We start from the raw sequence: 548,143 nt of genomic DNA, 5'->3' as shown, positions 1-548,143 counted from the left end.
AATAAGAAACACAACACCCATTTGCTAGCAGAGCAACTTAGGGTGCTAATAGCAAATTGAATGATAATAGTTCTCTCTGAAATAATAGAGCATCTGAATCTATGTTAAGAAAAGAATACTGCTGATAAATGACATACCTGAAGCATTTGATCCCTCAGCTGCCATCTGACTAAACATTCCCATTATGAGTGACATGAGGAGTATAACTCACCACGACTTTTCTAGCAAAAGAAGTTGCAGCATTTATGGATAACAGGAACGTGTTACATCATGTACTGTTAACTGATCATTTTCTTTGTCTCTTACTGCTGACCAAACAAAGGTTTGAAGACAGATTGCTGATTAGTCAATGTCTTCCAATTCTCTTCAATCAGCATGCCAGATCTATCTACACAACAGGACATTCTCCCAGTGCCAAGGTGAATATTGTTTGATGCAATGGAGATAATAATATCTGTGTGAGCCCTCTGAAATAAACACAGGATAGTTTTCAAAAGATAGCAGAGGAGAGTTTGTTAACATTAGGCTACCGCAAGACTGTAAATAGGGATAGTGAGGAACACTGTGCAAGCCCAACCAAATTTTATGATCTCAGCCCAAAGAGAGAGGCTGTCATCAATGAAGAAGTGTAGAAACTCAGTGAATTCAGTCCCAGAAACTTACAACTCAGCCTGTTTCCACAAACAGCGCCTAAAAGCCAACCATAATCATTTAGAGTAAGTCCTGGCTAAGAGTGAAGCTAGAGGATGACTTGCATGAGTACGCTGACAGGAATGTAGGAAGCATTAATTACAGTATTTGTATTAACACAACTTCTCAGGCAGAAATGTAATAAACTCCAGGAAAGGGGGCTTTTTAAAAATGGTGGCTAGACTGGTGACACAGCTGGAGCTAGAGAGGGATAGTTCTAAGAATCCAGATGCTTTTAAGGATTTAAGATCTACTGTATCTGTTGTCAGATAAGCACTGGGGGATTTTGAATTAAGACAGGGATTGTTCTCATAGTGAGCTGTGCATATAGCGAATCTGTCTTCCATTGTCTTTCTGCAGTAATAGGTGAACATTTTAGTCAGGTTTCTCAACACCTGGGTGTTTCCTAAGACTGCAATTTACTACATCCTGGCTCAATCCAATCTTGGAAGATTTTCTACGCCACAATGAGCTGTGATCATGCCCTGTGGCAAAATGTCCAGAAGGCTGCTTGTAGTGCAAAAGTCCAAAGACAAAATTAAATATGAAATAAAATAAAAAACATTAATCCAATAAGCTCCAGTAGTTTTCTTTTTTAAAAGTCTGTATTCTATCATTTATCCATGTAGTCATACGATATTACATGACTATAGTTTCTTATTTAAAAGCAAACCAAAAGAATTACTTTTCATACATAAAAATGCCCATAACCAAGAGTACACTGGTCATTTTTTCCATAGGCCAGTTGCACAACCACTGAATCATAAAATTGTCAAGTTGGAAAGCATCCTGGAGATCATCTAGTCTAGCTGTCTCCAGCATAGCACCCTCCAAGTGGTTCGTACAACTTCCACATTTTTTTTAAATCATTGAACATGCTGGATGGAGTTCAGGGGGCTGAATTTTTTTAAAAAAATCTGGAGAATACCAGGTTGATCAACTGCTTGGGGCAGGAATCTTGCAATGCTAACCTACCTGATAGATGACTATTCAACCGCTGCTTAAATAGCATCAGCAGAAAGAGAGCTCACCAAATCCTAAGGCAGCTTGTCACATGGCTATGGCAAGTTGTATCCAAGAACTTATGCCCTGGCACACTTTTTTTTTTTTTTTTTTTTTTGCAGACTTCACACAATTTATACTTCCCAGACTATCTCTGTTGTCTGGATGGAGTTTGTGCTGTGCAGGTTACAACTTAATGGAAGGCATGCAGATGTGTGAAAAAAGATGTGCACATCAGAGCAACATGCTTAGAAAAATAGGCACATTTCAAATGCATTCAAAATACTGCTTATGGAAGAAAATGTTCAATGCGTACAGTTGCTTCCTGCTTATGAGAGGAATGCATACAATTTTTAAAGTGCACAATGTACATCTTTTACAAAATACATTTTAGAAAGGGATGGATTTCTTGTTTTCAAAAAAGAAGAACAAACCAAACACAACCCAGTTGGACTAGACATAGATTGCACATGAAGATGGGAAAGGCAGAAAGTCCACAGTTGAAGAGCACACAGTCCTCACTATAGCTAGGAACGCTAATACATTTATTTCTGCTGGGTGCAGGTACTCTCATATATAAACAAGCTATTGGAACTGCTACCTAAACAGTATTTTTCACCTTCATGCCCCTGGAGAAAACTTTGGGAACATGCTTGTATTTCTTGAGACATACCTTAAGCCATGACCCTTATACTTTATTGATGGGATGATGCAAGGGAGTGTGCATGTCGTCATTATTCTTTTAATCCCTCAGTTCCAGAACCCATTCTCTAAATTCAGTTTTCCAGAATTTGTAGGTCGCTACCATGAATCACCTGATTGAATCAAAATAGGAGAGCTGATTGTCTAATTGTGTCAGGTAACCTCTAGGTGTATGGTCAAACATGTCCCATTGGAGATAGAAGACGTTCCATACTTTTGTCAAATCTGAAGAATGCTCATAACGTCTGGATACAATTCTTGCTTCTGTCAGAGGTCCACCATTGGTGAAGCCTGGAATTTGGATTGTTTCTTTAACTATTAGGCCTCAGAGTGGATTGTTTGTTCTGTATTATAGAGCTGTTCCGTCTGATTATTCTGGGAGGAAGGAAGAGGGATGAAATGGGAATGAGCCCATGCAAATAAATATATGACACTATATTCTTTCAATTTGGCTGGATTATATTTATTTTTGAGGTGACCCTTGTGACTTCCCAATGTGAGGAAGTTTAGAAATAGAGCCATTTTCTCCCCCAGGACAGTAGCACATATGTTTTCTCAAGGAGATGATTTTTTCTTATTTCCATGTGCTACATTAATCATTTCTCAACCATTGACTGAACAAATGTTGTCCTGCATACGCCACTCATATCTAAGAGTTCTATTTATCTATTTATAATATCTATATTCCCCTTCAGGCCATTGCCTCTCACCAGGTAATACTTGTTTTATCAGCAAGACAATCTCTGAAATGCAGGATGTCTGGATAAAAAAATTTCCCATCCCCCACAACCTTCTTGTCTAGTATAAGACATTTTTGTGACAGGGTTATTTCTTTTTGTTTTTTAACAATGGGAAAAAGAGCTCTCAAAACTGTTTTTATTCAAGAAAATGAATCACCCTCTCAAACTTTGAAATCTAAGAGAAGCAGTTCTGATTTTGTACCTTGATTTTTCCACTGTATAATTCAGTCTAGGTAGATGTCTAAACATTCCATTAATTGATTTCTCTGCCTTATACCCTACGCTCTTCTTTCACATGATGAAAGTCAGCAATTATCTGATGAAATCAATAATTATCTTTGAAAGCCCATGAGTTTTTAAAAACAGAAAGAAAGAAAGGAAATCATCTCAGTTAGCCTTAGCAATTAAACTGGAAAAAAATATACATATATATAGTATTTATATATATAAAAAGAAATGTTCAGTGTATATCTGTTACCTGAAAACAGAAAGTGTCCAAGAACCACACATGAAGGAAAAGTATGAAGTGATTTTACGAGGAATGGCTCCTCCCACAAGGACTTTCAGCAAAAGTGAGCCTGGATTGTTACTGAGACAAAATGTGCAAGCTAAATTCTGTCCTCCCCCTCCCAACTCAGTTTTAATTTAACAATGCCAACTGAGTTGGCAGAAGTGATCCTTAAGCCTTAGGAAAGTGTTCAAGATGTTCTTAATTGGAACCATTAGTCTTGTTCCTTTAAAGTACTAATGTTCACAATGTTTAAAAGAATAGTTTAATAACAGTATACAGCAATATTAGCAGTAGAACAAGCAATTTTCCTTCTTAATTCCACCCACTCACAGTGGGAGGGTTTGCCTCACATTTAAGTCAATAGGACAGACAAATATATAAGCACAAAATCAGTTATGGGCTGGAACCCCTCCCACACTGAAGTGAATCGAGAAACACTTGGGTGCAGAATTGAGGGGTGGCATTTTAAAAACACAGTAAGCTAAGAGAGGAATCAGAAATTTCTATCATTGCACTTCCCCTTACAGAAAGATATTAATGACTATTTGTCTCCTTTTTCGGCAAATCATCGTGCTTTAATTATATGGTTTATTCTAAATTACTTTTATTTGAAGGGATGCTTGTGCCACTGTCAGGTCAAAGTCTGATGCTTGAACGTCTTCCTATATACCCTTCAACTAAAACCACTGAAAGCAGTTTACAATCAAAATATTTTCATATGCCATATAATCCCCCCACCCCATTCCAATGAAACAGAACACTTACCACTAAAAGCAGCATTATGACAACTCAGCAGGAATCAAGACAACACTGCAGGCATTAAAAGCCTTGGAGTGGGGGAGGGGAGGAAAGTCCCAAGATTTAATAACAAACGTGCCCCCCAATGGTGCACCATATAAACAACAACACTATATCTCTAGTCGCTAACTGTCACTTGTCAGAAATCATATGCAAAAATTAAAGCTATCTTTATGCATACTATGCATGCTTAATTGGAAGTCTATGCCATTTGGTTAAATGGGATGCATTGCCTATTGAGTATGTTTAGGGCTGCAGGCTTAGAATGGGACTCCACAGGGACATTAGTACAGGTTAGTTTCAAGTTTTCTGCCCCAAGCCCCTCCCAGTTTCCACTGCTGAAACTATTCACACAGGAAATGATTCATTATCCCCAGACAGCTACATTGCAAGAGTTCACATCTTACCTAAAATTGCTGTAATTACCAGATGGAGCAAAACCTCCCACCCAACACTGCCCTGTTCCTCACCTTCCCTCTGCTACTTCATCCAAGGACTTACTCCTTTAAAAAATATATACAGTATACCGTGTTTGCTGGCGTATAAGACGACTGGGCGTATAAGACGACACCCCAACATTTCCACTCAAAATATAGAGTTTGATATATACTCGCTGTATAAGACTACCCCCTCTTCCGCACACCTTCCATACACCAAATAAAAGGTGCTATTCATTGTCACCATTGTACGTCCGCAGCGCCTCCAGCCCGCTCCTGCATCTCCCTGTGACCGGCACTAGTGCGCAAGTGCTCATGTGTGAGCTCTGCGTAGACAAGGGGCGGGCCGGAGCGCTGCTGCTTCCCGCCGAGCAGAACAGGCCGGTCACGTAAAAAAAGCTGTCACCCCTGTCTCGCTGCTGATGCGCACCGTGGCCGCTCTGGATACCGTGCGATACTGGATGGTATGTAGAATGAGGTGGGCAGGCATCGGGAGGCTACTATGGGCACCGGGCGAGCATCAGAAGGCCACTATGGGCAGCTATGTCTATCCCAACTGAAGTGCACCCGGCATATAAGACAATTCCCCCACTTGGAGGCATGTTTTTCAGGGCAAAAAAGTAGTCTTATGCGCCAGCAAATACAGTATATAATACAGCACTGATTGACATAACAATCTGTGAGCCTAGCAAATCTTTTCCCATGTGTTAGAAAGAAGAGAGAGCTGGGCATGAAAAGTATCTTGGTGAGACAAAACAACTGAGCATGGTGAAGGACGAGGGAACCCAGGCTGAGGGAGAGGTACTGAAGCAAGCCACTTTTGGGGAGGGAAACAGGCTAGAAGAAGCCAAAGCTAAAGCTAAAGCAGCAGCAACTTTGGCCAGCTTTTGCTATATTGGTGCTCTAGCTTCTTCCAACCAGCTCCAAAGAGAGCTTCTCTCTCACTCACACACACATATCCCTGTGCATGGGAGCAGGTAAGAGAATGGGGGGGAAAAGGCAATAACAGCAGAACTGCAGCAAAATAAATCACCTCCTGTCAGCTGAATGAAAAGAAACAATTCTCCATGGAAAAAGACCCGGCTTCCCATGCTTTATCTTTATCTTGTGTAGTCACTGGTAAGTAGTTTGATTTTAACTCTGACACAAACCACAGGGTAAATTGCCACTGTCATCACACCCTGAGTTCAGCATATCACAAGCTGTATCCCATCAAGTCACCATTAGATCAAAAGGAGACCCGTCCGTCCATCCGTCCATCCATTTATCCAAAGCCTTGTGAACTGCATCATACACCGTTCTGGGAAATCCTCAATACTCAGGCAGGAATGAATTTTTGAAAATCTTAGGGAGCACAACCTGGACTGACTTCTTGCTTGTTGCCTCCATAAAAGGTGATGAATGAAAAACAATTAGATGAAATGAATGGGGCATGTGGAAAAGACAGACATGATTGGATTCAGCAGGCAATATTTATTTTGTCTTGCACAGCATACCAGCATAGATAAAAAGTTCTGTACCAAATAACCTTGCTCGCTCACTTGTTTGATTTCTTTAGACAATTAATATATTGCAACTTCCCAAAGCCTTTTGAGCTACAGCTGGGAGCAAAGGATTTAAATAGATCTAAATACAAGACTTCTCTTTTTGTTGTTGTTGTTGTTCAGACTACAGATTGCAAGTATATTTTGAGACAAGAATGGTTGGTGTACTACCCCACCCCCCCACCCCTGTCTTTATGGGAATATTATTATGGCACACACATCATCTAGTCTTGGCCCTGTTTCCAGCATTTGAAAAGAAAGAAAAATAATCTGACTGATAAATAAATACGCCTTTTCTCCAGGTGGGGCTTGGAAGATAAAGTTGCTAAGAAGTCATATCTCTACTAGAATTGAGTCATTTTATTATTATCAGACCTTGTCTCAGACAGTTGTGCAAATATTGTGCTGCACAACTTTTAAACCAGACATAATGAGTGCCGTAAGAGGCCTGCTGACAAGACCCAGATATATTAGATGTGACAGCACCAAAGTAGGGTGTGCAACACACACAAGAGCTAGTTGCCCTATCCAGCAAACTCTCAATAACGTACATTATCTTGGCTCCCTTGTCTAGGACTCAGAGCTCTTTTATTTCCTTTTCTGATCTTACATTCCCTTGAAGCAAATGCAGGGCAGAAAACTAAGGAATGAAGCTGTAGCCTCTGAGCACTGAGCCATTGCATGGGAACACTTAGCGTGGACAGCCTGCACAGAGATGCCTTCAAAGAAAGACAAAGAAAGAGTAACTTTTCAAAATGTGAAAAGTTACAGTACATCCAGCCTGGGTCACTTGAACATTCACCCCATTGCTTTAGGAGTGGCCAGAAATGCCTGCATGTAGAAGGAGCTACACTCCTAGGAAGACTAACAGTCTTCCCTGTTTCCCTGTCCATGTGTAGAGAAGTCTTCTGGACATGGGCCAGGTGCCTCACCCCCACAATTGTCACAGTAATCATGAATAATACCTAGCTGTCATGGATTTCTGGCACCCTTGCCTTTTGCATATTAAGAGCCCTCCCCCTTTCTCTTTGTATACTTCAGAGAGCAAAATGAGTTAAAGATTGTGTTAGTTCAGTTTAAGCATAGGGTTTACAGTCTGCTGGCTAGCAAATGACACATAGAATAACCAATAAGTGCAAACAGCATGCCTTGATCTAAACATGTCACATCTTCTCCTGCTCCGGCACATAATCAATAACCTGCTTTCACCAACATATCGCCATTGTCAGTAATAAGATTCATCGGGAGTCAGACAGTTATAATTTCAGCCTAAAAAATTGATGTGGCTTCCCCAGAAGGCCACTGAGAATTTTACTATCGATTGAAATAGAGAAAGCCTTTTAAGACCATACTCAAAAGATTCTCTGATGCAAATTGGCTATCTCTTAACAGCCCTACAATCAAACTTGAATGGATAGACAGGATTTTTTTTTAATTTTTTAAAAATTATACTTAATGACATACAGTACAGTGATCATAACATTAATTCAGTGCTAGTGGTTGTGAGTACAGGACACAAAAGTAGTAAGAATCTTGGGTCAACTAGAGTAAAATAGCATGCTACTGTATCTTTAAACTGAATACTAATAATTCCCAGCCCACCCTCGCCAGCTATGCTAGGGACTTCGCAGAAAGGGAATATATGCATGATCAAAGAATGCTGTCCACAACAGAAGAAATACTACTTATGCAGGAAGAATTTATGCCTGCAATACCTCTCTTGTGCATATCTGATAAAATATGTATTGAGCATGCTAAATAAAAAGAGCTGGCCTACTTTCTTTCCAAGAAACTGAGTGCATGGCTGGAAACTATGGCTGGTCTATTACTAGGTTAAGAATATCATACATTCTGCCCATGAGGCACAAAGAAGCTGTAAGAAACAAAATTAAAATGCAAACATGTTGAATGTGCAGGGCAACTTCTAGGGATGTGATTAAATTTAGTGATGGCTTCAGCATACAAAGAACTGAACAGCAGTGAATGATAAATAATTCAGCTTTCTGGAGAACAAAGGATAAGGTTTAATCAGAAAAGATATACTGACACAGAGAAGAATCAAAGTTAAACCCATATGAAACATCATACACGTAACTTCAGTGACTCAAATCTTTTGAAATGTTATCCAGCTGAAGCCCTACTGCAAAAGATTACAAATGATGTATTGAGAAACCCCACTCGTTTTAGGGTGATGGAGCATATCCAGATGAACTGTGCCCATTTTCTTCAGCTACCTTTCTTTGTATAACCTAGAACTGATTAAATTTCAGCCATCCATGTAGTGGCAGCATATATATGACAAGGTTGTGTTCTGACTTCACATGGATTCTGAATTCTGCATTGAATAGGGGTATTTGTTTGCACACTGGTATGCCCCACATTGAAACAAATAGTCTTATTCTGGCAGTTCTGGCAGAGAACAGGATTGTCCCAGACTGCACTGGGGGGGGGAATGGAATTTCAAGGTTTAAACATTTAAAAAGGACTACTAAAAACTGAGGAAAGGAAAACAATATTAGAATACCACATAAAGTGGACACAGAAGAGGCTTTTGATGTAAAACAAAAGGAGGAATATTAATCTATAATAATAATCTTAGAACTGCAGAACTGGAAGGGACCCTATGGATCATTAAGTCCAGCCCCTGTCAAGGCGGCACAGATGCCTAAACCACTGAGCTATCTAGCAGTTAGCCGTTGGTTCTTTTCACTATTTTCAGGATTTTCTTCTTCTGTTTGCTGTTTGCCTTGCGCCTGTAATTAATCAAAGCAAACATGGTGCTGCTGCATTAACAAGCTTCTTCCCTCCATCCTCAGACCTGAGCTGACTGTAAATACAAAGAATGGCCATTCTTAAACCAGCAGAGCTGAGCAACTAATAACAGCATTTTTAAAAGAAGAAGAAAAAAAAAATGAAGACAAGCAAATTTTGAAGGTGGCTTGCCTTCAGATCTGAAAAGCTGACCATCTGCAATTTGCCATGGTGATCCCCCTCTTTGGGGTCTATCATCTAGCCACGGAAATATGTAACTCCCTGAAAGCGATTGCCATTTGCATGACCCCATTCTAGTGAACTGGATTTCTGGATGTTCAGAAATCCAAACATCAACTCGCATCTAGGCCTGGACTGAGGATTGGGTCTCTCCAAGTCAAATTGTATTCCAATCTGAAGCCCTGAATCAATGCACTCATCAGATTGGAGGAGCTGCCGACAGCCCTGTTTCCAGATAATTATTCCTCCCACGTGGAAAGCTCACTTCCAATCAGATATCTAATCCCCTATGGACACCTCATTGATGTACTGTCTTGCTTCCATGTTTTTCTGATGGGTTTAGATATTAGAGTAACTCCCATATAGAACTTGAGAAAGGTCCAAGAATGCCACTTCATATTCATCTATGCCTACATCTATATCCTCTCTATGTGTCTCCATAGAAAAAATATGAGTACTAATATATAACTATGAGTGCAGGGGAAAGGAGAGCAATTTTGGGTTTTTCTATCTCAGTGCCCCAAATATCTTTGACTAGTTGTATTTTTTTCCACACACAACTTTAAGTAATGGTTGTTGAATCTAATTGAAATAACATGTATGAATTAAGTGTTATTACTTGGGTAGGTTGGCGACATGCCTAGTTTGCAGAAGATAGTCCCCTACATGAAGGACTGCCAGAGAACTTCCATGTGAAAGCATCCCCTGTTTGAAGGGCTGTTGAGTTCCTCGTCTTGATTACAGGTAAAGCACTGGAGAGATGGTGAGCAAGGACCTTTAAGTTACCCATCTACAGTGAGCACCTGCACAGCAAACTGAGCAGACAGACAGGGCACCTAATCACAGCTTTCCCCACTATGGTGAGATATACTGGATTTCTATTTAAATTATGTCAATTTCTTCTAGATATGCAGCTATACAGATATATCAACATGTCCACATTTTGTACAAAGCCACATCCTCTTGTGTGTTCTCTGTTAAATGATGCATTTCCTCCTTTTTTGGCCACATCCAAAGCCCATCCTGTGCTTGGACCGAAAGGACGTGAAGCCTTCCCTCCAGTTGGCACGGATGTATCAGCCACAAACAACAGTTAAACCTTGCAAAAGGTACTTTCTTGGACTACCATTTTTAGAAATCCCTCACCTTGCTCCCATTTTTATCTTCCTTCAGTACAAGCTTAGATCAGTTCCCTACTGTGTCAAGTAATGAAGATTAATTAAAAACTGCTATATGCTCTAGAGCTCACATTCCCTCCTGAGATGTCCTACTGATCTCTGCTTCTGTTCTCACGAAGATGGATAGTAAGACAGACTGTGCAACCAAATTATGTTGTTTTTAACATGCACAGGTGCTAACACATTATGTATCTTCTTTGTCCTTCTGTAGGATTTCTAAAAAGTGACTAAGCTATAGTGATTAAACTAATTATCCATGGGAGCATGTTCCTGTGCTTATCTGTGTGGGGGACTCCATTCTTCTAATACCCACTAGCTGGAGTGGAGTAGAGGCAGTTCCTGGGTATTTGGGCCTGATGTCTTGAAGGTAACTGCACCAGAAAAGGGGGGGGGGAGAGTGAGTGGTGTGCTCTTGTGTCCCTGGCCATTCAGAAGACAGATGTTGTGCAGTTTGAGGAAGGTGCCCTTTCTCTGCCTTCATTTTCCTTTATTATGAGTTCTGCATATGTATGACTTGAGGCCTGAGAGATACTAGTTGGCAGACTTATCTTGTCAGCTGTAATCACCGTGTATGAGAGTTCTAAAATACTGTAGTAATGGTGTTCTGGGACTGGGTTACCACAATGGGTATGTCGGCCAGGAGGTTCTGGGCATTATAGTTGTAGACCACAAGAACAACTTTTTCAAACTGTACTTATTTGTGACTGTGGTAGCACGGCTTCTGCCGATACTATAGTTCCTTTCCAAGGAGATCCACAGTGTAGGACTGTATGTTACCGCTGAAATCTTATTGCTTGCATAGTAAATCACAACTGGAGCAGGCCCATTGAACTGGTGGGGATTTGATGAGTCAGCTCCTCTCCAAGTTCAATTGATTTAGTGGGCCTACTCTAGTTGCAACTCTGCATCCCACCAGCTCCCACTCGTGCAGCACTGGCAGCAATAACTCCATGGACTCCAGCTCAGCTTCTTGACTCAGAACAGCTTCCCCCCTGCCTGCCTCCCCCATCTCACAGGGCTGAATTATAGTCTTTGAACCCTTGGGCACCACCTGCCAGCTTGGGGGACCCAGTTAACTTCACTGAAGTTCCCAGGAGTCCAGGTTCTGGAAAGCAGGAAGGAGAGGAAGCACCCCTTTTGGGGAAGGCTTGTATAGAGGAGCAAAAGAATTCTGTCTCAGCAGCTCATCTCTACCAGTTCCTTCCCTCACTTGCCTTTCTAGGGCTGTGGTGGGGTCCAGGTTGATGTAGGCTTGTCCAAGCACATGGCCAGTCTCTCTGGTGCCTGCCACCTACCACAAACCAACCTAGTAAGGATAAACAGCTTCCAGCATTCTTTTTTTCAACCACCTTCTGCTTTTCCAAACCTGCCCTTTTATTCTCCTTGATTTGGCCTCTTCCAGCTGTTTCTCATCACAGAACTCTCTCTCCCTCTCTGTCTCAGCTGCATCAACCTGATCCCAAGAAAACGTTCCCTCCCTCCAGCTGCCTGATGCTTGTGTGCTGGTTCACTAGGGATGCGCCCCTGCACCTTCTCAAAGGAGCTTACTATGCTAAGCAACAGGATTTCAGCCTTTATTTCTTATGATTGTGCCTATATCTACTGGCAAGACTGCATTGTATGAAAAAAGTGAAAGAGGGGGTTTAAATAAGTTATTGCCTATCAACACTCAGGCCACATGCAATAAATCAGTCAGGTTCTAAAGTGCCACAAAACTGTGGCCTATCCACTTCTATGATATGTGCTGCACAAGAAAAACTGAAATGACTCAGTACTCAGGGATGTTCTGAAGATACGTGGGTGGGAGTTATAACATGAGTATGTTGCCAGTGGTTACAGCTTGCATTGTGCATAGTCTCATTCCATGTCATTGGCTCTCTGAAATAAGCAAATATGTTTGTGCAAGGAGGCTGGTTCTTAATGCAAGAATCCGCTAGCTTTAATCCAAAGATTAAAAGTAATTCACTGCAATTTTGCAGCCCAAACTATAGTTGCTGTCGATGCTCTCTTTGTCGGTTTCTACACACTGAGGAATATTAAAGTATAAAAAGAGGAGGAGCTGAGGAGCTAAGCTGTCTCTAGGTCCAAACTATGTTTTATAATAAATGCATTTTAAGAAAATGTTTTTCTTTAAAAAAATGAGAAAGGGATTGCAATCTATTCCTATACATTTCACAAACAACCTTCATAGCTTGTTATGGGGCTACCTTCAGATATGGTAGAATTGCAGTCAGAGGAGAAAAGAAGCCAACAGTATCCAAAGTGCCTTCTATTAAATTCACAAACACACACTGAAGGGCCATGATTGCCCATCCCAATAGAAAGGCTCCTTTGCTATTGGTTGGAGAAAGGAGCTCACTTGCTTTACACAGGATGGCAACAGTTGTTGGTAACCACTGGATATTGTCTTTCTCAAAATGGAGGATCAAATGTTTCTGCTTTCCTTGTTTACAGCATTCCTAACACTAGCTCCAGGAGGTGCAATATGAGACCACCACATTGTTTGCTAGATACAGTGGTGCCTCGCATAGCGAGGTTAATCCGTTCTGGATTAACCATCGCTATGAGAAACATTGCTCAACGGAACAAAAAAACCCATTAAAACGCATTAAACTTGGTTTAATGTGTTCCAATGGGCCCTAAACTTACCGTTGAGCGAAGCTTCTCCATAGGGGCAGCCATTTTGGAACCGCCGATCAGCTGTTCTCCCCCGCTTCGTTGTGCGAAAATCGCTAAGCGAATCGCTTAGCGATCGTCGCACAGCGAAAAAACGCCATAGGGGCCATCGCTGAGCGAACGCTCCAGCGATGGCCCGGACCCCCTCGCTATGCGAATTCATCGCTCAACGGAGCGATCGCTAAGCGAGGCACCACTGTATATATATTTGAATGGCTGCAGATCCTTCATCCTACACCCCATCTCCTGTGATCCTGCAGACACAATGACTTCAGCAATGGGTTAGCATTTTTCCACCGCCTTTCCTCCCACAACCTGCATTGTGCAACATCTCAGATAAGGAGAGCTGGAGACTTGGATAGGGTCGACAGGTCTCAGAGCACCAGCTGAATTCTCAGGGAATCACCATCTCTTCTCATGTTTCCAGGCAGAGAAGAAAATTTCCAGTCCAGCCGCGCTGAAAGTGAACGGATTCTGACTTTGTTTTTCCTCTGAGGTGATTTTAAAACAAGGACAATCATCTCTGCTCATTCCCAGCCAGAACCAGGGTTCAGCAGCTCAGCATGAAGGCATTTTGTGTGTGTTGTGTTTGTGCAACATCAGCATACCAAAAAGCCAGGAGCTGGAGAGGGCAGCAGTGAGAGAGCTGATGGGTTCACCCACTATGGTCCATTGTGTCATTTGGAGCAAGTCAGGGAGTGGAGTGCCTGTGTCACAAATCATGAGAGTGCTTTCTGCACATGCCCAGGTGACAGCAGTATAAAGCCCAGTGAGCTGACATCTGTGAGATTTCCACAGATCTCATCAGCTAAAAACCTCTCCACGTGCCATGGTAATTGAAGTGATGCAAGTTATAAGGCTGAGCAGGAATAATGATAACCTCTGCACCTGCTGCGTGCATGTTGCCATCTTCTTGGTCTCAGTGCTGGGTTGCCATTTTGTCAGCTAGTCAGAGTTTGCATTTATTCTGGTACTAGTTACCTAGAGTCTTTGCATGCCTCTTTTTACAATCACCAGGCCCAGAAATAGGCTGGTCCTCTCCCAGCCCTTGCCTGCCCCACTGCAGTGATATCACAAGGGTCTGCCCTAGTCTCAGTTTTGCTGGTTTATTGCTGACTTGACTACTGAAAAGCTTACCCTTTTTGGTTGGTTCAATGAAGTCTAATACAGACTTTGGTCTAATACAGACTTTTTTAAAAAATTGAAGACTAACATAAGTGGTTACATTTGCTTTATGCACAGAACTATACTCTGTGATGGGAGCTCTTCTCAGAGGACCATCCCTCCCTGCTTTGCTAGTCCTAATATTGAAAACACTGCCTTAGTCACTCTTCTCAGTACACCTCTGCCTTCTTTCACCACCCTCCTGATTCAAAATGTCACATGTCCTTTACTTGGTTTGTTAAAACAACAGCTACATTTGCCGAGCTTTTTCAGTTGGATCAGCTTCTGCTTTCTTATCTTGTTTATCCGGAGAGAAGTTGGTGTGGGAGGAATGAAGTATTTTGCTGAGGGAACAGCACATGCAATGCCACTTGATAAAGGAGTTTTTTTAAAAGGAACCACTTGTTAAATTTTTGCCAGCACATCAGATGTGAATAGAAGCTTGGCATCTATAGAACCTTTCCCCCTTTTTCTAAATCTGGGAATTCTGTACTTCTGGTTGCCTCCAAATTCACTGCATATCTTATATCTCTCCTCCAACTTGACACCTTCCAGTAGTGTTGGACTGTATCGATGGATGGCACTTTCTGAGGGCCTGGGGACAAGTTTTGGACCTTGGAGAGCTGCATGACTCCTCTGAAAAACTGATCTCCCTCATGGCAAATTGCTCCCTCTGAAGCATCTGGGGGACATTATTTGATATTTTATGCAACTGCAACTCCCTATCTGTTTAAGCCAGGAACAAAAATCCTTTGGGGGAAAAAAAGAGAGGAAATGGCTGGCTGGTGTGTAGGGGAGGTTGTGGGATGCTAAGAAGGTACTTAATTTATGTGACTATCTTGACTGAATGTGTTGACCTTGCAGAGGGATGTACTGATGGGTGAGATAGCCTGAACTGCTACCTCAGTTCGCCTTCTTGTCGTGGGAGGTTGGGTGTCTAGCATAGGCACAGCCCCTTCTTGTGCTGCAATTTTTACTCTTCAGCTCTTTCATATGTTTTATGCTGCTGTTTCAGTGACTTGTATTTTATATTTTATTTATTTCTTCACCTTGCAAGATGGTTTGAAGGAGCTTTTCTTTGAAAGGGGTCATAGACATATTTTAAATAAGTGGTTTAAAAAAAAATACACCCAAGCTCACCTGCCAACCTATGTGTTAAAAAGAAGCTTCCTTCCCGTTATAAATAGTAGGAGCACTTGGGGGAGAGTGACCACTCCAGTTAAAGGCCACCTCCTTCCATGCCACAGTTTCAGACCACCTTACCTCTTGCACTAGCTGTGATTGTGTCTGCTGGGTTTATATATATATGATGATACTATTTCAGTCACTGATCGATAAATGAATATTTTTTGAAAATACGAGCTTTATGTGTGGGTTTGGCTCCATGATCACATTATACCAGTACTCCAGATCCTGCACTGTTTTTTAAAACCCAGCAGACACAATCACAGGAGAGGTTATTATACTGTAAGAACTGAACCTTTTCTACGTACTTCCTTTCTTTAATGGTATTGTTCTGTTCATGAGTAGGAACGGAAGGCAACATCATTCCGTTCTAGAGCAAAAAGGTGAGAGGACTGACAGTGACTTATTTCTCAGGCAGAGGAGGAGGAGACTAGATGGACAGATTTATGAATTCTTTTGGGGAGCTATAGTCCAAAAAAGGTAAAAATTTCCAAGCTCTGATTTGAACCTTGGACTTCTTGGTGCACAGCTCGCCTTCTTAGCCAGTCTACCGCACCACCTCACATATTACCACCACATAATTCTGCATAAAAGAAACAAGATGAAGCAGTCCATGTTGGAAGAGTTGGCATGCAAGAGCTGAAAGTTTAAAGTTTGGTGGACGGAGATAATGCTTGTGAATATTTTCCCCATTTGAATCAATTGTTCTCATACAATGAACGGCTGAAGGAAATACAACAAGGACCTTTAAGATGCACACATTTTCTTTGGTGTAAGATTTTGTGGACTCAGGCCCAATTCTTCAGATACATTTCTGGTTTCCTTAACCGGTGAGTAGATACATAACTGATGGCTATAACATCTGCTTTTTGAAAGCTGAACTTTTTAGGTGAATCTATGCATTTTGAGACCTGTCAGCCTATGAATAGTTTCAGATATTCATGTTTTTAGGTTTCCCCACCCCTCTTTATAAATTCTCTTCACAAGACTCTAGAAAAGTGTTTCAGGGCTGTACTCTTTGAACTGCAATGAAGCACAAACGATGTCACAGTTCCTTCCCCCATTTCCTGCCACAATGAAAAGTCAATAATCCGGCTCTTGCAGACAAAACCATAATCTGAGGTTTTGATCTGATTTGCGAGGCAGCCCTGCATTTGCCTTCCATTTGTTTGCAGCCTATGAAGTATCTGTAGCAAAGACCGTTGGAAAGCAGTAGCTCTGGAACTTTGTTGTGACCGACTGTAAATCCTGCTGATTTCAAATGAATTAGGTCAAAACTAACTTTCACTGGCTGCCAGGCATAGCTCACTATTTGGTACTGAGGGAGTTGCCTGAGGCAGCAGCTGGCATGGGGGCAGAGAGGCAGTGAGGTGGTGGAAAACAGAGCTCTGGGTGCCATAAGGCCTGTCTTTTGCCTCATAGGGGAGCTTGTTATCCACAGGTCTCTTGTTCACAGAGATCAAGTGAGATTCAACCTTGTCTTTCACTCCAGTTATTTTGGTCAGTTCTATCGGATGTGGTCCAGTGTAGCTTTTAATGACATGCTCTTATCACCAGACATGAAGATGCTCAAAGCAACTGGACAATTATAGACAAGGAGCGAATGTGTGCACCACTTTTAAGGGGGGCTCCATCAGTCACGTGGTATCCACCAGTCACTGGAATGGTCCCCAATGGGATGAGAATGTAAATTGAACATGTGATTGTTCTTCACCAGAAGCACATTATGCATCAAGTCTTTTTTTTCCCCATTGGCTGCCTGACTCTTCTAAAAGTGCACTGAGCAGTGAGTGGTATGTGGGGGATGAGCTGTGAACAGCAAGCTAGGGGAAGTAAAGCTGAAATGAAAATACAACCACAGACCTGCTCCCCCTGCTAATTTAGTCATAAGAATTGGTGTTAAATATATAGCAATGACTGCAAGTACCGTGTTTCCCTGAAACTAAAACAGGGGCTTGTATTAATTTTTGCTCCCCCCCCAAAAAAAAACACATTACGGCTTGTTTTCAGGGGATGTTTTATTTTTTTCATGTACAACAATCTACATTTATTCAAATACAGCCATGTCATCTTGTTATTGCTGCTGCACAATGGTGGAGGGCGGGCTTTCACTTAACTGGGGCATATTTTGGGGATAGGGCTTATAATACAAGCATCCTGAAAAATCATACTAGGTCTTATTTTCAGGTTAGGTCTTATTTTTGGGAATACAGGATATAGAACCAAAAGGCTGCAGTGGAGCAGACCCAAGATATATATCTATAATATATTTTGAATTGTTTTTATCTTGTATGTTGTGAGCCGCCCAGAGTAGACTATGTCTAGATGGGTGGCATATAAGTGCAATAATAAATAAATAAATAAATAAATAAATAAATAAATAAATAAATAAATAAATAAATAAATAAATAAATAAATAAATTTGGCTGCCTGAGGTGGAGCAGCAAATGGTGTCCCCATCCCACCCCAGTCAAGTCAGATCAAGGTGAATAATATCCAAAAACAGATTGAGTTATTTTGGCCCGTGAGAGATAAGAAGTCCAATTCCCCAACCCCTGGCTGTACTAAAAAATTAGGAATGAGATATTTGGTGCATTTTCATGACACTTCAAATCTGCTGCTTAAGGCAATTCTGCCTCATGTGAGGGCCAAATATAGGTGCCTTTGACTCCTTCTGGATTTTTTTTAACAAAAATAGTTTTCAGTTTTATAAAGTAACACATAGTTGATACTACTTAGCCAAAGGGCCAAGAAGCAAATAAATAATTACATAAGCACTGTAGCAATATGACGTAGAAACAGAAGCTTCAGCCCTAACTAGCAATGCCGACGGTGAGGTATTAGGGTAGCTCTACTCTAATAACATTGCGAGTGGGGTGGGGGACTACAGCTGCCTACCTGGATGTAAAGGATCATCACTGCATCAACAGACATTGTTTGATATAAAGAGAAAAAAAAATCTCTTCTGCATTTTAACCACTATGGTTATGTGTACATAAGGGTGACTATAAAACAGGCTACCAGATAACAAATTTATCTCATGTGTTCCTGAGAAATACTCTTAGACTGGGAAAAAGTGTCTAACGTGTGTGTGTCCCCCCCTCCCCGCGCAGAGCAGAATAAGCACCATTCACCTGCATAATATCATTTTCTAGCCAATCTTATAAGTGCTTTGGCAAGCACTACCAATTCCCCAAGAACCATTTATAATCTGACCTGTTCCCACAAAGAGCACCAATACCGTGCTGCTTTCAGCTAGAGAAATATTTACACTTCATTTTTGTCCGATTTAGCCAATTCTACGTGTATCTGACTGTGGGACGGAAACAAAAGTAAACATTGCTCCAAAATCAACACAGACCCCGTGGTCTTGAGGAAATGCTGACGCTAAGCGAGGGCTAGCTGTGCAAATGAAGGCTGGGCCATTTATTTGGCAGTGGTCATCAAGTGAAATTTTATTTATAGTAGACCTTTGACAGTATGTGACTCCTTCCTTCACTAAAAAGGAAAACGAACTGACTTTTCTGTTTCGCTTGTCACAAATTATTGAGGTCGGAAGAACAGGATACATAATTGGCAGTCTGTTTCATTTCACAAGAAGCAAGGTCATCTCTCAGCACACAAGCTGTAAAATGGTCTCGGAGTCTGCAGTAGTCTTCTGCATGCACCACTGCACACGTGGAGCATACCGCAGCTTGTTGTGTAAGGGGAAACAAGAAGAAATCTATGCATAGGTTTCTGCAATTGTTCCTCTGTTTCCAGTCCAATATTGTGCATGTTTTCTCAAAGTAGCTTCCAGCACATAAAAAGGACATTCCCTCAGATAAGTATGCACAAGAGTGCTGCTTTAGTTTCTTCATAAGGTAAAGAATCTGTCCTTTATTTCCTAATTTTCTGTTTTCCTTATTTATTCATTATCAAAAAGTATTTATTAATCACATTTCTGCCTTCAAGCTGAAGAGCTGGAAGGAATTGTATGGATTGTCACATCCAGCCCCTGTCAAGGAGGCACAGTGGGGAATCAAACTCTCAACCTTTGGCTCTGCAGCCAGATACCTAAACCATATATAAACATTGGCCAGAATTTGGTTGGTACCGTAATTTACATTTCTGTAAGGGAGACCACATAAATCTCAGTGCCAAATTGTCACTCATGAAATTGCTGCTGGTTGTATTCCTGGGTATGTGCCTAGGAACACAACCAACACTTCATTAATGAGCAGTAATTTGCTACCAAATTCACACAATTACCATTATGTATGAGTAAGCTTGATATTCCTTGGGAGGGAGTTCCAGAAGAGAGGTACTGCTGCGAGAAAGCGCCATCTCATGTATTTACCAACATAGCCCTCCAAGACAGTGGGACCCACAACAGCATCTCTGCCTAAAGATCTCAAATTGTGGGCAGGCCCCTACGGAAGAGGTGGCATTTCTTTCTTTGAAACGTGTCTTGATTGTTGTATTGTTTGATCGAACAGAGAGTCTGTCAACATGGAGGCACCTAGTTTCCTCTCATACGATGCATACTGTATTACATGTACCACTGGATTTTTTTTTCCTGTATTGCCAGAGATGATGGCAAATTAGCAGAAGTAGTGCACATATACAAGAAATAGGGCTTCACTGGCCAGACTGAGCAGTAAGGCTGGTTTAGGCCCTGGTCCCACTGACAATAAAAAGCTCTGTTGTACTAGATTCTGCTTTAAAAATGATTTACCTTTTAGCGTGCACATGAGATATATGCACATGGGGAATGATGTGCCAGAGGAATGAGCTTTCCTGCTCCTCTGCTAGAGATCCTTTTGTTTTGAGGCAGATGTGGAATTGATTCTGCATATGTGAACACCCCTATCCACATTATACCAGATAGTAGGGCGGCAGGGGACAGGAGGCAGAGGCGGTGGTGGCAGCAAGGATGCGCACACTGAGCCAAACATTTTGGAATTGGGACAAAATTCACATGACTTTAGCCCAAATCCAAAAAAGAACCTGTTCCCCTCTTCTGGTTTATTCTGGCAGAGGAACAGGCCCTTCGCTTGTTTTGAAGTGAAGCAACATACATGACCATCTAAAGAAGTTGAATAAGATCATTAAGACCATCGTCTAAACTTACTTAACTACAGCACTGTGTTCGAGTGAGTAAAACTGTTGTGGAAGTGATGAGTCTACTTGCTTAAAGATAGCCATCCGCACCTCATGATGTACATCTTCAGTCAGACACAGCTGTTTATTTTATTCTATTTCATTTTATTTTTCTCTTTCATAGGCTGCCTTTCTCCAAATGAGGGGTCTTCAAGGCAGCTCACAGTGTTTTTAAAAAAGGAAAATTAAAAAGACGATAAATTACACATTAAAATTAAACTATAATAATTAACTATAAACAAGTAAACTATAATAACAATTAAAATATTTTAAATTATTAAGAACATTTAAAACTTTAAAATTATTCGCATTGAAGCACCATCTTATTACTCATCTGTAAAGGTCTTATGAAGCAAGAGTTTCTATGAATGCACCGCCAAATGTCTAACTCTTGGATGTAACTGGTTTAAAACTAATTCAGTTGTGGTTTAGCTTAGCATTGCTAGAGCAATATGTACAGTGGTGCCTCACAAGATGAATTTAATTCATTCCGCGGTTAATGTTGTCTTGCGAAAAATTCATCTTGTGAAATGCGTTTTCCCATAGGAATGCATTGAAATCTAATTAATGCGTTCCTATGGGCAAAAAAAGTCAGAACAAAGTCAAATTTGGTTTACAAAGGGTTTATTAAGTGCTCTTTAAAGCCATACATATTGTAACAGATGATTTTAAAAATTTCAATCAAAAAACTTTAACTTTAAACATGATAGAAAAACATTTAAAAATCAGCAAACATGAGGCAGGAATAAAAAATGGAAAATATTTGTCTTGCCAAAACCATTTGTCTTGCGAATTTTTTGTCCTGCGAGGCATAATCTTTCTGTACAGCCATAACGTTTATAGACATATAAGATCTGAATTTGCCTCATTTAATTGAATTTTAATTATTGTAAACCGCCCAGAGACCTTTGGGTAGAGTGGGTGGCATATAAGTTAAATAAATAAATTTGTCTTGCGAGGTACGACTGTATATTGTTATGACTGAGACAGCTTTGGATCAGTTAAAAAAAGGACATGGAACCTTTTTACTTTTAATCTCTATACATTTGCTAGGGAAGTGAAAGCTTCTAAGGAAGTACAATATCTAGCTCTGCACAAAACGTTCAGTTTGAATGTAAATGTAAAGATGTAAACATTTTTAAAGCATTTCAATTATCTACACCAGAAAATTAATGATGTTTGAAACAGCAGCATTTTGTTTCATTAAAAAAAAGCATGCCAGGTATATGTAGAAAGCAACTGTGCTTCACCGGTTGGACACTTGCAGCTAAAAATTTCATAACATGGAAAATTAAAGCTGAGAGCTGCTTTCCCAGAAGACATGAAGATGTACATTAGGCATAAAGAAAACTTCCTGTGCTGGGTTGATGGACAGAAAAAAAAAAAGGAACTTGTTTTATGCTCTGCTAGAACTATCATCTATTTATAGGTACCTTTAAAAAGTCTGTCTCCTGCTCCTTGAGAAACATGTTGAATGCATTCATTATTGTGCTATATAACAGGTAACCACCAATCGTCGTCATTTAGTCGTTTAGTCGTGTCCGACTCTTCGTGACCCCATGGACCAGAGCACACCAGGCCCTCCTATCTTCCACTGCCTCCCGGAATTGTGTCAAATTCATGTTGGTCGCTTCTATGACACTGTCCAGCCATCTCATCCTCTGTCATCCCCTTCTCCTCTTGCCCTCACACTTTCCCAACCTCAGGGTCTTTTCCAAGGAGTCTTCTCTTCTCATGAGATGGCCAAAGTACTGGCCATCAATACCATGATATAAATGTAGATGCAACACACACACACACATACAGAGAGAGAGAGCGAGCATGTTGGAAGTCATGACTCATGTCCAAAACAACTGACTCATTTCCAAGTGTTAACTACAAACCTGCTTAGAGTAAGAATTCAGGAATATGAATGCAATTTAAAAATATGAATTTAAAAATAAATTATATATGTTAAAGATAGGTGCCTATCTAATGAAAATGCAGTGCGGGCTGGTGCCCATTAGTACCGGCTGAGTGAAGGGTAGATAAGCTACTGATGCAAAAGTAATGCTTGGAAGAAGGGTTCTGATCTATACAACAGAAAAGCAGTCCTTTGAACTCACTTTCCTCTACTTCGGGTCAGGAACCTTTAGAGAAACTGAAGCAATTAATAAAGATCATCAGGACTAAATACAAGAGACTTAAGGTGAAGGAGACAATTCCCCCCCACACACACACACACACACGCAGCAGTGAGAGGCAAAGAGTTCTTTGGACCCACATTTCTCTGTTGCAATGCAACAGCCAATTAAATAGTAATTTAAGTTTGGACAAGAAAAAAAACCAAGAACAAAAAACTAAAACATATCAATAGATACACAGAAAATAAATAAGAAATGAAAATATGTTGAGAAGGATAAAGATTGTATTGCTCCCATTGACATAGGTTGCCAGGTTAAAAGATAAAAACCTCATTTAAATATTAAAAATATAGTACCTTAGAAATTTGTACAGGAGGCAGCAACAAAAAACATCCCAAAGAAAAGGAAATGCAAGAAAGCAAAGTGGCTGTCCAACAAGGCCTTAGAAATAGCAGAGAAGAGTAGGGAGACAAAATGCATTGGAGATAGGGAAAGTTACAGAAAGCTGGACACAGAATTCCAAAGAATAGCAAGGAGAGACAAGAGGGCCTTCTTAAATGGACAATGCAAAGAAATAGAGGAAAACAACAGAAAAGGAAAAACCAGAGATCTGTTCAGGAAAATTGGAGATATTCGAGGAATATTTCGTGCAAAGATGAACATGATAAAGGACAAAAATGGGAGGGACCTCACAGAAGCATAAGACATCAAGAAGAGGTGGCAAGAATACACAGAGGAATTATATCAAAAAGAGTTGGATATCCCGGACAACCCAGACAATGCAGTTGCTGACCTTGAGCCAGACATCCTGGAGAGTGAAGTCAAGTGGGCCGTAGAAAGCCTGGCTAACAATAAGGCCAGTGGAGGTGATGACATTCCAGTTGAACTATTTAAAATCTTTAAAGATGATGCTGTTAAGGTGCTACATTCAATATGCCAGCAAGTTTGGAAAACTCAACAGTGGCCAGAGGATTGGAAAAGATCAGTCTACATCCCAATCCCAAAGAAAGGCAGTGCCAAAGAATGCTCCAACTACCGCACAATTGCACTGATTTCACACGCTAGCAAGGTTGTGCTCAAAATCCTACAAGGTAGGCTTCAGCAGTATGTGGACCAAGAACTCTCAGAAGTACAAGCTGGATTGAGAAGGGGCAGAGGAACTCGAGACCAAATTGCTAACATGCGCTGGATTATGGAGAAAGCCAGAGAGTTCCAGAAAAATATCTACTTCTGCTTCATTGACTATGCAAAAGCCTTTGACTGTGTGGACCACAGCAAACTATGGCAAGTCTTTAAAGAAATGGGAGTGCCTGACCACCTTGTCTATCTCCTGAGAAACCTATAGGTGGGACAGGAAGCAACAGTTAGAACTGGATATGGAACAACTGACAGGTTCAAAATTGGGAAAGGAGTACGACAAGGCTGTATATTGTCCCCCAGCTTATTTAACTTATATGCAGAATACATCATGCGGAAGGCTGGACTGGAGGAATCCCAAGCCGGAGTTAAGATTGCCAGAAGAAATATCAACAACCTCAGATATGCAGATGACACCACTCTGATGGCAGAAAGTGAGGAGGAATTAAAGAACCTTGTAATGAGGGTGAAAGAGGAGAGTGCAAAAACCGGCCTAAACTCAACATCAAAAAAACTAAGATCATGGCCACTGGTCCCATCACCTCCTGGGAAATAGAAGGGGAAGATATGGAGGCAGTGACAGATTTTACTTTCTTGGGCTCCATGATCACTGCAGATGGAGACAGCAGCCACGAAATTAAAAGACGCCTGCTTCTTGGGAGGAAAGTGATGACAAATCTTGACAGCATCTTAAAAAGCAGAGACATCACCTTGCCAACAAAAGTCTGAATAGTCAAAGCTATGGTTTTTCCTGTCGTGATGTATGGAAGTGAGAGCTGGACCATAAAGAAAGCAGACCGCCAAAGAATTGATGCCTTTGAACTGTGGTGCTGAAGGTGGCTCTTGAGAGTCCCCTGGACTGCAAGGAGAACAAACCTATCCATTCTAAAGGAAATCAACCCTGAGTGCTCACTGGAAGGACAGATCCTGAAGCTGAGGCTCCAATACTTTGGCCATCTCATGAGAAGAGAAGACTCCTTGGAAAAGACCTTGATGTTGGGAAAGTGTGAAGGCAAGAGGAGAAGGGGACGACAGAGGCTGAGATGGTTGGACAGTGTCAGCGAAGCAACCAGCATGAATCTGACCCAACTCCGTGAGGCAGTGGAAGATAGGAGGGCCTGGCGTGCTCTGGTCCATGGGGTCACGAAGAGTCGGACACGACTAAACGACTAAACGACGACGACCTTAGAAATGCTGGTTGATAGTTCAGTGACTTGGATATCTGGTTGTAGAGCCAGAGGTCAGAAGTCTGATTACCCACAATGCCTCACGGGAGTAGAACCAGCCCCAGAAGGGAATAATAAACCACCTTTGAGTACCCTATACTTAGGCAACCCTGCAAAAGTTTACTGTGATTTGGAATTATCTTGATGACATAGTATTGTAATTACTCAGTGTGGTTAAATGGATAAAATAATGGAATACAACTCAGAAGACCTGAATTCAAAACTGTTTGGCCATGGAATATCTCACTTACTTTGAAAACACTATTAGGGCTGGTATAAGTTGGTTCTGGCTTGACAGCACAGAACACACATCTGCACCCCAGAAAACAGAATGCTGTGCCAATCTTCAGTGGAATGGGAAGTGATGTGTCTCTTTTGTGTCTTTGGGAGGGATAATAGTTCAAACACACACAGATGATAGGACTTCAGGTGCCCCTGTGACTGCCTATTTCATGTGCTTAAAACACTGTTGCTGTTCCTCATAGCTCTGCAAACCAATTATACCCATGTACAGGATTAAGGCAGAGCAATCCTAGAGGATGCCCAGCTTCACTTCCTCTTGCCAAACCGCTGACTACAGCATATGCCAGTTGCTGTCAATGTCCTGAATGTGCTCTGTAGCCCAGTAAGAAGGATATATGGATGCCGCTACAGTGGACCCTCAACTTATAGATGGCTGCACTTACAGACTTTTCAAGTTACAGACTTATCTGGGTGCAAAATTTAGTTTCGACTTGCAGCCGGAGAATCAACCTACAGACCGGAAAAAAAACCAAAATGGAACAAAAACGGCCGGTTACGGATTAATCGGTTTTCAATGCATTGTAGGTCAATGAAGACTCAACCACAGACTTTTCCACCTGCAGCCACTGTTCCAATACGGATTAATTCCGTAAGTCGAGGGTCCACTGTAGTTTGAAATAGCAACTGGTTAGTTAGAGGAAAGTGTAAATGCTCTTTGTATTCAACTTACTTGGTAGACGTGGGGAGAAGAGATGTGCATTGGACAACTGTAAGGCTTCCTTCCACAAGCTATACGGCTGCCCCTATGCAAATGAAACCAGAGACCAGTCTAATAGCTTAAGCCTTTTATGGAAACTTAACTTTTGAACCACACATTCACATTCAAAAAGTTAAAGTCTATCCTTAGTTTCCTAAAGAACACTACATCAGCTCCTCCGCACCCCACAAATCCTTCATTCTCTAAATTCCAGTGAATGCTAAGGGCCACCATGGTGGGTAATTATAGCTGTGTAGGCCACTCTGGTTCCATTTTTCTAATGGCTATCCTTGGCTGGGTTCAAACCCCTGCTTGGGTGTGAAAACTCAGTGGAAAATGGCACTTCTTAAATATCTCACATACCTGGCAGAAGCCTATTGGAATCACCGTTAAGTCCTGAGTGACCTAATAAGACATATAGCACAGTGTCCTTGGGTCAGGTCAACACAATTCAAGACATCACAACAGAGCATTAAGACCAGTGAGGGTTCTTTCCCCCTCCCCATGTTATGAACTTTGGACACAGAGAAGTTACATTGGCATACAAGAGTAGTGAGAAGCTTGTGACCCTCCATTGTTGTTGAACTGGAGCGCCCATCAGCCCTACTTGATTAATGGTGAGGAATGATGGGAGTTGGAGTCCAACTAAATCTGAAAGGCCTCAGGTTGTCCACCGCTAGAATACAGGAGTCAAATCTATAATGTAGTAATCTGCAGACATACTGGATTTATACCATCTGCAGAACTGCCTTTAAAAAAAAAAAAGAACAATGTCTTCATCTGATCTCTCTCTCTCACACTCACACACACAGAGCTCTTTCCATTTCACATACCGAGCCAAAGTCATCCCTAGAAACTGCAATCCTCATTATGTAACAACCTTCTACAATCATGTATGTTTCATACATTTTGGACGTCTAACTTTCAGCAAGCCCAACAAGCATGATCAGTAGTCAGCAAGGTGGCTATATTCTGTGAGAAAGCACAGTTCTTGATTATACTGTTTTGGTAGGAGAATCCAGCCTTCTTTGCACCAAAAAACCATTGTAGTCTCAGATGCTCACCCACTTTGGACTTTAGTCGCCACACCCTACATCCTGTGCTTTATGATAAAGATCACTAGCAGAGGTAGCTCTTAAAAGCTTTTTGTTTTGTTTTTTTAAGTCTCAGCGGAATAGTTTCCTGTATTCTGAACAGAGCATATGAAGCAAACACAATTTTCTTGTGAAATAAGTAATTTCAGTTTCCTTATAAGTTTTGTAATCAAACTGTTCCCAGTGTCCTTTCTCAGGCTTTTCCTTTTGAATTGCAGAACCCATGTTCAATGCCCTGGATCCAGAAATGTGTGCAGTGCAGTTCTATGCATGGCTACTTAGAATATTCACTGCTTTAAATGGAAATTACTCCTCTGTAAGAGTATATCGGATTGCATTCTTAAATCTGTACTACCCCACCAAGATTCTGACTATTTTTGGATTCTTTGAGCTACTGACCCCTCCCTGCTTGCTTCATAGCATAATCTGTTTCTGAAATTCCCAAGTACCCATAGCATTAGGTGTGTACTCCAGTTACTCCTTGAAAAAAGCAAAAAGTCCAACTTTTTCTAGATCTTCAGATTCTAGCCATTATGGTTGTTTGAATGTATCCTGGATACAGCTCTACAATGATTAACTTGAAGCAAAACTGATCTCTAGATGTTTTTGACTTCAACTCCCAGAATCCTTAGCTAGTATGATTATGGAAATTGTCCAAAATGTCTTTTGAGTTCCTACCTCTGATCTAGTCCCACATTGCACAGAACTGGGTATATTGAAGCGCATTCAGATCAATAGACTTAATTGCATCAAATCTTGTACAGGACTGAGCTGTAAAGGAACCCAGGTATGTAAGAACATTCACAAGGAAAAACATCTTTAATTTAACTACACCTCAACAATGATACTTAGGATATGCCACTAACCCTCAAGACAACTTATCCCTCTCGTTCTCTTGAACTAAAGCAGGAAAATGGAACATCCAGGCCCCAGATGTTGAAACTTTCTGTTCCATGACCCCTGGCTATGCTGAATAGGGCTGATGGAAATTCCAATGTAACATCTGGAGGACAACATAATTCCCACCCTAGGAACCAAGAATTTAACCAATATGCTTTATCTGCAAGCCAAACTACTAGCGACTGAAAAAATTAGATGCCAAAGACAATCAAGATCAATTGGGGGGGGGGAGTTTAAATCTTGATGTTTGAAGAGATAAAAGTGTTTGAAAACTTGATTACTAACAATCTTAAATTGTGTTGTATTGGTAGTAAAAACCATATCTTCCTTGCTGAAAAACATATTAACTAGTTACAGACATATTAATCACAATGTAATTTGAAATCCACTGCAGAGTGAAGCACTGATCCAAAATGTAAATAGCTTTATTGAAAGTCTTCATAGTTCAGGTTCAATATAAAACTAATGTTGCAGTATCTTATCCACTTACCTGAGATCATGCTCCCTTTACAGGGAGTTGCTTCTGAGTAAGCATGTGTAGGAGGATATTACGCTGGATTGAACAGGCAAAAGAATGCAATCACCCTGAGATAACAAGATTTTTCTTGTGCAGCCAAAAGCTCCCTATATAACTGACTCAGATTCTTTGAAAGAGATACAAATATGTAAAAATAAATATGTACTGGTAGATTACATTGACAGGCTAGATTGCCAACTTGACGAATAAAGCAGAGCTTCCTGGAAAACAATGGAGAATGACTGACTTTACAGTATTTTAAAAAAAATAAAAGTCTGGTCCATAAAGATATGCAAAGTGCAATTTATGGGGAAAAAATACCAACAAGTTGCTTAGCCTGAAAAAACAGTTGCTCTCTCTCGCTGTGGTGTATGGCAAAATGTCAAGATGCATTTCCCGGCGCTCTGCAGTTCATATGCAACAGAAAGCCTTGGTGGAGCAGTAATGTCTGCCCACCCCCAACTCACCTCACTCAAGCCAAATGCCCTCTTCTAACCAGTGGTTGTCCAGATGTTTAGAGTACAGTATCAATTCCAATAAAACCCATCTGGCATGGCCAATAGAGGAGAATCTAGGAATAAACATCCAAAATTTCCGTTGGGCCAAGAGGGTGAAAACCATTTCTCTTCCATGTCCAAGAATCAAGTCAGGTTTGCTTCAGCAAAGGGGCTGCTGTGGGAAATATAAACAGACTAACTGCTGCTCTAAAGTGTTATGAAAAACCATTCAGAGAAGTAGCCTAGTGAAGGTGGGGGGAGGGGGATTCTCCAGACATTTATCAGATGGTGGCTGCTAGCTTCCCCCATACTCTGAAAGTAACCCCCATGTAGTGGATATTCAGTTACAAATGGCCACACTTTTTTAAAGAGTGGAAGAACCAAAAAATGCATATTGACAGCTGCGTATTAAAAAAAAACCCTACCCTAATGGTATTAGACTGGAAGATCCAAAACCTATGAAAATTATTAAAAATGAAGTCCCTACTGTGCCTAGTCTGCTATTGGCAGATGCATATATATATAAATTTTTGAATTTTTTTAAAAAAATAAATTATTAAAATAAAATTTAATCTAGATTTCTATTGACTCTGACGACCCCATATTAATGCAGGTGCTTGGGATTCTTCCTTTGGGTGTATCCTCAAAAAATAAAAAAAATAAAAAAGGAAATAAAAGGAAAAGATACCATAGCAATGTAATCCAGGTTTTAAAACATTTTATTTGCATATTAAAAAAATTGTGCATTCCAATAATTAAAATCATTTGAACAAAAAAAATGGCACTCGATTAACTGCATTTTACAGCTTGCAGGACCTTGGTACAGCTTTGCGTATTTTCGTTTGTTACTAGAATTACTGTAGTCCCTTTTCCAGGATCTTCCTTCAAGAAACATGCAAGATTTTTCGTGCCACCAAAGACCAAAGCTGGACAGGCAGATGGAAAGGACAGCGCCTTCATTCAGCGTCAGTAGTTCTTCTCTATTCTTTTTTTTTTGGATGTGACAGGGGGCAGTACAGTCATTTAAACTTTATCCAACTTCTTTGCATCTTACAAAGTTAAAACAGCTAAAAGAAGAAAAATAAGAAGGCAATGCTTGTGGAATGTACAGTGCATAATTTGGAAGGGCTGATTTCATTACGATTCACCCGCCTGCTTCTCCTGTTCAATTGCTGTAAAATGGAAAGTGGGGGTGGAGGAGAAAGACAGAAAGAAAAAATGAATTAGGTAACTGAAATCAAGCTCAGCATGAATTGTTATACCGTTTCCCCTAAAAAAAAAGACCTAACCTGAAAATAAGCCCTAGTATGATTTTTCAGGATGCTCATAATATAAGCCCTACCCCAAAAATAACCCCCAGGTTAAGTGAAACCCCGCCCTCCACCATTGTGCAGCAACCAGAAGATGACACGACTGTATTTGAATAAATGTAGATTGTAGTATATGAAAAAAATAATAATAAAACATCCCCTGAAAATAAGCCCTAATAGTTTTTTGGAGCAAAAATCAATAAGAACCTATCTTATTTTTGGGAAACAGGGTAGAAACATCATTAGAAAATTAAAAATATCAGTATTCTATAATTGCAAAATTAAATGTCTTCATGTTGAAAAAATATTTAAATAAATGTTTTTAATACACAGATGTGTGTAGATTAAGGCACTACTATTCGGTAAAGCTCCTGCAGCTGCATTCTTAAGATGAGAGGAAAGGCACACAGATCTGGTCTGCCTTCTCTTCTTTGTCTCCTCTGGCCCACGCCCTCTTTCCATTTTCTCAAAGCCCTGCTTACTTTCTTTTGAAGGCAGTGGGTTCTTCTCTTGCGTTTCTGTCTTCTTCAACTTAGACTTGTCAAATTTCTCAATTTCAGCCATATCTGGTTTGTCAGACATATCTGCTGATTAATCTGCACACAACAATATGAAAAAGACAAGTTATAGTACCACCGCTCTCAGGCAACCCCCCCTTCCCCTTCTCAATGGTAGAAAGCTCCCTGCAATTCCTTCCAGCCCTCTCAGCTTCCTCTTGCTGAAGAAGCACACCCTAAATACTCCTCCTTATTTCTAAAAACCCGGTTCCTGTTATGTGCACATGCCTAATGAGGGGGAATTAATTCTGCCCCCAAAAAAGAAGCAGCTGCAGCCCACATGGCTGAGAATCTCTGAGGAAGCAGTTGAGTGGGTGGGACAGAATTTAAAAGGGTTTTTAAAAAAAAAAACGGGGGGAGGGAGAAAACACCACTAAGTCAATTTTCGTTTACAAAAAAGGAAAGGAAGAGGGGAGGGCAGAATTTATTATTTATATTTTTATCCCGCCTATCTGGTCAGACGACTTCTGCTATTAAAATCGAAAAAATCAGCCTTCGCATATGGAGAGCGCAAAATAAATGGCACACGGGGGGGGGGAGCAAATAGTATTCTTATAAGTTACGGAGCCTTGGTTATCTATGAAGCAGCGCCCAGACAATACAAGGAGAGACGATGCTAATCGCCTTCTCCATCTTGTTGATGTCTGCGTCTCCCTCGCACATTTGGATGGAGTCCTGCATTCTTGCCTCTCCTCACAAAGAGCTGCAGGCGAAGAAGGAGCCCCCGAACCACCGCCCTTCCTCTCTCTCTCTCTCTCTCCCGCTCTTTCTCTCTCCCGCCTCATTTTCTCCTTCCTCAATGCCACCGGAGATCCATAGGGCTGCTCGCCATTACAACAAAGGGCGGCTTCTTTTGTTGCAAGGCACGCAGGGCAGGCGACCGGACGGACGGACAGACGGATGACCGACCCTCCGCTTGCTCCCCTTTTTTCCCAGGGACCGGGGATCGCGCCCAAGGCAAAGCAAAGCAAACTCACTCCCTTTTTGCTCTTGGCGAAGGGCTCAGCCGTCAAAAGCGCCGTCTTGAAACACGTTCCAGGTAATGCAATAGAAAGCCAACGAAATTTAAAGCGGGGGGGGGGAGAGACGGCGGAATCTGATCCCGCGGCTCTCCCTCTCCCGCCCCCCCTCCCACAAAGAAGCCCCTCCAGGGGGCTTGTGTTACCCAGACGATCGTCTGAAGGCTGACACCGCTTCCCATGAGGAAGACAGCAGCATTCACCTTGGCTATTGCATCTGCTGCAAATCTAACCTCCCGAGCATAGCCTGGGGCAGAGGAAAGCCCTTCGCGCAAACGCCCCGCAAAGCAAAAGATCAATTTCGTCTGAAAGCCAATCTTATCCAAAGTAGGCTTTAAAAAAAAAAGTGCAACCAAGCTCTTCCCCCCTCCCCACGTAAGAGAATAAATGTTATCCTCACCAGTGATAGTGAACACAACCAAGTCCGATCTCCACAGCAGCTGCTCTAGACGCCAGTATAAAAGGAGGCTCGCCCTGCATGACCAGTTATAGACCCACTTTTATGCAAATCGCAGTGATGTCATCGTGAATTCGCTTAACCCTTTCGCCTCCCTAGACGAGCCCTCCTTCCTCTTGAAGGAAGGAAGGAAAGAAAGAAACCAGGAGGCAGCCTTTGTGCAGCCTACAGAGGGAAAGCAAAAACTCAACTCAAAAAAGGGGGGGGGGGCAAAAAAAAAAAAGCAATCTTTCTCAATTGCAAAGCATCCTTCGTATAGATTTTTGTTTCCCGCCCCCGAGTCCCCGGCAAGGGTACAATCCATCGCCTTGCACATACAGTACATGTGCGATCCCGGCAACAGCCATTTCTAACGAGAGTGGCGGATCGTGCCTCCTTTGCCCACGCCTTTCCTTCTGTGACTGGGAAAGGATCCCGCCATGCAGGCAGGAGGGCCCCAGGGAGGCATCCTTAGGATCAGAAATGGCGGGCCTCTTCGCTTGGGGTTTCCTTTTGCAGAGACCCCCCCCCGGGTGACAATGACGATCAGAGGGTACCTCTGGGGGAAAAGATGGAATTAAATAAACGCACGAGGGAGAAAAATACAAAAGCTCAACCACTGGCTCATTTAAAAATTAGATGAGGATCATTCGGTGATAAGTACTGAAGGGGAGAAAATCTACTTCCTTTATTCTGGATGCTTCCTCTTTAAAAAGCCGCTTTCTTTAAATATATGTACTAATGTCCACAAGGCACCATTAATAATATGTAATTACTAACTCAAATCATCCTGGCTGAGGGCGAGTGATTCCAGGACTCTAGAGTCACTGTTCAATTTGTGTGACACACACAAATGCATACTTGTCTTGTGGAAGATGCAGGAGGCCCTGCAAGGAAGCAAGTGGTGGCACAATGTGCCCAGAAAAAAAAAAAAAAACAGCATTGTAAAATGATTAGGATGGTGGTGGCTGGCTTCTTTCTGTTCTTCTAGCTTCCTCTTTTCTTGGGGGGGGGGCGGGGGTGTGGAGAGGTGTGGCTGATCTCAGTGATGCTTCTCTTACTTATTCTGTACCTTTCACTTTTAGGAATGTTTTTTAAAAGCAGTGTCTCCTGGTTGATCAGGTTATGTGGATTTCTTCAATTGTAATCCACCCACCATCTTCAGTCGGAGGGGTGGGTGGGATTCTGGCTCGTCTCTTCCTGGGCTTGCAATTTCTGCTGCAGCCTCTAGAAATCTACAACGTACGCCATGCCTTCTTGGAGGATTCAGCAGACAATAGCTATAGTGTAATGAGAGGGTAGTTGGCCCTTCCCCCACCCCACCCCACCCCATTCACTTGAACCGGTTATTATGAGCTCTGCCAGCTCCTTACATGCTTCTGTCTGAGGCATTGTGGGCTGAAGATAAACTGAAAGGAGAAATTTCAGTATTTCCAAACAGGCAGGCCTGTGCTGACTAAGAGCAGAGTATGCCAAGTACTTCCATCTTTATACAAGCATTCAAAGATGGAGATCATGAGGAAGTACATATTAAGTGTCTGTTATGAGACACAGAAGGACTAGATGTGATTCTGAGAAAAGACTTCTTTTGGAAAGATATACAGGAAATAGAAGAATGTGATACAACAAAAATAGGATATTTTTACATGGGCTGGATAGCTAATCACACATACCATACAGGGGAAAACAATTACTGGAGAAATGCAGGAAATATTTTAACTGAGTTTTAAGATGCTTTCACTCCCTTTAAAGGAGTTTCCAGTAGCATTGCCAGTTCTCCCACTTTTTTCTGAAATGATTTGTTATGTGCATTTTTAAATTTATATAAACATATGCAAGTGTTCAGTTGTTCATTGATTAATACAGCAGCTGTATTTTAAAGTGACAGGACATTTAGGAAAAGGGTGTGTGTGTACCTGAACCTCCACTTTGTGGTAATCCAGAGAATGAATGGTCACATATTATGTATCCAAGAAGAAAAATTCACTTGCTTGCAATTTAAACTGTAATCCCTAAGAACAATACATGCTCTTATTATCCTCACTACACACAGAGATAGTGGAGTGCTGGAACCAAAGTATATTAAGCTACCTTGTGCCAAAATTGTCTAGTTATTATCCTCACTACACACAGAGATAGTGGAGTGCTGGAACCAAAGTATATTAAGCTACCTTGTGCCAAAATTGTCTAGTTAGTATCAATGGAGAGGAGGTGTAGCTCAGGGGTTGAGTCCATGCTTCAGTTCTTAGCATTTCTAATCTTAGCTGAGAAACTTGTCTGAAAAATTTGGGAGCTGCTGCTGATCAGTTTCCTAAGTTATCAGAATCAATGGCCTGGAATTGGTATAAGGCAGCTTTGTTTGTTCCTTGTGCTCCAACTGGCAATAGAATGTCAAGAACTGATGACATGCCCATTAGGGATAGGATTTCCTAATTCTCCTTTATAGGACTTCTCTCTGATAGAAGGATACCCAAGCATGGCTTACCTAGGAGAGAAACCTCAGCTGAAAGGCTCTGGGGCCTAACTAGGTCTAGCTCCACCTAGCTTCCTGTTGAGATAGAAAGTTTCGAATTAACACCAGAGCAGGAACAGGAAGCTTAGGCAGAGATAGCCCTCAAAGCCTTTGAGTTGAGGCCTTTCTCTCAGGTGATCCATATTTAGGGGTCTGTCAGGTAGAACTCACAGAATGGAAAATTACGGAATTTGTAACAAAACCCCCACCCCTAGTGACCATCATCTACTACAGTGGTTGGGGAACAGGGATAAATTACCCCAAATGGGATAAAAATGAAAATCGTGGGGGTATCCTGCCACAACAGTCCTCATTACCCCCAAGCATTTTATTTCTGACAATGCTGTGTGTAGGCGGGCATTCCGTCGCAGGGAGAGTGAGACCCAGCAAAGAACTGCACAAGGGCACCCGCCTGCCCTCCTCACCTCCAAAGTGTGTGTGTGTGGGGGGGGAGGGCGGTGGACCGAGCCAGCTGGACTCTTTGCCCAGCGGAGCCCCGGCTGGGGCTCTCCTTCCTGCTCGTGCCCGCCTGCCCGGTGCGCTGGCTAGGAGGCCCCCTTCCTGCCCCACCTCACCTGAGCTCATGGCCTATGGACCTGTCGGCCCTGTGGCACCCGCTTCCCCTCACCAAGGACGTGCTTTTCCAGCAGCATGGTGGCTGCAGGTCCTGGGCGAGTGCAGAGGCAGGGGGCAGCCACGGACGGGTTGGTAATGTCGGCACATAAATTGGGGGGGGGGGGGTAAAGGTAAAAAAGTTCCCTGACCCCTGAATATTATTTGTGGTAGTGGTTCATCCATTGGAGTAAGTGGAGTGCTGTCTCATATCAGGCCAGAGGCTGACACTAATATATTAGAATCAATTAAGAAGGCCTTTTTTTTTTTAAAGGACAATTCAGTATTTAATGTTGTTATTTTGTATCAGTGTTTCTCCAGTGGCAAGTTAGTCTGGTATGGGAAAGAGCAAGGAAAGAAAGCTGTTGCCAGGAAATAGGATAATCAATGAACTACATAATCAATGAACTACATAGTAAAAATCCTGTTTAGCGAACCCATCAAGACCTGCATTGCCTAGGCTGATGAAGACTCTTAAAGCAAGTTAAAGAAAGGGCAAGGAAGTGAGATTATTACCAAAGGAGAAAAGGAAAGTAAGAGGAAGATATTTGATACAGAATTGGATTTTCAAACATTCCTGGAGCTGTTTTCTTCTGTCTAAAGCTCAAAGTGGGCACAAGGGAGGGGAGGAGTAAAATAATGGATGGGATTTTTCTCCTTCATTATTTTAAATCTCTTAAGTATAAACATAAATGAATGAATTTTTTAAAAAGCTTACTGATGATAAACTTTACATGTGACAAGTTTTCACTAACTTTCCAGCCTCAGGCTACGCTCACCCCATTCCCACATGTTACTTGACCAGACGCAGAGGACTTCTTTGTGTGTTTCTGTGTGCATGGATGGTTGCCTTTGTGTGTGTGTGTATGTGAAAGTAAATGTAGGTGCATATGATCACCCCCTGGATCCATCCACCACTGCTTGCTGTACCTTCCACTTCACCAACCACAATGGGCACCAGTGACTAGCTGATTAACTTTTCTTCATTGGAAGATGTCAGCAACAAACTTACTGTACTGTGCATCCTTTCTGTGGCATGCCATTGAGTACCACCCCAACACTTGATGGGTTGCTTTTTTACTGTTGCTGTTAGAGTAGCCGAGACAGCATGGCCACTGGGTGTATAACAAAAACAAAAGAAACCCACAGAAGCTCACATTGAAATTGATCTAATCTTAAGGATGCCAGAATACCAGTACAGTACTTTTGTTTGTGTTATACATGCAGAAGCACACTAACACAGCTACCTTTCTGGACCCTGTTTGATCATTTACATACCAGCTGTATCTGCAAGCTGGTGGCATTTGGAGTGACCCTAAATTCAGCATGAAATGCCTGTAATTCTACCATGTTTGCATAGCACTATAAGAAGGTTAAACTATGCCAGTCCTTGACTGTGAAGATCAAAATGGCAAGCATGCTGTCCTCCATTTTACGGAATGAGAACACATAGAAATTGTTTCTTTTAAAAGTGGGCATTCATCCAGCTCTTTTGTCCAAAAGAACCAAACTAGTTACAGTACATTCATGTTATCTACGTGGGAGGAGGAAATATTCCATATTAGTAAACAACTTCTTTTTTAATTTACAAAGTTACACCCACAGAGAGAGAGAATTGTGAAAAGACCATCACCACAGGTAATGCTTGCCTTTGCATTGCAGACTAGCATTTCTAATGTGGGGTCCTTAAGGTCTCTTGTGCTAAAACCCCTTTCCTTCCAGCTATGAAGATTAGGACTGAAGTCCTACTTAACTGGAGGACAGCAGGCAGAGAAAGACTGCTTTATGTTGTCCACTTGTTTGGGGAGATTCTGTACCCCAACGCCAAGGACACATCCATTCATCTCATTTTCATAAGAAAATAAAATAAACAGGACAGTGGTTTTATGCTTTCCCCCAAATCCAGGAAACAGAGAACTAAGCAAAACCTTGTGAGAGTCTTAAGTACAGAAGGGGTAGCTTAGTGACTATGTAGACATGAATGTTTTTATTTCCGTTCCAGAAATACTACAGCCCAATGTACCAACATGTAAAGAACATGTATTTGTGAAGAATGGTAAAACCGGGGGGGGGGGGATGTATTTCCTATGCAGCAAACATCAGACAAAGTGGGCAGCTGATGGAGAAGACAGAAGACGGAAGAGATTCTGCAAAAGGTGAGTGGGTAGTCATGCTCGGGAGGACACTGTGCCCACACAACATCTGTGTGAGCACAATGACGAATTGGGTCAGACCTCCAAACTGAGGCTTGTGCTCATCTCTATTCAGGACCCCTAATCCTAGATGGGCCTGGTGATGATGAGAAAGGCTGATGATCTTGACACCAGAGCTGGCTTGTTATGGGAGATACGATCTTTGAGATACTTTGGACCCATTATCTTCCTGAGGGCTAGCATAGCCTTGACCATTTGAAAAAGCTCCGCTGGGCGATTCCGTGCAGAAGCAATGGTGGCAGAGAAGAATGACTTCTTTGCCAGTTCTACTGCCATGGAATAGGCCTTCCAATGGGCCCTAGCTATTTTATGATCAGATTTTCCACCATTGATACTCAAATTTAATGCCCACTTGTTTCATCTCCACTTGACTCAAAAGTCTCCTTTTCTGCTACTAAAAGGATGTCCTACTTTTTCAGGAATGCAAATACTTTTTGGGAAGTACACTTATTCTTTGTATCTCTGTATTCAAGCAAACCATTAGATCAGTTGCCTAACAGTCATGGATTGTGAGGAACCTGATTTAAACAGATGCCATTGGGACTGTTAAGCTGTGGAATTTGCAAACTATTTTACAATTGTGTTTGACATGTTTGTATTGTCACACAAAAATAAGTTTGAGGCAATGGCGACCATATGTTTGCATTTCACCATTGACACTCCAAGATTCTGGCTGCGAAGATTCTATTTTAATAGCCATTATTCCTTGGTTGTGCCATGTCTGTGTTCAACTACATCACCTTTCTATCATGGCTAGCATTAAGCTTTTCAGCGAACTGAGCTGCAGTAGCTCTTCTGTGTGATTGGACCAGATGGGCTAGCCTTCGCTCCCCACATGCATCAGTGAGCCTTGGCACCCACGACCCTGTCACAGGTTCACTGGTGATCCTTCCTTTCACCACTTTTGGCCCTTGTCAGTCATTCAGATCTTTTCACTTGCCCATATTCCCTGCTTCTAACACCTGAGATTCAAGAACTACCTGTTCACTTGCAGCTTAATATATCCCTCCCCTGGACAGATGTCACCGTAACAATATAATCAGCGCTATTCACTTCACCTCTCAGTGGTTTTAATGTTGTAGCTAATCCGTGTATAGTGACAAAATGGATGAAATGGAGACATTGACAGAGGACTACAATAGGATATAGGCACCAGGTACTTAAGAATTCACTGGGTAGTTTTTTCCTGTTTTTAATACTATTTTAAACTTACACACACAGATCAGGAATGCTCAGTGGCTTAGGTCTCTGGCTGCGGAGGCAGAGGTTGAGAATTCAATTCCCCACTGGGCCTCCTTGCGAGGGACTGGACTCGATAATCCATAGGGTCCCTTCCAACTCTGCTGTTCAAGGATTACCAACAGTGGTTTATTATTTTTCAGTGTATTCTTGTATAACCCCTAGCAATAACTGCTTCATAATAACAACTATGCTCAACACCCACACAGGAGACACTCAGTAAGACACTACCACTGTTATAGCTAAGGTGACGCTTCAGTTTTCTCCATAGCGCTGGAATCACATATATTGTTCTGAAGTAGTTCCCACCCAAAATTATATCATACTTTCTGTATGCTGATAGTATAGTGGTGTTGTCTTCTTTTTTAAACAGTTCCAGAGGGGTTCTCTCTGGGATGCCCTCAGATGCAGCCTAGTGAATTTTTAATTATGATTGAAAAAAGGAAGCTATCCTTTAATTAAAACAAAGTGGAATTCTTATGTTTGATCACAAATTTTTAGAGTTCCATTACTATACATGATTGCTTCATCACTTAGTGGTTCAGAATTGTGAAAGAAGATTTAAAATAAAAAGATGACACTAGTATCTGTAATCTGGTACTAGCCTTCAGATTTATTACCTGATAGTTTAAAAATCAGATTTGTTTTTTCATCCACTCACATGGGATTTCTCAGCACATGTAGTTTAGATGGGATTTCTCAGCACTTCCAGGTTAAAGCAATCCTATCATTGGCAAATCTTACGAACGAAAGGCCATGGAAATTTTTATTCAGTCAACCCATTTCATGAAAAAAGTAACGTATTACTTATTTGTGCTGATCATTACTGCTTCATTACTTCCAATTCCCTTTAGATTTCCATCGTTTTGATTTTTTCTTTTTTTAGGAGAATGGGTCGGTATAGAAATTAACTAACAAATCAAGCAAGTAAATGATAAAAAAAAATAAGCTCACACCTAGTATACTGTACCTCTTTGGCATTTCTAGTTAGCTCGATATGTGCCATCTAGTGAGAACGGACTTGTACTCAACCTAATAGTGCTTTCATGGTAAGGGAGCTGTTTAAGGAGCAGCCCTAGCGAGTTTCCATGGCCAAATGGGAATTTGAACCATGGTCTCCAAAGTCCTAGTCTATCACTCTACCCACAACACTGGACTGGGTACCTTGGCAATTCCAGTGCTATAAACTTATAAACAGTATTCAGACCCACCAGAAAAATACAACAACTGTTACAGTCAGCAAAGGACAAAAGGGGCCCCCTCACCACTGCAGGAGTATACCGGATACCTTGCAGTTGTGGACAGCTATATATTGGAACCACAAAATTCAGTATTCACACCAGAATCAAAGAACACGAGAGACACTGCAAACTAAAACAACTGGAAAAATCAGCAGTAGCTGAACATGCCCTAAACAAGCTGGACATGAAATTCTATTTCAAAATACTGAAGTACTGGACAACATCAGCAAGCATTATGTTAGTTTGCACAGGGAAGCCATTAAAATCCATAAACACCAGCAGAGCTTCAACAAAAAAGAGGAAAGTCTAAAGCTTAATTAGGCCTGGCTCCCAGCACTGGAAAATACAGTCTGCAAAAGGTCAACAAACTCTACCCAGCCACAAGGACCAGAGATCATTGCACAAAAATGATCCGCTAAAGACACCAATCAATCACAGTGACAGATAATCTCTCCTTCTTATCACAATACATCCACAGCAAAAACACGCTGATCACCATCATCACCCTATCTCCTGAATAGGACAAAAGCTGTTCCCAGAGCTATAAATACTCAACTATCCAACAAGCAGCAACAGAGCATGGACTGAGTTCCTACTCCAGTCCTCTGAAGATGCCGGCCACAGAGACTGGTGAAATATCAGGAAGAACAACCTTCAGAACACGGCCAAAGAGCCTGAAAAACCCACAATGATGATGTGCACTGTCTTCAGACAAATGAGTAAAAACAAACCAATATCAGAAATACCGATACATTTCTGAGGCAATTACAATACAGAGCAAAGACCCCAAAGCCATTAATGAGGCAAAACACCACAAGCACAGATCCCTCGTTTTAAATCCATCCTTCACATGTAATGCTTAGAAGTAAGGAAAGAAATACACACACACACACACACACACACACACACACAAACACACACACACACACACACACACACACACACCCTCTCGGACAGATGAAGGTGTGTTTCGTCACGTTAGAAATGAACATCTCTTGCCTTTCCTGCTTCAAAGTCATTGATTAAATCACCAAAGTCCTGTAGATACAGCAGCACTCATTTTAGATGAATAAAAATTAGAAGAGTGGGCTGAGAGAGAATGGGCAGAAAGCATAGAACAGACTCCCTGCATTGCCCTTTTTAAAAAGAATGAAAGATGACTCTGCCGATTGCTCATTCAGTTTGTGACTTGAGCCTTGCTATTTGCATTTCCCCATTCACAAAAATTGGGCCTTCGGGGACAACTGGAAATGCACAAATGCCATCATGGACCCAGACAAGGATGGATTATCACCAAAAGGACATGGTGGGTTAGGCCCAATTTGTATGCACTTTATTAGGGCATGGATTGGCCATGGAGAGTTCCTCACATCCTTAATTAGGAGTAGCTCAAGATTAAGAATCCAGCATCGTGCTGAATGATGACTAAGGGGAAGCAGGATTGAACGCTATCAGTCTCTTTGTGGTGACCTTCCAGAGCACGATAAAGACACAGGAAGGGTGGAAAAACAAAGAAATTGAGGAAATCAGTTTCTGAAGCCTCTATAAACGAATGAAGCAAGGTGATGGCATGATTTTTTAAAAAGCCTCACAAAAATGTGTAGCCTGCATGATTAAATTGTAAACCGCCCAGAGAGTGCTTGAAGCGCTATGGGGCGGTATATAAGCAGCACGCTTTAAAAAAAACTGAAGAAAGCAGAAGAGGGATTGTACACTCAGGCCCCTTCTTGTAACAATAAACCACAGCTTGGTGCCTTTCCTCTGAACTCAGTGTCATATGAAATAGGCTATAGTGAAATCAGCCCAGGGTCCCAAAGCTGCAGCTGCAGCTGCCACACTCATATGGATTTGTCAGGAAGGACGCCTGAGCAAAATGTCAACCAGTGTCAGTGCAGCAGTTCATTTAAGAGATTGCTTGGGATTTGGTTCGGGATTTTTGTTTTGTTTCTAAACATGCCAACATACTGATGTAACTACCGTCTATCAACTAGCCTTTTGTTATGGCATATTCATGCTGGCTGGGGATCTATAATTACTGCTGGATAGTCCCTGTCTGCTGTTGGATTTGTCCATAACCAAAAGTAGCACAGTGCAGCTTTCTTCAACCTGGTGTCCTCCATCAATTTTGGGTGACTACCCCAATATCTCTCATCATTGGCTATGCTGGGTGAAGCTGATCTCTTGAAAGAGCTATCCCCCTCCCCATTTTATTTTAAAGGCAGTATCTTTTTCTCTTCCTTACTATAAGGCAGCGATGGCGAACCTATGGCACTCTGTGGGCACCCGAGCCATAAGTCATCATTGAGAAATACTTGCCTGTCCTCCCATCCCGGATTTTGGCACTCCCCTCTGCTGTTGCAGTGGTCCAGCGGAGGGGTGCAATGGCAACCATTACTGGTCTAGCCCAATGGGGGATTGGAGGACTCTAAGTATTTCTTTGTTAATACAGCCCCGGGGGGGGGGGGAACCACAAGCATTTAACCCTTGCAGTGCAGGAGCAGTTTTTTCTAAACTAAAACCTCAGTATTCTGGTTTTAATTGCAGTGTTGGCACTTTGAAATAAATAAGTTGATTTTGTGTTGCAGTTTGGCCACTTGGGCTCAAAAAGTTTCACCATCACTGCTGTAAGGGAACATAGGGCTTTTGCTGTTTTGTCAGCATGATGGCAAAGTGGACAAAAATTAGTGAAATTGCCTTTGAAGGAAATCTGGCAAGAGTATTCTTTAGACGTACATGGCTAATGTTTGAAAAGTGAAGCATCCATAAAGATGTATAATCTGAAGTAAGCACCACCAAATTCTGTGAGGCTTACTCCCAAGAAAGTGGACATTGGATTGCAGCCAAGCCATGGATATTAATTTGCTTTTCAAAGGGAGCTACACTAGAGACCAGCAGGAGTCCTATATACAACTATGGGTTTATTTTATTGCACTCTTGTCCAACCAAATAGATTAAGACAGCTATATTCTTCTCTCACACCATTTTAGCCTTATAACCCTCTGAGATGGATTAGGCCGAGAGTTTGTGAAGATTGCCTAATTATCTTGCATGGCTAAATAAAAATTTGAACTCAAATTTCCCAAGTACTAGCTTAACTTTTACATTATGCTGAGAAAAGTAAGATGTAAATAAAATTAGAGACAATTAAATGAAACTTGGAGGGGCAGGAGACCTCTCAGGGCCTGCCCTGGGGAATCCTACAAACAAAAATGTGTTGCTTACAATTGAACTGAATCTCGTGTTTGTTCCTGCTGAAGCCAAATGTGAGTGGCAGCTGCTTGATCAGAATCTGTGCACAATCTCCCCTTCAAGAGGGATGACTAGACAGGATTTGATGGCAGTTAGGAAGCTGGCTGTTGTGCAACAGTAACTCATTGCAAAACATGGTTGGAGTTTAAAAGGGCCCTGGTGTGCACTTTGAGGCTAAACCTTAGTGATTACTACATGTATTAGACTCTGTAAACTGAATATTATTGGCTTTTAAAATTCTGGATATTAATAACTTGTGAAATCTTGCATTCCTTGTGCCAATAGATTTGTATGCTGAATTTAAACCAAATTGAATCAAAGCTATTTAATTCAGTAATACAGAGATGCAATAGCATGTCCATAGCATTTCCTGGTAGCGTAATGAACTTGAAATGGATGCTCGTTGGCTAACTAGAAAGTTGTTTTGTCACACAAAAGTAATCTGAACACACACACACACACACACACACACACACACACACACACACACACACACACACACACACACACACACACACACACACACAAAATTGGCTTTCTGTATGATGACTGTGGAGTAAAACTTTCTGGAGGATTCTGGGACTTGTGGTCCCAAAAAGTAACTTTCCATCTCTGTTTTGATCACAGCTGTTAGATTTATTGTTCTCAGTTTTCTTTGGACTGGTGGCACTCCTTGGAATCTTATCATAAATTCCTTCAGAAGGGGCTCTGGAGAGACTGGCTGTTCTCAAAGGAAGCTTGGATACCAGTCATACTGAGTTATGAGGAAGTGTGGGGCACATTGTAGGCTGTACTTCTGGCTCATGCAGTTGGTGGGGTGGGCAGGAGACCAAGAAGCCTGGCTAGGGCCCTTGACCCAAGTGTGGTGGCATCTCCTCTCAAAGCCTGCTGCTACCACCTTCAAGGGTTCCATTGTCAGATATGGAAACTTTATCAGGAATCCCAGACATTTTTCTGCCTGAGGCAGAGAAACTGAAAGTACTGTACTGCTACTGTTCCTTCCCCCAGGTCAGAGTACACCAGAGCAACTCAGTTATTTGGGCAGCTGAAGTGGAACAGCCTTTCTATAAGCACCTCCCTATCCGTTCCTGGCAATAAGAGTAACGGTTATCCTAAATTACGTAATAAACACGGTGCTGCCCTTTCCTAGCACAACCTGTGCCAAACCGTGTGCCATGTATGATAACAGGACAGCAGGAAATCTGAAAACAATTGCAGTAGATGATGTTTTGTACACTATAAATGAGAAGAGCTGGCTTTTTTTTTTCTCACTATAGTGCTGCTGTGAAATAGTCTAGCCTGGGCTCATAGGATCCAAGTGCAGGAACATTTTGATTAACAAGGACGGTGAAGCCATTCCTCCTAAACGTCATTGTCACCTCACTGTTTTGAAGTGGTTCCACGCACCAAAGCCAGAGGGCTTGCCCGCTACCCTGTTAAATCATCTGTTTTGAGTTCAGTTGTTAACCACGTAACTGGAGGGGGAGAGGATGGATTTCCCAGACGGCAATATATAGTGTGATATGTGTTGTAAACCAAAGTATGCTTAGGTGGCTTCATCTCCTTGAATAGGCAATTAAGAGGGGTTAGCTTTACAAAAACCCTCTTCCATGTGGAAATGAAAACTGATAGAACTGGTTTATTAACTTTGGGATGAGACGTTTCTCTCTAATGTTTGGCAAGGAAATTGCCAAAAAAGCTTTGGGTGGCGACATGTTGATGTTTGGAAGCATATCCTTCCCCCCTTTCTTCCTTTTTTTCTCCTCATACAATGTTCCTCCCTCAAAGCAAGAAGGGGAATGGCTCTTTTATGCTTCTGTGTGCCTGTCTGTCTGCTGCCATCATGCCTGCCTGAATTTGCCTGTCAAAGAAATATGTGCATCTTTTCTGCCCATGTGTGTGAATATGAAAGAGGGTTTTTTTTTGGAGCATCTGTGTTTCCTCTGCCTGTTTGCCCTCTGCTGCAAAAGAGGAAGTGATAAAGAAGAGTTTCTATTTTTATTCTACTTCTCTGCCATGGATTTTGCTGTCTGCTATGTTCATTCATTTAATGGTGCTTTCCGGGATATGAAGACACGAGCTTATCTATCTTTACATTAAGGGCATGCTAGAAAATAATTTCGTTTTCATGTCATCTGTTACAAACAGTTCCAAGTAAACCTCACCAGACTCATAGATGGGGGCTGAATGGTCCTTTCACTCACCTGCAGCTAAGCCCTCAACATCTGTGCTTTGAGTACCAGTCATGGATGTGAGTTCCCCCACCTCATACAAGCATGCATCATATGCATAATAAAGCTCAGTGATGAGGTAGGCAAAGGCTGGTAGTGAATTTATTAGCAGATCAAAAATATGAACCTAAGTCTCTCCAGCTTTTGCGTGCTTCTCCACCATGAAATTTACCTGGACTACCCTTTTGTCCTTTCATTGCCGGGCAAACATTGATTTATTTTCCTATGTATTTACAACTCTGAGACTACTGACTTTGTTCTTCTGTTTTTAATCCCTAGTCTTAAAGGTTCTACTGTTTCTATTGGTTTTAAAGAGGGATTTATTTTTAGTACTACTTCTATTAAAGGGTGGGATATAATTGGTGAGGCTGGGTGGAGACATTTTATTTATACCTTACTGGTTGCTTATCATTAACCACCTTGGTACTGTGATGGAAGAGCAGTACAGAAGGTAATGAATTTTTTTAAAATGTGCAAAAATAAATAAAGGTGGCCGCTGCTTATGAAGAGAATGGCTTGGCCAGGATACTCATTGGTATTTTCTCATTGAAAAGATCTTGTGTCTTTCTGAGCATTAAGAAAAGCAGAAGCTCAGCCTGTGAAGTAAACATACACGCTCAGCACACAAAGAGTTTCCATTATAGCTTCTGCACTGGGTCACAGCAGTTGCACCTTTAATAGCATCTTGATTTACTGCAATTAACAGGTGAAAAATGTTGGAAACAGGCCTAAACTTGCTGCTATGCTTTGCACTCAGCCCAGAAAATGCAGTGTTGAAAAGGGGCTTCACCTGTTGATTTGCTGTCATTCATCCAGCTGCTAAAGGCACCTCATCAGGGAAAATGCTGACAACTCTAGACAAAGAGGCTTTTAGAAGTACGGCAGGAATGACATTTCATGGACTGAACAATTCTAAAATTAGAAAAATGTTTGGTAAATGATGAAGTTTCATGAAAGCAGTAGAGTAGGGAAACTTTCACAGCTTTTCACAAAAAAAAAGGAGAAGTGAAGCAAAGATGTACTCTTCAACCCATCTCTATATCTGGTTTTATCTCATTTTTTTCCTGCTAGGGTTAGAGTAGGGAACAAGAAAGTATTTTTTTTTCTTTTTACATACCAACTAGTAAGTAATTCTTTTATGTCTAATGTTTATTGTGTAAAGCAAAGGGTGGCAAAACTTAGTTGTGATTTTCTATTTATACTTTCAGGGTGTAAGTCCATTTATTTGTCAAGATTCAATGTGCAGGAATATGATTTAAGATTGAAAGTGTGGGGGGAAGAGAGAGAACAAAGCCTTCCTTTTTTACATTTAAACAAAATGAGGAATCCTATCCCCCATGCTTTTTCATCAAAACTGGATAGTTCTTGTTTTTTCTGCTGAGTTTTTTGGGGTTTTGTCATCTAGCCTTCACATCTCTAGATAAGATAAATCTGAATAACTAATTAATTAACAAACTCAGTTTTTCAATAAACAGAGACTCGACTAAAACTGCAATCTCTTACACTCTTCTTTGGCAGCATGCTCAGTTGAACTTAGAGATGACTGCATTGACTTTTTATCCCACATTTGCCTTCAGATTTGGTACAGATTAAATTGAGTTAAAAACCAGTGACTGTGTAATGTAAAGCTAAGTGCAGGCAAATTTGATGAGGAACCATCTTTTTTTGCTCGAGGGTGGTTTATTTTGCTTCCATTGCATTCTGCCCAGTGTGGATCACCTGTTCCAATGCAAAAATTGGTAGCAAGGGTGTCAGTTTACTCCAACCAAGTGCTTGTTGTCTCCAAACAATGTTTTTCCCCCCTCGGTGCTTTCCAAGGTTATCCGTGATCCAGTCTCAAGAATGGCTTTTTCCACAGCTTTCTGCCTCTGCCCTTGCTGACTCCTGCAGCATGATAATTGTTTGCATTCAACTGGATGGCCACAACAATTTCACCCATGGAAACCATCAGGGACTTGATTTGAAATATTTTAAATCAAAGCAGGTTTCCCTGCTGTATAGTCACACCCTTATTGGGATTTACTTCTGAATATATTGTACATACAAACAACTGCTCTTTAAGAGTATTTCTGGAATTTTCTCCAGTTTTTTTTAAATGAAGTTTGCAAGCACAATCATGGAATAATATTTGAAAAGATGACATAGAACAAAAGTAAACGTACCGTATATATGGCTGCAATGTTATGTGAAAATTCAGAATTGGACATTCTGTTTTCTTGGACTTTACCCTTCAGAATTCCCCAGGAATTCCCCTAGCCTGAATTTTGGGGATTTTAGTCAAAGTCCTAACAGGAGCTTGTAGTTAACGCATAGGTAGGGAATGAAGGCTCTACCAGTCATTTTGTTCCTGTGAAGAAGATAGAGGCAATGGATGGGAGTAGCTAAACTCCATGGGAGCTGCAAGGGATTAGGGGACTAATAGTCTGTCTGTCTACTTGACTTTATACAAGGTGTCTTTCAAACAAGATGTCAATTCCTTGGCTAAAGACCCCAGACTTCTGGCTAGGGAATTCCTGGGAAATTCTTGGGGCTGGTGTCCTAATCCAAAAGCCCCATGCTTTCGTCAAATGCATGAGGTTCATTTATAATGGAATATCCAGAAAGACTTTTGAAGACTCTTCCCACCCCAATATGGGAATACACTGTGTATCTTCTCCCCCCTCCCTTGTTTTTCCCCCATTATGTGCCATAAAGTTGGAGCTGATTTACAGCTATCCACATAGAGTTTTCAAGGTAGGTGAGATATTTGAAGAGTAATTAATCTGTGCCAACCCACCACTGTGAGCTTCCATGGCTGAGTGGAGATTTGAACCCACATCATCTTAGTCTGTCACTCTCTATACCACACACTCTTTTTTCCCTAATGGCCTTTTTATCTGCTAACTCTTTTACTGGAAAAGCAACAGCAATGTGAGGTTAACAAAGAAGCATGTGAATAGTCATCTGCCTTCACCTGTGGTCACAGGCATTGTCTGATGCAGAAGCCCTCGTGATAATAAAAATGGTCACCTGAGAGGCACAATTTCTATTGCAAATGCAAGTGGTCCATTACCAGAAATGTCTCGAAAACATGGCTTACATCTAGTTGCTAATCTTGGCTGGAGTAGACCTATTGAATTGCAAGTCAGCATTTATGTACATCCCATTGATTCAATAGGCCTACTCTACTTAAGAGTAGCAGTTGGATTTAGGCCAAGGAGGATTAAATATCACGAGTCTCCTAGTGAGAACTGAAGATGATACTTCCTCTTCAGCACCCTTAATTGTAAACAGAGATAATTCTATTTTTAAGGCAAATGCAAAGTAAACATTCACAGTTTACAGAGGAAAAACAATGGAGGAGAAGAACAGAACATTGTTATTGCCACGTTTAGCCCGGTATCTATGCAGAGATAACATGGACTTTGCCTTAGTTTCAGTGTACAATTCCCGTCATAGGGAGAAAAGCATTGTCCACAGCAATGGAAGAAAACCCTTTTTGGAAAAAGAAAGTGAAGCGTAGAACTAGTCTTTCCTCTCTCTTTCCTGTGCTTGGCCACCCTTTCAAATGTTCCCTGTGACACAAGGTGGGTTGGGTGGGGAGGGAGACTTTCTAGCAGGCGTGCTTCCCGACAGGCTTCTATGTTCAACTTCACACACATCCACTTACTCTGAAAAAAGCCAGTCCTCTGGAGATGCACACAGGCCTTTGCAAAATACAGGAGCGCTGTGACACAGCAGTGTTGACAAAGCAGTGCCATGCATTTTGTCACAAGGCTGCCCCTTGCCTGACCTCACCACACTGGCATTTGCTCCTGATGAAGGCGTCCTACGCATGGCATTCTTCTTTGCATAACTACTTCAGACATGGATCATGTACATTTGCTTTCGTTAACACCGATTCCCTCGGAAAGTTTAGTTTCTTTTCTTTAGTGGTGGTGGCCCTGTGGGACCCTATGCTGGAAATGAGTTCCCACAAACTCATGCTCATTTCTGCTTGGGGAACAGGTGAGGGCTGGAATAATGTAGTTGCTCCAAACATGAACTTTGTTCAAAAGCTTTTGCTAGCTACCAAGTGATCAGAAAGAAAGATACACCGTAGGAATTTCTCTCTCACTTGGCCATTAACCTGTGTTCATCATCTATGTGGACTTGTGTGCACATCTTGCCCTCCTATTTATCGCATATCCTAGCTGTTTAATTTATCTTGGAACAAGAATTATTTGGTGAGGTATGGAAACATGTCCCTTTAAAGCATATGAAATTTATCATAGATATGAGGTCTCTCTCGCTCTCTGTATATATGTTTTAAAGAACAAAAGGTCTCTCTGGTTCTCATTTTATTGGTAGGGAACTAGGCTGAGTCACTTGGTGACTTACAAGGCCACACAATGAGATCAGCTCTGGCTGCTGATTATATGCTTCAACACAAGCAGAGTGACTGATTCCTGCTGCCTTTATTGAATGGTGATTATTTCTAAGTGTTTAAAATAAGGAACTGCCTCTCTTCTGCAAGGAGAGACATCTTGCAAGGGCAGAGACGGAGGAGTCTGCACATTCAGAATTAGCAATACATAAATGCCAGGAAACGGTACTTCCTAGATTTGAGCAGTACACAACCAGGGTGATCACTGGGGAAAGTGAGGCAGCTGCTTTAGGCAGCAGATTTTGAGCATCATGAAAAGGCCGCTAGACACCAGTTATTTACTTCATTCTTGCACTGTTTTTACTTCTATGGAAGGAGAATAGCACTTACAGGATTTTTTGTCTAATGTTCCAAAATAACTTCTGCACTAGATCTAAATTGCAGGGGACTCCAACTCCAGGGGAGCATTGTGGCAGCTTCCTTGTTTGTACAGTAACATCAGGAAGCAAGGATGGAACTAGGTCGTGTTCCAGGTGAGCGAAAGGTATGTGTCCATAGAGGTGGTCTGGAACTTCCAGAATTCTGCTTGGAGGATTCTGGGAGAATTCTAGAAGTTAAGGAGGGAGGGAAGAATGGCCCATCCATAGGGATTTGTCCAATGATGGCAGCTAGAAACACGGCGTTTCATCAGGGGAAGATGGTGGAGCAAAATTCCCTCTTCTCCCCAGATGTTTGCAGAATGGGGGAAGGGGTACAGCAGCCACAGCCTAGCTATTTTTAAAAAACTTTCATAGGGGGGAAAACAAGAGGCAGAAAAGGGGGGATGACACTCCCCCATACCTCCTGAGTATGGTTAGAAAATGGATAGTCCCTGTACTACAAAGTCTTACTCCAACACCAGGTTGCTCTTTTAGCCAAGAAACCTATTGATGCCCTTCATGCCGTCCCCATCTCTTATTACATATATTCATATTTGTGGATGAGGAAAAGAAGACATGATGAGACAAGAATTTTCCTGCATTTTGACCACAGACTTTTCTCTTGGGGGAGGGGGGGATGAAGTTATTATTGCAAGAAAAACACAGGGCTTGACCATTTTTCTTGCTGAACATGTCTGATTCATGGAGTAAGCCACTAATTTAAATTGCTGATTCACACAAAACAATTTTCCTTCAGCCCGAAATAAGTATTTTTAAAAAATAAGTATTTTGATCCTGACGGCAACTAAAGCATTTTCAAAGAGAGTCCTTTTGAAACAGATTACATCTGTTAAGTCTGTAATACCCAGACCTCTACCGGGCATTACAGACTTAACAGCTGTGGAATTCAGGTATGGCATTTGAGGAGCAAATATTTGCTGCCATCTAGAGGGAAAAACACAAATAACCTTATATTTGGATGCAATATTTTAATTTTAAATTTTGAAGGAAGTAGCAAAGATTCTAAAGTGTAAAGGTGTGTCACTGGACATTAAGGCCAAATCACCCACATTACAGTATTCCGAATTATTATGTATGAATGTGAAAGCTGGAAAATGAAGAAAACGGCAGAAAAAAATGTTTCATTTGAAATGTGATTTTGGAGAACTTTATGAATATCATGGCACACCAGGAAGCCGATGGCCAAAATTCTGTTGCTTGGCACAGGAAACCAAACTAGAGTATGCTCATGGAATCCATGAGGATTTGAGGAGTCAACTCCTCCGTAAGTTCCATTGATTCAAATGGGCCTACTCTAACTTCAACTTACTTTAGCATAGTAAGTCACAATTAGCGTAGGTCTATGCAATTAATGGATTGTCCCCATAAGTCCCCATTGATTTAGTTGGCCTACTCTAGTGCAGTTTACTACATTATGCAACAGAATTTGGGCCAGTAAGTGGTCTAAATCAAGCCCAAACACACTCTAGAGGCAAAAATGACTAAACTGAGTCTATTATGCTTTGGAATATTATGACATGAAAAGACTCACTGGAAAAACAATAATGCTGGGAAAAATTGAAAGCAATACTGTAAGTAAAGAGGAAGATCAAATATGAGGTGGTTTGATTCAATCCAAGAAGCTACAGACATTTGCAAGACCTGACCATGGCTTTTAATGACCAAATCTTTTGGAGGTAATTCATTCATAGGGTCGCTGTAGGTCACAATAACATTTTAATTAATACAGATAAAAATCTCAGTATCTGCAAAACTTCTTAAGTTTGTGCAACATGAACTTGATACTTTGACCCATAAACAGTCAGATCAGGCTGTAAGATAGCATTCCTACTTTTCAGAATTGTTTTTAATATCTTTCTGTTTGTTGTGCTGGAATTGGCTGGTCGTTAGGCCAGATTTAATGAAAATTGTGTTCTGTGTTTATTTTTACAAGAAAGTATAACAAACTGTGGCATCAAGGCAAGAAAAATTGAAAATGAGAACATCTTTAGAACCATTCCTAACTGCTCCAAGATGGAAGCAAAGGGGAAATTAAATTCTTCATTTAATCCACAATGAAATGGATTGTAGAGAAAGTTCAAAACCAGGCAGAGGAAACTGGTTTGTCAATATGAATACCATAATAATATCATGGTCACAGTAATCAGAGGTGTGTTAAATCTGTACTTTTCATATGTATAGCTCACTATATATAGTTACTGATATCTGTCTGTTTATCTGTCTGTTTACATGGAAAATTGAACTAAATTCTAGATAATAAACAGATACACTTGTCTTTCTCATTACCTCAATCCACATGGATTTCTTGAAGGAAAAAAAAACCCTTTAAATGGAGTAAGTTCTGGACTATTTTATGGAGTTCCAAAGTAATGAGGGTTAGCAGCAAGTTTAAAGTAACAATAACACATCTCTTATATTGTGGACCAGAACCTCCTGAAGATTCCATCATCCCCTCAAAAGGGAGCCAACCTGCTATGGATGAGAGAATGCTAATTCTGTTTTTCTCTCCATCATGAGTTGCTGAAAAATGGGATGATTGAGTACTACGTGCCGTGAAGCTGAGTCCAACTTAGAGTGAGTCGTTGAAGTTTTCTAAGTATAAAATACGAAGTCATATACCACTCTGTCCTTGGATGGCACCCTGGATCTGTGCAGCTTGCCAAAGGCTGCTAAGGTGGCAGGGAACATAACCCCATCAGCTACAGAAACCCCAGGTAACCTCAGTTGGCTTTTTTCTCAGGACATTTTTTTTTCTTACAGTATAGTATATTAACCTTGGCTGAGACCAAAATAAGGTAACCTATGGCAAAGACAAAACAAAAGATTTATTTGGTGGAATAATTTGTTCGTTAAAAGAAAACATTATAATTGGCAAGTGGCTGAAACATGGAGATATTGTTTACAATTCTTCAGGCGAGAATAATGTAAAATTGTTTAGGTCTTTTCTATGTGAATTCTTCAACAAAAATGTGACACCAGGGGACTAAAATGTCCTATCTAGATGGGTATGTGTTAAAGTGAACTCACACTTCTCTGTGCCTATTAATTATTATACTTATTTTTCAAATTACAAACAATAACACATACATGGTAATATATATAGTGAAACTGTTATCAGGCTACCATGGAGTACATGGATCACTACTTTGATATACTATTTTAAAATGTGCCATTCTCTTTTTTCTTTTTTTCTTTTTTGGATTCCAACTTCCAGAATTTCCTAAGCAGGGGAGTTCCATCTGACACACGTACCTACAGACACCTAAATTTCACTCACTTGGACCAAGGCCTAGCTCTGAGGCTGCATGGCCTTGCTCTGGTCTTGTTTTCTGTTGTGAATGCACACACACACACACAAAAGCTGCTGGGGTGCTTCCTAAAAGTGATAATCTCACTGTCCCTTAGGCTCTATAAAAGGTACCCCTCAAAGAACTACAACTCATGGGAAGCACCACGGCAGCTTACTTTTTTGTACATTCACAACAGAAAGCAAGGCTGGAGCTAGGCCATGCAGCCTTGAGCTAGATCCTAGTCCAGGTGAGTGAATGTAGGTACCTGTAGGTGTGGATCTTGTGGTGATCACATCCACTTTTGAGTGTAGAGTTTGTGTAGAATTGCTTATATAAGGTTTGTGTGTAGCTACTTTTGAATGCCTGTATTGTAGATGGACATGGACAGAGTGCTCAGGTGGTTTATGGTTGAGCAGCTGAATGCTGATTGATTACTGTGGTTGAACTGCTGTGGGAATGGGATCAATGTGTCTGTTGAGATATGACTGTTTTTAGAGAGGACAATTTTTTAAAAGTTAGAGCAGAGAACTGAAGGTAATTCGAAGTCTGTTTGAAAATTAGTTGTACTCTGTGCTAGAGAAGTCTATAAGAAAGTCTGTAAGAAAGATTATGACTCTGTGTTGAACTTTAAATACTGAAGAAACAGATTTGTATCTTACTGTTGCTTTAACTAATCTACTTTTATATCTTATGTGTGTGTGTGGTGGTAAGGTCACTACTGACTTAAGGTAATCCTTTTCAGGGTTTTCTAAGTAGACTGCTCTCAGAAGTGGGCAGAGTAAGGAGAGTCAGCTTCTGTGGTCTAGAGCAAGCTACACAGTCCCAGCTTGCTCGCAGAAGAAGAAAATGGCAAACCACTTTTGAATATTCTCTCCCAAAAAAACTCTGCAAAGCATCACCATAAATTAGAACGGACTTCATGGAATATAATAATAATTATTAATAATATTAAAATATGAACAGATGAGCAGTGTGAGCAATCTTTTAAGGCCCCTTGTAACTACACTTATGCTCTTTTCCTTTCATCTTTCACAGGGGCTCTCATATGCACCTGAAATAACCCTGAAGGCAAGGTAATTTCCCTGCCTGCTTAGTGGAGGGCAACAGTTCTTTCCCAGTTTTCCCTAAGAAAATTCCCTAGAGCAGCCTTGGCCCTATGCTACTCTACAGGCAAATACACCAGCCTGGTGTGATATAGATCTTCTCATGCACAACAGGCAGACGTAGCACTCGATGAATGGTGTGGAGTCATCACTAGAGATCTGAAGCCAACCTCTATGGATAAAATCAATTTCCTAGCAGGCATTGCATCCATTGATATACACAGAGTACCTGATAATAGTGAAAGATTCCAAGCAAGACTCAAATGCCTAGCCACTTTTCAGCTACCATACAGGTCTTCCCAGATGAAGGTCAACAAAACTTTTTTCAGAGCATCTGTGAATTTTGAAGGAACAGTGGAGAAAGCCAATATTATAATGTGAAAAGAATTACCCACCTCTGGGACCCCAGGAAAGTCTAGCCTCTGGCCACACACAAAACTGGGTTAGTTAGAAGTAATTTAGTAGGCAGCAACTGGAGGTGGCAGAACCAAAGTGAATCTAAGAAAATATTTTTGTACCAACACTGTCCAGAGTGCAGAAGAATAGACAAAGTCACACCTATGTCAGTGTACTTTATGACCCTCAACATGTAGCATGAAAGCTTGGATGTTAGCTGCCCCAAATGCCCTTGATGTTGTTGAGCAAATGTTATCTGGTATCTTGATTAATTGTACTGTAGTACTTCATACATGAACAAAGCAGAAAGAAACCCACCCTTCCCAAGAAAGGTTGCTCTGTACAGTATCTCACCATCCCTAGGCTTTGGCCATATTGGCTGGAGATGAGAGGGATTAACAGCTGTGAAAGATGCAAAGTTGAAGAAGGATAGATAGAACATGTGTGCATGGGAGAAGAATCTAACTCAATGAGAAAGCATATTCTTCATATCAAAGTCTCAACTACAGAAGCATGCTTGAAACTGGGCAGCTGCTGTCCAACAGTACAGACAGTGTTAGCTCAACTAAAGGTCTTGCGGTCTAGGTAAGGCGGCTTTATATGTTCATGTTTCCCTGCATTGGCAGAGGTCAGTCTAGATCACAGATTCTTAACCTGTGGTTCACAGACACCTGGGGGAGCTGCAGCATCCTCACAGGGGATCTGTGAAGGCTTGAAGAAATGATATCGTTTGCAGTTTAAATAGAATGAAGGAATGAAATCAAGCAAGAAAATGAAATATAGAACAAAATCTGAATTTCCCTTGCTTGTTTGGCTTTTCTAACCTACCGCCTCCATTAAAAACAAAAGTAAAAAATGGTTATGAAAATAAGTGTTTGATATTTCTGCATATCGTGAGAACATGCAAGTGAATGACATTGAGTGGCTGAGAGACAGGACATGACATTTCTTGCTACTGTGCAGACAAGCAGAAGCCACGGGAAAAGTCTGAGTCAGTCAGTGTTCGGATGGACTTGATTGTGTTTTTCTTAAATTTCCACTAATTAAACCATTTGGTTATTGTCAGGCAATGTGACTTTTCAATATTATCACAGTGAATTTTGTAACAATACATTTTGGTGAAGCCTCAGAATGGATTGCTGGATGAGTTTAAACATAAAAGAACTGATGCTATTGATTAGGGTGCATCCTGTTTGAAGCAAAATGAAGCTTTTCCCCATCATCTTGAAAAGTGTTGCTGTTATAGCAAGGAATATGTTGATGAGACCCTTCATGAGAAACTTTAAATAAATATTTGATGCACTTTAGGGTTTTAAAGCTTGAGTTAAGTCTTGGTGGTATATCTAAAGGGGGTCTATGGTAAAGAAAAAGTTAAGAGCCGCTGGTCTAGGTGACTTGAGAGCCCTTCGGACTCTATAGTTCAAAGATAGCGACTGTGGTAGCGTCTCTTCCAAAGCAAATATCAGCTGCAGGGGATTTGTTGTTGTTGGAACATTAGCATGTGGGAGAAGTTCACTCACTCCCCGCCTTTCATAGTCCTGAGCTGAGTGGTTTGCTTGCATACAGAAGTCTACCTAACTTAAGATGCTTTTAGTACCACATGCAGTTACAACAAACATTGCTAAATCCTATCCAAGTTTTGTTTAAAATAATCTATGAAACTTCTATGACATAATCAGCATGGCTGATCAATTAAAATTGTAGATTTTATTTTTAAATCAGAAAATTTTCTACCCTGAGCAGCATAATTCACTAGTTAACTACTGGATTTCTTGAGGAATATGAATAACGAAATGGCCAGATTTTGTGGGAACATGTATAGAAATGCACTGCTCATAAAAATAAATTTTAGCTGAGCAGCATGACCAGATCCAGCTTTCCTTTCCAGATGATATCATTCCATCATACATTCTCTTGATCCTCTCATCATCCCTGGGCCCTCACCTCTGTTTGCCATCTGTACCCTGTATTTCATTTCTGTCCTGACCTTGGGTTTCACCTCTTTGGGGGCAGAGTGTGTGAGGAAATTGTGTGGGCTTAATAAATAAAAATAAACTTCCTCTAATTACACAGCAGATAAAATGGTTCAGTCAGGAACCTACGAAGCAAATTGAACTACGAGAGCACTTCAGTACACCACCCCTTATTTATTAGTTTACCTCAACTGGCAAATACTGCCTCAATACATTCTGTCAGAGATGGATAATGAGAAGGAATAAAATATTTGTTTGCTTACAATTCTTATATAAAAATAAATATAGTGTTAAAATATTAACTTGTTACATCACTGAACATAACTGATTAACTAGTTTTATTACTGACTAACTGACTGGCTATATAACTGACACATCACTCTAATCCACATTTGACTCCATAACTAACATTGACATAACTCTGGCTGGGGGGGGGGGAGTGGGAAAAAAACACAATCTGAGGTAGGGATGAAACAACCGGCTACTACTGAGTTCTCCGACATGCACCCTGGCCCAGAAAAGTCCCTCCCAGCTAAAAACTCCTTTAAAGGAGTCACATGCAGGTTGCAATATATACAGCCAACCTGATCCTGAGTTTCATCTCTGTGGCCAGGCTAGTTAAGAACAAAGGTGACATCATAGTCATCTCCACACGTGTCAGATCCCTCCTCCTCTTTCCTGGGACTGTTGGTTGCTAGGCTGACATGATTTTAAATGAGCACCAGGATTGGTGTTCTTGCTGCTGATGTCACACATACCTTGCTTTTGACAAAGTGCAGGAAACAACCTGCCTTACTCATTTGGAAGATTTACTGCCAAGCCAAAGCTTGCAGGTTCCCATTGCACAGACCTTTCCTCTCAGGATTACTCCTAACTATGACAGCAAAGAGATTCTGAAAGAGCAGATGGCCATCAAGCCACTTAAAAGGTATGGGGATTTTTATGTCAAACAGTGTACTATCTTCCCTTTTTCTTTTTCTCCCCTCCGTACTGTAAAAGTTCCCTTTCTCTCCCCTTCCTGTCTTGTTTCACTCCATCCCATCTCACTCCCTTCCTCTCTTGTACTCTTTTCTGCTCTACCCCTCCTCATTTCGTCCTCTTTTGCCCTCCTTTTCTCATCCCCCTTCCACTTCCCTTTTCTCTTGCCCTTCCCATTTATACCTCCATCATCTTTCCTTCTCACTTCTCCTTTTCTATCTGTTTTTCTCCTGCAATCCCTTTTCTCTCCCCATCCATTCTTCTCTCTCTGTTGCTCTCTCTTTTCCCCCATCATCCTTCTCTTCCTCTCCCTCTTTCTTCTCCCTCTGGCTTCAAGCCCCCTCCTGGGGTTTTTTCCTCTTGGTTTCATCTTTTCTTCTCCTTCATGTACTCTTTTGCTCCCCTCCTCTTCTGCCTCTCCCTCCCAACTTTTCCACTCTCTTTATCTTTATGATCCTTTTCTCCTGCTCTCCTGGTCCCTTCCCCCTGCCCTTCTTAATTCTGCTTGCCCCTTCCTCTCTCTGATCTACAGAAGATTGAATTGTGGCCTGCTAGAGGCTTGTGGCCTGCGACATTGCTGGAACCAGTTGTATTGGCTCTTGCCTTTCCATTGGACCATTTCAGCAATGTGGAGAGGGGGGATCTGCTGCTTGGGTAACAGCCTATCCTCCATATTACCTTACCCGGGCTTCATGCTCTGGAGAGAACACTCCTCAATTCAGAGCATGTCACCATAATCTCTCGAGACTGAAGGATGCCTATGCTAGAGGCTCAAGGTGCTCCCTGACCCAAGTCCTGTACCCATAAAGGGGGGGATCCTACACCCATTGTCTGATATCACCGAGTGGTGCATTGGGAACAAGCAAGGCACATGGAGCCAGAGCATTTATCAGTGCTGGCAGGCTGCCAACTCTTAGGTAGCTATGCAAGTCTTTCTAACAATTTTTCTTACTTATGACTGGCAACATATATTACATTGTGGCTGTGACGGACAGATAAAACATCACTCCTGTCAATCATGGTAGAGCTCTGGTGCAGGAGCCTATGACAGAACAGGAGGGGTGGAACCAACGGTACTGGGGGAAGACAATTGAGACAGTTAAGGCAGTTGGGCAATTGGGGAGTTAGAGAGAAGAAGAGACAGAGATATATACAGAAATTGAAAGAGTTAAGAGGGATTGTTAGGGAAGGATTGAAAACAAGAACTTGGAAAGTTGGTGCGTTTAATAACTGAAGAAGTAAAAGTAATCAGAATTAAATAAAACAGTTTGACTGTTGTAACACCGTGAATCCTACATAAGTACAGTGGATCCTCAACTTACGGAATTAATCCGTATTGGAACGGTGGCTGCAGGTCGAAAAGTCTGTAGATCGAGGCTCCATTGACCTACAATGCATAGAAAACCGATTAATCTGTAACCGGCCGTTTTTGTTTTTATTTTTCCGGTCTGTAGGTTGATTCTCCGGCTGCAAGTCGAAACTAAATTTTGTGGCCAGAGAAGTCTATAACTTGAAAAGTCTGTAGGTGGAGCTGTCTGTAAGTTGAGGGCCCACTGTAAGCATATCTGAAATCCAAAACACATTTAATGAATAAATACTACAAGAACATCCATGATTTTCCTTATATGTTTCACCTTCAAATCCTTAAATAAATATTGTTATAATTGACAGCATTGATTCAGTATTCTTCATTGGCACAGTGAGGAGAATATCCTCTGGTGGCAGTGTAAAAAGAAAGAAAAGAAAAAGTCGTGCTCAAAGGCGAACCTGGGTGTTAGGGAAAACAAACAGGGGAGCTGGGGTGTGCAACATAAAGTGGCGGCTTAGCAGTGGTATATAAAGTGAAAGAAATCCAGTAAGCCAAAGTAAAGAGAATTTTTCAAATTCTGGGATTCAATGCGAATGAATGCCAGTAAGCCAAAAGGAAAAGAAATTCTCTGAGTCTAAGAGACCTGTTTGTCAATAGCCCAAGTGAGAGAATAGGAAACCCTAAAGCTCTGTGTGAATAGCTTGGTAGAGACTCCTGATCGTGGAAAGACACAGACAGGAAAGGACTCTGAGGAGATTTCTGCAGTTAAAGGTTTACCTCACGCTGAGAGTGGAAAGACCAAGAGGGCTAGCTTTAGATCCCAAAGCTCTGAGAAAAGGGAGCACTGAGAGAACAAAAGTGGAAGCCAAGTTCTAAAGGAATAGCTGAGGTGAATAAAACTGAGGCTTACAATAAAAGAAATATCTCTGGAAAAAAAAGCTGGGTGTCTGGAGGCCAAAAGAAACAGTGTCTCAGACACAAGGAACAGCGAGACTAGGTGCCTAAAGTAACAAAGTAGCAATTCCGTAGCTGTCAGTGGGAAGATACAAAGTATCGATCTCTCTAACACAGAAAAGGAAAAAACGCCTTAAACCGAGGCTTGACTGCCTATCTCAATAGAAGTGACCAACTTGTCCAAATAAATCCAATTCAACATGCCTATTAAACGAGGGGAAAAGATGACAGTTGAGGTAACTCATTCTCAAGCTTTACCTCATGAAGAGGAGGGAAATTTGGAAATATCTGACCAAGAGAATGATGCCTCAGGAGGGGAAGCTGCTTTTCCCTGGAGTGGAAATTGGAGAAGGAATTTCACTTAAGGAAATTCGAAATAAAAGCTTTGCGGCTTGGAGCTGAGGCTGAAGCCAGACAAAGAGAGATGGAAATGGAACAAGAAAAGAGACAAATGGAGTATAAACTGGAACTGAAAAGATTAGAATTGGCATCTCTAAATAATAATAACAACAATAATAATGAAAATGGGAAAATACCACATTTTTCCATGTATAAGACTATAGTTTTGTCTAAAATCTTTAGACTAAAGATTGAGGGTCATCTTATACACGGAAGTGAGCTGAGGAGAGAACAAAAACAAGTGGAGGGGAAAGCAGGGATCAAAGCGATCCCACAGCGCTTTGACCCCTTTCCCCCTACACTTGCTAAACCCCACTTATTTTTCTTAATTTTGGATTAGAAAAGTGGGGGTGTCTTATACATGGGGGCGTCTTATACATGAAAAAATATGGTAGATCTTAAGAAATTCCCTCAATTTAGAAAGGCTGATTGTCCTGAAGCATTCTTGATCTCTTTCGAGCACACATGCTGGGATTTTAACATAAAAGCAGAAGAACTTATGGTTATATTGAGGTCCCTGATAAGTGGGGATTTAGCAGATATTTATGCCCAAATGTCCTTAGATCAAGCCAGAGACTATGAGGCTTACAGGAAATTGGTTTTCTCGAGGTTTGGGATTAATGCTGAACATCTGAGGCGAAAATTTCGAGCACTGATTAAAAAGCCTGAGGAATCATATTCTCAATCGGGGGCAAATCTAGTCAGATACTTGGAGAAATGGCTAGAGCAGGCTAATGCCAAGACATTAGAAGATATGAAAAATATAATAGGATTAGAACAATTTTATTCATTTCTGCCTGGAGAACTAAGATATTTAGTCAGGGACAAACAGCCCAAAACAGTTCAGCAAGCAAGTGAGACAGCAGATGTTAAACCAGAAATTAAAAATCTGAAATTTTCTGAAATAAAATTTGGTGAGAGAAGTTGAGAGGACAGAAAGAAAGAACCCAGAGATTACCACAAAAGCAAGCAGGCAACTGGAAGCCATTTTAGGGACAACCCCTCAGAGCAAATTCAACAGAGGTATAAAAGCTCTGAAGGGAAGGGAGACAAGTCCCCATATTTTGAACAAAGAGCTTCTAAAATATGTTATGGATGCAGAGAAAAAGGTCACATCATTTCTCAGTGTCAGACCACAAAGAATAAAGAGTTTAGTCAGCAGAAAGTAGGGGGAAATTTGCCCAAGAAAATTTACTATGTCCAACAGCAAAAAGAGAATGCTGAGGCAGTTGAAAATGGCACAGTAACTGACAGAACAGAGAGTCAGGAAGAACTGCCACCTCTAGCAGAGACTGAATGTTGTAACACTGTGATTAAAGTGAATCCTACATAAGTAAGCATATCTAAAATCCAAAACACGTTTAATGAATAAATACTACAAGAACATCCATGATTTTCCTTTTATGTTTGTCATGAGTGCTTCTGAAGACCTGGAACCCGAAGGGTTAACTGTGGCTGAAGAGAATGTGGAGAGGTCAGAAACACCTGAACCGCCTCCAGATTCTCCTTCCACAGCAGACAGGCTTCAGGGCAGGCTTCGGGAAAGACTTAGGACCAGAAGATCAGAGGATCGCTCAAAGGCTGTCCACAGAAATCTACTTGCATCTAGTCCTGAGTATTAACAGGATAGAAAGCTTTCCAGCAGCTCAAGGAGCTGTTTTACTATAAAACAGCTCCCAGTGAAGCCAGAAATTCTGTGGAAGCAAGGAGTCAAAACCTTGGCTTGCATCCACGTTTCTTGTATTGTGTTCCTGACCCTGAACTCTGGACTCTGCCCTTGAACTACGCCGGTATTGGACTTTGGACTCTGACTCTGGACTACGCTGTGTATTGGACTCTGGACTTTGACACTGGACTTCTGAGAGTTGATTTATGGACATTGGCTTTGCATTCTTAGTATTCTTGACCCTGGACTGGTTTATCGGACTTCGGCTGTTGTAACCCCCGGGAACGTGACAATGTTTCACCTTCAAACCCTTAAATAAATATTGTTATAGTTGACAGCATTGATTCAGTATTCTTCATTGGTACAGTGAAGAGAATATCCTCTGGTGGCAGCATACAAAAAAAGAAAAGTTGTGCCCAAAGGCAAACCTGGGTGCTAGGGAAAACAAACAGGGAGCTGGGGGGTGTGAGATAGTGGCCATCTTGCTGAATTCAATTTAAAAGTTCAATTATGCTTCCCATTATTCTTTTTATTGTTGCACCAAACAGCTGAAAATATTAACAGAGTGTAAAAATATCTGGAATTTCCCAAATCTAAAGTTTTATGTTCAAATAACTGATCAATATTAAAAACTGGATTTACAGTGTCATGACAATCTCATGTGAGTTCAAATTACACATTTCTAGAATTTCTAGGTTAAGTGGATGTAGCAATATGGTATTAAAGCAAAAACAGAGAGGTTTTGCACCTTAAATACAGACCCTAACAAGAAGGATGTTTTACCATTCCATCTGGCCTTCATCCTATGGGCCAGGTTTCATATCCATCCTCTGAAGATGACGAAGCTGTGGGTAGGCACCCTTTGAGAAAGATATCTACGCCCTCAGAGGATTCCACCTAAGATCTCACAGACAAAACAAATCAGTAAAGAAAACTTAGGTTTTAAAGATCCTCCATTCCATTTTCAACATGCAGCTTATGATGTTAGCAATGTGCTAGTCAGCTGTTTGTATTATCTACCAATTCTTAAAGTCCTTGGATTCTGGGCATTGTAGTCAAACAAATAAACAAACCCAAAGACTGTAATTCCACCATCACCACCACTTCTGCATTCAGAAGCATAGTGAATTAACAGCTGAATCTTACTTCAGCCAGGACAATGGGTCAGTATCCTCCAGTGTCCTTGCAGGCAGCTGTCTCACTGAAGGGCCTCAAGACCCACAGCTCTATTTTAGCAGAGGGCAATCAGCTGTGGACTAAGGAGACATGGCTGCCTGTTTGTCACTTCTGTCTACAAGCACCTTCCTACAGAAAGTGCACAGGTTCCCAGATGCAATGGTTACACTGCCTGGATGGGGCAGAAAAAGGAAGCTATCAACAGCTGCAACAAGATTTCTGAGAAGGCAAGTTGAGAAAAATCCTCAAGTTACTGCAAAAGCCCTTCAGAAAGACTTGGTGGCAATAGGTACTGAGGTTTCAGTTTGCACAGTATGGGGTGTGCTAAATGCAGGAGGGTTTCCATGCCAGAACTCCAAGATGTACACCACTACTGACCCAAAAGCACAAGAAAAGTCAGCTCCAGTATGCTCAAAATCATATACAGTAAATAAGCCACAGACATTTTGGGATTCTGTTCTGTAGAGCTATGAAACAAAATTGGAACTTTTTGGCCCAATAGATCAGCGGTATGTCTGGAGGAAGAAGAATGAAGCATGCTGAAAAGAACACTCTGCCTACAGTGAAACATGGTGGTGGCTTGACAAGGCTCTGGGGCTGCTCTGCATCCTCTGGCACTGGAAACCTGCGGTGTGTGGAACACAAGATGAATTCATTGAAGTATCAGGAAATCCTAGGAGAAAATGTGATGCCATCTGTGAAGAAGCCGAAGCTTGAGTGTCATTGGACCTCCCAACAGGACAGTGATCCCAAGCATTCTTCAGATTCCACCAAGGCTTAGCTTCAGAAGAATTCCTGGAAGATTCTACAGGGGTCATCACAGTCACCTGACTTGAACCCTATAGAAAATTTCTGGTGCAATTTGAAGAAGCCAGTTGCAGCATGCAAACCCAAGGCTATTACTGAATTGGAGACCATTGGCCATGAGGAATGGGCTAAGATTCCTCTGAAACACTGCCAGAAGCTGGTTTCTGGTCATGCATCTTGTTTGCAGCAGGTCATAACAGCAAAAGGGTGCTTTACTAAGTACTAAAGATGCTTGACACGAAGGGGCTGAATAATTTTGAGACTGCAGAATCCATTTAAAGTTGCATTTTCAGTTGAATTTGGGGAAACCACTTGAAGAATCCATTGTGTTGAGCTATTTCAACTGCTTTTGTTTGATTTGTTCATTGCAAACAGATGGAAGTCTGTAAATGTTTACAATAAACATGATTTGCAATGGGGCCTGAATAATTTTGATTACAACTTGTATGCCTGCATTAACAAGCTGGTGTCACACCAGGACCACAGGAATCTTCACAGAGCAGAAAATGTGGTTGTCAAAACAACCACAAACACAGATGGTAACTAAAATGCACTGACCAACTTCCTTAAAACTGGCCGCTATAATAACAATGGAAATTGGATGTTTTGTTACAACATCACTGTTACTGGATTTAGAGACACCTAAATAGGGCCATGGTGGCGCTGCAGGTTAAACTGCAGAAGCCTCTGTGCTGCAAGGTCAGAAGACCAGCAGCTGTAAGATCGAATCCACACGATCGAGTGAGCCCCCATCGCTTGTCCCAGCTCCTGCCAACCTGGCAGTCCGAAAGCACATAAAAATGCGAGTAGATATTAGGCAACACCACGGTGGGAAGGTAAGAGCGTTCCATGTCTAGTCACGCTGGCTACGTGACCACGGAAACTGTCTACGGACAAATGCTAGCTCTACAGCTTGGAGATGGGGATGAGCACTGCCCCTTAAAGTCAGACACGACTGGACTAAATGTCAAGGGGAACATTTCCCTTTACCTTAGGGAACAAAACCCACAGAAACATCCTGATGACAAATATGGCAGCACGGTTATTTTAGAGCAGAGAAAGCCCAATTTGAAGAACAAAAGTAAACAAAGTCAAATCATCCCGTCTTAGGACCAGAACAGCTGAGACAGAAGCTTCATAGTTAGAAGCAAGCTCCATTAAGAGTTAAAGCATCTTTGTTTTTCTTACCATGAGGTTTCACAGTTCTGTAAGTTGCAAATCAGTTTGCTTTTGTTTGATAATTGCTATAGTTATATATAGCAATTATAGCTACATAATAGCTATAATTGCTATTACCCCTTCACGGATTGCTGCCTTGTCGTGGTGAAGGGGCTTGAGTAATTCAGAGAAGCTATGGGCTATGCCGTGCAGGGACTCCCAAACCAGACAGGTCATAGTGGAGAGTTCTGACTAAACGTGATCCACCTGGAGCAGGAACTGGCAAGCCACTCCAGTATCTTTGCCAAGAAAACCCCACGAACAGAGTTTAACATGCATGGAAAACAGTGTGTGATGCAGAATATGAAAAGGCCAGTTTAAAGGTCTTTTCAAGCAGCACTCTAGCAAAAGTTGTATGACAATTCAGATAACTGCTGTGTGAAGATGAACTGGAATTAAAATCTAACTAAAATCCAGGATTTTCAAACAGGCACACTTCCAGATGAAGTCAAGGAGCTCACTTTTAAATACAGTGTTGCCTCGCTTAACGGGCACCCCGTTTAATGACGAATCCGCATAGCGATGATTTTTTGCGATCGCAAAAGCAATCGCATTGCGATGTTTTTAATGGGAAAATATCACTTTGCAGTGATCGGTAAACTGTTTTGCTTACCGATTTTTGCATAGCGATGATTTTCCAACAGCTGATCGGCACTTCCAAAATGGCCACTGGGTAAATAAAATGGCCGCCTGCTGTGTTTTTGCCCAGATTCCTCGCTTACCGGGCAGCGAAAATGGCGGCCGTATGGAGGATTTTCGCTTAAAGGTGAGTTTTTTGCCCATAGGAATGCATTAAATGGGTTTCAATGCATTCCTATGGGCTTTTTTATTTCGCATAGCGATGAATCCGTATAGTGACAATTTTTGCTGCATGGATTATCGTTGCTATGCAGGGCACCACTGTACCTTAGAAATGACTATGTTAGGGTATAACGTCAAGATGAGTTCTCTACAACATGAGACTAGTCCCATCATGAGGTTAAGGGAGGTGGCACTGTAAGGTAGCAGAGGTAACTGAGGGCTAATCAAAACAGAGCATTTGTTCTCCATAATGGACTTATTTCAACACTGAATTATCAGTCCTGATAATTTCTTAAGCCAGACGCCCATCATTGATTGGAAATAGACAGGTTTATTCTTTTACCATCAGGAAAAAATGGATGCAGGGCTGATATAAAGTTTATTTTAAAAATAACATGACAGCGATACTCACAGAACAGTTGACTAAAATGCTTGTTAACATGATTAAAAAATAGATTCTTATTCTACAGCAGCCACCTATTCCTAGAACCCATTCTTGGGCCAGAATTTTATCTCAGTTGGGGAAGCAATAGCAGCTTTTGTACCAGAGAGCTCCTCCATGAAACAAACAAACAAACAAACAAAAACAACAACCATAATTATTAAGTTCTGAATTTAGATCTTCTAATTTCTGGTGTAGCTTCTCCTAGCTCTAAATGTTATACATGAATGACAGATAAACCTGAGCTTTATTTCAGTGTGGTTTTGTTTGTCTGTTTGTTTTGATAATTCATTTTGATGAATGCAATGGAAAAAATAAATAATAGTATTTAGAATCACTTCACATGAATGGTCTCAGCAATTCTGAAAAGCAGACTGGCCCTGTCAGCCAGAATTAATTTATGAAGGGATGGGACGGAAGCTAGAGCTACGTATTCATTTGTTAATGGCTGATGCCACGGACAGAGGTCATAGGTGAAATTTGAACCAGTGGCGAGAGTCCAGGCTCACTGCTTCTGTCAATGGAATCACCCTCATTCTTGCAATTCCCCTGTGCACTTAGAAAACAAGCTATGCTGGGTGGGAGATTTTAGGATTTCATTAGCAGGTCAATAAAGTAACATTTTCATGCTCTAGAAATCCTGAAAACAATTGAAATAGAAATACACTATCTCTCACAATGGTGGGTAAGGCCAGGACCAGCCAGACACTAAGGCCCCTGCTTTTCCTTTGTAGGGTTCTTTATTGTTAAGCTAAGAGTTTATAGCCCTTTGAACAAAGGATTGTCTTCAGAAAGCACCTCAGAAAACAGACTTCTGTAAAGTAGGGTGTACGGGTGTCTCATCCAAAAGAAGCGGACAGCTTTCATTGCTTCTGTGGTAGTTCACTTCCCCTCTCCAACCCCCCGCCCATGAAGGAAAGTCTTTTCAACACAAAGGGTGAGATTCTGACTCATCTTCTTTCCTGGCTTAGCTTTCAAAGCATGTTCCGGCACCAGGCCAAGTTATACCATTTCCTTAAAAAGCTTGCTATAGTCGAAATCATGGTTTGCCTCTAGTGAATTTCTCAAGCAATGCCAGAAATAACGCTGAGAGTGAGGATTGGCTGGCCATTCGAGGACAGACCGGCTACACATGATCTTCCGTAGGCGGAGGCACTTGGACATTTGCAAAACTTTCTCAAGGAATATCAGGATGATAACGTCAACCTTTTCATCCATGAGGCGCTGGTGTGCCATGTAAAAGGCCATCCTGAAGTTGCCACTTTCAATGTACTTGTTCGTTAGGATAAATATCGTTTTCCTGCTGATTTGTATACTCTCAGAAAGATTAGCCAGGACTGGCTCTCCCGGTAGCCAGTCTCTTTCTTCCAAACATAAATTGAACTGTTTCTCTCTCTGCCCTTCCAGTTTTTCAACTAACTCTTTCATGACCCATTCTGTCACAGCTGTATCTCTCTTATCATAAGTGACAAAAGCATCATACACAACACCTGATGAAAATAATCGTTTGTATCCTTTTAAACGGGCAAAGCAAAAATGGTAAATATACCACACATCCCAGAAATAGAGGTGGCTTATAATGGGGATAGTCATCAGCAACATGATGACTGAGACAGATATTAAGAACAGAATCTGGGATGAATCCAGCTCGCAGGTCTCTAGATCTAAGAAAACAACACTTTTGTCTTTCCATGTACCTGGACCCCCACAAGTCACATCCGTGGCCAGGAAAGGAATTGTTACATTTGTCTGGTTGATCCACCAGACAAACCACACGAGATCACAATTACATTTGAAAGAATTACCCTGTAAAACCAATGTTGACATATTGTCAATAACATTTTTTGGAAAGCTAGAATTTTTGAGCGTTTTAATCTTGTTAAAACTGAGGTCCAAGTATGCCAGAGAGAATGCCCCTCGGAGGAAATTGTCTGTCAATTTTTTTATCCTGTTATTTTGCAGGATTAGCTTTTGAAGGGTCTGAGAGCAGTTAGACAGCTCTCTGGGGACAGTAGTCAACTGGTTGTTACCAAGGTCCAAAACTTCCAGTTTCTTCAAGACCTGAAGTTCCCCCCAGAGAAAAAGCTGCATGCTGTTACTGGCCAGTCTCAGTACCTTGAGTCCTACAGGCAGCTCACAAAACACACCTCGAGGTAAAGAATGCAGATAGTTTTCAGAAATATCTAGAGTCTCCAGGTTGGTGAGGTTCTTGAAAAATGAATAGTATTCAGAGGTCCCCTCTTTCCATAAAATATCCAAGCGATTCTTTCGAAATTCCAGTGTTTTAAGTGAATCACTAGCCATTCCTTTGTCTGTGGATGTAAAAATCTCATTCCCATTCATGAACAGAGTGGTCAAATTCACCAAATATTTGGTAAAACCCAAACTGTGAGAGATGCCTTCTGCTTTGAAGTAATGGCTGTTGTCACTAAGGTTCAGAACCTCCAGTTCTGTCAGCTCTCTGAATGCTGTTTGAAATAGCAAATCAATCCGGTTGTTAGAAAAATCCAGGTATTTCAAGCTTGACAGATGCACGAATTCACTTCCATCCAAAGTCTGGCTCATAGCATTACCAGACAGGTTAAGGCACTTCACATAATTGAGGTGTTGGAAATCCAAAGGGTTTATAAAAAATATATTGTTTCTACTTAAATCCAATGTCGTTCCATACTTACCGCACAAAGGTCCGGTGTCAAGAGGAAAAGAAGCAGCAGCTTCTATATCTTTAAATTTACAACTCCGACTATATTCATCATATAAAAAATACTGCATATCTGATGGCACAGTGCCAAGAAACCCATCCACTGAAGGCTGAGGAGCAGAGCAAAGCTTACCATTTGAATCATTAGAAAGGAGAGAGATTTTATTGAACGCAAGGCTTACAGTTTTAAGAGCCGGGAGCTTTTTAAACATGGCTGTGTCAATGGTCCTGATAAAATTTGTCCCAAAGTCTAGCACACTCAGATTTTTAAGATGAATCAAACTGTCTATACTGGCTTGATCTAGTTCCTTGAAAACAAAACCCCTGATCCTTAAAGTCTGAAGATTAGAGAGGTTGGCGAATGTCTTTGGAAGAGTCAGCCGTGTACGGTATGATCTCAATTCAAAATTAAAAGAAAAATCCAAGTTTACAAGATTAGGAAGAAAGTTTAGGAAATGGCAAGTCTCAATTTCGTTATGTAAGTAATTTTGCGAAAGATCAAGCGCTTCTAGTCTCTCTGTGTACCTAAACCAGTCACTGTTCACTGTGGTGAGGGAGGTGCTGTGTAACCGCAAAACTTTTAATTCCTTTAAAGAATCAAAGGCTCTGGGGTGGATTGAAATACTTGCATTATCCCGACAGGGAGTACAATGATACGGAGTATTGAGACAACGAGGGCAGTTGCCACTTAAGTCAAGCTTTTCCAAATTGTGAAGACCGCTCAAGTCCTGCTCCCCAATGTTCTGAATTACATTGTTATAAAGGTACAGTTCCTTCAAAGTAGAGGGCAGATTCTTTGGAACCTCAGATATGTTGTTAGCCTTCAAGGACAACACTCTTAAAGCCCCCAGGGCCTGAAAGGCTGTTTCCTCAATGTGAAAAGATTCATTGCACGGATTACGGTAATAGCAATTCTTTCCCAAATAGAGAATTTCTAAACTCCCAAGTTCGGAAAGGTTTTCTTTCTGGAGGTAAAAAATGTTGTTTACTTCAAGACTCAGAAGACGTAAATTGGGAGGTATGCCCCGAGGGATAGTTGAGAGCCGGTTACCATCCAGATACAGTGAGTTCAGTTTGCGAAGGTTATAAAAAGTGTAGGCTTCGATCTGTAGCCTCTTAAAACATAAATGATCCTGGGGACCCAACATCACCGGCAAACAGTTGCATCTAAAATCAACTTCTAGAAGGTGCTGAAGGCTCTGAAAGTCACTTGGACCTATTTTCAAGATTTTATTCATGGTGAGGGTCAGGTTGGTAATATTGGCAGTACTAGAGATCAATTTAAATTCATCTGGGAATTTTGTGAGGCGTCGTTTGCTACAGTCTGCGGTCACATAACCATCAGGAGTTGGAATCACATCACAGGGCAAAGATTTAGGATACTGTATGGCTAGAATAGTGCTTGGCAACAGTGAAATCGTGAGGAAAAGCAGTCTGTTTGTTGTTTGCCAAGGAGAATTTGCCTAGAATGGAGGAAACATGAAGAGTCTTAACAAATTAAACTTAACAGATTTCACTATAACAAATACTTATACTAGATCCATTTCTTACATGACCACTGAGTGATATGCAAATTGTTTTACTTCTTACTTCTTCCTAGAAGCTAAGTAGCTGCCATTCCCCTTTGTTAGAGGATAGCAGTCACTAACGTGCTGTCTTCTATAATGGCTACCAAAATACCCACCTGCATAGAAGCCAGCTCTAGAGTTTTCTGTAAGGCTTTCCCCCTGCACTTTGAAGGACTTCCTGAATCAATAAATGTTACTTTTCTAATTTTGCTTAAATCTGAGTTTTCAAAGTAGTAATTCCTGCTTAACACTGAGAAGCTCAGACTAGGGAGTTTGAAGGCCCACAGGAAACCTAGGCAGAGCTCTCAAAGACCATTTCTGGTGAGAGAATGATAGTAGGCCCAAGACTGACCCTTCAGGTGCTAACCCTAAAATGTATATGCTCCAAGAGGCCCTGAGCCAGCAGCAAAGGTGCATTCTGGCTGCATCGGGGGTTTAACACCAGTGACTCTTCTCAAAAGCCATGCACCTGATAGAGATAATTCATTTCATTTTTAATTCCCCTCCTGTGGTAATGGGCCTACAGAAGCCCAGTTCTTAGGTTCCTTGGATCCTGGTTAAGGATGCTAATTACTGCACCACCAGCTTGTGAGCACTCAGCTAACGCACTCCCCCTAAGGTGGCTTCAGACCTTCCTTTTCAGTTGTTACATACAGCTGAGAGGAAGCGTGATTCTTTATATTGGTTGTTCTGGGTTTTTCGGGCTCTTTGGACCTTCTTGCTTCTCCGCTTCCCTAAGAGGGACCATTCGGCAGGAGAGGAATAGTCCGGGCAATGGACTATGCAGGAGGCGAGAAACAGACAGCTGTTCTTAGGCATTTGTTTTAAAACTTTCACAACAACCTTGGACTGTAGTTTGTGTTCGCAGACAATAATGCCGTATATATTTTTCCTTGCTAGTGTTTGCAAACTAGGTTATGAAAAGTACAAAACCAGACTAGCCTCACCTCTCATCTCACCCCGACACATCAAGAGGCATAATTAAGCAGATCCATGAAAAGATGTGTGGAAAAAAGCAAAACCCTAGGTGGAAAAGCAAAAGGGTGGCAAACAGGCAATTGCACAAACAAGGGACCAAAAAAAAAAAAAAAAAAAAAGGAAGGAAATGCAAAAAGTTTTGCAGGCTTAGGCGCAAGACAAAGAGGCAAGAGCAGTGAAGCTGGGAACTTCCATAAAAGCAGCAAACTATTTATTTTTCTAGCAAGTAGTGCCAACCCCCCCCCCACAAAAGCAGCAAAGTTGGGGACATTATTTGTTAACTGTATCTGACAAGTTGTGAAAAAACCCAAAAGCACATAAAATGGCTACTCGTATCTCTTTAAGGGGACCTTGCGTCTTTCCCTTTTGGTTTACAGGCAGAAATGTGAATGTGAGAAACACAAATCCCATCCCCAGCCCTTATTCCTTGCAGTGAAATCAGCAACCATTGTTTTCAAGGGTCCAGATAAGGTTAAGGTCATAATCCTAAATGCACTGGGCAATTTAGTGCAACTGGTCCCCCAGGGATGCCTGTGACACTTGCCGCCCCACCCAGTTGGATAGACTAATGAAAGGCCATTTTTTAAAAGCTAGCAAATTCATGTCTGAATTTCATAACCTTCACCTAACACGTTCATTCTTTGGGGGCAATGTGCTTTCACAGAATGCAGCAAGGAAAGATGGAACAAAACAAAGAAGGAAATTATGTCTTCTGAACACTGCATCTTGCTCATAAGGTCCATTCCAAGAACAAAGCCTGTTATGAATACCAATAAAAGCTAAACCTACCATTCTTGGTGCTGCTTTTGACGCACGGCGATGCCTGGTCCTTGGGAATCTCTGTATGAAGGCGATGAGAGCAGCGCCAATCCTGACAACTTGAGGTGAAGAACACGAGACAACAGGACATGGCAGGAGAGCTTCACCATTTGAATAGCTCATCATTCTGTGAACTAGTTCAGCTTTTTCTTTTCTTTTCTTTCATTCTGAGCAAAATAACAACTTACAAAATTAATACCACGTGAGACAGCTGTCATCAGTACTCACTTCCTCAAAGTTCTGTACTATTCTTCTTTAGTTAAAAATAGTTTGGGCCCCTTGGTGAGAAAAAAAATCTGTTCCCAAAGCCATGCGTTTGCCAGTTTAGAGCAGTTCTCATAGCTACTTTTCACCGAGGTAATAATGTGGCTGGACTATGCTACTGCAAAATGCAGGACAGACCTCTCTGTTGCACACACACAACAGTCCTTGCACTACAGGAAAATGGATAGTCTAGGTCCTTTCCTCCCCGAGATCTAGAATTTAAATGGGAATGGTTCTCTACAAACAAAAAAACCCATCATGTGCGATCGCCATGTGATGCACAGTCTGAAAGGGGGCAGCCCAAGATATAAACTTACCAGCTCAGTGAAAACGAAGCAGCAGTTTTATGTTTGCCACTAATTTTAGTATTCAAAATTTGCAAAATGTAATTAACCCTTTCCCTCTCTGCAGTAAGTTTTAGACTCAACAGGTCACAAAAATCCTTTGAAAAAGGTCTGCAAAAACCAGGACATGGGCCTGTACATTGGGATAATGGCCAAATCCTTAGAACATCCTATATGGCCTCATTGGAGATAGCGTAGACCAAGACCATGAAAGAAAACATGAGCTCTTTTTAAAAATAATAATAAAAAACTCACCCTATTGGCAGGCCCTTGTTTTTTTCTTTTAAGCAGATGTTATTTTGGCTTTGATGTAAGGGAAAGGCCCACCTGCTCCTTCAATTGGCAAATCCCACGGCTGCTGCAGCTGCTACTCACCTACCGCATATTCAGCACTTGGCCTGAACATGAAGTCTGAAATCCAAAACCACATTCAGGTTTGTGGCCGTTGCTTAGTAGGTGCATTACTCTGCAGTGGCTTTGACCTCTCACCTCTTCTTCTTCCCGAAAGAACCGAAGTGAGTTCCCACAATCTGTGGGCTACACACGCTTCTCTCTAGGCTAGCAAGTGGAAAGTCAATTTGTATTTTTTAGGAGCCAGGCCTAGTTATGGGACCACAAGTTGCTCCTAATACTTTATAGACCTATCACACAACCTACTAGTGATAATGAAACGTATTAGGAGTCTTCTTTCCTCTTAGACCACCACAGCTACTCTTTTCATCAGTGCTTTGTAACAGGTTGATTATCATATCTACTATTGTGGGCAAGAATCCCGTAGAAGGAATGGAGTAGCCCTCATAGTCAACAAAAGAGTGGGAAAAGCTGTAATGGGATACAATCTCAAAAATGATAGAATGATGTCAATACGAATCCAAGGCAGACCATTCAACATCACAATAATCCAAGTTTATGCACCAAACAGCATTGCTGAGGAGACTGAAATTGAACAATTCTATGAAGATTTACAACACCTTCTAGAACTGACACCAAAGAAAGATGTTCTTCTCATTCTAGGGGACTGGAATGCTAAAGTAGGGAGCCAAGAGATAAAAGGAACAACAGGGAAGTTTGGCCTTGGAGTTCAGAACGAAGCAGGACAAAGGCTAATAGAGTTTTGTCAAGAGAATAAGCTGGTCATCACAAACACTCTTTTCCAACAACACAAGAGGCGACTCTATACATGGAAATCACCAGATGGGCAATATCGAAATCAGATTGATTATATTCTCTGCAGCCAAAGATGGAGAAGCTCTATACAGTCAGCAAAAACAAGACCTGGAGCTGACTGCGGTTCTGATCATCAGCTTCTCATAGCAAAATTCAAGCTTAGACTGAAGAGATTAGGAAAAACCACTGGGCCACTCAGGTATAATCTAAACCAAATCCCTTATGAATACACAGTGGAAGTAAAGAACAGATTTAAGGAACTAGATTTGGTGGACAGAGTGCCTGAAGAACTTTGGATAGAGGCTCGTAACATTGTCCAGGAGGCAGCAACGAAAACCATCCCAAAGAAAAGGAAATGCAAGAAAGCAAAGTGGCTGTCCAACGAGGCCTTAGAAATAGCAGAGAGGAGAAGGGAAGCAAAATGCAAGGGAGATAGGGAAAGTTACAGAAACTTGAATGCAGACTTCCAAAGAATAGCAAGGAGAGACAAGAGGGCCTTCTTAAATGAACAATGCAAAGAAATAGAGGAAGATAACAGAAAAGGAAAGACCAGAGATCTGTTCAGGAAAATTGGAGATATTAGAGGAACATTTTGCGCAAAGATGAACATGATAAAAGACAAAAATGGGAAGGACCTAACAGAAGCAGAAGACGTCAAGAAGAGGTGGCAAGAATACACAGAGGAATTATATCAGAAAGATTTGGATATCCTGGACAACCCAGACAATGTAGTTGCTGACCTTGAGCCAGACATCCTGGAGAGCGAAGTCAAGTGGGCCTTAGAAAGCCTGGCTAACAACAAGGCCAGTGGAGGTGATGGCATTCCAGTTGAACTATTTAAAATCTTGAAAGATGATGCGGTTAAGGTGCTACATTCAATATGCCAGCAAGTTTGGAAAACTCAACAGTGGCCAGAGGATTGGAAAAGATCAGTCTACATCCCAATCCCAAAGAAAGGCAGTGCCAAAGAATGCTCTAACTACCGTACAATTGCACTCATTTCACATGCTAGCAAGGTTATGCTCAAAATCCTCCAAGGTAGGCTTCAGCAGTATGTGGACCGAGAACTCCCAGAAGTACAAGCTGGATTCCGAAGAGGCAGAGGAACTCGAGACCAAATTGCTAACTTGCGCTGGATTATGGAGAAAGCCAGAGAGTTCCAGAAAAATATCTACTTCTGCTTCATTGACTATGCGAAAGCCTTTGACTGTGTGGACCACAGCAAACTATGGCAAGTTCTTAAAGAAATGGGAGTGCCTGACCACCTTATCTGTCTCCTGAGAAACCTATATGTGGGACAGGAAGCAACAGTTAGAACTGGTCATGGAACAACTGAGTGGTTCAAAATTGGGAAAGGAGTACGACAAGGCTGTATATTGTCCCCCAGCTTATTTAACTTATATGCAGAATACATCATGCGGAAGGCTGGACTGGAAGAAACCCAAGCCGGAATTAAGATTGCCGGAAGAAATATCAACAACCTCCGATATGCAGATGATACCACTCTGATGGCAGAAAGTGAGGAGGAATTAAAGAACCTTGTAATGAGAGTGAAAGAGGAGAGTGCAAAAAACGGTCTGAAACTCAACATCAAAAAAACTAAGATCATGGCCACTGGTCCCATCACCTCCTGGGAAATAGAAGGGGAAGATATGGAGGCAGTGTCAAATTTTATCTTCCTGGGCTCCATGATCACTGCAGATGGAGACAGCAGCCCCGAAATTAAAAGGCGCCTTCTTCTTGGGAGGAAAGCGATGACAAACCTTGACAGCATTTTGAAAAGCAGAGACATCACCTTGCCAACAAAAGTCCAAATAGTCAAAGCTATGGTTTTTCCTGTCGTGATGTATGGAAGTGAGAGCTGGACCATAAAGAAAGCAGACCGCCGAAGAATTGATGCCTTTGAATTGTGGTGCTGGAGGAGGCTCTTGAGAATCCCCTGGACTGCAAGGAGAACAAACCTATCAGTTCTAAAGGAAATCAACCCTGAATGCTCACTGGAAGGACAGATCCTGAAGCTGAGGCTCCAGTACTTTGGCCATCTCATGAGAAGAAAAGAGTCCTTGGAAAAAACCTTGATGTTAGGAAGGTGTGATGGCAAGAGGAGAAGGGGACGGCCAAGGATGAGATGGCTGGACAGTGTCTGCGAAGCAACCAACATGAACCTGACACAACTCCGGGAGGCAGTAGAAGACAGGAGGGCCTGGCGTGCTCTGGTCCATGGGGTCACGAAGAGTCGGACACGACTAAACGACTAAACACACACACATTGTAACAGGTTGCATTTAATTGTTCATAGTAGAACCTTTTTGCCAGAGAAAGATGTTCTGAATAGCCAAAATCCTGTGGCAGAAATATGGCACTTGCCAGTTGAGGTTGCATATGTTGTAGCTGTGCTAGTATTGAGGCAGAAGTGCTGTCCCCAAAGCACTTCCACCACTGCAGTGTGCAGATGGTTGTGCTAGGGTTGCACAACCAATTGCACAATTGCTTAGTGCAACCCCTTGTAGCCGGGTCCAATGCCTGGCATATTTACACTGGCATGACTTTACATTACACTGGCATTAACAGAATACTGGTTGATAGAAGCAAATCTGAATTTCTAAAACTACAGTCTATCTAATGTGAAGCAGTGGCTGTGTCTGTCCATAAGAGCTTATGCTATAACAAATATGACTCCCAAGGATTAAGTAACACAAATCAATTGACTTTTAAAAACCTAGAATATACATAAATTCCATCTTGTTTTGTTAATCTAAAGACTGTTAAGGTTTGGTTTGCCATGTTTCTTCTTATGACTATTCTATGCTGGCTCAGGAACCTGTACATTTTGCTCAAAACAAGAAACAGGCCTGTTTTATCTTTCTTTCCAGAAATGGAGACCTAGCATTGCTTCTATATTCCACAATGCATTATAGATATAATCTGATACCGACAACATTCATCAGTACTGTAATACATTCATTCTGCAAGTCCCTGTTTTTCAACTAGATTTAAATTAGGGACCTCATGGCCAAACATCTGGCCATTCTTTTTTCTTCTTAACTGTTTCTTCTCTTCTTATACCAGCTGGAGTGCTTTACAGAGCTCATACGTAAAACTGCACAGGTTTGTTGCCATCTGCTCGGTCCTAAGCAAAGATACTGGCCAGGCACACACAATGGACGCATGCAAATTTAAGGTGCAACTGCACCTCTTTAATCCAACTGTATGCATCACCACCTCTTGCTGTCCTGCACCCTTTGGCTAATGGGATGAATCCAACTGTTTGAAAATACTTCCAAACACTTGCCTACAACACTTCCAGTATCGAATCATGTGACACACGTGGGCAAAAAGGTCAAGTTCTTGGTGTCTTCTGCCTTTTGACTAGTCTGACCTCACTGAAACCCAAATAAGTCTTAATGAAAGCCCAGGAGAGCTCCAAGTTGCCAATGTTCCTCCCTTGAGCTCTGTGCTTACCAAGGTATTTTCTCTCTCCTTCTGCCATCCCCCAGGTTTTGCAGCTGACCGCTCTCAAACAGCACTTGAGTTTCAGTTCAGAGTGAAACGAAACTTAATGGTGGAGAAATTCACCACTGAGATCAACTTCCTTTTCATGCAAGTCAAGCAGGTGTGATGTCTTGTACACAAAGTTATGGAGAGTTTATTCTAAATAAGAGCAACAGCTTGGTTTCAGAAGGACTACAACGACTTTAGGATTCAGCAAATTCCATAAAAGAAGCCAGTATTTGGATTCTGAGGAAATATTCCCTCAAAGTGAAACCTGTTGCATGCTAATTGGATTAAATGCCATGAAAAGCAAATGAGGTTAAGCATCATCATCATCATCATCATCATCATCATCATGTGCTGTCAAGCCAATTCTGACTAATGCTGACCCATTCCAGAGTTTTCAAGGTAGAGAGTACTTGTGTAAGTGGTTTACTGCTCCCTTCTTCTGGAGACATCCTAGGGCTCTGCAGCTTGCCCAAGGCTACACAGACTGGCTCTTCTGAGATGCACAGCAGGGAATCAAACTCCCAACCTCTGGGTTCTGGAGCCAGATACCTTACCCACTGAGCTATCCAGTCAGCTTAAGGAACATGAAGAGGTTTTTTTTTTAAAAAAAGAATAATAAATGGGACAACAAGAGCATTGAAAACAAGTGAATCTGTTTGGAACTTTTACTACAAGTCACCGATAACACCTTTTTTCACCCTGAACATAAAATACTCAGCCTGACTGTACACTTGGGCATTACATTATATGGCATATCATATTCAAGAAAGTACACTCTATTTCAGAGTGGAGACTAAAAGGAGATGATTCATTTTTATTTGTTTCTTTTTTCTTTCTACCTCCACAAGCAGGATCACTTGCAGAAGCTCCCCCCCATCCTCACTCCCCTTAATATCTGTGGTTCCCAACCTTGTGCCCCAGATGTTCTTGGACTAAAACTCCCAGAAGCCTTCATTACTGTCTGTGCTGGCTAGGATGTACATTTGAGGCATCTGCCGCTACACAAGATCAAAAGAGGATTTAAGCTTTCACATGATGTTTAAACTTACTTAAACTGAACTAAATCTCAAAATGACATCCACGTATAACATCCTATGCAACTCCCCCACCCCCCGTAAGACCATGAAAATGTCCTGGCACATTTATCAGGTAAGCAAATAACCTTCTGAGGCTCAAGCGCATCTCAAACTATTTGGGAGCTTGTAAATGGACTGGGACACAAACAAGCTTCGTCATCATTAAAAGACAAACACTCAAGAGAAGTCAACTGAATAGTTAGCCTGACTGCCATTTCATAACAGCATCTAAGGCATAATAAGGTTCACATTCTCTGGCCCTAACCTCTCAGAGCTTAATGGTTTTCTAGCATTACACAGTTTCTGTGTAAACGTAAATTTATTTTAAAAGCAAAGGTAATAATTTATATTCCATTTAGGCTTATGTGTGTGTGTTCTGTGCTATCAATTCAGAACCGACTTAGAGCGAACCTAACAAGACTTTCAAGGTAAGTGAGAGATATTTAAGGAGTGGTTTTACCAGTTCCACACCTCCAGTGAGTTCCCATGGCCAAGTGGGGATTCAGACTCAGGGATCCTGAGTCCTAGTCTTGTCACTCTATCCACTACTTTACACTGGAAATTCACACCACACTTAGATTTATATTAACAGGTAAAACCAGCCATGGAATTATTTTTTGTTCCTGGCATAAGGTAAAGGAGCTAAAGCAGGACAACCACTAACACTGGTTCAAGATTTATTGGAAAACCTGAACACATTTACGAGCAAACCTTTCTTGCCGACTTCTGGAACAGAGGCATATTCTGTAACTTATCACATGTAACAAAACGATTTTTAGCTGGTCCAGCTTTGGTGTGATGGTGGCTAATCTGAACAAACACAGAAACGACACAATGGTTGAAATCCTGTTGCACCACTCTGCGTGTGCCATGGGCAATGACTCTGCCACACTGTGTATGAGTTGTATGCATCCTGAAGCCACCCAAGGAAGCCTTTAATCACTGTCAATTCACCCCACCTAATGGCATCGTTCCCGCTGCATTCATGAAGCTGTGCAACAAGATTTCAGCCAGAGAACTGAGAAATGCTGTACTTTTAAGCAGGTGAGACAGAAATATTATGAAGACTTTGAATTGAATGCATAAGTGTTTTGGTCAGAAAACACATTTAAAGACTTTTTGGTTTAAGCATCATATACTTTCCAAGTGTCTTCTTACCACTAAAAGCAGTACAAACGAAGAAATACCTTTGAACACTAAAGTGGAAGCCATTTGAAGATTCTAGGCAGATTTTAATCACTATAGGATTTGTTTTTAACTATAGAAAAAGCAAATGAATTATATTTAAACAAGTTTTTGTAGTGCTGTCCTAGGGTATAACTCACATCTACCAAAAACAAGGTTTTGTCACCAACCTCCCTTACACAGATTTCATTTTTACTTATGATGAGACATGGCAGTTAGGCAGCTGCATGGACAAATACTAAGCAATTAATTTCAAAAGTGGCTCACTGCTCGAAAATTACACCACAAACTTATTTCTAGGGTTGTTTCAGTTTGCCACAAAGGGATCTTTAGAAAATACATGTGATCATGTGGGAATCTGGGGGTTTTCTGAGGGAAAGAAGAAAAGAAACTTTGCCATTTTATACAAGGGATAAACAATGTGGAAGATATTTTTAAATATAAAAAGCAGATCCAAATTCACAAGTTCAAGAAAGACCATGCTTGTTATCTTTTAATTATTAGACTTCTCTAATGCACAGGTACCATTAAGAGTGGATTCTTAGCACTAGATTGAAATTTTAGAGGCTGATGGCCTCCTTCTCATCTTTACTTTAAACTGCTTAAGCCCCAGGCCACACCCTGAAGCTTTTTTCCCATGGCAGTGTTGGTTCAGCATCTAGAAAGGGGCAGGACAGACTTTTCCAATGTGAGCTTGAGCTTCAAATATTAAAAGGTAGAAAAAAGAGATGTGTTACAATGGCTCCACTAGCACATAAACCATGCCAGCCTGGGTCTCACCAGTGTGCAGCAGAACACAATGGAATGACAAGGAAAGTTTGACAAACATTTGAAAATGACAAAGGATTTACAAATATATTAAAACAACAAATTGCTACAGGACCATTTATCTCAAGGTTTCTGAATATCATGCATCAAATACTACTAGCATCAGTAATTTAAATTTCCAGAGCAGCAGCTGTAGTTTGTGGCACCTCAAACAAAGCATACTGTGGCATCTTAAAGACCAACGGGTTTCATTTGGCATAAAGTTTCCCAGACACCAGACTGGCATTCGATGTGAGTAGTAGTCCAGAAAAGCTTAGGACATATGAAACTTGCCATAATTTGTTTTGTTGTTTCTCCCTGCAATAGTTCTCATGTTTACAAGAGGATTTTTTTTTTTGGTCAATCTGAAAGTACTGCTGAGGCTTTAATCTTTGGGCTGCCACATTTAATTTAGGCATAAAGATATGCAGTCATAGCTGTCATACAGCATCAGTGGTGACCGGCTCTAGGTAAACAGGTCCAAAAAACAGAGACTGGAATCAGACACTCCTCAGGGTAAGAGGGCAAAGCAGTTAATCATTACCGCAGGTCCAATTTTAAGAGGGGTTAAAAAAAGAGAAAGAAGAACTATAAAACATCTACCAACTTAAGAGACTGATTTCCTCACAGGATGTATTACACAAGCCATTTATCCAAATCTGTAGTGTCCATAAGCAGTTCTGTTCGAAGTAAGGCTCAGATATTCTCAAGCTGGGCATCTCTGATTAGGTACAGGCTCCCTAGCTTTGCTTTTGAAAAAGACGTAATTCCCCCTCACCCATTTTATTTACTGTCCAGATTAAAAGAAGGAATGTGCACAAAGTCAGCCTGAAGCTTTCTTGGATATTTGCTATCATGATATTCTCAGCGCAGCATCGCCAAATGCACACGCCATGGCTGATTTGAAGTTATAATGGGACATGGCTGAACAGGTAAGACACGGATTCGCCGTTGTGTGTTCTTCTAATTGCCTCAGCCAGAATCATAGAAATATCAATAACCTGGAAAGTAAAGAAAGGCAGAGGCTTACAAACAAACTAAACAAAATTACTCCCCCCCACACACATTATATCTTTGCACCAAAAAGCAGATGTGTTTCTCAAAACCTTGACACCACATCCCAAAATTAAATATGAATTAAGCCTTACATGAGAAGAACCTTATAATTTGTCTGAAGGCAAATAACCATGACAACCAGGAAGAACTTTGCTAGTTGTAGTTCCCACACTTCAAGCTGAGCAAGCCCTTCGGCAAGAACTTAAAAGACATGCAAAAAGCATATTCAGGAAGCTTCGCATGCCTCATACAGAGTTGTAGCCCAATGTTGCAAAATAGGCATTCTGTGAGCAAAAGACTCCTTCAGACCTACCCCATTATGAACGAGAGTGAACTGTCCCAACATGGGATAAGAGGCAGAAGCTGTACATAAAATGCAATAAACCTCCTGAACCACCAGAGGGCAATAAGAATCCATTTCTCCAACAGTAGCTCTTCATCTCTCTGCATGGTGGCCATCTAGTTAATAAAACATCATTTATGTAGAGCCTTAGCCTATTTACTTCTCTGTCTTGCTTTCAGGAGGTACTTCCCTCACACAGTTTAAAACGTAAAACTGTGACTGAATTCTAGTTAATTTAAGCATTGCCCAAAAAGTGATTCATTTACGTTTAATGATGAATACATCATTAAATTGCAACTTTGAAACTTGCCCCATTTGACTGGTATTGTATGAATTTGTTACAGTGTTAGTTTATATTTCACACTTTCAAAGATGGGAAATTTCCACTGCACCTTCATGCCAGTTCTGGCTTGTCTCCAAGACTTGCAAGGGCACATAGGACAAGGAGCCTCGGAAGTGCCTGACTGAGTCAGAACATTAGTCCATCTCGCCCTGTCTGGTCAACACTGACTTGAAGCAGAGTTTTCATTCCTTAGCGCAATCTGGAGCTTCTTGGTGGTGGTCTCTCATCTAAATGCCAACAGGGCCATTCCCTGCTTAGCCTCTAAAGTCTGAAAAGTTTAGGTGTGTTTAGTGTGTTAAGACAGCAGTAGATGCCCCTTTTTAAATTATAATCGTCCCCTGTTTTTTCTCTCTAACACTGCTGAATCAGGAATGAGGCATCCAAATGACTGCAACTCTTCTAATATGGATCCCTTATTCTCGATTTAGCCTGAATGGCTGGGTTCAGCAAACACAGCAACATCACTGATTGTCATTCTGCATAAGAAGGGAGTGTTTAATGCCTTACATTAACTACTCCTGTGCCTGTCGCACCTGCCCACCAGACTGCACTCTAAGAGGACATCTACACAGCCCAGTGAGAACAGTGTGATACCACTTTAACCATCATGGCGCCAGGCTGAAGAATCCTGGGACTTGTAATGATCTCTTCTATAATGTCTGGTGTCTACCAACATTTTTGGTTGCATCAAAAAGTCGAGGTTTTGCATCATAAGAAGTTGCATTTCACACGCCCTTCCACAGAGCAGAGACAAGATCCTCCCCAGAGAGCGACTCATTTCTGCTGCCTATAAAGCTCTACTGATACATGAAACTTCCCTGTACTGCCTAGGTGTGCCTGAAGAAGAGCTACCATCATAGAAGGTTACAGTACCTGAATCTTGGGGCAGTGTTTCATTTTCTCTTCCTGAGGGATTGTGTTAGTTACAACTACCGCTTCGAAGGCAGCATTATTGATCCGAGAAATAGCAGGGCCGGAGAAGATCCCATGAGTAAGAATAGCATAAACTTTAGTCGCTCCTGCAGACACTAGCCTATAAAACATAAAATGGGGGGGGCAATCTTATTCTGTGAACATCAGCACAATTTTAGATAGCTAGTTTTAGGAATGATCCTAAATTACTCTCAAGTCCCTATCATAACAGGGAGAAAAGGTGAAGGTAATAAGAAGTGTATACAGTGGATCCAGCAGATAACCAAGCAACCAGCTATCAACATATCCTTTGGTGACTTTGAAGTAATTAAAGCAGGGAGAAGCAATGTGCACCCTAGGCTGTGTTTGTGGCCCCATCTTTCTCTTCCTTTGCCAGGAAAAATAAAGAAAAGTTTCCATAAGCATAACTTGCCTTTTAAATAGAATGCAGTCCTCCTCTGTACCATTTAACATGAAAAAATATCCTTTTGAAAACTGGGACTTTTAGATACTTCCATTTTCTTCTTCTTTTTTTTTTGCATTTCTGGTGGTCTCCATGTATCTGGAGGGCAGTGGCAAAAAACTGGCACCTGGACATGCCAAAGTTGCCCCCCCCCCCGACCGAAAGGCAGCCTCCATTATGCTGCATAGTCCCCATATATTCAAAAATACTCCCTCCAAACAACAGTTTTAACACCAAGATTCACTCTCAGAACTACCGGAAGTGCAGCAAGGAAGGGGTTTCCACACAGGGTATTTCATAATGTGTGATGACCCTTCACAGGTGCAAACTGATGCATGTAAACAGGTGATTTGACAGGTAAATATTTATTTAGAATGTGCACATATTCCAATTTTATAGAGGTGCCATAAAGAATTCACCTTACTGGATGACGGCCTAAAATCATGTATCTTCCTAAAATTTGAAGGCATCCTGCAACTACCCATAAAAATACATAATTTATAAGTGCAAAGACATGCATATCTGAAAGGGGTAAACACTTGTGCAGGCAGGATTTTTTTTTAAATAAATGAAAAGGCAACAGGGTCACTCCACAGGAGTAAATCACTTGGTCATCCTTTTTGCTTTGTCTTATGATCTGCCCCAAAAATGATTCACTACGATTTACGTACTTGTCTGCTGCATGGCATATGGTACCACAAGTGTCTGCCATATCATCCACAAGTATTGCAACGCGATCCGTCACATCCCCAACCAAGACCATGCGATCCACCTCGTTGGCTTTCTTCCTTTCTTTGTGGATCAGGGCAAATTCAACATTAAGTCTGTCTGCAATCGAGGTGACCCTAGAATGTATGGAAACAAAATCTAGTACAAAAAAAGAATGTACACCCACTAGAGCCAAATGTGTGACAAGTTAATGGCTAGGGTAACATAACACGAGACACGCAGAGGGTCTAAAACGGCAAACGCCTTCTGCATTAATAGAAAATCCAACTCCACCCACCCTATTAAAAAACCTTTATCTCCCTATAATTTATGATCAATTTAGTACCTTTATACATATTGGGCTGGGGGTGTTTTGTCGGGGCAGGAAAGTTTTTGAAATATGGGCTCTGTGCAACCTTGACTTACTCAGCAGAAAGTATTAGAGGATTAAGAACTGGGTAAGCCATGCTAGGTGAATTCTATTAAAACCTGCATTTTTATCTCATTGACATTACAAACATCTCATTTAGTACCAAGGATGTTACTGAAATATACAGAGAGCCACAGTCTATCTGCATCTTTAGAGGCGAATACATTTAGCCTACACAGGTTTTCACATTATGTATCTATGATTGCAATCTTTTTTTGTTCATGCAGCCGCAAGGTACCCTCGACACAAATGTGTTTTGTCATCTGCACAGAAGTGCTTCAGAACTTTAGGAGATGGCCACTGACAACTGAGCATCTTCCTTGCTTATTCCCATGATTAAAACTTCAAATATTTGTTTGCTGTTCACTCAAGTACACAATTTTCAGTCCCTTTTTCGTGGAGGGGCAGACCGGAACAAAACTAATTGGACTGCTAGGATGAAGCTGTCTTATTTGTCTTGATTACACATCTGTAAGCAAAACAAGCAGATAAAAGGAAGCTCTAACTATGAGGTTAGAAAAAAGCAGAACGGATTCAGAATATGCCCTAAAATGAAGGCAGATTATACAGCACATAGCCTGGCTACTTAAGAGAACATACATTTGATTGAATCAACATATACAGAGATCAATATAGCAACCAAGATAAAGGATCAGCAGACATGCAACATGGACATTTAAATGCTTTTTCCCAATTGCAATCTCAATTATTCACACCAGCCTATAAAGAACTAAACCTTAAGCAAGTATTTTTGCAGAAAAGAAAGAAAAGGTAAGAGCACTTAAAAATCAGAGGGAGACATTATGTACACCGTAGCAGTGGAGCTATATGAAGCACACAGCAGAAAAGCCCCTCTCTCTTCTTCTAGTGTACAAATACAACCAAAATTAGGGGGAGGGAGAAAATCATCTTGTTTAGAGCACAGCGCTTGCCACCACTGTTGGTGGTGTACTCTTTGAGGCTTTTCAGAACAGCATTCCTCAAGGGCAAGTTAAGCTTCTTATCCTTAGGCAACCATCAAACACAAAAGTGGCTTCTGCTCTGTAAAACAAATGTCAATATTTTAGGTAAAGGTGGTGTTTTTACCTTTTCGCTCCACCTGCATCAGGTGAGACAATGACACAGTTCCTCCAGTCTGGGATATTTTCTTTGATCCACTGCAACACAGCTGGTTCTGCATACAGGTTGTCCACTGGGATATCAAAGAAGCCCTGGAAATTACAAGAAAACAGACAGATACACTGTGGTTGGAATCCTGTTGCATGCGCAGCTTGATCTTATACCTGCGGTAGCTACTTCTGCATCAAGATAGAACTATCCATGAAGCATTTCCGCCAGGGCACTGCACACTGGTTGAAATGGGAGCGACGCAACTAGCTGTGCAATCAACCGGATCAATTCTTGTTGCTGGGATGCAACACCTGGCACATTTACAGTGAGGTAATCTTACATTTATGCCTTGGCAACCAGGATTTCAGCCATTAAACTGTAATTTTTTTCACAGGATTAAAAGGTCCAGAAAGGCGGACATAAAATGAAGGCCTTTGGTTGCCTGTTGTTAAGCTACAGCAAGCTCAAAACTCTTCCGATCTTCAGCATATCAGGAGATCTACTAGTAGAGCTTGGTCTACCCTCTGCCAGCCCCAGCTCATAGGACCTAAAGGATGACACTGAAAAAGCAGAAGTATGGAAAATCTAAAAAAACCCTACTTCCCTAGCATATGGAAAGCAATATGTGTATCTCCTGCTGCAAGTAACAGCTGAAGCATAATGTTTAACATATTGTGTGTGGCCACTGTGAAAATCAGACTGAGAAACATCCTGCACTAATCCAACCGTTTCACTGAAGAAGCTGGCACAAGAGAGGAAAAGACCTCCTCAAAAGGTGCTAGGAGAAAAACATTATTGAATGTTTTCTTCATCGAGAGCAGGATCTACTCTTCTCTCCCTGACCACCCACCCACCCCCTTGCTGGAATTGCCTTGTTTTCTCCTTTATGATGAAAGCAACTGCTGGCATTTTAGAATCATACAATTACAGTGGTGCCTCGCTAGACGATGATAATCCTTTCCACTGAAATCGCTGTTTGGCGAAATCATCGTCTAGTGAAAAGCATTTCCCCATTGGAATGAATTGAAACCTGTTTAATGTGTTCCAATGGGGTAGAATCGTCATCTAGCGAAGAGCAGCCATAGGAAAGGCGCTTTGTGAACCACCGATCAGCTGTTTAAATAGCTGTCTTGCGAAGCTTAGGTCCTGAAAACACCCGTTTTGTGAGTGTGGAGGGAGCTGTCAAAATCGTTGTCTAGCGAAGCAGGGACCAAACATTGGTTTGTGAAGCAGGGACCAAACATTGTCCAGCGAAATTCCCCCATAGGAATCACTGTTTTGTAAATTGCTATAGCGATCGCAAAAAGTCAGTATCTAGCGAAAAAACTGTCATGTGGGGTAACTGTCTAGCGAGGCACCACTGTATCTTAGATCTTCCTCAACGATCTAGTCTGCAGCACACCTGCTCTGCACTCCAAAGCCTCAGAGGCCATGGAAGCCAGCCCGCCTCCATGTTTTATTGCTCTCGAGAAAAACTCCAAAACCACGACTTGTCTTTGATGCCAAGTCAACAAGTTTTACAAATGTGTGAGTGACCCCCCCAAAAAACCAACAACTGTTAAGTATCAGAATGTGTAATGTAAAGAGAGATCATTGCAGTAGTAATGCTCATTCTGTTTAAAGTAGCCTTGGGGGAAAAATGCCCCCCCCAAATCACTTCAACTGTTTTTCTGGTTTTGTTTGCTTGTTTTGTTTTTTAAGCAGAGCTATACAACTGAGTTCCATTCTGCTGTAGCAGACAAAACGCATGACTAGGATTCAAGAGACCTGAATTCAAATCCCTGCTCTGCCATGGAAACTCACTTGGAGGCGGCTATGTCAAGACACCCCTTGAACATCTCATGTACTTCAAGAATCCTCCTAGGGTAGCCATCAGCCGAAAGGGACTGAATAGCACATTCTAACTGCAAGTGATACTTGCAACATTTGGATTACTGCTGATTTGCTTGCAGGTTGAATTTTGCTGCTGGCTTTAGCTTCTAGACCCTAAAACTGCCTAGGACAAGGCTCATGAGTCTGCTCAAGAAGCCCAATTTCTCTTACTCTCCTTATCAACCATCAGCTAAGAGGAAGTTGGTGGAGCAAGAAGAAAGACTCTTTCCTGTTGTAGAACTCAAGATTATATGACAACTTCCCTAAAGAGGTTGTTGCATAACTGCCTGCTTTTAGGGCTCTGAAGAAAACATTGTATTATCAGCTATACATTACTTAAGCTAAGAACCTTTGAATCTTCTGTTTATGAACTATTTCTGTTTCACTGCATTTGATATTCTTTTCTTACACTGCTATCCATTTACTGAAAAACACCTTGAGTTGACCTTTTGCTTAGAAAGCCAGGAAATAAATGTTATCATACACAGAACAAAAATAGCAGTAATGCAAACATAGAAAGTGGCCTAATGTCCATGAAACAGGGGAGAAAATTGACCCCTAATTACCTGTATCTGGGATGCATGCAAATCCATGGTGATAATGTGGTCTGCTCCAGCAACTGATAACATGTTGGCAACAAGCTTTGCAGAAATAGGGGCTCGGCTCTGAGGAAACAAAGACGGATTTCATGAACTTTGGGGAAAAGGCACAAGGTTTCTCATTTCCAAGTGAAAGAGACACAGTATTCACTGCAGTACAATGCAATTTGGGCTTGCAGCAAAACAGTTGTGCTCTATCCTGTCTCCCTAATAGCTGTACTCCTAATGGCCACAACACACTAGCTTCTGCCTTCTTCTGGAGTTCTATGTGCTGCCTGAGGCTTCAGCAAGACAATCCCTTCCCTTCCTCCACCTCTATTTTCTGTTTTTCTTTTCCAGCTGACCCTTAACATTCCCTGGCTCTTGGCATCCACAGAACTTGCTTATTCCTCAGCACATTTTTTTGTGACGGGTGGACCTCCAGGGGTGTTATTTTTGTTTTTCTTTCGTGATCTCACGCCTGTGGCTACGAAGGCACCAAGTTCACTATGAGAGGGAGGAACCTCCAATACCCTATCTATTAACAGCATGTTCTATGTGTGATTCCTTACGGAACCAAAATAGCACCCATTGACCCACAAAAAGGCAGAACCCCAAGGTCTGCAGAAGCAAAACAATATAGGTATCCAGGGAAAACCCTTAAAAGGTGCTGGTGGGAAGACAGTCCCCTGAAGTACGAGTATGCCCACTGAGGACAAAATACTGATTTCTAAGGAGATGGGGCAGAATGGAAATGAAAAAAAAAAACATAATGTGCCCTGCTCTTGTCACTCCATTGCTAAGTTCACTCAGACACTACACTCCCCTTTTTTCAAAGCTTTGTCAAGTGGGATTAAGACACTTTGTCACTGGGGAGCCTCTTTGCTGGGCTCAGGAGCCATGTTCCCTGACAAAGCTCTTACTTTTATAGGTCTGGCTAGCTGAACCCATCTTCTGCTGCGACCAGTGGAAGCAGAAGGCCCCAGATCGAAGAAGGTGTGGGTTAACTCAGGACTGGCTTGTAGTGAGTGAAAGCAGGGTGGCCTGCTTTCATGCTGGTCATGGGAGATGTCTACAAAGGCAGATGGGACAATCGACAAGGGAGTTGAGGAGAGATATATGTCCATTGCTCTCTGATCTAGAATGGCTCTTCTTATGTTCTTTTGGAGCACTTTGGAACAGAACTTGGCTGATGGACCTTAACACTTTACTGCAAGTGCCAGATGTGGAAACTGACACAAGGCAGTGTAAATGCTTCTGAACCTGAAAGTAACCATGTTTATTGTTTTCAATAGTGTCAAATATGGTACCACAATGGAACATACTTCCTGAAAGCCGTGACTAAAATCTGTTTGTAATGGAGACAGGTGAGTACGCCAGAGCCCTTTAGTAAGGCTGAAGAGTTAAGAGTGCAGATAGATATAGTGACCCAAGTATGAAGATGTCATAGATGATGTGTTCTCTGCTCTGAAAAACAATGACCTAAAGTTTGTAGCTTAAAAAAATTATGTATATAAAAACATTTCCTCCCTCACACAATTATCAGGACACTTTTCAACAGGCAATTAAAAAACAACAGATGGACAATTAGGGCAGCACATTTATGACATAAGCAATTTATATGAGAGGAGATAAATACCAATAAAAGAAACCTTCTCTTCTGTGGATCCGTCTAATTGATAGAAGAGAAGGCACCGGGCAGAGAGTTAACACTAAGGAGGAGTTCCATGATCAAGGCACTGTTATTAAAAGAGGTGTATTTCATTTCTGGGCAGTATCCCACCAAGTAAGTTCAAGTCAACTCCACCATATATGATATTATATCTGTCTTTACTTTGGATATGACATCAAGGTAAGGCTTAGGGCAGACCAAAAAGGGCTTCAAAAAAGATTTCAAAAAAGGCTTGCTTTAATATTTTATGGCATGTCCTATCCTAACTATAGGTCTATGCATGCATGATAAATCAGTGTACACTCACCACAGGTAGGAGGGAGCACTCTTGCCCCGCCCCTTCCACTTCCATCATCCCCCTAAACTTGGAGGGTGACAAATTTAAAGAAGAGCAGCCTCTACTATTCATACGAGTTGGAACTCAATCAGGGATATGGCAGTGTTCATGGATAGCTGGGGATCTTCACTGCTATGATTCCAGACTCCGGGATACTGTGAGTCTGGAGGGGTAATGGACTAATTTTCTCTACTCAAGAACTCTCATGCACTCCCTTGAGATACCACATTAGATTTTGCTAGCAAATAAGTCTAGGTATCTTATACTACAAATTCTAGGACTCCACAGGATGGACTTATGGCAATAACTATGGAGTATAGATAAAATCTAATAAAGACTAACAGGTTTCTTCCATGTAATGAAATTTAGTTCACAAGTAGAGGGAACTAGATTCTGCTGCAAAGTAGGCCTTTCAAAATGGTGTCCAGTTGATTTATGATTAAAAAACATTATCAAGGTCTCCTAAATGAGTTACTATTTGATGGAAAGTAGACAAAGAACATTTCTTTGACTTTTCGATAAAGTTGATATTCTCATTAGTCTGGTGTTAATTAACCACAAAGAGGCCATTAATTTAGGTTTAAGTCAATGAATATTTTGGCAAAATGGTACACGCTGTTATTATGAAAATTATTCTTGAAATAGGAACGTTTGCCCAAATGTTCTGTTTAAGTATCCTTGAAAATGCACCTGTACCTTTAGAATGAAGCTCATAATGTTGAAGTCTCCTTTTTGTTTTTCATGCATACCTTTGAAGTTTGTTTTAGAAAGCTAGTCCTGGCTTCTTACCAAGATTCTATAAACCCAAAGCACTTAGATTGACAAACCACCAGAAATGTACATAGAAGTATTTGCAAAAATCATTGTTTGGCTAGCAGGCTCGTGGTGCAGTGGTTAAATTGCTGTACTGCAGCCAAACTCTGCTCATGATCTGGGGTTCAATCCCAGGTAGCTGGCTCAAGGTCCACTCATTGTTCCGAGGCCAGTAAAATGAGTACCCAGCTTGCTAGGGGGTGGGGCAATGTATCGCCTGGATAATTAACTTGTAAACCACCCAGAGATTGCTTTGAGCACTATGGGGGTGGTATATAAACAGCACACTTTGCTTTGCTTTTAGCAAACGGACAATATTAAAAGACAGTCAAAGCTGGTTTGAGGCAAAATTGATTCACAGGCTTTCTGCTGTTGCTGATTCAATGTAATTATCAATTAATGGATATTGATAATAGACAAGATAATTATTGTTCATATTCAGGTTTGGAAACAAAAGGCAATCTACCTCACCTGATCTTAAGCTGAGAATACTGTGTACTATATTATCTACTCGTCAGCGCTGTTGTACAGTATTCAGTCGTTTTAGTACAGCTTCTGCAAAGGTCTACACTTCTCACGGTAATCAGCTACAGCAACAGCGCTTTAGCTGCACCCACAAAGCAAGAGTGTGTCTTTCAGGCAGAAACTCACAAGCTGAAGAGTCATGGGAATGAAGCACAAGATTCTCTTTTCATTCCCAGAACCAGGGGTGTGGAAAATAAACTTAAACATGACGAATTTCATTTGGACAGTCAGCAGCACAACAGTTGAAAAACAGAGCATTATCCTTTTCTCTGGCTGTGCTGTTACTTTACCAGCTAGGAGGCAAAGTTCAACACACAGCTTACACTATTGATTTGAACACTAAAAAGTGCCTATGAAGAGCACAAACAGGAGTCACAGACAACAGAGCCAGCATTACGATTTAAAGGCTAAACCTCGTTTCTGATGGAGCCGTGTCCTGATTACAAGGAGGACACCTCTCTACAGATCTGTTCCCAGGCAGAATTCAAAGTATTGGTTTTAACCTGTAAAGCCCTAAATGGCCTGGGCCCAAGTATCTCAAAGACCATGTCTCCCCTTTATGAGCCTGGCTGGCTATTAAGATCCTCAGGAGATGCCTTACTCTTGGTGCCACCACCTTCATAAGTGCATTTAGTGGGAATACACGGAAGGCTTTCTCTGTGGCCGCTTCCAGACTCTGAAGCTCCTTCCAATGACAGGCCAGGCGGTCCCCTTCTTCACTGCCCTTTCACATGCAGGCAAACCTTTTCTCTATAGACAAGTCCTCCTGGAGTGACTGGCTGCCTCCGTGGGGTTTTTTAATGGATTGTTGCACACCTTACTGCCTTGAGTATGTTTTACTGTGATTCTTTTTTTTTTGTACAGGATTTATTTGATCCTTTTAAATATTTGTATACTCACTGTTAAGTTTTCAACACTGTACAGTATTTCAAAGATGTAAGCTACCTTGGGTTCTTTTTAAGGAAAAAGGCAGGGGAAAACATTTTAAATAAATAAATAAAATACAGAGGGGGTGGGAATCAGGAAGTTAGTATGGCTGAAGTACTTATTCTAGCTCAACATCAACAGATGTTCTGCACTTTATTTAAACTGTAAGGGAAGGCTAGGATGTGTTTTCAATCAGACATTTGCATTTCTCAGCTAAACATTGGCAAGGAATTAAAAATAAACCATTAATACTTTCTGCCAGCCAAGGCCTCTTCATTTAATGTTATTAATAGGTCAGCATTTTGAGCATTCAAAGTTACAAATTCAGCAGACCATTTAAAAACCTGGGTGAAAATTACTTTGAATAGCTGGTTGCTACTCTAAATGTTAAGCTTTCTCAGGACATAAACACTAGACAGGAAGATGCTTGCCCAGCCTCAGGCACGCCCCCGGAAGCCTTAAAGTCTGCAGATGTTCCACATATTCTAGATCAGTGGTTCTTAACCTTTGTTACTCGGATGTTTTTGAACTGCAGCTCCCAGAAACCCCAGCCAGCACAGTTGGTGGTGAAGGCTTCTGGGAGTTGCAGTCCAAAACTCCTGAGTAACCCAAGGTTAAGAACCAGTGTTCTAGATCATATTTGTCTCAGGGAACTGGATTAGATGAACCCTGGCAAAAGATGCCTACAAAGAACAGCCTGGTAAGAAAGCTTATTGGGCAGAGAAATGCCTGAAGTGGCACCCTTGTGATGCAAGGAACCAAGGGATCAGCCATTATAGATCCTCACATTCAGAGAGCAATGAACTGTCCAGCTTAAAGGATAGCAAAATCAAACACACCCTGAAACTTTAGGAGTTCAGGTCTAATACTTAAAATACACAAGTATTGAATTAAGATTTTAAGCCATTAATTAAGCCATGTGCTCAGAAAAACAAAGCACTGAAGAGCAAGCAATCAAGTCATGATTCACAACTGGACTGTGTAACATGAACGATACATCTTTTAAGAGCGAACATTAATAACCTGAACATTTGAAATGCGAAAAATTTCCAGCTACTTCCCGAGGATGTTGCACCATTTTAGCCAGCATCTGGGCTTGGCCTGTCTACCCCCACTTTTTGACTGATCCTTTTCTTAAGAGCTTAGACTACAACTCCAAAAATTTCCTGGAAAGCATCTTTGGCATTGTAGTCTAAAACATTAACTTTGCCGATGTCTGACTTTTCCAGCATACTGTGAGGAATATGCGTTCTTGCTTCTGTTGCCTACGTAAATCTAGGGTTTCAATAGTCTGGCTTCATGACATGGTGATTTTAATTTCTGACACCATTCCAAAAATAAAAGAAGTCACACTGCATACGTAGCACCTATGTCATATGGGCAATGCAGAAGATTTTAACAACCGGTTAAGATTTAAAACTTCCCACATTTAGTAAGATTATAGTGTTTAGGGGTACTTTTACTTAAGATTTATTTCACTGGAAAAGATCGCACATCAACTTTGATATAAACTTTTGACATGTTGGGAAAATATATGGATTATCTGGAAGGCACAAAAACAGGCTTTGTTTTTCAAAGGCCTGAGAATGAAGTGTTGATTGGCCAAAAATAGTGGCATGTCATACAGTGAGATTGAAACTGAGGTGAAAGAGAGTCAGCTTAGGCACTAATAAACCATGGTACATTTGAGTTCAAGATAGCTGCAAGGTACCACTTACCCATCTACCTCGGTCCTATATAGAAAAACACAACAAAAGTAAATTAATGAATTGTGCAAATGCTTCTCTTATCTGCAAAAATAGGATAAATATAAATATTGTTTCAATTAATCCAAACCCCAGTTTCTCCAATGAAAACTACAGTATTGCAACCAGGATGTATATACGGATGAGATATTAAATACAGTACTACCATTCATTTACTTATTGAAATGTTGATGCTGCATTAGATTTCAATTGAAGAGGAGACTATGATCAGAACATCCTCGATGGTATTTTAAATTAAGAAATGATATAATTCAGAATTGAAACTTTAAAATCAACTGTATTCTGAATGGAGAGTGTTACTGAGAGAACCAACAGTGTATTACCGACATGTTATCTTAGTCAGAAACCTTTTAAAAATAATTTCACATATGGTTCTAGGAAAAATTCTTGGTTCTCCAATATTAGATATAAATGGCATAAAACATTCTTAAGTGAAACAGCGAAGTCTACTAGCACAGTTTAAGAGAAAAAAAACCCACAGAAAATTATTATATTGTTCCCAATGGAACAAACCAAGTAAGATTTAAAACAATGATAGCTCTTAGAAATATGGTTTGCTGCAAGATGGTTGTTTATATAATTACTAGGCCTGTCCTATTTTCCAGGTCAAAGAGAATGACAAGGAATGATACACAATCAAGTCCAAAGGCTATGTAAGCCAGTGGCCCAGAAGGCAACTTTTCTTAGTGTGCCTTCAGCTCGAACAATCTTCTTTAAAGATGCAAAAACTGTGGTATCTAAACACTGAAGCCCAAGAACACCTTCCATTGAAGAACAGATCAGCATAATGTTGAATCACCACAATTAAGGGAATTAAGACGAGACAGAAAAGACAGCACAGAAAATATTTGCTAGATGTGAGAATTCTTTTATTATGTGTGGGGGGTTTTTTGGCAGCAAAAAGGTTCACAGTGACATGAACAGCTACAATTGTTTTTCAATACTGGAAAGTTGGAAAGATTATCTATTTTGCATACAGGAATAGGTTTTGTGTTCTATACAACACTGGTACAAAAACAGCCATTCCCATAATACTCTTATATACTGATTCCACACACAGCGACACACACACACACGTTGTATTACTTGCTCAGCTATTGTCTCACCACATTAATAATAATGCCAAACAGTAAGTCATGCAATGTAGAGCCCCAGGGCTATGTGGTAGGGAGAGGAAGTTTCATCCCTGCATTTCAGATGGCATCTGATTATTCCTCAGGGACAACCTATCACCCCAGGGAGCTACCAGAGATTGCACAGCGAGTACCAATGTAAAATAAAAAAATAACCAACTGAGAGAACCAGTATAGCAGGAATGCAGTGCCATAAATTGCTTGGCTTCCTGTGCTTCTAGCACTCTAGTTCATTTACCTGCAAAGAGGTCTTTAATAAAATGGATTTAATGGTTGAGTTCCTCCCTTCTCCTTGAGAGGAAATCAACCCTTCCTCAATGCTAAATAAACTTCTAGAAGTGGAAAAAAAAACCTGCAGCTCAAAGAGCAAAAATGGGAAACAGTGCCTTTCTTGGACTGTAACTCTCAGTATCCCAGAACCAGTTTGGCCAGTTACAGGCTGGCTCTGGTGTCCTGGGAACTGCACTCCAAGGCTTTCTACTTCAGCCAGTGTTTGAGTACCACCTCTGAGCCTTTTGCTCTTTCCCCTCTGGTGGCTGATACAGGGATCCCATCCTCTGCCATGCTTTGAACTGCCTATGCTCACACCAACAATCACCTCGATTGTCTGTACTCAGGGCAAGAGCCTGTATGCTCCCATTTAACAGCGCAGATATTCTTCTGTGTCAAGAAAGTCCTGCATGGATCATCTTTGGTTGAGCCATACAGAGCAGAGACCGGAGAGGTCAGAGAGGCAACAGTTATTTCTACACTTCAATGTTGCACAGGTGCTTGTGCACCAGATGATAAACAGGTCCTAGTTTGACAGGAACACTTAAGATCATGCTCATCTCCTCACCACATGGAAAATGCTGCAAAGTGCAAGGGCACACTTACGCAGCAGTCAGCCTGTGCTAGGCATATTGTTCCCAGGTACCACAGAATTCAGCTTACAGAAGGAGGAGTGGGGAGAGATCTATTTTCAAAGCTTGAGGCTGCAGGACTCAAGCAAAAATCACGGAAATGAAGGGTCAACATTTATTAATCATAAAAATGTTGCCTGGTAAGAACTCTTTGGAATCAAGGCCTATCAACTTGCTAATCAAGTCTCCAGTTCTGTTCTTTGTGCAATAAGGAGCAGAGACTCCAGCCCATCAACCAAGGATTCAGGCAGCTGCGTATGGTTGAACTGAAGATGTAACCTGGCACAAAAAGAACACACCATTTATGGTGAGGTGGAAGCTATACATTTTTTTTCAGGGATACTTACTTCTAAGTAGGAATTCTTAAGAATGAAGCTTTAACAGCTCTAGTATTTTCATGATAGTCCAAACTTGTTTCATTTTTGTCAAAAGGCATGGGGAGGGGACTATTCTGTGATGGTGAACAGCTTCATAAAATAACCACTCTTCACCTACCTTGTCCTTCTTATCTTGCCTAGCGTAAGGAAAACATGGAATTACTGCAGTAACTCGGGAGGATGATGCGATCTTGCAAGCATTGATCATGATGAGAAGCTCCATCAAGTTGTCATTTATTTCTCCGCAACCACTCTGGATAATGTATACATCTTCCCCTCTTACGCTTTCACCGATCTCTACGCTGAAAGAAAGATGGAGACATGACAATGAGAATCTTCAGTATATGCTTCTAAAGTAGGCCATTCTAACAGTGGGCTAAATCCAGCACTGATCTATCTTGAGTAGACACAATGAAATGAATGGTACCTGGCACTAAGAGCTAGCAGAAATCCCACTGACGTAACAACAAGGGCCAGAATTCTGTTGACATATAGGTACATGGAATGGTCATCAGGCAAACAGTCTGCACCTTTTACCAGAGTATCCGTTGCATGACCTATTTCAGAACCAGCTGTGGAATGATTACCCACCAAAGGATGCAAACTGACTGCGCTATTACCACTGCTTGCATAGATGTCTCAACAGGTGTATTAGTAATTACTGACTTCTCCCAAGTTTTCGCTAATCCAGTTGCTCTCTGCAGGAATATAGGAGAAAAGTACTTTACTCTTGAAGTGAAGAGAATATATTCCCACACAAGACAGAGCACTAGAGATCACTGTCAACTTGCAGGAACTTGGACAGAGGCTTCACAAGGATGGGCAACTTTGATGAGTCTGGGCCCAATCTGGTACCCCCAGTGTACCCAAATTCAGTGACAAACAGAACACGCCCCAAGGGAAGCATTTTGTGTGCTGCTGAAATTCAGCGATGCAAGTTTCATAGGGGCACAAAATGGCTTTGAGGAGTAAATATGGCTGACATGATTTCCACTCCTACATCAGACTAATAAAAAAAGATTTTTCTTCTCTGTACTTTTTGTCTAGAATAGTACATCTGCTGACTTTGGTCTTCTAGGGAACTTCACACATTAGCAAGTCCCCATCCTGTTCCTTCATGACAGTGTCAAAGCACTGTGTTAGAGGCAAGCAAGCATGCGCTGTTTATTCTATATGTATATATGTGTGTATGCATGGATTGTGTGCTGTCAAGTTGAGTCCAAGTTCCCTTTTCTAGAGTTATCCAGCACCCCTTGTACACCCAAGGCAGTCTATTTCTTATGTGTGCAGTTCTAAAAACAACCTGCCTCTGAAGACACCCTCTGCCCCTTTTCTTCAGTGAATCACTGTTTGGGACAGGTCTCTGAAGGGAATTAACTGTGCTGTACCTCTGGAGTAGGAGCAACCCATGAAAATGGGTGGAAGGACTGAACGCCTTCTGCAGTGCACTTGATGCAAACACCTGACAAATGGGATAAAGGAAGGCCAAGACCAGAGTCCACTCAGCCACAAAGTACTGGGTGACCCTGGACCAGTCATGCCTTTTCATTCTAGTCTAGTTTGTAGCTGTGAGGATAGAAGTTTCTTGGAGGGGAGGGTTGAGGGAATTGTGTATATTGCCCTGAGTTGCTTGGAAGGAGGGTGAGATGTGAATGTAATAATTAATAAAGAATTAATGAAATATTAACCATCTTAAAAACTAGATGCCTAAAATAGGATTAAAACCAGAGTGGTGAATTATCCAGCCTCTGGTGCACAAGCATTAACTGTATTCGCATAGCATCACTGTACAGAGTTTGGGAATTTCTGCCTGAGGACTAAAACACAAAGGCTGGAAACGTTAATGTTTGGAACGAAAAATAAAAAATCAACCTAGAATCTCCCAGCCACCATAATCTTTGCTGGCTAAAGGATTTTAGAAATTATAGTAAAAAAAAAAATAACCTTTTTAGGCTTTGCTGAAATTGGTTATGAACAAAGCATCATTACGTTACACTGCACAGGGAAGCCACTGAAACCCACAAACACCAGCGGAGCTTCAACAAAAAAGAAGAAAGTTTAAAACTCAACAAAGCTTGGCTCCCAGCATTGAAAAATACAGCCTGCAAAAGGTCAACGAACTCTACCCAGCCACAAGGACCGGTGATCACTACACACAAAAGACCAGCTAACAACACCCAGCAATCACAGTGACAAATCATCTCTCCTCCTTATCACAATAATACACCCACAACAAAAAATACACTAATCACCCATGTCCTGAAAAGGACAAAAGCTGATCCCACAGCTATAAATACTCAACTCCCAAACTGCACCAGAGCACTGAGTGCTACTCTTGTTCTCTGAAGATGCTGGCCACAGAGACTGGTGAAACGTTAGGAAGAACAACCTTCAGAACACGGCCAAAGAGCCCAAAAAACCCCTCAACAACCATCATTCTTTTATTTAAGAAAAAATACAGACCACTGTCCCAAAAATCACCCACCTCAACAACCACTTAATGCCTGTATACTAAGTCTTTAATTAACCAGTATAACTTGCTTACTTTGCCTAAACTCATTGTTCTTGACCTTCATTGTACTTTGAGAATTCTGCCTATCATGGGAACATGTTGTCTATTATATACATTGGCCCAAGAGCCTACAAATGTATTCAGGCTACCCACATAGAGATTGGATCAAACTGCAAAAACTGCAGATAAAAACATGAGTAGAATATGTACCTTTCACATATTCACAAACAACTGTGGTGCCTTACAGAATTACAGGATTCCATTCTGCTACTCTTCTAGTCACAGAGGAAAAATTATATCCAGAGGGTTGAATCCAGATTTGTAGAAGACCAACAGACATCAATGGGAAATTCTTTTAGTACCCAATGGTGTCATTTTACCAACATAAAAAGCATTACTCCTAAGAGATCTGTGATTCGGAATAGGAATTAAGGAGTAATCATATGCAATAGCCAGCTGCACAACTAGCAGAGTGCCCAGGGACCACAAGACCAACCATGCTATCAATTGTGCAACAGAAGAAAATAACAGAACTCCACTAGTACACTGTTTCTCCATAGTGATGGAATAATGGGTTTAGTTTTCATTGCAGTTGCAGGCTGAATGCTGTGCCAGCAAGATAAAGTTTCTTTGTCACATTGAGCTAGATCTAAGTATGAGTCTTAACTAGAGCAGATCTAATGAATCAATGGGCATAAATAATGTTGAGTTAACCAGATCCATTCATTCCATGAGACAACTACCTGGAACTAACAATTAGATTTAGTGCATTTTGTTTAGAGGTACAAATGTAATATATGAAGTTGCCCTGGCAAAAAGTAGAAGAGATAATTTAGTCAGAGTTAATTGGACAAATCACACTGATTTCATGGAAAGAGTCTTAAATATACACTTTGTGATCTGAAGTAAACTATACCTTGACCAACACAAGAGTTTGCATCAGATTGTTACAGAAATTCATTTTATTCCAGTTGCATCAAGAACAAAATTACTAATTAACGATTCAGGTCCACTCCTATCCCCCAAGTTCAAACAAACTTCTTGCTGTAACAATCCAGATAGCAGCGCAATCGAACCTGATTGTCTTCCAATAGAACATCTCTGTTTGTTTTATGCAATTTAGTAGGACTTTCAGTTCATGTTACGTTCTCAGTTGTCAAAACCAAAGTGCCATAACCAGAAGATAGCAAAAGTACTGACGCATGACATGTTGCTGCTGAAGATGCAGCTTCAAAGTTTATTTTGCTTAAATAGAATCACTTACTGAAACTATGACAAAGATATTACGGTTCCATGCTTAATAACCAATCAGGCGTTGTTGTCTCCTGAAATATCTGGAAGACAGATGCAGTTTCTCATCCTCTCCCAGTATTCAGCTGATACCACTTATAGTCAGCACCAAACAAGCGTAGCTGGACAACCTAGCTGGACATCTTCATGAAAGAAGATGCAGGTGGTTTCCAACCTTTCTTGTTGCGCAAAAGCTGAACATTACATCTAGAAACCATTTCCCCCCATATGCCCGCCTAGTCCCACATTCTCCTGCCTCTCAGTTTCTTGCCACATACTCTGTCCATTCTTGAATTACAGCAGCATTCATTATGAGCAGTTACCAAGTCCCATTTTGCTCTCATAGTTATTCATTTTCATGACATGTAGCAAAGGTTCCCTCTAAGCCATGTGTGCGACTCTGCCTCCCTCCACACAACTTTCTTCCTCCTCTGCGCAACGATTGAGTTCAACCCCTTTGGTTCGAGTCGGGACGGAACTGGCGCCTGCAGGGGGCGGCGGCAGCAGAGTTGTGCATGCACGCAGGAGCAAAGTCTCACATGAGGCATAGCCCTGCCCAGAGGAGCTGAAAATTAGAGGGTACATTGCATGCAGAGGTAGCCAAGATGTACCTTATGTACCTTATGAAGTATTTGATCTGTGTCCAATTAGCAATTCAGAGGTGGGTAGAAGGTGGTTTAGGAGGCACTGGTGGATGCTTGAGCAATCAAAAGTACATCATATAAATATTCTTGCAGTAGACACCCAACGGTAATAACAAAACGCCTGCTGAAATAAGTGATGTATATTTTCCAGAAAGTTTCAAATTTGAAAAATTCCCAAAGCAAGACATACTGTAGGACTTAATATACCAAACTGTTTATTGAATAATTGCTTTGCATTTTTCAACAGTTCACAAGAGGGTAGACAGAAATATAGCAGCTAGAGTATCAGACTAGCACCAGGGAGATCTGGGTTCAAATCCCTACTTGCAGAACACTGTGAGGTTCATTTGGTACAGTTGTGTGAAAAAGAAAGTACACCCTCTTTGAATTCTATGGTTTTACATACCCTGTTTCCCCAAAAATAAGACAGGGTCTTATATTATTTTTTGCTCCAAAAATGCATTAGGGCTTATTTTCAGGGGATACTTTATTTTTTTCATGCACAATCTATGTTTATTCAAATGCAGGTCGCATCATCTTCTTCTAGTTGCTGCACAATGGTGGAGGATGGGGTTTCACCTAACTAGGGCTTATTTTTGGGTGGGGCTTATATTTCAAGCATCCTGAAAAATCATACTAGGGCTTATTTCAGGTTAGGTCTTATTTTCAGGGAAACGGGGTATCAGGACATAATAAAAGTCATCTGGTTCTTAGCAGGTCTGGAAATTGGGTAAGTAAAACCTCAGATGAACAACAACACATGACATATTATACCATGTACAACTAATTTAGATTCTGATGAGTCTTGTTTCAGAATGTTAAAATGTTTTGCTGGCTAGGATAATTTTGAAACTGCCACACTCACTTAATACTGTATTGGAACTCATTCACTCCTGCTAATAAATTTTATGAAACAATAGTTTTTTGTTTTTTGTTTACAAAGGAATATTTTCCTTGGGGGAAAAATTGAACAATTTCCAAACTGCTGGGATGGGACAGTGGGCTGATGTGCAAAATAGATTATGACTTGTGTACAATTCTATTACTCTAAACACATTTCTGGATTTTCCAACAGCTTCTGGTTGGTGGAACAAGAATATCTTATATCTTAAGGATTAAGTTATAAAGATAAAAATAAAAGTAAAAATAAAATGGATCTCAAATGCTTGAAGTCTGCTCCTTTCCTCTGCTGGCCTACTCTATGGTCAATGCAATATCTGTTTCTAGGGTTTCAGGAACTGAAAGTTAGGTTTCTGAAAGCAAACAGAGGGAAAAGATATGAACACAAGATCTTTCTTGCCCAATCATTAAAAGGGGAAGAAAAATTGAAAGGAGAAAGCAGAATGTTTTCTTCTGTGTACATGAGACAACCTGTTTTTATATTTCACACAGTGAAAGAATTTAAGGATGGAACAATCAAAAGGGCTGCTAGTTGTCCTTAGGAAGCAGGAGGAGGCTGGAAAGATGCTCTTTCAAATGGCAACTCTCAGCGTTCCCTTTCCTGTAGTCCAAAAAAAAAAAAGTCAACTTTTCCCAAAGTCTGAAAAGGCTGTGAACACAGCAAACTGTTATTCATAGATGGCCTTGAAAATGTTTCCTTTCTATGTTAGACTAATTGAGTTACTGAGAGACGTTTCCCAGCCCTGCTCTTTATCACCAAGAAATGACTTTAAATGATCAATTCAACACAACAGAGACTCAGGCTCTATGGAAACCATCTCAGTTTGTCTTTCCTACAGCTAATAATAACCGTGTGCCGTCAAGCCAATTCTGACTTGTGACAATCTTTGTCAGAGGTTTTCAGGTAAAGAATACTCAGAAGTGGTTCATCATTCCCTTCCTCTGTGGGTGTCCTGGGACGGTGCAGCTTGCCCAAGGCCACACAGGCTGGCTCTACTTGCAGGAGGCCCAGTGGGGAATCAAACTCCCAAACGTCTGCTCCATAGCCAGATACTTAAACTACTGAGCTATCCATCCGCTTATGTTTTTCTTACTACACATGGTTGATTTCTTTGACTCCCCGAACCTGGCAATATTAAGTGGAAACTGTGTCTGAAACACATACTGTACACACTTCACATTAATCTACTTTTGTTACAGAATACTTAAGTGGAAGAGAAGAAAAAGAAATGAAAAACATTACCGGGAAGTGGACAAAATAACCACAGATAAAGGTGATGAGAGAAATACTAAAATTATTACTACAGTAACTGAAGTTGTAATTTCAGGAAAAGTATACATAATTCACTGCATCTATCGTTGTGAGTGAATGCTCATAAACCATCTGCCCAAAATGCAACTGATACTTAAAAACATCACCTTAATTTATATTTCACTTAAGAGAGAAGCAAACAACACACCCAGTAGAATATTTTGAGTTAAACTAGCTGCACTCAGGGATGGTAACATTCAAGTACCAATTAAACAACAGTTATGCTATAAAAAAATACACAGAAGAGTATATGACATGCACTTAATTAAGCCAGCTTAACATATTGAGATTAACAGAATGCCAACCAAAGCCTTCATCAGGCAGTAGAAGCTGAAGATAGAGAAGTCCAAATGAACCAACTGTGTGTGGGACAGCCTGTTGCGGCTACAAAAGAGACTCTCTCTTGTTACCAAAAAACAAACAAACAAACAAACAAAAACCAAAGGTGACTTAATGTCATTAAAAACACAACATTAAAAGCAAAAATCCCCAGTAAATTATTCCAATATTAAAGAATAACATATTGAATGTGTTAGGCAAAAGCATTACTAACAGAGTGAAAAGCCACAAAATATAAAATATCTCATTTATTGTCTCCTAGACAGTCACTAAGGAAAAGCCTGCCTGATTCAGGAGAAAGGTCTTGGCTTGCTTGCGAAAGGGCAGCAAAGATGGGAACAGTGACAGAGAAGGTCCTCTTCCATTTGCCCACCAAGGACACCAGTGAGGGTGGTGGGACTGAGAGAAAGGCCTCCCCTGACTATCTTAACACCTGGGACAGGCTCATAAAAGAGAGACCTTTATTTTGAAATAGCTTCAACCAAAAAGTTTAGGGCTTTATAGATTAGAACCAGCACTTTTGAATTCTGTCTGCAAACAGACTGGCAGCCAGTGGAGCTGCTATAACACAAGGATTATGTGATCCCTGTGTCCATCCCCAGTTAGCAATCCGGCTGCAGTGTTTTGGACCCACTGAAGTTTCCAAGCACTGTCCAAAGACAGCCCCATGTGGAGCATGTTACAGTAATCCAACTGGGATATATAAGGGATATGTCACTACGGCCAAGTGAACCCTTTCCAGGGACAGGTGTAGCTGGCACACTCATCTAAAGGCACTCCTGGCTACCACTGAAACCTGGGCATCCAGGCTGAAGACAAATTCAGGATCACCCCCAAGCTGCACACCCATGTAACCCTATCCAGTGCGGGCTGAATCCCTATTCTTTGATCTGCCTTGTCTGCATTAAGTCTCAATCAATTTGAAGATTCTGAAACTTTAACAGCAGCCACAAGTAGAGCGCATTGCTATCCTCCAGTCTCAACATGATCGAGGGATGCGTTATGTTGCCAGGCTCTATGGAGGAAGCAAGGAGCCAGCAGGAACCTAAGCCCACTTCAATCTAAAGTTTAAAGATAAAGTCAAAATTACCTGCCATGTATTGTATTGGGGGGAGGGGAGAATTATATGTCATTTTTACATTAATTTTTTTACTGCTTTTTGCTTCTCTTCCCAAACAATGAGGGGCCTCATAATCAGGTACCTGACAAGACAGGATACAAGTTCAGATATCTCAAAAGTAGGAAGTAGCCATTTACTGATTGACGTATTATTGGTCTTTCACATCCTAGCCTTCAACAGCATCCCCAGGTTAGCTAATACCATCAAATATGCAGATTAAAATACAAGATACAGTGGTGCCTCACATAGTGACGTTAATCGGTGCAGCAAAAATCGCTGCAAAGCGATTTCGTCGCTATGCGATTTTAAAAAGCCCATAGGGATGCATTGAAACCCCTTCAATACGTTCCTATGGGCTTAAAACTGACCTTTAAGCAAAGATCCTCCATACAGCGGCCATTTTCGCTGCCCGGTAAGTGAAAAATCCGTCCCTAAACACAGCAGGCGGCCATTTTTTAAACCCGGCGGCCATTTTGGAACCACCGATCAGCTGGGGGGGAAATCATTGCTTTGCGATAATCGGTAAGCGAAACAGGGTACCGATCATCACAAAGTGATTTTTCCCCATTTAAAACATCGCAATGCGATTGCAAAAGCGATCACAAAATGTTCGTCGGTATACGATTTCATCATTAAACGGGGCGCCTGTTAAGCGAGGCACCACTGTACATAGAATGCCAAATATTTTAAAAATCCACAAAAATGTGGTAGTGGTGGAAAAGAACATAGGTGATTAAATAATTTTTTTCACCACAAAAGAGAAAGAATGTTTCACTTTCTCACTTAATTTTATAGGGGTTTTTTAATGTTACAGAAATGCTCACTTAACAAGTCCCACTGATTCAATAGGGGTTCTTTAAACAGTACTAAATATTGGAGTCAGTCCATTCAGATTTTCCAATCAAACTATTCTCTTTACAGTATTCCCATTTAGGTCCACTTATGAATACAGTGCCATTCAACTCATGCGTGCTGTATTAGCATGGTTCTACATAAAAGCATACATGCAATTATGTGCAATTTTGGATGTGATTAATGTATAAGGACTAGACAGGCCAGCAGTCTGAGCCTCTGGAAACTGTCCCCCGAACCTGGGCCAACAGAGCAAGGTTTGTTGACCCTCCGGGCAAGATTTATCAAGTGTACACAGGCCATTGCTTCAGGGCTTGTGTGGAAGGGGCCCTAAATTTTCCTTGGAGAGGATTACCAACATTTTAATACTGAGCCAATTGGTTAATTGTTCACTTCTATTAATGCGTAATGCTGAACACGCACTTGCAAACTCCAACAACAATGTCGCAATAAGAGTTGAACAAATGGAGCCCCACAGTGCAATTAAAACAGATGAATAAATTCCTGTTTGGCTCATCGAAACAAAAAGGTATAATTTCTTTTGAACTACACAAACATAATTTCCCACCCAAAACTTATGCCTGCAATTCTAAACACCCATTACAAAAAAACTTACTATTCAGCGATCATGCACATTCCATTTTAAACACAATAGTTGCAGTGTATGTATCCAACTGAATGGATTGGACTCAAATGATTAAAGAGATTATGCCCTTCACTAACACAATTGTTTACTCTTTCTGATACACTTCATTTTAAATTCTCATTAGAGGGGATCAGACACTAAATGACCAGACTGAACTAAAAAGAACATATATAGGAATCTGCGGTGAAAGTCGAACGAACACTAAAAGCATGAGATTAAAATAGAAAGAATAAAAAATACTGAAAACAGACTGAAGGAAATCCGAAAAGATAGGTCTTTAGCAGAACTGCTGGACAGCTCAGTGGCTCAGGTCTGGCTGAAAGATTTGATTTCCCAGAATGCCTCCTTGACAGCGACTGGACTCAATGATCCATAGCATCCTTTCCAGCTCTGCAGTTCTAACCACAACAACTAGTACTACTACAAGTGCTGAAATATGTTGGTGCCAGAAAGAAATATGAATTGGCAAGCAATGATGGAGAACAGAATGGCACAGCCAAGGAACCAGAGATTATGGACTGCATCCAGCAACATCCTTCTGCCACTGGTGGACGGATCCCCTTACAGCTCCAGAGCTGCTCTGTGGGGCTTGGGAGTCTCACCACAGCAGACTGGAGAAAATGTGAGCATGAAAGACTGCAGGGGACAAAAGGAGCTCTCATTATGCAAACTAAAGTTTCCTGCCATAACTCTGGATTTAGTTGAACTGAAATAACTGACTACAGGTACTTACGAGAAAAAAGCTTTTGCTACCCAGTTATGGATAGAAGAAAGGTGAAATGCAATTGTTCGCACAAAGCTTTGTTTGCTATTCAGTGTTCTTTGACCACAATGCTTCCAGAACACTAAGTCAGTGGGTGTTTGTTTGGTTTTTTGGCCATCTCCTCCAGGTATTTTGGGCTTTGTTCATGGTGACTATCGAAAACTTCTGGAAGGCGAATGCTTGAGAACCTCTCTACTAGACCACAAGTATCTTGGTCACACTTGCTGTCACTTCAGTTCAGGTTAACCAGGCAAGTAAGTGGCTCTTACTCATTTACACAGCATTTGCAACAACATGGCCACACTAAATACTTTGGAAGGCAAAAAAAAGGCAAGTGGTACAAGCAATCAGAAAAAAAAGAAAAGAAGATAATAAATAAATTATAAATTAAACTGAGTTCTGGAGAAGCAAGAGACAGTCACATGAGTACAACTAAGTGGCAGTGCAAAAAAACGCTCTTACAAAATCAGAAGAGCAAACCCATCAAGTCACATACACATTAAGTCAATCCCTGCGACTCTGTATAATCATTTTCTACAACAAACTATAATATTATTTGGAACCTCTCTCACTGGTGATTTTTATGTTTCAGGAAACACAAGCAATAAGCTTCTTTCGTTTGCACATGTGAAGCAGAGACGATTAATACGCACACAGTGTATGTTCTGAGCCCCAGGCTAAGTCACATGCTGGGAAATTAAAAGAGGCAGGCACGAGTAACAGTGCTGTGGCCCTCCAAGTCAATTTAGGACAGCTAAGACTGAGATGCTGAAGATCAACAAGTCTTATTTTCAAGCACATGGGGCTTAGACTTAGCATCCATATTATAAATCCAACAAATTATTATTTTTAATTAACAGTCCATAGTTTTTCACTTTTATATCTGTCGTCTTAGTCTTAGAAATTGTGAGGTATTTCCACGGGAAACTAGCCTGCAAGAAAATCAACCGTTAAACTTTATTAGAAATTGTGAAGTTTCCTTCACTGCTCCTTTCTAGTCCTATGTGACTAGTGGATGCCTATGTATTTTTGTACCTCTGCATATAAAGCTCTGTTTAATGGTGGGATGGATATTTCATGGCCCGCCAAATGTCGTTAAAGTGCAACTCTCTTATCAGTGCAAGCCAATGGTGAAAGATGAGAGATGTTGTGATCCGACAGCACATGGAAGGCGACACATGGCCTTCCCGTGCTATCATAAGACTAGCATACTGACCTAAGTCTAGTGAAAAAGTCTACTACAATTTTAAGTAGAGATATGGCATTTCAAGACATACACTTTCCCCCACAACCTGCTACCTGATCCTTTCAACTGGAGTCGCCATAGACAGAACCTGGGACAGTTTGCAAAATTCTTACAAAGCAAGGCACATAAACTTCCAGTGCCCAGGGAAGCAGGAATAGTGATACCTTGTTACAGGGAAGATAACCAGGAAGTGACATAATTTGCTGCTCCTGTCTCAGAGGAGGTGTTCTCAGTTTCGCTTGTGTAAAAAAACAGACAAAGGGAGTTGATAAGGTTTGCCTTCATCATCTTAGTGTCCAACCCAAGTACGACCCCCACCTAGACTTGCCGCAAAGGATCAACTGGCAGGCCAGTGTGGGCCACTTCGAGGTCTCCAAATGTTTTGGACTTTAACCTCTACAATCCTTTACCAGTGGTTAAGACAACAGGGAAGAGTTAAGAAATTCCAAACAGCATGTCCCCGTCCACCTCAAAAATGCGATTAAAAGCATTCCTATATTAGAATTTAGAAGCTGGAAAATATTTGTCCAGGAGACATTATTTTTACAACAGAACTTTTCAGTCTTTACACTACAAAATAGCACAAGCACATATACAAGTGAGCTGTACTGCCTGTTGGTTGCAGGTATCATGGACCGTGCGCCTATTGACACTTTCCCAGCCACAACCCTATCATAATCCCATTTGAAATGGCAGACCTATCTGATGGAAGTGTGGTTCCCAAGCTTAGATCCCCAGCTGTCCTTGGATTCCTGCTTTCAGAAATCCTGGCCAGCACAGCTAGTGGTGAAGGCTTCTGGGAATTTTAGTGTAAGAACATCTGGGGACCTAAGGCTGGAAACCACTGTGAAGGAAACATTAACTTTCCCCAGGCACTGAATGCTACACTGTGAGTAAAACAGATGTTTCACTGACAGACTTTTTAGACAAAGATGCTTGGATACTCTATAACAAAAGGCTATTAGGAATGATCACAGAGGTAAGAATCCATTTTCAACTCCAGCAGAAATAGTTGGAGCTCATGCCTTATGAGAAGCAACAAATAAGCAGACTATACTCTTCAGGGAATAGGGAAACAAAAGGGCAGGAGAGAAGGAAACAAGGGATCAAACATTCCTACCCCCTGAAAATCCACTGAGAGCCACACCAGGCCCCAAAATAAAGGAAAAACATAATCTAAACTCCATGTTAATGGAAATCTACACTGCATTTCATTTTTGTTGGTTTTAGGGTTTTTGCAGGGAGCTCTACAACCCTATTTTATTGCAAAACCAGTCCTGGACCCTTTCAGGAGCAGGAAATGACTTTAATTTTTTATTTTTTAAAGAACATACAATTGTACAGAGCGGGTGAATAGGGAAGTCCACCTATCATTCCTAAATTGTTGATGCTTACTTACAAAGCCCTAAACGGTTTAGGACCTCGATACTTGGTGGAGCGCCTTCTCCCACCAAGATCTACCCGTGTCACTTGTGCGAGCCAGGAGGTGAGGCTGAGGAGCCTAAAGCCGAGAGAGGCCCGGAAGGAAAAGACCAGAAATCAGGCCTTCTCGGCGGTGGCTCCTCGCCTCTGGAACAACTTACCTCCTGAGATTCACGCGGCTCCCTCACTGGGCATTTTTAAGAAACAACTAAAAACACTGATGTATAGGCAGGCCTTCCCAACAGAAAATCCCTGATGATTTTTCTTTCTCTATATCTCTCCTCGACTTCTATCTCTGTTTAGGTGTAACGTTTTTAAAATTATATTGTTGCTGCTTCTTATTGTAAGCCGCCTAGAGTGGTCTAATATGACCAGATAGGCGGGATAGAAATAAAATAAATAAATAAATAAATAAAATAAATAAATTTTACTTTAGCCAGTTTTACTCTGAAGGCACAGTATTTTGGGGATTCCTCTTCAAGGACCGAAGGGGGGAAAAAAGGACTCATGTGTATTTATAAAACAACAAACTCGATGCCGCATGCCGCTTTGCACAAGCACTGCCCAGGATGAGGCATTCAGGATCATTTCCACTGTCGTAGACAAGAAGACCCGGCTGCTGAGATGGGGCCTCAAGATTCTTTGGGTTGATGCCATGCAATCGATTGTGTCTTTCCAAAGGGTGGCCTTCCCAACCCATGGTCAAGGGTTCCAGCCTGCAGGGAATGGATTATTACGGGCAAGGCAATGATGATGGGGCAGCAGGCACTCCTAATCAGGCTGGCAACTTGAATAATCAAAATTGGTGCAGGGACATATACAAGCAGGACATGAGGCTCATGGACCTTCTCAGCTCTCAGCTGGCTAGGTGCCTCCGGGAGTTGTAGTTTAAAAAAAAAAATCCAAGTTCTGGTTGTATTTAATTGGTGACGTTCTGAATGGAACACTGTGTATGGCATGAGAAGATCAGCACAGCTATATACAGAGAACTCCATTGAGAGAAAACAAATTGGCCACAGCAGCAATGAATGATTAAATATGGATAAGTGCTGGCTTTTTCCCCCCCAATACTGATTTTGGGTTTTCATTTTTGCATGATTGAATTCTTGAATTTGTGCTACTTATCTAAAGCCACCCTGCATTAGAAACCATAAATATCACCATTTCAACAAGTATCCATGAAATAACTCTTTCAACTTTTCTTTAAAAATATGTACATAAATGTGTGGGATGAGTTGTGATGATCTGCATCGATAGCGGCAAACGGGTAAAACGACAACATGTTGGCACATCATCCAGCTGAGGGCACCTCACGGACATCCTGTTCAGGCAACGGGGCTCTGCTGGGTCTGTCACTGGTGGCGAGCCCAGCGCGCCCCGCTTTGCAAGATACGACACCCGCCGGCCATCGAAACAGCCGCAGACCGCCTTAACGCGTGCAAATTTTGGCGTTGGTGGGAAACGTTAACTTTCTTTTGTAACGGGGTGTAAAGGAACCCTTGAGCGCACAGTTACGGTTCTCTTCCTGCAGATCCGTTGCACGTGGCTTATGCTTCAGTCCCCTTGCCTTTGGATTGTCCCACCAGCCATCTGAAACACTGCATTTGGACCCGGGCAACTTTCCTCGCTTTACACGCCCCCCCTCTTCCCCCGCCCGCTTATGAACGGGCACTACCGTCGGCCTTCCTTAAGGAAGGACCGGAAACGGCACCGATCCTGCCCAATGTTGATCAGCCGGGAAGGGAAATTCTGGTCAACCGACTTTTCCACCGCCGTATTCAGTATGTATATGTGTGTGTGTGTTGTTTTTGGAAACACAGAGGATGCTTTGCAATGAAGGCAGACGGCGTCCGACGGCCCGCCGATCGACCGGACGGACGGCTGGCTGGCCGGCCTGCCTGATCTGGCCCGCGGCCCGGGGGCTCACCTGGTCTCCTGGTTGCTGAACTTCTTCGTCACCACCTTCCCCAGATCCAGCCCCAGCCGGTCGGCCACGCGCTGGGACAGATCCTGGTGCGAGCTGCCGCTGAAGAGCACGATGTTGGGCATGGCGAGGCAGGCGCGCGCGCGCGAGCAGGACACCTAAGCGCAGGCGGCGGCGGCAAGACCCAACCGAGCCGGTGGCGCTGGGGAGAAAGCGCGAGGCGGGAGCCGAGGGGGAAAAGGGGAGCCGGGCGCCCGCCGCAGGCAGGTCAAAATCCGGAGGCCCCGCCCCCTCCGCCGAGGCCCCGCCTCTCCCCAAGCCTGGCGCGCCCGTAAGGCAGCCGTCGCTCTCTGCGCTCCATGAACGCGACAGGAAGGGAGGGGTGGGGACCGAGTGGGAGGGGCCAACCGAAGCTGTGACGTTCGCAAGGGCGGGGCTTGGTTGCCACGAGTCAGCGGGAGGGGGGCGGAGAGAGGCTTGTATTTAGAGAGGAAAAATAGAAGTACTGTATGACCGGGTAGACTTTCTCCGTATGAGAAATTCGTCGTTCCTTATCGCAGTTCTTTCACAGAGGACGCTGCTGTCAAGACTTTGGCCTTCGGAGAAGTCAGAAAAAAAGAGCGAGCCGAAGGAGAGGTCGGCAGATTGGCCTCCTCCTTCCTAGCTGCGTTTACCCGGCACGGGTCTACTTTTCTATCTCTAGGTTGGCCAGCAAGGCATTGTGGGAAGAAGGCAGGTGGGAGAAGCCAAGAAAGGTTCCCGGGAGAAGGCAGGCGGTGGCCGCCGCCGTCATGGGGACCAAGGAGACGGGGCGAAGCCTAGAGGGAAGCGAGGCCGTCTGGGGCACCGACGGGGGGGGAAGAGAGAGTTTCCGGAATTCCCAGAATCCTGCCCTCCAGTATGAGCTAGGGCCCGGGCCGCTGGGGATTCTGGGAGATGAAGTCCCAAAGAGTAACTTGTCTTTTTAAAAAAGGAACGCTTCCCCCCCGCCGTGTTTCTTCCGGCTGTGGTGTGGCCGAAGACTTGGTTCCTGAGATTTTATATCTATGAAATCTCGAACATCTGGCAGACCTTGAACACGACGCGAAGGTCGCCACCACTAGGAAGCGACTTGACCGCACTGTCCCAACGGGTCCTATATAAAATATATATTTAAAAATAGCCTCTCCCTCTCCCCTCGAGTTTTCATGGCCAGGCGGCGATTGGAGCCCAGTCCAACATGGCACGAAGGGCTCCCTTTCTGGCTCTCCCGCAACAGTCCCTTCGGAAACGGGCAACTTGGCGCTGCTTTCCCCCATATTACCGGGGCTCTTGTGGGAGATATCTTATCAATGGCAAAGCAGCATTCCTGGAGAGAATTCCAGGGCAGCCCTTCAGAATTACAGTAATCGGTTAGTGAGGAAATGGGCGCTTTGAACGACACACATACACACTGGGGAGCAAAGCCCCTGGAATTCAGTGGGTTGGATTATCTGGGGGACACACACGGAGAATTGGGGATACCGCTGCAGCCTGTTAAGCAAGTCCCTCAGGGGTGTGAGGCCCCATGAAGTAGGAAGAGAATGTAGTGCACCTCCAAAAAAAGAAAAGGAAAGTGAAGGGAGCTGGGCTGGGAGTTGTTGCCCTTTGTTTTCCTCACCTGTAAATTCCCTTCTAGATCTTGAGGGCCACAGCTGCTCATCTCAGTCTGACACCAAACTTTGGCAAGACATACAGTTTGCCAGAGCACAGACCGAGTTCTGACTCCTGTCCTCTGAAGATGCCGGCCACAGAGACTGGCGAAACATTAGGAAAGAAAAACCTCCAGAACAGGGCCGAACAGCCCGAAAAAACTACAACAACCATACAACAATTTGTTTGAGACAGATATTGCATTCTAACTACTGTTTTCCTGAAAACAAGACATTATATGAATTTTTGCTCCAAAAACACATCAGGGTTTATTTTCAGGGGTGTTTTATTTTATAGTCATGTCATCTACTTGCTGCACAATGGTGGAGTGCGGGGTTTCACTTAACTGAGGCTTATTTTGGGGATAGGGCTTATATTATGAGCATCCTGAAAAATCATACAAGGGCTTATTTTCAGGTTAGGTCTTATTTCCCAAATCCTAGGGCTATTCTGAAATTAAATCCCACAGAGACCACAAATTGTGGACTTATTCAAAATAGTGGTCATTATCTTACAGATGGAAAATTGTTCTTTAAAAAAATCTTTTAGTTTGAGGAGAGAGAAACATCATGTAGAAACCAGTTAAATAGGATTAAACTAGATAGTAAGAGAAATATATATCCCCCCATTAATCTTTTTTTCCCATCCAAGAATAGTCAGAGATGAATTTTTCATCAATCTGGCTTGCAAATTAAGGCTGTGTTTGCCTTCTAATGACTAATCAGAAAATAAAGGTCACTAAACCCATGAAGAAACGAAAAAGAGAAAAATCACATGGTATAACAACTAGAGGGAGTGTCTCTTCTAAATACTGTACTGCTCTGTGTATCATTTGCATAGTATGATATATAGCGTTTTCAAGCTGTATATATTGGATGATATTCCCCTATATAGTCGAGATACATTTCTGAATGCTATGAAATGATGTCTATTGCCATTAAAAAAACCTCATACAGTATAGTGTTTTCACTTATGTGTGTTCTATGATAATGTTGGATGAGTCAATTAAATTTTCTATTCAAGACACTTTGCTCATTATTGGATTTCCTTGATGTGTACTTTTCTATATTCTACCATATTCTGAAACTTTCAGTTATCCCTTCATCTTGCCATGCACTGTTTCTCTCATAATATTTATTGTTAGTTGCCCTGAAAAAAAGTTACTGTACATGTGTTCACGAATTACCATTTCATGTTTTACCACAATTATGCAGAACAAATGACTAGATGCACATTTCTCCTAATGGCTTCAATTAAAGAGGAATAAAATGCACAAATAACTTCATGCATGTCAGGAATTTGATGCCGTCTTCTTGGCCTATCTTCCATGTTGCATTCTGAATGCGAGTTAGGAGTCTTATGCTTCTCATGTGAATTCTGTTCTGCAAAGTTTCAAAACCTATATTGTTAAAAAGAATCACATACTGTACTTGTAAATTAATTCATGGACATTTCATTAAGCAGTTCTGTAAAAAAAACTATACTTTTAACACATTCTGTGTAGGTGAATTTATTAGAAAATGTGTTAAATGATATTTCTATTTGTTCCCTTCTGAAATACTCATTTTTGCTCATTTGTGCAGGAAAACAAAACAGAAATGTGTGATTTTTACTAGAACTATTTAGAGTACAGCCTGGTCTGAGAACTAGTGCTGGCTGAAGAGTAACATGAGCCTCTTTGTAACAGGACAAAGTGAAAAGGGTTCTGAAGTGCTTTGGAAAGTATTGGACTATGGACCTGAGGTATAATGTTGCACAGTCACAAATGTAGGCTGGAGTAAATTACTAGTAAAAAAAATGTAAATCTTGATTCATCTCATTTTAAAACTATATGAATACTAACAATTTAAATATGTACACTGATTTTCTGTTCTGTATTATTGATATTTTACTAACTTCATGTGAGACCATTTCTCTCTAATTGCTATGTTTCTATCAGCATTTCTAAGAGGCAAAGAAATCAGAAAGCAATGAGAGAGCATTCCATTTATTTCCAGATCACTTAACTTTCTTGTTAAATGATTAAATCATGACTGTAGGCAGATGATTCAAATTGCTGAACATCAGATTTATAGTAATTGCAGCAAGGGTCTGGAAATGCATCTGGGATGTTTGTGAAGGTCCTGTGCCTGCTCTTAGCAAGCCTGGTCCTCAGCATGTTGAAAAGTAAGATTCTTGAGTTTTAATCATGGTACTCCTGAGTAAATATGCATTAGTCCTGTTATAGGGGAGAATTATTGGTGTGGAAGGGTGTGTAAGTGTCCCTACGTTACAGGGCTTGCTTAGAACATCAATTTTTATATGTCCAAGTCTATCTGCATGTTTGGAGAGTAAGCCCAATGGGAACAACCTGAAATTTATTCTAAAGGTTAAAGCGGCCTCTTCTTTCACCATTTGAAAGATGACATGTCCCCTGCCCTTGGTTTTGATAGTAGAACATCCCCCATATCGCTCCTCAGAAGGGAAAATGCACCCAGGACTTTCAGATTTGACCTGTAAAGGGAACAAGGGTATCAGACATGGGAAAATAGGAGACGAGCACAAAAGCACAGTATGTGGCTGAAGGCTATCTGAGAAAAGTCAGAGAAAGAGTATAGAATGCTGCAAGCCAAGGGCAGTCGCTTGGTTGCAATAGACAGTAATAGAATGAAGGGTGGAAGGGAAGAAATGGGAAATGAAGAAAACAGGAAACAGTGGTAATGGTAGAGCAGTAGAACATCTGGTGGTCCTAATCCAGTCCGTGGAGGTCCTCCAGCTGGCCCACAGGGGTTTGTGAGCAGGCCCTGCCTCTCTGCCCCTGGAGGCCATGCTGCAAAAAATGCCCCGTCTCCAACTACCATGTGGCAAAAATGGAGCAAGGAGGCTAGATGGCTGCACCCTCAAATGGAACATCTCTTATTACTGTAGCCACTTGAAACGAGCTTATTAAACATTTAAATGGGAAATGAACCCATCATCTTCTTAATGCTTTTTTTTTTCAAAATAAGCCGCACAGGTTATAATGAATGATGTCCTAAATTGCTCTGTGCAAATTTTATCACCTCTATCTATTTTCCCCTGTAATTCAAAGTAGGGGGAGATAATTCATACTACACAGGCTTTTTCACTCGTTGCTCAGAACGCAATTCCAAGCAATTTAAGCTTCGCAACATAGTCATTTCCTGAAATATCAATATATATTAGCACAGTTCACCCATTAAACCAAAGAATAACATTGGGAATAGGAATACCACTTGTGTTTGTATAAATATTTATTAGATTTATATACTGCCCTTCTAGAACATGTCCACTCTGGGTGGTTTACATATACAGTAATATAAAAATAAACTAAGATAAAATCCAGATTAATCCCACAAGATGGGAAGGAAAAAAGAGGGGGGGGGGGAAGAAGAAGGAGGAGGAGGAGAGAAAAGAAAAAGAGAAGTGGAGATAGGCTAGGTAATGGTTGTAGGGAAGGCCTGCCTGTACATTATAGCCATGTCTTCAAGTTAGTCTTGAAGGCCATCACCAAGGGAGCCAGGTGGAGCTCAACAGGTAAGTTGTTCCAAAGGTGAGGGGCCATTGCCGAGAAGGCCAGATTTCTGTTTTTTTCCCACTGGCCCACTCTTCGCGATAGGCCCCTCAGCTGCCCAGCCTTACTGGAGCAGTTGATACGGGTAGAACTGGGCAGAAGAAGGCGCTCTGCCAGGTATCGAGGTCCTAAACCGTTAAGGGCTTTATATGTAATGGTTAACACCTTGAAATCAATGTGGAAGTGGTAGGTAGCCAGTGTAAGGTGGCCAAGGTGGGGGAAATATGATGAAATCTTTTCAGCCCTGCTAATAGCCTGGCCGCCATGTTCTGGACCATCTGAAGCTTCCACATCAGTCTCAAAGGAAGCCCCATGTAGAGAGTGTTACAATAGCCTATTCTTGAGACTAGGAGCGTATGAACCAGTGTGGTGAGAACTCCTGTGTCTAGATAGGGATGCAGCTGGGCAATCCGCCAAAGATGTAAGTGGGCAGACTGAACCATGGACGCTACCTGGGTCTCCATGCTAAGTGCCGGGTCAAGATGGACCCCCAGACTGAACCAAATTCTTTGTGGTGAGAGTAACCCCCCCCCCAAAAAAGAGAGGGAGTTCCCAAAACCATTGACATCTGGGCTGCCCACTCGCTGGACCTCTGTCTTGTCCAGGTTCAGTCTTAGTTCATTCGACTGCATCCATTGCAGAACGGCCTCCAGGCAGCACCCAAAGGACAGAACGGCATCCACTGCAGAATGTAAAAAGGAGATGTAGAGCTGGGTGTCATCAGCATATTGGTGACAGGAAGCTCCACATCCCCAGATGACCACTCCCCCCACAGCCTCATATAGATGTTAAACAGCATTGGGGAGATGATTGAACCCTGTGGGACCCCACAATTGAGGGACCACGGGGCCAATACATTCTCCCCAAGCTGCACTCTCTGTCCCAAGAAGGACCAGAGCCAAGCAAGAGCAAGGCCACCAATCCCCAAGAGGATACCATGGTCGACGGTATCAAAGGCAGCCGAGATCAAGGAAGACAAGCAAGGACATTTTGCCCCTGTCGGCCTCCCTAAGTAGGTCATCCAGCAGGGCAACCAATGCCATTTCTGTGCCGTGGCATGGCCTGAAGCCCGACTGAAACAGATCCAGGGCATCAGTTTCATCCAAGAAAGCCTGAAGCTGGTCATCACTCTCTCAACTATCTTGCTGAGAAAAGAAACATTGGCAACGGGCCTATAATTGCCATTGTTGTCCACCGCCAAGCTCAGTTTCTTTCTAATGGGCCTAATGAATATTTCTAAGGGCAAGAGGAACCTTCCCCCTCAAGAAGAGACCCAGATATGATCCCTGTCACATAGAAGTTTATACAGGAACTTATTTTTTCTAGCGATGTATAACATTTAGATAAACATGAAAGGTACATTAGTGACTCCCCATGGAAACATTTCTTTAAAAGATGTCAGTTCTCCTCTATGTAAGAAAGGACTCTTATGTGAATTTGCTCAAGCATGCGTTTATATTAATTGATGCTTCTCTTAAAACATGGAGAATTCGATATGGTTAGATAAAAGTTTTGGGAAAGAAATAATATGTAACATGAAGTATACAAAAAATATACTTTCAGTTGCCTTGAAGTTAATGTTGCCTGAGCATGCTGAAATCTTCTGTTAAGATACTACATAGCCATTTGTGAAACTGAATTTACAAATTAAGTGTTTAAAATGAAATCAAGTTGCATCAAGCTTGCAATGTCCTGAACAAATTCCCCAGCATACCAATACTCACTCTTGTTAAATTTCTACCCCTGAAGGTCCGCTGAGAGCCACACCAGACCCCCAAATGAAGCAAAATATGAGAAATCTAAACTCAGTGTTAATGTAAATCTGCACTGCATTTCATTGTTGTTGTTGTTGTTGTTGTTGTTGTTGTTGTTGTTGTTGTTGTTGTTGTTGTTGTTGTTGGTTTTAGGGTATTTGCAGGGAGCTCTGCAATCCTATTTTATTGCAAAACCAGTCCTGGAGCCTTTCAAGAGCAGAAAATGACTTTTAAAAAAAAGGAAAAAAGAATGTACGATTGTACAGAGCTGGTGAATAGGAAAGTCCACCTATCACAATTATACTTTAGCCAGTTTTACTCTGAAGGCATAGTTTTTTGGGGATTCCTCTTCAAGGACCAAAGGGGGGGAAAAAGAGACTCATGTGTATTTATAAAACAACAAACTCCATGCCGCATGCCGCTTTGCACAAGCACTGCCCAGGATGAGGCATTCAGGATCATTTCCACTGTTGTAGACAAGAAGACCCGGCTGCTGAGAGGGGATGGCAAGGTTCTTTGGGGTGATGCCATGCAATCGATTGTGTCTTTCCAAAGGGTGGCCTTCCCAACCCATGGCCAAGGGTTCCAGCCTGCAGGGAATGGATTCTTACAGGCAAGGCGATGATGATGGGGCAGCAGGCACTCCCAATCAGGCTGGCAACTTGAATAATCAAAATTGGTGCAGGGACATATACAAGCAGGACATGAGGCTCATGGACCTCAGCTCTCAGCTGGGAGTTGTAGTTTAAAAAATCCAAGTTCTGGTTGTATTTAATTGTTAAAGCTCTGAATAGAACAAACACTGTGTATGGTATGAGAAGATCAGCACAGCTATATATCTCCAGTCAGTAGTAGTTGGTACTAAATGACTGTCGTGAATTCTCTAGCAAGGCATAGTCTCTTCATCTCCTAAAACTATTTCTTTCCCAAAACTTTTCTCTAACCATATTGAATTCTCTTCATGTTTTAAGGGAGGTGTCAATCAATATAAACACATGTAAGAATGAATTCACATAAGAGTCATTTCTTATACAGAGGAGAACTGACATCTTTTAAAGAAATGTTTCCATGGGGAGTCACTAATGTACCTTTCATGTTTATCTAAATGTTATACATCACTAGAAAAAATAAGTTCCTATATACACTTCTATGTGACAGGGATCATATTTATACAAACACAAGTATTATTCTGATTCCTAATGTTGTACTTTGCTTTTATGGATGAACTGTGCTAATATATATTGATATTTTAGGAAAAGAGTTTTGTCACAGAGTTTTAATTGCTTGGAATTACGTTCTGAGCAATGAGTGAAGAAGTCTGTGTAATACGAATTATCTCCCCCTACTTTGAATTAGGGGGAGATAATTCAGACACGACTGGACAAATGTCAAGGGGAACTTTTACCTTACTTTGAATTATGAGGAGAAATAGCTGTAGGTGATAAAATTTGCACAGAGCAATTTAGGGCTTATTTTGAAAAAAATGGGGCTTATTTTGGAAAAAAAAAAGCATTAACAAGATGATGACTTTATTTCCCATTCAAATGTATAATGGGCTCCAAACTCACACTGTGATGGTTTCTATAAATGAAGGCAACCAGTACGTACAGTATAAACCGAAGTTCAGGATGCAGTGGCAGTAAGCAAAATAAGCAGCACCACCTTGTGGTTACAAAAATCCTTTCATGCTGGCAGAAATGTTTCTCTACTTGGAAAAACCTTCACATAATTCTCTTTTCTGGGAGTTCTACCTAAGAGACCCATACCTATAATTGTGGCTTACATCAAGAAAAGGCCTAGCAGGCAAAGCTTTAAGGCTTAAGATAGGTCTAGCTCTGCCTTAGCTTCCTGTGCACCCAGGAAGCTGCTCCACTGCTAGCTGGGAATTATGAGATTTGTGGTAAATATATATACAGTACAGTGGTGCCCCGCATAACGAGTGATTGGTTTAACGACGAATCCGCATAGCGATGTGTTTTTTGTGATCACAAAAGCGATCGCATTGCAATGTTTTTAATGGTAAAACATCGCTTTGCGATGATCAGTAAGCGTTTCGCTTACCGATTATCGCATAACTATGTTTTTCCAACAGCTGATCGGTGGTCCCAAAATGGCCGCCGGGTAAAGAAAATGGCCGCCCGCTGTGTTTTCGCGCCCTTTCCTCGCTTACCAGGCAGCGAAAATGTCGGCCGCATGGAGGATTTTTGCAGAACGGTGAGTTTTTTTGCCCATAGGAACGCATTAAATGTGTTTTAATGCGTTCCTATGGGCTTTTCTGTTCTGCATAGTGACGAATCTGTATAGCGATGATTTTTTTCGGAATGGATTATCGTCGCTATGCAGGGCACCACTGTATATCCAAAAATTCCAAGCGAAATAATTTATGACCTGCCTTTCCAGTGCTACCTTAAGAAAAAATGGCACAGACATGAAATATATCATTGCTGTCATCCTTGGAAAACTGCAAGACGAAGAAAAGCTTCACAGAGCCAGAAGCTATACACTGTCCTGACTGTTAAAAAAATCTTTGCTTGGGATCTGACCTGGCCTGCCCATAAGATTCAGGCGATTTCTCCATTCCCCTTGCAAGCCCCAAAACTACAGATACACTATAGGATTTCTTAGTATTGCATTGAAGTTTTTTTTTGAAGGAGCTTTCAGAAATGATTAAGGTCTTTCACTGTTATTTTATACCAGTGTTATACAGTACAGTGGGGCCTCGACTTATGAACGTCCCTACCTATGAACATTTCGACGTACGAACGGCTCCATTTGCAAAAATTGGCCTCGACTTGTGAACAGGGCCTCGACCTACGAATGAAAAAAGGCAGGGGTAAAGGGTGGGAAATTCAAATTTCCAGCCCTTTCCCCTGCCTTTTTGCCTTCAGAGGTCTCAAAGGGCTTTCTCCGATGTCGGGGTGAAAGCCCTTCGATACCTCCAAAGGCGCCGATCGTGGTGGCGGGGACCCCCAGGGAGGTCTTCCATGGTGGCAGGCAAGCCCTGGGAGACCTCCCTGGGGCCCCCCGCCACGGTGATCAGTGCCTTCAGCGGTCTTTAAGGAAGTCCTTTGAGACCTCCGGAGGCAAAAAGGCAGGGGAAACGGGCAGGAAATTCGGATTTCCAGCCCTTTCCCCCTGTCTTTTTGCCTTTTTTCTACCCTCGGAACGCATTGATCGGTTTTCAATACATTCCTATGGGAAATAGTGCTTCGACTTAAGAACATTTCAACTTAAGAACGCAGTCCCAATACGGATTAAGTTCTTAAATCGAAGTACCACTGTACCAGGGTTTTTCATCATGAAAACTCATTAAAATACAGTTGCTAAGGATCAGACTATACAAGCTGCTAGTTTCACAATTAGAAGTGGAGCTTCCTAAAGAGTTAAAGGATGTCTGATTATCCTAACATGAGGTTTCAGGAACTCTGCAAGATGCACATTAATCTTGGTTTTTTTCAGTGTTTGGTCATTGGGAGGTCAACAATACATTTCTTTTGTATGTTGATTGCACAGATGCAATGCAATAGGTTTCAAAGAATATACTTCTGAAGGGACAATGTTTCACTCTTTCTAAATTGTGAAGTGGACACCTCATACAGTTCAATCTTAATTTTTTCTTAAATTCCTAAAAGGCAAAAAAAGTAAGCAAATCTGAACTGGCTAGGCTAATAAATGCTGAGCAGCCCTTCTTTAGAGTGCAGAATAATTGGGTTTAAAGGGGCCTATACGACCATTGATTCCAGCCCCCTGCTCAGTGCAGGAATCAAAGCTGATCTGACAGATGATTGTCTAACTTTCTCTTGAATGCCTTTAGCAGTGGAGCAGTCACAATCTCCTGAGGTGATTGGTTTCACTCATACTGCTCTAACATCCTTTCTCTTATTCAAACAAATTCTGGCTTCCTGTAACTTGAGCCAATTAAGATGTGTCCTGTACTCTGGGATGATTGAGAACAGATCCTGCCCCCTCTGTATGACTACCTTCCAAGTATATGAAAAGTGTTATCATACCTCCCCTCCGTCTTCTTTTCTCAAAATTAAACGTATCCATTTTTTCCCCATTTTTTCCTTACAGGGCTTGGCTTCCTGTCATCTGATTATCCTTGTTACCCTCCTCTGAACTTGTTCCAGTTTGTCTACATTCATCTTGATGTGCAGTGTCCAAAACTGGACATGGTACTCTAGGATGAGGCCTAATCAGTGCCAAATAAAGGGGAACTAATACTTCACGTGATTTGGAGTCTATAATTCTGTTAATGCAACCTAAAATAGTGTTTGCCTTTCTGTAGCTGCATCCTGCTATTGGCTTATATCCAGCTTGTGATCTCCAAGTCCAAGAACCTTCTTGTAAGTACTATGACTAAGTCAAGTATCCCCTATCTTGTAATTATGCATCTGGTTTCTTTTTTCCTAGGTGTAAAACCTTGGACTTATCTCTGTTAAATTTCACTTTGCACTTATCCCTGTTAAGTTTCATTCTGTTGTTTTCAGCCCAGTGCTTGAGCCTATCAAGATCTTTTTGAACTTTGTTTCTGTCTTCCAGGGTCTTAGCTATTCCACCCAATTTTGTGTCATCTGCAAATCTGATCATCATTCCCTGCACTGCCTTATCCAAGTCATTAATAAAATGTTGAAGAGCACTGGTCCCTGAGCCTTAGGGTACCTCATTTGTTACCTTTTCCTAGTTTGAGAAAGAGCCATTCATAAGCACTCTCTGAATACAATTCTGTAACCAACTGTGTATCCATCTGATAGTTGTTTTATCTAGCCCACACACAATTAGCCAGCTAATCAGAATATTACATTGTTTTCAAGGTACTTGCAGAGTAACAGATTTATAATCTGCTCGAGAACTTCATCCTTTTTGCCCTTTTTGAAGATAGGGACTTTAGCCATCTTCCGATCATCTGGGACTTCACCCATCCTCCATGACTTCAAGAAAATAATAGCCCTGGGGATATGAACTCATAGTAAGGTATTCCTTGACTGTTTGTGGATCAATCTCATGCTGCAATCCTGTCCCCTCCACATGTAATTCACATTTGCTTGGAGAGTCACAAACAGTCTTTTAGGGAAAGACTGAACTAAAGTAGGAATTGAGCACTTCTGCCTTTTCTTTGTTGTCTGATTTCCTTTTTCCAACTCCACTGAGCAGCTGAGCCACTATTTCTGGCAAGCTGAACACCCTGAGGATAGAGTCCAGCTGTTGAGCAACACATGGAATACAGCATTTTCGAAAGGTTTGGGAAAACTTCAGATTAAAATGAGATGATTAGTTTGATCTCCAAGCAACACAATCCATGCTGGAACGATCTATCGGCTATTGCAATCTGATGTGGACAAAATGAAATAGCTGCAATTGCTTCCAGCACTGAGCCTTTTTCGTATCTTTTTACTAATATTTCCCACCACCACCACTGGTGTACCAGCATTATATGAACTGCAAAATAACCCTCTGCCTGTATGAGAAATGAAACTTAGAAGCCCATTTGCTAATGCTAGACATGATACAGATATACCATGTTGAAATAAAAAAATTAAGGTAAATGTAGAATGCAGGTATTCTATAGGTGACCAATATTTTAGCAATAAATTTCAAATAACAGAATTGGAAGAGACCTCAAAATTATTTAGTCCAAACTTGTGCCACTGTAGGAAAATTATATAGCTACAGCATTCATGATTTTGTTGCAACTGAAACAGAGATTGGGACGACTGCTTTAACTGTTTAGATGCACTGTAATCCTTTTATCAAGCCATTTGATCATTGTCACTCCTACAGTTTCAAAGGTGACTTATTCTGGTACATAGCTTCTGCTGAATGTCTATGTTGATTCATTTGGGAAGAGAATACAGTAGAAAAATATAGAGCAAGATTGAAGAGCGCAAAATAACAGAATACAAAGTAGAGGAGTAAGACAACCATGAGAGGGTGAAAAAAAAATCAACTTGTCTGCTAGTTGCATTAAATATGCAGAATTGATTGTGGTAGCATTGTTTAAACAGTAGTATCCCTGTATCCACAGATTGGATCCAAGCACCTTGGAGGATAGTGAAAACTGTGGATAAGAGCAAATGCTATACACAGCATGGTAAAAGAAAACAAAATCCAGAAAAAAGTATTTTCACCATGTATTACCAAAATGTGTCACTGGAGGGAACAAGAAACCATGCTATGCATTCCAACAACAAGACTACATAGCATGAAGGCTCCTTTTAGTGGCCAATTCTGGTAAACACATTGTGAAAACATGTATTTTCTAGGGTTTGTTTTTTTAAATAGTTTTAATATATTCAGACTGCAGATAAGTGAAACCACGGATACGGATCCCACAGATACAGGGGTCGTGCTGTATTTTTATTTTCCAAAATGTGGCTGTCTTGGATTCTTTTAACTCAAATGAGACCAGGCACTCATCCAACAATCAGGGCACAAGACAGCACGCTGACAAAATTAACTTGGGGCTCATGCTTCAAGTTACACCATGAGCTAAAATCCAGTGAATAACAGTGAATAATTGTGGATATGAAGTCCGACTTCTCTTCCTTGACATTAGAGAACTGCTTGGCCATAAAAAAGTATGGGGAGAACCTATTCGGAAGCATTGGAGCAAGTTCTTCTATTTGCTGTACTATGCCTCCTTGAAGGGGAACCTTAGAAAGAGCTGCAGCCTGGAAAGTAAGTTGGGGGTGTGTGGGACAATCACCTCCTGAACCAGGCTTAAATTTGTGTTTTTTAAAAAATGTTATTAAGATATTGCTGTGTCAAATATTAGCAACTTGTATTTTATTTATGAATTTTGTGAGCCACCTTGGGAAGTTTTTTTGGTCAAAAAAGAAGAAATAAATAAATTATAGCATAATAGATGCATCAAGCAAACAATATGAACAAAAGATTAATTTATTGTGTATGTGTGTATGTATATATATATATATTTATATATAATCTCTAATAAGTCATATTATTCTCTGGGATTTAAAATGTCTCTTTGCTATTAAAAATTATAATTCAAACATTAAATACTGTTATATACATTAAGATACCATTTCTTAGTTCCAAACATGTATTGTACAGTTTCCAAGTATAAACCTGGACAGGGAAAGGAAGTAATTTCTCTAGTATCACAGTTTTTAGAAGTTAAGATCTATAAGACTTGACCACCAAAAAAGCCAAATGTTGGAACACTCTTGTACTGCCTCTCTCTCTCCCTCTCTCTTTTTTAAAAATAAAGAAAACAGAAGAGTAGGACTGGCCACAAGTTTGACAGTTTTGTAGGTTTTGTTGTTGTTGTTGAAGTCCCATAACTATTTCATATAAAATAACAAAATATACAGAGAGACAGAGAAAAAGAGAGAGAGATCTGTGTTTAACATTAGTTCAAACACATGTATACTTAAATAAAAGGTTTTTCTCCTTTAAATGTATGGCTTTGCAAAGATAGATTATGAAGTGACTTCTGTTTATTTATTTAAAAGCATTTTAAGAGAACGTGTTAGTGTGCTTACAACAGTGGCCATGGTAGTCGAATGACGAGCCAAAAGTTTAATGCTAGAGTCACCGGAGGATTTGCCAAATGCTGCTTCTGCAGCCTTCAGGAGACCGATGTAGTTTATTACCACCTCATCTATTTTAGCTACAATTTCCTCCTGCTGTGTTTCAGAGTTCATGATTTTAACTAAACGCATGCAGGCTTCTGTTAAGCAACAGAGTACTTGAAAGCTAGAGGTCACTGCTACAAGCATTTCCTCTGGGCTTTTTTCAGCCATGGCCATTTTCCTGCAGGCACTTCCCAACTGTCTTGATTCTACAGATAAGAGTTGTTTGCACTGAGAAAGTTTAAGGTCATATGTTTCTGGATTATCCTCCTGCTTCCCCGCACTCGATCGGACCAAATAGAGTAGCTCATTGGCATCCTTTTGTGCTGCAAGAAACCCATCAGGCACTGCGTAATTCTTCTCCTTCATTTCACCGAGTCTCGCAATTCGTGCTTCGAAGGACATGTCACTGAGATTCACATCAGTTCTACCATCCTTGACTTCAAAATGGCTCTTCTTGCTTGGATTCTTTTCTGTATTTCCAGGGGCCTCCGTACCTTTTCCCTCCTTTTCTCCATTTTCCGTGGAAGAGGAAGGAGTAGTGCAATCTGCTACTTTGCCCTGTAATTCAGGACTATACAGGCATGAGAGCTCAGTCCCATCTCTCTGTTCAGCGTCGTCGTCCTCGTCTTCCCCATCTCCCCTCTTTAGGAAGCAATAGCTAAAGGGACCGCGGCATTTCCAGTTGCTAGACTCCAGCTTCCGTAAGGGCAGTGTTCGATACTGCTTGGACTCCCTCTGCATGGGGACAGAACCTCTTTTGACACTCATGCTGACATTCACAGAACTTTGCGAATAACTTTTCGATAGCACTTTGCCCAGAGGAAGCTCTCCTCTTTTTTCTGCTCCTGAGTAATCTGTTCTGAGGCCTTCTGCACTGAACGCACTGGCAGTTGCTTTCTCCTTCTCCAGGAACATCTCAATGCCTGTAGTGGCTGCAACGACACTGCTGCTACGTCGCAACACTTTCCTGTTGTGCGGCATTCTGAGGCTCCCCCCTATTGTATCATATGGCCGTAAACTAACCACTACCCCACCTGACTGGTTGACTTTGGGAACATTAGAAGAGTCTTGGTTTTGACTTGGCACCTTTGTTTCAGAGTGAATGTGGGATGATAGCATGATGGAATCAGCTCCGGGCTGGTTAGGAAAAGCAGAAGGCATGCCTCCTTGTCTTCCGGTCACAGGTTCTGTGAAAGCTACACTAGGGGTAGTAGAAGAACAGAGAGAATAATTAAGCATCTCAAAAAGCCTTTTAATAACTGAGCATTTCAACCTTAGATAATTAACTGTTGTTGTTGTTTTTTAATCATCAGGCATGGTTGATGTGACATCCACAAGACCCTCAAGGTTCTTTTAGAAGACATTAAGTTCATTAAACCCATCATCATCGCTGTCAACAACAGCAAATAAGAAATAAGTTAATCATAGGTATTCTGCGCACTTATATGATCAAGTAAAGGCTACTACATTTCCCTCCTGCTAGCAGGCCCTCCTTCATGCGACCAAATTGTATGCACGACCAGTCATCTGGCCAGTCATATGCCAGCCAGGTGGGAAAAACTGTGGTGCAGCTGCCCTTCTGTGCTTAATAGGATTTTTAATTAAGATGAAGACAGATATACTATCAAAAGAGAAAAGCTGGTGCTTAGTCTCTCAGCTGTGGTGCAAACCTGGCTTCCTCTGGGCATTGCAGTTTGAATGATGAATGTGCACATGAATGAATCAAATGCTACTTCAAGCATAATCATGATCTTAGAACTGCAGAGCTAGAAGGGACCCTATGGATCATCGATTCCAGACCCTGTCAAGGAGGCACAAGCAGGGAATTGAACTCCCAGCCTCTGGCTCTGTAGTTAGCTACCTAAACCCCCGGAACTGTTATGTCCCCATTGTTTAGTCAGGAGTCTCCCCTTTAAATTTTTTTTCTTCAGATATTGGCACATGACATTTCTCTGCTCATCCACTCTCTCACCAAAACAAAATGAAACATTCTTTTTTTTTAAAAAAATGGAAATTGGTCCATGATGTTGGAGGGCATGGTGAGGCTTTTTGATAACATCACAGTTGCCACTTACAGGAGCCAACTCCTTCAAATTCTTTGCCTTAGCTGCTGATCAGGAAGAGAAATAAAAAATGTGTCTTAAAAAGTTGTGTCTGTTTTCATTTGTATTTCCTTCACAGTCTCCGCATTGTATGTTCTATTTACTCAAATGTTTTTATATTACAATAAAAGTTCTCAGGGTAACTAGTGTATTCTTCCACTGTCTTAATCTACAGATCTATCTATTGTTTGATTGACTGCTATAGACCCAGATGACAATTAAATGTGTACCCTGAATTTTGCCTGCAGTATGTTTTGGTGTCTTGTTCCTGCTTATTTGAAATGTTGCTTTGTTCTCCTGAAAGCTGTCATTGAAAGAAGTGAGAATGTGCCAGTATTGTTCATTAGAATTATTTGTTATGCAGTCCCTCATTGAGGACATAAACACTGTGAGATAACAGTATCCTATAAAAGCCATTTTAAAAACTTTTGCAAACGGATTGTTAATCCTGTGTGCTTAGTGGTAAAACCTCAGCGTGGCTTTGTCCTCCATTCATGTTTCTAACATAACAATTCCTTCCATTCATAATATGAAGAAAATCTCAAATTATTTTAGATACTGTACTTGAAAAAACAAACAGTGTTCTCCTGCATTTCAGACACCTACATTCAATAGGTACAGCTGTCCTCTGCAGAGAGAGGATCTTTACCTGCCTACCATAATAGGTGATAAAGATGAGAAAATTCTCAGGAAAAGAAAAGGTAGCAATCCTACTCTTCACTATCAAACAAAGTGTATGAATGCACAGGGACCAGTCCCAGGTTTTCGAGCACTCAGATGCCTGAGACTGGCTCCACAACCTTGCTCAGAGTGGAGAGTGGGACCAAGTCATTCAGCATGTTTACTGTTCTCATGAGACTTAGCAGACCAGTAACAACTTGGGTTTGTGCATTGTAGGGTTTTCGGAATCAGTACACCGAATGACCACACTGGGCCCTCCTAGGTGCTGTGCAGGAGTAGTATGGAGGTAAAAAAATATGGCCTTTCTCCCTCTGCTTTCATCACTCATCTGTGGCAGTAGCACAGAATAATAGATTGCTTCATCTCACAAGCCAGCTTTCACTAACTGTAAGCAGCAAATGTATGGGACTACAACCCCCATCAACCCCACCAGCAGAACATTGGCCATTCTAAATAGGCATGAAGGGAGTCAACATCAAAGACAACTGGAGAGCAAAGACAACTGAAGGGCGGTCCTGTTTTGCAGGTGGTTCCAGCACAAATATTTTGTTCCAGTGCCTTATTAATATTATGAATAAAATTAAACTTAACATTATGGATTTTTAAAATCTCAAATTCAATGGAAAAGAAATGAGCACATGATTCAAATTCTTAAGGATGTTATTTAAGACACACACATGGAAGTTAGCTAGATCACTCCCAGCACAGATTGCAGAAAAAGTAAAGTTAATCCTATATTCATTCTGAACATTTCTGCTTAGTCAGGTTGCTTAGGTTTCTGTGAAATTTTTTAGAGACATATCGTAAATATTTCCCTGTTTCTTTGGGAAAATGTGACAGAATACTATTGTTATCAAATTGTTCTTAAAGATACTTGCTTAATGCCTGAACTGTTAGATTTGGGGATGAAACTATAATTGCTAATTTAAAGAGAGCCAGCAGGTATGGGGGTGTGGGGTGTGCAAAATATGCCTCCAATTTTGGGAGTGAAACATGGAGAACATGCTGCTTCAGAAGATACTATGCACATGCTCAATGAATGTATGAGGGGGCAACAGGATCCTCTGGACTAATTATGCCCTTCCACACTAATGTTCATATTGAGCCCCTTCCTGCAACTGTGTTTGTTTGGCATCCATGTAGCAATATTCCAATAATTGCTTTTATGCTGTCGTACCTGTAGTTTCCTTAATCTTGGGAATCCTGTGACAGCCATCTCTCAAAGTGCCAAATAAGGGGTCAGCAGAATTAACTGCTGAATGCATAACAGGCACTGTCGTTCTGTGGCACACAGTTTCAGACTGCGGATGCAGATCCTTGTAGGGTGCTCCATGGTTGGGAAGCATGGCGGCTCTTTCGTCCGCAGGTATATAGCCAAGGCCTTTCCCTGCTGAGTCAGGCATAATGTGCTTCGGGTCAGAGCTACAAAGAGGAGAGTCAACTGGGGTTCCACACGTGCTGCTGCCAGTGCTGCATCCTGCGTCCACTGATGAGCACTGAGAACTTTGGAGGGAAAAATGGCCTTCGCTCTGCAGCGACGACATGCGCTTAGCTAAGTGATACTCGCATAACCGAGTCACACCCTGCTCTGCTTCTGGAAGCTTTGACAGGTGGCCCTCCACAGCTAAGCTGACTTCTTCAGAACCATTTCGGTCTTTGGGTGAAGACAGAGGAGTCCCTTCTGACCCAAAATGTTCCTCTGGCCCACGCCCTAGAAGACCACTGTGGTCAACCTCGGGATGCACATCAACTTTACTATCCACTTCCATTTTCCCAACACTGGAAACCCTTGGAACTGTCTTTCCAGTCACTGCCTCTGAATTTGGTTTCTCTACTGCTCCCTCGTCAGAAGGAGCATACCATCTTTGGCCATCCTTGCGAAAGGCAGTTCTCTCAACATTAAAAGTGCTTATGCGCTGACTCTCCCGTGAGGAGAGCATACTATTTTTATCCTTCTGTTCATCAGTCTCTGTTTTTTTAGCTCCCTGCTGTTTTTTCATAACAGCATTGCCATCAGGAGTTGGTTTACTTTCTCCATCCGCTGCCTTATTTTTCCGTTTAGTCGTGCAAGAATACACTGCAGACCCCATGTGCAGCTTGCTAAAATATTCCGTAACAGATTTTGTTTCCATGGTTTCTGGTTCCATCTCCATGTTATCTGAATGGAGAATCTGCTTTGAAGGCACACCTTTGGACTGGAGCTCTGCCACTTGCTGATTAGCTGATGACTGTACAGACTTCATTAGCAGTCCCCCAGGCTGGTTCTTGGTGAGGGAGAAGTCGGACTGGGGCTCCCCAAGTGGCTGGTAACCCTCATGTGTGGGCAAAAACATACGTGTCGCATTTTCTGTCAGCTTCTGTGCTGTGGCCAGTTCTGAATTTTCTGTCATTTCAGAGGAATTAGTCTCATTGCCAGAATCAGATGAGGATTCAGGACTATATGCTCTCAAGATGGCTACACCTGTATGCCACAGAAAATAACATCCAGTTAATGAAACCAGGTCAGGCACTGCAATATATTGATAAGAAAATGGGGTTCGTGAGCATAAAATTGGTTTTAGAATACTGGTTCACATATTGCATAGTTTCAAAAAAAGAGAGAGAGAGGCAACTTAACACAATGACAGTTCTATTGTAGGAGAAGTACAGGGTGATGGCAAAAATGACAATGGTAATAACAATAAAAATGATAATGAGATGTTTTTTTAAAAAAAGACTAATGGTGAAAAGGCTAAATGGTGAAAATGGAGGAGATGGTAGGATGTGATTCAATGAATAAATGTAACAGTGGTCAAAGAACCTGAATTGTCCCTTGTCTGTTGCTCCTCAGAAGCAGCCAAGGCCTCCAGTGCTTGAAGAGTGGAAACCACAGCATCATCTAGCCCTCTTTCACATTTTCCTTCAGTATTAGTAGTAGGGACAGCATCAATAAGTGACACTGGAATGTCACCACTCCCTATGTTGTTTGTTTCTTCCTTGTCTTCCCTGTAGTGTGTTGTATGATTCTGAGAATCTTCTTCATCAGAGCTGTCCCTAAATCCAGGTGGGGGAGCAGCAATGGCCATGTTCAGAGAATGCAAGAGGAAGTCATCTTCATTATCATCCCCTTCCGGGGGTGGGAGAGAGGTCAAGTCTATGATGTCATCACTAGAACCTGAAAGGCTCAGAAGAGTGGGCCTGTTGATTTCTCCTACCATGATGTCTTCCTCACAGCTTACTTCATCTTCATCTTCAGCATCATCTGTGTTCTCTGAATAGCAAATATCATGCAGCAATGGCTCCTCAATTCCTTCAGCAGCTTCAAAAATTTTGCCATCATTTAAGCCTGCATAAACAGAATTAGTAGCAAACTGAATGCTTTCGGCATCTGGGGACAACTCCAAGCCCTTAATGTCATTGGCATGGCTTAAATAAAGTGCTCTTTGCTTCTCTAATGCTTCTGGACTTTCATCCAATAATCTTTCATAGCCAAGAGTTTGGGGGTTAATACCATCCAAACTGTGATCTCCAAATATAAAGGATACTTTTGCTGCTCTTGGAGAGCCTTGTGTTTTCTTACTGGATTCCAGTCCTCCGGAGTATGACAGCACAGACTGCTCACTCAAACTTCGGTTTTCTTCGGCCTCTACAGAGTCACTTTGCTTGTCCCGATGCTGATCAAGACCACTCGAACTATAGACATCCTCTATGTACAAGTGCCTGGGTTCTTTTGAATAGAAGGCGTTGTCACAGACCTCGGCCATTTTCTGTTTTGAGTCTATACACACATGTGACTCCTGCTCTCCTTCTGCAGGGAATGTTGTTGTTTTTGCCACACAGCTCCATTCTGACCCATGAAGGTTGTGCTTTCCTTTAGTTTCATTCCCTAAAAGTTGATACAAAAGGGAGAAAAGATGAATACCTGAATCAGTTCATGCCATTTGATATACCTCAGAAAAAATTACTTTTTGTTCCTAAACATCTGTATTTGTAGGTCCATCTTGTGCCTATAATTTTGAAATAAGCTTCTTACTGCTTTCTCTTCTTAAGTGGCTCTTTCTCCTTTCTCTGAAATACATGGGAAATGCCCATGGCAAATTCTTATATTAACAAAACAAACAAATAAAAAAACTGATGTCATATTGATGATATATCTGAACAAGAAAACAAAACAATTCTACTTAGGTTGGTCCTGAAACAGGTCAGCAAATTGATATGAATCTGAATACAGTACATTTTGGAGTTAAGCATGCCACCTTTAAAGTTTTGATTTTGCAAAGTACATTCGTACAGGTACATGCCCTTAAATGTCACAGATGTCTCCTTCAAGTTGAATATAAGTTTACCTTAAAGGTTAATAATAATTACATGCCATCAGGTTGATCCTGATTTATAGTAACCCTTTTCAGGGTTTCCTAGGTGTAAAGTACTGTACTCAGCAGTGGTTTCCCAAGCCCTTCTTCTGAACACGTTTTGGGTCTATGCTCCTTGCTTTGGCCCCTCTTCCAGGAAGTACAATGGGGAATCAATTTCCAAACCTTTGGCTCTACAGTCAGCTACCCAACTCACTGAACTATCTTGCCAACTGATACAGTAGTGTGCCTATTTGAATGAGTGCTCCATTTATAAGTATACATTACCCATTTCGTGTATTCCACCATTATTTTTGCTGGCCATGTTAAATATTGATCGCCTTGAATCAACAAGAAGTCTATAGTATCCGGCTGTTAAACAAGCAAGATTCATGGCATCCGATGACTCCATCAGCAAAGTGATTGGCTAAGCAAAAAAAGAAAAAAAAAGGGAAAAAAAGGCAACCAAGTCATGTCTATGTAATTAAAAGATATCAAATCAAAAGCAGAAAATATTTAGAGAACAATTACATTTGCATAAATAAAAACTCCTAATTATAACTGAATTGACAGCATGACCCTACACATATTTATTGAGAAGTTAAATTACGTATGGTTAAATAGAACTTTTTAATGGAACTAGGCCTTTTTAATGGAACTTACAGTCCAGTAAGCTCTTCTTTTCAGTGGTTTTACGGGGCACAGGGACGTGGTGGTTCTGCAGGTTAAGCCGCAGAAGCCTCTGTGCTGCAAGGTCAGAAGACCAAGCAGTCGTAAGATCACATCCATGTGATGGAGTGAGCTTCCCGTCACTTGTCCCAGCTCCTGTCAACCTAGCAGTTCAAAAGCATGTAAATGTGAGTAGATAAATAGGTACCACCTTGGTGGGAAGGTAACGGTGTTCTGTGTCTAGTCATGCTGGCCATGTGACCATGGAAACTGTCTATGGACAAAACGCTGGCTCTACGGCTTGGAAACGGGGATGAGCACCACCCCCTAGAGTCGGACACAACGGGACTAAATGTCAAGGGGAACCTTTAACTTTACCTTACCTTTGGGGCACATAATTTTTATGGGGCACATAAATGGAATTAGGCTTACAGCGTTCATACGAAGCTATAGCTTGTATTGTACATAATAACATTGTTGTGAAAAACAGTTTAGGACAAATATATCATTTAAGACAGACAGACAGACAGACAGACAGACAGACAGACAGACAGACAGACAGACAGACAGACAGACAGACAGACAGACAGACAGACAGACAGACAGATAGATAGAAGCAATGGTGAGTCCATCATTTATTCTTCATAAATGAGGGAAATTCAAGTGCATTTTCAAAATGAACAATTTCAGCCACAGGGTCAATTTCCTGATTTACTTCTTTAGAGCCACTGGAGAGGAAAGGAGGAATAGTGCTTTTAATTTCAGTTACATTAAAGCAGTAGTATCAAAGAGTAGGAGTCCTAATAAAAGTGTAGCATTGCTACAAAAGAAGCAGAAGTTGCAAAGATGTAGACACTGTGAATCTGTGCTCTGGATTCTAATAATATTTGTGAGTGTATGCCTATGTTCCATCAAGTTGCTTCTTATTTATATGGATCCTACTAGGGTTTCCAAGATATGTGAGATATTTAAAAAACAATTTATTGTTACCACCCCCCTGTGAATTCCCATGACTGAGCAGGGATTTGAACCCAAGTCTTTGTCTGGTTCACCGTAGTGTCTGTCAGTAAAGATTTACTGTTTCAATATTACTTTTCAGGAATGTTACTTGGAAGATAAAATATATCAACAACCTGAGAAAATTCCTTTGGGACATTCTTTTCATTTAAGACTTGCATGCCTTCCGATGTAAGTAAGAGAACAAAAGCTGAGCTGGAGTAACTGCTGCCATCAGCTCCTAAACAGATGACCAACAACTTCAGAGACTCTGGAAGATGGAGACCTTCCTTTACTTTCTTGGAGAAGGGCCATACTGTGATCTGCCCTATCTTTGTGTGGCACAGTTTAAAACTGACTTCAGGCTGATAAGCAGCTGAATCTTGAGATTCTCCAGGCACTCCCTTGAATTTGGAGAACTATCTGCCTGTTTATTCCTCCTACTTTCACCTTTTGTGCAGTTTTCTTTCTAGCCACAACCTTTGTCCTGATCAATTTCCAACAAGGCTGAAGGAGTGGCAGTAGAAGATACTGATACAGTTCTAAAACAAACTCGGAGTTGCTCCAGATACTGAAGACAGTTGAAAGGACGGTTATTCATCTTTCTAGCAAATAAATGCTCATTGAGACAAGTACAGACTTTATGCTTTAAGAACTCAGAATACTTGACAGGGGTTATTATGGCTCTCCTATGTATGATTCCGATTCATTCTGACCCACCTCTGAAAGCAAAAGGGGGAAGAGAAATGTATATTTCAGAATAACAGGTAGACAAAATCTCTGTGCTCTCACCATATTCTGGATGTACTGACTTATTATTCAGTGGTCCTACCCAAGTTGAGACTAGGGTCAGCCACTGCCTTTTTGAAATCTCTCATAATTAGATATAAAACCAAAATGAATTGGAAACAGCATCTAATTTATTACAGGCTCTGTGTTATTTACACCATACTCAAACACGTGGCATATGGGGCAGGTAAAGCCCACCCCCACCCACACCCCCATTTTCTCTTCCATTTCTTTCACAGTGTTTTGCTTCGAGCCAGTAAATCATTTTCTGAAGAATTACAGGAGTTCTGGCATAATGCCAACCAATTTCTTCAAAGCAATCAAGAAAAAAAGCTAAGAAAATGTGGTGAATCAATCTTAGTTTGTCTGACAATTCTAAAAGGGCAAAGATATGTTTCACAGTGAAATGTCTGAAAAAAAAAGTTTGGTGACGCTGACATTTTTGAGAAGATGCACAGAGATAACTGTTTCCCAAGTGCGTTCAAGGTTTGAGGGCTACTACTGTCTGTTCTTCTTGCAGACCTTCTGCAATTTATCCTCATGCAAATAAATCTCTTCTTTCACAAGACATGTATGACAAGACTAAACCTGAAAATAAGCATGAAGAAGTAAACAGTATATATGTCCATATAGCCATGATGATGACCGAAGATGAAGAGGAGGAGGAGAAGGAGCAGCAGCAGGAAGACTGGCTCTAATCTGTACAGTAAATTGTTCATCAATAAATTCATAGAGAGGTTTTCAGCAGAGCTTGGAAGTAATGTGTAAGAACATTATCTGTAACGTCTTGTTTTGAGAGGAAATGAGGACCACCCACATTAACTACCTTCTACTTGCAAATTCCAAAAGCACGGATAACATACCACTTTTATTCAATGTTTGGATCGTTTAAAAAAAATTAGATGGATTTTTCTTCTAGAAAAGTAGAGAAAAATATGATGAACAACGCAAAGTGTAATTTGACTTATTTCCTTAGAAATATTTTAACAATAATAATGGTAATGAGTTAAGGGGGCAGAGGTGTGCAATCTACTATGCATCCAATCACTTTTTAAAAGTAACTGTTCAAGATCTAGTTTTCAGTTACTCTGCTATTACTCTAATGTACAAACTGTGAAGTTGAAAAATGACTAACTAAATTGGACCTGATGATTACCTTAATGGGCCACCAAAACTGAGAAGACTGTTCACTTCCTTTTGGCTTCTTGTAACCCAGACAAAAGAATCTTTCTTACGAAAACAACTAAAATTCAGTCAGCATCCAACTTACTTTTACATCCAGCACGTGCAGCTCAACTCGAACAATAGTTTCATCTTCTGTAAACATCTCGATTCTGTTCACGTGGCTGAAATCTGCCAGCAGGGCTACCAGGTTTGTTTTGGTATTGATCACATGGCTGATGCCGTATCGTGGCCCCACTAACAAGGTCACTTCAGAACGTTTTTCTCCCTGCTGAAATACAGAAAGCAAGAAAAGAAGAAGCAAGGGCTATTTGACAGTAGGACAAACTACCCCAGAAGGTAGTAGATTCTTTTTCATTGGAGATTTTTAAACAGAGGTGGCACAGCTATGTCTCAAGGAGGCTTCCTGCTATGGCAGGGAGTACGACTCAATGACTCTCGAGGTTCCTTCCAGCTCTAGAGTTCTATGATTCTATGAGATCTTCACATACCAAGGGAAAGCACAAACATTTCTATTTATTTCCTGCCATTGCCATTGTTTTAAATCCATATTGTCCATCTTAAACCACTTTTGAAATGCACACAACACCTATTAAAGAAAATCAGGCTTCCCATAAGTTTATATATTTGGTGTTAAGCAGAGGTAGACCAATTCTCAGATAAAGGGACAGTGATTCTCATTACTCCTAGACAGTATGGTTAATGGTGAGGGATAGTGGGCATTGCTGTCCAGCAATATCGAGAGAGCCACTGGCTTCCAGTCAGGGGTGATTTAAAGGGAGACTCCTTGAAGCAATGGTAGTGCTGCTGCATGATTCAGTGTGACTTCTGGTAGAAGGATCAGTTAACTGTCCCATTAAGCCTTTGCAAACTATTTGGCGACATTTAAAAAAATTATAGGAGGAAAGCCTACCAATAACGTTGCTTTGAATACACGGCCCCCGTACAGTCGTAGGTCACTGAGAAACTTGAGATAATGTACCTTGGCTTGCAGAGCAGATAGCTGAAATTAAGAACAAAAACAAACAGAATTATTATAAAGGTACAACACAGTGCAGAGTATCATTAGCAAGCTTAATTAGAAATGGGTAAACATGTTAAAGGGAATTGCAATAAGAGATTAACAAGGTCCATAGGTAAGTCATTCCTGAGAGAGAACTTTCCTTCTGACAGTGGCGATTTGCACCAATTAAAGGTTTTTCCCCTCCTTTCTTTCCCATAGCCCCCATGGGTTCCTAACAATAATAGGGATTCCTTGAGACCCGTGGGGCCAGGGGGTTTGCAGAGGAAAGGTTTATGTCAAAGGCAAACCATTGTGTTAGGATACTCTAGCTCAACAGGTACAAGAAATATCACAGAAATCAATGGATTCCATAATAAGAAAGTTGTGTGACTGTAGTTGGCTCCCACAGTAATGCAAATTCAGAACAGAGAAAGTAATTTTCAAGCAGTCTTGTTACAAAATGCAGAAGCAAAAGGAAACCTGCCCTTGTGGTTAACTAGCATTTTGCACCATTTTCTCAAGACAAAACAAATGGTCTTGCTGAACCGGTTCTTTTTAATCAAATTTGAAATATGACATTGTATAGTTTAACGAACCTCTGAACAATCACTGCCCAGTTGAGTTGTTCTCTAAAGGACTGATTTTAAATTCTTTCCTTTGGATGAAGCTCTCCTGATTATGAAAATATACTTCTATTAAGTTGCAAATGCATTACCTTTTTACCTGGAGGAACTAGGTTTTGATTTGCTTTGACAAGATGTGAAAGCGCTTTCTTTATGTTCTTTTCTTTCATGCTCTGCAGTACAGCAGAAGGAAGAAAAGTCTCCAGTCCCCATTCTTTTCTGCAATACAAGACATAGCTTTAATTTCACAGTCCTCTGACAGTTACCTGAACTGGATGACATACCCAAGCCTAAGGGAACACAGTTCTATGGTGAAGCCCAGACAGTGCAAGTGGGCCCATCAGAACACACCGTTCAACAGGAAAATAAAATAATTTAAATGACAAAAAAAACAAAATATGTTGCCTTTTACTGTAAAGCTATATATCATGGTTATATTCACAAAATAACATGAAAGTAAAATGTTTATTTACACATGCAGGTGTTAGTGTGGATGAATACTGAAAATGGAAGTGGCGGGAATTCATTCATTCATTCATTCATTCATTCATTCATTCATTCATTCATTCATTCATTCATTCATTCATTCATCCATTCATTCTACTATATGGCCATGTTAGTGTTAACTCTCTGGGCAGGTCACAATTTACAATAAATCATATGATAAAAACAACGTAATACATACCATAAAAATACAAAAAGTACAATAAACTCCATCTCTAGCCAACAACAATGAACTTCCCTTTAAATATGATGGCTTTCTACATGATTTAGGGAGTTGTTCAACTGGGCAAAACCAACACAAATGGGATTCTGATAAAGTTGTGAAAAATAAACTAAACAAAGCCTCTAAGGGCCATTGGCCTGGCTTTGGTGCATTGCCATTTCAAATGGCTGGCTGCACATCTCAGAATATTAAGTCTGAGATGTGTGGCTTTTTAAATGGTTCAGGAGGAGCAGAGTTTCTATCATCAAGACAGGAGCTGTGGCTTACAGCTCTTGTTACAAACCTGCCTGAGCAGCTTCCCACCTCTCATCCCACCTTTTCAAGCGTGGGTTCCTCTGAGCTTTGAGAGAGTCATTTCTGGCTGCAGGGAAAAGGGAACGGGAATTCTCCTCCTGTAAACTTCCTTAAGTGATCAGCCAAAATCCTATTACAATCACGTAGTAGAAATTATGTAACTGCCGTGCAAGTTAATCCTGGCTGGTGCTGGAACATGCCAGAGTTGCACCCTTGGTTTGTGTACTGTACTTTGTTGCAGGCCTGGGCACAAGACAGGATCAAAAAACTGTGAAAGCAGCCTGTGCAACATAATTTTGGCCACCAATCTTTAGATTTAAGTATATATTCAAATACTCCAAGCCTGCAGCTATAATTTTTTTTAATGCTGCTAAGCTTCCTGACATATCAGTGTGTGAGATGGCTTTAATATAATAGTCAGGATGAATTCAATATGCTTTGTTGCCTGTGGCAAAGAATAGGTGTGTGTTGCTTCTCCCATTGTAAACATAAACCAGTTGAGCATTGGCAATGGAACAGTACTCTGTACCAGTCTTGAGGATAGCAGGCCAGTTTAGGAGAGCAGGGGAAGCTAAGTGGCATGTGAACTGCTGGACAGCTTAGTGGGTTTAGGTCTCTGGCTGCGGAGCCAGCGTTTGGGAGTTAGATTCCCCATGGTGCCTCCTTAACAGGAGCTGGACTCAATCCAGAGTGCCTATTCTAGCTCTGCAGTTCTAAGATTATATAGAGCTCTGGTGTCCAACAGAGGGAGATGGCCATGCGGCTCAACAGGCACAGACAAGCCATTTGCTGCTTCCTAGCACTTGCTGCTTTAGGCAGGCACCTCTTTATACCTAATGGCAAAACTGACTCTGATAATTATTCTGCCAGAGTGTTAAAGTTGTACGTGGGTTTTTTTTCCTTGCACTGGTTCTGCCATCTTGACTGTACTGTTACATAAGTCAGCCAGTGCAGTATGTCAAATACATGGAATCTGGAACCTGTTGTACACTGTAGATATAGCACATAAGCTGTTCTTGGTCGATGGACATCCGTTTAACCTGTAAAGCCACTAAGGCACTACTAAACATTACAAGTGGTCATTGATGATGGTATGCAGATATCTAAGATATTTCTGATGACACAGAGATACCTAGGCATTAGTTCACACTGGCAGAATACATGGAGAAACCTTTAGATACTCAAAACCTACAGTACTTAATGTAAACTCACTTAACTGCTCTTCATTTCTACCAACAATGGAGACATGTTATGTTTGAAATATTAAGATTTGGCTAACTAGGACTAATGCAAAATGATGGTTTACAGGAAGCAAAAAGAAAACTGCAGTGTACACAGGGCAATACTACGTAATTTAATTTAGGAATAACTTTCATTGAAGACAAAAAAAGCAAGCGAGCAAACAAGGTATGCAAAATCATTACCTTTTCCTTTGCATAACCTGCCTGAAGCTTTGAGCTAGCTAGCTAGCTAGCTTGCTTGCTTGTTTAATTAATTAATCAATTAATTGTAGGCTTAGGCTGCCTTTCTCCAAGTAAGGGAACAATGGAAGCTTACAATGTTGAAAGCATGTATTGGTAAAAAAAAATTACAAGAGTACAAAAGAATCAAACATGCTGCAATAATTACAAATCATTAAATTATAACTTAAAAGCATTTAAAAACTTTGAAAACACACTGAGAAGAACAAAACCCAACACCCAGTGACTCAATCGTAGTTATTAAAAGTCTGCCTGAAGAGGTAGTTGTTAACTGTTTATGGGAGGATAAAAGGCGGGGGTCAACTTAACCTCACAAGGGAGGTTAACCTGGGAGGAGCCACAAAGAAGGCCCTCACTTGTGGCAATGGGATTCAGAGAAGGACCTCTTCTGAAAACCTTGAGACCTGGGAAGGCTCATATAAGGAGAGAAGGTCCTTCAGACAGCTTGGACCTGAACAGTATATGTTATAACCAGTACTTTAAATTGGGCCTGGAAATGAACTGGTAGCCAGCGCAGCTATCATAGCAGGGCAGTGATATGATACCTATATCTGGCTTCAGTCAGTAGTCTGGTATAGACTGCACGACACAAAGTTTCTGCTTTATTTGTATATGATAACTTATGTAAGGCAACAGTTAAGCACTTGGGTGTACGTGATAATGTCACTAGAATCATCAGAACTGCCAGCTGCAAGATCACATTTGCCCATTGGAAGGGAGAGGAATAACCATTCATACATTAGAGATCCTGCTCTTTCTCAGGATTTGAAGATTATTTTGTTTGGAACACTGCAAAGAGTCCTTTCAAATCTACCCGTCTACAGCTGAGTGGTATGCATATTTATCACTGTACTATGGATACTTGTCTTGAACAGAGAACAGAGTCCTTTAACCCAGTACTTGTCTTTTATTTTTTATTTTTCTCATTTACTGTTTCATTTATGACATCATAAACAGAGTAGAGGGAAGTGGTATCATCTTAATGGCAAAGATAAATTAAAATACTGGCCAAAATTCTCTTGCATAGCTATGCAAAAGGCTCAACTTTTGGAGGCAAATTTCCTGAAGTTAAGAAATCTCCATAGACACTATCGGTTCTATACTGCAGCATGGCTCATTATGCAACAGATAATGTCTATAGAGACTTCTTAAGGTATGGCCTTTTGTATTATGCCAGAGTAACTAGCCAAGAGGATTTTGGTCAGTAAATAGGAAGTGATATTGGTGGGGCAAAGGTTCTAGTGATATGGCAAGACTTAAATAATAACAGTACTATCTTAAGGTGAATTAGCTATCAATCCCAAATGCATAACACACGGCTTAACTTTTCATTAAGGTTAAATGTGAGACTTTGCTGAATAAGCCATCAAAGCATTAGATTTTACTAGTCATTTACAGCAGAGTTTATTGGAAACACAACTTTGGCTGGCAGAGCAATCGACATATACTCCATATATTCCAGAATTTGCATTGTATAGACTTACTCAATGTATTTCAGAGAGATTTTCTGTGTATGTTTTGTGGTCACAGTGGCAATATACATTTGTAATGCAGCCAGTCTCAGTGCAATGTCATATTTCAGCTCAGGTCCAAACCGCTCCTGAACCACATCGTTACAGCTCTGTCAAAAAAACCAGCAGAGGGAGTATCAGGCTCAACAATCTCTGATTTTAAACACAAAACACCTGCATTATGACTAATTCTTCTCTAAAAGGCAAGCTTATAATTAACAAGAATTGTGACAGCCACATGAGCCATCCAAAAATCTCTGAAGATCACAAAGTGAGATGTACCTATAAAAAACACATGGATATGTTGACACATAATATGGAGTTTGTTAAATTGGAGCTACTAGATTATGTCCTCATTCTTTTTCCATGTGCAGAGAACACACAGGGTTTTTTTTTTTTTTAGCTACCATGCCAAGCACAACAGGTTAGAACTTCATCACCCAAATGGGAGAAAGGAGCAGGAATTTAGATCTCATATCACTCTTGTCTCTACAAGAAGTGGAATGTCCTAGCCAATTCCTACAATAAGGGCAGGGAACTTTTGACTCTCCAGATATTTGGCCCACAGCTTTAATTGGCCCAATCCATTCATGGCTAATGTTTAGGAACTGGTAGGAGATCATCACTTTGCAGTAACATTTAGACATGATAAGTGGTATAGAAACCACGATAACAGGAACTACAGTTCAAAAGATCTGGAGGCTGATTCCCTCCTCCTATGTACTGAATAAAAGGTCATGTGATTGTTTTCACCAAACTGTCCCTTGGTTCTGCTGAGCTAAAAAGTAAGGGTCTTAAGTCTGTAGCTCCTTAGACAAAAGGGCTTGAGTGTTCAAACAACACTTTTCAGTACCTTCAGTGAGACCTTGTAAAACAGTCTTCTTCAGTTCTGCAGCTAGATGATGCCAGGCAAAAACTAGAGGGAACCCAACAGATGGGTTGAAGAATGTGGTATGGAGGGTAAAGATAGGCCGAGAACTCCACACATGACCAGCTAAACAGAATACTAACTATGTCTTCCCCTTGCTTCCTCTTTAAGAGGCTATGGGGATTCTGGAGCCTTTGGTGGAGTAGACAAAGTGTGAGGTTTGGGCTGAGAAGACTATGAGGCTGGGAGTACCTCCAAAGGCACTCCGCAGAGTGTACCGTCTGTCTCTACCAGCAGAAAGACCGAGAAAGATTGGCCAAACCTTGTGGGGGAGTTACAGGAGTTGCATTTAAAATCCCAAACACCAGAAGACGCCAATTTGGCGGGAAAGAAGGAAGTTATAAAAGAGGGTGATAAAAAAGAGGAGGACAGTTCAAAAGAGAAGGAGGAAGGAAGTTTGTTGGGCACAGGAGAAGAAGGTAGAAACAGAGGAGGCTTTGGTAGAGATAGTCCAAGAAGATCCTTGGACAGAAGAGTAGGTAGAGTTCAAGTGGGTTCTTGTGGGTTTTTCGGGCTCTTTGGCCGTGTTCTGAAGGTTGTTCTTCCTAACGTTTTGCCAGTCTCTGATGCCGGCCACAGAGACTGGTGAAACGTTAGGAAGAACAACCTTCAGAACACAGCCAAAGAGCCCGAAAAACCCACAACAACCATTAGATTCCGGCTGTGAAAGCCTTCGTGAATACAGAGTTCAAGTTCCTCAGAAAGGGAATGGAAGAGACAAGTGTATAGAAAACCATCTTATTGGGGGAGGGGGGGAGACAAAAAAAAAAGCAGCATAAAGAATACAAAGCCTGGCAGCAAAGAGAGGCCCAGAGGCGAGAGCAAAGGAGATGTATGGAGAACCCTGGGAGATCCCGTGGGGCCATTCCCTTCCAACCAAGCATGAAGCGACACCCGGGCAAGAAGGTTTAGGAGCCACAGGTGGGCTGGGTTTACCACCCTCAGCAATAAGGTTAATGAACCAGGCACCTGAGCTATCGGGCCCCATACCTACAGTAAATGGAACTGGGGAGTTACGAGTTCTTCACCCCAGTCATTCAAAGGGGATTTGTTGTGTTTTGAGAAAGTTAAGACTTATGACTTACTGTTGAAACTAGAAGCTGAAGGCATGCATACAAATTAAACTGAAGATTTGTTAAATAATAAACCTGTCTTATTTGAGGACTTTGGGCTACAGCAATCTTCTTTGAGTCGGAAAGTATCAAAAGAGGTAAAGAACACAGGACAGGATCACAGAGACCCAAATCCACATCCCTACTTAGTCTGTCAGCTCACTCAGTGATGCTGATCAGTCATTCTGCACAGCTTAATCCAGGTGTGGATAACCTGTGTGGCTGGGGGGGGGGGCTAAAGTGGTTGGAAACTCCCTGAGACTAACTTACTGTATACAGCCCTGCTGGAGTCAGGGCACAGAAAGGGAAGGCAAGAAGAACCCTTCCCTACATGGTGATGCCCCTACCAGCGTTCAGCTATGTAGGTTTTTTTTTTTTTTTTTGGTAGTGGTGGGCACGGAGGGTAGTTAAAAAAGAGTCTGAAGAGGCTCATAGTAGCTTTTAGACCATGTGTTATCGATCCTTTGCTTAACTTCTTTGATTTTTTTTAATTATGAGGTGGGGAGGGGGCTGAACTCCTTCTAGGGAGAATAGAATAGAAATGCAATCAATATGTACAATTAGCAATAAAACCCAATTTGCCTCAGTGTTGCCTGTATCCCAAGTGATCCTGTAAGCCAGCGTGTTATTTTTAATGCCATTTCCATCATAACCAAAACATTTGGAAAGTAAGATCATCTTGACTATAAGGACACATTTTAAAAAAATTACACTCAAAGGAAAGGCATGCTGCCCGACTTGTCTCAGCATATATGAAAGCTTTGTAACTTACCTGCACATATAGATATTCAAAGGCAACGGCATCCCTTCGTAAAAGGTCAATGGGATCCTTTGGGACAAAACTGATTCTGAAGAGACACCTCATCTTATGGGAGCTTGGTCTCTGGGTCACCTAGAAAATCAGTGCCCTTGTGTTAGATCACGGTCTTTGTAACACAGCACATAAGTGACTGAACAAACCAGCCATATCTATTTCTTCATTCATCTAGACTCGCAACCCAGATGCCAATGTATATTTTTAAGAGTAGTACAGCTGCTACATACGCCACAACTGTACTTCTTATATCATTCATTCCTCAGACTTGTCACCGACTTTCTTGTCAGTTGTGAAGCAACTTTAAGATCCCACTTGTTTCAGTGTAAAGGAGAAGAGGGTAAATAATTAAAGAAAGGGGAAAGGGGTAGTGTAGGAGACAAAGCAGACACACACACTCCTGATGTCCTGGCATTGTTAAAACTGCCAGCAGGTTGTCTGGGGGACAAGGAGGTGACCCCACAGTACACAATCTTATGCTTAAATCTCTCCAGTTGAAATGGACGAGATGCAAACATGCTTAACTTTGGACCTGTTCAGACTGATACATAGATTAGTATAGAAATCGCTGTTGGTATGGTTTGGGGTTTCTACTTAGATAGATCCGTCCTGCCCCTTTAAGAGCTGTCAGACACCTTTCTGGCACAGCGCTAGGACATGTATTCTTTTTGGTACAATTCAGCACAATCCTAATTACCACACTGTATAGCCTGTGTGGAGCTGTGGGTGACGTTGTTTGAGGTAACAATGCTGTGATGTAATAGGTGGGTTGTGGCATTAAAAGGAAGGATGGAGAAACCCCCTCCTCTATTTTCATCATCTTCTTTTTAATATTTCCCTAATTGACACAGTGTACTAATACCATGCAAGAAAGCCACTGCAGCTGGATGAATGAAAGAAAAGATGGGGAAAGGAGCAATGTCAACTCCATGGGGTCTATCCCCACAAGGCAGCACAGCCCCAAAAGAATCCCAGCTAAGGAGAAAGAAAGGGAAAAGGGGGTTTCCCCCTTCCATCTTGCCAATCTTCACCTCAATATTTTCCCCTCATGTCAGAAGTGCTGCTGCAAGCTTGCCCCACTGCCAACACCCTCTGCTTTTGCCCCCTTACTCACAAGTAAACTGGCAATCCAAAGACTTGCGTGGACCCTTCTCCAAGTACAGTGGTACCTCGACTTACGAATGTCTCCACTTACTAACATTTCGAGTTACAAATGGCTCCATTCGCAAAATGTTGCTTTGAGTTGTGAACGGAACACCCTTTCCTGCTCTTTTTTTGACCTAAGTCCATCTTAGGTCAAAAGAAGAAAAAAATAAAAAAATTCTCCCCCTAGTGGTAGAGTATGGATTTACCAGCTTTGCATTAGTTCCTATTGGAACAAATGCCTCTACTTACGAACAGCACCTCAACGTATGAATGAAAAACAGCAGGTATGGATTAAATGGTTTTCAATGCATTCCTATGGAAAAGTTTGCTTTGACTTACGAACTTTTTGATGTACGAACGCCGTTCCAATATGGATTAAGTTCGTAAGTCAAGGTACCACTATACAAGAAATAACTCCAGTGTAAACAGAAGGATCGCTCAAGTGAGAGATTAAGTGTGAACCAGACCACTTCAAATTCCCCTGTCTGGATAGGCCCTTTGTCTGAAGTGCACCCTACTATGTCCCTCTATTTGACAGAAAATTGGTGGCATTCTCATCCGTCTTTAGAGAACAGTTTTGCTTTTTCTGGCCAGTGCTTATTATATACTTTCCCAGTTTATAATAGACTTCTCTATCTTCCTCTAACAAGCTGCCTTCTAATCTTTAAAAGGTAGGCACACACACAAACATAGAGGGAAGTGCTAACAAGCCATTAGTGACTCTTTAAAAAGGTAGTCTTTTTCAAAACAAAACTGCAAAGGAAATAGCAATTGATTCCAGTGACAGCAGAATTAGGCCAGAACCAAGTACTTCCAAGAATCCCACAGTGTCATGCAGCAGAATAGGCTTAATCTTCCCTAACGATCTAATAAATGAAGTCCCCCAGTGGTGTTTCCTGCATCACCATTTATCACAGCAGAAGTGGATGGATTGTGGTATTAGTGAAACAATCAGGCAACGGGTTTTGAAGAGGTTCAAGGTAAAAAAAAATACAGTATCTTGTTAAGACATGCAATTGCCCTCTTACACCAACCTGAGTTAGAGTCTCCTGTTCATGTAGCAAAAGAAGTTTGGTTCCAGACCCATCGGTCTTCTGCTCCAGCATCAATGAAAAATGTTCAATACATTTAATGGAGAGTTTTTCTTGAAGTGTTAAGATGACATCCTTTAAAGCAGAGGTATGAAAAACAAAGAACGAAGAAGAGATAAATATATATAGTTGGGATCTGCAGCTATACATGTCTATTCTAAGTCTTGTTGCATTCAAGCAAACCTAAACTGAGAGCATAAAATTGAAGCCTAAGGTTCCAGTTCTATATTATTCACTTAGGAAAGAACCCCACTGAACTCCATGAAGCTTAATTATACAGTTTGTGTGTCACGTTTTTGTCACGGAAGGGATTCACAAGATGACATATTTGCACAGAGTTGTGCCTCAAGTCCCATTAAAATCAATGGGAATTAAGTGAATTCCATCTCAATTTTTCCATCTTTTCGAAGGGGCCTGCAGTTCAAATCCTATGCATGTGTGCTCCCACGTAACTCCCACTGAATTCAATAATTGTGGCCTCAGTTACAATTAACTTTAGCTCAATGTGTCAATATCCATAGTGACTTTTCAGTTCTACATTTCATCTCTCTGCCCTGAAGATGTATGTTTGCTGCTTGGCTTCCTCCACCTCCATCAGCTCCTATGTTTGGGCTATTTCTTTCCATACTCAGAAAAGAATAGGATTTCCTCAAGATGTGGAAATATCATCAATCTGTGTCTCATGGTTTCTCTTCCAGATAATGGCCAATAACCTATTGTCTAAACATGGAGTGGAAAGGCAATTGTGTAAGCATCTCCCCCTGCTGTGGCAGGCACACTCTCACATTCTTGAACTGGTTGTCAGATCAATTGTGCAATGGGAACCCAGGGAGTGCAATGGGAAACCAGGGATTGATTCTTATATGGCTGCCCTTTAGTTCGATGTTGTCATGATAGGATACTGACCAATGTTTATTTTATCGCAAGGCATAACATGGTACCATTGTATCACATCCCAGACACACCATTCTCTCTTTATTTATACCACAGCATAGCATAATTTAAAATTATGTACGCATATGAAATATAGGTAAAATTAAAACAAATTAAAATGTTAAGATAAATTAGACTATTTTTTAACCAGGAGTGGGCTACTTCAATAGCATTATCTCAGCCATTTGCTAGACCTTCTTTTGTACACTTGGTGGAACACAAATCAGTGATATGATATAGAATGGGGCAACAGTCAGGATAATGAGGATGTCATGTTGTTAGGTTAAACTGAATATTATAAGGAAGAGGGGATTGCAGCTGAAATCTACTTTTATGGACATTGTCACAGATCCCACCAGCTGGACTCCTGTATAACTGCTATGGCATGCTACCTCCTGCTGTCTCTGGGAGAGAACAAGGAGGTAGGGTAGGGGAAAGGCGATGCGTCCTAGCTGGAATGGTTGTTGTGGGTTTTTCGGGCTCTTTGGCCGTGTTCTGAAGGTTGTTCTTTCTGACTTTTCGCCAGTCTCTGTGGCCGGCATCTTCAGAGGACTGGAGTAGGAACTCTGTCCATGCTCTATTGGTGTTTGTTGGAATGTTTTCACTCCTCAAGGTGCCTTCAGCCTGCAAGGCCATGAGTGCTCCAGGGGTTCTTAAAAGTGTGCCAGGCCGCCACCAGCTCTCATGGAAATCAATATTACCAATTTTAGTAGCCTGGTCAAGGTTAAAGTTCTGAATTTTAGTATTACACCTCTCCTCTTTCCTGAGATGGGTTCATAAAATTTATTAGGATAAAGGGAAAAGCAAACAATTCAAAAAGTAGAAAAACACTTCCAGTTACAAAAGCAAATGGGTTGTTGGATGACAGTATACAGAACAGAGGCACACCAGGGAATCCTAAACAATAGGTTACTCTAATCTGGGGAGACAATCTCTTTGTTCCCTGGCACAGCTTTGCAAAGTTCTCCTCATGAGTCAGGGAATGTCCATGAATGGGGAAAAGTCTTGCCTGGAATCACCCCCTCCCAAAGGACCCAGAGTGAGAGAAAGGAATCCACCTCTCCAAGGTTCCTTTATACAGCTGGATGACCCATTAACACCTGGCCGACCATCAGGCTACTACTCTTAATCCATTTAGATCATTCTTACATGCCCCCTTCCCAGCTTTGAAAACTGCATACTGCAAGGACAACTGGTGCCTGCTTTGATATACAAAGATACAGTTGGAAGTGTTAGACTCCTCTTTGAAGTCCTCTTGATCTCAGCACTCCGGACAGGAGATAGAGGAACAAAAGATAGAAAAAGGTGTGAACCAGCTGCCTCCAGGGGCTGTAAATTCATATTCTCATGCCCTTTACAGTCTCGCACATAAGATGCATTACATTGTTAATGTTCCCCAGCTCCTTAATCTCATCACAGACATATTTCCATAAACATCCCCTCTGTTGCATTTCCTCAATAATCATTATCATTGCAACCACTATAAAGTGGAAATGGTTTCATTTTTAAAGGACATCTTTCAACACTAATATCCTTGGTATTTTTCCATTACTAAATTACAGAATCATAGAAAAATAGAGTTGGAAGGGTTAGTGTCTGAGGGGATACTGTTAAATAATGTTATACATCAATCTTTAACTTTAGGTAAGTGTTATTGCTTCTAAAATAACAATTAAATACCAATTTGCCTAAATGCTGTTCTGATTTCTTTCATAATTGTCCATCCATCCATAAAGACTGCTATTTTCTATTTCTTTCTGAAAGAAATCTAGGTCACTGTTTAAGGCTTGGAAATTACTTCTGTTTTGGTGAATTCAGTTCTGGAGGAAGATGCATCACTAACTGATTTAAAAGAACATTGGTTAATAAAATCATTTTGACTGTGGGAACTTGAATAATTTGTTTAAAGTGTAATCCAATATAAGTCTACCCAGCACCACTAAATTCAATGTGACTTTGCTGTTGTTCAGTTGTTAAGTCATGTCCGACTCTTCGTGACTCCATGGACCAGAGCACATCAGGTCCTCCTGTGTTTCACTGCCTGCCGGAGTTGGGTCAAATTCATATTGGTAGCTTTGATGACACTGTTCAACTATCTCGTCCTCTGTCATCTCCTTCTCGTCTTGCCCTCACACTTTCCCAACATCAGGGTCTTTTCCAAGCGAGTGTTCTCTTTTCATGAGATGGCCAAAATATTGGAGCTTCAGCTTCAGGATCTGTCCTTCCAGTGAGCACTCAAGGTTGATTTCCTTCAGAATGGATAGGTTTGTTCTCTTTGCAGTGCAGGGGACTCTGAAGAGCGTCCTCCAGCACCACAATTCAAAAGCATCAATTCTTCAGCGGCCAAGCTTTCTTTATGGTCCAGCTCTCACTTCCATACATCACTACAGGAAAAACCATAGCTTTTACTATGTGGACTTTTGTTGGCAAGGTGATGTCTCTGTTTTTTAAGATGCTGTCCAAGTTTGTCATCGCTTTCTTCCCAAGAAGCAAGCGTCTTTTAATTTCATGGCTGCTGTCACCATCTGCAGTGATCATGGAGCCCAAGAAAGTAAAATCTGTCACTGCCTCCATATCAAACCTGTCAAACCTACAGTTCAATGCATTCCAATGGGGGAGAAAAAAAATTCACCAAAAATTAACGAAGACTCAGAACAAAGCCAAATTAAGTTTGAAAAGGTTTTACAAGGTGCACTGACAATCCCAAGCATTTAAAACAGTTTTTGAACATTTTAAGACACTTTAAAAATAGTGAAAACGGACCTGTCAAAACCATTGAAATGCATTGAATAGGCTTCAATGCATTCCAATGGGGGAAACATTGTTTATCTTAGCAATGTTTCCTATGGCGATTTTCGCTTAAGGATGGTAATCCGTTCCCATTGGAATGGATTATCTGGTTTTCAATGCATTCCTATTGGAAATGATGTTTTGCTTAGTGATGTTTTCCCATAGCAATGTTTTTTTGGGAACCAATTAACATCGTTAAGCGAGGCACCACTGTAGTTGAGGTCTAGTTAGACTGATTTTCTGGCAATGTTGTAATGTCTATGCTCCCCACATAGTAAAACGCTAAATGTACTGAAACATTTAGTTACATTTTAGAAAAGGAGGTTGAACAAAAAGATATAGAATACACAGAAAAAGTAATTAGAGTCATCAAGTGAATGAAAATGTGAAATGTGAGAGATGGAGAGAAGACATGAGGGGGAGACACAGGAAAGACTGTGTACTTGGAGGGGGAACCATCCTCTTGACATCATTGTGTTGTCTTAAGCTGTACTAAGAGGGGTGGTGAGGAAAACAAATCAAATAAATAAAAATGCTGGCAGAGGTGAAGGCTAAGGCAGGCAAGGATCCAACCTCCACACAACTCTAAATACCAGTACCACTGATACCTAACTCCCTCTGCATCAATTATTGTACCACAAAAATATTTAGGCATGGTGGGCAAAATTCCTAGCAACCTATCCTAAAGTCAGAGCAGAATCCTGTCCATTACTTCTGTTCCTTTGCATGACTGGTTCAATAGTCTCCAAACTTGCACATGGAGGGATTCAGTGCTTCATTGTGTAAGCACAAGCCCCATTCATTCCTAAGGGCTGATCTTTGCCTTGCTTGATTGCAAGGCAAACTTTATGGGAAGAAAATTAACACTTTGCTGTATCACAAGAGGACCCTGCCAGTGGTTTCTAATAATGTTGCAGATTTAAAGAATCCAGAAATTGTAGCAATGGGGCATCCTTCTGCATTTAGTGCAAGTGGGCGATGAGAGAGGGTCTGGGAGCCCTTTTTTCACTCTCAGAGCCCCTGCAATCAAGCAATATATATATATATGGTAAGTCAGAAATGTATATTGCTGGAGTCCACTTCCAGTTTTATTTTTGTAGGTTTGGGTTTTAGGAGAGAAAGGGAGCTTGTATCCGATTTCATGGCAAAACTACCACTCCTGGAGTCTTCCAGGAGTCCCAAGTGTTTATGCCAATTCTTTTTCAACAGAGTGACATCTGGAATCTCAGAAATAACATTGAGAGGCCACAGACAGCTTTGGTGGCACACTTTGTTCATCTCTGGTTTAGCAGCAATGAGTGAATAGCATTGACTTCTTTCCCACTTATATTTCAGGGAAGGATACAATTCTAATAAGGCATGTATTTCTAAAACATGAAACATCTATTGAATACCATATCAAACCATGACCAATTGCAAAATGCAGCAACTGCACAACCTCATTGAATCATACCGTGTAGCAGATCATGAGGGAATTTGCTCTCTGAAAAATATCTGAGAAGGCCATTTTATCTTGGCTGTCTTCTCACATTATGAAACTTACTTTGTAAGTTCACCTTGTTATTTAGGTTGTGATATATTTCACAGAACTGTAGGAGGCAATTCACGACTATGGAGAAAAAAAATTACGTACCATCGGCGCAACTCTAGCACACATATTGCTTAACAGATTTCAAGTTATTGAATTAGCAACCAATATCTTATGTTTCACTATGCATTCATTCTGTTGGAACACCAGGCTCACTTTTTTGGCAGCATCTCAGAATTTCATAGTGAAGACCATGCAATTTTCATTAAGGTGCAGCCATTAAGCTGATCACCCCTAGTTTTGAATTACTGAAAACCACATTTGATTTTATGAGCATAAAAACAATTCATATCTTACCAGGTCCTCAATTCACACTCCACAAAATTGGCTATGAGGAAACTTCATAGTAGGGATTTGGAATATGTTCATGAGAATTTCATAGTGAAAAATTTGAAGGGCCTTTTCAAAGCAGTTTGGTTAAGGAGGCTTGTTCACAAGGTCTTGATTACAATATTTCACCTGTCTCAAGTAGCAGTAACATACAGTAAAATTTCTGAAAAGTGAGCCTACCTTTATTGAAGTACTGCAATCAAAGCGAAAAGATTTGGTTTGCCCATTTTCAAGGTACACCTTCAGAACATTTGGCATGAAAAGAAGTGAATTATCTTTTACTGTTTCCTGTTGAAGAGCAATAAATTGTGATTAGCATTCTTATATTACAAGTCTAAAAATGCTAGTCTAAATCTTTGGATAGTGCAATGTAGATAAACAACAGTGTCCTGCTATCATCTGAAACAGAGCCCATTATCTCTTACAAAGCAAAATCAGTCGTTACATTTCTAATTGCAGTATGGAGCTGCTTCCTAGTGCCTCATATGGAGACACAAAATTTGAACTGTTCTCTGTCCTGAGATGGTAAAATCCTAATGCTGATTGCTCATCACATGGCTGTAAATAATTAGTGAAATATTGTAAACAGTCTCGGTTTTTATATAGCTTTTTTTCCCTCAGCAGTTGGGGTTCCTCCACCAACAGTTCCTTTTGCACAACGTGCCACTGTATGAAACATTTTTTAAAAAATATATTAAGCACTGGTGTGTTTGTGGAATAAAAATGATAGGAAGGGGAAGAAAATTGCATGTTGTTTCAGTTTGCATTCTTCTGTACATCCCTGCTCTACCCAGCACAGCATGAGATGCTCAACAAACCCCTGGCATGATACTGCACAGCAATTATCATGTCCCATTTCTTCTAGAAAATTACAAATGCAAACCAACAACTGAGAGCAAACTTTGCTGCAGAATAGCTCATGGAAAGGACGGGAGGGGGGAGGAATAAATCATATTGAACTGTCTAATTAATGTTTGCATATTCTTCACAGAAATGGAGGAAGGACAAAATGTGGAAGCTGAATTCCAAAGCAGCCAGATGTAAAACTCAAGCAACGCTGATCTCTGATAGCAAGGATTCCACTGCTCCTGTATTAAGAGATGATTGCCTATGAAATATTTATACTGAAATGTTGTTTACTTTACTAAGAACCAAATACTTCATTGTGTCCTTGGTTTCATAACAGAGTTCTTTAAATTATTAAAATGTCTCAGGGAGCAATAACCTTACTGTGGTACTGTCTGCAACACCTTTTTACTCAGGGTATTCTCCTGACCCTCAGAGGATCTTTTGAAGTGCTGATCAACATGCCTTAGGGCTGACTGACCACTATCCTCTCCTGTGTTGGTACTACCTCAGATCTGCTTGTCTGAAAAAAAATATGTTTCCTTCAAAATCATGCTCCTTGTGGAAAATGCATTGAAAAGAGAACAGGATTTTCCCATCATAGCATCATATGAAATTTTACATAGATGAATTTCATCATGAAGATTGCTCTCTGGAAGTGTCACCAGCTCCACAACTTCTCATTCTCTGAGATTTCAGGGCCAAAACCAGAGATTAAAATGCATGGTTACACGGGAGGTGAACCCTTGTGTGACCACTGCAAAATAATATATCTCTTTGTGAGAGAGACTGTCTGAGACAATGTTTACTTCTTGCACTAGCTCTAAAACACATGTATGAACACCTTCACTCCGAGCCAATAACCCAAGTTGCCAGCTGAGGGTGAGGAGAAGATGGATGCCTAGGTATTAAAGTTAGTGCACAGGATGAATTCACACTTTCTCCTTCTCCAGCAACGCTCACCCTGAAATTTTCTCCCTGCCTGGAGAACTACGGATATCTAAGTTTCCTCAGACCAGCCAGTGCTCCATGACCTAGCAATCCAACTCTCTGCCATGTAGTTGTTTTTTCCAAACAAGGCATGATTTTAACGTACAGAACTCTTCTAGCAAGTAGCTATGCATAAAATCTATGAAGGTACAAATAAGTGGGGAAACTGTACTGTGGTTATACTGTTAAACCATTCATTAAATCTTGAATATCTCCACTTCAAAAAATAAAAATAAATTGGTACTTATGCCTGTCGTGGTTTAGTTACTTAGTCCATTATGGGCATCACTTAAATTAACTATCTGGGATGAAGTGAATACGCTTATAATGAATGTTTTGGTACAGATACTGTATGTCCTTCATGTCATCCCATTTAATATCTCTTAAAGTTATTTTCAACAAATTTACATGGCATTTAGGAAGTTTTTTATTGGGGCTTCACTTCCTCATTTTTTCACTCAAGAAGATCCATTTGTCATTTTCAGAAGTTGGATTCAATTTGCTATAACTTTTAATCCATACACCTCATTAGCAAACATGATTCAACCAACTAGCACTTCATGGGCAATTATGGAATCAACCTATTTTGACACAGCTTTTTGTCTAACTCACTTTAGGGTCTCTTCATGCAGCAATAAAAGACATTCGCCCGCTTATAATTTTAGCTGGCATTGCACACCATTTCTTGTCAATTAAAATGTAATCCATATGCACACACTGAACTCTATGGGATAATCCTGATCTGAAAATTGTGAAACAACCTTTTTAGTGGGGAAAAATTGACTGAGTTTGAGATTTACTGTATATGTTACAGCAAGTGATAGGTAGTGACCGAGAATTTCTCTTATCGTTTTCCAACAATGAATCTGCATATTAGCCATCCTCTGACATAGTACAGAACATTTACAATTACAAAATCTTTTGCCATCCAATAAACGTAGTACTTCTATAAAACATATGTGGTGGGTGTATCTAGTGGTGGCTTGTCTTGCTTGGATGTACTCCAGCATATTCATCTTGCATTAGAAAAGTGCAAACTAAAGATGAGATAAAAAGAAATGGTAAACATAGGAATCTTATGAGATTTGAAGAAATTGTATAACAGAAGGAAAAGGTATAGCAGATGAAAATAAGACAACAGAAAGGGTAGTAAGTAGAATTTACAGGAGATTAATAAGAGAAGAGGACCAAAAAGATTTTTAAAAAACATTATGGGAATATGATTTGGGAGAGGAAATAGATACTGAGGTATGGAATAACCTATATGGGATAAAAGAATATCTATGTCTATAAGGATAAAGGAGAAATTTTATAAATCTGTTTGGAGATGGTATTTAACTCTGCTGAAAATAAACCAAATACAGTAGATACTAATTATTTAAAGTTGTGTTGGAGAGGATTTCGGAAAATAGGTACTTATTTTCATATATAGTGGGAATGTGAGAATATATCGAAATTTTGGCAGTTGGTTTGCAAGGAAATAAATGAAATAATTAAGTTAGATATAAATGCTTTTATCAGCATTTGACAAGGAGCAATGGAGTTTGACAATGAGATAATTAATTTCAGATTTATTAATGGGAGCAAGGAATTGGAAAATAAAGTATGATTATCAGTTAAATGACTGGTATATATTATATGCTATATTCAAAAAAATTGGAATATACAAAAAATTTGGAATATAGCAATTAATGATAACTTAATGTGCAATATTAACTAAAGAAAGGCTTGATAAATGAAAACATTTTTTGATATCTGGGTAGAATTTATCGATAAAGGGGAATGGTTGTGCACCTTCACAAGAGTAAATGCAGTTTTGGAAGGGGAATACGGCTCTATAAATGGAGGGAAAATATGTTATATCTCCAAATGGTCTCTATGGGGGTGGGTGGGAGCATATTATATACAGTTGTATTTAGTATGTGGTTTTTATGTATTATTTTTGTTTCATTTTTGTCTCTTTCTGTATAAATAATTTTTTTAAAAAAATATGTATTTTAAAGGTTTTAAAAAACGGTGTCCATTATACATACCTTGCTCTCACACAAGTATTGCAGTTATATAATTTGAATTGGAAACAATTCAGTTTGTCTACTGGTAAGTAAATATCACACACACACACACAAACACACAAACACACACACACACACACACACACACACACCCCAAAAGGAAAAAAGATCTCGGTACTTACTGACACTTGGCCATTAATAATCACCTCTTCTGAGAATCGCACTTTAACAGGATTGGACTTCAATCTGGCCTTTTTTGCAGCACTGATAAATGCTGATTTAGGAGACTAGGAAGAAGAGGGGTGTTGGGGGGCAGAAAATTGCAGGTCATTTCATTAGCATGTAATGCTTAACTTCTTTTCCTGATCAGTGATCTTACTTTTCTAAAGTGTGCTTTTAGTTAAATAAAGTAAATATAAGCAAATCAGTTTTCTCTTAGAGATACGGAATATAGAAGAAGCACCTGGGACAATGAGACATTCTCTTATACATGCACACGTACATACAGACACACATACAAATGCAGTAACATGAAAACGCTTGAACAAAAGTGTTCAATTAATCTACTATTTATAGTAGAAAACTTAAAGCTTCTCTTTTTTTTACTCATTATAAATTATTTTTGCAAACAGACGTTTCACGTGTGTATACAGTCCCAGCCGTTAATTCTTATTTTTTTCGAAACAGGACCACAATTTCTGTTAATTCATTCTTCAGAATCAAATAGTCCTTCAAAAATTACACCAAAGTCTGAATTTACAGTAGCCTTTTCTCTCCCTCACTTCCTTTAAAACATGAAATATTTTCTATACCGGGGTCTCCAAACTTTTCACACAGAGGGCCACATAATATATTTTGATATATTCGAGGGCAGAAGGACTGTGCGCACACTGCTGCAGGTATTCCTGAGAGCCTGCACTCCCAACCCCTGCCCACTCACCAACATGGATGCACTCCCACCTACCCACCTGCACACATGCACTCCCACCTATCTGCACGTATGCACACACTTCCGCCCACCTGCCAGCGCTCCCACCTGCCCGCACGCATTCCCACCTGCCCACCCACAGGTCTGTGTGCACACACACATGGATGGGCTGGATAAAAAGTCCAGGAGGGCTAGATGTGACTTGTGGACTGTACTGTGAAGACCCCTGTTCTATACTGTCAACCTCTCCCCTGCCCCCATCAACATGTAATCTGGAGAAAATTTTGAGCAACATATAAACAAAGTTTGGGAAACAGAAACATATCCTAAATTTTCTGTTACTTTCCTGGATTCTGATGTATGAGCTTGTTACAGAAAAAATAACCAGGAGTCTTGTGGTACCTTTAAGACTAACACACTTTAATTGGCACAATCTTTTGCTACACTGTACAATGGTTTTATGTCAAATAAAACTTGTCAGTCGTTATGATACCACAAAACACCTTGTTGCTTCAGATTTCTATTAGATCATGCAGCCTGTAGGTTGGTAACAAGTAAATTATTTTTAACCAGCACAGACGGTGGAAAGTGGGACAGCTGTAGTAATTGGACACTGAATATTATAATACAAATATAAAGATAATTAATTCACTTTGTTTCACAGGATATATTTAAATATGGTACCAGTATATTGGTCTGACATAAAACAAACACTGATGGTCTGTTAATCACACAGTCTATCTCATGTCAAGTTCTGCTGCAGACATGTAATCAAGATAAAATGAGGTATCCAAAATCTTTCTGATGAATAATGTTTTAAAAGTTATGTGTGTGGATATCCCACAGCCATAAATACTGCACTCCCAAAGCCAACTACATCAGAGCACAGACTGCTGTCCTCTGAAGATGCCGGCCACAGAGACTGGCGAAACGTTAGGAAGAACAACCTTCAGAACACAGCCAAAGAGCCCGAAAAACCCACAACAACCATCATGACTTGTCTTAACTGTATTTGCTTTAAGACACTCCCACACCTCAAAAAAGAAAAAAAAGATTAACAGAACACAAATTACTCAAGTAGATGCCTGGTACGCTTAATTTATTACAATGCTGTGAATACTCAAGTTGAAGTCTTAAAACCATCGTTTTCTGGTATTAAGGTTCATGAGTTTTAATGAAAAGCAGTGAAACTGCTCAACTGACAGCTTCATGTATTACTGTATTCAATATAAATGGTACTATATGCTAGAAAAATGAAGCAGTACTTGAAACATGTTTTAAACCATGTGTTTGACACAACTTGGCATGATATAAATATCTCTCTTCTCTCCTAATTCTCATGACAGGTGTCTGTATTGTGGTCGTATTGTAGGAACAGTTCCAAAAAATTTATATCATGGCATATAACTCAAAGACAATTTAATATCTCAGACTCTTATAATTAGAGAGTCACTAGACAATCTGTAAACCTTTCCCCCTTTGTTGTTGTTGTTTATTATCCCAATATCCCAATAAAAAGGCAGTGGGGGGCCACATGCACACTTTTTTTTTCTGGATTCTGATTAAATGACTCTGGATACAGTATATTTGGATTTTCAAGCAATGTCTTTTTTCTTTTTCTTTTTTGGCTACAGTTAGAATGCACCATTGGATTTACATTAGGACTTCTGGCAGCAAGTGTTACGTCCTTTAAGGACTGTACTAATGGGGAGCAAACAGGCCAAGGGACACAGTGGCCTAATCACTGCTATGCTGTGACATGATGTAGATAAAGTAGGGCCATGGTATCCATGGGGGGGGATTGGTTCCAAGTCCCCCTCCCCTGTGGATACCCAAAAGTGCAGTTATAGAAACGCTATATATAGTATAGTCTCTGGTTCCCTCTAATGGCCCATTCTGCTAATACACCTTGGAAATACGTATTTCTGGGTTTTTTTTTTAATTTAATATTTTCAGGCATTGGGTACTGATCCTGCAGATATCACACCTATTGTAATGATTGCAAAGTATATGCTAGACAGCTCAATATCCCACGTAGATCAAATGACCTGTGGAGCTAAAAAGAACTGGATGGCCTTAAATAAATGGTTGCTTCAAGGTTTCATGAATGTGAACTATAATTCTTGTGCTCAGGGGACAAGCCTGTGGATGGGATAACCATTTGCTTGGAAACCCACATGTATGTGGGTTTCAGAGCAAATGGTTATCCCATCCACAGTGTCTTTGCTCTTCTGCTAGCTTTAGTACAAAAGATGCCCTCAGGCCACAGGTTTCTGGGCTTCAGGAAGCTGCAATGCTACCTTCTGCTTCTAAAATATCCAGTCCAGAAGGGCCAGCAAAACTATGGCTTTTCTCACATTAGAGACAGTTGTTGTTCAAGCAAGCCATCTCTTTGATAGGAAGAGGCTTTGCTACTGGATGTGGAATGAACTGGCAAGAACTGAAAGCCCCTTTAAGAGTAAGTCTGAGCCTGCTTGTTGACAGGGCAACACTGTTCACCTGACTCTTCAAGCTGAACTTTATAGATATGTATCCAGGGTGTTACCAGTTTTGTGTGGACTCTGCTCATCAGAATCTGGCTTGTTTGCTTGGCTTTGCCTTGCCAGAAGGTTAACTTGGGATTTGCCTTTTTTGTCCCTCTTGACAAACTCATGGCTGCTCTTCCTTGGTCAGGCTTGAAACTCATCTTGCTGGGACCAAAACAAAATTGGTTACTCAAACCTCTTCCTTGATTAGGGGCAAACACTAGAATGAGGGAATGATTGGGGCTCTATAGGCTTCACTTAATGTCATCATTTGGTCTTTTAAACATTTTTTTTGAATGTAGGTATAAGATTTCTCGCACCAAACCACATTATAAACATTTATAAACATTATAAAAGGAGTTTTGCAACTCTCATGTCTAAACAAAATAAGACCAGTCATAAAATCTAAATGAATAGATGGAAATAATGTTTCTTTTAGTGCCTTCATATTTCTAGTGTGAGTATAAGAGTGATGAATGGCTCATGCAGTGGCTAGTCCATTTGTTGCAAAAACATTTATTTTAGCCAAATAGAAGCTATTATTTTCACATAATGACTTTAAGCAGGAGTTATTTATACTTCTCCAATGCATTTGTCAGGTAACAGAGTCTTTATGTAGTCTGTAACATAAAGTCTGCAATAAAAACAGCTTAATTAGTACTCTATTATTGTAAACAGAAAGAATGAAAAAGCATTAACAACCAGCTATAAGCAATGGCAGAAAAAACACTTCTGTGTTGACCACTAATATTTTTCCATAACTCTCAGTAAGATGAGAAATTCCTAGTGAGAGCATGAACATGAAAAATCAAACGAAATTACAAACAGGAGTATATACTGTACCATTATTCCAAAATCTATATTAGATATTTTATTTGTCTCTCTGGTAAATCGCAACATACTCAAACTGATACCCTATTATACATTTGCATAACTGGCTGATAAACAGAGGACATTTCAGTTATCACTTGAGAGTAATTAATTCATTTTTCCCACATTTGCTTTTTAAAAAATCATTAAGATCTTTCCATACATTTTATGAAGAAAATTTGCAAACATTGGTAATTTTTTAATATAAAAAAGAAGTAAACAGCTCTACTCACGCCTAGTTTCAACATAATAATTTGAAGAAAAAAAAACACAAGAGAGTGAACTTCTTTTTGCTATGACATAGTATTAATCTATCTTATCTATATTATCTGAGTGGTAACACATAGGCTGAAATTCAGGACTAAATTGCAAATACAGTAGGTCAACTGAATCAATGGGGATTTGGTGAGTCAACACATACATAAGATCCAGTGATTCAATGGACCTACTTTAGCTGTGACTTACTCCTGGATTTTAGTGATACATTTTTCTCAGTCTTACCTTGCAACACAAAGGATGGAATCTGGGACTTCTGTATACAATGTATATCATCTGCCCCAAGATAAACAGGTCATGTGTGCATAAAGTCCATGGCAACAGAATCCTGTGCCCCTAATAATATAGCAAAGACCCTGACAGCACATGAAGCAATCATCTGTTCACCATCCATGCAATTACCCATTGTCTAGTCACCCCCTTAAGTCAGCACATCATGTTGATATAGTGTTTGTGACTATTATTGTTTCTTTATCTAAGTTAATGCTATGACCATAGTTATATATTGCAAATACAATTTCAATTGAACAGTGAGATAAGTAATGTTGCATGTTTATAGTCTCAGAGAAGAATATTCTGTAAAAGTAGGTATTATGGATTGATACACTATTCTCATATAGTAATAGCATTGCTTCCAGTCACTTCCAGTCTCCTTCTTCTTTGAGCTCACCGTGGACCTTCAAAATGTCCCCAGGTGATACTGAGAGGCACAGTGGCTGAAAGAAAAGTCCCCCCCCCCCCCCCCAAGTTCCATGCATTAGATATTCAGTACTTGAATTGATCCCTCTCCTAATTTCTTATCAGAATCCTATCCATCAGAAACCATTTGACTATTACCTTGTGATTGCTTGTTATAATATGGCTCCAAGGTTGTTACAATAGCTTTTATTATGATTATTTTAATGGGAACATCTTCGAAAGGCAATGGATAATGTCTTAGTAAAACCATCACATGCCTGGAGCAGTGCTTAGCAGGGACCATCATATGTACTTTTTGTTTGTTTGTTTTATAGGCTGCCTTTCTCCCAATAAGGGGGCCTAATACAGCTCACAAAATTAAAAAGAAAAGAATTAAAAACAAAATAAGTTAAACATTAAAAAAAACCCGAATTAAACACAGGGGGAAATCATCATGAACCTCTCCTTTAAGGTATATGGCCAACCCAAAATTTCCAGCTGGAGGTGTCCCCTTGGTCAATTCATTCCCAAACTCAGTCAGTTCCCAAGTGCAGGACTTAAGGGGTAAAAAGAAGAGGGGACTTCCTTTCTCTTGAGGCATATATTGAAGATTCTATGTGAATTATTTCATTGTTGACACTTATTTCTCTGCCCATCCTCTGTATAGTGGTTATGAACCAAACTCAATTACTGAGAGATGGAGCTGGGCAGGATTTTTTTCCCCCTTTGGACCAAGATTGAACTGTACATTTGAGGCGTCCTTTTCCACAGCAAGAAGCGGAATCGTGAGGCCCATGGGCTGTATGTGGCCCCAGAGCTTTTTATATGGCCTCTGGCCTCCTCCACCCTCTACAGACTTCCCTGCCCCAAAATAGGTAGCGGTAAAAAATGTAAATTGCTGCTCCAGTGATCTCTCCTTGTTGTAGCAAAAGACCTCCCCCCCCCAAAAAAAAACACATTCAGAAAGTGGTTTTTCATGTGGGGGGAACAGTGTGACTCTGAAAGGTATTTGAAGAAACAAAAGAGGTCTTGAATTCCTGGACATCTTTCCCCTCTGATATAGAGCTTTGAATCTATGTCTATCTAGAAAAATTGTCTTTTAAGTGAAATGTTAGAAAATTGCATATTTCGGGCACAGTGGATACTAAATGTGCACTTCAGAGGAAAATATATTTTATACAACTCTGCAGTTTTAAAAATCAGATGCTAATGCAGAAACCAGACAGAGCAAACTGAAATTAAATGAGCACATGAGAAATGAATGCAAGCTGATCCATCTGCTGAAGAACTCGCACATTGAAAAATGTGTTTCATAATTCTGTATCATTGCATGCAGTTTGTACATTTATAAAAATGTTGAGTTTTACAATGAAATGATGCTGATAAATGTCTAAAAGACATTCTATTACTAGTCACTTAAAGGGAACCAATGGCTGGTTTATTTTGCTGTCTTGCAGCAAGATATCTTGTAGATATAATAGCTATCAAGAACAACAGCTTATCAGGTCAGGAACGGAAAAGCATTTCTTGAGCTTGAATGCACAGCACACTGGATGGATCAATTATGTAACTGTAAATATTCTTAAACCTAATAAAAGGTACCACTGCAATGATTGCTCATATACAAAACAAAATATTTTCTGCAGATAATCAAATGAACTTCCAGAAAAATGCATCTTCAAACTGCTTGAAGTGATTAGATTAAGCTTTAAAATCCTTTTCTTATCAGTAAAGATGACATTCAAATTAACCTGGGGAAGATTTATTAGAATGACAGGAAGCACAAAGGCAGAGGGTTTGGCTTTGGTTGTAATTAAACCAAAATGAATGAGCTTAAACTAAACTAATCTGGAAGACAGTGAGTGAATTATGTTCAGCGAACAACCAGAGTACTGTAATAGAACACTATTTTATGAAGTGAACACTATTGGTTTCACCTGGTTGTTTTAGTGGTGAGTGGATAGCAAGCATACAAATAAGATTGGATGATTCAAAATAGTGTAAAATATCAGGGGAAACAATCAAAGTTCAGAAAGCTAACTTTTGAGAGGAATGACATACTGAAGACTCCCTCACTGAGCAGTGGTAAAATGATGCTACAGGAGCAAAAGCATCATCTTATCATTGGCTAGTTATGCACACCGTCAGCATATCCAGCACTCCTCTAAGCTTCGAAGATCCATATTTACAGTATGTGCATATTGGAAGAACAATACTTCTTCAGGAGTCTATTTAAATAAACCACATGCATGCATGCATGCATGAATTAATATTGTTAGAATTAAATTTAAAGTTATCTGTGTTTTATAGATAAGAAGAAAAAAGAAGAAAAACAGAAGATGGTTCTACAGTGGTCTTGGGTTCTAAATGGGAAAACAATGGTTGCATCCATGGGCTGAGGTAACATCTCTCTACCTATGTTCAATCTCCAAGAATAATCTATGCCCCAACTGGCAATTATTTTGTAGTAAGAACTGCTAAGAAATGCCCACTTGCCCGAAAGTCCCGCTTATCCACTGTGGCAACTACCAGATGTGAGTGTGAAAAAGAAACAATTTGTCCTCACCTTTATTTGGATTTTCCATTCTCCCTGGCTTGCCGTGGCCAAGACATGGAGAAGTATAGGGGAACCTATTATTGTTTGTACTAAGTAGTCCTATTGATTTATTTGGGCCACACAGAAAAATCCATACAATAATTTAAAAAAAATTAAACACACACATTCCACAACTGATATTTAGCAATATACTGACTGAATGTTATGGAAATTAAAAGGCCTCTAGCAGTGGTGGACAACTAATGGCTCTCCAGATGTTGGACTGCAGTCTCCACCTGTCCTTGCCAGTGTAGACAATGGTGAAGAATGCTGGGAACTGTAGTCCAGCAACATCTCCAGGGCCATACTTTTCTCACTTCTGGCTAGGGGCTACATCTGAAGATCCTGGTAGCTAGTTGACTTGCTATTTATATTTGCAGTTCACTTGATACAATTATTCTTTTTAAAGCAAAAAACACAACCCTTTGAATACACAGCCCGTCGTTATTTCAGCATTCTACATCTCATAGCATGAATCTGCATCACAAAGTTTGCTGTCCAATCATAGGTAACATAGCCTCAGGCTATTCACCTCTCTGACTGCATACAGTTCTATAAGGAAGTCCAAACTTTTTAGAGCATCACTGCATACACAGATAAACAGAGAGACACTCAAAATCCAGTGATAGAATAAGCAGCCCCTAAGAAAAAATATGAGATGGCTGGACAGTGTCTGCAAAGCAACCAACATGAAATTGACACAACTACGGGAGGCAGTGGAAGATAGGAGGGCCTGGCGTGCTCTGGTCCATGGGGTCACGAAGAGTCGGACACGACTAAACGACTAGACAACGACGACGAAGAAAATATAGAACTAATTTCTTGAAACTAAGATCGTATGCTTTATTTTTATGCTGTTTTAAAGTAGCAGGCACACTTTCAACTAATCTCTCTCTTTTTTATTCTTACTGATTCATTTGGATTAAACAAAAAGGAAAGGAACAAGGTACTGTACATTGAAAGACACAGATTTCAAGCCTCAAATAGATCTCTGCTTGCAAAGTAATTTGGTGCATACATGATTTATTTTCTGCCTCTGGCCTTAGATACTTGGAGAAAGTACAGGATCAAGACAGGAAAACGAATATGTCATTACCATTTAAATAGAGAGCTGGCTACACATTAAGATACTGCCCACTTAGGTAAATTCTGCATAATCAGTCCTCATATCTAAGACAGATTTCTTTTAATCATGTGCTTATAGCACTAAAAGTCATAAATTTTCATGAAGGATAGAAAGCACTCCTTCTAAATAAACAGTGACTATTAATACAGTCTTCGTAGAATGAATTGTGCGAATAACCCTAAAGGGAAAGGGGAAAATCTAATTTTTTTATTTCATGGAAAGCAGCAGAGGAACAGCTTAGGATGTGCCAGCTGCATGTGTGGTTAGAATGCAATTATTCACAGTGTTCATAACTTGGGCAATTCACTTAAAGCCTGCTATTGGTTGATACTCCTCAGTTGTTGAACTTTATCTGTATGAAAGCACTTATACATGGGTATACCTGGCTTAAGCACTGGTCACTTTTGTGTGTTGAGGCATTTTTCAAATGTCTGCCACATATCCGTGATCCACTTGCTCATATATACAAAAAGCAGGCAAATATTATTTTTTATTTCAGGAGTAAACACTCTTTTTTATTTCAGGAGTAAACATAAATTGCCACGCCACCTTTGTTCCCTACTGACTTAAACTCTAACTAGGCCCATAATCTGCTAGAGACTAACTCAGAATTAAAACCCCATATAGGAAAAGGATGATGCTGTCACAGAAAGATGATGCTTTAAAAAGTGAAGCAAGAAAAGAAAATTAAAGAATTGCTTTGCAGGTTTATGCAATGTCATGGAGCAGATCTCAGTATGCTGTCCTCAAGAAACACTCTCTAGCATATAAAAAAAATTATCAGTTCATTGTTCCACTTCTGTCTAGAGTAGCATGTAATCATCACATTTATCTTCAAAGACTCAGTGTACACTTCACTTGTACTATTCGTTATGCAGATAAGAAACACGGGGAGAGAAAAGACAGACAAAAGCAGTAATTGTTGCTAGGGAATTAATTCTAAAAACATGGTAACTACTTACGGGGTAAGGCTGAATAACAGTAAGGAGGATTGATTCTTTGCAGCTCCTGTGAAGAAAGGAGACAAAAACAGTGATCGATATTTTCATGTTCCAGAAATTACAAGCTATTCTTTTTAGTGGTAAGAATCGCTGCCTTCCAACAATATGTTTATTACAACACAAGAATACTGAGAAGAAAGCTGAAGGAAAACGGAATACATGTCAGAAATAGAGGAAAAGAATATATCATCTTCTTGTTCTGTGTTTTTTTTCAAGGATTGCTTTGAAGACTCAGGGCAATGCTGATACAGAAAGCATTGAACCAATAACATGGTACAGTGGGGTCTCTACTTAAGAACTTAATCCGTATTGGAAGGTGGTTCTCAAGTTGAAAAGTTTTTATGTTGAATCTGCATTTCCCATAGGAATGCATTGAAAACCATTTAATCCGTATCTGCTCTTTTCCGTCCATAGAAACTACAGTGGAAACTCTACTTAAGAACTTAATCCGTTTTGAAACGTTCTTAAGTTGAAGCAAAATTTCCCATAGGAATGGACTGAAAACCAATTAATCCATTCTGGCTGTTTTTTTGTTATGTAGAGGTGCGTTCGTACATTGAAGCATTAGTTCCCATAGGAACTAATGCAAAGCTGGTTAATACGTACTCTACCACTAGGGGGAGAATTTTTTTTTAACCTAAGATGACCTAAGGTTAAAAAAAGAGCAGGAAAGGTTTTTTTTCCTGTTCTTATCTTGGATTTCTGTTCTCAAGTAGAATCAAAAATTAGCAAATGAAGCTGTTCTTAAGTTGGATTGTTCTTAAGTAGAGACGTTCTTAAGTAGAGACCCCACTGTAATATATGAACAGCACAACGGGACAATGAGACTATAACACCTTATGTTGAAATAACCACCGTGTTCACCAAAGAACTGTCTCAAAGTGTTTTATGTTATCCAATGTCTTAGAAACATGCAGGCAGATAAATATTTATTTGCCAAACACCCCTTTCTCAAGCCAATATTTGTTTTATTATATTGATAAGCTGTTTTCTGTTCTATCACTTAGGGAAAACTTACTTGCCCCTTGATCGTAATGAACTTGATTTTCCGTTGGCCTCCCTAATTTCCAGTGCAATTAACTGTCTGCTTCTGAGATTTATTGCCTGGTTGAATGAAGTGCAACTGATTTGCATGCCAGTGTTGCTTGGCAAGGAAAAACAAAATAAATCACCACCACACCATTAGCGTGAATGAATACAAAGCTCCAAATAATGAATAATCCACAACTGAAGCAACCAGGGATGCCTTGTAAATAGTTTCACGTTTCCAACTTATGTTGCTCATTTAAAACTCTGTTGATTTCTGCATTTCAATCACCCTGTATCAACTCTGGAAAAACCAGCAATATGCCAGGAAACCATCCCAATAGTGGATCTTCAATTGGCAACATGGGTCCTTCTCTCCACTCCTATCCCAGATATTTTGCATCATGTCTTTCCCACTTATTTCCAGCCAAAGTGAAAAGTGTAATTACAGATAGCATACAGAAGAAACAAAATCCAGAGTGTGTGTGTGTCTGTGAATAGTGCTTTGCAAGGAAGAAGATTTTCAGTGGGATACAGAAATGAATTGGACTTTGAAGTTACAGTGGGGTCTTGACTTAAGAACGGCTTGAGTTAAGAACATTTTGACTTAAGAACCGCTCTCATAGGAAAATATTGACTTAAGTACTTAGATTTGAGTTAAGAACTGAAAAAAACCCACGTGGGAGGCAGGGAAAGTGCAAAATGTGAATTTTCAGTTAACTGTTGACCAGTGAAAAGGGTGCTTGTCTGCTTCCTCACTCCTCCCAGCGTTTAGAGAGTGGATTGGGAGACAGTCTTTTGACTGCCTGGTACTGTACTGCCTGGACTGTATTTTCCCTGCCTTCCCTGAACCTTTCTTGACCTAAGAAAAAAAAAAAGAAACAAAATATCCCCCTCTAGTGGTCGAAGGCGGAATAGCAGCTTCCCATTAGTTTCTATGGACGGAAAAGAGCAGATACGGATTAAATGGTTTTCAATGCATTCCTATGGGAAATGCAGATTTGACTTGAGAACTTTTTGACTTGAGAACCGCCTTCCAATACGGATTAAGTTCTCAAGTCAAGACCCCACTGTATAGGAAAACAGTAGAGTGCCTCATACAAAGTTAGATACAGTAATCAGTCTGTCTAGTCCAGTGTTTACAGCTCTTCCTGCTACTGGATTTTCCATGGGTTCAGGCAGGATTCTTTCCTATCCTTATCTAAAGATCTCTGTTATTTCCTGGTGGACTTCTGTTCAAGTAAAAACCAGGCTTGACCTTGACTGGCTTCCATAATTAGACACATAATGATGATAAAGTGGAAACTGTACACATGAAGAGATGAAGTAATTTGTTGCTGTGTGACTTTGTCCAAGTGTGGGCAAACTGTGGCCCAGGGACCATGTGTGGCCCCCGAGGGGCTCACATGTGATTCCCCATATCCCCAAATTTTATTTCATTTTATTTCATTAAAAATAATAAGTTGAAAGACTTACAGGACCCTGTAGTCATTTGCACAAATGAAAAATGTCACTTCTTTGAGGTTGTGGAGTACTTACTTCTCACCGGGTTCTTAAAAAGATGCTTTTCTATGGTGGCACACAATATTCTATGGGATTCCACAATGCATATATAATAGCATTTTGTCGTATCTATGCCTAGGTGGGCACAAGCAAAACACAATCGTCTCAATGTGCCATTGTCTGCTTATGATACATGGGATGGACATTTCATTTCAAGAGGCAACAACGATAATGCACAGCTGGACAACAACAGCATAGTCAGCATTCTCCAAATCCATGAACGACCATTATGATATGATTATCTGCACCAGCAGAGTTCCTCAGATGGCAGAAATTCTGTCATTCAAATTGGCAAATCTTTCAACAAATATTAATAACAAGAAACGTAATCTCTTTCAGCATCTAGCCCAACAAACTAAATCTCACTTTTCAGATTTTTTACATGCAGACAAATATTGCCATATACAGTGGTGCCTCGCTTAGCGACGTTAATCCGTTCCAGGAAAAACGTTGCTAAGTGATTTACTCGCTAAACGATTTTAAAAAGCCCATAGAAAGGCATTAAAACGTGTTTTATGTGTTCCTATGGGCTTAAAAACTGACCTTATGCGAAGATCCTCCATAGGGGCAGCCATTTTCAGTGCCTCTAAAGTGAGGCAAAACAGTGGGTGGCCATTTTGTTTTTCCGGCAGCCATTTTGGAACCGCCAATCAGCTGTGCAAAAAGGGTCGCTTTGCCATGATCGCTTCCCCGTGATCACCGCAAAGCGATTTTCCCCATAGGGGCCATCGCTAAGCAATCACTCTGGCGATGGCCAAAACCCCATCGCTAAGCGATTTCATCGCTCAACGGAGCGATCGCTAAGCGAGGCACCACTATACTTGGCATATTCCTGTGGACAAAAAGCTACATTCTAGGCTCCTCAAAAGAAAGTGTTATTCAGTACAAATAATAACATCTTCACTTTATCTTTCTTTAGTTAGAAAAGAATTCAGTTGTCAATAATTATTTTTCCCTTACTGGATGAGAATTTTACAAGATGACAGGAATTTCATTGTCACCTACATGACATTTACAATGCATTGTACTGTGACTGTATTTGGCACTATTATCCATGTGGGTACTTAACATTCCAAAAGAAATGAGGAACATAAAGATGAACAGGAGGATCAAATTATGGAACATTACAAAGGTCAAAGCGGCATTACTGAGCATTAACTGTTTCAGACTACACAGAGCATGGGCATTTTAATATGAAATTTCTCATTGACTTTGTCTATGATCTTGTAGATGAAGGCCTTCCTACTTTATGTTAATTTAGTATAGGAGGTCTTCAGGAGAATATTTTGCCAGATGAACCATGAAATAGCTAATCCTGAAGTATATTCTGATGACAGAATAAATAAAACATAACTTTTATAGGAGAAGTCAGTCCAGTAATGAGTCCTGAGAGAAACACTAAGGAAAGTTTTGAGCACTGATGAGTAGGATTGCCACTGGTCAAGAATAAAGCCTATAAGGAAGATAAAGGGGGGGAGCAAGGAGTTCTATGATACCCCATAATGTACAGGGGAGGGCCAGGAATGGAAACACTAATGTGGAAAAATATGGGAAGAAATGACAAGTTCTGAGACCATGGTTTAAATCCATTTGCTAATCCCAACTAGAGTAGATTTAATGAATCATTTGGATTTACACAGTGTCGACTTACTGTTGAACAATTTTCAATGAATCTATTCTGGCTAGTGCTAGCGATTATACTTAGGCTGATTTCAAAATGCAAAGATGACTTATTTTCCAATAACTCTAACTTTTGCAAGAAAACAAGCAGAGGACAAAGAGTACATTTATTATCATGAATGAAGCCCCAATTACTATATAAACCAGGGGTGTCCAACCTTTCACCTTCCCTGGGCCACATTAGAAGGTGAAAATTTGGTTTGGGCCGCACATAAATTTGGTTTGGGCCGCATGGGGGGGCAGCCCTAGCCATCCTCCGCAGCCCCTCTCCAAGCGCGCTTACCGGCAGCTGCAATCTCAGAAAGCAGAGGCTGTCAGCTTTGACTCTGGTGGCATTTTGGGGCCGGGAGGGGGTCCACCTATTGATGGGGATGGCACAATGCAGTCACCCAGCCCCCCTGTCCCCTCCTCTCCTGCTCCTTCCTTCCTTCCCTCTCTCCCTCCCTACCATTGTGACGTGCCCCAGCCTCATTCTGGGTGCAGGCACTGGCAGTGTAACTTGAAACTTTGGAATTTCTTTAAAAATAAAAAATTGCACTGGGCCGCATTATGAGCCAACCTGGGCCGCATCTTGGATAAACAAAAGTCTAAATTGTAAGAAGAAATAGGAAAAAAAGTGCACCAAGGGCTTGGCAAATGAGGCTGGGCTTCTGAGCGCTGATATGCTGATCTGAAAAATAACAGTGTTCCAATCCTAAACCATACACTCATGGCTGTGCCTATAGTGTAATAAACACAACAGCAGCAGCAGCAGCAGCAGCAGCAGCAGCAGCAGCAGCAGCAGCAGCAGCAGCAGCAGCAGCAGCAGCAGCAACAACAACAACAACAACAACAACAACAACAACAACAACAACAACAACAACAACAATAATAATAATAATAATAATAATAATAATAATAATAATAATAATAATAATAATAATAATAATAATAATAATAATAATAATAATAATAATAATAGTGTGCCATCAAATCAATTCTGACTTATGGCAACTCTTTCCAGGGTTTTCTAGGCAGTGAATACTCAAAAGTGGTTCACCATTCCCTTCTTCTGGGAGCATCCTGGGACTATGCAGCTTGCAAAAGGCTACACAAGTTGTCTCTTCTCCCAGGAGGCACAGTGGGGCATTGGATTCTAGATCTATTTGTCTCTCCATTTATTATTTCACGACGGGGAAAAAACAGGATGATATCTATCTATCTATCTATCTATCTATCTATCTATCTATCTATCTATCTATCTATCTATCTATCTATCTATCTATCTATCTATCTATCTATCTATCTGTCTGTCTGTCTGTCTGTCTGTCTGTCTGTCTGTCTGTCTGTCTGTCTGTCTGTCTGTCTGTCTGTCTAATATACCAACCAATAGAGTGATACACACTCTCTGGGTGATCAACAGCCAACTTAATTGTACCAAATCTGGAGAATATGATTAAGGTGCTGTGATTCAAAGGCAATGTGGCATACATGAAAGTAACTCTTGGGGCCCTCAGAGTCACCCCAATGTTTTGTTTTAAAAGGCTGGACAGATTTTTACCAGATTGGAAGGGCATCGTTAAGATCAGACAGTTCAGTGTATATTACAAAATTAATCTGCTGTGTTGTTATTAGTGCAATAGTGATATACTCCTTCTAGAGATTTAAAAAAAGACTAAAAATGGCCAATGCTACGATTGCTCCCCCAGAGCAATAAATTAAAGTAATGTGACACATTAATTGCTACTCAGATCATTAACTTCCTTGATGTTGTAATATTGTGAGACTTGTGCTTGTTATCAACTTTTATGAAGCAATTCGATAAAAAATAGTCTTCTTGAAGAATCAACTATTTTTACATCATCCTGAAAGGAGACTGTATGTTGACACCGACTTTACTTGGTATTCCACTGTTAACAGCATTAACCCCACTCCTTTAGCTTATCATCTTCTCTGGCTATGGGGAAAAAGGCATTCCAATGTAGTACAATATTTATTTACTGTTTTACTGTACACGGGATCCTAAGAGATAAAGGTATTCAGTCAGGAGGAACCAACTGTGGATTTTGTTTTGCTCTCATGGACCAAACGGCCATCTCTGTTTTGCAGATACTTTGGAAAATTCTGCATTTGGTTGTTCAGGCCAGGCGGTATTAACAGAGGAAGAACATTTTCCTCCCAAGGAAAAGCTCATTGTCCCCAACCACAAGTAATTTTAACACTTGGACTTAAGTGACCTCTTTGCCTAGGGCTACTTCTAAAATTAATTCTCAGCTTTCCTTGTATAACGAGGACTGTGCTGTATATTTGCACTTCTAGTCTGTGCTGCCTTAGGAATCTTGCTCTTCATCTTTAGCAAGCCAATCTTGCATTTTGAGAGATGGGCGACACAATGAGTTCTTTTCCATCCCAATATACATTGCCAGGTACCTTATACCTACTATCTTTATCTTGGAACTGAATCTAACTGCAGACTCCTGGCTAAAATGTCTGCCCAGTTTTTGTTTGTTTGTTTGTTTGCTTTTGAGTTCCTTGCTTTTCCATCATTGTCATTTTTGTACCCCCTTCCAGGATGAAGAGTCCAGCCGGAGAACTCAAATTTCTGCACTCTCGTATGGCATTTTAGCAGTACTGGTGGCTTGCAGGCTTCCCTTTTGTTCGCATGTATCAACACAACAACCTGTGTTTCTGATTCTTGTTTCCTCTATCTAGATCAGGGGTCAGGGAACAGGGCAGCAGTGACGTCCCAGAGCCAGGAGGCTCAGCCTGGCCCGGGGGCTGCTGTCATGGCTGCAACTGCCCCCCTCCACCATCATCACCTCTCCAGGCACTGGAAGGAGAGGCTCCTCCTGGCCGGGGCGCTTCGACCACGCCCTCCACCATGGCTGGCCCTACCGCCGCTGCCTCGGCTGCCATATGCCGCCAACGGGGGCCTGTCGCCAGCCACCATCTGCCATGGCTCAGTTGTGGCTGGGCCAGGGAAGGGGGTGGGAAGGGGGCAATCAGGCAGCTGGAGACCCCCCCCTCCAGGCAGAGGAGGAGGAGGAGGAGAAGGAGGGAAGGGGGTTAGGGTCACATCCCCATTACCCCCAGGATTTTCATTTTTACTCCATTTGGGGTAATTTACACCTGTTCCTTGACCACTGATCTAGAGCAAACATAATTATCTTTAATGATTAGAGAAATCTTTGCAAACTTCAGTCCCCAACCCCACCCCTGTGGCTATCATTATCAGTTAAGCAATACCCAATTTATAAAAGAAAAAAATATAGCTAAACAAGTATTGAGGATGGATTGAAATCTGAATTGGGGGAGATGATTAGGAGCCTGTAGGAAGCTATTTGCACCTCAATTGAAGGGCATAATGGTGTTTATATGCCTGTTACAGAGAATAAGATTCTGGGGTTTGGGGATGTGGAGGAGAACTGGGGATATTCCCTTATCTATTGCCACTCTTAATATAAAACAAGGCGCCCACAGCTGGTTGCCTCACAACCTGAGGACATGGCTGGAGCGGAGGGCAAAAGGGAGGAGGCGCCTTGCGATATAAGCAGGAGGAAAGGCCAAAAACAACAGAGAGGAGGAAGAGACACAGATAAATGAAGATGAGATAACAGCAAATCAGATAAAGAAGGAATGAAAATTGAAGATAAGAGTGGTGGCAGGAAAGCAAAGAAGAGGGGACTGAGGCTGTAGACCTGAAGGGCAGAGAGGGCCACAGGGCTGGGAGACCAGCTCTTCCCTCTAAGACAGGGGCAGGGACCACAAGGGTGACAAGGAAAAGGCCCCTAAGTAGGGCATGTGTACTGGGGAAAAGTTCATGATCCCACTGCCAGCAATCTTAGCAGCCAGCCATGGGGAGAGCTGCCTGCCTGGAAGCAATTCAGGCCATTCTGCTATTGTTCAAGGCAGCAAAGTCAGTGATCCTCCTTTCAGCCCTTACCTTAACAAGGGATCTAGTCCTGCTATTGCCTACCGTTGGGATAGTTCATGCCCTTTCTCACATGGGCTTGGTCCTGGTCCAGTCTGTACTTACCAGGGGAAGCCCCTCAACCTGCCACTATTCATCCTTAAAAGGGACCCTCTTCCCCCTACAGGAGGTTCATCCTGCTCCTGGGCATCTGGGTGCTCATCCTCCCCCTGAGTCTGCCCGCTGTGGCCAACCCAGACAAATGGCCCAAATCTCTCTCAGGGCCTCATGTCCCACAGATCCAAGAGGCTGGGAGTCTTGCAAGGCAAGGTTTTGCAAGCAGTGAGAATTTACAGCTGAATGGTTGTACTCAGCTGAACTTTCTAATTTTTCATATAACCATTCATATACTTATTATTTTATTTATTTATTTATTTATTTATTTATTTATATATATAACTGTTCCCTCCCTTGTCTATTTAGGGGGAAGGTAGGTGTAGCTTGTGATCTGGCAGTAAAGAGGAGGACGGCATCATTGTGCCCAAAAAGCCTTCAGCAGGTAAGTACAAATTTATGGAACAGCAGGTCATATCTTTTATGTATAGTTTTATACAATCTTCTATTTTGACAGCCCAGCATCCTTTCCCAGCTCAGGATCTTTTCATGCCTTTAAAAATATATGTCATACAGTCAGACCTCATTGTGAAAGGTTCCATTTGATAGATTAGCAGCACTCACATCATTACAGAAAACTACAGAAAGCTGCACAGTCTGGAAAGAAGGGGCTCATTTTTTATCCCCCTGGCTGTCAACGTATTTGAAATTTCTTCTTGTGGTTTGCCAGGAATTTTTTCCCCCCGAAGCCTAATGGTTTCCTGCAGCTCCACTGAAGAATGCAGGTCAGGGGAAGAGAATGTAGGGTCAGTTCTCAAATGACTCAAAGGTGAAAACAGAAAGAAATGAAGAAAAAAAACTCCATTAAAACTCAAAAATCAAATGAAGGAAACAAATGAAATCCAAAAGCCAATGGAAGGAGAGTATCAGGACTGTGACTAATGTGGCAGCTAGCCGGCTGTTACTGTTCCACATTCCTGCTGCTCAGCAACCTCCCAGTAACATTCAGAAAGGAGTTCACTATTCCCTTGCTCATCCTATCCCATCCATGGCACACACACACACACACACACACACCAGTGAAGCAGTGAGCTGTTTTGGAGGGATGAGGAAAGGCTGGACATACATGGCATCAGATCATTTCTTTCTTTCTTTCTTTCTTTCTTTCTTTCTTTCTTTCTTTCTTTCTTTCTTTCTTTCTTTCTTTCTTTCTTTCTTTCTTTCTTTCTTTCTTTCTTTCTTTCTTTCTTTCTTTCAATGTTGCACCAACTAAGATATGGGGAATGGAAGGGGTTAGCAACAGCCCTATATCTCATGCAATGCTTAATTCGGACCTTAGATTAAGTAACATCATTATGAACAACAAAAGTATCTCTCAGAACTGTAAATGAATCTCAGACTGACTCATTTGGGGGTGAGTTGGTGTCTGTGATTTTCTCAGCAAAACTAAACTTCCAAATTTCAGGCAGTTAATACTCCAAGGAACTAGAGAACCTGACATGAAGAATGTGGGATATCTTGCCCTGTGTTACTGGGGCAGGGTAAGAAGGTGTTCTTGGCTTTTATCCTTGCTGCTCTTAGGTCCCACATAGGTAATGATCAGAAAGATGCACAGAAGCAGATCAGCCCTGCCAAGAATACAGGGAGTCAACAGAGCTAAACACAAACAATAATGGAGAAAGTGGTCCATGAGAACAAAACAAAACCCAAATCCATAAGTGCGTCATACTTTTATGAAGACTAACTGAAATTTCACAAAATTGTGCAAGCTTTCAAATTCTCCAGAATTCTTCATCGGGCTGTGTGGTATAAAAAATGGAGGGAGAGAGTGCTGAAGTCCAACAATTCAGGTAGCTGCTGCTGCTGTGGCCATGAGATCTGCTGTTAAATTTAGTCTCAAAATGGAAATTTCAGACTTGGTAAAGCAGTGATAGGTGAGCAGGTACCACAGAACACCTAGAGAGGAAATGGAGGGTAATTGCTTCCTCCACAGGGCTGTGCAACAGGCCAGGCAGAGTAGCTGTTCTGCACCAGAACTGGACTAATTTCCATTGAGCTGTTGCGTTTTGGACCCTAACATGCCCGTCCATATTGCAGGGTGGAGACAGGTCAAATTAGGACCTATGAGTAGACTGCTGGATTGCCTCTTTCAATGACCAAGGATCCCTAATCCCTGATTAACAGCAAAGAGACTCCATATCACTCCTAAATCAGGATACAACATTTCCTGATCTGAACTAATTTGTACATAGGTATGAAGGTCATGTCATTAATTGACTCATGGGGAGTAGCAGGATGGCATCTTGGTCCCTGCACCACCATTCTACTCCATTGCACAAGCCACTAATTTGCACCTGGCTCTGATTCTGCTTTTACACACACACCCCTTCCACCCCAACTGCTGCTTCTGAAAGGGATCTGTGCCTGCCCTCAACAATCTTACCTCTTTATCTTCTTCGGTGGGTAACAAATACTCCACAGATCTAACTACTTGTGGACCTAAAGCCAGTGAGCCCTAACAAAATTTGTGGCAAATTATGACTGGAAATAGGTTTCCATGCTCAGTCGAACTTTCCACAGAAGGATAACAAGCACTTGAGAGGAAAAATTTACAGCCTACTATGTGCCAGTATTACATTCTCAACCCTGTATCAGTTCTGGGCTACTGCAGCCACCTGACCTTTGCTGCAGATAGAAAGTAATGAATGAACAGGCTGGTACAGCATTTATTTGTTTATCTCCCCAGCCTTCAAATCGGTTCTTACAATATCTCTGACTTGAACTCCTCATTATTTGGGGCCAATGAATCTCCTGAAAAGGGCTTGACCAGTTTTCAGAGTGGTAACCTTTCCAAATGAGAAGATTTAACAGCAAACTGGATGTGCATGTACACATTCTTAAATACAAATGAGGAGCTGCTCCTGGAAACAGTTCAGAGGCATAAATTGGGTGGGTTTTTTTGGGGGGGGGGAATGTGTTGAAATTTGCTCCAGAACAGTGGCAGAAGTTGGGTAAAAAACAAATTACAGGCAACATCATTTTATACGTATTACAGAGAGTCTATGCTACATTTTAGAGGCAAGGTGCCGAAGAAGTTAATATTGCATTTTTAAAAAAGCAATGAGTAACTTCTATTCTTTTTCTGAAAAACATTACATGGGAGAGTTTATATGAGGATATTTGGACCATTTTTAAATGTTGAAAATGATTTTTAAATTGAATAGTCAACAAGTAGCATGTTGTTAACAAGCAACATACCTCATACATTTTTTTGCTAATGAAAAAAAGGAAAAAAATATTATAGCCCTTTAATTGTGAACAGTTTCATTTGAGTGTGAGCTTTTGTAGATTAAAATGTACAAAATGTAAAGTAATATCAGTGTGTGAAATATTAATGCAATTGGTTAAAATAATCTTCCTAGGTCTAGGTGGTAGACTGAAAAGAAGGGAAGAGTAATCAGAGCCCTTATGAAATCGTTTGCTCAGTCTAAAAAAAACCCTACAAACTTCTTTCTATGTCTGCTTTTCAGAGAGTGGAAGCTGGCTCAGCATGCTAGCCACAGATATGTTCTAGAGCCTGGTATTGGTTGCATAACAGGGACATCTCTATTCCTGCAACTGCCGCCACCTTGTAAGCTGCTCTAAGGGTGAAGGACAGGCCATGTTGCTCACAGATGGGCATGTACAAAAGCAAGGACAGGGGATACTTTTATTAGACCACTAAAACAATTGCTAGCTTTCAACCTATACTTTTCTTCATCAGGCTGTACACCAATATACTGTGTATTTTCCAGTAAACTTTCATTTTATGAATGTGGGATATTGTACTTCTGTATTCATGATTCAAGGCACCAGGAAATTGCTTGGTATTGCTGCACCATATCACGCCCGTGTTGCCAGCAGGAAAAAGGATGTCAAGCTTTACATAGCTAAATGTATGCTGAAAGTTGGAATGTTGACAACACGAATGGCAGCAGTTGAGATAATCTACAGGATACCCTCTTGTGCTCACTAACATTCACAATGTGACACCATGAAAGGGAAAATCCCAGGAGGTGACTCCTCTTTTAGTTAACCACTTCTTAATCAAACACAAAGCAATTGTCATGGCTGTTTTTTTTAACAAGTGTGAATGTTAATGAGCAGAAGAGATATAAACCATCTTGACCGCTGCCATTGGTATTGTCAACATTGACATTTTGAATTATAGGTACAGAAGGACAATGACCCACATTGATAAACCAGAGGTTTTTTTTAAAGAATTGAATTTCCTGGCTTTTTAAACTGGGAGTTTATACTCAAAACATATTGGAAGTGACTTGATAGCACATAACATCTTTGAATTTCTTTTCTTAATTACCAAACAATTGCATAGTGATAAGATCAGTAGAATAGGCATCAATTACCATCCCCAGCTCCAAAGGAAAAATATTAATTTCACAGCTGAAATAAGTGAGCTTCTCAATATTTATTCTCTGTTTTAAAATATATATTTTAAAATATTTTACACCAGAAACAGAAACTCTTTTAACTCTTGAGAGTCATTTAATTTGGTCCTGTCTGGTAGGCTGAAAAGTTCACATCTCCCTTCCAGGGAGCTTGCAACAATGTTTATGTTTATAATGCTCCTGCTGATAACCAGTTTATACGAAAGACAGAAAGGAAGGGGGTTTCCTCTTTGAAATGGCTTTTTCAAAAGTCAGTACTACAGCCCCTGATGCCTGAATTCCTTTAAATAAAAATATGCAGCTGGGACTAATCATTTTCTTTCAAGATAAACAAGTTTGGTCTTTTCAATTTACTTGATCTGTTTTAACACTGCAGACAGAAAAGGTCATTGATGTCTGCATGGGGGTGGTGGTAAAGCAGCTCGACTTTTAAAAAAATCACAACTCAAAAAACAGTTCGCCCAAATATCCCCAAATTTAGCACAGAGCAAGAGCAGACTGTCTGCTACATCCGTGCTGATTTGAGGTTTCAAAGTTTACATTTTTTGTTTGAGGTGCCCCATTTTAGAATTGTCTTATGGAATGCTGATTTGCTTTGTTGCACAATATTGCTGCACTCTCATGGAAGGAAAAAAAACATTTGAAAGTTCAAAAAGTCATGACAGATGTCCATTCCAGATGAGTTCCTAAATGCTAGTTGCAACCATGAGTCAGAAGTGTAGATTTCAAATTCCAGGGCTTCCAGGTGTTCAGCATTTTGGCAAGTAAGTTTGAACAAGGAACCTAGGTCCTAGAATTATAAAAATCCAATATAGTCCAATGTTTTAAAGGCTAAAACTAGAAAGGTGAAATGGCCCTGCTTTTCAATTTGCTGTTTCACTGAATAGTGCATTTTAAGGATGCCTTTGTAATTATGTGTTGGTGCAGAAATGATTGTTTGAAGCCATGTTGCAAATTCATAAAACTGAATGATGGGGTAGAAATATTTGGAAAGAATAAATACTATTCTTTAACACTGAACTGCACCAGGAATATATGTACTGTACTGTGTGGGAAGGATGTCCCACATGAAAAGAACTTCTAAATGCTACACTGGCTGCAGGGAGGGGGCAGAGGCCTCCCTAGAGAAAGCTGTTTTCAGCAACATCTGAGTCATGAACTCCAGCTCCATGTTGCCTAGGTAAAGGTGGGGGAGAAAAGCAGGGGGTTGAGTAAAGGACTACGTTAAGGAATTGACAGTAGCCAGGCTGAAAGGAAGGCTGAGGTGTCATCCTTTAAAGGACTGGGAAGCTGGCTGGAACTGAGGTGTGCCTGAAGAAGAGGGGAAAGTATTTCTTCATCTTAGAAATGTGATGAGGAGTGCAGATAGCTGTTTCCGTGTTAAGGCTAATCTATATGGAATTATTTTGAAGAGCCAGGTGAACAGATATTTGTGTTTCATTCTGAAGTTTGGAGTGGGTTCTACAGTACCTGCCTGTAAGTTAGGATTGCTGTTGTTATGCTAGGTGAATCTTTCCTGGGTTTTCTAGGTTTAGAGCCCTTAGACGTGGTTCCCTTCGTTTGATGGCACCTTGGGACTGTACAGCTTGTCCAAGGCTATACAGTCTGGCTTTTTCCCCCAGAAGCCATAGTGGGTAATCAAATGCCTGAGCTCTGGGTCTGTAGCCAGGTACCCAACTCATTTAGTTATCCAGCCGTAACTCAAGAAATCTCCCACATTTAATTCACCATTGTACTGTATTCTTTACAACCTAAAGAACTGGATCACTTAAAATAATAATGAAGAACTTTGCTATGGCAGGCATTTTTTAAAAACCTCACCCTGCAGGGCCAGTAGTAATAAATTATATTGTGATTAAAGCATCAAAATGTGTGCTACCAGCCTAGTAAAATGATCATCATCACCTGCTACACAGTAATACACAGCTGGTTCTTTTAAAAGACTTCAGCTGTTTGGCAGACCCATTACTTGCTCTCCTTTTGTATTTTAATATTACAGTAAAAAACAAGTTTTTTTTTTTAAAAAAATGCATCTTTCCCATTTCAATACTTTTTCTTTTCTTCTAAGTGCAAACCTCCTTTAGAAGTAACTGAAACAAGTGAAACTCATCCATTTTTGCACAATCCCTTTCTGGTCTTTGCCTGAATCACAGAACTGCAGAGTTGGAAGGGATCCCAAGGGTGATCTAGTCCAGTGGTTCTTAACCTTTGTTACTCGGATGCTTTTGAACTGCAACTCCCAGAAACCCCAGTCAGGACAGCTGGTGGTGAAGGCTTCTGGGAGTTGCAGTCCAAAACTTCTGAGTAACCCAAGGTTAAGAACCAGTGATCTAGTCCAACTCTCTATCATCACAGGCAATCCTAGTGAAGGAGAGTCCATCCCTTTCCAAGGTAATCTATTCTACTCTTGAACAGCCATTCAGAAAATTCCTCCTAATATTTATTGTAAATCTTCTTCCTTATCACTTGAATCCTTATGTCAGATTCTACCTTCTGGAGCAGAAGAAAACAAGCTTGCTCCATCTTCCCTGTGACAGCCCTTGGGTTACTTGAAGATGGCTATCATATTGCCTCTCCACTTCCTGTTCCACAGAATCCAAATCCAAATCCCTCAAAGACAAAGAGAGGCTCACTAGAAAAAAAATATACATAAAAAGATTTAACATTATGCCAGATATAATGAATGCTTATGCACTGCTGCTGCAAAGCATACTGTATAACACTGTCTGAGCAACTGGGCCTCAAAAGGCAATCAGCACTCTAATTAGGCAGGGCCAACACAGCAGGAGCCAAGTAATAAGGAGAGATGTGAATGAATCACTGTTCATTATGGATAACAAACTTTGTGCAATACTCCAGATCTGCAACTTCATATTTATTAGTAAAAGTTCTACAAGTCTGGTCTCATGGTACAGCATCCCATGCTCTCAAATTTGTAGACTACAACTGGAGATTTACTTCATTTTCCTGGGTCAAAACATTCTTGCTTGTACAAATATTCCCTAGCAGAAAAGAGATCCTATTTAGATGTCTTCCTGACATGTCAGCTTTCTATCTGCAAGGGGTTACCTAATAAACTAATAATCATGTTCCAAGTCAACTCTGACTTTTCAGGGTTTTCCAGATAGATGTTCAGAAGCAGTTTACCATCCCTTTCTTCTGGGGGCATCCTGGGACTCTGCAGCTTGCCCAAGGCCACACAAGTTGTCTCTACTCATAGGTGGCACAGTGGGAACTGAACTCCCAACTGTACCTAAATCACTGAGCTATACAGCCAGGGATTACCTAGTAAGTCATAAATACACTATATTAGTGAATCAAAATCATATGCATTATCATGGGGAATGCTACAAAAAGAACATTCAAAACCCTGCTAAAGCTAGTTCAGTGATCCAGCTGCACACCATCATGTCTGGATAATGGGACACTTCACTATTAAAAATGACTATGTTTATATGAATCTTTGTGTACTTATAAGTTGTGCAAATTTTATAATCTTAGGTTGTAGAGTCTAATGGTTTTCTGTAAATAAGTATAGGGATTGGTTGAATTTTATATTTGCTAGATAGTACAGTTATCTTAGAACCAACAGCTAGTACTTATAACGGGAGCTTTTCCCACTTTGCACTAAAAATTCTAACTCTATCTTCTGAGCACTCCTCAGAAAACAAGATTCCATTCTTTAGAGTCTAATCTGGACACTTATCTGGGAATTTATCTCACTGAACACTAGTTCCAAATAAAATATAAAAATAAGCCTGTCTGCATATTGTGTGCAGACTTTCTCAGTTCGCCAGCTTTATTTTAAATATACATTTGTGCTGCATATGGTGTATATATGTGTGTATTGTATGCACACTCATGCTCCAGGAATAATCAGTTAGCAGAAAAGAGATAAGTGAAAGACAGAGTGAGCAGCAGAAGTACTGAATATAACCGAATGACACAGAAAATAAATACATAAATAAATATAAGAATGAGAATCTGCTTTTCTCAAAAGGTTCTTTACTATACAGAATAGTTTCCAAGAACATAAGATAGAATATCTTGTTTCAAATTTCACCTTAAGCTGCTAGCGGCCATCAGTTCAAAATGAGCATGATAGGTAATGCCGAGGGAGGTCTAGGAGGAAAGAACGAGGAACAGGGCCTTCTTGGCAGTGGCCCCATGCCTTTGGAACAACTTGCCAGTGGAGATCCACCTGACTCCCTCTTTGGGTGTTTTCAAGAATAAACTTAAAACCTGGCTATTTGGGCAGGCTTTCTCTCCTGCTGTATCTTAATTTCTTATACTTTTGGCACCTTGGATAAATAATATATACTATATGTTTTTGGTTTTATTGTTTTTAAATTTGTAAACCATCCAGAGTAGACCTTTGGTGTAGATAGGTGGGATAGAGATCCAATAAATAAAGAAATAAAGAAATAAAATATATTTCAAGCCCACATTTCTAGAAGGTGGGGAATAGGATACTGATTTTAAGATGAAAAAAAGATCATGTAGGTGAGAGAAAGTAAGTGCTGCCCTCTCCTCTGATCTTCTTGTAATTAATTCTGGCTTTCCAAAGACTGAACTCTTGCTGTGCAGAGGTAAGAAAACACAGAAGCGGAAAGAGGTGCAGGAGGGGAAGTTAGGGTGTCTGGGTAATTTTTGTTCTGGCAGTAATATCACAATACGAGCATGTGTGCCTACATCAATGTTACATTTTTGAAGGCACTATAAACTATTATGTGGAATGGCTACTATTAGGTAATTATTTCACATCGAAGTTAAACGAAACCTTTATGGTGGCCTTAAGAATGAGTGGTCTCCAAAATGACCTGCCTATACCCTTTATAAGTGCCTGTGAGGCTGGGAGTACCTCAAGGGACACTACTCAGAGTGAACCGTCCACTTCCTCAGCTGAAGATACTGAGGGACAGATGCCCACCCTGGAGGAGTACCTAAAGGGACTGTATTTGGAAGAGCAGGGGCAGAAAGAACAAGAGAAGAAGGAACCACCAGAGGGTATCATTTTGGCGGGAAGGGGAGAAGAGATAAAAGGAAATGAGAAAGGGGGAAAGGGCAATTGGAAATGAAAGAGGGAGAAATGTGTTGGGTGGAGGGAAGAGGAGGATGGGAGAGAAAAAGGACTGGGTGGAGATAGTACAAGAGGACTCCTGGACAGGGGAGTGGACGGAGTTTAAAGTCCCAAGGGAGTATGTTGAGAAGGAATGGAGGAGAAAAATCTATAGAAAGCCACCTTACTGTGGTGCGATGGAAGAAAGAGAACAGAGGAGAAAATTCAGGGAGTGGCAGCAGCAGGAGGCACAAAGGAGAACAAGCCATGTCCAGACCATCTTGGGAAATCCTGTGGAATGAGCCCATTGAGACTGGAGGATGAGACAAAACATGGGAAAGAAAGAATGGGACCCGCAGGTGGGCTGGGTTTTCCACCTTTCCCAATAAGGTCAGCTGCAGATGTGCCCAATAGATTAGGAATTCCACAGAGGTGGCATTACAGAGACTTGAGCTCTACCCCTATACAATTAGAGGGGGATTTGTTATGGTTCAATGAGAAAGGGGAAAACACAACGTCCCTGAATGGAGTCTGTTGTTAATGTTGAATTGAGCAAGTTGTCAAAGAATAAAGGATTTTTGTTAGAAATTTCTGGCATCCCTAAATCATCCATCCAACAAGATATTACACCAGATCACAGTGCCCTAAAATAACATTTTAAATAAGATATTTCTAATATGAAGAAGCCTGGAAAGCTTGCATTTCTAATTAAATTGTAGAGATCATAAAAGAATTATCCAACTCTGCTTCTAGGTTCTCTACTTGACCCCAGAGTGAATAATATTGTAGAATAGCTCAAATACGATACCTGTCTTATTTTTAATGACATTTTAGGAATCCCATAAGACTATTGCCAACCTTGATTTTGTATTTTGCTTATGGACTCCACAACAGTGTTTTGGGTTTGTCTGTTTTTTTAAAATATGTAATTAGTTCATTTTGCTAATTCCATGATTTGATAGAGGATAATCACACCTTTTGAATTAAGAAACCATCTAGAATTGAACTCTGCAAATGTTAAGAGATGAGTACTGCAGAGGATGCACTTTATGCAGGATAGAGGGGAGGGAATCATTTTTCTGAATACACAAAAATACTTGAACCAGATATAATCTTGGTTAAGCTGTTACATAGATGGGATGCTCTGCTACCTTAGAACAGTGCATTGCTATTTCCCCCCATGATGTGGCGATGGTACAGTACTTTTTCTAATCATTCCAGATGTCCCCATTGAGATGACAGTAAGCTCTTTACATGGAATGAAGTATTATGTAACTCTAATACAGCTCACTGAAACTCATTAAAGAAAAGACAACTGCTGTCAGTCCCCCAGGGGCACACATACATGGAAAAAGACAAGGCTAGGATCTACAGAAAGTACATCACCACCAGAATATCCCCCCACCCGCCTCCAAGAATTCAGCACCACTTAGAAGATTCATTTACGTTTGCTTGACTTAATTAGTACCACAGGAGTACAACTAGAAATAGCCTTGAAAATGCATGGCTAATACAGCCTAAGCAAGTTATGGTTTGCTTAAAAGATCTATGATCAACTGATAAATTATCCTACATAATAGGAACAAGAAGCTTTTGTATATGCCCTCATACCATTGTTTTCTAGTGCCAGAAAAATCTGGCACCTAGGAGATAATGTGGATTCATGAAAACCTCTGCATTCCTTTGAAAGTATGCTTCTAGTTTTTATGAATGCAGAGGAAAATGTGTTAAAGCTGCTAATGACATAAAGCGGAGATTCCAGTGGGAACTTTATCCTCCGCAAAGCTCCCCTTTCTTCCATAGAGTTTCAGAACCACTGACATCTCTTTTATAAGGTCCCATTTGCCACGCCATGCCTTCCTTCCTTGTAAACCTCCTGTCTTTGTGAAGATAATTCTGATACATGGTCACATAAAACTTGCTATTAATTTCTGACTTGTCACCTGTCAGAATTTTTTTCATCAATAATTTGTTCAGGTTGACAGCTTTCATGTCTGCCACAACCAGCAGTCATGAAATTCCTGCTTGTCACGATGACTATCAGCCAAAGGGAAGAAATACATTTATAAGAGCCATGGCTGGTAGTACTTCTAGCTTCTTTTCGATGCATGCACAGAAAATTTTGTGATGCCATTCCATTATATATACATATTGGTAGCATCTAAGAGTAATCACACAGAAGCTGAAATCCAATAGTAAGATGCAAGTAGAGTAGGTCCACAGAATTAAGAGAATTTGGTGAGACAACTCTTCTGTAAGGTCCACTGATTCAAGAGGACTACTCTAGTTGCAGCTTACTATTGGATTTCAGCCAGAGAGGCATATTTCTTTTCATCCAATACAGTTTTGCATCAAATACTACTACTATTATTACTAATCATCATCATCATAATAACCATGACAACCTAATTCCAATAAATGTAAGAATATGAAGAAAGATAAATACATAACATAAAGGCACAAGAACGCATTTTATTACACCACAGCTTTGGCTATAGGGTACACTCGGACCTTAAATTTTAAAAAGTAAAAGCAAATAAGCACCAACTACCTGACAAGGTCGATGACTCTTTCCCTTGGAGCAGTGTTGACTGGCTCATCATTAATCATTATGATCTGATCTCCTGGAATAAGTTTTCCTTCAGAGGGGCCCCCTGCAAAAGCATGATATTCAAGCACAGATTATATACCATTGTATAGTGATTGTGCTATGCTGAAAAGAGATATTTATTATATATTGTGTGAAGTATTTATTTATTTATTTAGCTTTTACCCCACCCATCTAGATTAAAACAAATCTACTCTGGGTCGCTTACAGTCCAAGCAATATAAAACAAGAATTAAAACAGACAAGATCCAAACAAAAAAGAGAAGTAAGCAAAGTCTAAGATGTGAAAACACAGGGAACTAACTGATGGAAGGGGGAAAAGCCTGCCTGAAGAACCAGGTCTTCAGCTTGTTCTTAAAAACTCCCAGCGAGGGTGCCAGGCAAATCTCAGGGGGCAAGATGTTCCAGACGTAAGGGGCCACCACCAAGAAGGACCAGTTTCTAGTTCTCTACTTCCCGGCCTCTCTTGGGGTCAAGCCCCTCAGCCACACATCCTGGCTAGATTGAGTGTCATGAGTAGAGCTAGGTGGGGACAGGCGCTCTGCCAGGTGTTGAGGTCCTAAACCGCTTAAGGCTTTATATGTAAGCATTAATACCTTGAAGTCAATGCAGAAACGAATGGGCAACCAGTGTAAGGTATGTGACTGGTATGTAAAAACTCAACAATATCAGTAGGTAAGGAATAACAATGGAATTTTCACTCTACTGAGATGTGTGTGTATAGTAATCCGATTTTGCCTATAGACGGAATAACTGTACTATTGCCTGTTTCAGATTCCTGTAATCCCCTGGTCAAGCTAAGCAATGTAAATCTTCCATCCAACTAAAACTGTTCTTGTATAGCCTTCAGGTTTTATCACAAGGGCGGGAACTGTGTCCTCCCACCAGGAACATCTGTGCATCCCCTACCAGCTGCCATGACCTTAATTTTTTAAAAAAATATCTGAGGGAAAATGTGCTTTCAGAAGTCAACCAATGGTGGGATTTTTGCCTAAAATAAGGTGCACCCCTATGTTTCTTGTTTTCAGCCAAAAAGGGGTGGGGGAGGTGTTAACCCACCCCCCAGGACATATCTATCGGGTGTGACCTTCTGCATCCACGTACCTCTCTTTATAAGCATTCATTGGTTGGATCACAGGTTAGCTACAGAAGCCATTTTTAGCACTGCAGTGCAAGAACTCAGAGCAGCTGAAGCCAAGTTTATTTCAGACCTATGTGGGAAGCTTCTCACATTAACTAAGATTAGTGGTATAGCCACGTAATCTTAGACTTTGGACTGTGGTCTTGTAACTCCTCTCCAGACACTCTTTAAACAACCGTGTGTATTATTTCAATTGTGGAGAACACAATATAAATTGCTCTTCTCCACCCACCACCATTGCCATTTATTATTTTACAGCCACTTCCACGTTCCCAACGTTTCAAACCAAAAGATAGTTAAAAACCAGTTTTCCAAGTCTGACCAATCCTCCTCCTCTGAGCAGATGCAACTGCCTTTTAAACTCATTGGTTAAAATCCCATTGCAGATTTAGGTATGTGCAAGAAGAAGTGTGCAAGCCGCCACAGCTAACTGACAGCATACCCAAGACATATACCAGATGTGTGGCAAGTGTACAACAGGGTATTATAAATATCTATAAATATTCAAAAGGATTCTGAGCAATGAAATCACCATTCCTTTAGGAATCCAACAGAATAGAACGCTGCCCTGGTTTACTTGAGACCAAGCACTACTTTGTTGTAGAAAAGGAGCATAAATTTTAAGTATAGAAATTGTAAAAACAGCAGCTGTAACAATGTACATACCTGACTATAAATTAAAAAACAAACAAACAGGAAAGAAGAAAGGAGTTACAACATCCAGGATCAGACCCACTAGGCCATGGGCATGCTCATACCAGCTCAGGTGTGATACAGAGCCCGTTTGCTTCAATTCTTATTACCTACATGCTTCTGGTGGTCCCTTGCCCCACCCACCCCAGCTCCATCCCTTGGAGGTCAGTCCCAGTGTCCACCCCAGCTGTGCTATTGATTATGCCTAAGAGGAGTGGACTGTGAGACAGTGGGTCCCCAACGTTGGGCCTCCAGATGTTCTTGGACTTCAACTCCCAGAAATCCTGGCCAGCAGAGGTGGTGGTGAAGGTTTATGGGAGTTATAGTCCAAGAATATCTGGAGGCCCAAGGTTGAGGACCACTGCTGTGAGAGAATGCTTTGTCACATGGCTATTATTGTGTGAAAAACCCAGGGGAAAACAGCCCATAGAAATCTGCCACCTGGCATTTAATAGGGAAGAAAAGCCAATCTGTCAGGGATACACATGCCAATATGCATTTTGATATTTATTAGCTTTTTATATTACGACTCTGAAAGCCAGTCTAGTTTAGTAGACAGAATGTCAGATAAGGAGACCTGGAATGAAACTTGCACTAGGTCATTCAAAATCACCTTGGTGTGGCAATGACAAACCACTCCTCACATACCTCAAAAACTTTTTAGGATCTCAGTAAGCAAGAAGTTGTAGAAGGGGTAGCCATGTTAGTCTGTGCAAGCATTTTAGGTAAAAGCAAAAAAAAAAAAAAAAAAAAAAAAAAAAAAAAAGACAAAAATGTGGTGGTACCTTAAAGTCTCTTATATTTTTTTAATGTGAGCTTTCGTGGACAAGTCCACTTCATCAGACATAAGAGCTTGTGTCTGATGAAGTGGACTTGTCCATGAAAGGTCACATTAAAAAATATAAGTCTTTAAGGTGCCACCATGTTTTTTTTCTCCCCCTCCCCTTTTTTTTCTACTTTGCTTTTAATTATAAGTGTAAGAAGTGACCTGAGGGCACATACAACAACAAGAACATTATGGATCTTTATAAAGTGCAGGGACTGAAACAAATAGCTAATCCCAACTGGAGTAGACTTATTTAAACAGCGGGAGTTAGCCAAGTGTTCCTTACAGCCCATCAACTGATTCAGTGTGTCTTTCTTAACTGGGATGAGGAATTGGACTTTGACCGAGTGTAGCTGAACTTTATTGTTCTCCAAAAGTGGGCCTCTAGTCATTTCTTAATGAGCTTGCACAGATGACTGGGGTTGGGGGGAGGGGAAGCAGGGAGAACAAGTCATCTTCAACAATTCTGTTCAGTTCTACCAGCGGCAGTACTCTCTTAAATGCTGGCTTTGGAATGGCAAAGCTTTTTATGAAAAGAATGCAATGTTTTCCTTCTTCCAAAATTAGCATCTTATATAGTCTTCTACTGGGTCATAAAGCCATACCTCAATCAAAAAGAGGAAACCATACCTGGCGTTACAGAGCGCACCACCACCGGCTTCTCACTGCCCGCTACAAAACCAAATCCCAGCACCGGATCTCTCCGCATTTCCACTTTCCGAGGGGCTGGAGGTGTAATTTGGCAGCTGTCTATTCGCGGGTCATCAAAAGGGGCAGATTGTGTCATGTGACTAAGAGAAAATAAATAAAAAATAAAAAATTATATATATAATTGTATTTTAAGGGCTATCTACACAGAGTCCATAATGACATGGTGATAAATGAAAGACAGACTTTGTTTTATTTATGATTCGGTTGTAGTAAGTTGTTTTAACAGTGCATGTTGCTTTGAACATGGGAAAGCAATTTACATTTTTAAAGCAAACATATCGAACTTGGGGTTGGACATTCTGCAGCTTTAGGGTGAGGTGCATTCTCCAGACTGATTTCATGTAGCTCTCTGCCTAAATTCAAAGGCCTTTTGCAAAACCATCAATTCATACCTCTAGCTTTAGGGATCAGTTCCTTTCCCAGAAACCTATGGGATGGCAAGGAAGGCACAGAAAAAAAGTGTGTTCTCCCTTAACAGAAAAAAGAAAGAGGAAAGGGGCCTAACACCCTTAGGCTTCCCTTGGCATATTACCCTGGAGGAATGTGGTTCTCAACAGAAAAATAAAGTGTCCCACCACTGATCTCTCTAGATCAGTGGTTCCCAACCTTGGGTAACCCAGGTATTCTTGGACTGCAACTCCCAGAAGCCTTCACCATTAGCTGTGCTGGCCAGTGTTACTGGGAGCTGCACCTGGGTTACCTGAAGTTGGGAACCACTGCTCTATACAATTTTTTTAACTGCCCAATCTCAAGGGCAGTGCTTCTGAACATTTGACTCTTCATATGTTTTGGACTTCAACTCCCAGACATCACAGTCAGCATGGCCAACAATCAGGGATTTGGCAAGCTAATATCCCAAAATCTGGAGGGCTGGGGCTCTAAGGTTCTCAGAACAGTATAAAAAGGAGAAAAAACAAAAAGGGATTTCTGTAAAGTATTGTGATTTAATATCTCTGCTTAGGAAATGATGGGCAATTTAAGTAACACATTAGCCCAGCTTTCCTATAGGGCTTTCCTCTGTTGTGACAACCTGAGTGTCAGGACAGCTGACAAGGTTTAGATTCTTGGTCTTGATTCCAGAAACTATCATACTGTATTATTCTACTTTGTTCCAAAGTATTTATAAATTGCCTCTTCATCCATGATGGCAGATGATATACAAAATTTAAACAGAGTAAGACTAAAAGGAAGACATCACAGCTATAAAAAAGATAAGGCAAAGCTGCAGCATTTATTTAAACCAATTAAAATATTGATGGAACTATAAAGCTTTTACTGCCTTTCCAAGAATAATAAAGTGGGCCTAGTTTGACTTTTTCTGCTACAGAAAAGCCCCTGTCTTGAGTACCTCCCAAACTAGCCTTTCTACGTAGGGTAACGGGCAGCTGACAAGAACAGCAAATTACAGGAATGTCCATCTGGAACAAGTGCCCTTCAGATCCCTTGGACCAAAACCATCCAGTTTTTATAGGTTAGAACTAGCATCTTAAGTTGGGCTTAGGAATAATTTACATCAGACTTTAAAAATTAAAGCTATATTGCTAATGAGGACCTAAATATCAAGATCTCACTGATTTAAAGGGCCTGTTGGATAATCAACTTCCAGAGGCTATTAATTCCAAACCATATATCCTTTAGTATTCCCCAATCTATATAGTATAAACTTTCTAGCACAATTTAGTCAGAAGCTGGGGAGAGCAGGTAGCCAGCAGAAGTGTGTGAGAGAAATGGAGTCAAATCTGTGACAGTTGCTTTCTCCTTTATGAAAAGCTTGTTTTCACAGTTCCTTCTCAGGCAGGCCATTGGAGAAGCCCATACCATGGCAGACTAACCTTACACACAACTGTGGTGTGCAGGGTTAAACTTCTCACTGTCATAATTGGGATGTAACAAATCTGTATGCTTCTTATTTTACGCTAAACAGTTGAATTCTAGCTGGACATAACTTGGAGTTTTGGGGGTTTTAGATGCAGGTGTTTTTCAAACTGACATTAAATGAACATTCAAAGTTTATTTTTTTAAAAATGTAAACACTGGCAAAATTAATCAAAGCCATCAGCAGCACTGTTCCCTTTCTTAGCCAAATAATTATTTTTAAAAGCACAGAATAATTTGAGATACAATGTTTTTTGGAGGGTCTTCAGCACCAATTCCACTGAAATGAATGGAAAGCCACATCAGCGCCCTTGCAAGATATATGTTACTGGCCAAAACTGTGTTGGTGTTTTCTGCTTGTGCAGTGGCTCATTACTCATGTCATCTATCTATACCTCTTGCACAAGGGGATATTCACTGTCCCATTACACACATAGGTCCCGTTGCATTTACTAAGGTAATCTCCTGATTTCATATCTGAACAATCATAGTGTTCCACCCATATAACTGTTACACACCACCATTGCTAATAGGATCTGAGTTCCTAGCAAGTACTGTACATTGAAGACTTAATGATATAGCATTAAACTTCTTTCATTTAAACAGTATCAACATCCTTTTTCAAATTTTACTTAGACTTAATTTTTATATGCCCAGCGTTTCTCACAATCCTGTTTATCCTGACCTTTAGTAATATATTTAGCATTTAGCCCATGATCTGTTTTATCATAAATGAAATAACAGTATACCTACAAATACATAAATGTTGTTCTTGGAAAAATGAACTTCTTTCCTATCACAGTGGCTCTCGTAGCATGACTGATGGGGCACAAGATACTGTACCAAATGTTAAGAATCATTGGTATATGGAAGGGGGGGAGAGGAATTGATACACTCCACCTATAGCGGCAGGAAGGGAAAAAAAGTATCTGATTTTTTTTCTTTCTTAAAAAAGTGTCAATTTTGCTTCTTCATAAGCTTCTTCAGGGATTAAATCTTCTAAAGTAAGGTCATTTTATGGTGCCCTATAAGTCAAAGCCATCTGGGTGAGCATATGGTAGAAATGTAATTAGAAGAAAATTAAAAAAAAAGTTCTGCTGGTTTTATTAAAATCATGTTCAGCTTATTTATACAGTTCATCAAGTGGTCAAATCTATCAATTGTACACAAAGATGCCTAAAACTACAACTCAAACCTAGAGGAAGGAAAATAAAAACCATATATGCAAAGCTGACCAGGTAAAGGTTGCCTCATTCATGAAAACATGTGAGTTGTATTTCAGAACAGAGGATAGTAAAATGTTTAACACTGAAGGTTCTTAGTTCCAGCCAACTCTTTCTAGCATAAATATTTGAAGTTAACCTAACCAAGGAACACATGAGGAATGAGGTTCTGTTCTCACCAGTTTTATCTTGCCCAACTGAATAAAATGCAGTTCACAAAATGGACATTTGGCCAATTTTTCAAGATCAAATGTGACTTGAAATTTCAAACAGGACAGGACTTCGTTTCTCAGGAATACTTTTCCAGCAAACCCAACTGTAAGACGAGTTAAATTTTAAGGCAGCCATGACATGGATCAGCTTGCCAAATTGACTTTAACATATATTTGAATATAACAACATGTCTGGGAACGTTCAACAAAAATTAAGAATGTCAGAAAAAGATGTTAGTTAAATGTTCTGTCACCAAACAAAGTCATCTCAGATTCATTTCGGCTAGCAGTGGAAAATATCTGTGCTGTCTCTCCTTCCCTCCATTTATGATGCTGATTCATTTCTTAGTGTAAAAAGGAAATATGAACCTTGTTAAACTACTGTAGATTTCTGTTTGGTCTTCTGTGATGATGGGGGTACATCACTCAACAGGGAGAGACTCTAGCTCAGGGCTAAGGCTCATGCTTTGCAGATTCACTCCGTGAGATTTCAGAAAAGACCATACAGTACAGGCTAGAGGCATCAAATGATTGATGTTACAGGCCTTTATTCCTCCAGGCTTTGCAAAATTTTAGTCAGAACAATGACATTATTATCATAATGGCAGCTTGTTGGATTTTGAGTTACAAATCCTTAGAGTTATAGTAGGACAACAACAATAGAATTTCCTATTATTATTATTATTATTATTATTATTATTATTATTATTATTATTATTATTATTATTATTATTATTATTATTATTATTATTATTATTATTATTATTATTATTATTATTATTATTATTATTATTATTATTATTATTATTATTATTATTATTATTATTATTATTATTATTTTCTTGACACTCCAGGCCCCTGGATCTCCAGCCCTCTAGAGAAAGGATTGTTTATAGTTGGAAGGGAAAGGAAAACAACTGAATCAACTATAAATATAGGGAGATAAGACATACAAACATGAATTCATCTCATAATTGCAAGGCAACTTCATGCTATGACACACACACTGGATATAAACAACTGTCATGTAGCAGCGCAACAGCAGGCTTCACTTCCAGAAGCTTGCAAAAGAATCATCATGGATCTTCCTCCACAGATTCAAACTGATTTGGCTGGGTGAGCATTTAGAATTATTTTGAGAATGTTATTACTAATATGCTTAAAGGCTAAAGGTTACTTGAAGTTATAATGCTTTTTACTTTTAAATGATAAGTTTTAGAGTTGTATTCTATGATATTTAAATGTGCTTTATGAAGCTATATGCGCCTGCATCTTTTGAATATAACTGAAACATTCTCATTCTTCGTTTTCACTCTTAAAAGATATTTTGAATATATTTTGGACTTAATTCTGGCATAAGCATTTGCCTGCAACTTAAGTTTACCTTTCATATGTTTTAAGCATTGTGCCTACATTTTTAAAAATAGCTGTAAGACTTCTGTACATTTTCAAAAGAAGTATTTTTGTGCTTAAGGAACATAGGAATAATGTAGATAAATAAAGCTTGTGAAATTACACAAGCTAATATCGCCTGGAATTATTGCAACAATGAAAAAACTGAAATTCAGATACTGTACTCAGATGAATTTTGATATGATTGGAAATGATTATGTGATTTTATTTCTGGAATTAACCCTTAACTGAGATAAATGCCAGCTGTAACAGACATAAGCTTCTGGTTTTTTTTCCCCCTAGAGGTCCATAATGTTCTGTAGGGCTGTTGCAAGATGTCCAGGTGTCAGAATCCCTCATCTGACATGTATGGGTAAGTCTAATTGCTGACTTTATCAAAATGCCTCTTGAAAGATATAATAAGGAAAAGTGCCCCAGTGAACTAAAAATGTAAGGTAAATTAATTGAAGTTGAAGAAATCTGTACAGTACAAAACTTGAATGAACAATTCTTGTTAGCTACATCAGATATAGGTTTCATCCTCAGGGGAATGACCACAATTCTCTCTCTCTCTCTCTCTCTCTCTCTCTCTCTCTCTCACTCACTCACTCACTCACTCATTCACTCACCACCACAGGAAAAACCAGCAAACAAAACAGCAAAATGAATATTTGCTCATCAAAAGCCTTGGCATTAAGAGGGTGATTAGTCAATACTAATTCAAATATATCTAAAATCCATTAGTTTTCAATTCAAAATTTCTAAATCACCAGCATAGAACCCAACAGGATGAAGTTCCACCCGTATTTATCAACACAACATTTCGGTTTAGAACAGGAAATCTTAGAGTTAAGAAAAATTATTTTTAGTGCAATTCCCAGTGCATATACTGGCAAGGTAGTTCTGGGGGTGTCAAAAAAAGAGGTAACTTTTTCAATATTTTCCAGCTATTCCTTAGTAATACAGTCGTGCCCCGCTGGATGATTACCCCGTTTAACGGCGAATCTGCTTAACGCTGAAGTTTTTGCAATCGCAAAACAATGTTTAGACTGGGTTTTTTCACATCACGATGCTCGGTTCCCTATTTCGGGAACCGATTTTTCACTTTAGGATGATCAGCAAACAGCTGATCGTCGGGTTTCAAAATGGCCACCAGCTTTCAAAATGCCCCCCGCTGTTTTCTACGATGGATTCCTCGCTATACGGGCACTGAAAATGGCTGCCATATGGAGGATCTTCGCGGGACAAGCAGGTATTCAGCCCATTGGAGCACACTGAACCGGTTTTCAATGCGTTTCAATGGTTTCTTTATTTCGCTTGATGATGTTTTCGCTCTACAGTGATTTCGCTGGAACGAATTAACATCGTCAAGCGAGGCACCACTGTTCACAGAGATGACGATTCTAAGGGTATTCTTATTATTTGCTTTAGTTGTGGATTCCTGCATTGCCAGAGGGTTCATTAAGATCATAGAAACATAAAATTGTAAGGGGAATATTAAGTCCAACGACCTGTCAAAACAGAAACCTACAACTAAAGCATCCCTGAGAAGTGAACATCCACCCTCTGCTTAAATCCCACCGGTGAGGGAGACTATAATTTTTTTGAGGAAATCCATTCCATTGCCAGACCTTACTGTCAACAAGTTCTTCCTTGTTAAAAGGCACAGCGGTTAAACCGCTGTACTACAGCCAAAACTGTGTTTGCGACCTGGGGTTCAAATCCCAGGTAGCCAGCTGAAGGTTGACTCAGCCTTCTATCCTTCCGAGGTTGGTAAAATGAGTACTCAGCTCGCTGGACGGGGGGGCAATGTGTAACCTGCATGATTAACCTGTAAACCACCCAGAGAGTGCTTGAAGCACTATGGGGCGGTATATAAGCAGCACGCTTTTTGCTTTTTCCTAATATTTGGGCAAAGTCTCTTTTCTTGTAATTTGAACTCAGTAGTTTGAGACCTACTTGTTGGAGTTACAAAGAATAAACTTGCTGTATAGAAGAGCCCCTCAAATATCTGAAGGTGGCTACTATATTGTCTCTCAGTCTTGTCTTCTCTAGGCTAGATGATACCCAGCCCCTTCAATTGTTCCTCACAGGCCTTGTTTTTCAGACTTTTTGTCATCCTGGTCATCCTCCTTGGGACAAGTTCAAGCTTGTCACAGTCCTTCTTATGCTGTGGTGTCCGGGGTGGTGGTGAGTTATATGATCATTGAGGACACCTTCTAATTCTACAAAGCTGCGATTGTATGATTCAAAGTCAGAGTTATCAGCTGAAAATCTGTAAGTGACAAAAGCCATAATTTCTTGCTTATGCCTCTCCTTAATTTAGCAATCTTCACATGCTGTATGCTCAGAATGCATCAGACATAAATTGTTGGGAGTTTTTACAACCTTTCATGCTGCCTGGAGAAGGTGTGGCTGAGAGGAACCTTGCTGGGCTGGCATGACTGTCCATCAATTGTTCTCTCCTGCCTCTGAATTACAGGAGAGCCCCACCTCTCTGTTGAATGCAGTTTTCCCTCTCTAGAGTTAGTTGAGATCTGTTGCTGAAAGCAGTCATGTTTATCAGTGTGCTGTTTAATCTATTCAGTTGTAAATAATTAAACCTTTTATTCTTTCTCCTACTGAGGTCTCAGAGTGAGTTATTGAGAGTGTAAGTGCCTGTTGAGGAGGAAAAGGGGTGGACTACTCTGGAGAACTTGGAGCTATACTGCTCTGTGAATCCCTGCACTTCTGCTGTGCAGCTAGATGAATTTAACCTTTAACTTCCTGAATTTAAAATTTAGAACTCTGCAAACACATATTATCACACCAAGCCATAAAATAAAATATGGCATTGTTTTGGTATTGTAAGGAGACAACTACTTTCTTAAAATTACCCAGTGAGTTCATGCATAGTGTTTGCTATAAACCATGTTTTTTACCATCTGCAGCAGGGCTTGGATGGTAACCCCATATCCCTCAGGGGATATGGGGGTCTTACTGTATATAACTTGAAGTTCTTTCTGTCTTGGATCACAGGTGTTTATGCTTATAGCAATCTTACCTCCAGAACAAAAATGGTACAGAATACCAGGGTAATGTACTGAAGAACTACTTATTAAACGTGCATAGTTGTCATTCCCAACTTTCATTACATTCCAAAATAAATGGCTTTATTACATTCAATTTGGAAGATAATTGGGTTTTGGAGCGAGGAAAATTCTAAATAGACTGCATCAAAGTCTGTTATGGGCTGTGACAATTTAGAAATTATATTCCACTTAAGATTCCTGTACTGGAAAAAAGTGAACTTTTGCATGACCTCAATAATCTATTAATTTATTATAAGATATGCAAATGATGTATAATAATGTGCAGATTTTAGAATTGTACTATAAAGTTCAGATGAAAATGAATAGCATAGTTAACAGAATAGCAGTTTCAAATTTAATTAAGTTTCAGCAAAATATTTGAGCTGGTCTACACAACATACTTAATTTCAGACAGTTAAATAACGTATTAATATCAATTAAATTGGCATTCCTCCCTATTCACCAAAAATTAGCAGTGAAATGAGTGATTAATGAGATGAGTGGCTATTCTGATACATTGGTTTATATTCAGATACAGTACAGGCTTAACTAACATAAGTCTCTTATATTTCTATTCCATTGAATTTACTCTAAGGCTGACTAATTCTAACTGATGAGATTCAACCCATTGCAGCTACATCCTTCATAACATCTGGAGCAGTGGTTCCCAAACTTGAGTCCTATAAGTTCTTGGACTACAACTCCCAGAGATTCTGGACAACAAAGCTAGTGGTGGGAGTTTTGGCCCAAGAACATCTGGGGACCCAAGGTTGGGAACAGAGGCATACATCCATGTGACATATAGAGGCATATACCCATTTGTATTATGATATTGATTCAAACCCTATTTAATTAAGTGAATTCACCCTTTGATGCAGTTAATAATATCCATCCAGGGCAACCAGCTATTATACATGACTACTTGCTAGCAACAAAACTGAACCAGTACATATTAGCTGGGGTCAAAGTTGACTTTCTAAGAAAACAAGTGCAGAAGGAGCCTTCTCAAGAAAAACGAACTCATTTGGGCACCCCTGGACAATGACAGTGGATCCTTCCACCCCAAAAGCACCAAATGGAGACTGTATGAACACCCATGAATAAGCGATTGTATGACTTTGGCCTCAAGTGCTAGGTGGACGCTCCTCAGCTTCATACTCTCCAGGTATGCTGGAAGTACTGGTGTTATATGCCATCAAGTCAGAACCAACTTATACCAATCTCAGTACAAAGTGAGATATTGAAGGAATAGCTTCAACAATTCCATACCAACAGTGAGTTTCCATGGCTGGGTGGGGACTCAAACTCAGGCCTCCTGAGTCCTAGTCCATCAATGTCCACTACACCACATTATGTATCCATGGAATACAGTCACCCAAACAGCATTAGCCAAGGTGCTCATTATTAAACAGAAAAGTACAGGGAGAGTGGAAGATATGTTTGAAAGGCAAAAGGAGAAGCCATAGACTAGGTCAGAAATTCAGAAAATCTCTAAGCCTACAGTAAATCCAGCAAAAAACAGCTGAAGGATTAATGTGGGTATGGAATATTTATTCAGTTCAAGGTTCCAAATGTGTTGCAAATTCAATAAATTCTTCTTCAGGCGGAAAGCGTAAATACTGTAAATAATAATTTAAAAAAAATTGGGATCCAAAGGTACCCAGGGTGAAAAGAAAAATGTTTCTCTTTGTCCTGTGTGTGTCCCTTGCTTTCATGAGTTCCCCAGTCCTACAACTCTTTAAACTTTGCCTTACACCATTCCATCCATAAAACCTCCCAAATATCCACAGCAGATTTACAGGGACTACTAAATTATTCCCCTATTATTCCCCTTCATGGATTGCTGCCTTGTCGTGGCGAAGGGGTTTGAGTAATTCAGAGATGCTATGGGCTATGCTGTGCAGGGACACCCAAGACGGACAGGTCATAGTGGAGAGTTCTGACTAAATGCAATCCAACTGGAGCAGGAACTGGCAAGCCAATCCAGGATCTTTGCCAAGAAAACTCCATAGAAAGAAACAAAATGGAAGATGAGCCCCTCAGGTTGGAAGGCATCCAACATGCTACTGAGGAAGAACAGAGGACAAGGACAAGTAGCTCCAGAGCTAATGAAGTGGTTGGGCCAAAGCCGAAAGGATGCTCAGCTGTGGACCTGCGTGGAAGTGAAAAGAAAGTCCAATGCTCCAAAGAAAAATACTGCATAAGAACCTGGAATGTAAGATCTGTGAACCCTGGGAAGCTGGATGTGGTCAAACAGGAGATGGCAAGAATAAACATTGACATCCTGGGCATCAATGAACTAAAATGGGAATGGGTGAATTCAATTCAGACGATTACCATATCTACTACTGCAGGCAAGAATCCCGTAGAAGAAATGGAGTAGCCCTCATAGTCAACGAAAGAGTGGGAAAAGCTATACTGGAATACAACCTCAAAAATGATAGAATGATTTCAATATGAATCCAAGGCAGACCTTTCAACATCACAGTAATCCAAGTTTATGCACCAAGCACCGATGCTGAAGAGGCTGAAATTGACCAATTCTGTGAAGACTTACAACACCTTCTAGAACTGACACCAAAGAAAGATGTTCTTGTCATTATAGGGGACTGGAATGCTAAAGTAGGGAGTCAAGAGATAAAAGGAACAACAGGGAAGTTTCACCTTGGAGTTCGAAACGAAGCAGGGCAAAGAGTTTTGTCAATAGAACAAACTGGTCACCACAAAAATTCTTTTCCAACAACACAAGAGGTGACTCGACACATGGACATTACCACATGGGCAATACCGAAATCCGACTGATTATGTTCTCTGCAGCCAAAGATGGAGAAGCTCTATACAGTCAGCAAAAACAAGACCTGGAGCTGATTGTGGCTCTGATCATCAGCTTCTTATAGCAAAACTCAAGCTTAAATTGAAGGAAGTAGGAAAAACCATTGGACTAGTCAGGTATAATCTAAACCAAATCCCTTATGAATACACAGTGGAAGTGAAGAACAGATTTAAGTAACTACAGTGGTGCCTCACTTAGCAATGTTAATCGGTGCAGCAAAAATCACTGCTAAGTGATTTAATCGTTAAGCAATTTTTAAAAGCCCATAGAAACACATTAAAACGTGTTTAATGCATTCCTATGGGCTTAAAAACTAACCTTATGTGAAAATCCCATTGCGGCGGCCATGTTCTGTGCCTCTAAAGCGAGGCAAAACTGCGGGCGGCCATTTTGTTTACCCAGTGGCCATTTTGGAACCGCCAATCAGCTGGCCGAAAATGGGGGCTTTGCGATGATCGCTTCCCTGCGATCATCGCAAAGCGAAATTTTCCCATAGGAGCTATCGCAAAGCGATCGCTCTTGCAATGGCAAAAAGTCAATCGCAAAGCGATTTCATTGCTATACGGAGCAATCGCTATGCGAGGCACCACTGTAGATTTGGTGGACAGAGTGCATGAAGAACTAGGGTTGGAGACCTCTAACATTGTACAGGAGGCAGCAACAAAAACCATCCCAAAGAAAAGGAAATGCAAGAAAGCAAAGTGGCTGTCCAACGAGGCCTTACAAATAGCAGAGAAGAGAAGGGAAACAAAATGCAAGGGAGATAGGGAAAGTTACAGAAAATTGAATGCAGTATTCCAAAGAATAGCAAGGAGAGACAAGAGGGCCTTCTTAAATGAACAGTGTACAGATATGGAGGAAAATAATAGAAAGGGGAAAAACAGAAATCTGGAGAGAATAAAGGAATATTTCATGCAAAGATGGACATGATAAAGGACAAAAATGGAGGGACCTAACAGAAGCAGAAGACATCAAGAAGAGGTGGCAACAATACACAGAGGAATTACACGAAAAAGATTTGGATGTCCCGGACAACCCAGATAATGTGGTTGCTGACCTTGAGCCAGACATCCTGGAGAGTGAAGTCAAGTGGGCCTTAGAAAGCATGGCTAGCAACATGAGCAGTGGAGGTGATGGCATTCCAGTTGAAGTATTAAAATCTTAAAAGACAACGCTGTTAAGGTGCTACACTCAATATGCCAGCAAGTTTGGAAAACCCAGAAGTGGCCAGAAGATTGGAAAAGATCAGTCTACATCCCAATCACAAAGAAGGGCAGTGCCAAAGAATGCTCCAACTACCTTATAATTGTACTCATTTCACACACTAGCAAGGTTATGCTCAAAATCATCCAATATAGGCTTCAGCAGTATGTGGACCAAGAACTCCCAGAAGTACAAGCTGGATTTCGAAGGGGCAGAGGAACTAGAGACCAAATTGCTAACATGTGCTGGATTATGGAGGAAGACAGAGAGTTCCAGAAAACATCTACTTCTGCTTCATTGACTACACAAAAGCCTTTGACTGTGTGGACAACAGCAAACTATGGCAAGTTCTTAAAGAAATGGGAGTACCTGACCACCTTATCTGTCTCCTGAGAAATCTGTATGTGGGACAGGAAGCAATGGTTAGAACTGGATATAGAACAACTGATTGGTTCAAAATTGGGATATGAGTACGACAAGGCTGTATATTGTCTCCCTGCTTATTTACCTTATATGCAGAATACATCATGCGGAAGGCTGGACTGGATGAATTCCAAGCCGGAATTAAGATTGCCGGAAGAAATATCAACAACCTCTGATATGCAGATGACACCACTCTGATGGCAGAAAATGAGGAGGAATTAAAGAACCTTGTAATGAGGGTGAAAGGGGAGAGCATCAAAAATGGTCCGAAGCTCAACATAAAAAAAAACTAAGATCATGGCCACTGGTCCCATCACCTCCTGGGAAATAGAAGGGGAAGATTTGGAGGCAGTGACAGATTTTACTTTCTTGGGCTCTGTGATCACTGCAGATGGTAATAGCAGCCACAAAATTAAAAGACGCCTGCTTCTTGGGAGGAAAGCAATGACAAACCTACACACCATCTTAAAAAGCAGAGACATCACCTTGCTGACAAAGGTCCGCATAGTCAAAGCTATGGTTTTTCCTGTAGTGATGTATGAAAGTGAGAGCTGGACCATAAAGAAGGCTGACTGCCAAAGAATTGATGCTTTTGTATTGTGCTGATGGAGGAGACTCTTGAGAGTCCCCTGGACTGCAAGGAGAACAAACTTGTCCATTTTGAAGGAAATCAACCCTGAGTGCTCACTGGAAGGACAGATCCTGAAGCTAAGGATCCAATATTTCGGCATTCTCATGAGAAGAGTCCCTGGAAAAGACCCTGACGTTGGGGAAATGTGAAGGCAAAAGGAGAAGGGGACGACAGAGGACGAGATGGTTGGACAGTGTCATTGAAACAACCAACATGAAATTGATCCAACTCCGGGAGGCAGTGGAAGACTGGAGGTCTTGGCGTGCTCTGGTCCATGGGGTCACGAAGAGTCGGACATGACTTAATGACTAAACAACAACTATATTATTCTCTTTAGTTTTTATCCATATACAAAGATTAACCACTGTAGAACTGCTGGGTAGCTCAGTGGTTCAAGCATCTGGCTGCAGTGACAGAGGCTGGAAGCCCATGACAGGGGCATGGACTTGATGATCCATAGAATCCCTTCCAGCTCTTCAGTTCTAAGATGATGATTATTATAGATTGCAGTTCTTGTACAGTGTGTGGTGGTTCAAAGTACATCCTAAATCCATCCTTTTAAGAAATTCCAATCTATGGCAATTCTCAAACACCATCATAAATAACATTCCATGTCACTGTAGCAACACTATAAACAAAACACGCAGGCATACGGCAAGAGTAACCCTTCACTTTCAGCAACACAAGCCTTCTTCAGATGTTAGTCCAAAATGAATACATGCTCAAAGATGGAGGTCAACATAACGCCTGCTGGCCCCACCCAGGACTGCATGCATTAATCTGATGGGAACCTGCAGTAGATATTGCATTTTCATGATATCAGATCACACCGACACAAGCTATATTTCTATATTTTATATGCAAGGAGCCCCTGTTCCTAGTTGGATGGATGTGACATGGTTGAGGAATGATCCACTCTTCGTATATTCATTCATCCTGGGCTAACTGCCCAAAAGGTGTTATAACAAACATTAAATACTATAGGCATGAAATGTGTATCTAAATGTCAAGAATTCACTGATGCACATACTGTTTTGCAAGGCAGAAACCATCCTTCCAAGATCTATGGTATCCTCTTCAGCTACTAAAGACAAAAGGCCAAACTGAGAATTACAGACAATTTATTGTTAGAAAAGGGAATTCCTTAAGCACTGAAAATGTTTTATTGTCATAGCAGAAGCTTTTCACTTCCTCCTTGCATGTTAGGGTGACATTCTGCATGGTCTTTCATGCTACATCCTCTTTTTTCCCATTCAAATGAAAGTGAGGTACTCATGCAATTGGCCAAGTGAACATTTCAAAGCAATGGCTGAACAGCAAAGTTCAAGAGGAAGGCAGTGTTGCTCCATACCTTCTCCAGAAACCTGCCAATTAGCTTGCTTTGTTTTGTGGTTGGGTACTGGGAGTTAAGCCCAGGCTTTGTTTGCAAGTATGCTTGTTAGCTGCAATGGCTTCTTTGAATCATATCTCTGGAACACTAATGGATTTCTGTTTCTGCAGTCTATTTGCAGTGTATAGCTTATCCCAAAGGGAGTTAACTTTTTGACCCATGTAGTGTCAATCACATCAAACCTCAAAGGTTAGGAATTGTACACTGCATAACTGAGGATGCATTTTGCAAGAAAGGTGAGGAAACATGCCAGCAGCTTCCCCAGAATGGTGTCTTCCAGGTATTTTGGACTACAGCTTCCAGCATTCCTGCTAACTGGCCTAGCTGGCTGGCACTGAAGGAAGGCAGCAGGTTAGGGATAGTTGAGTTGTAAGAACAGATTTTTGATTAGGCTGCCTTCTATTTTCAGTTTTCCATCACCATGATGTCCTAGTGTTACTACCCTTTTATTCATACATAATACTATTGAAACATAAATCAAGGTCCCAATAGCTTTGCTACTACTTGGGCAATAAAAAGAATCACTTGCAAAATGGAATTTGGTAAGAGATGTTGAAGGATCCTGGATTTCTACAATTAAAAATTCTATTTTTGCTTAGAAACAGGAGCTTAGTCTCTCTACTCCCTTGGTTCCCCCCCCCCCCGGTTCTAAAATGTCTGTTACATTTCTCTTTGATTCATTATGATTATCTTTTAAACAAAAAACAAAAAAACCCAGCCACCGCCATCCAAGATAATCCTTGCATGTTAAGGACATCCTGCATGGTCCTTCACCTTCATATTGCAACATATTCCCTCCCTGCCTTTTAAACAATAAACATAATTTAATTGTTGCCAAATGTAATGTAAATGTAATCATAGCTCCTGAATTTGACTCAGATTATGGTGAGCAGAAGTGTATTTGTTTATAGACTAGATGCACATCAAAAATCAAGTCTGTGCAGTTCAGAAGCAACTCAATATGCATTTTCTTCTTAGAGACTGCTGTATATTCAACTCCAGTATTCAAGTATTGTACACTGGCTGGGATGTCTCAGGTGGCTTCCACTGTATTTGCTCTTCCTTCCCTAATCCCTATGGTGAAAGGGAAAGGTGAAAGGAGCGCTGTGGTAGCCAGGCTGGAAGGACTTAATATGCTTTCTGAACCACAATGTCAATGCTCCTACCTCCTCCTCTACCACCTACATAGGGGTTTTGAAGAGCAGGACAAGGAGAAAAGCAGAAGGGAGAACAACGGACCCTTTCTGTCAGCCTCAGAGTGCGCAGCAATGTTTTGATCAGACTCTCGAATTTGGAAAAGTAAAAGGAGTGTTTGTGATTCATAGCAGGCATTTTCTCTGCAGCAAAATTAGCTATTCATCTCCATTCTTCTCTACATAAAGGAACTCACAGGTTATAGATGAACAGTGTGCCTGTAAAGTCTGTTAAATTAAATCATTTGAAGTCTTAGACCACACTCAGGACCGGCATCCAGAAATAAAACAGCATCATCACCAGGTATGTCAGTAAACCCCACCGCTGAAAGAAATAAAGCTGGATAAAAGAACCATCCCAGCATCAGAGGCAGAGGTTTGTGGTTATTTTTATGACTGCCTTTTGGAACATTGTTTTTTTATAGAACAAAAGGAGGTTTGGAAGACTCTTCAAAGCCAAGAAACTGATTTCCCAGTAGGATCTATGGTACTTGCTTTCTTGGTGTACATAATTCTAGTCAGATTATTTTAACACACAACCCCATAACACTATGAAGTAACTGGCATTCAGTCATGATTGCCCATTCCTTTTGGTCGTTTTCTTTTTCTGTATAGCTTCTGTCTTATTAGCCTGACAAAGCACATCATACAGAAACACCGTCATTTCTAACATCAATACAGTTTGGTCAGGATCCAATCATGTATGTGCATTGATTACACTGATTCTGCCAGAACTGGTGATACTGCCTTCCTCCTGCATTCCCCTCCCCCATGTACACTAGAAATTTGCTCCGGAAGGCTAGAAGGAAAATCGTGATTCCATCGGCATTGCATACCCAAGCACTTACTGGATCTTGGCTATTATGTTGTTGTGTGTGAGAAAAATATCACAGCAGGCATGTGGTGTGTCTCTCAGTAGCCTGCATTATTTCAAACTCCTGGGGAGAGATTGTATTTTGATTGAACGCCTCTTTCCCCCATATAAAATCTCTGCATATGCTTTGGATTCAAAGGCATTGCTTATTATGCTGTTTGAGAGAGGAAAAGGCATGCAAGCATGAAGGATTCCCCTGGACTTGCCACCAGCATTGACTGTGCCTATGGTTGCACATGGGACCTATGCCCTTGAGTGTGTAAAAAGACAGGAAAAGCATCATTTAAGCTAGCCTTTGGTAGTCTAGCATGGTACTGAGCCCCATGTCTGCCCTAATCATTCCTGTCTACTCTCACAATTTGCCAGTTGTAGAACAGAGCCTGGGAAAGTGACTTGGAGGACCACAATTTGTGTGCTCTTTTATGTAGAGAAGAATGGAGATGAATGGCAAATTTTGCTGCAGAGAAATTGCCTGCCCTGAAATATTCTTTTTGCTGTTCTGATTCTAAGAACCTGATCATCTGAGCCCCTACCCCCAAATTGAGTATGGCCACATAAAACTTTCTACATCTGGGGGAGTCTGAGTGGGGGAATCTTTTTAAATTTTGCAAGGCAGAAAATGGAAGCCTGGATAAAACTGAAGCAACCAAGAATTTACTTTGCTGAAAGGAGGAAATGGGATGGTATCGAAGTTTATTTAAAAGGTTCACATGGACTCCATATCCATGACAGGGACCTGAAATTTGTATGTCAGCAGCAGAACAAATCAAAGCACTCTCTCACCCTTCTCACTCTCTCTCCTTAGTTTGCTTGTTTGTTTTGCTTCCTTCCATTCCACCCGGCTTCCCTCTTTCATTTATCAGCTACAGGTGCCATCTAAGGAGCATAGCTCTGCCTCTTTACATAATTTCAACAGGGGCTGTTGCCCCAGCAAGTACAACATGGACAAGTATGTGAAAGATACTTAAAAACAGCACACATAATATTAACAATAATCTTAGAACTGGAGTGCTAGAAGGGATCCTATGAATCATCGAGTCCAGCCCCTGTCAGGGAGGAAGAGTGAGGAATCAATCTCCCAATCCAGATAACTAAACCACTGAGTTATCCAAAGATACTCACAATGAATAACATGTTTCATAACATTGAGCAGGTTCTATGTGTCAACAATTATTATCAGTGATGTTATTGTGCAGCAGAGCAAATCAACATTCTACAAGGTAATTCTACAAATGGAGAATGCCCAAACAAAAAAACTTTGAAACTGGTCTTTGATTAGTACCAAATTTGGCACAGCTGTAGCAGGCAGTCTGCTCTTGCTCTGTACCAAATTTGAGGGAGTTTGGCTAAGCAGTTTCCAAGTTATGATTTTTATAAAGTAAACCTGTAGTGACCTTTTCTGTCTGCAGATTTAAAACAGATCAAATAAGTTGAAAAGCCCAGTCTTGCATATTTATTGCTTAAAGAGAATGGTTAGCCCCACTCACTTCTTTTATTTGGAAGCAATTTAGGTGGCAGGGACTAAAATAATGATCCTTATAAAAGGCCTTTCAATATAATGCCCACATTGCCATCAGAAAAAAGCATGCCAAGCTTTACATAACAAAGGGCAGTCTGAGTGTTGACAACACCAAAGGCAGCAATCAAAATGGTCAACTACCATTCACACTTTTTGAAAAACAACCATGATGATTGCTTTTTGTTTGGGAGAGAAGTGATTAACTGATGAAAAAAAAAAGGAATCAATTTTTGAGATTTCCCCTTGCTTGGTGTCCCTTTGTTAATGGCAGTGAGCACAAGAGGGTATCCTGTAGAGCAGTGGTCCCCAACCTTGGGCCTCCAGATGTTCTCTGCTGGCCAGGATTTCTGGGAGTTGAAGTCCAAGAACATCTGGAGGCCCAAGGTTGGGGACCACTGCTGTAGACCAGTGGTTCCCAACCTTTTTGGGACCATGGAACGGCTGAGCCTCTGAGGAAGGCAGGGCTTGTGCGGGCGCTCTCAGGCACATGGACAAAGCAGTGGGGGAGTGCACCTGTGCCCTCCAGCGCAGGTGTGAGTGCTCCCCCACCCCTTCATGCGGGTACTCAGGTGCATGCGTGAAGGGATGGGGGAGCGCTCACACCAGCGCTGGCACGGGTGTGTGTGCTCAAAGCAGCTGTGGGGAGGGGAGTGCATCCAGGGGGGGGAGGTCTGCCTCCGTGGCCAGGTCCGGACTGGCATCAGGCTGCGGATCAGTGGTTGATGACCTCTGCTGTAGACCATCTTGCCTACTGCCATTAGTGTTGTCAACATTCAGTCCACCCTTTGCCATGTAAAGCTTGGCATCCTTTTTCCTGATGTGCAGGAAAATACTGTGCAGCAATATTGAACCATTTCTTAGCATTTTGAATTGTGGATATAGATGCACAATATCCCACATTCATAAAGAGCATAAAAAATTTACACAGAGAAGCAGAAGGTGGCAGCATGCAAACCTAGATAAGCTAAGTGACTTGTTATTTTCCCTCTTATTTGTGCAATTGTATCAACATCCAAAATGCCAATAAAATATTGCTGATGCCCACAATTTCTTGCTCACATATTTATAGCCCATTTTAGTGCTTTTAGTTTAATAAGATTGCAGGTGTCCTTTTTTCCCCTGGAAAGATAATTGTTGGGAGTTTTCACTTTGACCGTTTCTTCTGTAAATAAATGAGAAACTGCATTTCTGCAGCTGGTTTCCGATGGTGGTAAAATGGCTTTTTGGCAGAATTGTCATCCATCATATTGTAACGCATTGTATTTAGCAACTATTATTTATAGTGTGTCTGATGCCACAACCATTTTTCACAGCATTCACTAACATGAGTGCTGTTAAATATCCTTTGAAGCTAATGTATATCGGCAATTACTGTATGTAAAAAAATGACCTCTCTTTTATAGGGAGGTTTAAAAATACATTTTCTAAGATACCTCATGGCAGATCAGTAAATTCCAGAATGAGAAAATAGGGCAAAATTTAAAATGTGATGTAAATACTGTGTACCAAACATCTAATTTTTTTTTGCACTTACTGCACAGTAGCTTTTTATGAAGAAAATTCTTATGCAGTTCTTTATCGCTTTTTAAGCACCAGGAGCCCTTAAAGATCTTACTCCTTTTCAGTTTCTATATACAGTATATGTTTCCTCTGTGTTTAGCTTGCTACCACTGTGCCATACATGCTGTATTGTGGCAACCTGGTTGCCTACACAGAGACTCTTCCATGTATCACATTTCACCATCTACCTCACTGTTTGTCCTTCACACTCCCAATATCCAGGTGTTGGGATGTTCCCCCTTTTGGTTAATGGCAAATTTAGAAAGTTGGAATGCTGCAGTGGTTCAACTGCAGTAATCCAGTCAAGATTCCACTCATGGCCTGAGTTCCATCCTTCTGAGGCTATATAATTAACTTACAAGTTAATTATATAGCCTATATAATTAACTTGTAAGTTACCCAGCGAATGCTTTAAGCAGCATGGGGCAATATATAAGCTGTACAACTTGCTTTGTTTTCTAATAGTCATTGCTATAGTCACAGCCTTCTACCAGTGAAATCCAAGTTTTCTCTTTTAATGCGGAGACATACTTTGGTTACTTATTCATAGCTTCCATTGCTTTTACATCTCTAGATGTGCACACCTGCATAACAAACCCCAGGAGGAAAAGGAACAGATGGCAGACAGAAAAACCATGTAGTGGAGTTGGGAGCAGTCCTTGTTTGCCTTCCAAAATCCCTGACCCGAAAACCACAAGTACCTCAAATCCTTCTTTTTAAAGGCAGGTCATTATTGCTTGTGTAACGTTAGCAGGCTTTTAGTATATGTGCTGCCCCAAAGTGTGAGCAACAATCAGAGACTAGGAAAGCTACATTTCTAGAATCGAACTCCCTCAAGATCTGTGGCTATGCTGGCTCAGGAATTCTGGGCACTGTAGACCAAAAAGTTACTTTTCTAAGAAGTAGGAACAATATAGGTGTACAGAAACAGCATGCATATGAGGAAAGAACCATATACATGTTATTTTTTTTTTACACAGCTAATACCTTTTAGCAGACTACATGCTCTCACATTTAACCACTTTTTAGTGCTGCATGTAATTCTGTACATCCCATTGTAGTCTTTGTGTGAGATCAGCAATCTTAACCATACTTCACGTGACATTATAGGCAAAACATATATGTAACATAACCTGTAACAAAATAATACACAGCATGCATTTAAAATATATTTGTACTTTTGCACATACATATTTACATTCAGGATGGCATTATTGTTCTTGAAATCATACTAAGGCATACGTAAATATTATTATAATGCAAGCTTTCGGTATCCAAAATTACAACATATATGTGGATTTTAATGATCAAAAACTGATCAAGTCCCTGAGGGCAACACCTGTCTGGTTCCTCCTCACTTGCAATACTGTACCAGCTAATTATTTCCTCTGTCTGAAGTCCAGGAGTAACATTTCCATTTTGTATAAAACTGTTCAATAAGCTGCTGCTACCAACACAAGGAATTTGAACTACTCTTTTCATAGTCAGCTGGTTTCTTGGCTTGCATGCTTAATTTCTGTTGCTATGGTAAAACTGAATCAAAAAGCTGTACACTGCAATTTTTTTTATAAAAACTGTAAGTATTTTTAATAAGGTCTTTAAATGACCAAACAACTTATTTTAAGGACAAGCACTATATATAAGCACTGCCTACACACACACTGCACACATATTTACTGAAAGTGGATAAAGTCTTAGCCACATCTTTATTGGTTACAGCAGCTTAAGTATATCATTTTCCTGAGAGTAATAATAATAATAATGATTGCTCATTTTTTCATAATCACATACATTTCAAAGTCCCTCAATAAGCAATGTGACAATACGTATTGTCACGTCAAATAGTCTGTTAGGCTCCTAATGTTTATATGAGCATTCACTACCCTCTCTGCCTCCACATCATAATGCAGACTTGTGCAAGGATAACTTTAAGAAACTGATGATCACAGTTAAAAACAAGCAAAACTTCAAAAGAAGCCATAAGAAAACACTTTTGGAACCCAGGCCACATGTCTGGGACTGTGGTTTCACCACCAGCACTCCACAAAAAACACACTGCACACATAGGTGGTGGAAGTGGATAAAGTGATAGCTGCATTTTTATAGGGAACAGCAGCAAAGTAATGTAGTGGGGAACATGGCACCAGATCCCAAAGCCAAGCAACTTATTTGCCAACTGATGTGACCTCCCAGTCCACTGCTGGATAACCAAGATGACAGGAAATAGGGTGCCCCCCCGGGAAGATCACTTAGAGCAGTGGTTCTTAACCTGGGCAATATTGTGTCCCAGAGGGTGATGGTACGAAAAGAGGTGACGCGGGGACGAAGGAACAGATGGGGGGGCGGTATGGGGGTGATGGAGAGAGCCAAACCTGAGAAGGTGGCTGCAGCCGCAGTGCTGGCAGCGGAGCTAGCAGGCAGTTCCAGAACACTTGGTGCTGGCAGCAGATCTGGTGCTGCTGCCATGCCACCGCCATGGGGAGGTGGGTGATGAGAACTTCCTCAATGGCTCGAGGGGGCATTTCTTTCAAAAAGGTTAAGAACCACTGACTTAAGAGGACCCGATGCTGTATGATGTGATGACCAAAGCAACCCACCTGAGCTAACACATCCCAGCCAGACCTCCCTCCAAAATCCCTGATATGATCCATAGCTTAGAAAAAGGAAGGGCTTGTCTGCTCCCATCCCTTTAACTGGATACAGCCTGATGCACCCAACCACTCTAATTATCACAAAGGCATTCCCCAATAAAGCTGTGATGAACATTGACATACAAAACTAAGGTATGAACCATGATTCAACAATATTGTTGAATAACAAAGTCTGAAAGCAAACTAAACTAGAGAGAGGTGGGCCACTGTATATTATAGTCCATGGGTGGACCTGAGTGAAAACTTCCTCGTTTTTGCATCTAATAGCTGGCTGAATTTTCATTGGCCTAGCCAGCCACAGTAGTGGCACAAAATGTGGTGACAGCTGCTGAGAGACCACGGGGCACCATTTAATCCATGGGCAAGTTGTTGTTGTGATCGCTGGCCGTGTGTGTGTTTAGTCGTTTAGTCGTGTCCGACTCTTCGTGACCCCATGGACCAGAGCACGCCAGGCCCTCCTGTCTTCTACTGCCTCCCGGAGTTGTGTCAGGTTCATGTTGGTTGCTTCGCAGACACTGTCCAGGCATCTCATCCTTGGTCGTCCCCTTCTCCTCTTGCCATCACACCTCCTTCATGGATTGCTGCCTTGTCGTGGCGAAGGGGCTTGAGTAACTCAGAGAAACTATGGGCTATGCCGTGCAGGGACACCCAAGACGGACAGGACATAGTGGAGAGTTCCGACTAAACGCAATCCACCTGGAGTAGGAAATGGCAAGCCACTCCAGTATCTTTGCCAAGAATGCCCCATGATCAGAAACAAAAGGATCGCTGGCCACCAGGCTGAAAGCTGGGTCCCTAGTGAATTGAAGGAACACCATAGTTTACAGCACACTCCTAACCCACAATTAGGCCTGCTAAAATGGAGTAGAAGAGTGAATAAAACCAATGGTACTCAAAGACTTAAAAGAGATGCTGGGTCCATTTACTGCTTTTACAGTAGACCTTAGGAACAGTAAAATTTCATAGGTCACTTGTCTTTCCACCACAGTGCCAGGCTAGCTATCAGAACAATGAAAAAAGTAAAAGACACCCCCCCTTTCCCCTCTACTTCCATTTCACCAACCACCACCATGTAAATCTGCTGTTTAAATAGAGAGAAAAGTGAAGGGAGTGCTTTGGGGGAGAAATGGGGATGGGATCATGGCGACCAGGACATTTTTTTTCCAGCCCAAGTTTTGATCCGGGCTGCAGAAGAATTAAATCTTAAAGCTTGAAGCTTCTATGAGGTGGCCCTTTAGGAACCACAGTGAATTGTTTCCGTGACAGGCATGGTTTCATTTCACTGCCATTGCTAATTAGTTTACTAATTAACAGAGGTATCAATACTGTATGCATTGGACTGAACAAAGTATATTGTATTCAGATGAAAACAGACTATGATTTCCATTTCTTTTTCATACCTTTAATCAACAGAAAAGAATGGCTGTACATATGAGGCTCTGGATCTTACCCTAATACTGTATAGTAATGTTAACTCACAATTTATTTTCTTTGCATATAGCAAAACAGAATATTCTGAAAGGATCATCATAGACATCAGTACACTTTGCTAGCATGTCAAATTCAATAGCATTGAAGGGACAATGCTACATGGCACAATTCTACAAATCCAGCCAAATCTGTCCCTGCTAACTCAATCCATTATTCCTTATGGGTGTCTTCTGCTCAGTGTTGGCTTATAGAAACAGATTCATTTCACTTCATCTGCTTCAGGTCCACAGTTTGTTATCTCTCTCTCCATCTCTCTTTCTATAGAGGGATCAACCTCTTTCTTTTACATTGGGATTTGTAGACACTGAGAATCCATTTTGTTTCTAACTGCCTTCAAAGTAAAGAGTGTGTTTGAGACACCATCAGATTCAGAAAGGGGAGGTGATGAGGGCAAAATATGATGCCACCAAAATATTTTAATAGAGAAGACTTGGGATCCAGAGTTTTAGCAGTACTTCCAATGCTATCAGGAGCTTGAAACCACCACATTTTTAGGTGAACTGGCTAGAATTACACCTAAACTTCTTTTTTTCCCAAAGGGAAAAGACTATGAAAACACTCCCTAAACCAGGCAAATCCTCAGAGACTTCGCAAACACAGCATTGCTTTTTGAAAGGCACCCTCAAACATTAAAGTGATTCAACACAACTTGATCACAATGCCGCTGGACTGCAAATTGCTTTTTGCTGACTCTGGCTCTGCAAGCAAATCAATCATAACATGATGAAGAACTGCAGTGGCGGCCTACAGAGGCTTAGTACAGGCAGTACCACATTTGTTCCACACTTCATCTGGCTGCCCAAAGATGGATTCAGCTGAATTTCATGCTTTCCTATTCCTCCCATTTAAAAGCTACTAAGGCAACCAGGACTCTTTAGGACAAACATAGCAAGACATCTGTAATTTCAGTTTTTATATGCATGCTGGCTGGTTAGCTCAGTAACTTAGGTATCTGGCTGCAGAAATTATATTATTACTTCTTATCACCTGGTGATGAACAGCTGCATGCATGAATTGATTCCACTAAAAATTCCCCACTGTGTCTTTTGTGAGTACAGCCAGCCTGTTTGGGCTTGGGCAAGCTGCACAGTCTCAGAAGTAGGGAATGGTAAAACATTTCAGAATATTCTTTACCTAGAAAACCCTGAAAAGGATCATCATATGTCAGAACTGACTTCATGGCTCATGGTTTATTATTTATTATATGCATTCACCCACAATCTTGCTTGTTCATATTTTGTAGGGTACCAAGTTCTATTATTGTAATACCCCTTAACTGCTGTAAATTTCCATATTCACAGTGAAATTATATTATCACGTCTATATCACCTGATGATGAACAACATATATGAATTGGTTCCACTAAAAACAGTGCTTGAAGCAAAATAATGCCATGATGCACATAGTTTCCAGTGTCTCCACCAACACGTCACAGACACATCTCAAAAATATGGGTGCAATATTTGCTTGCTTTTGGTGGATTGATCTATAGATCTATCATACCATGCAAAGTACAATTTAGGTGTATCTGAATAGTGTACATAAGAGCTGTTAATTTAATGATTATACAGAACATTAATATCTTACTGACTGTGCATTCATTTTGCAACCCAAAAGTTTTGGACTATGTGGAACTGAAGCACACTGATTCCAAAAAACATGCAGTGCTGCATCTTTTTATTTAAAAATTGCTCTTCTAGAATGCAGCACTTGAGAAACCTGTCTCATGAACAGGTTTCATGCCTGCACCAATAAGCGTCAAGATGTCCATCCAGGCATTAAAAATCTGTAAATTAATTCTGGGTAGAGGGAGTGCTCTCTAATTCTGCCCCTTCCACCTCTAATTCCATTGCCCTCCTTACACAGGAATTGTGGCATATGATCCATTAAACTCTGAAAATGAAGGCTTCCACTATCTATCCCCAATGGGGAATTGAACTCCCAGTGTCTGGCTCTGCAGCCAGAAACCTAATAACTGAGCTATCCAGACAACCCCATGCAATCTGGAATCCCGCAATTACAACCCTGGGCATTCAGATTCCTTACCACAAGGACAGCACACATAGACAGCAGAGGATCCCTGCTTCAGACTCACTGGCTGAAATCCAATTGTAATTACTGTAGGTTCAATTAATCCATAGGGAATGGGAGAGTCAAGCCCTATGTAAGTTCCATTGATTAAAGGCACCTGCTTTAGCTGTGATTTACTACTGCATTTCAACCATTGCCTTCTATGTGCAGAAGGGCAACAAAGTAAAAAATTACGAGGGTAGGTCTAGAACACTTCTGTCTACCTAAAGTGGCTGCACATGGATTTTTAACACCACAAATACTTATGATTTCACACTCTAATTATGTTTAATTCAAAAGTACTGTAATAAAAACATTTGCATTAAAGAAAAATATAGGTCCAGTACTTAGAAAAGGAAGAATGTGTATACTCAGAGAACATATGAAATAACAAGTAGACAGAATGCTAGAAACTGTAAGTAAAAGGGAGTCAAGGATCTTGACCTTCCCATTTGTTTGTTATTGATTTTGAAGCATAAATGGGTGAGTATGTTTGTGAGCCTCAGCACTGAATACTGTTGGTGTTATAAGCTGTTAGGGAGCAGGGCCTACCAGTGACATGTCATTAATAATATAAATGATGGAGTTTGGCTTGCTCAGGGCTACAGAAAGCAGCCATGAAAACAGTTTCAGTAAAGAAAAACAAAACTCATTCAGATGAGGCATGGGTTATTACATGATTTCCTTCAGGATGCTTAAGGGAACACAAGGCAGAAGCAACCAAGGAACTAAAGGAAACATGGGAACAAATGTATTACAATTCACTCCTTTGGGCTATATACTGTAAAATCATATCATTTTGGGAACTGAGGCAGCAATACAAGGCTACTGGTGGATATAAAATATACAATACAGTACTTAATAAAAAAAGATTTTGCACGTACCTCCCCCAAAAGATGGCAGGGCTCAACAGTTAAATGCAAATTTGAGAGTCTCATGAACAACCAGTATTTATCACAAACCACTGAATACATTGGTCTGTAGGTCCACTTGTGTGCTTCTGTGTATTTTGCCCAGCACACAAGTGCATTCAATCGACTAAAGGATCCCACTAAAGGAAGAAGGGAAGTAAGTTTGCTGGCTCTCTCACTCTCCTGCAGTCTCTCATACTGTTCTAGTACACTCTCAATTGCTTGCAGAAGGAAACTGAAGTAGGCAGATGGAAATTAGTGGAAAGTCCTGCTGCCCTCTTTTCCACTGTTGTCATGAGCAGAACTCCACCCTGTTAAATCTGGCCCATTATTATCACCACCTCCACCTTCACAGAAGGAAAGGTAACATCACCTATTGCCATACATCAAAGCCTATTAGGCTTATTTTCTTCCCCCTCATTTTTTTTAAATAGGCTGGGATCTTCTTCACTGCCTCAATATTCTTGGAATGCTCTGATTTTTTTTGGATTTATTCTTATTTACACTTGCTTACACTTTTGGATCACCTGATAACTGGCATTCACTCTGTGTTGTCCAATGCGTAAACAAATTTAAAATGCAAATGGAAACACAGGGACTACAGGCATCACATGTAGTAAGTTGCATCAAGAGTAGCTCATTCAATCAACGGAACTTATGGAGGAGCTGACTCACCAAATCCACACTGATTCAATGGGCCTACTTTAGTTGGGATGTATCACTGGGTTTCAGCCAAGAAAATGAGACACAAAGAGTAAAAACAAAAGCAAACCAGTACAGCACTAAAACCAAGCACAATCACCAGCAAATCAGAAGTACACTAAGTGTGAAAACCAGTTCTCAAAATGCCTGAGAAGGGGCGGGGGGAGGTTATTCACCTGGGACCAAAAAGACACAGACACAGACACAGACACACACACACACACACACCAGCCTTTCTCATCCTGGTTTTTCTGTGTACAGAACTTTTGTTTCAGAACTGAGAGTTGCTCCCAGAGGTCAGCAACCTGTGCCTTTAGAATGAGATTGTGCGTGCCTAGGCTTTTGATAAAACCAGAGGGTACAACAAGGGGAGAACAAGGAACCTTGAAAGGGAGATGATGCAACGTGTATTTCTCCCTGTCCTTCTTTCCTCTTGCTTTGGCCTTCTTCCCCATCCTTTCCCTCTCCTTGTTTTGAATGGTGATGTGCTCTACATGCAGAATGCTGAATAACATGGCCTTGGGCAATTCACTGCATTTCAAGCAATACCTTGAAACCTACAGACCTTCAAATCAGAGACGCTTCTTCAAACATGAGGAGCATTCAAGCACATAATGAGGGGACCATAAAACAAAAACTCCACTTGCCAGTTCTTTCCATTAATTGCGAACAGCGAGGTATTCACTGAGCCTGTAGCACTTGGTTCGACAGGCTGAGTGCTACAGGCTGAGTGCCCAGGAAGAAATTATCCACATGTAGGACATAGGAATAAATGTGACTGGATAATATTAGTGAAAAATGTCTGTAAACAGACAGGGAGAGCTGAATGTCTGAATATCTATCCTCCCAAGCCTCAGAGGTGTTGGCTGTGGCCTCAATGGTCTTCATGGGAAAAACAAAGAGCATTTTATCTTGAAGAACACACACACTGACGGAGAAAGGAGCAAAAAAAAGTTCAAACACAACAAACTTTTCAAACATTTTGCGAGCTTATCCTGGTCATTCTTCCATAATTGCATTACACACTAATATTTCAGTCATAGCTACAGGACAGTCCTACATATATGTATTACAAACTATTCAATTTTCAAATTGGCACCCTTTATACAACTTTATATAAGAACACATATAATTGCTTTGTTATATACAGCCCTTTTGAATAGTCAGGCTATAATCAAGGCACTTTTATTACATGTTTAAAAGCCTCCAAACATCCTCGTTTTAATGGTACTAAGGTATCACCAACAAAACATAAGCCACTAACTGCCACTGATATATACCTGTGCATCATTACTCAAAGTAAGGCAGTCATCGCAGGCATCAAATGGTGGGTGACACAGAAGAGCAGCAGTTCAGGGGCCACTTCCTTCTGCTGAATGACAGAATCATCTTTTTTTCATGCAGCCTGCCCCGCTCACACCATCTTAGGATAACCTGCTATCCTCTGGTGAGCTATCCAGTTGCCATGTCTGAAATCAGACTTAACCACTAGTTCATTCAGTTTATTTGTGTGGAATGGAAGAAGCCTCATCTTATCCTTTGCCTCAGGCAGTAGAATGTCATGGGCTAGCCTAGACATCAAACTGTTCTCCTGAAACCCGCAGGCAAGCTCCGGTGATCTCAGTTTATATATACATACAGGTCTCAGGAGTCTTCCAGTGGGTTCTCATACACATTAGTGAAGATCCTCAAAGCCTGCTTACATTCATAAGGCTACTGCAGATCCTTCCAGACCAACCATGAGGCCTCCCAGTGCTTCCAGCTTAACTCCAAGTGCTTCAGGTAACACCCCAAGACACATTGTATTGTATTATATTCAGGCAGCATTTTCAATAGAGAGGGAAAAAACCCCTGTATATAACCTGTATATGAATAGTACCCTTATTATCATAGTGGAGAAATTAATAAAAAGTGGAATTCAAGACTCATTTGAAAGACAGTTTACAGAAAGAAAAGTAGAAAACTATGGCGTTGATATTGTTGTAATTTATTCTGGCATATTATCTGTTACATTTATGTAATTATTTTTTTAATTTTACCTACTCAGAGAGTAAAGAGTCTGCCATTTTGGCACAAAGTATTACTTTTAATGGTTAACAAAACTGAATCGAACAGGCCTGAACGCTACACTGAAGTGTCCATATACAAATTGTAAGATAGCTGTGTTAACATACTTGATGAAGTAGTCTCTCCCATCTCTGTTTGCCGTCATCTCCCATCCATAGGAAGATCCCTGGTTCAAGGTCCAGGATCCTGAAGGAGGAGGCCAGCCTGAAGACTTGGTTCTGTGGCTAAAAACAAAACAAAACAATTCTTCAGCATACTGAGTGCAAAGCAAACCTAATCCATATAGTCCGACTACAGATTTTGTGAATTCAGCCAGCACAAGCCAATAACAAGCTTAATATAGTGTAAGATTAAATATATTATTCAACATACTTTAGCCCAAGTTCCTCCATGAACCTTGGCCATGGTTACTGGAAAAGTTGGGAATGGTTGTACAGAAAAGCTTGGAGGCCATCAGGTAGGGAAAAGCTGCTTTCCGATAAGAACTTTAAAAATACACTTTAAAAAAATCAGACACTTGGATCCTTAATTCTAGAATTACTCTGTTTCAAAACATTACATACAATGCTCCAAACAGCTTTTTATCCACAAGAGTTTTACAAGGACTTTGTTAGGAGATCCACAGAACATGCCTTACACCTCAAGTATCTGCCAACCATAGGAAGGGCTCTTATGCACACCAATGCTACATACACACAGTTCCTCCATATGAAGGAGAAATCCTGATTAGCTGAAGATTGCCCTTATAAGGTGGAACAGTACACACAGAGGGCTTCTTTGATTACTTAATACATGGCTAGTCCTATGCGTTAGCACTAGAAGCAAGGCCAGTTGATGAAACTCACATGTGGGTCCAGCACTTTAGGGGGGCTGTGTGAACCCCCCTGTTACAATTTAGTTAAGAAAAAGACCTACATTTCCTTTGCAGGGATGCAGAATGCAAAGAAGTAAATTACTATCCAGCTGCTTCCATCACTGATGTCTTAGTGTCTTTACACGTTCCAAGTATTAGTCACCTTAGTTTTCTTTCTGTAGCATAAGGTTGAATAGTACATTAATAGATTCAACATATTTTCTCAGTGTAAACACACCCTATAAACACAACTCCATGAAAGAATGGTTTACTAAAAGAAAAAAAAGGTGTTACTGATATTGACCCATTTCCAGAAATTTACTGAAATATATTTGATGAAATCAAAGTTACACTGCCAATTTACTCTGAATATGCTCAGTGTCAGGAGAAAAAAAAGCAGAGTAAGGCATAATTGACTGAGCTGAATTGGACACTTTCCCATCATAGATCATCTAATTAAAAGGGACACAAATTACTAAAATACAAATAATTGAACCACAAATATTATTTGTCTCCATTATTCACATCTCTAATTATGAGTTCCTTTACAGGCATTTACTTTGGCTTTTCCCTTGCTAGATATAAACAGCAGCAGGATTATGAGATAATCTCCTTTAAAAGCAATCATTTGGACACCTGCCGTGCACTACTAAGATGCTGCAACATGTGTACAACAAATCTTCACATTATATGCCAATGTTTACAGTGCTCTTATAAATTTTAAACTAAACAAATTAACAACATTACTCAAGTAATACCCTAGAAGGCTCAATACATGTTAATGACCTACATTAAATCCAAAGGCTATCATTCAATTCACTTCACTGTGGATAGCTCACTATAGGTTATATTCAAGACCATGGCCAGTTCTGCAAGAATGAGCCATTAGATCTTGTTTCAGGACCATGGAGAGCAATCTAATAGATAAGAGTACAGCTACATTATCTCAAGTAACTGATAGGGTTCTACAGTTCCACACCTTCAGGGCAACAGCTGGACTACAACTCCAACTGTGCTTCAATCCCAGATATGCTGGAAGATCACAATTTGCCTATTCCTGCTATCTCAAAAACCAAAATTTGCCAACCCCTATTTTATTTGTTCAAAAGAAAATGAACAGGAACAATATCAATAAATTTTAAATGTCTGGGGGCAAATTTAGAACTTTGTCTACATCTCATTCTTGGCAGCAAACAGAGTATGTTTTCTGACCACATGTTGGTCAGTTTCAAAATGGTGTCTTCATGTTTGTATTACTGACATATGCCCCCAATGACAGGCTATTCTTCAGTTGTACTAAAAGTGACAGGCAGAATTTAGTAGAAATTGTATACACAGTAAAACTGATTTATTGAAATGCCTTGTAGAATGGTAGCTATTGCTCATGCTTGAAACGGATAGCAATGAAAACCTGCCAAAAGCAATTCTTCTTTTACCCGCTTGCATGATCAAAGTGGCCTGAAATTGCTTTCCAATGTACCATGATACACTTCTGCTTTCAAAGAAACAAATGCAAATGTGTTGGAGGGAGATGAAATTGGGAGCTTGGGTTTAGTACAATCTACATTTCTCCCTGAGCAAGCTCTGCAACAAAGATCTAGTGGGCAAAATCTTATTGCTTAGCACAGTAAATTGTACTTGAGTAGACCCACTGAATCAATGGGAAGTTAGTGAGTCAACTGCGCCATACATCCCATTGGTTCAAATGCGCCTACTCTGTGATTTACTTTAACATAGTAAGGTGCAGTTAAAGTATGCTATTTGAATCAGCAGTATTTATGGAAGAGTTGACTCACTAAATCCCATTGATTCATTGGGCCTAATCTAGTGTGACATACTTACATGAAGCAACAGAATTTTGACCAGTTAATTGCAAACAGTGTGCAGGAGTTATAAAAAGTATCAGTTCCACTTACAGGTATGATATTCTCCCTTCTTCAGTGTTCTTTTCTTTGTTTCCTACCCACTAATGCTACAAACTTTTATACAAGAGCAGTAGTTCCCAATTTTGCATCCCCAAATGTTCTTGGACTACAACTCCCAGTATCAGAACAGAAAAGCAGCCCAAACTATTCTTTTCAGGATAAAGCTGAAGGACAAGACAGTCTGAAGAGAAGGTCATTTTTTGCTGGGAGCAAATACTGGCCGCTCAAATAGGCTAGATATTCTTTGTTGGCAGAAGCAGCCGGTTGCCTTCTTCCTTAGAGGAGAAGCAAACAGCAGTGGTGGTCAGACCTTCCTCCAAAGCCCCTAGGTTCAGTCTGAGTTGCTGGCTTCCTCCTTCCCTTTTTGTCCCCAGCAATTACTTGAAATCCGAGATTACCCCTTCTCTTCAGACAATAACCAGGGTGAAGACAGTCCTCTTGTAGTCAATAGGCATGAGCAAAGCTCTTAACATGGAGTTAAGGAAGAGGAATTTCCTATAATATCAGTGGATTTGTCTCCTTGTCCTCCTATGAGATGTAGAAAGTAAAGTTGGACAACTGGACAGCTCATAATTCTGCTGTGACAAACTGTTTTACTTCAAGTTCTCTCAGTTTCCTTAGGAGCTCTGAATATATAATCTTTTATCCCCACATCTTGGCTATTGCTAGAAGTTGAACGCTGTTTAATGGCTGACAGAGTTTTAAAATGGGTGTTTGTCAAAGTAACACTGAACATCCAACATCTAGAATAGGGAGAACAGCCATCCCTCTTTGTGTCAGGAGGCATCCTTCTTTCTGATTTTCTTTGGTTTGGAGGGAATAGGACTAAACTTGATTTAAAGGGCTCCTTTGGGTTCTTCAGGTGGAAAACTCCTGGTGCTGCAAAAACACTAAGTTTTCTCCTTCATGCTACATGTGGAATTGTAGCTTACCATCACGTGGTCTAGTTTGTGTGTGAGCAACATTCAGACCTTGGAGAAATTACCTTTTTGGACTAAAACTCCCATCACCCATCAGCCAGCATAGAATTCTGAGGTGTAGTCCCAAAACTAATTTTACTGCACTTGACTCTCACTATATTCTAGCTACACAGTGGCCATTACAAGCCATGTGCCTTGTTGCCCCTTTTCTCACTTCCACAGTTGTAGTCTTCCACATCTCTTTGGAAGCAGCTTACTTCTGAGTACACATGTTTATGATCCAGCAGGATAATATATTTCATGTGCAAATGCCTGATCAATTATCTTTCCCTCATCCTCACCCACATACTGTATATGCCAAATGCAGTGGTGTATGTAAGGCAGCCTCTTGGAGCAAGCCTTTGAAAGCAAGGTGTACTCTTCTCCACTGATGCTGGATGCTACCGAAGCACTCTGCAAAGAATGGCTTTGGATCACTCTCTTACCTCAACCAAGTCTACTCCTTCCCTGTTTGATTTGTGCCCTACATAATGTTAAGATACTTCTTGCAGCCAGGGAAATTAATCATCGTAATTAAGCAGACAAGCAAGTATGCTGCAGTCATAAGAAGTTAGTAACTGAGTGGAACTTTCAAAGAAGTAAACTAATGCTATGAACTTTTATACTAGAGCAGTAGTTCCCAACTTTGCATCCCCAAATGTTCTTGGACTACCACTCCCAGAAATCCTGACCAGCACAGCTAGTGGTGGAGGTTTCTGGAAGCTGTAGTTCAAGAATATCTGGGAACCCAAGGTTGGGAAGCACTGTATAAGAGTAATGATGAAAAGCTGCCATTCCATTTGCCCTTTTCCTTAATGCTAGAGTTTTCCAACTGCCCAGAACCCTGAATGGTCAAATGGCTTTTGCCAAAGAAGGCAGAGCAGGGGGGACACTTTCATCTTTTGCACCTTAAAATAATCATGCTATTCCATGGTATCAAATTCCACTACTCCGTTAAAAAACAGTCACTGTAGCACAGAATGACTGTATTGCAACTAATCTTGCTTCTCAGTAACATGATTATAAATCAATCTGTAAGCTACATCAATTTGCTGGAAATGATGGATCTCTAGTCTATTTCACAACCTGATCTTATATATAAGGTATTTTCATTTAGTCAGTTTCATAATGCAAACTAGTCAGTTTCACAATGTAGTCTAGCCAATTTTGTAACACCAACAGAAAACCTACTTGACTTCCCTTACATGCTACTTCTCTCTGAAAGGTGTGTGTTCTTCTCCATACGTAGAGTGCAGTCTTGACCTCTGAGTGTTAAAATTACAGAGAACTGTTCTTGTTCCGCCTTGGTGAGTTCAGGAACAGACAAAAGCCCCCCCCCCTCCTGACTCTGCAAAACAAACTACACTCCCAAGAGAATACCAAAAGGCTGCCCCAAAACTCTTCAGCAGCCTTCAAACAAACACAAGGCTGACTTCTAAACCATGCCTACAGCCCTAGGTAGACCTATGGGATCTGCTCAACCCAGATCTCATATGTTCATATGTACAAATGCATGTCCTATCAAACGTATGCCTCTCCAATGACACAGTTACGTTGAGTAACTGGGGTGTCAAGAGACCATCTTGGTAGTTAGGTGAGGGCAAAGATTCCACTGGGAAACCACCTGATTTACCCCACCTCCAAACCCACATCTTTGGGACCTCATGAAACAATCATGCCACCCTCAGTCACCCCACCCTTTATCATTTATATACAGCCAACCTCTCCTGCCTCCTTTCCTGCATGCACACAACCTGTGTTTTCTTTATGCTTTGAGATGATTTGCACATGCGCTGTCTTCCCTGCAGTGAGTCTTCCTGCACTCTCTTCCCCATCCTTGCATGCCATGTTATAACACATGTGAACTCTCCAGAGCTGAACAACCAATTCATCTTTATTCGCAGAACAAAAGGAAAAACAAATCCACAGTAGATTATCAATCCAACCACACATGCATAATTCTGTTTAGTTTTAAGTGAAGTCAGTAAAAACAATGAGCTATCAGTCAAGTCACAGCTCATGTTTCATATACTTACATATATATCCGTCTGTAGATTTTTGAGTTAAGGGTCCATGATGCTTTGCCATTAGGAAAAAAAAACACTAACCACATGGTAGTGCATCATGACCCTTTGTTTTTGCCAGAAAATCAGAGTAGGAAGAAGTTCTTTTCATTAATGTAATTCCTCATGGTAATCCTGACAAACTAATGTCACAAAATCATCCATGTTTATTCAGAGGTAAGTTGCATGGCGCCCAGGGGCACTAGGCATGTTGAAAATCATAGCTGAAGAAGCTACATCTTGTGGTGAAGGATTTATGGCATGATCTCCAATACCATGTTTTAAAAAACCCAAAGTGAAAAGACTACTTTGCAACAATACCCATGAGTATCAGAGAGAGAGAGAGAGAGAGAGAGAGAGAGAGAAATAATACTGTAGGATATGATGCACAGCAGAAAAAGAGGCAAGCACAGAAAATGCATCATTGTGCCAACGCAAAAGAAACAAACCTGACTCTGACATGTTAGTTTTTCTCCATATAATCTCAAGATTTGGTCCTAACTTGATTCCGCCATTCGACCCTGTGACAGAAGTCAAGGTATTTGCAGCTAACTGAAGATGTTACTGCAAGCATTTATCCACAGAAGAAATAAAAACCAAAGTGCAGATGGAGAAAAAAGTTCATTCAAAATGCACCTTTAAAAAGTTTTTCTTCTTGCTAGCACTAAGTCCTGAAGCATAATTTCTAATATAGATGGCTTTAAAATGGACACACAGCACACATTGGAAAGAAAGAATAACAAACAGCATGTGAATATTTGCAGTGTTCAAAGCGGCATCATACACGGCAGGGTGCAAAGTGCTGTATTTCAGAGTTCCTCACATTTTAGCAGATTTAGTTTGTTCCTCCAGAGTATAGAGATCTCCCCTGAGGAACAAAAGATTGATTTCCATTGAAAATGTATATCACAGCCTTAGGGGAAAAACAAGGAGCTTTTATGTTAGAAAGCTAGTCATGCCTGCCCTGTAACAGGGATCTATTAATCCTACCCACTTGGATGAAAAGCTGTGAATAGAACACAGTGGTTTATCAGTCAGTGTCTTCAGCTTCCTGAAGGGGAAAAAGCTCTTCAACGCAAGTATTTCACTTTTCTGAAGATTCTAAACATATACTTGTGTAGGCAGGTCTATTTGACTTCCCTAGTGAATTTAAATAATTAGGTCTGCACCTATAGATGTGTCCAGGTGTTCATGTCATAAAAACTTTGATAGACCACCTAATTCAGTCATGGTCAGTCAAATGTTTCTGGGAAGCCTTATAGACAGGGCAGGAAGGGAATGAAGTCCTCATTATTTATTCCCAATTGGATTAACTAGTTCTATTGAGCTATCAAGTCGAATGGCTGTTGACCCAGCCATCCCAGTGGGTTCATATCTGACACTTAGAGGTTTACTTCCAACTATAAATTCCTTTACAATTAACTCTTCTCAGAGAGAGAGACATCATTCCAGTGAGGCAGCAATATATCTGTTTTACTCTTCCTTAAGCACAGGCCTGCTTGCCTGCATCTTTTCTTGCTTATGATTTGCCTCGTGTGCAAATGTGTGTGTTTCAGAGGTGGATTTCCTTTTTACTTCCAGTGGAGTTAAGTATATCATCTTCCCTCAAGTGATATAAAGATGGCTTTATATATAATTTCTAAGTGGCTCACTGATTGGATAATGGGAGGTTTTCTGTGATTAACATATACAGTACTTTAATTACATGTCTCAAGAAACCTACAAAAGGTTAGCCATAGCTCATTTGTTTGTAAAGGTAGATCTTAACAACAAATGTTTATCAGTTTCTACCAGTTGGTCAAATTTCCACACAGAATCCTGGAAAATGTGTTCTTGACAGCATTCTGAATTTAAAAGGACAACTTTCAGCATCACCATAAACTTGCAGTTCTAAAAATTCAGTCCCTCACTGATTTCTAAACTGCCTTACAAAATTACTGTTCTCAAGATTACCTAAGGAAAGAAAATTATTGGTAAAATTATTGCACTATCAATAGGAAAAGCATTCTGAAACCTTTATTCAAAAGCACTTGTCAGGACATTTAGCATTATTATTTACAGAGCAAAGAAATCAAATTGCTGTCTTTTAAAAAAGCCTAATGAAAATTTTCATCTTTGAGCCAACTGAGTTACATTTTATTTCCTGGTTTATGGAATGCGGAACCAAGAATGCAGAAAGATGGCAAATAAGGATGCTCAGGAGGGGTGAGAGTTGGTATTTGATATAGGAGCATAATGCAAAGTGTCCTATTTCCAGGCTGAAGGTAAAGCACTTTGAATGATGCACCAGAAGGTGTATTAATTTTGACTAGCAGATTCTTTTTTCCGTTCAAGGAACAGTAGGCTTTTGTCATGTTTGAAAAAAGAATGACAAGCTAAAATATTCCTTCAGGCACCCCACTAGTCACTTTGCTTTTATCTAATGGAATGCTTTACTGTACAAAGTCATGGATAAGTTTGTTCTGCTCACTTCTGCAACACTAAGAGAACATATGAGCCACAGCAAAGAAATTGGGACTCTCAAATAACTGAATTTATAAGGTGCAAGGAGCTCCTGCCACAAGAGAGAGAATGTGTGAGACAGAACAGACTGTATTTTTTTTCAAAAAAAGACGCGTAACAAAACCAGAAAAAAAGTTAACAAAATATAGAGATCTTCACAATTGGCTGCCATTTCAGATGGACTCTCCCGTAGTGATCTTGATTTAATTGTGCTTATTATCCTGTGGAGGTAGGAATTTCTACTGATTGCTTCCGATGACCCTGCTGGGATCCTACACTGTTTATTGACTTGTTAATTTACTAAGATAAACGTACATGAAACCTCAGACTTTGAAAAAAGTTTATATAAATGCTAAGCATTATTAATCAATATAGCACTTTAGATCATGCGTGCTGAGCCTTCAAAGTGATTCATATGCAGTACAATAAGGGATACTTACAGTTACGCAGTAAAGTAGGTCTGTATTTTTATTTCCAGTCATAGAAAAAACTAACATTTCAGTATGAACTGCAATATTTTCCCTATAATATGTAAGAAAGGCTGACATACCTGTGATGTCTAGTGATCTGGACACTTCTAAGCTCCTGTGCAAATTGCTAGCCCTGTCTAATGCTTGACGTCTTAATTGCAACAAACATAAGCAGTTCTTAGGTTTTGGGGAGGTTCTTGCTTTCTTTTTTATTGGGACCTGGAAATTCATGAACTGGGCCCTAATGGAAAGATATCTAGTTCTGCAAAACCTAGAAGTATCCATTCTGATGCCAGGATTTGGGTTCAAGAACTACCAGATGCTTCAGCCATCTACGTTATGAGGAGGAAGTCACTGTTTTTATTAAAACTGTTAGAGGCAAAGGTCCCTGTCAATCTACTACAGGTCACACAGGTATCTACCAATAGATCCCAAACTACAGTAACTCCATTCTTGACTGACAGCTTTTAATAAACTAGATATTAATGCAGTATTAAGAATCAATGTGATGTAGTAGACAAAAAAGTTGGGCAAAGACTCCAGAGCTGGGTTCAGATCCCGACTTAGTCAGGTAAAGTCACTGGAAGGATGGTTAGTGGTAACGGTAAATTGTTCCTTGAACATACTTTGAAAATTCTTTCATGGTTGAAATAAAACAAAAGTCACTTGATGGCACGTAACAACTAGAGATGGCTATGAACAACAAAAAGGGTGATTTATTTTTGATTCATGAATTGATTCATGAATTGATAGACCAATTACAAATTTCCATTTTTTTTTCTGATGAATCGAATCCATTTATCAATTTAATGGTTGTTGTGGGTTTTTCAATTTGTTTATTTAATTTAAAACCCTCTATACCCCCCAACACCTAGAGACACCAAAATCTAAGGAAAGCTTTCCCTGACTCTCCTCTCCAAGCCCTGCATATTTGGTGAAGTTTGGGTTTCGAATGTCCAAGTTATCCACCCACAAAGAGCACCCCAAAGAAACCTCCCCCCCGGGCACCTAGACATACCAAAAATCACAGAGAGGTTTGCCTTGACTTTCCTCTACGATCCTCCAAGTTTGGTGAAGATTTGGTTTCAGACAACCAAGTTATACACTTACAAAATGCGCCCCCCCCAGGAAAGTGCCCTTTAGCAGGTGGCTCGGGAAAACCCAATCTTCACCAGTCTTGGAGGTATTGTAGAGGAGAATCAGAGGAAGCTTCTGTGATTTTGGTGTCTTTAGATACACAGGGGATGGGATACATCATTTTATAGCCAAAAGTATCAACAATCACTATTAATTGACAAATTCGCATGTTTTAAACAAACGTGGTGATTCTTTTTTCAATCCGTGTCCATCTTTAATAACAACCATAGCAGTGTTTGATTACTGTCAATGGCAGGGGCCATATAAACTATAAAAACAGTGGATAAGAATCAATATGCAATAAAAAAAACTAAAAATTGAGGGTAACAGGCCTATTAAAGCACTTTCAAAGCAAGAACATGAATGACAGTATAACAACTTAAATCTCTATCATTTTTAAAAGCATGTCTTCCTTATATATCCAAAGGTCTAGAGTATCAATTTGTTTCCCAGATGCATTTCTATTTTCTAGCGGCTGTAATTTTGTTTCTCTGCTCCTGCACTCCTGTGGTTCATAATCATACAAGAGGGTGTGGTTCTCTGGTGTCAATGTGTTGCTTTACTTTTCATTATTAAAGGCTGTAGAAACTATTCAATACTTGTCCTGCCCTGCCCACAGTATGCCTAACATGGTACTGTTAGAAGTAATATAAGAACATAAAGTAACTCAAGTTGATATAGCCTGTAGTTGAATTATAGAGATTAAAGATTTCCTCTCTGTTATCACTTAGTAAAATAGTTTGGTAGAATCATTTAACAAAATCATGTAGCCTTGCACCTTTAAGCTAAACATGATGCCAGTAGGTCTATGTCTTTAAATCCAGTGTTCCATCTATCACAGATCATGAAGGGGAAAAAAATTTAAAATGGGCAGAAAATGGGCAGAGAAATGACTGATTCTCTCCCACTGTCATATGCATTCCACTTGAAGCAACTGATGTTTCATAACAGAAGTAAATCTGCTGGATAGGAAGAAACATCTGGAAAGAGTTGGGATGTACATATATGTCCATGATCACGACAATGATTCAGCAGCTCTATCTGCTCTCTACTTAAGTATCAGTGTTCATAGTCCCAATTTACATCTGTTTAGAGAAGATCTGAATTTGACAACATGAACTTTAGATTGTAATTTGGCTCTCAGATCTCCCTGATATTTACCATAATGCTTTCCAAAATTTCATTTCCATTTGTAAACAAGTCCTTGCACCACCCCTCTCCCTAAATAACCACACCAAACCTTCTGCTGTGTATTTGAATAATGCTTGCAATAAATAAATAAACAAACAAACAAACAAACAAACAAACAAACAAATGTGGCAATTCTAGTGTCCCCTTCTTATAAAAGCCCTGTGTATCTATACGTGTAAGCTGAACTCATCAATCTAGAATCAATATGAAGTGTCACAATAAGCGCATATAGCAAAGAAGGAATATTATAATATGTGCATTCTGAATACTATTAATCTCTTTGTTCGATTTATTTAGCCAGGTAAACAGATCACACACATATACAGCAGCTTCTAAAAGCTGTAATGAAAATATGGGAAAAGGCATTCACATACAAACTGCAACAGAAAACAGCAACACCACAAAAGCTAGCAGGCATCATTTCAAACCACAACATTCTCCAGGTGAGCATTAGATATGCAAAGCAATTTAAGCATCTTAGCAATTTGTTTATTTTTTGGTGGGGTGAAGGTTGCTAACTGGTATAACGGTAGCGGAAAAAGCATAAACGCTGTTATTGTTCTGCTCATGGTCGCATGTTCCAATAATGCTTACACAACCACTAGCAAAACAAACTGTAACCGGCATCATAAAATCAGCAAAAGTGACCAAATTGACATCACAATGAGTTGTAAAAGTACTTATGTGGCTGCTGAAACCCTAGCTTGAGAAAAGTGGAGTCAAAGGTCTGGATTTGTCCTATGACAAAAAGGGGGGGGGGGTTCAGGCAGCAGTAGAAGCTTTGGACTAGCAGCAACCCCATACATCCCAATTTGGAAATGGTGAAAATATTTTCCACAGGAAGATTTGATTTTTTTGGGGGGGGGAACAAAATGTACATGAAAAATATTTATCAATGTTATAAGGAGAGAAAAAAAAGAAGAGTTGCCCCTTAATCTCAAGAGCTACTGAGTGCACAATTAATGGTGGTGGCAGCAAGTACGTCTTCTCTTGCCAGTGTAACAGTCAATTTCCAAAGGAGTTAGTTGGAAGCTCAGTTTGGAAATGTATGACAGATGGCCCTGAGTAACCTTATGCAACTTGTAAGAAATTGTATACTTCAGCACATCTGCACTGGGGTGAGAGATAACAATTTGAAGAGATGACCACACCACCATCGCCACAACAACAACATCTTATGAAGAACAATGAGAATTCTCCATGATACAATACTCACACCTCAGTATATGATCTAAAAGAAAACCATGCATATCTATTCTTATCTCATACAGACCAGAGGTGTGAAAGATAAAGAAAATTCTAACTTTTGGCAAAACTACGTTTCTTGTCCAAAAAGCAGAAATATGATTATTCCCTTAAATTACCTCTTCACTCTCTGCTTGTTTTCCCTTTCCAGGGTTCTGCACAGAAAACATTTTCACAGTCTGGATCGTAACGTGCTTTCTCTTCCCTCCTGCACTCACCTTCAAAATCTTCAGCTGTGATGGCAGAAGCCAGCATTAATAATGCATTACTATAAATAAATGAAAAATTAATAGCCAGTTTCGAATTCCAGGGCATCTACTCAAAGACCAGGAACTACACCGCTGTTATCATCACAATCCCCAAAGCATACTGTGAAGTTATTTGTGAGACAAGTCAGGCTGACAGGATTTATGGCCAGGCAATGTTTCAATATGTACAACATTAAGAGGCTGGTCCTTTGGGGGCCCTTACATATGCCATTTAGATGCCTTTTAGGCACATGGGAGGGTTCCCTAGGAGGAAGGAAAGACTGCTGAAGAAGAACACCTGCAAGCCAAGTCCAAGACAGTTTGCTGTCTGAAGTGAAGAACAAGATTACATTTTGGCCCCCTCTCTATACACAGAAGGTGTGTGAACAAGCAGCTGAATCTTTCTGCTGTGCTGGCAGTGGGTAGTATTCACCATCCCACCCGAAGCAGTCAACTAGCTTTGGTGTATCAGGAGAATACTAGACAAGCAGCCAAAGGGTGGGGAGACTCTTGGGCCTAAATCCAACTGTCAGTTCCAAGTACAGAAGCAAATGCTGGATGATGAGTCAACACACACGTACATTTACATTGATTCAAGGGATGCACTCTTGTTGGGACTACAAATGGCTCCAGGCTTATGAAGTTTTGTATTTTAATTTCAAACACAAAGAATAATCTCCCAAAAATGTTGACTGCTGGGGGGGAAACCACCCCATGAATGAGGATTTAAGCATACACAGCAAAACTTCAGAACTATTTTTTAAAATAAGAAAACAGATCTTTTAAAACAGATTTAGTTATAGGGAAAGGTTAATAAATTTTACAAACTGGCATACGAGGATCCTGAGGAGTTCAAATTTTTTTAGCAAATGCGGCTAGCTTTCCTTTTTATATTCTCAGAGTAGCCAGAATACATCAGTGGATTTTGCTTGTGTGTTTTTTTTAAAAAAATCTGCTGCTAAAAGTTTAGTGAAAGGATTTGTCTTCAAATACTCTTTTCTTTTTAGAAAACTATTTTTCAGCCTAGCAAGCATCTATAAAGTTGCTTACTTTTTGTCTTTGATGTTTTTCTTTTAATTAAAATTCTAATATAATTAAATAACAGGTACAATTTACAAAAGCATGAATAGCTGTAAATCGCTGAACAAGTTTTAAGCGATGAAAAATTATCTTCTGTTGTACTAGGTGAGGGAAAATGAATTGGACTGAAAAGTTGCAGGATCAGATATGTAGTCACTGATTAGCCTTCAGCAATTCAATTTTCTTCTCAGCATGATCTATGCCACTAAATTTTGTAAGAATAATGTGAGATAACCTCATGGATTAGATCCAGGTGGTGTCACTTATGCTCAGAGCACTGAAATAAATGGGCGTTACCCATCCTGTAAGTTCCACACATCGCACATCTATGCACAATTAAATCTGGATCCAAACACATAACAGCAAGAAATTATGAGGTTCCCTCACCATTGTTTTATCAGCTGGGAAACGCCACTCTCAGAAAGGACATCTGAACACCTTGCCCTAATAAAAAACAGCAGGAGAGCCATCTGCTTGGCACAGTTTGGTATCATCTGCCCCACCCATCCCCCATGCTTACAGGCAGTAGTGGGAATAATAGGAAGTGGATACCGTAATTCAGCAATAGGCTCACTTTTTATGACCAACAACTTCTATCTTACAGCCATTTTGTAGAAGCTCAAGTCACCACATTATTTTGTGGAGGCCTGTCTTTGACCAGTCCTCCTTGGTGGCCAGTTTCTATTACAGGTGATCATTGCAATAACTACGTAACATTAGGAATTAGTGATGGGAGTTTCTTACATTCCTTTCCCCTCTGCAACTTTTTTTTTCTTTCTGTGCAGTAATTTTTAAAGACCATAAACACTAAATTTGCTATCCTAATGTTCACCTTGCTAATGCTGTATATCACTGGATACTGAATTTCTTAATAATTCTGCAAAAACAAAGTTCATAAGGTATAGGATCTTAGTGATGCTCCATCATAAAAGATAACTTTGTATGGCTTTACTTGACCTGCTGTCGGGCAAACTTATTGTGCATCTACCTCCTTGTGTGACTATTTTGTCTTGGTGTAAGGCACTGGAAATGCCTTCAGGTCCAGAAAATACTAGTCTCCTTAGCCCTAACTCCACTCCCATCCCATCTCTCAATAGACTTGAATTCCTACAGAGTCATAAAATATCTCAGAAGTTATTGAAGTCATATTTTTCATCTGCTTGAACAAAGGTAATGAATTACTGAAAAATGGGTAGTCTCCTGGTTTTTTTATATTGTTTTAGACATTTTTTATTCAGACAGGATTTCTTCTGTTCTCTGCCAAGATGCTTCCAAGACTGTAACATTTCCAATTCCAAACATTGTATTGTTGCAAGTTAAATCAATAGGAAAGATTGAATAGGAAGTTCATCCACAATAGAGTAAATATTCTGAAACTGGGCTATATTGTAATTTAGTAAGTCTAATTGATATGTTGCCTAGCTCTTATTTACTGAGACCATTTAACATACAGTAAATTGCAACAGTTCGTCTCCTACTGAATCCCCTTTATTTCTATTAATGTCTGCAAATGCTTACTTTACAAAAAACAAAACAAAAAAAAACCAACATTATGAGACACTTGAACAGCACATACTCCCGGTCCATAATATGGGCACAATATGCCAATCAAAAAGTATGTCAATCACAGAAAGCAAAAAAAGTTTGCACACATAAAGAGAACAAAATTATGGGTTTCACGTGATGGACTAGGACTTTGGAAAACAGGTTTTGAATCCCTGCTTGGCCATGAAAACTAACCGGAAGAGTGGAACTATAAAACCACTCTTTAAATATCTGACTTACCTCGGAACGTCTGTCAGGGTCGCTATAAGTCGGTTCCGACTTGACAGTACATAACAGCAATGACTGACATATTTCTTGATTGGCATATTTCAGACTGAATGGTTACTATTGATTGTGGTCCTCTCCATTTTATGTTGAAGGGCAGGAGTAAAGATTATACCTAGTGTGCAATCGGATTCCTTTTTTTGTTATGCTTTAGTGCTTCAAAATGAATGAACTGGAAAAACAAGCTGTGAAAGCCTTCATTTCATCACAGTTTTTCTGCTTTCCTTTTAACATGAATGTAGGTCATTGCATCAGATGCATGCAAGTTGAAAAGAATAATAAAAAAGAGGTGATTGTAATCTTATCTCCATCTATAATGCCATCTAAGAGAGTGATAAATATTCTGAAAATGTGGCAAAGTCAGGGAAAGGACTCAGGCACTCATTCAGAGAACCACAAAGGCTGCCCATCTCCTGCTGTGCTGTGTGCTAGCGGCTGGAGAGCAAAACATTTTCTAAGATTGAAGGAATATTTAAGCTATCTTGGAATTGAAGGAACAGATGCCTGAATTTAATAAAAACACATTCTTCAGTCCTCCAGTTCCTACATCATACCAGAAGTCCTTTACTGTCCCAGTTACAGATGTGCAGTTCGCTTTATTCCTTCTGTACTTCACAATTGGTCAAAACTTTGAATGGCTTCATTGCCAAGCTCATGTAATACTGCAGGGAACAATAATATCATTGGGAGAAAGTGACAGACCTGTGAAAGATAATCTGTGCCTGCTTTGCACTCTATCAATCCCAGATATGAGCTTCTTTCTCTGTGTTAAAGCCTTTTATACCCATGACGCATGGATCAGTACACCAAAAACTTAGGGACCACTGACTCCCATACAGACCTTAAGGACAATGTTCAAGTAGACTTTGTCTAGAGGGGCGGGGTATAAGTCTAAATAAAGTTAAAGTAAAGTTCAAGGTGAACGAAGATGAAAAGCAAAGCCTTTCCTCTGGCGGTGCCATGACTCTAGAACCTCCTCCTGCTTGAAATTTGTCATATGCACTCTTTGTATCTCTTTTGCAACCTGCTTTATATGATGTGCAAACCCAGATTGATGGTTAACTATGCCAGGACTAGCTAAGATCTAAAACCAGATTTAAATTGCTTTAAAAAAATGATTTGTGTTGTTTAGCTTCCTAGCTTCTTTGATTGCAGTTCAATGATAATCCGTGACTCATAGGGAGCAAACCCTTCTGAACTTCCTTGCTCACTCGTAGAAAGGGAAGAATATGTGGCTGTATGTTACAAGCTCACATGCTATAAGGTTACAATGTTAATGGATTCCTAGCTAAATTCAACCAGGACTCCTACCTGAAACTGATGTGGCCATGGTATATTCTGGATGCAAATAGCATTTTAAAAAACAACAGCTAACAAACCTTGTAAACCATGAGTGAAAACATGCACTCACAAAACCCCAACCTGTACTGACTGAGTTGTGGTCTACTTTCTGAATCTACTAAGAATTCTAATGCACTGAAAATATAGCAGCAGGGTTAACAAGAAGGTTCTTATTAAATTGACATGCATTCTATTTCTTCACCACAGCGACTGTTACTATGTTCTCTATGAAAAGGGCCAGTTCAATGACAAGAACATGTCACTTTGTATCATGGTTCACCAAAATTAGCATGTCACTTTATCCCAGTAGATGGGACTTAAAAACCTTCCCAATGACCAGAGAAAGAGAGAGAGAGAGAGAGAGAGAGAGAGAGAGAGAGAGAGAGATTTGCAGCAACGGAGGGCAGAGTTGGTCCCAGTTCATTTTTGTTGGTTAAAAAAACCTGTACATGGCAAGTGGCTGAAATGTGGAGTCAGTTTTGCAATTGTGCTGGTGTCAGCACTGGAGAACACTCACACTGTAGGTCTAGCTCTAGTCTTATGCTGATTTACAAAGCAAAGCAACCAACACTATCTTAGTTCACTGGTTCCCAGCCTTGGGTCTTAGACTACAACTCCCCAAAATCCTGACCAGCATAGCGAGTGGTTAAGGCTTCTGGGAGTTTTAATCCAAAAACACCTGGGGACCCAAGTTTGGGGACCAGTGCCTTAAGTCCTTTGGAAGCTGGTGCCAGCTAGAGAATACTTGTCTAGGGTATGACTCAGTACTAAATCAATATACTTTTATTTTTTGTGGAAACAAAGGCTACAGTCATCACCACAAGCACTAAACTGAACCGAACTCTACCCCCCCCCCGCAAGGACCAGTGATCATTGCACACAAAAGACCAGCTAACGACACTCATCAATCACAGTGACAGATCATCTCTCCCCCTTATCACAACAATACACCCACAACAGAAAACACACTGATCACCATAAATCGCCCAATATCCTGAATAGGACAAAACGCTGATCCCACAACTATAAATACTCAACTATCCCACAAAACTACACAAAAGCACAGATAGAGTTCTGACTCCCGTCCTCTGAAGATGCCAGCCACAGAGACTGGCAAAACGTTAGGAAGAAAAGAACATGGTCAGACAGCCCAAAAAACCTACAACAACCAACTAAACTGAAGCTTTATTTAAAATGTGGGTGTCATTTCCCTTGTTTGTTGTTTTTCAACAGGTATTCTGCTCCTGTAGTTCTTTCTCTAAGGGAAAAACATGAATTTGATTTGCCCTTTGTAGTTGCATGTGTTCACCTGAGATGCACTACAAGCACCTAAAATGTAATCGGTCAATGCTGCTAACTATACTGGAGTGATTGACAGGAAAGCCTACAGAGTGAGCATGATGTGGCTTTCAGTCTCTCATGTGACACCCATCCTTAAAATGAATGCTATGTTATTTTTCTCTTAACATCAGTCACAGACAAAACTGAACTATATTTCAATGCACAAAACATATTTATTACAGGAAGGAAAATGATATATGATTTTATTCAACTGTATATATTATAGGAGGGAACACCATCTGCACAAATGTTGAATAATGTTTTTAAGATGACATGATGTTCACTTCATAGCATTTTTACTATGTGGTTTATTAATCTGAAATGCACACAGCCTCTCTTTTTATTCCTCTCGAAAACTGTTAGTGATTTTCAACCAAGGGACAATAATTTTAAGGAGGGTTTATATTATGCCAATCAATATCTGGCTAATGACTTGACTCTGACCTTTTACAAACATTTAAAAGAGCAGCCTGTTTTTACTGTGAACATTATTAATTTCATGCTATGCAATTGTCATAATTTTTATGGCTGGTCATAAAATGCAGTAGGAGGGGGTGATTCAGCACCAGCAAAAGGGTTGTAAATTGGTATAGAGCCAAAATAGATAGTTCGTAGAAATGAGACAACATGAAAGCTTTCAGCAGAGCCATAAATAATAAAACTGAGGTTGACTGAAAAACAGCATAGATCTGCCTGTTTAGGTGACAGTGACACATCCTGGTCTCTGCTATCAGAAGCCGGAAACATTAGCCACTGAAGACTTAAGAGCATGCCGAATATTTGTGTAAACTTCAGAAAATGCTAATCCTTTTTGGACTAACTACCAGCCTACAAGGAGATCCCTCTCTTACTGCTGCAGGAAAGAGTTGAAAGAAGTTTGCTAAGTTTAAGAACTAGACAGCATCTGTTCTGCCTTACAAGACGTGAGATGCTGGATTACACCTCCCTTGGGTCACATGTGATTTAAGAAGATATCTATAAAAATTGTTTCTCACCAAATGGGGAAGGTAAGCACCTGTTTTGTGTCCTAAGCCTACTGAAGCATATAAGTAAGGAGGCCGAGGTCATTTTTCTTAGAAAAGTCTTGGCTTGGAGATCGCAATAGCACCCCAATGATTTTTTTTCTTTTCTTCTTTTAAAAAAAGCAATTCCACATCAGAGCCTGAAAAACCCACAACAGCCTTCGCAAATACAATTCCACATCAGTTAGAAGAAGAAACATTTCCTTATGCTCACTTGGTAAAAACATTATTCTGACCTTAATTTGCCACAATTGGCTATTTCTGCCTTGTGAATAAACCAAATTATAACCTGTTGCATTATAAAACATTCTAAAAATTCTTAACCATGCTGCAGAGCCCTGAGTCTTAGTGGACTGACATCAATTCTCACAGGCATGTATCACCAGTCTTTAGACTCTGATGTATACATTTTCTAGAGTATCCATGAAGGAGCTGTACTAAGCATGAAGAAGTGGAATTTTCTCCACAAAAGCTTGTAATTTGTTTATTTTTAATGGTCCAATAAAAGGCATCACCTGCTCATACCTTTGTGTTTATCTTCACTGTAGAAGGGGGAAGGTTGTGGTCTTCCCAATGAACAGAAGGTGCCTTTCTATTCAGAGAAGCAGAAGTTTGGATCTAACCCTAAGAGTGGAAGAGCATGAGGGCAGAAATCTAAGAAAAGGTCTTGAGGCAGGGTGGGGTGGAGGGAAGAGACATTACCTTCTGCTTTATGACCCCTACCCCAAATATTCAACTTACATTCTCTGTAACCCTAAACCAGCCTTCTCAACTTCAGGAAGTCCAGATGTATCAGATTGATGGAACTTGGTACATCTTATAGGTACCAACTTGGGTTGGTTGTCATAAACTATTCAGGTTTAATGTTCAGATCATATCCTGAGACCTACCAGTACTAGCCCCTACTCCCTGAAAACACCAACAAGTTCTAGGGAACCCATAACATCACAGAACTGTGGAGCTGGAAGGACCCCCATGGGCCTCTGGATGCAACCCCCCCCCCACGAAGGAGAAAATCCAGAACATAGAATCACAGAATAATGGTTTCTATCCAAAGTCATCTGTTTAGCCGGAACATTTAATGGCTTCCCCTGCAAAAGATGAATCACCTACATTTTACTTCAAATGGATCTGATGCATTGCAACAGAGGTCAAAAATATAGTAGGCAGCTGTTAACTTATCTTCAGTGACAAATGTCAGAATACATTGGCCCAAGATATAAATATTTTATGAACAAGAGTACAATACATTTTTAATAGATTTTATTATGGGGCACTTATATTTAGCTACAGATTCATGCCATTTCGTGTCACATAAGCTAGTCAATGTCTGTTACAAGAGCACAAAACGCAACTTCTGCTCTTCTTTACAACATTTTGGAAAGATGATAAAGTACCTTGTTTCTATAGCTGCTGTCATCACTGGAGAACATGTTTAGGGAAAATTCAGCAGGGGAGTAGAGCAAGGGTAGAAACTCAAGCAGGATATAATAAGCGGGGGGCATTAAATATTTTTTAAAAATATATATGCACTGTTTGGAGAAACTGGACAAAGGGAAATTTAATTCCTTTCTCATAATACTAGAACTTAAACTAATCTGCAGCAAAGTCTGGACAGACTGAACAAAGTCCTTCACACAGTGTGCAATACATTTACAGAGCACTGTCTCACAAAATGTGGGGACAGCTACTAGGCTAGGTTGCCTCATGAAACAAATAGATTCACAGAAGGTAAGTATATCAACGTAAGGTAAGCATATGAATCAAGATGGCTATCAGGATGCTTCCAGTTCAGAAGCAATAGGGGTCAAAGTTGTCTCCTGGAGGCAATATGTAGCCCATTGAATAATAAGTGTCTTAATTTCAAGCAGGAAGTGGCTTTATATACTGACAGGTCTCTTTCCTTTGCCTTTTGATTTCAAATGAGATATTATACAGAATCAATCACATAAATTCTGAGATCTGGACTGCTATGATTAAATTGGGACAGAACCAGAAACATTCTAGAACAATTATGTTGCTTTATTACCTACAGTATATACAGTGCTGAAAACAATTTTTGGAGTACAAAAATGAAGTGTGCATGCATATATAATTCTGAAGCATTTAAATTAAATTCATGCAAAGCATTCATTTTCTAAATTAATTATTTTTGTAGTGCTTTGATAAAAGTTTACAAAATGACACAACTAGGTTTACTGGTTTAAAATGATCACAAACACATGTCAGCACTTTTTTTGCATAATTGTGTACAAGAAAATAACATGGAAGGGGAGAAGAAGGCAACACAAAATACAATCAGATTAAAAATTCTTAACTGAGATGGGTTAATAGGTGAAAGGGTATGATAAGGCAATGAACATCAACCTTGTAAGCTTCTTAGGAGAACTTAATTTATGTACAGCACAGAAATTACAATCTCCATAAAACAAACAATTACACATAAGCTTCATTAAGTTCTGGATATGGTAGTAGAAAGGGTGGGGGAGGAACAAGAACTGTTAAACATTAAGTGCTTTTCATAAAGTCCTATTTCATCCATAGAGCTAAAACACATGCTACTGCAAACAATGAGACTCTAAAGAGCTCAATTTTGTCTGGGTTCTGCCCTACCCATATCTAAGCTGCTGGCTGATGATGGGAAGAAGATACTACTTTCCCAAGGGGATGGGAATCACCAAAGGATAACAGCTTTTTATTGCTAGATTTTCTAATATGTTGGAATAACTAGACATTAGAAAATGAAGAAGAATAGGTTTTATCACTGATTTAAACAGCTCATTTTAGGATAATTATTCATCTAAAACTGCTTCCTTTGTAGAGTCTCAGTTCTCAAATAACATACTTGGTTGAAGTTCAAGCAGAGTTCAAGCAGCTGTCAAATGCCTATAAAAGAACCCATGATCCAAATAGTTTGATGTCATCCATTATTACACAGTTTAGTTAATGCTTCACAACAGTAGCTTCACAATCTATTTTGTATTAGACCAATGTGTTTGAGCCCAGCTGGTAGTCTAGAATCCTCCTGCAAAGAATATCATTCTATTCAAGAAATATTCATTGGATATTTAAAACAGAAAGAAAAAAAATACCTATCCAGCATATATAATTACAGTATACCGTATTAGGGCAAAAGCTGAAGGACCAGGTCTAGGGATTCAAATTTCCATCCATCAGCTGCACAATTTGGCTCTACAGTTTGAGGTAGAGCCAAGGGGTAAGTGCTGAACTTTTCCTCCAACAAATGTTTTCTCCTGCAACCACCTCGTCAACCAGCTTTCCATTTTCTGCATCACTTCATAGGTATTAGGTAGAGCTTGCACATCACAAATCTGGTGTCAGTCTAGGTCAGCATATGCATTTGTATTAATGTGACATGCATTCAGCCACTGAAAAAAGCTGAAACAGCAAAATTCCAACCACAACATGACACAGATCACCATGTGCCACAGCGATTTAACTTCTAAACATCAACAGAGTCCCAGTTCTATGAAAGAGGAATGCAGTCAAGGTTTTATATCATTTTTCCAAAGATTGCAGCCATCATGCCCATGGAAGAAATCAATCACAAGAACTTCATATCCAGTCCTTCTACACACCCATGTTACAAAACTGGAGGTGCTAAATCCACCAGTGAATATCCCCGTATCTTCATCTCTTCAAGCTGTCCCTTCTCCGCTGTAATAAAGGATCTGAGTTGAGGGGGAGAACCAAGGGTTGTACCAGGGAGTTGGAAATGAAAAGTGAAGCCACAAGGCAAAATGAAAGAATAAGCCAGGGCCCAAAGAAAAATAAGAAGGCAAGGATTTTTATTACTTATAAAAGTTATAAACTTATACTAGTTACACTGCCATCCTGCTTCCCCCCCCCCCAGTAGATCATAGTAATATTTATGACTATATTCTACCCTGCATTTACCCTCAAAGCAACCAATGTGGCTGGTCAGGGTTAGAGGTCTAAGGTGACTAATCTAAAGTTACTCAACAAGTTTCATGGTTGAATCAGGACTAGAACCTTGATTTCCCAAGTCTCAGTCCCACACAACTATTACTGTAACATTAGCTAGCATCAGATGGCTAGGTTGCCGGAAATTCTGGCTATGGAGTGCCTGTGAAGTCATAGGACCTGGGTTGTTTGGAAAGTGCAGTGTTTATTGCGATACTACCATAATGTCAGCAAAGGTTACATGTCCACTACTTCCACTATAATTTTATTTTTATTATATTCTTAAGCAGAAGCCTCAGATACACATTGAACAGAAGGCTTCACAGAGGAGGTCTCAGGAAGATAAGCTAACACCTGTCATCTTGAAACATAACAGTGGGAGAATAAATAAAAATACAACTAGGTCACAGACAGACTTGTCTTGGCAGCCTTCAGGGTTTGTATTGGATCCAGTTGGATCCAGTCATTCTTTCAGTGACTTGCAAGGGAGGTGGTCCTGGATGGCTTAAAGAGCTGCTTTGTAATCTCATTGATGGCTTGTCATGATGTCACGTTTACAATAATTTTGTTTTTTAAAATCACATTTGAAGCATTAATAATAGGATAGAGACAAAGGAAAAGAGAATTAAACTTCATAAAATGTTGCAATAGGGGAAATTCTGGGCACATTGTATGTATGTAAACTCCATCTGCTTCTACCTAACCAGAAGTAAATTCAGCTAAATACAGTAGAGCTTTGATGATAGGAGGAGGGATAGTAAAAGAAGAATATGGGAAGTCAGACCACTGATCCATCTTCTTCACTACAGCCAACTTAACAAGCAGGGGTTCTGAAGGATTCAGAGAGGATAGGACAGGATAACCTATTCTATTCTGAGGGTTTTGAATTTCAAACTCCCGGAAGCCCTAGACAGCATAAAAACAATTTCCTGCCATCAGGTGGATTCCAACATATACCAACTGTTACCAGGGTTTCCTAGGTATAAAGTACAAGTGGTGTTTTGGTCCCTTCCTCTGGTAATACTCTAGGACAGTGCAGTTTGCCCAAGGCTGCATAGGCTTGCTTCTTTCCCCTGGAGGCACAGTAGAGAATTAAAATTTAATGGTTGTTGTGGGTTTTTCTGGCTCTTTTGCTGTGTTCTGAAGGTTGTTCTTCCTGACGTTTCGCCAGTCTCTGTGGCTGGCATCTTCAGAGGACTGGAGTAGGAACTCTGTCCAATTAGACGCTGGCCGTGAAAGCCTTTGTGAATAAATTAAAATTTAACTCACTGAGCTATCCAGCTCCTTGACAGCATAGTCAATGGCAAAGCAATATGTAGGAGTCATAGTCTAAAACAGCAGGAGAGCCAGAGTTGCTTCATTCTGGAGATGAGGTTTTCTCAGCCCTTCATGGGGTCCCAGAGACTAAAACCTTCCATATGCAACACACGTGTGCCACCTTCTAGATGCCATTCATGTGTGCTACCATGGAGCTAGGATCCAATTAACCAAAGGAAGGATTAGGCATGCTCTGAGATCCAAGACCTACAGTATTTCTTCAGTCCTACTGTCCTCTGGCAGTTACACCAGACCCTCTGAATGAAAACAGAAGTGACTGAGCTAGGAATAGCTCAGCAGCCTCAAACAAGCCTTCCAAGAAGTCTGAAGGCACAGATTTTGTTCCCTTGATGTTTCAGCTAAAGATGTTTGTTCCATACCCTCACTTCTACAACAAGGTAGAGAGCTCGCAAAGCAAATCCATAAGAGGTTCATGCAGAGATCTAGCTGGCATCACAAACCCCATGAACTGGAATTAGCCAGGGCTGAGCAACAGAGCAATCGATGCCCCTTCACGGATTGCTGCCTTGTTGTAGTGAAGGGGCTTGAGTAATTCAGAGAACCTATGGGTTATGCCATGCAGGGACACCCAAGATGGACAGGTCATAGTAGAGGGTTCTGACTAAACACAATCCACCTGGAGCAGGAACTGGCAAACCACTCCAGTATCCTTACCAAGAAAACTCCATGAACAGAAACAAAAGGCTAAAAGATATGATGCTGGAAGATGAGCCCCTCAGGTTGGAAGGCATCCTACATGCTACTGAGGAAGAGCGGAGGGCAATACAAGTAGCTCCAGAGCTAATGAAGTCATTGGGCCAAAGCTGAAAGGACGCTCTGCTGCGGACATGCCTGGAAGTGAAAAGAAAGTCCAATGCTGCAAAGAAAAATACTGCATAGGAACCTCGAATGTAAGATCTATGAACTTTGGTAAGCTGGATGTGGTCAAACAGGAGATGGCAAGAATAAACATTGACATCCTGGCCATCAGTGAACTAAAATGGACAGGAATGGGCAAATTCAATTCACACGATTACCATATCTACAATTATGGGCAAGAATTCCGTAGAAGGAATGGAGTAGCCCTCACAGTCAACAAAAGAGTGGGAAAAGCTGTACTGGGATATAATCTCAAAAATTATAGAATGATTTCAATATGAATCCAAAGCAGACCTTTCAACATCACAGTAATCCAAATATATGCACCAACCACCCATGCTGAAGAGGCTGAAATTGATCAATTCTATGAAGTCTTACAACACCTTTTAGAACTGACACCAAAGAAAGATGTTCTTCTCACTATAGGGGACTGGAATGCTATAGTAGGAATTCAAGAGATAAAAGGAACAACAGGTTAGGTTGCTGTTGGAGTTAAAAACGAAACAGGGCAAAGGCTAATAGAGTTTTGTCAAGAGAACAAACTGGTCATCACAAAAACTCTTCCAACAACACAAGAGGCCACTGGTCCCATCACCTTGTGGCAAACAGAAGGGGAAGATATGGAGGCAGTGACAGATTTTACTTTCTTGGGTTCCATGATCACTGTAGATGGGGACAGCGGCCCCCAAATTTAAATACGCCTGCTTCTTGGGAGCAAAGCAATGACAAACCTTGACAGCATCTTAAAAAGCAGAGATAGCACCTTGCCAACAAAAGTCTGCATAATCAAACTTATGGTTTTTCCTGTAGTGATGTACGGAAGTGAGATCTGGACCATAAAGAAGGCTGCCTGCCGAAGAATAGATGCTTTTGAATTGTGGTTCTGGATGAGACTCTTGAGAGTCCCCTGGACTGCAAAGAGAAGAAACCTATCCATTCTGAAAGAAATCAATCCTGAGTGCTCACTGGAAGGACAGATCCTGAAGCTGAGGCTCCAATACTTTGGCCATCTCATGAGAAGAGAAGACTCCCTGGAAAAGACACTGATGTTGGGAAAGTGTGAAAGCAAGGGAAGGGGACGACAGAGGACGAGATGGTTGGAGAGTGTCATTGAAGCTACCAATATGAATTTGACCAAACTCTGGGAGGCAGTGGAAGACAGGAGGGCCTGGTGCGCTCTGGTCCATGGGGTCACGAAGAGTCGGACATGACTAAACAACAAAACAAGCATTGCTCAAGCTTGTCCATTCCAACAAAACTACAAAAGCTTTAAGTACCGGCAAACAGTGTTTGCAAAAGGTCTTGTGGGAAAAAGAATACTTGAAAAATGAGCACTTACATAAGCAAAGGAGGATTACATGAGCTTTCAGTGGTCTTAGTGCCTCCATTCAATCTGAAATACATTTGGCATTGCCAATGATTCCCCTTAATTTACAACATGGTATACGGAGCTCAAAAGGCTCAGACTGGCCTCACCCTTTATATTCCTTCCTAATTACTTCGGTCTTTTGGACAGCCCTCTGGTACTGCCTCATGATCCTTTGAGCTACTTGGCTGCCACTCATAAAAGGGTATTCAATGTAATTGCCCCGTACTTAGGAATACCCTGTCCCAGTTGTTGCCCCTGTTTTTAGAAGTAACTAGTCTCAGCACTTGCCAAATATGTGAACTTCAGGTCCATGCTAACAATGCCTCTTCACCACCCTCCAGGCTTCTTTTCAAATTAATCCTTTTCAGTCATGTAGACTACTGACTACTCCCTCTTTTTTTCAAAGTTCATGGTGTGCTACTTTACTTTGGTTTAACAAAAACCTGTTGTTCAGTGGTACACAAATTTGTCTATTTTTAAAAAAAATACACGTACAAACGTCTTTGTCATGCATTGTCTGTATGTTCTGCCAGGAACAGAGTTTTCATGCAGGGGCACTAAATGGAACCTTTAGGAATGCTACCACGTATATACTGATACTGAGCTCAAGAGCATGGCAAAGATATGCATCTGAAACATCATGGGACATTACTTGTGTATTTATAATAGGCTCTTGTATTTTATATTCATGTAAAAAATCCCTGCCTATGCAATATATAATTTTGCTTGTGAAGCCACAATGGATTATGGTGTTTCCTACATTCTGAATGTAACTCACTCAGTTAGAAACTTAATGCAATGAAGCTATTAGCCTCAAACTAACACTATTAATCAAATACTCAGTGGGACATCTTCAGTCTGTAAATACTAACAGCATCATTCAAAACTGAGCCAAGATCATTCCAAACTCCCTCTTTGCAAAGCGTGATATGTTTCATTCTTTAACAGAACGCAGCTTATACCTGCATGTGAAATTGCCGAGAGCTTTTTCTATTACTGCAACATTTCTAATACCAGTGTTATACTAGACATCTGTATTCCCAGTGAGAACCTTCTGTGCAGCCAGAAGGGTCTTGCAGAGATGCAGCAAGTAATTTATTTTTGGACAACTCCCAGCCTGGCTGCAGGATTTGGGGAGTCATCATCCAAAAAGAAGGTAACTTTTCGGCCTCTGCTATCATGGATGCGTTAACACCTAGTGGGTTAGTCACTGAAATCAGCCCTGTATACCCAATCTGATGAATATTCATAAGAAACCCCCCTCCACATATGAAATTCCTTTGACTGTGCATACTCGCCACTACTTCTGCTATGCTGTTGAGAACTGTACCTTAAGCACCTACCAGCATGACTGACTGATACATCGGTCTCTCAGCCTCGTATCCCATTGCACTCATTTTGGTGTTTTTCTCTTCAATTTCCATCCTCTTTGGCACATCTTTGCTGCATCTGGCTATTCTGATGTCATGACAGACTTATGCTAGTGCCTGTCTGTCTTCCTACTACCACAGGTTTGCCACAGTTTCTGGGGTGGCAAGAACATTTGGTGAAGCCCTTCAGTGCAGCACCTTTAGCTGCTTTTTTTTCTCCTCGTAGTACAAAACCCTCCTTCATGGATTGCTGCCTTGTCGTGGCGAAGGGGCTTGAGTAACTCAGAGAAGCTATGGGCTATGCCGTGCAGGGACACCCAAGACGGACAGGACATAGTGGAGAGTTCCGACTAAACGCAATCCACCTGGAGTAGGAACTGGCAATGCCACTCCAGTATCTTTGCCAAGAACGCCCCATGATCAGAAACAAAAGGCTAAAAGATATGACGCTGGAAGATGGGCCCCTCAGGTCGGAAGGCGTCCAACATGCTACTGAGGAAGAGTGGAGGACAAGTACAAGTAGCTCCAGAGCTAATGAAGTGGTTGGGCCAAAGCCGAAAGGACGCTCAGCTGTGGACGTGCCTGGAAGTGAAAGGAAAATCCAATGCTGCAAAGAAAAATACTGCATAGGAACCTGGAATGTAAGATCTATGAACGTTGGGAAGCTGGATGTGGTCAAACAGGAGATGGCAAGAATAAACATCGACATCCTGGGCATCAGTGAACTAAAATGGACAGGAATGGGCGAATTCAGCTCAGATGATTATCATATCTACTATTGTGGGCAAGAATCCCGTAGAAGGAAAGGAGTAGCCCTCATAGTCAACAAAAGAGTGGGAAAAGCTGTAATGGGATACAATCTCAAAAATGATAGAATGATGTCAATACGAATCCAAGGCAGACCATTCAACATCACAATAATCCAAGTTTATGCACCAACCAGCATTGCTGAGGAGACTGAAATTGAACAATTCTATGAAGATTTACAACACCTTCTAGAACTGACACCAAAGAAAGATGTTCTTCTCATTCTAGGGGACTGGAATGCTAAAGTAGGGAGCCAAGAGATAAAAGGAACAACAGGGAAGTTTGGCCTTGGAGTTCAGAACGAAGCAGGACAAAGGCTAATAGAGTTTTGTCAAGAGAATAAGCTGGTCATCACAAACACTCTTTTCCAACAACACAAGAGGCGACTCTATACATGGAAATCACCAGATGGGCAATATCGAAATCAGATTGATTATATTCTCTGCAGCCAAAGATGGAGAAGCTCTATACAGTCAGCAAAAACAAGACCTGAAGCTGACTGCGGTTCTGATCATCAGCTTCTCATAGCAAAATTCAAGCTTAGACTGAAGAGATTAGGAAAAACCACTGGGCCACTCAGGTGTAATCTAAACCAAATCCCTTATGAATACACAGTGGAAGTAAAGAACAGATTTAAGGAACTAGATTTGGTGGACAGAGTGCCTGAAGAACTTTGGATAGAGGCTCGTAACATTGTCCAGGAGGCAGCAACGAAAACCATCCCAAAGAAAAGGAAATGCAAGAAAGCAAAGTGGCTGTCCAACGAGGCCTTAGAAATAGCAGAGAGGAGAAGGGAAGCAAAATGCAAGGGAGATAGGGAAAGTTACAGAAACTTGAATGCAGACTTCCAAAGAATAGCAAGGAGAGACAAGAGGACCTTCTTAAATGAACAATGCAAAGAAATAGAGGAAGATAACAGAAAAGGAAAGACCAGAGATCTGTTCAGGAAAATTGGACATATTAGAGGAACATTTTGCGCAAAGATGAACATGATAAAAGACAAAAATGGGAGGGACCTAACAGAAGCAGAAGACGTCAAGAAGAGGTGGCAAGAATACACAGAGGAATTATATCAGAAAGATTTGGATATCCCGGACAACCCAGACAATGTAGTTGCTGACCTTGAGCCAGACATCCTGGAGAGCGAAGTCAAGTGGGCCTTAGAAAGCCTGGCTAACAACAAGGCCAGTGGAGGTGATGGCATTCCAGTTGAACTATTTAAAATCTTGAAAGATGATGCTGTTAAGGTGCTACATTCAATATGCCAGCAAGTTTGGAAAACTCAACAGTGGCCAGAGGATTGGAAAAGATCAGTCTACATCCCAATCCCAAAGAAAGGCAGTGCCAAAGAATGCTCCAACTACCGTACAATTGCACTCATTTCACACGCTAGCAAGGTTATGCTCAAAATCCTACAAGGTAGGCTTCAGCAGTATGTGGACCGAGAACTCCCAGAAGTACAAGCTGGATTCCGAAGAGGCAGAGGAACTCGAGACCAAATTGCTAACATGTGCTGGATTATGGAGAAAGCCAGAGAGTTCCAGAAAAATATCTACTTCTGCTTCATTGACTATGCGAAAGCCTTTGACTGTGTGGACCACAGCAAACTATGGCAAGTTCTTAAAGAAATGGGAGTGCCTGACCACTTTATCCATCTCCTGAGAAACCTATATGTGGGACAGGAAGCAACAGTTAGAACTGGTCATGGAACAACTGAGTGGTTCAAAATTGGGAAAGGAGTACGGCAAGGCTGTATATTGTCCCCCAGCTTATTTAACTTATATGCAGAATACATCATGCGGAAGGCTGGACTGGAAGAAACCCAAGCCGGAATTAAGATTGCCGGAAGAAATATCAACAACCTCCGATATGCAGATGATACCACTCTGATGGCAGAAAGTGAGGAGGAATTAAAGAACCTTGTAATGAGAGTGAAAGAGGAGAGTGCAAAAAACGGTCTGAAACTCAACATCAAAAAAACTAAGATCATGGCCACTGGTCCCATCACCTCCTGGGAAATAGAAGGGGAAGATATGGAGGCAGTGTCAAATTTTATCTTCCTGGGCTCCATGATCACTGCAGATGGAGACAGCAGCCCTGAAATTAAAAGGCGCCTTCTTCTTGGGAGGAAAGCGATGACAAATCTTGACAGCATCTTGAAAAGCAGAGACATCACCTTGCCAACAAAAGTCCGAATAGTCAAAGCTATGGTTTTTCCTGTCATGATGTATGGAAGTGAGAGCTGGACCATAAAGAAAGCAGACCGCCGAAGAATTGATGCCTTTGAATTGTGGTGCTGGAGGAGGCTCTTGAGAATCCCCTGGACTGCAAGGAGAACAAACCTATCAGTTCTAAAGGAAATCAACCCTGAATGCTCACTTGAAGGACAGATCCTGAAGCTGAGGCTCCAGTACTTTGGCCATCTCATGAGAAGAAAAGAGTCCTTGGAAAAAACCTTGATGTTAGGAAGGTGTGATGGCAAGAGGAGAAGGGGACGACCGAGGATGAGATGGCTGGACAGTGTCTGCGAAGCAACCAACATGAACCTGACACAACTCCGGGAGGCAGTAGAAGACAGGAGGGCCTGGCGTGCTCTGGTCCATGGGGTCACGAAGAGTCGGACACGACTAAACGACTAAACACACAGTACAAAACCGCCTTCCAGGAAGTTTTGCAACAACTATGAGCCCCTCAAAAACTCCAGGCTCCCCTCAAAATACAACACGTCATCTGGGGCAGTGAATTGAACATACCTGGAGAGCAGCAAGTTTGAGAGGACAGTCTGCCATATGCCTATATTAAAGAATGAAACATATCACAGATATTGTTCGATTTTGAAGAGTCAGGATTATCTTGAAGTCAAAGCATCTGCAGACTGGCAGTCCCCGGTATGTTAGGCCAATGGCACCTAACTGCTGGCAAATATCCGAAGCCATGTCTCTTCGGTGTGCTGAAGCACTCTAAAAAATCTAAGTGTGTGTGTGTGTGGCAGGGGGTAGCTCTAACTGGGACACTTAAGACAAGATCAAAGAGGAAGTCAGGGAGCTGAAGCTCTGGCAGCATCATTAGTTTGCAAAGATATTCCCATTCTGAAACTTCATGGGCAGAGAAAAAAATCTGATTAGGTTTTGTTGTGGATGTCCACTTTGCTTATTCTATACTTTTTGTGTAACTAAACTGTATATCTAAAAAAAATGCCATCAGCCCCCAAACCTGGGCAATGCTTGCAATCCTGCCATCATAAAAACCCACTGGGGTGCACTGGATCTGAGCAGCTGAATGAGCAGCTTTGCAGACAATTTATTTTGAAGATATTTATTATTTACAATCACATCTGGAAACTGCCACAGCTCTAAGATGCTCAGAGCAGCACAGATCATACTACCCTATTTTATTCTTATAACCATCCTATGTGCAAAATTTAAACTCTGGGTTAGTGCCCAAATCTACTTGGTAAGCTTCCTATCTGAGCTGGGATTTGAATCCAGATCATCCCTGTTCAAATCAACTGTGCTGTCCACTACATAATACTTGGGGGACAGCCTGCCAAATGAAAATTACTGCTGGCCTCATTTGATCTGATTTATTTTTAAAAAGAGATACACTTTATATATGGTAAGAGGTTGAGATTTCCATGTGTAATAATTTGCAAATAAAGCACATTACTTAAAGCACTTCCAGTGGCATTGTATTGTTTTAAGTGGCAAGTTCCAGAGAAGAGAAATGAAATTCACTGGATTCAAATGAGCACCAAAGTGCTATCTGATTAGCAGCAGTGTCCTATACACGTCTCTTCAGAGGTCAATCCCAGTGGCTCAACTACAATTGCTAGTCCCACCTAGAGTGAATCCACTGCTTCAACTGCTAAATCAATTGTGTCGATCTGTTAATCAATTTCTGAAGTGAACACCTGTGGAGATTCTATTGATTAAACTGGTCTACTTTAGTTGGGAGTTCTGGGGTGTAGTGGATAGAGTGCTGGGTATGGCTTAGGCTTAGGCTATGGCTGCATGGCTTCTGATCCCTGTCCAGCCATGGAAACTCACTGAGGGGTGGCACTGGTAATACCTTAAATATCTCACATATCTTGGAAACTCTACTAGAGTTGCTATAGGACAGAACCAACTTGATAGCACATAACATACACACTTTAGTTGAGGTGAACAATTGGATTTAGGCTGCAGAGTTCAATATGCCTTACAGGTCACAGTGAATAACCAGTAGTTATTACTTACAGGTAGGTGTGAATAGGATTGCAGCCTAATTTGTAAGAGGAAAGTTTGCAAGATGAGGACAGTGGCAGAAATGTTTGGAAGTTGACACCATTTCTGTAATTTAGGTTAGCCAACCGTTCAAACAATTTGGAAAACTTCTTCTAGACCTCATGCACTCTGTGTGTGCATATGTAAATTCACTTAGTTGCACAGTGAATAAAAGTGAAAGATAATCAGAAACTATATAATCATCTCTGAACGTGGAGGTTCTGTTGAGATGAACCTGCCATGGAAAGATAAGCATAAAGCATGGTAGACACATATCACACTTCTCCTTCTTCATCACTGACATCAGCTATTTATGCATCACCAAATTTCGTTCCACATAAGCATGGAGAAGATGAGAATGCATTCTTGTGAAAGGCAACTGAATCTGGGGTTGTTACTCCTCTTCCCAGTTTATATGAATCAGCAAAGTACACAGCAAGTACTCAGTCTGAATGAATCAGCAAAGTACTCACCAAATGGCACCTTCATAGATACCACCCACACTGCACTGCATGTGAGAAACAGATACAGTGGCAAGGGAAGGGGTTGTGAGGTGACACAAACACATCTGACAATTTGTGGGAGGCTTCATTCAGAAAATGTATTTCTGTGTGCCATCAAAGCAAGGAAGAAAAACAAAAACCAAATAAAACCAGGGATTTACCTGTGATTATAAATTATCCAGTCATACGTTAAATAGAAGAGGAATTAACAAATAAAGGGAGTGATGTGGCATTGTGTACACTCCCCTGTTAAACCACTCCCACATGAACCCTATTGTGGCAACAGAAAATTCATACAAATCAACAATCACAATGTTAGAAAAAGTTGACCAATCCCAGTCAAACAGACTGAATTGGCTCAATGTTGTTTCTCCTATTATAATAAATATTGAGATTTGCCCAATTTGCTTAGTGCAAGCATTACTGAGCAGCAGGTAAACCTAGAGTTTGCACCTATTCTTCATGATCTGCACTGGCTGCCTATTTGCTTCAAGGTTATTTATGTGTTTCTCTCAACAGGTATCAGGCCAGCCTTTGAGATTTTTCAGAACCAGTTTCCTTAGTGGGTTCATCTACAGTGAATGCTGAGAAAGTTTCCTTTTTCCGGAACTCTTTGCCTTTGGGGTTCTGGCAATTTCACTGGTTGCATCAGATGCACCTCTTCAGCCAAGTCTTGGATTTATATGCATTTTTTTTAAAAAAATGGCCAAAATCTTATAGCTTAGCGTAGTAAACAGCACTAGAGTAGGCCCACTGAATCAATGGAAATTACAGAGGAATTGACATATCAAATCCCCATTGATTTAATGGGTCTACTCCACTGTCATTTTCTATGCTAAGCAACAGGATTTGGTCCATTGTTTGAAGAGACCTCTTCTATGTGTTTTGTTTGTTATGAATGTACTGCTGATTGGATCCAACTTAAACAGCTATATTTTTGCAACTTCTCAATGAGAGCAGCATATACATTTAATAAATCTCTCTCTCTCTCTTTCACACACACACACACACACACACACACACACACACAGAGAGAGAGAGAGAGAGAGAGAGAGAGAGAGAGAGAGAGAGAGAGACAAATAAACTCTCCTTAGACCTTAGTCAAATCTGGGATCTACAGCCAAAAAAGTACCTTTTTGTGGTATATTTAGATGTGCATTGAAATATCACATTTCCTTGTAGTGTCTGGAGATTAATTTCAGGGCAGGTCCAGAGGCTACTCGTGTTTCTTTCATGAAAAGCCTTGGGTATGCATTGGTTTTGCAATTTCTTTTCCCTCCCAAAGACAGACAGACAGACAGATATACAGTGGTGCCTCGCTAGACGATGATAATCTGTTCCACTGTTTAGCGAAATCATTGTCAAGCGAAAAGCATTTCCCCATTGGAATGCATTGAAACCTGTTTAATGTGTTCCAATAGGAAAGAAACATTGTCGTCTAGCGAAGATCGGCCATAGGAAAGCCACTTTGCGAACTGTCAATCAGCTGTTTAAATCACTGTCTTGTGAAGCTTAGGTCCCGAAAACACCTGTTTGCAAGCGCAGAGGGAGCTGTCAAAATCGTCGTCTAGCGAAAATCGGTTTGCGAAGCAGGGACCAAACATTGTTCAGCGAAATTCCCCCATAGGAATCCCCCAATGTCTAGCGAAAAAACTGTCATGCAGGGTAACTGTCTAGCGAGGCACCACTGTACTGTGTGCGTATATTATACACAGACTCTCTCACACACACTATCCATATAAAAACTGCAACATCTGCTTCCTTTTTCTCACATAAGGCTATTTTTGCTTGAGCTACTCCTTGTCATTGCTTCAAGCAGCTTCAGCTGTATCCCAGTGCTACCTTGCCTCTCTCTCTTTTTCTTTTTCTCCATATCATGGTACAATCAGAGGGTGATATAAAAAAACACATTTGATTGTGCTGGAAAGGGTTGCTTGCCTGGGAACCATCTCTCTTAAAGCAAGGCTTCCAGCCTAGCTCCAAAAAGGAGCTGCCTTGTCACTGGACCAAAAAGGTCTACACTGAGCATAGAGCCGGGGCCGGCTGGTCCATGATTTCCTGTCTGTTCTCTGGTCACAGGCAAATAACTCACACCAGACAGAGCCACAAGCAAACCAAAATATGAGCGATATCAATCAAAACATGATTGCACTCTCACTTCCATTTTTGTGTCCTTAGCTTTTTTTCCCCCTGTCTCTACCCTGAAGGCTGGGGAACTGGAATTTTGTTATGTCTAGTTATTAGTGTGTGGCAATATTTACTACAGGAGATCATGAACAAATTACACTTACACATACTTTCCAGGGAACTGTTTATTTTTTGCTAAGCATACCTCTTCTGTTCATATTATTGTGCTTAGATACCGTATATTAGCTTACTATAGTTTATTATAATATTGGGTGATTGTCTTTTTAGGAGTGCATTTTTCTGTTTCTTTTATTTAAAAGAAATTCCTTTGATAAAGAGTTTCTTCTGTATACAATGGAGACCATATTCATCTACAGTATTCAGGAATATTCTTCTTTTTGGAGGGAGGGGAGCGGGGTGGGCTTTCTGTTTAAAACCTGAATGTAAGATCAGATAAAAGTACTGTACAGTTAATTTATATTCAGTTCTTTCATTTGTGGTATTTATGCATTATAGGTATATCAAATACTGCCTCTTGTGCCTCAAACCAAAGAGCTATCATTCTTGAATATATTTGTCTTTGGTGGTTCACAGCTGAAAGAGAAAAGCATTCCAAACAGTATATATTAACCTGTGTTGGCTGTGTTTAATATGCATAGCCAATACATTGAAGCCATACATTTTATCCTTGCATTTAAACAGCTTTAAGCCATTCAGTTAGAAAATAACACAGGGATGCAATCATAACAGCAGGTGAGCCATATAGCAGATTTGTATTAAAAATGGTTTTGAATCTTCATATTAAAAGGAAGATTTTTCCATTAATTAAAATGAATGATGTTTAAACTTAATAAAACCTATGCTGTGGAAGATGAGCTGTGTTGCGGCTACCTAGAATTATATGAAGTTGGAAAATCTGTAGGATTCTTTTCATTTTGAACAAGATTAACATGTGAGATGAATAACTTATTTGTTTAAATATCTGGTTTCATGTGTGATATGAAAAATGTTTATAGTAGCAGTGCAGGCACACATGCACAAACATCCCCTTTGCTCAGGAACATCTAGGGAGTGACATCAAAAAAACCCAACAATTCCATCTGCAAGCAGAGGTCATACTAGTCAATAGCAATTAGCAGCATCGTTTTTTGACCTGCACATAAATTAGAGCGCTCTGAGTACATGGCTATGCAGTAATTATATATTTGCTGCAGTGTTTAAGAGTACAGAAATGAAACAACTTTTCTTTTCCCTGGCTTTTCCTATGCACAGCAAACCTCTACTCTAGAGCAGTGGTTCACAACCTTAGGAAACAAAAAGGACAGACATATGAAAATAAGTGTTATTTCTGAGAGTTCTTCTCTGGGGAAAACAAGGAATGAAATGAATGATGGATCTCATTGTTGCTCTAAGTGGGAAATCTACAGTTGGCAGCGATCAAGAACTGGAAGTAAGAAAAGGAAGAGAAAAGATGAGGCAACACTGGGGGAAGGGAGGGAAGAAAGATCCATATCAGAAACAGAGCTTGATTAAGCATGTTGTTAAATCCATGCTCAAGGTTACAAATCCTACTATCTAAATTTGATTTTGGGTCCTCTATGTAAAATCGTAATAATTAGGTCTTTGATACTAACATGCCATGGGCCTGGGCCTCCTTTACACATACACCCGTGTCTTACCATTTCCCTGTCAGAATAAGGATGATCTGTCAGAGCCCTACAATCCCATTGCTTTGGACAGGGAAGGACATATATATATTGCAGGAATGTTTCAGTGTTCAGTGCTCTTAGTTTTCACTTGGAAGAGCAAGGGAGATAAAAGAGATTTCCTGTGGAACCTGGGACAATATGGCATAGAGTGTATTATTGGAAGAAGAGGCTCTATGTTGGTCCTTTTATGGTTGTCACTGTTATGTCCACACCCATCATCCTCTTGCATACTTTCAATGATGTTGATGTCAACTGAGTAGGAAACAAAAAGCCCTTCATTGTTTTTCACACTTTATAACTCCCAAGCCCCTAAACCTATCCTTCCAATATTTTGCAGAATATCTAGCCTACCACTAGTGGATGCAAGAGTTAACAGTGTTAAAGACTTTCTCCCCATCATATAGTATCTAAATTGATTTAAGGGATCATTCATTCATTCGTTCGTTCGTTCGTTCGTTCGTTCGTTCGTTCGTTCGTTCATTCGTTCGTTCGTTCGTTCGTTCGTTGGTTCGTTCGTTCGTTCGTTCGTTCATTCATTCAATCATTTGGCTTTTACCTTGCCCATCTAGATTCAAATGAATTTACTCTGGGCAACTTACAGTCTCAGCAAGATAAAACAAAGAATTTCCAAAGAATTGCCATAACTGATGATATCATCAGCTTTACAGTACATGCTATAACTTACAGAACATGATTTCAGCCATTTTATTTTATTATACCAAAAATCAAGAGCTACAGAAGTCTAAAAACATCATTTGTCATCACGCTGCATTGAACTAATGGTGACTCCATGAATCAATGATCTCCATTATCTGTTAACATGATCTCTCAACAGAACACCACTAGAAGACTACAATATTCGGAAACTTTAACCACAAATGTTTCCAGTTTTACTGTCTGGATTTAAAACATAAATTTAAAATTCAATTCAACTTGGGTATTGGTAAAATTCTAACACAAAATCTGAGAAATTAATTTCTTTGGGGTTTTAGTGATAACAGCCGCCTAGAGTGGTCCTCGCCCGACCAGATAGGCGGGATATAAACAAACAAACAAAAAACAAACAAACAAACAAACAAACAAATAAATAAACAAATAAATAAATAAATAAATAAATAACTGGTTTTATCATGTGCAGATATGACATTTCATAAACTAACAAGAGTAAAACACTGTCAACTTTCCCTCCATTCCTGGACATGGGTGTCAATGACTAATTAAATAAAATATTTAGCTAGTGTAATTGAAAGATAAAAAAAGCTGAAAGTTCCCTCCTGAGGGCAGCAGGTGATTGTATATGCAGGCTGCAGTCATATTTCCACATGCTTGAAAGTAGACTTCCTTAAACTCAATGGACCTTATTTTTTTTAACAAACAACTACATTTACTGGCACTGCCAGATTCTTAAAAAGCCACAAAGAGGAAGGTACCTTACAATTGCAGCAATGTTGAACCTAACAGACATATCTTTTGCATTACTAAACATGACCTATGTGGGTTATTAAATTATATGTGTAGCCATTTATAATTTAAAATGTCGAGAAGCTGCATTGGCAGCTCACAAAGATTTTCAAATTAAAACTTTCCAAGTGCTCATGCTTGCCTTAAAATGACTGGTATATATATTAAGTTCTGTTAAGTTAATTTTAGCTTATGGTTGTTATGGGTTTTTTGGGCTCTTTGGTCATGTTCTGAAGGTTGTCCTTCCTAACGTTTCACCAGTCTCTGTGGCCGGCATCTTCAGAGGACAGGAGTAGCACTCTGTGCTCTGGTGCAGTTTGTTTGGGAGTTGAGTATTTATAGCTGTGGGATCAGCTTTTGTCCTTTTCAGGAGATGGGTGATTATGGTGATCAGTGTGTTTTCATTGTGAGTCATTGTTGTGATAAGGAGAAGAGATTATCTGTCACTGTGATTGATGGGTGTCGTTAGCTGATCTTTTGTGTGTAGTGATCAATGGTCCTTGTGGCTGGGTAGAGTTCGTTGACCTTTTACAGGCTGTATTTTTCAGTGCTGGGAGCCAAGCTTTGTTAAGTTTTAAACTAGCTTCTTTTTTGTTGAAGCTCTGCTGGTGTTCGTAGATTTCAATGATTTCCCTGTGCAGTCTAACGTAATGATTGCTCGTGTTGTCTAGTATTTCAGTACAGTGGTGCCTCGCTTAGCGAGCACCCCATTTAACGATGAATCCGCATAGCAATGGAGCTTTTGCGATTGCAAAAGTGATCGCATTGCAATGTTTTAAATGGGGGGAAATTGCTTTGCGATGATCGTGGGGAAGCACTTTGCCTTGGACCTGCAAGGGGAGAGAGAGAGAGCGCTGGGTTTGCGAAGCTGGCTTCCCCCCATCTTTCCAAACACCCACCCATCAGCTGTGCTTCGGGCTGGCTCAGCTAGCCCTAAGCACAGCTGATGGCCGGGTGTTTGCAAAGATCGCGGGGAAGCCAGCTTCAGAACCCCCCCACTTCGGCGCTCTCTCTCTCTCCCCCCAGGCTCGCAACTCCAGCCTGGGCAGGGAGAATCAGTCACCCTGGCCATGGCGGCGCGGTGCCTCAGTCTCTTTGCCCAGGCTGGACCTGCAAGGGGAGAGAGAGAGAGAGAGCTGGGTTTGTGAAGCTGGCTTCCCCCCCCCATCTTTGCAAACACCCGCCCATCAGCTGTGCTTCAGGCTGGCTCAGCTAGCCTGAAGCACAGCTGATGGGTGCGTGTTTGCAAAGATCGCGGGGAAGCCAGCTTCGGAACCCCCCCCCCGACTTTGGCGCTCTCTCTCTCTCTCTCTCCCCTCACAACTCCAGCCTGGGCAGGGAGACTCAGTCACCCTGGCCATGGTGGTGCGGTGCTTCAGTCTCTTTGCCCAGGCTGGACCTGCAAGGGGGGAGGGAGAGAGAGAGAGAGAGAGAGAGAGAGCCCCGAAGCACAGCTGACTGGTGGTTCCAAAATTGCCACCACTTTGTTGCCTCGCTTTAGAGGCACCGAAAATGGCGGCGGGATGTAGGATTTTCACTTAAAGATGAGTTTTTCCCCCATGGGAACGCATTAAATGTGTTTTAATGCATTCCTATGGGTTTTTTTTGCCCCGCATAGTGACAAATCTGTATAGCGATGATTTTTTCGGAACGGATTATTGTCGCTATGCAGGGCACCACTGTATTTTGAAATAGAATTTCATGTCCAGCTTGTTTTAGGGCATGTTCAGCTACTGCTGATTTTTCCAGTTGTTTTAGTCTGCAGTGTCTCTCATGTTCTTTGATTCTGGTGTGGATGCTTCATTTTGTGGTTCCAATATATACCTGGCCACAACTGCAATGTATCTGGTATACTCCTGCAGTGTTGAGGGGATCCCTTCTGTCCTTTGCTGACGATAACATCTGTTGTATTTTTGTGGTGGGCTTGAATACTGTTTGTAGGTTGTGTTTTTTCAAAAGTTTCCCCATGTGGTCCGTGACCCCTTTGATGTATGGCAGAAATACTTTATTTGTGGGTGGCTGTTTTTCTTCTTCAGTTTGGTGTTGTTTTCTTGGTTTGATGGCTCTTGTAATTTCATTTTTTGAGTAGCCATTTGCCTGTAGGGCCCAATTCATGGGGAGCCCCCTCAGCCCAGTTATAGCAAACTTCTACATGGAGCATTTCAAAAAACTGGCCCTCCATCAAAGATATGGAGAAGGAAGGAAAGTAAAGTCTTCAAAGAAACAGGAATGGCAGGTAAGTTGTTTTCCGTTGTATATTTGATGAACTATTTCCATTTATTTTCGTATAGGGCTCTGGTGAACAGTTTACGGGCTTGGTCCAGAATAGTCCTTAACTTGGGAGTATCCTCCAGGCCGTGAGATTCAGGGACGTCAGGTCCGGATGGTGGATCATCCCTTGGTTGAGTTTGAGGAGGTTTGGACATAGGGGAAGAGAGAACGAGTCTGTTGACATTGATGTGAGGTAAGTAAACCACGGTTGCCTGGGCCATTTCAGAGCTATGAGGATCGCGTTTGCTCTGGATTGTCAGAGCTGAATGATCACCCTTTGAATGAGGGGTATCGGAGGGAATAGGTATAGGAAGTCCCTGGACTAGTCCGCCATGAACGCATCTCCTATGGAATTGGTGTCTGCTCCGGCTCGGGAGCAAAAGATTGTACACTTGCTGTTTGTCATTGATGCAAAGAGGTTGATGGTCAGAGTGCCCCAATGGAGACAGAGTTGATGGAATATGCCGTCATTCAGGGACCATTCACATGTTCCTGATGGTAGGCGGCTGAGATGATCTGCCATGAAGTTGTCTTCCGTCAAAATGTGTACTGCTATGGGGAAGATGTGGTTTTGATAACACCACTCCTATAGGTCGACAGCCAGGTACAAAAGGGATGGGGAATGGGTACCTCCCTGCTTGTTGACATAATATAGCGCTGTCGTGTTGTCTGTTGCAAGTTGCACAACCTGACCCTTAATGAGGGGAAGGAAGGCATGGAATGCTCTGATGATCGCCAACAGTTCTAGGTGGTTGATATGAAGGGTTTTTTCTCATTTTGACCACAGGCTGTGGACCTTCTGATGAAGGCAGTGTGCTCCCCACCCCGAAGGGCTGGCATCGGTTGTGACCTGAACCATTGGCTGAAGAGGGGGAAAAGGTCATCCGATAAGTAGGTTTGGGAGGTAAGTCCATCACTGGAGTTGATCTGCTAGCTCTTGGGTAACAGTTAGTTTCATGGATGGTGGGTCTGCTATGGGGTCGAAGAAAGACAGGAGCCAAGCCTGAAGTGCTCCCATCTTGAGCCTTTCATGCTGTATCACTGATGTTGTTGAGGCCATGAGCCCAAGAAGATGTTGTGTGTGGTGGGCAGACACCTTCCCTTGAGGTTGGAGGGGAGCAATTGTTTTGTGTATTTTTAGAATTCTTTCTTGTGGGAGGAATGCTCTGGCTTGCAGTGAGTTGAGTCTGGCCCCGATGAAGGAGATTGTTTGGCATGGTTGCAGGTGAGACTTTGCGAGGCTGATGTCAAGCCCAAACCTGTGAAGTGTATGGAGGGTGGTATCTCTTGGTGCTATGGCATCAAGATATGGTGTCGAGACAATGAGCTAGTCGTTGATGTAGGGGTAGATGTTTATGCCTTGAAGGTGTAGGAAGGCTGAGATTGGTGCCATACACTTTGTGAAGGTTCTTGGGGCCGTAGACAGTCCAAAGGGAAGGGCACAGAATTGGTATGCAGTGTTGTTGAACTAGAATCTGTGGTATTTTTGGTGGGAAGGATGTATGGAGATATGGAAGTAGGTGTCTCGTAAGTCAATTATGATAAACCAGTCTCCTTGTAAAAGCAAAGGGATAGTAGTGTCCAGGCTAAGCATTCGGAATTTATGGGGTCAAATGAAATCATTAAGGTGTCTCAAATCTAGAATAAGATGTAGTCCACCATCCTTCTTTGGAACCGTGAAGTATTTTGAACAGAAACCATAATACCAATCAGTGGGAGAAACTGGAGTAATAGCATGTTTGGATAGGAGAGTAGGGACCTCCTCTTGGAGAGTAGGGGAGAATGGCGTGGAGCAGATAAACGCCAAGGGGGGTAGATCATCAAATTCAATTCTGTAGCCCTGGGCAATGATGGAGCAAACCCATCTATCATTTGTGATGGTATGCCACTGAGAAAGAAAGGGTCCCAACCTAGTTTGAAAGGGGGCTAGGAGCAACTGAAGGGGGCAAAAACTTTGAGATGTGTCATTAGTATGGCTTACCCTTCCTTGGGTTCTTGCCAAAGGGTTGACATTGGCGTGGCTGGCCTGGGGAACGAAAGGACGGCATCAGCAGCTGCGGATTTGTGGGACATCTTTCAGATTGTTGAGAACGGTATTGCCTGTATGGATGGAACCATTGGAATTGATGCTGTGGGTAGGACCGTGGATATGACTGGTTGGTTCAGTACTGGGATAATTGAAAACCACGGGATGGTTAGTATGAGTAAGACTTTGCTGTCTTACGTAACTTATGGATGTTTTCCATGGTCTCATCAGTCTTGAGATGGAAAAGGTCCATCCCATCGAAGGGGAGATCTTCAATTCGCATCTTGGTTCCATCTGACATTGTGGAAGATCGTAACCAGGCATGGCGTTGAATGAATATAGAGGAGACTAAGGTTTTAGATGCAGCCTCTGCTGCATGTCTAGCCGCAATTCTCTGGTGCTTAGCAATGGCTACAACTTCGGAGTGAGTGTTGATTAGGTCAGTTTTAATAGATTCTGGTGCTAAATCAAGAAGGGGTAGAACCTTGTTCCATAGGTAGCGTTGGTATGTCCCCATTGCGGCTTGATAGTTGATGTTTCTCAATAAGAACGACTGCAGGGAATAGATCCTTCTACCGAGGATGTCAATTTTTCTTCCCTCTTTGTTCATAGGTGTAACCTTGGATCTGTTGTGTCCGCGGGATTGGCTGGACTCCACAATGATCGAATTAGGTAGTGGGTGCTTATTAAGAAATTCAATGTCGGCACCATGGGTTTTGTAAAGGTTGTCAGTCCTTTGCAAAATTTGCATCATGGAAGGAGGTTTATCCCAGGTTTCTTTGATGAGTTTTAACACAGATTTATTGAAAGTTAAACTGAGTGCTGGGGATCTTTCTTGGTTGATGTCATCAAACACCGGCTCTGCCTCTGGTGACAGTGGTTCATCAGTATTGAGTTGCAGTGCTCGAGCCATTCTGGAGATAAGTTGGGAGTATGAAGAAAAGTCCTCCGAGGGGGAGGACGGATGATTATCTCTCGTGTCATCAGGAGGGGTAGGGAGGTCTGGAGATGAATTGGAAGGGACTCAGAGTGATTGTCCTCAGATGAGGAGGATGAGTCCGGCGATGATGGAAAGCCCGGGTCAGGAAAAGGAGGAAGAGGTTCATGGGACTGAGGCTCATGAAATTCTGTAGGCTCCAGAGGGTTGAGCTGGAAGCAATGTAGATATAGGCGGTACAGATTTATGAGATCGATGTCAAGCCTTTGGTGAAGACGGTTGAGAGTGGTCAGGCATACAGCGAACCTGTTTCTGCTGTTTGGAATGGTACTGTTCGAAGTGAGATTGCCATAAGAATGGGTCAAAGAACTGGTATGGCATAATGGGGAACAGAAAGTAGTCTCCGTATGGTGTTACGGGCAGTGGTGGTGAAAGATGCCTTCACTTTTCCATACTCTTCCTGGGCGAGGAAGATGTCATGTCAGGATCAGATGCCAAACTTTCAACTGCCCGCCCTGATGCAGGTTTGGAGTGGGCCGAGGCCAGGCTGGACGGAGGCACAGCCACAAAGAGGCCAATGTTCGATGTCATATTTGATGCCATGGTAGAGGCTGTGAGTTGTTGAGCCTCATCTCTGTAGGAGTTAAAATCATGGGCCTCTCTCGAAGACTCCTCTAAGATGGGCGAGGGTAGAGAGGGCTGTGGAGGGTCAACGCAAGAAGATTTGTCTCACTTAGGCTTCTTTACATTTGATTTAGTCTTCTTTTTTTCTCAGTGGGATCATGGGTGCGGGAACACGACTTACCAGCAGAGGACGATTTTTGTTTAACAGCAGATTTAGCTCTGTCTGCAGGCTCCTTAGGTGGCAAAACAGATGCCCCTGACTCAGAAGCGGGCTGTCCCAAAGCGAGCCTTTCACCAGAAGAACTGGGGGATCTTACTGCCTCCATGGATGGTGTAGGAGGGTTCATCACCGTTTGCCAGAGGTAAGTTCTCAGCCTTTGCAGTCTCTGCTTCAAAGCTGGCCTAGTCAGATTTTTACAGGCAGTGCAAGGATGAGTTGGGTGATTTTCACCCAGACAGAAGAGGCACTTGTCGTGGCTGTCTGAAAGAGCGATTCTATTCGCACAAGAAATACAGCATTTGAAAGGTGCCGGAGAGGCCATAAGAAGGGAGAGCGGAGTAAGGAGATGCTGACCGGGGTAGTGGTGGTAGGGGGAATCAAAAGGCGGGAAAGCGAAGAAAACGCAGCAAAATGAAAAGGGTAAACAAATTAAGTAATTTAAAGAATAAAATTGACAAATTAAGATAGGAAATGGTCTCAATAGAGTAAAAGCTACCTCAGTCTTTCCAGAGAACTGTACAGCTTGGCAGAAAAAAGGAACTGAGAGGAGTGGTGGGTGGGAGGAGCATGTACCTCATGGGGGAATCACACCATAAAACTGTTACTTTTAGCTCTAGAATCTTCAGAGAATGTCAGCCCAGGTGCAGATAAGATCCATATGTGTGCATTCACAGAGTCCACAAAGAAGAATTTTAGCTTAACTTAAATACAGGTGTATGTATACAGCAACAACAAAAACAATAACAATAGTTTTAGTAGCAGTAATAATAATAATAACAAAAGACACATTGCATCACCATCCTCACAAAGGACTGCACATTGCTTTAAAAGAGGAAAGATTTGGTAGATTTGGTTATGAACATTCTTATACTGTAATTCTTGAATGACAGTGGAGGAATCAACAAACAGTACATTCCTCATTTTAAACTTTACAGCTGTCTTAAATCCAATGATTTTGGTTGATTATCGAAACAGACAGCTTTATGACATACAATCATTGTTAACTCATACTTCATTTTCTCTCTTGACTAAGAGTCCTTACATCTTCCGTTATATTATAATAGAAAGTAATTGGCATGTTTTTCTCTTTATGTGAGATAAGTCAAGGAGGCAGTCTCACCAAATCAACATTTAATTCTCTCTACTGAGTTTAATCACCTCACAGTTTCAGGAATCTGGAGAAACTTCTCAAGAATTGATAAAACAATGATATCTATCATAAAAGAAGAAATACTTTCTGGGTAATGCTTTTCGGGGCTGCTGTCTCCATCTGCAATGATCATGGAGCCCAAGAAAGTAAAATCTGTCACTGCCTCCATATCTTCCCCTTCTATTTCCCAGGAGGTGATGGGACCAGTGGCCATGATCTTAGTTTTTTTTTATGATATCTATCATAAAAGAAGAAATGCTTTCTGGGTAATGCTATTGGCTAAACAACAGCAAACACAAATTAACCAAGTGATATCATGTTAATATTCACTTGTGTCATGTTAATGTCTTGAGCCAGGCATCTTGGAGAGTGAAGTCAAGTGGGCCTTAGCATAGCTAACAACAAGGCCTGTGGAAGTGATGGCATTCCAGTTGAACTATTTAAAATCTTAAAAGATGACACTGTTAAGGTGCTACACTTAATATGCCAGCAAGTTTGGAAAACTCAACAGTGGCCAGAATCCTGGAAAAGATCGGTCTACATCCCAATCCCAAAGAAGGGCAGTGCCAAAGAATGCTCCAGCTACTGTACAATTGCACTCATTTCACATGCTAGCAAGGTTATGCTCAAAATCCTCCAATGCAGGCTTCAGCAGTATGTGGACCGAGAACTCCCAGAAGTACAAGCTGGATTTCAAAGGGGCAGAGGAACTCGAGACCAAATTGCTAACATGCAGTGGATTATGGAGAAAGCCAGAGAGTTCCAGAAAAACATCTACTTCTGCTTCATTGACTACACAAAAGCCTTTGATTGTGTGGACCACAACAAACTATGGCAAGTCCTTAAAGCAATGGGAGTGCCTCACCACCTTATCTGTCTCCTGAGAAACCTATATGTGGGACAGGAAGCAACAGTTAGAACTCGATATGGAACAACTGATAGATCATGGCCACTGGCCCCATCACCTCCTGGCAAATTGAAGGGGAAGATATGGAGGCAGTGACAAATTTTACTTTCTTGGGCTCCGTTATCACTGCAGATGGTGACAGCAGCCACAAAATTAAAAGACGCCTGCTTCTTGGGAGGAAAGCAATGACAAACCTTGACAGCATCTTAAAAAGCAGAGACATCACCTTGCCGACAAAAGTCCGAATAGTCAAAGCTATGGTTTTTCCTGCAGTGATGTATGGAAGTGAGAGCTGGACCATAAAGAAAGCTGACCGGTGAAGAATTGATGCTTTTGAATTGTGGTGCTGGAGGAGACTCTTGAGAGCCCCCTGGACTGCAAGGAGAACACACCTATCCATTCTAAAGGAAATCAACCCTGAGTGCTCGACTTCTTTCAGCCTGTGACATCAGATTTGGTGTACAAAGCGCTTGATAGCTGTCGGGCCACCACCTGCTCCCTTGACCCTTGCCCGGCCTGGCTAATCAAAGCAGCCAGGCCAGTAACAACAGAATGGGCCACTGCAATAATTAATGGGTCACTCCAGGAGGGCAAGGTTCCCCTTGCCCTCAAGGAGACACTAATTAAGCCCATTAGGAAATAACCAAATTTGGCGGTGGATGACATTGGAAATTATAGGCCCATCGCCAATATTTCCTTCCTTAGTAAAGTGGTGGAGAGGGTGGTGGCAGACCAGCTTCAGATCCTTCTGGATGAAACCAATGCACTGGACCAGTTTCAGTCAGGTTTCAGGCTGCGCTATGGTACGAAAACGACACTGGTTGCACTGTTGGATGACCTGTTGAGGCAGGCCGATGGGGGCAATATGTCCTTGTTGGTCCTCCTTGACATCTCAGCTGCCTTCGATACCGTTGACCACAGTATCTTCCTGGGGAGGCTCTCCGAGCTGGGAATCGGCGGTCTGGCACTTGCCTGGCTCCAATCCTTCTTGGAGGACCGTCCCCAGAGAGTACAGCTTGAAGAGAATGTTTCGGCCCCATGGACCCTCAATTGTGGGGTTCCGCAGGGGTCGATCATCTCTCAAATGCTGTTTAACATCTAAATGAGGCCGCTGGGTGGGGTCATCAGGGGATGTAAGGCATCGTGTCATCAGTATGCTAATGACACACAGCTCTACATCTCCTTTTCACCTACTTCAGTGGATGCCGTTCCGTCCCTTCAGTGCTGCCTAGAGACTGTACTGGAATGGATGCAGTCGAATGGGTTGAGGCCTATCCTAGATAAGACGGAGGAGGTCTTGAGGGTGGGCGGTCCTCCTGCCAGCGATCTGGGTGACTCTTTCTTTTGGGGGGACGACCCTCACCGCAAAGAGCGAGGTTCGCAGCTTGGGGATACATCTGGACCCGGCACTTACCATGGAAACCCAGGTGGCGTCCGTGGTCTGTTCCACCTATTTTAATCTATGGTGGATTGCCCAGCTGCGACCATATCTTGACAGGGGGGGCCCTCACTACTCTTGTCCATGCGCTCGTAATCTCGAGGTTAGACCATTGTAATGCACTCTACGTGGGGCTGCCTTTGAGATTGATGCGGAAACTTCAAATGGTGCAAAATGTGGCAGCCAGGCTTCTTAGTGGGGTGAGAAAATATCTCCCCCACCCTGGCTGCTTTGCACTGGTTGCCCATTCGTTTCCACATTGATTTCAAAGTACAGTGGTGCCTCGCACAACGGGCGCCTCGTAGAGCGATGAATTCGCTCTACGAGGCCGTTTTTGCGATCGCAAATGCGATCGCAAAACGATGCCCGTATAGGCTGTGATTCACAGAGCGAAGGTCGGTAAGCTGCTTGCTTACCGATCTTCGCTTTGCGACCCGCCGATCAGCTGTCCGGCGGGTCCAAAATGGCCGCCGGAACAGCCGAAAGGGGCTGCAGCGTTTTCGCGCCCTTGGTAAGCAAGGGGAGCGCTCGAAAACGCTGCTGAAGCCCCGAAATGGCTGCGCGCAACCATTTCGGGGCTTCCGGCAGCGTTTTTGCGCGCTCCCCTTGCTTACCAAGGGCGCGAAAACGCTGCACCCCGGCCCCTTTCGGCTGTTCCGGCGGCCATTTTGGACCCGCCGGACAGCTGATGGCAGCCATTTTGGCGCCCTCGTTGTGCAAGGGGAGGGCGTGAAAATGGCTGCCGGCCCCTGGGAAACATCGCACTACGGTGAGTATTCTTCGGCATTGGAACACATTAAACGCTGTTTAATGTGTTCCAATGCCTTTTGGTGTTCCGTAGTGCGATGTTTCCCACAGCGAAGGTTAATCCGGAACAGATTAACCTCGCTGTGCGGGGCACCACTGTATTAATGATGACGTATAAAGCCCTAATCAGTTTGGGACCTCGATACCTGGCAGATCGCCTTCTCCCACCCAGGTCTACCTGAATCACTTGACAAAGCCAGCAGGGATGGCTGAGGGGCTTTACACTGAGAGAGGCCCAGAAAGAAAGAACAAGAAACCGGGCCTTCTCAGCAGTGGCCCCTCGGCTATGGAATACCCTCCCAAAGGAAATCCGTCCAGCTCTCTCGCTGGGTGTTTTTAAAAGCCATTTTAAAAAGAGTGGTTACTTACCTGTAAATATGGTTCTCCAAGTGATACTCTGTGAATTCACACATTTGGGTCTTGTCCGCGCTTGCGTGGAACGTTCGGAATATTCTAGAGCTCTTTATCTGAAAGATCAAAAGGATACATTGCCCCTATTGCGCATGAGCAACCTCCCTTTCCCTCCAGTTCCACACATCCGTCATCGCTAGACTAAGGCTTGCACCTAGCAGCAGTGACGGACAGTGGGGAAGGATGGGAGGGTATGTGTGAATTCACAGAGTATCACTTGGAGAACCATATTTACAGGTAAGTAACCACTCTTTCTCCCAAGTGAACTCTGTGAATCACACATTTGGGTGACTGACAAGCTAACTTACCGGAAGGTGGGCCGTCACTGGAGAACTGACGTGAGGACAGCCCTTCCGAAGGATGTTTCCTTTTTAGCCCGAAGGTCAAGCCGGTAATGGGTGACAAAAGTGGACACCTTGGACCAGGTAGCCGCCCTGCAGATATCAGGTACGTCGACGCCTCGGAGCAAAGCAGTAGACGTTGCCATTGACCTCGTCGAGTGCCCACGAATACCTTCAGGAACATCCTTCATGGATAGCTGATAAGCCAGAACTACAGTGGAGACCAACCACCTAGACAAGGCAGGAGCTGAAGCAGCCGACCCCCTGCGTGATCCATAGTAGCATAGGAAAAGTTTGTGGGAAGCCCTAAAGTCTTTAGTCCTTGAAACGTAATAGGACAAAGCCCTTTTGACGTCCAAAGAATGCAGCATTCTCTCAGTGTCCGAGGATGGGTCAGAGAACAAGGTTGGCAATGATATGGGCTGATTTAGGTGAAATTCAGACACCACCTTAGGAAGAAAGGAAATGTCTGGAAAGAGGACTACCTTATCCTTGTAGAATTGTAGATAAGGCGAATCTGATCTTAGAGCTGCTAACTCAGAGGCTCTCCTGGCGGATGTAATAGCCACCAAAAACAGAGTCTTTAAGGAGAGAAACTTGAGATCACAGGATGACATGGGTTCGAAGGGGTGTTTCATTAACGCATTCAGAACAAGAGTCAGAGACCATTGAGGGATAGGAGCTCTTACAGGTGGGCGAGCGTTCATAAGTCCTTTAAAAAAGGTCTTAACAGTCGGGTGAGTAAACAGCTGTGCAGAACTTGAACCAGAAGGCTGATGAGCAACTATAGCAGCCGCATAAACCTTCAAAGTTGAAACAGACAAACCAAGGTCAAACAAATGCCTTAAATAGATCAACAAAGTCCTCAAAGAAACAGGAGATGTTTGAAGATCTTTAGAAGAAGCAAAACGGACAAAGTTGTCCCATTTGTATTTGTACAAAGATTTAGTAGAAGGTTTCCTAGACTTATCTAATATTTCTTTAATTTCTGGCAGATCCTCCAAGCGGTCAGGTGAAGGGATTCCACGTCCGGGTGAAGAATGGACCCTGAGTCCCTGGAGAGCAAGTCTGGCATCATCGGAAACTTGAAGACGTCCGTGGCTATCTCTTGGAGGACTGGGAACCACGGTTGACGTGGCCAGAATGGGGCCACCAGGATGGCAGAGGCCTTGTGTTGAATTAGCCTGACTATGGTCCTTTGAATTAGAGGAATCGGCGGGAACAGGTAAATGAGGTGTTTCTTCCAGGGAATCATGAAGGCGTCCCCCAGAGATGAGGGATCCTTCCCTGCCCTTGAGGCATAAGCGTGACATTTTTTGTTCTCGCTCGAAGCAAACATGTCTATGTGAGGATGGCCCCATCTGTGGCATAACTCCTGAAACATGAGTTGGTTTAGTTCCCACTCGTGGGACTGACTTTTTTGACGGCTTAGAGTGTCTGCTAGAGAGTTCTCGCTATATGAATGTCGCTATATGAATGGCCATGGGATACACATGATGGACACAACACCATTCCCAGAGTAGTACAGCTAGGTAAAGTAAGGACAGAGACTTTGTTCCCCCCTGCTTGTTTATATAAAACAGGGTCGTGGTATTGTCCGTTACAACTTGCACACCACGACCCTGTATTATGGGGAGAAAAGCTTTGAAGGCCTTTATTACTGCTATCAGCTCTAGATGGTTTATGTGGAGGCCCTTTTGACGAGAGGTCCACAAGGCATTCACGGTGTGGCCGTTGCAATGAGCCCCCCAACCCGTGGGGCTCGCATCGGTTGTAACTTGAGCCGATAGTTGCAGCGGTCGAAAGGGGCGCCCCATGAGCAGATGCGGCCGGAAGCCCCACCATAACAGTTGCCTTGCCAACTCTGGGGTGACTCTCAACTGCTTCTTTGGGTGGTCGTACAACGGGTTGAAGTGATGAAGGAGCCATGCCTGTAGTGATCTCATTCTGAGCCTGGCGTGAGGTAAGGCGGCCGTTGTTGATGCCATGAGGCCTAGCAGATGTTCGGCCTGATGTGCTGACACTAGGGCATGGGGTAGGAATCCCTGCAGGGCTATTTGAAGCTTTTGTATGCGGTCCACAGGCAGAAAAAGCCTTGCCTTCTTTGAGTCCAGAGTGGCTCCTATGTACGACATCACTTGAGAAGGAGTTAGCGTTGACTTGTCCCAGTTTATGGTGAGACCTAAACTTTGTAAAGTGTGTATGGTGAAGTTTGTGTCCTGAACTGCCCTTCTTCTGGAAGGTGACACCACTAGCCAGTCGTCGATGTAAGGAAAAATCTTTACACCTTGCAGACGGAGAAAGGCAGCAACCGGAGCCATACATTTTGTAAAAGTGCATGGAGCCGTTGCTAAACCGAAGGGTAAGGCCATATACTGTAGAGCGGTTTTGTTTGTGATAAACCTGAGGTATTTTCTGTGACTGTGATGAATTGTAATATGAAAATATGCGTCCTTTAGGTCTATGACTGTAAACCAATCTCCTTTCCTCAATAGGTGGACAATGGACTCCAGTGTTACCATCCGGAACCGACGAGGACGCAGGTAAGTGTTTAATTTTCTTAGATCTAGGATTGGGCGAAGTCCTCCATCCTTCTTGGGGACGGTGAAATACCTGGAATAAAACCCTCTTGGGATTTTGTGATGCGGGACCAGTTGGATGGCTTTCTTTTGGATCAGAGCCTGCACTTCCTCCTCCAGGACCGGGTTGGTAGCTGTGACTTTGAGGTATCCTAGGGGAGGAAGTTTGAGGAACTCTAGACGGTATCCGAATTGTATGATGCTTAGGACCCAAGAGTCCTGAGTTATGAGCTGCCAATTTGATAGAAACGGGGAGAGTCGGGTTTGATGGTAGGAGCCGGCGACTGTCAGGAAGTCAAAGAAACTGTCTGGACTTCTTAGAAGGAGGACGGAAGGACTGACGTTTAGTGTGCTGTTGTTGTCTGTATGCAGGTGTGAAAGAAGACTGCTGAGTGGATCTAGCACCAGATGTTCTGAACTGGCGGAAAGATTGCGAGCCCTGTTGCTGGTATTGCGACTGAGGATACTGTCGTTGCCATTGATGTTTTTGGAAACGTGGCTGCTGATGGATAGTGTATGCCTTGGCAGTCTTCTTACTTTCATGTATGGATTTTAAGGATTCATCAGTCTTTTCATTAAATAAACCCTTTGTGTCAAATGGTTGGTCTTCTATTTGTTTTCTTATGTCTTCAACAATACCTGAGGCTCTAAGCCAAGCATGCCTCCTCAGCGTAATAGCAGAATTAAGAGATTTAGCTGCCACATCGGTGGCGTGTCTAGCTGAAAGAGTCTGATGCTTTGAAAGAGTCATGGCCTCAGCATGTGCATTAAGACAATCTTGTCTTATATCAGGAGAAGCTGATTGTAGGGCTGGAAGAACCTTGTCCCATAAGTGCTTCTGATATGCACCCATCATGGCCTGATAGTTAAAAATCTTAAGCAAGAGAGACTGGAATGAATAAAGCTTCCTTCCCAAAACGTCCAATTTCCTGCCTTCCTTGTTAGGAGGGGTCACATGAGGCCTCCCCGAGGCTTTGGATGCATTAGCATGAACTATAACTGAATTGGGGGCTGGATGTTTAGACAAAAAATTCACCTCCTCCCCATGAACTCTGTACATGTTCTCAGTCCTACGTGTGACAGCAACCGGGTTGGCAGGTTGGGAACAGGCATCCATAACCAAAGCATAAAGTTTAGCAACAAAATTGACACTCAGAGGTTGAGCAGAATCCTTATCAATCTCACCAAAAATGGGATCATCGGTAGGAGCAGGTGGAATGTTTGCCTGCATTGAAAGAGCCTTTGTCATTCTCTCTATCATTTGAGAATAAGAGGAGAAATCCTCAGTAGGGGATGATGGGTGAGGATTCCCAGTATCAGAATCAAACGAATCAGCTTCTATAGGAGACTGTCCTTGCTGAATCGCAAAATCCACTGCTTCTCCATTGGAGGACAGTTCCCCAACTTCCTCATCCTCTTCAGAAGGAATAGCGTGAACTGAGACCTCAGCGAGGGAAGGTTGAGGGCCAGTACCCTTTGCCTTCGACGTCGAAGAAGGAGGAACCTTCTTAGCAGTATCAGCAGCCTGAGCAACATGGGTAGAATGAGGCTTACGACGTCGTACAGGCGAAGGAGAGGACGACGTCGTGGACGAGGAGGAGTAATGCCTCTTCCTGTGCCTGCAGCAACTCGATGATGAAGTCGAAGTGTCATCCACGTCGTAGTAACGACGTCGATGCTTGACACGACCCCGTCGGGAGTGGGAGTGCTTAGTCTTCATATGCTTATGTCTTTTACGACGTGAGTCCTCCTCCACGTCGGAGCCACCATCGGGATCGGTGGAGAGATGTTTCTTCTTTGAGGTCCGTTTATGAGGGACCTCTCCCTCTTGAAACAGAGGAGGAGACTTCGACGTCTCAATCGCCCGGCCGGCAGGAGCAAGGCCAATAGGGGCAGAGTGAGGGCTGGATAATGCAGCCTCTTCAAGCCTGACTGGGCTGGGAGAATGCCCATGTCGACCGTCGTCTTCTCCACGCTGGGAAGGAGGCAATGAAGGAGCTGCCTCCGACAGGGAATCTCTATCCCTAGACGAATCCTCCAATATAGGGGAAGGAAGAGAGGCAGAGACAGGCTGCAAAGCCACAGTATCCTTAGTTTTTGCCTTTTTAGAGTGAGCAGGCTTCTTAGGCTTAGAGACCTCCTTCCCTGCGGTCGACGTCAAAGGCTTTTTGGCGGGAAAGGCAGTTGCCTTCTTTGAAGTTTTAACAGATTTAGAAGTGCCCGCCAGAGGAATTGAGCCTGTCGCCTCAGATCGAGGGGTGCTAGAAGGCTCAGAAACAGATTCCATAGCTGATGAATGGGTTGATGATAGGGATCTTTCCAAAAGGTGAAGTTTAAGCCTTTGCTGGCGCGCTTTAAGAGCCGCCTTAGTGAACTCTTTACAAAAAGAACAAACAGTCGTATTGTGCCCCTCTCCGAGACAAAAAAGACATTTAGAGTGCTTATCATAAAAGGGAATTTTCTTATTACATCCCTGGCACTGTTTAAAGGGACCGGATACTGGCATAAACACAATAATAAAGGGCTGAAAGCCCTAGTTCCCAGGACTATTAAGGTTAAGTGGATAATGGGCCTCCTGCTGAGGCGATAATAGGCCTCCCCGCTGAGGCGGGAAGCCTCCAATTAAGGTCGTAAAGACCTGTACCAAGCGACAAAACGAAGCCAAAGTCCGAAAAACAGAAGAATGGTCAACAGTCCGTGGTCAGGGGCAATAGAAAATCAGCAAGAAATACCGTATATCAATAGCCAAAGAGGAGCAAGCCGAAAACGTTCCGTGAGCGATGGCGGATGAAAAGGAACTGGAGGGAAAGGGAGGTTGCTCATGCGCAATAGGGGCAATGTATCCTTTTGATCTTTCAGATAAAGAGCTCTAGAATATTCCGAACGTTCCACGCAAGCGCGGACAAGACCCAAATGTGTGATTCACAGAGTTCACTTGGGAGAACCTGGCTCTTTAGGCAGGCCTTTCCTCTAGTTAATTAACTTATTTTCTGTTTCTGTTTCTTAACTATCCCATCTTGATAATATATATATGTATATAGACACAGGTTTTATTATGTATGTCATTTTATTCTGTTTTATTACTCATGTAAGCCGCCCCGAGTAAACTTTGTCTAGAGGGGCGGGGTATAAGTTCAATAAAAGTAAAGTCAAGTCACTGGAAGGACAGATCCTGAAGCTGAGGCTCCAATATTTTGGCCATCTTAGGAGAAGAGAAGACTCCTTGGAAAAGACCCTGATGTTGGGAAAGTGTGAAGGCAAGAGGAGAAGGGGACGACAGAGGACGAGATGGTTGGAGAGTGTCATTGAAGCAACCAACATGAATTTGACCAAACTCTGGGAGGCAGTGGAAGACAGGAGGGCCTGGCGTGCTCTGGTCCATGGGGTCACGAAGAGTCAGACACAACTAAACAACTAAACAACCACAATGTTCACTGCGGTAGATGAACTGTAATCACTCCTTGGACAGCTCCTTCATAGACCTCAGGCTAGAGACCTAATAAGTGCAGAGCTTGAATGTCATTCCAGCACACAGCAACCCTAGAGTGAACCTAAAACAGTGGTGAAAAATGCAGAAAAACTTCCTGCATTTTCAATGAGAGGGGCCATCAACTCCACGGAGGCAGGAAAATCCATGGCTCTGATGAAGTCTTCAGAGTCAGACGAAGACTTGGTTTGAAGAGGTTCTTCACAAGAAGCTCCTCTTCTGCCAGCATTACTCTGAATATAGAGCGTCATTTCCCAATGACAAGCAGTCAGACTCCTGGATCATGTCCAGGACTCCAAATGGTAGGAATACGCTTACATAATGCCAATGTACAGTTTATTTTTCTGCTTGATCTACAAATTAAGACCAATAGGTAGTCCCAGCTAGAGCTGATCAACAGAATCAACTACAGAATAGTCAATCAACACTTACAGAAATTCCATTGATTCAGTGTACAGTATCTACTCTGTTTGGTATTACCAGATGGATTCAACTCACTGTCTCTCACCTAGAAAATGGTGTTCTAAAATAATCAATTGTTTTAGGGAAGACAATGTACACAAGCAACCTGTGACACTGAGTCTATCATGTTTGTGAAAGTAGTTTGTGTTTTATTTTCATGATGTCCAATAAACTTTAAGTCATCAAATTTTGTCAAAAGACTCCGTTGTTTCTGGATGAGATTATTATTATTCAGGAACAGCTTCCTGTTCTTGGAGTTTGTTCTGACAAATGATTGGTGTAGTAGTGGAGAATATAATGATGGAAAACTGGAATTGCTTTTATCATTAGATGTGAGCCCAAATCCAACATGTAATAATGCAGTGCCTGTCCAGATGTTATATTTTAATTGAAAGTGTACATTTCTTGTGAGAAAAGATCAAATTTTGTTTGCAAAAGAAGAGTTCCTATTTTAGAACTCTGCAATATGTTTAAACCACTGCATGCCATATAAAAATACATTATGATTTAATATCTACTTCTCTAGAGCCATAAAATATTTAATAACCAGTACATCAGATGGAATGTTAAGTCATTTTAGAAAATATGGCATGCCATAGGAGATGCTGAAAAGATTATGGGTCTGTTCTAAGGGGAAATATGTTCGAGATACGGTATATAGAAAGACTCACAGAAATGATCTGTCATAATTCAAAGTGGTACGTTTACAGAACCAGAAGATGTTCATAGTTGGAATAGACTTGGTAAATATTGTAATGTTTTAGCTTTTTCCCTGAAGTGGAGTGCCCTGTCCCTAATCCATCCTTGAAAACTGTTTTCCACTGGTCTCCTCAAATGTGGGTATAGAAGGCCATAAATACATTTTGCAGTTGTCATAAATTGATGTAGTAATACATTTTGTACATAAGGTTTTCAATAAATAAAATGCAGTGGAGAGGAGAATGAAGAAATGCTCAAAAGAAAAATCAAAGTAAAACAGAATTCCTTGTTTTGAAAGTATAAAAATAATGGTTTTATTTTTTTAAAATGTATTTGCACAATTAATGAGTGTTTTCATTTCGCTTAATTTTAAGTTTCAATATTTTTTAAAACAGAAAGAAATGGAATAATAATCAATCCTATCAATCTTTATAAGATTCTAGAAATTTACGTATAGAATTATAACAAACGTTACATTTGGAGTTCTGCTCTGATAAATATATCTGATATGCGGAATCAGGGCAGGAGTCTGACAGAAAAAAAATCTACGTCAAAATTTGGCAGAGACAGAAATTCTGTTCATGTGTTTAGACTCCAGGAAATGTAGACACATTATGAAAGGGAGCATGAGCACCCTATCTTTTCTCCTTTTGTGGAGAAAAGATTTCGGAAAATGTGTCTTCCTCTATGTATATAGGCTCTTCATGCCATATTCATCCATTCATTTATATGCCACATTTCTCCTAAAGATCCCAGATGGCTTACAGTATTAAAGGAAACAAAGTTACAAGCTAAATAAAAAATTATTTAAATATTTAAAATGCCATTCAAAATTTTGATTTTTCTGCTAACATTCAAGAACTGCTGAGATCCTCCACCCATGAGACAAGATTCTCCTCTTCAAAATATCGCCCTTGATTCATCTAGCCAATGAAAATGCTCAAGGAGGGAGAAATCTAGAGCACTTCCCCTCCTTGCATGTTTATCTAGATTCCCCATAGCTGGATAGAGAAGCATCCCTTGGCTACACTCTACCTGACCACTTTCCAAATACAAAACTTCATGCAAAAAAGTCAGCCCTTCAATACACTGGACCCTCTACTTACAGAATTAATCCGTATTGGAACGGTGGCTGCAAGTCGAAAAGTCGAATCTCCATCGACCTACAATGCATTGAAAACCAATTAATCCCATAACTGGCAGTTTTTATTCTATTTTTGTTCCATTTTGGGTTTTTTCTGGTCTGTAAGTCGATTCTTCGGCTGCAAGTCATCTAAATTTTGCAGCCAGAGAAGTCTGTAACTCGAAAAGTCTGTAAGTCGAGCCGTCTGTAAGTCGAGGGTCCACTGTACTAGATTACTGTTTTTCCACTATAGAGCCTTGAGCACAAGGAATGCTAGAGCCCTAACTGTGAGGTGCCTGTCTAATGTTAGAAGAGAGGCTGAGCATGTTTTTATTTAGCAAAGGTTTTCCTTTCAAAGCCCATATTTTCCTAATAGTTCCGTCATCCTTTAACCTATTCCTTCTTTGTTCCTCTTTGTTTTTCTACTCATTTTTTTAATGTACCCTTTCCTACTCTTCCCCTATTCATTTACTTATTCATTTTCCTATTCACTTCTCTATGGGTTTTGCAGAAACCTGTGGACTTAGGGCTGTCCTGCTATCTATAAAACATTTTTAAAATGTTTTTTATTTAATTGTCAAGTTTATAGACCTAGTAATGAATTCCTTTCAGTCCCTGTTTGGGAAATGCCTGCCTTCTAAGGAGAGGAATTTTAATGGATGTGCTCTACTTTTTAATTGTAATTATAACTATTTTAATTGAGAGGTGTCAAATTGTTTAAATTTTATTGTGCTTTATTATTATAACTAATTTAATTATGTTTAATATCCATAACCTATTGTGTTTTCAGCTGTACTTAGTTTTTAATTCTATAGTAAGCTGTCTTATGGGAGAAAAGTTAGATATTAATCAAATAATTAACACATAAATAAATAAACCTGTTCCCAGGACAGTATACTTTTAATATGCAGAGGTTATAAGTAGTATATTTTGCAAATTAAAAACAGAATGCTTTTCTTTAAATTACTCTTCATACGTCCTGAACTGTCCATTCCTTTTCTTCTATTTTGCACCTGAGTTGCTTGGAAAATATTAATATGGAAGTCTTTTTTTAAAAAAAAAACTACTGTGTGATACAATTTTCATTTTCATTTTGTTTTTTTCCCCATGGGGTCTTCATTAATTTATGGCTACAGATCTTCTACTTAAAATGTACTAATTCAAACAGTAATTAAATTACTTTTATCAGGAATCAAAATTCAGCTTTATTTCACAGGACAACTTGAGTTAGTAGTACAAGAACAAAAATATAGCTAAGCTACGTTTTTCTAAGTGAAAGCATGCAACTTCCAGAGTGCCCTGTTGTAATTATTTTTAATTTGTAAATATTTCAACAACTGTGCATGTTACACACTGCAGTTAGAGATGAATAATGGCAGGAACCAATGAATTTTATATCTGAGCTTTTGTCAGCAACCTCTAATAACCTATACCTGTTCATTGGTTAATTCCCAATCCTAATAAATTGTAGATTTTATGCTTCTACAGTTGACGGCTGGAGCCATGTAGATTCATTATGTACAGCACACTGCCTCCAATCATGACTGAAATATAAACCGTAAAACATGATCAACAACTGTGCTTTAGGTCTTTTGGTCACTAATGGGACAGAGCAAATCAATAAAACAAACAACTGCACACAAGACTTTAAATCAGTATTAAACATTCAGACCATTTTCCAAGTACACTACCCTGCAAGGTTACCTACGTGAGGAAATAACACTGATAACTAGGGATTGTTCCTGGTTTGGGAATTGTTTCTTGCTAGAGGAATATTATAGTGTATAAAGATTTCTCAGCCTCTTCTAAATGTACACAACCTGTTGTTATGTGTTTTTAAGTCACTCATGACCTATGGGGACCCTAATAAGATTTTCAAGGTTTATGGCATGTTCAAGGAGTTTGTTTGTTTTTTACCGTTGCCATTCTGAGTTGCCATTGCCAAGTGGTGATTAGAACCCAGGTCCCCTGAGTCCTTGTTTAGCACTGTATCCACTACACCACATTGGCTCAGTCTTTTATATTATTTAGTAAGAGCCTTGTGGCACAGTGGTTAAAGTGCAGTACTGTACTGCAGTCAAGCCTGTGCTCATGACTTTAGTTTGATCCTGGTGGGTTCAAAAAGCAAAAAGCATGCTGCTTATATACCGCCCCATAGTGCTTCAAGCACTCTCTGGGCGGTTTACAAGTTAATTATGCAGGCTACACATTGCCCCCACCCAAACGAGCTCGGTACTCATTTTACCGACCTCAGAAGGATAGAAGGCTGAGTAAACCTTGAGCCAGCTACCTGGGATTGAACCCCAGGTCATGAGCACAGTTTTGACTGCAGTACAGTGGTTTAACCACTGCACCACGAGGCTCCTCAAGTAGCCATTTCAAGTTTAACTCAGTCTTCCATCCTTCTGAGGTCAGTAAAATGAATACCCAGCTCACTGGGTGTAGGGGAAATGAGGAAGTACTTTGCATAATTATGCTGTAAATCGCCCAGACAGTGCTTTAGCACTACAGGGTGGTACATAAATTGAAACAACAACAACATATATACTCAGAAAACTAAATCGATGTTGTGTTGTTCAACAACAGCATCTTTATGGTTATGCAGTGTCTACCACAATTCTACTCACAGTGAGTCCTTGATGCCTTTTTTTAACCAATAACAGTAAACAACAAGATGATCTATCAGCTTAAAAGGTGGCAGTCTAATGGAGAGGTTAAATTCAGCAAATATGCAGAGTATGTTTAGACAATACAGTACTAGCTTTTTGGATATGAACTCCTCACCATGATGCATTGCCTTGTGCCATTTTATGGCTACCCTCTGTCACTTCTTCAACTTCAGCAAAGTAATAATTGCCCAACCTTGTTACTATGATCCATTATTATAATCTTCTGAAATTTAATCTGTCAGTGAGTCCTTGGAAAATGGAACAGAACACAGTGATTAATTGTTGTTTTTACAGCAATATCATCATCTCATCCTCATTCTGTCCATTGGATGAGGCATAGGTAGTGGTCTGTGTAAGAGCTGAGAGATTCAAGGACGGTTTTGAACAAAAAGTCCTGCCAGCTCCATTCGTCTGCATAACAAATTCTTCCAACCTCTTTCTTAATAAGGTCTTTTTATTATTTTAAATGATGTGTGCCATAGGAAGGCTATTTTAATGGTACAAATCCCATTTTCAAAATAAATACAATTTTAATCTATGGAAAAGGCATCTATTGTATACATTCCTGTAAAAAAAAAATATGCACATATATTGTACTACTTCTTCCTGTCCCCCAGCCCAAGTCTTTTCATTTACTTACACATAACATAAAAAGAGATTTATTTTCTTATGGTTTCTGGACCTCTTTAGTTACCATGGAGATGCATTCCTTTTTTCAACTGTGAAATCCATAACAGGTCCTCTACTATTTTATTTGTCTGATATGATCTTGGCAGATGCATAAAGAGTTTGGAACAAGAGATTGGCGATAGTGGGGTCTTCCTTTCCTGGCCAGGAGAAGACAGAGCTTTGGGAAGGAAACTCAGATATCCAGTCCCCAGACCTTCAAGCTGTACATCTTACTCCACTGGAGTGTAATAATACAATCTATATCTTGGAATTGATACCCTGGTCAGAGAAATGGTACAAGCAATTCCTTTAAGGTTCTTGGCAAGCAGTATTAGAAAAGGTAAATCTTCAGCAAACTAAAATAGTAAAACTGTAGACTGGTACTCCCCTACTTCTATAGATTGCCTTGTTATGATCAGAAGAAAGTTCTATGCAGTAGAGTGTACCTTAACATCTGCATGCTTACACAATATATACCCAATATATACATTTTCGTTGTCTTATCCAGAAAAACTGCTTTAAAATACACTTATTTTATTTTTATTTGTCTTATTTACAGACCAGCTATCTCCCAATAAAGGGACCCAATGTCACACAGTTCAACTCAAAGGTCATTTTCTTCCAATGATTTGCAGGAAGGACAAACAAATCTGTAAAGTTTTCAAAATTTATCCCTAGAAAGTAAACAGGCTGTGTGGTTTATTCTCACTAGGTGTTGCAACTATCCATGTTTTGTTTTCTTTTTTCTCCTTCTTGCTCATACTTCCATACCCTTCATTTTTATTAAGAAGTAAATTCTCAGATAGCAGTTATTTACTGTCTGGTACCCTTTCTTGATCTCTTATTTTCAGTCCTACATTTTGTCCTGATCTTGATCCTGAAGCGTTCTTTTGACCTTGTTCTCTCTCTCTCTTCTACCCCACTAATCTTCTAGCTATAAATGAATACAGTATTAGACTCGGCCATATCTGTTCAGAAGTCTGTCCCACTTTATTCTTGCTCAGCTCCACTTTGCCTTTCTTATGACTGAACACGGAGGACATCTAAACTCCAATCCCAGGACTGGTGTGCCTATATTTGCTGCAATTTTCCATTTTCTTCAGTTCATTTAGAGGTTTAAAAAAATAAGAAAAATTAAGATAAAGCCTGACTATAGATGTAGGAAAGTGTTCGTGTTTGTAACATGAGAAGAAAATCTGAATGCACATCAAAAAGAAGGAATTGAACACTGCAGCAAACTCTGCTTACATACTGTTCTAGATGCCAAAAAGGAATAACAGAGAATTGCTAATGTGTTACACAAACCAAAGTAAGTATTTCTGGTCAGGGGGAAATTCAGGTTTTCAGGCATTCCTGTTATCCCACACTGCCGCATGGTAGAAACAGGAAGCTATTAAAATGCATAAAAACAAAAGCAACAGAGCTGTCACTGCTGATAAGAGAACATAAGCAAGAGAACATATTCAAGTGGACTCCAGCTTATGCAAGGGAACTTTTCCTCATTCCATCCTAGAGCCCAGCACACCCACTGAAATATCCTCCGAAAGGCTCCCTGAAGGGGAGAATCTGTTCTGCTAGTGAATGATGTTCCACTGTTGGATGCAATTCATAATTTCTCCTCCTACTGAAAAGATAAACATTACAGTCACTGATTGAGCTATGTATTATCTTTATTATTTCCAGCTCTTTTTCATTGCTCTACCATGTAGCAATTCAATGCAGATCAAAGAGAATAAACATTTGGACAAAAACAATGTTTCTGTTCCACAGATAGACAGGAAATAAACCAGCCACCAGCACCCCTGCTACTGCCGCCACCACCACAGTTTTCAAAGCAACTTCATATAAGCCATGTCTAATTGTACAGCATGGTTCTTCACAGACCATAGCTTTACTGCCTTTCAAGCACCCATTGTTCCATTATGCTATATCTATCTGCTGCTCACCTGTCTGGAAACATTTGGGAATTCTGCCATCTCTCTAGACAGAAAAAAAAATGGTCTGCACTTTTAGGCGTTCTACATATAGTTAGGGAATCCTGTTGAAGAATCCTGATAAGCATGAGTGTGACGTCAGCTGGACTACATGCTACCTTCTGGTAGTTCTAGGATCAGAGTCTGACTTTTCCATCCCTTGTACACACAAATACTCCATTTTGGTTCTTCTAGCCTTCCAGACTGAGAGACATAGTTGAAAAACATAATTGACTGCAACTGTAGGAACAAAATGCTTCTGGATGGCCCCAAATGCCCCACCTCTCAATTAACGTCCCAATGTTAACACAATGTCCCAACAATATCTGGATCCTGGTGGCTCCTTCCATGAGTTGAAAATTCTGCAGATAGGGGTGATAAGGCTCCAAAGCTGCTTAAGGGGCAATTTTCAAAACAGTAACCTCTGCAGACCTTTATTCAGAAAAGGAACTCAGTAGAAAGTGAGGTTACTGTCCTTGGTTCTAGAGAAGATTCCCTCTGTTCTCTTCCTCAGAGTCAGACAACTCTTCCCATAAACTGCAGGCAACCCACAGTGACCTTCTTCTCCTCTCCTTACAAAGTGCAGAACCTAGAGACAATGCAGAATTACAACAGAGCACAACTCATAAAGGGACATAACCTTTTGTAAAATTCCAAGAGGACTCTTGAGAGGCAGAGCTTCACTTATTCTCTTAGATGCTACAAGTGGCAGAATAACACATTCAGCTTCTTAGTGAGAATCTGCTACCTGGCATATCTTGCCCTGGACAGAATTCTCCAGAGTCCTGACTCTCAGGTGTGACTCACGTCTGCCTTGTCACACTCAACCAGCCTGGAACAGGAGAGTCTTCCCTCTCCTCTCCCCACCTGGGAGGAAACTTTGAATCAACTGGTTGATTAATTATGCTGGCCATGCTTTCTATGACAATTATATTTTCTGTCTTAACTGCTTTCAAGGTATTTAAAATATCTCATCTTTGCACATCATTTTAATTTTTTTAAAATGAAAACTGCAGACATTTTTATATCAAGATATAATACTGGTGACTTAGAAGTTCTGCAAAAAAAAAGGGCAAGAATAAAAGACACAGCATAATCCTCAATGAGAGTTACTTCAGTTAAGATTTTATAGGACTGCTGTCTAAAAAATCTCATCTTTCCTTTAGCTTATTTTCATTTAGCATGGATTATTAATTTGAAAAAACTCTCTTCTCAACCAGAAGAAAATATATGCATGTTACAATGTTTTCTTATCAGTTTGCCTCAAGTTATATAATAGATCTGTTCCTTAAAAAGCCGAAGTTCTTGATGCAGAAGTATGAAGACATTTCAGGAAAGAGAAGCCTTAGTGATGAAAAACTGCACAGCTCAAAAGCTAGAAACTCTTACATCAATAGCAGATGATTAAACTAAAAACACAGAAGATAGTACAAAAAATGCCAGAATTCACACAGAATTCACACAGATTTTATGTTGCTCTGAATTCGTTATACAATTCACATAAGAAATGAAGCATGTAGTCCAGTTGTTCAAGTACCACAACTAAGGTGAGAGAGGAGAATAACCTTGTGATCTAATTACATTGATAGCCACCACACACTGCATGGATGGGCACAGCATCAGTGTTAACACTTACAAACCAGTGACAAGACTCTATGCCATACATTTCTAATAACCACCTGATCCAGAACATGATATGAAATACTCAGATATTCCCAACAAATAAGTTAAGATTCCAGTATGCTGCCTGAGATTCCATATACTGTATACATTAATGACCACACAAATCACATCACTGACATTGGTATCTCTGGGCTAAACTCAGTTAAGCTCTAGCCTAAATTAGAATTGATACACTGAAATGAATAGGACTACACTGAAATTAATATAGGTCCTTATTAATTTCAGTAGGTTTGTTTCAGTTGAAATCAACAAATAGCACTGCGAACAAGGTATTTACAAAGAAAGTAGAAAGAGCCTTTTGCATAAGAACAAATGGAAACCAAAGCAATAAATTAATGAGGAAAGTTACTGTCTGGTAGCACATTGCAAAGCAGGGCTTTGAAGTACATCTTAGAGAAATGCAGATTTTTGCCTCACCAAGGCAAAGGCTGGGATTCAGTCGGTATAGGACTAAGGGCACAGCTACACTGGGAAGCCAAATCAGAGCAATTCAACTTTGCTGCTATTTGATGCACTATCTGTATTATGTTTGAAATTGCAGTCAGTGCTCACACAGGGGCTGCTTATTGATTCGGAAGTTCACTATTCATACTGGATGCAATATGATTCACATTCCAGCGCCCAGCATCCCTTCTTCCTTTCCTCTGGTCCTTCCTCTGCAAGTCCTTTTATGGGGTGTAAATGCAGGAAATAATAACAAGGACCCAGCAATAATATAATGGGATGATCTAGAACTAATCTCATATATGTAATACTCTTTTAAAAATAAAAAAAATCAGCAGGAGAGTGGAAGAAAAGACAGAATGGGGGGGCATATTCCCCTGAACCTGAACATCATGCTCCAACTGCCCATGTCACTAAAACACACACACACACACACACACACACACACACACACACACACACACACACACACACACACACACCTTTACAAAAACATATCACACAACTAACCATTGTGTGGTCCATTGGTCCAGATAGGCGGGGTATAAATCAAATAAATAAATAAATAAATAAATAAACCACATGGAAAAAAGCCCATTTGAATTTATTCTTGAAGGCTTTCACGGCCGGGATCCAATGGCTGTTGTAGGTTTTTTTGGGCTGTTTGGCCATGTTCCAGTTGAAAAACCTACAACCAACCCATTTGAATTATTTTGGCTAAAACAAAAACATGAAGCCCTCCAGTAGCAGAGGGAAAAAAAGGAACTTTGGGAGCAACAAGATCTAGGCCAATTCAAATCAGCCTTTGTTTTATGTGGTCAGTTAAAATACTTTAATTCATCCAATTTATAAGATCCAAAAGAGTTATAGTTGGGCCTAGTCTTCCTAGGGGCCATGTTATGACCATTATTATCATCCATCTGCCACAGCTCAATATTGAAGCGATTTTATGTGAATCTTTAGCTTGCATAGCATCCGTATTTTAAGTCCCCTGAAAGAAGGGTACTTAAGTGTTATTTCTGTCTCAATAGTGCTATTTTACCTTTCTATCTGTGACCTCAGAATTTGGGAATGCTCCTATTCCCAATGAACAGTGGGGACAGCACTATATTGTAATACTGTATAAGCAAACAGGCCTAATCTGTTCATCATCTTCTGGTGGAACTTTAGTCTTCAAAGATCCAGAGATTATCATGAACTGAGGCTACAGAAACTTTGGCTCCTAGCTTGAATCCTGCACAGTACCTATGACAGGTTACTCAAGGATATGACACACTTTTCAGTGTTGACTGCATACTGAAAATATACAAAGACCTGCTTTAATAAGTAATGCATTTGAAGGTGCAAACAAACAGACAGACCTGGTTGAATATGCATCAACTGCGATGCTGAATATGTATTCTTTGCTATTTCATCAGGCCAAAGCAGAGACAGAGAGAGGAAGGACACGAACAGCCCTTCCAGCAGCTGAACGAAAAGTGAGGCTCCTCTTCCCTCAACTAGCCCCTGGCAGGAGGCATTCCATCAAGCTGCAGCAGCAGAGGGAGATAAGAAGCAGGCCATCTGATCTGCACTGTTGAAAAACCAGCTGCATCAGGCTCTTCATCTCTCCCAACTATTTCCATTCAAACTAGTTATTGGAAGGAATGCTTTTAAATAATTGGTGCATGTGTTTACTTTCTCCTCCTCACTTTCTCCACCACATCCCTTTTTTCCTTTTGTGTCAGGTCTTTGAGATTACAAATGTACAGGCAAAACGCTGCTTTGTTTCACAGACAAAATGTAAGCTGCTCTGGGAGTCTCTTAAGCCAAAATGAACTTTATCAAGTATGCCTATTGCTTTCCATTATCCTCTTTGCTAATGGCAAAAAATTATTCTACTCCTCTTGAGGCAAGAGAATTACATCATGCATAGTGGAATAGTATGTTTAGTGACATTTTCAGAGACTTTCATGTTTCAATTAAAATATCATGCCTCTCAGATTCCACAATGTTCAATATAAGGAGGAACAGCTGAGTCAAACACTGGAAATTAGGAACTTTCATAGTACGGTTGTGTGTGAGAGAGACAAGCAGTACCCCTAATGTTGAAAATCCATTGGGAAGCAGATGACAGAAAACCCACCAACTTCATTTGCATTCCAGCTATATATTAACATTTCTGTTATTACTATCTACACATTTGTCAAAACTACAAAGGGCACATTCCAATCACACATACGTACTTTTAAACTGCACATGTGTCAACTGGAAAAAGATACTTGTGAGCTTAAATTCTTCCGTTGCAATAAATAAGGTGTAAAGGTGCTTAAATTATGCAGTCTTGTCCATCATAAATTACTGGAAACAAACCATAATTTTTTAAAAAGAAAAAAGTTTTTTGTTATGTTAAGCTAAAAATGGGTTACTTGTGTACAGTGCGTGCGTGTGCATGCATGTGTGCATGCAGGTATGCACACACACATACAAATATGCATATACATGTATTAAAATAGCAGAAAAAGATCTCCCTCACCCCAGAAACCCTCCGCAGGCTGCCAGAACCTACAACCTCTCCTACTCATTTATCAAAATAGCTGTGCAAATTTTAAAGAGCTCTCCACTGCACTGGTTGAAAATAAAATATCACAAGCTAGAACATTTAACAAATGTGGGGCTGAACACAATTCCTCACAGTAATTTATTGCCCAACAACTTGTCACTTTCTCTCTCCATTCTTACTGGGCCCCTCTAAGAATATAAGCCAGCTCATTCACACCAATCAAAAACACCAGAAGCATCAATCCAGCTGCAGAATTCCTTTTTTTTAAATGGCTGCATATGATGGCAGCTCACATTATACCTTCTCCTGACAAAAATAAAAATAAAAGGCTCTTTCTGAAAATACACTAAAGCATTGCTTTACTATTCCTGCATGCTTTGCTGGATTGCAATTTGTTTGGTCACTGCAATGCCTAATATGATGACTACAGGTGTAACATTGAAATAGACACTGTCAACACTATTTTAATACATCATTAAGATGCCCTAGGTTTGTTGGAAGGATAAAACAAACAAACAAACAATTTGATCATTATAAACCCTTCTGAGACTGCACTCCCAATGTGCATGGAATATATAGAAAAAATCTGGAATCTCTAGCTATTACAGAGATTTATTACATATACAAACTCAGCTAACATCTTGATTGAACTCTATTCCATAAAATATTATTTTAAAAAGTCACATTCAAATAGCAACTATATGATGCTGAATATACAACCGTACACTTGCTCTTTCAGGTACATCAGTGAAATGTTTCTTGGTATTCAAACTGCGGCATGTTAGCTGTTATGGAAGTTCACCAAGAAAGATGTGTGAATGTAGCACACACATTCAGACAGACATGCCTTTTCATCCTGAGGCACTCTGTTCCCTTCATCAACAGAATTTTTATCAGCAAATTCAATAAATTCATAAGCTGTCAACTAAGCGAGAATCAGAAGCAGGGATCTCCTACAGATTTCTATCTCTGAATCACCTCTTTTCACCATTTACATTCAACAAACCGTGTCCAGCCATACAGTGCAGAGAAATATCTCTCTGCCTCTGAGTAACTTAATGCCTTTTTAGTAATGCATGTTGCTGAGTCTTCAAGGAAGACAAAGATATTGTGCAATGAAGCTCAAATTATTATATTTGTTTTTCTCTTAATTTGATTACACAAAGTTTACAGCACAGATAAACCTGAAAAGAATAGTTAGCACTCATCTGAAGCTTCTAATTCTTCAGCAGTATTTTCTCTCTCTCTTTTTTTTTTAATGGAGTCAAGTTAATGCTTTTTTCTAACATGTCCTATTAAGACACAAGGTGATACATTTGCCCCATTTAAAAATAATTATGATATCTTGATTCAATTCCAGCAGAACATTCTGCATAATATGAGGGAAATAATCAGGTCTGGGAGTGTTGTTGAGGACACTGAATGCTCATGCTGTGAATACTTTAAAAAAAAAAACAGAAAATTATGCCTCTAAAGCAGATTTCTGTTCAAAAATATTGCTTTGCACGAAGCAAGCAAAATTACTTCATTTGTAGTCCCATTTCATTTAAGTCCAAAAACAGGAGAGAGAGAGAGTGCGCACGCAAAAGCTGCAGTGTTATTACAATTTTAAGAATCAATTTTATAAAAACGGAAAAGAAAAACCTGGGAAGACATTTGCATCGTTTCCACATCCTGATGGAGTACTATCTATTACGAACAAAGGAACAACAGGTGACATTATGATGAATGCAACTTTGTGAAACAGTTTGGTTTAATTTTGTCCAGACTTGTACTTATGCAATTTGTAACGTTGCCAATGCTTCTTTGAAGAATGCCTTCAGCATGCACAAATATCAGCAAATAAACATACAGTAAAACGATGGAGTAAGTCACTGACAGCTTTCTTTAAACAAACAAACAAACAAGCAAATAAGATAGATAAGACAGATAGCCACACTGTACCTTGCTTGCACAAGACGCTTCCCTTACCAACATATAAACTGAATGAGCCAGTGCAAATGCACAGCTTATCCTCTCATGAGGCTGGGACGCATTTATGTGAAACACGAGGAGAATGCCTAATGCTGAAACATACTCTCTGCATCTTCAATGAGATTTCATTACAAGCTCTCTTTCACTTGTGCATAGTAGGCTATCCTACAAAACGTCCAAATGCTTCTCAAGTCACACAGTATAAAGGGAAGGATAATTTAAGGTCCATACACGTTATAATACAAGGTTGTACTCTAGAAACACTACCACTCTTTATGGTGCAATGGTATTCAGATGAGGTCTATACATTCTGCTGGTTCTGCCAATGTTCTACATTAGTAGCACACAAACATTCCATAAATTATACAGTATTGTAATATGCACTATTTTTATATAGTGAGAGATAGAGAGATGAACACAGATATTGGACAAAACTGGATGAGACTTGGCCATAGGCAGTAAACTGAAATTGGCTTAGGTGAGATGTTGATACAGTGATTGCAATGAATGTCTTTCTGAATGTCAAGGGCAAGATGCAACATGCATGACCAATGTACCATCAAAATGCCCAGTCATATCCTGAAGTGAAACATAGTAAGTGCTATTTAGCTTTATTGCTTCATGGACAGGGTTTTGATCACTTCTCCATGTGCCTACTACACATCCAAATTTCATCACTTTTTTCCTGGCGTTTATTATGAAAGTTGGGGAAAGGAAAGCAACTTATATTAGCAAGCATACCATATTTCATTGATATCTGATATTGCATCGGCGTTGGCTATCTTGGAGACAGACACTTTCAGATTTTAAAAAGCCTTCCTCTCATGCCTAAAATTTGGTCTAAAACTGCACATTCACCGACAGATTTGAAAAAGGGGAATCTACTGGAGTAGATCAGGACAAGTGGAAGATCCCAAATGGCCAAACACACTTCCTTGCAGGTGGCATTGGCCATTTGGGGCAAAGGAGGTTAGAGACAATATACTATATTAGTAAGCTCTGATCATTTTTTTCAACTTCCCTCCTAACCCCAATCATCTTCCCTGATTTTGACACAGGCCTAGAAGTGAAAAAAGGATCATCTAGCTTCATAGATGAACATCATTAACCAGACAAAATATTTTTAATGCAGCTTCTTTTCCACCACAACTATTGTCACTTTCTCTTATTTCTACTGAAAGTTTAGTACAGAGGTCTATAACATGCGACCCGGGGGCCATTTGCGGCCTTCCAGATGATAGTTTGTGACCCCCACCTTGCCTGCCCCCTGAAGCGCCCACGCGCCCTCTGCTGTCAAGAGTAAAAAAAAGCCTCACCTCGCTCACCGGCTCTCTCCCAAGACAGCGCCTCTTGCACCCTCCATCTAGAACTGCAGCCTGCCAGACAGATTCGCCTTGCCTCGCAAAGTTTGCTCCTCTGTCATGGTGGGGGTGGCGGCTGCTGCTGAGTGTGCCTTTTTTTGAGGGGGGCCCTCAGAGGAAGGTTGCTGGACCTCCGTGCGTGCGTGTTTGTGTACATGCGTACGTGCACCTGTGGCCCCCCGCTCCATTCTGTTTAATTTTGTGGGCACCGGTGGGGGCTTTTCTCCTTTGGCAAGGCCAATTCTGTGAGGGTTGTGTTTTTTGTGTAATGCCGTCCCCTCCCGCTAGGCGGTCGCCGGCGCTCCCTCCCTTCTCCACTTCTTCATCCTGCTGCTGGTGGTGGTGGTAGTGAAAAAGGAGCTGGTGCCCCTCTTCCTCCTCTTCCTTGGAGCCCCAGCTGGGCTAAGGAAATTCCTGGGCAGCTTCCTCGGGCTCTTGCTCTGCTTGGCGGAAAATCTGATGTGGCCTCACCCAGACTCTGCCTCCAGCGGCCCCCAGATAAATTGAGTTTGAGACCCCTGGTTTAGTATATACAGTTCTGTATAATGCTCAGCTCATTTCTTTCTCCCTCTCTCCTCCCCCCCCCCACAAAACATATGCCAAATTCTTTTGTTGTACTTCGCCTACAATTTCTCTTCTGCTTCTTGGTCTTCTTTTAAATTTTCCAGTGTGCTTTCACAGGGTGGTATGCAATTCTGCCTTAGGAAAACACTCTTGTCTCCTCCTGGTGTTTCCCCCAATGACAGAGAGCTGGCAGACCATTTCCAAGCATGTAAAAGCTGTACTCACTACTGCAGTTCATTACCTTGGTCACTTTGTAAAGCAACAAAGAGAGACTTTGAATGATTCTTATTGATGTCCCGCAATGAATACTGAGTGAGAAGACTCCACAGCACAGCTAGTGAAAACTGAATTCAAATCTCAGTACCTGTATAACCATAGTGTTTTTTGTTTTGTTTTGTTTTTGGCTAATGACACTTCCCCAGCCATGGGACACATTCCTCATGGGCAGCAGGGGAAGAAGAAGAAAAATATTCTTGGCAAATCCATGCAAACTGGGTTTAGTTTTCCACATTTCTACAAAAGATCCCATGGTAAAATACAAACTATTATCCATTTGGGATGTTATGCCCAAACCCTAGAAGATCATCAAGGAGAGAAGGAAGGAATTTACTCCATTTATTTTCCGCTTGTTATCTTCATAAAGGGAAGGGAGGGCAATTAAGTGACAATAGTTTGAACTAGAAAAATAGGCAAGTATAAGTAGCAGGGCCCATGTTTGCCTTCCATACCTACAGAAATAAAATTAAATAATAAATAACAAAGCAACACATAATAAAAAATATGCACCAGATTCAACAAGACAGAAATATAAATTAGCCAATTCCAGGACATTTCCCTTGGGAAGTAACTATCTGGAAGCAACATCTGTCGTGAAAGAATCTTGAAACCATACTAACAGAAGCATACTAGCTTTGATCTAATTCATAACCTGAATTAAACAGGAGTCCCTGTTCTGGGTCATAGCAAGGACATGACCTGTATAACAAGCCAATAGCTTGACACTTGTTCTTTATTACACAACCCTACTGGATTTGATTTGCTCTTCCTATCCCTCAGGCCTCTTACACATTCATCTAAAAAGGCTGCACTATATCTCTTAAAATTACTGCCCTATCACTTCTTTCCAATTCTTTCCCCTCCCACCTTCTATTCAACAGTGGGAATGGCAGGGTGTTGTTGATAACTCACCTTTCCCCTCATTATCTATTTAAATTCAAGTAGACTTTTTGAAATGATAATAAACTTAAACAAATCAATGTCCACTCATCCACATGCCTTTGGGAAACACATATGCAACATCATGGAAAAAGTCAGGAGGCTAGCATCTATCTACCCAATCAATGAAATCATTAACTGTTGCAGACTTTTTAGAAAAGTGCACATGTAGATCTCAACTCTTTGTGGTGCAACAGTTTGCTACACAAATGAATACAACACAGTCATTATTAACCTGATGCGCTGTAGCCTCATGCAAGAGCCTTGTGGCACAGTGGTTCAACCACTGTACTACAGCTAAAACTGTGCTCACAACCCGGGATTCAATCCCAGGTAGCCAGCTCAAGGTTGACTCAGCCTTCTATCCTTCCGAGGTTGGTAAAATGAGTAACCAGCTCGCTGGGGGGGGGGGATGTGTAGCCTGCATAATTAACTTGTAAATCGCCCAGAGAGTACTTGAAATGCTATGGGGCGGTATATAAGCAGCACGCTTTAGATGTTATTTGAAAGCCATTGGCGAGGCAATTCCAGGTGATCTGTTTTCTTCCCTTTCATGGAATCAGGCACTTGTGCATTCATGTTTCTGACACAAAACTTCACATCTGCTCACAGCAGATGGGCAAGTTTTCTATTTCTTTTATGTACATGTTGTAATGTCTTCCAAATTTAAATATTGCATAAATAAAAGCTTCTGGCGATGCTACAAAGTTGCTGGTGGTGGTGGTGTAGGAGTGACATTTGCATTCACATCTAGCTTAGAGAGAGGGAGAGGGAGAATGTGTGTGAGAGAGAATCTTTCCCTTCTTGCATGGAAAACTAGAGGGTCTTAGGTACCATAAGGCAAATCCACATCTTGTCCCAGTGTAAGCAAGAAAGCACACTAAAGTGCATCCAGTCCAGTGGAAGAAGAGTCTATAAATCTACCATAAGTTGTCTCCACCTTCTGTTTCTCCCTGCCCTAGTACAAGGTTGCTTCAGCAGGGAAACTCACTATGAGATTGGCCCAAATTTGGGAGGTTTTAGGGAGTGCTCATAACAAGAGTTCTAAACCAGAGGAAGTTCATCTAACTAGGGCAATTTCCAAACCATGGAACTCCTGGGCAGGGAACCTCTCTGGCCACATCTCACAAGACTAGGGCTAAGTACTGTCACAACTATTATGTTGTAACCATGCAGCTTACAGTAAACACCAAGAAATAAGAGAAAGTTGGCTTGAATGGCTAGGGTTAGCCAAAGAGCAGTATCCTGTTGAAGCAAACTGGTTACAGATTGGAGATACGGTCATTCAAGAATACTACTACTACTACTACTACTACTACTACTACTACTACTACTACTCATCATCATCATCATCATCATCATCATCATCATCATCATCATCATCATCATCATCTCCCTGCAGAAGTATAAGCCGGGCCTCCAGGAAAATTGAAAGCACAATTTGTGTACCCATAACACTTTTACAAGCCAGAGTTCCTACATTGCTGTGCTACAGTCCACTGTATCTAGCAGGCCCCTGGCCACAGGTACATAACAGGCTCCATTGTTCCCCCTCCCTCAGCAATTGGGAACACAAAAGCGAGAGAGGTGCAGAGTATGATGGAGTCTTCAATAAATCTACATAACAAAGGCCCATCTGAATTTTAAAAAGTCTTTGCTCATCAGCAGAAAGACAAAAAAGGGAACTAGTCTGTCCTCTTGTGGCAGGGAGTTCCAGTGCCTGGGACTGAGATCTCCCATGAAGATCTTAACACTGAGGCAGATTCATATGGGAGAACATAGTTATACAATATACTGTTCAAACCTACAGTACGGTTTTGTACTTCATATCCATCACTTTGTGGTGGGCAAAAGCCAGCAGCTAATGAAGGCAAAAGCCAGCAGCTAATGAAGCAGCTGTAACAAGGGAGTCAATTGCCCCCTGCACCCCACCCCATGTCCACTACCCCCATATTACTGCTGTGCCTATTTTTCTGACACAGCCCAGCACCTACCACTAATGGAGACAGATAAAAGCACTTCATAGTGACATCAGGGTGTGAGATACATCGAAGCTGAAACAATGCTGCCATTATCAGGGCAAACCCATATTCCCAATAATAAGTAGTTCTGTCCCCAAGAAAAAAAGGATTCCAGTAAGACATTAGTATCATTCTTCCACTCATGTTCTTCTTTGAAGAATAAAGTTTAATAGCAGCATTCACAAAAGTACATTGCAAAGATGGATCATTTCAAATTTACAAATATTTTTTTAAAAAATCACTACAGCCAAATATACATTAATAATTTTCCAGCGGGGGGGATACCTATATAATTTGGTGTTTACATCCTCTATTAGAATTTTTTTTTCCTAATTATATCCTGCTTGAACAGTTTCAGGGTATTAACGGACTTGATCCAAAGTGCAAAATGAAATACGTGTACTCTAAGCATACAGAAAAATGAACTATAAGTTGTCTCCTCAAAGGTATTGTGTACTAAAATTAACATACACGATTTTGGGACATGCCTTATGAGACCAACCCTGCAAAGTTCTAATCCTGGGTAATGTGAGTTGGCATTTTGAATGAACTGGGAGAACAACAGAGGCAATTACAGTGGAGGAAAAGCAGCTCTGACACATTAGCATAGGATGTGCACATACTTACAGATATGGCAGTCTAAAGGAGGATCAGTTCCTCTTTCCACAATTTGACTTTAAGGACTCGGCTGTCTTTTAACCACAACCATTTCTCTCTACTTTACAGAGCTTGCAAAGTGTCCTGCTTTTGCTGGGGCTCAGGCAAGAAATGGATCCAGATAACAGGAAGCAATCTAGGACTTAGGTCACTCAGGTACATTGCATACAGTACCATGAGGAAGCAAAGAAGTAGCAAAATAAAGGTAACTAACCCTAACCCTTTTCTGATAATGAAGAAAGTACTCTTTAGTAAATACCATCTATTAATAATTGGTCTATATCCAACATGATGATGGTGATGAATTGACAATGTAATAGAACTTCCTTCTTTCTTTTATTTAAAATATCTATTCCTGGCCCTTCCCCTCAAAAGGAAACCAAGGCAACTTACAGTATTAAAACTTCATTCCTTTCCCATTCCCTCCTCCCTGCAGTCTTCCAACATGCCTGAAAACCAGCTTCAGGGAAAAAGGGTCAGATGAACTTGGCCGATTTCAGTTGTCAGCCCTTTCCTCACCACGGCTAAAGGCCATGCCCCAGACAGCTGCCATACAGAATGTCTCTAGAAATTCATAAGTCAAGTGAATACCATTGTTTTTAAAGATCTGCCTGAGATTGTTTGTTTGTTTGTTTATTCATTCCATTTATACCCTGCCTATCTGTTTGTCGCGAACACTCTAGGCGGCTTTTAGTTGGATCAAAAAGGGAAAGAGCCAACTGTGTCCATACATATATCAATAGGATCTATAGAAGCCAAGTATTGAGTAATGGCATTACTGTTCTTCAACCACTTCCAGATGAAAGTTGACTGCAAAGTTCCACCTTAAAAAGTGATATATAGGGCCACTAACAGAAGAAAATGCCAAACTCTTCTGCTTTTAGTCATTGTAAGCTTAGGAGTTCAAAACTCTTGTAGCTGATATCTGAGTCTTGGGATCATAAATCATGATTTTACTTCCTGGTATAAAGATTTTTAAAGGATACATATTTCTTAGGCAGTGCCATAAATCAAATACTGTATTGTGATTCTTATACATCATTCTTAAGAAATGTACATACTACGGTGTAGTACAGTATACCTTTATTGGCATAAAACAGTGTGGACAGGGAAATAACGTACATACTAAAAAATAACTATGCCTAAATCCACTATACTGCTAGTGGAGAAAAACAGTGAGCTAATGCAGCTCCCTAGATCTTCAAGCTAAGCATATGTACAGGTGGATCACACTGCATCAGTGGACAAGATAGTCTACACCAGCTGTTTGCACATCACCAGCAAGAGAATTCCAGAACATGACATGTTCATGCATTTATATGCTGTATTTGTTAATTGAGACAGACACTGCTTTAATGTTGCACATATGAAGAAATACATTGAATCTCTGCCCTTGTGGATAGGGGAAAATCAGGCACCTGCTAATGCTACAGTACTTCTATTATGGTAGAATTATGACAATTCTGTATATTGCCCGGAGTCCAAACTCCCACCTATATTTCCTACAGTAGATATTGCAAAGTAGAGGATAAATTTAAAAGCTGTTTACTGGCAACAGACATACAGATACTCTAGCTAGTTTCAACCAAAGGCCCAAAGTATGAAGAGCAGTGAATTAAGAGCACTATCTGCTATCAATTGGATAGCTGATACGAGTATTCTAAATCCTTTTGTCTGTGATAAAATGTTGCATTGGAGATTAACTAACAAATTGCATTCTGTGATCCAAGGCAGGAAGGTCATCATGCACAAGCTGCGCAACCTGAACAGTTGGCATTTTAAGTGCTTTGTTGACTCATATAAGCCACATCGTTTCCATAGTCTACTCTTCACCTCTTCAACAGCTATATAGCAAACTTAACATCCACTTAGACTGAAATGGAAAGGAAATTGCACTGTAGATTTACTTATTAGCTGGGAATGCAGGCTAGCATATTTTTGAATCTCACAGTGCAACAACCTATCAGACTTGCATTTTATTTATCCAAGCACAATAGGATTTACACAGATTTGTCTACTTGGTAGGTTGCTACTGACAGGCCTAATGTATGGAATGCTTCCTTGTCACCCCACAAGTTGCTCTCTGACATATAAATGCATTACATTTTGTTTTCTTGGGGTGATAAATGTTTTATACTTGCTGTGAAGCTCTTGAAAAAAATGTTCAAGACAACTGCTCTTTCATAAATACAACAATTTAGAATGCTTCACACAACCTTTGGCCACTTAATTAAAAACATTTCTTATAGCCGGATAAAATGCATGATGGCAATTTCAAGGCAATCCTGCAGAATACTAAAATACCATTCTAAGGACCACATGCAGCTCCAGGCTTGATCCACTGTATAGGCAAAGGGAAGGGCACAGCATCACCTGAGAGGTACAATGTGGCCCGAAAGCACGTTTTGTCATCCCAGATGCCTCTCTCTCTCTCTCTCTCTCTCTCTCTCTCTCTCTCTCTCTCTTTGTGATGCGTATGTGTATCCTGCCAAAACCTCTAGGAAGTCCTGTGAGCAAACACCTTTCAAAGTTCCCTAGCCATACTTCACACATATACTTCTGAAGATCTGTGCTGGATTAGATCACTGTTTAATCAGCAGCCAACCAATTGCCTTTGGGAAGCCTGCCAGCAGAGTCTCGATCCCACATTGTCCAGAAACTAATCTAGAGAAATCTATTACCTCTGATAATAAAGGTTAATATACAGCAATCTGGACTAGTATGACATTGGTGGCCATTACCTCTATAAATTTATCAAATCTGCTTTTAAAACTATTCTGAAATTGGCTACTTAACTTCAAAAACTGTTAAGTTCAGTTTATTTTATTTGCAATAAAATATTGCAATAAATTATATATTATTTTATTTGCAATAAAATAAACTGAATCAGTTTAGGTCTCTGTAAGAAATATTTGCTTTTCCCCTGTAGTTTGCTTGGTGGGAGGAAATGAGAGGAACAGAGTGAGAGGAAGGGTGGGCACTGGGAGATAAAAGAGAATGGAAGCGGGGGGGGGGAAGAGAAGTTATCACTTAACTTTGGCTATATCCTTGTCCACCCCAGGCTTCAGGTGTCTCTAACACCTCCCAAAGATTGGGGGAAAATTGTCCCCAAGGAAATGTGTTCCTCAGATGTAAAAAGGTTTCCATACATTGTCTGAATGATGGCTAGATGACTCGATGAATTTAGCATCTGACTGCTGGAGCCAGAGGTTGAGAATTCAGTTCCCCAAGGTATCTTCCAGGAGCTAGCCTATGTAGACTTGGGTAAGCTTCATGGCCCTAGAGTGGCCCCAGTAAAAGAGACTGGCAAATCACTTTTGAGTACTCCATACCTAGAAAGTTCTTGAAAGGGTAACTGTAAGTTAGAATTGACTTTTGTTGTTGTTTAGTCATTTAGTGCTGCACAAAGGAAATCAACCCTGAGTGCTCACTGGAAGGACAGATCCTGAAGCTGAGGCTCCAGTACTTTGGCCATCTCATGAGAAGAGAAGACTCCTTGGAAAAGACCTTGAAGTTGGGAAAGTGTGAAGGCAGGAGGAGAAGGGGACGAGAGAGGATGAGATGGTTGGACAGTGTCATCGAAGCAACCAACATGAATTTGACCCAACTCCGGGAGGCAGTGGAAGATAGGAGGGCCTGGCGTGCTCTAGTCCATGGGGTCACGAAGAGCAGGACACGACTAAACGACTAAATGATGACGCTGCACAATTACACAGTATTTTGATAATTTTCTCAAAAATTAATTGGAATACATGAAGACAGTTTTTTGTGTTTTTTTCAAATAAAAGAGTTGTATTCAAATGCCAGTGTATTTATAGAAAAGTTTGTTTTGTTAACATATTATTAAAGGTTTTCAATGACTTCTATTTTTCTTCTTAAATACCTCATTAGGAGATCAGTGAGATTTTTTCCCCCTTTGAACCAAATGCAATCTCTGACTTCATGTAAATGTTGAACTGCCTCAGCACAAAGCAGTACATTTTGTACTGAGCCAGTTGTAAAGTTTCAAAGAAATAATAGTTAATTTTGTGGGAGGGACAAGTCAAATGCCATTTCTGCATGACTGTTAAAAGAAAACTGCAATAATAATACAACTTCAATGTGTGCTTGGGCATTTAATAGCAATTACCATCATTTATAAATTCCATCTGATTATGCTGCTGACTCCAATTTCAATAAAGGGTCTTTCTCTGCAAGAGAAATATATCTGGATTAAATACCGGTTTTCTATTCATGCTAGTTTTCTCCATTAGCATTCTCACGATTTTATTATTTTATTGTGTGTGGTGTCCCAACTCTCAGCTGGCACTATTGCACACCAGACCAGCATGGAGCTACAACATCATATTTATTTAGGAGATAATGCACATGTGCAAAAAACCAAACATTTTTCTGCAGCTGCTATAGTATCATAGAATCACAGAATCATGAATTTGGAAGGGGTGTACAAGGCTATCAAATCCAACCCCCTGCTCAGTGTAGGAATGCAGCATTCAGCAGGGCCTGTTCTGGTGATGCCATGAGAGCCTGTACCCTGGTGTAAGGAAATGGGAAACTGCTCCCCCAGGGAGTCAAGAGAGGGTGTCAATGATTTATGAGAAATGATCAATGGTAAGAATTCTATGGATACTTACTGTAAGTAATTTGTGGTTGTTGTTTTTTACAGTTGTTAGTTTTCATATCTGGGAAAGCTGCACAAAGCTTGGCTGCATTTTATATTTCAAGCCACTTCCTTTTGGAAGCAGGAGCTTGTCTGGCTCCTAAGAAGCCATTCTGCCTGCCAAGTTGGTGCTTCCTGCTTTGGCTCAATTAAAAGAAAACCCAGAGGAAAGAAATCATTTTAAATCCTTCATGGTACCATGTAACGGATGAAGGCTAGATGTAAAATGTCTGTTTGACCACCATCACCACCACACACAAAAATCAACCAGGGGTTCATTTAGACTAAAAAGAAATGCATTATTCATCATGGAAGACATAACTTCAGACGATGAGGAGATATATGAATATTTATGATATGTTAAAATAAAAGGCTATTGTACTGGCTAGGGAAGCATTCCTAACTAGCTATTATGTAGTTTCAATAAATGGGTTGTAGCTTAGACCATTTTATTTTTAAAATTTAGGGTTGCCAGCCTTCTCCTTCAAGACTGTTCAGTCAAATTTAATTTGTCGGATGCTTAGGCACACGTCAGATAAATCAGATACTAAGGACTAAATCCACTTGGTAAACTCAACTAAAGTACACCCACTGAATTAGTGGGATTTATATAAGTGTTGAATTATCACTCAGCAATTGGTTCAAGGGAACAAATATAGTGGTAGCCACCCAGTGGGCTGGATTTGAAGTACAGATAGCACTGAGGGGGACCAGAGAATCAGTAACAACCATGCATCATCTGAAACTCCCCGCCCCGAAAAAAGGGTCAAAATTCATAAGGACTCACAACTTGGAAACATTTTGCTAGAGTGACCATAGCTTTAGGCAGCTACAGCATCTTCCCAAGATGTATACAGTGGCCTCCTGTGAGCCACTAGATTAAGCTTGCACACAGAGGTCAATAAATGGCTCAAAGATTGTATTTCCTGTGTTGTGGTCACATGATAATCCTTAGTGGATACAACTGGCAATGGACATATCTGAAGGGCCATGAACAAGAGTGCTAATATTCTAGGAACCCTAGGCTGGTTGCCTGAATTGAATCTGTACCCTTCAAAATATCTCAAATCTTTTTGCAATACACAGTGGAAGATGTTCAGAGGTTTCTTGGCAGTTTCTTGACTGCACCATGGACTATGTTGTGGAAAAGCTTTGTCTGGTTTATTTAATTTATTAATAGCACCATAACTTATTTTGAAATAACTCCTGATAATTTCAGTGCTATGAAGTAAGGGTTTTTTTCTGAAAAGAACCAGGTGTTCTTGCCCTAGGTCAAACAAATAATGCACAAAACTGAGGCCAATTTCCCATTACTTGTTAGCAAAACTGTCAGTGTTCCATTTTATGCTGCCACATGCTACCTAATACCCAATGCAAGTGTGGTGATTTAAGCCCTTGAGAAACCACTTAAACCAGTCCCCCCCCCAGTCTATTCTGCTGTTATCTCTAGCTTTCCCCAAAGAAGGCACACTTCCATGAGCCCTTCCACTGCCAGCAGCACAGCTGCTTTGAAAGCAAATACATTATATGTTTGACTGAAGAGTTCCTTTTCCCCACCTTCCAATAATGCAGAACCATAATCTTACCTAGCCCTTACTAAGCCCTCAAGAAAGAGATGTGGGGACAGAGGGGAGGACAGAAGAAGAGATGGTGATGGGGGGGGGGAGAGAAGAAGAAAAGAAAAAAGAAAAGAAAAGAGAAAGACATTGGGACACTTTAACAAAGAGCCACTGTTTGAGTCTTAAACACCCAGATTTCCATTGAGAAAGCCTGAAGGTTTCCACTGATTCAAATGAAGATCAGGAAACTTGGAGAATATGGCTTGAATATATTACAATGCTGATAAGAACTGGGTTGTTTTCTAGACAAAATGTCTCCTCATGAAGGGGAAAGAGATAGGTTGGCAAAAGAAGTACATAAAAGGAAAGTATTCTGCACAATAGTCCTAAAATTTCAATTGCCACTTCTCATTTCTTTGGTACAACCAAGCTGTAACCTTCAGTTCTAAGGTGTTTAAGCTGAAGTTTAAGCTGGAGCCTCTTTCTCTGTGTCTTCTCATAATTTTCTTGAGCAAGATTTGAATTTTAACAAGACACTTTGCATCTGAATTTTAGCTTATACACTGCTATGGACCCCTAAAAACTGAAATAGTATACCAAATATTTACCTTGCAATCATTGATTCTAAAAATGACCACATGATTAATAAAACAATAACCACTACTAGAACAAATACGGTATGTTACAACATTTCTCTTCATGTTGAAAAAGAACCCAAATATCAATTTTAAAAACACCTCCAAGTAAGGTATTAATTAACACACAAAATCAGCAAATGCCATTCTGATCTTGAGAAAATGGTTCAATTCAAACAAAACAAGCAAATCCATTGCATCTCTTGCTTAGTAGGAAAAAAATAATAACCTAGGTACTACATATTAGTGCTATTACACTTCAAAAGCTAATTTTAGTTCCAGCTATGGTACCTTTTAAATAAAGTCAGTAAGACTTACTGTATGTTAGGGTTGATTAACAGATTCCATTAATTTCACTGGGCCTAACTTTAGTGGGGGCTAAACTGGATCTTCCAAATAAGCATTCTATGCAGCCATTCAATTCAGTCAAAGGAACAGCTCCAAAGATGCTATGACTATCAAGCAGCTTTTCGCAGGCATTTCACTTCCACATCCTTTCTATTTTAGAAATCAAGCATTTCAGCAACATATTACAATGGTAGGTGTCAAAACAGTCTCACTATCCGTTTCAGTATTCATATCAGCAAGCTAAAAAGGGCCCCTAAAATTGGGTTCTAAAATTCTGCTTGAGAGGTGCGCTTAGCAAGGAGAGGGCTTAAGATTATGATATTTCTCATTTCAGAAAAAGAGAAGGGCGGCAAAAATGCATGTGGACAGGTAGCCTCCAAATGAGAGGTGTTAAAATCACATTAGCACTCACAAAAATGCTTCTAACATAGTTGAAGGGTCATTCAACTCTAGTACAAATGGAAGATGGTTACAATTGAGTTACTATAGACCATATAACATTTAGCCCAAAGTATATGTTGCATACATTTTGTACTCTATTAGAGTATGTTATCAACAATTGGAGTACTAAGCTTCAGCTAAGCAGAAATTATTTCTAACACAGCCATGCACCACTGAACATTTTTATCCTATTTATCATATGCTTTTTTCGCACTACATGTCTCCTATTTACTTCCCTGGACTCTCCTCTCATTTCACTATACACTAGAGATGCACATAAACCGCCAGTTCGGTGGTTCATGCTGGTTCATTTTTCAGCTGAACAGATGTTTGGTGCTTCCTAGCCCCACCTCCTCTAACAGGTGCCCACTCAAAGTCAGTGCACAGAAGAGGTGAGACAGGGAAGCCAGGGAGGAGGTGGGGCTGGGAAACACCAAACATGTGTTCGGCTGAAAAATAAATGGGCACGAACCACCAAATTGACAGTTCATGCACCCTCTCAACTATACACTATCTGTGTCAATGTTCTAGGCTACTATTCATAGTTGCACACCATTATATATATGTTCCAACCAAAGAACAACAAATGTGAACAATAGCCAGAATCCTTTCAGCCATATGCAATACATATGCTTGTGTTAAATGAAACTGTGTTCAAATTGTGGCAGCATATTGCCAGTCACTGAGAAGTGGCTGGATGCACTCCTGGGCTCCAGTGATTTTTCCAAGCCCAAAGGGTCTTCCAAGTCCTAATCTGTCACTATATCTTCTACATGGCAGAGTTACAGCTCTGCCAAGTGCTATATCAGGTCTACTAAATGGCTAGAGATTGAACAGCAATGTATAACATTTGTGATAGAAACAGCAACAGCAGTAGATGAGATCTTTATGACTATTAGCAACACAGTCAAGATCCTGACTGCAAACACACAACAGGAAAGGCCTGAGTTAGACTGAATGAATGCCAATGAAAGATCTCTGAATGGAAGCTAGATTGGGTTGACTGGGAATCTTCCAACTTAGCCACTCAGCAGGAGTCAGGCAGCTGTTAAAGCAGAACTCCAGGAGACTCTTCTGCCAAGTGCAGCCTTATTTAATCTTTAAGCTGCTAATTATGCATCTATAATACTTAATAACCCATGCAATTAGTTCCGTAAAAATTGAAAAGAATTAATCTACTATTTAAAACAGGTCTTGGATATGTTACTCTTCGGACTCCAGAATACCCAGTTGCTATGCTGGCTGCAGGTTTCTGAAAGTTTTAGTCCAAATAAAGTACAGTACTTCTCTAAGCTCTGCTTAAAACTAATATAACTTGAAGCTGAGTATTTCAATTAAATCATGCAGCAAACTCTGAAACTCCTGGCAAGTAAGAAAGAAGCTCTCTTACCCTACTGAGTTCCATGATATTGAGGAACTCAGCAACAATGCTGCTCAGATCTAGGGCTCTAGAAGAGCTACAAATAACCAGAGCTCTTCAATAAGCAGTCTTTATCCCATTCATTTTAATGAACTGAAGAGATGTGCACTCTAGAAAGGAGAAGGAATATGCCTCTTCTGCATTAAAATAAACTGAAGGCATCAAAGAGGCATGATGAATACATGTGACCTTCCATACTGGCAGAAAACTTCAATGGATTGAGATTATCATGTTTATATACTTGCCCCTTCAGCAATGCTGGGGGGTTAGGGATGGCAGACCCCCATCTTGCTCAAAATCTGTGTATAACTTTTATGCCTCCAAAAACGCAACTACAAAGCATAAACAGTCAATTACAGCATACAAACACACCTCCCCACCTCCCCCAACCTGCATCAGCCTCCCAGCATGCCCCAGCATCTAACCTGGCTACCACATAGAGCTGCTATGCCAGGAGAGGAGGCCAGCTAGGCTGGCACCTTCGGACTGGGGGCTGCCACATCTTCAACAATGGGTCTCAGCAAGTCCAAAACGCCACATTTCTCAGGCCATTTCCAGGGCATGAATAGTAATAAAATATTTATTCAATATTTATTGATTGAAATGTTTGTTTTTTAAAAAAACATTTACAGTAAAAACTATGCTGCTCAGACCTGTGCAATTTGATGGAGAAGTGTATATCATATCCATAAGATACAGTAAGTGTAAAAGGCAGAAGCCAGGCTGGTGTCAGGAGTATCAAAATATGATATCTTGCCTGTCCTAGAACGTCTGAACTGGCTGCTGGTATGCTTCTGGGCCAAATTCAAGGTGCTTATGTTGACATTCAAAACCCTAAATGGTTTAAGACCTTGCTACTTGTGAGTGATACTACTCTTCAGAATAATCTCCCATCCCTCCCATCCCTCCCAATCCAGGATGTTACATGCAGCCACCTTGAGGGACGCCTTGAAGTCAGCAACCTGGAACTGGGCCTTCTTGGTGGTGCCATCTCACTATGGAATTCTCTCTTGTTAGAGCTGTGACTGGCTCCTTCCCTCCTTGACTTCAAAAAACAAGTGAAGATCAGGCTGTTTGCCCCATAGCTTTGCCCCATATTTTTTTTAGTATTGCATGTCTCTTCTGCTGCTATTGTTTGTTATCTTCTATCTATGGTTAGCATGGGATTGTTTTTCTTTTGCTGATTTAATTTGCTGTTTATTATTGAATTTTATTATTCAATTTTTAAATGTCTTTGGTGTGATATTGTAAGCCACTTATAGTACTGGACTAGCCATTAGATGGGATGGGTAAACGTTTAAAATGAATGAATGAATGAATCTTTCAGAGAGGTTTTCAAGGGTTCTTTAGGACTTTGGATTGTCTCCAATGCTTAGCCTCTCTTGTTTTTGGAGTTATGAAGGGCTGCCTGCCTTGCCTCTGCTTTTTTGAGTCCTTTTAAAGGATTCTTTACAGCTTCTCTATGGATGTGAGAGAGAACATAAAGGTGGAAAACAAAATGAAAGAGGAGATCCTTTTCATGTTTAACTAAAGGACTAGTGCATGGAAGACATGAAAACAAAAGAGACACCTCCTAGAAGCCAAAAAGAAAAAAAGAAAAATGAAAGTTTTCGCCATGCACATCTCTAATTGTCTGGCAGTAGTGATTTTCAGTCATGAAAGACTTCCTTCTTCCATCCTATTGCTGCCACAGCTTCCACATGATAAGGGATTACACACATCAGAAAGTTGTAGGACAGAAGTAGGAAGTTTTAATTAGAAAAATACCTCCTGCTGGTGATGTCATCACCCTTCCACAGGTATAGTTACTGTGTTTTCAAGAATCTCATAAATATCTAATTTTTACTTTAACAGTAGAAGCAAGTCTATTTTTATATCTTGAAAATTTGTACAGGAAGCCATTTATAAAATGAGGTTGCATTTATGGCATTTAAAATTTGCCATTTTAAAATTAACAGAACCAAATATGGCATCTATTATTACATACCAATATTTGGCATTTAAAAAAAACAACAAAGTATTTGGCTGAAGTCCATACCTCTTGCTCAGTCAGCTAAATCAGGCATGTGAATGTATGAGCATCATGTAGATACTGTGACATCGGTTCCCATGGCTGTATCTCTGTGTATACATTCACATCCAAAGCATAATTGCTGATGTGAGTAGTTGTGTCACAGGTCAAGTATTTTGCTCTTTGCTGTCATGCACATATCTTTAAATAGTGTTCTTACCATACTCAGAATGACAGCCTTCTTCTCCAGAGACTGAATATATTGCACACAATATTGTGACTGGTGGCAAGAGTGTTAAATGACTAATTTTTTCCTGCATTACTATCACAAAGTCACATATTAAAATGCGTTGTTCCTCCCTTTTAAAAAGACATTCCAGCTGTCTTAGGTATAGTAGAGCAACAGTTTGAGCATTCGTAAGGACATTGAAGTAATGAGTACTTTAAAATCTCATTAAACTTGTGTACATACCTGGATCAGGGCAACTTATTATTTTGGCAGTGGTGTTACAAATGCTGCCTTTGATATTAATGAAAGGACAGAGGCTAACAACAAGCATATAAAAGTGAATACAACAACTTACACATCTGAGGTGTCTCATCAAGTCTGGACGAGAAGAAAGATAAAAATCAGAGAGCACACAGATACATGCTTATAGACAAATAAATTTTAAAGCTAAATTAAATTAAACTAATTAAACGCAGTATATGTATTGAGAATGCATTAGAAATAACTGAACATTGGGTCATAGTCTATAGAAAGGCCACTCACACCAACCAATATCTGAATACTGTACCTTCAGCCATCATCATCCTGCCTGGAAAAGATCAGTCCTTTGTACAGTACTTTGGTTCATAGAGTATATATGGCATTGGATACAGATTCTTTGGATGATGAGCTCTAACTGTTATGGTCCATCTTTAGGCAAAATGGATATTCTAATAAAGACATTAATTGGGTGTTGGATTATAACAACAGAAAAGTGAAACAAAGGGATGATGATGAAGAAGAAATAAAAGGAGTGGTCATTCTTCCTTTTTATGTACAAGTTTTATCAAAGATAGGAAGATTGGCTTGTAAATTTCATTTTAAACCTGTTTTCCATCCTATTAACAAAACCAAACAATTGGCTGGTTCATACAGTTAAAAATCTGGTAGGACTTAGAGCCCTGGGCATTTATTGAGTACCATGTTGCTGTGGTCAAGCTTACATTGGCCAGACTAGAAGTTCTGCTACAGAGAGAATATCTGAATATTCACAATATATTAGATTACAACAGCTTAAAGAATCTGGACTGGCTGAACACTGCATCAAGTATGGTCATCAGCCCCAATGGAATGGAGTACGAGCATTGGCTAAAACCAGCCAGTTCTAGGACAGAATTATTATTGAGGCTCTCTTGATAAAATTTGAGCCACATTCCATCAACAGAGACAATGATGTTACTTTTAGTCCCTGCTGGAAGCCTATGTTTTGTAAACTGGTTAGACGTGGCAGGTTGCCCTTATAAAATACTGGCCAGTGTGGAGTACTGGCTCTTTAATGTTAATTTGCTTGTGTTTGGTCTGAATGTTTACCCACCTGGTTTTGATTGGACCTTGTTTTATTTAAGGTTAGCTTTGTTTCAGTTGATATCTTGCCTCGTCTGATGAAGATGGTGCAGAATAGTGCCATCAAAAGCTTGGACTGTTTAATCAATAAACATGGATTGACACGACTGAAACACTGTGAGCTGTTTATGCAAACTGAAAAAGTATTTGGGATGTTATGAAAGGAGAAAAAGGACAGGATACAAGGATTCTATGCTGAAAGAAGAGGAAGGCTCTTCAGTTGAACAGCCCCAAATCAAGACAAATCCTTCGCAAAATTCTGTAGCATAAGCAAGGGGACACACAGACCTGTATTTATTTGGATGAATAGATTTACTAGATTTGCAAATAACATTGGTCCAGCCATTTGGGAGAACATGTGACGAGCTAAATTTGTGGCAAGAACATCCACAACCATGTAAGCCCCACCCTTGAATGTCTCCACCATCTTGAAGTCTGTTAGACCTTGGCGCTGAATGCATGAAGGTCTGAAGAGGACTTTGTAAGTGCTTTTGTCTAATACATTTACAGAAATCCCACAGCAGAGAGGCATGGTTCCGAGTCATGGGGAATCTCTTTCTGATAAGGCAGGGTTGTCAATCACTGGATCTCCATACAATGTTTAAACAAATTCATACAAAGTTGTCTTTAAGCATCAGAACTGAATACACGAAAGTGTCTAATACTGCTAGAGGAATAAGAATATTTCGGGTGTGGGACTTAACATGCATCCCCACACTAACTTCACCTATTCAGGTGTTCCTCCTGGTCACTTCAATGGGGCTATGTGGCAAAACTATAAAGTGGGGGAAAAAAGAACTAGCAACCCTCATAAGGTCATGGGCACATTGGCTGAAAGCCACCCTGTATGGAAATGGTTTCACACAATTTGTACATTATGAACATTTAAAACCTTTTTATGAAACAAAATTGCTTTATCTCTATTTATGTTTCTTGTCAGATATAGTAATTTTCATGATTTGGTGGAATAACGTGTTTTTGAATGCACTGGAAAAAATTAATGAAGTAGCTAGCAGATGTTAGCTTGATAGTTTTTAAATAGATAAACAATGTAAAATAATTACAGTAAAAATTCACATTCCAAGAATTGGTATACTAAATATGCACCCCTGAAGCTAGTAGTAAGTTATGTGATGACAAGCTAGAATACAGTTTTAAGAATTCATACTGGAGCAAAAGATCAAGCACATATGGCAATCAGAATATTGGTGCATAATTTAAATGTTAATTATAAATATCATGCATATTAATATTCCTTTATACCTTTCATGATAATGAAATATGATATTTAAATTACATTTTGCATTTAGCTTTTAACTACATTAAACCTTTTTATGAAGCTTTCCCTCCAAAATGATATAATAGAGCTATTTCTGAAAAATAAAGGAAGATTAGTGATGGGAAAAAAAGATTTCTCATGTTTTAAAACACTATCACATACTTGAGAAAGTCAAGTTCTCACACTGAAATCAATCATTTTAAGGTTAAATGTAGCTATTTTTTCTAAAATCAAAGAATTCACATTGTCAGTCCATTAAAGATGAGCGTATTACTCTTTGAGGTGTTACAAGACTCTTCGTGGGCCCAGGCAAGATATCCCAAGATGCTCCCTCAACCCCATGCCCCCAATTAAATACCCAAAGTAGTACTATAAACAGATTTATTGGAAAGAAAAATTAATAGTGGTTCCAAAACCCCACTGTTTTGATTTGTCATGGCAGCAGAACATCGCTGCAGCATAATGAACAGATCCTTAGATCAGATGACCTGCCTGCCAAACCATCTCCACCATCTCAGCATATAACAGGGTAATCAAGATTCCAACTGTGGGGAACTACTGCAGACCCCAAGTTGGGTGTGCTCATTATCTGTTCCCCACCCAACACTTCCTACCCCTTGCCCACCTCAAGGGGAGGGGTGTATTTCTTACCCAGAATAGGCAAATCGCCCATCTTCTCACAGTGGATCTACCCCATGTGTAAAATCATCAGGTTACAGGCAATGAAAACCAACAAAGACTCACACATATACTCCTGAGATTTTTATAGTGATTTTCATTTTTTTTTCTAGGATAACTATTTTGTTTCCATTTTCTTCCAGCTTGTCTTTTCATTACTAAACAAGCTATTTTCTAAAGATATTATGATGTTTGTTAGAATATATAAACAAGAGACACAAAACAAAACAAAAAGCAAAAACTAAAATAAAATAAAGAAGACAAAGACATCGTGGTGCCTTAAAGACTAACTTCTACATGTTAATGTGAGCTTTCATGGAACAAGCCCACTTCTTCTTCATAAAAGCAAAGCAAAGTGTGCTACTTATATATCACTCCATAGCACTTAAGCTATGAGAGGAGAAGGAGATGTCAGAGGACGAGATAGTTGGACAGTGCCATTGAAGATACCAACACAAATTTGACCAAACTCCGGGAGGCAGTGGAAGACAGGAGGGCCTGGCGTGCTCTGGTCCATAGGGTCACAAAGAGTCGGGCACAACTTAACGACTAAACAACAAAAGTACTTAAGCACTCTCTGGGCGGTTTACAAGTTAATTGTGGAGGCTACACATTGCCCCCCAACACACAACCCAAGTACTCATTTTACCAAGCTCGAAAGGATAGAAGGCTGAGTTAACATTGAACCAGCTACTTGAATGTGAGCACAGTTTTGGCTGCAGTACAGCAGCTTAACCACTGTGTCACGAGGCTCCTTCAGACATAAGAGTGAGCTCCAGACATGTATGCCCCAGTCATGACTTTCTTTCTTTCCTCTTTTCCCCATTGTTCCTTCCCTCCCTCCTTTCCTGCTCTTTTTTTAACCTAAGTCATTTTAGGTTTAAAAAAAAAGATCCTTCCCCTACTGGTAGAGGACAGATTAACCGGTTTTGTATTTGTTCCTATGGGAACAAATGCTTTGACTTACAACAGGCACTTGTACATACAAACAAAAAACAGCCGGAACGGATTAATTGGGTTTTTATATGCCAATACCTTATGCTAATACCTGTGCACTAGAGGATTGTGGGAGGAACACCTAGCCCCTGATGGGGGTCCCACAGGGCACCCCAAAACACTGAGGAGCTCTCTTGGCCTCTGGCAGGACTGGGGCTGTGCAGCCCTTTACTGAGTGGGAGGTGCAGCTGGTGGGGGTCACCATGACTTGGGGGGTCAGGGGAGAGAAGGGGGTTTGACTCCTTTTGCCTTCTTTCTTTGTTGCTGGAGAGAGAAAGAGGGGGAAGGCTATCTGAGACCCATTGAATTTCCTAAGGCAGTGCAGGTGAGGGGATTGCTTTTCCCCAATGTGGTATGGGGAACTGTGTTTTGCAAGACGATGTTTTCTAATTTTCGCAAGACGGTGATTCCCCCCCCCCCAATTGGAACACATTAAATGGATTTCAATGCATTCCAGTGGAAAACTGGGTTTCACAAGACGATGTTTTCACAAGACAGTGATTTCCATGGAATGAATTAAAATCATCTTGTGAGGCACCACTGTACTCATATTCATTATAGTGTACCTTGAAAAATTTGTACTATTGCAAATTATACTTATTACTGGTTTATATATATGAACCCCCATTTCCTACTAATGTGTTGAAGCTCCAACTCTTCTATTCTGTGCGTCCATCTGTCAAGGGATGATGGGCATGCAATAAAGCCCTATGAAACAACACCCCAGTTTTCTTATCTCATTGTGGTCTTTTGCTGCTAAGCAAAGCTAGCAATGGGAAGGATTTACACCCTCAAGAGAGAAACTTCTAACAGCATGACTTTGAACCAAATTACCAAATAAATACTGGCATTTTATTTTAGAACACTGATAAAATAAGATTCGGAATCACTGATGCGGTATTTCCCAGCATATAAGTAGTACATTACAGTTAGGCTGTTATGTAGTTCATAGTTAAAACAGATGTCTTCCAACAAACGTAGGGATGACTGGCAGTTTGTTTACTTGCCAAATGTAGCAGTTACAGTGTGAAGAACATGCCGTGACACATGGCTACAACTCTCGGCCTAAGGCTTTGATTGGGATGAGGCTCATTTTGTGGTTCCCTTTCCATTGCTCCTCATCTATTTGCACTGCTTTTCATGCATTATTCCATTTTAGTAATATCCCCCTCTCTGTGTCCTGATGTTGAATATATCACCTGTGCCAAGACAAAAAGCAACTTTTGTAACTCCTTATATTAGTCCATCTGAGAAGAGAGGACTCCCTGGAAAAGACCTTAATGTTGGGAAAGTGTGAAGGCAAGAGGAGAAGGGGACGACAGAGGATGAGATGGATGGACAGTGCCATTGAAGCGACCAACATGAATCTGGCCCACTCCGGGAGGCAGTGGAAGACAGGAGGGCCTGGCGTGCTCTGGTCCATGGGGCCATGAAGAGTTGGACACGACTAAACAAATAAACAACAACATATTAGTCCATGACCTGTGAACACCAAGGTGCACTAAAAGCTTATACCAAGTCAGACCATTGGTCCCTCTAGTCAAATACTGCGGACAATGACTGGACAGCAGCCCTCTGGGGTTTCAAGCAGTGGATTTTCCAGAACTAGCTGGAGATACCCAGGACTGGGTCTTGTGTGTGCTTTCTGCATGCCATGCACTTGCTTTACCACTGAGATGTCCTTTCCCTTTCCAAAAAGAACGAAGACCCCATACGTCCATTCACTCCAAGTGGCATATAAATATTTTAAACAAATTAATACATAAACTAAAGAAGACTGGGATAAAAAAAAATACAGAATTGCTTTCAGAATTTCTTGCCTGATATTAACAGCCTCCCTCTTCTTGATGTATGTTATACGTACCCAACAACATACTAGAATAGGACAGTTTTCATACCACTAAGCCGACTCGCATGCATTTTTTGACAGGAAAACAATATTGGTGCTTCCTGTCTGGACTGATTACTATGTGTGTTTTTCAACTATGAGCAGCAGGTGCTTTCAGCAAGATTTCAATCTTATCACCACTGCTGTGTCTATACTTTTATTTTACAGATCATGGCCTTTTCTCCAAAGAAATGTTCTTATATTCTTAAGAGTTAGACTGAAATGACAGTGCCCCCACCAATATGCAAATTACCTAAATGTCTGGTTGCAGTACACCCCAAAAAGCGAGATTAAGACAAGCTACATGTCTGTCCTTCTCTGCCTTACACTTCCTGCTACTTCATCGGTCTGGGGCAAATAAAATATTATATGTAAACTGAGTATGGATGGTAGGAAGCAGCCTAATAATTCAGCTTCACCTTTCATTTGAGAGGGCAAAAGTGAAAAAAATCTCAAAACGTCTGTGGACTCCAACTTTCAGCTCTCTGAAAGTCAAGGCAAATGAGGCTTGTAGTCCAGCATATATTTTGCCTACCCCTCCACCAAGTAAACAGTAAGGGAAAGCAAAACAGAGACTCTTGCGATTCTGCCAGTGGACCCATTCTTATGTTCTGTTTTCTCTACTATTTAACATGTCTAAAAACCTCAGGCCCCGCTACCAATAAGGTTCAGTGATTACAATTCTGAAGCTTTCTTTTAAAGACATGGAACACCTGTCTAGGAAACAAAGGACAATCCACTCTTGAGAAAGGACTATAATTTAGGGGTGGAGTATATGCCTTGAATATGAAAATGTCCCATGACAATTTAACAGGACAAATCAACATAATGAAGGATGTGAGCAAACCCATCTAACAAGGGATGTGCAAGCCTGCCTATCATGATGACCTATCATCTGAGTCAGCTGGATAAAATGACCATGGGAATGGTATACACGTGTAAAGAGCTGAAGAGAATAAAAAACAGTACGTAGTACGTGGCCTCCAGACCTCTGAAGATTTCCTACCCATGTGCTAGATTAAACTTTCCAAGAAACATCAAGGAAGCACCACACTTTGAACTTATTTCTCCCTCTTTCAAAAGAACATTCTAATCATTTTTCTGGAGATTACTGAATATTTTCACATTTTTAGCATTTTCTTTTTAAAGAAAAATCAAATCAGCATAAGCGTATGAAATAAAAAGACAACTTTGTTAGATTCAGATTATATTAACATTGGGCTTGCTAGATGAAGTATGAAAGCTTAAGAAAATTCAGAAAAAGCTAGCAGCATTCCTTTATAATAATAACCATGGGCCACCAAGTCAATTCTGATTTATGGAGACCTGTCATGAGTTTAGCTGAAGAAGATCTGGAATCTGAGGGGTTAATTACAGCTGAGGAAAATGCTGGGCAATTAGAAGCACAGACAGCTGAATCACCACCAGATTCTCCTCCACCAGTAGCTAGGGTGAGGGGTAAGCTTTGGCAAAGACTCATGACACAAAGGGCAGAAGATTGCATGAATGCTTTCCATAGGAACATCAGGTCAACCAGCCCTGAGTTTTAGCAGGATGGAGTGTTTAGATGACTGCTGCTGCTATAAAATCTGCACCCAGAGGCTTGCAAGTTTGCGGAAGCAACAAGTTGACACTCTGGCTTGTATCTCTGCTCCTGCTTACCTTGGACCTTGTTCTCTGGACCCTTAGCTTTGGACTCTGACTATGGTTTGTGTTTTGGCTTTGGCATTTTGGTATCTGCTTTGCATCCTCTGGACTTCTGATACTGGACTGGTATATTGCATTTTTGCCTGTTGAAACCCCCTGGGAATGTGACAAGACCCTTGTGATGAATGCCTTATGTCACTCCTGTCACTCATAGTGGAACCTCATTTACATGAGTCTATGAGAGGACTGGAGGGGCGGGATCCGTTAGTCAGTTAGACATTTAGAGGGAGTTAAGAGAGGAGAGAAGTGACTGCAGAGAGAGATAGTCAGAAAAGTTAATAATAATAATAATAATAATAATAATAATAATAATAATAATAATAATAATAATAATAATAATAATAATAATAATAATAATAATAATAATAATAATAATAATAATAATAATAATAATAATAATAATAATAATAAACAACTGATTAAAGTGAGCACATAAGGCAGGTGGTGGTTGAATGTGTATTGACTTGATTATATGAACATGAAATGAATAAAGAACATCTGAAATTCTGATTTTCCCTAATAATCTTAAATAAACAAAGTTCTGTTGGCAGCAAATATCTGAAAGGACATTTGCTGTTCTGTTGGCAGCAAATGTCCTTTACATCGTGTATAAAGGAAATCCACTGGCAGGAAATGAAAGAAAGAGTGTAAGCCATATGAGCCCTTTGGTTGAAGGAATCAGGCTGGGGTCACAGGGGACATGTCACAACCCTTCACAAGCTTTTCCAGGTACAGAAAGTGATTTACCATTCCCTTCTTCTAGGGGCATCCTGGGACTGTGCAGCTTGCCAAGGTCACATATTTCCCACTGTGCCTCTTCCCCAAGGAGGCACAATGGGAAATCAAACTTCCAACCCCATACAACTCCCTGGGCTATCTAGCCAGCAACATTCCTTTAGCTTGTTATTTATGTGACAAGTCACTTTGAAATGACAGCTAACTTCAGCTAACCTGAGCAAGCTTAAATACAAAATATTTTTAATTAGATAAATCCATATGCTTAGATTAGCTTATGATCATGACTGTAAATAATAACAAACTGTGTGCCAGAGGGGTTTGTTGCCTTGTTTAACTTGACAACACTTTGTTCACAGAACTAAATTTAGTGACACACACATGCTTCCTCTTTCCCAGACACAATTGCTGTTTGACACTATATATATATCATATTCTTTGGCTTTACCCTTTGTTGGTTACATGGCCTTTGTAATATTCTAGAGAAGTTGCCTGACATTGCTTGACTAGAAGAAAGGAAGCGCTAAAAGCAAACATCCTCAGCATCAAATCTAGAAAAGTTCAAAGAGGATGCGCTCATTGCTTTTGAGAGCTGTAGGCAGAAGGTCAAAGGGTAGTCAATGAGCAATAAGCTTAAACTGGCAGGCCAAAACCAAGCAACTGCATTAGACAGGTTTCTAATCCTACCATTTTATTATCTGCATATAAGCTCCATGAGATAAAAATACAAAGTGCAACAATGATACAGATAATATTTGCACAAAGGTTTTGACAAAAGAATGACAGTCTATTCAGCATCTGCTTCAACATGGAGGTCAGCCCTTCCTGTGACAAGAACAGAAAGGGCATGAAGGTCAAACCCATGCCTTCCACAACAGTTCCCCCCAGATGCTACTCTTCAGATGCATACTGTTTCAGTGGAGGGGGCCGTGCAGCAATTGATATGCTAATTGATCAGATATCTGTTCAATTTCTCATTAAATCAGTCTATGCCACTAACCACTTCTTAGATCAGTATATGAAAATAACTAGAAGGGTATAAAGAGGCACTTTTCATTTGTCTCAAATTTATTGTCAATGAATTTCCTTAGACTAACCATATTTCTCATATCATGTAAGAGGGAGAGAGAAAAACATTTGGCGTCTGATTTCTTAGTGTTATTCATAACAGACCCATTTTTTTCTAAAATGTAGATCTCCACAATCTACTTAATGAAAGGTATCTGATTATTTTAACTGCTATTTTCTTCATTTTTAACAGCTCTGCAAACTCACTCATAATTTTCTCTTCTTTCTTCCAAGTTGAAGATACCCTTCTGGAGTGCTCTGCAGGGTTCTATCATCCTGAATAATTCTCAGCAAATCAGACCACCTCAGTGGCAATCCCTAGCTCTAGCATTCTTGAATAGCAAAAACCAGCAGTCCCAATATGGACTGATACCACTGCTATCTTCCCTCCACATACATACATACATACATACATACATACATACATACATACATACATACATACATACATACATACATACATACATACATACATACATACATACATACATACATACATACATACATACATACATACATACATACATACATACATACAGTGGTGCCTTGACTTACGAACATCCTGACCTGCGAACAATTAGACTTACAAACAACTCCAGCCACAAAATTTTGCTTTGACTTGCGGCCGGAGCTTTGACAAACAAACAGAAATAGGCAGGGGGAAAAGGCGGGAAATTCATAAAGCCTAACTGTTGGTGGCGAAGTAGCTGCTTCTTTGTAACTCTTTCACGCCAATGGTTAGGGAAAGGGAGGCTCAGCCACCCAGGCTTCCAGCGCCGCCACCATTGCTGGCTTCAGAGGACTCCCAAGGCTTCCCTGCCACCATGGGAGACCTCCCCGAGGTTCCCTACCGCCGCCGATAGCCGCCTTCAGGCTTTCCTGGGGGGTAGATCGGGTCTATCAGGGGAAGCCCTCCCATGGTAGGCCTGGTCTACCCCCTGGGAAATCCTGAAGGCAGTGATCAGCGGCGGTGGCTTTGGTGGCAGTGGGGCCCATATGGCTGCGGGGAAGGCCAGGTGAGCTCCCCTCTGATAGTGGCGGCAGGGCCTACACGGCTGCGGGGAAGGCTGGGTGAGCTTGAGAGGAAGTTTCATGGGGAGGTAAGTGTGCTGCTTTTTACTGTTTTGGGTGGCTTTTGCAGGGTGGGATTGGGCTGGTGGGGTTATTTTTGTGTTGTGTTTTGTTTTTTTGCAGCCTTGCAGATTGTTATTTTTATTGGGGGGGGTATTTTTTTCTTCAGCCAGAATGGATTAATGGGTTTTCAATGCATTCCTACGTATGGGAAACGGTGCTTTGACTTACGAACATTTTGACTTACGAACGCCATTCCAATACGGATTAAGTTTGTAAGTCAAGGCACCACAGTAAGTAAGTAAGTAGGTAAGTAGGTAAGTAAGGAAAGTAAAGTAAGTAAAGTAAGTAAAGTAAGTAAATTCATTCATTCAATTTGTATCCTGCTCCCATTAGTGTCACAGCACTATTCTGGGTGAGTTGCAACACATGTAATAGAAAACAAACCCAAAAATATAAACATTAAAACCAGCAACAATAACCCTAAAAAAACCCAGATGGCTCCAACTAATCCCCAGAGTGGATGGAGGAAAAGAGGGAAGGAAAGAAGAGGAGGAGAAAGAAAATTGGGGTTGGAGAAGGTGCTCAGCTGGGGGGCAGGGAAGAAAGCCTCCCTGAAAAGCAATGTCTTTAATTGCTTCCTGAATGTTAAAAGGGAGGGGGTTCCCTCTAGAAGCTGGTTCCATAAATTTGGAACCATCGTGAAGAAGGCCCTACCTCTTGCAGAGGATTCATGGGCCTCCCTCAGGGTGGCCACCCAAAGGACCCTCGGCTGGGATGATCTGGTGGGTTGGGCAGATTATATTAAAGAAAGACACTCTGACAAGTAACTTGGGCCCAAACTGTGGAGAGCTTTGTATGTGAGTGTCAAAACCTTGAAACTTTGCTCTCTGTTCTTTCATCTTCTGTTAGCCCATAAAGGAATCTCTCCTGTCAGGTGTGATTCAGATACAAATATCATTTTTAGAAGGAGGCTGTGTCTAAAAAATGTTTGGAAGTCAAAGTGATGCCGATCAAGTCGAATCAAAAGATACATCTCTTCAAACAGACATTTGAAACTGTTTCACTGATTTTTTTATTTTAATTGTTTTGATTGTGTTTTTAATGGTTTAATTGTTCAACCTTCTTTTCCTGTTTTAATTGTTTCTAATTTGGTTTTAACCTATTGCAATAATGTTACAAGCTGAGCATTATTTTTAGTGGAAAAACAAGACAGAGAGACTGATAGAATATCCACATACAATACTCATTGATGCTGTTGGAGAATGCCAAAAGAGTTGTGTTCCAAGATATCTATTAGCAGAAGCAATGCTAATTCTTTCTACATCAGGGTGTGCAACATGTAGCACTGAAAGCAAAATGCAAAATAACTATCCTTCTAGCTCTGCCACCACCAAAAAGACTTTCACCAATTATCTACAGTGTCATAAAAACATTTTTTTCTTTTAAAACAGGCCACACTACCAAGTAGCTCCGAAAGCACCCACAGGAGCCAATGCAACCCTCTCAGTTGTCAGCCCCTATCTTATATGCATAAAGTTCCTTATTTCTCCTGAACTTGACTCTTTAATTAGCAGGTATGCCCCAACAAAGTGGTGCTTTTTGTCCAGCATCTTTCACAATTAATACCAGTTCAATCAAGATCAATTGATGTCGATGCATTATAGAGCTCCTCTGCATTCTCCCTATTATTCTTTCATGCCTCTGTAATCTAACAGTCAACCCACCTTCTTCCTCCTGTTTCTAATTAGGGATGTGTACCTACTGCAGGATGCAATTTGGACCTTGTTTTTGGCATTTCAGAATACGGCTTCCTACGGCTTAGATCTATTAAACACCTGGATTCTGAAGTCAAGCCAAGATTTCAAAATCCATGGAAATCTAAAAATGTCTATAATTAAATTTTCCAGAAGTGCATGAAATTTGCAGGTATAGTAGATCCATTAAGAGAGAACTATAGCTGCCAAACTGTGGACAATTTGGGTAGTTTGAACAAAAATAAGACTATAGTGAGTTCTGTAAGAATCTCTCCAAATTTGAAGTGGGGTGGAGGTGGAGAATAAATACTAAAATGGCAAGTAAGATTCATTGTAAGCAAGTATTCATATTGAGGCAAAACCGCCCAACTTCAAACAGCTATGGAAGGAATCAGAACTAGTGGCAACTGACCAAGAAAGGAGCCTTGGGTTATCTGTTATATAGCTTGACTAAAGCGTTAACATAATGTGGGGCTCCTGTTGAAAACAAAACCAAAAAGGAAAAGGAAAAAAAGCAAATTTTGTCTGAGTCAAAAACAAACAAACAAAGCAAACACACCAATACTATATTTCCCTTATACAAATCTATCCTGTGATGCTTGGAATATTGGTCACTGGCCATGTCACGAAGGAAGGAAGGAAGGAAGGAAGGAAGGAAGGAAGGAAGGAAGGAAAGGGAAGGGAAGGAAGGAAGGAAGGAAGGAAAGGGAAGGGAAGGAAGGAAGGAAGGAAAGGGAAGGAAAGGGAAGGGAAGGAGGGAAAGGGAAGGGAAGGAAGGAAGGGAAGGGAAGGAAGGAAGGAAAGGGAAGGAGGGAAGGAAAGGGAAGGAAGGAAAGGGAAGGAAAGGGAAGGAAGGAAGGAAGGAAGGAAAGAAAGAAAGATTGTAGAACTGGAAGAAGGGTGACCAGAGGGCAGCCCAAATACGTAGTGCAGTCTGTGGAGCAAGTCCCACATGGTGAAAGATTTACGACTTGGGAGAGTCTTTTCTTTAGAAAAAAGGTAATAAAGGGGAGACATAACAGACATAACAGATGTGTATTAAGTAGGAATGGTGTGGAAAAGGTCTATTTTGCTCCCCATCTGAGCATCACCCACTGCAACTCAATGGAGGGAGATTAGGGTCAGAAATGTCACTGTTTTCTTTAAGTCACAGCTGGCTCTACCCATGGAATATAAAAGTAGATGAAGTCACCCATAATTCTAGCCATTTCTTCTTAGCTTGCATATCTGATTTTACAAGTTCAAACTCAGGATTTTGGGTAGGTATTGCAGTGATTAATCCTCACTATAATACTTATAGGGCCAGGTATTTCTCTTCAGTCTAACCCCAAAATTACATAACATCTCACAAATCTACCTTAAATAACATCCTGGTTTAAACAGCCAGTTTTATGTCAGATCCCTTGAGCCAGTCTGTCTGTTAGGCCTTATTCTTCTACCATCTCCTATTACATCAATAAATCATAATATGCATTCTGTCATCCCTCCTGAACACTGTATGCTATAAAAAGTGGATTGCTTTGAAGTCTGCTTCTGTAAGAATCAATTTGCTGTTGTTGTTCAGTCCAGAACTTGTGCTCCTATAAAATGTTATGCTATATCTTGGGTTCATAGCAGGACATAATTTAGACACCGAGCAAAGTTTTAATAAGCACACTGGCATAATGTTGGCATTTATAATTTGAGGGGCATCAATAGCGGATCTATGTTACAGGAAGACCTCAGAGTGTACAGCTCAAATGGAGTAGATCCATGAGATACTCCAATGGATCTACTCCTATGAGTTACCTATCAGTGCAAGGCTAGCCATCCATGGTTAAGAATATTGGATAAGCTTTTCTTTTTTGCCTCATTAAATAAACAGCAGCCAATAAAATGTGCAGCCTAGTACATAGAGTAGATGTTAAATTTGAGGACCAGTTTGTAAGGCAGGGATTAAGTTCAGTTTGGTTCCAGGCTAAAACCCCAACAGACCTCAATAGGGGACACTCAACGTAGGGTTATCGTGATCTTCTTTGTCTCATGCTTCCATCAACTTAGTCTTGCCTTATAGGGGGAAAAAATAAAAATAGTTTCATGTTTTGCTAAAGGAAGAATCTTAGACACTGGAAGGGAAAAATCTTAGGAACCGGATAGAAGGAATGAGCAAACCTTATTTGGATGGTTTACATTCGTCTTTCAAAAGTGACCAACCAGTACAATTCCTAGTGACGGCGATGTGACATTTTTGATAAGTGAAGTTATAGAGTCCATTCAAAAAATAAAACTGAACCCATGAAAGGTGATATCTGAGGAATGGAACAATTTCAACCAGAATGTATATACAAATGACAAATAATTTATTCTCCTTTTAATTTAATGGTTTCTATATGACAGCCTTTCAACTAGGAGGACCTCCCTGGTAGTGTTTGGAACATAAATGCCCCCTGCTACTTCAAACGATCACAACAAGCTTTTGAGAAAAGGTAACAGAGCACAGCTCTCTTCAGGTGACTAGAGGCCTCCTCCCTGAGTGGAAAACCTACAGTTTTTGCTTGAGTGTCTTCTGCAATTTCCTACATTTGCAGTTTTTCTTTCTGGCCAGTGTGGTAAGTGACATGGGCAGTTAGGGCTCTCTTCTGTCTTCTAGGAAAAGAAAAGAAAACATGAACTACCCACTGCCCACTGCAAAAGAAGGAAAATAGAAAGCAAAAAGCAAAGGAGAAAAGCAAACTCACTGTTCTGATAAAGTCCGCCTGTAGTAGGGGACGTGGTGGCGCTGCGGGCTAAACCGCAGAAGCCTGTGCTGCAGGGTCAGAAGACCAAGCAGTCGTAAGATCAAATCCACATGACGGAGTGAGCGCCCGTCGCTTGTCCCAGCTCCCGCCAACCTAGCGGTTCGAAAGCATGCAAATGCAAGTAGATAAATAGGGACCACCTCGGTGGGAAGGTAACAGCGTTCCGTGTCTAAGTCTCACTGGCCATGTGACCACGGAAGATTGTCTTCGGACAAAACGCTGGCTCTATGGCTTGGAAATGGGGATGAGCGCCGCCCCCTAGAGTGGAACATGACTGGACAAAAAAAATTGTCAAGGGGAACCTTTACCTTTACCTTTTAGTAGGTTCCAGTGTCTGACTCCAGACAAAGCTTCTGATTAGGAACTCAGTGGCAACAGCCTGCAACTCAAAATAAACTTCAAGGACTGTAGAGAAAGAACTTGCTAAGAACTATCAGTTTTCTTCACCTATCAATGACAGGTAGGAAAAGAAGGTGAGGGACATGGAATATCAAGAATATGCAGCCACGCTTGGGAGGAAAGGGGCTAAAATAAAATTAGTGTCTGTCTACAGCACGATTAGAGAGCAGGCCGGGTAGGTGGGGCTCGTCAGCCTTGGAAGGCAGCTCATCTAGGAGAAGGAAAACTCCGATTTCAAACCTCTACTGCCTTGTGGCTATATCCACTGATGGAAAAGGCTTCAGGAGTAAACCTAGAGGCAAAATCCAGAGCTGGAGTCCTGGATGCAGTTTCTGTCATTCTGCCAACTCCTGCGATGTTGCATTGGCTCTTGCCTTTCCATTTGACCATTTCAGCATCGTGGAGAGGGGGGATCTGCTGCTTGGGTAACAGCCTATCCTCCATATTACTTTAACCAGGCTTCATGCTCTGGAGAGGACACTCCTCGATACAGAGCACGTTACCATAGTCTCTCAAGACTGAAGGATGCCTATGATGATGATGATACAACAAATCCCAATCCCAAATTAAGACAATCTGGGCATGTCGCCTTCCAATGTCTTCCAATCAAAGCTAGTGTTTAAACTATGGCATTTGTCATAAATTCACAGCAGACAATCATTCCACCAAGGATCCTACAGTACACTGAGTTAATTATTTCTCATGATAAATTAACTGTATCATACTGGGAAGCAGGTAGTATATTTTGGAAAATGTTAAACAGTGACATACAGCAATATTGCAAAATAAACATAAATAGTCATGTTTCCTTTCTGAAAACTGAGGAATGAAATAAAATAAAAATTAAGCTATATCTCAATCAGTTGGAGAATTTGGTTAATTTCTTTTACAATTAGAAGAATATTAGACACAAACAACAGCACAGAAAAATGTGAGAGAATAGCTTAAGCTTCAGTACCCCACTCCTTCTCAAAGACTAGCATTTTATATGTTAAAAATCAGTCTAGAAGCATTTTAAGTGGAAAAAGGTATCTTTGCTTACAGTTATTATCTATAGTTAAGTCAGGAGAAAAATAAGAAAATGGATTCTTTAAAAATGTTATAAAGATGTTATATTTTAAATTGTGAAAACACCCATGTATCCCTGTGATATAGGATGGTCTATTGATGTTTTAAATAAATAAATAAATGAAATTTCTGCCTAGGATCACCCACTGAGTCTGACTGCCTATTGATTGGTGGGTGGGTTGAATAAAATACTACTCTTCTGAACTTTATACACCACTCAGAGTAGCTAACATCAATGAAAATCTTATAAAATGGCTGGGGTGGGATTTGACATGAAGTCTTCTTGGTCCAACCTCATCCATCTAACCCACAGACTCTAAGTCATATTGGCTCCTTGTGTCCCAGGTATCCAAGCTCAGATTTATTCACTGAAAACAAATGAACTGCAAGGTAGCACCTTCTTACAGAAGGCAGTACAGGAGGGATCAATGTGGAAGCCACTTGTTATGGAGACTGCAGACTAAACCCAACAGAACTCATAGTAAGGAGGGAAGCCAGAGGTATAAAGCCCTGTAGACAATGTCAGGGGAGAGGTCTCCCACTAGGGCACTACTCCTTGCTAAAGAAAAGCAGGAGAAAGCCAAATCCAATACTAGAGCCTTAAGATTCTCTCCCATCTATTACTGCCTTGATTTTATTTTTTTCCTCCAGTGAGCCCAAGGTAGAATATATGGCTCTCTCCCCTCCCCACACACATTTTATCCACATAACAACCTGTAAAATAAGTCAGGCTGAAGGGAATGTGGTTGGCCCAAGATCACACAATGCATAGGAATCGAGGTTTCCTGTTCTAGTTCAAGACTATAACCTCTGGTTTCCTCATGACATGAACATACACATATACTATCTATCCATGTATGATGCTCACTCGTGCACTGTCTCCTCCCCCCATCCCAGTTCTGTAAATGACATCCACTTGGTAGAAATTAATGCAGAAAGTATTAATCTTTCATTTTTATACTGTACCAAGTGACTTGTTCCATCAGCTAAAACTGCTGGGAAAGAAAATATTTCAAGTGAATGCAAAGGAGCTTTTGATATTCAAAGAGAGCATCAACAGCAAGCTACTACAAATGACAGAGAGAATGAATTAAGGCAGAGACACTCATATTTTCAAAGAACAGAGTAATCTGCATATTCCCCCCATCTTTTCCAAGACTGACAGATTTTAACTTCAGATATGTTACAGTACTTTCTTCAGGCAGTATCCTGTATAGCCAATGAAAAGCTACATATAGCGAACTGACTTTTCTTGAAGTCACCCATATTTTTTACTAAATCTGTTGCTCTATGAAATTACAACTTAATGGGAGACATCATGAAGTTTAGCAAGCATCTGTTCTAGATTATTGTATATATTAGGCATGTTTCAAATGATAATTTTAATCTCATCACATAGAACGTATAGGCAATATTTTTGGAATAGCAGTGCTGTCACACCCTCATTATGGCGGGCTACATGTTGACACCTCTTCACAGATTGCTGCCTTGTCATGGTGAAGGGGCTTGAGTAATTCAGATAAGCTATGGGTTATGCTGTGCAGGGACACCCAAGACAGACAGGTCATTGTGGAGAGTTCTGACTAAATGCGATCTACCTGGAGCAGGAACTGGCAAGCCACTCCAGTATCTTTGCCAAGAAAATTCCATGATCAGAAACAAAAGGCTAAAAGATACGACTCTGGAAGATGAGCCCCTCAGGTCAGAAGGCGTCCAACATGCTACTGAGGAAGAGCGGAGGACAACTAAAAGTAGCTTCAGATCTAATGAAGTGGTTGGGCCAAAGCCAAAAGGACACTCAGCTGTGGATACGCCTGGAAGTGAAAGGAAAGTCTGATGCTGCAAAGAAAAATGCTGCATAGGAACCTGGAATGTAAGATCTATGAACCTTGGGAAGCTGGATGTGGTCAAACAGAAGATGGCAAGAATAAACATTGACATCCTGGGCATCAGTGAACTAAAATGGACAGGAATGGGCGAATTCAATTCAGACAATTATCATATCTACTATTGTGGGCAAGAATCCCGTAGAAGAAATGGATTAGCCCTCATAGTCAACAAAAGAGTGGGAAAAGCTGTACTGGGGTACAATTTCAAAAATGATAGAATGATTTCAATACGAATCCAAGGCAGACTTTTCAACATCACAGTAATCCAGGTTTATGCACCAACCACCAATGCTGAAGAGGCTGAAATTGACCAATTCTATGAAGACTTACAACACCTTCTAGAACTGACACTGAAAAAGATGTTCTTCTCATTATAGGGGACTGGAATGCTAAAGTAAGAGATAAAAAGAACAACAGGTAAGTTTGGCCTTAGAGTTCAAAAGGAAGCAGGGCAAAGGCTAATAGAGTTTTGTCAAGACAACAAGCTGGTCATCACAAACATTCTTTTCCAACAACACAAGAGGCGACTCTACACATGGAAATCACCAGATGGGCAATAGCAAAATCAGATTGATTATGTTCTCTGCAGCCAAAGATGTACAAAGATGTCCCAAAGAAGGGCAGTGCCAAAGAATGCTCCAACTACCGTACAATTGCACTCATTTCACACGCTAGCAAGGTTATGGCAAAATCCTCCAAGGTAGGCTTCAGCAGTATGGGGACCGAGAACTCCCAGAAGTACAAGCTGGATTATGAAGGGGCAGAGGAACTAGAGACCAAATTGCTAACATGTGCTGGATTATGGAGAAAGCCAGAGAGTTCCAGAAAAATATCTACTTCTGCTTCATTGACTATGCAAAAGCCTTTGACTGTGTGGACCACAGCAAACTATGGCAAGTCCTTAAAGAAATGGGAGTGCCTGACGACCTTATCTATCTACTGAGAAAGGTATATGTGGGACAGGAAGCAACAGTTAGAACTGGATATGGAACAACTGATTGGTTCAAAATTGGGAAAGAAGTACGACAAGGCTGTATATTGTCTCCCGGCTTATTTAACTTACCGTATATGCAGAATACATCATGCGGAAGGCTGGACTGGAGGAATCCCAAGCCAGAATTAGGATTTCCGGAAGAAAAATGGGGAAGATATGGAGGCAGTGACAGATTTTACTTTCTTGGGCTCTCTGATCACGGCAGATAGAGACAGCAGCCACGAAATTAAAAGACACCTGCTTCTTGGGAAGAAAGTGATGACAAACCTTGACAGCATCTTAAAAAGCAGAGACATCACCTTGCCAACAAAAGTCCGAATAGTCAAAGCCACAGTTTTTCCTGTAGTGATGTATGGAAGTAAGAGCTGGACCATAAAGAAAGCTGACCACCAAATAACTGATGCCTTTGAATTGTGGTCCTGGAGGAGGCTCTTGAGAGTCCCTTGGACTGCAAGGAGAACAAACCTATCCATTCTAAAAGAAATCAAACCAGAGTGCTCAATGGAAGGACAGATCCTGAAGCTAGGCTCCAGTACTTTGGCCATCTCATGAGAAGAGAAGACTCCTTGGAAAAGACCTTGATGTTGGGAGAGTGTGAAGGCAAGAGGAGAAGGGAACAACAGAGGACGAGATGGTTGGACAGTGTCATCGAAGCAACCAAGATGAATTTGACCCAAATCCGGGAGGCAGTGGAAGATAAGAGGGCCTGGCGTGCTCTGGTCCATGGGGTCACGAAGAGTTGGACACGACTAAATGACTAGACGACACTGGATTATGGAGAAAGCCAGTAAGTTCCAGAAAAACATCTACTTCTGTTCCATTGACCATACAAAAGTCTTTGACTGTGTGGACCACAGCAAACTATGGCAAGTTCTTAAAGAAATGAGAGTTCCTGACCACCTTATCTGTCTCCTGAGAAATCTTTATGTGGGACAGGAAGCAATAGTTAGAGCTGGATATGGAACAACTGATTGGTTCAACATTGAGAAAAGAGTACAACAAGGCTGTATATTGTCCCTGTGCTTATTTAATTTATATCCAGAATACATCATGCGAAAGACAGGACTGGATGAATCCCAAGCCAGAATTAGGATTTCCGGAAGAAATATCAACAACCTCTGATATGCAGATGATATCACTCTGATAGCAGAAAGTGAGGAGGAATTAAAGAACCTCTTAATGAGGGTGAAAGAGGAGACTGCAAAAAATGGTCTGAAGCTCAACATCATAAAAACTAAGATCATGGCCAATGGTCCCATCACCTCCTTGCAAATAGAAGGGAAACATATGGAGGCAGTAACAGATTTTCTTTCTTGGGTTCCATGATCACTGCAAATGGTGACAGCAGCCACGAAATTAAAAGACGCCTGCTTCTTGGGAGGAAAACGATGACAAACCTACACATCATCTTAAAAAGCGGAGACATCACCTTGCCGACAAAGGTCCGCATAGTCAAAGCTATGGTTTTTCCTGTAGCGATGTATGGAAGTGAGAGCTGAACCATAAAGAAGGCTGACCACCAAAGATTGTTGCTTTTGAATTGTGGTCCTGAAGGAGGCTCTTGAGAGTCCCTTGGACTGCAAGGAGAACAAACCTATCCATTCTAAAGGAAATCAAACCAGAGTGCTCAATGGAAGGACAGATCCTGAAGCTAGGCTCCAGTACTTTGGCCATCATATGAGAAGAGAAGACTCCTTGGAAAAGACCTTGATGTTGAGAAAGTGTGAAGGCAAGAGGAGAAGGGAACAACAGAGGACGAGATGGTTGGACAGTGTCATCGAAACTACCATGAATTTGACCCAACTCCAGGAGGCAGTGGAAGACAGGAGGGCCTGGCGTGGTCTGGTCCATGGAGTCACAAAGAGTCAGACACGACTTAACGACTAAACAACAATAACAACATGTTGAATTATAAGTGGCATGCGGTTGCCAAATGTTCCTTTTTTAAAAACAACTCACAGAATTTGTCAAGTAGCATGGAATTTGTAGTCCAATAGAGTGATGTTTCCAAGAACCAGTTTTAATACTCTAATATCTTGTGTGTTCCACCCTGGTATATCATTCAGAATCTTGGTTTTGGGAGAAAGCAGGATATAAGCCAAATACACAGATAAAATAAATCACAAAGCTCCTCAAACAAACTTATTCACGAGGTTCAAGCCAACTGTAACATCAATAGAACGAAGCCATCACCCCAGGAAGCAGATAGTAAGAAGCACCAACAAGAACGCCAAAGAAGAAAGTTTTATGCTAGACACAGGCTGCCTCATAGACTGCTGTCTTCAGGAGAAATTGAGGTGATTGCCTTTTATCAGTGATTCATCTCCCAGGCCGGGTGGCTTTTGTTCCTGGAACAGGAGGTAGTTCCATCTTGTTGTTGCTTCAAGCGACAAAACATTTTGGGCCAGCTCTAGAGAGTTTAAGATATTTTGCCCAGTGGCACCCCATCTCAGGCACATGCATTTCTAGGCACACAAATTCACCCAGCAGTCCCCATACAGAATTAGTTTGCAATTCATACATATCTGTATGTTTCATGGAACCTCTGTACTTATTCCTTGCTCCTGCTGCAAACAAGTGACTTTCCCTCCCAACTATCCAATAATACACACTGTCAAATTGCAGATCTTTTAGATTTGTTATCCTCTATGAATGATATCCTTTTTCATTACTTGAAAAATTACTTTATGTGCAACTGTGCTTCCTGTTTTGATGAAAGGATGCCTATGACTCACATTATAACCAGCAAGTGATTTACTCCACAGCAGTCCCACTGATTTGACTCTGGTTTAATTATCATGGCCTATTTCTATACGCTAATCTACCAAGCGTGTGTGTGTGTTTGTGTGTGTGTGTCTGTGTTTTAATTTGGAATCAAAAACAGTAGCTGTCTTAGCCATCCTTTCCGTCAAAATACTGTATGTTCCTGAGGGGAAAGCATATCTGATTACCAACAAAATGTTATGATTTAATGTCACATTGAGTTTTGCATTATATCTCTAATTACTTTTAAGAGTCACAGTGGAATATGACAAGCACAGCAGCCAATTCTTCAAAAATACACCCCAGTGTACAAGTATCATTCATTCAGGCCCACTGAAAATAAATGTTGTTTCTCCTTCCTGAGCCCCAAAAGAAGCAAAGCATTCATCTGCACTATATCCTAACCATCACGCACTCACAAAAGAATCCTCCTCAGAACAAAGAACAGGTTACAGCAAATCCCAATGGGGAAAAAAGAGCAGATGCTTCCAGGGTTATTTTTTATGTGCCATCAAGCCAAAATCCACTTATAGCAACCCTAATAGGGCTTTCAAGGTAAGTGCAATATTTGAGTGGTTTTACTAGTCCAAGCCCCTAGTGAGTTTCCATGGCTGAGTGGGGCTCTGAGCCCAATTTTCCTGAGCTATACAACACAGCAAATCACGGAGCCATCACTTAGAAAGTATTCACTATTATTTGCTATCTTAACTCTTCTAGCGAAAGTTAAGCATTTCTAGTGAAAGACATGAGAACTAAATAAAGACTAAATGAAGTATAACCCAATACAGTAATCCTGTCACAGATTATACTTTCGTACTTATCTGATATCTAAAGAGATCTCCCAGCCTATGGCACAGAATTATGTATCATCTCAGTATGACGTAATTCCCGTAATACTACTACAAAGTCAATATATATGACTTTTGAATACCCACATTTTGTCAGAAGCTTTCCCATATGAAAACATAAACATTTTTCTTAAGTATTAATGTGTTGGCAGATGCAAAGTTCACTTTCATTACTATAGCAAAAATAGTAATTTATTTAACTTCAATTCTTTCATGGGATAGAAACAGAGAACGCTTCAATAGCTAAATTCTTCTTAAGCAATGTAAGAGAAACACACCTCAAAATGCATGTACAATGCACACCACATATTTGTTAAATATCCACGCATACATCTAGATAAGTATTTAAATTCAGAGCTGCTTTTTGTTACTCTTCTAAAGCAAGCACCAATTCATTTTTACCAAGTATGGTACTTTGCAATAGAAATATATGTAAGGCATTTATGTTGAAAATTTGCAGAAGAAGAAGATAATCCTACAAAAAAAAAACCTGTAGTAATCTGCACAGCTGTCTTCGTGCAGGCAAATTTTTAGAACCATGGAGAGCAGCCTTAGAAGATACAGAAGTGCATCTTAGAAACTTTTCTAAGCATGTGGAGAGAGAACAGTTGGTGTTCTATGCAGAAGAGTTTTGAACAATATTTGACAGATGGGGAACAGAAAACCCAACAGATCTGAAGTTCCCTGGATTATTTTGGTAATGTCTGAATCCACCCTTCTCCAAGGTGGGATGAGAAAGTTGCATCTGCATTAAAATCCAGTACATCTGAATATGGTACAAAATGAGTATGGTAAGACAAGTCACCAAGTTTTCTAACTCAGCAAATGTACTCAGTAATTTTGGGAGCTTATGATCTGAGCTATTTGCAACTAACTCCATACGTATCTTCCATCTGTATTCAGGATACAGAGCTCGTACACAGGAGTTTTGCAGCATTGCTTGAATAGCTATATCTTGTTCCCTAAACTGCCAAAGAATATTAATTAATTATAAGAAATGCCTGGTCCAGTGTTATCTATGTTTGGAAGAGGGAATATTTACCTTCATGTGACTGGACAGCATCCCGCTGGTTGAAATTCATCGGGGAAAGTCATATTTTTAGCATTCAAATGTAATGCTTTTGATATGGTACCATTTCATTCCTATTATGAGCACCCAGTGTGTAGCTAAATGATGCATTTGTAGACCTATTAGTTAAAGCAATGGCAGGTTTGATACATCTTTGTATGTCTGTAATGAAGCATGTGGTTGGTTGGTTTATATCAGAATCTATGTATGTTCAGGGCACAAGATGCATCAATTTCACTGCGGATGTTACAAATGTGAGCAGCAAATAAGAAGAGCTGTTTCCCCTTACCCTGCCATATCCTGCAACATCTGTAGCTGCAAGAACAAGGCACAGAGTGGGAGTGCTATCTAGACCCAGTCATCAGTTTGGAGAAGAACCAGAAATTGTTGAAAGTGAACTACACCTCCGCATGCACTAAAATTATTAATTATCCCATTTCAGCAGTGCAGAAGCCAGATGGTCAAACTTAAGAAGCCTCGCAAACATTGGGGAGTAACTCAGTGAATGACGTCCACGGGCATTTTAAGTTAAAACAGGCATGTGGAAATAATATTTTGAATCATTCATTTGAACCATATATTTTCTAAATACATAAGAGATACTCTCAAAGTGTGTCAGTATGTGTGTGCATACATGGGAGGAGGGAATGGAGAGAGGCTATAAATGATTTGCGTTTCCTATGGATCCAGTGCGTAAATACAAAACACAGATTACATGACTAGCATCTCTCTCTCTCTCTCTCTCTCTCTCTCTCTCTCTCTCTCTCTCTCTCTCTCTCTCTCTCACACACACACACACACACACACACACACACACACACACACACACACACACACACACACACACACACACACACACACACACACACACACACACACACACACAAAGACAAAAACAATTGTCTTAGAAAGAAAAGAGCAGATAGAGCCATATGTGTGTGCAGCTTGTTCTGGTTCCCAAGGGAAGAAATAGAAATGTAAAGACACTTTTTCTAAAATGCTGATAAATCTATTCCCTCAAAACAGATGGCAAGGCTCATACAATGTCTTACGACATTGTATGGGCCTTGCCATCTCGTATACAGTGGTTCCAAAATGGTGGTTCCCAATAACTGCTCTCAGAATACTGGACCATTAGTTATGCTGATTGCACTTCTTGAAGCAACAACATCTGGGGACCTTTAGGTGGGCATTACTGGCCTTTAGCGCTCCTTCTGACAGTGAACTCAGAAACTATGTGCCAACTAAGTTAAACACAAAATAGAGTAATTTTAAAACGAAGAAAGAGGAACTAATTTGTCTCTGAAAAACCCAAGGACTATGCAGGGTGGATATAAAATATGGGGGAGGGGCAGCCCTCCAAAGCTATGACACTTATAACTGATACTAATACTGATAACTCTGTAGTCATGGAAACCCGGCTCTCAGTTGGGAAAGAAAAATAGTAACTGAGGTGGGAGTGGGAAAGAGAATACAACAGAATTTCCTCTGGTAGGTCATGGCTGGCTGTTAGGAGGTAAGGAGACACTGCAACTGTTTTTTTTCTAGACTCCACTCATTATACATCACAGAAAGGTATAAAATAGCCAGTGTCAGCACAAACCTCTCCTGTGTATTGACAGTTTGTGAAGACAGCAACAATCTACTTTCATTGTAACAGAAAGTACCAGATAAAAGGTCAGCTTTAGAATAACAGTCAGTATTATGTAAATCTGATGCAAAAGTTGTTCAATCACCATACAGTGGGGTCTTGATTTAAGAACGGCTCGAGTTAAGAACATTTTGACTTAAGAACCGCTCTCATAGGAAAATATTGACTTGACTTAAGTACTTAGATTTGAGTTAAGAACTGGAAAAAAACCACGTGGGAGGCAGGGAAAGTGCAAAATTTGAACTTTCAGTTAACTGTTGGCCAGTGAAAAGGGTGCCTGTCTGCTTCTTCACTCCTCCCAGCATTTAGAGAGTGGATTGGGAGACAGTCTTCAGACTGCCTGGTACTGTACTGCCTGGACTGTATTTTCCCTGCCTTCCCTGAACCTTTCTTGACCTAAGAAAAAAAGAAACAAAATATCCCCCTCTAGTGGTCGAAGGCGGAATAGCAGCTTCCCATTAGTTTCTATGGACGGAAAAGAGCAGATACGGATCAAATGGTTTTCAATGCATTCCTATGGGAAATGCAGATTTGACTTGAGAACTTTTTGACTTGAGAACTGCCTTCCAATACGGATTAAGTTCTCAAGTCAAGACCCCACTGTACTCATTTCTCTCTAAGTTTTAAAAGCTAGATATTTAGATCTTTAATTCAAAGGCCAAGGACAACAACACTAATTGTGAGTGGGTTCTCTGTTACCTTGGGGAGTGATTCTTTCCGGGGAGACAAAAGAGGAGTCAGAATTAAAAATTAAAGTATTTTTATTAACAATTGTGTTCATTTCTTCTTCTTGGTTGCAAACAACAGAACCTTGAACTGATAACTGGGGAGGGGAACTCTCCCAAAACCATAACATAAATTTTTCTTCATTCAGATCTTTTAATAGTAAATTTTTGCTTTTTCCTCCTCCTCCGTTGGTTGTCTCATGAAGTTGTTTCATACTGCACACAGAGTCCCGCAACAAGGGTGGCGGGCCCAATCTCCCTCTCTCTGGGCTTTTTCCTCTATTTCTGGTGGGATATGATGTACCAGACGTGCTGGACCTTGTTTCATCGGGTACACCAGCACCTTCCATTCCTCTAGACTCAAACCAGGGATGATGGGTCTTATCTTACTGCTAGCTCGGTTTTCTTCCTCTTCACTCGTTAGATTCACTGCAGGTCTTTTAACTAGAACTGAAAAGACTTGAACATCTCTCTCTGTTTTCCCGGATTCGCTCTCTCTAAAGACAGACACCTTCTCCGTCTCTTTAGAAACGTTTCCTTCTTCAGTTGTTAAGAATACATCTATCTTCTCTCTCTCTTAAAACACCTCGGGTCTTTCTACTGGCTTCTTCTCCCTTTCACCATACACCGATCTCCTGTCTCCTCCCTCTGGTCTATCTAACGGTCTCAACTGCTTCTCTTTCGCACGCGCTCCTTCCTCTCAAGCTCTCTCTACTTTCGTCTCGCGACTTTCCTCTACCTCTTCTGCTTGTCTTTTTGCCTCGGGTTTCTTTGATCTTTCTGATTCTACCTCAATTACCTGAGGGGACGGCTCACTCTGAGTTGTTTCTATATTCTCCTCCTCACACTAATAATTAATATTATTTACTAAAAAGGATAATGATTATTGCTTTTATCAAATTGAAATTCTTTCTCAAAGATAGTTTCTGCACATATAGTGTTAATGATATATAAAGCTTTAAACAGTTTAGGACCTCGATATCTAGTGGAACACCTCCTCCCACCTAGATCTACCTGAATCACTTGTTCTAGCCAGGAAGGGCGACTGAGGGGCCTAACGCCGCGGGAGGCTCTGAGAGAAAGAACAAGAAACCGGGCCTTCTCGGCAGTGGCTCCTCGCCTTTGGAACAGTCTGCCCCCAGAGATCTCTCTGGCTCCCTCGCAGGGTGTTTTCAAGAGCAAACTTAAGACCTGGCTCTTTAGGCAGGCTTTCCCTCCCGTCATCACTTGAATTTTCCCCCCATCTTGAACCACATTACCAATGTTTTTTATTCTATTATATGTTTTTATTATATTTATTACTGTTAGCTGCCCAGAGTAGACTTCGGTCTTGATGGGTGGGGTATAAATTTAATAAATAAATAAATAAAATAAATATAGCAAAAATGCTGCAGCAGTTGTAGCAGCAGTAGAGGCGCAATGGGGATGACAATGAGATAGGAGCTGGTAGCAGTTTTCTGGTTGGTTTAGGGTGGGTTGTGGATTGTGGTTCGTGGGTAACCATGAATCATCAAGAACCACAATTTTTCAGGTTTGTGCCCAGCTATAATCATGAGAATCATCCAACTGTATGTGGGACTTAAGAACCTGACACAAGAAATATTTAACAGTAAAGGCTAGTGGTGTGCTTTATGTAAAGGCTAGTGGTGTGCTATTGGAAGGGGGTGTTAAAAAGCTCCATATGGAAATCTCATCTTATTGGGTAGAATAGATCAGTCTAATACATAATATTGGTATTTAACTTGATAGGAAAAGCTAGGAGCTTCATGGTGCAGTGGTTAAACTGCAGTACTCCATTTAAGACTCTGTTTATAACCTGAGTTCAATCCTGAGCTCAAGTAGCTGGCTCAAGGTTCACTCAACCTTCCATCCTTCCAAGGTCGGTAAATTAAGTACCCAACTCATCCCCGCCCCTGTGTAGCCTGCTAATTAAATTGTAAACTACCCAGAGAGAGCTTTAAGTATTATGGGACAGTGTATAAGCAGCACACTTTAACCCGACTTTATTGTGCAGCTGACAAGATCCACACCGGATGATTCTGAGAAATCTATTTCCTCCCCCGCCGTTCAACCTCCCCCTCATGCTTCTGCTTTCTATTCAAAACTTTAGATGATGAAAATGTATTGCATTAAATATTTAATCTTGATGGTTTTGACTCTATTCTTATTATTTTCATCTCACTTTATTTATGGGACAATGAAAGTGACATGATATACTCTTCATACATTCAAATACTCCACATAAATCTAGGTTATCCCTCTATTATCAGGAATAAATCACCCAGCACAAGGTTTCTTCTATCAATAGCTATCACATTGCCCTTCACAAATGCACAGATGAGCACCTTACCGATCTCACAATGACTTGGTAATGTCACCTAGTTCTTTATTGATGCAACCAAGCATTCTTTTCGTTCTAACTGCATATTCAGCAGATACTCTCTTTTTAAGTATCTGCCACAAATCCTCTATCCTTCTCTCAAGGGATTTGTTAACCAAAAGCTCAACTGATTGAATAAGATGAAATTTCATGGGCTAGACTGACACTTAGAATCCACCCTTCATTCTGGGAGTTCTGTATAGTATATCATAGAAGTTGTTACTGTTTAGAAAAAAATGAACTGGAAAACTCCTATGAAGCCCATTCCACCTGTGATTTCCAAAACTAAGACAGGGCCTAATACTCCTATAGCAGCAATAATTCTGCATGCACAAAGGTCTCAAGCCTAAAATTATGCAAGGCTGCAAGCATGCATACAAATCCTGGTCCTGAAGTCTTTCAGGCTCCTCTAAAGTAAAGTGGGATATATGTTGCCCACAAACCCCCATGGATCCCCACTCTGAAATCTCCTCCACAAAAAAAAGCCCTTTATAGCAAAAAAGAGAGAAAGAAAAAGAAGCATTTAAAATAAATGTGATTACCAAAAACCCTCACAAACAAGTAGAGTGGTCCTGAGTTGGCTAGATAGGCGGGATATTAAATAAATAAATAAATAAATAAATAAATAAATAAATAAATAAATAAATAAATAAATAAATAAATAAATAAATAATGCCAAAGTAAAACTCATCATATCAAGGAAATAATGTTTGAGGAACAAGTTTAGCAAGGCACCCCCGCTTCTTACAAATAATTTGATAAAATGTGGGTTATATTAGGAGTATTTATGGGTTATGTTAGGAGTATTTTAGCTGGTTAATAGACTATATCCAAATAAGTACTCATCAATTATTTCTCATCAAAAATAGCAGTGACAGGTGGGGTGGCACAAGGTTCTGTTCTGCTCTTAGTGTTGTTTAATGCCTTTATAAATGACTTGGATGAAGGAGTAGAGGAGATGCTAATCAAATCCGCAGACAGATGCGGTCCCTCACCAAAGGGTGCTGAGAAAACTCCACAGACAGGGGATAAGAGGGCAGGTCCTTTTATGGATTGAGATTGGCTGACAACCAGGAAACAGAGAGTAGGTGTCAGTGGGCAATTTTCACAATGGAAGGAGCTGAAAAGTGGTGTGCCCCAGGGATCTGTCCTGGGACTGGTAATTTTCAACCTGTTCATAAATGATCTGGAAACAGGGATAAGCAGTGAGGTGGCCAAGTTTGCAGATGACATGAAACTTTTCCAGGTGGTGAAGACCAGAAGGGATTGTGAAGAGCTCCAGGAGGATCTCTCCAAATTGGGAGAATGGGTGGCAAAATGGCAAATGCATTTCAATACAGTGGTGCCCTGCTTGACAACGATAATCCGTTCCAGAAAAATCGCTGTTAAGCGAAATCGTCGTCAAACAAAGGAAAAAAACCCATTGGAATGCATTGAAAACCAGTTAATGCGTTCCAATGGGAGAAATACCTGATCGTCCAGCGAAGATTCTCCATAGGGCGGCCATTTTATGATCCCTGTGATGCGAAAATAGGTCTGGAAAACAGCGGGGAGCCATCTTGCGAACCACCAATCAGCTGTTTTTAATCGTCGTCCAGTGAAAAAACGGTTCCCGAAGCAGGGACCGAAACGACGTAAAGAGAAAAAACCCATAGAAACATCGTTTTGTGATTGCTATAGCGATCGCAAAAAAGTCATCATAAAGCAATTTTGTCGTCTAACGGGGTCATCGTCAAGCGGGGCACCACTGTATAAGAAAATGTCAAGTAATGCACATTGGGGCAAAAAAATCAAAATTTTAGTTACCATCTGGTGGGTTATAACTTGTCTCTGATGGATCAGGAAAGAAATTTTGGTGTGCTGGTGGACAGCTTGATGAAAGTGTCAACCCAGTGTGCGGTGGCAGTGAAGAAGGCCAATGCCATACTAGGTATCATTTAAAAGGGGATTATTAAAAAAAATAGCCAACATTATAATGCCATTGTATAAAATGCTGGTAAGGCTGCACCTGGGGTATTGCATACAGTTCTGGTCGCTGCACCTCAAAAAAGACATAATGGAACTGGAAAAGGTGCAGAAGAGAGTGAGTAAAATGATGACTGCACTGGGGCAACTCACTTATGAGGAAAGGCTACAGCTCTCACACAATACCAGAACCAGGGGACATCCACTCCAGTTGAGTGTTGTGGGGGGGAGGGAGAGAACAGACAAAAAGAAAGGTTACTTACCTGTAACGATGGTTCTTCAAGTGGTCATTCTGTGAATTCACACAAAGGGTTAATACCAGCGCCAGCGTTGGGCCTCTCGGAACGTTTTCTAGCTGCAAGAGAAAAGTAACAATGTTTAGGACTACCCCTACTGCGCACGCCCAGCCTAACCGTCCCTCAGTTCCATTTGTCCGCCATAGGCCCTCGAGTCATAGAGATGCCAGTGACAGACAGACAGAGGGGAGGCCGGGCGGGATTGTGTGAATTCACAGAATGACCACTTGAAGAACCATCGTTACAGGTAAGTAACCTTTCTTTCTTCATCGTGGTCTTCTGTGAATGCACACAAAGGGTGATTAGCACGCTTACTAACCGGATGGTGGGCTGTCACTGAAGAGCCGATGCTAGCACTGCCCTCCCGAATTTGGTCTCCTCTTTTGCCCTCACGTCCAATCTGTAGTGGGTTATGAAGGTAGAGGCATTGGACCAGGTAGCGGACCGGCAGATATCGGGCAGGTCGACGCCACGAAGTAAGGCAGTGGATGAGGCAACAGCCCGGGTGGAATGGGCTTTAAGTCCCTGTGGAGGATCTCTGTGGTTGAGCTCGTAGGCAAGGGCGATGGTAGATACGAGCCACCGAGAGAGCGTGGACGGCGAGGCCGGGCAGCCCTTCTTTGGGCCAAAGTAGCAAAGAAAGAGTCTGCTGGCCAGGCGAAAGTCCTTGGTTCTGGACACGTAAAAAGCTAAGGACCGTCGAACATCAAGCATGTGGAGCATGCGTTCAACATCAGACGTCGGAGACGGAAACAAAGTTGGGAGAATAAGTGGCTGATTGACGTGGAAGTCGGAGACCACCTTGGGAAGAAAAGATACGTCCAGGTAAAGCATAACCTTGTCTTTAAAGAACTGAAGAAAAGGTTGGTCATGACGGAGAGCTGCCAACTCGCTAGCTCGACGAGCAGAGGTGATAGCCACTAGGAACAGCGTTTTCAAAGAAAGCATCTTGAGGTCACAGGTAGCCATGGGTTCAAATGGGGGTCTGGCTAGGGCATGCAGAACCAAGTGGAGGGACCACTGAGGGAGTGGAGGACGAACGGGAGGTCGGAGGTTAGAGAGACCCCTCAAAAACATCCTGACAGTGGGATGGGAGAAAAAACGGGAAGAGGGAGAAGTTCTGGGTTGGAAGAAGACAACCGCAGCCAGGTACACCTTGATAGTAGAGATAGACAGGTGGAAATCGAACAGGTAACGGAGATACTGCAGAAGTGTAGACAGAGATACAGGGGAAGAGGCGAGATCCCTCTGCTGGGTAAATTTCAGAAAGCTTTTCCACTTGTAGGCATACAAGCGAGACGTGGAGGGCTTGATGGCGTTGGTCAAGACCTCCTGAATTTCTGGACGATCCTCCACGCCGTCAGATGGAGCGTGTCGAGGTCGGGGTGAAGGACTTCGCCTGCTTCCTGGGTCAGTAGGTCCGGCCACATCGGAAGGGTTACTGAGTCCACAGCCATGCTGACTAGAGTGGGGAACCACACTTGGCGAGGCCAAAAGGGTGCGATGAAAATGGCCGGAGTCATCGAACGTCGGAGTTTGATTAAGGATCTCTGTATCAACGGGATCGGTGGAAATATGTACAAGAGACCCTGGTTCCATGGAATCATGAATGCGTCGCCGAGCGAGTGGTGACCGAGACCTGCCCGGGACGCATACCGGGAGCATTTTGCGTTGTGAGGGGATGCGAACACGTCCAGCACTGGGGTCCCCCATTGGCGGCAAAGGTCCTGGAAGACCAGAGGGTTCAACTCCCATTCGTGAGTCTGATAATGAAGCCTGCTCAGAGTGTCCGCAAGCGTGTTGTCCTCCGTGGCTACATGGATGGCCACTGGGTAGATATGATGACGGTAACACCATTCCCAAAGGAGGATGGAGAGATACAGGAGTGAATGAGAGCGGGTTCCTCCCTGCTTGTTGACATAATGCATTGTGGTAGTGTTGTCCGTCACCAGCTGAACTCCGCGGCCGCGCAGGAGAGGAAGGAAGGACCTGAAGGCCTTGATAACCGCCAGCAGTTCCAGGTGATTGATGTGGAACATGGCTTCCTGTGGTGTCCAGAGGGCGTGGATGGTGCGACGCCCGCAGTGCGCCCCCCAGCCGGACGGACTGGCGTCCGTTGTAACTTGAACAGTGAGACGGAGTGGACGAAAGGGCCGGCCAACCGTGAGATGGGGTGTGTACATCCACCACTGGAGCTGTCTGGTGAGCTCCGGGGTGACCCGAAGGCGTTTCCTTTGACTGTCCATCATGGGGTCGAAAAGGGTGAGAAACCAAGATTGGAGCGACCGGAGTTTGAGGCGAGCGTGCGCTAGCGCCGGCGTTGTAGAAGACATCAGGCCGAGGAGGTGTTGGGCGTGATGGGCTGTCACCCGAGCACCGGGAAGAAATTTCCTGATGGCTCGTCGAATCTTGTGTATCCTTTCTGGGGGAAGAAAGACTCGACCCTTTACAGCGTCCAAACAGACCCCTATGTATTGAACTGTTTTGGAGGGAATGAGCTGAGACTTCTGTTTGTTGACAGTGAGACCGAGATTGGAGAGAAGATACAGGATAAATTTTGTGTCTTTCAGGGATTGCCTTCGCGAGGTGGAGACTACGAGCCAATCGTCCAGGTAAGGGTAAACGTGAATGCCCCTGAGACGAAGGTAAGCTGCCACTGGAGCCATGACCTTGGTGAAGGTCCGGGGAGCTGTGGACAGACCGAATGGCAGGGCCTGAAATTCGTAGACCGTGTCCTGAAAGATGAACCGAAGGAACTTGCGGTGGTCTGGGTGAATAGTGACGTGAAAGTATGCGTCCTTTAGATCTATAAGGACAAACCAGTTGTTCTTTTTCAGCAAGTGTATGATGGACTCTAAGGTGAGCATCCGAAACCGTCTGGGTCGCAGGTAAGTGTTTAGGAGTCTTAGATCGAGGATGGGTCTTATGCCTCCTCCGCTTTTTGAGACGGCGAAGTAGCGGGAGTAAAACCCGCATCGTATGTCGCGAGGTGGTACTGTAGAGATGGCATCCTTTTCCAAGAGAGATGATATTTCTTCTTCTAGTGAGGAGTCGAAGGGAGAATGAGTTATGAAACCCAGCGGAGGAGATCTTATAAACTCCAGCTGGTAACCGTGCTGAATGATCTTTAGAGCCCAAGTGTCGTTTGTGATGACGGACCAGTTGTGAAGAAACGGTTGAAGACGGGTGGTAGGTGGTGAATGGGTGAAAACGGGGGGCCGAAAGTCAAAGGTACTGTTTTTGTTTCCTGCCAGGTGGCTTAAAGGGTTGGCGGCGATGGGGAGGACGAGGGCGGTATCCCTGATAACCCTGGACAGAAGAAGAGGACTGGCCAGAGCGCTGCTGAGGTAGTTGCTTGTAAGGACGGTATTGTTGGGAAGATTGGTACTGTCCATAAGATTTACGCCATTGAGGGCGTCGCTGTCTAGATTGAGTCTGAACAGAATAGGACTTAGCAGTTCTCTTAGCCTTGTGAAGGTCCTCCAAATGGGAGTCGGTCTTTTCGTTGAACAGCCCGGTAGCGTCGAAGGCGAGGCTCTCGACCTTTGACTTGACGTCCTCCATTATGTCAGCAGAACGGAGCCAAGCATGGCGCCGGATAGAGATGGCAGACATGAGGACTCTGGCAGATATTTCTGCTGCATGTCTGATGGAAAGACGTTCATACTTGGATACCGTCTGAGCTTCTTCATAGGAGTTGAGAAAAGCTTGCCGGGTGTCTTCAGGTATCATTTTCAACCCCGGTAAAAGCTTGAGCCACAATTGTTTGTGATAAGCTCCCAACACAGTTTGATAATTGATGACTCGAAGTAGCAAGGTGACAAGGGAGTAGATTTTCCTGCCGATGAGTTCCAGCTTTTTACCCTCCTTGTCAACTGGGGTAACATGGGCTTTGGCCGAAGGCCTTGAACAGCTAGTCTCAACAATGAGTGAGTTTGGAATGGGATGCTTGAGCAGAAAATGAGTGTCAGCCCCATGAATCTTGTAGAAGTGCTCTGTGCGACGAGGGACGCTAGGTGTAGTCGCAGGCTGAGCCCAGAACTCCTTGATGGCCTCCATAACCACAGGCACAAAAGCTATACTGGGGGGAGCAGTACTGTCCCTTTTGATGTCCCCAAAGAACAAGTCCTCTCCCGGAGGAGAAGGGAGATTCAAGTCCAATTTGAGCGTCTTGGCAAGCCTGGACATCATCTGAGAGTAAGAAGAAAAGTCCTCAGATGGAGAAGGAGCGTGAGTATCGCCAGTATCGGAAAGCACCAGATCACCCGGAGGTAAATCATGCGGTGGCAAGGGTGGGGGTTGCTCCTGATCGGAGTCAGAAGATCGCTCCGTGGACACCTCATCTGGATCAGAGGAGAAGACATCCCTCTTCTTCTTTGGAGGGGGCTTCTCGATGCCGACCTGCGTTGTCGGGGGTCGAACTGGGACCACAGTTGGCGCCGAGGTGGAAGGGACCGGTTGCGGTGGAGGGGCAACCGGTACCGTAGGAGGGTGGTCTTTGGCTCGAATAGCCCGGCGTCGACGTCGAGGCCGGGTCGACTCCGAAGAAGACGACACATATATGTACCGGATCTTTTTGCGGTACCGGTCTCGAGATGCGGATGTCGACGACGAAGAAGGAGACCGCGAACGGTCGCGCCGACGTCGATGGTGCTTACGACGCTTAGGGCGGTCGGAATCCGCTGAACGGGAAGAAGAAGATCGACGTCGATGCTTGCTACGACGTCGATGAGAACGGTGCTTCTTCTTAGAGCGTTTACGCTTAGAGGACTTCGAGTCCGAGCGATCGCCAGAGTCGGACTGAGTGGAAGCTCGATGCCTCTTCTTCGATCGTTTCCCTCGAGGAGACTTCGACCTCGAGCGGCCGGAGGAAGGGGACCGACTCGGGGAGCCATGCTTCTCCGTGCGAGAACGTTTGCCTCGAGGAGATTTCGACCTCGAACGCACAGGTGATCGAGGTAGCTTTTCTCGAGGGGATCTCGAGTCCGAGTGTACGGACGAGATCGACACGGGAGGCGACCCCTGGCCCGCAGGAAAAGGGCTATGTGGGGCAGAAGCGAGGCCAGTAGTGACAGCGACTAACTGGCTCGGTGTCGGGGAAGACCTTCCCGAAGGCGGTAATACTTCAGTACGTCGAGCAGGAGGAGGCGCGGGTGCCTCGGACGAGGCCCCGAAGCGCCTCGACAACTCCTCAAGAATCGGTGATGGGATGGAACCCGAGCTCGGAGAAAGTGGAATGGATGTCATTTTAAGCTGGGCGGCCGCCTTAGCTTTGGACGATTTCGACGGCTTAGCTTTCGGAGCCGGAGGCTCGGGGTTCGAAGCAGGAGCGGCCGATTTCGACGACGCGGATTTTTTCGACATTTTGGAGACTTTAGATACGACTGACTGAACAGGAGCTGCTCGAGAAGTGGAAGCCATTTCCCCCTCCGAGGGCGCCGTGGACGACAACGTTGACTCCCACAGATGAAGTTTAAGGCGCTGTTGGCGAGCCTTGAGAGCGGCCTTAGTGAAGGCTTTGCAGTGTGGGCAAGCTTTGGGATTGTGCGACTCCCCCAAACAATACAGGCAAGTATCGTGGCCGTCCTGATGGGGAATTTTGCGGTCGCACACCACACACCTGCTGAACGGCCCTGAAGGGGACATAGGGCAGTAAGGAAACCGAAACGACAAGTCCAAGGATAAGGCAGAGCAGTCCGAAATCAGTCCGAGTAAAGCCAGAAAAATACACCGGGTCGTCAAGTTGAAGGGAAAAAGCGCTAGGGTAGTCCGTGAGCGAAGCTGAGGTCAAAAGCCAAAAAATCAGATAGATAGATCGCAATAAACGCAGCTACGACGAGAGGCTCCAAACCGCTAGGCGGAAAAATGGAACTGAGGGACGGTTAGGCTGGGCGTGCGCAGTAGGGGTAGTCCTAAACATTGTTACTTTTCTCTTGCAGCTAGAAAACGTTCCGAGAGGCCCAACGCTGGCGCTGGTATTAACCCTTTGTGTGCATTCACAGAAGACCACGATGAAGAAGAAAATATTTCTTTACCCAATGTGTTGTTAGTCTGTGGAACCCCTTGCCACAGGATGTGGTGATGGTATCTGGCCTAGAGGCCTTTAAAAGAGGATTGGATAGATTCCTGGAGGAAAAGTCCATCACAGGTTACAAGCCATGACGGGAATACATGATATCCAGACTTAAAAGGAAGGTACCTCAAAATGCCAGACGCAGGGGAGGGGTATGAGAACAGCTCTCTAGTTGTCTCGTGTGCTCCCAGAGGCATCTGTTGGGGCCACTGTGAGATACAGGAAGCTGGACTAGATGGGCCCTTGGTTTGATCCAGTAGGGCTCTCCTTATGTTCTTATGCCACCAAATTATGAGGTGTAAGTAATACTACAGAAGCCAGAACTGGGATTTAAGATATCTTTAACAGACAGAGGAATGGGCTAACAAAATGAAAATGAATTTCAACAAAAGTTGAACATAGAATTCTGCATAAATACAGAAACAAGTCAAATCCACTACTACGTGATGCATTTTAACAGGAGTGTTTTTGAAAAGGATCTAGGGATCTTTGTAGACACAAGCTAAACACGAATCAACATTGTGATGATGTGGCAAACAAACAAACAAATCAATAAATCAATAAAGGCTTGTACAATTCTAGACTGCTTCAAGAGAAGTACAGTGACCAAGTTAAGAGGAGTAATAGTACTGTTTTGTCTTCTTCAGACAGAACAAACTTCTTCTCCACTCCAGAGAGCAGAACCCAAAAGTAATGGATTCATTGGGGGGGGGGGGGGAGATTACAACTAAACATTAAGAAGAACTTTTTGAGGCCAAATGCTGTTCAACAGTGGAACAGACTGTTTTAGAAGGTAGCTGATGCTCCTTCATAGGAGGTTTTTTAATAATAGTTTGATTGGTATTTGACAGACGTGGAGTTCCTGCACTGGCGGGGGCCTGGGCTGAATGAGTCATAGAGTCCTTTATAACTCTACAGTTCTAAGGTTCTGCAGGCATTTGAGAGATTAAGTTTCTCTGCAAAGTGTTGAGGCTGGATATACTATGCTACTCAACTTCATTCATTTGCATTCCTGAAATAAAACATAGGATTGTATAAAACAATAACAACAACAAAGCAGATTTGCAGGATGCTATAGTGTATAAAATTAATTGAGCAGACACATATTTAGTAAATTTTGACTAATATATGCCAACTATACAATGAATACATTTTCTAAGCCTGTCTTCTGAAGAGAAAAGAGGAAAAAAATTACAAATGCATTATTTTTTGAAAATATGATGTACATATGCATGTGATAAATTAGTAAGCTCGTGTATAGGCTAAAAATGAAATTCTGTTGTTTTAATTACTGACTCTGAACATATTTCCGGTTCTTATTCTGTGCCAATGGCATACTATATTAGCTTGGATTATGGTAGCTTGATATAGCAGTGGTCCTACATCATCAATCATAGAATAATGAAGTTGGAAGTGGCCTATAAGGCCACCGAGCCCAACCCTCTGCTAAGTGCAGGAATACATATCAAAGTATATGAGCCAGGTAGCTGTCTAAATTTCTCTTGAATGCCTACAGGTGTTGGAGTACTCACCACCTCTTGAAGTTGTTGTTTAGTCATTAAGTCGTGTCCAACTCTTTGTGGCCCCATGGACCAGAGCACGCCAGGCCCTCCTGTCTTCCACTGCTTCCTGGAGTTCTGTCAAATTCATGTTGGTTGCTTCGATGACACTGTCCAACCATCTCATTCTCTGTCGTCCCCTTCTCCTTTTGCCTTCACACTTTCCCAACATCAGGGTCTTTCCACGGAGTCTTCTCTTCTCATGAGATGGCCAAAGTATTGGAGCCTCAGCTTCAGGATCTGTTCTTCCAGTGAGCACTCAGGATTGATGTCCTTAAAAATGGATATGTTTGTTCTCTTTGCAGTCCAGGGGACTTTCATGAGTCTTCTCCAACACCACAATACAAAAGCATCATTCTTTGGCAGTCAGCCTTCTTTATGGTCCTGCACTCACTTCCATACATCACTACAGGAAAAACCATAGCTTTGACTATGCAGACCTTTGTCGGCAAGGTGGTGTCTCTGCTGTTTAAGATGCTGTCTAGGTTTGTCATTGCTTTCCTTCCAAGAAGCAGGCATTTTTAATTTTGTGGCTGCTGTCACCATCTGCAGTGATCATGGAGCCCAAGGAAGTAAAATCTGTCACTGCCTCCATATCATCCCTTTCTAGTTGCCTGGAGGTGATGGGACCAATGGCCATGATCTTAGTTGTTGTTTTTTTATATTGAGCTTCAGATCGTTTTTTGCACTCTCCTCTTTCACCCTCATTAAGAGGTTCTTTAATTCCTCCTCACTTTCTGCCATCAGAGTGGTATCATCTGCATATCGGAGGTTGTTGATATTTCTTCTGGCAATCCTAATTCCGGTTTAGGATTCCTCCAGTCCGGCCTTTTGCATGATGTATTCTGCATATAAGTTAAATAAGCAGGAAGATAATATACAGCCTTGTCGTACTCCTTTCTCAATTTTGAACCAATCAGTTGTTCTATATCCAGTTCTAACTGTTGCTTCCTGTCCCACATATAGATTTCTCGGGAGATAGATAAGGTGGTCAGGCACTCCCATTTCTTCAAGGACTTGCCATAGTTTGTTGTGGTCCACACAGTCAAAGGCCTTTGCACAGTCAATGAAACAGAAGTAGATGTTTTTCTGGAGCTCTCTGGTTTTCTCCATAATCCAGCGCAGGTTAGCAATTTGGTCTCTAGTTCCTCTGCCCCTTCGAAATCCAGCTTGTACTTCTGGGAGTTCTTGGTTCACATACTGCTGAAGCCTACCTTGTAGGGTTCTGAACATAGCCTTGCTAGCATATGAAATGAGTGGAATTGTACGGAAGTTGGAGCATTCTTTGGCACTGCCCTTCTTTGGGATTGGGATGTAGACTGATACTTCTTGAAGTAATTGGTTCCGAATTATCTCTGGAGGCTTGTTTTCTTCTTAAATTAGAATTCTATGTCTGTTCCCAAGTGAAAATTGGCTTCCAACTTTAGGTCAGTCAAGTGGGAACTTCCACTCATTTAGGGAGCTGCTGTTTGTAGCAAGTGAAACAATGCAGCTGAGCAAAAAGGAACCATCTATCAGCCACTGTTATTCAATTCTACAGGGTCTATTACAAAGAATTCTCAAAAATGTTGATCTCATATTGTTGCCTCAAACTTAGGAAATTCCCTTTTAACATGTGTGACTTTGAGAGGAAACCTTAGAAGCACTTTTAAGACATTTCTTTGGGGAAAACTTATCTCGTGATTGAAGGGTTTTTGTGTTGTATGCAATGAGTTGTTTATTCAAAGGGGTTTCAGTTTTTATGAGGTTGTCACCTGTCATGATAATTCCGAAGATAGCAGGGTAAAATTCTAAATAATTAAGAGTCCAGAACTCTTTCATCATTCTATTCTGAAAACACACACAGGAAACAGTAACAGCCAAATCTCTTTGCTAGAACTGAGCTCACAGTACAAAGCGGGAAGCAGAGGCTCACACAAAGCTGAGCAAAAATCATGATGTAACTATATTAAATTGATAATCAGGGATCAACAGAGCAGACCCAAGTGTAATAGTAAACAACCCATCTGCTACATAAAATTGAACATTCCCCATTGTGTGAGGATGTTGAGGCGTGCAGCTATTGAGGCCACATTCCATGCATTTGAAGCAGTAGGCTACAGTATAGTCCATGAAAGCTTAAACCAAATGAAATCTGCTAGACTTTAAAAGGTAAAGGTAAAGGTTCCCCTTGACAATTTTTGTCCAGTCGTGTTCGACTCTAGAGGGCGGTGCTCATTCCCGTTTCCAAGCCATAGAGCCAGCGTTTGTCCAAAGACAATCTTCCGTGGTCACATGGCCAGTGCGACTTAGACACGGAACGCTGTTACCTTCCCACCGAGGTGGTCCCTATTTATCTACTTGCATTTGCATGCTTTCGAACTGCTAGGTTGGCGGGAGCTGGGACAAGCGACTTTAAGATGCCAAAAATCTAAGATGGTTTCTGACACCAAATCAGAAAGCTAAAGAGTACTTCCAAGACCATTTGAATTATATATGTTTATTTTCTCTAAGAATAATAAATTTTAGTAAGTACAAATGTCCATTGTTCCTGTCAAATTTACGCATATAAATCTCTCCACTTTGGTTTCTTATCAGCTAAGCCTGAAAACTGAAGAATTGAGACTGCAGGAGCAATGACTGGTGTTAGAAAGAAAACAGGTTCCTAGGAGACTCACATTATCATCACTTTCCACAGCATGGAAAAAGTAGGCCAACCCTAGAAACATTTAAGACAGTATTTTTCTATGGCTATAGTCCCAACTGACCATTATTTTAGAGTAATTTGCTTTGTTCTGCAAACTTTTATCTATGTACCTATTAGAGTTTTATAAAGCTAAGTCATGTTCAGTAAAAGCTTAGCTAAATTCTAACCAAGCTCAGTGTCAGACTCTGAAAGTATTTGATGTATAATCTTTCAAGTGCCTGCAAATATAGAACACAGGTTCTATAAAACAAGAATGGCCAAAATTCTGTTGGGATTTTACGCATGTACAAGAGGAGTTATGTAAATTGCTGCAGTTCACTGACAAAGTGTTGGTTGTGTTCCTAGTCACACGCCTGATTGCATACCCAGCATCTGCCAGACATCTATCTCATCAGGTAGCTGCAATTAGCAGTGACAACTTTATTATTCCTTCTGTATATCCCTAAAGTCCTACAGGGCTTTGGCCAATGTATTTATCACTAGCTTTTGTTTCAGTTAAGGCTAAGGCATTATTAGCATTTCTACAAATTAGCATAACCATCCATTTGAAAGTAAGATACAAATACACTTTATACAATACATAAATTGAAGCATGTTCATAGAATAATCTGTAGATCTGAACTAACCAGATAGTGTCACCATGTTCTTTTCCAAATAGTTGACAGCCATAAGCTTTTAGGATCAGTCAAGGTACCCTTTTAATTTTTTAGATAATTTCACATCATGATCAAAAGAATTTATTCAAAAGGGAATTATTGTTCCATTCATTTTTTTAAAAGCAGGCATGTTTTGCATACAGAAAATCATGCCACACAAATTTTGAACAAACATTTACTTAAACCTCCTTGAATACAGGGCCACATTTCAATTTTTTAAAAAATGTATACACCTTAAATACGGAACTGGCAATTCTAAACTATTACTGAAAAGAGCCTTGTGGTGCAGTGATTAAACTGCAGTACTGCAGCCAAAACCCTGCTCACAAACAGGTTCAATCCCAGGTAGCCAGCTTGAGGTTCATTCAACCTTCTATCCTTCTGAGGTTGGTAGAGTTTCCAGCTTACTTGGGGCGGGGGGGGGGGGTAAGGTACAGCCTACACAATTAAATTGCAAACTGCCCAGAGGGTGCTTTAAGTGCTATGGGGTGATATATAAGCAGCAAACTTTGCTTTTCCTACTAGCTTCTTGTTAAAACCAAAGGCATTCCATTCAAAACTAAAAGACAGACAGCTTTCTAGAACTAAGGCTTCTTGAGCTTGCCTTTCTAACAGGCAATACACCACAGAATATTTTCTTTCTTACACATATTCTCAATCTAACTGCATCAAAATAGTTCACTGAACTAAAAAAATAAGATGATGTATTTCACTAACAATTTTTACTGTGGAAACATTCAGTGCTATTTCAAGAAAAGTACAGTATCAGGTGGAATGCCAAGTCATTCACTCTGCATGAAATACAGCTCATTCACACAGTTTGCAAATCAGAATCACATCAGAACTGAAAATATTTTTTCTGCTGATATACAGCAGATGCATCAGTAAGTCCAAACACTATGAAGTGTTCAGCTTGGTTCATAGTCTACGATCAGAATTGTAAATACAGTATATATAGTGCCAAAAGGGTGATGTATTGGAGCCAATGCTAATGGGATCAAAGCCCCAGGATTTTCTGTTTAGCAAAGATTATGCCACCATCTGCCACCCCACCCCTGGTTTCTTTGCTCCCTCTTGGTTTCATCACAATCCTTTGGGAGCCAAACCAGTTTTCTTAGGAAAAATATATTTTTGCAACTTATCCCAGCTGCAATGCAAAATAGTAACTGCACATTGAAGGTCATTTGGTCCTTGTTTCTTTCCTTAGCAAGGCAGTTGAGAGGGTGGTGGCCAATCAGCTTCAGGCCCTCTGGATGAAACTGACACCCTGGATCAATTTCAGTAATGGCACAGAAATTGGTCGTCCTGCTGGATGACCTACTTAAGGAGGCCAAAGGGGCAAAATGTCCTTGCTCTTGCTCCTTGATATCTCAGCTGCTTTTGACACCGTTGACCCTGGTATCCTCCTAGGAAAACTCTCCAACTTGGGGATTAGTGGCCTTACTCTTGCTTGTCTCCGGTCCTTCTTGGAGGGCCATCCTCAGAGAGTGCAGCTTGGGGAGAATGTATCAGCCCCATGGTCCCTCAGTTGTGGGGTTCCACAGGATTCGATCATCTCCCCAATGCTGTTTAACATCTATATGAGGCCACTGGCAGTGGCAGGGGGGTCATCTGGGATGTGAAGCTTCGTGTCATCAACATGCTGATGACACCCAGCTCTAACATCTCCTTTTTTCCATCTGCAGGGAATGTCGTTCCGTCCCTTGGGCACTGCCTGAAGGCCGTCCTACAATGGATGCAGTCTGCAGTTGAAAGGACTGAGGTTGAGCCTGGACAAGACAGAGGTCTTGCAGGTGGGTGGCCCCATGTCAGTGGTTTGGGGAACTCCCTCTATTTTGGGAGGGTGACTCTCACCACAAAGAATTCGGTTCGCAGTCTGGGGGTCCATCTTGACCTGGTGCTTACCATGGAGACCCAGGTAGCTTCCCTGGTTTGGTCCGCCCACTTACATCTTCGGCGGATCACCCAGTTGCGTCCCTACCTAGACGCGGGGGTGCTTACCACACTGGTCCATGAGCTTGTAGTCTCAAGATAGACTACTGTAATGCTCTCTATGTGGGGCTTCCTTTCAGACTGATGTGGAAGCTTCAGATGGTCCAGAACATGGCGGCCAGGTTATTAACAGGGGTGAAAATATTTCACTATATTTCCCCCACCCTGGCCACCTTACACTAGTTACCTATCCATTTCTGCATCAATTTCAAGGTGCAAACTATTACATATAAAGCCCTAAATGGTTTAGGCCCTCGATACCTGGCGAAGCACCTTCTTCCGCCTAATTCTACCTGTATCACCCATTCCAGTTAGGCAGGGCGGCTAAGGGGCCTAACACCAAGAGAGGTCTGAAGCAAAAAAAACTAAAAATTGGGCCTTCACAGCAGTGGCCCCTTGCCTCTGGAACAACTTACCTGCAGAGATCTGCCTGCCCCCCTTGCTGAGGGCCTTCAAGACCAATCTGAAGACATGGTTATACAGGCAGGCCTTCCCTACATCCATCACCTAGTTTTCTTTTCTTTTTTCCTCTCTTTCTTTTTCCATCTTAGACTCTGCGATTAATTCGGACTTTAGCTTTAGTTTATTTTTATGCTTGATTTAAACCGCCCAGATTAGACACGTTCTAGATGGGCAGTATATAAGTTTAATAAATAAATAAATAAATAAATAAATAAATAAATAAATAAATAAATAAATAAATAAATAAATAAATAAATAAATAAATAAATGCATACATACATACATGCATACATGCATACATGCACATACATACATACATACATACATACATACATACATACATACATACATACATACATACATACATACATACATACATACATACATGGGCAAGAAGAACCATTAACCTTATAAAAGATCTACTCCTCAATTATTAATATCAACCAATCCTGCTGTCTGCATTTTGAGGCTCTACTTATGGGGGAGGGGGTATGATGACTGACCAGTGAGCAGCTTCACTTCCAAATTTCTCTCTAAACATTGGTACCAAAATCATTATTATCTCATTTTCTGCAATTGTCTTTATGCTGGCATTCTGTTTATTATGATTCATAACATAAATACAGTGGTGCCTCGCAAGACAAATTTAATTTGTTCCACGGTTAATGTCTTGCGAAAAATTTGTCTTGCGAAATGCATTTTCCCATAGGAATACATTGAAATCTAATTAATGCGTTCCATTGGGCAAAAAAAATCAGAACAAAGTCAATTTTGTTTACAAAGGGTTTATTAAGTACTCTTTAAAGCCATACATATTGTGCAGATGATTTCAAAAATTTCAATCAAAAAACTAACTTTTTAAACATCATAGAAAAATATTTAAAAATCAGCAAACATGAGGCAGGAACAAAAATGGAAAACATTCATCTTGTGAAGCACGGCCATAGGAACATTTGTAATGCGAGTCATCAACCCCATCACCAAAACCATTTGTCTTGCGAGTTTTTTTTTTCCCTGTGAGTCATTTGTCTTGCGAGGCACCACTGTATTCTTAGTTGGCAAGGTTCAATGCAGTCAATTATTGATGAGTTCTTGTGACCCAAGGTGCAAATCCTCTAAAACCTGCAGAAGGATCTGATGCCAGGAGAAGGGGAATGAAAAATCATTCCCAGAACAAACCACAGAAGATGCCATTCTGCCTCAGAACTCTGTGAGAAAAGGAGTATCTGTGTCCCTACCTTTCAGGTCCAGCTCCAAACCACTGGCAGAGCAAGACCCATCTACTTCAAAGCATTAAGAATTAATAATGGACACTTAACAAACCAGCAGCTTCCTCAAATGTACAGTTAAAGGAGAATGAGGGTGGATCCCTCCACACACACCCTTCCTCTCTTAAGATAATCACAATCACAGCCACTGTCACCATTACCTTCCATTTAAGAATCTTGAAAAAAATGCATTTATTTATTTATTTATTTGTTTATTTGTTTGTTTGTTTGTTTGTTTGTTTGTTTGTTTGTTTGTTTGTTTGTTTATTTATTTATTTATTTATTTATTTATTTATTTATTTATTTATTTATTTATTGAATTTATACCCCGCCTATCTAGTCATTTCGAGCACTCTAGGCGGCTTATAACATAAAAACATAACAAGTTTAAGAAAAAATTTATAACAATTAATTAATTACATGATTCTGCAAGATGGGAAAAATACAAAATAAATCAAATAAAGAGAAAAAGGAAGGAAAGAGGTAAGGAATTAACTGGAGGGGAGAGCCTGCCTATACATCCACGTTTTTCATTGTTTTTAAAAAATACCCAGTGAGGCTGCAGCGCGAATCTCCGGAGGCAGGTTATTCCAGAGGCGAGGAGCCACCACCTAGAAGGCCCGGTTCCTTGTTTTTTCCTTCCGGACTTCCCTCAGCGTCAGGCTCCTCAGCCTCATCTCCTGGCTCGCACGTGTGACACAGGTAGAACTTGGTGGGAGTAAGCGTTCCATGTAGGATGGAAGATAATCTTAGGTCCTCCTCCACCACCACCACCACCACCACCACCTGTCCCTTTCCTCTTTTTTTTTAAAGTCAACTGGGCTTCTGTTCTGGGCAAGGAGACATTGGTTTTCCATAAGTATTTTCAACATATAAGTGCAATAACCTGCGTTCTTCCTAACTGGCAGCTCACTTGGCTTCCATGGTACATAAACGAAGGACCAGACAAGCATGAATGCCACAGAAGTTGCCTGAGCAGAAGACATAGCAGTATTTCCGTCCTTGCTCAATCAGTCTGCTTTCCCACTAGAAAGGTGAGGGAGAAGGGGTGGGGTCGAGAGGCCACAAGCTGGACATAAACCTTCTGTAGGCCATATTCTATAGAACAGTAGTTCTCCATCTCCATTCTAGCCTCTTGCTTCTATGTGATTGATTTTCAATCATCTCCACCTGGAGTTGTCCACTGTCCTGTTTCACTACCTGAACTCTTGCTAAACATTTCTCATGATCCCTGTGAATCTCCATATTTGTTGCCAATTATGATGAAGGGATGTCACACAGTCTAATTATCATGTAAAATAATGGGTTTGGTTCAGCAGGCAGACAAAAAAAATGTTTCTATTTAATGAACTTCCTGGTATACATGATTTTGTTGATGTTACTAGTTATTCTTGATTTAGATGTGATTAGGCTTCTTCTAGACAAATAAGGTAATATGATAATGACAAATGAAAAGTGAAGGTTGTTATAGCTGATCATTCATAGTATAATAAAAGAGGAAGGATGCACAGGAAGGAAAAGAATGTATTGGCCAAAAAACTTTAGTGAGTTCTTTGAATGTAATACAGTATGATAGTTTAGAGCTACCACATCTGAAGCCAAGATGGCCATGATGAATTCTGGTCTCCAGTAGGAGAGAAACAGCAACTAGAAGATATGCCATTATAGCTGCAGAAGCAATTTCCCAGTGATTGTGACTGCCAGTTAGTCAGCAGGCTGCCAGTCAGGATTTAAAGACAATGTGTCAGAAATACTTTATTTCTCGTGGGAGGGCAACAAAATCTTTTCCTAAAGAGCAATGATTCTTTGAAAAATAAGGGCCAGGACCAAAGGAACAAGAGCCAAGAGGAGTCTTTGTTTCATGAAAAGCGGGCCCAATGCAATACAGAAAAACCTTGTATGAATTTGTTTGTTTTTTTCCACAGCAAAAAGTGCCTAAAATTAAGACTTCAAGTAAGTTTTATTTGCCGGTTGTAACACACAATTTTGCCATTCAGGCTCAAAAGAAGGTAGGGAAATAATTTAGCCTATAAGCTTGGTAAGGCATGCAGTGAATAATCAAAGCTAACCATAAATAAGACTAGAGGTATGTAAATATCAAATCTCACTTCCCATTCAGTTTTATTAAGTGTTTCTGATTGCATATTTACACAGAAGTGTTTGAATTATTGTAAATTAGGAATCAATTATTCTTACTTACTAGCTTGAGTCATGCTTTTCAAATCTGAATGACAGTATGGAATGCAAATGAATGTAATGCCATTGTACGGCATTGAATTTTGATCAACATTTCTTTGTCATTTGTCATGTGCAAGAGAGAAACAAATAAAATTCTGCTTGTTGAGAAGCAAGCAGCAAAGAAAGATGATCTTTAAGTGTCTAGAAAATGCTTTTTTAACCCAGTGTATTTCAAGCATTATGGCTCTTCCTCAGAAACAATCCATTCAAACCCATGTTGAAGCCATTTGAAAGATAACCAAAACTGCCTATCACATTCTCTTGATGTAACTTTGAAATCTACTCTTCATTTTTAGATCTGTGACCTCTCTCTTTCACCTTCAAATTCCCTGTGGCTACTTTATGCAACATACAAACATGCTTAATATTCAGTGCCAGTTTTACCTGAATCTACCTAACAAGCATTATGAAAATGAGAATAAAAAGTTAGGTTACTCACCTGTAACCATGGTTCTTCTAGTGGACCTCTGTGAATTCACACAAATAGGTTTGTTCTGCACCTGTGCAGGACGTTCTGAACATTCTAGAGCTTAAGAAAAAAGAAACAATTTAGTCCCCCCCCCCAGGCGCCAGCTCCGCCTCCTCAACCTTCCTTTCAGTTCCCTGTGTCTGCCGGTACCAAGAATCGGTATCAACAGCAAGTGAACATGACAGACAGAGGGGAGGAAGGGATGGATGTGTGAATTCACAGAGGTCCACTAGAAGAACTGTGGTTACAGGCAGGTAACCTAACTTTCTTCGTAGTGGCCCCTGTGAATGCACACAAATGCGTGAATAGCAAGCTTACTCACCGGGTGGAGGACCATCACGGTAGCAAGGATGACAGTATCGCCCTTCCAAAAGCAGCATCACGCTTGGCTCTGAATTTGAGGCAGTAGTGCTTCGTAAATGTCAGAGGATTGGACCAGGTAGCCGCTTTACAGATGTTCTGTATCTGTATGCCTCTGTGAAGAGCGGTCGATGTAGAGACAGCTCGGGTAGAGTGCACTTTCAAATGGTCCGGTATCGCCTTGCCTGCAAGCTGATATGCCAACTGTATTGTCTCTACTATCCACCTAGATATAGTCTGTGGAGAGGCAGGTGCACCCTTTTTGGGTCCGTGGTAGCACTGGAATAGACAAAAAGAATGTCTGAATGCTTAATCCTATCAAGGTAGAAGGCGAGAGCCCTTTGGACGTACAGTGTGTGGATGGAAATGGAAACAGTGTTGGAAGTATAATAGGTTGATTTAAGTGGACGTCTGACACCACCTTGAGTAGAAAAGATATATCAAGGTACAGAGTGACCTTATCAGGGTGCATTTGGAGATATGGAGGGTCCGATCTGAGAGTGGATAACTCGCTAGCTCTTCTTGCCGAAGTTATAGCCACGAGAAAGGCGGTCTTGAAAGACAGCAATTTGTCGCTACAGGTTGCCATAGGCTCAAATGGTGGTTTTGTAAGAGCTTCAGGCATGAGTTGAAGCGACCACTGAGGAACGATACGTTGAGATGGTGGCCTGATGTTCTGCAGACCTTTAAGAATTTTTTTGAAAGTGGGGTGAGAAAAAAAGCTTAGCTGAGTGGGATCCAGGAGATGGTGAGCCACTATGGTGGATATATATATACTTTAATAGTGGAGTGTGCAAGTCCAAGATTAAAGAGATGCAGAATGAAGGTAAGTATGGTTGTGAGAGATGTAAGGATCGAGGTAAGTCCTTTAGATTGAGTAAACTTTATGAAGGAAGTCCATTTGTTCTAGTATAGGTGAGATGTGGATGGTTTTCGAGCCTGATCTAAGACTGAGCGGAATTTGGGGTTATACTCCACACCGTGAGGTGCAGTGAACGGACATCCGGATGGAGAACGGCTCTGTCATTCTGGGAGAGCATCAACGGTGTGGAAGGTAGGTGAAACATCTCCATTATTTCCTTGAGGTGGGCAGACCATGGCTGTCGTGGCCACCACAGGGTGATGAGAATTGCATCTGTTCAGTACTGAATAAATCTGGTTATTGTCTTGAGCAGTAGAGGTATCGGAGGGAAGCTGTAAAAGAGTTTGCTGGACCATGGTATCATGAATGCATCTCCAAGCAACTTCATGTCTACGCCCACTCTTGAGCAATATTTGTGGCATTTGGTGTTGTGACGGGATGCAAAGAGGTCTATCGAAGGTTGGCCCCACTTGAGACAGATGTCTCGGAAGACTGTGCCGTTGAGGGACCATTCGTGCATCCTGGTGGTAAGGCTGCTGAGGTGGTCCGCCAAGTAATTGTCCTCTGAGGAAATGTGGCTCGCTTGAGGGAATACCTGGTGGCTGCGGCACCATTCCCAAAACTTCATGGTTAAGCGAAGGAGGGGCAGGGATCGAGTTCCTCCGTGTCGGTTTATATAATGAATGGCCATGGTATTGTCAGTCACGAGCTGTACCACTCTCCGCTCGATACATGGGAGAAAGGCTTGAAAGGCCTTTATGATAGCTAGCATTTCTAGCTCGTTTATATGGAGCATTCTTTCTGTCTTTGTCCACAGGCCGTGAATCTGAAGTTCCTGGCAATGCGCCCCCCATCCCGAAGGGCTGGCATCTGTCGTTACTTGTATGGACAGGTAAGGAGGTTGGAATGGTCTTCCCACTGATAGATTGTGGGTGGATGTCCACCAGGTGAGGTGGTCTGCCGCATATGGTGGTACCGTCAGCTTTTTTAGTGGACTGTCTATAGAGGGGTTGAATTGGGAGAGGAACCAGGCTTGCAAAGTTCGGAGTTTCAGTCTGGCATCGGGCACAACTGATGTTGTGGAGGCCATCAGACTGAGCAAATGCTGAGTATCGAGAGCCATTACTGTCCCGAAAGGCTAGAATAGCTGTATCGCCTTTTGGGCATGCGTTGAAGCCCCGAGGGCCCATAAAATGAAGAAAGGAATATGGGAGAAAAAAATTAAAAGGGGGAATCCAGGAGAGGAGGTGGGAAGGGCGGTAGAACGACGAAAAAGGCAAAAAAAAACCCCAATGTTTTATTGCCCTAAAGAGTAAAAAGAAGAACAAGAAAACAAGAAAAGGCAGATTAAAGGAAATAATAGCTAGTATGCTAGGAATTACTTTCCTTGCTCGCTCTGCTGTTCCAAACGTCCTACCCTAATGGCAGGAAAAAAGGGAACTAAAAGGAAAGTTGAGGAGGTGGAGCTGGCACTTTGGGGGGTGATGGTGGACTAAATTGTTTCTTTTTTCTTAAGCTCTAGAATGTTGTGAACATCCTGCACAGGCGCAGAACAAACCCATTTGTGTGCATTCACAGAGGCCACTTCGAAAAACCAATGTTTCCATCCTGAAACCACCTGCACAAGAATTCTGGGAACCTATATGCTATAGTCTTGGTCAACCCACACAAATCCCTCTGGTAAAAAATAAAATTAGTTTCTGTTCTAGGATTTTGTTTAATATAATGTCCCGACTGCTCTGTGTCCTAATACTCTACTGGAGATTAGCAACATCACAGAGTCTTGCAGAACTGCTCAGTAATTGCACTGATATGCAGAGTCAGAATTATGTTATATAACAAGACATTAGCTCAGTAGAACATTTGCGCTTAGATTTCAATTGAATTTTGTAAGTTTACTCTTAAAGCTTTCTTGTTTGCTGGTCTTATTTAGCTAATCACTCCAGCATGTAACACAATCCAGCACAACAAATTCTTTTTAATATATTCATTTTGGATAGGCACAGAGAAAACTGAAATGCTACACACTGAATCTCAATATTCATCTTCATGACAACACAAGGAAATAATATGACACGAAAACTATTATATAAGGCTTTAATCCATAATTTAGTGAATGCTTACACAGAAACATATCCCAAAATAAGAGGACAGGGTAGTTTTTTCTTTTCCTATTGAAAAAGTTCAGGTTTTATCTTTGTTTTATAACTACCCCTGTATTACCCATAAAATACTTTTAGAAAATACAGCCTGTTGAAAACAAGAAGACAGTCGATAAGGAACTAGTTTCTTTTAATTATTCTTTACAAAGAATAATCTTTTCTCCAAAGTAAAGCCTGATTCCACTTGCTCTCCTAATGAGGGCATGAAACTGGACTCAAACAAACCCATTCCGCTCAGTGACAATGACTATTGGCAAACTCTAGCATGAAGTTTCACCAGATCAAGTGATTATTTATAGCCACCTTAAATGCGTCCAACAGGTCATTATGTATCCTAACTGAACCCAAATTAAATGATAGAACTGTAAGTGGCATAGGCCTATCTTTCAGCATTTATAGCTATTAGTACTCTGTTCATCAATATAAATTTATTTATTTATTTATTTATTTATTTATTTATTTATTTATTTATTTATTTATTTATTTATTTATTTATTTATTCAATTTATATCCCGCCCATCTGGTATATTTTACCACTCTGAGCGGCTAAAGAGCATAGTAAAGAGCATAGGAACATTCATAGATGCTAATCTTGCCACTGAGTTTTATGGGAGTAAGTAAAAGTATTAACCAGGAGACAGAGCAATACATTGGTAAACACATGATAGTGCTGACCACCAGTGACCCATTATTTGGGACAAGCTGTGTGCTAACACCTGCCATTTTGAAGAAGTCAACAGAAATAAGTAAAAATCAGTGCATTTTAAAGCTAGATAAATTGATTATACAGCATACTATTACACAGTGGCAGATCATCTTTTTCCTTTAGTGGAGGGGATATACTGAATGTAAATGACAGGCAGTGTTACTGTGGGGAAAAGTGTGACAAAAATAGGCTGGTTTTTCAGTAGGTGGTCACTGATCAAAAAGCATCTATAATTTTAAACCATGTTACATTTAGGTATGTCCATGATGGTACGTCTGTTGACCTCTGCAAATGCTTTTTAAAAATTGGCATCAAAGGGGAAAGGCATACATAGACCTTTGTATTTATTTGAGACATTGTTAAAGAAAACACACACATTTTTTCCAGAAGGCATGTATCTGAGTCCCGAGCTTCTGGTTATTTTTTTTTAAGCATTTTGAGATTTGTGCAAATGAAAATACTAAAACATACAGATACTAAGACAAATTATAATTGGCAATCCAAAGTCAGTTATTAGGATTCAGTGTTATTGCACTACAGTGAATTTCACAAGTTTATTTTCATTACAATGTTTGTTAATTTATGCATCATAGAAAAGGAAAGTCTTTAGCAACCTTAGGAAGCCTGCTAAAATATTTGCCAAACATTTGAGCTGAACTGAATATTCCATGCATGCCACTATTACATTAATAATAACAATATCAATCAATCTTTATTATACAGCCACAATAATTAAACTGAGTTCTTGTTCGCCTGGAATGTTCTTTCAGTAATGAATCAAGGAATAAAAGGAACATGGCAACGATTTTAGTGACACTTAACTTGCATTGTGAGATGAGATAGCAAAAGATATTTGCCAGAATTTACATTTGTTACCTATTCAACTCATCAGGCCCACGAGTTCTTTCTAATGTGTGCTTTAGGAAACACACATGACCATACATGGTACATTAAAAAATTATTTTTAGTGACAGAAAAACAAAGTATGATGGAACCAAAAAAGAGAAAAGAAGTAATTTGCATAAATATGAGATTATAAAGATAGTGATTCAGCTTTCTTTCAGGTTAATGAATAAAACAAGCTTTCAAAAAGTGTCATAGAAATATAATTTGCAAGGGAGGCTTTGAATCGCCTTCAAACTCTTCAATGCAGAGATTCAGGAACTTAATCTCCACTTAGCATGTTTTCACTGCTGTCAAGTTTATGTCCTTCTATCTCTTCTCTTCGTTAATTTAGAGAAGGAAAACAACTAAAAGGCCCAGGTCCCAATATGCATTTTGCTCAAGTCCGTTGTAGCATTCTCCATTTATTAGATCTATGGTTCTTGTTGTATTATGTAATGGTTTATGAATATTCATATTGCTGTGAGGCGGAGCCGAGAGAGATGCTATAAGAGGCGGAGTCAGAGAGTCAAGAGGGGATTAAGTGAGATTGAGTCAGTAAGAAAAATATAAGAGTCAGGCAGGAGAGAAAAGCCAGACAGAGTAATAGAGTGTGTAGTTTGGGAAATTTATATGTGATTAGCTACTGAAGATATTCATGAATCTCTGTAATCAATAAACCAAAGTTTTATTTAAAAGGACTTGAAGCGTGGACCTGAGTCTTTCTGAAGTAATGGTGATTTAGAGATCACTTGGTGGCAGCAAGTGTAAAAGAAGAGAGTGTTTGCCTTTGTGTGCTTCGAGGCTTGAAGGTCAAGCAAAGGGGCACGAGGGTGGACGTCACATCCGTCTCCTCCAAATGTCCAGTTTATTTATCAACATTTCCAAAAGTTATTTTTGATTTGGAGTATGACTGCTGTAGTTCACAATTTCTACTTCCTTGTCTGCCTTGCTGCCACAGTACACGGCAGGTGTGTTCAACTCTCAAAGCTCCAAGGGCCATCTTGAATCTGGAGAGCTACACCTGCTTAATATCCCCACCTCAAAATGTTTTTTTCTGAAGAAGCCCCTTTTGCCCTCTAGAGGAGTGGTCCCCAATCTTGGGCCTTTAAATGTTCTTGGCCCACAACTCCCAAAAGCCTTCACCACCACCTCTGCTGGCCAGAATTTCTGGGAGTTGAAGTCTAAGAACATCTGGAGGCCAAAGTTGGGGACCACTGCTCTAGAGGATAATTTTGTTAAAAATTGGCTAAGAATTTCTTGGGCTAGTTTTATGCAAATTTCTTCGGAAAATTCTAATTTTTCTCTCCCACATCATGAGGAACTCTACCATAGGGCTGAAAAAGACATGGCTCGTTTTAAACTATTAGGTTGCCAGATTTCTTCCTCCACCACATTTTAGTTACCACAGTTACAAATGTAATTGCATGTATAATGGAACATCAATAGCTGTGGAAATTCAGTAGAAATCTAATAAGAATTGCTGGAATTTTACTTAAAATTCATTAAATGGTGAGCAACAACGTTTTATGTCATTTTTCCAATCTGCTAATCTTTCAGCCTTATAAATAATTTTTATTCCTTCCAAAAAAAATGCCTTCCACCATTGTCATTGTTCTGCTTCCTGATTAGAAGTGGATGAAAAGTTAATAAACCCATTCAAATTAAAGTAAATCAGTTTATAGACTCCATGTGCTTGGATTTAAAGTTTTAACTTACCAAACAAATTTTGTAAGACAAATTACTATTTCAGTCTCCCATTGCATTCATATTAATTAGATAAAGAGCCCATCTACATTGTTTTTCATGTACAAATTCGCAATTATATACGCATGCAGTCATAGTTAAGAATGCTCTTGTATAAAATGGTAGTACAGATGATTGAGAGTTTTCCCCCTTTTTCCTTTACATTCTTTTAATACATCCGGGTGGATGAGAGATTGTCCTCAGAAAAAGAAGATATGCTGGCACTGAAAAGAGAAGGCAATTTGGCAGTCTAAGCAAATGCAGATTAAAGCATGCAAGCTACTGCAGACAAATACCAGGATAAATAACTCATTACTGCTGGAGAAAAGACTACAGTTAAAGGCAAAACATGTAAAGCTTATGTAAGAAAATCACATTCCCACTGGCAACATCTCTGAGGATTCATTTCTATACAATATATTTTGCATGACTTTCACACACAAAAGGAAATACAGTAAATATTTATATATTATTTCAACTACGGTTAACTACGATCAAGAACAAACAAATAACAACTTTGTATCAATTGATACCCAGTAATGGATGAGGAATTAGAAGACCTGGATTTGAATGCCCACTCAGCCATGGAAGTTCACTGGGGAAATGCAGCTGGTAAAACCACTCCTTAAACATCTCAATTACCTTTAAAGCCCTATTAAAGTTGCTATATGTTGATTCCAAATTGATGACATATAACAACATGAATGATTACATACTTCATAAGGCATCTCTGGAATACTGTATAGAAACAAGCAGCACTAGCTATGAACAACCTGACAATCAGGAGACAGAGATAACATCAGGATGCAATTCCTCAGTTTTGCAACATCTTCCTAGTAAGAGATGCTCAAGAGGTTCACTTGCCATTGGATGGTCTAAGTAACATATTAGAAATGATTGAAGATGAGACAAAAACCATAGCCAATCTTCCTAGCAAGTGCTTACATCTATTTTACCTTATCTGTTTTACCTTTCTATTCCACCTTTCCTTCATTGAGCTCAAGATGACAAGACTGGTTCATCTCCTTCCTGCTTCTTCCTTATATCAGCACCGTAAGCGAAGTCAAGCTGAGAGAATGTGAATGGCCCTCTAACCAATATATTATACTGGCTCTCCCACTAATTCACACTTTTGGTATTTGATATGAAAGCCATAATGCAACCCTCTAAAATGAGAACTGCTTCTCAGCTTTCCCACTACACCACGGTCATTTACTAACTTCTTATTGTACCATGGATATACAAATTAAAGTCAAAGGTGGCATGAAATATTATACATACTCTTTCATCTGCATTAACGGGGCCCACCAGGATGCAGTATTCAATAGCTCTCACAATCCTGGAGCAGATGCTAAAGAAGACCTTCTACATACAGCACCTCTTTTTTTCATTAGATCTTTAGGAATATCTTTAATTAGACCATCAAAGCTTCAGTTGCTCTGCTGTTATTTATTGATTACATTTATATTCTATCTTACCACTGTATTCTGTACTTCCTCTATACACAAGGCATTCAACAACAAAGAAATATAAGACTAAATGCCCAATTATAAAATCAAATCAATTGAAACACAATACACGTACAGTACTGTATATCTAATGTATACCTCGCAGGGGTCTCAAACTGTGGCCCTCCAGATGTTCTTGGACTTCAACTCCCAGAAATCCTGGCCAGCAGAGGTGGTGCTGAAGGCTTCTGGGAGCTGTAGGCTAAGAACATCTGGAGGGCCACAGTTTGAGACCCCTGCTCTACAGACACTATTTGCCACTTCAAAAAACACAAATTAATTATTATAATAAGGGAAGTATAATTTTTTCAGCAATGTTGGATTGTATTTACAACTTTTCATGCTTCTTAGGAGTCCAGAGATACACATATGATAATAACTGATTTTAAATTCACACTACCTAGGTCTATATATCATGGCATAGAGCATATTTAGACTGCATATATGTTTTGCCCTTATAGATATGAGTAGAGGAAACAGAGTATGTAAAATATGGTTTACAAAAGTCTTTCACACCACAATCATACATAAATACAAAAAATGGAACACACTTGAACATCCTGAAACGTTATTTGCACCGTGAACATGCTATATGGTGCAAAGTTACATTGTAAAGAAAATAAAGGATTGTTTTTTTATATTGCCAGCCCTTATTTCTGCAGACCTCATATCAATTGTGGTTAGTTAGGTTGAGATTACACATTTAATGCAATATCATTAGGCTGTTTCACTAGGTTGCAACTACATATTTATTGCAGTGTTCCCCTAAAAACTTTGATGTCGACAACTTCCTTTGTGCATTTAACCACCATAGTAATCTTTTATATAAAACAGAGGTCCTACTTCAGCAAATGTGCTAAGTGACTTGGTGTAGCTACAATAAACATATGCAACATGGCAGATTCACCATCAGTCCTAAAGAGTCAATAGGTGCTACATATTCTACTATACCATTAATCAATTAGTCAGTATTGTGGGACTAAAGGTTCCATTTGCCATGGGAAATTGGCCAGTCAATTACAAAAACCTTTTGACAGATTTATACATTAGATCTTCACTCTCTTGTCCATCTATTCATCACAAATACTAACATTTGTGACAGTAGCAATAAGGTTCTGTCCTCCTTTGATTTCCAAGTCTTTTGTTTTAAAGTTGTTTCAGCATCATTAGGCATTTGGAATGCCCCTTGCTCAATATATACAAAGGAAGGAACATGAAGTAGTAATTTTAGGAGTCTGACTGCCATGATGTTCTCAACAGCATCTTGCTTTCTTGAGCTAATTTCAATTTTTCTTGTTCCAAAAACAAAAGCAAGTGCCATTGTAATGACTAGGTATCCAGAAAAAAGGCTGTAATTATTCCTTCTTCAGGGCTGGCAACATTTTAAAAGTCACTCATTTCCAATGTAAAGTTCTTTAAAATGCTCCCAGAACTGAACAAGCATATATCTCTATATAAATAATTCGGTATACACTAATACTGCATAAAAATAAAATATTTATCTGTTATAAATGCATTCTCTTCCAATGACTTCTCTCTTCACATTAACCTCCAAACATCTAGTAATGTAGGTCTGGTGGGTATACAAAAACCACTACCATTTCATCTTTTATACCAAACCTAGCCTTTGTTCTACTCATTGCAGATTTTTTTCCCTAAACAAAGAATAGATCCAAGCACACCAAGCATCTCTAGATACAAAACCTGGTATATCTGAGGTTTGGCTCACCTATGGTTCAGTTTTATGTAAATAAATACATGCAGAAATCATCTGAAGAATGAATGATCAAGTTAACTTCAGGCCATTCACTGATCAGTTTGAACTCCCCACCTCTTTTTAAGAGTCTCTGCTCTCTGAAAAAATATATCTGATTGTGAAATATCAGCAAGGAGTCAAAACTAATTTGTTTGCTTCATTCTACAGAGATATGGGTTCCCCCACCCACCCACCTGTTCATATGATTTTGGTCCCTGAAGACTAAAGTGTTAGCAAGTCAATTTCAATTTTTTTACTTTACTTTAAAATACATCTGGTCATTTCTGCCCTTCTCTGGTCAGTTCCTGATCACATTTACAACTCCTTTGTGTAAATGTTTCCATTTCAGTTTTCATCAGTTACTGCCTGACTTATTTCTTAATGTTCCCTCCCATTCCTTTTTCCTTTTGTAAAGAGCTTGGGAAAGTTACTTTTGGGGGGGGAGGGCATACATCCAACTGGATGTGTTGGCTGGAGGGTTCTGAGAATGACAGGCCAAAATTAGTAACCTTTCCTATCCTTGGTAGGCATTGTGTCTTTTAAGATAGTGACAGGCATTGTCTTATTGCTGATTTTTGTAAGCTGCTATAGGAGTTCTTTTTCACAAAACAATGGGATAAAAAAATGTTCAAGGAAGTTAAGTAGATAAGTCAAGTACAAAAGAGAATCCAAGATGCAGCAGTTTTCAAGGGCCCTTTTGCATTTTCATTTACGAAAGTTTTCCCTTCCATCCAGGAAAAATGTTAATTGTCAACAGACACGTTCAAATATTTATTTATTCATTTATTCATTTATTCAATTTTTATATCGCCCATATAGCAAATTGCTACTCTGGGTGGTATACGATGAAAGTAAAGCAAAAATCATGAAAACAAATTATAAAATACAAAGATTAAAAAAAAATCAAAGATCAAATAATTTAGAGACTTTCTCTGAAGATACATTCCTAGATACAATTTTCTGGTATTGTGATGAATGTAAGAAACAAAATAACTCCCTTCCTGGTTTTTCTCATGCTCACAAAATTATGTAAGAACTACACTTGTTCAAACTAGGAAGAGGGGGAATGGGTGTTAAAAAAGATAGCACAGGATGTGGTATAACATGAAAGACTCTCTGGTTCAGAATCCACTGAGCTGCTGCCCCTCAGAACAGGCAATGCTGAGCACTGCAGACAAATCCTGACACTCCCACGTTTCTGTTTAGCACCTTCCAGTCTGCTCATCCATGACAAGTCCTCTTTAGTGAGACTATTTTATGTAGACAACGACCTTCTGTTGTACTCCAAATAGCTTCTGCAGCTGCTATAAGGAATTCAAATGTACGCTCTTATCACTTGGCATGCCTACAAAAACTTAGAAGGGCCAGACAAGACACTGCACACATCCATATGGAATGTTACAAGTTGAGGTTGTGGGGCGAGGGGGTGGGTGGAGAGGACAAAACTCAAATAAAAACCAAGTCCTAAGGCTACTTTCAAGGGACGTGGTGGCGCTGTGGGCTAAACCGCAGAAGCCTGTGCTGCAGGGTCAGAAGACCAGCAGTCGTAAGATCGAATCCACGCGACGGAGTGAGCGCCCGTCACTTGTCCCAGCTCCCGCCAAACTAGCGGTTCGAAAGCATGCAAATGCAAGTAGATAAATAGGGACCACCTCAGTGGGAAGGTAACAGTGTTCCGTGTTTAAGTCGCACTGGCCATGTGACCACGGAAGATTGTCTTGGGACAAAACACTGGCTCTATGGCTTGGAAACGGGGATGAGCACCGCCCCCTAGGGTCAGACATGACTGGACAAAAATTGTCAAGGGGAATCTTTACCTTTACCTTTAAGGCTACTTTCAGCAAAGAAGTGCCTCAAGTTCGAGAAAGAAAGGGATGCATAACCAATTTTTAATTACAATTGTCCATTCAACTTTGTCCCCAGGTGCATTTGGCCCAATGGGATTTCTATGCTAACACCTTTGTAACTCCTCTGCTTAAGATGGAAATGGCTTGCTGGCCTAGACAGGCAATTGTGAATCACTTCTGTTCTATCTCAGATAGAACACAAGAGCAAAAGCTGAAGTCTCTGCTGTGGAGCTGTCCGTTCCTGGCCACATTTATAACCCTTTTGCTTAAACATTTCCATTTCAGTTGGCCATCAGTTACTGCCTGACTTCATTCTTCACGTTTTCTCCCATTCCTTTTTCCTTTTGTAAAGAGCTTGAGAAAGTTACTTTTTAGTGTCACATTTTATTTGCCATGACACTCCAGTTGCTCAAAGTTTGCTCTTTTTTCATGTTCGAAAGCTTGAAAAGAGGAGTCCTATGAAATGGGAAGCAGTTATTTTGCCCCCCCCCCGGCTTCCACAAAATATGTCTCACTTTCATGTGGAGGAAAAAGGTTAATCTTCCCTTTTCAAGAGTCTCTCCCCACCCACCCCTGCTACAATGTCACAATGAGTGGAAAAGGAAATAAAGGTGAAAGGGTGGAGGGTGCCAAACAATGTTCGGCTTGAACTCCTCCCACTTTGGGATGGGGTCACCTCTAGCATTTAGCCCTCAGAAGGTTCTCTGCAATGGAACCTAGCCTTTGGGTTGAAATGGTTCCTTATTTCCCCTGCCCCCAAGGATCTTTAATCTGATAAACATGCAAGGCAATGGAGGATAGAAAAATAAGCAACCCATGTGAATCATAGGATACACAGAAAAGAAACTGCTATTCCATTTGGACAAACACCCTTGCCATTTGAAGAGATGGAAAAAGGTGAACTGGCTCCTTCACAGCAGAAAAAAAATTAACATAATAACCTGTTTATAAATACAGCCATATACACTGTATAATTATGTATATTTCCCATGATTGAGACTGCAAATTTTGATTGATAACTTTTTTGGGAGCCGTCCCACAAAGCCAAATCTATGGAGCTAGTGATTTATTTATTTTTTATTTCAGCCCTAAAAAAAATTAATCACGTTTTATATGCGAAGTAATGGGTACTGAAAATGCTAGCCTCAAGACCGGAGGCAATCCATCATTCCTTCTAATCTTACTGAGCTTGACTGCAATAAATCTTCATAAGACTAAATGTATTTGCTGACCTTATTATGCTTAATTGCAAATTACTGTAGCAAAAGTATCAGGATATGGGGCGAAATCACATAAAGCTACATCTTATCTGTTCCAAGGCCAAGAGTGGTGAAAAGGAGGTAATGTTCTGTTCTATCACCGCAAAGTTTCCTACTGAATAACAGTGTGCATTAATACCAAAGGATATGAAATTACCCATGTCACCTCCATTGATCCCTGCTGATAAAACATTTCTTGACTTGTAAACCTCATATAGTGTTTTAAGGATGGTTGCTTTGGGTCAGAGGCGTTCCTTCCTGAGGACATTCACTCCACACATTCTGATAAATCTTGCTTCTTCATAGAAGTGAAATGTTGTTTGCCAGTTCACTGCATTTCTCCTTCAGTTCATGCCTCTCAGAAATGCCAAAGTATGCTGTTATTTTCTAGTACACTGGGGACAAGCCTCTGTACGTCTTTCTCTTTTTCCCCAATCAACAAGTAGAAGCATCCAATATTTCTGCTCACTGATTCCAATGGGTTTCAGCTGCTCTTACTTAAGGATGTACTTTGAATTTCTAGAAAGCCGGGTACCCAACACTTTACTTAATAAAACAAGCTACTGGCCTCCAAATGGTGAACTGGGCTGCAGAATGACCTATGGTGGGCTGCAGCAGCAGCAACTGCACTGCTGCTGAATAAGTATATGCTAAAAAATTGAAAACTGGGTCTCCAAAAAGCTTGCCAGAATTCAAGTGCTCTGCCCCAGGATTAAAGGTTTGCCTTTAAAGACTATGCAAAAGGTTGGAGATTATTGCAGTGCAGCTTCTATTAGAGGCATTAAATCAATACTTCTGTCACAAAAGATGATGCCTATGCAATAAACGTAATTTAATTAGGAATGCAAGAAGTTACTTTACACTGAAAGAGACCACTGCTTCATGTAGTCCAGTAGTACCAACTCTAAATGGCAATGCTCTAAAAGCCTTTAGTCTTTAAGCATATTATAAGGACACACAGAGAAAATTATACTAAGTGCTCACCTAGCCAAGCCAGCTTGAATCTATGGAGGAAAATCCATGTTCTCCTCATCTGCAGCTACTGTTATTGTTGTTGTTGTTGTTGTTACATGATACCTGATGCTCCCTGGTATCAGTGCTCTTGGTATATAGTGCAGGTGGCATGGTGTGTGGAGTTGCATGCATGTGTCTCTTGCCACCCTATATTTATATTTCTCTCTGATATTTAAAATTTCCTCCAAATGTAAAGAACCGGCTTTAGCCAGTATAATAACCTACTGGGGCTGGGTATATTGTCAAAAAAAATTTAATGGAAATTTCTATTGCTTTAACTGGGATGGCAAAATATGACTCAGGTAAATTAGAATCTGGCAAGCTGCCACCACGATAAGAATAATTGTTTTGACTTACAGAGGTTCACATTAACTAGGCCAGCAGGTTGCCCTGAGACTAAATTACTGAAGGATAAAATAGGGGTAGAGCAAATAAGATGCTAGACAGCACCTTAAAAAGCAGAGATATCACCTTGCCGACAAAGGTCCACATAGTCAAAGCTATGGTTTTCCCAGTAGTGATGTATGGAAGTGAGAGCTGGACCATAAAGAAGGCTCACCGCCGAAGAATTGATGCTTTTGAATTGAATTGAATTGGAGACTCTTGAGAGTCCCCTGGAATGCAAAGAGATCAAACCTATCCATTCTGAAGGAAATCAACCCTGAGTGGTCACTGGAAGGACAGATCCTGAAGCTGAGGCTCCAATACTGAGGCCATCTCATGAGAAGAGTCCCTGGAAAAGACCCTGATGTTGGGAAAGTGTGAAGGCAGGAGGAGAAGGGGACGACAGAGGATGAGATGGTTGGACAGTGTCATCAAAGCAATCAACATGAATTTGACCCAACTCCGGGAGGTAGTGGAAGACAGGAGAGCCTGGGGTGCTCTGGTCCATGGGGTCACGAAGAGTCGGGCATGACTAAACGACTAAACAACAACAGAGCAAATTACTGGATTAGCAAGCACCCCTTGGTGGCCATGCTATTTTAGGCTGCATTAATAGAAGTATAGTTTGCAAATCCCACAAGGTGCTGGTCCCCCTCTATTCAGCACTGGTTAGGCCTCCTCTTGAGTATTGTGTCTAGTTCTGAAGGATGCTGACAAATTGGAACAAGTTCAGAGGAGGGCAACAAGGATGATCAGGGGGCTGGAAACCAAGCCCTATAAGGAAAGACTGAAAGAAGTGGACATGTTTAGCTTTGAGAAAAGAAGACTGATGGGTGATATGAAAACACTTTTCAAATATATGAAAGGCTGTCATACAGAGGAGGGGCAGGATCTGTTCTCGATCATCCCTGAGTGCAGGACACATCACAATAGGCTCAATTTATAGGACCTGATGGCCTTATAGGACCCCTCCAACTTCACTGTTCAGTGATTCTACGATTCTATGCACTTTGCAACATTTTACTTAATACAGTCCAATTATTTCAAAACTTTTTCTATCAAAGTATTCATATAAAACTTAAGATCTTGACATATACACCCAATCAATAAGGCCGTACTTTCCTCAAAACCCACCCAACAACCCTATTGGCTAGAAGTAGAGGTTCTTGTGCAATTCAGGTTGAAGACATGCCTTAGGCTCATAGTCTCAGTAGGGGAGGGATATCTCACTCTCCTACTGGGATGAGCCATTCATCCTCCCTGTGCTTTGGGCTACTATTCTCTTGCTGGCATTTTCCTTGTACTGTAGTAACTATATCACACCAGTTATTCTAAAGTTTCTCAGATAAAAAATCTTTAAAATCAGATGAAAATACTGTTTTGGTTATCGCTTCAACATCAAAGGAATTTGCAGGGGAGGGGATCTGTTAAAATACATACCACTGTTTTCAACTGATGCCTTGAAAAATGTCATAGGCAAATTGTTCCTACAAAGGAAGTTTCCCACACAGCTTTCCTGTCTCCAGGCATCTTTTAGGTATATAGATGCCAGGTGTCTGCCAAGAAATGCCCCAGGTGAATGAGCTGAGACTATTTGATCACCTGTACCAAGTTCCTTGTATCTGACCCCATTCTGGATTTTGAATGGAGAAAGTTAGCACTTTATTGAAGAGACTTTTATTCCAACCTGGATAGGTACTGTGGGAAAAGCATTCTTTCTGAGCAAATTACAGGCTATAGCACAGATCTAAAAAAAAAAGCAAAGTGTGCTGCTTATATACCACCCCATAGTGTTTCAAGCACTCTCTGGGTGGTTTACAAGTTAACTATGCAGGCTACACATTGCCCCCCCCCCCCAGCAAGCTGGGTACTCATTTTACCGACCTTGGAAGGATAGAAGGCTGAGAATCCGCAGTTCAAACATGCAATGCAAAGCAGAGGACAAAAGAGCAGATGCACAAGGACAGTAAGATCCCAATGGAGAAAAAAAATTGAAATAGAATGCAAATAAAACCCAGCCTTTTGGGCTTTAAATGATCTGTTGCTGCAGCAAGAGAATGAATACTATGTATTCTCGAAGGCTTTCACGGCTGGGATCCAATGTTGGTTGTAGGTTTTTCAGGCTGTTTGGCCATATTCCGCAGGTTTTTCTTCCTAACATTTTGCCAGTCTCTGCGGCCAGCATCTTCAGAGGACAGGGGTAGCACTCTGTCCTCTCTACTCCTGTCCTCTGAAGATGCCGGCCACAGAGACTGGCGAAACGTTAGGAAGAACAACCTCCAGAACATGGCCAAACAGTCCGAAAAACCTACAACCACCAACAAAATGAGTACAATTGCTTCAAAACTCCACAAAAGATTAGGTAATGGACATTCAGTTGGGTCATATAATACTAAAGAAATAATATTAAAGTCACACTAACCTTCATTTAATACCTTTGTAATCCATCCAAATATATACATGCACATGATGAATTCACTTGAATACTTACTTACCCAGGCAGTAGTAGTTCAGGCTGATTTATCTATTTGTGCTCCCTCTACTGGTTTAGCAAAACTATAGCAGCCAACTGGACACCCATTGATTTCTGTACTACTATTAAACATTCTGTCATAGTGAAAGAATAATGATTTTATAAGCAGAGGAACACTTTTTGTAGCATAACAGTACACAGTACAGGAATGTTAAATAGAGTAAGTTACAATTTCCAGTGAAGCAGAAGGGGTGAAGACAGTTCAAACAAACAAACAGTTTTGTGAAAAGCAGGCAAGAGTCTTCTCTTAAAGGCTAACACATTTTATTGGGCATAAGCTTTCGTGGACTGCAGCCCAGTTCATCAGGAGTATCTGATAAAATGGCCTACTTTCCACAAAACCACTGCCCAGTAAAAATCATTAGTCTTTAAGATGCTGTGGGACTCTCAGTTGTTTCATAGCACTTGACAGGGAGCTGAAACGCTGACCTTCTGAGCAACCAGCATGTCTTTTTTTTTCCTAAGCTAGTGCATTTCTATACTGCAGTAGAAGACCCTCCACTTCCTGTGCATTCATTCAAACTTTGGAATGCAACTCAGACTCTACTTTTTTTTAGTTGTTGCTATCATCATATGCTGCCAAGTTGCTTCCAACATAGGACAACCTTTTTATTTATTTATTTTTAACATGAGGGGTGACAAAAGGAAAAAGGGAGTTGGGATTGATGAGGAAGAGGGGATACAATAACATACTGATATCCAATCTATACCTATTGCTATATCAAGATATACCAATCTATACCTATTGCTATATCTGTTTACTCTTTTCTGCCTTGTAGATAAAGTTCTCATTTCAATATATGTTATTCAGCTGCTGCCTGTTGATTCAGTCCACTTGTCAAATAGATCCCATCTTTCTGTTGCCTTTTGCAGGGGTTGATCTTTCATGACTTCTGATAAGATATCCATTTCAGCTATTTCCCGTATCTTTTCAATAAGATCTTCTTGTTTCGGTACCGTACATGGGACAACCTTAATATATGAAGCATTCAAGCAGGTGGGTACCATTGCCACTCTCCCAATGAGTTTCTGTAGTTGACCAAAGTATTGACTGGGATTCTGCTATGTCCTAGTCCAACACTCTACCCACTATACCACACTGGCTCTACATAACCTCTGACAATGCAACCCTATGCAAATCTATCCAGAAAAAAGTTCCACTAAGTTCCTGCCAGCTAACTGCATGCAGGATTGATGCCCAAATGTAAAAATAAACTACGAATATCTATTATATAGCCTCAAATCTTCTTGCTTTTTATAGCAGTATAACACAAATGGTGTATATTTTGAAGGCAAACTGCCTTAAATCAAGAAATCACCATAGACATTATCTGTTGCCTACTGATTTGTATGACTCAGCACACAAATGGTAATGTCTCCAGTGATTTCTTAACTTGGGGCAATTTGTCTCCAAAATCATGCCATTTGCATTCCTGTACAAGAGGAGTTTGGCCATAGTGGTAATAAATATATGGGTTTAAACATTTACTACAGTGATCTAAAATAATAATTGCATACTGTCAAGTGAATTCTAACTTATGGATACTCTTTCTGGGGTTTCCTAGGTAGAGAGAAGACAGAAGTGATTTACCATTCCATTCTTCTGGGGTCACTCTGGGACTGTGCAGCTTACCCATGACTACACAGTCCGGTTTTTCTCCCATCGGGCACAGTAGGGAATGGAACTCCCAACCTCTGACTCTGCAGCCAGATACTATACTTAAACCACTGATCAATACAGACAGTGATCTAAAGATCTACTAAAGATGTACTGCAGTCATGACAAACATATAGCAGTAAATATTGCTCAGCAGCGGATCAAGCTAAAGACTGATGCACCACCTGACTTGGAGGCTGTTTCTTCACTTTGGCTCTTTTTGGGGACTCTTTTTTGGGATTCTCTTCTAAAAACAACTGGGTATACTAACAGTATTCCTAAGACTGACTGATCACCCCAAATCTATCATTCTATATAAAAGCTCACACAAAAGAGTACTTTTCTGTTAGTAACTAGAAAACTCCTAAAATCTGAAATAATTCTTCATATTTATTTTCTATTATAAACTGCAAGTAATTATCTATCATGTTCTAAATGTGCCTTAAGTAGGCCTTGAGAATTCAGATTTGTTATCTGCTCTGACTTCAACATCAAAAAGCTGGAGGGCAGAAGTTGCTTAGCTTCTTACTTTTCAATTAGGATGAAATGCTTTGCTGGATGTCTATTTTCAGAAAGCTGTGTTTTCCAGTACTATCATCTTCTCAAGTCCTTTGGTAAAAACTGTCAAATACTTTGACAGCTATATTCTTTAGAGTGTATCAGATGTGGAACTGGAAGCATTCTGCTGGCCTTTTCCTATTGTAAATGTGGAAGTTTATTTTTCTTATCTTGGTTTATCAGAAAAAGTACTTCTTTTGCGGCCAGTGTGTACTATTGTACATTGGGAAAGAAAAACTCCCATGTTGCTCTGTGAAAGTACATCCTTTCTCTACTGGAAAATGTTCACACAGAAGAATGGTATTTCACTTGGTATAGCATGAAACATCAGCCATAACAAGAATAAAAATCTCAATAGCAGTGGCTTTTAGGGTAGAAAGCCCAGCAACCAAAGGTGGGCAGACACAGGAAAGGATTCAAACATGCACAAGTATAAAAGCAAGCAGGAGTAGGGCAGTACACAGCTTGCCTTAATGGACAAGCCCCATGGGTTAAAAAGGCTGGCACAACTGCCAAGCTGCCTCAAAATTCAGATGCTGGGTAGCTAGTGGGTGGATGGGGAGCAGCAACTGCACCCTTGGGCCATTCCATCTCAGCTTTCCAGCCATTTCTGCTAAAGTAATCCACTATCCTCAGGTCTGGTAAAGGATGCTGCCAGTCTTACTGGCTTATGAATATGGAAACACACGGGAAAATGTTTTGGGGCAAGTGTGTACGCATGCCTCTTTGAAAAGTACTCTGATCTTTTCCTCTGAAGATACTACATTCCACTTCTATCAATATGCTACACCTTTTCTCCCTATATCTATATACACATATACATACATATACACATATATTCATATACACCTTAATTAAGATTGTTTGGTTTATATATTTGTGTGTGTGTGTGTGTGTGTGTGTGTGTATATATATATATATATATATATATATATATATATATATATATATATATATACACACACACACACACACACACACACACACACACACACACACACACACACACACACATATATATTCAAACAATCTTAATTAAGGTGTATATGAATCTACTGTAATTCCTAATGTCTGGTACTGGAGATGGGCTAATTTCATTTTAAAAGTAGCACATTTTATCTACCAAAGAAATGCAGGTGCAGTTAGTTCAACATCAGAAAAACAAAATAATATGGAAGTTGTCTCCCCTATGGTGAACTGTCTTGAAAGAAGCTGGGCTGCTGCTGCCTGATATTACTTGTTGATGACATCTGAATTTTGGTGGTAGCTACACACCACTTATTGGATACACTTATATAGCAGTTCTTTCTAGTCTGGTGTCCCAAAAGTGTTGGGCTAAGCAGGTGAAGGAACCTCTGTTGCATTGTGGAAAGCTGCTACAGAGAAGGCTGACCGATTCTGCACCTTGCTAATTACCAGGAATTAGAACCTGGACCAACATGAATTTGACCAAACTCCGGGAGGCAGTGGAAGACAGGAGGATCTGGTGTGCTCTGGTCTATGGGGTCATGAAGAGTCGGACATGACTTAATGACTAAACAACAACAAGAACTTGGAACCCCAGGAGCGAAGGACATATGATGGTCAGCCCACATAAGGCAAGTTGTGATTGCTTTTGTTCAATGCCATGCTTTAAGTAGAAAAAGCTGCAGATAGCAAAACCTGGCAAAGAGTTCTGAGACCTTTCCCTTTGTATGTATTATATGTTTTTCCTACTGAAAATCTGGATCTTGGAAAAGTTCCATTCTCGGTGGGGGGTTACTAGAGTCCTCAGAATCTCAAGCCAATATGACAATTATCAAGCTCAGTCAAAACTGCTCTCTAGATTGCTTTTGGAACTAGTGGAACTCAAAACATAGGTGAGAGGGAGGCTTATGCCAATTCCTTCACAAACTTTGTTGCAGCATCCACTGTTACATCACGTCAGGTATATATTGCAGACAATTACACCCAACTGAACATCATACGCAGCCCAGCCCTGAGAACTTATGCTAAATGATAACCTTTCAGTTTAGAATACATTTTTGGTAGGAGAATTAATTCTCAGGAAATCTCTATAGCAGAAAGAATTTTCCTATCTAGATCCTGCTACACACAGAATAAGAATACTTCTAAATGATGTCAGCATTGTATTCATAAAATCCTCTTAAACCATACTCTGTTCTAGGTTGCCTGAGATACATGATTTGTGGAAAACTAATTATTAAATCTAGTCAAGTAAGCAAATTCCAGCTTCCACTAATATGACAAGCACCATGGACTAACAAGCTATCCTGATTACACAACATGGTTGAAATGAGGATTTGGCAGAATGAAGCTGCTTGAGTGGAGGGGGAGGCATGTTCAAGAGACAAAGTAGGGTACAGTGGAAGGAACGAAAGCAGTTATGTATACTAGGAAAAAGAAAGTTGGCAAAGACGTAAAAGCAATGTGTGACTGTGCAGCTAAAAGAACTCTGGGACAAGATACAAAGTCTTTCTACATAAAGTGTTTTTGTAGACAAATGATATACAATTGTTGCTGATTTATTCTACAAATCAAAGCAAATCTTCTCTCAAAAGTAGTACTCCTTCTGAGAATGTAATGAAGCTTCCAAACACTTAAAAAGTGCTTTATATTCCCAGAAATGCAAGTAACCTCAGTCACAATGTACACTGACAAAAGAAGGGAGTTGATTTGTGATCTGAATTTCCTTGCTTTGGGGGTTATAGCTTCAACCATATTTATGCCATCCTAGCTATGGAATGCTTTCCTCTTAAAAAGTGGCCAACACCCACCTTGGCCTCATCTGAGCATCAAATTAAAACCTGGCAGTTCAGCCAAACTTTGAGGGCTTGGTGATCATGGCTGAACCTTCGTTTGAGTTGTTGCGAAAGTTGTTTTGATCCTGTTGGGATGTTTTTACCTATTATAGTAAAATAATTCTGAACTTGTTCTTTCTTCTTCATTGTGTCCCCACCACAAGCTCTTTAGATAAACATGGGAATGAAGTAAATAAATAAATATCAATATAATGCAGACTATAATGCAGACTAAGATAACTAGTGAGCCACAGAACTAAATGCATGCCATAAGCATTTTTTTAGGACACTTGTTATGCAACTGACCGTCGAAATGCAGAACGCATAGCTTGGCAGGACTGGAAAGACCTGAGAACAAGCCTACTATAATGTGTTAGGTAACGGGAAAGGTTCCCCTTGATATTTAGTCCAGTTGTGTCCAACTCTAAGGGGCGGTACTCATCCCTGTCTCCAAGCCGCAGAGCCAGCGTTTTGTCCGTAGACAGTTTCAATCTTCCGTGGTCATGTGGCCAGCACAACTAGACACAGAATGCCGTTACCTTCCCACCATGGTGGTACCTATTTATCTACTTGCATTTGCATGCTTTCAAACTGCTAGTTTGGCAGGAGCTGGCACAAGCGACAGGAGCTCACTCCGTCACGTGGACTTGATCTTACAACTGCAGGTCTTCTGACCTTGCAGCACAAAGGCTTCTGCAGTTTAACCCACATTACCACCATGTCCCATAATGTGTTACAGTGTCCCTAAATCCTTTAAAAATACTATCACTATAAACACCTTGCACACCCATAAACATCACTATCATATCTATGGGACAGATAACCAGCTGTGTCTTTTATGGAAACAGTATACAGGGGAATGAATTGTTGAGATTAATAACCACTAAATTTAAACTTTGAAGTATTATTAGAAACATAAATAAAAATATTTTATAAGTTACAAACAGCACATTGATTCATTGGCTACAGAGATCCATTCATTCTCAACTCACTTTAACGTTTTAAAAATGAGCCACTAACGTTACAATGACACTTAAGAGTCCCATCACAATAATGACCTCTAATAATGTAGAAGCTGATAGCACTCGAAAGAAATATACCTCATAATATACCTCATAATGGTTAAAGGGCTACTAATACCTACAAACCTTCAACAACAGAAGAGACAGAACAACATGCTTGCTGAAGAATTCTTTAAAAATAATGGCAGAAATATTTTCAGGCAACAGGGATAGATTTTTAATCTATTCCATTTCCAGCCAGAGATTTTTAGCTTGCCCAAGCACGACGAAGCTTTATGAAGCTCTTCCCCTCAAGTCATCTGTAGTCAGTGTGATAAAAAGAAAATGTGCATTTGACAATTCTAAGCCTTTCGTCTGAACAACAACAAAAGGACAGTATACAAAATATGTTTTTTTTCTCCAGCATCTCTTATAATAAGCACACATGTAGCAATATTTTTCTACCAAATATCAAGTAATCCTCTGTGATAATTATCAGGTATCCAAGAGAAAGATGGAGAAGAAACAAAGGAGAGAAGGAGAGAAACAGGAGGACGAAGGGGGTGACACTTTAGCCAGAGCCAACATGATATACAATTAGAATGTTGGATTGATATTTGGAAGATCTTGGTTCTTGTCTCCACTGAGCCATGAAATTCGCTGGATAACACTGGGCCAGTTGACGTCCTCTCAGCCTAACCCAGTGTGATGTCACTGGGACTCAGGATAATAATTAAATAGTACAGTGGTGCCTCGCATTACGATGTTAATTCATTCCAGCGAAATCGCTGTAGAACGAAAACATTGTAAAGCGAAATTTAAAAGCCCATAGAAACGCATTAAAACCCATTTAATGCGTTCCGATGGGCTGGAAACTCACAGTCCAGCGAAGATCCTCCATAGGGCGGCCATTTTCGCAGCCTGTGCAGCGAGGAATCCGTCCCAGAAAACAGCGGGGGGGCATTTTGTTTACCCGGTGGCCATTTTGAAACCACCGATCAGCTGTCTGAAAATCATCATTTTGCAAAGAATCAGTTCCTGAAGCAGGGAACCGATCATCGCAAAGCGAAATTCCCCCATAGGAAACATCATAAAGCGATCGTAAAAGCGATCACAAAAAGTTCATCGTAATGAGATTTCGTCGTTAAATGGAGCGATCGTAAATCGAGGCACCACTGTAAATACAAATACATACAGGACCCAAATTGAAATAAAAAAATGAATGACTGATTTTAAAAACAGTGTGCCAAATGTTAACTTCCAGATATTTACCACAGATATGTATCCTTGTCTTACACACTCATGCTACCTGCCTTGCTTTCTTGGCACTGAGTGATAAAAGGTAAAGCAGGATGTAGAGCTTCCAACCCTTAAAGAATATGCCATTCTTTCAAAATATATTTCCAAAATATTTCCAGCTATCATGCCTCCAAATAAAAAATGTAATGCATTAGAAGAGTTTTGGATGCTCCCACTATTATAATGTTAAATTGATGCTATGGTCTAAGGAATTTTATCTCCAAATAATTTTCCTCCCCTTTACTTTCAATTACCAATTCCAATTTTCATGGAGTCACAAGTCCAAAAATCTGTCCTCTGAGTAGAAGTTTGTTTGAATGCACAAAATTCCAGTACTGAATCTGACTATTTTTTTTTCTGCCAGCACTTCTACGCCCCCTTCTAAAAATAAATTAACTTAGTAATAAAACAAAGTATCAATTAAGGGCAGAGAGGTGATTTTAAGTATGTAACTCATAAGATCAGGTACTCAGTAATATAACCATTGAACTGGATAGTGCTGAATCCTTTGTAAAAAATCACATATTATATTGTTATGTGCTTCTGCTAATTTTTTTATTCTAAAATGTTTACTTTTGTTATTCATGCTTTGAGTAGAACATCTTAAGACCAACACCCATTTTTGTACGAGCATCTGTATCTTCTCACTGGACTGCAATTCTGCTTCCTTATCTTTATCAACATCATGCCCAAAGATGAAAAATGTGCTAACCAGTTCCACAAAGATGTTTCAGGAATTACAACCAATAGTTTTAAAGAATATCACCAAGGTCAGGAAACCCTAATATAGTAAGTCCTCAGGTACCATCACCATCTCTCTCTCTCTCTCTCTCTCTCTCTCTCTCTCTCACACACACACACACACACACAAAATACCTGAGATTATTCCTACAAACAAAATACACAATACCCTATAAATCTTGTATCCACGTTATAAGTAATGTTTTTAGATTTATTCATCATTTGTAAAGCCTGCCAATGCCACACAATACATACATAAAAACTTTTAAACCCCTGCTAGTTTTGAGCATGGTACCTCAAAGGTGACCCGTTCATCCATCCTCTACTATACTTAGGCAGCTGCTTAACTTAATGAACAGTTGGTAACAACCTTAAGCAGTGGAAGAACACAGTTTTAGATCACCCCTAGTGCCAGCAGAGAGAGAGAGAGAGAGAAATGAGATGAACAGTATACAGAACTGTATATACTAAACTTTCAGTAGAAATAAGAAAGATTGATTATGAAAAAGCTCAAGAAATAGGAGGATCGTAGTAATAACGGCAAATCCATTGAAAGGAAGCTGCCTTACACTATATTAGACTACAGCCCATCTAATCCCATACTACTAATATTGACAAGCAGTGGCTTCCTACAGTTTCAAACATGAGTCTTTCCTGGAGATGCCAGGAACCAAACCTTGTGTATATAAATCATATACTTCACCACTGAGTTCCAGCCCTCTCCCTCTCTTCCATCACCATTTTATCTTTCCAGGATCATTCATTCAGTGGAACAGGTTTTCTAGGGAAAATGTAGATTTACCTCTGAACAGATTTTCCTGGACTCAGAGCTGTACCTTGCAATTTTGAGTAACTAGAGCAGGTAGCATTGTTTGTTTCTCACTCACTTGACCCTGAAACATGGGTGCAGCTCTCCAAGGAGAGGAAAGAAGATAATGTGCTACCCCCTCCCTCCTGAAAAAATGAATGTTTATAGTTTTTAGAAAAAAGGAAAGTGAATAGGACTGGGCGGTGCTACCCTTTATTTTCTTGACACTCACCAACTGATTCATTTTTTAGATTTCAATGCTCTCCAAATTTTTGCCTTGGGACTAAGCCCCAGTTGCCCTGCTTAGGACAATCCATTCAGAAAACTGTCAAAGGCAGTTTTATGTATGAGATCCTACACTAAATGGTGGTTTCCAAAAATCATGAGTAACTCTTCACTTTTTCTCCAGAATTCCTGCATTAAAGAATTCCTGTATAATTGCAAGCAGAATACAAATTTATATGCATTAAGTCTCTGTGTTAAAATCAAATGTACAATGGGTAATTAAGTGAATTATGAATGGATGTATGAAATATTTGAAAATTTGCCATGTTAGCAATCAAAGCTTGGAACAGATTGTACAACATGAGTGTAACAAAAAAAATTAAATGTGCATTTATGAAAGAGCTGCACACAAAATTCAAAGTCGAACCAGAAATAATTTTTCCAGTTACTGTTGACTCATACCTTGTTAGCCTTACTTTGATTTGTTCTTAAAAAGTGCAATTAAAGTGTCATACCATGCATCTGATACTGAATCTTTTATCTGCATTTCCCTTGAAAACTGGCCTTAATATATTCAAAACACTCTCTGGAGTCTCATTTTCAAAAAGTTCCAAGTAATCACTAGCAAGACTACAGAGAACAATTCCTTGAAGACAAGGGGGGAATTCATGGGATCTACATTCCTATCCCCACATGCATTGAGGCATAAAGTTCTGCTCTTCTGCTACTTCGTTCTTCTTCTTTCTTACCCAATGCTGTCAGCCAAAAGCACCCAATATTTTTCTCACTCATATTTTTTAAGTTATCAAACCAACAGAAGAAACCTGGTCCTCTCTGACAGTTCTGTTGCTAAAAGGGAACAGAATTCGTAATTTTGTACTCTACTCATAAAGCTTTTATTTATAAAAACTCCTCACCTGAAATAAGTTTTTCCTTTGTTCATAGTTTTTACTCCAGTCTTTTCTGCTAAATCCAAAATTCTCCAGCAGCAATTTCCTTTGCAGTCGAAAGCATAATGATTACCCACCAGCTCTTTCAGAAAGAGAAGCTCATAAATCCCTAACGCTTAAAGAGAAAAGCTCCTGTTTATAGTGCAGCCAATTCTCCTGCTCTTAAATCATTAGATAATGAAGAAACATTTACTATGTGAACCTATCATGTCAATATCACCTGGTTCTTTACCATAAAAAAACTCACTACACTATATCCCTTCATTATTTCCATCTCTAGCAGCTTTTTGAATGAAAACTGCTGTTCCTGTCCACAAGTTAACAGACACACAAAATAGTATTTATATACACACATTTTTTTCTCCAAATAATATAATCAACGTTGGTGTGGTGAATGCTTATATCTGAAACTGTGTCCAAAATGACAGCCTTACATCAAGTAGATAGTTTTTTTCCAGCAAAGAAGAAAAAGAAGCATAGTTTTTAGACTGTTGACTCATGAGGAAATAGTTGATAAAGGTACCACATTTTCACCTGTTGTAGAACCTCATAAAATGTAAACATATTTGGATGCTCCCCTAGACAACAACAGCAACTGTCAGCTGTTCCTTCCACTCCAGAAGCACAAACATGAGGTGGTACGAGCACCACTGGATGAGTTTGACTATTTGAATTTGATAATGGCCTGCAAGTGGCCACCAATAACAAAAGAGCCCTTTTCAGGGCCAAAGCTAACCATAATATTTATTAATTGCACTGTGGTGCTTCTGACATGAACAGAGAATCTGTACTGGCTACATGTTTTAAAATCTATATGAACCAAGAAGAAGAAGATTAAAAATGCATCCAACCCTTCAAACAAGCAACCACTCAATAACAACATTCAGTCACAGAGAGGACAATGCAACATTTACTTCCCCAAAAGTAAGTCACTTTGAGTTCAAAGGGACTCACTCTCTAGCAAGCATGTTTAGGATGGGGAACTATAAAATAGGAAAGGCACTACAAATATAGAGGACCTGAAGTTGTATTGGAACATGGGATGTTAACTGTAGCATGATTTGGGGAAAAGGTGATCCTGAATGTTTTTTCTGTGCAGGGCTGAAAAATATTCATCAGGCAGACTGGGTCAGTTATAGTATGCTGAATAAAATAGCTGGATATTTTTGGCCCTGTAATTACCGTATTTTTCGCTCCATAAGACGCACCTTTCCATAAGACGCACCAATTTTTTAGGAGAAGAAAACAGGAAAATATAATCTGTTTTCTTCGCTTCATAAGACGCACAGACTTTCCACCCCCCTGTTTTGTGGGAAAAAAGTGCGTCTTATGGTGCGAAAAATACAGTAACTAACTCAGTACAATGGGCCTGAGAACAGCTGACTTGCCATCCAGTTTCATTACTGCTGTAATGTTGAACAAATGAAATATGTGGTATGGTTACAAATACAGGACTTGCAATCTTATCCCAAATCTGTTATCAAGGAAGTTCAATTCTGCTTCATATAACCAGCCTCTAACCATGTCAGGGTTTTATAGCTTTAAGATGATATTCTGTATGATGTAGTGGATAGAGTGATGGACTAGGACTCAGGAGAGCTCCGTTTGAATCCCTATCAGCCATGGCAACTCATTGGGGATGGAAAACTGGTAAAACCACTTAAGTACCTCACTTACCTTGAAAGCCTTATTAGGGCTGCTATAAGTTGTTTCTGATTAGATGGCACATGACAACAACAAAGCTTTAAAATGTGGCCAGAAACTTAGACAGGTTCCAAATGCACCTTGCTTCATGGAATAACGTGCTCCATGAAATGAATCTAGCATCACAGTTACTGCATTATAGAAGAAACTGAAGATTTTAAACCACTTTCAAGCTGAAGTCCATGGTCACAGACAGCTGGAGGGAATGACAAAAATTTCCCAGCTCTAAAACATAGTCAAGCATACCTCGCGAACAGGACTGTTTTAGCATCTCAATACAAAACAAAGCTGTTTGCAAGATAAAATACAAATGGTCACTATCTTGTTCAAAAAACATAAAATGGGAGAGCAATAGTCTAAGTGCCCCCATAACATGCCTAATCTCTTGTTGATTAGGAGATTGATTATGCAACTCTGTATGCAACAGGGAGTCTGTCAAAGCAGAGAGAGCTTATGCAATAGCCTTTCTCTTCCACTGGCTGATGACCGTACACAGTTAACACTGCCTAGGCCCAACTGTCCATCACATAATGGATTTGTTTCTAAGATCTAAAATCCCATGGGCAATAGCTTGAAGTGCACATTTTTGTACCTACAAATGGTAGCTGGATAAATTCTAAAATGTTTATGAATCACCAAATTTAGGCTAAATTTAGTAGCTCATCTGAGTTTGAATAGATCCATTGAATTTATGACTGAAATCCTATAGCCATAATTTAGGCTGCATAAATCTTCTGATGTGATTTTTTCAGTCATCAAACATCTCCTATTTTTCACTCAGAACTCCTATATAATATCCCTTTTACCACTGGAAAACTATGGAAGCTGTGGGACTGGAGGGGGGAGTCTTTAACTACTGAAAATAATTGCTGCTGGTAAAGTCATCTGAGCTGTATTAATTTTAGTTAATTTAGTTTAGACATTCCCCTCCCATCCCATGGCCCCCACAGCTTTTTGATGATGTAAGGGATTACGTAGGAGCCTGGGAAGTTTTATGAGAGAAGCTAGAAATGTTTAGTTTCTGAAATATCACCCTAGCTGGTGTCATCATCAGCCTTGTGCAGCATAAATGATGGCAAAAGGATTTCAGCTAATGTAACTTACATTGGCATTGATTTTAAAAGTCCTGTTGGTTTGGCAACTCAATTCTAGTTGGAACAAACGATTTGATTTCTTTTTAATCTTTAAACTACTGGATCAAAGGATTTACAATAGACAATAGTAGGTTCACAATTACACAATAGTAGAGAGAAAGAGCTGTTCAAGGTTACGCAAGGGGTTTGTAGCAAACCTTCACTTTTTTTCTTTATACATATTACTGTACACATTGAAGGAAGTTTCAAAAGAAATTTGCTAAGGCTGTATGGGTGAGTCACTGGAATGCTAATCAGGATGTGTTATCTCTAAGGCTGTGACTACATTTGCTGTGGTTTGATTGGCAACCTAGTTTATACTTCTGTTCATATTAGATGATCACATATTAGGTGATCAAACTGCAGATTGTTTTGGTGCCAGTGTCCATGCTGGCCCCTCAATCTGATGTGGTTTGATCTGCTCACAGCTCTCCTTCCTCTGATTCCACTCTGTGCCAATCCTCAGCTCTCCTCTTATGGCTCATTATAAAGCTAGTGAGCTGTTCAAATTGTTGGCTGGCACTAGGGAAAAGAGACAGTTTTCCAAAGTTTTTCATAACATACAAACACAGTAGTTTCCTGTAGTTCATTGAAGTTGTTTCCTATTTCCTATTGATTTTTGTCTCTCTTTTTTTTTGTTTGTGCAAAGGTGATCTAGCACTAAAGTAGCATATCAATGTAGTGATATGGTGATCTAGCATTACATTGGTAGTTTATTTATTTATTTAAAAGTTAAAAACATACTACAGGGCGATTTCTGAGAAAGATTTTGGGGGTGGGTGTTCCTGCTGTCCAAAACATCACAGTCAGCTTAGTATGTCACCAGAATGCCACCCAGTCATGATCCTTATCCTTTTGGATCATGAAACAACTGATCAAATGGAAAAGCCTGAGAAGAGTAGAAGCCACCAGATGCAGGGGGAAAAACCCTCCGCACCAGGAGCAAAAAGGCCAGATTGATTCAAATTGACCTCTGTGTTGTGAGATCAGTAAAAGAAAAAGAAAAAGCATCAACTCATCCATTTTACACCCACAGCAAATCCCACAGTATCTGACCATGTAGTCACAGCCTAAGAAATATATTTCAGTTATTAGAACTAGTTTTCTTTAGCTCCAAGGGATACAAAAGATTATACAGTGGGGTCTTGACTTGAGAACTTAATCCGTATTGGACGGCGGTTCTCAAGTCAAAAAGTTCTCAGGTCAAATCTACATTTCCCATAGGAATGCATTGAAAACCATTTGATCCGTATCTGCTCTTTTCCGTCCATAGAAACTAATGGGAAGCTGCTATTCCGCCGTCGACCACTAGAGGGGGATATTTTGTTTCTTTTTTCTTAGGTCAAGAAAGGTTCAGGGAAGGCAGGGAAAATACAGTCCAGGCAGTACAGTACCAGGCAGTCTGAAGACTGTCTCCCAATCCACTCTCTAAATGCTGGGAGAAGTGAGGAAGCAGACAGGCACCCTTTTCACTGGCCAACAGTTAACTGAAAGTTCACATTTTGCACTTTCCCTGCCTCCCACATGGTTTTTTTTCAGTTCTTAACTCAAATCTAAGTACTTAAGTCAAGTCAATATTTTCCTATGAGAGCGGTTCTTAAGTCAAAATGTTCTTAACTCAAGCCGTTCTTAAGTCAAGACCCCACTGTAGTCAATGGTTATATAAATGCCAAGTCATTGTTGAATGCAAGGTGAATTCCCTCCCCTGCTCTGGCCCTGGTCTAACTGTGGTTTTACTTAACAATGGTTTATTCCAGGTCTGCACAATGTCAGGAGGCTCAAGGGATTTTTCAGATTGGCTGGCACCTCAGCATTGTACTCCCAAGAAGATGCAGCTAAAGCAGTAAGAGTATAACCAATGTTGTTTATAAGCCATTAAAACAATTTATTTGTCTTTTTTTTTTTAAAGCTAAATAATAAAAATAGTTTATTAATGAAATAATGAAACTATTGGCTCAATCACACAAGCCAAAAGAACCTCAGTTTGACAAGTGCTAGAATATTAATAGCTAGATTCCGAAAAGATAAAAATGATAGTAAAGTAGAAGATTGGTATAATGAAGTATGGGACATTGCATTAAATGACAAATCGACTACTGAACTTAAGATGAAAAGAGGGAAAATAAATTCAAATATTTTTAAGCTATTTGGGGTAGATTTGTTAAATTTGTATTAGTGAAAGGAAAGGGGAAAGCCTCTAAACAACAATCAATACAATTTTGGAAAGGACGTTCATATTAAAAGTATTGTTCCAAGGGATTCTGTGGGTATGGGGTGCACGGTGGTTTAGATTTATAGTATTTTGTATTTTTGTTTTGAAAATTAAAAAATAATAAAAAAGAACCTCAGTTATACCATTTGACCATTATTTAGATTGTTTCATAATTTTCCATTCACGTGATACTTGCCCAACATTTGCCATGGCAATCAGTTTATTTCCTGCTCGCTGGAAGGGTTGTTTTAAACTGATGATGTCTCACTTTATTCCTTATCATTTCAGCATTTGTGAATGTTGCTGTTAATTTATTTCCTTTGTGAAAGGGTCCAGTTCCTGGGCACTGTAGCCACTTTATGGCCACTGTGTTTGTATCCTTTAAAATTATTTTTAAGAGATATCGGCAAATTGCTAGTAGCAGCTACTGATGTTAGCGGAAAACAACATGAATATATTGTTCAGAAGGAGACAGCTTGAAAGAAACAAGCCTTCCTCCCCCTCCCTTGGGTGAAAGGGGGAATGAAAAAGAGACATTTCCTGCTTTTAATTTAAATTGTAAAGTAAGGGATGTAACATTACTGTTTACTCTTTACAATATGCTTCCTCTTCCCAACATTGTGCAAACCAGAAAAGAAAAATGAAAGCCAAGAACTAAGACGGAGAAACATACAGGTAAATATAGGGAAGGGGAAGCAATACTGAATATCAAGCACCAGCAATGACTAGATAGATAGATAGATAGATAGATAGATAGATAGATAGATAGATAGATAGATAGATAGATAGATAGATAGATAGATAGATAGATAGATAGATAGATAGATAGATAGATAGATAGATAGATAGATAGATAGATAGATAGATAGATAGATAGATAGATAGACGGACGGACGGACGGACGGACGGACGGACGGACGGACGGACGGACGGACGGACGGACGGACGGACGGACAACTTGTGTTTTTTTAAATATTTGCAAACTATAGTCCTGGAGAGCAAGAACATTTTCCTGATGAAAACTTCCCAAAGCTACTGTTTACGTCTTTACCATGTGACCTCTGAAACAAATCTATCAGTACAACAGAGGTATGAAAAGAATCGGTATAATTGGGGTTCTTTTCTCACATGTGATTGAGCCCTTTGCTTTTGTTTCTTTAACTAAAATGAAATTCAAGAACTACCCACCCCAAACATAGGCTTTTCCTTTGTCCTGGATCCACAATGGTCTGTAATGCTAAAGACATTTTTAAATAGTAAACTTTTGGGGACTGTGTGTGTGATTGGAATGCTGTGGGGAACTAAAATATGACAGAATTGTTTCTGTGTCTTCTAGAGAGCATAAGAGGACATTCTGAGCAACATTTTAAAACTACTGGGTTACTGGAGGCTGAGGAGTGGGATGCTGGAAACCCAGAGTGGGTACATGAGCCACTTTGTCCACCCTTACTTTAGGATTAGGAACATGAGCATTGAAAACAGTAGTTTCTGAAACTGTCTTGTTTTGTTCTGTAGTTCAGGGTTGCTCCTTTACAATGCATTGCTTCAATATTCTCACGTGGCTGTGATTGTGAGGACTGTGTTTGAATAGCATGCTGGCTATTTGCTTTTCTGGGGAAAACAGTTCTGGTTGCCTATCTTGGTCTTATATACTTTGATCACATTCAGTTTGGAGCAAATGACAAAGCCGAGAGAAAATACAAAGAAATCTGACTCTGGGAAGGAATTCAAGGACTTTGAGGGGCAGGTAGTCTTCTTGTCCACTCTCCTAGTACTCAGAAGAAGAAGAGAAGAGAAAAAGAAAATATTCTGGGTGAAATACTCGCTATAAAGGCAATACCAACATGAGGGATTCAGATTTTGGTACCATGGGCTTCACTTCCTGGAAGACGGACTGCTGGCAAGTGATGGGATGCACTTTACATGGACTGGGAAGAATGTGTTTGGCCACATCATGAAGAACTTCATCAGGAAACCTTTAAGATGAATTGGAAAAGGGAAGGAGATGCAAACTCAGCAATTAAAATAGATGAATGCTTATGCACAATAAGAGGACTGGAAACCAAGCCCTATGAGAAAGACTGTAAGAACTGGTCATGTTTAGCCTTGAGCAAAGAAGATTGAGGGGAGATACGATAGCACTCTTTGAATACCTGAAAGATCGTCATACAGAGACAGGGCAAGATCTGTTCTTAATCATCTCAGAGTGCAGGGTATGTGATCAAGTTACAAGAAGCCAGATTTTGCTTTGATTTAGATTACTGCACTGAGCAGGGGGTTGAACTAGATCATCTTTTAGGTCCCTTTCAACTCCATTATTCTACTGTTTTATGATATGCTGCAATTTGTTCCTAGGAATGTATATTGTATTCAACAAATGGTGTGGAACCTATGGCCTTTCAGAAGTTGTTGGAATATGGTTCCTAGCATCCTTAAACACTGGCCATGTTAGCTGAGGTTGCTGGGATTCAAAGCTCAATGACATCTCAAGGGCCACAATACCTCAGCCTTGTATTAAATCATGGTTTAGTAAGATATATGAATGCAGTCAGAGTGTAGTTCTTCTGTTTCAGAGTCTTTTGCTCCCAACCCTAACCACAGTTACCCTCATAGAACTTCGTGCACACAAATGCATACACCAAAGGATGATGTGCATAATTTTTTTGCTCTGGTTTATGTCACAATGAATTGTTTAAGCAGCCATATAATACTCTAGGATTAGCACCTAATAAACTGTCTGTTCTTCAGTAGAATCTACTTTAGTAGTTCACCATGTTATTAAAAAAAACAAAGTTATATAAAAGAATATATAATACCCTGTTTCCCCGAAAATAAGACCTAACCTGAAAATAAGCCCTAGTATGATTTTTAGGATGCTTGTAATATAAGGCCTACCCCAAAAATAAGCCCCAGTTCAGTGAAACCCACCCTCCACCATTGTACAGCAACCAGAAGAAGATGACCTGACTGTATTTGAGTAAATATATATGGTTGTACATGGGGAAAAAAATCCTCTGAAAATAATCCATAGTACATTTTTGGAGCAAAAATTGATATAAGACCCTGTCTTATTTTCGGTGAAACACAGTATATGATCAATACATACATACATGCATACACATATATATCTCTGCAACTGTGCCCCCTTGTTTTACATAATCATATCCAGAAGAAAATTAACTTTGAGATATGGAGTGTCCCTATTAGTTTGAAAAGCTCTTTTCTCCTCTTTTCTCCTGGAATTTGTGCTATCATTTATTTTATATATAGTTACAAACTGTTAGCTAGGAGAATAAAGAATGGATCTTTACACAAAGAGATGCTAGCTAATCCATGTTATTTCCTTTATCACTCAGATACTAGATTGTGATGTACAGTAATCCCTATTTGAGAAAATTGTTGAGAATGCAATAGAACATCAATTCTGTCCTGCAGACCTGAGACTATCTACAATCCACTTATAATTTCAGGCTAAGGCTTCAATTACAATTGTCTGGGCTTCCATAATAACCTAAAATAGCATAAAAGATGAAAACCTGTCTTCAAAAGTGTATAATAATTCATGTGATGAAAAACACCCTTAGTGCTAAAATCATCTTGGTCGATTTAACAATGATAAGTACAGAACAAATTGATCCTAAATAGAACCAAGTTCTTTCTTGGTATATATCTATAACCTGAATAAAATCCAGTAACCCCCTGTGTGTGTCTTTTTGCTCTTTACCAGAGCCATAATAATAATCAGACAAGACTTAAATGCTACTGAATCCCCTTCAGACTATTTGACTTAGCCCCAGTGGATGAGAAAAGCTTTGTAAAGAAGCTGTACTTATAAAGTTTCAACTAGAGGGGGAGATGGAAGGTCAGGAGCATCTAGTGCCCTGAAAGTAGGAATTATGCTGTTATCACAATGATTTAGTTAAGGGAATGTCAAAATATGCATGTGAGGGAGCAAGTTCTTGTGCTGTTTTGCATTTGCACCCACAGTATTTTTGCATTTTATTTTTGTCCTTTAAAGTTTCTCTCTTGGATCAACATACTTTGGATCTTGGGATTTTTTTTAGAAGAAATACCTTGAAAGACAGAGGTGTCCTGCTTCCCTTAGTATTCTGCTACCTGCTCTCTGGAGACTCCATAGGACTTTTTCAATATAACTCTAGCTCTGGCATCTTGTGGATACATGAAACTCAGGGAGAGGGGCATATACAGCATGTATGAAGTATATCTAATTTGGGCTGTGTTTGTGTTATTGTTGTTTTTGTTATGTGATTTAAAATTTCAAATCTTTGCAATGTCCCCTATATTTACAACACCCATTTTAAAAGACAGACTGTGACAGGGTGCAAGCGTGAACCCCTAGCAAGCTGTCTGGCCCCAGCTCACAATTATCAGGCAGCTGGGAGGAAGGTAAGTTTTCTCAGGACCAGGCCAACACAGCTAAAGTTGAGACAGTTCACTGATGAGAACCAGCTTGAGGAGGTAGGGTCAAGGAGAATAAAAGGGCAGGATTGGATTATTTATCTCTGAAGGAGGAGAATGTTGGCAGGTGTTTATTATTGTTTGTGATTAGATATGGGGGTATTTGTATATGAATACCCCTGCACAGCTGGATGTAATGAGGGTTTGGTCCCCTGGGACCGGACTGTCCACTCATGCATCCACTGCTGCTGCCAGCTCTGCTCTCCCTTCCAATTGCTCTGGAACTTGCAGTTGGCTATCCACTCCTGGCAGAAGAAGATGAGTCTCCCTGCCAGGCTGATGAGTGGCTAGCTGACTGCAAGCTCTGGAGTGATTGGAAGGGAGAGTGGAGCTGGTGGCAGTGGCAGATGAGTGAGTGGATGCCCCTGTGTCCAGGGGCCAGACCCTCATTATGTCCAGCCATGTGGGGATATTTGTATTTGTATATAAATATGAATACCCCCATCTCCAACTGTGATAGAAGTTAGGCACCAGAGACTCCAGCCATGTGCTTGGACAAGGCCATGTTATTCTGGACACCACTGCAGGCCTGGAGAGGAAAATGAAGGAAGGAAGCAGAGATGAGCTGCTGAACCTGACGTCTTTTGTTCATTTATATATGCATTCCCTAAAAGGAGTGTTTCCTGGGCCTAAGCTCTCCTTTCCTTCCTGCCTTCCAGAAACTGAATTCTGGGGAACTCCAGTGAAGTTAACTGGGCCCCAAGCTAGCAATATCCAACACTACCATAAAGAAATGGCTCTTCCATTGTTCCTCCTACATACATGTATTGACAGTCTATTATCTCAGTCAAGGTGGCAAGGAGGTGACTCCTGTTCCCAGAAAATGTACGTTCATTTTCTCTCCTGTTCTCTCTCAAAATTGAAACTTTACAATCACAGTCCCTTCTCAAGGATTTCTCCACCGACTGGGTTAAAAAAAATAATTCATAGAGGTTATACTGACATACTATGTCTGAATGGAATGGTGTGCAAAGCTGGCAGTAACATTCCAAACAATGTATTCACGAACGCTTTCACGGCCAGGATCTAATGGTTGTTATGGGTTTTTCAGGCTCTTTGGCCGTGTTCTGAAGGCTGTTCTTCCTGACGTTTCGCCAGTCTCTGTGGCCGGCATCTTCAGAGGACTGGAGTAGGAACTCTGAGCATGGACAGAGTTCCTACTCCAGTCCTCCAGTCCTCTGAAGATGCCGGCCACAGAGACTGGCAAAACATCAGGAAGAACAACCTTCAGAACACGGCCAAAGAGCCCAAAAAACCCACAAAAACCATTCCAAACAATTCAAAGCTATGGGGAAGTAATGTGTTCCTTTGAGAGCAGCTCTGTGTTGGTTCTTTTTTCAACTAATGAATATTAGCTGCACATGGAAATTATCACCCCAATTCTCAGATGAAGGACTCACCTTTTCTGTGTAACTCTTGCCCCCTGCCAGTCAGAAACATATCTATTTCAAACCAAGGCCAAATGGGGAGATGTGTGCACACACATGCCTATACTTCATTTGTAGAACTGGCTGCCTAAATCACAACCATAAAACAGAAAACAGACTTCTCACCTCCATCTAAGAGAGAAAAGCCTTATGAATTTTCAAGAACTGCTGGACTTAACATCTAAGAGCAACCTTCCTGGCAAAAAAAACATATTGTCATGTGCTTATGTACTTTAAGTTCTGGACTTTAAGTTCTGCACATGGATACTGTCCTGATGAAGTCTTTAATCCATAGAAGCTTGTTTATTGTGCGATGATTTTTTAGTGGTCTATAAAGGTACAGTATTGCCTATTTTTGCATTTGGATTTTTTTTGTTGTGACTACATAGCCAGCCTTTACTTCAATGGAAATTAAAGAAAGATCATGTGATATATTTTAACACAGCATGAGCTCTACCAACAATAGTACAATCGTGCCTCGCTTAATGATTTCCCCGCTCTACGACAAAATCGCTGTACGATTAGGATTTTGCGATCGCAAAACGATGTTTTAAATGTTTTTTTTTTTTAACAATGATCAGTTCCCTGCTTTGGGAACCAATTTTCGCTTTATGATGATCAGCAAACAGCTGATCGTTGGGTTTCAAAATGGCCACCAGCTGAAGAAAATGGCCCCCCGCTGTTTTCTAGGTGAGTTTTCAGCCCATTGGAATGCATTGAACGGTTTTCAATGCGTTTCAATGGAGTTTTTTTTATTTCGCTTGATGATGTTTTTGCTCTACAGCGATTTTGCTGGAGCGAATTAACATTGTCAAGCGAGGCACCACTGTATAACAAATGCAGTTATTTTGTTCTTCTAGGAATTCTGTGGCTTGGATCCATTGGTGTCATCACACTAGTGTAAGATCTATTGTACTACAGAAATGAATTTCTGGAGTTAGCATGAGAGAAAAATCCAGCAGAGTGTTCCATTGTGCAACTGTTGCACAATGTGGACCACATATGGACACTGTCTCGTGTTACAATGTGCACAAGGGTCCAGTACAACTATAGCAGCGATGTTTTGGTCCTGCATTTTAACCATCCTTCTAAGACCAAGATTCAATACTATATCAACAGGATAACATGTGAGATTCTACGCTACATGTGTGAAGCTTCAGTGTTCAGGCTGAGCATTCCAGTACATTTCTGCAGCTTAAAAGAAAACAGCAATTCATACATGAATTGTGTGTTTAGAAACTGGGTTTTTGATAAAATATTTGTAACCATAATAAAATTAGTAACTCACTGAAAACATAACAATGTTTCGAGTGTGGTGATATTATGGAAATAATAGTATGTTTTTTAAAAGGATCTTTCTTTACAATGACAACAAGAAAAAAAGCTATTGTTTTATTCTTTGTCATTTAACAACTTTGAAATATCTTCTTTTTCCTTATCTTCATACTTGTCTCACAGAAAACTAGGTCTTCAGAAACTTCACAGACTGTAACAAGAGAGATGAATCATTAATTTTTAGAAGTCTCTTTTTCCTCCCTAATTTATACTACTCAAAGGGAAAGACATATATTTTTTAAAAGAAGTTTATAATTTTTCTTCCTCTTCCTTATTATTTATAGACAACTTTGATGGACAATGAAAAATTGTTTAAAAGCTGCTTTGGAAGTATGGGTAGACTCTGATGGATCTATGTACACATAGTCCTTCACTACAACTCAAGATAGTTCAGGTCTGCAGAAAGATGTTGTACTGGTCCTGCTCTAGTCCTTCGCTTACAAACAGTCATTTTATTCTTCATCATATTTATGTGAATAATTGCATCCAGGTGACGACGAAAGGAAATCTGGAAAATTTTGTTTGTTTGTTTGTTTAGCTACCACTGTGAAAGAAAGAAAAAGGAAGATTTCTATGTGACATGAAATATTAATGTTAGTGGCTTTTATTTGCAGGGTTTCATAATTCTAATAAAAGCTCAAGCAGGACCAAGCCAAGATATTTTACTGCCTGGGGCACAGCAGATAATCTATAAATTAAGCCTTTCAAAGAAACAAAATGAGGTTCTCCCAGTGTTTATCCTTCCTCTAGGAATATCCCATATCATTTGACCGTGATTTCATTCCCTGTATCAATACTGCACCCTGTGGATAGCTGAACGCAAGTCATTAACATTCATGTGGCCAACACTACCAGATCCCATTCACCAACAAGTTGCCTTTAAACAAGCAAACAAAAAAACATGACAGGTGACTGAGCTACTCTGAGAGTTATACCCTCATTGTACATCTTAGATGTGAATTTAAAAGACATGATTGTAAGGGCTATGTAATATAAATATATCTGAATATACTGTAGATTTATCACTACAACTTGCTATAGATTACTTCCTTCTTGTTTCATGGTAATGATTTTTTTAAAATGCCCTGGGGAAGATTTCAAATTAATTTTAGTCTCAAGTACTACACATATTTAGAAGGTGATTGCTCAATTCTGAACAAATTTAGTTGGAAATCCCACAGAAACCAATGATTACATTCCAAGTAATTGGCACTGGTGTATATGTCAGAAACAGTCTTGTAACTGACCTCTTGATAAAGCTGTGTTTCTAAGCAAAAAGAAAGGGTCATTTTGAGTTATATCTATATTTGTATATATTCACATATGTATATGCATCCCTCCTCACCAATGAATGGGAAGAAGATTCTGTCCATTGTAGCTGAGAGATTTACAAATTCAACTGCCAAGACTTTAAGGAAACAGCTGAAGGTACCTATTTATGCAAAAAAGTTGGTCCTGAACATACACAAACACATTACAGAATTCAATTCCCACTAGCTTCTTTTTATTACTAAGATATTTCACAAAGCAAACAAACCATCTTTATACACAACTTACTGACAATGCATTCTTATACGTTTACTCAAAGAAGCCTCACTGAATTCAACATGGCTTACCACCAGGTAGGTGTGCTTAAGACTGTAGCCTAAGAATAACACTACAAAGCACTGGATCAGGCTCACATCCAAATGCCCTGCAAAGACAAGCTAAGGCTGCATGGTCAGTCAGTAGCTCCTTATGAATTTAGGTTCAGATTAGTGCAATATTTACTACTGCTTTTGATTTGCTAATGCAAAAATATCCCATATAGTGAATAAGAAATACCAGATGCATTTTAATTTATATTTATTTATGTTTCATTTAAAACATCTTACCCCACCTTTCTCCTTAAAAGGACCTAAGGCAGCTTACATCATTAAAAGACATTAAAAGACAACAGTTAACAACAGTGAACATATAAATACTAAAAAGGATCAAACAAATAACAAACAAAACAAAACAAAACAAAAACACACAAGCAACACGAAGTCACATGTAAAGTATAAAAATCCATTATCAGGCAACTAGTCAGGGAAGTTCCCTGAAGAGAAAAGCCTTTGCCTGCTTTTGGAAGGACAGCAAAGCCTGCTGTGGGAGGGAGTTCCAAAGTGTATGAGCAGCAATAGAGAAGGTCCTCAAATAGTGGTGCCTCGCTTAACGATTGCTTCGTACAACAAAAAATTCACTTAACGATGGCTTTTTCAGAGCAATCTTGTGCTTCACTTAACGATTTTCCCTATGGGCAATTTTCGCTTAACGATTTTGGGACCATGCTTCACTTAACAATGACAGTTTTAGGTCCCCTTGTTTCGCTTAACTTTTTTTTTTTACAGCCCCATTTTTGCTATTTTAAAAATATTCTAAAATGTTTAAAAATGTTTAAAATGCTTGGAATTGGTAGTGCACCTAATAAAACCTTCGTTAACTTAATTTGGCTTTGTTCTGAGTCTTTTTGAATTTTTTGTGAATTTTTCCCCCCACTGAAATAGGCTTCAATGCATTTCAATGGGTTTCGCTTAACGTTTTTTCCTATGGGGATTTTCGCTAAAGGATGGTAATCCGTTCCAATTGGAACGGATTATCCGGTTTTCAATGCATCTCTATGGGAAATGGTGTTTCGCTTAACGATGTTTTCACATAGCGATGTTTTTTTGGAACCAATTAAAATCGTTAAGTGAGGCACCACTGTACACCTATGAAGGTGGCAGGACTGAGAGAAAAGCCCTCCGAAGATCTTAACACTCGAGTTGGCTCATAAAGGGAGATGCAGTCTTTGAGACAACTTAGGCCAAAGCCATTTAGGGATTTATAGGTATTCAAGGTATTTAACACCTTGAATTCAGCCTGGAAACAGATCGACAGCCAATGGTGTTGCTATAACAGGGGGTTTATGTGATCCCTGTAACTAGCTCTTGTTCACATGTCAGAGTACTTGTCACGGAATTCAACAGAATCTACTTCCAACAAATTATGGCAATTGTCATGGAGTGTTTCCCCAACTTGATTGGTGGATTGTGGAAGTTGTGGCTATACACAACCTTTATTGCACACTTCCTATTTCCTGCTGGCGTTGACCCATGTTTTTTCTTGCCCTCTGCTGCTTCTAGTCCTGCTTTCTTCAAACACTTGCTTCCTCTTTTCTTCTCCACTACTTCTAATGCCTCCTTCCCTTCACTTGGGACTCTGGTACCTCCACTCCTCTACCACTGGCATAATACTATTGGTGTGATGCCACTCCACTTCTCCCTTTAACCAATGAATGATCCTACAGTATTCCACCACCACTCCTCTGCCCTATTTCCTCCGCCTTCTCCAGATTTCTCTATATTTCCTCTCAGTTTCTTTTAATCAGTACCTCCCTATGAATTTAAATTAGACTAATGCAACATTTATTACTGCCACTCATTTGATGATCCAAAAATATTCCACATATTGAGTGAGAAATATCAGATGCATTTCAAGACCTTATGTTTTCCTAAGTCTCAATCAATGGTGCACTTCTCTCTGATGAATGTTAAAACATACAATAATTGGAATAGTTATCATTGTAAACTCTGAAAAAAAAGTAAACACACATCATGCACTAGCCAACACTCAGTCATAGGCACTTATGTGCACCTATAATGTGAGGCAACTTTGCAACACAAGATGGAAATTGAGAAAATGGCCGTCTCCTACCACATGAGAGAAATACCTTGAAACCTGATTTGTTTACCTCTCCCTCAGAAAGCCAGTTATAGTGCATAAAAGTAGCTTCTGAGATGGATGAGTTAACCCCACCGCTACAGTATTAGCAGTTTTTAAACTCCTATTGCATCTTTCCATGGAGATGTAATAGTGATAGCTGACTAGAAGTATTTAGAAAATAAGGGAAATATAAATTTTGTTGCTTCACTATTTTTGTTTTTTGTTGGTTTTTTTCTGGAGAAAGCTATTGGAGATAAAGCTTGGCAATACATGATTTTACACCTGTAGCAATTTCCAACTTTGGTACACATTGTACTATAAAAGGAACCATTTGTCAACTTGTCAGGGACACAACCTGTAAGACCCTGACATAATATATCTGCTTTATTGCTGCAACAAAAGTTTTCTTCCTGGACTATGTTCCATTTAAGTCAGTAGTTTTGCTGGACTGCCTAAAAGCCAGTAGTAAATAAGGCATTATTAGCCAATACATTTTGACAATGTAACATATTCCTACCTACTTTATGCAGGCAACAGGAAGATTTTCCTAGTCCTCAAATCCTGCTATTGGAACGCTTTCATACTCCACTGTTAATAATTATCTGGGTTTTCACAACACTTTGCTCCAAGTGTTTTTTTTTCCCCTCTCTTTAAGACGGACTGTAGGCTGTAACCTCAGGCCTAACTTTTATTTAAATGAATCTCCTTTCAACAGCAAGCTATCTGCATTTGGATGGCACTGGGAGAAGGGGAAGAAGATGAGTCCAGGAAAACCACCTTTGTCAGACACTTAGGTGTGAACTTTCACACCTAGCACAGGATCTGTGTGTGCATAAACATGCATTTTACAACAAACAAATAACTCTCCAGCACTGATCAGAGGTGGGCAATGTCAGGCAGAACTGAAAGTCAGAGAACAATTTTACATCTACAGTAAAAAAAAAAAAACTCTTGGAGTGCAAAGTGCTCTATCCCTGATTTCAATGAGCACAGGGAGAGTTTAAGTGACAAGGGTGACGCTCTGGAGAAGAAGAACTTTCAGGTCCAAGGTGAAGTGCCCAGATAAGCTTCTCACAGGACTGGACATCATTTCTTCCAAGCAGATAGACTGCTCTTTTATAACATGCCTGTTCTTTTTTCCCTTCCCATTCCACTGGTAGTTAAGGGCATCCAAATTCATGTTCTCAGGGCAGCTGCCTCCACTGAGGCCTTTTGACCACAAACTGCCCCCAAAGGTACTTAAGCCTAAGGACTCAAGGCAACATCAGAGCCCCAAAGAGTTCTCCAAGCCGCCTCCCTCGTTCACTCCGGTCCAGGCTACCTCTGCCTCCCCACGCCTCCCCGCTCCCCCCAGCGCCTCACTTGGGAGCAGCAGACGCGCACAGAGAGGAAGCCGCGGGCGTTTATGCCAGCAGCCCAGAACAGATGCCACGGCGAGCGATCCGGCCCGGGGCGGGGGGGGGGGAGAGAGAGACGCCATCGCGCAGCAGACCCGGGACTTTAGCCCGAGTGGCAAGGAAGTTGACGGGGGGCTCGCCCTCGCCGGCCCTTCCTCTTCTCTCTCCATCCGTCTTACCGAACCGCCGATGGCCAGGAGGGCCAAGAGGCCACCGATCCGGGCGGCAGCGGTGGCCACAGCAGCAACTCCAGGAAGCCTAATAAGGAAGACCCAAGGAAGACAGCGGCCGGAGGAAGAGGAGAAGGCAAAAGCAAAAAATGACACCTACCCGGAGAGCTTGGCAATCTTGACAAAGCTAAACACATCCATCCATGCAGCCGCCCTCAGCAAAGCCTTCTTCGCTCGCCCTCACTCACTCCAGCTCCTCCAGTAGCAGCAGCAGCAGCAGCAGCAGCTCCATGCCAGGAAGAAGGCTTTGTATGGTCGTTCTCCTCCTCTGGCAGCAAAAGCGGCGACGGCGGCAATGCCGGCCGGGGGAAAAACTGGGGACGGAGGCGGCGGCTGCTACCCCCCTCAGGCGGGGAGTTGGGCGTGCAGCATCTTCCCGCACGGCTGAGACCTCGCAGCACCACCACCAGCAGCAGCAGCAGGAGGAGGCAGCAACTCCTGCTCCTGCCGCCGCTCCCACCGCCACCGTTCCCGGCTACGCGCGCTCCCGTTCGCCGACTCGACTCGAGGCTAGGCTGCGGGAGCCCCAGGCGGGCGAAGAAGTGAGACGGTGCCTCCGCGTCTGCGCAGACAACGCGAAGGGCCCCGCGAGAGCGCCGTGGCGGGAACGCCTTGCTGAGGAAGGGGAGAAAAGGTTGGGGGGGGGAGGCGGGGAAGGGGCTCCGGGAACGCGGCAGGTGCTCGCTCTGCACCTGCCAAGGAAGCCCATAAAGTGCCTCCCGGCTATTGATATCACATGTCCTCTCCACCCCAATCCACCTCGTGTCTAATCTGGTACATATAGAGATTAAATGCCCCCAAATGAGAAGAGGCCAAGAGGCTGGCCTGCTCTCTGCCTTGGTAGCTTTAATGCTGCCTCTTGAAGACCGTAGCTCTTCAGAAAGGCACTCTGCGTATGCCTAGAGGCATTCTGTTCCACAGCAGTGTTTCACTCGGTTTTAAAACATATTCATCTCTGGTTCTAGGGGTAAACCCCTGTCTGTGTTCTGCAGTTAAGGTCTGGGTCAAGTAAGTTCTGTATGTGAGGAGGGAACCAGATAGGAAACCGTGTGCTTGAAAGACCGTGAAGTTGATTTGATCCTGAGGTGGAAGAAGTGCTCTGCCTGTAGACTTCCCAGAAACATCTCGCCACTTGAGTACGGATCTACACAGACTGTCATTTTTACCCCATATTGTTGCTGTTATGAAACAGGATGACAGCTCTCACGTTGTGGAAGATGCCCTTACAACACTTTGGAGTCAATGACACATGAACACAAAGGAAAGGCTGTTAGCTGCAGGCTTTGGAGCACTGGCCCATTGCTTTATTTTATTTCATTTGTCACATTTATATCCCACTTGTCCTCCAGGCAGCATATTGCTCCCCAATTAATCCTCAGAACAGGCCTATAGGTCATAATGAATGAGTGTGAGTGGCCCAAGGGGAGTTTCATGGCTGAGTGTGGATTTGAATCCACATTTCATGAATCCTTGTTCAACATTGTAACTACTACTGACTTTTCACATTAATCTATATAGTGGGGAAAAGCAATGATTGGCAATTATGAAAGTAGAAAGCCTTTTTGATGTGGTAAGAATAGTTGAAGTCTGCACAAGTTGCTGTTTACTGTCCTGATTAATATTGTGATAGCTCCAATATGCTAGACTTTACAAAGCAACAGGTCGTACAAAACAGTTGCACTAATGCAGGGGTCTCAAACATGCGGCCCGCTGGATGATAGTTTGTGGCCCCCTCCTTGCCTACCCCCCAAAGTGCCCACCCGTCCTCTGCTATCAAGAGTAAAAAAAAAAAAAAGCCTCGCCTCGCTCACCAGCTCTCTCCCAAGACAGTGCCTCTTGCACCCTCCATCCGGAACTGCAGCTTGCCAGCCAGCCCACCTGTCTGCCGGCTGGCAGGCTGCAGTTCCAGATGGAGGGTGCAAGAGGCGCAGTCTTGGGGGAGAGCCGGCGAGTGAGGCGCACTGCCAGCCCTTTTCCCTGAGCACCTGAGACGCCACCAAGCGATGCCTGAGAGTGGAGCTCGCTCCCAGCCTGTCCTCAAAGAGCACCTCCAAGCCACTAACAGCAGCTGCCAGCTGCCGCTGCCTCTTCCAGGGAAGCAGCTCTCTGGCGCTCTCTCGGCACCCCCAGCACCAGCCCGGCCAGCGGCCGCCTCAGCACCCGGCAGTGCTTCCTCCTCTTCGTCCTGCTTCAGCCGCCTCGGCTCTGGAGGCTGCCTGGGCTCACCTCGCAAAATTTGCTCCTCTGTCGTGGTGGGGGTAGCTGCTGCTGCTGAGTGCGCCTTTTTTTGAGGGGGGCCCTCAGAGGAAAGATGCCTGACCTCCGTGTGTGCATGTGTTTGTGTGCATGCGCGCATGCCCATGTGCACCTGTGGGGGGACCCGCCTCATTCTGTTTAATTTTGTGGGTACTGATGGGGACTTTTCTCTTTTGGCAAGGTGATTCTGTGAGGGTTTTTTAAAAAATTTTATGTCATGCCCTCCCCCCCCCGCTAGGCGGTCACCGGCGCTCCCTCCCTTCTCCGCTTCTTCGTTCTGCTGCTGCTGCTGTTGCTGTTGGTAGTGAAGAAGGAGCCGGAGGGGGTCGTGGCCGGCGATGAGGGCTCGCACGCCCCTCCTCCTCCTCCTCCTCGGAGCCCCAGCCAGGCTAAGGAAATGCCTGGGCGGCTTCCTGGGGCTCTTGCTCCACTTGGCGGAAAATCTGATGCTGCCCAGCCTCACCCAGACTCTGCCTCCAACGGCCCCCAGGTAAATTGACTTTGAGACCCCCTGCACTAATGGTTGAGCCGCAGTCTCTCCATGGGAAAAATGTGCACAAGTACTTCTATGCCCCTATGACAAATGAAACAATTTAAATGGCATATTTTTCTCAAAATGCAATGCACCCCACATTTCTTACCACAACTCTTTGAGATAAATTTTATCATAACATATGGTCTATCTGAGATTGGAATCCTGTTTAAACTCTGTGTTGCCATTTCATCTCTCTATTTTAAAATTATTTTTAGAATATGTTTAACATTGTTTTTAAACTTAGTTAATGTTTAGTAACATCATTTTTCATAGTATTTTAAGCTTGCCCCTCATGGGGAAAAAGTGGCATATAAATTAAACTAAAATAAATATCTTGGTGGTAACTTGAGCTGACTTGATGATCAAATGAGATTCTATGCTTTTAATGCAGATTCTCTTATTACTGAGAATACTGAACATATAAAATAGACTGATTCTAGGGCTGACTAATGATCCAACTTGATATGTATTACATTTGCAACTGGTTCTGGCTCTATGAACCAGAGTCTTGGACCTTCTGCTTGCAAAGTATGAGTATTTTCACTCATCCCTTACTAAAAATCAGACATCATCATTAAGGGTTTCTTGACTCTAGATGTGGCAGCTCTAAACTGTGTTGTTACACTGCTCCAAGGTCTTTCAGTTAATTTTCCTTCCTTCCTGAACTCCCCCCCCCTTTTATTTGACCTCAAACGATGAACCATAACAATCTGAACTTTTCATTTCTCATTACACAAAGGAAGTATTGCAGCTTTCTGTATTTTATCTGTTCTGTGATTTCTTGGTTTTTATTCACCAGCATATGCCTGGTTCATGGCAAAGTGCTTGGCATAGAACACAGGTACTACCAATGTTTTTATATGCCACCAAGTTACCTCCTACTTACGTTGACCCTATGGATAAGTGACTTCCAAAATGTTCTATCAGCAACAGCTCTACTCAGCTGTTGCAAACGATCCATCTCATACTCAAACATCTTTTTTTCCACTGCCTCCAACAAAACCAACAACAGATACAGGTACCAACAACAGAAGAATCAAAAGAAAACTGCAATATGTGTCACCAAAATAAAATGTCACGCTATTCTATGATAAGGCTCAAACTCATAAAACTGAAGTCAAACTCATGAATTTTACCCAGCATGGGTACTTATGAGTTTGCCTGAGAATAGTAATTTCTGAGCATCTGAACTGAAGCCAGCACATTCACTCACAGCTTAAATCTGTCCAGGATGGGGAGTTTTTATAATAGTACAATAAACACAAGATGAATACCATCCTACTCAAATTCTGAGGGTAACTAATACATGGGAAATCATGAAATATCACAGGGGAGGGAGAAAATAGTAGAAGGAGATACTATTAATTAGCAGAATGACGTTGCCAGTACGTACTCAACCTACCCAATATTTTTGGAAGGGATTTTATAGGAATATACTGTATTGTGAGATGGTTTTCATTCCTACATCAGGCTTCCATTTGCAGTCAGAGCATTTATATTAATGGTTGCCACTTATGATTTATGCTTGTCAATCAGACCTTATACACTGCCACTGTCCCTGCTTTTTTAATCACTTCTGTTGTAGGGATACACACTTGTACACAGTCCCTTTTCTCCCTGGAACTTCCTTTGTATGATTTGTGAAAAATTCCCTTAAGTTTATCAATCCTTTTCAATTGCTCCCTACCATCAAATGCACATACCTGCTAGCTATCTACTCAAATATGGTATCATTCGCCTTGGAACACACCAAATGAGCGTGTTTAGAACTCACGACAGATTAATCTGAATAAAGTCAGGGCAGTGTTGTATAGTTCTGAAGAAACTTCAGAGTTTTGGAAAGGGCTATTGGAAATAGCCCTTTCCAATTGCAAAAAGGTATTTTTCAACCACACATGGGAAACTTTGCTCCCATTCTTATTTTTTATGCCATCTACAAGCTGTGTAGTTTCTTCTTAGTTCTAAAGCAAGACTGTGCAACTCCTGCTGGAATCTAAACATTGTGTCCTCATCGGGTCTGGCAGGTCAATATTAGTATAGAGACAGGTTACTGTACAAAAAGGAACAGGTTGTGCACGCTCTTAGTATGTTCCTGGTTCCATACTATTCTTTTCCTTAACACAATTAAAAAAGAGAGAATGATTTGACTGCCTATTTACCTTGTGAGAACACTGGGAAGACATTCATCTCACAAATATACTACTGGCAACTACACAGTAAAGAATTTAAGATTTGTGCTAAGGATCTAAAAACTTCCCATTTAATTCTCTCCATTTTAATACATAATTAAAATCACACCCAGTTTGGTTAGAGCTACAGAATAAGAACGTGTTATTTATCTTATGGCATGTTTCCAAACTTACCAGGGAAAATTCAGTTTTGCTACAGATGTGGCTTCTCTATAAAGTCACTGTGCAGGTATCAGTATATATAGATAGACATGCACACATGCACATCCTCTCATACAAATGCAGCTTGTGTTCTTTAAATATAGAAAGGTTCTACCCAGCTCAAAATCCTGACCTAGATTGGTCTCATGCAGTAAACAAGAAATTGTGAGGATTTTTCTGCTTAGCATGAGAAGGCAAGGGTTTTTTTTTCTTCTCCTCTTCTCATTACTTTTGGGGAATTGTGCATTTTTATCTGTTTCCAAGACTAATTCTGAAAAATGTATAATACAGTACCAGAAAATGCAATGTGTTGCCTTCTTGCATAAACTAGCGAACATAGTAGTATTGAATGAGTTGTTTGTATCACTCTCTCCTTATGGTCTGGCTGTGTCTGTGTGCACTAATTTGGTATTGCCAGTTTTTGTGCATAAATGCAAGAAAACCGTAATGGGTGAAAGTACTTGCTCTCACAATGAAGAATGTTCATTATTCTCAAACCCCATTTGTAGGGTTTGGGGAATAATGAACAACCTTTCTTGTCTTGTTGAGATGGCCTGGTTTATTGAGACATAAGATAGTGTAAACATTTCTTCACATCTCACTGTATAGAAGTGGCTCCCACATGGCTATGTGCAAGAATCAGTATAACAAAAACAAAAATTAAGACTAATAAAAGATATATGTCAGTGTGAGCTTTTGTAAAGTACAGTTCACTTCTTTTGACATATTGGCAGATATCCTGTTGCTTAGTACAGTAAATAGCACTAGAGTAGTCCCAGTGACTCAGGAGGGAATTTGGTGAGTCAACTCCTCCATAGGTTTGATTGATTCAAATGTGCCTTTTTCAGCTGCAACTTATTTTAGCATATATCACAGTGAAAGTAAGCCCATTTGAAGCAATGGAACTTATGAAGTAGTTGAGTCACTAAATGCCCATTGATTCAATGGGCCTACTCTAGTGCAGTTTATTACAGTAATAACAGGATTTTGGCAATGGAGTACAATATTTAGGCCGCAATTCTGTAAGTGAAGTTTTCAAACAATTTCTCCCGTGAAAGTACTATCTTTCATTGTCCAATCATCTCTGTAATAGCCATCAGTCTTCCCAGCTTTCTATACCTCAGTTAAAACCCACCAAACCTCTTCTGCAGGCTTTCTTTTGAAGAAAGGAGATTTTTACCTAAACATTTCCTATATGGAATTACTGTACAAAGTGACAAGAGTTTGGTGGCAAGTTGTATTGTAGCTCTATTCAGAATGGTATTGCTGATGGCCTGCAGTCTGTTCTTGAGTGGGGATGTAATGAAACATGCCTCCATATCGTGTAATCCACAAAAGTTCCTCTAGATCTGTTCCTCTTAAAGATGTGGTGTGGTGTGGTGTAGTGTGTGGTGTGTGTGTGTGGGTGTGTTGGGATTGTTTTTTGGTTTGGGGGGGTTGATTATACATGCTGAAACATTAAACAGTTATCTCTTTGGGGGTCTTAGCTTCCTGTATTTTGTCATGCTGAATGCTCTTTCTATATCGGGTATTAAAATCTTCCTCTTGAAGACATACAGTATTTTCTTTACTTTGGCTAGGACTCTTCGTACCTGGCAAATCAATAGGCTGATATACCAACTAACATCTAGGGCTAGCTCTACTGTCTCTTAATGCAAGCTCAGGGCCCATATAATAAAGATGGAAGTTAAAGAAAGCAAAAATGACACAGTCATAAGCAAATAACTGAGCAGGATTCTGATGACATCCTACAATTGTGTAAAACATTGGTGGGGGGGGTATTTTTTATGATACACGGAATTTATAGAAATTTGATAAGTTTTTATCATTCTTTCCAAAGTCATTTATCTCTACTGAATTGCCTTTCATTCTCTTTTTTTAGAAAAAAATAAAGGTGCCACCTACATCAATGTGAATGTTACACGGTTAGCACCTGCTAGTAGGTACAGTAAATCAACAATCAAAATCTATCTTTGTGCAAATTAAACCCAAAGTAAGCATATCTGAGTATCACAGACGTTTGTTCAATATGAAATCATTTCAAAACAGATTACAATTTATTTCTGCCAAATGGACTAGTGAAGAAGACAACACCAGAGGGCATCTTCCAAAAGTGTGCCAGTCATTCAGAAGTGCCAGATATGGCACATATTATAAACGGTGCTTAGGCCGTAATAGAAGTGCATTTTCAAAGGGGAAGAACCTCTGCATTCCATTCCAACTGAACAAGCCATTTCTGTCGTTGTTCAGCATCCGTCTAAAAGGTTGGGAAAGTATTTGATAATTTTCATTGCACTTTTGACTCCATGGCAGATGAAAACTAATTAACTCAGTTTGAACATGAATACTTTTCATAACATCCAAATTGCTTTAGTCCCAGTGAAGCAATTAAAGGCTGATTTTCATAAACAAGCTTTTTATTTTGTTACTATTAAGTATGCTTTTGTGTGTGTGTGTATGTTTGTGTGTTTCTTATTTGTGACAGAGATGTTAATTGAGATATGTTGAACAGCAGGGCATAATTTAGTTTGGACAAGGAATGAACAGCAAATTCAAACTCCATCAACTTCTACCTCACTTTTATTAATCTCATTGCATCCTATTACTTGGTGCACTTGTTCCTGGAATTTCAGAAAGAAAACAAGACTATTTCAAGGTCAGCTAAGGATGCACCCGGGTGTACAGAAGAGACAAATTATGAAGGATGTTCAGACTCAGATAGGACCTCTTGTTCTCAGAAGCAGACCCTGATACATCCTGCTATATTCTGGGAACTGTCAGGTGAAAGAGACGTAGTGGAGATAGGGTGGCATCCTCCACCATAACTGAATGTATCAGGGCAGTTGTGGGGTACATGAGGGTAAGAGTAGTCCCACCCACCAGCATTATGAGGCTTCTGCCTGCTATCAGATATCTTCACAGGCACCATCTCAGTCTTCTATCCTCCTGAATCCAGGCAGGTATACATCCTTTATCCCTTGTCCTAGCTCTGTTATCCTACTGGAAATCTATGATTACTCTCTGGACTCCAAGAACAAAAGATGGCAGTGAACCTGGACAGAAACTGTCACTAGAATGTGGAATATGTATCATCTGGCATCATAGGACTTTTATTTTTCAAATTCTGTCCTGGCGTATACGGCTGTGGCTTACAGGATATAATTAGCAATTGGGCCAGCCCTACCATTGGGTAGAGTGAGGCAGTAGCCTCAAACAGAAGATGCTGGGAGCAAGAGTGGTAGTTTGTCAGCTGTCCTTCCTGAGCGCCTGCTCAAAACACTAAAATTGTATCATATCACATTCATCTTTGTTAGAGGATGAACCTATGTGTACCATGCATTCCATCATGTACCCCACAACTGTCCTGGTGCCCTGTCCTGCTACCCTATCTCCAGTACTCAAGCAACTATCACCTGTCAATCCAGTCATTTTCTATGGAATGAGTTACCATCTTGTCCATTGTCTCAGACAGCAGAATGGAATGAGCCAGGGCTAACAGAGTAGAAACACCAAAATGCCTCAGCAACAGCAGCAGTAGAATGTGTCTTCTTGTAAAGACAAAGAATAGTCCAGAAATAGTACTCCATTTATTCTCAGGTAGTGACAGGTTTCTGGGAATGATCATGCCAATGTGGCCTCTGAAGCCTTTCTGTAATAAATGATGCTGGACAGCTCCCCAGAAAAGGTTGCAGCTTTTAAGGAAGGCTTCTGCGCATTTGTTGCTCCTGGTAGTTGCAGCTGTGTAAAGCCCGTAATTTTTAACATTCTCATTTGGGGGGGGAAAAGGTAAGTTTCTTTATCTTCCTATATGCTTTTGTCAAATAATGGCTATAATACACAGTGTTCACTCATACACAGTAGCACAGAGCATCTCCTAAGGTCATATTGTGCATAACTGGCTATGTGTAAATATTCCATACTGGGGAAGAGTTCTTTTAGCAAATAAATTTGACCTTTTGTCAGCACAAGACTGTTAAGCACTAGCATTAAAAGCCTTTTTACTTGTGTATGAGACATTTCAAATAAGGTTGCAATGACATGTCATATGAAGTCAGAGATATGTGCAAAATATTTGAGACTTGAATGGCATTCCTTTCAAAACCGTTCTGTAAGCAAGATGCCCAGAATAGGTTCAGAACATTAATCATAGTAGTTTGTGAGCAACACCTCAAAAAGGATATTATCTTGTCCCAAATATGTATTAACGATCATGGCGTTTCTCTCTCACTCTCTCTCACTCTCACACTCTCTTTCTTTCTTTCTTTCTTTCTTTCTTTCTTTCTTTCTTTCTTTCTTTCTTTCTTTCTTTCTTTCTTTCTTTCTTTCTTTCTTTCCTTCCTTCCTTCCTTCCTTCCTTCCTTCCTTCCTTCCTTCCTTCCCTCCCTCCCTCCCTCCTGGTATCACAGTTCCAGTACTGGATAAGTCCAAATAAGCAAGCCTTAAAAATGCAAGAACTGTAAAAAAAGATGGTTTGTGGCCAAATCCTTAAAATGTACAAGCTTCACGTCTTAAAGTAGAGATGGGCAATGTATGGGTTCACAGATATTACTGGGATTTCCAGCATTCTTCATTGTTGGCTTTGCTGGCAGCGGCTGATGGGAACCTAACATGATATTCCAGATAATCTGGGACCTGCAAGGAACTTTCACAATATAAAGAGTTCTTCCTCAGACAGACAAACAGCCATGTCACTGGATGGTCCAGGATAATTCCTTTGCTTCCCCCACCACCAGTTTTATGGTGATCTCAATCAGTCAGTATTCCATGGCTACTGAGCATGTTCAAAAGGCTTGGGGTTCTCTTAAGCCAGCTGATATCTGCCTCTGATGTGTTGATAGTGCTACTTCTGCTGCTTTGACTACATAAAGACTCACGGTTGGAGGACAAGTTGGTTATTACTGCATTCAGTATACCTAAAACACAGAGCTTACTACTCATACACAATTTAACCATCTCATGTGGAGTTTTGTTGAGACATTTGATTCCCCATCTGTTTAGTGAATAGTTGCTATTGAACTTCTGTGTAGGCATCCTTCAGTCTTGAGGGACTATGGTAATGTGCTCTGAATAGAGGTCTTGGAACAACATCTGGTGTGGCTGGGAAGGCCAATTCGAGAGCAACAATTCCTTTCGCACTGAAGAGAAATACAATCTGTCCCCTGTCCAGCTCTCTGATTTTGCTTATTTCGGGACTGCCTCTTTGCCTCAGTGTGCTGAACAAGTGTGTCTTCAAATTGGGAGAGGCCATGCTGCACCACCTGTCTCCAGGCTGAATGCTCAGACATCAAGGTTTCCCATTTGTTGAGGTCCATTCCTAAGGCCTTTAGATCCCACTTGCCGATATCCTTGTTTTACAGCTGTGGTTTCCCTCTGGGGCGCTTTCCCTGCACTAATTCTCCATACAGGAGATCTTTTGGAATCCGACCATCAGCCATTCTCATGACATGCCCAAGCCAACATAGACGTCGCTGTTTCAGTAATGTATACATGCTAAAAATTCCAGCTCGTTCTAGGACTACTCTGTTTGGAACTTTGTCCTGCCAGGTGATACCAAAAATGCATCGGAGACAACACATATGGAATGTGTTCAGCTTCCTCTCCTGCCATGCACAAAGGGTCCAGGACTCACTGCAGTACAGGAGTGTACTCAGGACACAAGCCCTATAGACCTGGATCTTGGTATATGCCCTCAGCTTCTTATTAAGCCATACTCTCTTTATGAGTCTAGAGAACATGGTAGCTGCTTTGCCAATGTGTTTATCCAGCTCAAAATCTAGGGAGAGTGTCAGAGATCGTGGAACCAAGGTACACGAAGTTGTGAACAACCTCCAATTCTTGTGTAGTGATGGTAATGGAGGGAGGTGAGTCCATGCCCTGGCCCATGAAAACACGCCCTGTGTTTTCTTCAGGCTGATTGTTAATCCAAAATCTTGGCAGGCCTTACTAGAACGATTCATGAGTTGTTGGAGGTGTTCGGCAGAATGAGCAACAACAGCTTGCATCATTGGTGAAGAGGAAGTCCCACATGCATTTCAGCTGGACTTTTGGTCTTCGCTCCCAATCTAGAGAGATTAAAGAGCTTTCCATCTGATCTAGTCCAGAGATAGACACCTTCTGTTGCAGTTCCAAAGGCATGCTTCAGCATGACAGCAAAACAGATCCTAGAGTCAACGCGAGGACATAGCCCTGTTTCATTCCGGTTCAGATGTCAAAGGGATCTGATTTTGAGCCATCAAAAACTGCAGTGCCCTTCATTTCCTCATGAAAGGACCTGATAATGTTAAGGAGTTGAGGTGGACATCCAATCTTGGGAAGTATTTTAAAAAGGCTGTCCCTGCTAACCAAATCAAAGGCCTTTGTAAGATCTATGAAGGCCACAAAGAGTGGCTGTCGTTGTTCCCTACATTTCTTTTGCAACTGTATGAGTGAAAATACCATGTCAATGGTGGATCTATTAGCTCAAAATCCACACTGTGATTCTGGATAGACTCTGTCTGCAAGCACGTGGAGCCTCTTCAGCACAACACGGGCAAGCAGCTTCCCTACAACCCTGAGAAGAGAGATGCCACGGTAGTTATTGCAGTCGCCCCTGTCTCCAATGTTCTTATACAATGTGATTATGTTTGATTTCATCATGTCCTGTGGTACCCCACCTTCTCTCCAGCAAAGACAAAAGATTTCATCCAGCGCAGTGGTGATGATCTCTTTATAGCACTTCAGCACTTCAACAGGGATGTTATCCTTCCCAGGTGCCTTGCCGGAAGTGAGGGAATCCAAGGCCGCTTTTATTTCTGCTAAAGTTGGTTTGCTGTCCAACTCTTCCAAGACAGGCAGGCACTCGATGTTATTTAATGCCTCTTTGGTTACTGCATTGTCTCTGGAATATAGCTCAGAGTAGTGCTGCACCCAGCGTTCCCTCTGCTGTGCTCGGTCCTGGATGATCACGCCTGCAGCAATCTTCAAAGGAGCAGATTTCTTCTGTATTGGACCTAAAGCCTGCTTGATACCATCATACATTCTCTTGGTGTTACCTGTGTCCACTACTATATGTATCTGAGAGCAGAGCTGAAGCCAATAATTGTTAGAACATCTCCTGGCAGTCTGTTGGACTTTGCTTTGAGCAATTGTAAAAGAGCCTGCAAGTTGAACTCACTGGGACAGGCTTTGTACACCTGTGTGTCTCAAGGAATTTTATAAACCTTGTGTGTCTCAAGGAATTACACGTTTTTGTTATTTGAGGTCAATTCATCTCTGATTTATAGTGACTCTCTGTGTTAATGAAATCCAGAAGGTCCTATAATTAACAGTCCTGTTCAGATTTTGCAAACTCAAGACCATAAATTCCTTTCCTCTCATGTTAAGTTTTTCTCTTTACCTACTGTCTCCCATTACTGTATTGTATTTTCCTCTGAGTCTTGTCTTGTCATGATACGTCCAACATATAGTATTCTCATTTTATCATTTTCTAATGAGAGTTCATGCTTGACTGGATCTAGAACCACCTTCAGGTAGTTCATGGATCTTTAAAACTCTACACTGTCGTTGCATTTAGAATGAATAAATCCATTTCAGCTTTCTTCATTGTCCAACCTTCACATCTGCACCTTGAAAATGTGAATATCATAGTATGGATGACCTTGCCCTTAGTTTCCAGTGACACATTAAGGGTCTTTTTTTGTTGTTCTTTCATAATTTCCCCTCCAAATATCAGCCTTCTTCTGATTACTTGGCTGAAATCTTCATTAGGATTGGTGACTAAACCAAAGTATAAACAATATTGAACACTTTATTTCTTCATTGTCAACATTAAAGTTACGGTATATAATTCTTTAGTTATTATTTTTACTTTTTGTCTACTATTCAACTGTAATCTTGCTTTTGCCCTTTCCTTTTTTACCTCCTTCAGCAGCCATTTCAAGTCAATGCTCTTTTCTGCCTCTATTATGTTTAACATATCTTAACACTATTATTGTTCCTTCCACCAGTTTTTGTCCCTCCTTCATCTGAATCTAATCAGCTTTCTTTATATTTGGTATTCAAATGGAACAGGTGAGATTTTAAAAATCCTTTGATAATGAAACTATTCTTTTTCTCCATATTCTGGCCTAACAGTAGCCACAGCACAGGTTTATGCATCAGGACAATCAACTCTTGTGCCAAACATATTTCTTTTAAAACAATCTGCAACTTTTCGTGATGTACACAGTCAAAGGTTTTACTGTAACTTATTAAAGCACATTTTTTCCTATAATTTTTTAATATAACCCAGTAAACAAGGTATGTTTGAAATATGATATCTAGTGCTCCTTCTTTTTTGAACGCTGCTTGAATATGTCTCATTTCTCTTTTATATATGATAAAAGTTTTTGTATTCGTGAATGCTTTCACGGCCAAGATCTAATGGTTGTTGTGGGTTTTTTGGGTTCTTTGTCTGTGTTCTGAAGGTTTTTCTTTCTAATGTTTCCCCAGTCTCTGTGGCTGGCATCTTCAGAGGACAGCACTCTGTGCTCTGGTGTAGTTTGCTTGGAAGTGGAGTATTTATGGCTGTGAGATAGGCTTTTATCCTTTTCTGGAGATGAGTGATTAGTGTGTCTTGTTGTGGGTGTATTGTTGTGATAAGGAGCAGAGATTATCTGTCACTGTGATTGATGGGTGTTATTAGCTGGTCTTTTGTGTGTAGTGATCCCTGGTCTGCAGTAGCTGAACATTCCCTAAAACAAGTTGGACATGAAATTCTATTTTAAAATACTGAAATACTGGACAACACCAGCAATCACTATGTCAGACTGCACAGGGAAGCCATTGAAATCCACAAGCACCAGCAGAACTTCAACAAAAAAGAGGAAAGTTTGAAACTCAACAAAACTTGGCTCCTAGCTCTCAAAAATACAGCATGCAAAAGGTCAATGAACTCTACCCAGCCACAAGGACTGGAGATCACTACACACAAAAGAAATTTAAAACTACCAACTCTCTCCACTTCCTCACCGTTTATGTACAGTGGTAAATGTACATTTCTCTTCCTCCTAAAATCAATTATGAGTTCTTTAGGTTTTTTTTGATGTTAAGTGTGAGATGATTTTCTTTACACCAAAGTATCAACCTTTGTACCTCCTTTCTATAAGCAGACTCGTTGTTCTTATTTATGAGCCCCACAAAAGGACCAAGATATTCTTGGACTACAAATCCTATAAGCCATAGCTAACACAGCCAATGGTAAGAGTTTCTTTGAGTCCAAGAAAATCTGGTGTCCCAAGATTGGGAATCACTGATCTCTAAACATTGAAATGTCTTTAGGAAGAATGGCATAACTCTGATTGTTATCCACAATGTAGCATCCTTCCTTGATTCTTAACAAAACATGTATTTCATATATCAGAAGGCATCACTTCCATGTTCTGACCATTCTGATAGAGTTTCAGACCAAATTAAGTGCTATATGCATTTTATTTTTCTAAAGCTTCTCTGATCCTTATGCATTTTCTTTAATAAACCACTCTGTGTTATGTTCTTGTGCTTCTTGCATGGTTCATTGCTTTCATCTGTGTCTAGATGAATGCCTCTGTAACAACCCTGCAGATATGCCACACTGTGTTTTGTTCTTGGTTTGCCAGGCTGAAGAAAGACATGAAGTAAAATAGTCCTTAGCTTGAAAGAAGCAAATCTATTCCCTCCAGTTTCAAGGATGCCTGCTTACGAAAAAAGCAAAAACAGTGCTGGCATTGGCAGAATTATCCTTGTCCAGCCAGTCTCCACGTTGAGTACCTGTAAGGGCTCATGCTCCGCATGGTGTGGAGCAGTGATGCCTGTATTAATTTATTGCTGGGGGACTCTGCATGCAAATGACAATGTGTGGAAAGTAAAAGTATAGCAGGAGAGTGCCAGCGTGTCAAGCAAAACAATGCTAAATGAGAGTTAAAGCATATTCAAAGCAATAAGTAAAATATTCTGCTATTAATTTGAAAGCTTGGAAAAGGCCCTTTTTTAATGTACATGGCAAGTCCCAAAATCTCCCATCCTTACTGTGGAAATCTGGGAACTGTAGTCCAACAGGTACCCCCTCCAAGCTTTGTTTATTCTTTTTTTTTAATCTGCTAGAAGCAAATGACCCTTGGTATTGGATGTGCATCCTTTTGCATTGACAGATGGTTTCGTTTCTCTTTTGTTTGAGGGCCAAACTAGATGAAGCTGTGCAAAATGTTCCCGTCCTTCGGTTTCGTTTTTAACTAAAAGCAGCTTCAGGAGGGGACAAGTAGGAGCAGAGGAACAGCACAGGGAGCAGATGCTTAACCCTTTCCATGGCAACCATTTTGCTGTTTCATGTTACCACCCACTAGTTTCTCCCTCTCCGGATTTCGAAATGCTGACAATACAAAGAAGCCCTTGCTTTGCCAAGAGAGCAATAAAATAAAATGAAATCCATATCATTCACATAATTTTTTTTAAAAAAGCTTAGATTTCAAACTGATTAGCAAACGGTGTCTTCAGTGTATCCAAACACATTACCATAGACTGCGACTGAGTGTTTAAACAGAAATGACTTAAAATGGCTGCCTCCAGCATAATAGTATAGATGTCAGAGTCTCATTCAAAAATAGGGAAATGTGTCCTTTTGAACTGCAGCTCCTGAAATCCTAAAGTGGCCATGCTGGCTACAGTATTTTGAGAATTTTTATTCAAAAAGAAACCTTTTTCCCCATTTCAGGCTCCCAGAGTGCATGTCCTGCACTCTGGGATGATCGAGAACAGATTCTGCCCTCCTCTGTATGACAGCCTTTCAAGTATTTCTTCCCCACCTCTTCTTTTCTCAGGGCTAAACATGCCAAGTTCTTTCAGTCTTTCCCCATAGGGCTTGGTTTCCAGCCCCGTGATCATCCTTGGTGCCTTCCTCTGAACTTGTTCCAATTTGTCATCATCCTTCTTGAATTGTGGTGTCCAGAAATGGACACAATACCCAAGGTGAGGCCTAACCATGTGCTGAATAGAGGGGAACTAGTACTGCACAGGGTGTGGAGACTCTACTTCTGTTAATGCAGCCTAAAATAGCATTTGTCTTTTTTGTAGCCACATCACACTGTTGGCTCATATTAAATTTGTGATTTACAATGACTCCAAGATCTTTCTCGCTCATAGTATGGCTGATATACCATGTCTACAGTATTCCCTCTGTCTATCAGGGAGGTTGCTCTATCAAAAAACGACATCAGATTAGTCTGACAGGATTTGTTTTTGACAAATCCATGTTGGCTTCTAGTTATTATTATTGTTTTCTAGGTGCTTACACTGTGACTGCTTTATAATCTATTGGATAATTTTCTTTGGGATTTATGTCAGGCTGACTGGTCTGTAGTTCCCAGCTTCCTCCTTTTTGCCCTTTTTGAAGATAGGACCAACATTAGCCCTCCTCCAATCATCTGACATCTCACCCATTTTCCATGATTTCATGAAAATAATGGACAGTGGTTCTTCAGCCAGTTCCTTCAATACTATTGGATGTAGTTCATTCGCTCCAGGAGATTTGAACTCATTCAATAAGGTATTCCTTGACTATATGAATATAGCATCCATTTGTTATAGTGTTGGTTTGGTCTAATCCTGATGTACATATTCCCTCCATAACATAATCTCATGTTACACAAGTTTTCTATAAATTAGTTGCCCTGTTGCATGAATTACTAGGAGTATGTCATACTTCTGTTTTGTTTTGTTTTTAACTCCAGATTCCAAAAGTGTCCAAAACATCCCCAGGCAGAATTCTGGGAGTTCCAGCATGCAGATTAGAGATGGGCACGTTGAAGACCATGAATTTATGAATTTTTCCCAAACAAACCATAAATTGGGTTGTTGGCTCGTTCAGCCCAGTGGCTGTCTAAAAAAACAAACCGGCTGCCTTCCTGATCTCAGAGCCCGCTCACACCTCCTTCCCACTGCCTCCATTGCCTCTCTACCTTTTCCTGCCACTGCCCGGGCAGGCTGACAGGCTGGCTAATGAAAAATATTTTTAAAATATTAAGAATTATTTAAAAATAATTCAGTTAGCCAGCCTGAGTGGGGCACCTCTGTGCACATCTCTGCCTCTCAGCTGACAGACAAGGACATATGCAGAGACCCCTTTGCCAGCTAATAGGCTGGCTAACTAAAATTTTTTATTATTGTTATTATTTTTAAAAAGTTAGCCAGCCTGTTAGTTTTTTGTCAGGGACAAAATGCACAGACCCCCTGCTCCATTGGCTGATTTTTTTTCTCTTTTTTAAAGTTAACCATCCTGTCAGCCAGCTGGGGAGGGGTGTTCTGCACATGTCCCTGCCTGACATGTGCAGAGTCTCCCCTGCCCAGGCCGCCTAACTTTAAAAAAAATGTTGGTTCGGGAAAGTTTGGGTTCTCCAGTTTGGACGAACCCAAACTGATCCCAATCAATGGATTTGTGATTTTTGATGAATTTCCTGGTTCGTTTTTAACTTTGTGCCCATCTCTAATGCAGATACATTCCTGCAGACAGCTTCATTTCAGTCACTGGAATAAGGCTGAATCCTCCTTCAAGGCTTTATTCTAGGTGTTCCTTTCCTGCAGCAATACATTCTATCAGAAAGTTGCCCCAGGGCTCCTTGGGAGTGGTGATTCTTCAGGAGGTGCCTGCTATAGAGAATAAAGAGCAATCAGAGTGCCAGCCCAGAATACATTCCAGGAAACATGGCATCAGGAACACCTACTCCCACCAAGATCTACCCATGTCACTCGTGCGAGCCAGGAGGTGAGGCTGAGGAGCCTAACGCCGAGGGAGGCCCGGAAGGAAAAGACAAGAAATCGGGCATTCTCGGCAGTGGCTCCTCGCCTCTGGAACAACCTGCCTCCTGAGATTCATGTGGCTCCTTCGCTCGATATCTTTAAAAATCAACTAAAAACATGGATGTTTCGCCAGGCCTTCCCTCCAGTCAATCCCTGATACCCTTCTTTCTCCCTTTGTTTGCTCCAAGTTTTTGAAATATCTTTATGTAAAATTGTTCTATACAGTATATATTTATTGTCCTATTTTTATGCTGTTAGCCACCTAGAGTGGTCTTAACCGACCAGATAGGCAGGATAGAAATAAATAAATAAATAAATAAATAAATAAATAAATAAATAAATAAATAAATAAAGAAAGAAAGAAAGAAAGAAAGAAAGAAAGAAAGAAAGAAAGAAAGAAAGAAAGAAAGAAAGAAAGAAAGAAAGAAAGAAAGAAAGAAAGAAAGAAAGAAAGAGCCTTGTCCAGGTGATTGAAATGAAGGTTTGTGCAGGTATGAATTTGTGTGCTGGAACTTTCAGAATTCTGTACTCATAACATTATACCAATGTAATGGTCTCTGCCTGATCAATACTGTTATCAACACATTGTGGCACCTGATAGGTGGGAAACAGCTTTTTAGTAGATAACACACTATGGAAAATGATGAGTTAATGGCTGGTGGATAGATGGGTGGAAGGATAGACAGGCAGATAGCTATCCCTAGCTTGATTGATGTAATACTTAAAACTTGTAGTAGCTTTTTTGTTTGTTTGTTTTTCTAGAGTTTGGGAGGGGGCAGAAATCTGCTTTTTAAGACTACAGTTCCCAGAATCTCCCAGCCATCATGGCCAGTGCAAAAGCCATAGAATTAAAGAATTCAGAACCAAGGAACCTGTGCTAAATAAAAGAAATTAACCAAAGACTAACACCTTTCTTCAGATGCATAATGAACTCCAATCAATAAAGGTGAAGGTAAAGCTAAAGGTTCCCCTTGACACTTTTTGTCCAGTCATGTTCAACTCTAGGGGGCGGTGCTCATCCCCGTTTCCAAGCTGTATAGCCAGCGTTTTGTCTGAAGACAATCTTCCGTGGTCACATGGCCAGTGCGACTTAGACACGGAACGCTGTTACCTTCCCACCGAGGTGGTCCCTATTGATCTACTTGCATTTGCATGCTTTCGAACCGCTAGGTTGGCGGGAGCTGGGACAAGCGACGGGAGCTCACTCCGTCGCGTGGATTCGATCTTACGACTGCTGGTCTTCTGACCCTGCAGCACAGGCTTCTGCAATTTAGCCCACAGCGCCACCCCGTCCCTTTGCCAATCCATAAAAGCATATGTCAAATTAAACATATTAGTCTTTAGGGTGCCGCATGAATCTTTGTAGCTTTTTCTGCACCAGACTAACACAGCTACTTAACTTGAAAGAACTAAGCCAAGATAAAACACACGAATCCACTTGTGGTTACCCTCACTGTAAAGTTTCTTCATTTCTGCAATATAACTAGGAGGATGAGACAGTCATTTTGTTGTTGTTGTTGTTTAAAAAAGAATCAGAAGCTCCAGTTACTGAGAATCACCCAGAGATCTGTCAGTAGATCTTCATCTATCTTTTGCCCACCCTGGCCCTTGACCTAGTTCATATATTGCCAATAAGGCATAGTTGCTGCCACTGTATGGCTTCATCCCTTATTCAGAGAAAGTTGTATCTATTTTGCCATTTCTCTCTGGATGGAAACAAGACAGCAAGTATGTGATGCTTTTCTTCTATTGTAGCTGTTTTCAAGTTTAAAGGAGAGAAAGACCTGGTATTTAGAGTCAATTCCCATATACATATTTGGGATCATCTTACAACATAATCTCCCCCACCATATACATCTTACAGGGCTATAAGCCCTGAGACATCCGATGTGCAAATGATGCCATGTTATATCTCAACTGGTTTTTGCAAAACAAATGCATGGTAATTTCCAAATGCAGATTAAGGAAAGTTTCTATTAGAATAGACAGGCAGTCTTTAGTCCTTAAGGGAGCACAATTTCCAATGACATGTTAACAGTACCATCTAGTTTGGCCCTCAGTCTACAGGTTAGCTGTGGAAGGCAGACGTTTGGTGAAGAGGTTACCACTTAGGAGCTCCCTCTCACAGATGAAAAAATTATTCTTGGCACTACAGCTCCCAGAATTTTCGAGCTAACATCACCATTGGAACTGTAGTCTGGAAAGGAAGCCTTATAAACTCTGCTTTAAAGGTGTTTTCACATATAAACTTTGTTGTGCCCTCCACCATTAATTTTCTAAATGCATACATTGCAATCGCCCACAAAGTTTCTTCCCCTCCACAGATTCACAGTTCACACACAGAAAGAAAACCAGCAGTGATAAAACTGGTAAGCTGTTTAGGCCCTGCAATCAGTTGTGCTTGAGGAATCCCACTAAAAATTGGCAAGATTATTCTGGAGTAATTGATTTGGTGATTGCAGCCTCAGTATCTGGGGAACAACATCCTTTAATCAAAGGACCTTGAGTTCTCAACATCAAAGGAGGCACGCAAATCTCAAAAAAGATCATGGCAGTTTATTCATCAATCATAAGTAACTTTAGAAAGTGATGAAAGCTGCAGTTTCAGTATGTTTGAAGTTTATTTGGCCCAGTGTCTTGTGGCAAGGAATATGTTATTATATTTTACTGAGCATATTGCAGCATAGTCTAAAACTGACACAGCATGCTGTGCATTGAATTGTCTCACTTACACTTCAGCAACCATGATTGCATATGAACAGACTTGTGCTTAAAGTAGTATTATGTATTCCATGACTGATACTTTTATTTCTTTTAAGTCAATGAAAAGATACAGACAGACCAAACAATAGAAAACCTATTCAGTGCCTAAATTTCAAAGGCACATGTTTCATTTAGTGGAAAAGAGTAAATATTAGGAAGTAGTTCTGCAAGATTCATTTATAAATTTTCCTTTTATGACAGCTTGTTATTTTATCATTTTCTTCAGTGGCAGCTTGTTAGGAAAGCAATTAAGACCACGGGGAGTTTTATTATTTTACCCATCTCTGAAACTGTACAAAAAATGGCAAGGCAGATGTTTCACTGCAGATTGTTTCAGGCCAGAGCAATTTAAAACTGCCACCAAAAGAAAGAGAGGAAAATATTCCCCAAAGATAGCACTTTGGAATTGTAATAATAAGAGAATACTGACTATACTATAGATATGCAAATAGCATCACTAAAAACCCAGGGAATTGTGAAACTCACTCTTTTTGCTACTGCTGCTGTTGCAGTTTCCAAAATACCACATGTACATTTTGCCACTTCTGAACATATTAAGAGGTCAATTCTTCTGCTTTTCACTGAAATTGGAAAAACTAATATGCAGCAGATGACTGAATGTTGAACTTGGATCAGTAATATCAAAGATCAAATCAGCATTCTTGCGTGATGTTCAGAGCCTGGTTTTCATTTTTGTTTTTATTTTTTGCTTAACCTACCTCACAAGGTTGTTGTACAAATGGGATGCGATAATCCTATGCATACTTTCTCAACCACCATGAGACATGAGAAAGGAAGGGATATGGGTGTTGGGCATTATCTTTTTGCACGGGTGGCAGAAGGTTAGAAAAGAAAAGTCTATATAGCAGATTTAGAAACCATTTCAGAGCTTCTGTTCAGTTTTTCAAACCTTCCCTTTACTTTGAAAAAAGAAAAGAATTACAACTTTCTTAGCAGTCTTCTCTATGCAATATGCACATATCTGGCAATATGTATATTACTGTATCTGCATAATATTAGGGTTATACTAATACAGTAATGCCATAATTTAAACCTCGTTTGCTTGCTTCATTTCCACTAATGGAAGGCCCCCTCAGGCTTCCATGAGCAGAAAGGGTGTGGAGTGTAAAGCATTTCCTCCCACAAATCCCCCCCTTCTTCCTGCCTCCCTCAGAACCTCCACTATTTTTTCCAAGAATTTGTGGGGGGGGGGAGAGAGAAGGGAGTTGCAGAGAAGGGGGGACCAGTAGAAACCTTCTCCCTCCTCTGGTAGTTCAAATATTATTTGCCTCTGCTAGCTCAATAGTATTTATTGCAACATTTCTATCTGGTCATTCCATAATCGACATCAGGATGGTTCATACTGCCAAAATAAAATAATCAAATGTAAAACTGAGAAGTATTTTTCTTTTTTTTAAAAAAATCACTAAGGGAGGGAGGGAAAAGAGCTAAGATCTTCAAAACAAAATGGATAATTCATTCACAGCAAAAGCTCTCTTTGACACCAATATTTGGCTGCTGACTGCGGAATTAAAACATGTACTGTAGTCATATCAGTCCCTTCAGAAAAAGTATTTCACAGCTTCAGTAATTTCCCCTTTCATGTCTCTCCTTGCCCACTGTATTTAGATAGTGGTATGATAAACCACAGGGTCTATATGTTGCAGGAAGCATGCATGCTGTTTCATACGAAAGAAGATCCTTTTTTAAAAAAATCCTGTTCCCAGATACACTGGGATCTTAAAGGTAACTCTGAACTAAGCCCAGAATCAAAATGGCAGCCACCTCTAACCACTGAAGAAACCACAGGACCACCACAACATGGCACCTCCTCACCCTAATCCCAAGAAGCAATTAAGACATTTGCAGGGTTGATGGCACTGAAAGCTGCTAGAAGATCTAGATTTCATTTCCCCTGCCTGTCTCCTGAGGAAAGTGGTTTGACTCTCAAACCCAGCAAAGAAGCAGCAAGTCTTTTTTACGTTTGCTCTCACATAAAGCTGGATTTGCAGCTTCCACACGCCAAGATGCCGGAAGCTTCCCCTGGATGCTTTAATCAGACCAGAAGGGAGCACAAGCAGTCAATCTCATGTTTGACCATATCTCAGGTTGTTCAACTGGAGTGGTATCTATAGCAACAGCACAAGGAGAAGACATAGGCCTCATCATAAACAGCATCTCTAATTCAGTAGTCTAAATAGGAATGGATGTAAGTTACTTATGCTGCAAAGTGTACTACAACAAGCTCACAGCCGGCTACGAAATGCCTTCTGTCAAGCAACAGAGCCTCGTGGCGCAGTGGTTAAAACGCTGTACTGCAGCTAAAACTGTGCTCACGACCTGGGGTTCAAATCCCAGGTAGCCGGCTCAAGGTTGACTCAGCCTTCCATCCTTCCGAGGTCGGTAAAATGAGTACCCAGCTTGCTGGGGGGCGCAATGTGTAGCCTGTATAATTAAAAAATTGTAAACCGCCCGGAGAGTGCTTGTAGCGCTATGGGGCGGTATATAAGTCCAATAAATAAATAAATAATAAATAAATAAATAAACAGACAGAGCCGAATAAAGCAAGCTCCTGACCTCCCTCCACCACTAAGGTTCCACTGGATGAAATGTAAATGCAATAGTGAAAGGGAAATAATATCTTCAGCCACTAATTCTGCCCCAAAGTAGTCTATAAGAGGAATTCTAGTCTCTTCCTAGTGAGATACAGTATGAAATTTGTAGAGTGGTCGAAATGACCAGATAGGCGGGGTATAAATTAAATTAAATTAAATTAAATTAAATTAAATTAAATTAAATTAAATTAAATTAAATTAAATTAAATTAAATAAATAAATAAATAAATAAATAAATAAATAAATAAATAAATAAATAAATAAATAAATAAATAAATAAATAAATAAATTTCCACCTGTCACTTGGGTCATAGGTAGATTCACACTCATACCAATATTTGGGATCAAGGATCCAAGGACTTTGGATTTTTTTAAAAAAAATGACTGAGTAAACCTATCATCAGAGATCTGGAGAATGCCTGCTAAAGCCACATGCACAGAAAAATACATTTGTTATTACCTTGGCCAGGAAAAAATCTCACTTTTTGGGAGGGGTGTGAAAATAAATGATTCTGTAATTTGGACTGTTTTTATTTTATTACATTATCTGGTGATAAGTATCATGTTAAGAATAAAAATTTGCTGCATAGACAGAACAGTTTCAGGCACTCAGAGAAATAAGTGGTGATCTACTGCTTCAAACACAAGAAAGCTACTTAAGTGACTGACCCTCCCAAGGCAGAAGGGCCAGTGGTTTTTCTGGGGCTTTTATATATATATATATATACAGTATAGCTGTGATTGCCAATAAACAGAATGCTGTGTCTCAGGCAGATGTTTGCTGATAGCTCCAAAGACTGATGCTGATGAGTAAAAAGATCTGGAAGAACTGCGCTGTCAAACATGATAACAATCCTTCAGTGAGCTGCCTTCTGCTTCCATATGACACAGATACTGACAGTGCCCTGTATGATGGAATGGCTCCATTTCATGCTGCATCTGGAGAAAGAGCTGTTTAAAACTGACAGTTCTTTGTCAAATGATCAGGTGGTTCAGATCATGGAAGTTATTTTGAGGGGCTACAACTCTTATAATGCATCAGCCTGGCCAGTGGCAAGACTACCTAGGCAGTTATGAGAGTTGTAGTCTAAAAAGGAACTTCAAAGCTCTGAGCTAGATATGTCATCAGTGTCTACAATCCATAATTTCAACAAGAGGAAGACAAAGCCAGTGAAGTTTGAAAACAGCAGGGCTTAGAATACCGTTTCAAACTCTGTGAAAGAATTTTCACAAGAAGCCTGAACTCCATTGCAGACAAGTTATGTATAGTGATAGAGGAATGATGATACCATTTTTGAATCTGAATCTAAAACAGTGTTATGAGGCATGGGTTTATGAGTTTTGAATTTTTGATGATACTAATTTTGCTATGCAATAGAAGTTCAGAGATCTAGTATAGAGGAGAATAGCTACAATTCCCCAGAGCCCATCCCTTTCTTGTTAACTGGCACTTAAAATCTGAATAACACCTGATATTTGCAGTAAAAAGAATAAAAAACATGTATTTACTTACAGTTGCTTGAAACTACAGACTTATGTATGCTGGTTTCTTTCTGCATGCGCACTTAGTAACCAACTAAACAAATCAACAGCAAACAAACAACTGACACCAATAGACTAAAGAGAGAGAGAGAGAGAGAGAGAAATCTCAGCAGAGGGGAATTCTCTCTGAATTCAAAGCCTGGAAGGAATTATTGGTTACTGCTAGATAGATAGATGATCATCTCAGCCAGAAAAGTCCCTCCCAGCCAAGCAAACTACAGGCAGCATATGAGGTTGCAAATAAAACTCCAACAGTTTATGTTTGTGTACAGAATTGAATTATGAGCAAATTTTCTCATAGAAAGTGATGGTTCAGAACTGTAAAAAAATAAATATCTTCTCACTGTGGAAGCAATGGCGTGATTGCTGACCACATATGTACATGGTCCAGCCAGAAGTGAGTCTTTCTTTTTCTTTTTCCTGGGATCATAACTTTAGTAGGACAACCCGTAGCATATTGTTAATTCTCTTTGTATCACTAGGAAATTGGGTTTTGGGGATGGGGGATCACATCTAGATCCATACAACCTGCTTGAAATAGGAGCTGTCTGAAACGTGAACTAAACTAACAATCCAGTTAGCCTTGATTTGGAATGAGTGGTTGGGCTTGGTACTTTAAGTACATTCTGCTTCCACATTATAGATTTGCAGGATGTTTCAGTCCACATTGATTGTGTTTGGGACCACAGGGCTGACAGAGAGCAATATGGCTTTGTCATAAAATATATAGGCCACACAGATGGCTTCCTGTGCTTGTTATAAGGCACCCTTCATGCATTTTGTAGTTGTGTCCAGTTCAGAGCAGCATAAGCTTGCAGCATCCACATGCTCTTCAAACTAAAATCTGATTATTGCAGAAATTGTATGGAAACTAATGGCTGCTTGATTAACTTATTTTCTGTTGAAATAATTAAGAACAAAACATTTTAAAATAATGATGGTTGACAGTGCAAGGAGGGTCAGATCACATTAGTCTATTGATTCCTGGAAGCAGCATGCATCCCCTCTCCTGTTGTTTTGTGTCTGAAACAGGAAGAACAGCTGTTCTGTAACTCAAATGAACACAAGTCGAAGGAGCTGATATGAGTTCTCAGATAGAGCTTGAGTCAGCATACACAAAGTAGAACCCTTATTTTGAGTGTGAAGAATGAAAAACCTAATGTTAGCATAGTAAATATCTCTCAGAAGAAAAAAAATAACAAATAATAACATGATTCTTCATACAGTGTGGGTAAGGATGTGTACAAAAAGCAACAGTCTCCTGGATTTCCCACATTGTCAAGAAGCTAACAAAGGGCTAAAACTATTGGTCCATATTACAGTAGACCCATGGAATCAATGGATTTTCAGAATATTCAATATTTATATATGCCCCACTGATTCAATGGGTCTACAAAATTTGGGGATGGAATTAACAAATGACACTACAAGGATATTGTTTTCATCATTATTGTTTATGACTGTTCTTCTGTTAGGTGCCCAGAGTAGTAGCCCAACTACTAGTTGGGTGGGATATAAATGTAAATAAATAAATTAATTAAGGCCAAACAGACTGGCTTCTTGCATTTCTGGACAACAACTATGCCCTCGCACGCTGTTAATTCACACTTTATTGTTGTAGTTCAGCTCCAAGACTGAGGAGGATATATATTTTTGGAAAGTAATATAAAAATTGGGTTCTTAAAATTGAATAATTTGGAATTATTCAAATAGATATGTGAAATATTTGTCCTGGACACTCCCTTGTTTAGGGCATGCTGTATAAAGGTACTATTCTTTAGGATGCACTTGATACAACTCATCTTACAACTGAATGGAACTGAACGCTAAACTCTTTTTTCTGCCCCCTCCACTTCTCTGACAACTTACTTCTCAGGGTGTCATATATACTGTGCTATCACATCCTTCAAGTTCTAGTATTTCACAGTAAGATAATTGGACATTCACATTTCCCCTTTACACAGCCATGATTGACATTGCTATTAACAGCGACAGATGACCTTCAAGTTCATTTTGAATAAGCCTGCAGCAGTGTTTCAAGGATCCTCAGATACAAATGTGAAACACATGGGCACAATTCAGTGCCCCTTTATATACTTTTCAATGATAGGCTGCTAGGTATCCACCAGGGGCCTGTTCATGTGGTTAAACAAGAATGCTTCTGCTTTGACAGGCCTGATGGAAACAATCAACCTTTATTCAGTCAGACCAAACAGACGTAGTATCAGAGGAGCAGCTACGGTCACTGAAGAGACTGACACTTAGGGTATGATCCTATTGCAGTCTCATCACGACCACTGTGATGACTAGTAGATGGATCAAGTTGATAGAAGTCTTTCTTAAGTGTTCCCCAATAGATAATTCAGAACTGCACACACTTGGATATCTCTCTGAAACACACACACACATGTGCTCAAACACACATCATTATTGGCGCTCCACCACCATCAAAACCTGTTGACATGTGTGCACATGGTCACGTGAGGGAGCAGAGATAACCACTGAACATTTTTAAGTACAGCTGTACAGGCAGGGAGATATCACACTGAAGGGGCCATCAGAAATTTAATGAAGTTATGGTCTCAACTACTGCTAACCAGCAGAATCACCAGTTTTCAATCAATCTGATCTATCTTGTCATTCAGTTGCCCTGCTGCTGAACTGTTACTATTGAACCAGTATGATATAAATAATGTTTTGGTCATCAGAGAGAGGACTAGGGAGCTATCTATAAAAATTAAGGCCACAGCCCTACATATATATTTTGGGAAGAATCCTGTTGTGTTTTATAGAAATGGCTCACAAGTTTGTTGGTTCCAGATTCATGTGCTAATCTAGAAGCCCATATGTGTTGCGCTCACAGAGCTTCATGCATAAATCAGTCAACATTCTAGAACTGCATGAGGTTTTCTGGGATCCCACTACGAATCCAGAGATAAGATGAGATGATGACACAAGGAGAGCAACTCTAGCCCATAGTGATACAGTGGTACCTTGACTTAAAAACTTAATCTGTATTGGGACTGCGTTCTTAAGTCGAAATGTTCTTAAGTCAAAGCACCATTTCCCATAGGAATGAATTGAAAACATTTAATCCGTATCTGCTGTTTTTTGTTCTTAAATCGAGGCACTGTTCTTAAATTGAAACGTTAGTTCCCATAGGAACGAATGCAAAGCTGGTTAATCCGTATCTACCATTAGGGGGTGAATTTTTCTTCTTCTTTTGACCTAAGGTGAACTTAGGTTTAAAAAAAAGTCAGGAAAGGGGGTTTCTCCCCTCTTTTTTGGTTCTTAAGTTGAGGCTCCGTTCTCAAGTTGAAGCAACCTTTTGTGAACGGAGCCATTCTTAACTCGAATCATTCTTATGTAGGGTTGTTTTCAAGTCGAGGTACCACTGTACTTCCACTTTACAATATACCACAATTATTTAAAAAATGGAGACTTAGGAAAAGAAACATTACTTTTTTGGACTGCAGCTTCCAAAATCCCAAAGCCAATGTGACCATGGGCCATGTTGACTTGGATTCTGGGAATTTTAGTCCAAAAACGTTACTTTTTCCATTTTAGCTATTGCATGAAGAAAATAATTATCTCTTTGTTCCAAATTGGACAATTTGTTTCAATCTCCTTCATTCTGAACCAAACTATGTATAATACATTGTGGTAGTTTGCTATTTAGAAAAAAATGTTTTAGATCTACAGTAGTTTTAGTTTTAAATGCTATTCAAAAGAAATATTTTAAACCCTACTATTTTTTCAGCTTCTGATATTTCTCAAAAACTGGAAGGTAGGTTCATGCTCCCCCCTTATAATTTAATGGCAAATGAGAGAAATGGCAACTACATGAAGGCTTGTGGAGTATCTTGAAATGATATACTATGTTTTTGTGCCCCTATGACTATTTTAACATCACTTTGCCCAATATACAGACTTTGCTATAATTTATACTAGCATCCTAAATGTCTACAGTTTCCAAAATGTGTCTAAAAAGGATTTAGGAGGGCAATTTCAGAAATAATTTGTTCTTCCTCTGGTGTTATACTGACCTACGTCTGGAAAGAGACTATATTCATTTCTGTAGTACTTATATGATAGGTTTATGGTTTTATTCTTCAGCCCATGAGGGACAGGAATGGAAGTTTTATGGCAGTACGGCTGGGTAAGCTCCAGTTTGCCAATAGAAAAAATTGCCTTTGAGATTGATTTCAAACTACTGAAGCTCCCCCCTCCAATAAATGATGTAATATTAAGCGAGCCTTCAAGATTTTTGGACAATAAATCCTAACAAAATTGGCAAAGTCCAACTAAAAAATATATAAATATTGTTTTTGTAGGGCAGAAAGATACCAAAGCCCTCCCTGAAACTAGTCTTGGCATGAGGATTTTTCCAGTGAAAGATTTACTGTTAGGGTCAACACTGCCATTAGGCAGAGTGAAGAGAATGCCTGCATTCCCTAGAATGCTTCCCTCTGGGCAGTAGAGAATCATATCTGAATGCAAATGTTGATGTAAGATTCCGTCCCGGTCCAATTGTCTTGTTTAGGTTGAATGGGGTGGGGTGGGAATATCATTGTATGTTTGGCTTCAGATATCAATAATATCTTGGGCTACCCTATGAACATATAATGCAATTATAATGTAGGTCTTCACATCCTGACTCAAACCTCTTTCAGAGCATACAGAAAAGTGTGAAGTGAGATTTCCAAATTTTTGGACATGTGCTGCTTCAGTTAACAGAGCCAGTACTGTGCCAGAAATGCAAAAACAAACAAACAAACAAACAAAAAACAGCCTGACAGATTACAATTACACAATGGTTTTTTGAATGATTGTGATCTAGAGAAGAAGAATTAGAAGAAAAAGAAGAAAAGGAATGAGAAGTAATCATCATCCATCACACATTGCATCCACATAGCAACATCAACCAGGTGTATCCTCCACAGAATGAGGGTGGATGTGAAATGTAAGAAATTAAACAGTTGAACAGGAAAAAAGAAGCCTAGCAGAAGCATTGAGAGAAGTTGATAAAACAGAATGATTGAAGATAGGAGCTAACTATGCAAGGAGAATGATGGCAGAATGAAGTACTCCATGACCAATACCTTAAAATTATCCAGGGAAAAGCTGACAGTGCAAAGACATAGCAATAGCTAAGAAAATAAACAGTGAGGAAAGAAAAAGAAAGGCTTATCCTTGCAGCATAAGAGCAAGCACTCCATACAAATGCAATTAAAGCCTGGATAGAGAAATGACATAATGACAATAAATGTCAGTTGTGTAAAGAAGCAGAGGAAACAGAGGACCATCTTATTTGTGGTTGCAAGAAGATTGCACAAACAGATTATTTCGCAAGGCATAATGAAGTTGCAGCAATGATGCACTGGAACATCTGTAAGAAATATAATATACCAGTGATCAGAAACTGGTGGGACCACAAAACTGAAAGATTGTTGAAAATGGAGAAGTAAAAATATTATCTGACTTCCAGATTCAAACTGAAAAAAAAATCTGACTCATAGCACGCCTGATTTGATAAACGTTGAAAAGAATCTGGTCTGGATAGTAGATGGGGCAATACCTAGGGATGCTAGAATCAGAGAAAAGGAATTTGAAAAGATTGCCAAATAGAAAGATTTAAAGATTGAGATCAAGTTACTATGGCGAAGTTACTAAAGAAAAATTAAAATTGTTCATGCTGCAATTGGTGCTTTAGACACAATGCCAAAAGGCTTAGACAACCATCTTTGTACTGTAGACATAAATGGAATCACACTGCAGAAGGCTATCTTAATTGCAACAACACATATGTTGAAGAAATACCTATGAATATTCTAGGTTCTTGGGAGCGACCCAACCTTTAAGGAACTAAATCCAGGCAACATTTTGTAGGCTGTGTATTATGGAAATAAGAACCACCTACAAAGCCCCATAAAATGCCACCACCATACTGTCTGCTGTTTCAACCACAGAAAGCAAAATGAAGGAGTAGTCGCTAATACAGATACCCCATGTTGCCATTTTCAGATTTAGATTTCGCATACAGCAAAATTTCAGCAAATTTTAAAAAATGCTTTTGCATTATTTCAAGACACTAGGCTATATTATGATTTATACAGAAATATGAATGGGCATGTGTTTGGCCCCTAGTTTCAACATGAAGCAGTAAATGGCTATGGCTAGTGCCTCACTTGTGCTCGACTATTTTTTCTTCACTTTCCCCAATGATACAGAGTACCGAGTCATACAGAGATGCAAACACATATGTGTAACAGCCACATAGTCACATTGATGGAGAAGCCCTCCCCATCAGGAGGGGATATTAATTGTACATTTGTTTTGGCTCAGGAAGGTTCAAGAATAAAGAAGACTCTAGCACCCAGCATTCTGAACAGTGGTGTTGTGAGCACGGGACTGGTAGGGTTGTGATGTCTTTCTGAGAGGCAGGGACTATAGCATAATCCATCATGCTTGCTGAAGCGTCCTTGTTCCCTTTGAATTTAGCTGCAATCCTCAGAGTAGCTGGAAGAAAAGTGGATTCTTCCTGAAACACTGTAATGTTGCAGGCTATGCTTGTTGCTATACAGAGTGATTAGGTCTTGAATGTTGTACATTTTTAAAAGTGTACCATTGTTGGTAAAGAATGAATGAAATGATTAATTTCTGCCACACTATGTAGTTTAAGTAAGGCTTTTAAAAGTTGCTTGTTTCCTAAATTTCTACATGGCACTTAGTTTTAGCAGAATGCCATTTTTGTGGAATTCTTTAGTAACTGTATCAGAACCTATTCTTCCTCCCACAGCTCTTATTTCCTTGCTTATCCATCTTCTCCCACTCAGTGGATGTTGTTTCTTTTTTAAAAAGGGTAAAAGAAAAAGCCCCTACAGTGGTTAAGGTCTGTTTGAAATACTTTGAACTCAAGGAAAATGTTCTAAATGCATGTGGCCTAGTACATTTAGTTTTACAGATACATTTAGTCAACACCACCTTAAAACCTTTCTTAGGAATCCCCTCTCTTCTGTCTAAGAGTACTTACTGAACTGTGTTGATGCACCAGATAGCACTGTTGTAAAATGTCACATTTGATTCATCTGCCAGGCATATTTACCAGCATCTTTAAATTAAAGCTAATGAAGATGACAGCTCCTACAACCACTTTTGCCCATTAAATTGAGTGATCTAGGGAAGTTTGTAAAAGAGTTGATCAGCAAGCAGTTACTGGCCAGATCAACCATCAAGGTTGGTAGCAAGCAGAAGATTGAACAGATACTGGGGTAAGCAAGAACAAGAATAGGCAAGCAATTCTGTTTAAGGTAACCTAGATCACCCCACTGTTTATGTAGCTAGGTCAGGTCCTTAGCATTTTGTAAGTATTTCGGAGCTAGAGAATAAATGGTTCTAGTGCTGAATTCTCTTCAGTATAACTTTTCCCAGTCCCTGGATACTTCTTATACTAGTAGGGCTGTTAGGCAGAAGATCAAGAATATAAAGTACAGCTGAGACAAACAAGGACAAAAGTATTGTGCATGTTTAATATGTCCACTAAATCTTTATCCCCCCCCATTGTTTTTCCAGTAATTCAGTTCCTATGGGGAGGGAACAGTGTAACAAAGTGCATCCTATGAATCACAAAGGAAGGAGAGTATAAGATACCGTTGAAAAATACACATTAATTCTCCCCCCACACTTAGAGTTATGGGAGAAAAACAACTTCAAGGTCAGACATTTCCAGTTAGAGGGGTGGCTAGGTCAATGGTCAGATGACTATTAACTGCCAAGAAATGCCATCATGATGAGCCATTACTGGATTAAATTCCAGAAACATAATATCTTTCTACTTAGCAAAAGTTTCACCAGCCTGTATCCCAATGGTTTCCATTTATAGCAAATGTCTCCCATTACTTATTATGCTTCCAACCTTTTTTTAAAAAAATCTGAACTGTCTTAATGGAGACTGTAAGAAAGGGAGTAAGGGGGAATTACAGTTATTTATCCATAACTTGGTCCCATTGAAATGTTATATATCCTGTGGTAGGGTCCAGAACTTTGAAAAACAGCAGGGCTGTGTTGGACTACAGCCTATAAAATCCTATGTGGGTTAGTGCCTATAGCTGGAAGCTGTAGTAAAAAACCAAAAACATTCAAACATCAATTCCAAGGTCACAATCAAAGTCCCAGTCCCACTGGCATGAGCTCCAATGAGACAGTATATAAAATCAGGTGTATTGGCCTAAATGCCAGATGGCTTTTTCAGACAAAGTGCTGTAGCCCCCAGGGCTGATACTATGCCGACAATCATTGCATTCTTCAGGCGCCTGATCATTGCATATTAGCCACTTACAATACCTCACACTCTAATGAAGATCGTAGGACAGCCTTCCCCAAATCTATGTTCTCCAGCTGTTTTGGACTACAAGTACCATCAGCCACAGCCAGCATGGCCAATGGCCAGGAATTATAAAGGCTGCAGTATGAAATATCTGGATGGCAACATCTGGATGCTAGGGAAGGCTGTTGGCAGAAGTACACTGTTTCCTTGAAAATAAGACCTAACCTGAAAATAAGCCCTTGTATGACTTTTCAGGATGCTCGTAATATAAGCCCTACCCCCCAAATAAGCCCCAGTTAAGTGAAATCCCGCCCTCCACCATTGTGCAGCAACCAGAAGAAGAAGATGTAACTGTATATGAATAAATGTACATGTTTGTACATGAAAAAAATAAAACATCCCCTGAAAATAAACCCTAATGCGTTTTTGGAGGAAAAATTAATATAAGACCTTGTCTTATTTTGGGGGAAACACGGTAGGTGGCATTGCTGATGTCCTATAAGCATAGAATTCTGAATCTGTGGTAGCTATGGTACCATCCTCTTTTTGATCATTATTGGTTGGGGACCAGGGAAAATATTGAACCAGCAGAAAGCAGAGCCTGCTCACTCTGCCACATCAGGCACAACATATTCTTTAGCCCTCCTTCCCTGCTTTTGGCACTCTGCAGTGGTGCAAGAGGATTTGTGCACTTATGTTTAAAATGTCGAATGTTATGTATAACATCTGAGGCAGAACAAATTATTTTGGTACTTGCTGTTCTAAATGGAAATTAAATACAACAATTGTAAATGGCTTAAGATTTGCTGCTCTTTCCCAGGAATAGCAGTGGGATTCTGGGAGCAGTTATCCCAAATGAGACTTTTCTAACCTCTGGTCTTTATGAACACACAACACAATCCTAAGCATAATTACTTAAGAAGTACACCTTCCTGGGTCCGAGAGAGCTTAATTCCAATGAAGCACATATAGGACTGCAACCTTTGATTGCTAATTTACATTTGTAATCAAAGGCATGCTAGAGGACACAAGTAGTTTTGCATTTATCTGTTGACAGCACATTAATGCTGCAACAGAGTCACTCAGAACTTCAGGCCTGCACAATCATGCTTGCCAACCAGCTGTTTAACTACTGATGACCAAACACAAAACAAAGTAAACGAATCTGCAAACTACAGGAGATGAGGAAAGTTCATGCTATACCAAACAGATTTATTTTAGCAATGAAGAGATCCCTGCTTCCAACAACAGGCTCTGTGTATCATGTAGTTTGACCCTGAGGAGAATAAGATTCCTGTACTGTTTTTTAAAAGGGATGGAGGAAGTTTTCAAAATGCAAGCATAAGCCTCAAAAAAATAGGAACATTGGTATTTATTATAAAAAACAAATATTAGGGAGACTCCCCCTGTTTCTCTACTGAGTACACACACCTGAATGGTACATGGTCTACAAATGGATTACTTTTTAAAAGTTTAGTGTTAGTCAATGCAACTACTTTTTATTGTACTTATCCAAATTGGAGTGCTACCTAGGAACAGCTGACAAAGTAAAAAAAGCATCAGTATTCTCTAGACGCCCAAAGTTTCCCCAGGAAAAAATCTGACTCTTTCTCCAAAGCCATCAGCAACAAGCTAATGCAGTCAAAACCCATGTTTTTCACCATGACAGAAAACCATAATCATGCTTTTCATAGAGCCTTAATTAGAGACTTTGAACTAGTGAGAAGCAGAATTGTCAATACTTTTATTTATTTTATTTCAGGACAGGAAAAAAAATCAGTTTCTGTGCAGTCTGCATTTTCCCAGATAAAGAGAACAAACCAAACCTATATCACCTTTCTATCAATCAACTCAGTGTACCTCTCAAGGAGACCCCATCCATGACTCTGTTCTTGTTTTGCAAAAACTGCCTCACCATTTATTGCTTTAAAAAAGCAGCACAGATTCTTGCTCAAAGTTCACCATAAATCAGTTAGTCAGCTGGTGTAAACTGACAGAGATTAATTATGTCCCTAACACTGCACTACATATTTCTATCCCAGAGATCTTTTTTCACCAGTGGTATTTAACCTCACCTGTCATTGCACAAACACCAGCAAATTCAACCCCATGGGGATCTGAGATACCCAAGAGAACACTAATCCACACACCTGGGGGAATGTTATCATCTTGTATTGCATATTTTTGATAACTAAAATATTATGACCTACCTTGGGAAACCTTTTTTGTGTTTGATGCCATAAAAATATAACATTATTGGCTTAGATTTGGGTAACTTGAAAGGGGAGTTAGATAACGTGAACATACTTCCCCCCATGGGTTAAATCCACAGTCTGGTGGGAGAGGGGGTTAAACCACTGTCCCCATATATTGTTGCTCTGAATAAACTGGCAAATTGAGGGTGGAGGGAATTCAGCTACATAGGAAACTGGCTGATTTCAGCTCAGACTCCTTGTTCCTCAAACCTGCTAACTCTCTTTAGATCAGTAGTGCTTTTCAGGGTCTCTTGCTGATGGCTATCACATGGCATCACATGCTACCACTGATGAAGTGAGGGAGCTTTAGACTGGGATTAATGGTTGGTTGATGTGGTGCTTTTTTGTTTCTTTGTTTGTTTTTAAAGATGAGTAGCTCACTAAATTGGAGCTTATAGCTGCAAAGCCAATGGTCTAGAATTTGGTTCTTCACAGTGCCTCCCAGTCAGCCTGTGTGGCCTTCAGAAAGCGACACAGTCCCATAGTGGCCCCTGAAGTGGGGACAGGTAAACCACTCCTCAGTATTTTATACTGTACCTAGAAACCCCTGGAAAGTGTTGCCATAAATCAGAGTCTTTATACCTTTATACCTTGGTACTTTATACCTTTGTCTTCATACTTGAGTGCTATATACTATGTATACTTCACATGTTTGTGACATTGGCTTCAGTATTGTATGATGTGTAAGAAAAGCAGCATCTGAAACACCCTTTATAGTGAAATCCTCCTCAGTCAAGGCATGTGGGAAGGTGGTGTTCTGCCACCACAGAATTGTCCTTGAAATGACACCATTCAGCAACTCCCTTCAAGAATTCCCCATGGGCTATTTTTATTACCTGGCATACCTTTTTGCTTTGATTAGAGGAGACATTTGCCTACCAACTTTTAAGCAAGTAGCTATGATAGAAAAGGCAAAGAGAGATTTTGATCAATGTTTGAAATACACTGTGACTGGACAGTGTCAGCAGTTAGACAGCAGGTGGCCAACTGGCAACTCAGGAAAGCAAAAGAAGGAAGTATGTGTCTACAATGATTGAATTTACATGCTATAAAAGTTAAACTATATGTTGTTGTTTAATAGAAAAATAAACAACATGTTTTAACATATCCAATGCAGCTTGGATGAAGTCATGTGATTAGAGTTGGACAGCTTTCAAAGCACCAGCAAGGTTACTTGAAGGTCTAGGCACAGAGGAAATTCTTCAAATGGGAGGGTGACAGCAGGCTTGATGAAACCAGTACGAAACCTTTCACTTCCACAGAGTAAGACATTACACAATAGCATAGCATATTGGCATCAGTGGTCCACCACTTTCAACACAAATGCTTATTTAGTTTGAAGAAAATTCACATTTCTTCCATGACTACAGCTTCCAGACCCAAGAGATATTCATTTTTGTTTCCCATTTCTTCAGCATTCTGTGCATGTGGCAAAAATAGCTGGCCCTTCAGTTATTTAGCAGACTGCACAGAGAACAACCCTTGCCGCCCTCAAATCTACATAATGCTACAGTCTTAAACACAACACAAGGAAGTAAACCTCATTGAATTAGCCTAAGAAAAACCTCAGAGTAGACATAAATACAATCACACCGTCTCTCATTCATGTTTATTTGAAAAGCAGGGTGTTACTCAGACTTGAAGCTGTAGAAAATCTGAGACTAAACAGAAGGATAGGTGTACTGCATGATAACAATACTGTGACTCCAAAAGGAGAAAAACTGCAATTAAAATAGTAGCAGTAACTCTTTCCAGAAAGCTGAATCCTTTGTCTCTTCTGTTGCGACCGCTATGTGCAATTATTGCAAGTTATTGGAAATAGTAATACAAATAAAAACATAAAGAATGAGACTATCACAGGGATTCAGTGACTCATACAGAGTTGACAATTCACTTGGAAGGATTTATAATGGAATGCAATAGAATAATATTTTGAATATAAAAAGTTGAACTATGTCAGCATGTATGAAAATTTAGTTTATGCATTGCAACAGATTTATGTCCTATGTAGGTCAGTCCTACCATATTTCTTTCTCTTCAAGTAAGAGGCATTCAAATCTCTCAGCAAATTGAGATTTTTATATTTTTTTCTCATGCATTTCTTTTAGAGGGAGGAGGAAAAGTTTGGAACTGGTCTTTTGCACCATGACTCCCTAAGGAAATGTGTCTATGAAATTCTCTTCACATATTTGTTTTGTTTTTTAAAGTAGCAAGTGGGAGATAATGAAAATGTAGACTTTTCTAAGGAAGGGGCATAATTGATTTGATCTGACTTTACTTGTCTTGAACTCAGAATTAAGGTTTTCTTTCTATGCTTCTTGCATTTATATGTTAGTTGATACAGGAAAATACCAATGTTCTTTATGCTAATCTTCGGTCATGGAAAGAGGGAGTCCCATGAAAACGAACTACATGGATAGACTATATTTTCTGCTGTTAACCAAGATGAAAATGATAGCACTGTTGAACCAATACTTAGATTAACACATCAAACTATTCCCATGTATAACAAATTACTTGAGCTTTTTTATCTGCTAGTACTCACAAGAGTATATTGTATAAATGCCCTTGAAAGTATGCACATAATAAAATATTCATGCTCTTTAAATGTGAAGTACAAAAGTATTATCTTACTCACTGAATCACAGTAAATATTCCCAATGGTTTATCATCAAGATCCATTGTATTTGAAGTAGATGGCAACAGTCTTCAGAAAAGTCCTCTCATTGAAATCATCTCTTGTCTCACATTCGAGATCTCCTGCACTTAGCCAGTTCCCTTCTCTAAAGGAAGTCAAACACAACCCAGTTCCTATTGTATTTGCAGATTAAAAGTAAAAATAACTGATGCCCGCTAGGCATAGGACAGCTATTGTGTCACATTCACATTGCTTCCCTCTGTCAAATTAACAGACATAGGAGAATCAATGCTGGACCCGGGCTGGGGGATGGATATTACTCAATGTTCTATGCTTAACAATAGTGATGTGACAATTTAAAAACATTTAAACGTAACATTGCAACTTGCATGCAGTATGTTTTATATTGTTGACTATAGCACATAAAAATGTAAGTGCCTGTGTAAGGTTCCTTTTATTAATGATGCCTTTGCTGCTCTTGGATGTGGAATAATATTTGTGCTCTTAGCTAGCTAACCAGCTACTCATAATGACTAGGTACGGGGTTAAGTAAAGTACTCTGGGAAATCTTTTGTAAATGTAAGACTGGTACTATTCATTTTAGAGAGAAATAAGCTCTGTTAATTTCAATGGAATTATATGATGGCTCTCACCAGTGTATGGATGTGGATGATGATGAGAAGGTTCCACTGTTATCTCCCTTGCAGAAACTATTGGTTAAGAAAGTGCTCCCCCACCTCCAACTTCCAGCAATCTTTTAATTACTGCTATTATTCACCAATGCTGCTGTTCTGCCTCTGAGTCCTGCCACCTTCTGAAAGCTTAAAGTCTCTATTTGTGCCTTTCTCTCAATTGGATGAAGGAATTATGAGATTAAATATGTGCTTATTTTTACTTTTACTCCTTCTTTTGAATTTGTTCCTAGAATGTACTTCCAGGTGAAAACTTTGAGCACCACACCAACCACAAATAACACCTTATAGTAACTGAGACCCATTTCTTTAAGAGAGAGGCTTGAATAGCAACTCTCTCTCTCTCTCTCTCTCTCTCTCTCTCCTTTGTGAGTGGGTTTGGTATCCAGCTGTTTTGGAAATGCTGGTGAATCATGTTGCTGTTGAATGTTTGTTAGTGTATAGGGTGACTTATAAAAAAACACCTTGTCATAAAGAAAGACTTTCTTTTTGCTAAGCTGATGTTTATGTATACTTGCATTTTACAAAGTATGGAACTTCCCCAGGGTGGGTGTAGGGAACTTCAGTTTAAAGCAGAAAATTAAAGTTGCATACCAAAAAGTAAGGAAATTCAAAATACCACTTGGGCAGATTGATACACTGTTCTTGCATCTTAACTTTCATTCCAAGTAAACGTTGCAGCATAATCCTGCTAGCCAACCTATATAGCACATTATTAGTGGTGTGGAATGAAGCACAAGCTTCCAGAGCATCAGTACCTACAAAGAATAAGGGCTTGTCTACATGCCTGTTTGAAGCAGGCTAAATAGGTTTGCCAGGAGGTCCGGTATGCCAGCTGAATGCAATCTTCATATCCAAATGGCATCTGGACTTGCGAGTCTGTCCAGGAAGGTATATAGATCAGTGTTTCAATCTCTTTTGATGTGGCTTAATTTGAACGAAATTATGGTGTCCACATGTGTTTTAACTTAGAGTGCTCCATGCTGCTCCCTTTAGAGCCACCCCATTCCTTTCTGCCACAGCACTAAAGCTTCTGGTTTTTTTGGCACAATTCAGCATACAGTACTTCTAATTATCCCATAGTATAGGGTTATATACCATACCCACTCACCAGTGTGGCCTATTAGTTCACATTCAAGTGGAGCTATGGATGTCATTATCTGAGATGACAACCCTCTGATGTATTAGGTGGGTTGTGACATTGAAAGGAAGGATGAAACCTCTCCTTGTTGTTGTCTTCTTTTAAAATATTTCCCTAATTGAAGCAGGGAAATGGGGGGGGGTGTTTTTCAGTACAATGTGTATACCAAACTAGACTGATGCATTGCTGTTTCGCTAGGCCACTTACTTTATTTAAAACACACAAAAAGGAAAGTCACCATAGGGTGTTGCAATACAAGGTCTGTTCCATGTGGTTTGAGCCACTATTGTAGTGTAGGACTAAGCCAAAAAGACGTGGACCATTGCCATGTCACTTGAGATACTGCAGCAATGCAGCATAGTTAGGGAAGGGGTAAGACTGTTGGGTGGGAGAAAGGAGCAGATGAATGAGTTCAGTCTGGCTAGCAAGCAGTGAAAGATAGTAGATGGCAACAGAGGGCTGCATTTAGAAATGGACACGAAAATCATTTAATTGTATAAAAAGAAGTGAAACAGTGTAAAGCAATAAGTCCTGTTTGGGAACTCTTAAGACAGAGGCCAGTTGGATGCCACACTGCTGTTCAACGTGCTCCCTCCTCCCACAGATCTTTGCTATGGGAAGACCCAGGGAGGGCACTGGCTGCACTGTTCTTCACCTGGACCCTCCCAAAGAGAAGATCTGAAAAAGAGAGTAATTGTTTGCTCCTCACAAGCAAATGCCCCTTATTCTGCTTGCTTCCTTGCTTGCCTGCCTGCCTGCCTGCCTCCCTCCCATGGCCAGGGCCTTCTAGGCGCCAGAGGCCAACAGTCCTCAGACAAACCAGCCTTTCACCCAATTTTGCTTCTACTAAGGCAGTTGGGGTTGAAGGTTGCTACAAAGTTGCAAGGTGTTCCATTATTCCTACCAACCAATGCAGATTCAAAGATGGGTAGATGAACTGGGTGTTTGTCACAAAGCAGCTCATGCCTTCTGCTGTCAGCATTGTTCATATCAGTCTATATTTATGAATATAGCTTTCTCCATTTTTAGGTTTCCTCAGGTGAAATGTATGACTATGATGAATTGTCATGGTAAGTTCCTTGTATCTCAAAATGTATTGTCACAGTAAAAATGAGATTTTTTAAAAAAAACAGTGCTTTGGATAGTTTTGGTTAGAATAGCCACTAGGCTTTCCTTCACATAGTATATTCCCCTTTTAACAATTTGAGACAGCAGAAAACAACTTGTGCTGTGGTACCTACTATAAATACTGAACATCTTATCATAGAATCCACAGAGTAGGGGATGGAGGCACCTGTCTCTCCCTATGAGCTATATTCCCCATAAACCAGGTCCATTTTTAAAAAGCCAGTCTAAAGCTGGCTGGCGAAACGTCAGGAAGAACAACCTTCAGAACACGGCCAAAGAGCCATGGTTTTGTGAGCAATCAACCTGTACTTTAGTATTTTTAAAGAATGAACAAAATTACTGTTATGATTGAAGAGAACGTCTTTTGGGGCAAGGAAGTTCCTGGTTCATTTTAAAGCCACGGTGCAGTTATGATTTGATAACACTGATTACTTATGCCTCCTAAGTTAAAAAAGACATTTATGATCTTCCTAGCTCAGATCTTATTTAATTTTTCTTTGAAACTGTAAAAACTGGTGGGGGGAATTACCCTGATAATTCAAGCAAATAAAGTCCATCCTTATTATGAATTTTATTATGGATTTATGCCCTACAAAGTAGCCTATGGGTTTTGTACCTACTCATTTTGTTGTGGGGATCACTGCATGATAACCTTGGTATATTCTAGTCTTGTTGCCCAATTGCCTATGTGTTGGCTATTTTATAGGAAAATGTAGGGGGACATTGAAACTGGTGGTAGCTGCGCTGCTTTTTATTAAGAGACAGAAGTTGTGTTTTATGTATGCATGCACATAGCCTGCAGACAAATTGCATACACACCCAATTTCATGTTAAGATGCTGATTTGCAGACTTCATGACTTCAGCAAACATGTTTGTCAAAAGCTATACAGTGAACTTTACCATAGATACTGAGAGTTTATCCAGATGGAGCATTGGCTGTACTTTACCAGTGCTGATTATATTAGGGTTTTTCCTACTGTCCAAACACTTAAATGGTGCCACCTCTGACAAAGTGCAGCACAGTTCAGGAAGCAAGACTTTCTCTGGCCAGATCATTTCTAGACATTCCTTCAGATTTTTAAAACAATGGGTTTGGAGGTAGCTTATTTCCAAGGTAGATTAGGATGAGACATCCACTGCCAATTAAGCCTTTCAATTTAGCTCTACTCTACTAAAGCAAAGGAAAAATGTCTAGCAGGCAAGATCATTTACAGAGATTTTTAAAGTTTCTAAAAGATTTCTTTAAGATTTTCTTCAAGCTTTTTGAAAGATTTTTGATGCATTTCTTAAAGAGCTGCCAGTTTCCAAAGAGAGAGCAGAAATGGGGTTCTATAGACAGAAATCCCATTAAGATTTGCATGCAAATGGCACAAAGTGACACTAAATGGGAGAAGGAATGCAGGGAGGTTAAATGCTCCATCTGGAGCCCAGAGCATCTTGGTATTCAAATCCCACTTTTACAGCCTGTCCACATAGATATGACAATGGATTGTTCAAGGCATGGCTTGGCTCAAACAAACAAACAAACAAATAAAAAGGCCTGCATCCACTTGTGGTTATATTTAGATTGAGACATCCTTCCCCTTTAACAGCTGTCTCACACTTTTCTGGCCCAGCAGTAGGTCATGCATTCTTTTTGGCACACTGTTTAGGCAAGAGAAAGTATCATGGCTGCAGATTCCAACTGAGGGTGGGGAAAGAAGAAGAGAAGGGAAGTGTTGGGGGGAGGAAGAAAATGAAGCAGGAACAGAGGAGCAACATAAAAAACTTAATTTAACTTCCCTTGACCGTCCACAGATGATCAGGGCAGCACTTAATTGATAGCTGATGAGACTACAGGGGTTTAATGTATTCACGAAGGCTTTCACGGCTGGGATCTAATGGTTGTTGTGGGTTTTTCGGGCTCTTTGGCCATGTTCTGAAGGTTGTTCTTCCTAATGTTTTGCCAGTATCTGTGACCAGCATCTTCAGAGGACAGCACTGTCCTCTGAATATGTCAGCCACAGAGACTGGCGAAACATTAGGAAGAACAACCTTCAGAACACAGCCAAAGAGCCCAAAAAACCCACAACAACCACTACAAGGGTTTGTTTGCTGTTGGGATGGAAGGAGTGTGCCAAATGGTACATTGCTCCTCCCACAACCTCAACAGACCCTTTGTAGCCCGAGTCACCTGACACCAAGGTTCCCTCTCAGCCAGGCATGCATGCACACATCTCTCTGCCTCCCTGTGAGCAGCTCTCTTCCTCCTCCACACAGCAATTGGATTAGGTTTCAGTCATGATGGAAACCTGCACATGGGGAGGGAGGTGGAGAAGGCAGAGTCACATGTGCACTCAGAGGCGAAGTCGTGCATAAGAGAGGCAGATCCCTGCCTAGCATGGCTGAAAATTAGAGGGTACGTTGCCCTGCTCCCAAAATGGCCAGCCTGGACAGGCCCTTAACTTCATCCCAGTAGCTGGGATACTGGGGTTTCTGTACATTTAAAAGCTGCACCACAAACAAAGTGAGAGAGCTGGTGCTGCCTTTCACCCCTCACACTGCTGTCACTGGGTGTAGAGATTGTGAGACACTTTTCTCTTGGTGTGCAGATCTTAAAAGCACAGGACATTAAAAATCTAGACGTGCATTTGACAAATCTGTTTGGAGTAAGCCTTGCTACTGTGAAATAAATAAAAGAGATTCTCCCAGAAGGTGATTTCTGGTATCTTTCAAGAAACATTTAATAACAGGCAAGAAAAATTTTCACTGCACCCAAATAACATCAGGACACAAAGTATGACAATATTTCCTCATTTTGCAAGAATGAGAATACAGATGGTGCCAATAACAAGTGTAATATCTGGTGGAATTCCACCATTTTCTTAGCGTAGAACCAGATAATCCTTTCAGACTGTGAAGTTTACTTCCTTAAAGGAAATATCCATCTCGGTTTAAGACAAGGGGCAATGGTGGCCTTTCAGGCCTTTCACCGCTACAATCCCTGGTGACCCAGCCATGTGGTGGGAGAATCATAGGGGAGGGTCAGGACAAGAGCCAGTGGTATGCAAAGAACTAAAGAGGGGGAGTTGTTTCCACCCTGAACACAGGGCAATGGTGAGGCTTCATGGGGAGTGTAGTCCATATCTTTGTCCAGCCCTTTCACTGAGGGCTGGTGAATTCCATACATTGATTATTTTATTTTTATTTTTCAAATGTAGGCCCATGAGGGCCAGCTACTGATCAAATATGGTCTGGGTGACCATTAGATCCATAACAAACATGGGTTTCCCACATGAATCTCTGAAATGTTTACTTCACTGTGTACCTGTAATTGCTCAATTGTTAACTCTAATGAATGAGCTTGTTTGAAAATCAAGCTCTTAAGAAATGACCACAGTAGATCGGTTGAAACAAAAGGAAACCCTACGAATTGAAATTTCCAGCAAGCTGTTTTATATGGTACTGTTATTCATACTGGTAAATGGCTGAACTACAAGGCTGAACATCAAAAACTTTACCTCAATGACTGAGCATGCTTATTACAGGATTGAATGGTGCACAGCTGTGTCATAATAGCAATTATTGCAGCAGAAGCAATGAGAATGGGCACTAACGAAGCTTGCTTCAAACAAAAGTGTAAGCGGATGAAATTTGTGTTCAGGGGCTCCATCAGAATGCAACCAGTAATGAATGCACTCAAAGCACACTTTTATCAAATGTAAGACCATCATTCTGTTGATGGCCATCAAAGCATACAGAAGCATGCTTTGCTGAATGTCAAGATAAGCCCTAAATTCAGATCCCTTGTTTCAAGGATAGGTGTCACACTTGCAACTGCAGTTAAAGGTTTCCAGTGTCCCATTGACAAGATCAAGAGTTCCCCAAGAGTGATAACAAGTTTGACAAGAGTTTGTGTAAACTGGTACTTCTCCTGTGGAAGCTGCCTGTCTCTGAGGAACTGTGGTGTGCAGGTGAAAGAAGCAAAAGGGAAGCAGGTGTGGATTTAGTATGATAATCCTGGATTAGTCCAGGAACCCACAAATGTGAAGTGGACCACCAAAGTTCCACTTAATTTTCTACATAAGCACTGGCAGGTATATTAGATTTTCACTTTCCATGAAGGGTCAGTTTGAAGGTTTGAGACACTGTTCAGTTGAACTAGTGAGGCTGCTTCATTCAGCCGTCCTCCCTCTCCTCTGGATCACTGTACATGATCAGTAGGCACATGAACCCTTCTCAAGTCCCTTTTCAACAGTGCAGTGGAACTCATTCCTATGCCTCGCAGGAACACATAACTGTCTACACTGAGTTAGACCCTTGGTCCATTTGGGCCAGTATTCTCAACTCTCACAGTTCTTCCTTGGCCCTACCTGGAGATGCCTTAATTGGTGATTATCCATTAAAGTATTATCCACAATATGTCTGACCTTGCTTAGCTTCCAAAACTCAAACACCTTCAACCCCCAGTGAGCCACGGGACCACCTGCATACACCAGTCTCATCTGATTTCAGAAATGAAGCAGGGTTGGGCCTGATGAAGTATCAGGGTCAGAAACCATCAGGGCACACCAGAGATCTCCCACTAGGGCTATGAAATAATCTTGCCCCAAATCTTGGGGTCAGTCTCAGTCTATGTGAAGGATACTAGGCTAGATGGGCCAAGGGTCTAAACCAGCTTGCTGTGTTCCTGTATTCTTTGCCCTCAAAATTCTGAAGCGCCATCACAATTATCTTTGACTCCATGGTTAAGATGTGGGGAAAACAGACAGACAAATATTGAGCTGCCCTGTAGTTCCAGTGTGGGTTCTGTGTGAGACTACCTCATATTGTGGTGGCTAAAATGAACATTAATGAGATGTTCTTCTGAATTAAGAAGGCACTCTGCAGATAAATACAAATGCATTACTAAAAAAGAACTTCCCGGTAGGTAACCAATAGCAATATAAATTGGAAAATATTTGCCACCAAACCTAATTAACTTTTACCAGTTGTGCCTGTGTTATTCAAAGTGCGTCCCAGTCCGGGCAGACAATGAAATGAGGCTAATTGCTAATTGCCTTCATTCTACTTTATGCTGTAATTAGTTTCTGATTCTCATATGGGAGGGAAGTGCGGCTGTATTTACATTTCTGGAACAAGAAGGGGAGATGTAATTGTTTAATCCAACATTTTTATTCCAAAGAAGTCTTGTCTACTTCTACCAATTTTAATGCTGTAAATATCTATCTGTGTGTCAGTGATAGGCCTTTTCCCCCACCCTGCTAATGATCCGGAAATCTGTTGTGTGACTTTCATTCTTGCTATATGGAGAGCTATTGATTTTAAGCCTCCTCCAGTTCTGGTTCCAACTAGTTTAAGCAAGCTTTCTTGCTTAAAACTACAAATGCAGCACAGATGCCTGTTATGTTCCCTGATTCTCTACCTCTTCCCCCAATCACTTCTAGGAGAAGTTCTTTTGGCTGGGTGGAAGGTCCCTATGGCATTAGTGAGATTCTGGCTTGTTCCTATTTCTTTCAGTGGCTTGCTTTTCCACTCTCAGCTTCTGTATGCAGACAATTATAAAGCAAATCTGAGTGTATGGTTGTTAAAATGCAATTTGTAAGCGTTCAGCATTCTATAAACGAAAGATAAAAATAGTAACTTTCCGGGCTATTATCTCTGATTGCTGTTACATATAAATTATATGCAAATCAGCACTAGTCAGCTACAGCATAGCCTTTAGTGACTTAATTGCAGCATGTGTACCATTTACTCTACAAGAAGTATGACAATAAAGCCTGAGCGTGCAAACCACATGATGCCCAGTAAGACAACAGCTCCCCAAATGAGTAATGGCATGATCATATACAGTTGACAGGGCAATTATTGAGCAACAGGATGGGTAGCTCGGTAGAGAACGGAGATGCTACATTATTAGCCAGCTTAAGATGAAAACAAAAATAGCCGACTACATAGAGTTAGAACACAGTCTCTCTCACATGAAAATGCACAGGCACTCGGACACACACACACACACACACTGCACTTCTGCAGTTTACTGCATTTGACTTCAGGGTTAAATGGATCTCCACGTAGTAAGTGTAGTAAGTATGCCTCAGATTTTTAAAAAAGCTACAGTGCACCTTACAAATATGGATCTCTACTATTGTACTCCTTCATAATTAGCCTGATTATTCAAGTAGGTCAAGCATCCAACTGCTCCCATCAAGAACAGGAGCAATTAGAGGCTGAGTACTTTGGGAAATTGGTTGTCTCTCTTGTTTATGCTCTGTGCTTTCAAATAGGATCTTTCATCTTTTTTTCATCTTAGTATTCATATAGGTGGGGCTGAAGCATTGCTTGAATACCTTTTATCCAACCTTGCTGCATGACATTCATATTCCTAGGCAGAAAAGGAATACCCATGTTGTCATTCTGGCAGGTCAGATGCTAAATCAGTTTGCTAGATAGTATTCCTTCATGGAGCACCCCACCCCCTATGGGCTCCTTGCCCTGCCCAGTTATTTAATCAGAGCTTGGAAATGACATGTTACATCTTCTGGCTACAGCTCCCTGCCACTCCAGCTGGCGTGGCCAGCTAGGGAATTTGGGGAGATGTCACATGCTTCCCAGCTCTATATTTATCTATGAGATACAAGGAGATACATTTGTGAACTCCACTACACAAATGCCTTTTTGAAATCTGTCCTGGTTTAGAATTCTGATGTGCAACAACAATAAGCTTAGCGACTGTCAGTCTCTATGCATCTGGGAAATCATTTGCCAAGTCCAATTAAAAGTAAAAGGAAGACAGAGTGTGCTCTCTTGTGCCACCTGGGAAACATTAAGCCAGCTTGAGCCTCTTGAGGAGAATATGGCATGACTATGACATAGAGGCCTGAGTCAGAGCTGAGAAGAGGTATTGCAGGGGGAAAAAAACTATCATTATTCTACATGTATTGCACAACATGGATGATTACTTAGGGCAGCCATGTGGAGTTATCCCATTTTATCCTCTCAGCAGGAAATATCCAAGCCCTTCACCAGCTATGGCTTGGTTATTGCTCCTTGTGTGTGTGTGTCTGTGCAAAAGAGGTTCAGAATTATTTCCATTCAATAAATATAATATTATACTAGGAAAGGATAAAAAGCCATACACTGTTCTTTGCTAGCACTGGGAATTATTGGGATACCAAATGGAAGAAGAAGAAGAAGAAGAAGAAGAAGAAGAAGAAGAAGAAGAAGAAGAAGAAGAAGAAGAAGAAGAAGAAGAAGAAGAAGAAGAAGAAGAAGAAGAAGAAGAAGAAGAAGAAGAAGATTTGTTTTCTCAAAAAGAATAAATGTATCAAGAAAGGAGGGGGAAGGAAGTTTTGTCTTTCTTTTATATTGAAACAAATGCACATTATCTCTGATTTGCGTGAATTCTGTTCCCTTCTATTCTGACTACAAAACATGTACTGTACATATTTCAACAAATGTTGGTGCCTATATCTGGACACTGTGCTTCTGCATAATACACACTGGACATGGTTTTTATTTTTGGCTACATAATATGTACAGGACTACCTATGTGTTTTCAAACTCTTAGAAGAATGTGTTCCTCTGTACAATTTGGTCTGCTTCATTGCCTTTTATCTGATAAAAGGGGGAAATCCAGTGATGGCTGCCTACAGAGTTCAGCCACACTTCACTTTTGAAAAGAGACAAAATCTGTTTTAAAAAATGGTGCTGAAGCAGATAAAAATGAAAGCTCTTTGGGATGCCCTCACTTTGTTTCCAAAAATACCCATTGTTGTTCTAAGTAATCCTTGCTGGAAGACAAGCATTTTCTGCAATTATTGTATCTGCTGCAACAGTACTTAAAATACAATGCCTCAACCTCTGGAAGGTGCTTTTTAATATCTCTATCCCTTTCCATCCTTGCTTGCATAATATTGAGGTGTCTAATCTATCTTCACCAATCTGGCACCCTTGAGGTGTGTTGAACTCCTCCTCCCATCAATTGCAGTCTGGTACTAATGTTGGCTGGGGATGATGGGGTCTGTAGTTAAATACATACCAGAACCATTGACATATAGGTCACTATATTCAGATCCAGCATTTACCAGGAATAGTGGCTCAGGATCACTAGCTTTGAATGTTCAAAAGCACACCGCTCAACACCTGACTGATCGCAAACTATTTGGATTTTGCCAGTAATGTTCATTTAGATATAACACACTGTGTAGCCTCATTTTAGCAAGGTTATTTTTTTTTCATATTCTGTTATAAGAGTTCATAAACCTCTTGTGGGCCTTGCTTCATACAGCAGTTTATAAAGAACATTTCTCCCATTAATCCTCATGTGGGATCTTACAAGGATATTACATCAGCGTTTGAGGTCTCTGACTGAAATCCCACTGAATTATACCTGAAGTTGATTATCCTTCTTCTTTCTGTTATGGTCAGCAGTTTAAATAAATTGGAACCAAATCCATGTGTGGGTTGACAGTATGAGGGATTTCATTTAATGCATCCACTCAGAGTGAACACAGCTTCACTTCCAAGGATCTTCCAGTTTGCTAGGGTACTCATTCTTAATTTGTGTCAAGAACCTCTCACTTATATCATGGGGGTAAAGCTATTGTCAATTGCCTTTTATCAGGTCAGGCTTGGGATTAGACAGCACCCCTTGGTTCTGACTTTCTGAAATATTTCTTACAGGAAGTCTTTTCATAAGCCACAAACTGCATTAAATGCAATTCAGGAAGAGCTATATCTGTGTCGAGAGACAGTGCTGTACTTGATGGATCTAGTTATTTTATTTTATTTTATTTTATTTATACCCCACCTTTCCTCTGAGAAGAACCCAAGGTGGTTCTTTCCTGTGTCTCAACATAATCAGTTGCTTGAGACTAACATAAACTTGATTGATTGCTGCTGTGACTTATTTAGTAAGCTTTCTGAAAATCCATCTAGATCAGTGGTTCTTAACGTGGGCGATAATGCCCCCCAGGGGGCGATTTCATTTTTCAGGGGGGCAGTAGAACAAAAAGGGGCAGTGTGGGGGCGCTGGAGCAGAAGGGGGGCGGTAGGGGGGCGCTGGAGCAAGCCAAACCTGTGAAGATGGCTACAGCCTTTTTACAGTGTGCATGAATATATATTTTCCTCCAATCTTAATTTAGTTTCAGAGTTTTTGTCTTGAAAGTTTTAGTTCCTGCATTGCAGTTTGTTTTTATGCCCTTTTTAATATTTCTTTTTGCATCTTAAAATTCGCTTGCAACTAAATCATTAAATGTTACTTTTTGGGGGCATTTCATTTTCTTGGAATTGAATTTTGTTTTCAGGGGTCATTGGATTTAAGTGTAATAAATAAATAAATAAATAAATAAATAAATAAATAAATAAATAAATAAATAAATAAATAAATAAATAAATAAATAAATAAATAAATAAATAAAATATATCATCACCGTGGGGAGGGGGGTGATGATAACTTCCTCAATGGCTCAAGGGGGCGTTTCTTTCAAAAAGGTTAAGAACCACTGATCTAGATCAGACATCCTAGAATTGCGATACCCAATTCCTCTGTTCCCATTGTTTTGGACTTCCTCTCTCAGAAGCTCCAGCTAGCCAATGTCAGAACTGACGTGCAAGACATTTAGAAGGCTAAAGAGTGAGAGTTACTGTCCTAAAAGACTCTTTGATGGTAGGATTCCTGGTTTAGGTCTTGAGGCTGCTCTTGTTTGTGGGACTGTTCTTTTCTACTTATGTCCATCATTCCCTGTCTGTTATGTGCTATGTATGTGCTAATGACAGGCGTCATGCCAACTCAAATCGGAATGGCCCTTTTGAGAAACTTTAGGATGGATGTAATCTTGGTAAGAAAATAAGAAAGAAAGAATGGCTGTCAGGTCCTCTTCATAGCTGGGATTCCGTGTTTTAGAGAAAGCCACTATGGGAGACAGATGTGTGAAGCCAGAACTGCTGAGTTGGCAGCCGAGAAAGAGAGAGAGAGAGAGAATAGCAAGAAGTGGTACAATTGCTAACATATTGATAGCACGGTAATAGAGAGGAATAGAGTGTTGTTGAAGTAATAGTATAAAGAGAGTGGTGCTAGCTACGTGGAGACCAGCACCATCATGAGCAGAAATATCTGAGGACCGCAGATGAATAATGGGGAATGGTGACAGGAATCCATTCCAGAGCTATGGGAGTAGATCAAGAAACAGTTGTGGAGTCCAAAACCATCTTAGAATCATCTCAGCACTGTAAAGCCGGGAGGGACCCTATGGATCATCAAGTGCAGCCCTTGTCAAGAAAACATGGTGGGGAAATGAATCCCTACCTCTGGCTCTGCAGCCAGAGACCTAAACCACTGAGCTATCCAGCCGTTCTCCCACTATCCATTGTGCTCTTTGCAGACAGAACTTCTAGAAATTCAGCAGATAGTACAAAAACCCAGACAAGATTTTAATGCCAACCCTCCAAATGGACAAGTAGGTGAAGGAAACAAATAGCACAGTACATGCCAGCATCATCCTAGTGATATTCATCATCCAGACCTACATGACTTTCTTTCTCTACTTTTACCATTCCCCTTGCCAACAGGGCATACATACAATTGGTATCAAATATGCATGTGAACCCGGCATGAGTACATCCCCAACTGGGATTGGCTTGGTGTTTCATCTTCTACCCACATGTATGCATTGTTGGCCTGCCTACATTCATCTAAATGTGCCAGTAGATTTAGAGAGAAGCAGAGGATTGCTTTGATATGCCTATATTCTAATATTTGTATTGTTGTGTGCCGTCAAGTTAGTTCTGACATGGCAACCCTTTTCAGGGGGTTCTAGGTAGGGAATACTCAGAAATGATTTGTTGTTCCCTTCTTCTAGGGACATTCTGGGAATGTGCAGCTTGCCCAAAGCCACACGGCTAGCTCTTCTGGGACGCTCAATGGGGAATCAAACTCCAAGCTCCAAACCTCTGGCTCCACAGCCAGGTGCGTAACTCATTCAGCTATCCACCCAACCCATATTCTAATATAGGTGTAGGCAACCATGCTAAATATTCTTTTTAGAGATGGCGTAAGGTTTAAAGAAAAACAACATCCAGGAGAAAATAGTTTTTGTATTGAAAATTTGTCCTTAAAATATATTAAATACATTGTTCTCAATACTACAGTAATTTGCAGGTTTAACTAGATAATTTGTAGGTTTAACTAGATAATTTATATAATGATATTAATTACATACTATGGACTAAATACACAGTCCAAAGTAGAGCATATTCATTGAATAAGCTGGGCTTATTAACTATTTACTTTAAAAGCTCCATTATTTCAGTAGATTTACTTTATCTGGAACTCAAAATCAGATGTAACATATAATTTTTTTTAAATTTCAGGTGATTTTATGAGTTATAATTCCAGTTCCAAGATAAAGACCTTTCTCTTCATATGGACTTTCCTCTCAATAACCGGTTGACCTAGGGGATTTTTTAAAGCCACCTTGGATCCTCTAGGAGAAAGATGGCATATAAACAAACAAACAAACAAATAAATTCCCCGTCAAAATATAGAACCGACCTGAGATATTTTGCCTACTGAAAACAATTTTTTCTGATGGATGAAGTGGATCAAGGTAGTATAAAATGCACTGAACTCAACTGCAAATCAGCTGTCAGATGCTGCTAAGGAACTCTTGTTTTGTGTCTCAGCTGTTAAATATAGTGCTGACTATATCGTGTTTTCCCAAAAATAAGGCAGGATGTTATATTAATTTTTGTTCCAAAAAACGTATTAGGGCTTATTTTCAGGGGATTTCCCACACACACACATACAACAATCTACATTTATTCATATACAGTCACATCATCTTCTTCTGGTTGCTGCACAGTGTTGGAGGGCGGGGTTTCACTTAACTGGGGCTTATTTTGGGTGTAGGGCTTATATCACGAGCATCCTGAAAAGTCATACAAGGGCTTATTTTCAGGTTAGGTCTTATTTTCAGGAAAACAGGGTATTTGAAGTATTACTGAATGTCAATGGCTGATTTTAAATATTTTCATAACATTTACGAAATAGTCACACAGACAGAGAACACAATGCTGAAGACAACTGGGAGAAGGGAACAACATGGATCTTGAAGAGAATATGAAACCACAAATATATGAGATAAAATTAAGTCAAATTAATGCCATCCTGTGGCGGGTTATGGTTGCCATGTGCCTTATTTTGCTGGGCTTTCCTTGGATTTTGGAGGAGCCATTTGGACCTTCATCTGGTCCAGAGCTTTATGAAAAGATTTAAAGAAAAAGTAAGTCTCTTGTAGAACATATCAAACCAGACATATAAAGCAAAATGTGAAATCACAGTTTGGGTCAATTGTTTTGCTAGACCAAATAAGAATTTCGGTTTTATTTGTCAATGTGTGAACCCACTAATAGTTTCATAGGCATGCAAGTTAAAGAAATGGGTGACTATTGCCATTGTAGGAACAAACTGCCCTTTGGCAAACAACTGAAATCTAATTGCAGAAATCTATTTTCAGAGCTGTGCACACGGTTTCTATATGAACTGTGCATAGAAAGCAATTGACCCATGCCAATGAATGAAAACTGTAGTGCAAAAAAGAGGAACTTTTCCAAGTTATGACTATATTTATCTTGCTGCATTTCCTGCTTTGGTCAAAGAAGTTCATTTCCAGCTCTGCTTTATAAAGGCCTATGAATCTAAAATTATTCCAGAAACATTAAGTTCCAGTTTATTTCTCACAGGTTTCTAGCACTTTAGCTGACATTTATATGCCACAGCAATGTATATGGCTGCTTGATATGGTTCCCCGTTCCCTATTTTGTTTGAAAAAAACAATCCTGTAAGGTTTAGTTGAAAAATACTGATTGATTCAAGAGTACCAAGTAAGCTTTGTGACTAAGCATGGATTTGAACTTCCATCTACCTGTTCCAGTTCCAATAGTCGTAACGGTAACACTGAACTGGCTCCCTCAGATCTGTGGTTACAAAATAAATGACGCGGTGTCTAAAATATATTCGTAAAAAAAGATGCAACAATTGATATAATTAATTTGCATCAAAAGGAATTGTTATATATATTATTAGTATATTGGGCAAACATGTACGCTACATGAATTGGATGATCTAATCTGCCTAACATGCAGATTAGGCTACCTGCATTTCAAAAACTGGATTATGGCAACCCTAGTGATTGACAGCAGGTTCTGTCTTTATAACCAAGGGGATTAAATACAGTCCATAGGCTTTATCTTGAGAGTTATACAAACCAATCACTCTGGGCAGTGGATTCTAGGGGGACTATATAACAAAACCCCAGCCACAACCCAACCATTTTTGGCTGTGTATACAACCATCTTTGTATTACTGTATTAAAGAGTGTCAGATTAGTCTACTGATTGCACTTGACTTCTGACCAGATGGAAAGGAAGAATCATGGCTCGATGTTAGAGTACCTGCACTGCTCACGGTCCCAGTTCTCCAGATGGAGAAATATACCACCTGGAAAGCTTCTACCAGTCTGTGTAGAGACACCACTGCTTTGGAGACTTGAAGGTCCATCAAAACTGTCTATCAGAGAATACATGACTATTAAAATGGTATCAGATTGCTATGACTGTGTACACTTTTACAGATACACTTTTAAAGGTTCAATATAAGGTGTTGCTAATGAAACACTTTTGCTTGCTGACTAACTGATCATCAGGCGAGCTAACAAATTCTGCTTGGCTCTATAAAGATGTAGGACCAAACTAGTGAAGATGCTGCTTCCATCTCTAGAAGGAGTGCTCTCTTAAATGGTGAAAGAGATCAGTGAAGAAATGCACCACCAAGTTGTTTCCATCTGTTGTATGAGTTCCATTCATTAGGAAGAAGTGAGTTGGTGTCAGCAAGAGAAAAGCTATTCCCATCAGAAGACCACTTGCATTATCTTGTGTACTGTATCAGTCTGACCACAGGGCAGAATGGAGAGAGCTTAACTGCAATTAACTTCATCTGCATTCTCATGGATATTCACATACTGTATATTTCAGAAGCTTCTGATAAAACTGGGTTTGGATTGGCTGATGGGCATCATCACTGTTACTGAGGATTAAAGTACGCAAGAAGATCATTGGAAAGGTAAACTGTACTTTGTGTCTTAGTTTAGCTTACCCTGTGTCAATCAGAGTTGTGCTCATTGCAAGCTTAGAAGTCTGCCTATTACTACTATTAAGTCTTTGTGTTGCATGTATGTAGCTTAGGCCAGAGAGTCTTTATCATTTTTCTTGTTGTGGCTATTTCCAGATTATTCTAAGTTTGTTTTTGTAATGCAACGTATGTCTGTTTTTCCAAAAGTTTTTTTTTAATTGGGCTTTTTCCTATCCTGTCAATAGAACAAAATCTTCTCCGCTTTTGATGTGCTTATTGGATGTGTTGTCACATGGAAATCTGGTCATACATCTGGTCTTGACTCCTTGAAGTGAAGTGGTTAAGTGCTCCTATTCTGCAGGGCTGATTTTTGACTCTGCTGAGGGGGTTGGGGTCATGGATAGCTTTTCTACTTGGCAGGCATCCCAATCCACCGTGTCGGCCCACGCTTCCCTTCTGTGGATGGCCGAGCCTTCTTTGTTTGGCCTCCCTGCCAATGCCACACTCAAGCTTCCCGAGGTGCTTCGTACAGCTGGGTCACTAACACCACGTGATTTTCAGGTGATCCGTGTTGAGGTGACCAAGGCAGAGCTTGCTGGCTCAGGCCAGTGAACTCCTGCCAGTCCCACAGTTGCCCTTTGATATGTAAAGTTTGGCCTCCTTTCCCCCCCCCCCCACTGGCTATGCGGACATTATATTGTGCAGCAATATGGGGCCATTTCCTCAGGTTCTGAATTGCAGGCACAGAAGCAAAAAATACCACATGAATAAACTGGAGGGTTTTTTAAAGGAACTGAATATACATTACTGAATATAGCTGCTGAAAAAAAATTGTAAGAGAAGCACATACATTTCCCTGTTTTTTATCGACAGAGCTCCTTAGGCCTGGCAACTTATCTCTAGAGGAAAGATTAAGCTGCTGTGCGAGTCTTTCTCCTTGCCCAGTACATGCCTTGCTCTCTGCAACCTGTCTATTCCGTGATGATTCCCCACTTCCACCCACACCCTGGTTGTGCCTTCAGACTGCTAGCTTTGATGTAAGCACCTGTGGAAATATCACATTACCAGATGCTGGGGGGAACTGCTACATGGAAGATAAGGAAGAGAGGAGAGAGGGAAGACGCATTTCAAATGACAGCATGTTCTATCAGCAGAACCATACTTCTGACTGAACAGCATGTACCACATGGATATCTCAGTAGGGAACACATACCTATAGTGCATACTTCTTACTGGTGACACCTGACAGTATTTTTAAAAAATCCTAGAAAATCAATGGTGAATGTTACAGAGTGTTAAAAAGTGAAGAAATGCCAGACTGAGCAATTTGTGGGCTTAGTGGTACAGAACAGTAAACGTAACCATGCCATATAACATTAGGTAATAGAATCTAGACCATGGCAAATTTGAGCAGTTCCAGTTCAAGACATTTTGCTTCCTGAGGGAGAACAAAAAAATGGTGCCCCCGTGCATCCATTCAAGTCAGGGTTTTCGAAGTCCAAAGCTGACCTAGTTAGTTCCATGCATGAGGCAGAAAACATCATAAGCATCTTACCTCATCCCCAGCCCAGAGAAATTGAGAGAGAGAGAGAAAAAGAGAGAGAGAGTCATATGAAAAAGAAAGTACACCCTCTGAATTCTAGGGTTTTATGTATCAGGGCATAATAAAAATCATCTGGTCCTTAGCAGGTCAGAAAATTAGGTAAATACAACCTCAGATGAACAACAACACATAACATATTACACCGTGTCATGATTTTTAACAAAAATAAAGCCAAAATGAAGACACCATATATGAAAATCTAAGTACACCCTTACTGCTTCTGCAGGAATTAAGAGGCTAAGTAGCAGCAAGGTGCTGCTAACTAAATGCCCTTGAGTAATTGATCATCAGCAAGTCTGACCACATCTATAAAAACCGAACTTTTACTAGTTTGCTGGTCTGGAGCATTCAGGTGTGTTAATACAATGCCAAGGAGGAAACACATCAGCAATTATCATAGAGAAGCAATTGTTGCCGCCCGTCAATGTGGAAAAGGTTATAAGTTTGGATTTGCAAAATTGCATCTGGACAAACCACAATGCCTCTGAAACAATGTATGTACTTGGGACAGACGAAAGTAGAGATGTTTGACCATAATGCACAGCATCACATTTGGCAAAAACCAAACACAGCATATCAGCACAAACGCCTCATACCAGCTGTCAAGCACAGTGGTGGAGGGGCGATGATTTGGGCTTGTTCTGCACTCACAAGACCTGGGCACCTTGCAGTCATTGAGTTGACCATGAACTCCTCTGTATACCAAAGTATTCTAGAGTCAAATCTGAGGCCATCTGTCCAGCAGCTAAAGCTTGGCTGAATTTGTGTCATACAACAGACAATGATCCCAAGCGCACCAGCAAACCTACAACAGAGTGGTTGAAAAAGAAGAGACTCAACATGTTGCAATGGCCCAGTCAATGTCCAGACCTCGACCCAATTGAAATGCTGTGGCGGGACCTTGAGATAGCTGTGCATAAACAAATTCCTGCAAACTGAAGAAGTGTTGGAAAGAAGAATGGGCCAAAATTCCTCCACAACGATGTGAGACTGATAAAATCATACAGAAAATGATGAATTCAAGTTATTGCTGCCAAAGGTGGTTCTACAAGCTATTGAACCATAAGGTGTACTTAGTTTTCCACACATGGCTTCTCCATTTTGTCATTATTTTTGTTAAATAAATCATGACACAGTGTAATATGTCATGTGTTGTTCATCAGAGGTTACTTAATTTTCAGAACTGCTTAGGACTAGGTGATTTTTATTATGTGCTGAATCTGCTGATACGTAAAACCACAGAATTCTAAGAGGGTGTACTTTCTTTTTCACATGACTAGACAGACAGACAGACAGACAGACAGACAGACAGACAGACAGGCAGGCAGGCAGGTAGGTAGGTAGATAGATAGATAGATAGATAGATAGATAGATAGATAGATAGATAGATAGATAGATAGATAGATAGATAGATAGATAGATAGATAGATAGATAGATAGATAGATAGATAGATAGATAGATAGATAGATAGATAGATAGATAGATAGATGCCTTAATATAATACCCATTTGTTACTGAAGACAGGCCAGCATATATTAAACAGCTGGTATGGCTCCCAGAATGATAGGGTTGTCAAGTTCAGCTGGCAAGTTATTTTTCCTTCATTATAACTGGATAAAGTACCTTTTAATTAAGTGGCTTGATTATTAAGTTATCTTTTATCCTCTTTTGGAACTTTCCAGTCTATTTTAAGCATTTTCACAACACTAAACTAGTCTATCTTTGACATTTCCTTCAAGTGATTCATAAATATTGATTCTTTCACATTAGCATTGCATAAATGGGGGGGGGGAGAATTCCAATTAAAACATACTTTTGCAGTACAGTGTTTGAAAGACACTAATTCACCATGAGCAGTTATAACATGTACATTCATTTCCTGAATCTTTCTAAGAAGAAATACATATTAAGACTTCATTAGGTCCTTTTGCAGTGCCATTGGCAATTTCTTATTCCCATTTCATAACATTTTATGATGCATCCCCTCCTACATACATACCTCCAGAGTATCTTGCCTTCAATATTTTTACATTTCTTAATTGAAAACATAATCAAAAACAAACCAAGGAAGAGAATCTATGTTTCTAACAGCCTTTATAGAATAGATGTCAATACTGAAACAACATTTTTCAGCTGCTATGAACACTTCACTGCACTTTGGGAATGTCTGTCAATATTTTTTCTCTATAAGGCAATATGAGCTACTAACTATTCTCAGGTTATTCTTAATATAAGTCTGATTTCACAAACGCCAATACAATATTGGATGCAGATGCTTTCACTGCCCCCATGCCCCACTATGTTTCAGGGAGATCTCCAGAAAATTGGTGAAGAAGTGAATAGGAAATCAACATTTTAATTAGAATCAACAATCAAGGTGGTGCATTCTTAATATAACTATTGGTATATCTACCAACGAAACCGTGAACCAAATATTTTAATCAGAATGAAAAGTGCACAAGGTAAAGGAGCAGATCCTACTTTTCCAGCAGCTTGATTATTTATTTTAGTTCATTTTTGTAAGTCGGTGCACCTCATGGAACCACAGCAATGTGTGCTGGGTGCAGTGCTAGGGAAATACAAGCCTATTGAAAAGGAATTGCAAATTAATTTCTTGGCATCACAGCTGCAGATCCCAGTGGGATGTTAATGTATGTACCATTCCTTTTGGCACATCATGTGAGCTTGTTTAATCTTTCATCATTAATCTTTATAAGAAATGAGTTAGGAGGAGAGAGGCAAGGGTAAAAAAAATCACCCCATCCTGCTATTTATAATATCATGCAGCTTCCTTCAAACAAGCAAAAATATTATCACTTTGCTCTCATTTATTCTCTCTTCAATTGCTGGGTTTCCCATAACAGCAGTGTAGCAGGTTGCGAAACTAATTTGAACATTGTCATAAAAACTGTGTTTTTTGAGGGCATGCTATTGGAGTCATTTGTGTCTGCATATGCAGCTGATCTGAAGAAGCTCTTTCTGCTTACAAATATATGCTCTGTGTTATTGATCAGAGCATGCACAAAATTATATTGTTGAACTACAGTTTCCAGAATCTTACAGCCACTATAGCCAAGGTCCATGTGGCAACTGTGGTCAAATCTTCATCAGCAATAGCATATTGCTCTCCACTACACAGTCTAGCTGCCACAGAGGGTGATCAGGATGTATGGCATGCTATTTCAGCTCTGAAAAGGGTCAGTTTGTGGGGGTGGTATTCAGGAGGACTATCCAGGGAGCTGCTGCCACCCCACGCCAAGGTACACCACTTGAAATAGTTTCCCTCACGCTGTTTAATGGCAGAGCCAGCTGTGAAAGACAGGTCACAACAACAATGTGGAAGTTTTATCTTCAGAAAATAGCTTGGAATACAATCCTTTTGGAGAGTACCACTCCCAGGATTTCCAAGCCAACTTCTTAAAACAAAATAAATAACAACAACCCCCCCCCCCCTCACACACACATACGTTTAAAATGTTTTCTAGCTTTAGTTTCAAAGTGGCACACTATTTATCATGAAGTACTAGAAGTGAATAACAGTGAGCAATATGCTTGGAAACTTCCCAGACACCGTTGGCTGGTCACTGTGGCAGACTAAATGCTGAAGTAGATGGACTCTGAGTTAATGTGTGCCACAAACAATGAGCATCCTGCAACCACAGACAGGGTACTATACAGTCCAGGGATCTAGTCTTGAGACCTGTGATATCCACCACCCACAGGCAGATGTAAAAGAAGGAATCAGGGAGGTAGGAAGGCAGGTAGGCAGGCAGGCAGGCAGGCAGGCAGACAGACAGACAGACAGACAGACAGACAGACAGACAGACAGACATGCTAAGAATTCAAGAACAGGGTGCCTGGCCCAGGAAGCTGTGATCAGTACAAGAGCCAAACTCATGAACACTTTTTCAAAAAAATCCACATTTGGTTTCCTTCCAATCATTATTTTTCCAAAACCTAATACTGTATAAAATAAAAAGCCTTTTTAGTTGCTGAAAATTTGAGTCTGCAAATCATTCAGAAATCCCCCTCAAACCAAAGACAGTTGATGCCCGAGGCAAACTACAAGATGACAGCCTGTCCTTCAGCAACATTTCCAGAAGCTGACTGGCTTGGCAATGGATCATTCCTTCGACACTGGCATGGAGAGAGAGTATCTCACTGAATCTTGGGAGCATCAAGCAAAATAGTTTAGGGAGTGTTTGGTAGTCTGTCCAATGCGCACAGCATTCTCTCTCTCTCTTTCAAGAGAAAGGCATGACCAGGAGGTCTGGGGGCAAACAGCTGGGGGCTTGCCACTGCTGTCCTCTGGGGCAGTTGCCTAATAGTAGAGTCATCCCTAAATAGATCTCATCCTGCCTTCTGCCCACCAATGCTTAATCAGTGAGCAGAGGAGGAAAGCGCATTACTAATGCTAGGCATGTGAGCAGCATCAGTGTTTTGAAAACAAAATGAGAAACAGTCCATCCTAGTATATATTTCAGAGTATTTTTCCAGCACAGTATTCTGCTTTCAACTCATGAAGCCTATTATTTCTGTCACTTGAACTTTCCTTAAGGCAGAGCTGAGTGTCAAAATGGGTAAAGCTTTTCAGGATGATTTTGCCCTAAACTGCAAACTATGTGTCAATCAGAACCTTTTACATTTCTCTGCACAAGAGGCTGATTCAGTTAACAAGGCATGTATTCTATTGTTATGGAAACAGTATTTTACCAGCACATTCTCTAGTATTAAACTACCCCAGTGTGCATTCACTTTGGGGTAAGTATGGGTAAAATTTCTTATCATAAAATGGCAATGCCACTATTATGAGAGCAATCCTAATTTGTTGTTTTTTAGATGGGGTTATAAACTGCTACCAAGAAGGGCTGGATGTCTCTGTTCCTTTTCACTTAGTAGAGGCACAAAAAGCAGAATCCATGCTACACATCTGGACTCTCCGGTCAAAACTACATGATACTTTTAGCAGAGCTCTCTTAAGAAGTAAAAGCTTATCCTAGCACAAGACCACCTAAGTCTACATGTTGCAGAACAGCCTGCTTTTGTTTTGTGATTGGTCCCTTGGGAAGAAAACATGGGATGGTCAGGCATGGGATTTTGAAGGAATTGTGCACCTGAAGGGAAAAAGTAAGAGGAGAAAACACATTTCTCTTAACATGCACTGTGACTCACAGGGTACATTTTAGCAGGCATGGGAATTCAAAGCACAGGACTCGCTGTCAAGTTGGACTGAAGTCATGCCAGCAACTAGACTTGGACTTGACTCCCTCACCCCCCCACCCCAATGACTTGGACTTGGCTCGTGACTTGGAACCCACAACCCTCTCCCTTTTTTTCTAGGGGAAAAAGCTTGTTTTTAATAGGGACTCGGGACTTGGTACCAAAGACTCAGACTTGGGACTTGGACTTGCCAACATTTTAGAAAGACTTGGTAGTTTATTTGTTATTCAAATCAATCCTACTCAGCTGGAAGGGGCTTCCAGAGCAGCTCGGATGTTTCTTAATAAGACAATGGACTGCTGAGGGTGTTGGGGGTGGTGAGGGGAAGAACAAAACAAACTTCCAACAACTTAAACATTATCTCATTACTTGATCTTACAGCTGGGCTGGGGTTAACTCCAGCCATCCTACAGTCCTAAATCTAGCCTACGCCCCCCCAGGTTTTCTCCAGGCCAAGGGCCCTTCTCCATTAATACCATTGCTTGGTGAGTTCCCAGTGTCTGTATTTCTCCCTATTCTCATTCAATAGTGGCTGCCCTTTTGCCCTCCAACAGCTTAGTTACTGGCAGTACTGTAAGTGCTAGGGCCTAGGCACGTGGCCTCCAAGAATTTCTCTTTGATGGAATCTGGCCCACAGTCTGAGAGGTTCCCCACCCTTATCTTACATGATTGGGGGCTGGGTGTTTCATCAGTCCACACACCAACACCAGAAAGAAAGACTCAGAGGGGGAAGATAATATCAGCATCCCAAAACATTTAATCCTTCCGATACAGGCTTCTCAGGCTTATAAAGCAAAGCCCACGCTTCCCCACCCACCCAGAAATAGCTGTCATGAATATGATTGACTTCTTGTTTGAAAAATATCCTGACTTTAACAGACATGAAAGCAGAAAAGGAACCAGGTTTTAATTTGATGGAGATCTACCTATTAAGCTTTCGATTTTGCTTTCTTAAGAAAAGGAAACTTTGACTTTATGATAACCTTGAAGTTTTGCAGGTTGACTGGAAGCTGTCAGATCTCTACCATAAAGCAAGCACTTATTGACAAAAATAGAGTCTTCTCTACCAGAGAGACTGGATGATGAATTTGCATGGAAAATCACTGAGAACTGTTTAGCAATTGTGTCGTTTGCTCATGAGATAGGCCAATAAACAGCACAAGGAGGAAGAGGAAGATGGGATTGTTAAGATCAAATGGCATTTTAGGCTCAAATCATGCACTAAGGGCATGCATCCTCTTTGTGGTTCTCTTTTGTTAACTATATGATAGGACGTTAAAAATGTCAGCTTGTGATTCATTTTGACACTTGGAAATTGCAACATGAGAACATGAAAGCAATATCCCATTCAGTAAGTTCTCATGCGTTAGTTAGAAGAGGTGAGTCACTTCCAAGTTCAGGACCTTTGTTCTCAGAAGTAGTAGGTTTTCATTGTTCCAAGACAGATACAATGCATGAAATATAAATTAAAATTAAAGAAGGAAATCTAAGAGAATAACTTCATTGACATGTTGCAGAAATTCAAACATCTTGGCTTACCATCAACAAGATGATGTTCTGGTTCATGTAGCCTGGATCAATCGTCATGTAAGTGGGGGCAGCTAATCAGAGCCAACTCTACCATTAGCCTCGGTGATATGACTCAGTGCAACCGCTGCCCCCATTGTCCACAATTGCAGAATGCCAGCTAATTTGAAGAGTTGCTGCCTTCTGTGAAAATCTCCAGATATAGCCTCTAGTAGGGACAGGGACGACGGCTACAGTTGTGAGTATTTGTTCCTTCTCCTTTCCTTCTCCAGGTTAGCACTACCAAAATATCTTCTTCCCTTGGTTGGACAGTGGCAGTACCACCTCCTCTTCATATTCTTTGAGCATGCACATGTGTATGGCTGTTACCACCATTGTATCCTTCTTGCTTCTGGGCTGTTGGGGTCATCAATGCCATGTCATACTTCTTGGTGCTCATAGGTAGATGCTGTTTCTTTCTCTCCCTCCAGAATCATAGGGCAGATAAAAGGGGCATCTTACTGCTGCCATCTTGTTCTTCTTTCCTTATGGTGAGGTGAAGAGGGCTCTACTGTTCCCTCTTCTGGGTATGGCATGATGTGGGGGTGTCAGTTTCCTTTCTGCCTCTGGTAGTGTGAGAGCTTTGGCTGTCCCTGAGCTAAAGAAATAATGGCCTTCTGCCGTTTCTTTCTTTGTTGTGTCATCCAAATCCAACAATCCAGCTTGTCTTCCCCAAACAAGCAACAGAATAACTCAGACTTCATTTTATTTTATTTCCCCGTCTTATTAGTGTGGATCCAAGCCAGAGTATCAGATTTGGCCATTACCCGAAGTAAAAACTCAGTCAATAAAGTGAATTTAATCCCTTGAACAGATGGGTATTTTGCCAATTGCACAGTGTAAGATGGCCAGGCTGCACTTCATCTCTTCCTCCAAGATGTCATTCATATCACCCCACAAGATGTTATGGATGACTTTTGTAACGAGAGGAGCCACTTTTTCAAAGAACTATACATCTTTCACACACAGTGTCCAGTAAGAATGAAATTTCTGCTTGCCTTCTGCTCTCTGAATTTCCATATCTCTCCTGCTGAGTATGCACAACAAGAGAATTGTGCCCTAACATAGTGACCTCTATCTAACAAGAAGGGGCATAAAAACAAGGAGGGACAAAGGAAGTGCCACATTAGATCAGGTCAAAGCCTAATGCTTCATAAAAAGTAGTGAACAGACATTTAGAGGTTGGTTCAAAACATCTTGAAATGGAATTGCTCATTCACAGATGACATGCCTTTCTTTCTATGATTTTAAAAAAAAAACTTGCCTGAAGGAAAATTGTGTTTACCATGGCACAAAATTATTTACAGTCCTTCTTAAAATGTATTTTTATACAACAGATATAAACAATCTACATTGCTTAGGAATATGAAAGCTGGGCAAAATCTTTGCTGTGGAAACTTTTGAAGGCAGCAGTTTCAGTCACTTAATTAGCCTTTGAATTTTGAAATCTGAAAAAGAATTTGCATTTTAATAACTCTGTGTACATGTTTCCAAATTTTGTTTCCCATCCATCATATACTATGTATTAAATTGAGGTTGTGATATCTATTGTGTGGCATTTTAAGATATTTTTTGACACAGACGTGCAATGTGCATAGTCTGCATAATTAACTTGTAAACTGCCTAGAGAGTGCTTTAAGCACTATCGGGTGGTATAGAAGCAGCATGCTTTATCATAGTACAGTATTTTAGGATTTTCAGATCTATCTTCTGAATTCAGAATCTTTTATATCCATTTCCATTTTGTTCATACTGCTGTTACCATTCTTTCAGCTTAAAGGGCAAGATCAAGTTGAGGATAAGAAGATTACTTTTATGATACTGAAAATTCTGATTCCACTTAGTTCAGCTAATCTACCAGCCTTCCATCATCTTTAAGCTGTATTCATCATGTGTAGGACTAGCTCTACTTCTAGGCAGAGTAGGACATTGCTTCTCATAGAAAATGCTGAGATACACAGCTTGCCCTGCTCCCAAGCTAGCCTGCTGCCCATATGTGTAGTATGGGATGCTGTCCCATCATCACTCAACAAACCAGTCTACTTAGCTTTTGTACATGGAATGGGAGAGAGGTCTCTTCTTTTCTTTCACGTTGTCATTGTCTGGGATTTGAACCATAATTAAGCAGAATGGCATTTGTGTAGTTCCTCTAAGGTGAAATTATTAGACTAGTGCAAGGACAATGAGAATGGCATTTTTCTACATTGAAACAATAATGTTTTCTCGGCCAGGATAAGCCCCTAGGTTTGCTCAATATTTGAATGTATAATGCCCAGTTTTCCCCCCTTAGAATGATTATATTGCACCGGCACTGGGCACTGCTAGCACAAAACTGGCGTATCTTTTGAAGTTCACTGATCCAAGGAGAATTTGGCAAGAGGTCTAATCCTGATCAGAGGGCATTAGTTGGACAGAGTTGTCTTGTAAGTACAATGTTGTTTAAACTATTTCTTCTTCAAATCTATTTGTGCCTACAATTTCCAATTACTATTGCTAACTTGTTAGAACCTGTTTTTCAGCCATTTACGATATTCAATTTCCGTAACCCCTCCCCCCAAAAATGTTTGTCATCTTTTGCCCCTCAAAACAAATCCATTTACTACTGCGTTTGAGTCTTAATGAAATTCTCTGGAAGTACTGTCAGTGCCTTAAAATTGCTCATCTGTAGTTCCTTTCCTTCAAGACAAATTATTTCCTTTTTTCTCTCCTTAAAAGATCACTGGTGGGGGTTGTTCCACAGATCCCATTCCTGCTCAAGGAATCACACAATTTATTCTACTGGAATGCCTTCCCCCTATCATTAGCCTGAGATTAGATTTATTTTTTTTTTGCTTTAAAATGCCTGTTCCAACAATTTGATTTGCAGTTATCAAGTCCACAGAGCTGTTAGGTGGCTTGTTGCTTTAGTAAGCAATTATTACTTAGCTATTTATTTTATTTATTTATTTTTTATTTATTACATTTATATATTGAATTTATTTATTAAATTTATTAAATTATACCCTGCCCCTCTAGACCATGTCTACTCGGTCTCTAGCTATGGTCTCTGTTACACTGCAGGAACAGGTTACAAATACAAACTATAATTCTAATCAATAAACTGAGGGCATATCCAGACAGAGGAAGCCGGAGTGATCTTCCTGATGCTTATCTTTTGTGTGATCTATTTCATCTCTCACTTGAACAATCTTTCTGTTTACACTGATCAATATACTTTCTCCCATGAGAAGGATCCAGACAGCTCTTTGGATCACCCTAATTTACCCCCTTTCAAATAATGACACTTCCCTTTCCATGATCCTTTTCAATGTCACAACCCACCAAATACATCACAGGGTTGTCATCTGAGATAACACCACCACAGTTCTATTTTGTTGTGGACTAACCCTCCACATGGGCTACAGACTGGCCTAATCAGGAATACTCTGGATCACACACACACAAAAACTGTAGCCAAATAGGAACAGGACAGCTCTAAAAAGAATGGATCGCTCTAAGTCAAAAAACAAACAGCAGCAAAAGTGATCCAAATAGGGAGCAATTTGGCCAGTGTAGCAGTGCCCTAAGTTTCTGTGACTTTGATTTAAAGCCCAGGATGGCCTATAGCATTTGTAACAGATAAGGATAGTGCTGAAGCTAGTTATACTAACTAAGCAAGCTACTTACATCCAGGCAACTTTATGTACAGAGACCTTGATGAGGCACATCAACCTGCTGCCTCTTTTATCAAGTGCAGTCTTTTTCTTTCAAATTCTGCTAAGCAGCAAGCTGATTATGTGATCTAGCCATGGTTTTAGTTCCATTTCTTTCTGCTATATTTCTTCTTCGCTTAACTCTACCTCCTCCTGCTTATTACTTTTAGTTTATTTGAATTATTTAACTTAGTGATTTCCATTCCACTTCACCAACTTCTCATTAAAAGTTTAGCAAATATCACAGATGTATAGGGTTCCTTCCATCAGCTGTCTTGTAAGTACAGTATATGGGAACTATTGATGGGTCAAAATAGTTAACCTGTACTGAAGCAAGCATTTGAAATCAACCAAGTGTGTGGTTATGTGAAGCCTTTTCTATGTACTGTAGATGTATGCAAGAACAAATGGCTGTTCAGGAGAAGTATTGCCTAATAGAAGAAATGGTCCCAGATTCTCTCACTAACTCATAGTATTGTGTAATACAGTATGTAGGCTCAAGTTGTTTGGTGAGTTTGTGATTGTTGCTAATTTCAGTTATGTTCTTAGCACTTATGCGAAGTATTTTTCTGTTAGACTGTTATGATTTCATATATGAAATGACTGTTGGATTCTACTGCATGCCATTGTGGGTGTCTCTTTGAACAGAAACAAAGCACAAAAATAGAGAGGTAGATAGATAGGCTGTAATCAAGATTCATTGAAAGAGCCTAGTGGCACAGTGGTTAAACTGCTATACTACAGCTAAAACTGTGCTCATGACCTGGGGTTCAATCCCAGGTAGCCAGCTCAAGGTTGACTCAGCCTTCTATCTTTCTGAGGTTGGTAAAATGAATACCCAGCTTGCTGGGAGGGCAATGTGCAGCCTGCATAACTAACTTGTAAATTATTTATTTTATTTATTTATTTATTTATTGTATTTATACCCCGCCTATCTAGTCATTTTGACCACTCTAGGCGGCTTACAACATAAGGATAACTTCTTTTAAAAATTATAACAATTAATTAATTAAATGAGTCTATAAGATGGGAAAAATAAAAATATATCAAATAAAGAGAAAAAAAAGGAAAAAGGACAGGAATTAACTGGAAGGGAAGGCCTGCCTATACATCCATGTTTTTAGTTGGTTCTTAAAAGTACCCAGCGAGGGTGTAACACAAATCTCCGGAGGTAGGTTATTCCAGAGATGAGGAGCCACCGCCGAGAAGAGTGCTTGAAGCACTATGGGGCGGTATATAAGCAGCACGCTTTATGTTAATCTCTGGAGTGCAGTTTGGGGAGGGCATCCAAAGCTGTATTTTTGTATCAGGCAACATTCTGTTTAAACACTCCCATCCTCTGGCCTTGCAAACAGTGTATCAGTATGATTGATCTGGGAGTTGACCTCTGATTATGCGAGACTGAGGCATCCCCAGTTGCCCTCACAGTTCAATCGACTTTGGTGCATCCATCCGAAAGTCCAACAGTAAATGATGTGCCCACATTTATTCTCCATGCTCTTGGTTAACACATATTCTGCTTCACTAAAAGAAAGTGTCACCATTGCCTGCTTCTGGCCACTGATGGTGCCACCTGCATAGAAGAACAGGAGACCACTAATACACACCAGGTCTGTTTTTTCCAGCTCCGTATACACCAGTGCATCCTAGCAACTTGCAGTTGCTTAAAGTCTGAACCTCTGATTACAGTCCCTAGATACCTTAGTCTCCAGTCCACACTGTTGTCACTCTTATTTGATGAGTATTTTTTGCCCAAGACACCCACCTCTGTAGCTACATTTCTGGCATCACAGTATGTGGCCTTTGACCTTACTGATATCTGCTCAGTCTTTGTACCACAAGATTAAATCATTAACATTTATTGGAACATATATCCCCTTGCCATCTCTATTCTTTTGGCTCCAGGCAAGGGGCTCCTTTTCTTTGTGAAAATAAACTTCTCCTTGATAAGAACCTGATTTAATTTCTCATTTCTTGCTGCTAGAGCTTCCATCCATAAACATTATTTTGAAGCTTTCATGCTAGGTGTCCATTTCATGAATCTTCAAACCCTGGAAACTCATCATTATGGACTACTTCCTTTACATCTCTATGAAAAATGCCAATATCTATATCTAAGTCTTCCTTGCTAATGGAAAATTCAGAAGTGCCTTTACTGAAATGATACAAATGACGAATTGTAGTATTCCTGTACTTTGGGGGATACTGTTTTGCAACTAATCTGGCCTTTAAATCTTCTTTGTGCTTGACCTTAAATATGCAATTTCCTTCTACAATCTTCTCCTGGTGACAGCTCCGTGAGAGTGCCCAAATCTCATTCTTGCACAGAGGGTCGGTGTCTTCTCCTGTAACTTTTCTCCATTTTTCCTTTCTCCTTGCAGACAACTGTGCTATTTCTGTCCTGTGCTGATAGTTCTGGTCTCTCCTGTACCTTTGCAAGGTAACAAAGTGATCTAAGTTGTAACCTCTTGGTTGACCATTTGAGTGAATGTCTGACATCCATCTCTGCAGAAGGAGTGACTAGTAAACTATTTCTAAGTACTTTAGTCACCGTAAGTCAGATTTGACTTGATGCCACATTATTCTTGCTGCTGCTGCTGTTAATTTTCATAACATTTCTCACAATTCCACCACATTCTTTTCCCGTTCCAGTTCCATACTAATTTGCAAGACTGTTGCTTTCTTTGCACACAAATCTGTATGCTTACTGTATGCATTTTCCTCGTTAAATAAAGCATGTTTATACACATTCTCCTATATATGTCTTAATTCCATATCTTTTTCAAATGGATGCATGGCTTTCTGCAGTTTTCTTTTTGCCAAAATGCATTACAAGCTTCAGATTTCTGAAGCATGATACATTTGAACGCTCTGCCAGTCTGGGGAGTGCAAAATGGAAATGCAGACCTAATGAATTTCTTTTCCATCTATGTGCAGACAGCAATCTACCTACCTCCTATAACATTTAGGATAAACATTCAGACTACTTTATTGCATCCTTTAGACCATCTCACAGTAGACATCACAGCTTAATTATATTTAAATCTTTGGGTTTCATCCAAGTGCAGCTCTTTAATTTCATTTTTCACTGTTTTCTTTCCAGCTATTCCCCTTCTCACCTTTTCCAGCCAGTTCTAACAAAGCTAAAAATCAAGACGGATTGTTTTCTTAGCACCTTCAGAATACTGTATTACCAGATGTGATAGAACAATACAAGTGAACCACACTGAATTTGAAGAATGTATGTCTAATGGGGTTAGTCTACTAATGCAGACAAATTGTTGACCTGATAGCTGTCTCCTTCTCCCTGTGTCTGTCTGTGGTACCATAAGTGGGTGTAACTTCTAGACAATGCACAGGTAGCAATTAAAAGCTAAAGGCAGTGCTTACTCTCCCCCATCTCCCCCATGCAACCTTCACTCAAATAAAATGAGACTGCTATGCCTTTGAGTAGTCTCCATTCATTTCAATGAGTCTTGGACTGCAGAAGCTTTTAGTAGATAAGTCTCTCAAATTTGAAGTACCTTGTAAATGTGCTCTGTCCAGTTCAGCTGACAGAATTCAGGGTCTCTGTATCCCACAAAACTATGGTGGGGAGTCTCTACCCCAGCAAAAAAAAAGCCAGACAACCAGGCCTCCCCATTTAGACCACTTAGGTAAAGGTAAAGGTTCCCCTTGACAGTTTGTCCAGTTGTGTCTGACTCTAGGGGGTGGTGCTCTTCTCTGTTTCCAACCCATAGAGCTAGCGTTTGTCTGAAGACAATCTTCCGTGGTCACATGGCCAGCGTGCCTAGACACGGAATGCCGTTACAGTACCTATTTATCTACTTGCATTTTTGCATTTTTGCATGCTTTCGAACCACTAGGTTGGCGGGAGCTGGGACAAGCAATGGGGGCTTACTCTGTTGCGTGGATTCAATCTTACGGCTGCAGGTCTTCTGACCTTGCAGCACAGAGGCTTCTGCAGTTTAATCCACAGCGCCACCACGTCCCTTTAGACCACTTAAGCCTTCACTAAATCTCTACCTTTCCCGAACGACTGTGAGACCTAAACAAAGACTGCTTTGTGGGACCCACAAGTCAGCCGAGTAGCAGGATGGAGATCAGTGGAAAATTAGTCACAAGCATCAGGCACACCTTTGAGCTAATATTTCCTTGTTTAAAAGGCTACTGTCTCATTTCTGTAGCATTCACTTAAAAATCCATCAAGTGGCCCTTTCTAATTTTCACCACTTTATTTTTATCTTCAGCAAGGATAGATAGATAGATCGATGAATGGATTGATCGATAGATAGATGTTGACTATGCTGCCTTTTTCCTCACAGGGGACTCAAGTCAGTTAAAACAATGTAATGGCCACAGTTAAAAACAGAAGAAAATATCCAAAATATCCAAATAACCAACATTTTAAAAACCACAAATGTGCCTAGCGGCTGCATTGTGAAAGACAGAGGAGACTGGCCACCTGGACAGAAGTGTCCATGAACAGTAAAATGTTTCAACCAAATCTGTTAAATTGCTTCTACAAGAGATAATTGGCATGTTTTGCTTTCTGTTGATTAAAGAATCGAACCTGCATATACAAATAAATGGTCATATATTTAAGTCTTAGACATTTATTACTACTGCAAATGAGTTTTAAGGCTTGACTGTTCCTGGCTACTGTGAGCTCTTTCTCTTGACCTTCTCTGCATATTAAGCCTGTGCTGTTATCCATATATTCAGCATTCAATTATTTATTTCCTTTGCAGTCAGAACAAAAGGAGCTGCCTTACATCATACACTATTGGTCCAATTAGCTGAGATTTCTAACTAATGCATTTCGTCTCAGCACTGCCTGGAGATGCTGGGGACTGAAGCTCTAGCTTCTTTGTATGCGGTGCAGGTGCTCTGCCATCACCTGTAGTCCTTCATCTAAAATAAGGAATGTGATATATGCTCCCTAGTTTATGGAGAATCAGAGGCTTCCCAATCCACTACTTTCTGGTCTTCTTTTAAAAATTTACCAGAAACATGAGATCTATCAATTGGAGCCAGGGGCAAATTAGTGGCTCAGGCAGGTGGATGTATACTAAGAATGTATTGAGGTATTTAGAGACTTAATGTAAGGACATTAAGTCGCTTCCCTGTCAAGCTGCCCAGACTAGAAGTGAGATATCCCTGTAATGTAAGTGATAGGACACCCGTCTTTCACTACATGGCAGGCAGTTGTGGTGGAGTGGCACATGGCTGGTGATCTAGCCCATACAGCTGTGCTCTCTAACACCTTGCCCTCACTCTTGGAACAACATAGTGCATGAGGCAGCTTCATCATTCTGCCTCATCATCAAGCCAGTTCTACCATGGGTACATTAACTAGCAACAGTTAACTAGCATATTTTCACACAGGAGTTTCTATCATTCTTGTCTGAAGAAGTGAGGTATCGAACCTGGGACATTAACCACCCCATTCCAGCCATTCCCCCACCCTCTCTTCAGTCTACCCCATTCCTGGTTCTGACCCTTCCCTCTCTGACTAATCTCCTTCAGTGCTGCTGCTGTCACTTCTTTCACTTGAAGCTCTCTTTGTCCTTGCCTTATGAAGCAGTCTTCAGAATGGCATGAGTTTGGAAGGCCAGAAAATGGAGGGAAGATTCTAGGGCAAGGCACAAGAATTTTTAGGCCTCTCTCTGGTTTATAACTCTGCCTCCCAAAAAGTGTTGTGGAGGGAAGTCCTAAAAGTTCCTACACAATAGGGAGGAAAGTTTTTTGTGCCCACAACTCTGGCTGGCTGTCATATCTCAGCATACAGTGATGCTGATACCTTTGTGGCAGGTGCCATTTTAAATCATCTGTTTTAATCATCTGTAAAATAACAATCTTTTAAATCAACTTTCTAAAATATTATGAATGAAATGCCCTCTGAATGAAAGGTTGTTGTAACACCCTACCTCTATAATATTAAAAAATGAAATGCATACATTTTAAAATATGATGGGGGGGGGAAGAAACTTTCCTAATCACTGTGGTTTTAGCAAGGTGTTAATGATGGTGACTGGAGAGACCTTTTAAGAGTTATTTGGAGAAGACAATCATTATGAGGTAAAGTACCAAACCTTTATAATGCTAATTTTAAAGAAACAGTATGGGAATGGGAATCTCATGGAGTATCCTGGAAGAGTGGGTGGACCAGAGCACACCAGGCCCTTCTGTCTTCCACTGCCTCCCAGAGTTTGGTCAAACTCATGTTGGTCGCTTCGATGACACTGTCCAACCATCTCATCCTCTGTCGTCCCCTTCTCCTCTTGCTTTCCCAACATCAGGGTCTTTTCCAAGGAGTCTTCCCTTCTTAAATACTGGAGCCTCAGCTTCTGGATCTGTCCTTCCAGGGCAAGGTGATGTCTCTGCTTTTTAAGATGCTGTCTAAGTTTGTTATCGCTTTTCTCTCAAGAAGCACGCGTCTTAATTTTGTAGCTGCTGTCACCATTTGCAGTGATCAGGGTGCATTTCTGTCTCTCTGCCAAATAGCCTGTGAGAGTCCCTCCCAGGGACCATTTATTTATTAGTTTACAAAATAATTATATTACGTAGGTGGCTGGATACAAACTGAATTTTACTGACAATTCACTGAATATTTTAAAATTCTGCTCACCTCTGTCCTATAGAACTGGTAAAAGATAAAATGAATATGCAAATAAATACAGAGGAATAATTTCTTCCCAAGCATTGAGAAGCCTGGTTTCAGCAGGGTGGATAATTGTGGCTCTACAATTTTCCATATCCTCCAGAACTAATTCCGCACAATGTGCTTACTACATTGTCATGGATTGAAGAAACTAGGGGTCTACAACTTATTCTCCAAAAAAAAAAAACCCCAAAAAACCCCACAAAAAACAAAAAAACCCAAAGCGTACACCATCCAGATGGTTTCCTTTTACTAAATTTTAATCACATAAAAATGTCACAAGGTAATTTTGAAAATAATAGGCAGCTTCCTTGGCATACAACTTGCTTATCAGCTATTATGGTTAAAATCTAGTGGCCATAACCTATTGGTCATTGCCTAAGGCTTGCATCACTTGCTGTGGCTAGTTACCAGGATGCCCAGGTACGTCCTGTTCTTTGCCTGGTCACATGCTCAGTTGCAGAACCAAGATGCACTCAGCACCTCATCAGCTAGCCACAATTAGCTCTGACAAGTTTCACAAACCTTACATAAACATCAGTAGGATTCTGACCACTATCGTGCATAAATATAGATTATAAGTTACTCTTTTAAGCTTGATATTCATGATGAAAAAATATTGGTCAAAAGTCAGATTTATTAAGTATAGATCTGGCATGGAGCTTGAGCAACATCCATAACGGCTGTCATTTAACTAATGCTTGCCTCTCTGTTGATGCATTTTCAATTAGTGTGAAGGAAACATCTGATCCAGTATCCTGCCATTCACTGGTTTGGCTTTTGTCCCAATTGGATAATAGGACTGCACTATGCTCCATATTATTTATTGTGTTGTATCAGGCACATGAATCTTCTAGTTCTCCTTCTTTACCTCTCTGCTGATTAGCAAGCTATATTCAGGAAAAAGCATTTCAAAGTGACAGCACGCCTACCTGAATGTGAAAAAAAGCAACAATACCTGACTTCTTTCTAGCAAAAGGCAATTGATTTTAATGAGAAAGTTACGCCCGTGCTTACATCTCTTCTATTAAAACAAGTGGAATGAAAATGTGTTTGTGTTTGGAGGGATGATGCTCACGCTTACAGCATCATCACAGTGCTTAGGAAATCATCCTTCATGTGTTATACAGACTTTTCACCAGTAAATGCCACAGCACTGTGAAAACAGGGAAAATATATTGATTTTGATCCAGAGGAGATTATTTTCTATAGACGTAGGAATTCTTGGTCCAAGCCAGTGTGTGTTCATCAAAAAGACAGGACAGAAGGAAAACACTTGCGAATCTGGCTTGAGGGGAAGGAAGTGGCGTAGACATAGACCATGCCACTCTGGTGGGGCTGGGGGTCAAATTTTCACCCTGGCACACTCAGAGGGCTGCAACAGGCCTGGCAATGCTAAATTGAACATCCACTTCTGTTCTTTCAGGGGTGGGGTATGGTGTTTTGAGGCAGCTTGAGAAGCATATAACTTTCCAATGCCAAAGCTGCTGTTTCTGAAGGGCTTGAGGAATGGAAAAACAGCTTATTGGGGGGTTTTAAACAATGTTCTACCTGAGAGGCACTGGTGGTAGGTTCTGTGTTGTGTTTCGTTTGTTCATTTAGTCATTTAGTCGTGTCCGACTCTTCGTGAGACCAGAGCACGCCAGGCCCTCCTGTCTTCCACTGCTTCCCGGAGTTGTGTCAATTTCATGTTGGTTGCTTCGCAGACGCTGTCCAGCCATCTCATCCTCTGTCGTCCGCTTCTCCTCTTGCCATCACACTTTCCTAACATCAAGGTCTTTTCTAAGGAGTCTTCTCTTCTCATGAGATAGCCAAAGTACTGGAGCCTCAGCTTCAGGATCTGTCCTTCCAGTGAGCACTCAGGGTTGATTTCCTTTAGAATTGATAGGTTTGTTCTCCTTGCAGTCCAGGGGACTCTCAAGAGCCTCCTCCAGCACCACAATTCAAAGGCATCAATTCTTCGGCAGTCTGCTTTCTTTATGGTCCAGCTCTCACTTCCATACACCACGACAGGAAAAACCATAGCTTTGACTATTCAGACTTTTGTTGGAAAGGTGATGTCTCTGCTTTTTAAGATGCTTTCAAGGTTTGTCATCGCTTTCCTCCCAAGAAGCAGGTGTCTTTTAATTTCGGGACTTCTGTCTCCATCTGCAGTGATCATGGAGCCCAAGAAGGTAAAATCTGTCACTGCCTCTATATCTTCCCCTTCAATTTCCCAGAAGGTGATGGGACCAGTGGCAATGATCTTAGTTTTTTTGATGTTGAGTTTCAGGCCGTTTTTTGCGCTCTCCTCTTTCACTCTCATTACAAGGTTCTTTAAATCCTCCTCACTTTCTGCCATCAGAGTGGTATCATCTGCATATCGGAGGTTGTTGATATTTCTTCCGGCAATCTTAATTCCGTCTTGGGATTCCTCCAGTCCAGCCTTCCACATGATGTATTCTGCATATAAGTTAAATAAGCCGAGGTACAATATACAGCCTTGTCGTACTCCTTTCCCAATTTTGAACCAGTCAGTTGTTTCATATCCAATTCTAACTGTTGCTTCCTGTCCCACATATAGGTTTCTCAGGAGATAGACAAGGTGGTCAGGCACTCCCATTTCTTTAAGGACTGTGTTTGGGGACTGTAAAAATGGTATCGGAGGGGTGCAAGTAAGCCAGGCGATAACCTTAACCCACTGGTTTCACAAACTAGAATGACATTCTTATGACTGTCTAAGGAAAACAGAAGTGAACTCAGATGCACCTTAGAATGACTGCTGAAAGGAAAGAGAGGAAAAATAATCCATTGTACTTGGAACAATTAATCAAATTGTCCTTAAGGAAGAATTATGCATCCTCAATCATGTTCTCATGAAGAGGAAGGAGTAAAAGATGTTATCTGTTGAATAATAATGATGAGAAATTCGTAACAGTTACTTAAAATATCACATGAGTTATCATAATTTTGCCATAAGGGGCTGAATTTCTGCCTTCTTGTAATACTCTGTTATATACAGTATACTAATATCAAACAACTTCTGAAAGTAGTTCAGTAATAAATTTAATTTAAATGCAAGTTCATAATTCCTGTACAAAAAAGGAAGGACAGGATCTTCTGGCAAGTTTGACAGCTGAGTATTATGTCAGAAACCTCATGTTCTCTATCGTGATGTCAGTATATTATTATCTGCTGCTGTTTAAGTATATTTCCTGCTGTTACAGCTACCCTGTGAAATGTACATCTGCTGTGCTAGTTTTTCCCTACAGTGGACTACCATATGTCATCTCAGACGTGTGACAACAGCCTCAAGTCAATGGGCCATGAAATGGCAGAACTCCATAAAGACGTTTATTTTAAATATAGTAAATCATATTCAGTGTTTGACTTACTTAAAAGATATGGGGGAAATACGTAAGGAGGCAGCAACTTGCTTAAAATTTGATACATTTTTTGCAATAGACTCCTACTTAGCTGTTCATATTGCTGAATTTAACGACATGGAACAGTGTTTTTCAGATGTTCTGTCACAAAGAAATCATGTTCAGTTTACTGTATGACCTAAGGAAACACATTCGATCAGGCTTTGGTATACTATAAAGCAAAGGTTGTCAACCCCCAGTCCACAGCCCAGTGCTGGTCTCCCGCCCCCCCATGCACTCCCCTCCCCACAGCTGCTTTGTGCATGCACGTGTGTGCCAGCCCCAGTGTGAGCACTCCCCCACCCCTTCACACATGCGGCTGCGTACATGCGTGAAGGGGTGGGCATGAGCACAAGACGCTGTGCAGGCACTCCTGCGCTTGCAGAAGGGGTGGGGGAGTGCTCATGCCAGCACTGGCACATGCACGCACAATCCCCCACCACTTCGAGCATGCACCCGAGAATGCATGCACATGTACCTAAGCGCACACCTGTGTGGGGGTGCCTTCCTCAGGGGCTCAGCCAGTTTGAGGTCCCAAAACAGTTGGGGATGGCTGGTATAAAGGATTCTGAGCTTGTGTGAGAGAAATATACCCAGTTAAGGCACTGAGTAGACCCAGAAGTTAAAAAACTTTTCCAAGCTTTGGGTAGGTTTGCTAAGACTTATGGCTTAAGTTAGGTCAGAAGGCGTCCAACATGCTACTGAGGAAGAGCACAGGACAAGTACAAGTAGCTCCAGAGTCAATGAAGTGGTTGTGACAAAGCCGAAAGGACGCTCAGCTGTGGACGTGCCTGGAAGTGAAAGAAAAGTCCCATGCTGCAAAGAAAAATACTGCATAGGAACCTGGAATGTAAGATCTATGGACCTTGGGAAGCTGGAGGTGGTCAAACAGGAGATGGCAAGAATAAACATCAACATCCTGGGCATCAGTGAACTAAAATAGACAGGAATGGGCGAATTCAATTCAGACGATTATCATATCTACTATTGTGGGCAAGAATCCCGTAGAAGGAATGGAGTGGCCCTCATAGTCAACAAAAGAGTGGGGAAAGCTGTAATGGGATATAATCTCAAAAATGATAGAATGATGTCAATACGAATCCAAGGCAGTCTTTCAACATCACAATAATCCAAGTTTATGCAGCAGCCACCATTGCTGAGGAGACTGAAACTGACCAGTACTATGAATACTTACATCTTCTAGAACTGACACCAAAGAAAGATGTTTTTCTCATTCTAGGGGATTGGAATGCTAAAGTAGGGAGTCAAGAGATAAAAGGAACAACAGGAAAGTTTGGCCTTGGAGTTCAAAACAAAGCAGGGCAAAGGCTAATCGAGTTTTGTCAACAGAACAAGCTGGTCATCACTAACACGCTTTTCCAACAACATAAGAGGCGACTATACACATCGACAGATAGGCAATACCGAAATCAGATTGATTATATTCTCTGCAGCCAAAGATGTAGAAGCTCTATACAGTCAGCAAAAACAAGACCTTTAAATGTAACATTGTGGCATATATAGTAACCATGGAAGGGATAAAATCAGATTCCTGTATGTACTCTGGTTTGTTTACAGGCTCCAAACATTTTCCAACATATGGAAAAATTAGTTCAAACCCTGGAGTTTGCAACAATAATTTTCCTCGGATTGCTTCCAGTGTGTTAAAAAAATTGCTTGCTTGTGGGGATCCTTGCTCTTCCATTGTTACTACTCTGAATGTCAGAGCAATCTGAATTAGGTGCATGTCTGCCCTGAAAATTTAGATTAATGCAGCAATAGTAGAAACACTTTTGTGAAGCTGTACATGAAGTGGTAATTTGGCAACTCTTACACTTTATTGAAAGCAATCCATTATTCATTGTTGTATTGCTCATTGTTGTTTTTACTCAGTTTCATTATTTAAACAACAACAACAACAACAACAACAATTTTAGGATTGATAATGGCTTAAACTCTTTACAAATCCTTTCAAAATATCTTTAAAAGTGTATTTAAAGCTAAATTTAAGAGGTAACTGGGAAACATTGCACACAACAGTAATAAACAACCCTTATTCCCACATGTTATGTTAATTTTGAAATGTGACTCCATTACTGTCGCCTCAAACAATCCATTGCAGGTAACTATGTTGCTTGCAACTTGTTTCTTATACTAGCTGACTCTGTCATGTCTGATGTGAGCTTTTCTTAGAAAAATATGTTTATTGAATTTGAGCATAATATTTTATTTTATCTATTTTATTTATTTGGCTTTTATACCGCCCATCAAGATGAATCTACTCTAGGTGGTTTACAGTCCCCAAAAAAGCAATAAAATTAAAAACATAAATAAAAAGACTAAACCAGCAAACATAATCCAAGATGGAAAAACCAGGGGAGGAATTTAAGTAATATTAAAACAGACCTGAAACTCAGAACAGGAAACAATAATACAGAAATTCATTGAACAAACTAGAATCAAGATAATATATAGTTATAGCAGCTGGATCACCTGCAGTGATCCCAGCAGCAGTGATCCAAGAGTGATTTTTTTAAATTTTTATTTTTTAAAGGCTTCTTCTACACCAAACCTGCTCCTGGCCCAAGGCTCCCAAAAACGTCTCTGAGAAAAAGGGAGCTCTAGGGAGCCTTGGAATCTGAAGTGGAAGGACAGGGACACATTCAATTGATTTAAATTAACCATATCTGGGGCACAGATGTGGCTTTTGCCAGTGTAACTCAGTGCACAGGATTTCCCCCAGTGTGACTTACACTAGTCCTGACTTATAAGCCCCTCTCATTTCATTGGGCTACTGTAGATGGATTAAAGGTGGATTTAACCACTGGCCTTTCTCATATGAATAATACTTCTATTAAGAATCTTTTGTATATGTCCGGAACTAAAAAGCTTTTTTAAAAAAAAATCAGGAATTTTACTAAATAATGTAGAAGGAAAATATATGTAATACTGTCTTTTATTCTGCAGTAGTTGTGCAATACCTCCGGAGCTGGAGTCCCGAAGGCAGCTCGTGTCGTTCTGCCAACTCCTGCGACATTGCTGGAACCAGTCGTATTGGCTCTTGCCTTTCCATTGGACCATTTCAGCAATGTGGAGAGGGGGGATCTGCTGCTTGGGTAACAGCCTATCCTCCATATTACCTTACCCGGGCTTCATGCTCTGGAGAGGACACTCCTCGATTCAGAGCATGTTACCATAGTCTCTCGAGACTGAAGGATGCCTATGATGTGCAATACCTTTTGTTTTATTTTTACCTGTCTGGATATATCTCGAACACCCTTGGAACAAAGTATATTCCAAAGGCCGAACAACAAGGCAAGGTGAGGTTGGTACAAACAATCTAGCCTCCCTGCAAGGCAGTGGCATTTAGAAAGCCACCAAAGCGACTCTTAACTGACCTGCTTCTTTTTAGATTCCTCTGCCCTCCATCTCTGTAGAAATATTAGCTTAAGCCTGCACAAGTTGTGATTCACCAAGCTGAAAGCGGCCGTGTATTGAAGCTGTCAGGTGTTTGACTGTTACTTTTCATGTTTCCTGGCAGACAACAAAAACAGGATCTTTATGTATAATTATAATTGCTGATGTATTTATATTTTGGGTGATTGATGGATGGATGGATGGATGGATGGATGGATGGATGGATGGATGGATGGATGGATGGATGGATGGATGGATGGATGGATTGATTGATTGATTGATTGATTGATTGATTGATTGATTGGACATGGTTTTTATTAGCCATGCAAACAGCAGTAGTGGGGAAAGGATGGTCTTCCTAATGTTTAGGATTACAACCCCTGTCAGTCCCTTCCCATTGGCCACCCTGGAGCTAGTGAGAGTTGCAGGCAAAGATTCTCCATATACTGTATATGCGGAGTCACATATAATGTGACTTATGACTATCGAATCTCTGGGTGTGCCACTGAACACTGCAATTGGTTCTTAGGTCGCCATTGTACTAGCCTGTAACATATAAAGACTTCGATTCTGTTTACACCGTCAACAATGCAATTACCCAAAGTCAACATAATTAATTGGAACAACTTAAGCGTTTCAGATGATTTGGTATTGACTCTGAGTGACAATATTTCTTCAGCACCGATCAATTTACTATGCACCTCCATGGCATAACTCCGTAATTTGGCCTGTTCTTTTTCTTGTAAAGGGAAAGTCCTAGTATGTGCTCATAAAAGCTGACATTAATACCCAAAGACTCTTCTGGGCCACATTTAAGTCACTGGCTGAAGGGCTGAACTGCCATCCTGGAAATCTCCTGGGGGTCCATTCCAACCGAAGCCATGACTAGAGCCCACAGTAGGCATGGCTACCCACAAACACATACACTTTCCAGCCCATGCTTTCTCAATTCATCCATGCAAATCTTGAGTTATGTGTGTTGTATTTTTCCTGCTCATTCTATGTAAAGAAATCTAGCTCTTATACAGATTATTAATTGGAGGTAGAGGCTGTCGCACTCTTAGCACTGGAGAAGTTTTGGATAGCCAATGGTAAGGGAGGATAGTTAAAATATCTACAGTAGAAGGAACCATTTGTAGGAAGATTCATCTAGAACAGTGGTTCCCAGCCTTGGTCCTGGCCAGCACAGCTAGTGGTGAAGGCTTCTGAGAGTGTTTAGTTTAAAAACATCTGGGGACTTAAGGTTGGGAATCACTGATCTAAAGAGATGCTTTGTACCTATAATTTGGGAGTAGAAATTTTCAGTAATAATTTTAAAAGACAAAGTAATATGCATTTCTCACTGTGATTATGTTGGTCTATTGCATTGAAAAAATCCCTGATTGCAGTCATTTGTCCTTAGCAACATCATAAGTTTATGCCAATATCTGAACGGCTAACAGTATGAAGCATTGTAACATAATACATGTGATTGCCTGGTTTCTAATTAGGTGAGATCACTCCAAGTGACCAATAAAGGCAAAACGTGAGGTGCAGTGGAATATTCTCTACCAGTTGTCCACACCACCGAGAGTGAAACAGCTAAAGCAGCAGGAGTTCTGCTAAATAGCATGGCAATAGACAGGATGTCCTCTATTACTCAAATGGTGAAAGTGGATCTTCGGGAAGGCTTCTGCTCCACAGAAATTGCCAGTTTATGCACCCAGTTAGAAACTGAAGAATATTCCACTCTACCTCCATGTATGCTGTTACCCAGTGCAAGAAACTTATATGTCCTCTTCTCAAGAGACACATGGGTCAGAAAGATATCCTGAATAACTGGTTTACATAGTTGTTTTACATGCAGTGGTTATGGAACTACAAGGTGTTTTTTAATATATTAATTCACAGCATATGAATGAATTATAATTTTGTTTAATGTGCTGAAATAGTGTCATGTTTAATAACTTGAATCAGGATGCTTGTACTTTGTAGTGGGAGAATTACTAAGTATTCCAGTGCTGCAGGGCGTATGGGTTTTTAAGAAGAGAAAATCCTTCTCCAGGGATTGACTGACTGAGCATACATGGCTGATGATACCCAGCTCAATTGCTCCTTTCCATCTAATTCCATGGAAGTTGTCTTGGTTCTGAACCAGTGTCTGGTGTCAGTCATGGGCTGGACAAAGACAAGACAAAGGTGCTCCTGGTCAGTCGAAAGGCAGATGAGGGAACAGGGATGCAACATATGGTGGATGGGGTTACCCTCCCCCTGAAAACATAGGTCTGCAACTTGGGTGTACTTCCATATTTATTCTTGAGCCTGGATACCCAGGTTTTGAGAATGATCAGGAGTGCATTTTCACAGTTAAAACTGGTGTGCCAGCTGCTCTCATTCCTTAAGATCTCTGATCTGGCTACAGTGACACATGCCTTAGTTATATCCTGTTTGGATTACTCTAGGGCAGTGGGTCCACAACCTTGGGCCTCCAGATGTTCTTGGACTACAACTCCCAGAAGCCTTAACCACCACCTCTGCTGGCCAGAATTTCTGGGAGTTGAAGTCCAAGAACATCTGGAGGCCCAAGGTTGGGGACCCACTGCTCTAGGGCACCCTAGCTGCCTTTGAAGATAGTTTGGATACTTCAGCTAGTTCAAAATGCAGCTGCCAGACTCCTTACTGGGGCCAGTACAGGGAGCATATAATGCCTGTGCTACTACAACTGCACTGGCTATCAGTCTGTTTCCAGGCCCGAGTGCTGGTAATGACTATAAAGCCTTATACATTTTGGGTCCAGGCTATCTGAAGGACTGTATCTCCCCATATGAACCTCCTTGACATTTTTTTTTTTGAGGGAGATCTTTCTCCTATTGCCATCCCAGCCATTTTTGATGGGGATACAAAAGAGGGTTGTGGAACGCTCTCCCTCAGGTGTTGGGTTGAGTCTCTGCTTTCGATCCATCTGCTGTTGAGAACACATTTCTTGAGGCAGGCATTTAATAACCCATAACTAAGTCCCTTGTATTCTGTATTCTGTTCCCATTAGTGCTGAGGCAGTACAGTACTCTGGGCAGTTACAACACATATAATAGAGAGAGAGAGAGAGAGAGAGATAAAAATATTTAAAGCAACAGCAATAACCCTAAAAATAGATGGCAGAGACTAATCATCTAATAAGACTCAAAATCATAAATGTTTAAAATGAATAATGGAGGAATTAAAAAAAAAACAGAGAGCATCAGAAGAAGGTCTACAACATACACATGTCACTGCAAGACCCCAAATACAAAAGTCAAAAGGCCCCATATATGTAGAATCCAAATCTATAGAAGTGCTCAGACAGGCTTGTGGCTAGAACAGTTACTTATTAAAGCTATACTACCTTCCTGCAATGGTCATAAAATTGTTCTTAAGAGCCATTGTTCTAATTACAATTAATGAAATAAACAGGAAACAGCAAAACATACTGTATTATACTTTTCCAATCCAGTTCTGAGGGTTACTCACAAACAAGAGGGACTTGCTATTTAAGTCCATTTCTTAAAACAACACGTCTAGCACTTACTTACTTTAATTTGCCTTCCTCTCAGCGCTGGTGTGCTGCTCAAAGTTTCCCCCTAAGAAATTCATTCTACTAAAAGCTACTCCAATGCAAAGTGGAATGTGGGTGGGGGTATGAGTGCTAGAAAACTACAATATTTATGCCACAGTTGTCACCATGTCTGTTTTGGGTAAATGACACAAGCAAAGACCTCAGCTTTTAGAAGTCAACACAACTGAGGAGTAAAACTACAACATCAGTGGATAATGTTCATAATAAAAAGACAGATAGCACAGCTTGCACCATTGATTTCCATGCAGGAAAATAACACGTAAATGGGTCATCAGTTATTAACTAGACATACACATATATATTGTAAATATATTCCACAACTATGTTGATTTTGTTGCTATAAATCTGGAAAGGGAACTTTAGGCTCAGGGCCATATATTGCTTTCTTGGGCTTCCAATCTGGCCTCTGAGTTTCCCTTACTCATTGTACCCATAATAGCATCACTGGTTGGTTTTCCAGCTTCTGTATGCTTTCTTTTAAAAAAAAAATCCTGAAAAGTTGAAGCACTTTTCCTAAGGCTTAATTTCTGGCAATGAGGAGTTTGAGATTACCACCAGGATCCTATTATGCACAAGCACATTTTCTGAGAGAGCAGAAAGCAAGCAGGGGATTATCTCATAGCAGGAAAATCTGATTCTAAAATTTGCATCTCCTGGGCACTAGAACTGCATTCATTACAAGGGAAGATTGAAGTTTCTCTATTGACTGATTGATACTGTTTTGCAATCTATGTCCCCAAAGAAGTATAAATGAGACCAATCAATTAAAAAGGGGGAGGGGACATTAAAACCAAACAAATAAAACACAATTAAAGAAGTAATAAAGGCAGACATTTCATTACCATAGCCATGAACTAAACTATCTGAGCCAGAGGTGATTGCTTCCTAATGTGTGGCACAATAAGAATACCATCATCTAACTGTGAACCCAGCTAGATCAAGATGAACAAACCAAAGGCAATCATGAACTAAGAGCTCAGAAACGACCGCTTCATGGTGGATACCAATCAGATGTCCAAGTGGAATGAACATAAGGTCTCATAGTTGTGAGATGCAGCTTCTGTAGAAAGTAAGGGTGTGATCACACAGAGAAATAGACTGCAATCTGAACTGCTTGTGCTGGAGTCCAGTGTGATCTTTCCCCCAGCAATCACATGATGCATGGGAAGTGGATTCCACCCCTTTCTGACTCCAAGGTGGCCCTTTTTGCTCCAGCTGTAGAGCTTCTACTTTTGGGGACTGGACTGGAGTGATTCCCCAGCAGACAGAACGTTCACTTTAAGGGAGATCATTCCCATTAAAGTGACATTTTTGGTGCAATCAAGTACAGTACGTGCCTTTGGAGCCATCCGATTGCACTTCTAAGTGTCCCTGAGCAACCAGAAGTGGTCAAACTAGTATCTTGAATTGAGACCAGAAGCAAATGTTCTTTAATTAAGTTTTCATTTAGGTGACCAACACATATGTTTCATTTGGATACAATATTCGTATGCTTACCACCACGTAAGCAGTGGCATTTAATCTGTATCAACAGAAGTTTCTACGCCATTTTTGTGAGCACTCATCTCAGTGGTCTAATTTGAAAGCCACCAGTCTATCTTCTATTGTAGGGCACAGATTATACATATCATCACCATGGAATTAGAAGCAAATCAAGATCTAGAACAGGGATGGGGAATATGTGGGCTCCAGATGTTTTAGGGATGGAGCTCCTGTCACCCCTCAACATTGGTTGATAGGAATTGCTATTCAACCACACCTGGATGGCCACTCGATCCTCAGGCCTGGTTTGGAACTATCATGAAGTTACTAAGCAGATCCTTTAGGTTAGGGATTATGTGAGTGCTTTCCCCTTTTCAACACAATCCACATCAACTTTTAAGTCATCTGAAAGAAAAACGTTTTGTTCATCCTCAGTCAGTCCCATTTCCATCCTCCAATGTAGCTTTAAGTATGCCATGACTTTACCTGGGCCTGATGAGAAAGAGATACTGGCAGCATCATGTCCCAGAACTCCAACCAATATTTTAATGGAAATATTCAAAAGTTTTGAATCAGAATGGATGTTTTGGAACTACAAATCCCAGAGTCCCCCAGCCCCATAGGATTCTATCAGTTGCAGACTGAACAAGCAATTTATCCAAGCTCTGAAAGGCATGAAAGATAAAAACTAAACTCCATATTACATCACAAAACAATTTTGAAAGAAAGAAGCAATAGCCTTGATAATGTCAAATAGTGATTTTCTACCAGAGACCTTGAAACTACCTAGCAATAGTTCAGAGGAATAATTTCAACTAAGCATCAAACAATTACACAAAACTATTTAACAAAAAAAAAAATAATAATAGACTATGTGAAATTCAACAGTGGACATCCCCAGCCTAAAGTCCTAGATACAACGGCCTAATTGCTCTACCAACATTGCTGGTTTGGGGTCATGGGAGTGGCAGGACAACAAATCTAGAGGACATAAGGTAGGGCAAGGCTGATCTGCAGAAAGCATGGATGGGTATTACCAGACTGTCCAGGTGCAGTTCAGTATCCATAGATGACATATGGTCTTATTTATTTAACAACAACAGACCATGATTGGACAGACCTCTTCCTACCATGACATCCTCTGTTCAGTACAGGACCACACCCAGTTTCAGAACATTACCATTAAGTACTGTGTGGGTGATTTTGATTGCCAGAAAATATCATAGAATTGCCCAAGGTGATTCCATTTGCTGTCTGAAACAACCCAATTTATTTTTAATGGACAGAACTGAAATGAAGTGGGCTGTTGCCAAACTGATATGCCCCCATCTAGATATTAAACACCAAATTCCAGGATCCTCTGGCTTTATTCCCTCTTATTCAATAAGCCAGGGTTTTTTTTTTAGTATTAAGTGTAGGACAGACTTAGGAAGCCAATGACAGTCATCACTAGCTAGATATTGTTTTGACTTAAAGAAACAGTAAAATTTTATAGCTCTCAAGCTGTAGAACTCCCTTCCACAGGAGGCTATGTTTGCCCCCTTCCACTAGCAGGTTTTTGGCAACTAGCTAGCTGCTGAGGAAGGAGTTTTCAACTGGTGGATCCTATAGTTTCTTTGGCGGCCCAAATCTTGTTGCATCATTTACTGTAGGAGAGGGGAAATGGATCGCAGAGGCACATCACCACTTGTTATGCTTCTTGCTGTCATTCCTCATTGGATTCCTCACTGTGTGCTAGTTTGATGACTTTGCATATGAACTAGAATCCAAGGAGAGACTCTGAACAATTAGCTAATACACAAATAGTCTCTCAGAAGTTCCTGTGGGTTTTTTTAAGTACAGTATTAAAGAAACAGAATTACTTGTAGCAAATGAAGTGTTAGAAAAAGCATGAAGCCCACTGGACATACATTGTCCATCCTGGGTTAGTCTGTAATTTAATTCCACCTTCAAGGAATTCAGAGATGATAGGGAGATGTTGCAATTACTTGCAAGGCAGATTAAAGAACCAGTGTGATGTGTTGTTTAAAGTGTTTCCCTGGGACTTGGGAGAATCAGGTCCGAGTGAACATCAAGCCACAAAGCCCATTAAGTGATCTTAGGCCATTCACTATCTCCCTCCCTCACAGGGTTGTTGTAAGGATCAAGTGGGAATGAAGAAAGCTGTGTAGGGTATTTTATGTTGGTTAGCAAGAAAATAGCATATGAAAGTAGCAAACAAATACATAAACTTGCATGTTGATCAATTGCGACCCCCCAGATGTTTTTCATCCCTGGTAAATATAGTTTATGATCAGGGATTCTGGGAGCTATACATATTTCACCATCTGCAAAGCTACAGCTACCCAATCTTGATGGTACTGTCGCTAATCTGGTAGACGTTATGTTCAAAAGACTTTCAAAATGCTTTTAACAGAGTCCCCCTACCAAAGATTCCAGTGTAAATGCAACAATCACTGCATGAAATGTGGGGTTCTCTTAGGGTATGTGTTCCCCCAAGCCCTCCATGGGAGGATGTAATAGGGGCCAATGAGACTGGATATACTGTACAAACATGCCACACAGGATAAAACTAACCAAAATGCTTTATTGTTGAAATCAGCACTTAAATGCAATCTTGGAGACGGTGAGGGAATTTAGCCTTAATCCCTGCCCTTCATGAGTCCTTTTGTAAGGCCCATCAGAAACATACTACAGAGTGATTCCATCACTCTCCAAAGCTCAGAGTCCATTTTTTGTCCCAGTTCATCTGTTTTTCTGAGTTTTCATCCCAACAGAGTCCCTGTCTAGCACAGTTGTGTAGATGTTGGGGGTACAGGGTGTAGTATCTTCTGCAAGCTCTCTTGGGGCCAGGGGGCATTTTTGCAACTTCATCAGCTATCTCAGTTTCTAGTATTGTCATTCATCTCACTAGTGCTGGAGCTGGGTAGGGATCAGATATTCTGGGGACACTTTGATGTGTGGCTCCTCTTCCTCAAAGAGTAGGAGCACCCTATAGCCCTTGTGCCTACAGTGTGATGCTGTATCATCTCAGAACTTGAGGCTGGACTGGCATAATTGACTTGGGCTTGAGAGGTAAGGTTTCCCAGATCCCATGAGGAAGAGAGCCATTCATAGGCCTCACTCCACACCCTTTGGTTTCCTCTTCCTATTCAGGCCTACCTGCTTCCTCCCTTATATCTCTTATTTCCCTGCTTCTGGAACTTTCCTTTGCCTTCCTTTGCCTACTTCCCCTCACCTAATGCTCCTAGGTTCCACAACTGTTTCATCTGGGACACACCCCTGTTTAGTTGGAGATAGGGAGGAGTGTGTGTTCTGGATCCAGGGTGCAGATCTTCCAGGGATATGGGCCTGTTGGATCAGCCGTGCTCCTCTCACTGATGTTGCCATCTTTTCTGCACTCTCCTCTCCCCAATCATCTCCAAGAGGTGAGGGAGTTGTGGAGGTTTGCCCAAGACCTGTGATGCCAGCTACCTGCTCACATCTGGTCTGATCTCTACTTAAGGAATTGAAAATCTTGACTATGTAAATATTTTAAACAGAGAATATAAAGAAATAATCATGGCAGTCCAATGATTTCCACTCAAGTAAAATAATGTAAATGTGACCTTACACATTTAAATCACAGGACAATAAAATGACTGACATTTTCTACTACTGAAACTGGAACTAAGCAAGGATTATAAAAGTTGTCAATTTCCTTTATCCTTTTCAAAGGAACAACTGGAGTCCCTGAAGAAAGATACATGTCAGCTAGTAAAATTGTAAATTGAACAGCTGACACCCTGTATGCACAGCTGTGCAGACATAAACAATATATATTGGGTACTAGTGGGTTGCATCCAGTTATGCTATTCCATTTGTGGAAGGGGTTTGATACAAGAGAGGCCTCTGTTAACAGAAAGAGACTGGCCATTTTGTTGATTCATTCTTTTCTTTGTGCCTTATGAATATCTACACTAGAAGATTTTGGGACCCCCAGGAAGTATATCATGAACAGTTCATGGGGTTTAAGGAGGAATAAATGAAAATGGCCTTTCCCTTCCATTGGTAGAAGGTAGGGCTGTGCACTGGGCATGACCAAATTCTGAAGCAACTGGTCCAATTCGGGCTCATTTCCACTGGGGGGGGGGATCTGCCAGTATGCAAAGATAACTGTCAGAAATGTAGCATATTCACTCCTCTTTTTGGTTTCAATTATGTCTGCATATATCATGTCTATGGGTAAAGAAGCAAAAACATTGCAGATATTTTAATCTTCAATGTAAGTTAACTGAAATACTAGCAGTCCAAATTTCTGCATTGATTGAGATTCAGAGTTTCAAGTTAGTTTAGAGTGACTTGGTGCTTAATCAACTTCCAGAATGAATTGTCCCCCCCCCACAGTTAAAGACTTTTATACATATGAGAGGCCACCTCTAGACTAACTAGCACAAAGTTGTTACAAGACTTGTGGTTTCTCTTGAGCTACAACAGACACTGGGCTTGGCTAAAAGGCCAAATCGAAGCAGGTGGAATTGGATTAAATAAGATCACGTAAGGCCAGTTAAGGTCAGACATAGTTATGTGGGGTGATCTTTGAATCCACATGCAAAGATCTGGTGGTTTCCAGTCAGGAAAGCACATTTCACCTCAAGCAATCCTGTTTAGCATGATCAGGATCTTTTTTCACTTTAAAAGGAAATATTGTTTCCTTTAAAAGGAAATATTGTTTCCTTTAAAAGGAAATATTGTTTCCTTTTAAATGGAAAGATTTTTCAAGTTCATTAAGCTGCCCCTTTGGAGAAGCTGCTTAATTAGAAACTTCCTCTGAGCTTTCTTTTGGAGGGTGTGGCGAGCGCAACGTTTTTAATTTCTTGTTACTTCTTGCTAAGGTATTTTTAAAGGACAATCAAAAGATGGCTGATTCACTGCATTGGTTAGCAATTGTTAAAAGGGAATGGGAAGCTTTTCTGTTGCCCTTCTTTCTCCAAAGGCAGGGAAGATTAAAAGGAAAGTTTCAATGGAGAAATGGGAAGCTTTCCCTCTAAATCACCCTTGCCTGTGAAGTGGAAAGGAGACAAAAATGCTTCCCATTACTTTTTGATTGGTGTTAACCAATGTAGTGAATCAGTGATGCTTTGACAGGATTTTTTAAAAAAGAAACCTTTTCAAAGCATCACTGATACCTTAGCAGCAATAAAAAATAAATAAATGAAAAATGCCACCCCTGCTTTCCCTTCCAAAGGAGAACCCAGAGGAAGTTTTCTGTCTAGTCGTTTCTCCAAAGGGACCACCAGCCAGCCACTTTGGTTCAGCCCAGTGACGCTGGAATTGAACCAAAAGGTTGCAGTCCCATCTGCACGTGAAAGAGAGTAGCTGCTGACAGGAATCCAGAAACCTGTGGGGAGGAATGCTCTGGGAACGGGCTAGTTTGCTCCAGCAATTATATTGCCTGATTCCCAGCAAAAGGCGCAAATCAGCCCATCCCCACAGTACACCAAACAGAAGTTTAAATGTCTGTGGAGTCACCTCCAGCTAGATTATCTATTTCAGGTGGAATCTATCTGAAAAGGTAATATGGCGGTCAAAAATGTTTTACAGTACATCCGCAGCACTTTCATATTCTCATTTTCTATACAGTGAACCATATTATCATGCAACTATCACAGCAGTATATACAAAGTACATGAATATTAGTTGTGAATTATGCTAAAGAGACAAAATTGAGACATATTAAAAGACCAGCATTTAAATTGACTGTAAACTTCGTGGAGAGATTAGGTAAAATTCATTGTTGATCCCTCAAAAATACATACTCAGGAGTGTTCCAAATGCAGCTTTAATGAGAGTTGGCAGAAAAAGCACATTTTTGAATATTGATTTCAATATTGCATGTGGTGTCAATGTACCTTGGTCATTTTGCTGAGTAGACCTGCCATTTTCAAAAAAAAAAATCTTTTGCGCATTTAGCTTGGAGATAAAACTTGCCCAACTACACTGATGAAACTAAACCTCATCATTTGAGAAGCGTGGGAGTGTATTGCTAAAGCATTTCATTTTAACATTGAGCCAGTAACTTTCAGAAGCACAGTCACACATACTGTCTGCTGTGGAGAGTATGTGGGAAGAAAAAAATGCCAATAAATAATAGAACAGAGAGAAAACATTGACAGAAAAGAAGCAGGGGGCTCCAAGAGTAGCCTTAGGTGACATAAAAAGTACTAGCAAGTGTGCATGTTTGCATGTCCCCCCCACCCAGGTCCTTCATGGCTGTATGGTGTTGAAAGGGTATGAAGGCCCAGACATAGAAATTCCAAGGCAGGAGATTAGCAAAGAAACTTTGATGAACAGGTCAAAAAGCAAATAAGAGAACCTGAACTTAGCCAAATACCCTTTACTCTTAAGTGAAATACAGATGCACATACTCACCGCTTCTTTGCCTGAGAATGTCTTTCCTTGGAGAAGAGTGGTTCCCTTCATCCTCTGCACCAATTGGAGGCACTCTGGAGCCTCTGCCCACTCCTCACATTCTTCCTCCATCACCATTTGGTGTCTACAGGTTAGGGTCTGTTTATTCCATCCTCCCGACCTCCAAAGCCTCAGTCAAGTGTCCCTTATTGCCAGTGGACCACCACCACCCTTGTTCAAGTGACTCTCATCAGCACTGGTGGGCTAGCCCATCTTGTCTAGAACACCTGCTGGCTGATCTGGGATAGGTGTGAAGGACGGGCTTGTTCTTAGGGAAGATGAGGGAGGAGCAATCCCCTTCTCTTTGGACAGCAGCCCCATATTCCAATAACAGGGTGTGCATGCATTGTAGTTCTGCATGTTATATTTCTACTGCTGTTCTCAAAGGAGAACTCCTGTAGGAAGGTGCATAGCTCAATCCCTAGAATCCCCTTCAGGCATTACTGAACTCAAAATGGTACCTGACTTGCCTATCTGAATGTATCACAGGGGCATCAGATACCCCTTTCCCACTGCCACCTTGCACCTCTCTTGGCCCACTTTCCATTTCTGCCATATTTCTTGTTTCCTACAATATTAAAATAAGGCTATGTTCACACTTGCCCTAATGAGCTGCAGTTGTTTATCCCTAAATTAACTTCAGCAACAAACTATTCTCCTTCGCAATGTCTGAACTGCCTAAGGAGCCTTGTGGCACAGCGGTTAAACTGCACTACTGCTGCCAAAACTCTGCTCACAACCTGGATTCAATCCCAGGGAGCCCCCGTAAAACTGCCCAGCGAGTGCTCTAAGTGCCGTGGGGTGGTATATAAGCAGCACACTTTGCTTTTGCTTTGAAACTCTTCTTCTGTCCACTAGGCTGAGGAAAATATTGTTTGTTTGTTTGTTGCTTTCCCCCTCAAATGGAGAGACAAAAAAGCTTACAGTATAATTAAGCAACAGTACAATTAAAATACGTTACTATTACAAAGACTAAAATAGAATTAGATTCATTCTTTTAAAAAGATCCAGTAAAACAAATTTCTACTGTATTTTTTACAATAGAATTAGTTTAAAATACTTTAAAATCACTTAGTTGAAATCCTAATACTAAAAAAGAAGAAAGGGGGGAAAAGCGCATTCTGCCAATAGAATCCCATACAGTTCTTTCTATTTAAAGAACCAAGGCCAACCAAAGGCATTTTACTGCCTGAGTCAGGATTGTGAATGGTGCTTCCCATCTCATTCAGGTCAAGGTAGATAGTGACAAAAGCCAGCCAAGTTATTTGCTGCATAAGGCAAAAGATCTCACAACCACCTTCACCCACTCACTGGCCATAAAAATGTGTTGCTAGCAAATTAAATGATGGATCTTTTGCTGCCTTTTCATGACATCCAAAATAGGCTGCCTGAAATGAAAACCTCTCTACCTAATGACAGAACCAGATCTGTGGGAGAACAAAAGTATATAACCTTTACTTTGCAACAGTCTGCATAGTTGAAGCAACAAACAAAAACTCTTGGTTTCTCTTTTTGTGTTTTTTTTTCTCTCCAGGCAATTACTTAATACCAAATTCGTACTTGATAAGTGAAAACCCCCACAGCACGTGGAGAATGTCTGGCACTTCTGGCATTATTTATTTATTTAAAGCATTTATAGCCTGCTTTAATAGATGGGAAGCTGCCTGGATAACTCAATGAGCTGGGTACAGAGCCAGATGTTGGGAGTTCGATTTCGCACTGTGCCTCCAGGGAGAAGAGCCAACCTGTGTAGCATTGGTCAAACTGCATGGTCCCAGATCACCCACAGAGGAAGGGGATGGTGAACCACTTCTGAGTGGTTCAGCTAGAAAACCTAGAAAACCCTGACAAGTGTCACCATAACTAAGAACTGACTTGATGGCAAGCACTTAATTAATCAATTCATTCATTCATTAATAAGATGGGATCACTGGATGGAGTGCAAAAAGATCAGTGTAAAACAGTGTAAACAATTTAAAACATATATAATTATTTAAAATTTAAGCAACTAATGCATTTTAAACCATGCATACTTTAGGTCAACAAAACATAAGAACAACACCAAAGTGAAGACATTCGAAAATGTAAAAAATGAAATATTTCAGGCCTCATAAATTATTTGCTAAGAGCATCCTAACTCACAGTAGTTTGGGGGATTATAAAACAGAAGTTCTAATCTGCAACAATAAATGTCTATCTGTTCTCCTGACTCCCACTCATTTGATCTAAAACAAGACACAACATGATCAGAATTGTACAATGTTTTGTAAATTTAGGATCAGGATTATCATGTGTGCAGTGTGATACATGTAAACTTTTTTTTCTTCCAAGAGTGGGGTAGAAGATTAAGAAAACGAAACCCCCAGGTAAAGCACCACAAATTGTAACTAACAGGCAATGTAAGTTACATTTACTAGTTCCTTTTGAAATTAATGAGATGGTTTTGAATTTTGAGTAACTTGCCTCATTTGTTTTAATTGATTGATTAATTGGTTAATTAAAACATTCCCATCCTGCCCTGTATCTAGAACCAATAAAAACAACTTTAAGCAATTATTACCTTTTTAAAAAATCATCTGAACAAAGAAAGAAGACAAAAGTCTGCAATCCAAGTCAGAGCCAAGTTCAGTAACTGGAGCTCAACTGTTACGGTTAATTGTTTTGTATTTTTTATTTTTTATAAGGGATAACAAAAAGGAAAAGGGAATTGGGATTGATGAGGAAGAGGGGAGACAATAACATACTTTCATCCATTCTGTACCTATTGCCATATCAAGATTTTAAATTATTCTATTTACTCTTTTCTGCCTTCTAGATTCAGTTCTCCTTTCAATATGTACTGTTCACAAGCTGCCTGTTGATTCTGTCCACTTGTTAAATAGATCCCATCTTTCTGTTGCCTTTTGCAAGGGATAGTCCTTCATAACTTCTGATAAAATGTCCATTTCGGCTATTTCCCGTATCTTTTCAATAAGATCTTCTTGTTTCGGTACCGTTGATCTTTTCCAATTTTTAGCATATAAAATTCTAGCTGCCGTAACTATGTATATAACTATATAATTCTTTGACTTCTCTATATTTTCAGGTATCATACTCAATAAAAACAGTTCTGGGGTTAATGGCACTTTACAGAGCAATATTTGTTCCAACATTACATGTACTCTTTTCCAATATTGTTTCGCTACTCCACATGACCACCACATATGATAATAGCTTCCCACTTGTGATTCACATTTCCAACACTTATTTGATACATCTGTATACATCTTTGACAATTTTTCTGGGGTCATGTGCCATCTATAAAACATCTTATATATATTCTCTTTAAAGTTCACCGATCTTGTAAGCTTTATATTATTTTGCCATATTTTCAGCCATTGATCAATATCAATGTTATGCCCTATATTTTGTGCCCACTTAATCATACATTCCTTACTTTAGACTTTAGTTCACCATCCTTTTTTAATAGATCTTGATATTTTAAAAAGTTTGTTTTTGTCATAAGACTGGGTTGGATAAAGGCCTCTAACGGTGACACCCATACAGGTATTTTGTAATAAATTTGTTGTACAATTTTTCTCCACATTCCCAGTAAAGCTCTTCTTATCATATGTGAATTAAAATTTTTTTGTTCTTTGTCCTTTTTATACCATAAATAGGCATGCCAGCCTAATTGCAAATCATGTCCCTCCAAGCTAAGTAATCTATCATTTTCTAGAGTTATCCATTCTTTTATCCAATCTAGAATACAAGCTCTATAATACAGAACCCAGTCAGGAAGACCAAAGCCACCCCTCTGCTTAGCATCTTGCATTGCCTTAATTTTAATTCTTGGTTTTTTACCTTGCCATATAAATCTCATGATTATCTTATTAAATTCTTTGAAAAATGACTGTTTTAATATTATAGGGATTGACTGAAATAAGAATAGGATTTTTGGTAAAATAGTCATTTTAATTGCTGCAATTCTTCCCAACAACGATAGTTGTAATTTGTCCCATTTCTCCAAATTGTTCTGTATCTCCTTCATTAGTTTCATGTAGTTATCTTTGAATAATGTACTTGTCTTTTTTGTAATTTGTATTCCTAAATATCGAATTTTCTTCTCCTCATGAAAGTTCGTCTTCTCTATTAGCTCTTGTCTTTCATGTTCTCTCATGTTTTTGGTAAGTAATTTAGTCTTCTTTTGGTTTATTCTCATTCCTGCCATGTCACCAAAAATTCTTAACGTTGTCATCAGGTCCTCTATTGAGTCCAATGGTTCTTCCAATATGATAACTAAATCATCCGCAAAGGCCTGGAGTTTGTAGACTTGACCTTTCACTTTTAATCCTTTCAATTCTTTTTTGTTTCTAATTTGTTCGTTTAGTATTTCCAGAGTCAAAATAAACAGGAGTGGGGAGAGTGGGCACCCCTGTCTAGTACCTTTCTGTATTTGGATTTCTTTTGATAGTTCGCCATTGATTTTTACTTTTGCCTTTTGCTCCGTATATATTGCTTTAATTAGTTTCATGAATCTTTCTCCAACCTGCAGTGTTTTCAATGTGTGCATCATAAAATTCCAGTCAAGATTATCAAATGCTTTTTCCGCATCCAAGAATATCATAGCCATCTGTTTCTCCGGGTGTACTTCATAGTATTCCAGGGCATTTAAAACTATCCTTATATTATTCTTCATCTGTCTTTTAGGGAGAAACCCAGACTGATCTTGATGTATCAAGTGGGTTAAAATTCTTTTCAATCTAGTTGCCAGGATAGTCGCATATATTTTGTAGTCCACATTCAACAATGAAATTGGCCTATAATTTTGTATTTCTTTACCTTCCGTGTTTTCCTTATGTATAAGAGAGATTGTTGCTTCAGTCCATGTTGCTGGTATTTTCCCTTCTTCTTCAATGCATTCTAGAAGCTTTTTAAATGGCTGGAGAAGCACCTCTTCCAGTTCTTTGTAGTATTCTGCTGGTAGTTCATCTGGGCCTGGTGCTTTCCCATTTTTTTGTTTTTTAAGGGCTTCTGTAATTTCTGCATACGTTATAGGCTCATTTAAGGCCTGAATTTGTTCTTTAGTCAATTTCATTTTATTGTGCTTCAACAAATATTCTTCCTGGGCTTCTCCATCCACTTCTTTTTTCTCATATAACTTCCTATAAAAATCTTCAGCAATTTTCTTTATTTCTTCCTGTTTGAATTTTTCTGTTCCCTTTTCGTCTTTCAAAGTTTGGATTATTGTCTTCTCCTTCTCTTTCCTTAATTTGTATGCTAACCATCTTCCTGGTTTATTTGCATTCTCAAAAAAATTTTGCTTTGCAAATTTGAACTTCTTTGCGGTTTCTTCAGTGAGCAATATATTTATCTGATGTTGTGTAAGTTTTATCTTCTCTATAAGTTCTTTGTTTGTTGGGTTTTGTTTCAACTGCCTCTCCTCTATGGCTAATCTACTTTCCAGAGTCTCATATTTTTTCTGTCTTTCTCTTTTTTGTTTAGCTGCAAATCTTATGGCTATTCCTCTAAAAAAGGCCTTACTTGCCTCCCATATCATAAACATTGAGATATCTGGTCTCATATTCTGTTTAAAGAAAAAGTCCATTTCTTCTTTTACTTGTTTCTTAAATTTTTCATTTTTTAGATGTAATATATTCAGCTTCCAAGTGAATTCTCTTGTTCTACTTCCTATTTGTAACAAAATTGGGTTATGGTCTGCAAATGTATTCGGTAAGATATGTATTTGTTCCAACTCTTTCATTAGGTTTGTTGATATCCAACATGTATCAATCCTTGACCACGATTTATGCCTGTTAGAGTAGAAAGTGTAATCCCTTGTCTTTGGATTACATGTTCTCCATGCATCCACCATATTTAATTCTTCTGCTAATTGTAGGAAATTTCTTGGAATTGTGCTTCTCTTCTTTCTACTAGATTTTTCTGTTTTTGTGTCTAGTTCTCTGTCGAAAACAGCATTATAATCTCCAATTATGCAGTAATGATCATACTCTTTATTTGCCAATTCTCGCTGCAATTGTTTATAAAAGTTTTCTTGATTTCCATTTGGTGCATAAATATTGACTATTAGGAATTTCTTAGATTCTCTTTGGATTTCCACCATTACTATCCTTCCATCCTCTGAGGCAAAAATCAGGGAGGGCTCCCATTCCTTCTTAATAAAAATAGCTACTCCTTTCTTCTTTTTGCTCACGTCTGAAGCCGCAAATAGTTTTCCTAATCTTGGCCATTCTAATAATTTCAAATCCTTTCTTTTCACATGCATTTCTTGGATGCATATAACATCAGATTTCTGTTTCTGCAGTTGTAGAAAGATCTTTTTTCGCTTTTGGGGTGAGTTTAGGCCGTTTACGTTTACTGATAAAATCTTCAGTTGTTTTCTAGTCATCTTGATTTAAATTACTATCCTTTTGTTTTTTCTTCATCATGCTTCTAGTACATCTTGGCTCTATTGCTTCTTGTTCTTCTGTCTCTGTTTCTGATTCTGCTTGTGATAGTTGGCTTTGTTCCTCTCGAGATCTTTCTTCTGATTCCTTGTTATCAGTTTTTTTTTAGCTTCTTCTCATTTTTTTCTATGAAGTTTTGTGCCTTCATCGGGGATGTTATGTTGTATCTCTGTGTATCAATCCGAAAAAATAGCCCTTCTGGTGTTAGCCATCTATATGAGATTCCATTTTGTTGGAGTAGCTGTGCCAAAGATGCATATTCCTTTCTTCTCTGTCTCACTTGCCATGGGATTTGCTTTAAGACATTAATTTTCTTGTCTTCTATTATCAATTGTTTTTCTTGTGAAGCCCTTAAAACCTTATCCCTGATTGCCTTCTTCGTGAATCTCAAATGTACTTCTTTAGGTAGATTATTTTTTCTAACATATGCTGTACTCACTCTGAAGGCTGCTTCCAGACCTTGGCGGAATTCCGCTACATCCATCTCTATTGCTGGTGCGAGGGCTTCACTCATTACTGTCTCCAAGTCCTCAGATCCCTTTTCTGGTACATTTTGGATTCTTAGCATCTTAAGAGCACGTTCCATTTCCAGCATTATTAGCCTGCCCTGGCATTGCCTTTGGTCTCTCTGTATCTGCTGTACACTTTCTTCGGCTTTATCTAGTCTGGCGTCTGTATTTTTCATTTTCCCTTCTATATCTTGTGTTTTAGTTTTGATTTGTGTTACCTGCTCCTTTGTCTCAGTCAATTCTGCCTGTATATACGTCATTTGGTTTGTCATTTCGGTCAATCGTCGATTAATTTGATCAAATCCTGTGGACAGCAGGTTCTGCATAGTGGTCTGCCATTCTTTATCAGACTTTTCTGATTCCTGAGAGGTTAATCTCCCTAGTGCTGATGTTTGGGCTGGAGAGGTTCCTGGTGTTTGGGATTTAGGGTTGGGGTTCGGTCTCTTTGCAGCCATTATGAAATCAACCCAAATTCAAAACCTACTATCAACCACCTTCCCTTAACCTTCCCAAATCTTTGCCCAATATTGTAATGTATATATATATCACAGGTTTTTTTTTTTAAAAAAATTGACACTTTAAATTTCAACTTCCATATACCACATCTCTTGAATTGTCCACCAAATCCTTCTGTGAGGATCCAGGCTCCGTAGAACCCCAAAAGCCCAAGAATTAATATCGTGGAGAGTTCTAGTGTCCCAGGGGTTTTTAACCAAACAGTTGGATGCGCTAACACAGCAGGGAATTCAAACCATATGCAGCCTCACCCAGATAAAAGGCAATCTTCCGGTATTTCCAACTTCTACTGTTTTTTCCAGAACCAGATTAGTAGAAAAGGATAAGAAGAAGAAACAAAGAAAGGAAGAAAAGAGATCTTGCCTTCCCCACCTCAATATTTCCACAGTTCAGTTTCGTTCTTGCTGCAAAATCTCTGAAGAAAAGGGAAAAAAGCTCCAAAGTCAATTAGATATATAAAATCTGCCAATAATATTCTGCTTTCCTCCAGTAGGTGTCTTCCTCTCCTCACGCACAGTCTATCCAGTTCAATACATTGTACATCCACTTAACAACGGCTTCTCCTTTCAGCAGACAAAGCAAGAGGGGGGGGGAGTTTTCTCTCCGTAGAAATAAACCTGGCAATGATATTCTGCTTTCCTCCAGTAGGTGTCGTCTGCTCCCCATACACAGTCTATCTAGCAGAGTCGATTGTACATTGTAAATCCACTTAACAAAGTATGTGGCGGGGGGGGAATTTTCCCCCCACAAAGATAACATGTCGTCTCAAAGCTTCGGTACTCGATCTGTTATTAAAAGTTCTGTCAAGTACTTTGCCACAGTCAAACAGGATCAGTCCACAATTATTTAGTTCATCAGCAATTCCCAGGCACAGTCTTATTTTTCTGACCTTGGCACGGTCCGGCCAGAGTTAGTTTCGCTTTTAGGCTAGTTCATTAAAATAGGACCGTGCTTCAAAAGATTTGCCGCTTCTAAGCTTTCTTTCGGTCTTATCTCTTTTATCAGTTCGTTAGCTTAAAAGGCTCCAAGTTTTATTTATTATTGTCCATTTTTAACTGCAATCATCAGCTCTCCTCTTTCCTCGGACATTCCGGAGTACTCACTGCTTTTTGTCACCAAAATGGCGCTTCCGTTCCAGCTTGTGCCTCGTGGATCTCTTCAGAGGGAAAAAAGACAGGCCACCGCCCCTCAATTCTTCCTCCGATGCCCACGTTCGGTCCAGAAGAACTTCTCCTAGCTCTTCCTCCACCCTTTTGGTCTCCTAAGGGTGCCAAGCTGGTCGGTTTTCGGCATTCCTCAGGAGCTTCACCCGAGTGCAGCCAAACAGTGCAGTGACAAGCTCCGCCCGCCAACTGTTACGGTTAATTGTGAGCCGCCCAGAGATCTTTGGGTAGAGTGGGCGGCATATAAGTTGAATAAATAAATAAATAAATAAATAAAATAAAGAGCCAGTTTTTAATTTGCCATGGAAATAAGGCTAGGGTTATCACCAGCTGGCCCTTTAAAGGGAGAGTAATTCAAAAGCAGAGTGTCCACAGCAAAGAGGGCCCTTTTTCATACTTCCACATAATATGCTGCTTCCATGGTGAGACACAGAGGGTTCTCCTCAACAGATTTCAGTAGACAGGTAAGGTGCTCCCTCAAGTATGATGGTCTCAAGTTAAGGCTTTACCTGTAATCATTACACTTTGAGCTCAGATCAGAAGCATTTTGGCAACTATTGCAACTCCATTAATACTAGTCTAATTTTATTTAAAGTACAGTGGGGTCTTGACTTAAGAACGGCTCGAGTTAAGAACATTTTGACTTAAGAACCGCTCTCATAGGAAAATATTGACTTGACTTAAGTACTTAGATTTGAGTTAAGAACTAAAAAAACCCACGTGGGAGGCAGGGAAAGTGCAAAATGTGAACTTTCAGTTAACTGTTGGCCAGTGAAAAGGGTGCCTGTCTGCTTCCTCACTCCTCCCAGCGTTTAGAAAGTGGATTGGGAGACAGTCTTCAGACTGCCTGGTACTGTACTGCCTGGACTGTATTTTCCCTGCCTTCCCTGAACCTTTCTTGACCTAAGAAAAAAAGAAACAAAATATTCCCCCTCTAGTGGTCGAAGGCGGAATAGCAGCTTCCCATTAGTTTCTATGGACGGAAAAGAGCAGATACGGATCAAATGATTTTCAATGCATTCCTATGGGAAATGCAGATTTGACTTGAGAACTTTTTGACTTGAGAACCGCCTTCCAATACGGATTAAGTTCTCAAGTCAAGACCCCACTGTATAGGATTATACACAGGCACTTTGTATTTGTTTCCCTGGAGAAACAAATACAAACCAACTCCACTCCCCAGAACTGGCCAGACCACTTAAAGGGCTCTGTGCAGCACTTGATTCCATCATCATTGATGATTGAGGAGCCTGGCTGGTCCTTCCTCGCCTCCCTGTGCAGCCTGATCACTTTGGCATGGAGGCAGGACAGGGAGTCTCCCCGCTCAGCTGAGGAGTGGTCAGCTGCACAGGGAGGCTGGGAAGGACTGGCCGAGCTCCTGCCCTGATTGGTGCAACGTCGATGAAGTCAAGTGCCACGCAGAGCCCAGTATGTGACCCAGTTCTGGGGGGTGGGATTGGGCCACCGTGACACGTGTGGTGCCACAGTTCATATTCATTTCTCCAGGGAAACAAATATGAAGTGCCCATGTCTACATAGGATCCTAGAACACATGAACTTGTCTTGTACTGATCAGTGGCCCATCTAGCCCAGTATTGGCAGCTGCTTTCCAGGACTTCAAGGAGGGTTCTTTCTTAGTCTTACCTGGAGATCACTGGTATTCCCTAAGAATCACCCAAAGGTGTACTAACTGGAATAAACTCTGCTTAGTCTGTAAAATCAGATGACTCAAGTCATGTTTGGGGTGGTTTATGTATGTTCCTGATAGCAGTTTATGTGCTAAATTCTGCACTAGTTGCACCTTCTTTATTATAGTCCAAAGGAGGTCTCCAAACAGAGCACATTGAGTCCAAACAAGTTATTAGCATACAATATAGAGATGGGGGTATTCATATTCTTATATGAATACCCCCACACAATAGGATTTAACAAGGGTATGGCCCCTGGGCCCGGACCATCCACCAATGTGTCCATGGGTAGCCACAGCCTCGGGCAGCCTTCCAATTGCTCCCGGAGTGTTGCTCTCTTTCCGCTCATCTAGCCAACTCCAGGCGGGGGAGGGAGGAAATATGTTGTATTTGTATACAATTTATACAAAACTACTGTGGACGTGGTGGCACTGTGGGCTAAATCGCAGAAGCCTCTGTGCTGCAGGGTCAGAAGACCAGCAGTCGTAAGATCGAATCCACGTGACAGAGTGAGCTCCTGTTGCTTTGCCCCAGCTCCATGCCAACCTAGCAGTTTGAAAGCATGCAAATGCAAGTAGTACCACCTCAGTGGAAAGATAAAACGGCATTCCTTAGTCACGCTGGCCACGTGGCAACGGAAACTGTCTTCGGACAAGTTCTGGTTCTACAGCTTGAAAACGGGATGAGCACCACCCCCTAGAGTCAGACACGACTGGACTAAGAATGTCAAGGGGAACCTTTACCTTTACTGTGGCTACATTATCTCTGCCCAGCAACTTTTGAAGTTGGAAGCCAATTAAAACTGGCCAAAGGCACTACAAGCTACTAAGGCTATCCAGTTCTCCAGTGACCAAGCTGGACTTAATGAGGCCCACATCCAATTACTTAGGCTGGACGCAGTCCAGAATGGTTCACCCTCCCTCAAACTACCAGACAGCACATACAGGCTTGAAACTGAGGGCAGTTCTCATCTTCTCCTCTGTTCTTTTTAAGGAAAAGAGTGAATCCAGTGCTTAAACAGCATGGATGAAGCAAAGACGGATCCTATCATCCCTACTGTTGGTACAATCCCATTTGAAGTATATAGGTGATACATGATGTTGCTACATTTAGAGGCTTTAGGATTTCCTTAATGGAAGCCCAGTATATGACAGAAGCTTCATTGATCTGCTAATGTCTCTCAGTGCTGATGTAAATAAATGTTGTAGAGGTATGAAAGACATACCATGTTCAAGCAGGGGCTGTAACTCATCCTGAAATTTTTGAGATGAGGAGTTCCATCCTTTATCACAGTGGTTCTTAACCTTTGTTACTCGGATGCTTCTGAACTGCAACTCCCAGAAACCCCAGTCAGGACAGCTGGTGGTGAAGGCTTCTGGGAGTTGCAGTCCAAAACTCCTGAGTAACCCAAGGTTAAGAACCACTGCTTTATCAGATTTAAATGTTCTTAAATGCCATTTGTGTCCTATATACTCTGTTTCTCCTGTATGCTATTTGCCTTGGGTTCTGAACAAGGGAGGAAGGGAGGAATCTTGGCTCCATTTGAAGAAGTGCTGTGCAAACATCAAGAAAATGAGATCCTAGGTATGTTTTGCACAAAAATCTAAAGGAGCAGTGCTTTACAAGAATTATTAGTCCTCCCCTAAACCATGCATAGTTTTATGTACACAAGAAGGAAAGAAATGTGTTCCACTAAAAACGACCTAAGTGCATGTCTGGGGCTGCTGCATAGCGGTCGCTTTATGGAAGAACTCTTTTCTAGCTTGTTAAGTCTTCTGAATATAAAGCACAAACCAGACACTACCTTTGTTTTGCCTTCATCTGTTACAAGGTCTTCTGCAAATAACTACAGAAACAGATAAATTATTTAAAATATTGTGGGTGGGGTTAAAGTGCCTCCTGATGAAAAGCAGAAACAAACATATGAAAAAGTCATAATTTAGAATCAATTTAGGACTTTAAAAATCACACACAGACACGCACAGGTTGCAATTTCTTAGGAAATGGTCCATCAGCACTCACCAGCCAGATAGCAGAATGAAGGCTGGCCTGGTCACCTGGTCACAGTCTTTTCAACTGTGGTGAGATGTGGTATAATTCAATTTTAAATCACAGAAATTAGTTCTAAATAGAGATGGGGGTATTCGTATATGAATGCAAATACCCTTGCACAGGTGGAAATAACGAGGGTGCAGCCTCAGGGGTCCGTGCTGCCATCTGTGATTGCTGAACCACTCCTGGCAGGAGATGGGATGACAAGCCTCTCTACCACGTTGAAGAGTGGCTCAGCAATTGCGATCTCCGGAGCGATAAGAAGGCAGCGTGGACCCTGCGGCATTAGCACATCGGTAAGTGGACCATCCGGCCCCATGGGGCTGGGCCCTCATTATTGCCACCTGTGCAGGGGTATTCGTATCCATATATGAATACGAATACCACCATCTCGAGTTCTAAATTATTGATCTAAATTATTCAATTACCATATACAAACATTATGTAAATCTGCGCCCTCGACAGTCTTGGGAAAGCTGATCCATTTCTTCCTTTTTAGCAACCGGTAAAGGTAGCCACAGTACCTCTAAAAACACTCTTGTCTTTGTATTGCAATTATTAACCACAAACAGGATTAGTATTTTCTGTTAAAGGTTGTAGGAGAAAGAGAAAGAATGAAGGAAAGACAGAATAAATCCATGCTGCCCATGGGTAGGAAATGCTGAAGGCGGTGCATGAGAGAGAGAGAGAGAGAGAGAGAGAGAGATCAAGTTACCCTTGCCTTCCCATCAAGATAAACGATCTATTAAGTTGCAGACATCCCAAGCTCCTTTGGTTCCTGCTCTCTGGGAGGATTGCATTAAATTCAGTCAGCAATTATGTGTAATGTGAGATAAAAATCTTTACTCTGGAAGCAAGCTCTAAAAGGTCAAAATGTAATCATGGTCTTCAAAAGGAGGTTTTAGTGTACGGTTTGGATGAATGCAGAAAAGCAATATAAAATGGGTTCCTCTCCTAGGCCTGCATTGCATGATATCAAATCCTTTAGCTTTTGATGAGTTGTGGGAAGTGCCGTGATAGAACTCTTCCATACTAATGGGCTTTGAATTACTGTTTACCATGACCTTTTTTTCCTGAAAGTTTCCAGGTTTTGTAATTGTAGCTTTTAGGTCTAATAACAAGAAAGAAAGAAAAAGTACTATAGAGAAATGAGAGGTCATGCCAAGCTGAAAATTACAATCAGATAGATAGATAGATAGATAGATAGATAGATAGATAGATAGATAGATAGATAGATAGATAGATAGATAGATAGATAGATAGATAGATAGATAGATAGATAGATAGATAGATAGATAGATAGATAGGAAGACAGACAGAAGACAGACAGACAGATGCACAACTTGGTTTCTTTAAATATTTGCAAACTGTACTCCTAGAGAACAAGAATGTTTTCCTACTGAAAACCTGAAAACGTCCCAAAGCTACTGTTTATGTCTTTATACAATACTGAGGTATTAGTTGCCTGTCTATGGATTTTAGATTTTTATTTTTTAGCAGGGGCCAAGAATTTCTCATTTTTGTACATGTACATGGTTGATTCGGCTAATGTAGGCAATGACAGCTGTGGTGGGGCAATTTTCAAGGGGAAAATACCTGAATTTTCCAGTTAGGATGGCCACTGTTCATGTTAGCTGGGTGGAGGAACTTGAAATTGTAATCCACAAAAGGTAATTTAGTTCTAGATTCTAGAAAATAACACAGGGGGAACCAGGTGAACCACCCTCTCCTCCATGCTCCAGTCCTGGGGCTGATTCCCCTCTCCACAGCCACAATTTGCAAAAATGTTGGGAATATTAGTCAGGCTAATGTCTACTTTTGGCCTTCAATGCAAGGCTATTTTTCATTCATTTTTGTGTGAAGATCTAGCCAAAATGCTACCATTCCAATGCGATACATGTATTCTATTATCCCTCTGGTATTCTATTATCCCTCTGATGGGGAGGACAGCCTAACACAGCCCAACATACAAGCTCAGCCCGGGTGAAGCTTGCCTTGTGCAATACATTTTTGAATGCAACATCCAATCATTCAGGCATAAGCATGACTACCTCCAGATAAGACGATAGCTTGCAACAGATGACTAAGGAATGAATGGAATGGGGGACAATTGTTTGCTCTGAAAACTTTACTTCCATGTTTGGCACTTTTTAAAGCTTATGACCTTACAAAGGTTCTTGTACTGGAACTCCAGTGATCCCACACCACTGGCCATGCAGCTAATGGGACTTGTAGTCCATCAACAACTGGAGAGCCAGGTGTTCTCCATTCTTAGTTAGGCTATTCCTCACTGTGATGGAATGCCCATGTCACTCATAGCTGAAGCTCAAGTGCAGGAGCCTATGAGAAGACAGGAGGGGCGGAGTCAGTTAGGCAGAGTTAGGCAGTTAGAGGCAGTTACAGTGGGGTCTCTACTTAAGAACGTCCCTACTTAAGAACAATCCAACTTAAGAACAGCTCATTTTGCAAAATTTTGCTTCTACTTGAGAACAGAAATCCAAGATAAGAACAGGAAAAAAAACCTTTCCTGCTCTTTTTTTAACCTTAGGTCATCTTAGGTTAAAAAAAAATTCTCCCCCTAGTGGTAGAGTATGTATTAACCAGCTTTGTACGTATTAACCAGCTTTGTACGAACGCACCTCTACATAACAAAAAAACAGCCAGAACGGATTAATTGGTTTTCAGTCCATTCCTATGGGAAAATTTGCTTCAACTTAAGAACGTTTCAACTTAAGAACACTATTCCAAAACGGATTAAGTTCTTAAGTAGAGGTTCCACTGTAGTTTCTATGGACGGAAAACAGCAGATACGGATTAAATGGTTTTCAATGCATTCCTATGGGAAATGCAGATTCAACATAAGAACTTTTCAACTTGAGAACCACCTTCCAATACGGATTAAGTTCTTAAGTAGAGACCCCACTGTAGAGTGGGAGTTAGGAAGAGAGAAGGTGAAAGAGAGAATGAGAGTGTGGAGGAGAGAAATTGAATAGTCAAGATAGATAGTCAGAGAATTTGAGAGAAATGATAATATTAATAAGTTGGTTAAAGTGAATAAATCAATAAAACAAACGAAGAATTGAACGTGTAACCAAAGATAAGACGTTTTAATGAGTGATTCTATACAATGATGAAAAAGAACATCTGTGATTCAAGTTCAAACTAAATAAACAACTTATGTTGGCAGCAAGTGTGTGATTCAAGTATTGTGCAAGCGTGGCTAAGGGATATCCACTGGTGGCAGCGACTGAAAGAGAAAACTTCACCAGAGTGAACCTTGGTTTGGGGAAAACAAGCAGGGAACACTGGGTGGAACGTCACACTCACCTAATGGCATATAAGAGCTATGATTGGGTACCCGCAACTAGATAGAGCAGAAGCATTTGCTGCATATTTTGGGGTTCAGCAAGAAATCTGATCCATTTTTATAACTGGGTTTAACACCGGAAAGAGAAAATGGGTAGTTGGTGGTTAAGACCTGTTCTACTTTGTACAGCTCATTTGATAGTGCTTCTGTTTTCCATTTCTTGCTAAGAAAGTAGAGATTCTTGTACTGTTTTCTGCCTCATGTGTCAAAATAATTTTGACACTTTGCATCCCGAGTTGAAGGATGTGTCAGGAACAACATAATGTCTTGGGCCAGCCTTGAGGCCAAAGGTTGGATGCCAAGCAGGTTGGTGCTTAGGTCCTGGAAATGCTAATCAGACTGATAGCGGAATCTTACTTCTCTCCTGATGAGGAGAGAGTGCTGTCTGCTTGATGAAAACAGGCTAGCTTCAGGAAAGGAAACCAAGCTTCCTAGAACACATCAGTAAGCAATGGTCAGGAGGAGGTTGTCATGATTGCCATTTCTATACCATCCAGCATCTGCTGCTCAGGATGTCTACTTCACCCTGCCTTGGACCAGACATGTTGGAGGTAGAACAACTTTGTATGACTGCCTTAGATAATAATATGCTGAGGATATGTTAGTATCAATCCTTTTTTTTCAGGGCTACTTGTAGTCCAGTGAAAGTCCCACCGCTTGTCTAAATTAAAGACAGAGAGGTGATTACAGCATTGGAAGTATACGCTGTACTTCTGGAGGGCCGTTGCTCTTGTGGGGAATTCTAGACAGGTTCTCTGGGCTGCTTCTTCCTCAGTATGAAAATGCCAAATCATACAGATGGGAATGCAGAAGGTCTAGCATGATGATGATGGCCTTATCAATAGCCAGTAAGAGCCATTAACAGTCCCTGGGATGGCGACAGATACAGGTCTGGATTGCAATCTTTAAAATTCATTCAAACTCTTTAAAACTCTTTAAAAACCATTGCTGAGTGACAAGTGCCTCTGCCTACTCCATGTACCTCAAGCAGCAGTCCACAAAATCTTGTGCCAATACAATTGATTGTCTTTAAGGATGCAAATGCAGCATCATTGATTTATGTCCAAAGTTAGAACAGCCATGAGGATGTCAAATGTCCAGGAGAAGGAGAAGAAGGAGAAGACACTGACTATAAGGTGTCACAAGGCTTGGTTCCCTTCCCCCCCCCCCCCCGGTAACTGACTAACACGATTACTTGCCTGGATATCCTCCACTGCAGAGGCAGCCGTGGAAAGCTACGAATGTGTAACTGGTAAGTAACTGAATTGATGAGGCAGCTCCAAACTATTTTTATTCTCTCAATGCGTCTCCTGCTTGACAGGATTGAAGTAGCTTGCAAAAGGCACTGTGAACTTAGGTGGCGTTGTGGAAAGGCTGACTTTAATGAAGGTTTGTGAAAAACTGACAAACTGGAGGGTGGGGGGAAGGCTAAGGATAAAGCTGTGTTTGTCATTTAAAAGCCAGTTCCAGAGAAACAGATAAGGGAAGTGAGAAACAGAAGTAAAAGTTCAGAAATGGAAAGGAAAATCCCGTAGTGTTATGCTGTCTCATCAAATGATGGGCTGGGCAAGAAAGATCCCTGAGGTTTAAATGTCTGCTCAGCAGTGAAGTTTTCCAATGACCTTGGATCAGTCACTCTTTCTTAACCCATCCCACCTAGCTAGGTATGGATGGATACTGTACATCATCCTCAGTTCTTTGGAGAACATATGGCATTTTAAAAATAACAAAAAAAAAAGATAAACAGGTAACACTGAGGATGAATACATTCCTAGTGATTAGTTTTTAGAAACACAATTGGTCCTTCTACTAACTTGCAACTTTTGGCATGGAGTGAAAAGATGCCTCCATCATTATAAATAGAACCCTTAACAAAGCCTAAGGTAGCAAATGTGTTACAGCTGCTCTATGAACATTGGATCCCTTCATATCTGATTCTATGATTTTTTTAAAAAAAAGAAAACAAACATCAGTTAAGCAAATAAATACAATACCATAAAGTACGGTATATTGCTCAAAACAAACACCAGAAATTACTGCTGTCTTTTTAGTAGCTATGCAGAAAGGTAAAATGTAAGGACACCTGATGTGGCTAAGTCAACTTTCTGTCTTTTCACTTTCTAACTTCACAACTCTTGGATATTAAAAAGTACAAAAATTATCTTGAAAACCTGAATATAAAAACACTTTCAATTGTCCACAAACCACTTGTGGACAGAGACAGAGATAAATTGGTTGGAAGAAAAATACCAAAGAGAGAGGAAAACGTTATACCACCATACAAGCGTTGCTATTATGGAAAATAGGAGTACCTAAGAGGGTTTTTTCTCTCTTAATTTGCACCGTGTGCACAAATGAAAGCACCCACTAGATACAACAAAGAAAACATCATCTCTAGTCGCATTCATCAGCAGCTATGTAGAAATGGAAAAAAGACCAAACATTATCTTCGGTTCCTCCATACACCCATAACCAATTATACTATGAAGGAGCCTATATGAGATTAATGAGAAGGACATTATAAAGTGAAATAATATTACTCACTGACAAAACGGCTTCTCTTCATCTTCTGTGACCTTGCCAGAATCCCAGGGAAGACAGAGGGTTGGCTGAATTTCTGCTTCAACAAAGTCTCTCTCCATGGTCTTTCGATGGACAAAAAGTCAGCCAATATTTTCATTAAGCCTTCATTAAGCCAGTCAGAGGCAGCCTTGTTATTGGCATTTTTCAGAAGGACAACAGCTGGGGTTCTTCACCAGTGGAAGGATACAGACACAAAAATAGCCGAGAAAAGTGTGCAAGCATGACGGTGACACGAAGACTGGGAAAAGAGAGGCAATGGGTGCTTGGAGACCAATCATATTTCATTGTTCTGCAGGGCAGAAACAAGATACATTCGAGAAGTCATGTGCTGAAGCATTGGCTCTAATAGAAACCACAAGAAATTCCCATCCCTCAGCTTAACTAAAATATGGTTTTCCCATTGATCTTCAGAGCTGACATTCGAGCTTATAGACAGTATCAAAATGACTGCATTAAAATGAATATATTTTAAATAGGAAAAGTTCTGTTTTCTCCACATTACTTAGAATTGCTGCCCTTTCTGTAGCATCCTTGAAGTATTGAAAAAGCCATAAGGGGAACTGTGGGACCAAAGTCTATAATACTGCCACTAGATAAGAAAAACTCTTCAGCAAGAGCAATTTGCCATGGGGATAAAGGAAAAGAAATGTGGGCTTATATTCCATTTCCAGAGCTTTCTCTTCAGGAGAGCACTACCCGATTTCAGTTCTTCAGAGAAGTAAGCTGCACTTTAAATATAATGGCCTATCGAGCAAGTTACAGAGTTCTATTCTGAGGGTGCAGAATTATTATTTTTTAATGAGAGTCATTTCGGAATTGCACTCAGAACAATTCTATTTAAGGGTGCAATCTTGCTGATGTTTGTGTAATTTGCCAGAGTCAACTGCAGCTAATAGACAAGGACTGGGGCACGTCTTGGCTGGGCAACTGGGCACATGAGCAGTCGTGCATCCGGGAGGCATCCTAGCACCTTGTCATTTAGTCACAATGAGCTGCAGCCAGTTATGCAAACCCCAATAGGTTTTTGGCCTATTGCTACTAAGCACCTAAAAAAGCAGGGTGTTAGAAAATCTAAAAATGAAAAAAATAAGGGGAGAAAATGATTGAAGCTATACTCCAAGAAGTGAAATTAAATCCATAGGTCAACCCCCCCTCTCAAAGTATGAACACACAAATGCATTATTTTCATGCCTTGAATTCCACTCCAAATAAAATAAAGAATATAACAGTCTCAATAGCAAGCCACACTGAACCACATATACTGCATGAGTAGCAGTGTAGAAGAGCTGGAACAAAACACTGGCTTTGATACTGTCAACATCCTTTTAAAAAAACAGTCCAACATGATTAGGGGAATGCACTAACAAAGCCAGCCCCCACTGTTAAAGTAACAGCTTTAATCAAGGGAGCAGACAGTTTAAAGTCAGGAGCCTGCTGTACCTGTGTAATCTCTCCATGTTCTGGCTCATGTGAAGAAGCTACCCAGGTACAGCAGCCTCCTTTCTTCAGACTGTTTTGTTTCTGTGATTAAAGCAACAGCAGGGTGTGTGTGTGTGTGTGTGTGTGTGTGTAGTAGAGCTAGTGCAACCTTCTCATCACATGAGGACTCCACCAGCAGACCAAATGACTTAACAGGGCTTACTTTCAAGATGACTCAGGCCACAACTGAGTGGGTAAGGGCTTCCCCCGTTCTTTATAAGTGGCCATCAGAAGTTTAAAGCACTTCACAAATTTTCTAAATTGTTCATGAGCTTAGTTGGATGGGAAAGTATGACCTTACTTACTTCATAGGCATCCTTCAGTCTTGAGAGACTATGGTGATGTGCTTTGTATGGAGGACTTTGACGCTATATGTGAAGCTGGAGTGTCCTCTCCAGGGCGTGAAGCTTGGGTAAAATAATATGGAGGATAGGCTGTTACCCAAGCAGCAAATCCCCCCTCCCCACATCACTGAAATGGTCGAATGGAAAGGCAAGAGCCAATACAACTGGTTCCAGCGACATCGCAGGAGTTGGCAGAACGACATGAACTGCCTTCGGGACTCCAGCTCCAGATTTTGCCTCGAGGTTAACTCCTGAAGCCTTTTCCATGAGTGGATACAGCCGCAAGGCAGTAGAGGTTTGAAATCGGAGTTTTCCTTCTCCTAGATGGGCTGCCTTCCAAAGCTAACGAGTCCCACCTACCTGGGCCTTCCTTATTTACTTACTTAAAAATAGCACATGCATGCACAAACACATAGACAACACACATACTCCCGCCCCCCCCCCAAAAAAAGTTAATGTTCAGGAAGCTACATTCACATATGTTAAAGGTGCTGACTTTATCTATGAATATGAAAGGCCACAGAGTTTAGGATTTAAGGGATTATAGAAATACTGGACTGAGAAGGGCTTTCTAGGGAATTGTAAAATGTCAGCATCCCTTCAGAAGAGTGATTTTTAATGGCAACCATGACCTTTGCTTGCAATAGAGTTGGCTATGCGACAGAGTTGGCAATTGGGATAGATAAACCCGATTAATACCTAGTACATCAAGCTACCAGCTGCTGTCCCCAGAGGCAGTTGATAGGGTCACATGCCCTGAAACCATAACAGATCCTTAAGGGATTCTGCCCAAGCCTGTTTCCCCTTCAGTTCCTACATACTTCTTTATACAACCTACACTATGGCAACAATCAAGTACAACAACAACAACAAAAGGGAGTCATGATGGCCATTAAGGAAGAACTCAACACCTTTTTTTTAGCATTAAGACCTTGAATTTCCAAATAACTAAGTATGGGTAATAAATTAAAATTTACCTATGTAAATATCCTTTACATAGGTATGAAATCTCCTGGTAGTATCTGCCTTTAGCAATTAGACTTCTGAAAGGCCACCTTTGAAAACAGCTGTGCTGATTAGTTCAGATTCAAATTTACAAATGCAATTCAACTCATTTCTCTCAAGGCTTAAATGGCCAAAGGTCCCAAAGGAGGATGAGGACAATATATTAAACAAATAAAGCTATACTGGACAATAAGAAAATTTTCAAATTTGTGGTAAAACAGTAATGATTTGATTAGGACCTGAAAAATAGATGACAAAGCTGGCTGCATAGCTTAGTGGTTTCAGTATCTGGCTGTGGAGCCAGAGGTTGGGAGCTCAATTCCCCACTCTTTGTGAGTAGGCCCAGCCTGTGTGGCCTTGGGCAAGCGGCACAGTCCCAGGGTGCCCTCAGAAGAAGGGAGTGGTAAACCACGTCTGAGTATTCTGCTCCACAGACCCTGAAAAGGGTTGCCATGAATCAGAATTGACTTAATGACGCATGATGATAATGGTGATGATTAAAGAGAGCTTTAATGTAAATGCTGTGGAAGAGGGGGACAAAGTATAATGGTAAATGCCAAGACTGGAATCTGAAGGGAGAAGTTGGATAGTGCATGCCTTAGTAAACAACAAAATAATGGGATGCTAATGGAGCACCACTATTGGCGTGGGTCCAACTCCAAAGGCCAATGTGGTGTTTGCCTCTACAGAAACTTAGAGTCAGATTTGGATAATGAGTGCCAAGAATACTGTTAGAAAAAACAAACCTTGGAGCCCAAGATAACAAGTTACACAGAGTCTCTTATCTGGTAGCTTCAAATCCTCTCCTTTATAAGCAGAGCAAAGACACAGATGTATAAGGAAAAACACGGAGAAAGTTCTAATAAGACTTATAGCATAATATATTAGCATTGGTCAGACATATATACATGGCACTATATACATAGGCATAGATCTCTCAGAGCAACATAACATTCATAAATGTAAAGTAATGACCTCCACACTCACAGCTGAGTGACAAAGTGCTGTTCTCACTTTCTTGCTTAAATAGTGAGAGCAGCCCATCACTGCAGACATGGCAGCTGAACGTGGTTAACAAGCATTACCTAAGCTTGTTCCAGCTGCATGCCATCAGTCATCCATTGACTTGACATTTACAGGCATGACTTTGCATTCTCACTACAATATTAAATTTAACTCCTTGTTCACTTAAAGGAACAAATCTTGACAACCACACCCATGGCTTTCTTTTTTTGTACTTCCAACTTAATACACAAGAGGGAACTAAAAACTTCCAGCTTGACGCTGCGATGAGACAGCAGCAGGAGGATGGAGCTCCATCCCCTGGGCTGAATTCCAACCTGTCTGGGACCCCTCAGGGGGTTAAAACCACCCCAAAGAGGTGGTGAAATGGGGGATCAAGCTTGTTGATCACGGGAATGGTGGTTACCCACATTTGATCTGGGAAACTTCCCAATCAACCAGTGGTGGAACCAAGCAGCTGAACTAGCTTGCTTGCAAGTTGTCGGCAGCCAGCAATGGAGAAGCGATAAATCAGCCTAATTAACGTTGTGTTACCACTGGGTGAGAAATATTTTTAAAACTGTATTGTTTTACTATATATATTGAAGTGGCCACAGCACACAAAACCTGACCTATTCGCAAAGTAAATACTGTAAATTAACAACAATGTTCACACACATTGGAACAGTAAGGATTGAAGTGATACAGGGCTTGGTACATTTTGAAACAACCATGCTGACAAGGTGGCGAAACACTGATTGGCTGGCCAAATGAATCAATGTTATCCAAACATCATGTGAATGGGAATTTATAACATGATTTAAATAACAGCAGAATTAATATAACTAGGGTTCTTTTTGGCACATGTGATCAAGTACTCAGGGATATAGGAGTGAGGCAGGGAGGGAGGGGAGTACAATGCAAAATCTAGACTAAAAGTGGAAGCACTTCATTTTCTACTGGATGTGTCTTCACAACCAAACATGGTGGAAGATGAATGCACAACAGAGGAAATAAGAAAAGGATAATTATCTACTAGGTTCCAAATACTTCTCTGAAGAGTACAGAATTATGGGAAAGCCATATCTTCATCTTTTCTGTGGTTCACATGGCTATTTTGTCAATCATTATTGAATTTATTTTCAAGATAAAGCTGATCTAGGCAATTAGAGAGGCCAACTGAGTAATGCAATCCACATTAGAAATAAAATAATTAACACATTGCAAATTTTAATTAAGTTATTTAAAAGCTGAATATACTTTCGGGTCTAGAATAAGAATGAAAATTAACTTTTTTCTGAAATGAAGTCTATTAAGGTTGCTTCCATTGTACAACGGATTTTGAGTCTTTTTATACAAAGATATTGATTTTTGAAAGCTTCAGTGAAATATCATGTATCAAGCTATTTTTACTTACTGCAATATTCAAATATTGAAAACAGAATTTATCTAAATGCTTATACACCCTCTGGAGCTTGCAAAAACAAGAACTGATCTTGTGATGAAGGAAATAACTGGTTGGATTGCAATAGTTTGCTCATGAAGTCTAGCTTGAAGTTGCTTAGAGTCTAGGTTACTCTCCCCTAACCCTTGAGACTCTTCATGTTGGGAAGATAGAACTAGTTAGCAATATACTGGAAAATGATGGTGGTATTCATTAGAGATTTTCTGAGCTAAAGGACTCCTATTTCCATAATTGGCAGGAACGCCCCAGGCCACATTATGGGATTGGGAGGTAGAATAGCCACCTCACCTCCATGCTGTTCCTGCATCACTTGTTCAAAACTGTTAGAAAAGTGTCCAATTGGTGCACAGGGACGCAAGTTCCAACACAGGCTGGCTCCATAAAGAACATAGAGTGGCAACTTCTAATTGAATTAATTTCTTCTTGCACCTTTGTGAGTTGCAAGGAATCCTCACAACTTCTTTGGTGCAAAGGGGCACTTTTCTAATGGCTTGAAGATGCAGTACTGGAATAACGTGGAAAAGAGGGGGCTGCTCTACCTCCTGCCAGTTTGGTGGGTCCCAGTCCAATAATTTGGCGTCAGGGATTCCCACCGAACTATAGTACTGGGAGTCCTGTAATCCCATCCCAAGTATTCAGCTGGCACTTGAATGGGTTGTACCCATTCAAGTGCTAGAGTCAGGGTCAAGCATTTATGTGACTTTGGAGCTCGATTTGATGGCGGATGCAAATGTACAGAGTTATTACAATGTTTAATAAGTTGCACTGCCTTTGAAAACTGTTCAGAAACCTCCACTAGGTCCAAGCTCTGTCAACTACATTGTTAATTAGGACTTGCAGTAGAGGTCATGTTTCTCCAATGCTTAAATCTACAGTGGCTTCCAGAAATGATTTAACTAAGGTTTGACAGCACAAGCTAAACCAAAGTTAAGTGGACAGTTCCAGGCAGAAATCTTGCCAATTTGCTCCACTGCAACAGCTTTTAAATATGCAAAACTTTGCCAGACTACAAACTAGACCATCTTTTCCATAAAGAACCTTGGAATAAAGAAAATATCGTATTATTGGCTAAGGGCCTAAATGCTACGATTTATTCAGTCTAAGTTAACACTCTATACAGTAATATAAGTGGGCTCAAAGATGTCTAGGAGATAGATTTTGGATTTACTATCAGAGATAAGACTGGAAAAGGTTGTGGATTAAGAAACCTTTTAAATCAATCTGATGAGAGAGTATTGCCTCAAAGCAGCACACCCACTGAAACTGCATCATACAAGCAAAAATCTGGACCCAAATTGTTGGAGAGGCTGTAAAGAAATTGGTACATATTTACATTCCTGGTGGCATTGCCCTAGAATATATAATTTCTGGGTCAAGGTGTTTGAAAAAAATTAGAAATATAACAACATTTGATTATAAATCCAGTATTGGGATTAATGAATCTATTCTTAGATTCCAATGCACTACTACACCATAAAGGGCTAATTGCTTTTTTATGTCTAGCAGCTAGACAACCAGTTGCTTAATGCTGGAAGACAGCTGCAGAAATTTCAATGAATATTTGGGAATCGAGGGTATGGAAATTAGTTTTGATGGTAAAACTCACTGCCCACTCACAACTAAAGTATCAGAATTTCAGTTTAGCCTTGTTTTTATAAAACCTGGCTTCCTTTTATTCAATATTGTAATAATAATCCTGACTCTTAGCAACCTCGCCCCCAGCCACTCATGAAGATTTATGGAAAAATGTGTTATGTTAACTAATAATACCATTTGATATGTTTTGTTATGTGGGGTTTGATGGTTTGCAACTATTTTATGGTTTTGTATATTGCATCTTATTAAAATTTAAATATTTTTTTATTTAAAAGAAACAACCATGCCAACAAGCAAACCAAACCGCTGTTCAATGCAGCATCTTTCAGACAGGCTGATATGTCCATGGCAGAAGGAAAAATGAAATATATATGTAAATATATATAAATATAAATATATATATATATGTAAAAGAATACAAAGATTTTTTGTACTGGAAAATGAATGGATTAGAGGCATGCATACTTAATATGAATAGAGTGGATGATTGTATACTCTGTGTTCTCCTATCCTCAAAACCTTTTTCCTATTCCCTGCACTCCCTTCTACCTTTTGTATTCCCTACCCCATCCCTAGTAGTTTAAAAATAATAAATTATTTTTAAAAATGCAGCATCTTGTCAGTCTGTAAAACAAAGCTCCCCCTCCATGAAAAACCTTGGCTCCCCCTTGTGTTCAGGGGACTTCTTGCTTGAATGGCAGTTTTGTTTGGCAGTAGGTTTGTGATCAAGCAAATCCATGGACAAATGACACCTCTGTCATACGAAGAAGGATATCACTGCAAATCTTTAGTAATATTTATGAACATAACACACGGCAAGCATCTTGGATCCTTGTTCCCTGTATGCAATATGTGTGTGTCTGTTGTGTGCCATCAAGTCGGAACCAACTTGTAGCAACTCTAATAGAGTGTTCAAGGTCAGAGAGATATTTAAGAAGTGGCCAGTTCCATTCCAGCACAAGTGAGGCTGTGACTATACAGTGAGGAAAATGCTAATTCACTCGCTGTGAAGCCACACCAGGAAATCTGGGTTTCCCTTGGCCTGCTCACATTAAGTGACCATACAAGGAAAACGGGAAAAAGCCTTGTTTGCAGCTGTGTTGAAACCCTATGGGAGATGTGTTTACAAGGGAACTGCCAGCTTTTTTTTCTTTTAAAGAAAAGTCCCGGCTTCCAAAATTATTTCAATAGATTACAGAGAAGCAACCTCTTAAATTCTGCAGCACTCTCCAGTGGACAATGCCTTGTTTATTTTCAGCAGCTAAAATGTTTTGGGAATTGATTATAGGCAATTCTGTGAGACGTGAGGGAGAGAGAAAGAGAGAAAGAAAAGAGAACAATATTTTCAAGCATGCGGTAGCGAACACCCTGTCTTCCTATATATATAAAATGGTATTGGCCTGCACCAATGGGAGCTATTGGGAGGCGGAGTCAGAGAAACCAGGAGGGAGGGGTGAGTCAGAAAGAGAAAAGTCAGTTTAAGTCAGGGGGGGGGGGCTGAGGTGAGAAGGGATTGAGAGTGAGAGATGAGGATCTGAAGTAGAAGTTAGTCTCTGGTAGTTAGAGAGGATAGCAGAGAAAGTTAAGGGTGAAACAAGTTAGTACTAATCTAATTAATACATTAAAGTTTGTGAAGAACCTGCTTAAGCAAACTAATCGATAAATCTATGTTATTCAACTTTAAACTCAGCTTGGGCCTCAATCTTTCTAATTAAAGGATGTTGACAGAGGTCAACTGTGGCAGCGAGGTAAAGGATGTGTTGCTCTTGTGAGCTCTATGTTGGGTGAAACAAGCAGGGGCCACGTGGGAAAATGCCACACATGCTTTCATTGGTCCTTTGCTGATGGAGAGAGGCTTTGTTGCCCCTACAATGTTAGAGAGAGAGAGAGAGAGAGAGAGAGAGAGAGAGAGAGAGAGAGAGGCATTGCTCACCCTGTGTTTTTTTTAGAGAGGTCTTGCCAATGGCCTTGCTCACTGTTCCCTCAGAATGTAATGGTGCGGTGATTTTCTGCATCAGTTCAAGCAATCTCATATCTGAATCAATGCAAATAGATTTTTAGGGGGGAAAAGTAGAACTCAAATGGGAAAAACTATAGATGTGTGTGCTGGGGGGAATTCTGGGCTGATTCGCATTTCCCTTTATATAATGTGGTCAATAGAAGAAGAAGAAGAAAAAAATACAAATCAGCCCACTCCAGACCTGGAGAAGTCTGATCTGGTCATGGTGACACATGCCTTAATTACATCCCTTAATTACATCCCAGTTGGGTTACTGTAATGATAGGGGGAGATAATGATACTGTATTTTAACAGAGTTATTACTACCAACTGTATCAATAAAGTTGAGAATCACTCTTATGTACCAACATCTTGTTCACAATGTAGCTGTAACAATATTGTAGCTCCACTGTATCTATACCAATGCTCTGGATGTACAGTACCAGTTATCATTTTATACACTTTATCTCAATTGTATTTTAGAATCTTATTTTGTATTGTATCTTATACTTCCTTAATGCTGTATACATTTTATACATTCTCCAAATGGTATTCTGATCCTGCCCTTCAGACCCAGAACAGCAAACACCATTCATGGGAGTTTATGGTCCATCCATGGGCCATCTAAATAAACAATGAGACTTTTTTATCCTACACCAGGAGTATGGCCAGATGCTGGCTAGGCCATTGGAATGCAAAAGGGCAGGAAGACCAGAGATAACAGATACTCTTGAATTGCCCTTCCTTGAGGGGCACACAGAGACTCAGGAAGAACACACATAAACATATCAATAGATAAGGGGGATTGTTCCCAGGATTTCTGGGAACATCTTGGGCACAGGTCAAAGAAACATCAGGGCATAAAATGGATATTTTCTTCCGACCCATAGATTGACTAGGTTAGCATCTCAGATCCAATCAGGAGCAGGATCCAAGCTTGGGGTACAGATGACCAATAGGTCAACTGCAGGAACATCTGAAGTCCAATCAAGGCCGAGATCCAAAAGTTGGGGTACAGATGACCAATTGCAAGGTAGTACTTTTATGGCTCTTTGTAACCATTACAAAATGTTTGTTCACTCTTTGTTCTGGGTCTCCCTCTGCTTTTAAGATGGGAGGCCCAGCTAAACTTTTGTACTTTTGTACTTCAATAAAATTGGCTTATTGTTCAGCTGCCTTGTGTCTTGGCCTGTGGTCCTTGCCGGAAAACCTGAACCCAGATTTGGTCAGTAACAGTAACACACTCTACATGGAGCAGTTTCTGGGAAGCATTTGGAAATTTCACTGGGTCTGAAATGCAGCAGCCAGATTGCTAAGAGGTGCTGGTCACAGGGATCACATAACTTCTCTGTTGCAACAGCTCCACTGGCTGCCAATCCAGTTTTAAGCACAATTCAGAGTGTTGGTTCTAACCTACAAAGCCATAAGTGGATTGGGTCCAAGCTATCTCCAGGACCACCTCTTTATGAGCTCCCCAGGCACTGAGATAATCAGGGGAGGCCTTTCCCTCAGTTCCACCACCTTCACAGGTGCATGTGGTGGGTTCACAGGGGTGGGCCCTCTCTATTACTGTTTCCAGACTTCGGAACTCTCTCCCGAGATGGCCGGCCCCATCTTTACTGTTCTTTCCCAAGCAGATAAAGATATTTCTCTTCAGGCAAGCTTTTCTTCAGTGATTGGCTGCTTGAGCTGGATTTTAAATGGGATGCTGTGTTTTACTGCTGTGTTTTATTGCTTTAAATGTGTTTTTGGTGTTGTTTACTATTTTTAGTGTGTCATTTGTTTTATCCTTTTTAGTATTTGTATATGTACACTTTTTAGCTTTTCATATTGTCTTTTAGTGATGTAAGTCATTTTTGGTCCTTTCTAAGGAAAAAGGCAGGGTAAAAATATTTTAAATAAACAAATAAAAAATAATTCCAAAGCAGTTTCTGCCTCCCCCCCCCCCACTGTAGTTGCACCTTGAGTTTCCATGGTCAAGTGGGAATTTGAATGCAAGTTTCCTGAGTCCTAGTCAATCATTCTATCCACTTTATCACTCTAGCTACTTGTGTGTGTGTGTGTGTGTGTGTAGACACACACACCCAAAAACCCTATGTTGCCAAAGTGCCTTTGTGACTTAACTCATAATAATAATTACATGCTATCATGTTACAAATGAATGTATGTATCACAATCTAGATTCTGGTTGCAAGCAGACCACCTGCATGGTATATCTTATGCATCTAGTCATGAAGAAATGAATCTGTGCTGTGGTACTGCTAAATGAAGCGAGAAGAACACTGAACAGTGGTGATAAGGGAATTATCAACATCCTTTTCCACCTCTCTCAGGACTCTGTTCCCAGCAGCGTTAAAATACAAGCTCTCTTGCATACTTGTTTTGGAAGACACAATTTAATTGACCCAGGTGCCTCCTAAGATAGAGCTGTGTTTAATTTCACAGTTCAGCAGCTACAGATGAAAAGAGAAAGAAGCAAAAGAAATATATTAATGGATGTGCCATTACCTGGCAATTGTAGTTCTCAGTATTTTCAATGTCTCACTAAATGAATATCTGATAAATAAACAGATATTTACTGGAATTCACTCCATTTTGCTGCTTAAAATGCAATGTTCCCCTTCCCCAGGTGAAAACACTAAAATGCTTAAGAACTACAGGCTGTACTGTGGAGGCAATGTATAGGGGGTAATGAATAGGAGACATTTGATCAACAGGATGACATCCATCCTCACACTTTCCTCTTCGAGTTTTGCTGGAACCCTCCCAATATGAGGGATGGGGTAAATTTTCCAACCACCTATATATTCTCTGTTGTACTACAGAGTATTTGAGAGTCTCTTGGTCATGAATGAAGAGTTAAGACCCATTAGCTGTTCACCCTTGCTCCCAAACCACCAGTAACCCCCAATGCACTCTCAAGTCATTTTCCAGCCAAGGCTCCTTCTGCTAAACATGGCACTGACCTTTGAAAGCTCATCATTCTATGACTGTCAGAAGAGCCAAATTACTGTGTGGGGCATGTTTCTTTATGTCTGCATCCACATCTGTATGCAACGTGCACTATGTTCACAGATATGGACCAACACAGCTACCTGCTTTTTTTAAAAAGATTCTCTTTGACTTGTGGCCATGGGGACAATTGCCATGAGCTCCTGCACTTCAAGCGTTACCACTACACTACTGTAAAGAAACACATACAACCAAAATAACCTGCAAACTAGCTGTTTCTGAGTAGTTCCAATGTTATCTAAGGCTATGGTTTGACTATGAAATTTAAGATAAAGTTTGGTTGCTACACTGTGGCATTTGAGCAAGTCTGTTAGTGAACACTAAAAATATTTCAATATAGTCATGCGAGTAAGATTGAAGGATGTATCTTCCACCATCCTCTCGCTATTTTTTTAAAACGTTCCTTCTCTTATTTCTTCTAGATGTTAATATTTGATTGGAACTAGACAGAGTTTCAAAAAGTTTATTTCTTGGACAACAGCTCTCACTGATCATGTTGCCTGCAGGAGGGGGTGATTCATAATAGACCCATAAAGTAATATATTCAGGCACTGAATCCAGACATAGCTGCATGTGGAGTAAATACCTTGAAACCAGTTAGCCATGACTTCCAGTAGGGCTATGCTACACATGGTCAAATAAGACTACTGTAAATCTATAATCTTTACAATGGGATGTGTTAATATTTCCAATTCTATTTGCATCCAACTATTTACTGTGCAGATTGGTACTAATCCTCCCTCAGCTGGTTTGGATTCCCAGACCCATTGTTCCCAGGTTCATACAGGTATCTAGGTTTCGGGATGGGGATGGGGAATGGGAAAACCTAAAGGCTATGGCCTCAGATTGAGGACAGTGTCATCAGTTTGAATCTGTAGAAGACCTTCAATGTGTAGGCAAATCTGCCAGCTTCCTTATCTCTTATCCTCTGTCTACAGACCCTTGGGGCTCCTTGCCCAGCTCCCACCAGTACATGAATCCCAGTCCCCCACATCAGCCAGCAGCAGGCACTTAAAATAAATAAATAAAAGTAGAAAACGAAAGGGGGGGGGGTTCCCTAGCACTATTTTGACCTATACAATCAAAGCCTGCATAAAAGAGCCAGTCATTTATCCCAGATTCACACACACTCAATTCTAAGAGTAATGATAATTCAGCGCAGCTAACTAAAAAAGGAAGAAAATTCTAGAACATGGTAAGCAAGGCAGCACCCTTCTTTTAGTATGCCTGGATGCAAAATGGCTACTCAGCTGTAAAGAAGAGAATATGCCGAGTCCACTAGGGTTGGTTTGAATTGCCATGTCCGAAATGTATCTCTAAGGAGAAGAATATAAGAGGAGCTCTCCGTTACAAACTAAAAGGGCCACAGTGGCCAAGAGCAAGTCTCTTCTCCTCGGTAACTGACATTAATGCTGAGAATGGTAGTAGAGATTCATTCTGTAGAAAGGTAGTTTTCAGCGTATTCGCGAAGGCGAAAAGTAGTTTTCAGCCTTGGGTCATCCATGTGCTTTGGACTTCGATTCTCAAACAGTTCAACCAGCATAGCCAGGGATCAAGGATTTTGGGAGTTAAAGTCTGACCACAACCTGACAGAAGAAGAAATGAACTGGCATAATTGTTGCTAGGATATACAGTAATTCAGGAGGGGGGGAAATGCATGAGCATTCTTGCAATAGTGAATTTTCAAAGGAACTTATCCTTTTACCCATTACTTCTTGACAGTCAGGTTGCTACTGTTGTTATTGTTCTCACTGCTCTGATAGCAGAAGTTTTGTTTTGCTATTAACCCACTGCACTGGGCTTGCCAATACTCTCTGGTTCCTTCTGGTGGCAAGTTCTCATATTGCTACTTAGGAACATAAAAATACTGTACAGTACCAAGAAGCTAAGTTAAAGAATACTTCCTTTGCTACATAAGGTTGATAACAGAATGGCATAAAACTGGAAATTCTTGTAAAAGAAACTTTAAAAATTCATTAAAATGGTCTCAAAAAATAATTTTTGAAAGCAATTGGGTGTTACTTATTTCATCTAAGTAATTTAGGTATTATTTGCTATGCCTAAAATGACATTTTAACTCCTGGTTACATTTCTTGTTACCTAAAATGACTGCTTACCCATAGCTATATCAGTTGTAACCATATTACTTGCTTCCAAGCGCTATTAGTACCAAGTTCATTTATTGCTTGGAGAAAGTACAATATAAAAATGTCACAAATTATATGACTTCATCAAAGGAGCAGTCCACTTCCTGCCTAAATAAATGTACCAAAGCATTTCAAGGTGGGGCCATTTAGTAGAAGATATTAAACAATTACATCCCATAGAAGTGCATAACAAAACCACTCTCCATGGGGTTTAAAAGATCAAAAGCAAAGTGCACATTAAGTGTATCTTCTCCAACCAACATGGTTTGGATTTCTCATCCTTTACTATTCTTTTATTGAACAGCCTGAGCTTCTCCCATTTACAATCAATTTATTCCTGTCTTCACCTTAGAATGGTGTCTTTATAGTTTTAAATTTAGCAATACCACTGTCTAACTGGGCTTTTAAGCTTTTCATTTGATTTCCCCATTTACTGGAAGGAAGAACTTTATAATCATATGCTCCTGTACTGTGAAGGATGCTTCAGAACTGATCTGTTGAACAAGCGAGGTTTGATTGCTGACATTCCACTGCCAATGAAATTTTAATGGCAACCTGTTCTCAGTCCTGGGCCAATACATTTTGGCCACTAAAACACAAACGGAAAGCCCTTCCTCCCTATCTCCAGCTCCTGTGAGACATTTTCTTTCTCTAGCATGGGACTGAAGCAACAAGCTTCCCCCAGTCCACCCACTATGATGGATTACACAACGTCTTCCCTAAGGGAAAAGGGTGTGTTTTCCCTTAGGTAAGCTAACTGCAAGTACAATAAGATGCAGTAGCTGCTTGCTCACTAAGACACAAACAACCCATCTGAAGCTTTTCCTTTTGCATGGTCTGTGCAACAAGGCAGTGGTTTCTATCGTTGGAAATTTTGCACATTTATAGAAATGCTCAAAAATCAGTTGATGCAAATTAAAAAACCATTATGGGAGGGAGGGAATTATGCTCTCCCACACAAATTGGACAGGGCACACAAATCCATGTATGTGTAATACTTACTATGACCAAACACGTTAGTGCACTGCAGTACATTTCAGTTTTATTTCCGTATACACACAGTTGTTTTATATCAGTTCCATAGACCCAACTGCAGAAGCCTCTGTGCCGCAAGGTCAGAAGACCAGCAGTCGTAAGATCAAATACACGTGATGGAGTGAGCTCCCATCGCTTGTCCCAGCTCCTGCGAACCCAGCAGTTTAAAAGCATTCAAATGCGAGTAGATAAATAGATACCACCACAGTGGGAAGGGAATGGCGTTCCATGTCTAGTCACGCTAACCACGTGACCACGGAAACTGTCTTCAGACATAGACTGCTCTACGGCTTGGAAACGGGGATGAGCACCACCCCCTAGAGTCAGACACGACTGGACTAAATGTCAAGGGGAACCTTTACCTTTTACCTATAGACCCAAATTATTGCTCTTTTGAAACAGAGGAAAAGAGCACATACACAAATAGGAGTTGTTTGAACATGTGCAAGAAGCGGGACCTGCAATAAAATGCTGATGTATCTCTTCACTCTTGAAAAATGGTCCTGTCCAATTCAGTTCCTAGAGTATTTGATAGGTCAACTCCTCTGTAAGTTCCATCGATTAAAATGAGCCTACTCTTAACTATGACTTACTAAGCTGAAGTACATCACAATTAGAGTAGACCTGTTTGGCTCAATGGAACTTGCAAAGGAATTGACTCACCAAGTCCTCACTGATTCAGTGGGCCTACTGCAGCACATTTTACTACCCTAAGCAACAGGATTTGGGCCACTCTTTAACAGTATATTTTATCTTTTCTGGTAAAAAAAAAATAACATTTCCTTCTTTTTAAACATTTGTCTTCTCTTTGAAATGGATCATACAGAAGGATAAAAGAAAGATTAAAAGCCATAACACAAAACGTTATCTCAAAGGACAAACTATTTCTTGACTCAGCCATCAAAGGCGATGCCGAATGGACACCTGCAGAGCCATTCTTCTGACCCAGCGCATGAGCCACGTTTTAGGGCTATAACCATCCCAAAGCAATGTACAGAAAAAGTGAGAAATCAAGGACAAATTCCAGGTGGCTGGCACATCAGAAGACGACGCTCAGAAGTTATTTATGAAACTGTACTGTCAACCGATGAAATCAGTCAAAGGCAGCCTTGGAGAAAAGCTTCAAGATCCATTCAAAAGCCAGGATTGAATGGGCAAGACAAAGGTCAATTAAAAAAAAAAACTTATTCCAAGGATGTAGCTGAGAAGGCTGTGTCTCTAACTGCATGCTAATCTTATTGTTTGTGACAGAAAGTGAGAAGGACTCTTGAGACAGATCTCAGTTATGTGAGGAGGATTGTATCAATGAAGACATTGGTCCTGCACAGAGAGGGAGACTGAAGAAAGTAAAATGGTACGATCTGATGACTGAAAAGGGGAGAAAAGGGAGGTTCTTGGGCAAAGGCACTGCCCAATTACTTATTGTTAAGGGGAGCCAAATCCACATTTACTGTGTTACAGGTTTTACAACCAATACAGCCAGGATGAAGCTTGATTTCAACACAGAATCACCTGGGAAGGCAGAATGGTTCTGCTTGCTGTTGCACTGAGAAGCCAAGTAGACAAGGGAGATGAACCCCACCCCAAGTTCTTCCAACCCAATCATCATATTTACCCAAGATCAAATCCTAAATCACTGTTGTGTTCCCATTCAATACCTTGGTATTCAGCAGCGGCGTTTCAAATCCCGAAGGCCAGTTACCTCAGCTATGCAGACTATTTGAATGGAGGGAACAGCTTGCAGGCAACTAATATGCTGTTGCATTGTGTTTTCCCATAGTGCCATAATGGTCATTTATTTCCATATATGCCTTATATAACTGTAATGTCCTATATACCTGTAGCAGTAAGAGCCTCTCTGTCTTTACAGAGGGAAAAACCTTCACTTTACTCCATTATGGTAGAAAATCCTTTCCCAAACACACAACAGAAACAGGCAAATGAGCAGGAACAAACTTTGTATTCTCCACTCCCTTACCGTGGGACCGCCACACTTGACTTCCCCAGGTATCGCCCTTGGATGCTGCCTCCTTCAACTGTGGCCCTGCAACAGCAGCAGCTCCGCTTATCCGAAAGTTCAGAAGCTGAAATAGTTTGGGGTGGGGTGGGTAGATGGCTATTGCTGGCTGAGGGTGGGAGTTCTCCTGGGAAACAGCAGGTAGCCAGTGAAAGAAGCACCCTCTCTTACTCTTTCCTGAGATTCCTTTTTCTTCTTCTTTCTCAAGGTGTGTGACTAACTGCAGCTCAGCTTATACACATGTCTGCCATAGCCAGAATAGTTAATAGTGAAGGCTGATGAGAGTCAGATTCATCCAGTACAGAAAGCCATGACTTCCTCACCCAGCCCAGTTTTAAAAGCACCTTCTCTTTACACTTAAGAAGGCCATGACCCAAGTTTCAAGATACAGTCAGTAGAAGAGAGAGAAAAACTGTGGTTAATGGTTCTTGTCAATAACATTCTATTTAAGTTCTATAACTTATATATTTTGTTGTTATGTGCTATGAAGTCACATTTGAATTGTTGTTGTTGTGACATGCTGTCAAGTTGCCTCTGACTTTTGGCAACCTTATGAAGGAGAGGTCTTTAAAATGTCCTGTCCTCAGCAGCCCTGCTCAGCTCTCATAAACCGAAGGTCATGACTTCCTTTAGAAATGAAAATGAAACACCTGAGTTACTGTGACCTTAACCCTGACCCTAGTCCTTCACTATATCCCACAGGTTCCTAGCCTGGAGGTCATGACCCTCAAAGGAGTAATGAAATGTTTTCTGGCGGGCTGACACAGTTATTTTTTAGTTGCAATTATTTTTATATTTATTATGTTAAATATGGTATACACAGTGCTGTTTAATTTTAATCCTTTTGGCTCACTGATAGATAATTTTAATCTGAACTGGAATTGCAGGCAACCTAGAGTTCTTTGTTATTTCTGTACCCCTTTGGGCAGAATTTCCTTTTATGTGTGCACATCACTTCTCCCCCTCTGAAAGAGGCACTCTCATTTGTTTTTCTCTGCTTCTCTATGTCCACCTCAGCCCTTTGGACCGGAGCATTAGCCCAGCTCAAAGAGGCTTGACTGAGGCCAGCATGTGATGCATGCTGGGAATGCAGATGCCCAATATGGCAGCAGGACCAAAAAGTTGTTGCCACTGTGGCAACAGGGCCTTTTGCCTCACCTAGGTCTCCTGCTCTTCCTGGGCAGGTCCCTCTGAGCCACAGAAGAAGCCAAGAGAGGCAAAAAAGTGAAGAAGGGGTGGGGTTGGGGCACAAGTGTGGACCCGTGAGGGAGGTGTTTATTTAGGATTGAAAGAGAGGAGCTCTTCACTAAGGGGGCTTTTTTGGGAGGAGGAGGCAAAAAGGGGAGTTTTTTTTTCCACACCCCAAAAAATAAATTAACCTCAAAGTGCATTGACATTCTTTTCCTTCTCAAATATTATCAGGTAGAGACAGATTCCTGGAGCAGGAACTGGCAAGCCACTCCAGTATCTTTGCCAAGAAAACTCCATGGACAGAAACAAAAGGCTAAAAGATATGACGCTGGAAGATGAGCCCCTGAGGTCAGAAGGCGTCGAACATGCTACAGAGGAAGAGTGAAGGAGAAGTACAAGTAGTTCCAGAGCTAATGAAGTGGATGGGCGAAAGCCGAAAGGATGCTCAGCTGTGGTTGCTGACTTTGAGCCAGACATCCTGGATAGTGAAGTCAAGTGGGCCTTAGAAAGCATGGCTAACAACAAGGCCAGTGGAGGTGATGGCATTCCAGTCAAACTTTTTAAAATCTTAAAAGATGACACTGTTAAGGTGCTACACTCAATATGCCAGCAAGTTTGGAAAACTCAGCAGTGGCCAGAGGATTGGAAAAGATCTACATCCCAATTCCAAAGAAGGGCAGTGCCAAAGAATGCTCCAACTACCATACAATTGCACTCATTTCACCACACCAGCAAGGTTATGCTCAAAATCCTCCAAGGCAGGCTTCAGCAGTATGTGGACCGAGAACTCCCAGTTTTCAAAGGGGCAGAGGAACTAGAGACCAAATTGCTAACATGTGCTCGATTATGGAGAAAGCCAGAGAGTTCCAGAAAAATTTCTATTTCTGCTTCATTGACTACGCAAAAGCCTTTGACTGTGTGGACCACAGCAAAGTATGGTAAATTCTTAAAGAAATGCGATTGCCTGACCACCTTATCTATCACCTGAGAAATCTATATGTGGGAGAGGAAGCAACAGTTAGAACTAGATATGGAACAACGGATTGGTTCAGAACTGGGAAAGGAGTACGACAAGGCTGTATATATCATCTCCTCATGCGAAAGGATGGACTGGATGAATCCCAGGCCAGAATTAAGATTGCCAGGAGAAATATCAGCAATCTCAGATATGCAGATGATACCATTCTGATGGCAGAAAGTGAGGAGGAATTAAGGAACTTTGTAATGAGGGTGAAAGAGGAGAGTGCAAGATATGGTCTGAAGCTCAACATCAAAAACAACAACAAAGCAAAACAAAGATCATGGCCACTGGTCCCATCACCTCCTGGCAAATAGAAGGGGAAGACATGGAGGCAGTGACAGATTTTACTTTCTTGGGCTCCATGATCACTGCAGATGGTAACAGCAGCCACGAAATTTAAAAGCGCCTGCTTCTTGGGAGGAAAGCAATGTCAAAGCTAGATAGCAACTTAAAAGCAGAGATCTCACCTTGCCGACAAAAGTCTGTATAGTCAAAGCTATGTTTTTTCCAGTAGTGATATATGGAAGTGAGAGCTGGATCATAAACAAGGCTGACCGCCAAAGAATTGATGCTTTTGAATTGTGGTGCTGGAGGAGACTCCTGAGAGTCCTCTGGACTGCAAGATCAAACCTATCCATTCTGAAGGAAATCAACCCTGAGTGCTCACTGGAAGGACAGATCCTGAAGCTGAGGTTCCAATACTTTGGCCATCTCATGAGAAGAGAAGACTCCCTGGAAAGACCTTAATGTTGGGAAAGTGTGAAGGCAAGAGGAGAAGGGGACCACAGAGGATGAGATGGTTGGACAGTGTCATCGAAGCTACCAACATGAATTTGACCCAACTCCAGGAGGCAGTGGAAGACAGGAGGGCCTGGTGTGCTCTGGTCCATGGGGTCATGAAGAGTCAGACATGACTGAATTACTAAACAACAACAACAACAAGAGACAGATTTACAGGCCTCCAATATTTATGTATAATTAATATTAATGCATTACATTAGAATTATATCCAGAAAAATCTATTTTAATGTGTGTGTTTTTATCCCATTAAGAATACCTTTTCCTGCTAATTTGGCAGGCGAGATCACAGGTACTTGGCTACTATAAAAGAGGACTTCAGCATGAAAAAGATTGGGGAACACTGCTCTATCCACTACACCACACTGAGTTTCTTATAGTCACTTATATTTAACTTCTTCAGCTCCCATCAGCCCCACCCATCATGGTCAAAGCTGAGGGATTTTGGGAGCTGTATATCAAAATGTCTGAAAGGTCAAAGTTTTCCTTGCCACTCTAGCAAATGAATATCTATGATAAAACCTGTCCCAGCCCTCTGATTGGGTGGAATGTCATTTGGATGTTGACAGCATTCTAAATTGCACCAGTACTCTGCAGGGAAGTTGCTATGGCACCCAGAACAAACCATCGCAAGCTGCTCTCTCCCACCTAGGGGGCACACCTAAAAGATTCCAGATAGTCTTCTCCTCAGGTTGGGACCACACTTTGTTTTGTTTGTTTGTTTGTTATACTTTTACCCCACCTTTATCTTTAAAAAGGACCTTAGATGTTTTACATCATTAAAAGACACTATTTAAAATCTAAAAACAGTAAATACACAAGTGCTTAAGAAGAACTGAAGACATATTAAATTAAAAATTGTAAATAAAATCAATACAAAAAAGCCAAATTTAAAAGCAGTAAGGCAAAACAATCCATTTAAAAGTCCCTCTCAGACAGCCAGTCACGAAGGGAAAGCTTGTCTGAAGAGAAAGGTCTTTGTCTGCTTGCAGAAGGACAGCAAACGTCTGGATGCAGTGACTGAAAGGGAAACCCTGCGATGACCCTTCCTTGCATCTTCTGCTCTCACCGCATTTCCTCAAATAGGGTGAGAAGATTTTGAATCTTTGGGCTGAGAAGTCAAAGGGTACTCATGGTACCTTTTGTCATTTCTGCTTTAGTTCCAAATCTACCCACAGAGCATATAGGCTCTTCTTCTCAAGTTGCTTCTGGGGAAAACCCAGTGTTGTATGCTAAACCCACGCAACTCTTCCCACTATCTGTTTTCTCCCCTATTTCCACTCCCCCAGGCCCCTCTGTCTAGAGGTTTAATTGGAGGTAGGTTAGAACGGAAGCTGTCGTTGTGCTGGACTATGACTCCCATTATCTCTCACCAAAAAATGATGGAGGTTGTCATCCGGCAATGCTGGAAGGGCCACCGTTTGGCCACTGCAGCTACTGTATATGCAGCTGTTTAGGAATAGGCCTCACTGACTTTATGAAGTTAACTTCTCAGCAGACGTGACTAGAATTGCACTGTTGTTCATTACTCAACATTCTGATGCAAATCAGCCTGTGAAAGCAGGAGATGGATTGTCAGCCATCATCAATTTTGCATTTGAAAATGGTGCCCATGGCTGTGCATTAGTTACTAAACGTTCATGTACCCTTTATGAGGAAGGTGACAATAAGAAGAAAACTGATGTAATGATGGTGATATGGAGGATATGTATCTCTTTAAGCAGCTTATAAATACCAGCTACATGGAATCCAGGTCAGCACTGGGATGGAGTGGGCTCTTTAAACTTTTACTCATGCTGCATCAAAACTATCCCATTTGAAGCCATTCTTTGGCCAGGAAGGAAAAATGGAGAGAGAGACAGAGAGACAGAGAGACAGAGAGAGAGAGAGAGAGAGAGAGAGAGGTCTACACATCTCCCATCATTTTAAGTTATATCCTAGGTGTGCTGCAACTTACTGGAGAGCCTCAGCATAGAAAGTGCCTCATACAGTGGCAATATGTTCATACTGTAAACAGTAGGCATTGTGAAAAGGATGCTCATTGTAATTAAAACCAACAGCAAAATAGCAACAGCAGGCAAAGATATAAATCGAGTGTTGGGCACGAGGCACAAAGCAGGAGAAAGAAGCACCCTCCAATTGTAGCCATGACACTGAATGATAGGATAGAAATGGGTTACCCACTATGGTGTAATGGCTAGAATGGCCAACTAGATGTTAGGAGGCCTGGGCTCGAATCCCCATACAGCCAAAGAATCTCACTTAGCTTAAAAGCCCTACTAGGGTCACAGATAAGTTGGTTCCTACTTGACAGCCAAGTTGAGGAAGCTCAAATCTCTTCAAGGGAGTTTGCATTACCAGGCAGAGATCCACTGAGGAAGAACCAAACATCCAGAGATGCCTAACTGAAGTAAGATCAGTATTTTTATTATCATGTATTAATGGTGGGGGCATCTGCCCTAGAAGGCAGCTCTTTTTTCATGAACTACATGGGGGATATTGCTATTTATTAATACTGTAATTCATATATTGTAGTGCATGCATGTCTGTAAGTTCCTTCAATGCAAATAAAACAATTGCCTTGTTTTATTTGCAGAGAACCTGCAGCCGTCACCATGACCAATTGGATAGCAAAAGAAATACTGCTGAAATATCAAAACTCGATTGTTTCAGCCTGGCTGGCCCAAGTATCTTGCTTCCGCTTCTGTGGCTTTTTGCTTGCCATCATAGGCTGGAGCATGTGCCTAATGTCTACAGCTGGTACCCAGTGGAGAGTGTGGGACATAGAACGCATACCAGGCATCAGTTCTGAACGCCTCTGGATTGGGATCTGGAGAGCTTGTTTTATCCATGATAAGCCTGTTGAGAAGCTCTATCTACACTGTGAGGAATTCACTGAGGAATACAGGACTCTTCCCAAGGAGATTTTTATTGCTCAGGACTTGATGTCGTTAGCTGCAATTTTGCAATCATTGGCAATAGGTTTCATGGCTTTTGCCTTGTGGAATGTTTTCAAGAGTGAAAAGCACAAAAAAGTTTTGTTCACTTCTTTTTCTATTGGAGGCATTTTAAATTTAATCTCTGCGATGATTACTTTAGTTCCAATTTCATGGAATTTATATTCTGTTCTAATGAATGAGAGCATTGAGTTTCCCGAATTCTTTGTCTTGCCTGAGTCCCCCAAAGAGCAATATGTTGGTTCTGCGATTTATGAGGGATATGTTGCTTCGGGTTTTATGCTCTCAAGTGGAATTGTTATCCTCAGCAAGAAATGCAGTAGGAGGAAAAAAAAGATTAATCCTCTAATTATGGTGAAACTTGACCCACCACCACCATCAAGTAAGAGTGACACTCAAAATTGTCCGCAGTGCAACTCATCTATGGATCTTAGCAAACTCATTGTTTTGGATAATTGAAAGGGGGAGGTACTGCTTTTATTTTCTATTAATATTATATGAAGAAGCTTCCACTTTAACCCTTTATTTTAAAAAAACTTGAAGTGGAAAGATTGTGTTGTCCCTCCTCTATTTTAAAAAAACAACTTGAATTAGGAAGACTTTGCATTGAATACAATACGTTGGGTGTCCCACTTCTATTTAAAAAAATAACTTGATTTATAAAGACTCGTATTGAACACAACACTTTGGCTGTCCCTCCTTCTATTTTAATTTTTTTTCTTTTCCAACGCCCCATCACTACTCCAGCAGAAAAACATATATTACATTTCTGTGGCGCAGTAAGAGCTGAGAATGTTTGCTGTACCACCAAATCCTTGTGGTTGTACAGCAGAACTGAGTAATATTGGTGGGCTCAGGGACTGATTTTTTTGTTACGACAACTTTCCAGCAGCCAAACATCCAAAAAAAAAAATGCAGGTAATGAAACCAGAAGTAGTTGGATGCCTACTTTCAATTTTGAAAAATTAGAAAATGTTAAATGGTACAATGGGCTTTTGTGACCTATTGAAAAGGTGAATAATCATTCCTGGAGGCTTCCAGAAATTGAAATGCACAGGTTTTTTTTTTTAATCAAAAAGGGGATGGCCAGGGGAGGGCTTGAGGAAGCCATAACACTGAGTGTGTGGGAGCTGAGCTGTTAATGAGAGGACATTTTGAAAGTCACTCATGGGTCATGGGTCAGAGGCAACTTACTGGCATATAACAAGAACAAAAGGAAGAGCTGAAGTCTGCAAATACAGGCTGGGGGGGTGGGAAGCTCCATGCAGCCCCAGTCCTGCACTTTGCCTACTCTTACATTACAGGGTCAAGGCACCAAAGAACTAGGTTTAAAGGAGATTTTTATGTTTGGTAACAGTCATCGCAAGCAAGCAAGAAAAAGGGCCAAAAAATATTGAAGATGCAGTAAAAATTATCCATGGATGAATTATTTATCATGCTGCTGATCTTGAAATCCATTAACAGACAAAGGCTCAAAAATACAGTATCTGAAATTACTGAAATTGACAATTGTACAATAATTCTGTACAGCCAAAAGTGTATCTACAGTCCCTGGAACACTTCAGCTAGTATATTGATAAGACATTTGGTTGGCTAGTGTCAGCAAACTTTTGAGGTTTTTCTACAATTCTAATAAATTAAGCCTGTATTCTTGCAGGGTTTTTAAGAAGCCTTTTACTGGCTGCCACTAGCCACCACGAGGAAGCTGTGATCTCCAGTTGTTTTTCCAGTAATGAGGGTCTTCCCAAATACTTGGACTAATGTGTGGAACTGCAACTCATTGGAAAACACTCTGCATGAAGTCCTAGTGAGCAACTAAATGTTGCGGATAGATCCCCTTTCATGGGAAATGGAACTGTTCATTGCTTCACAAGCAGAAATTGTAATCAACAACTTGGAGTAGTCACCTCTGTTTTCAGCCAGTTGAGTTGGTTTCTCTTTCTTACTGCAGAAATTCATGAGATGTTTCTTTTATTTCTGGGCATCAATAGACTCTTTACTCTGGACTGTCTATTCCAAATATCCACAGCCTCTAACCTAGCAGGGACATCTGCTCTTAGAAAAGGCTGCCTTTTTTGTGGATTTTTTAAAAAAATCCCTGTGTTTCTCTCTTTCTTCTAAGCCTTCTTTTATCCTTCTGGATTGAGTATCATCCACTTTGTCTTGCAGCAAGAATAGATAAATCGGTCTCCTCTAAATATTTTGGACTACAGCTCCTAACTGGTCCAAACCCATCTGCCTACTTCTGTCTACTATACCTCTCCTCTCTATTCCTCTCTTAGAGTTACACCAGTTGCCAGCTGGATTTCAACCAGAAACTCAACCACTGATTCCTTCTAGCATTGAATCTTCCATGCAACAATTACAGGTTACACTGCACACCCACACAAGACCTATTTCAGACAGATCAAAACAAAGATTTCTATGATGTTCGCAATTCGGTGCCTTACCTTCCCCTCTTGTTCTTGCTCACTGTGTAGGCTCTTCATATAAGCAAGAACCCTGCTCACACAGAGAAGCCTACATGTAAACAGGAACTTCTCCTTCTTAGGCACTTAAACTTGTGCAGCTCGCTAGGTGTTGAGACATCTCTGAGCAGTAATGACAAGTTTCCTTTCATTCTCATCAGCTACTTTGAAACATGTTTTTCCTAGTATGTCCCATGTTTTCAATTAGCTCATTTTCTGTGTCACCCCTTTCTCCTCAATGATGTAAGTGTTCTCTTTCCCCAAACTGTCTCTCTCCATACTGTGGTCCTTTTCCAATATTTCCACACAGACAATAATGGACCAATTTATGCAGTTATAAATGGGGGTTAACCAGCATAAGTGTGCTGTGTGCAAGGTAGGTCTGCAATTGTCAGTCTAAGGACCAAAGCCATTCAAAATAAAGTGTTCGTGACTTTATGAGATATTTAACAACAGCTGCAATTGCCAGTAAAAACAATTATTGCAAGGGAATATATGCATGTGTGTTCTAGGCTTTCTTTTAAATTTAAAAAAACTAGTTTAGGAGAAGATTTAAAGTACATATAAATTCACTAACATGGAAAGTTTAAGTTAAAGCATCTACCTTAATTTTTGCACCTTATAAACAGTAAATGCAGTCTCTCACATTCTATCCAGATACAAATTCATCTCCAGCCAGCCCTTGGTTTTCCCACCCATCTCTTTTGGCAGGTTGGGGAACACAGCCGTTAGGGTCAGTGACATCTATTGCAATGCATCCATGATACTGTGCATACTGAATCACATGTAAAATCAAGCAAAGTTATTATTCAAGTTCAGACTTGTCCTATTTATAAATTCTAAACAACTGCTTTATTCTAAAGAAAAGCATTCTGTAGAACAGATTAGTCTTATGCAACTTTACGTATCAACACAGGACTTACCTCTTCCCTTATTTTGCTAATTTTTGGCTACTGTTATCAATTTGCTCTCAGTTTTATGTCCCTCTCTACATCCTCCCATTGAACTTGTTCTCCTGGACTCTGTTATACTATTGCATTTTTATCTCACATTTCCACCCCAAAACTCCAACGTTCATGGCAGTTAACAACGTCAAATACAGATTAGAAACAAATTAATCAGTAAAACTATTAGAATAGTAAAAAACTATAACAATCTTTAAAATCATCAATTTTTAAAATAAGCCCGCAGTGCCACCACGTCCCTTAAAATCATCAAAGCAGACATCAAAAGAGTTAAAGCTAATATGAAAGTTAGTTGGAGACCAGCATTCCACATTCTGCCTAACCAAAATGAAAGTTTACAAGGAAAGCAGAAGACAGTGTATCACTGCCTTCAGTATCCTGAGTTTCAGTGTTTACAGAAGAAACTCAAGCTGAAAGAGACAAAAGAAAGTCCAAGTAAATGGAGGCCAAGATGTAAGGAAGACAGGTGGCATACAAGTTGAATAAATGAATGAATAAGTACAGGGCAATGTTTAAAATCTTGTTGCAAGATGTAACACAGTACATAACTTTCAGTCTAGTCCTAGCCAGCATATAAAGAAGCCCCTCTGTGATTCTTGACCATGCCAGCGTGCATGCACACACATCCCAAATCACAGTGTGGACGTTTTATTTATTTAATGTATTTATTTGCCAGCTAGGAATAGCCTTAATGTTATGAATTGCATTATGCTAAGCAACAGGAGGTGTTTACACTTCCACAATGAGGATGAATAAACTTATGAACACCTTCTCTTTTTTTTTTTCCAGTTAAGAGAATATTCTTGGTTTCTGAAGACAAAATTCATTGAATTACATGAGACCTTTAAGTACCGATGAGAGTAGCAATTTTCATTGCTTTAAGGCAGGGGTCTCCAAACTATGGCCCACGGGCCACATCTGGCCCATCTTCCCTTTTTATCCAGCCTGGCAGATGCTGCAGGCGCAGGTCTGCAGGCTCAGGTCCATTCAGCCCATGCATACACACATTCTTTTGGCCCTCAAAATGTGTAAAATATATGATGTGGCCCTTATGCTGAAAAGTTTGGTGACCCTTGCTTTAAGGTACAGGAAAAGCACACATAAGTTACATGTCATCTACATTAAAGCCTTTTTATTGTAACTCCCTTATTACTTTTTCAATTACCAACCTAGTTTGTCCAATGGTTCAAAAAGATACTAAACATGCCAGCCAATAAAGTTGAAACCCTGGATTGCATTCTGGACAACTTGATTCCTAAATAGCTGGAACTACTATGAATTAGCTCTCTCAGCTGTTATGAGGCTTCACTATCATAAGTGCAATATAAGATGAATGGGAGCCAAGTCAATATCTGCAAGCAGTAAAAACATGTTCCGTAGTGGGGTTTAGTTTCAGGAGTTGGCGTCAAGAGGTCTTTTCTAAGTGAAAAGCTTGCTGACTTTCAAATGTTTGTACTGTAGAATAATTGGTGCCCTGCTGTCTATTCCTATTTTCCTCAGCACCTGTGGATGACATTCTGTACTCTAGAAATATCATGCAAACAGTATCTATTAGAAGAGAAGAATTAATTGCTGGATGGAGCCCAGAGGAGATAGCTGACAACAGCAACATCAACTATCTGTCTGTTTTCACTCACACAATAAGTAGCTCCTAGCAATACAAGCTTAAGAGTAAAGAAAAGACTTGCTCCAGTTTGCTTTCCTTCTACAATTATGTGTCATTTTAAGAAGCAGCATCGGTACCTAAGCGCATGACACAGCAACACATGTATTACACAATTAGTGATGAATATAATTGTCCATTATATATTTTGCACTGCTAACAGAATAATTCTGTTTCGATATTCTTACTGAACTGATGTGAAACTTCGGAATATGAAAATAAGGAATAGCAGTTATTTTTCCGCCCATGAACACATATTTGCGTAGTCTACTTTATGAAAGAGGTTAATGATCAATTGGTTGGTTAGCTCCGAAACAACTATTCTTGGGGCTGAAACCCTGTTGCTTAGCATTAAGGCAAATTGTAACTTTCCGTCCATCCCTCTCTGATAAACAATGTATCCCTGCTGTGATTCTCAGGGGCATACGTGCATGCCAGCACATGCACCCTCAATAACCACATCAAAGAAACTTTGTTTACCAGGGAATAATGAACCAAAAGTTATGATTGCCTTGCACTAAGCAACAGGATTTTGGCCACTGGTACATTAATGAATTTGCAGTGTTCCCTGAAACTTATTTTTAATTCTAACACCCCCCTCTAAAATGTACAACTACAGTAATGGAATTTTTTTTTGGTCATTCTCATTTAAGCAGCCATTTAAACTAATGTTTCTCCGTATGGCAGCATGTGCTTCCCACAGAAAATAAGCACCTTTGATTTTTGAAATTTAACTGAATTAAAACAACAGCCTCTGGTAACACCTTGAAGGCTAATATATTATGGCATAAGCTTTCAGAAACTATAATATACTACATCAGAAAGTTCAGGCCATCACAGTTTATTAACCTCCAAGACGTCAAACAAATCTCGTTACTCTTGGTACAAGAATCTTCCTGAATGCAATGATGTAGAAATGCACACAAGTACAAACTTTGTATTAGTAAACATGCCACGCATTCCCCCAAATGATTTTTAGTTTTAGGAATCCACACCTTGTGAGGAAATGAGAGACCACGATCAAGACATATATTGACAGGATCTTTCAGCTGTACAGACAGTTTTCACCTAAATCCTTGTGCATGAGTTTTGTACTTGTCATGGTGCTCTGGCAAAATTAACAAAACACATACCTGAAATCCTTCCCATTCTCAAACATACCAGCTTTCCTTACAATCCATCCACATAACAGTATTTGAAGGTCAACTACCATGCTGCCAATTTATTTGTATGTATTATTTGGATGCATACAACACAGTATTTGAGACACAATGTGCTGAAATATAATGTAAGAATTCAAGAATCAAATCTTAGCATTATTACTCTGTTAAAAACTAACCAATATTTAATCATTCTGCACAAGTATGTTATATGATGGTTCATAGCAACCTGTCTTATTGTAAAGCTTCAAATCGAAGGCCAAATTTCTACAGAGGTCTTAAGATCAGAAAGGAAAGTATAGAAACAATAGATTTAGCCCCAGAGATAGCATCTCAAAGTAGCAACAGCTCACCAATTCAAGGACTCAGCCACATAGCTCAGCAGATCTCAACACAATTATCTTCTGCTTGCCTGAGCAATGTTGTTGCAGTAGCAAGGCCACCAACAGAACTGCAGTCACTCATGTAGGCATACTGGGTGTTTAAATATAGTCTTCCTTGTGTGATCCTGCCTGTCGCCAAACTTTAGTGAGTTTGCCATAAGTGTGCCCATGGGGCTAGCTAGTCAGGATGCCATTTTTAAAGAGTTTCTAAATAATTATCTTGTGTGCTCATTCCTTGGATTTCCACATTAAGAAAGTAGGATGCCAGCATTCATAGAGGTCTCATCCCCAGGTGTTTAGGTAATAGTTCCTATCGGCTCCAGAAATAACAGCTAATGGTGAGTAATTACAGGAGTTGTAGTCTTAAAATACCTGAAGAACTTGGGGGTTGATTCAGTTATCCCAATGCTTGTGTAAAATGTTGCAAATTTTGCTTTTATACATGTTTGTGCCTGAAACAATAACTGCTGGTTCAAACACAGAGATGCATTGCAAGTAATATTCCATATTCTAGAACTTATATTGATAACATACAGGCTGAGCTGATTAGTACAAGCTCTACTAAAATTGTGGCCTGTCATGCAGTACTACTATCAAACTGAGCTGAGTAAGATAGTGTGGCTCTTTAGACTCAACTGTAAGTGAATCAAATCTGCTCATGTCTCAGATTGTAGAGATTTGCCTTTCAAGGAGCAAAGTGTTTTTAACTGCTGCGGGCATAAGATTCTAACCAAAATCATGTCTTTCTGCTGCATGGAGTGCATCTAGTTGACAGACAGACGGATGCAGTAAAACAAAGCTGCAGACAAGTGCACGTCCAGATCTTTATGTCCACATAGCCTTAATATCACTAAAACATGAATGAAATGAGAACTGTATTTTATAGGTTCACTTGGCAGCCACTTTTCATTTTCAGAATGCTTGCCAAAGTGATCATTTCTTTGATATTATTCATTCCCAAAGCCAACAGGTACATCCTGTTCTTAACCACTGCTTCCAAACAAACCTCCAAAGCCATGAAACCATGTATGGGATGAATTAATTCAATCAAAGCTACTCAGGTGCCGCCAGACACACCTATCATGGGAAAAGGCAAACACACTCTATGGGGTGGAGGAAGATTGTGGGTTCTCCCATCAACAACACACCAACCCTAATAAATCTTGAGACAGAAAACATGCTTACACAAGTTGCATATTCTTTCCTCCATAAAAATTAATTTGTTATAATAGTTTCATGTAATAAAGCATAAATTCCAAATGTGAACATGTGTACAATGCCAACTCCTGCTTTCGACGCAGATGATGGTCTCAAAAGTTCAAGATGGAGCAAGTTTATGTTAAAATGGACACAAGATGGTCAGTTCTCATGAAGATGATTTCTAATGCACATGTTATTTTTCCTTATTTCATTTGTATGCAGTTTTATGCATTGGCAGTCAGTGCAAGAACTTCATTTATGTAGCAGTGAAGGTTATCTAGCACTAGAACGCAACGTCAGCATACTCTGAAATGAAATGCGACTCTTTTTGTCAAAAGAATGACAATACTGGTGACATTCCATTTGTGACATTAGAATGAAACATTTCCGTTTCTCTATCTTGAAGTGGAGAGGACAGTAAAGCAGCAGTCATGGAGTATGTACAGCTGATTATATTCATATTAATAACTTCAGTAGATGGCACGTGGATTCTTTGTGCTATAGTAGGCTTCACAGGCAGCTACATAAGCTGATTCTGGGAAGAAGTCATCATGGTATTCCGCTAAAAACCTGGAACAGAATATTTATGATTATTTTTCTGTGATTTCTAATGCTTCCTAGCCCCTTGGTAGATCAGCTTTAAACTACCCCATGAAGAATGTTACAAGGAAGTTTATATCTATCGAAATCACAGCAAAAAGTTTAAAGGGTTATTGCCACGTGTCATCAAATCACTAAACTAATTAAAAGGATAAAAACAGGAAAATATTTTAATTTTAACAGTATTTCTTAATTGTATACCTTAAGCTTCATATCACTTATCCATACAGTCGAGATTTTGTAGTATATATTAAATGGAGTGCTCTATGAGTACTATCACTAGAGGCCCAAGATGCCACAAAAAGTCAAAAACTTGTTATAGGTTAAATTTCATTTAGATTCTGTTCCCTATATGTCTAGAAATAGTTCATGGAACTCCACAGACTTACTTCTGAGCACTCTATTAAGGCTCTGCTTCTGCCTTAAGTTTTTTGCTTTAGTATCATGGGAAAAGAGATTTTCTCTCAGTTGGCATTTGAAATATCCAAACGGGTTTATTTTCAAATGTATGATGAGAAGGGGTTTTCCCTAATAAAATATTCTTTGAAAATCCTCAGCGATAGATACTTAACAGCAAAACACTGACCAAAACAGTCCTTTTCCAATTCTATGTCATTTGGTACAATGACTAATTTAGTTCTGTATATAGTGGCCAACATCCTGTTCACGTAACACTATGTGGATGCAGATGATGTCATCAGCCAGCATTTAATTTAGGCTAATTAAGTTTCCTACACACATAGGTACACACACCCATTTAGGTGCATAGGTTCCACAGGACTTCATTTTGCCTTGGGGAAGCATTTTGAGAGCCTTGGGATGGGGGAGGTTGGGAGGATTTAAAAGTCAAAATGGCTACTGGGTTGCTACTGCTGGTCCTGATTATGGCAGCAGTGACTCTGGTGTCAATTTCTGACTTTTAAAGGCTCCCCCAGTCCCAATGCTCTCAATTGCCTCCCAAAGGCAAAAGGAAGCCTGACAGAGTCTCAGAATTAGTGGACAGGAATTTGTCTAAATTAAATGTTACCAATGCCAGCTGATGACATCATCAGCTTCTGCTGCATAACTTTATGCAAACGGATTTTGGCCAAGGAATATTAATACTGCATGGAAGTTACAAGAGATTTTAAGCCTTGGCGCTTGGGACTGAATCCTCAGGTCAGTTTTTAAGCATTATGCTCTGCAGACATAAGATGAAGGTCACATCCTGTTTTACATCATTTGCCTCTTCTGTATCACATGTAGAAGAGGGAATCCCCTCCATGGTTTACCACACAGGGACCAATATGTATCTCTTCATGGAAGAAGTGCTTAGTTTCCATCTTCCCATCACAAGGGAATCAACTGAATATGATCAAAATTTCTCAGGCACAATCTTGTATCATTTTTCTACAGGGTAAGTAAATTAGTGACATAACAAAGGACCCCTCCCCCACAAATAAAATAATTCTTCTTTAATTTACTTAGTAGTTTTGAAGGTTTAGGCTTTTAGATTTTCAGTCACACACATTGTTAAATTACCTTAGGAATAACTCAAAGTGCTTTACTAATCCCTTTAGATTTTTGTCTGAAAAGCTCATCTTCCCAAGTATTTCTGGCAGCTTTACTGTAAAGAGAAAAGTTGCATACAGTACTTATATTTTTATTCAGGTTACTTTTTCTTCTTTACAATTTGATCCTTTAGATGCACACAGTATGACTAACAGCCCAGTGCATAACAGAGTTGGGTCAAGACACAGGAAATTCAATTTCTATATTTATACAAAATTTAGTGCTATATAAACTGATTTACTGGTTAGATTACATTGACCTTAAAAAGATGTTTCTGATTGTATCACAATGTTTTTTTAAAAAAATAGATAAAAACATGCATTTGGATATGGTACTGGTACAAACAAAACTGCAGATGGTAAAGCCATCTTAGAGGAACATTGGCTGGAGTCCAACTGAAAAAATTCTCCTGGCATAATCCCACTGGTGTAAATTTTAGTGATGAATTGTCACAAGCTAAAAAGTCAGAGTAGGCAGTTGCAGAGTCATATGACTGGGGTGCAGCAGAAAATGTCGACTTCTTAACTTGTGCAGTTCACAGCTGAGATCTACTCTGATGGACTTCTGCTGGCAAGGACAACTAATAGGATTCTGATCAGTCATTTTCTTACAAGGAATATCTAATGCATTATCTAAAGTCAAAGGGGATGTGTTGCTTCAGAAACACATGTTCTCTTATGAATTCATATTTCTTATAAGGAAGACTCTTACTGTTGTAGACTGCTACATCTATTGGGGGAGGGGGAGAGAGACTAATCCTGACTTGCAAATTTCCAAGTAAACACATACATAATCTACTGCATGAGATAAGACTTTTAAACATTTTAAACGTTCAGAAGCAAAGTGGTGTTTTACCAAACAAGCGTAGCAAATGCTGTGATCCATAAATGTAAGAAGGGGGTGGTGGCTGATCAGCTGGGGGATAGTTGTCTGGCATGAGCTTCCACGATAACACCTATACATTAATAAACAAAGGCATAATCAGCAATAAATTTCCAATCTCACTTTGCTGAACGCTTTCTTAGTAGTTGTTGTGGGTTTTTCGGGCTTCTTGGCTGTGTTCTGAAGGTGGTTCTTCCTAACGTTTCGCCAGTCTCTGTGGCCGGCATCTTCAGAGGACAGCAAACTGAAGAGCACAGTTTGCTGTCCTCTGAAGATGCCGGCCACAGAGACTGGCGAAACGTTAGGAAGAACCACCTTCAGAACACGGTCAAGAAGCCCGAAAAACCCACAACAACCATTAGATCCCGGCCGTGAAAGCCTTCGCGAATACATTGAATGCTTTCTTAGTAATCTGAACAAATTGGCACAATTTTCTAAAACATCCCACTATAACCATTTTCCTCATAACTAATTTATACATGCTACACTACTAGGGATGGGACTTTCAAATTTAAGGATTTGTAGCCCCAGAACACACCCAGAATCCATTAGGCAAAATTCTGGGGAAGGGAGAGGAGAAACCAAAAAGAAGAGAGATGTTTGTCTACCTCCATATTGTGCTCCTCTCTATGTATACTGGCTGGAAAGGGGTATGGTCTGTCATTCACATAGCTTCCTGGGAATTGCCCTGTGGTCTATAGCAGTGGTTCCCAACCTTGGGCCTCCAGATGTTCTTGGACTTCAAGAATTGGGAGTTGTAGTCCAGGAACATCTGGAGGCCCAAGGTTGGGGACCATTGGTCTATAGGGAAGGTACTCTCACAATACATTAGACTCTTTGGGGAGCCTTTCACTGAACTACCCTACCAACAGATTATTGGGATGACTGCCAAGAAGCAGCGTGAGTGAAGGGGCATTCTTTTTTTCTTTCTAGTCAGTACACACAAAAAAGAGCATAATACAGAGATAGCCATCTCTTTTTAGTCTGGTTTCTCCTCTCCCTGCCCCTGAATTCTGTCTGGGGTATGCCAGATCAATTCCTTGTGATCCAGCAGTCCCACCGCCACTACTTCCGAGCACTCTACATCTGGAAAACCCTGAAAGGGTTCATCGTAAGTCCAACGGGTGTAATGATGTGTAATTATTATTATAAAGAGCTTGCATGATTTATTTCCACA

General features: G+C 40.6%; 7 protein-coding genes and 2 long non-coding RNA genes across 21 annotated transcripts in view; 3 read left to right on the top strand and 6 right to left on the bottom strand.

Annotated features, from left to right (window-relative positions):
• Nucleotides 1-29,955: 29,955 nt before the first annotated feature.
• Nucleotides 29,956-32,795, bottom strand: TMSB4X (thymosin beta 4 X-linked). Of its 2 annotated transcripts, none has more exons than XM_020786791.3 (3): nt 32,541-32,795; nt 31,047-31,160; nt 29,956-30,426 (listed from the first exon to the last, which is right to left on the bottom strand). In XM_020786791.3, the coding sequence occupies exons 2-3, from the start codon at nt 31,144-31,146 to the stop codon at nt 30,392-30,394; spliced, it is 135 nt and encodes a 44-aa protein (XP_020642450.1). In that variant the 5' UTR covers nt 31,147-31,160; nt 32,541-32,795; the 3' UTR covers nt 29,956-30,391. The 2 variants fall into 2 exon arrangements, with proteins under 2 accessions (XP_020642450.1, XP_078246508.1); XM_078390382.1 differs by lacking the exon at nt 32,541-32,795 and adding an exon at nt 32,099-32,244.
• Nucleotides 32,796-42,420: 9,625 nt separating this feature from the next.
• LOC140705729 (uncharacterized) lies at nt 42,421-60,051 on the top strand. Its single transcript, XR_012085214.2, has 2 exons — nt 42,421-58,348; nt 59,853-60,051. It is a non-coding gene; the product is annotated as an uncharacterized LOC140705729 (long non-coding RNA).
• A 7,037-nt stretch (nt 60,052-67,088) lies between these two features.
• LOC110075448 (toll-like receptor 7) lies at nt 67,089-73,362 on the bottom strand. Its single transcript, XM_072994366.2, has 2 exons — nt 73,207-73,362; nt 67,089-71,334 (listed from the first exon to the last, which is right to left on the bottom strand). The coding sequence occupies exons 1-2, from the start codon at nt 73,360-73,362 to the stop codon at nt 68,173-68,175; spliced, it is 3,318 nt and encodes a 1,105-aa protein (XP_072850467.2). The 3' UTR covers nt 67,089-68,172.
• Nucleotides 73,363-74,442: 1,080 nt separating this feature from the next.
• On the top strand, nt 74,443-79,108 carry LOC144588165 (uncharacterized). The gene is made up of 2 exons (XR_013543539.1): nt 74,443-74,581; nt 77,290-79,108. It is a non-coding gene; the product is annotated as an uncharacterized LOC144588165 (long non-coding RNA).
• A 1,140-nt stretch (nt 79,109-80,248) lies between these two features.
• Nucleotides 80,249-113,104, bottom strand: PRPS2 (phosphoribosyl pyrophosphate synthetase 2). 3 transcript variants are annotated; one of them, XM_020786784.3, is made up of 8 exons: nt 112,821-113,055; nt 97,966-98,149; nt 95,388-95,402; nt 89,384-89,482; nt 86,922-87,046; nt 85,369-85,542; nt 84,196-84,355; nt 80,249-82,581 (listed from the first exon to the last, which is right to left on the bottom strand). In XM_020786784.3, the coding sequence occupies exons 1-8, from the start codon at nt 112,940-112,942 to the stop codon at nt 82,489-82,491; spliced, it is 972 nt and encodes a 323-aa protein (XP_020642443.1). In that variant the 5' UTR covers nt 112,943-113,055; the 3' UTR covers nt 80,249-82,488. The 3 variants fall into 3 exon arrangements, with proteins under 3 accessions (XP_020642443.1, XP_020642445.1, XP_020642444.1); XM_020786786.3 differs by lacking the exon at nt 112,821-113,055 and adding an exon at nt 101,928-101,974; XM_020786785.3 differs by lacking the exon at nt 95,388-95,402 and having other exon boundaries at nt 112,821-113,104.
• A 13,593-nt stretch (nt 113,105-126,697) lies between these two features.
• FRMPD4 (FERM and PDZ domain containing 4) lies at nt 126,698-530,215 on the bottom strand. 8 transcript variants are annotated; one of them, XM_072994369.2, is made up of 17 exons: nt 530,089-530,215; nt 221,537-221,653; nt 192,058-192,218; nt 188,711-188,813; nt 168,342-168,387; nt 158,563-158,667; nt 154,713-154,820; nt 148,835-148,966; nt 146,613-146,732; nt 143,774-143,910; nt 139,880-140,006; nt 139,075-139,164; nt 138,250-138,432; nt 134,814-134,952; nt 132,995-134,059; nt 131,372-132,655; nt 126,698-128,607 (listed from the first exon to the last, which is right to left on the bottom strand). In XM_072994369.2, exons 2-17 carry the CDS (start codon nt 221,572-221,574, stop codon nt 127,274-127,276), a joined length of 5,172 nt encoding a protein of 1,723 aa, XP_072850470.2. In that variant the 5' UTR covers nt 221,575-221,653; nt 530,089-530,215; the 3' UTR covers nt 126,698-127,273. The 8 variants fall into 8 exon arrangements, with proteins under 8 accessions (XP_072850470.2, XP_020642440.3, XP_072850468.2 ...); XM_020786781.3 differs by lacking the exon at nt 530,089-530,215 and adding an exon at nt 440,540-452,955 and having other exon boundaries at nt 126,698-128,612; XM_072994367.2 differs by lacking the exon at nt 530,089-530,215 and adding an exon at nt 440,540-452,955.
• LOC144588164 (uncharacterized) lies at nt 271,135-272,933 on the bottom strand. Its single transcript, XM_078390380.1, has 2 exons — nt 271,485-272,933; nt 271,135-271,232 (listed from the first exon to the last, which is right to left on the bottom strand). The coding sequence occupies exon 1, from the start codon at nt 272,885-272,887 to the stop codon at nt 271,499-271,501; it is 1,389 nt and encodes a 462-aa protein (XP_078246506.1). The 5' UTR covers nt 272,888-272,933; the 3' UTR covers nt 271,135-271,232; nt 271,485-271,498.
• A 5,537-nt stretch (nt 530,216-535,752) lies between the features above and the next one.
• On the top strand, nt 535,753-536,849 carry CLDN34 (claudin 34). The gene has a single exon (XM_020786767.3). It carries the CDS (start codon nt 535,753-535,755, stop codon nt 536,551-536,553), a length of 801 nt encoding a protein of 266 aa, XP_020642426.2. The 3' UTR covers nt 536,554-536,849.
• Nucleotides 536,850-542,015: 5,166 nt separating this feature from the next.
• Nucleotides 542,016-548,143, bottom strand: part of MSL3 (MSL complex subunit 3) — a 21,784-nt gene continuing 15,656 nt past the window's right edge. For all 3 annotated transcript variants that reach the window (XM_072994373.2, XM_072994374.2, XM_020786752.3), the window contains exons 11-13: nt 546,940-547,039; nt 546,055-546,139; nt 542,016-544,503 (exon numbers count right to left, since the gene is read on the bottom strand). In XM_072994373.2, the coding sequence (XP_072850474.2) occupies nt 544,404-544,503; nt 546,055-546,139; nt 546,940-547,039 (285 nt within the window). In that variant the 3' untranslated portion in view covers nt 542,016-544,403. The remainder of the gene's footprint in view (nt 544,504-546,054; nt 546,140-546,939; nt 547,040-548,143) is intronic.

This window comes from Pogona vitticeps, chromosome 3 (assembly GCF_051106095.1).
Source record: "Pogona vitticeps strain Pit_001003342236 chromosome 3, PviZW2.1, whole genome shotgun sequence".
In the NCBI taxonomy this organism is placed as follows: domain Eukaryota; kingdom Metazoa; phylum Chordata; class Lepidosauria; order Squamata; family Agamidae; genus Pogona; species Pogona vitticeps.
The sequence above is the reverse complement of the archived record's forward strand: the minus strand, read 5'-3'. Positions and strand labels throughout refer to the sequence as shown.

What these genes read in the sequence shown, in the direction of transcription:
- TMSB4X (XM_020786791.3), bottom strand. Translation starts at nt 31,146, where the DNA reads ATGTCTGACAAACCAGATATGGCTGAAATTGAGAAATTTGACAAGTCT. An exon ending in CCCACTGCCTTCAAAAGAAA is followed by an intron (nt 30,427 to 31,046) that starts GTAAGCAGGGCT and finishes TCCATTTTACAG; the next exon opens with CAATTGAACAGGAGAAGCAG.
- LOC110075448 (XM_072994366.2), bottom strand. Translation starts at nt 73,362, where the DNA reads ATGATGAGCTATTCAAATGGTGAAGCTCTCCTGCCATGTCCTGTTGTC. An exon ending in CAAAAGCAGCACCAAGAATG is followed by an intron (nt 71,335 to 73,206) that starts GTAGGTTTAGCT and finishes CCTCCATTCTAG; the next exon opens with GCAAATTCTCCTTGGCAAAC.
- PRPS2 (XM_020786784.3), bottom strand. Translation starts at nt 112,942, where the DNA reads ATGCCCAACATCGTGCTCTTCAGCGGCAGCTCGCACCAGGATCTGTCC. An exon ending in TTCAGCAACCAGGAGACCAG is followed by an intron (nt 98,150 to 112,820) that starts GTGAGCCCCCGG and finishes TCTTTCTTTCAG; the next exon opens with CGTAGAGATCGGTGAAAGCG. An exon ending in TGCATGCATCCCAGATACAG is followed by an intron (nt 87,047 to 89,383) that starts GTAATTAGGGGT and finishes TGTAATTTCCAG; the next exon opens with GGCTTCTTTGATATCCCAGT.
- LOC144588164 (XM_078390380.1), bottom strand. Translation starts at nt 272,887, where the DNA reads ATGCCACAGATGGGGCCATCCTCACATAGACATGTTTGCTTCGAGCGA.
- FRMPD4 (XM_072994367.2), bottom strand. Translation starts at nt 440,583, where the DNA reads ATGGATCTTGATGATAAACCATTGGGAATATTTACTGTGATTCA. An exon ending in CTGTTATTCAGCCTTACCCC is followed by an intron (nt 158,668 to 168,341) that starts GTAAGTAGTTAC and finishes TCTTCTTCCTAG; the next exon opens with TCTCCTAAATCAGCATTTAT. An exon ending in TTGAATATCTATATGTGCAG is followed by an intron (nt 143,911 to 146,612) that starts GTAAGTTACAAA and finishes TTTTTTTGACAG; the next exon opens with AGCTGTAACGATGTGGTTCA.
- CLDN34 (XM_020786767.3), top strand. Translation starts at nt 535,753, where the DNA reads ATGACCAATTGGATAGCAAAAGAAATACTGCTGAAATATCAAAACTCG.